The following is a 515,661-nucleotide window of genomic DNA, read 5'->3' on the forward strand; positions in this document are numbered from 1 at the left end:
ACTGCGAAAAACTTGCAAATGCATAAATCATTGCATCGTTGTTTTACAGGAGATGAGATGGATTGGCCCAGGAATCCTGGAAAAAAATAATTACAATATTTATTCCATCACTTAATATCGATTGATTATATCATATGTCGAATAAGACAAACGAAAGTTTTCTAATTTTACCATTACTTGTATTCACACACCAGCTTAAGAGAAAGAGGACGATGAAAAAGACATGTTCTATGAGACACTTGACCGGGAGTACGATAAGTGCCCAAAAAACGATGTTTAAATATTAGTAGGAAACTTTGATGCCAAAGTCGGAAGAGAGAATCTTTTGACTTATGACTGAGACTCATAAACTTTGCTATGACCAATGTGATGCTATGATCGCAACGCGCGAACGCGATTTATGAATTGTGAAATGCATTTCTTGCGCGAGACAGCAAGATATAGCAGATAAAGCAGCAGCAAAAATATTTCCACAGGAGCTAGCGAAAATGATTGAAGATGGGGACTATTGTGCCGATTAAGTATTTAACGCTGATGAAACGGGACTGTATTGGAAAAAAAATCCTAACCGTACTTCATCGTAATGGATGAAAAAACTGGAAGTAAACATAAAGCAAGTAAAGATCGAGTATCATTATTACATACTTTGTAGCAATACATCAGGAGATAGGATGTTGAAACTGCTCTTAATAAATAAATCTATTAGACCAGGTGCTTTAAAAGGCAAAGATTTAAGTACTTTACAAGTAAAACAAGAAAAAGCAGTTGATGTTAGAAAATCGCGAGCGGTTCGAATTTATATAATATCAACTAAAACTCCCTCAATCATCGTTACTTATATATATTATACAAGTTATTATGTACGAGAATATTCTGGAGTAGCCCACCTCTAATTCGTCTCATCAAAAGCGCATCGAATACGGGCGCTATTGAAATGCCAACTCTTGAATTTTCTAGATCAGTGTTTCCCAAAGTGGGGGTTGCGACCCCCTGGGGGGTCGCCATGAGGTACTAGGGGGGTCGCCGAACATTTCCAAAATAAGACAAAAGCACCACTTTGTTAGATCATGTATTTTTATTTTAACAACGCCGTAAATAGAAATTAACAATTAATTATCAGACGAAATATAAAACTAAATATTAAAGTCCGTAAAAATAAAAGAGTAAAACAAAGTCAAATATTATAATCTTAATGAGAGCTATGCGCCTGTTTCTGTGAAACTAATCTTTCAAATCTAGGCTGTGTATTTGAGACACACACAATTATATCATTTTCAAGTACGAGACGATTTCTAACTCTTGTATTAATGGCAGTCATAGACGAGAAACTTAACTCACACAAATATGATGTTACAAATGGAACCAAACATTTTACAGCTTCACTCGCCAACTGGGGGTATTCCTGCATCTTTTCGGTCCAAAATTGGTCCGAGTTCTGGGAAAAAAATTGGAGTTTCAACATTCCATCACTTGATATTTCAATAAGTTTTTCTTTCATGTTTATTGGTATTTCAACATGCTGAAAGGAATCGGCTAAAAACGGATTTAGTATCCATCTGCAACTTTCGTAACTGATTTGAATTTCTTCGGGGAAATAATCACAGAGCTGTTGTTTTAAATTGAGCAAAGTAACATGCATGTCAGCAAAAACTTGTTCAAAATTTGTAGCACTGTAATTGGGTACATTTTCCATAATTTCCTGAAGGCACTGGAATGAATCGAGTTGTTTTTTGCCAAGTGAGGTCGACCATAAATGGATTTTTCTTAGAAACGCCTTAATTTTATCTGTGGCTGTAATTATATTAATGTCGCGACCTTGTAAATCACTGTTCAAAATATTTAATTGCTCGAAAATATCAGCAAGGAAACCTAGTTTCAGATGCCAAATAGGATCGGAAAATTGATTTTCATATGGGGACTTCTCATCTTTCAAATACATTAAAAGCTCTGCTCTTAAGTGAAATACTCTTTTTAAGACGTTGCCCCTTGAAAGCCACCTTACTTCGGTGTGATAGAGAAGATTTTCAAATAAAGCATCCATGTCTTCGCAAATTTTTCTAAAAATACGGGTCTGCAAAGCTTTTCCTTTAATGGAATTTACAACTTTAATGATGGTTTTCATAACACAGTCCATTTCAGGAGGTAAAGCTTTGGACGCAAGAGCTTCTCGATGTAAAAAAACAATGTCTCCATTTGACATTAGGCACTATTTCTTGTAATTTGACGACAAGACCAGATTTATGTTCTGTCATAGCTTTAGCGCCATCTGTGCATATAGCAATACATTTACCCCAGTCAATTTAAAAAAATTAAAATGATTTTTCAGACTTCTGCTGGTGGCCATTATTACCAGCTGCCGAGTGGTAAAATTTACCACGGCCAATATTACTCCTATTAAAAGTAAATTTTGTCTTCGAAACTGGTACAGTTTTTGTGTGCCCATTGGCTGCAAATGCTGCATTGGATCCAGAATTCTCTATTTTTACCGAATTCGCTACAAATTGTGCAAATATCTTCGTTAACGTCCCTACCACGAGTGTGCGGGGGTATGGTTAACTTAATAATTCCTCGTTCTTTACAGAAATTATGTCTCTAATGTACAGTGGCTACTGTGATTGTCGAAGATTAACAAAACTGGATCTTCCTTTGAAGTTTTACAACACTGTAAAAATGCTGAAGGCTTTCGAGAAATATTTGCTCAATTATCCACCCATTATCCGAGCATCAGTAGACTGCACCAGCTAGCCCATTTTTCTTTAACTCTGGTTTCATCCTTTTGCGGGCATAAATAAGCAAAGATGGAATATATGTTCCTTAGGCACTTATGTAGCACATAATGGTTGTTGTTTGACCTCTTTCTGCGCTTGTACTAAAGACGACTCTCTTTTGTCCCTTTTCAGCAAGTATTTTTTCGAGGTTTTGGACGGTTGTTATGCCTGTCTTGTCTACATTATATATTTTGGATGCCGAAAATTTATATTTATCCAATATGGATTTTAAATTAGAGAAAAATAGGTTTATTTCAGTTTTGTTAAAAGCAGATATGCGGTTAATACTTGTCGCCTACGGTTTTCTCAATCGAATAGTTGGATTTATTTTAAGGAAGCCGTCAAGTCAGTCTCTTCCAGCAATTTCTTTATCTTTGAAAAATGGATGATGTAAATTTTTTTCTTCAGCGTATTTATAGGCACATTTTTTTATTTCTGTGGGAGTTATTCCACATAAAAATGTTTTGATAACTTTATGACCAGCTTTGTTAAAACTTCTTCTTCTTTGGTAAATACAGAATTACGACCTAAAGAAGCAGCTGTTGTATCATTTCGCTTTAGTCGTAGTTGAATTGTAGACCTGGGAATTGCAAAACTTCTTGCAACTTATAGTCTAATTATAGAGAGGTCTTCATGTAGAAGGTAACCGTATGGCGTCATCTCTTCTATTAAGACAATTTGGCCTTTTTTCTATTTATATGGCTTCTCGGATAATTCTTGGTTTATAGAAGCGGATGGAGGCTGTGGTTCTGGAGTTTTCACAATCAATTTTATGGCCTGTCTGAAGATGGTGTTGACCTAGAGCTGAAATTGAATCAGAATTGCGAACAGAAATGGAATGTTCATAAATCCTATTTTGGATTCTACGATTTGTTTGGCCTATATATGATCGGGGACAGTCTGCACAAGGAATTTCGTAAACTTACTTGCATGCCAACTCTCACCATCCACCTTCACAAATTAATTCAGTCATTAATACAGTCAATAAAAAATTTCATCCCTTGTCCGATAAATCAAAGACAATATTTCAAATGATCAGCACGGAGCTTATGAAATTCCTTGTGCAGACTGTCCCCGATCCTATATAGGCCAAACAAATCGTAGAATCCAAAATATAATTTATGAACATTCCATTTCTGTTCGCAATTAAGATTCAATTTCAGCTCTAGGTCAACACCATCTTCAGACAGGTCATAAAATTGATTTTAAAAACTCCAGAACCATATAAATAGAAAAATGGCCAAATTGTCTTAATAAAAGAGATCACGCCATACGGTTACCTTCTACATATATGTGCATATTTTGGTGATGTTCACAATCATTTCCATCATTATCCTAATTTATCTATTTTCGATGCAATTTAACATTGTATGGCCTTCATTAATAAGAATTTGTCTGGCAAATATACATACATTACAATAAAAAAAATCAAATATTCATAGATAAGGACTCTGTATAAGTATATAAGCAATTGATTAAAATTGATTTTTATTTCGTGGTAGAAAGGTAAGAGATGATGTCAATGCTAAAAGTTTTTCTAGTCTTAGGACTTGTTAGTCCGGGACTGTGTGATTTTTTCGATTCTCTATCGACTTGGTTACCGAATCCAATTGCCACCGATATTATGAACGTTACCATACCGACTTTGGCACCGAATCCGATTATTAACGATATTGTAAACCTTACCATACCGACTTTGGCTCCGGATCAAGTTGTTGGGGATATTATAAACGCTACCACATCAATTTTGACACCGAATCCTATTTTTAACGACATTATAAAACCAGTTGAAGATTTTTTTAATATGACCGAACTGGAACTAGGTAAGTAGGACTGAATTTTTTAACCCTTAGCCAGGCAACACATTTTACTTACGTAACCGGGCAACTCAGATCCGTTGGGCCCACCACTGTTCTTGAATGTACTATTCTTATTTACCCATATATTGCTAATATTCTTTTTTGATTTTTTATTAAAGTTAAATTTAAATTGCCTAGATTTAAAAAAAGGTGCTACTATAGTATGCGGTCTACCTCGAGGATGCGATCTACCTCAAAGATTTGCACAAAATAATGAAATGCAAGAAAACCTTTGTAGGAAAAATATTTATTCACAAGTAATAAACATTTGGAGCCAAAGAAAGACTTAATTAATAAATAAATAAAAGCTACTAGGCCATTTTATGTGAAAAAAGGGATTGATGTTTACGCATATCCTGGAAAAATATTATTATTTTACTTTTACAAATTAATACTTTGTTATATAAATTTACTATTTTAGTTGGGACTAAGATTAGGTTATTCCCAACTAGAATAGCAAATTGATATGATAAATTAAATTATTATTAAGAATTAGGTTAAAAAAACAATAAAAATAAACAAACTATAGATTAGTCACTTATTTTTCTTTATTGAAATACTTACAAACTTTTTTAATTATACAGAGATCTTTACACACATTTCTACCGCATATTTCACAAATTTGTTTTTTTTTTTCCTGTCCTTTTTTTTATTTAGAAAATTGCATCGACCAAATGGCCATTAGCGAAAAATTAGTGGATTACATTAGGTACAATTCATCATCCAGCCTCAAGAGTCCACTGCTGAACATAGGCCTCTTCCTCATGTTTCCAACCCCGTCTATTTTGCGCCGCTCTCATCCAGTTTTTATTGAGTTTTCTTAAATCGTCAGTCCATCTTGTAGGTGGTCGACCGACGCTTCTCTTGTCTTCCCTTGGCCTCCATTCCAATAACCTCTTTGTCCATCGCCCATTTGTCATTCTGGCTATGTGTCCTGCCCATCTCCATTTTAGTCTGGCTATTCTCCTGATGTCTTCGTTGGTTATTCTGTCTCGCAGAGTTATTCCTAACATGGACCGCTCCATTCTTCTCTGCGTGACTCTCAGTTTGGTAGCTGTTGCTTTTGTTAAGGTAAGTGTTTCTGCTCCGTACGTCAAGACTGGGAGGACGCACTGATCAAATACCTTTCTCTTTAGGCATGTGGGCAGTTCACTTTTAAAAATTTCTCTCAGTTTTCCAAATGCTGCCCACCCAAGGCCGATTCTTCTCTTCAGTTCATGAGTCTGGTTATCCCTGCCAATCATAATTTCATGTCCCAGGTATTTATATCTATCTACGAGTTCTATTTCTTTCCCACCAATACTGATGTTTTGGTTGGGTACCAAATTGCACTTTCTGTAGCCACAACGAGTTCCTGTACCATCTCTCTTGCCATACCTAGATCTTCAGCTATTATAAGTATATCATCGGCGAAACGTAAGTTGTTTAGATATTCTCCATCTATTTTTATTCCCTTTGTCATCCAATGCAAATTCTTAAAAGCATGTTCTAGCACCGTATTAAAAAGTTTAGGTGACATTGGGTCTCCTTGTCTAACTCCCCGTTCTATTTTTATGCGATTACTGTTAGTATGTAATCTGACAGTGGTTGTTGCCTGCACGTATATTTTGTATAATAATTTAGTATATCTATAATCTAGCCTGCATTCTTTAAGCGCCTGTAATATTTTGCTTAGCTCAACTGTGTCAAAGGCTTTGTGAAAATCGATAAATATTAGAACTAGAGGTTTATTGTATTCCACTGCTTTCTCTATTAGGGTTTCTATACTTTGTAAATGGTCATTTGGTCCGTAACTTTTTCGGAATCCTGCCTGTTCCCTTGGTTGATAAGTCTCTAATTTTCTTTCCATTCTCTTAACTAGTATTCGCGTAAACAACTTATATATATGGCTGAGGAGGCTAATCGGTCTGTAATTCTCTAAATTTGCTTTGTCTCCTGCTTTGTGTAATAGAATCATAGTAGCGTTGTTCCAGTCTGTTGGAATATTGGCGCTGTGAAGGCAGATATTGAAAAGTTGTTTAATTTTTTCAAGTAATACATCCCCTCCAATTTTTAGTGCTTCTGATACTATTCCGTCTTGACCCGGGGTTCGATTATTTTTCATTTTCTTCAGGGCTTCTTTGATTTCTGATTTTGTTATATCGGGCATTAAATCTGATCCTTGGTTTAATACCCCAGTTTTTAGTGTAATTGGAGGTTCCGTATTGTTATCTTTTTTTCTTGATCTATATAACTCTGTGTAGAACTCTTCGACTATTCTTAATATTTCATCTCTGTTCGTTGTTTCTTCTCCAGTTCTGTTTCTCAGTTTGTTAATTTCTATTTTTCCCTTTTGTACGCTCCTCTTCAAAACTTTCATGTTCTTATTTTAATCTATTGCCTATTTTGTTTTTTCTACATTGTAGTTTCTTATGTCTTTTCTTATTGCCTTTGTGATCATCTTATTTTTGACGTTTTAATTTGTCTCATCTTTAAATAAATATATTTTGAAACATTTTTGTGATTTATTTATATAAATAATAAGTGGCTATATGGCTAGCCACCAAACTCTAGATGTTATTGGAGTGTCAGGACGGTTAGTGGCACATATAGAAGCCACCTCAAAAAATACTTTGTGATGAAAATTTAATTATAATTTGTCATTTTTTATAAAATAACATTCTATTTAAACAAGATTTTATTTTAAATTTCGAAAAAAATAAGAAAAAATAATTTGCCCGTTAAAGGGTTAAGCCAGTTGCCATCTAGAACCCATTCAGACATCGTATGAGGGCCAGAAGCAACCCCCTAGTAGAAGTCCTACATATTTTTAAATAAAATGAAAGACATATTAAATTTTGTACCATCTAAAGGGTTTTTACCCAGATATTTAGTGGCTTAACTCATATGCACCTATTAACAAAACACCGACGATGGACTTTTTAGTCCAAAAACGTTTTGTGATGTAACCCGAAAGGGATTTTAAATTATATACCTTTTATAAAGGATTTTAAATAAACTTTTGTGATAGATGGTATACAGTTAACTACAACAATTTTATTTTCCTTCTGGATAAATCAACATTAATGAAATATTTTCCCGCAGCTCAAATGTCTAAGATCCTCGCTGATCTATTTGGACTCCATGAATATAATCCACTAAACCAATCAGTGATAACTGACGTTCTAAATAGCATCCTATCCACACCAACGACACCGCAACCAACACCAGCAACTCTGAATACCTTCGTTCAGGAAGTATTAAAGGTATTGCAAAACACAGCAATTTGCGGTGCATGCCAATTCCTTGTACTTCTTTTCAGACTTCATCTTGACTTGCTCATTCCGGTTCTGCAAGGAATATGTGACATTTATATAGCACTGTCTACCTACACTGTGGGTAACTTTTGCTCGGGTTTAATAAACCTTAATTATGTAAGTATTTTGATATCAATTATTGAGATCATAATAATTATTTATTGTAATGAGAAATATTTTACGTTTTCACCGTTAACCGCTTTCAAAAATTTTATATAGAGGAAAGGCACCAAAGTTGAGACGCTTTTTTTGAAAAACAAATATAAAACAGAATATTCAAAAGTTTTTAAAACATTTATTTTAAAAACTTAAATTTAATGTTTGTTAAATTTAATATTTTTGCAAAAAAATGCATTTAATTTTTTTTGCGACATTTAATATTAAAAATAAAAGATGCCCTAATTTGCGATAGCCAGGTATCATCAAGTGCCACCAATCACGCACTTCGATGTTCATCGCCCTTCCTTCTGGAACTTATAATTAAATTTAATTGGTTGAGAAATGAAAAGGTTTCATATAAAAGTTAATTTATCTTTAAATATGGGACATTTTCGGATCTCAAGTCAGTAGTGTCAGTAGTGTCTAACTCATGGTTTTAACCCGTGTAGGGTAGCTCCCTAGAGCACTTTGCTCGAAGGGCTCTGTTTCTTTCTAAGACTCTGAAGCTGAGTTTTTTTCTTCTTAGAAAGAATGTGTTTTATTTCAACCACCTAATAAAACCACAATGGCATTGTCTCTTCAAGATAATGCCACAATAAGAGCGTACCGGCCAACTACGCAATATAACACCATATTGCGCAATAGTTGGACAGATTAATAAACATGGAATTTTGCACCAAGTTGCAATCAGTTTTTCATACGTTTATTAATTACACCGGAGACGACACAGGTATCTAAACTTGAGACAGGTACCTTAATTTGAGATACTATTCAAAAAAGACATTTTCTTCGCAAAAAAGACTTTATTTCTCCACGGACTTCATGCGCTCACCTCCCATATTGGTAACACTTTACCCATCGTTCGCCATATCTATCGACGGAAAATTTGCCGCTGCAAAACAATCATTCCGCGTCGGTTTCTCCACTTTCGTTGGACGATGAATCAGCTAATGGAAAGTCTTCACTGCTATCTGAGCTTGAACTCGAAGAAACTTTCCGCTTTCTTCTTGATGTTTTGCCTTTTGATGTAGAAGGTTGACCTACGTCTTCACCTGCTATTTCTTCTTCGGGCGTTGCTGTTTTTTTTATCTAACACCTTTTGTTGAACTGTTTTTTTTTTCTGGAGCAAATACATAATCCGAGTTTAGCTGGGGTACTATTTTTTTGCTTTTTTCTTCTGCAAACTTTGCTCTAATTCTTCTTTGTAGGGTGTTAGAGTAATTACTGAAGTCTTTCCTGATCTGGCATGTGGTTTTTTAGTGGTATCTCTCTTGTATGTAGGGATTGGACAGATGTCTTTCGGAGAAACAAGTTGTTGATGAAGTAGTGGTGGACTAGGAGTTCTATGTTCTCGCATTCGATGATTTGGTTGGTCATGGTTTGGTTCTATTATTTGTTCGTCCCTTTCGTTTTGTGTTTCTAAGTGCTCTTGAATTCCAAATTCAAAGTCCCTAAAAAGATATTTCCATCGTCGCAGCTTTGTTATACGCTTTACAAAAAATACTGGCAACGGCATAAGGCGATATAATACTCAACTGATTTTCTCTAAGCCAGTTTTCTATTTCTTGTGCGTAGTAAATTTTCAGCGGTACCATAAAAGCAACATCCAACGGTTGCATTTTATGTATAGAATGTGGTGGGAGGCAAATAATCGTCACATGATTCTGTTTGGCCAAATCTATTAGAGCAACGTTTCTCGTATGAGAGTAGTGACCATCAAGGACGAGAAGAACAGGGACTGTAACTGAAGGTTTAGTGAATTTTATGTGTTGTGTTTATGTGTTTTAAGTGTTGAAGCCATCAAATGAAAATATCGGCCTGTACTCAACCTGAGACATGGCATTCTGCGACTGCTCCAGTGGGAGCTCTTAGCATCATGGAATCTTGTCTGATTTCACATATCGTTCTAAGGTACCTTTTGGTATTCCAAAAACTTTTGAGGCCCTCAAATAGCTCATCTCTCTATTTCTTACTGTATTTACAGCCCGTAGCATATCATTTGCGTTCCATGTTTTATTTTTTGGCGGCATCTACAAACAGAAAACACATAAAAATAAAAATTTTACACGGTGTCCTAATTTGAGACACTCAAATTTGGAACCTACAGGTTCCAAATATACAGGAAACAAAATATGATTGAAATGCCAAACGGTGCTAGTTCAGATTTCTTTCCTAGATGGCGTCGTTAGTTTACTGGGCAAACGATGTGACTTCTCATCATAGCCTTTTAAATAGATAGATTAAACATCCTTTACAATTTATATTGCCAGAAAAAAATTGACCATCATTAACAAAAGAAAATATTTTTGATATCTACAATTGTCTTTTTTTAGCCTACCTTAAAGTATATCAGAGCAAATAGTACAATAATGGATGAACAACTGGTGTGTTCTATACTTCTGCAGACCAAGGAATGCTATTACCCGAAGCCTGCGCTCACGTGGGTTGGATCAGTAAATTCTGGCCCAAAAATATTACCTGCGGTATGTTCCATAAATATCTTTAATTATATGTGTAAAATTTATTATATGCATTATTTTTCCGTTTGTTTGTCCTTTTTTTTTATAAATAACATCAACAAAAATTATTTGCCGATAAATGTGATTGATTCTCTGATCCAAACCAAAACAATTTTGACGTAGAAGGCATAAACGATACTTCAAAAATCGTTTTTGAATCTTTGTCAGGTCATCCTAGGTGTATTATAAATAAAGTATTACCTTTATTACTATATGTATATACAAAAATTATAAAGCACATTATTTCTTTCAGACAGTTGAAATAGACCCCACCAAACCACCACTATATTTCCTACATGCGTCGGACTTTCACGTATCGTTAAATTATGAAGTTGGTGCAGTCAGTGATTGCGGATATCCAGTATGTTGCCTTAAAGGATTGGGTAATAGTCAGCTAAAGTCTGGAAGAGCAGGACAATGGGGCGACTACAACTGTGACGCCTCTCCGGATGTGATAGATAATGCCTTGAGTTTCATTAAAAATAAATTTGTAAGTACACTTGACAATTACTACAATTTGTACAATTTGTAAGAGATCTTATTTAACTCACTCGTAAACAGATTTAACACATCGTTGCAATATTTTGAGGTAGGACCTGAGAACAACCAACACAGACAAGCGACAGTCCTTTGAAGTTACGTGGCCAAGCCGCCAATGACAGCTAATCTAACAACCAGAATATTAATAGTCAGTGGGCATATCACACAATATAAATTCTTAAGAGCGTAGGCGCAAAATTTCGGGCCAATGTTTTTTAAATTTTTTCCGAATCCTGAAAAAACTAATAAGTATTTTTGAAAAATTTAAACGCAGAGTGAAAGACTACATTATTACTGAGGGCCGAAAGTCCCTGAAAACTTCTATAATGTTTATTTTAATAAGTTACAGGGGTGAAAAAAAAAAAGAGAAAATTTAGTGTGATTTTTAATTCCAAATATCTCATTCAAAAAAACTTTAAGGGACTTTCGGTCCTCGGTAATAATGTAATCTTTCATTCTGTATTTAAATTTTTCAAAAATATTTGTTAGTTTTCTCAGGATTCGAAAAAAAAATGATTGTCGTATTATATGAAAATATTGAAGGTACTGCGTCATGCACCAATGTTTTTCTTCTATTTCCTTTTACAATAACATTATCTTCAAAATGCAGTTCACAAATCCTATAATTATTATAAAGTGAATCCATTTTGAATAACAAATCTTCTCGTCTGCAAGCTTCTATCCACACTTTGGCACTACAAATTTTTAACAGAACAAATTTTAAACAAATAACTTTTTCTGTATTTATAAATAATACTTTATTACTTACAACTATCAGAGTATTAGTATATTCTAAGTATATTGTAAGTAATGAAATATTTAACTTTTGTCAATATCTAATCTTAATAAATTTACAGTTTTCTCCTGATGAAGTCACAAAAGTGTCACTAAATATTGAGATATACAACAAATAAAGTTTTAATATTTTTTATTTGTAATTCCCATTTAAAACTCCTAAATATTTTATGTACTTCGATCCATATATTTGATCTTTTTTATTTATATTTAACGAATTAAAAATTGGCAGACAACTTTTGTATATAGCAAAAAGTAGATGAGTACCTATTTAGTTTTTTTCATAATTTAATGTAAGTTTGTTTATTTGCAACCATGTTTTTGCAATTTTGAAGTCTTGTTCTGTTGGAATTTTAAGATTTTCCCAATTATCGGTCTAATTATGTTTCCAACAATTTTTAGTTTGAGCATTTTAGTAATTTCTTTGTTTCGTTTAAGAGCGTAGACGCAAAATTTCGGGCCAATGTTTTTTAACATTTTTTTTTTGGAATTCTGAGAAAACTAACAAATATTTTTGTAAAATTTAAACACAGAATGAAAGATTACATTATTATTGAGGGCCGAAAGTCCCTTAGAATAAACAAAAAGTTTGTTTGAATGAGATATTTGAAATTAAAAATCACACTAAATTTTCTCTTTTTTTTCACCCCTGTAACTTATTAAAATAAACATTATAGAAATTTTCGGGGACTTTTGGCCCTCAGTAATAATGTGGTCTTTCATTCTGCGTTTAAATTTTTCAAAAATACTTATTAGTTTTTTCAGGATTCGAAAAAAATGAATACATTTAAAAAACATTTGCCCGAAATTTTGCGCCTACGCTCTTAAATCAAATATTCTCGTGTATAAAACCCTCTGGCATCCCAATCTTGCTTTTTCGTCTGGATTCATCATATCTGTCCTAAATTGATTAACAATAGAATTACTAGACACTTCCCTGACGGATCTGTCATAATTTTATCGCTGAGAAATCACGGGCAAGCAGGACTTTTGTTAGTGGGAAACGTGACGTTGCTATGACGTTTTATCAGTTAAAATAGTCCAGTGAAATAGTCGCTCAAAAGTACGAATATCATGTCAAAAAAATTAATTCTTTTGTGACGCTTGAAAAAAAAAACATATTTGTAAAACAATTCGTGACATATTTAGTGAACTATAAAATTGTTATTTATATGTATTTTTAGCCAATTACTGCTATCTATTACACAGGAGATGTGGTCGACCATGCGATATGGAATACAACTATAGAACAAAACAAAAAATCAATGGATTACGTATTCGGTAAATTTAAAGAATATTTTCCAGATACACGCGTTTTACCAGCGTTGGGAAATCACGAATCACAACCTCTGAATGTGTAAGTATCATTATGATACAGTTGAGTCCATGGTTCTTTATTCGAGCGTCATCATTTAAAGCATACGAAATAAGTCGGAAATTTACTCCACGCAACAGCAAGTGACAGAAAGTGGCTACTGCTCCGATCACGGATCTGGTTTGTTTTTAGTTTGATGCATGGAAGACAATGATGCTAAATAAAAAGTAGGTGTTTTATCTCGCCTGGTAGTAATGACGCACGGGAAAGAACCATGGACTCAACGGTGTATGCCTTGCTCGGTTATTCCAATTATCTGATCGTGACAGACTCTCTACATAATCGTTACAACAAAAATATTTTTATTATTAACGTCGTTTCAGATTCCCACCTCTAGAAAGCGATATAGCAAATGCGGGACTTGACCAACAGTGGCTTTACACCTACGCTGCAGAACTGTGGAGCCAATGGGTCGACGGACCTGCTCTAGATACGATCAGGCTACAAGGATTTTATTCATATGACCTCTATCCCAATCTCAAAGTTATTGTCATCAACAATAATTTATGTTATTGCTACAATTGGTGAGTTATAAGAATTTCTGTTTAAAAGGCTTAATATTTCTTTCGTAAATAGCAAAATTTGGAGAAATATAAAAAAAGTTGTATGTCACTATTATCGGGCATAAATAAAAAATAACAAAGACAGTAAAAATAATCTACTGACACACTTACATTATGTAGTGTTCCGATTAAATTTATTGCAAAGATAATGTAGTGGTTTGTTATTCTAATGAATATTTCGACAACTCACGATTATAACACGTATTAGATTTTTTCCCCATATATATCGTATATTCAAAAATCACTGTTTTAGGTGGTTGTTCTACAATACCACATTTATGCAACACGAATTAGATTGGCTACAAAACGAACTATTGTTAGCAGAAACAAACGGCCAATACGTCCATATCGTCGGCCACAACAGTATGGGAAACGAAGAATGCATTTCCCCATGGGAAGATACTTTTCTTAAACTTGTACAAAGGTAGGCAATATATTTACAGTCCTTTTTTTTATAGTAGCATGGAATATTTTACGACTGTTCTGAATATCTCGAGGTCACTGGAAGAATTCAAGACACATTAATATAGTTTTATAGATATAGATTTAGCAATTTTTATTCCCTTCTAATGCTTTATTTTAAAATGTAGGTATAAAGGTGGTGTATCACCAAACGCCAAAGGAAACTCAACGGGAAATTCTAAAGTGTTGAATTCCTGCTACACTTACGTCATGAGTTACTATTTGTAGGTAGAGGACTAAAATCTGTCGAAGTGATGCCGGCTCCGCTTCCAGATCGCTGGATGACAGAGGAGGATCTGGTTTACCAGGTAGGCGTTCGGCGTAGACTTGTCGACGAGAGGGCGTTTTAAAGCACCTCGGGAACTATCTCCGAGAGTACGAAGAACGAATCTTGCACTAAGTTTAGGGCAGCGTCCTGGATTCAGATGTCTTTTGGAGATTCCAGACCTCCCTCTATAAAGACGAAAAAAGGTTATAAGTACAACAATTCAAAGATTTGAAAGAAAGTTTGAAAATACTGGAACTGTGACTCCTAATTGCAACTGTACATATTTTTATTATTTAAAAAACGAATAAAAAATAATGTATGATAATTTTTAAACATAAGACTATAATAACAAATGTTCAAACAAACCGCCATTTTGTACTAAACAGTATCCCAATTGATTGTAATACTCTCGTCTAACACTAAACAGACCTGGCGTTATGCCATATTTAATGCTTCCACTTAATGTATAAGTCCATTTAATGTTACAGTTAGGTCACTTAAGTTTCTTTTTCGTCTGGAGTTACCTACTTCTGTAAAAATCTCGGTAAAATCTCTTCTTGCTATAAGTCCAAAAACTTTTATGAATTTGGATTTTCCTCGTAGAAAAATGGTCCAATAATATCGTGTCTAAATATTTTTAACAATTACATTTCTTTTTCGCGAGATTGGGTATTATTTTTAATAATATTCTCAATCTTTTTTTGTCGACCAAATCCTATAATTTCGAACATTTGATTCATTATTTAATGTAAATGTACATTCATCGCTAAATAAAATGTTTCATTTTTAATTGTCTGTCTGCATTAACACTCTCTAAAATTTCATAACAAAAATCCGCTCGTCTCTCAGCATCTCCTTAATTCTTGATGATATTGAAATTTATACGAATGAAATTTATTTCTTTTCAAATTTTTTTTTAATGGCAAATCATTTGAATTGTTGCAAGACTTGGAATTGGTCCATTGGGATTCTGACCAAAGAACTTCTGAAGAACTGACAGTACGCGCACTATTGTCTGAATAAAATATCTTTATTTCGACTGGTATGAAAGTTTGTTGCCTGGCAATTTTCGCGAATTATATTTTGACAGTTAAATCACAAGACGTCAGTCGAGTAATTTTGTCAAAATTTCATAAGCGAAAATTGTCAAAATGCAACAAACTTGAATACAACCAGAAGAAAATTTTGCAGGTAAATAATTTTCTCTGGAATGATATTAGACAAAACTATTTCACAAGACAATTAATGCACCATATCAATGAAACATAATCTTTATTTATGTGTTCCATTAAGATCCATCCTTTCAGTTGGGGTGAACGGTAAGAAAGAGGCTGTCTGACTGATCTAACTGGGCATACATTTTCGTTTGATGAATTTTCTACCAGCTATTTGCTGCTTGCCAAACTTTTCGAAACGCCTTGATTTGTTTTGGAAAAAATGCTGTTGTATTCAATTCGGCAACATTATGCACTACGTGTGGTCTAACTTTTACAACAATACTGTAGCAAATATATTATATTTTTGCAAAATTTTGGAATATCTTTAATTCGTAGAACAGTCTTAACATTTGTTTTCAATACAGATCTTCATATAGTTTCTCATGACTTTTGATGTAAAATAATTAGGGAATCGGAAATTTAACAGTTTAGAATTTCCCATTGAGTTTCCTGCGGTCTGTTTGACTATTCACCACTCGGTAATATTGTAATTTACAGATTTTCACATATAATCCAAGCCCAATTCGTTGGCCACACTCACACAGACGAACTAAAAATCTTCTACGACACAGATGGAAAGCCCATAAACGTGGCGTTCAATGGAGCTAGTTTAACAACGTATACCACATACAATCCCAACTTCAAAATTGTAGAGGTTTCTCCAGACACGATGGTAAATCATTTAATACTATTTTACGCTAAATTTAGTTGATTTGGATAACATTTTTTAGGAAATCCTTAATGTCCACACCTACTACTTTAATCTAACTCTAGCAAATCTTTATCCGGATCAGAGTCCACCGTGGCAGTTACTTTATTCGATGAAAGGACAGTACAACCTAACGGACCTTTCAGCAGCATCTTTCGACAAGTTGTCTGACGAGATGGCTAATGATTCTGATCTACTGCGCATCTATTGGCTGTAAGTATTAAGCGCAGATAATTGTTTAATAATAATACACTACAACAATTAGGTACTTCAATTCGATCAGCAATCATTATTTGATGTGGTTTATAGATGAAATATTTAATAAAATAATCTGTTTTAGAAACTATGTTCGCTATGGTGACGCTGCCATAAAAAATGGATGTGACAGCAACTGTATGAAAGGCGTTTTATGCAAAATTACCAGAACTCAGTCCAGAAAACCTACCAAACCGTATTGTACAGATTAAATTATTGATTAATAAATATTTATTCTAAAGCAAATATTTGTTTTAATATAAACCTTCTGACTGAAATATATTTTAATAAAAATCAGTGTTTATGTTTTTACTGTCAATCAAATAAAAATCCCGCTTTTTGTTAATTTTACGGTTACTCTTTCAAAGAGTGCGCATATGCGTCTTATATTTTTTTGGTAAGACATAGAATGAAGTTTGACACAAGTTACTATTAGTTCTGCAACCAAGAACATACATAAATACAATTTGAAACCAGTGCAACAAAATTAATAATTAATGAAAACGACGAAGCACTAATATCTAGACTTTTGCGCTAGAAATGAAATGAGAATCAACAACACATACTTTCCTCTTAAAGACCAACATAAATACACTTTTAACAACAATAATCGAGGCCAGCGATCAATAATAGATTTTATAATCACAAATCGAGTGATAACACCGTCACAAGTACTTGATGTCAGAGTTCCAACACCTGCTGACCTGGAGATAGATCACAACCTTGTTTTATACAAGAAGCTACCAGAACGTCCGAAATGAAACAGAAAACCCCAAATGCTCATCGAAAAACACAATATAAAGTCGCTAGCAACAGAGAGTACAAAATCCTTTATGAGAACAGGATTACCAGCAAACTAAAAGAGATCCAGTTACAACCAGAATGGGAAGTAGGTAGAAGATACTTGGCAAAAATTCAGGAAATGCATCAACCAAGCAGCAGAAGAAGCAATTGGAAAGCGGAAAATTAACACGAGGGCGATAAACCACACTAAATCGTGGTTTTGTCAAGAGGTAAAAGAACTCTCTGAATTAAAACGCAAATGCTACCTGAGATATAAAAGCACACAATCGGAAGAAGCTCTCGCAGAATATGTCCAAGTAAGAAACGAAGTAAACGCAAGAATAAAATCAATCAAAAGAGAACATTAGGCTAAATTCACCAGCGACATGGATTACGACCTACATGGTGCCCAAAAGAAAGTATGGAAAATGCTTCTGAATGCGTGTATAGAAGTGTAACTTCCACCGGCAGTCCCACTGGACTGCCACACCCGTTTTTTTTGTGCATGTCTCTTCATTTTATGTCAGTATAATATATTCTATTATAGACTGTTTTCTTCTACTAGGCTCTTCTCTTGTGTATGTATTTGTGCTTGTAGAAGGTATTGATAACAATTAAGTTATGTACTAGACAGTATTCCAACAGTCTTGTTATTCTCCATGTTTTGCTATTACTGATGTGTACTGGTGATCTCTTGTCCTAACTCTGCTATACCATACTTATGTCCCTTGCTAGTTTTGGCTACTTGTGATAGTTCTGCCTAGAAACATTCCTTTTGTTCTGCTTTTTCATTCTCGTTAGGTCTATAAGCGATGATTAAGCATTTATATTTAATTTCAACTTAGTAACAATTCTTACTTTCCTGTTTTCTCTCTATTTTCTTTTATGTTAGCCTTTTATTCATTTATGCTACCTAGTCTGCGAGGCTATTGACCAGACTAAAAGTTTTCACAAAATAGTTGGAAAATGTAAATAAATGGACATTTAGTGTTTAATTTTATTCAATAATAAATACAATACAACAACTATGTACAATATAATTATTCTATATCAAGTTTAAACTAATATAATGATGTTAACTTTCTTTGACTGGTAACCAATTAATGGGCGCCTCTTTAAATAAGTTTTCGGAAGATAAATTATCCAAGACACAAACCTAGAAACAAAGAAATAAGTAAATAAGCTGTTTATTTTATTAAAAAAATCGATTTTGATGTGGAAAATGCTCTAGTCACCTGTTTTCTTATATGTTTCACAAGTTTATCTAGGTTAGAAGGATCTGCATGCTCCATCTTGTAAAATCTTCTCCATACAGCTCCAGCTAACACTATATCATCAGATTGAATACCTTCATCGTAAGATATGAATGCAGCTTGCATTTGCTCTGATAATTCTACAATTTGGTTCCTTAACATAGATGGACTGCCTGACTACAAAATAAAAAATCAGTAACCAATACTTGTTGTTTTCGTTGTCTATAAATTACCAAATTTAGAGTGTAATTCATCAAAAAATCATATTAATATAATAATAACTTACCCCTAATCTTTTAACCCTTTGTGCAACATCAGTCCACAAAGCTTCTACAATAGCATTCCTAAGATCTTTCCCATTTTCACCTTCTGCCATAGCCCTTAAACTTAACATCCAAATATGTAACTCAGTTACTGTGAACCATGAGTAGAAAGTATCTAACAATTCAAATTCTTTAAAAAATTCAAGATAGTCAATTTTATCTGCTATTTCTTCATACAGGATGTACCCTCTAGCTTTAATTTTCTAAAATAAAAATAAGGGAGGATATATTCAAAAGATAGGGAAAATTGAATATAAAAACTTACCACTCGATCAACATTAATAAAAGGAATCTTCTTCAAAGCTTTCTTGAGAAAACTCTCTCCTTTTTGCTCATTTTTTACTTCATATGTAGAAACCAACTTTACCTGACTCTGTCTTAAGTAAGCTGTCTGTTTGATGCTTAATAATTTTGAATTTGAACATATTTTTAACCCATTGTTTTGTAGCTTTGCGACCTGAAAGTAAGTACACAAAAAATTTAGTGACTATATCATTTGGAAACAACAAAATACCATTATAAACATAGCACACATTGTTTAATCAAATCTGAACACAAACTGAAGCATAATTAATAATAATACAAGATAAAATTAATGTATAAATTTTTTCACTGAAATAAGCTTTTCCAACACAAAATCTCAAAAGAAATTATCTATTCTAGCAAACAACAATATTTAATGATTCTTATTATTGGCAGGTATAAATACCTAACACCTTACCGTTGCAGGTTTTAATATTACATTATAGCCTATAAATCTAGTAATATTCATCACTTAATTTAATTTCTTTCTACGCCTTTGCTCCTTCACAAAAATGTGAAGATAAAAATAAATGTGCAAAAAGTCAACATAACCAAATATTTTGACTGCTTGACATATACAGCCATCTGTTGACAATGTTTGTGACGATTCGATGTAGTAATAATAATAAACTATGAACTGGGAGAAAATAAGTTTAGTGCCAGTGTTGTTCGCTAGATATTCACAAATAAGGGGGCAAACAATTTCACTTGTTATATTTACATAATATGGAATTTTGAGTCAGTCATTCTTAACTTTGTATAAAACTCGTAAATTGTTTTATTTATATACCTACATTATTTTAATATATAATACAAAATAATAAATATCCAAATTCAACAATAAACAATTCTTATTTTCCTTTTTTTAAATTTATTTAGGTACTAAATTGTGTTGTAAAATGAAGTTTAAACAAGCTGCTTGATAAAGTTTAGAAGCTTGAAATAGTGCTGCCGTGGACTGTGTGTCCAATAACTAAGTTTTTGTCTTTGTTAAGTTTTGAATTCATGTCTCAATCATGTGTGTGAAAAACGAAAGAATAGATGGATGGATGTACTAGTCATTGGATGTTAATTTAATTATGCACATAAGTATATACACAGTAATTAATTAAATAAAAACTTTCACTCGCGGGAGAAAATAGAGAAGAAAAGGTCCTAAAAGGGATGCAATACATGTAGACTATATATAAGTGTAGTCACAGAATACATAACAATCAGAATGCCCACTCTCAGATGCCGCCTTTGAAATGTGTCAGTACGCGATCGCCATATTTTAAACGGAAACACAGACTCGGATTGATAAATTTGTGACAAGCTACGACAGAACCATAATTTTAATTTTTGGAGATTAATAATTTAGTAAATTTAAAATAATTTAATCTATTCTTCAACTAAAAGTACGACATAAAATATTGCATATTATTTCTATGGTTGCCGTAAATTAATTAAACCGGGTTAATTTTTTTCTATGCACACCAGATAAAATTTCACTGAACAGCCTTGGTTCCGTTTAAAACATGGCTGATTCCTTCTGCGCGATCGAGATGCGCGTCCTTATCTTGACAAGCAAAATGGGCATTCTGATTTATATTAAACCAGCGGAATAGGTCGTACCTTTTTGTAATTTGTTTTGACATAAAGCTTGCTTACAAATTCAATTTAATAAAGCAAATCTCAAAATTCATTGTCTTATGATAAAAATCATAAATAAAGCTGGTATAAGCGAGATATTTTCAAAATTCTCTTATATTCAGTCTTTTCAAATTCTTGTCTCATATTTTACGTTTTTTGCCGAAAAATAGCGCCCTCTAGCTGGCTTCAATTCTGTTATAATAAGATGATAGGGAGTTCGACCTCTGGTATTAAATAGAACTCTGTCATTGGCGTTTTCTGTCAATGGTCCATTGTTTTGACAGATTGACATTAAGAGCCATCTATTATCGTTGAACGTTGTCTGTCAGTTTGGAGAATTTTGTGATCCTTATAAATGGTGGATGACGATCTATACAGGTATTTATAAAAATTATATTTATTTAGTTTTCTAACGTAAACTCGCAATTTTAAATACCTTCTCCGGTTTACTCGGATCATAAAAAATACGTTAAAGGTCTTTACTTAGTGATTTGATCTTGAACCTATTTGTAATTCGAGGGAGAGACAGTCTTCTGGATGTGACCTTCTTCAACATTATAGAGGTATTTTTCCGTGGATATAAGCGTGCATTTAAACTTTTCTGTGTAGAAATATTTTAAAGGATTTACCTACATTAGATTTATTTTCGTAGTTCCGTGAAAAAATATATGTAAACTTGTATATTTTACACTTTCAAGTCATAATAACTTCCAGTACACAACTGTACATCCTAAATATTTCATTGGTTTGCGGTATCATTGTCCAAGTCAGCACTAAATTTGATCTTATAATTGTCATTAGGAACAGCATTAACGAAAAAGTTTAATAATATAAAACAACTTTTTTATTTCAAGTTATTTATGTTGTTGCTGTTGTACACCAAAAACAGTGCTATATTTAAATGCCATATGATATGATTTGTGTCTTTGTTTACTTTTACTATGGATTTACTGAATGCATAGAAATTAGGGGAATACCATAGATCTAATTTATTTTATGTAAACATTTCCTGTTCCTATTAGTTTGATTTTTATTATGTAGTTCCCCATAGTAAACCAAACATTTTTTTAGATTATAATATGACAAATAAACAAACAAAGAAGGTTAAAAAGCCCTTGCAGACAACTTTGGGCAAAGCTCCAGGCCAAAATGAAAAGGAAGAAGCTGATGTGTCTCACCTCAAAAGACCTATAGAGACAAGTATTTACAACATCCAAGATATTTTCAATTTATTGAAGAATGCTACAGAAGAGGTAAAGTATTTGTGAAATGTCTCTACAATACAAATATATACATTTATTTTTTAAGGTGAAAGAATATGTAACATATGAATGTGATATAATGTTTGAGTGCAGAATATGCAAGAATATATTTCGGAGTTTAGCAAATTTTATCTTGCACAAAAGGAATTTTTGTCGTCTGAAATATAAGAGATTGGACACAAGTTGCAGTGGTGACATTCCGCAGGTAAGAAATATTGGACATCATCCAGAATATACTGTGGTGAAGATAGCTACAAATGATGCATGCAAAATGTATTCCTTCCATGTTTTATATAAACTAAAAAATTGCAGAATCCATCAGTTCATACAACTATATGTATTCTGGATGATTTCTGAAATATTTTATAAATAGTGGGAGCTGGTTTTTTGCTTTATCCTTTATTCTTTTTATTTTATTATTCTGCTTATTATAACACTAATTATTTCTACAGGAACAAGTGCCTCCTCCTGAGCCTCCTGAAGATAGAACCACAGTTAAAGGCATAGAAAATATTGCAGACAAGTTAAAGGAGGGGCTGGAAGTACAACAACTCACACAGGAGCTCTTGGTTGCTGATTTGTCAGCTGAAAATAAAAGCAAAGATGATGTTTCCCACACAAGTATGGGTAGCAGTGTCTTATTACAGAATATAGTCACTAACAATGCAGCAGTTTTTCAAACTTTAATGGGCAATACCTCAAGTAGCAGTGATGATAATCCAGAATCCATGAAGAATGAGGTAATTATGAATGAATATTACTTGATGTATTTATTCATTGTGTGTAATATGTAGTGTTTTCTATAGGAAGTGGAATAATTTATTTTATAACATAAGATAAAGAATGGGAGGAGAGGAAAGTAATGGAAACATTAGTCATTTGTATGGGAATTTTTTTGTATCATATTTTTGGATGCGTTGTAATAACTAATGCAACCTGTCAAATTGTTTATCTTTAGGTAATGGAGCTGCATGGGATTCTGGAGAGTGATAAGGTTGTTTTAGGGCCAGATGGTAAAGTCTGCAATTTCAAAACCAACCAGATCAATGCCAAGCCAGTAATTCCTCCATCGAGGTTTAGCTGTACCAAGTGCAATGGGAAATTTTCTACCAAAAAAACTCTTAGTTTTCACTTGAAGAACAAACACAATGATAGCAGAATGGTGTATGTTTGTCCAGATTGTAAGGAAACTTTTGCCAACACCTGGTCCGTCTTCAGACATCTCTACAAGGTATATGCACAAAGAAAAATAGCTACATACTTGCAACACAAAACTGTTACCATTTGTATTTTATCATATTGATATCTTCTTCTTTATGTGCTGTCTTCTACTGAAGGTTGGTGACCATCAAACGATAGGTTTCTCTGTTTTGTGCCGCATGTATTATGTTCGCAGCTTCTGGTATTAGAAACCATTCTCTCAAGTTTCTCAGTCAGGATTTCTTCTTTCTGCCCAAACCTCTTCTACCTTCAATCTTGCCTTCCATGATAAGCTGTAGCAGACTGTACTTATCATTATGGAACACATGGCCCAGGTATGACGCTTTCCTCCTTTTAAGAGTTGTTAACAATTCCACCTCTACCCATTCGTCTTAATACCTCTGTGTTGGTCACTCTGTCCAAGGTACTCTCAGTATGCGTCGACACAGCCATATTTCTAGAGCCGGTAACTTCTTTATAGTTGCTGCTGTTAACGTCCACCCTTCAACTCCATAAAGTAGCGTAGAGAGTATGTAGCATTTCGTGGCGCGCCATCAGAGGTTAACGCTTAGGTGGCAGTTGCTTAAGAGCTTTCTCATTTTGATAAATTTGGATCTTGCTATTTCAATTCGGATCTTATTCTCTATATTGATACGAGTATCTAATCTATAGAAATCATTTTGAAATGATCCTAAAAGAAAATACTATACACTTTTGAATTTTAGCACACTCACAGCACTGATTTTTGATTTATTGCCTTATCTGTGTACTTATTTGCTTGTCTAGTATGTCCCCAATCAGTTTAAACTTGATTTACATAACACTGATCTTGACAGTAAAAGATAGACTTTATTATTGACACAGTGTTACAGAAACATGAATATTCATTTGTAAGACAGTTTTGCTTGTCTTGAGACAAAATTAAACAATGTTTTAGGTTCATAGGAAGTCTTCTTCTCAAGTTAAAAAATTACGGGAGCAAATTTCAAACAATGTAATTAGAAAAGATCAAGAGACACAGAAGAAGGTACAAAAAAAAGTTACCTCAAACACTGAAAAGCCAGACGAAGAAAATCAGGTAAGATATATAAGTACATACTTTTAGTAGGTGTTCAAAGTGATGCATTGTTGCTAAATTTGATACTTGGTCATCCTTTGTATAAAGGTAACACATTATATAGTGATTTTTTTTTGTAGTGGTTGAATAACATTGAGGGCGACAACGATTTCCAAATGTGCGGAGGATGCGGTAAAAGATTTGAGCGGAAAGCGGCTCTTCAATCGCACGCGGCAATGTGCGTTAAGAGAATAGCGGTGTGTAACACTATCAAAGAGAACAACGCCAAAAAGAAAGAAGAGGAGTCCAAAGACAAAGCGAAACGGTACAAAGAAGAGAAATCTACTAGTCCTGAACATCTGGAAACCCAGTTGAAAGGGGCTTCCAAGCGGAAACCATATTTATTGAGAACCTATAAGCAACCTTCTGGTACTAAGATTGCCTCTAGGAGAAGCAGCTCTGTGGTTTCCATGGAAACTACCTGTGATACATTCGTCAATTGCAGTATTAGTGATGAGGAGAAGACGAAACAAAGCAAAAATAGTGATAGCACAATGGTCAAAGAAATGAAAGGAATGGAAGTATTGTTGAAGAAAGAAGATATGCTTTGCTCCTCAGCTAACATTATGGATTCGCAATTGATAACTAGTAAGTACAAGGCCTATACATTACATAATTCAAAGTTTGACCTTATAAAATGAACAAACATTTATCATTGTTTAAAATTTCCGTAGGCATAGGAAAAGATAATCGATTTGAGTTAATACAAGAAGATGAAACATCACAGCGACAAGAATTGCAAAAAGAGAGGATTAACACTTACATTCAAGGCGCTAGAAACGAAATCAAAGAAACTGGCAAACCTGTATCATCTCGTGCACAGAGAAATCGCAGATTTATCGAGAAGTCTCAATCCACAGGTAAAATAAATCATATAAACCTTAGTTATTTCAATTTTATTTGTTTTCTAAATATTTGTAAAGCTTATATATGTCGTATTCTCATATTTATGACATTTTTGCTTAAGAACTGCTCGTTGCAGCAAAACCTTTTCGTATTTGTAGGTACGCAAAAAGAATTAGTGCGTGAAAACGAAGAATCAGAATCGGGAGTATCGAGAATTAGCATAATTCTTCGAAATATTAGTGATAAAATAACGAAGAATAGTATCGCCAATGATACCATGCAAAATATAAGTGAAGTAACCAGTTCACTAAATTTATCACTGACTAGTTCAGAGGGGAGTAGCCTTTCTAGTGGAGAGCTTCTGACCACAGGTAATATTTTTTCTAGCTAGGTTTAAACTTCTTTCAAATAATATAGTAATACTAATATGTACTATATTATTCACTTGGATTTTAGTTTATTTTACAAATTTAGTAGTGTATATGACTAAAATTTTTAGATATCAGCAAGGATGATCGAATAGAAGTAATAAAAGAAGAACCACAGTGTGATCCACTGCAAGCCGAAATGATTTTTGTCGATTACCTCTCAGACAAACAAATAAAAGAGGAGAATATCGAGAAAGGTAATAGGGATGAAAATAGTCTACATTTAGGTTTTAAATCTCCACCATCAACGCCACAGAAGAATAAAAAGAATTCCCAACCACTCGGTAAGTTCTTTACTTACATAAATAAATTAGTGCTCACCCTTCAAATTTCGTTTTGAACAATAGATATAAATAAATGATAATAATAAATTTGGTATAAGTCTAGTAGTCTGGGGACCGTCGTTTTAAGCAGAAATTTGACATATGTATTATTTGTGACTTTCTACTCACTTTATAATGCATTTAAACATGCGGATTCTGTATTTCAGTGCATATTTTTTCTATAATTCTCATTTAACAGTTTTCTGGTTTGTCCCAAATTTTCAAAAAATCAATTTTGATTGTAATGTCACTTTTCAATCAATGTTGCCACGTTTGTGTTTGATAAGTCATTAACGATATCGAAACTTGACAACAATGTAACAACTGTCAATATAGATTTTTTGCCATTGTTGCCAAATAAATTTTAAAAGATTACTTACTGAAACAGTGATATACAGTGCTAGTCAAAAAGTCCGTTCCCCCTTCCGTTTCTAGTCAAAAAGTTTGTTTCCTGTAAGAAATTACAGTACGCTTAGGTACAAGCAACAAAGTATTTTTATATATATTTGGGTATCACATGCAGCAGCTTAAACTTATTCAGAAACTAGTTCATAAGATTTTATCATGCAATTTGCAATTTAGTCAAATTTTAGTAAATTTATTAAAAAATAGTTTTTTTAGTAAATTTTAATTGTTATTGTTATTTGTTTGACTTTTTGTAAGCTTTGTCCATAAAATTGTACAATTTTCAGTGACAATAAAGCATATTTCTAATCTATTCTATTCTAATGAAGGGTAAATCTGAGTCTTGGCAGACACATTCTCCTTGTGGCATTTACATTTAATCACTTTTGCTTCAGGAGCGATCAGAATAAGAAGTCTTGCTGCGCTACGTAGTCACTCCAAGGATTCGGACAGCCTAGATGATGATATGCCCATTCTGGAACCTAGCGTCCCACCTAAAGTACATAAAGGTTCCAAACGCGTTTCACAAGATTCCAAAAGCAGTAAAGCTTGTAGGAATACGAAAAGAACTAAATTGTTGGTCAATAGGAAGAGAAGGAACACCGTGGATGGTGAAATGGTCGGAAAATCTCTTAACCAGAACGATGCCAATTTGGATGAAGAGGTAAGTTTTTAATGTATATTAATATTGTGTAATTTTAGAACATCCTATAGTACCTATATAAATATATGTTTTTTAATACAAAAATCATGTTATGTCATTCAAGACTTACGTCGTCTGAATCCCGCAGCGTTGCCAAATCATCAGAATAGTTAATAAATCTGAGGAATTTTCAAAATGTTAAGTATTTAAGACTTCACTAGTCAATTGAATTTTTAAAATGAAGAAAATAATCACATTGTCAAAATTTATTTTTCACTTTTCAATAATATGGAATACGACCAGCAAATAATAGGAACTATGAGATGACTAATTGAGATTGAATGTTATTGAGGAATATATTAAAAAGATAAGGCCCTAAGTGACTACCCTGTAGTATTCCTGATTTTACTAGTATTTTAAAAGATTGAAAACTTTTAATCTTTCTTGACAAATTGTATCCTGTTTGTAAGTTAGTTGCATATCTAACTAACATAACATTTTTTTGTCACTTAATATTTCGCCAACTGATTTTTGGCTTCATCAGAAGTGCGAGAGGTAGAACTGTTCATAAAAAAAAACAAGACAAACATCAGTACTACACTTTTACAACTAGACTACAAATCATTCGTAAAAAAGTGTATTAGGAGATAGGGTATTTTTTATCCCTTTGTTTTTTTAATTGTAAGTTCAAAATGTTTTATACGACTTCACCTCTACAGTTTTAGTTTATTTGATCCATATAGTTATAACATATACGAGGAGTGTTTTTTAAGTAAGTACCGTTTTGGAATTAAAAAAAGACGTGCGAAGATATGGCAATAATTTTATTTTTACATGAAAGCCTGTATCTTAATCTACTTTTCTACATAATTTCCGTGAATATTGAGGCACGTGTCATAACGTGGCACCAGTTTTTGAATACCCTCCTGGTAAAATTCTGCCGCCTGACTTGTTAATCACTGCATCACAAATGTTTTGACTTCGTTATCGTCTTGAAGACGCTGACCGCCCAGGTGTTTCTTCAAGTGCTGGAACAAATGGTAGTCGCTGGGCGCCAGATCAGGGCTGTATGGAGGATGATCTAGAGTTTCCCATTTAAATGATTTGATGAGATCTTTTGTCTGATTAGCCACATGTGGACGGGCATTGTCATGCAGCAAAACGATACCCTTACTCAACTTGCCACGTCTTTTGTTCTGGATTGCACGACGCAGATTTTTCAATGTCTCATAATAAGACGCTGCATTGATTGTCTCATTACGAGGCAGAAACTCCACTAGCAATACTCCTTTTCTGTCCCAAAAAACTGTGCACATGATTTTCCGGGCAGAAATTGTTTGCTTAAACTTCACTCTTTTGGGTGATGATGAATGTCGCCATTCCATGGATTGTTGTTTCTATTCTGGTGTGACGCAGGCCACCCACTTTTCGTCACCAGTAACAATTTGGTCTAAAAAATCTTCACCTTCAAGGTGGTACCGCTCAAGGAAAGTCAATGCACTGCCTAAACGTTGGGTTTTGTGCAAATCCGTCAACATTTTTGGAACCCAACGTGAACACAATTTCCGGTAATTCAAGTTCTCGGTAACAATGCGATACAAAACACTACGAGAATACTGAGGAAAGCAGTCGGACAATGATGAAATTGTAAAACGTTTTTTCTCACCTTTTCGTTCACTTTCTGCACCAAATTTTCATTAACGACCGAAGGACGCCCACTACGTTCTTCATCATGCACATTTGTGCGGCCATCTTTAAATGCTCTCACCCATTTCCTTACCATTCCATCACTCATAATGTTTTGTCCGTAAACTTCAACGATCTCACGATGAATATCGATCGGTTTTACGTCTTTAGCACTAAGAAATTGTATAACAGCCCGTACTTCACAATCAGCGTGACTCACGATTGTTGGAGGCATCTTAAACACTGGAGTAAACAAGTATACAATGAAGAATCAGACTGTAATGGCGTCAGTGCGGAGACAAGAGATGTAGGTAACCAGCGCTCATACGCGGAACGCCGACCGTAGCGCTGCGGCGACGGAATCGCAAAACGGTACTTACTTAAAAAACATGCCTCGTAATAAAATGACGTTTAACAAATACCATTTTATGTTTTTATACCTTTTTTTATAATAAATCGAGAATGACTGAATCGATTTGGCTTATTTTGGTTTTGAAATAATTATTTGAAGTGGTAGGAAGGTGTAATAGGTGAGAAAATAAGAAATTATAAGTAAAATTGTATTTTATAACGTACAAAGAGTTATATTATACTTATACAAAATGTTTTATACGACTCTACCTCTTCAGTAGTTCATTTAAATATAAAGTGACGTTTAACAAAGTTAACGTCTATTTACTTTTTTCGTTTCGCTAAAACTCTAGAAAATATGATGACATTGTAATCAGTATAGTAAAAGCAGTTTTATTTTCCCATACAAACAGTTATATATACAGATCTATACCATATACCACCAGATATCAACTTTAATTAGTTGTATATGAAGTATATTGAAAATTAATCTAAACAAAATATGTTTAGAATTAACAATTTAAATTTGTGCGTTACTTCAATACATTTTAATAATTAGGTATATATTTAATGAAGCAGTAATAATATTTCATTGAGTTTAATACATTTATTTAAACATACTTTTTAACAAAGTCTCCAAGAATCCATGTTCTAACAAACGTTGACAAGTAGTGACAACTGACAAAGAGTCTCCATACATTGTGCCTAGAGCCCCGTGACCGTAATCATATCCTACTGATATGACATTTTCCCCCTTACATTTGATAGTCCTTGATACGCACTGGAGCCCTTTTGGGTCTAGCGTTAGTTCTATTTTCAGCATTCATCTGGGAGGTTAAAGGTTCCTCGACTCCACAACTCTGATTCCCAGATGAGGAGTTTAATGCTCTATTATTATGTGCAAAATCAGTTTTCTTCTTAATTTCCGCTTTAACTAGGGAAGGCCTCAAGTGATAACTGTTTCGCCTGACCACTTCCCCATTTTCTTTCTGCACTAAATAAGATCTGGGTGCCTCATCTACTTTTTCCAGAATTTTACCTGGTCTCCATTCTCTACCCTCTCCGACACCTACATTCTCCCCTGGCACTATTTCTCTTCTTACCTTGGTGTTTCTATCATAATAATTTTTATATTCGTTTCTTTTTGCCTCTAGTTTCTCCCACTCTTCCTTTAGATTTATGTCTTTGTGCTTTTTATTTGATGGTAGCTTCGATCTAAGAACCCTGTTAGTCACTAATTGGGCCGGTGTTTTATCTGTTCCATTTATTGGAGTATTGCGATACTCCAGGAGCGCCATATCTAAGTCGTCACACTTTCTAAGCATGTTTTTTGCAATTTGAACGGCTCGTTCTGCCTGCCCATTAGACCGTGGATAGCGGGGACTGGACGTTACAAACCGAAAATCCCAGTCTTTAGCAAATTGCTGACAATGCCACGAATTATAAGGCATGTTATCTGATATGACTTCGTAGGGTATTCCGTGTGTAAAAAATTTTCTTTAACTCCTTGATGACCACCTGAGAAGTTTTTGAATTAATTTTTACTATATCGAGCCATTTAGAAAAATAATCGATCAGAACTAGATATGACTGTCCACCATAATCTAATATATCACTTGCTACCTTTTCAAAAGGTGCTTGAGGCAACTCTCTAAGTAATAGTGGTTCTTTAGCATTATGACTTTTAAATATCTCACACTTGCTACAATTTCTTACCCAGTCTTCTATACTTTTGTTCATTTGTGGCCAATGTAATATCTGTCTTGCTCTCTGTTGCCATCAGATATATTTCAAAACTTTGCTTAAATCGTTTAAAATTTTCGGCCACATTACCTTCAAATGATAATGGATTTGGTAACCTTGCTTCCATAATTTTCGTTTAATTTCCACTAGACTGCGCCAAGTAATAATATTTCATTGAGTTTAATACATTTATTTAAACATACTTTTTAACAAAGTCTCCAAGAATCCATGTTCTAACAAACGTTGACAAGTAGTGACAACTGACAAAGAGTCTCCATACATTGTGCCTAGAGCCCCGTGACCGTAATCATAACCTACTGATATGACAGAAGCAATTCTAAAGAAACTTGATTATTAAAATCTACTGAGAATGGTAAAACATGTTAATATCTAATTGTGTATACTAAATCCATAAAATTTTCCATATGTATTTTTATGGTATGTTTGTAGAAAGTAAGCTATTATTTATAAAAAATTATATTTTATACAAAAGTTATGATAATTTAGTCGTTGAGTTGCGCCAAATGTAGGCAACTTACAGTTGTAAGGAATGCTGAAAATCATTTCACTTAATACAGTGAAACTTGGATATTACGGCCTCGGTATACGTCATATCGTTTGTAACGTCAATTTTTACTAGGTCCGGCCAAAAACTATTCGATAACATTATTAAAAACCCGGTTTTATCGGCTAAAATTAAAGTAAGCCTCGTCTATAGCGTCATAAAATTTTACAGTAGGTTGTCGTTTTTTTATTTTATGGAGAATAAAGTGCAATGCGTTTCCAGCTTTGTGGCATTGTTCCTTCCAAGAACGTGAGAAAGCCCGATTATCCTTTCTGTGTACAGTTATGTGACGTTGACAGTTCTACGATTTCCCATTTATCAGTGCCATCTTAACAGTCAAATTTTCTGTTTCAGAACAGTCAGTTTAAGAAATTTTCGCTACCGTGAAATTGTGTTCAGCTCGTTTTGTGTCTAGATTTTAATTTAGTAATTCATCATCACGTAGCGCTACAAACTTGGGTGGGTCTTGGCTGACTGTACAATTTTGTTCCAATTTGTTCGGTCTTCCATCAACTTAGGGTCAAATGGAATGTTCATTTTCCGGAGATCTGCTTGGATGTTATCTCTCCATCGCATTCTGGGACGTCCGAGTGGTCTTTTGCCTGTGGGAATCTCCTCCCATACCAGTTTTACAAGTCTCTCGTTATGCAGTCTGTGCACGTGGCCTGCCCATCTTAGTCGCTGTGATTTAATTTCTTGGACAATATCATCGACATTGTAGAGTGCTTTTAATTCGATATTGGTTCTGATCTTATACTGGTTTGTGGTGATGTCATGGCGAGGTCCGAAAATTTTTCTAAGTATTTTTCGTTCAAAGCGGCAATTTGGACTTGTTAATTCGACTGTCGGCTCAATCCTAAAAAACAAGGACAAAATTTTAAAAGCCTTTAGTGAGGAGGGAGAAAATGTTAAAAAGATTAGGAAGTGCATTCGTGGTGATGTAGATTCAGCTCTACGCAAATGGTTCAAGCAGTGTCGCAGTTATGACATTCCAGTGTCCGGGCCACTTTTAAAGGAGAAAGCTACAGAGTTCGGAAAACTGTTTGGTGAAGATTTCACATGCTCTAACGGCTGGTTAGATCGGTTTAAAGCCCGGCACTCAATTTCCTTCGCGAAAATTGTTGGAGAGTCACGGCTTTTGTGCAAACATGACAGCTACAGAGAAAAGACTGCTTTTGGTTATTGGGAAAAGTTTACATCCTAGATATTTCAAAAACATAAAAATACTGCCTGTAAACAACACAGCCAACAAAAAAGCGTGGATGACTTCTGCTATTTTTGAAGAAGAGTTAGTGGAGTAGAGAAAGTGGGACAAGGAACTATCTTCAAAAAAAGAAAAATTTTTCTCTCAGTTGACAACTGTGCTTAATTTTAAATGTCAAGCTTAATTTGACAAAGAGTCATAAGAAGTATAAAGTGCCATTATCGGAAACAGCTTTTGAAAAGGATGATTTTTTGTATGGACAATGGGAAACCCGTGAACATTACCATCCTTGATGCAGTTCAGTTTTTAGACAATTCGTGGAGTACGGTTACGTCAGTGACAATTTGTAAGTACTTTGTCAAGCTAAATTGACTGTAGTTTCTCCCAATGTTCAGCACCCAGTGCCCCAATGTTGACGAGAATGATGAAATGCCTTTGTCAGAGTAGATACAAAAATTAAATGTAAACCAGAGAGAGTTTGGAACTGATCTTGACTCATACATATCAGTAGACGATGAGGTAGAAACAATTCAAGTTTTAAGTGATAAAGAAATTGTGAAACACGTGCAAAATGTGGAAATGGATGTTGATGAAGATAATGAAGAAGTAGATGGCGTTGATTGTCCTACAATCCAAGAAACAATGAGAGCTGTTGAGACCATATCCAGGTGTTACCAGTTCAGGGAGGCATCCACAACTACCAAAGGTAGCAGCTCAGATTATTAAGAACACTACAGAAAAACTTTATTTTTCGGAAAGGGTTGTGCAGAAGAAAATAACTTACTTTGTTCAGCATTAGAGAACTTTTTCATAAAAAATGTAAGTTTCATATACATGATATGTTTTGAATGTATTTTTCTATTGTAATCTTTCTATTTGTAAATGCAAATCTGTAGACGATTATACAATTTAAAAAATCTAAACATTAAACCTTTGATTGATTGTTTGACGAAATTTTATTGTGAATGTGTTAGTAGTGAGTAATTGTTAGTTTACAGGCACTTTCAATTTGTCAAAATGTAACTAACTTCGCAAAAAAATAATTGCTAAATTTACAAGAGTTAGACTGAGATTAGTTAACCGAGTATACATACTATTTTGATTTTATTATCATTCTGTCGTATGTTATTTTATACAGGGTGAGTCATGAGGAACTTTACATACTTCTACCATATGTAGAGTCCCTCAGGGAGCATATCATGTGGCCACTAAAAAATGTCAACTCCTCTTCTTTATTAATTAACAGGGTGATTTGTGTAATTGACCATTTATTTCATTTTACTGTAGTGTTTATACGGCTCATTTGATTTTTTTAATTTTTGCATGATACAGTACACTACTATCAAGCATTCGACTGGTATTAGCTAAACTAAAAAATTCCAGGACTGGCTTTGGAAAAATTAATTTAGGGATTCGTATTAAATATTACACCCTGTATATATTTTTTTTTAAAATGCAATAAGTGATTTTCAAACTACATAAATAGCCAATGAAAACGACATATGCGACAATGTTGTCGCACTTTTATTAAATTTTTAGTGAACGATCAAATCTTACCAAAAATAGAACAACCATAATGAAGTATCAAATTATAAGGTAATTAATTTAAACAAATGTTATAAATTTCAAACATTTTAATTGAAATGATAAACTGAGTCACTGCACAACAAAAAACAGTAACTACTAACAATAACGAAGAACAATTTAAAAAAAAAGCTAAAAATATGTACATAGTTATGATAAACCCATAAATTAGAACTGGAAAAGATACAATAATGGTAACAAAATAAAAATAATTCAAAATAGATTTTCGAAATGGAACCCTGCAGCCTGTACACATTTTTGTTGCCGAATTGTTAATTGACGTATTGAATTACGGATACTCTGGGGATCGTTTCTAATAGTATTACAACAATGTATAATTCTATCAATTAATTGTTGTCGGTTATTAATATTCACTGCGTAAACTAGTTGCTTCAATCGTCCCCAAATATGGTAATCAACGGGATTGAAATCAGGGGATCTTGAAGGCCACGAAATAGGACCTGCACGTCCTATCCACCTGTTGCCATAAACATTATTGAGATGTTGTCTCACTGCCAGTAAAAAGTGTGGGGGTGCCCCATCATGCTGAAAATACATCCCTCGGATAGCAACGTTCGCGTTGGCAAGCAAATTCGGCAAAATATTTTGTAGAAAGTTCAAATAGACCTGCCCTGTTAAAGGACTATCAAAAAAGTGAGGACCTACTAATTGGTTATTTATGACACCAATCCACACGTTAACCGAAAACCTTAACTGAGAACGACGTCTCTGGTAAATTGGGCTTCATCTGTAAATAGTGTCCTTTATAGCGTTGGTCGATTATTGTTAATCCATCTACAAAATTCCAACCTATCGATCTCATCTCCAGCATGTAGTCGCTGAACCATTTGAATGTGATATGCGCTTCATCTACATGTCGCTCTGTTGTTCCACTAGGAAAAGTGCCATTTTCTCGCAAATAATTAAAAACTGGCCCAAATGTTGGATGACTGGGAGTTCGACGATTAGGAAATCTCCTGCGATATTCTCTACTAGCAGCCCTACCATTCCCATTACAGAATCCATAAACAAATATTATGTTTGCATATTCTGTGGTCGAAAACTGATGTGGCATTTTGAACGAAAGTAACAAAAGCTCTACCAAAACTAACACAATGTACTTAACGTAGATATGACACAAGAAATATGTATTCTTGTACACATAAATAACAATTGATAATGACAATAATGACAATGGGTATAAAATATCAAGAAACGTCAAACGGTCAACGCCAACCTTCATTTTAAACTTTTTTAGATTTATTTTTATTTAGTACAGTTGATGCAATGTATTATTATTTGACATAAAATTTTAATCATTTACAATCAACAAAAACTAACACATACAAGAGGTTTGACTTTTTAATCAATTTAATTTATTATTTATCGAAAATAATGCCCCAATACGATCTATGAGTAAAAATTTAAAATTGAAAAACAATTGATTCTATCGTAGAGATAATACAAAATGACAGTAAAGATGTTAATTTTCTACGTATTAGATTATGTTGTAGGAACTCATTTTAATTAAAATGTTTGAAATTTATACCATTTGTTTAAATTAATTACCTTATAATTTGATACTTCATTATGGTTGTTCTATTTTTGGTAAGATTTGATCGTTCACTAAAAATTTAATAAAAGTGCGAAAACATTGTCGCATATGTCGTTTTCATTGGCTATTTATGTAGTTTGACAATCACTTATTGCATTTTAAAAAAAAATATATACAGGGTGTAATATTTAATACGAATCCCTAAATTAATTTTTCCAAAGCCAGTCCTGGAATTTTTTAGTTTAGCTAATACCAGTCGAATGCTTGATAGTAGTGTACTGTATCATGCAAAAATTAAAAAAATCAAATGAGCCGTATAAACACTACAGTAAAATGAAATAAATGGTCAATTACACAAATCACCCTGTTAATTAATAAAGAAGAGGAGTTGACATTTTTTAGTGGCCACATGATATGCTCCCTGAGGGACTCTACATATGGTAGAAGTATGTAAAGTTCCTCATGACTCACCCTGTATACAGTGCTAGTCAAAAGTCCGTTCCCCCTCGTATCTTTTGAAAGGTTATTGTTATAATAGTGAAATTTGAAGGGAGGTAATAAACAGACATAGGCTTCTCAACTAGTCATAACAGGTGACGCAATAGTGACAGATGACGTTACAGCGCCACTGTGCCAGATAATTTTAACTGGGACCTTATGGCAAGTGGTTTCAACTCTAAGATTGATGTTATAGAAATTTTAAATACACATGACGTCAGTTTGTATAAATCGTGACGTAACATGATTTTTGTATTAAAAACTATACTCGATCGATATAGAATACTCCAGAATATGTTATATTTCAAACTATGTAGGCAGTAAGCAGCGAATTCCTGAAGAAAGCCGCCTCGTATATGGATACTACCACGATGACGTGCAAACCTTGCAAGTTGCATCACGCTTCCGCCGACCAACTTTTAAAGCACATGCTCGCCCACTTCAGCTGGTACCAGTTCCAGTGCCTTCGATGTACATTCGTCTCATACACAAAAGCGGATTGTTTGAGTCACTTAAGAACGACGCACGGCATCCGGAGTATCCCAATTGACAACGAGATGACGTTTATACCGCATTGGAAGAGTCCGATGATGTCCGGGGAGTTCCACAAGCTACTTAGTGATGAACAACTGGGCGGAAGGGTCACCGACGAAGTGAGTATTTACAATCTTTAGTTCCTAGAGTGTTTGAACTGCAACAAAAATGGCAAACAACTCTAAATGGATAATTAATTAAAGCAGTAAAAAATTAAATGTATATGGGAGTAGATATAGCGTAGACATACAACACAATTATTAGCGCTGGAGAGTAATCTTTTGTTGTACTTATCGTTGCAGGAAATGTTTATATTCCTGTCAGGAACTGAAGAAATGACGCGGTGGGAAAAATTCTTGTCATCTTAGTAGGGCCAACGTTTTATTTATGGAACGACGCTTCTTTTTGCCATCTCTGCGCAAGTGACTAGGTGGTCTGTGTCATGTTAACTGACAAGAACCACGTGTTCAAGTCGAGCAAGGAAGCATGTTGCTCTTTAAGTATTAACATTTACAACCATTGTGATCGACCTAAGGTCGCATTATATTTTAAATTTTAATATGTAAACCATATATTGATGTCTCCACTGCAATTTTAGTGTTAGCTACAAGTACCAAAAGAAGGCACTGAGGATGATCTGAGCTAAATCGAAAACGTTATGCATCTATAATTTTTGGTCGACACTTTTAACAAGTCTTAATTAAACGTTTTTATACCAATATACAAATTTTGAAGTTTTTTACTTCTGCATTAGTTACATCATCATCATCATCACTGGTGCTACAGCTCTAGTTGAGCCTTGACCTTCCCCAGTCTATTTCGCCAGTCGTTTCTGTTCATCGCCAACCGTTGCCAATTTGCCGCGCCGATTTTCCTTGCGTCCTCGTCCACACCGTCCCTCCATCTCAGTCGTGGTCTGCCTCTACTCCTATTTCCCACTGGGACCGATAATAGAGTTCGTCTGGGTGGGTAATTTTCATTTGCTCTTGACACATGTCCAGCCCATCTAAGCCTACCTATTTTTATGAAGGATATTATTTATTATTATATTATTATTATAGTATTAGTTACATAAGATTTTCTTTTACATAAATTACAACTCCACCTTGTTTCTTTTTTACCCTACAAAAGAAATTAATTAATGAAAAGCCGGAGATGCTAATTAATTTCAGATTTTCTTCAGTTTGCCAGTGCTCCGAAATACATATGACGTCATATAAATTTTGATCCGCAACAAAAGCATTGATCATATCGACTTTATTAGAAATACACTGCAAATTTTCATGAAACATGCTTACCGTGCCTTGTCGGAATTAGTTTATTTTGATAAGAATTTGTAGAAGTTTCTAGGTTTCTTCTTCCGCTTTCTCTATGTGCTGAAAATTTCTTTTGAAGATAAATCTCCTAACTGCAGCTTCTTTGGGCCATATATTAGGTCTGTAGACTTCGTCAATTTTATCGAAAGGAAAAGATACCTTATATGTAGAGTATTTGTCAGTACCATGCCCATTCCACAAAGTTAAACGTAATATCGGGTACCGTTTCATCCAAGAATTTTAGAAGATCATCGGCTTTCATTCATATCAACACCTATGCGTGACACATGTACATGACCTTGACTAGGAAGGGTGTTTATAGTAGATCATTTGTTGCTTCCAATAATGGGTTTGTATTTTGATTTCTGTTTTCGATTGAGTATTCCAAGATGAATGTCCTGTTTTTATTTTCTTTTAGACTAGGCGGGATCTGTAGAAATTCAGACCATAATGGACATTTTCCATAGAAAGCTATTTTTTTGCTGGAATCCCTTTATGATGTGCCCAAGATCGATAATCACGATATGCGCCAGTCGCAAACCCTGTGCTAAATTTTTTATTTAACAAAATCTGAAAACAATTGAAAATTTCTTATTTTTTTGCTCCTATTTTCGTTTATAATTCGGAAAATATTGATCCTAGAGAAAAAATTATAAGAAGTTAAAAGTTTCATTATTCAATTTTACACAATATTTCGTCTAAAATAGCTAGAAATTTAAAATTTAATGTTTATTGTTGAAAAAATAGCAATAATTGAAAAAAAAGTACAAAAAAATGAAGTTAATCCTTTAAATGTTTTCGACTTTCTAAACTTGACTTACAAGCTCCATATTTCGCCTAGAAAATTTTTTTAATATGTTTAAAACGTGTGCTAAATTTTGTTAAGATCGGTCGGATAGGTTTTGCATAATAGTTTTGCAATCCAGCCTACTGGAAAAAAATCGCAAATTTTCAAATTTATAGTAGGCCCTAAATAAGGCCCTCAGATAGTTGCAAATTTTTTTACACATAAAGGAAGGCTCAAACTTTCAAACGCTTAAACATTTTTTAGGCTTATAAACAAATTGAATAACTTTACGAGCTTTAAACATATCAATTTTAAAATGTATACACTTAAAGAACATTAAAAGACGCAATTAAAATTGTATCGGCATTGTGTATGGGCCAAAGTGCGATTTTACATTGAATAAAATTCGCTACTTATGCTTTAAAAACGGTTGCAAAAATAAAAATTTTCAATTGTCCATGCTGCCACCAACACAATCTGCAGCTGAACAACACTCGCTTCTTGTATATTGTCAGGTACAGCAGTGGCTTGGAAATAACCTGAATGCTACTGAGTGGGGGTGGGAACTAATTCAAAATGGTCTTGAGCCAATAAAAACTGAGCAGGTATTACTACCTGACTCATTATTCAGAAATATTAGTTGCAAATGTAAAAAACTTTGTACAAAAACATGCAGTTGTATCAAACATGGTCTCAAATGTTCTGACTATTGTCTTCACTGCAATGGTCAGACATGTAAAAATATTGAACACAGTAAAATATTGGAAGAAGTTGAACGAGATATGGATATGGAGTCGATGGATTCCTTAGATTTTCTAGAGGAAGATTTATAAAAAAAAAATTTTTTTTTCGTTCTTCTTTGTTTTAACAATTTAAATTATTTATTAACAATTTATAAATACATATTTGTTTACTAAAAGTAACAATTTACTTCAATGTATAAAATGCAAGCTCAAAAAAAATGTATGAAGAAAAAATGCAATTACTTGTTTAACATACAATTGTTTATTGCAAATTTCTTAATTTGCAATTAAAAATAGTATTTGAAAATATGATATTTGAAATCCTTGTCGTCCGAGACATCGATTAAAAAAAAAGAGCAAAATTGGTTAACAAGAAGCCGAGGTAATGCAATTTTTAGCGCGCGCTATGATTTTGAACTCGCCGATTCACATTTCGAGTGAATGTCCCCCACCACCACCTCTCATGCATTCCGAGCGACATTTTATGCGAAAACGGTTTTTTATTTGTCTTTTATATGGATGTTGATACAAAGCGCATTACGTAAAACTTTTTATATAAAAAGTACTTGACAAGACGAGGGTATTTGTTTAAAAACCAGCCCTCTATCACATATTGTTACACAGCAAATGTATGCCAAATTTGACTCAATATCTCGGCAATCAGTAAGCCGAATGTATCTTATATAAATTTTGAAATTGATATGTTTAAAGCTCGTTAAGTTATTCAATTTGTTTATAAGCCTAATATGTATAAAAAATGTTTAAAATTTTAAAAAATTTTCTAGGCTCTCCTAGTAAACCGATTTTAATTTTACAAAAAGCGTTTGAAAGTTTGAGCCTTCCTTTATGTGTAAAAAAATTTGCAACTATCTGAGGGCCTACTATAAATTTGAAAATTTGCGATTTTTTTCCAGTATGCTGAGTTGCAAAATTATTATGCAAAACCTATACGACCGATCTTATCAAAATTTAGCACACGTTTTAAACATACTAAAAAGTTTTTCTAGGCGAAATATGGAGCTTATAAGTCAAGTTTAGAAAGTCGAAAACATTTAAAGGATTAACTTCATTTTTTTGTACTTTTTTTAAATTATTGCTATTTTTTCAACAATAAACATTAAATTTTCAATTTCTAGCTAACGAAATATTGTGTAAAATTGAATAACGAAACTTTTAACTTCTTATAATTTTTTCTCTAGGATCAATATTTTCCGAATTATAAACGAAAATAGGAGCAAGAAAATGAGAAATTTTCAATTGTTTTCAGATTTTGTTAAATAAAAAATTTAGCACAGGGTTTGCGACTGGCGCATATCGTGATTATCGATATTGGGCACATCCTGAAGGGATTCCAGCAAAAACTAGCTTCCTATGGAAAATGTCCAATCCAAAACTTATCCCGCCTAGACTATTTCTGTTTACCACTCATGTATGAATGAGGTCGACTTGTGTTTTTGTTTAATGACGATTTAATGAATTCTTGAGTGGTAGAACTTGAGTTGCTCGGGCCTGCTTTATTTACAGTTTTTCGTTAGATGACGTTAGTATGAGTATGGCTGAATTTTTATTATATTTATCTTTTAATAAAGAAATTAAATTTTGTTGCTCCTCCTTACGTTCTTCTAGATGGAATGATAGTTTACTTACGGCTGCAAGTTAACTTTTCATTTTACTTAGTTCCTTGTTCGTCTTTATACACTGATCATGATCATACACAATAACGTCTAGACTATGTTCGATATTGAATGCTTTAATATATTTTTGCACTGTTTGTGTTAATCTATTAACGTATTCTGATAACTGAGGATTAGTTTTTTGAACCGGACAGTGGTAACTTAGAATTCACTATTATGTCAATTAATTCCTGCTTTTTTTTAGCTTAATTAGTTCCGCTGTAAATCTGCGACCATCTTGAAAATAAGTTTATTGATTGTAAGTTCAAATTTTACGATTCCGGGTTAAAATTAATGATTTTTTGCTCTCATACATGCGGTTCTTAGTTTGCAGCTTTTATAAAATATGTAGAGGTTGCCAATTTTAACGCGGGTAATTTAAAGATAATAACACGCAATGGCGTAAGTAATTAAAATAATGTCATATGTTAAAAATATTAGGAATGATAGAAAATACAATATTTAAGTAAGCCCTAAATACTTTCCCAAACAACGTCATATACAAAATTCATAATAGTTTTGTTCCAGGTCATGATCTGGAACGAGGACGACATCAGAATGGAAGAAAGCAACGCAACAGCTCCGGCGAAGAAGATAACCGAGCCAAAAATCTACGATTCCGATCCAGAAATACCAGAGTTAGACGACCCGGAACAATCCAAATCTTCAATTCCCCCCATCTGGAACATCGACGACGTCGGGTGCATCGATTTAACAGACGAAGATCAAGACAGATTCCTGATGGAAGTTCCGGAAGAGATTTACACCTTGCCGGTATTCGAGGTTGTGGATCTCGACGAACGAAGACCTGCTGCGCTACGAGAAGAACCGATCGAACGTAGCAACTGCGCTACACCGTTTTCGACGGAGGATGAATCCTGCGAAGCATTGGATAAATCCTCCGAAGCGTTGAATAAGAGTCCCTCTGACACAGCCAACCTTAGACCTACCAGAAATAGAATGCGGAGTATCAAAACTCTGCAAAGTGATTTCTTTTACGACCTGGGGAAGGCTAATAGACAAAGTGAAACTGTTAAAACCAACGGTCCACTCAAACAGAAGAAAAACGGTAGTTCTAATATTAAAAAGGACAAATAGAGCTATTTTTTACAAATGAAATTTGTCTTTGATATTTCTGTGTAAAAAAATCTATTGGTTTTTAAGTTGTTTATATTTGGGTCGGAATATATTATTTTGCCTACTATATTTTTATGAAATTTTCGCTTCCAGTTCGGAAATTCTTCTCGAAATACAAATAACATACGAGGCCCCGTCCAATATCAGTTGGTTCAAGTTCTGACAAAATTCCAATTTAAACGAATCCCATATTTCAATTCGTTGACGGACCTGGCAGGATGTTTTCTCAAAACTTTTTTCATTTCGCGCCACAAAGTTTCTATCGGGGACAAGTCGGGACTGTTAGAAACCCATTCCAGAGGTGGTGTGCCATGGTCTTCAATCCATTTTAAACTCTTTTTTAAGGTATGACAACCTGCGCCGTCCTGTTGTAAGACAACATCTTCAAATATTTGTCCGTGTTAACAATGCCATAAAATGTATCTTTCCCACACCTTTAGACGACATGCTGCCCCAGATCATGACTCTCTCTCTTGTCGTTTCCTCATTGCTGAGGATCGTGATTTCCTACAATGCGAGCTGTCAATTCTCTCCATCTCTTGCGATTTTGGGCTGCTCTCATGGACTCGGAAAACGTCTCTCCAGTGGCTTTCTGTACTTGATCTGACCATCGGATAGGTGAGCGTCCTCTGCCTCTACGTCCTTCTACGTTTCCGCACACAATTAGTCTTTCTAAGTTGTCATTGTCTCTTCTCGCAATGTGGCCAAAAAACTTTAAAACATTTGCAAGACACTGAGAGGAGAGTCTGGTCTGAATGTTTAGCTCTTCGAGAATCGACTGATTGGATCTGTGCTCCGTCCACGAGACGCGTAGCATTCGTCTCCAGCACCACATTTCAAATGCGTCAATACTTTTCCTATCCTCTGATTTTATTGTCCATGTTTCGGCACCGTAACTGAAGATTGAAAAAACGAGTGTCCGTACCAGTCTCATTTTGAGTTTTTTGGATAAAGAGCGGTCCTTCCATATTTTTGACAGTCGACTCATCGCGTTCTTGGCCATCCCTATTCTTCTGCGAATTTCCGTATGGGAGGAGGCTGCATTGCTTAAGGAAGATCCTAGATACGTGAACTCGTCTACTTTCTCGAATTGATTTAGGGCGCCTGTTGTTTGGAGGATATTCGCGTGGTCCACAATCATGATTTTTGTTTTCTGATTATTAATCTTGAGCCCACACTTGTTGCTTTCGGTTTCTACTCTCTTTATCAGTCTCGACATCTCCTCTTCAGATGTTGTTATCAGTGTTGTATCGTCTGCGAATCTTAAGTTTGAGATCTTTTTTCCTGCAATGGAGATGCCGCCTCTCCATCCATCGAGTGCGTTCCTCATTATGTATTCTCCAGATCATGACACATGCAGGAAAATTGACTTTTCTCTTCAGACAGTCGGGATGAAAAGCTTCATTTTTCCTGCGAATAACGCGACTCCTACTATCTCCAACACACACTTCAAATCTGGACTCATCACTCCATTGTATTGAATCCCATTGCCACTGAGAACAATTTTTATGCTCTTTTGACCATCTTAGTCCATTCTTCTTTTGTTGTGATGTTAAAAGTGTACATTGTACAATCCACAAACGACAAAAAGCTTTAAAATACTACAAAATACATTTGACATTAACTGACAATATTATTGTTTTCACAGTGGCGCACCCAGGGGGGGTTTAGGGGGTTAAACCCCCCCCTCCCAGGACCCTATTCCGACCCTGTTACTAACACATTTTAAGGACTTAAAATGGAGTTAGCATCATAAAAAAATGTCGGTGACCAACCAAACCCCCCCCCCCGAGGCAAATTCTATGTGCGCCACTGTGTTTTCATGTCATTTTTCCATAGCTACCTCTGGATTTAACGTAATTATCGTAATTATGATTAAAAAATCAACGTATGTTGATAAGTGAATGCATAGCCGGGGTTCAGTGAAATTTTTTTTATTGTTGAAAATAAATAAAAAACCATAAGCGTAATGTTTTTAATAAATATAAATAAAAATGTCATATTAAGTAATATGGGAACTTATAAAAACATGCAGAATATAATTTGTTTATGGTAATTGACTGAAACTGCAAATTCCATAGGTGGGCCAACTGATATGGGAAGGGGCTTGTATTCAACAGCAGTTAACAGCGATAATGGTGTAAAAGACTGTTTAACTTTTACTGTTTGCTACATGCGTGCCTAAAGTATTCTAGATTTCAGAGTGACACTCTACACAACGACCTCTAGTAGCTTCTAGGTTATGTTGATTTTCGTAATGGTGTTCTGTTGGACGATCATTGCCTTTTTTTAAACCTAGGAGGGCTAAAGCAGTACTTCTTCTTCTTCTTCTAATGGCGCTACAACCCTTTGTGAGTCTTGGCCTGCTTAACAATGTTCTTCCATTCTGCCCTGTCGGATACTTCCTGATGTTCATGGTTTTAAGATCCCTCTCTACGTCGTCTATCCATCTTTTACGGGGCCTTCCTCTTGTTCTGTTTCCTTAGGGCTTCCATCTCTGGACTACTTTTACAGCTCGATTATCTGGCATTCTTTCTAGGTGACCAAGCCAGTTTAGTCTTTGTGACTTTACAAATCTAACAATATCTGCGCTCTGCATTAGTTCATCCAGCTCGTGGTTCATTTTAATTCTCCACGAAATCGCTGCATTGGGCTAAAGCAGTATTCTCCCGAAACTCAGTTATCTGCGTTTTTTTATATAATATATAAGAGTTTACCAAGCATGTTCCAAAAATCAGTTCTACTGCTCACTTTCGATCCCATTTGGTGCCTTTTCTGAGACAATAGGGATATGCTTTTAGTTGATCTGAAAGATCAGTAAAGCTTTCGATGTGTTGTAGTCAAAAATTGCTTTTGGTTGTACTATATCTCGCTCTCGTTGGATAACACCAACATCTATATTATGAAATATTCCATTATTGCTCTTTTGAGCAAACAGGTGTTGTTTTTTTTTGTAACAACGACTTTTCAATTGAATTTTCTGTTAGATCACACTCTCCACTAAATGGGTTTATTTTTCTAAGAGAGAAGCTGCCAGAGAAACGCTCGTATAGTATATTACATTTGAAAATGAGCACAAATTTTATAGCAAAGTTCTAACTACAGTAACTACTAAAAAACGTAATTATTAATATTTTCCTATTTGAAATCTACATAATTGAATTTCTCCTCATTAACTTCGTCAGACAAAATTTCGTCCCAGAATTTTTCTAATTTGAGCTGCTTTCCTTCAAAATCACCCATTGTAACTTCTAAACATGTACTCAGACCGAATATCTTGAATAAACTGATTACAAATCACACAAAACTGCTTGTATATATATTTAGGGATTCTACAGTATTCACTGCCTTCCCTCGCTCAACCGTTTCCATCTCTCTCTGTTGTTCCATTATCCATCGTTTAGGCCTCTCTTATTCATGACGTCGTCTACTTCGTTCCTCCAGGATTTTCGGGGTCGTCCTCTTTTCCTCCTTCCTATGGGGCTCCATTCGGTTATTCTCTTTATCCATCTGCTGTCGCTAGTTCTTCTTACATGTCCATACCACTTTAATCTTTTTTGTTCTATATATGTTAGTATGTCTGTTTCTATTGATGTTCTTTGCTTTATTTCGTCATTACTTCTCCTATCCATTCTTGTTACTCTGCAGCATCTTCGCAGGCATTCCATCTCTGTTGCTACTATCTTACTGCTGTTTTTCTTGTTTATGATCCAATTTTCAGACCCATATGTCATAATACTTCGCACTAATGTTTTATAAATCTGCGTTTTTGTCTTCATATTTAGGTGTCTATCCCACCATACTGAGTTAAGTTGTCGGATTGCTGTTCTTGTTTGTCCTAATCTTTGTGTAATTTCTTCCTCTGTTGTTGCCTTTTTCGTGATTATAAACCCCAGGTATTTGATTTTATCCTTTCCTTTGATTGTTACGTTGTCATCAATCTGTAGATCTTCTATGTCTTCTTCACTTGTAAAACTGCTTGTAATTCACGCAAATGTATACGTGTCGAGACTTGCAGAACGTGACATCCCATAGAAGTCTCATCATTATCGCCATCATCATCCAGCCTTCATTTAACACGTCCGCTCTGAATACAGGCCTCCCTTAAACTCCTTCATTCTTTACGATTTTGTGCTTTTTGTTGCCAATTTTTGGTGATGTCTGATGTCGACAGCGCAACGTGTAGGTGGTGTTCCTCTACTACGTTTGTCTGCTCTTTGCCTCCAATTTGTAATTTTTCTCGTCCATCGTGAGTCATACATTCTCGATACATGGCCTGCCCAGTTCTATTTCAGTTCCATAACATCAGCAATACTCATCCTTCTTCACAGATCTTCGTTTCTTATTCGGTCCCGCAACGACACTCCCAGCATAGACCGTTCCATTCGTCTATGTGCCACTCTCAATTTCGTTGCCGTAGTCTTGGTTAGTCATAGTTTCCGCTCCATAGATCATGCCCCAATACTTTTCTTTTTAGGCTAATTGATATGTTAGCCCTAAGTGTGTCTTGCAGTTTTCCAAAGGCTGCCCACGCTTAAGTAATTCGTCTTTGGATTTCGCGTGTTTAGTTATCCCTGCTGATTCTTATTTCATGACCCAAATACGTATATTTCTCCACCAGTTCTACCACTTTGTCTTACTACTACTAAGGATTTCCACAGTTTTCACTGTCTTCCTTCACTCAACCGTTTTCTCCAATTTTCCCTGTCATTCCAGTCTCCATCTCGCAGGGTTCTTTTCTCCATAGCCTCGTCGATTTCATCTCTGAATGACCTTCGGGGTCTTCCTCTCTTTCTTCTTCCAATCGGTCTCCATTCTGTGATTTTGTTTATCCAGCGTCCTTTGTCCGCTCTTCTGACGTGGCCGTACCAGGATAGTCTCTTCTCCTCTATATAGTCGATTATGTCTGATTGCACTCCCATTCTCCGCTTAATCTCTGCGTTTTCAATTCTGTCTCTTTTTGTAAGTCTACAGCTTCTCCTCAGGAACTCCATTTCTACTGCTCTTATTCTACCTCTATTTCTCTTGTTTATTGTCCAGTTTTCGGACCCATATGTCAGGATACTTCTTGTCAGGGTGTTATATATTCTCTTTTTTGTCTTTATCGTAATGTTCTTATCCCACAACACTGAGTTTAGTTGTCTTATACAGTTTCTTGTTTGTCTCAGTCTGTTGTTTATATCTTCTTCTGTTGTTCCCTGGTTCGATATTATGGTTCCTAAATACTTGAATTTATCTGTTCCATTTATTTGTCTTCCCTCGTCTATCTCTAGGTTTCTCATATCCTTGTTTTCTGTTGTTAGGTATTCGGTTTTCTCTAAGTTTATTTCCATTCCGTTGTTTTTATATTCTTCTTCTAGTTTTCTGAGCATAAAGCTGAGATCTTCTTCATCTTGTCCGATGACTACTTGATCGTCGGCAAAACTTAAGGTGTATAGGTATTCGTCTCTTACTGGTATGCCCATTCCTGCGCACTTTCTCCTCCATGGTTTGAGTGTCTTTTCCAAGAATATTTTAAACAGAGTAGGGGACGTAGCACAGCCTTGTAGAAGTCCTTTTGTCGTCTTAAATGGATTGTAGGCTTTATTTCCACATTTAATAGCTACTTTGTTTTCTTTGTATAGTGCTTTAACTGCTTTTATTAGTGTTTGTCGGATTCCGAGATCATTCATTGCTTCCCATAATTTGACTCTAGGTATTGAGTCATATGCTTTCTTTAGATCAACAAAGGCCAGATGGACCGGTCTACCTTTTGCCATTTTCTTCTCTATCAGTTGTTCTAATGTGTACGTATGATCTAGGCATGATTTTCCTACTGTGAACCCTGCTTGGTCTTCTCCAATTTTTCCTTTGTCTTGAATAGTTAAATGGTTATTGGGGAACATATTTGTCACACAGTTTTTGTCAAGTTCATTCTGAGGCCATCATTCATTCTAAGTCCCATTCATTTAACATATCTTCTTCTAAATTATCTGTGAACTCCTCTGTGGTCATAATTGACCATCGTAAAGGCATACTCTAATGCCACTATGAATAATTTCGGTGAAAATGTATCTTCTTGCCTTATCTCACGTATTATTTTTATTGGTCAGGTTTTATCGTGTATCTTAACAGTCATAGTGACATCTTTGTAAATATTGTAAATAAGTTCACTATACTTATGGTCAATCCTGCTGCCATTCATTGCTTCTATAGGCTGTCTATTTCGATCGTGTCGAACGCTTTATGAAAATCTATGAAGATGAGGACAAGAGGTTTTTTGTATTCTATAGATATTTCAATGAGTGTCTTTACTATATGGAGGTGATCATTGGTACCATTGAAGTCTTACAGGTCTGAAATCAGACACGTTCCTCAGACCGGCGAGGCAGGCAAGTTATGTATCGAATGAAAATTCCAAAAAAATGGGAAAAGTGGTGTAATATTTGAATGAATAACATTCACAATGCAAAATATATAAAGGTACAGTTAAAAAGATGCTCAGAGACCCTTTATTTGGTATGTACGCCCGTGATCGACGTGTTTAGAACAATTTCCGAACTGGGAAGTAAAAAAGTTGATAAAATATGTAAGTTTAATTGCAATTATTGTGATTTATTAGGGTATAGGCAACAATATAGTAGTCAATTATTTATATTTTTCGGTGTTTTAACCTTAACTGATAAAGGAAATGGTTTTGTAAATAATTTTGCTCTTATTTTTATCATTACAGCATCGAAAGAAGTAGAGAAACAATTATATATGTATCTATTATGTTACTAATCTATTTCTCTCTCTGTTTGTACTAATTTTTCTATTACATCTTGAGAGTCGATGTTATTTCCTTTTTCGGAGTGTAATATGTGAGAATTTTTTTAATAATCACAATATAAGCGAGTCTTGTTAACGTTAAGTTGTGCCGGTAATAATTTTCTTGACTGATTTCTGCTGTAGGTGTGTGCAAACCTAACCTAACTTAACCTAATCTGTAATACTGTCTGCGGCGCTGACAGTGTCATGTATATATCTATAATTTTTCATTGGTTTACAAAGATTGCGTCGCCAATCTCCCTGAATGAAAGTTATATAAAAGTTGTAAATTACTCCCCTTGTCTCTTTTATTCTCAATTTTATCGATTTTTTTTGTTCGAGTTTTAATTTGCTTCTTAATCTAACCAAAAATTTCTATTAAGAGTCGATGCTCTTCCTTTTGTGTATCTAAAATATGTTTGAATTTTGCTAATAATCACAGTTTATTAACTCTTATTCATGTTAAACCATGCCGGTAATTATTTTCTTGACAGATTTCTGCTATACCTAGGTGCTATAGGTCATAGACATATATAATACAGTATGCCATCGTAATGACCTTGAGAAGTGTAATCGATAAAAAGGACAAAATATTTCAAGTTGAATGAACTGCACGTCATTTTCAAGGCATTTCTTTTTTATATAACATACCAGTAGCGTACCAAAAGTTATTTTCTAAATTTCTCGAGATGTGGCAACATATGTCGATGAGCAATTTTGTTCTTTGAAAAGTATTAAAAATGCGATGCATATTTTAGATTTTTGTGTACATACTGTATATAGATACTTACTAGGACTATTTAACTATATAGTGGTAAAGCGAGAAGGCGTTGCTCTTTTCTGCATTTTATAGCTGTACATAGTTTCCTATTGTTAATAACTGAAGAGTTTGTTAATTTATTTTTTTTATAATTTAGATTTGAGTTTCTAGTTCTGATTTCAATAAAATCTTCCATGGGGTATTACTTGTTTTATTTTTATTCCATTGACAGTTGAAATGTGTATGAGATATTACAAAAAATATCTCATCTAGGGATTTATCAATTTTTATATGGATGTATGTTTAAATAAACAGTCAAAAACGTCAAACTCATTATTTTGATTATAACTTAAAAACTTGTCTATTTAGAGACTTGACGTGAACAGACAATTTTTTCAGAAAAAAATACACCACATGGGATATGCTAAATTAAAATTGGATGATAAACAAAAAAGTTGTTGCAAAATAAACAACAAAATTCGCTGTTTTTGAATATTGTTTATTTTACAACAAAAAGTAAAATAAAAAGAAGGTGAAAGGTGAAAAGCACAGAGAAAATGGGACGTAGATAAATTGAAAGAGAAAGAAGATTTGTACAAGAAGTAAATATATAGATGCAGTCCACAGAACAACGAATGGAGGAACAGTGGAAAAAAATCAAACAAGGAATAAATAATGCAGCAGAGAAAGTGGTTAACAAAGCGCAAAATAAAAGAAGAAATAATTGGTTTGATGATGAGTGCAAATTAGCAGTGGAAGAAAAGAATAAAGCAAGATTGAAATGGTTAAGCACAAGCAAAGAAGAGGAACGAGAAAAATAAAGGCAAAAGACAAAGAAATTATTTAAATAGAAAAAAAAATCAAACAGTAAAAGGAATTATAAACTAGATAAAAATAAAAGACACAACTCAAAACCATTGTAGCAGTACCTAAGACTAGCTTTTTTTTTGGTTAATTAGCTCATTCTGAACAAAGAATGTTGTTAGTAACTTTTCTCTTAAATGCATAGTTTTCGAGTTACAATAAACAATTTTAAGTCTTAAAGAGCGCGAAAACAGCCGTTTTCAAGACTCGATAACTCGGTGACAAATTAATATTTTTAAGGACCGGTTGTTCAAACGCTAATCAAAACTTGATTGTAATCAAATATTTAATTACAAGCAAATACGTCACAGCAGCTGTCAAAATTATTAAAATCTGATTATTATTATTGATTTGTAAATAAAAACATGAAATTAACATCAGAAAGAGTTTAATTATGGTTTATTTTAAATTAAAACGCAAAGTAGTAAAATTGAATAAAATAAATCAGAACAGCGAATCAGCACATTTACCATATCCGGTACGTATACGATTAAGCCTTGCCCAAGTGGACCGGGGCAGATTTGATCCGATGAAACCCTGAGTTGAGGTGGATATCTTAATATAGTCCGATTCTTCTGTTGGCATCCATCTTGTTGTCCATTGCCTATGTATATCATAGGAATTACCAATTTTCCGGCAGATCGTATTGGAGGATTTCTAGATCTCAGTCGCTGGTGCTCTTTTGAGATGTCTGGGATATCTTGATGTATTGGTAATTGTACGTTGGCTACAATTTTCTGGTACTCTCTCACTAATGCTGCTGTACGGCGTAGAAATATTGCTCAGAGTAGGCAGCCATCTCACTGGCGTTAGTTTTATTGTTCCAGTGATTATTCTCATGGTTTGGTTAAGTTGGACATCGATTTTGCTTGTATGTGCACTATTTAGCCATACTGGTGCACAATATTCTGCCACTGAAAAAACCAAAGCTAGAGCAGATGTCCGAAGAGTATCTGCAGAAGCACCCCAAGTTATTCCAGCAAGTTTTGATATTAAGTTATTTCTTGTTCTTAGTTTACCGGCTGCGTTTGTAAGATGACTTTTGAAGGTGAGTGTTCTATCAAGTGTGACGCCTAGATATTTGGGGTTGTTGTTATTTTTGATAGCTGTATCATTTAGAGTTACCTTGAGAGTATCGCCCGCAAGTTGATTCGACAGGTGAAAGAGACAGGTTTCAGTTTTGCTTGTGTTAGTACGTATGCGCCAGTTCTTAAAATAGGTACTTAGTTTCGTTAAGTCCTCGTTCTCCTGCTTCTTTACTATTATCTTGGAAGCCAATGGCCAGTCGTCAGCATAAGCAAATTTTCTCGATTTTGTTTCAGGTATATCTGCTTTATAAAGGTTTAAATAATAAAGGAGCTAGCACTGAGCCTTGAGGTAAGCCGTTGTTAAGTTTTCTAACGTTACTCTGTGCATCATTCATATATACCTGAAACAGTCTGTTAGTCAGTAGATTGTTTATCAGCTGACAAGTTTTGAGGCAAGGTATGATTTTCATCAGCTTATAAATAAGGCCCTCTCTCACACAGTGTCATAGGCAGCCGTGAGATCTATAAATGTTATGGCAGATTTTTCGCGTCTTTCAAAGCCAGCTTCAATAAATGTAGTTAAGGACAGCACTTCGTCCTCTTCTAAATTCAGCTTGTTCAATTGGTACAGCATCCTCAATGGTTATTATATATATTCGGTTATATAAAAGTCGTTCTAGAAATTTATAATAGCAACTGAGTAAGGCAATAGGCCGGTAACTTTCAGGCAGCTTGTTGTCTTTACCAGGCTTCTGGATTGCGATAATTTTTGTTCTTTTGAATTCTGGGGGTAGCACAGCTGTATTCACAATGTCGCTAAAGAATTTTTTGAGCCACTGTCGTGTTTTTGTACCAGTGTGGACTATAAACTCAGGATACATTCCATCGAAGCCTGCTGCTTTTCCTGTTTTAGTTTGGTTAAGCGCTTCGTTTATTTCATCCAATGAGAAGGCACGTGAGTATTCTGATGTTGCGGGAGTATTTGCTTTAAGTTGTTTAAGAGCTCTTTTTACGGTAGATGTATGAGTTTTCTCAGGTGGAGCTCGGGAGTTCTCAATTATTCTATTGGCTATTTTATTTGGCTCAATTATTGATTTGTTTAAGTGTTGCGCTCTGCTTGCTTCGCCCAGTTTGCGGATCAGTCCCCATGCCTTTCGACTGGAACGTGAGAAATCAATATGTTCTACGGTAGACTTCCATTTATTAAGTCTTGTTGAGTCCAGTGACTTCAGTAAGTTGTCACCAATTTCGGGATCTTCTGATTTCAAAAATTCGTCATATAGTTTTTGGCTTTCTTACATCCAGCCTGGGATGTACTCCTTTCGGAAACCTCGGGGGATATGTTACCATATCAGATGGTGTATCTGTCGTATATAAGGTGTATAGATATGGCGACAGCACCGCCCCCTAGGGCACACCAGTTTCCATAGCTCTGACCACGAATAGGGTTGGCCCTATACGAACTCTGATCCTACTGTCGGCTACTTATGACGAGAGGAGACAAGTCATCGCCTCGATATAACCATACTGGTTCATTTTATACAGCAGGCTTTCGTGCCATACTCTATCGAAAGCTTTACTAACATCTAGAAAGACTGCTGCTGTATATTTCTTTTCATTGAACCCTTTCGTGACATATTCTGTTAGTCTCAGAACCTAAAGTTTACTTAGGAGCCTAAAACTCCATTGGGGTAAAAAAAATAAGACATGTAGTTAGTTTGGTAGGGATGGATAACCTTTATTTATATAATGATTTAGGACAAATTATATTTACACTATCGGACTACAGAATCTATAATATCACATACATTTATCAAATATACAGAAATATATCTTGGAATGCACAATAATGCACATGTATATTGTCTACAGATGCTTGTGCACATCTTCCTAAATTCTTATTACAGTCATCACGATCGGATACAAAAATAATATCGATATATTTTAGAATCGATTATACATTACACAATGATCATAAATTATGGACTACACTTCTATTAATAACCAGAAGTAATTCAAATTTAGATTATACGCCTGCTTAATTCATACACAGTTCCCATGAAGATTGGAAATACCAACGATGTAATTTACTTTTCCCCTTATTTTGATTTAATATCGGAAAAGAATCAAATTTTCAATAGAAAATTCTCACGTAACTGGAAATGCCAATGTTCGTTTTTTTTTATCAATGATCAAATAAATCAATATATTTTAACGACATTTTTATGTTAAAAACCAAAATATCATAATTTGCTCGTACAGCACTGTCTACCCAAAACCTCTTTCAACGTAGCGAAAAAAGGTAATCTGTTGGTATTAGCATAGAATAACCGAACACACATAGAAGCGACACAACAGTCCAAAAGCGTGTACCATTTTTGTATACGCATGCCCGATTCTGGTTGTTTAACTGTCAAAAACACGTGCTTATTCTTTAATTCTGGTTGTTTTCGATAGTTCGTAGGCGTCTATGGTAAATACTCGACACAACAAGTGCATTTGACCATTTATATAATTTATTTATAGTTAAAAGGTTATAGTTATAGTTTATAGTTAAAAGTTTAATTTATATTTAAAATGTCTGGATATATTTGTGCGATTCGCGGATGTTCATCTGTGACAGGAAAAGGAATAAGTTTATTTAGATTTCCTAAGAATAATAACAGGTAATTAGTATTGCTTTGTAATTATTATTAGTTATTACATAATAGTATTGGTTTGACTTTCGAACAGTAAGCCGACGCCGACGTGTCTGTCCGAGCTATAAAAAATAAACTTTGGTCTGCCAAGGGATAGTTCAAAATGAAAACATTAAATTTGGTGTCAGTGCTATTTCTTTTATTGAAAAACGCAAGTCTCCGAAGGCTCAGGTCAAAAAATCAACATACGGTGGCCTGGTGTCAGCGCGCTCGAAGACAACAATACGAATATAGTATTTTTAGGAAATAAAAATATATAGATGGTTTTATACACGAGAATATTTGATTTAAGAGCGTAGGCGCAAAATTTCAGGCAAATGTTTTTTAAATGTATTCATTTTTTTCGAATCCTGAAAAAACTAATAAATATTTTTGAAAAATTTAAACGCAGAATGAAAGACCACATTATTACTGAGGGCCAAAAGTCTCCGAAAACTTCTATAATGTTTATTTTAATAAGTTACAGGGGTGAAAAAAAAAAGAGAAAATTTAGTGTGATTTTTAATTTCAAATATCTCATTCAAAAAAACTTTTTGTTTATTCTAAGGGACTTTCGGTCCTCGGTAATAATGTAATCTTTCATTCTGTGTTTAAATTTTTCAAAAATATTTATTAGTTTTTTCAGGATTCGAAAAAAATGAATACATTTAAAAAACATTTGCCCGAAATTTTGCGCCTACGCTCTTAAACGAAACAAAGAAATTACTAAAATGCTCAAATTAAAAATTGTTGGAAACATAATTAGACCGATAATTGGTAAAATCTTAAAATTACAACAGAACAAGACTTCAAAATTGCAAAAACATGGTTGCAAATAAACAAACTTACATTAAATTATGAAAAAACTAAATAGGTACTCATCTACTTTTTGCTATATACAAAAGTTGTCTGCCAATTTTTAATTCGTTAAATATAAATAAAAAAGATCAAATATATGGATCGGAGTACATAAAATATTTAGGAGTTTTAAATGGGAATTACAAATAAAAAATAATAAAACTTTATTTGTTGCATATCTCAATATTTAGTGACATTTTTGTGACTTAGTCAGGAGAAAACTGTAAATTTATTAAGATTAGATATTGACAAAAGTTAAATATTTCATTACTTACAATATACTTAGAATATACTAATACTCTTATAGTTGTAAGTAATAAAGTATTATTTATAAATACAGAAAAAGTTCTTTGTTTAAAATTTGTTCTGTTAAAAATTTGTAGTGCCAAAGTGTGGATAGAAGCTTGCAGACGAGAAGATTTGTTATTCAAAATGGATTCACTTTATAATAATTATAGGATTTGTGAACTGCATTTTGAAGATAATGTTATTGTAAAAGGAAATAGAAGAAAAACATTGGCGCATGACGCAGTACCTTCAATGATCTTTGTTATTTATATTTAGCGAATTAAAAATTGGCAGACAACTTTTGTATATAGCAAAAAGTAGATGAGTACCTATTTAGTTTTTTCATAATTTAATGTAAGTTTGTTTATTTGCAACCATGTTTTTGCAATTTTGAAGTCTTGTTCTGTTGTAATTTTAAGATTTTTAGTAATTTCTTTGTTTCGCTTAAGAGCGTAGGCGCAAAATTTCGGCCCAATGCTTTTTAGATACAATCATTTTTTTCGAATCCTGAGAAAACTAACAAATATTTTTGAAAAATTTAAACACAAAATGAAAGATTACATTATTACCGAGGGCCGAAAGTCCCTTAGAATAAACAAAAAGTTTTTTTGAATGAGATATTTGAAATTAAAAATCACACTAAATTTTCTCTTTTTTTTTTCACCCCTGTAACTTATTAAAATAAACATTATAGAAGTTGTCAGGGACTTTCGGCCCTCAGTAATAATGTAGTCTTTCATTCTGCGTTTAAATTTTTCAAAAATACTTATTAGTTTTTTCAGGATTCGAAAAAAATGAATGCATTTTAAAAAACATTGGCCCGAAATTTTGCGCCTACGCTCTTAAGAATTTATATTGTGTGATATGCCCACTGACTATTAATTTTCTGGTTGTTAGCTGTCATTGGCGGCTTGGCCACGTAACTTCAAAGGACTGTCGCTTCTCTGTGTTCGGTTGTTCTCTGGTATTAGGTTCGTGGATGAGTGACGACTGCAAACACAAACAGTGGCGTACCGTGCGTCAGCATTTGCCTACTTTTATATTGTAGTCCAATATGTTGTAGCCGTTAAGTTTCTAATAGTAATGAACGTACTAGTGCGTGAAAACAATGGCTAAATCAGACAATATGAAGCACTTATGCTCTTCTGATGACTATTCCTATCATTGTTTGTTCTGAAACATTAACTTCGAAGCTGCCTTTAAAGACTTGTTAAGTCGTTAAAAAAGTTGAAATTTGGTGTTTTTATTTAATGACTTCGATCATTGTGTAATGTTAATTATCGATTCCAGCCGATACATACTTGCACAAGCTTTTCTACATTTGTTTGTATTACCAAAAAATACCGAGGCAACAAATATTGTTCTAGTAATATATTGCTCTGTATGAAATAATACTTGCTAAGGTAAGAAAAGAGTGTCTTTATTTTCGAATATATCAATTTCCATAGTCAGTTAGTAGTTAAATAAAAGTTTACAATGAGAAAATCGAAAGAACAAAAATTGTGCACTATATGACATTGACAGTTGACGTATCTATCGACAGTGACATTTGATATTTGGAATGTGATTTAAGAAGTAATTTAGAGCAAAATTGATCCAAGTAACACACAATGAAGAATATTTAAATAGAAATTCGTTGAAATGACTGTCATATAATTGATATATTCTAAAATTCTTGGTGTAAAACTGAAACAATAATAATCTTTTAAAAAAATTGACAATATAACAAGTGTTTTAATAAATAATCACACTATATAATAAATAAAATCGTATAAATTGAAAACACACGCTAAAATCCTATAGTAAAATTACGTAAAAATCATATAAAAAAGGCAGTAATATAAAAAATAATATATCTACTAAGACAGCGATCAGATCTAAATGATATTTTTGTAAATTGATAAAATTCATCAACATAATTTGTTTTTTCTTCTACATTTTCCCATCTTGGGCCACTCAGCTACTTCTTAAAAGTCTCCATTCTCTAGTTCTGTTCAAAATGGACTCTAACTTTATTTTTTGTAGCCTCTGGTCTTGGGTCGCACAGCCAAGTATGGTAATTAATGATTTTCAACAAGCTATTCTGTTCAGAAGCGCCACTCGGGCTTATTCATTGGTCTTAATCTTACATTTTATCCATATTCCTCGCTTCATACAAATTTTTATGACCCAGTACGTTTCATGTTTGACGAATTATTATCGGGACTAGTAAACACTATCATATTAGATAGCTGTCTTAATAAAATATAGATCATATATCGAAAAAAGTTGTAAAAACAACGAAAATATACTGTACAGACGAATAGTGGTATAAAATTATATATCCGAAGGCTATAATAGTGCTATCAAGCAAAAAATCATTTTTCTCAATAAATAATAAAATGTTTTACTTTCAACGATCATTTGAACAAACAAAAACAAAACAATTAGTAAAATCAATACCAAAAAAGTTTACAATTGGTGGATATCATATATTGTACAGACTGGTTTTTGGTAAGTCGTGCAGAATACAGGGTGATTTCATATACAAGTAATTTTCATAAAAAGTTAGTTTTATACAGTTTTATTCAAATTTTTTGACTTTCTTAACATTTTGAAAGCTTTTCGATTTGTAAAGACTAGGAATAAAGTACAGGATCACTACATTCATAACGTGGTTAATCAAACTCACATTTTTACATACATTTAAGAATAGAATACATTGATAACAGGTTGCAAATATTTTTAATTCAATTAATAGGCTGCTCAATGTGTATATGCATGTTTTTCTACATCAAATTAAAGATAATTTTTGAAGCTAACCTTATATACTAACGTCGTATTTTACTTTTTTCTCCATTGTGAAATGCAAAGGCGAGCGTTACGGAACTAGCGCCACAAGATGGCGTCGTCACGAGTATCGTCATAGAATAGCGGGTCTTCACATCGATTCACTTTTTTGAATTTAAATTTTATGTAACAATAAAACACTGAAAATTTTGTTTTCAAAACTTCCACAAAATTTATTTTAAATTCTTATCACTACAGCTGTTTCGGCTAATTGCCTTTCTCAAGTGACCTGTTTTTGGCATGGGTTTACACTTTATAGTCTCTAATGAAATAGGTTGAGGAGAGGAGAACTGTTTGTCTCAAGCTGGTCATTCAGAATTATATCTGTGTTTTTTAATTTGTTGATTTCCATAGATTCTAACAAAGATAGCTTAAGGCCTTTATTTTGAATGTGTAGAATTTTAAATTCGTCATTAAAAGAATGATTATGATCTAGAAGATGAAGTGCGTATGTAGAATCTGTTTTTTTATTATTGAAAGCCCTTTTATGTTCTGCTATTCGTTTATTAAAATTTCTACCTGTTTGATCAATGTAAGTTTTTGGGCAGTCGCCACATTTAAGTTTGTACACACCACTGTGTAAGTGTTTTTTATGATGGCTCTTGTTGTTTTTAATATATTTGCCTAGGTTGTTATTTGTTCTGAAAGCTGGTGTTATTCCTTTCTTTTTTATGTGTTTGGCTATTTTTATTGATATTTTGCCTGGATATGTAATCGAGCAGAAGGTACTGGGTTTTTTCTCTCGTGGTGGAAATTAGTAGCAGAAGTACCTTCTGCTCGATTACATATCCAGGCAAAATATCAATAAAAATAGCCAAACACATAAAAAAGAAAGGAATAACACCCGCTTTCAGAACAAATAACAACCTAGGCAAATAATTTAAAAACAACAAGAGCCAACATAAAAAACACTTACACAGTGGTATGTACAAACTTAAATGTGGCGACTGCCCAAAAACTTACAGTGGTCAAACAGGTAGAAATTTTAATAAACGAATAGCAGAACATAAAAGGGCTTTCAATAATAGAAAAACAGATTCTACATACGCACTTCACCTTCTAGATCATAATCATTCTTTTAATGACGAATTTAAAATTCTACACATTCAAAATAAAGGCCTTAAGCTATCTTTGTTAGAATCTATGGAAATCAACAAATTAAAAAACACAGATATAATTCTGAATGACCAGCTTGAGACAAACAGTTCTCCTCTCCTCAACCTATTTCATTAGAGACTATAAAGTGTAAACCCATGCCAAAAACAGGTCACTTGAGAAAGGCAATTAGCCGAAACAGCTGTAGTGATAAGAATTTAAAATAAATTTTGTGGAAGTTTTGAAAACAAAGTTTTCAGTGTTTTATTGTTACATAAAATGAATTTCCATCAAGTAACGGTCGATTCCATCAATTAATTTAAAGTTTCCTCATAGAAAAATGGTCCAATAATATTGTGTCTAAATATTCCCAACCAGACATTTATTTTTCGACAATATTGGGTATGACTTTCAATAATATCCTCAGGCTTTCTTGTCGATTAAATCCTATAATTTTTAACATTTGGTTTATTATTTAATGTAAATGTACATTCATCACTAAACAAAATGTTTTTTAAAAATTGTCTGTCTGCATTACCATTCTCTAAAATTTCATAACAAAATTCCGCTCGTCGCTCAGCATCTCCTTCTCTTAGGTTTTGGTGACATTGAAATTTATATGAACGGAATTTATTTCTTTTCAAAATTTTTAAGGCCGTGGAATTATGAATATTAAACTGGTCTGCAATGGCCCGAGAACATATTCTAGGATTTTCTACAACTGCAGGTAATACATTTATTTCATTTTAATTTTCTAAATTTCTTGGTACCTCAGCAATATTGTTTGTACAGGTGCAATTAGAAATCACCGTCCCAGTATTTTCAAAATTTTGTAAAATCCTTTGATTTGTTGAATGACTTGGAATTGGTCTACTGGGACATATTACTCTAAATAAAGAACTGACAATTTGCGCACTATTACCTGAATAAAACATTTTTATTATTGCTACTTTCTCCTCAACTGAATACATTATTCAATCAACTTAATTGTTTTTTAAACAATAAATCACAAAATAAAAATTTTGGCAATTCAAATATTGTTAAATATGTATCAGAAACATCAATATGACCAAACGCAACATGTCATACACGTTCTTGCATCGCGTGTGGCCTGACTTTAAGGGGTGGCCTGAAAAATGTATTATATTCTTACAAAATTTTGGAATACGTTTAATTCGTAGAACAATTTTAATATTTGTTTTCGATACATCTTTCAGTCCTCTACTAATAGTTTTTCTTGACTTTTGGTGTAAAATAATTAGGGAAGCAGGAATTCAACAATTTAGAATTTCCCATTGAGTTTCCTATAACCCGTTTGACGATTCACCATCCTGTATGTAAAAATGTGCAGTGGGACCTTAGATTACAATGTGTGAAGTGTAATACTTTCCTTAATCCTTTTTATGGTGTTATGTGACCGTAAAATAAAGAAGAATCACATGACTATTATATATAGGTTATGTAAAAAAATGTAATGGGACCACAAGTACATGGTTGATAAAATTATAATATGTATTTATGTAGCATTATTTTGGCCTTAAAAGTTATTTTCCTTGTACATTCCATTTTTCGTCAAGATTTTTAATTCTTAAAGGTTACAGTCATTCGAATTTTACTTTAATTTGAGCGATGTATTCACTTGGACACACCCTGTATTCTACTAGACATTTCCGAAAAAAAACGTCGCTCATAAGAATAATTCAATAAACGAAGACTTACCATTTTGCATCAATCAAAAAAATTTAAAGTTACCGAACGTTTTAGATTCCATAATAAAAAATTAAAATATATTATGGAATATTTTTTTTTTAATTCTAAAATTGTGATTGGCGTTGTGGTTGGTTATTAATAGTGAGTTTATTAATAAAACGCCAATTTTTACAGGAAACCTCAACGTCCATCGAGGTCTCCGGATTTTAAAGTTTAAATACAGGAATATGGTTCTCTACACCGACCTGCCAACTGTATGTTACTAACAGCGTTACCAACATAGCTGGCAACACTGGTAACAATAGTGACAAGCACATATAATATCTGTCAGATATAAACTGTCAAATGTCAAAAATTCTATCGACAGCCATGACTAGGTGTCTCGTTAGTGACAGTGTTGACGTTTAAGTCTCACACATACGGCTATTATAGATAAACAAGTAATTTTTATTAATTTTTCTTTTGTAGTTATCCTCTTTAAAGGTTTTACTCCAAAAATATCGACACCTTCTAGTACATTCTCTAATATTCTACAGGATCATCTGCGAGAAGGGCAGTCGAGGTACGTCACATCTACTAAACTCTTACGTCTTTCTATTTCCTTAAGATTTATCCGTCTTTAGGGCGGCGTAACAGCTCTGGCATACCCTGACCGGTTTGAGGATGCGCAGTCTCGAAATTTCGCATTCGAACCTGCTACATTTCGAACAGAAGACTTGGCCGCAGTTACGGCAATGGTGCCGTCGTTCGTATATGCTGAACTTGATGCTGCAGGCGGCGCAGTAATCGGCGCCTTCGTCCTTCAACCAGTGGTCGGCCGCCCTGCCCGGAATGTCGCAAACGCTCCACGAAAAGACCCTACCGCGGGTATCTCCTACGTATACGCTACGGTGGTCCCTAAAATCGTCAAACGCTACGTTTAAGTGTGATACAACAACCAATGCAGTATCTACTCTAATTAATGGAAATGAACCACAATAGTAGTTGAAAATAAGTTTATTTTAAGAAAGATTACCGAAAAAGAAATCAAAAATCAAAATCAACGCATTTTCAACCAAAATTGTGGTTACTTCCAATTAAATGTAGTAGTTAACAGAAATGCCATAAAAAAATAGTTTCGCGATCTGAGATGGTATTACACTAAATGCAAAACAAAAAACAACAAACGTTGTCGACATTAAGGCAGCTAAAATTAAACCTATAACCAACAACGGTTATTGTTTTGCTGTAACGGTTATTATTTTGAATGTACTCACTTAGAAACTGCGAGGGCAGTGATAGAAGCAGGTTCTGTATTGTCTTTTCGATCGAATGCGGTGTGCATGGTTAGCTTACTTCTAAAAACTAGTTGTCTTTGCCACTTAAAACCTGGAAATTGAATTAAAATGCATAAAATCAGCTCTACAATGAAATATGTCAACTAGAAAAAGGGGAATATTGTTAAATATAGGTTGGTAGCTAGTGTAGGTTGGCTATTGTGTAATTATGAGATTCGTCGACGTCATGTTTGTTTGTAAGTGAGAAAATGATAAAGCAAATAAAAAAATGTAGCATGTTGATTCTATTAAAATAAGTTATCCATCAGTAATCAGTTTAATTAAGTAATTTCTAAACTAAATATTTAATAGATATATGAAAGGAAGTGTGGCAATACGCAGACAATACTAACATATAACTTCAAATATCTACAAAAATAATGAAAGTTTAATGACATGGATCTAAAATGACCTTTTTGGAAAACGCTACATAGCAATATCACTCCAGTAAGTGGGAAGTTTGCTTAAAGATTCTATCGCTATCAGATGAGATTCAACTCGACCAAAAAATGTCATAATTGTAACGATGAGTCCAAGCCATCACCGTTAAACCAGCGTGCGCGCGAACCAACCCATGAAGTAGGAAGGTATCGACAGTAGAAAGGGCAAAACTAATTACCAAGCTCCGCTATATAAACCGCAACATTTCCTCATAGAGAGAGAATCGACAGGTGTTGACTGAAGGTTCTCTTCTTCCCTACCCCGGCTTGTGGACGTGTTGAGTTCACAAGTTGTTCCGTCCCATACCGCCGTTACCCGAAGAGCGTGTTGAGCTCTTCACTACCCGTACTCTGAAGCAGTCGTGTTGAGACTGTCGAGGAGTGTCCTATTAACCCGAATCACTTAAGGGACGTTGAGTTGAGTTCCTTTCCTTTCTTTGTACCTATCGTCCGCTGTTATTGAATCGATACAACGTTCCCGTAAAATTTCAAATACACACTCGCTTGCCGATAACACTAATTTCATATGACAAGGTCAAACTTAATTTGAATAAATAGGCCAGGTACTGAGAAGACTAAACCAAATTGTAAATATGTACATAAGATTTTTGTCAATTTAATTTAAGGAAGACAATAAAGTTTTATTTTTATTTTGAACTCTGTCTCTGACTGTCTAAAAGCTACCCGGATAGTGACTCCCACGAGAGGACATCACATAATGTAAACGAATATAGATATTATGATGTCTTCTAGTGTATTTTACGCCTCCCTGTATATAAACTTCTTTATTCTTTGCATGAAAACATGAAAATTCTAGCGAACTGAAAGAAATACAAATAAAAAAGTACTAGAAAATAAAAATGTAAGCTGCGAATCTTATTCAGGTAATGCACATGATTAAAATTAAAATAGACTGCAAAAGGTATATATAGATATAGGTAGAACAAAAATATCGAAATAGTTTGTCAAATATGCCTTAAATGATTATTTCATACCTGGTCGAAGTGAATTCAAAGGATTGGGCGATTTCTTCTTCGTTTCGGATATCATGACGAACGAATCTGTCAGACTAGTGTCAGATTTGCTCGTCCTCAGTCCAGAACCATCATCGATGTCTATGCTAGGGGTTTCCGCACTGTTGCCACCTAAACAAACAAACAAAATTATTCTGAGAGTCGCCGTCAAATCGTTACCAATTTACCTTCACTTTTTCTAAATCCGCAGTGTACCCTCGATCTTCTTCTTCTAGCAGGCGCCACCGGAGGGGCAACCTCTTCTGTGTCGCTGCAAGTGTCTTTCTCGTCTTGTTGTTCGCTCCTCCACTCTTTCGAACTGCTTTCGTTGCTGATCTGCCTGTCTATCGAACTGCGTCTCGTGTTTTCTTCGGAAAGGCTGCTTTCAGAACCTGATTTCATCAAATTACCTGCACTTCCTGCGATAAAAATAACATTTTCGAGTTTATTGATAAATTTTGTAATTAAATTACAATTTTATTGAATAATATTTAAACTTTGATAGATATCTCGACTTATACATTCTTATCTTCATATATAGTTAGTTTAAACTTACCCAAAGACGAGCTGCTCGATACATGTATCTGCTTTACAAGTCTGTGGTGTATTGACGACGGTTTGGAAACTGTATCACTGGGCTTAGGAGATTTTGGTGATTTCGGGGACTTGGGTTCGATCGGGGGCTTGGAACTGATCGAATTAGAGTTCTGATCATCTGGTACTTGCACATAATCGATGGACCACATCTAAAAAGAAAAGTAAAGCATTATTTTAGTTAATATAACTTTATAGGTTATGTGAGGTTAGGATAGCACAATATGGAAGAATTTTTCAGTACATATAAAGGTACTTACTCTTGTCACACCATCCGACGAGCCTGTCATGATGACATTTAGCGAGTCCCATTCGTGAGTCTGCGAAAAAGCAACACATAGGATCTGTTGCATTCGATCAGCTGTGCCAATGCACGTGTTAACACTAGCTAATTCGTCTCCATTAATGCTCCAAACATGCAACCTAAATAACAATGAATTATAACGTTGCTACTATAATAAATAATCCATTATAAATGATTACCGAATTGTAACTTACGAAACATACAGATTAATAATGGAATAAGGACTTACCAGGTGGCAGCACAAGTAGCTATATCTCCTGTAAGATCATTGACAGCCACAGCAGCGACAGGACCGGCGTGGCCTCTGAGCTGTCGTACGAAAACGCCTCTAGACAGATCCCAGATGATCGCAGTGCAGTCTCTTGAACCGGAAATGATGACGTTGTACGCTGGACTCGCAGCTAAGCAAGTGATGGCGTCTGTGTGACCGTACAGGCTGTGTTTTATTGTCAGAGATTTTTTACGAGCTTCATACTCCCACACAGTGACCACCTAAATATTTAACGAAATCGAATTAAGTAACTTCTAAGAATTACTATCAGAATACAGCAAAACTATATTAAATCCAATTTTAAATATTTCAAACAATTTTAAATAGTTCTAAGAATCTTACCGAGCTTGTACCAGCAGTGACAATGGACTTGGGACTCGGACACACGCATGCCAGGATCTCTCCGTTGTTCTGCACGACACTTTCCGATACAAACACAGCCTTATCGCTCTCATAATTGCCTATCCTAAGGGAATGATCCGCAAAACCCCACGCCACGTACTTATTGAACGCTGGGGGCATTAGAACTTTGTTCTGTTCGACAGCTAGGACTGAGCGGTCCACGTGAAGAATTTGACCTACTGGACTTTTCACTTCTGAAACACAATACATGGAATTTGGAACTTTCATGTCAGAAAATATCGATTTTTCAATATCACACATGAACAATTGTAGTTTTTATAGTTTTAAGATAATGTTTATTTATATGATTTTTTTTTATCAATATTGCGTTCAAAATCTCATGGATTATTTTATCTTGTACATGCTAGGATAATACTAGGAAAGCACTGCGATCCCTATCTTGTATATGACACAAAATTACATCATAAAAGCTATTTTTTTATTATTGCACAAAATAAGAACGGAAATCTACATTTTCTTATAGAATGCAAAAAATGAAAATAAATAATTTATCCTAATGCACAAAATTACAACACCATGGCGCCATTATTTCACAAAATGACAGCAGAAAGATGGTGTATTTACTCTTTTCTTATAAAATGCACAAAACACAACAACTAGGAATTATGTTTGAAATTATCTCTTAAAAATCACAAAATAACATTTAAATGGCGTTTTATTATATATTATTGCACAAAATATGTCTTTAACGGCGCAACGTTCCATATTATTGCACAAAATATCTCTTTAACGGCGCAACGTTCCATATTATTGCACAAAATATCTGTGTAACAGCGCTATGTTCCTTGTTATTGCATAAAACATCTGTTTAAAGACGCCGTGTTCCATATTAATACACAAAATTTCTGTTTAACAGCGCAATGTTCCATATTAGTGCGTAAAATATTTGTTTTACGGCGCAATATTCGATATTATTGCACAATATATCTGTTTCACGAAGCAATGTTGCATATTATTGTACAAAATATCTGATTGATGGTTTCGACCGTTACTTGATGGAAATGCATTTTTTGGAACAATAAAACACTGAAAACTTTGTTTTCAAAACTTCCACAAAATTTATTTTAAATTCTTATCACTACAGCTGTTTCGGCTGATTGCCTTTCTCAAGTGATCTGTTTTTGGCATGGGTTTACACTTTATAGTCTCTAATGGAATAGGTTGAGGAGGGGAGAACTGCTTGTCTCAAGCTGGTCATTCAGAATTATATCTGTGTTTTTTAATTTGTTGATTTCCATAGATTCTAACAAAGATAGCTTAAGGCCTTTATTTTGAATGTGGAGAATTTTAAATTCGTCATTAAAAGAATGATTATGATCTAGAAGGTGAAGTGCGTATGTAGAATCTGTTTTTCTATTATTGAAAGCCCTTTTATGTTCTGCTATTCGTTTATTAAAATTTCTACCTGTTTGACCAATGTAAGTTTTTGGGCAGTCGCCACATTTAAGTTTGTACACACCACTGTGTAAGTGTTTTTTATGTTGGCTCTTGTTGTTTTTAATATATTTGCCTAGGTTGTTATTTGTTCTGAAAGCTGGGGTTATTCCTTTCTTTTTTATGTGTTTGGCTATTTTTGTTGATATTTTGCCTGTATATGTGATCGAGCAGAAGGTACTGGGTTTTTTCTCTGGTGATGGAAATACTAAGTTCAGGGCTTTCTTGTGTTGTTTTTGATTTAACATTTTATTAATTGTTTGTTCGTTGTATCCATTGTTTACTGCTATTTGCTTAGTGATATTTAATTCTGTCTCAAAATTGTATTTTGACATAGGAATTGCTGTAAATCTATGTAACATACTATGATAGGCTGCCAGTTTATGTTGTGTGGGTATGGGATGATGAATTGTGAATAGTCGTGTCAGTATGGGTAGGTTTATGAACATAAAAGGGCTTTCAATAATAGAAAAACAGATTCTACATACGCACCTCACCTTCTAGATCATAATCATTCTTTTAATGATGAATTTAAAATTCTCCACATTCAAAATAAAGGCCTTAAGCTATCTTTGTTAGAATCTATGGAAATCAACAAATTAAAAAACACAGATATAATTCTGAATGACCAGCTTGAGACAAACAGTTCTCCCCTCCTCAACCTATTCCATTAGAGACTATAAAGTGTAAACCCATGCCAAAAACAGATCACTTGAGAAAGGCAATCAGCCGAAACAGCTGTAGTGATAAGAATTTAAAATAAATTTTGTGGAAGTTTTGAAAACAAAGTTTTCAGTGTTTTATTGTTATACAAAATATCTGTTTAACGGCGTAATGTTCCATATTATTGCAAAAAATAAGATCATGAAAGCTGCGCATTCCGGATGCGCTTGCAATATGCACAAAGTGGAACAAAGTGCATAAAACAACAAAAAGATATGACTTTATTACAACGATATTATGGCCTTACCTTTGATGGGTTGTAGAGATGGCCTTAAGTTATCGAGATGGTGGAAGAACAACTTCTCTGGTTGTGGAAGAGAAAACGCTTGCACCAGAGATCCCGTATCGATGACGGACGTCCTATTATTAGAACCGGCCATTTTCTTGCAAGGATGAGGTTTCTTAAACAACTGCTTGGGAATTTGACCAAAATTGTTGATGAATCCTATAGTGGCGTTTTTCTTCAAAGGATCGTCGATACTGTAAATAATTATCAGTTGTATATGTGCAAAAAAGAACCGTTGTTTTTTGTTACTTACTTATCTATGTCCACGTTTCCTTCGTAGAAAAGATGATGGAACACATTAACGGCATCCACGGCGGGTTGGCCTTGTTGTTTATACCCAAAAATCAAATCGATCCAGTGGTGAAGATTCTGTGACACGAAATCGCACTCCAGCGCTTGTCTATGCACTCTAATGAACTCTCTGGTATCTTGCTTCGCCCAGGGGGGCAGTACCACGTTGCCAAGACTCACACCATTCTGTTTCACCCCCAAATCGAACTGATTCGAATTACAAAGGTACTCGTCGAGGTAAAAGAATTCGGGGATGAGTTCTTTGACGTCGGCCATGTTGTGTTTGGAAGCCGACAGCCAGGCTTCTTTGACGGAGTGGAACATGCGATCAGCTAAGTCGAAGTGGCCACCTTGGAGTCTCAAGAAATGCTGGGTGAATGGTTCTAAGCGTACCAAATAAGAGCAGACAATCATCGCGCTCGAGTAGTGAGTACCGTAGTGATAGGGTGGCGTTTCGCCGTGAGGGTCGTCCCATTCCTGTTTAAAAAGTACATTAGCAAACAAATGTACAATAAATCAGTTCTGGTTTCACTCACCTTAAATCTTTTCTTAAATTGTTCCAAGCGTTCAGGACTTTGAGCCCCCATTGGCTTCGTGAAGTCCCTAAAGGTGTTAGAATCTGTCAAATCTAGTTCCTCTGAATCATAGTCGGCTAATATCCACGGAAATACCGGGTACTGCATTAGATCATTGTAAGATCTGCCAGCCAAAGTGTTTAAGTACATTAAATACTGGAAGTTTGATATTTCTCCTCTCTAAAAACCATAAAGTAGACGGTAACCATACATGAAACATGTTAGGGTAGTTATATGTCTAGTAGCAGATTTAACTCGTTATAAAATGATAATAATCAATAAATTTGTACTTACCACCCATCTCTGAGTAACGCTGGTTTCACCGATGAGGTTGCTTAACAACCCTGTCGCCTGTTCAACGTTCGCCGTCCTTTTCTGACCAGCCACAGATTGCTGGGCGCTATCAGCTATACCAGTGGCCGTCGCCATGAACCTTTGGTAGACTTTGTTGCGAATTTTGCGCGGAAAAGCCAACAGGTAGTTCCTGCCATCGCCAGAGAACACTTCTAAAGCCATCGGTAGGAGCAGGTATCTTCTTTTGTGCACTTCCCTAAGAGATTAACAGTATAAGAGAAACTACCGTCAAAGTTATCTAATTTCGGGGTTAAACCGCGTCGATTTGTCACGATCGTGTTTCGATTCACTCGTTGGAGCCACTTTCGAAGATTTAGCTACAGTTTGTATACATAAAAACCTGAAGATGACCCCTACGAAGCAGTCAGAAACTCGACACAGTTAAAATCGAGGTAATTCAATACATAATTACAGTTTTTTATAATATAATAGGGTTGTTAAATAATTATTACGCAATAACTAACCTTATATCGTCGTATGAAAACTTTGAACACTGCCTCATGGCTCTGGATCTTCGAGGAGATCCAGGATTTGGCAAAATCGGTTCGTATTCATTGGTGTTATGTGGTACGCTCTCGATATCTCTAATTTCTCGGTTTTTCAGTAGAGTGAACCCGTCCACAACGTAGCAATGTTCTTGGCCGAACAATAAAAGACCTTCTGTAGTATCTAACCCCTGAATCCTCGCACATCTGAACATATATGTAATCTACAAGACATTTTTTGATCAAAAGATTAATAAAAACACATTCATAGATCCTACCTTTTCATTTGCTTCCAACAACCTCATTAAAGTCTGATTGTCAGGTTGAGACGAAGATTCCTCTTCGCCGTCGGCTTCCTCCTGTAGATCATCGGGATCTGACCTCAACCTGGCCAACTGGGAGAGAGCTGGGGGAAAAGGTAGAGGAGACGGTTCTTCTACAACACTATCAGATCTTTCCGGTTCCATCATTCCACTTACTCCCAAGTGCTTTCTCAGTTGGATGGCATTATAGTACTCTTTGCTGTGATAACTGGTAGCTACCTATAAGGAAACACATAGAAAAGCCATAGAATAATATCTAGAAAGAAACCACAACTTAAAATGACCCAATAGAACCTCCCCTACACTTTTTATGACGTTAAAAGATAAGCTATCTAACGACACTTGATCACGTCCCAAAATGGCGGCTACAGCTGTCTATTTTTAACTCACTTGTCAAGTTTTACGCGAATATCGTAATGTTTTACGCTCAAAACCTTAGTGTTCTTACCTTATACTTCAACAAGCCCTTCTCTTGTTCCACCCTGTACGGATAGTGGGAGTAGAACAAATCGTTCTTCATGGTCTTTTTTCGCATCCTGTGTGGACCCTCTGTCATATCCAACATCCACTTGTCCAAAGAACTCGGTTCTGGAGGGCCCCACAGTCCTCGTTCTCGAGTTAGGTCGTTCTCGGTCTGTAGCCACTCCTGGTGAACGTAACGTTGTGTATGCTGAGAGGTGTTCTGGTGCTGCTGACGTCTCATTTCCATCAAACTTCTATAATACGAAAAATAAATGTATTGGTGAGACATAACTGTAAAATTGCGGAAAATTTCTTGTTCAAAAGTTGAAAAACGATTTTAGTATGTAAATCTCAAATGTAATGATAAGAGATAAAGAAAAATGCAAGTATTAACAAAATATCTTACTTTAACAAGTTTATGTGAGAGTACGTCCATGTAAAGGCTCGCTTTTTCCCAATTCTAATGGGAACCTTGATGGTTTCGTCCTTTTTGACCTTGGTTCTACTAGCAAGTCTCGTCAGTCCGCCTGTAACCTTGTGTATCTTGGACTGAATCTGATTATGAAGCTCAAAAGGAACTCTGTACACTGCCTTCCTCTCGCCTTCTACGTAGTTCAACCACAGCTTCGAAGCAGCGTCAAATACTTGGTCCCTAGAAGATATGAGCTTTACATTTCGCCAATTTCCCCAGTTTTGCACTTACCTAACTAGTAGAAGATCTGGCGCTTTGGAATTCTGGTGGGGCTGCGCAAGAGTCACCTTGAACACCTCCTCAATGGCCGGCTTCTTGCATACGTAAAGTTCCTCCCAGACTCTAAGAGCAGCACCTGCCATCAGATTTTTTCCTTGATGGCAATTCAATTGCTCGTCCCTCGATTCAAGATCGCTGCTCGGGTTGACGTGCCACGTGGTCTTCATGTTGGAATCCAGCATTATCTTCATATCTGACGTAAGTTGAAGCAGACAGTAGCTGAGACAGCCGACAAAGTCCAGCTCGTGGTTACCGGCTCCGAAAACTATCAACCTATTAGTCGTAAGCTTGTGCAAAGCTTCCAGTACCGACATCTGGTCCGCTATACTATCTGTAGGCCGGCTCAGCAAGAACAAAATACTCCTATTCAGACAATGGTACAAGCTTTCCAAAGAAATATTTCCCGTTCGTCGTTTAGCCTGACCGATTAACTTGACTATGAAGTCGAATACTTCGTGAGGATCTTTGGTGAGACAGCCTTGCCATAATTTATCGACGATTCTTGCAGTCAGGTAAAAAACGTTAGGAGTGACGTACTGGATGTGAGCTGATAGAAGTGGGACGATAGGTATAGCAGCCTGGTCGCCTACCAGCATGTCTGCTGCCAGTAAATGGTCCATTAAGGTCACCAAGATCTTCAAAGAAACAAATACAACGTTTACATATATTTCCAGATGTAAAATGCAATGGATTGGTCATTATTAGTTATTAAATAGAATTACCTCTGTTTGGTATGTGATTTGCTGACTGTTGCTCGAATTTTCAGGGTAAGCGTCCAAAACCAAATCGATGACAGGCGAATTCTTTCCAGTCAGAGGCAAACTGAGTGAATCAACGACAATAACTCTGATAAAGTCTATGATGAACTGCCTAACTGGATGGTTGATCAAGTTTTGCTCATCAGCAGCACGAGCCATCATCATCAGAGGATCCACTTCGTCTCCCGCTGGAGTAGAGGCACCGCTGCTATCTATGCTGTCACTATTGGTTATCGGAAGAAAGAGAACACTGGCGAGGGCGCTCAGGACCTCCGAAGACATGAATATCGGCATGAATTCCGGCATGTTGTGGTATAGTTGGAATAGTACCTAAATAAATGATAATTAAAATGATGATAAAATTTAGACAAATTCAGAAAATCATTAACTTAGACCAATTATATAATAAATTCTTTCAAAGTCTATCTTCCAAATACAAATTTCTGTAATTTGTTTTTAAGGGGCGTCGTGAAATGCAGCAGAAGCCATAAACGTATGTTTTCTCTTTCTAAAAGTATGTCTTCGTTCACACTAAAACATATACCGTCTAGTTGGGTCCTATCGAGGAGTAGGGTCAAAACGAGAGACAGGCAAGATTCTTAGTCAAATTTCATACTTAGCGGAGGAGTCAAGCCAAGTAGCGCCATCTACTGTATATGACAGAAAGTAAATGCAACTTGTATGTCCCCAAATTACGTAGCAATCGCTGAAACAGTTTTTATCACTACCCAGTGGGGTATAACTATACCAAAACGTATCATAGTGAGAATGAAAACAGACTTTAAAAAAATAAAGAAGAATGGTATTGTTACGCCAAACCCTTGCTACTTCCCTGAATAAACATACTACGCGGTCGATTCATATCATAATGTATCGAATGGGGAAAAACATGATACAAAAAAGAAGATCGCAACAAAGAAAAAGGCAACAAAACCAAATATATAAAAAATAAAGTATTAAATAGTATTAGAGCATACTAAGTCTTAGTAAAATGTACATAAAGCCGTCTTTGGCCATCGAATTTCGCAAAAAAATTGCTATGAACCTCACAGAGAAACTCAAAAATAAAACCGCAAAAGACTTTCATGATATCATCTAAAGTAAATATTATTAGGAAAAACAATCGTGAACTTACTTGAACTATAGATATCGGATGGTTCTGCAACCAGGGCGGCAAACTTCCTTCTTCGGCGTGGGCCATCGCTTTAGCCATCCCCAAAAGTACCACTACGGCCTCGGAGCACAAGCTGATCCTGGGAATGAGACTGCTGATAGGTTGATGGTTGATGGATCCGCCCCACAGGAACGCCCATACCGAATCCAAATCGAACCTCATTTCCGCAGGAAGTAGCTTCGCCGGCTGTCCCATCATCAACGCCGTTATCAAAAAGTACAATTCGGAGATTTCGAGATGGTACGGAAGCAGCCACGATAAAAATTTGAAGCCTGGAATGTGAAGAGCTTCGGACTTAAAATCGTTGCAATGGACATTGTTTAGTTGGTTGCCTAACACGACCGCCATCTTATTGTGCGTCACTTGTTCTGTGTATCGAAGCCAACCGCCATTGTTGAGACCCTCTCGGAACCTAAACGCATTTTTAATAATAAACAACATTAAAAGCAGTGATTTGATCATATTGTTTTAATTTAAAGTAAGTATTAGAAGATTTTCGATCATTTCTAGCAAATTGAAAGAAAAAACTTACCTTCCCAACAAAGAGGGACTCGAACAGATGGCTACCAAGATCCTCATCGCCCAAATCACCGTACTAGAGTGCAAATTCTGTTGCATGAACAATAACAACCAATCAAATCCTAGAGTCTTCACTATTTCTTCACCAATGTGGTTCCTGCTCGAAAAAATCAAAGAATGCAGCAATCCCAAGCACCTGTTCCTGAGCAAAATGTGCTCCCCTTCTCCTTCTCTTTCTGCATCACCTTCCCGAAGCTCCAGAGCTTTTTCTGACTCTTCGGAAGTCGAAGGCAGCGTGGAAGCCATGAATTGTCCAAATAGCAACAAGTCGTTGTATCTGGGTTGGTTGCTGAGCAAAACGCTAAGCAGAGAGAATAGGACTTGTCGTGTGGCTGGATGTTTGACGTCGGGACAGATATGTAGAAGCTTCTCTACCAGCTGGAGCTCCCTCATCACCCAAGAATTGTTTCTTTTTTCGTTGGATTCGGCAGCTAGTTCGTATAGGTGCTCCAGATGCGATCTGAGGAGTTCTCCGGGAGCTTCGTACCAAACTTCAAGGTCACACAAAAGATCCTAAGAAAAAAAATTATACTACAGCTTTCGCAAAAGAAAATGTTAGTTTTAAAAATGTTACACAACAGAAAACGCTCTAAACCTGTGATCGTAAAATTGATTATAGTACTTACTTGAAACGCAGTCCTGTTAGGAATCGCTGAAGACTCTCTTCCACTATCTACGGTGCCTACCAAGCTGAAAGCAAGATGAAGGATATGCGAATTCAACAAAGTTCTTTTTCTTCGGAGTAACATAGCCAAAGTTTGGTAACCGCGTCGTCGATCCATCTCCGATTGAGCCACTTTGTTACTTTTGACAACGCATACCAAAGCCTTCACCCCTAAATACAGAAGAAATCATATTAGACTGGTATAAAAGATGAAATTACACTGGACTAACCTGCATACAAGCTTTCTATATCTTGTGCCATCGCAATAAGTCCCAGAAGCACCGAGCAACCTCCCACAGCGTCTATCGTCGTAGCTACGGGCCTTGGACAGAAAACTCGCACTCCCAAGTACCCAATAATAACTCCCCCTAACGTTCTGGCCGAACCGGCTAGATGTCCTGCTGAATTGTGAAGGATCCTGATGGGGGTAGCACTCTCGTGACTAGACATGCCCAGCTGCTTCGCTATAGACTTATTGTCAGTTCGGCTGTAGACTTTTCTTATTTTATTTAAGGTCAACTGCGAGACCGCTTTGGCGTTCAGGCCGAAGACGACCTTTTCCTCCGTGACCAGCGATCCTATGTCTGGGTTGTTCAAAATTGGAGCCAGAAAAGAACCCATGTAGTGCGGCCCGAGCTGGTACATGTACGTCACTGTATTTGGAGGTAGAACCTGAAAAATGGTCAACGTCAACAACGAAATATTCACAATTCGAATCATTTCAATTGATCTGGTATTTCTCCGGATTCTTGGCAGATATTTATATTGTTGACTGTGCTATTGAACATATAAAATTTCTTGCTATAAATAATTTTTTGTAATTGTTACAGCATATTTTTGGGTATCACAGTACTGTAAACTGTCAAACGATATTATCGACCTACAGGTCCAAGTTTTTTGATCACACCGATCCAATAAAACCTGATTATATATAGTTACTATAGATATAAATTTATTTAAATAAATAAATAATTCAAGAAAATCCTCTAATTACCTCTTCAAATAAGTTACAAGGTCCTTGCTTCCAGCACAATCTAGAATATCGCCTCCAAGCAGGCGGCGTTCCGATATAACCATAAACAGACGAAGCGACGGTCAAGTTAGCGGCACCGCCTCCAGGATTTTGCGAAATATAGTGCATCTTCTGGTTGTGTATCTGCTGCCCGTCGAGGTATAACGAAAAAGATGAATTCTTCAGTACGGCCCTGTTTAGCACCACCACCAAGTGATGCCATTGACCTTCTTGCAGAATATCAGGACACCAAACCCTTGCTCCGTGCTCGCCGGAGCCTTCAGGCTCCCAATCTCCTATATCTGGAATCGGGAACCATTTAATTTGTACACAATGGCATTTCGACAACTTATTAAAGATGACATTAAAATCTTAGGGAAAGCTCGAGATTACAGAAAGAAAGGACAAGGGGAGAATTATGGATAAAGGAGGGGAAATTAAGAAAAAAGCAAGGAAACGAAATAAAGAACGAAAAAGACGCGGAAAATTAAGACAACGATAAAAATGGGAAGCCAGAAAAAAGCGAAAAACAAGATAAAGACGAAGAAAGCAAACAAGAGCAGGAGGAATATCAAGAGATGGAAATTACAACGGATATAGAAAAAAAGTAATAGAAAACTAATGTGAGAAGAAAGGATAAACGTAGCATTAAGAATGAAATTTAAACGTTGAAAGCAACAAGGAAAATAGGAGATAAAATTAATGGAAAATGGAAAATAGCAAATAAAACAGCAGGGATAATATCAAGCGTTTTCAAAAGAAAACTAATATAGATAGAGAAAAAAGAAAAATGGTCAAGACAACTAGAAAAAAATAAAAAGGGCAGCAAGGAGGACGAAGAAAACAAATAAGAGGTTGAAAATCAGGAGGCCGCTTATGGAAAAGGAAGTGAAAAGGCTCCGATTTCAATGCGGAAAAGAAGAAGAAAGGGAGGAGCGCGGTAAATAAGAGAAAGAGGAGACAGACAAAAAGGCAAGAAAAAGGTAAAGGGGGAAGGAAGAATAAGGTAAAAGGGAATAAATTATATAAAAGAGCAAGGGGAAAATCAAGAAGAAATGTGAAAGGTAAAATAAAGAAGGAAGAACGCTAAACAATATAATGAGAGAGTGCAGGGAAAAAGAAGTAAGGAAAACGCATACGAAAAGAAAGAAGAGGAAAAGAAGGCAAGAATCAACGAAGAAATAAACGGAATAAACACGGGGGAAGATAAAGAGGGGGGAAGGCCAACAGGAAGTGTAGGGTAATGGGAAGTAGAAATAAAAGTATTTGTCTGCAAAAAAGGTGTAGAAGATTTCGAGAAAGATGGAAGCAGCACTTTTAATGAAAAAAAAAATGAAAAGAAGCGAAAAATCAATGCGAAACTGAAAGGAAAGAAAATTAAAAACTGTAACGGGGAAAGCAAAAATAAGCAAAGAAAAAATAGTAAGTGCTAAAAATAGTAAGTAAATAGCTGGAGAATATCAAGAAAACCGAAAAGACAACATAGACGTACGAAAATAAAGGGGAGCATAGCAGAAGAGAGTGTAAACGTAGTGGAACTTAAGACAGAAGACAAGAATAAGTCAATGGGAACGGAAAATAGTGAAAAATGCAAATGACAGTCGAAATTAATGGGAAAAGTGTAGAGGAAATTAAAAAAGAGGAGAAATATGGAAGACGAGAAATGAAAAAAATTGAAAAGCAAAAAAACAGCAAAGGAAATATCAAAAGAATCGAAAAAGCAACGAACATAGAGATATGATGGAAAATAATGGAAAAAACAAGCGGAAGAGAAATAAAATGAAAGTAGGAAGGATAGAAGAAAGAGGAATAACAAGAAGAAGTTCGATAGGAAATAGAGGTGAAAGTAATTACTTTTTTGTGGAAATTGTGAAGAAAATACGGCAAAAAAGACAGCTTCCGAGAAAAGGGAAAAACACAAAAAAAGAGAATGTGAAAGTGAAAAGTAAGAAAAAATTTAGAGATAACATAGAAAAACAAATAAACGGCAAATACACAAAAAAATCAATGAAAAATGTTTAAACTATGAAGAAGATTCTAACTTACGGTTGGGTATGTGCGTTTCTTGGGTGGAAACAATGATAGCTTTATCTCTTGCTGACAAAACTATAGAAAGGCAAACCAAATGGTCTTCCCGAGCCCCGCTGAAGTTTCTGACCAGAGTCAGCAGCCGTACGCAGTGTGGATCAGACCTAGGGTCTGAGAATTTGTCGACACAAATCCACGAAGAGTAACTAAGGCCTGTTTGTGGAGGAAACATACGATCACCAGCACCTAGAACACATATAAGACATTTTTTAATAATACAAATTGTATAAAGAATGTTAACAGCTTACCTATTCCTCCTAAAACGCTGCTATCAACCGTCGATACCACGCTCGGAGCTGACGGAGACTGTGGTGCTATACTGGGCAGATAGAGACAACCGAATCCTTCAGCTGACATATCGAATTCGACGAATGGGGGCAAGGTATACGAAGATTGCGCCCGGAAATCTTTGGGAGTTGTCATGGAGACCAAAGTCTTGATCCTGGTCAAAGGTACCGGATAACCTCCTGGTTCGTTGGAACCCAATGGAAGGCAGCAAAGTGGATTTCCTAACCTAAAAAACCAAACTGCTATAAAACTATGGAAATATTTGTTATCATTAACTCTGTCCACTGACTTCATTCAACGTTGAAAATTCACAATACGTTCCGTGTTTTAAAGACCGCATATTGAACTAATGTCACACTTGTCATTTGTCACTTGTCAGCTATCATATAATACCTTTTTTCCTTGTCAAATATCGTCTAATTAATAAAGAAAGTCAGTGTAGAGAGCATGTGAATGTCACGTGTTTACAACTAACCTTAAAAACTGCCTCAAATCTTTGGCTTCTATCGCTTGGGCTGCCAATCTCTCGAGCATATATTGCAGGGAATTGTGCAAGGGATGGTTTTCGTTCTGTAGTGGTTCAGATCCGATCGTCAAGAGGTAATTGGCGAAGTTCTTGTCGCACATTACTTGTTGATTTCTTTCGCTACGCACTAAAGACTTTATGATTTCAGCTATGAACAATTGGAGGCTCAGGTACATTTCAAAGTGGTCGTCCTGAAGAAGATAAAATGAGAAAACCAATCGATTAATCATTAACCAATGAGTTAATCATTATTGTACTTACTTTTATACATGGTAAAAGTTGTAGCATGCAAACTACAACTCCAGGATGAACTATGATTGGATCTGGAGTTGGGGGGCTTAAATTTAGGGAATTGACATTTGATCGCTTTCCATTTATATCTCCCTAAAAATAAACAATGCATACGTTCAAAAATACTAAATTGCTGCGGTAGCTCTCCAAATTATGTTTTAAAAAAATAATATTTTTTCCTATACAGGGTGAGTCATGAGGAACTTTACATACTTCTACCATATGTAGAGTCCCTCCGGGAGCATATCATGTGGCCACTAAAAAATGTCAACTCCTCTTCTTTATTAATTAACAGGGTGATTTGTGTTATTGACCATTTATTTCATTTTACTGTAGTGTTTATACGGCTCATTTGATTTTTTTAATTTTTGCATGATACAGTACACTACTATTAAGCATTCGACTGGTATTAGCTAAACTAAAAAATTCCAGGACTGGCTTTTGAAAAATTAATTTAGGGATTCGTATTAAATATTACACCCTGTATATATTTTTTTTTAATGCAATGAGTGATTTTCAAACTACATAAATATCCAATGAAAACGACATATGTGACAATGTTGTCGCACTTTTATTAAATTTTTAGTGAACGATCAAATCTTACCAAAAATAGAACAACCATAATGAAGTATCAGATTATAAGGTAATTAATTTAAACAAATGTTATAAATTTTAAACATTTAATTGAAATGATAAACTGAGTCACTGCACAACAAAAAACAGTAACTACTAACAATAACGAAGAACAATTTAAAAAAAAAACTAAAAATATGTACATAGTTATGATAAACCCATAAATTAGAACTGGAAAAGATACAATAATGGTAACAAAATAAAAATAATTCAAAATAGATTTTCGAAATGGAACCCTGCAGCCTGTACACATTTTTGTTGCCGAATTGTTAATTGACGTATTGAATTACGGATACTCTGGGGATCGTTTCTAATAGTATTACAACAATGTATAATTCTATCAATTAATTGTTGTCGGTTATTAATATTCACTGCGTAAACTAGTTGCTTCAATCGTCCCCAAATATGGTAATCAACGGGATTGAAATCAGGGGATCTTGAAGGCCACGAAATAGGACCTGCACGTCCTATCCACCTGTTGCCATAAACAATATTGAGATGTTGTCTCACTGCCAGTAAAAAGTGTGGGGGTGCCCCATCATGCTGAAAATACATCCCTCGGATAGCAACGTTCGCGTTGGCAAGCAATTTCGGCAAAATATTTTGTAGAAAGTTCAAATAGACCTGCCCTGTTAAAGGACCATCAAAAAAGTGAGGACCTACTAATTGGTTATTTATGACACCAATCTACACGTTAACCGAATACCTTAACTGAGAACGACGTTCTCGAATAGCATGGGGATTTTCTTCTGCCCACACATGTGAATTTCGTGAATTATTTATCCCGTCTCTGGTAAATTGGGCTTCATCTGTAAATAGTGTCCTGTATAATAGCGTTGGTCGATTATTGTTAATCCATCTACAAAATTCCAACCTATCGATCTCATCTCCAGCATGTAGTCGCTGAACCATTTGAATGTGATATGGGTATAGATTATTTTTTTTAAGACTCTACTTACTTTTGATTGAGTAACATTGAGTTCTCGACTTACTTGTCTAGTGCTTATTGTAGGGTTCATAGTAACGGCGTCCATAATGTCATCTTCCTGCGCTTCATCTACATGTCGCTCTGTTGTTCCACTAGGAAAAGTGCCATTTTCTCGCAAATAATTAAAAACTGACCCAAATGTTGGATGACTGGGAGTTCGACGATTAGGAAATCTCCTGCGATATTCTCTACTAGCAGCCCTACCATTCCCATTACAGAATCCATAAACAAATATTATGTCTGCATATTCTGTGGTCGAAAACTGATGTGGCATTTTGAACGAAAGTAACAAAAGCTCTACCAAAACTAACACAATGTACTTAACGTAGATATGACAGAAGAAATATGTATTCTTGTACACATAAATAACAATTGATAATGACAATAATGACAATGGGTATAAAATATCAAGAAACGTCAAACGGTCAACGCCAACCTTCATTTTAAACTTTTTTAGATTTATTTTTATTTAGTACAGTTGATGCAATGTATTATTATTTGACATAAAATTTTAATCATTTACAATCAACAAAAACTAACACATACAAGAGGTTTGACTTTTTAATCAATTTAATTTATTATTTACCGAAAATAATGCCCCAATACGATCTATGAGTAAAAATTTAAAATTGAAAAACAATTGATTCTATCGTAGAGATAATACAAAGTGACAGTAAAGATGTTAATTTTCTACGTATTAGATTATGTTGTAGGAACTCATTTTAATTAAAATGTTTGAAATTTATAACATTTGTTTAAATTAATACCTTATAATTTGATACTTCATTATGGTTGTTCTATTTTTGGTAAGATTTGATCGTTCACTAAAAATCTAATAAAAGTGCGACAACATTGTCGCATATGTCGTTTTCATTGGCTATTTATGTAGTTTGAAAATCACTTATTGCATTTTAAAAAAAAATTATACAGGGTGTAATATTTAATACGAATCCCTAAATTAATTTTTCCAAAGCCAGTCCTGGAATTTTTTAGTTTAGCTAATACCAGTCGAATGCTTGATAGTAGTGTACTATATCATGCAAAAATTAAAAAAATCAAATAAGCCGTATAAACACTACAGTAAAATGAAATAAATGGTCAATTACACAAATCACCCTGTTAATTAATAAAGAAGAGGAGTTGACATTTTTTAGTGGCCACATGATATGCTCCCTGAGGGACTCTACATATGGTAGAAGTATGTAAAGTTCCTCATGACTAACCCTGTATATTATTAGACTAACCCCATCTAGCGTCTGTTCTCTCTATATGTTTTTTCTTTAGATTCTTTATATCACTCGCTGATAAAAATCGTTTTTTCTAAATATGTATTGATCTTGAACACGCAGCATTCATAGACAAGTGAGATATACCGTCACAAATGGCAATTTTGAAGTGGGCGGAGCTTCCCATACCAATTATCAACAAAGTTTTTAATGTCTCTAGCATCAAGGAACAAATTTCCGTAATTCTTTTTATATAGGCTAGCGTATTATTCACCAGAAGGCACAGAACTACGAAGGCCTGTCTTTTCTCCTTAAAAGTCTATTCTTCTTTGATTTCACGATATATTAATTGAAACAGAAACGGAAACAGAAAAGTCAGATTCTTAAGCAAAGTTCTCATTTAACTGATCGAGTAAAATTTACCCTTTTCCTAAATTAATCCATTTATTAGTTTATTAAACACGTGGTAGTGATCGACAAGTGACACATAACGTCACCAGTGACACATGAGGTTACCAGTGGCCATGTTGACGTGGATGGGGCTTCCAATACGAACTATATCTTTCCATTAATTTCTAATATTAAAAAGGATAGTTTTAAAATCGTTCTAATGAATTTATTTGTCGTTCGACGAACAAAAATAGATAAAAGTGTATATATTTGTGGACCTTTCCACAAACTGTTTTAACGGGACATGTTTTTACAGTACTTGTTAATATTTTGACACGTTTCAATAAAATTGTGTATATAGATATATATCAATTCATAATTTAATAAATATAAACTCACCTGAATACTGATATCTCGAGACAACGGTGGAGATTTAGTGGAAAATATATTTGTATTAATATTTTTATCAAATAAGTCTAACGCTAGGTCATATAAAAGCCTGTATACTATTGTAGTGTAAGCTAACGACGGGGATATCTCTTCTGGAATGCTAAAAAACACAAAATAGTGAACTAGTCGCTGTAAAATATATTTTCTTCGATACATTACATTATAAATAAAAGAGGTGGAAACTAATGACATTGTCATTACATGGAAAGAAGGGACTTGAACTACAACGACATCCTGTCTTTTTCCTGATCGGTTTACAGAGGTCTTCAACTGTCTATGGTGATTCCATTTTTCGGTAGTATTTTTATTATTCTTTTATTGACGAAAAATGAAACACATTTTAAAATGAAAAGTACAGCCATGAGTCTTAAGATGTCTGCACAAGGGGAGCAGAGCTCTGGCAGAGGGTTCCCAGAGTGTAATGGATTTGGTATGGGAACCCGAGCAAGACTGCCTTGCCTAACCTGAAAATGCCCCATATTTATACACGTTCGTGAGTATCGATGGCACACATGAAATTTAATATTCTGGGAATAAGCGAAATGTATTGGCCAGGTTCAGGAACCGCAAATATCGGGGAACACCGCGTATACTATTCTAAAACAGATAACGGCAAACATGAATTAGGTGTCGGCATTATATTGACAAAAGAAGTGGCAAAATCTGTTGACAACTTCATCCCAATCTCAGCAAGAGTGATGCTCATACAACTGAAAGCAAGACCAATCGACATCAATATAATTCAAGTGTATGCACCTACAACAGAAGGAACAGAAGAAGCGGTAGAAGAACTATACCATAGCATTAATCAAGTCATGAGAAGGTTGAAAAAGCAAGACTTAACAACTGTCATCGGTGACTTTAACGCCAAAGTTGGGGCCAGCAAAATATCATCTGCAGTTGGACCATTTGGACTAGGAAACCGGAACGATTGGGGAGATACATTGAAGATTTTTGCGGAAGCAAATCAATTAGTAATAATAAATACCTGGTTTAAGCTACACCCAAGGAAATTGTACACCTGGAAATCTCCACAGGATTCTGTGGAAAGGATTGTAAGAAATCAGATTGAATACATGCTAGTAAATAAGAGGTAGACAAGAGAGTAGAAGTACACCAACACGCTGGATAGACGACATTGGACGAATATCCAAGAAATGGCAACAAGAAGCATAGAACCGTGAAGAGTGGCGAAAAATGGGAGAGACCTATGTCCAGCAGTGGACAGAAGAGGTTGCATAATGATGATGATGATGATGAAATAAGAAGTATAGGAACAGCTGCACATCTGTCAGAACATACCCGGGGGCAGACATAAATTCTGATCATTGATCAGTTGTAGATAATTTCAAAGTCAGAATGAAGAAGGTTACAAGTAAGTCAATGAAGAAGAATGATGTCAGAAAGCTGAAAGATCCCAATGTTCGACTAAATGTGAGTGAAAACCTCAATATAAAGGTGCTGAAATGCAGAAATGCAGGAACTATAGAGGAAAGTCTGACCATCATACAAGAAATAGTGAGAGAAATAAAAGAACAACACCTGAAGAAAGATACAGAGAAACGAAAATCGTGGATGACCGATGAAATACTTGAACTTATGGATCAGAGAAAAAAAAAACAAAGAAAATCTCAAAGAATATAAGAGAATACATACCATCGTCAGAAGAAAGATAACAGAAGCCAAATAGAAACAAAAAATAAAATAATTTCAAGAAATAGAGGAGTATCAGAGTCGATATGAGTGATCTCCAACGTTCGGAACGGACGGGCACCATAAGAAGAAGTGAGCATCGATATGTGTCGCCCAGCCTGCTGAATTGTGATTGGTCAAATGGCAACAGTAATTGCAGCCAATCATAATTCAGGAGTCTGTTGCTCATTTTCTGTATTATCGTTGGTCGAAAGGCACCTGAGCTGCAGCCAATGATAATACTGAAAATTGGGCATTGGTCGTCGTGCAGGTCCAATCACTGAAAGGCCAAAACGACCGTTACAGATTGACCTACTTTCTTTTAGCATAAAAAAGGTGCACGACGGCCAGGACACCAGACCGGGTCAGGATAAGTCCGCTGGTCCAGCCCTCTTGGCATGTTAGAGATCCTCTGATCGATTCAGTTCTCAGAGCCTGTTTTATTTCCCAGAACCTAACGTTCTCTACATATCCAGAGCCTAACGCTTTCAACTTTAAACCCAGAACCTCACGTTCTCAGCTTTAACGTCGGTTTGTTTCCAAACCAACCGCGGCCATTTTTGAGGGATCTATTCCTGATTTTCGACTTATTCGAATTTGCTAATATTTCCCTTAAAAGCGTCGCAAATTGTCGCCGATTTAATCTGTGCTTTTGGACTTAGTGCAAAATCTGATTATTTCGGTAGCTTACAAGTAGTGTAAGAATTTTCTCTTTCAGGATTCTGCTAAGTCTCTACTTCAAGGGACTTAGCCACCGGACGGTGCTAATATCCTTAAAAGAATAGAAAAATAGATAAAACTTATAAATTGCGTTTTATTTTCTCTTCCAGGCACACTGCAAATAACTTTTTTTTTTATTTATTTTCACCTTTGATTTTTGGTATTTACATTATTTTCAGGTACACTGTTAAAACGTATATTTCAAACTTTAACTTTGGCATTTTTAATAAAACTTATAAATTGCGTTTTATTCTCTTTTTCAGGTACCCTGCTAAAAAAAACTTGTAATTTGTTTTCAACTTTGATTGTTTACAGGTACACTGTTAAAATTTATAAACTTTAACTTTGGTATTCTTTTACAGGTATAAAAAACTTGCAATATTTTCTCAATTTATGTCTATTTTATACTATATAAAATAACTTGTAATTTTTCCCACATTTTTATAGGTCTCAGCGACGTCTCGAATTTTGTTTATAACTATTTTGTTTGTGTACTTTTGTTACTTTTTATTGTTGATTAGCCCGAATGGCACTATAACAAACATCCCTAACTTTATCCCAAGTTCCTAGCTCAATTCCTTCATACTTCAGGAATTTTTGACAAGTGACATTTGCTACACTTACTAATTTGTATTTTGCTCATATTTCGATTAATAGTTATAAATAATATACTTTCCCTTACAGATTCTTAATTTAAGAATAATTAGCATAATTATCTTCCCGATTCCCAGATCAGGAGATAATTATCGATTTATTTCAGATTCTTAGTATAAGTACTTTACATATCTGTCTTAATAATTTAATTATCATTATTATTATCTCAATAAACATTCTTTATTGTGTTTCTTTATTCAAAAAAGGCATTTAATCCTAGCTAAGTGTCCATAGCCCGTGTCTATGGCCACTGACCGAGAACCCTACCCTCTTAGGTCCCAGAAAGCGATGGATAGAGCGAGTAACGAGCCTTCTCTCTCTCCTGAGGGAGCTGAGAGTCCTTCACGTTACCGACATATGGGTGAAGACGTCATTTTAATCGGACGAAAGACTGAACCGCATATACGTCATAATCATGACTTTTAATGAAACAATTATCGTTCTGTGAAGCGCAAATTCAACGTTAACCAAAAATAATGAAAGTTTCGATCAAATTATAAAAACTTACTCAGGATTAGTGACAGGACCGACAAAAATATTCTGATAGACCTCCTGGAATCCATTGGATGTCGTTTCGAAATCTATTTCACTAATTTTAGATACTTTTTCGCCCGAAAAGCATCCCAACAGTCTGACGGTATCGCATAGACTCGTCCTGCAGACTTCGTGGTAAAAGAACTTGGCGTTGGCCGGCTCGAAACGCATAGCGGTGCAAATCGTTTGGAACACTATGCTCAATAGCTGCAATACTTCAGGATTCGATTCTTTTTGACTCAAGCGACCTTCTAGGGCCACAAGAACGCTGGTTACGTACACGAAGCCGTTAGTCTGAAAAAAGTAAGGCTAAAGCTATTGAAAATTTAAAGTGCAAAGAAATTTTTCTTGTGATTACTATGAAATATTATTAAGAAATATTTTAAACACGATATAGCAAATATTTCTGCGTTTCTGACCAAAAATTTGTTATTTGCAAGACCTACCTTTCTAAATACTGTTCTGGTACGATGTGACTCCTTCAAACATAGCTTCAATGCTTCCAATATGTCAATTTTTAGCTGCAATTGTGTTCTTGGCGCGGAATTTAAAGTATGAAGGAGCTGAGTCATATCGTCGTCACCGCCTGTAGTTAATACTAGTTCTTTAATAATACCTACAAGAAAAAACAAGCGTGTAAAACAAATAAAAATCTGCAAAATTATTTAAATATGACTCACCTAAAATCGAATTCCTACATTCCGTATATTGTACTAGTTTATGCACGCATTTCGCTCCGCCGCACTCTCTTAAAACATTCGCGTTGGAGCTATTGCTCGTTAACAAGATCGTCAACGCTTCGACAACTAATTCTCCTAATTTTTCTTGTCTACACACTAATTTGTAATCCTTGGCGTTTGTCCCTACAAATTACACACACAAAACATAAAAACCTTAACCTCACATAACCTAAAAAGAATGCAAAGATGTTTGCACTAAAAATTAAACGATTTAATGTTTGGAAATTGACCGAATGTCAGTTTGGACTTACCTGAGACTTTTTTATCTTCAAGCAAACTCCCGTAACGCGTCAAACAAGTGACCATAACTTCTAAAAGTCCTACTTCTCGATACACGTCTTTAAAAATAGGGTTATGCTTCAAGATGTTCAGTAATGTTTGCATACACAATATGCTACAGTCTACGTAATTTAGACTGTGCGTCTTCAAAAATATAGACATCGATATCAATTCCTTACAAGGTACAAAATTTAATTGGTATACCTGAAAAAAGAAATCGTTTTAAAACCACTCAACGTGCATGACGCGCAGAGGCGTCAGATGTTCAGGAGAGAACGAGCAAATGTGTCACACTTTATGTGGTAGTTGCTCCATCTTTAGTCAGTATTTGTATTTAATATATAAAAAGGATGTAAAAGGAAACTGTAAAAACACAAAGAAAATAAATTTATGTATATACTATTTAGAGTAGGAATGGAAAACGCATATATACGTTATGGGCACTCGAGACCAAAATTTGAATCGGTGAAACGTACTTTCAGCAATATACAGGCTGATCTTTTAGTGCAACATTGGTTGATAATTCCATTATGGTGTAGAATATCCAAAAAAATTATTTAGAAAAAATGTAGCCAATGATATGATAGCCAAGCTTGAATAATGCCGAATTCTATAGATTTAATAACTATATGATAAAACAAACAATTTTTAAATGGGATACCCTGTAGATTTCTCATATTTAGATTCCTCTCTTAATTCCTGTTCTTACAATATAGGGTTTGACGTTACTATACACGTTATTTAACGACTTATGACAATTTTTATTTCGAAATTGCTATGAAATAAGCACCCTATGTAAAGAAGTAATCCATCTATATGAAAGGCTAGGATGACAACTTACACTGTTTGGTCGGTAGGATAACTCTTAGCGCCACCTAGGAAAGAAATCTGAACTACCAACTGACATTTCTATCATATTTTGTATTAAAACTTCTAAAATTTACGCTGCGCTTTTATTTTTGTTCTCTAAAATTTAATTTGTTTATCAATCTAACGTTGGGCCAACTGATATGGGAAGGGGCTCATAATGGTATGATCACCCAATGTAGCACAAAAGAGTCACCCTGTATATTAGACACAAAAATATTACTTATAAGTTAAGATTCATTCAAAAACAATAAATATTAAAAGCGTTAAACATTGGAGCAGTACTTTCTATATTTGATTAATGTACTCACCAAAAACTCGATGAGGTCGAACAATTTCTGTTGTATCTCTGCTGGTTTGTGCTGGATCTTCTCTGTGAATTGAGTTAGGGTGTTCTGGTTCTCTAAGATAAAGTAGTTGGCGTTGTCTGAGTGATATATGCTCGATATGGCGTCCAAGATGGTGGAACATAGAAGAGACGAGTTGGATTTAAGAAAAGCGTTCTGCAGAACCTGCAAATAACAAAGCTATAAGTCTAGTAGAAGACTGGGAAAAAAGGCTTGTAGGCTGTATGTAGCCATCCAATACAAAATTAATACCAAAAATCTTACCCTGAATGCCTGGATATTTCGGACGCTGGTTCCTCTACCTGAAGGTTGTGGTAAAATGAAGCCTTGCATTTGGAATAAGGAGCCGGTCGAAGCCTGAGAAGGCTTCAACTCGATATAACCGCACATACACAAAGATGTTACCATTAACACTAAGTTTCTTATCGTTTCTTGGGCTTCACTCGAATTGTCATTTTCAAACCTATAAAACAAGTTAGCATTAACATAACAATATAGGTAATTTATATCACCTAAATGTCTTTGATGGTATGTTTACTTACTTGAGGAGGAAATCCGATAGGAAAGGATAGCCTTGAGCTTGCCTAAAGTCATCTAGCAACGTCGAAGACACTTCGCTGGAATCTTTGAGGAAACAGAACAATGTGACAAACATTTCCACCAGTTCCAAAGGTGCCAATTCCGGAATTTTCTTCATGTTTTGAATGCAACCGGCAACACAGGAGTTTGCTGCAAAAAAAACAGTGCTAAATCCATAGGTATCCATGACGAAATTGCTTTTCTTAATCCGAGAATAATCCAGTCATGAGTTAATTTTTATAATGAAAAGGGGCTACTGTTTTTTTAAGAGCTATACAGAAATAATAAATTAGTGACAACATTGCATGACAATAACCAATAAACAGTACAAAATACAAACTACATCTACATGTTAGGTTACATCTTCTTAATGGCAACAACACGCTAACTTTAGGGAAAATAATTTTTTATACTTACAATGAATATATCCAACGACCAATGGAGTAAGTCCATGTCTTGATAAAGTCATCAATACTTCAGCAGCACTTTTTCTCCACATGGTATTGTACGAGGCAACTGATGAGGTGATTGCGGTAAACAACAAACGCAAATCGTCTTTCCTGGCTAGTTCTTCTGAAGGTATCCTATGGCTGCAAAGCCGGACTAGAAGCTAAAAATAAAGAATTAATATATCACCAGAAAGTTGCGAGGGGAGTCCACAAACATAATAAATATGGTCACAGATATTGTCATATAAGATCGATATACTTACTTGAACGAAAATCTTTTGTAAAAGTATTCTTCTCTCCTTCGGAGTGAAGTCGCTATTAGTATCTTTGGTATTAGCTTCTTTTTCTGAGAGCTCAGGTAAGTCGAAGAACAGGTACAAACATTTCACTAACGTGGAAGGTACAGAAACCTCTGACATAACCTAAAATTCAGGAAAATCGGGGTACAAATACTCTTCCGACTCGTTTCTAAATCGTACTAACCTGTACCAAGGTGTAATCTCCAGCGGCTAGAAGATTGAGCGTAGAAAGCAACATCCAACCGTTACTGGACTCCTCGCAGTTTTCTATTTCGAGAAATTTCGCGATGGCACAGCTGGCAGCTTCCGTGCTTTGATTGGAGGCCCTTTTGCGTATTTCAGAAACCATCAGCAGCGACACCTGCTGGCAGAACGCCAGAATGTCCCAGAATTTTTCATTCATGTCACAAGTGGGACTTGAACCAAATACCTAAGAAATGCAAGTCTTTCAAATATCTTTGAACAATATTAACTATGTAGCCCGAGTTAATAGATCGTGAAAGCCTAAGTAAGGTCAAATCTCAAAGACTAGTACTATATCTTACCTTGCAAAAGAGGGGCAGCATATTGTAGAGTTTGTCATCCTTTTCCTGCTCAGTGAGTTGGTGTGGCGGATGAGTATACTCGGAGAAGAGTTTCTTGAGGTGCATCAGCCCCAACTGAGTATGCGGCGACGAAGGGGAGTCACCCAAGTCCGAAGATGATGCAGGAGAGGGGTTGGTGGCCCCGCTCCTCAATTTGCGCATGATGTTCATCTTGAAGGCTTCTCAGAGCCCCCTGCCAGATAAAGACGAAAATATTAAGTATAAAAGACGCAAAAGGATTGACGTATTTCAAAAATTATGAACGGGTAAACGATTTGTCGATATTTCGAAATTGAGTTTCCTAAAAGTATGGCTCACTGTTCCGATTCACTATTCCGTTCCGCCCACCTCTAATATCACCCAAATTCTTATCAATATGCATCGCTGAGTAAAGTAAAAAAAATGCAAAACTCGACCAATAAACACACACGTCTGTTTTGTTTTGGAATATACGCGATTAGTCATGCTAAATAAGGCAATCACCTTTACATTAATCTATACTAATTTCCTGCAAACGCAAAATAATATTTGTTTTGATATTCCTACTAGTTTTTTACCGGTTTACCTTGAAACGTTAATAATCCTTTATGAACCACAATATCAATCATAAAATTGTTATGACTTACTTGATAGGCAGCTTTTGTGGTTATCTAACATTTGTTGATGTTTTTAAAAGGTTTTTATGCGATGCAAAAAGTGCAATATTGCACCATGCCGACTGTGATTCATGATAAAATAAATGCTTCAAATCAGTTTTCTATTTATTTTTTCATATTTTATAAGCGATAATTTGGTGATCTTTTATTTCAAAATGTACTCTTTTTATACCGGGAAAACCGAGTACGATTTAATTACGTAAATATATTATTTATAACGCTGAAACGTGTCATTAAAAAACCCGCAAATAGAATCCTTATAACAATCTATCTGGCATTATTTTCTTTTCGAAAATAAAAAATTAATATGCGATTTTCTGGTAATTTGATTTGCATTTAGATATTTATTTATCTATAGAATAAATCAATTACGGAAGAAACGCGATAAAAAGTTTATCACTTTTGTTCTTAAAGAATGATAATCCAACAAAACAGCATGTAAGATTTCATCAATAGGAATAGAAAAGCAAAAAAAACTTTACATAAAAGTGAAACGTTTGAAGACACAATGTTCACTAATTGATATATATGATAGATATCTTAGAAAATACTTACTGCATAACAATAATCAATGCCCAAACGGACTACTTTCAAGAATATAAAAAAAAATATCCTAATTTTACCAAAAAATCTATTAGCTGACAACAATGCACTATTTTGGTAGTATCTTACCTAGAATTTGAAATTCGCCTTTTAAATTTTCTATTTGATATCTGTATTATTAAATAACTATTAACAATGATTGACCTAATAGATAAGCGAATTTTAAGTGTAAATATCTATTTTAAAACAATAATATTTGACAGTATAAGGTCGGAGAGGTCATTAAATCAAAAGAATTGAAGTGATTACATATTAAACACCTTTTCCGATATTTACGCCAAATGATATTAGTATAAAAACACACCAGATGGATTTGGGGCAACAATTTTGAATGAAATAGACTAAAATATTCAGAGGAAATATTGAAGGATTAAAAAAACATACGAGAGTTTTTGTGTTAAAAATTATTTTTGATTTTAAAAATAACCTAGATAAAAATATAAAATAAAAGCTCTACACAGGAAGTAATCATTAAATTAAAGAAATGATTCACAAAATTAGCAGCTTTATATAACGTTCGTCAATTTGTTCGTTGTATATTTCTAAAAAAACGAATTAAGGGCGAAAAAGTAATTTCTCAAAACGTAATAACAACTGGAAGGAGGAAAGGATCGATTTCTTCGGGAAACGGGGTTTCCAGGAATCCAGGAAACTTTCGAAAAATCAGCGTTTTCCGTAATTACCTGTTAAATATCTAGTGGCATCCCAATTTCACATCACATAATGAACATACATTTGTTTAAAAAACAGCTGACATAGCTTTTCACAACAAAAATATAACAAAATTACAATTTCATTTCCATTTCAAAGCACTCAACACTGTTGACAGTGACAGTAATGACAGAAAATCGCTGTTGACAAACATTGACAGGCGGCAGAAAAACCGCTGGACCTCAACAATGCGCATAAAAACTGGCCTTTAACTATTTTGGTTAAACGGCAGTCATCAATCATCAACATAACCCGTCATTTTTTATTATAATTCTTCAAAATAAATAAAAATAATGGATAATAGTAATAATGCGGTATACACAATTGGAATTTGTAAAGAAATGTGCCCTTCTAGTGAAGCAAGACTGTAAGTTCTAAACAGTATACATAATTTGCCTGTTATAAATATTTTGAGATTATATTAAATGTGTAAAAAGCCTTAACTCTGAATAGATATTTGCTTTTAGGAGAGAAAAACAAGGTTTACTTCATATTTTGGAAGTTGTTCCCGGAACTGAACATCATAAAAATCCGAAAGCTGATCTAAAACGTGTAGTTAAAGAATTTACCAGATCAGCAGCTGGGAAATCTTTTCTTATCACTGAAAACTTGAGACCACCTGATGTGCTATTGAAAACTATTAATTATTTACTAGATGAGTATGTGCTTTGGGTTTTCTTTTATAAACTGTATTTTAAATGACTGAATGTATTGAAGAACCTTTGACGTTTTAGAGTTATAAGTAACAATGAAAAAGTACCATGGATGGTCAAATATGACTTTATATTAGATAGATTAAGAGCTGTAAGGCAAGATATGGTTATTCAGAATGTTTCAAGACCTCACCAAATAGTTATATTACAACCCATTATTAGATTTCTTACTTATTCATCCTATAGGTATAGTATATTATTGAATTTTCATACTCTTATAAGATAGTTTTATTATGACTTTTCAAAATTACCTGATTGTGAGTATGATTTAATAAAATACCTTAGAAGAATGTTATTGCTTAAATATAGTGTTTTGGGCATAGTTGAATTGAACTTGTCAATATTACCAAGTTATTTTTAAAAAACTGAGTATCTTTCACTGTAATTTAGTTTTCATATATTTTTTAGATGCTGTGAAGAAGCCATTAATACTTTTGATCCTCATATAAACAACACTCATCTTCAAGAATGTCTTAAAAGGTTATTGTGCACATATGACTACTTTGACAATCTTGAAAAAAGCTCTAAACAAGAAATATCCAGTGACTTTTTAGTTGAGAGTAGACCATATTTCGAAAGTTTGTATTTGATTTTCAATTTGGGGGATGTGAATGCTCTCAATAGGTATCTAAATCTACCACCACAATGGAGGTGAGTATAAATTATTGAGTTTAGTTAAAATTTTAATAATACAGCATGGGATGAAAGAACTAGCAGTGAATCACTAATCGATCATATAAAAATACACAATTAAGTTGGTTTTAATTATAAAACTGGGAAAAAATAAGGATGAGAAGTAAAATAATATCCAGCTTAAACTAGTTTGAGGAAAATGCATAGGAGACATAACAAAATTGATCAGGAACATAGTAGGATGGAAAAAATAATTTGCAAAAACTATAAATATTTCTGTGGGATCAAGGCTACTATTGGAGTCAAGAAAACAATTTTTTTATGAAATAAATATTGTTATTCAAGTGTTGCTCTATGAAGAGAGTTATTATGTACTTGATTCATATTTTATGACTTTTTTTCTTGTATAAATGTTTAATTTCTAGAAGTTCTTTAGTAAAAACATCTATGAGGATATGTCTGAATTACGTGAACAGAAACATTTCCAAAGTAATTAAACTGTTTAAACAATTACCACTGTCTCTTCAAATGATCGCTTTTCTTCATATGCCAGAAATACGAAGGTAAATATAGAATATGTTTTTTTGGGATTAGCTACCATTGTCGATTCTTTGTCTTTAGGATAACTTTGAAAATCATGTCATCAGCATATCATAGTAAAAATTTGACATTTCCCCTAGATGTTCTGTCAGATATGCTTCTTTATAATTGTGTAGATGAATTGATAAAAGACTGCAATTATTATGGTTTAAAAATTCAACAAGATGGAGTACACTTTATGAAGAGTGATTTTCTTGAGGATAAAGCCAAGGTAAGATTAAAAAAATGTCATTTTCGATTGGTCTTTAGGAAAAGTTAATCATTTATGTACTTTTCTCATCTACTTTTACATCCCATTTTTGACTCAAAAGCCTCTAACGAATAATGAAAACAAAAAGACTAGTTTTGTCATTACCTGACTCAATTTAAGTTTATTCTTAACAAATTAGTTACTAATATTGTATTTTTAGGTGAAACCAAGGCGTAGTGAAGAAATCGACAAAACATTGAAAGATACTGATATTAGTATGTTTTTATTGTATGGAGATCACTGATAAACATCCAATAGAAATATTTATTGTACATATTTCGAAAAAAAATACTTTTTTAGTAAAACTTTTATTTGTTTTTGGTTCATTTATATATATTAATTTCTCGAAAAGAACATGTTCAGACATTTTAATAAAAGTGATGAAAAAATAAACCCACACAATCAAGTATGAAATGAACTGACGAGAATTATTTATTGTATATAGAGATGTTTATTATACATATAGTTAGAATGTTTGGTTGCTATATTATTGTGAGTTGGCAACAAGTGACGAGAAACAGACCCAAGTGCATGTACATAGGCTTGTCACTTGATGTTGACGGCATGATGAAAATAACCAGATGTATTAAAAGGAATAAAAGTTATAACACTCAACATATAATATTGTTTATCCTGACAACATATTATCTCCTATATTATATAACATTATATGAGAAAGAAGGTCTATTCAGAGTAAAATAGTAAAAAAAATGTGTTGGGACATGAACGGAAGTCCTAATACAATTTGGGGGAAGATCGCCAGTATCATTACAGATACTGCTGTTGAAATACTTGGAAAAAACGACAGGAAAGAAATTTGAGAATAAGAATGGTGGTGGTCAAACATAGTTCAAGAAAAAATAAAAGATAAGAGTAAATTATATTAACAGTGGCAAGAAAATAGCTCTGACACAGGTCTTCAAATCTGTAGGGTCGCCAAAATGGAAGTGAAAGTAGCAGAAGCGTGTACAAATATATACAATCAACATGATACCAGAAAACGAGAAGGAAATATATATAAAACACCCAAACATAGAGTAAAGAAAGCAGAAGAGCAAGCTATCTACCAAGTTTGAAGTCTCTAGGGCTTTTCTTTCAGGAAAAAGCCACATATGAGAAACCATATACCCCAAATTCAATAGATTTCTTTCTTACATCAACATTATTCTACATACAAAGTATCGGAGACTTTCCCTTCAATAAAAAGAAAAGTCATAAGATGAGAATAAATGTATACTCTTTAAAACTCACAGTTTCAAATGTTCAGGGTTGCCAACAATAAAAATGACGTCATTGCAAGAGTGATCCAATTAAATCTACTATTAAATGATCAAAGAAGAGTCTCTTGATGTTATAAAGGATAAATTAAAGAATCAACAAAAGCATTTAGCATTTTATTAAATATCGAGCTTGTAGTATATATATAAAATTTTAAAATGACAACAGTAAGAGATTAATGTTAACTTATATTTAAATAACATATAAATACATAATATACATATTGCTTTATTGATAATTTACATAAATTGGCTGAATATTCATATAAATAAAGTAGCATCATCTTAAGTCCGAATAAATTGGCGAAAATATGTAGTTTTTAATATTTTATTGATGTAAAATTTTCAGATTCACATTTATACAACATACCACCACCCAGTATTGTTTAAAATTCCGGTTCTCACGTTCAATTATGACAGTATTACGAATTACGACGCTCATATTGGTATTAGTGCTAAATGATGATGATTTTGTACAATGCAGTTAATATATACACAATAAATACATAGTACCTATTGTATTTTGTAGAAATTGGAATAGCAATTATAATGTATTACGTGAGTTGTAGCTGATACATCTATGTTTGAGCTGTAATAAAGGTTGTCTAACTTTTGGCTGTCACCATTCTAACCTATTCATATACCGCCGATTCTTTTAGAACGAGACAAAAAATAATTATATAAAAATCGTGATTACTGAAATACCGAACTGTTCCTAATAATTTGTGGCATCGTGGCATCATTGTTATGGAACATTTTGTGCCAATGTGCGACTGATATGTCTAGCAACCAAAATAAATGCTGCGCTTGAATGATGACATATAAACTATCAAAAATATAAGTAATTATAAAAATAATGCTGTAACATATATGTTATTGCTGATAATTAATGTAGGCGTCAAATTTGACATTCAGACAAGTGACATTAGACAAAAACTGCATTCTTTAGTGTGTTGTTTTGTACAAAATCTATGTTAGGACAAATACATAGGCACCTTTCATTCGTTACTCTCATACGAGACTACCTCGTAACCTTTACGATAAGAACTGTAAATATATGCACCGAATGCTTTAGGAACAATCAAAAGCACTTCATTGGGGCTTGCTTGGCGAAGACCACGTCGGTAAATAGTTGCTCCATCCCTTGAGGCTGAGATCGCTTCCTTTGGCTACTGCGTTGAGCTCTTTGGTCTCTTCTGGACTTAGTTTCAGTATCGTATTCATCACGGGAACCAGACGCGATCTTTCGTCTCCACTGCTCAACGTCACAAACTAAAAAAAAATTAAATAAAGTAATAATAATCTCCTTTGTTGACTTCAAGAGAGCTTTTTCATTTGATTAGAATAATTTACCCTCTTAACTGCTGTAAACGGGTGTTTTAAGGCACACAAGAAAAATGTAAGAACTTTAAGGACGAAATTTTAGACCAAAAAGAAGAAAAATTGATGAATTAAGGGACCCACTAAAGGAATTCGGCTAAAATTAATGTTCGGGTTACGAATAATTAATCTTGTCCAGGCTGTCGTAGCATGTTATGATATTAAAAAGTGGTACTCACCTTAAATACTACATTCTTAAGGTACTCCAGATTTTCCGCGTGTTTTTCACGCTCCTCTGACCTCTGTTGCCTTCTTATCTCCTCTTTAAGTAACTTATTCATCTGGATGTGCTTCACCAGATCCTGTTCCGTGTCAGATAAGAGAGCCGTAAGGTGAGTAACTTTCGATTCTTGTTCGTTTAGTTTTTTCTTAATCCTAGTATACATAAAATAGTTTTATTATCCACAATAGAGAAAGGTCTCTAGAAAAGAAATAACTCACCTCTCGATCTCTTGGTCCGAATCTGCACCTAATAATCTCTCCAATGGTATGGGATGCACAGGGATGGAACTGTTGCTGTCTATACTTTCGGAACCCTCCCCTTCTCCTCTGGGCATCGTGGGTAGTACGGGGGAAGTTTCGCTTGGAGTGGGCACTTTCTCCAAACGGCTCTGCAGCTCTAACACTTCCCTGCTATGACGATTTTCCAGATCAGCCAGCTGTTGTCTATAGCACTGTGAAACTGTATCAGCATGGACCTGTAAAATTAACAATATCCTCATAATACGAAGTTAATCGATGACGAAGGTGAAAAATGCATCGTTACCTTAAGGTTTCTCAGTGTTTCTGCGTTTTCTGAAACGCTCTTCTCGTGTTTGGTGGACAAATCGGCAAATTGTGTCTTTACTTCGTCACGATCTTCTTCCAGTTCTCTTATTCTGTTTAAATATTCTTTTATTTCTGTCGACAGTTTGGAATTTTCCTTTTCTAGATGCTCAACTTTTATCCTAGAAGATAGAGCAATATAAGTGCATTCGTATTTCAAAATCTAGTGAAATTTGCACCATAAAGTGAATTTTATCCACCCTTTCAGACAGTGTCAGATCGAAGACAAACTTGGAAAGACAAAGGTAGGATTTTTAGCCGTGTTGCATCGACTGGTGAGTATGAACAAAGGCGAAACATGTAGTGTGAAAAAAAAAACAGACTTTTAGTGAGAAAATGCATGCCCTTTGATGAATACAACCTCCGCGCAGAGAAGATCATCGGAGGAAGGCAAGGAAGATAAACCATCGAGCAAATATTCACGATTAAGCAGGTTTTAAGCAAAGCCCGACAACATTACATATACACTATAATATTTTCGTCGACTTTGAACAAATTATGCTAGATGACTATCTGATGATTTACAGTGGTGTTGCGAAAGAAACCAGCAAAGAAGGAGTCGCCCTATTAGTACACAGAAAATTTTTACACCAAGTATAAGAATGTAAATATACCTATGGAAGAATAGTAAGTGTAAAAGTTGAACTGGATGTCAAACCTATGAATGAGATAGCAATATATGCACCAGAGAACAACAGGGATAGCACCACAAGGGAAAACTACTACAAACACCTTCAGACTGTAATAAATGAGATCCCAAATGATGAATATATAATCATTATGGGTGATTTTAACACCCGTGTTGGCAAAGATATAGTTCCAGGAATAAAACAGCGATATAATGAAAATATCAGAAATGAAATATATGACTCGATAAACGGGGCAGATTTATACAAAATTATAAGTGAATTTGAAATTACGTCCAAACTCTTTAGGCTCATCCGAATGACGAACACAGTGGTTAAGGTACAGATCCAACTTTAGATGACACAAGGATTAAAAGAGGGTGATGGACTGGCACCAACATTGTTTAATTTAGCACTGGAGCACGTAGTTATGCTAAACAAACGGGTGTAAACACAAAAAAGACTAAAATCGAATGATATTTTAAATTAAGTTACTTACTTTGACTCGTCGAGTTGCCGAGACAGCACCGAATTTTGAGCAAGAAGCGAAGCAACCTCCTCGGAAAGTTTTTCTTCGAGCCCGACGTCCCTTTTCTGGTTCTGCCTCAGCACACTCTGAGCTCTCACTTTGTATCCATCGTATTCACTTTGTATCACTTTCAATTCGTCTTTGCTCAGTTTGAGGTGATCCTGGGCCTCGCGCAAGCTTTGATGGAGCCTCAAGTTTTCGTTCGATAACTGATCGCGCTCCGATTTAAGCGTCGAATTCGTTTTTTGGTGTTCGGCGATGACTTTGCACAGTTCTGTAGATAGTTCTTCGGTTTCTGATCGGGAGACTTCTAGTTGTTGGGTGAGGCTGTGGATCTTTTCGAGTTTTTGACTGACGTCATCGTCTAACGAGGATATTTGTTTCTTATAAGTAGTAATTTCTGATGTTACAGTAAGTAGATTATGTTGTTCTTCGGTTACTCTATTTTCCAAAAGCTTGTTTTGTTCCCTAAGAGCGTTAATCGTTGTTTTTTGCGAGTCAATTTGGTTGTTTAGTTTCGTTATTTCTTCCTGTTGCTTCTCTAGCTTCTTGGTCGATTCCTTAGCGCTTCTTTCGTAGTCCTGCATCTCCAAACTGAGGACGGAATTCTTTTTGCGCTCGTTATTAGATTGCTCTAGAAGATTTTTAGTATGCTTGTGGCTCTCGATTTCGGATTTCAATGCTTGCTCTTTATTTTCTAAGCTACCGTTGAGTGTAACAATTTTGGCTTCGAATTCCTTTTTCAAAACATTATTAGCCTCTAATTCCTTCCTAAGTGTTTGAATTTTGGCACCGACTTGCTTTTTCCAATTATCTGTGGCTTGTTTTTCTTTTTTATAATTTTCTATCTCCACCTTCAACGTGCTGACATATTCTTCTTTGTCCGCTAATAGTTGTTTATCACGGGAAATGTCGTTTGCAGCTGTGTTGAGCTGTATTTGTAGGTTTTTGCATTCTTTTCGCGATTTCTCCAATTCGTCTTCTAATTTATCGCATTGATTTTGTAAGTTCTGTATGGTCTTTATGTTTATCATCAATTTCTTTTGTGCTTCTTCGTTTTCCGATTGATTTTGTGCTATGGTTTGGGTAAGTTCTCTAACTTTACCTGTGAAGAAGAATACGTCTTTGTAATATCTTTACGCATTTTAATGACATTTACAATAGTTTTTTAGAAGATAGATCTTTATTAAAGTACATTTTAGTATCATAGAGATTGATCTCTCTAGCATTTAAAAATAATATAAAACACTTTGAAATATAATATAACAAAATACCTATAGACAGCTCTGAAAAATGGATAAGTAATGATTTTAGAAATATAAGTTTTATACATACAAACGGTTTGTCAAAAAATAGAAAACAAACATCACAACGCAAGTATATTTTGTGAAAGTTTCTTCTACATTCTGCTGAACAATCTCTACGAAGTATGAGAAAATGTCCATCAAAATAGCGAAAAGAAAAAACAAATTTTTCGTATGTCGCCGTAACTGTCATCGAAATGCCACAATTTTTAAACATGAAAACAATTCTTTGGAATCGCAACTTGTTATTACGAAACAGGATGGAACGTTGGAACACAAAAAGTACCAACAAGAATCAAACTGAAAAAAAGAAATGTAGAATTGAGAAATAGACCACAGAAGGTTACATTTATGAACTATTTCGAAATATTAAAATTTGAAAGAATCAGTGAAGTGAAGTGAAGTAAAGAAATTGCAAATGTTTGCCCATAGTCAAAATAATAGTGTAACTACCTGATGGTAGTGCAAGAACTAGAGTAATTATAAGTTGACAGTGAAGGAAATAGTGCAATTATCAGCTGATAGTGAATTATCAGTGAAATTATATGTTGAAAATGTAAGAAACACGAGCACTATTTGATAATTGTAAAATAAAAATAGTAATTACGCTGATGGAGAAAGAAAGGTAGTAATTATATGCTCATAGTGAAATAAATAGTGCAATTATCAGCTGATAATGAAATTATCAGTGAAATTATATGTTGAAAATGTAAGAAACACGAGCACTATTTGATAATTGTAAAATAAAAATAGTAATTACGCTGATGGAGAAAGAAAGGTAGTAATTATATGCTCATAGTGAAAGAAATAGTGCAATTATCAGCTGATAATGAAATTATCATTGAAATTAATTGTTGAAAATGTAAGAAACACCAGCACTATTTGCTAATTGTAAAATAAAAATAGTAATTACGTTGATTGTGAAAGAAAGGTAGTAATTATATGCTCATAGTGAAAGAAATAGTGCAATTATCAGCTGATAATGAAATTATCAGTGAAATTAATTGTTGAAAATGTAAGAAACACGAGCACTATTTGCTAATTATCCAATAAAAATAGTAATTACGCTGATTGTGAAAAAAAATGTAGTAATTATATGCTCATAGTGAAAGAAATAGTGCAATTATCAGCTAATAGTGCAATTTATCAGTGAAATTATATGTTGAAAATGTAAGAAACACGCGCACTATTTGCTAATTATGAAATAAAAATAGTAATTACGCTGATGGAGAAAGAAAAGTAGTAGTTATATGCTCATAGTGAAAGAAATTATAGTGCAATTATCAGCTGATAGTGAACTTATATGTTGAAAATGAAAGGAACGCGGGAACTATTTGCTGATTGTGAAATAAAATAGTAATTATGCTGATTGTGAAAGAAAGATTCTATGTTGATTGTTTAAATTCAAATATGGTTGTGTCAACTAATCAAAACATTTGTTCTCCCTGTATTCCTACGATCCCTATAAGTACCGCCGTCGGGCTTGTGGAATGCGTCCCATTAAAATACAAGAGCACCAGTCGTTAAGAGGAAAAGACGTAACCCGGCAAGTGAACCCATGTACGCATATTGAATTGGTTTTGTTCGTTATTTCGTAGTACAAACCATGGTAATTAGACCCAGCGGTAAGTTTTTACCTAGTTTTACCTAAACCTATAAATTGTCTTTGATTGTTTATTGCAACCATTTAAATTTTGATAATTATTTGCACCTATGAGTAAAAGTTCATTTTTCTCGCCAGAGTTATCGAAGGAATAGTTCGTGTTAATTTAATTACTATTAATTCGTAATAGTACATTTGTTTGTTAATTCCTCACATTGATAGTGAAAGAAACAGTGCAATTATTGGCTGATAGTGAAAGAAATAGTTAATTATAGGCTAATAGTGAAAGAAATATTGGAATTTCAGCCGATAGTGGATTATCAGTGAAATTAAATCTTGAAAATGAAAGAAACATAGGAACTATTTATTGAGTGTGAAATAAAAACAGTAATTACACTGACTGTGAAAGAAAGGTAGTAATTATATGCTGATAGTGAAATAAACAGTACATTTATAGGCTGATACTAAAAAAAAACAGTGAAATTATAGACTTATAGTGAAATAAATACTGCAATTATCAGCTGATAGTGAATTATCAGTGAAATTATATGTTGAAATTTAAAGAAATACGGGAACTATTTGCTGATTGAGAAATAAAATAGTAATTATGCTAATTGTGAAAGAAAGATAGTAATTCTATGCTGATAGAGAAATAAACAGTGTAAATAACTGTTTGAAGTTAAACAAAATCTACAAAAATCTTTTTATGGTCAAAGAAATAGTGCAATTATCAGGTAAACGTGAAGAAGATAAAGGAATTATCAGTTGATAGTTAATTATTAGCGGAATTTTATACTGACAGCGAAATAAACAGCAATTATCGGTGTCTATTTTAATTCTACAAAGAAGTATAGACCTGTCAAGTTAAAGGAGTACCTAAGGTATATCTACTTTCATCTGTTTTTATTTTGTAATTTGTTTTACCTTAATTTATTTTATTAGTATTAAAATATAAAACCTAACTTAATCTAACCTTATTGCCTACTTAAGAAATAAAAGACCTTTTTAACGTGTGCCTTTTGGACAGTAATATACCCGACAAATGGCACAATGCTGAGGTAATTCTATTGTACAAAAAAGGAGATCCCCATGAATTAGAAAACTATAGACACATAAGTTTTCTTAGTCACCTATACAAACTCCTTACAAGAATAGTAACTGGACGAAAAGTCAAGATACAGCACAATGGACAAAAATGAGGGAGCAGTGGACGCAAAGGGCTGGATGATGATGAAGATGATGAAAATATAAAAAAAAAACAGAAAAATCTGAGTGCAATAAAAACAAGCCTTACTTATATTAAAATTTTTATTACATATCATATTTGTCTACAATATACATTTTAAAGGATTAAATTCAAAAGCAATGCCCCGATCTACTTCTAAATACTTCTCTCTCATCGTTACATTGTACCGATATTGACAAACTTTAACATCAGCACCGTCACTAACACAAATAGGCCTTTTTGAATTAACATAATCCCCTGGCACTTTTCTTCGATTTTATTTTCGGCGATCACTCTGTAGATGTCGTACAAACAATAACAAAACCACGGATTTCCCACCAGGGTAATTTTTTTCAAGCCGCTCAACCTGATGAAGAACGACGACCTCAGGAACATCAAGTAGTTGTGGTCGATGTATAGGTTATCGAGAAGATGCAGACCTCGTATAGGAAAGGCGCTTCCGTCGAATTCTTTTAGATTATTATTGGTGAGGACGAGTGTTTGTAGATTAGGTGTTTGTGAAAAACTTCCCGCTTCGATGGTGGATATTTTGTTGAATCCCAGGTTGAGAACTCTGAGATTGATCAAATTTTGAAGCATGAAATTCGAAACTACCGTCAAGGAGTTATTGTGGAGCCATAGTATTTGTATTTTTTCGGGAAAACTGATTATTTTGTGTACGAAGATGGTTTCTATATTATTACTGTTGAGTTTCAATCGGGATAGATTGGGGAAATTAGCTAGAACTCCGTCTTCTATATCGGACAATAAATTATAGCCCAAATCCAGTGAGTTTAACGACGGTAAATTCACAAATACACCTTGTCTAATGAACTTCAAGTTGTTGTGGTTCAAAAGTAAGTTTGATAGTTTCGGTAAGTTGCTGAACGTTTTAGGATGCACGTCGGTTATTTCGTTGTAGTACAGGTACAGCGATTTTAGCTCCGGTAAATCTTTAAACGATTCTGAATACAGTTTGTGAGTATTAGTATTAGATATTAACACCATCGTTAAGTTCTTGCCGTTTGAAAACGAGTCGACAATGACCTCAAACGCTTTATTGTTATTATTTATTTCGATTGAAGTAACGTCTTGTAAACCATTCGCCGTTTCGTTAAAAAACCGTTCGGATATGTAGCTTATATTTTCACATATTAATTTATTATGGTTTTTTACACAATCGCTAAACGATTTATTAATGAACACTAATAAAAAAGCAATTACGAACTTATTTAAGCACATTTTGAAATGTACTGCACCCACTGGGATTCGTTTTGTGTTTATACAAATCTTATCGATAAAAACAAAACACCGCAACCGATTTCATAATGACGTAATTCACGGAAACTGTAAAGTACTGTATAATACGAACGATTACTGTTGTTTCGTAGCAGGTTTGAAACGATAGCTGGAACGAATCGCAACGTTCACATACGGGGAGATGCGAAAAATACTTTTTACGCAAAAAATTGTATTCTCAACATTCCATAAACAAATAAAGATACCGTAATGGATATTCACAGAATGACGTAATACACAAAAACTGTGAAGTACAAAAGCAGATTCGCTTTATTTTTTAGCTCGAAGCGACTGCAACTTTTACATAAACTAAAAGCCATGTATGAAGACCGATAACTATTTTTTATAATTAAGAGATGATCAGTGGCCCTCAAACAGTGGCTTTAAAATTTAATAATTCAAATCACTTAAAAAGTAAATGATTTAATTAATGCTAGTTAATAGTTAATAGTTAATGCTAGTTTAGAGTTCCAGAAAGCTAAAGACTGGTTTTCTATGAATAGGTTGGTTTTAAATCAAAATAAAACAGATCTTCTTTTGTTTAAGACAAATTATGCACATTCAGATATGCCAAACAGTATTATTGTAAATAATGACACTTTAAATATTAGCAGCAGTACCAAATTTTTAGGATTATATATTGACAGTTTTTTATGTTGGGATAAACATGTTGACCAGTTATGTATGTCTTTGAGTAAAGTGATTTACAGCTTTAGAGTTCTAAAAAAATACATAAATAGTAACTCATTAAAAACAGTGTATCATGCTAATTTTGAAGCAAAATTTAGATATGGTCTAATAAATTTTGGCCACAGTAGGGACATAAATAATGTATTTCTGGTTCAGAAAAAAATAATCAGAGTTATGTTTGACTTAAAAAGTAGGGAATCATGTAGAGGGCATTTTAGGAGTAATAATATTTTAACAGTTTACGCTGTATTTATTCAAGACTGCTTACTGTTTCTATATAAGAATAAAATACTCTTTAGGAACTTTGAGCCCAATAGTATAGTAAATACCAGGCTATATAATTATAAAATTCCAATACACAGGTTAAGTATAACAGAAAAAAACGCTCTTTATTGCTGCATCAAATTGTTTAATAAACTGCCTGAACCTATCAAAAGGGAGGAAAGATTAAGTTTGTATAAACATCAAATATTTAAATTACTGGTAGCTCTTGAGCCATATTCTGTGGAGGACTATTTGTATATGTAACAGTTAGGAATAAGTAAATATTTTCGTTTGTGACACTGTTTTTTTTTAATAATTTTATGTTCACGGAATGTATATTATTTTCTAAAAATAAAGATATTGTTATGTTATGTTAATTTTCTATATTTTATATTCAGTAAGAATGTTGGATTTTGTTCTATTAAAGTCAAATTAACTGAATATAATATTTATATATAATCTATTACACACAATAAAATTTATTTGATTAATGACATTTTAAATATAGTAATCATTCTGTGTATAATAGTCCATTGAAAAGTTGAGATTTTTGCCCATTTTTGAGATGACGTAATTTTATTTTTTGATATGTGTGGGTAGTTAATATAAGCTTAACTTCAAGTTTGTGGGGTCGCCGCTCTTGTCCGCCCTCCCTCTTGGAACAAGCAAAGGGTTTTCACGCTGTATCTCGTAAATTAGCAACCCTACAGAATATTTTATAAAACATAATTTGTAGGAAATTAAAATTTCTACAACTTTGTTTGTATTACTTTATTCGTAAAATTGAAAATAAAAATGTTATAAACCAAAAAAAACAATAAAGCCCCGGGAGTTGACGAGATTCCAGCAGAACTGTATAAGGTAGGTGGCAACCACCTATCAAGTCATATCCACGCGCTTATCAAAGAAATATGGCAAGAAGAGAAAATACCCGACGAATGGAAGAAAAGTATAGTATGCCCAATCTATAAAAAAGGAGACAAACTCCAGTGCAAAAACTACCGTGGAATTTCTCTACTATGTACAGCGTATAAAGTCCTCACGTATATTATAAACCAGCGACTCCAACCACTAGCGGAAAATATTGTTGGAGAGTATCAGACGGGCTTCAGACGGGAAGATCGACAATGGATCAAATATTTACAGTCAAGCAGGTCTTGAGCAAATCGTGGGAACACGACATTGATGTTCACAACGTGTTTGTAGACTTCAAACAGGCATACGATTCAGTCAAAAGGGACAGACTATACTATATATTGGCAGAATTAGCAATACCACATAAGCTGATTAGACTCATTAAAGCCACAATGGATGAAACTCAAGCATGTGTACGAATACAAAACAACCGGACAGACTTTTTCAAAATCTCGCAGGGACTAAAGCAGGGAGATGGGCTGGCACCAACATTGTTTAACCTGGCACTGGAGTATGCGGTTAGGCAAATGCAAACTGGACGAGAAAACCTACTGACCAATAAAACGGTTCAACTGGCTGCCTACGCCGATGATATTAATATTATGAGTAGAACATCAACAGGAGCACAGGAAGCATACGCAGAGTTAAAAACACAAACGAAAAGGCTAGGTCTGGAAATTAACACAGAAAAAACAAAATAATGGTACAGACGAAAAGAAATATAATCCCACAAAACATTATGCATGAAGATGACATTGAAACGGTTGGAAAGTTTACATACCTGGGAGTAGAAATATATGCCGATGGAGCAGAGGATGGAGAAATACGAAAAAGGATAACGCAGGCAAACAAAGCTTATTTTGCCCTCTCCCATATATTTCGGTCTAAAAGTGTCCACCGAAATACAAAGATGAGAATCTATAAAACTTTAATTCGGCCAATAGCATGTTATGGCAGCGAAGCATGGGTCCTGAAAGAAACATCCAAAAACAAACTCGACACATTCGAAAGAAAAGTACTGAGGAGAATACTAGGACCTGTGAGGGAAAACGGAATCTTCAGAATTCGATATAACAACGAGCTCTATCAACTGTATAAGGAAACACCCCTGTCAGACTTCATTAGAATACAAAGATTGCAATGGGCCGGACATGTGATACGAATGGGAGAGGATAGGCTACCAAAACGAGCACTGAACGCCAGAATGCAGGGAAAGAGACCAGTTGGAAAGCCAAGAAAGCGCTGGGAAGACACAGTAAGCAGCGACGCACAAGCACTTTTAGGAGTCCGTGTATGGAGAAGAGCAGCCACAGACAGACAAGGGTGGAGGCAAAAAATAAAGGAGGCCAAGGCTCATTTTGGGCTGTAGTGCCGTAGAAGAAGAAGAAACCAAAATAACTGAAAATGTTTGAACAAATTTTCTTTTGGGCCTTATCATTTTTTTTCTGTTTATTTTACAATAAAATGGAATAATAGCAATATTATAGAGGGCTTTTTATAGAGTAATTTGTACTACAAATTTTTTAAATTTCATAAATTTTTCTGGGTTTTACAGCGCTCCGAAGTTGGTCGGGTTTATTTCTATTATTTTTTATCGTAAAATTGAAAATAAAAAAGTTCTTAACAAAAATAACTAAAAATTTTTGAACAAATTTTCTTTTGGACCTTGTAACTTTTTTTTTGGTCATTTTACAATAAAAATACATCAGAGCAATATTATAGGTTTTCAACGAATAATTTTCGCTACAAATGTCTTCAATTTCATTAATTTCTGTGGGTTTTACAGCACTTCCAAAGTTGGCTGGGTTATTGAATACTCATAAGAATACGATAAAAACGAACCATTAGGCTAAGTTTTTTATTACCTATGTTTTTATTCATATAATTTATTATTTTGTGAACATTCCTATGGTATTATTAGTTTATTATCGACCTTTTTCCCGACCACCTATGGGGGAGAGTCTGGAGGCTCGTTTTTTAGGTGGTATAAGTGACCTCTTTTAAATGGCAATACTAGTCTACCCTTGATTAAAGTATTAAAGTTTATTTGGTTTATTTTTAAGCTTTGTTAAAACTTTTGAAACTGGATTCCATTAATAAATAAATAAATTTAGCCGCTTTTTTACCACTTTATCCTTATGAAGAGGAAAGTAGGGTACTTATACACACTTTTCACATAATACTATGCCAGTTTCACATAAAAATACCAACAATGGTTATCAAATAATAAACGAAGAAGTTGCTGGAATGCTTAAATAAAGACAAAGCAGTTATGATCCAAAAAACGAAATCCTATCAAGAATCGAACAAGCAAGGAAAGCATTCATGAGCATGAAAACATTTTTTACAAGATCAGACCTTAGTCTGCAGCTTATCAGATGTTACGTTTTTTCTGTCTTATTGTATGGCTGTGAAAGTTGGACAATGGACTCTGAAATAGAAAAAATAATAGATGCCTTTGAGATGTATATATACAGACGAATGTTGAGAATTCCATGAGTACAAAGAGTTACTAATGTTGATGTATTTCGTGTAAACAAAAAGAATTACTAAGAATAATCAAAGAGAGGAAAATGCAATATTTGGGTCATGTGTTGAGAGGCGAAAGATACGAATTACTTTTAAGTTATATTGGAAGGAAAAGTACAGGGCAAAATATCAGTAGGAAGACGCCAGAACTGATGGCTGAAAGACCTGAGGAGATGGTTCGACCGCTCATCCGCAGAAATTTTTCATGCAGCAGTTTTCAAAACTGCAATTGCCACTTGGATCGCCAACCTTTGAAAGGAGACGGCACCATGAGAAGAAGAGTTATGATAATGGCAAACAGAATGATACTTATAATATGGACAAAAATCCACAATGGAATACGAAATACATTATTAACCATATTGAAAATAAAGATCCTACTGCTCTAGAGTCCTTTGAGGCTAAAAACATGTGACTTATGTTATTAAATGAGATAAACTTTTCCAACATCAGTCAGCTATGGACAAAGTGTCAGATACATCAATTGCAGACAAAATATCAGAAATAAACATCCAGACCACTACCAACAAACGTCAAAAACAACATACTCTTTAACAAATGCTTTGTCAGTATACTATTAACCATTCAGTACACAATTATTAACTATATAGAGTCAAAAGCATTATAATTTTCACATCAGTGTAAAGATATTTTTGAATGTGCCCTTACTTTGTTTTAAAAGTATAAGGTACTTGAACCGTTATAAAGAAAATAAGACAAAAATATTTTAGTCATTACCCAGGACCCAAAATACCCATTGGATGACTTTTTTTATATAAAGTCAGGAATATTAATTAGAATTTTGCAAAAACTACTGAACCTATCGAAACCATATTCCACATATTATTTACAGAAATAACAACTAACAATTTGGATAAGTTTCATATGATTAACAAAAAATGTCTTAACAATTATATAAAAATTTCGTTTTTCACTTTAATTTGCAATAACTTTTTTGTTTATGGAGCAATTTTAACTCATAAAGTTTTGTTTAAAAGGTTATGGGATCTATATTCCTTCATCTCTAGAATAATTTTCAATAGGATGTACAGTTTTCTCACAATACTGATTTATATTGATGATACTGAAGATTTTTTCACATAATTGTAAAAAAAAAATACAAACAATGATGTTTGTAGATGAAACATTGGTCTTAAAACTTTCCAACTTGCATAATATATAATGGAAGATATCACAATGAGCCAATATAAGAACATATTTTAAAGAAAAACACTTACCTTTAAGTTTAACTGCCAAATTCCTCAATTTTCCATACTTCTCCTCCCAAGATCCCTCCAGATCCTTCAGCCTATTCACCTCTTCAGTCCTGGAAATGGTTGAAGTGGACAAAGTATCATTATCAGCATAACTATTCTCCATATTAGCATTCAACCTGTCCCTTAAACCCTCTATCTCACTTCTCAAACCAATAATTTCATTACTTGTACCAAGATCTCTGTTATTTTTGAGCTCTTGTAGTTCTAAAGTTAATCCTTCAATGATCCTTTCTTTCTCTGTGATATTATCAATGTTTTTATTGGCTTGAGTTTCATGAATTTGTAGTTTTTTGAGCACCTCTTCACGATGGGCTTCTAATTTAGAAATTATTTCGCCTCTTTCTTTAATTGCTTGGTTCATTTCATTCATTTCAGACAACAATTCGGCATTTTCTCTCTTTAAACTAACAACTTGCTCTTCAAATTCATCTAAATTATAAGGCACTTCGTTGGTTTGAATAGAGCAGTCTATTCTGTTGGAGAAAGAATACTGGAATTTTCGAAGATTTTCTTGCAAAGTTTCATTTTCTGCTGTTAGTTGCTTGTTTTCATTTGCTAGGTTTTTAATCTCTTCTGTTGACCTCTTTTCTAATTCTTCGAATGAACGGACTTGGTTTTGTAGGTTTGTTACAGTCTTCTCATACTCTTTTAATTTGTCTTGTGTTTCTAGAGTGAACTTTTCTGATTTTTCTCTAACATCCTTCTCTTCATTATTGACTTTATTAATTTCTTCATGAAGATCTGATTTAACCTTTAACAGGGTAGTATTTTCTTTTCTTAATATGTTCAGTTCATTTTCTTGTTCTTGGATAATTTTACTCATGGAGGTGATTTTTTCTTCAGTACTTGTTTTTAAGCTTTCAATTTGGCTTTCTAACTGTTCTATTACCTTCTCGGCATTTGTTTGATTAAGTTTTAGGGCCTCAATTTGTTTCTCTAAATCATTTATTTGAACAGTTAAGTCATTTTCTAATTTTTCCTTTTCTGTTAACTTACTGTTAAAATCTGTCTCAATTTTTTTCTTTTCCTCTAATTGCTTTTGTAACTCTTGAATTTCCAAGAGTAAATTATCAATTTTCCTACTTGATTCTGTTAGATTTTCTTCGATATCTAAATGATTATCTTTCAAGTACTCCAATTCTTGTATCCTCTTTAATAATACATCCTTTTCTTCATCATATGTAGCTTTAAGAGTGTCGTTCTCATTAATAATTTTATCTTTGTCTTCTATTACTTTATTGGAGTCCAAATTGTTTTGTTTAAGTTGTTCAATATCTTCAGTTAACTGTGAAATATTTAATCTAGCCTGTTTAATCTCCTCAGTGATGCTTAGAATCTGGTCTTGTGAATGTATTAATTGGTTTTGTAAGTCAGTTTTCTCATTCTCATATTTATCAGTAAGAATTTTGATTTCATTTTCAAAACTACTACTATCTTCAACTTTACTTTGCTCCTCTATTTTTTGCTTCAAGACTTGGTTTTCTGCTACAACACTGCTGAGATATTTTACTATGTTCTTCTCCCCTAAGTCTAGCTGATCTTTCCATTCTTTTACTTGGTCTATATATGATTTAAACAGTTCTAAAATTTCAGCTTTGTTTTGTTTCAACTCTTTAGCTATACTGGCAAACTTCACTATTTTCGAGTGATAAAATTTTAACTTTTGCTTGAGTTTGGCATTATTTTCTTTTATTTCTTTTATATTATTTTCAGATTCTAACAATTTTATATTCAAATTATTACTTTCTGCTTTGTTAACTTCTTTTTTCCTGTTCGAAGCTTCAAACTCTTCAATCTGAAATGATACACCAATATGGAAGATCAAAATACAACAATAAACTTGTCTTAATCTCGAAAAACATTTGCAATGAAGAAATATTTGTTTATATGTGTTCTGTCAATGATAAAAACACTTTTGTTAGCTTAAAATATGATGAACTTGTTAAATTTAACAAATTCAAAGCTGACAAAAGTATAAAACATTATATAGTCATGGATATATATTTTTACATTTGTTACTTAAGCTTTTATTCAAAAGATCTTTCTTTTCTAAACATTGGACATTGTATATTTTAACATTAACACACATATCATAAAAAAACATCAGAATATAGCATTTGAATTGTAATTTCTATAAATACTACTGAAAATATCCAGGAAAGAACAAATAACATCTAAAATTGTTTACAAAAAATAAAATTATGACCTATTTACAGAAATCAAAAAGACCAATGAATTAAACTAATTATTTATATAGAAGGTAACAACAGACATAAGTTCATAGATCACTAATGGCCCAAAATATGTGCCTATAGTATCAAGTGACAAAGAAATTTGCCAAAATTATTCCCAAATTTTTAAGAAATTCAAAGCCTTTTAAAAAGGAAAATTTACTTACCAAACTTTTTGATGACACTAACTCTTCACTAATGGTCAATATACTTTTATCCTTTTCACCTAAATTAATTGTAAGAATTTCAATTTTATCTTTTAACCCACTATTTTCATTTTTCAACTTCTTCAGTTCTTCTAAGCTAATACTCAACATTTTTTCCAGTTCTTGTCGTTTTTCATCTTTCTCTTTGGATTCACTTAGATCTATTAAATTTGCTTCATCAGTTCTTTCTTTTGCTACGGCTAGCTGTTTTTCTAGTGTTTCTAAATCCTGAATCAACTGTTCATTTTCGTCTGTTAACCTTTTTATTTGTCTCTTGTAAGAAGTATTTTCGTTATCACAAGTACTGAATTTTTCTTCGCATTCCTTCAGTTGCACTTCATACTCTCCAATTCTCTTGGACAATGTTTCATTTTTAGTTTTTAGGGATTGGTTGTCAGTTACTAAGTTTAGCTTTTGTTGGGTTAAATTGTCTATATATTCTTGTAAAGCAACATCAGTGTTGGTATTTTTCTTATTTAACTCAGCTTTTAACTTATTGTTTTCCTCTTGTAGTGCACTTTTGGATTGTTTTGCTTTTTGGGCAATTTGTAATAATTGAGTACATTTTTTGACGAGCTCCTCTTTGGTTAAATTTTCTAGAATTGACTTTTTGTTTGTGTCATTTGTAACTTCAGATTCCATTTTGTATATTAAAACTAGTAATAATTAAAAAATTATATTAATTTTCACATTATTCCACGTATATTTATTGTTGTAGGTGTCTAATATGTCACGAAAATGTCAATTTTTGGCAAGAACGTCTTCTTTTTTAGTTTTTGTGTTGATTTGTCGTAGGCCATGATCATTATGTTAAACCAGCTTAGTTTATGTAACACTTCTTCGTATTAAGTAGTAAAATAAACATATGGTTTATTATAATTAACAAACTTAACAATTATTATTGATTTGCAACTGATTTCTATTCAAGAATATAGTTATTGCAAGTTGATGTCAGAATATGTATATTTGTATAACGATCAATTTGGCAACATTGTTATCGCAGGAATTTATATTTATTTTCCATTTTGAAAATATATTTACTGTTTTTTGGGTTTTTAATTATACAGAAACCTAGACAAAAGTTATCTAAGATTATGAATGGTTTTGAAATTTTCTCACAGTAGATGTACACAGTAATGTTAGATCTTTCGTATAATTTTATTACTAAAAACCGTACCACAGTAATTAGAAGAAAAACAAATAATATAATTTGCAGATTGATGTCTAAAAAACTTAAGATTCGCGCTATTCGTTCATCCCTGAACGTCATTTCTTGAAAGCTTTCTATTGGTTGATATTTTAATATTCTTCCCCTATTTTCCTATTATCATTTAATTGACAGTAAAAATAATTGGAACTATAATTATTCGCAATGTCAATATAAGTTATTTGCGTATATAAACGAGAACATAATAAAGTTAAATCTACACATAATATAGTTTTGATTAAATTATTTTCTCCTGCAAATCTGCATAAATCAATACTTCACCCCTCCATGGAAACCTCTCCTCTAACTTCCGCTAGCTTGCGCTTGTAGGGTTCTGTCGATTTTCTCGATCTCTTGCTGTGCATTTGGGCAGGTAAGTGGTGCTAAATTTCTTTCTCTGCTTTAATATTATTTTTGATGCAAGTGTTTTCACGGAAATTTATAAAATACTTTAGTTTGATATTGTAAATGCATTGAATTTGCTGCGATAGTAAATTTTGAATGTTTTTGACGGGAATGACGGCCGGCAACCGGCATTTGAAACTCCCATTGGAAATTGATACTTGAATATTCTTTTAAAATCTATTTTCTTCACAATCTCTAGCTATTGTTAAAGTAATTTTCGTGATTGCACTATTCCTTTAATATATTTTATAGTTGCTAAATAATTGCATTTGCTAACACGCGCCTCCTCCCATACTTGTAAAAATTAGCGATGTGAGTTCTATTTTAAATACGCAGGGAAATGTTGCCTTTAAACTGACCTGTCCCAACAAAAGTGAATTTAATTCCACGAAAATTTTGAGACTTAAGGTGATCTTTAAATAAATAATTTGTCACAGACAAAATCAATAATAGGGAATGGATTTTCCTCTCGCTCGTGAAAAGTCACTTTGGGGTCTTATTTCGTCACGTTGCATCACAAAATGGCCTCTAATGCAATTTAGCACTTATTAAGAAAAAAACTGTGATTCCTGCCAAAAACTTACAATGCTATAAATCATTGCAATTTTAAAATAATCTAGTGTCATATTTAAAGAAGCTAGGTGTATGTCAAGGTCATTTAAATTAAAACTCATCGATTTTGTGTAGTTGTACATGATACAGAGACTTATGATTCAAAAGTTATGAAAAAATGGACTTACTAAGGCACTTGGTATTCAGATTTAAATAATATGTAATGCTTTTTATCTGTAAACTAAGTAATTAATATCATTTGATTCACAGTGACATGAGCGCGCTTTTATTTTTTATTGCAGGATATTATATTTTTAAAAATACTTCATTATTTGAATAATATTTTTACTAATTAAATATTGTATGATATTTTGTTATTTATATATAGCATTTTCGATATTTCTCTTTTGTTAGAATCTGTAGCAGCTGTTTATAATCTTTGCTTTATATTCTTTCATTTTCTTGTGGTTTTCCATTATTTTGGTATATCAAAACGCCTTTTAATTCTTCTTTACTTAATTTTAAATACATATTCTTAAATTTAAATCTTCAGGAATGTGGTAAAGTCATATTACCACCCACGTATACACATAATCCGTTTGCTATAAATTTTTTCTTTTGTATCAGCAAGTCTTGGCACGATGCCATCGTGTTTTATGAGTAATAATATTGATTCTGGAGTACTGTCTGTATGTCTATTGGTTTTTATATCGTTGTGGTTCTAAGAACATGTTATATTTTTCTGGGTGTGTCTCTCATTCATCTTTCAGCTAGTTTCTACTTCAATATTTTTTTATTAATTTTGTCTTTACTGTTTTTGATTTCATAAAGTGTTTTTGAAGACAGCTTGTGGTTTTCATATATCTTTTCAAGCGAATTAAAAACCCATTCATTTTGCTGTTTTTGATTTAATAGCATCGTGATAACAGGTGTTCATAATGGTAGAGGTGACCAAATAACCCTTGTCTGACTTTTTCATCATTTCTACGGTTGTTATTCCGTTATTCCACGCTCAGTTTTTACTGAGTGTAATATATGTTTAATATTCATCTCAAATCTCATTCTTTTATCTTATTATTTCTGATAATTTCGATCAGTTTATCATCTTCTTTCATCCAGCATTTTCTTTCCGAGTACTTCCACCATTGTATCATGTTTAACCTAAAGAATACTTTATTTTAGTGTTTGAAACATAGATAAAGGTCTTAGTTAATAGTTTGTATATCTTTAAATAAGACCATTAAAATAAAATGGTACTTTTCTTGGGTCTACACTGTTACAGAAGCCCAACTGTATGTCGCTAATATCTTCTAACTACTTTGGAGTGTATTTTGGTGTGTATGATTATTAAAGAATGTTTTTAGTATATTTGATATGAAACTAATGTTGAGTTAACTGTGTATTCTTACTTGTGGCTCCTTTTAGAAGGTCGGAAACCATCATAGCGATTCTTGTATTAGTCTATTCTATTTAAATAGATAAATTTGTATCTATGTATATCTGATAAGTGTGTTTATCTGTGTAAGGGTGTTTTTCTTGTCTTTTTGGTCAATTTTTATATATTACGTACGGTTCTGATGTCTCTGTACGTTGTAAAGGACAACCAAAATTATTACTATTTCCTCAACGTCCCTTCTGTATGTGCGAACCTGAATAATACTTATTTGCAATTTTGTGTTCTAAGTGCAGCTTCCAGCTACAACCCTTTGTTCACCAATCAACAGCAATTCCCAATTTTTTTAGTATTTTTCTGACGTTAATAATAAAAATAATCTATTTGTTATGAACATATATTATCTTCAGTCTTATTATAAAATATATATCTTAAAAAGAGAATTTTATATATTTCGAGTTAATTTCAGACATATTTGATCTCTTGCAGAAAGAAAATAGCCATTCAAAATGGGTAAAGAAAAGATTCATATTAACATCGTCGTCATTGGTCACGTAGATTCTGGCAAGTCCACGTCTACCGGTCACCTGATCTACAAATGCGGTGGTATCGACAAACGTACTATCGAAAAGTTCGAAAAGGAGGCCCAGGAAATGGGCAAAGGTTCTTTCAAATACGCCTGGGTCTTGGACAAATTGAAAGCCGAACGTGAACGTGGTATCACCATTGACATCGCCCTCTGGAAATTTGAAACTGCCAAGTATTACGTTACTATAATCGACGCACCCGGACACAGAGATTTCATCAAGAACATGATCACCGGTACTTCCCAGGCCGATTGCGCCGTCCTCATCGTAGCCGCTGGCACGGGCGAATTCGAAGCAGGAATCTCGAAGAACGGCCAAACTCGCGAACATGCCTTGCTTGCCTTTACCCTTGGAGTGAAACAGCTGATCGTAGGAGTCAACAAGATGGACTCCACCGAGCCACCCTATTCGGAAACCCGATTTGAAGAGATCAAGAAGGAGGTGTCGTCATATATCAAGAAGATCGGCTACAATCCAGCTGCTGTAGCGTTCGTACCTATCTCCGGTTGGCACGGGGATAACATGCTCGAAAGTTCCGACAAGATGCCCTGGTTCAAAGGATGGACCGTCGAACGCAAAGAAGGAAAAGCCGAGGGAAAAACTTTGATTGAAGCCTTAGACGCCATTTTGCCTCCTTCCAGACCCACCGAGAAACCTTTGAGACTTCCTCTTCAGGTAAATCATTTTTTTATCATCAAGTTTTCATTTTTTTTGTTGTTTTTATATTTATACACTCGGATGCAAAAAAACGCAATGGAGAAAATTTTGGTCGAATTCAAAGTATTTCAGTTTTTTTTTATTTTAAGCCCTATTTTGATGATTTTTTTAGCATACTGTGTAAAAATTTATAAATTGTAATTTAGTATAGTGAGTTTTTTAATAAAAATTTGTATTTGACTTATTATACGGGGTTAATCGAAAGGTGGTTTTTTATCCTAACTTTGCAACATCCTGTGGAATAATTCCGTTAGCGGATTTTCGTAAAACTTTGTTTTTCGGTTGCAACCATGTCTTCTAAGTATTATGTTTTTTGTTTCATGTGAAAATATGGATTGGTTCATTTTTAGGAGCGAAATGACTTTGCCACCCACAATTTACGACTTTTCCTATTATTACCATTATCTTGTGTATTAATTTGTAATACGACGATGGGGGCGTTGGTGACTTAAATCGAGGGAATGTCATATCGACATCCCAGAAGCATTATATTTAAATAATAGTTAAAAGCAACGACGTGATCTTGATTTTAATGAACAATGATAACAATAACAAAACATAAAAAAACAATTTAAATGTAACTTAACCTAAGTACGCAAATAACAAAGAAAAACTACTAAAAAATAACTTAATACTTTGTATTGCCTCCCCTAGCCCCTATAACTGCCTGTATACATACTGCCAGTCGATGTTTTGCTATTCCTCATCTAGAGCCAAGCGAAGTTCGTTAATTGAAGCTGGTGCGACTTCGCGACCTCTAATATTTCTACCAAGCATGTTCCAAACGTGCTCTATTGGGTTCAGATCTGGCGAACACGCTGGCCAGTTCATTTTATTAATACCAACTTGCTCTAAATATTGCGTGAGACACATTGCAGAGTGGGGTCGCGCATTATCTTGCATTAATAGAAAATCATCGCCGATATATTGAGAAAAGAGTACCACGTGATTCGCTAAGATTTCCTCAATATACCGGTGTGCAGTCAAGGAACTTCAATAAATACCAATTCAGTGTCCTCTCGGGATACTCGTGCATTTCCTGCCCATACCATCACTCAACCCCTCCATGGCTAACGCGAGGACTGAAATCGCACTCCGCAAATCTCTCTCCAGTCGACGCCATACTCGTTCTCTCCCATCTGATGAGGGAAGAAAGTATCTCGACTCATTGGTAAAAAGAACATTACTACATTGTTTTAAATTCCAATGTAAATGTTCCCTGGAAAATTGTAGTCTAGCTACTCTGTGCCGCGGAAGTCATTTGGGCCCAGTTAGTAGTCTGCAACTTTGCTGTAATCTTGAATTCCTGAAGCTGATTTCTTGTTTCATCATCGTTATCGTCATGAAACTCCTTCTGTCCACTGCTGCACATAGGTCTCTCCCATTTTTCGTCACTCTTCACGGTTTTGTGCTTCTTGTTGCCATTTCTTGGATATTTGGATGGTAGAGCGATGAGTGTGTAGTACTCTAGCCACATATTCATCATTTCGTCCATTTTCAACCAGAGCAACGGCTTTCGCACAATCTTCGACACTAAGAACCATGATAATTTATAGGTAAACAAAATGTAAGTATTCATACTACATAATGATAAGTCACTAAAACCGTATTACAAAATAACTCTAAAATAATCATAATTAAAAAAGTCCTAAATTGTGGGTGGCAAATTCATTTGGCTCTAAAAAATTAACCAAGGCATATTTTGACATAAAACAAAAAATACAATGCTTAGGATAATAATAATAAATCCACGTTTTAATTAACCCGGTACAATAAGTGAAATATAAAATGTTATCAAAAAACTGACTATACCAAATTAAAATTTATAAATTTATACACAGTGTACCAGAAATTTTTGAGTGTATATTCTACCCATACTTTCAGACTATTTTTGTTGCCTCATATATTCAAAACATTGTAGGGTATTGTTTCATATATAGTTTTCTTGGTGATTATCAACAGATTACAATAAAAAGAGTTGTCCTAACTTGTTGTATTGCAGGATGTCTACAAAATCGGCGGCATTGGAACTGTTCCAGTAGGAAGAGTTGAAACTGGAATCCTTAAACCCGGTATGGTTGTCACTTTCGCTCCGGTAGGCCTCACCACCGAAGTCAAGTCCGTAGAAATGCATCACGAAGCACTCCAGGAAGCAGTACCAGGAGATAACGTCGGCTTCAACGTGAAGAACGTCTCTGTGAAGGAGCTGAGACGTGGATACGTCGCCGGAGACTCAAAGAACAATCCACCAAGAGGCGCTTCTGATTTTATGGCACAGGTGTGATATTTGTTCCCTTTTATTTATTTTTTTTTTGGAATTTTGGACTAAATTTTTTTGATTTATAATTTTTCCGTAAAAAATACATTTTGAGCTTAATTTACACTTTTTACATCGTATTTACTAGTTTTGTTATGCGAATTGCTTTTTAGTGTTGTATTTTTATTACAGGTCATCGTGCTGAACCATCCAGGGCAGATAGCAAACGGTTACACTCCGGTCCTGGATTGCCACACGGCCCACATCGCCTGCAAATTCGCCGAGATCAAAGAGAAGTGCGACCGCCGTACCGGCAAAACCACCGAAGAGAACCCGAAGGCGATCAAGAGCGGCGACGCCGCCATCGTCAATCTGGTTCCCTCCAAGCCGATGTGCGTCGAGTCGTTCCAGGAGTTCCCGCCGTTGGGCCGCTTCGCCGTGCGCGACATGCGCCAAACAGTCGCCGTGGGTGTGATTAAATCGGTCACTTTCAAAGACACTGCTGGCAAAGTTACGAAGGCCGCCGAGAAAGCCCAAAAGAAGAAATAACTAGGCTTAGTGCTGCCTCGTTCCGCCATAGGCAACAAGGAAATCTTCATCATTTACTATTATTATTATTTGTTGTTTAGGTGGTTGCAGCGGAATTATTTTCATCGGAAGGAGTTTAGAAGGAAAGATGGTGTTCTGATTATTTTAGTTCTTTTTTTCAATTTAATTTAAAGTTTAATCCCATAAATTATTATTATTATGATTGAGAAACTTTTTCCATTGTCATTTTGGTTAGCGTTCGATTGATTTCTATTGGAGCGAGCTCGTAATGACGTAATTGATATGATTGATACGTACGTATATAGGATAAGTTACTTTTAGTCATATGATATTATTATTTGTTATGTTTTTGTTGATACTTGATGATGATAGACTTGATAAAATTAATGTATAAGCTTCTTATTAACCATTAAAGAAGCTCTTGAAGCATTTTGTGTTTTTATTTGCTTTACCCCTCAGTTAAATCCTAAGAAAGAAACAAAAAATACCAAAACTCATGACGTAGATAAGATTTATGTTCAAATAGAGTGCTACAGTTCCTTTCCTCATAAATCGTATTGCACGTCATCCAATATTGATGTCATTATTTTCGCACATAGAAGAAAAAATATGGAGAATTATAAAATAAAGATAAAAGAAATAATTTCCATACAAAACTACTCGCTGTGAATGAGTTTTACCTGAACCGACGTCTGGCCGACAAAAAAATATCTAAAATGTAATCACTTTCATTTATACCTTTGCTATTCTTTCAAAAACTTCATATTACTACAAAAAACACTGCAATATCAACTTGGCTATGGATTAAAATCAATATATTTGTGAACTTCATTAGTTTTATAAGGAAAGTAAGTATATTCAATTATAAAAGTATATTTAAGAGCTTTTAAAATTAATTTTTTGGTTTGCTGGTTAACTTATTATGTTGTAATAAGTTGCGCCAAATGTATGCAACTCTCAATTTCTTTTGTACTACAGCTTTTCCGACGTTATTCTTTCAGATAACTACCACCAAAAAATGTTACGAATTATTTATAACTTGTATTTCGATTATTTGATGTACACAACCATGATACTATAACAACATTACATATATACGTTACAACATTTAACATACTGTGGTATCATGTACACAAAGGCGATTTGGCTTTTATCGCCCCCTATTAGTTATATTATGAATGAACCCATAGACGAACGGTTCATTTAATTAAAGTTAAAGGCCATTGTTGCTTAAAAATTAAGACATCAATACACCCACTTCAACCTTGCCATATTCAAACTTAACAAAATAAATCGCGCAAGCATTTCTTTCAAAGAAAAGATTGGCTTAAAAACTGTGATTTGCCATAATTATCCAGAGGCTGATAGGAAAACTTTCAACTGTTAGCAACTAATTCTTTTTAATTTTTAACATAAGTGACGTAAAATGCTGTTAAGATCAGACTGCAGAATAACTACGTTCATAATTGATAATACATTATATGTTGCCAGTCAAGAAGGGGCTGCAAATATTTTTAATTCAATTAATATTAATTAGTAATTAATATTAATATTTGTCAAGATATTTTATTTCGTTCATTTATTTTTAAATAAAATAGGCTGTTTAAAAATGAATTACAATTATTTGAATTAAAACTGTTTGCAGCCACTTTTTGACCGGCATGTTGTCTTATCAATGTATTCTCCAATTCATAAATGTATGTGACTAAAAATTTGAGTTTGATTAACTACGTTGTGAAGTGAACGTAGTGATCTTGCAGTGGGATCTCGTATTATTTGGATTTAATATAAAAACCTCATGTGTGTTGTCAATGCCAAGGGACTGCCGAGTGCCTTAAGAATGCAATATAATTATAATAAATAGTTGTTAGAAAACGAAGAAGATCTTTGAGTTGAGGTTATGATGTGTTGATATGTTGGAATTGGAAAGCAAAATTAAGTTTTGGATCCAGTATTAAAAACAGAAATTCATTTATATCCACAGATTAATAAAACCTAAAAATGTATTTAAAATTGGCCCTATAATAATTTTACTTATATCTATTATAGTAAACAAAAAAAAACAAATCTCATCCTGTAATTACTATTTAAGATGGATTACGAGCAAGAAATGACCGATGAAGAACTGGTAACAATAAAATTTCTTTATAGAATTACTCTGAAAACTATAATTATTTTTTTCAGGTCGTCCAGTACATAAATGATTGCGCTTATGACTCAAATTCTTCTTTAAATGTTCAAACTTTCTTCAAAATTCAGGAGATACTGCTACGAAAAAGCCCTCTCCTAATATCGAAATATTTACAGAATGTCCTTAACTTTACAACCTCTAACAATCAAGATATAAAAAAGGCTTTAGTAGGATTTATAGAAGAATTAGTGTAAGTATTAATGATCTACAAATTTTGATTATTACACTTACGGGAATTGATGTTTTAGTAAAGTCAGGGAAGCATTTATTCCAAAAGTTATGCTATCTTTACACATGTTGCTGTGTGATGAATCTATTGCTGTTCAGAAACGTGTCATTCAAGCAACAATTACCATATACAGGAAAACTTTAGCATGGCTGTGCCAACCTCCCACAATCACTCAAGAAATGGAAGAGGCTTGGAAACAGCTAAGTGTAATAAAATTAGAAATAGCCAATATGATAGACAGTGATAATGACGGTATAAGAACTAGCGCTGTGAAATTTCTTGAGTGTGTAGTACTATTACAGACTTATCCTGATGAAAATGAAAATAAAAGGTTCAATGATTTTTCTCTAGATAATGTTCCTCTTACTTTAAAGGTTGCTAGACGAAGGAAACTTGAAGAAGAGGCTAGGTAAGCAGAAAATCTAAATATATATTATGATTTTTATTTGTAATACTTAATTTTCAGTAATTTATTTGATATCCTGGTGAAGTTTCATGGATCTCCGCATATTAGCAGTGCCAATCTCTTGGCTTGTATTGGTGCTTTAACCAATATTGCTAAAAATAGAGCTGAATTCATGGCTAGAGTGGTAGATGCTTTGGAGGCACTATATAACAATTTACCTCCAACCCTTACCACAACTCAAGTCAGCTCAGTGAAGAAGAAGCTGAAAACTGAGCTAAGTGGGCTTGTTAAACATCCAGGAGGTTTTGAATATCTCAGTACAATTAGTAAATTGTTGTTGGAGTTGGGTAAGTGAATAAAACACTAATTTTAAACATCTGATCTTGTAATTTTCTCTGTAGCAGATGTAAACTGTTGTAAAATATTTTTCTTATTTATATTTCTATTAATATTTTTCTCATTTTTAATCTATAAAAACAATTTTGTTGGTTTTAGATCACGTTTAATAAGGAAAATAGGGTAATAAATACTTATTAACCTATTCCATGCTATTAACAATCTAAATTGACTTTAGGATCAATTTTATCATTAGCATAATCCATTATCTTAATATAAAAATATACCTAATACTCTTCCAACAGGCTGCTCACAATCAGAAATCAACAAAATGGTCCCAAAAGCTGACGAACGACGCAGATACAACAAAAGACTCTTGTCATCTGAATCACTAGTGCTGCAACAGAATGCCAAGAAACCCAAATTAGACGAACAACCTGCTGAAGTTGAAACAGAAGAAGTTTATGATCCCAATCTGACACCCCAAGAAATAAATGAGCAGTTCATTTTGGATAATTTAACTTTGGAAAAAGCTGTGTACCTCATTGTTACCAATATTCCAAAATTGCCCAATCAGGTTAGTTCTTTAAAATATATGATACAGTTTTACTGTTTTTTTTTTGTTAAAAACTTTATACATGTTATTGTAAAGGATAAAACTTTGTGAAAATACATATGTAGTCCAGTTAATTCTGCTAATTCTATATTCTTTTGTTACCAGTTCCATCTTAATTTTCATAATAGCTCATATTTGTCAATTTTTTATGGTTTGGTGGAAAACTACAGCAATAGGTATACCATTTAATTTTCATTTGAACATTTGACATTTTTTTCTATGGTTTTTGTTGACAGTTCTGTAAACTATGGTGATTTTGCATTGTTTATCTGTCATTAATGATATAAAAGCAAAATATTTCCTATCAAATTAATTTCTAGGTGCCACCGGCGTTTTTAAAAGACTATGCTGAGTATGCTAACACAGGCAACATAGGGAGAATACAATTGGCAAATATTATGGCGAAACAATTTTTAGAAGCAAACGTAGGTCCAGGAAAAAGGACAGAGAAGCGAAAAAGTCCACCAGAAACTAAGTCCAAACCTAAAGAAGACGAAGTTCGAGAAGAAAAAGAAAAGGTTAGTCTTTTTCAATGACTAACAGCAACTAAAAAAGGTTTTAATACTCTTAATTGCTTTGTTTATGATCAATGAAATAACTGTATTATCATAAACTTACTTAAAAATCGTTTTCAGCCACCTCCGAAGAAAGAGAAAATTAAAGTTATCAGAATCAAAACCTTAAAGCTTCAAGAACTAACGAAACCTTTGGAAACTGACGTCAAAGAAAGGTTAATGCTGAACGCTGTAGAAAGAATTTTGAAACCTCATAAATCGGCAAATAAATATCTGCACCAGAAGATTATCACCACTCTGGCGACACATTTCAATTTTACGATAAGAGAAAAAATCTTAATGCATATATTGAAGGACCTTAAATCATATGTGGACATCGCCTTAGCCTGGTTATATGAAGAATACAGTATAATGCAGGTAATACTTCTTTTGTCAATGATCTAACTTTAACCAATAATGAATTATTTTTTCAGCCTTTTACTTTGCATTTTTAGAAGTTTTCTACAAAAACTAAAATACATTATGTTACACAGAGCATAATATATGTTTGTCGTCGGTTCTTTTGTTGAGATACTCGGTGCGTTTGTCAATCTCGAATGCCTCCCGGACGATTCTCTTAACTTAATATTTATGCTTGTTATCTTTATTTAGTGAACATTTAATCCTTAATAGTAGAGTATTAAGCAGTAATTAAAAAATTTCACCTTTTTTTTTAGGGCTTCGCCAAACCGCCTCCATTGCGAAATGAAGGAAAATCAGAAAAGTTCTACAACATGCTATTGTGTAGTTTCATCAACGTATCAGCTACAGACGCTTTGATCATTACACGATTGCTTCTAGAGTCTCCGTTGATCACAGATGACGCTTTGGAAGAAGTGAGAGTGGTGTGTAGAGACGAAAGACGTTCTGGTGAGTATTTTTATTAATTTTTTTTGTCCACATTAGTGATGCGGAACTGCACATAATTCTTTTTTAAATGGCATAGACATTAGTCATTTAGCCAGTTGCTATAGCTGCACATAATTGAAAGCTATGATTATAATATGTTTAAAATAATTGGATTAAAGCTTATGTGAAGTTATGTTTTCATAAACTAACTTTTCCTTGAAGTAAGTTAGGTAAATGGGGAATAAAATGTTTTTTATCAATTTTCAAATTATAAATATTCGATTATTAAACGGCTTTTCCCAAAAAGTATATTTAACAAGGACTAGTTTCCTTCATCTAAGGCATCTATAAAATAAGAAAATAATTTTTATGACAATTAATTCGTTCTAAAATCCTTATTATTTTTTTAATAAAAACCGCACGCCTTTGACTCGTCGATTTCCTTTCCCCTCAAATCACCAAAGGTCTACATTGAAAATATTAGTCACTTTCTACAATTTTGGTACTGTGCTGTAACCTAAGTAATTGTGCCTGAAAAAAATTTGGTTAAAATGAAAACTGTATACAGTGTGACCCATTTAGATTGGAAACACCTTTATAAAATTTAAAGTTGTTAACCGATTTTAACCAAATTTTTTTTTAATGTCATGTAATAAATGGTCTATTGCGGGACAAAATATGAAATATTTAGTTAAATTTTCAGGGCATTCTACGATACTTTTTCTTTGTCGAAAATGGAGAATTTGTATTAGCGATTTTTTTATTAAAAAATTTCTACTTCACTGGATTTAGAATGGCTTCAAATAGCTATGACAAAAATTTCATTAAGATATATTTATTAATAACAAACTTATGACATTTTAAAATTTTAAAACTCACTAAGAAAAAAACACTCTGTATTAACGTTAAAAAAAAACACTCTGTATTAACAGAAACATGGAAACATAATTTTAGTTTAAATCCTAGTTGCCTCTACCAATCCACCATCTAATTGGATATATTTGTCGTAGCATTTATGAATATTTCTAATTACATTTCTTAGTTGTTGGGGAGTAATTTCTGCACATGCCTGTCGAATTTATGCACGAAGTTCGTTTACGTCTCTTGCACGGGTTTGGTAAACTTTTTGTTTGATAACTTTCCAGAGAAAGAAGTCTAAAATTATGAGATCTGGAGATCTGGGTGGTCAATCTATCAACTGACTACCCCGGTCTATCCAACGGTTCGGAAAATTTTCATTTAGCCATTGCTTCACGGTTCTGGCGTAATGAACAGAACACCCATCTAACTGGATATACAAATTTAATCGTTCATTTTGGGAGCTCATGAATAGCATCTCACAAGTCGGTGTTTAAAAATTCTAAAAAGTTCTGTGAGTTCAAGTTTTCTTCAAAAAAGAAAGGACCAATAACTCGCTCGTTCAGTATACCACACCAGACATTGATTTTTTGAGAATACTGGCTTTTACAGTTTATTACCCAATGGTGATTATCTGCTGTCCAATAGCGACAATTCTGTGATGATACTACTCCATTTGTAGTGAAAGTGGCTTCGTCGGTAAACAACACGTTTTTTAGAAAATTTGTATTGTTTAAATATTTCCCTTGGGCCCATAAACAACATTCTAAACGTTTTGCTTCGTGGCCTTCTTGTAATGTGTATAAAAATTTTGGTTTGAAAGGTTTAATATTATTTACCTTAGGACATCGCCGAATACTCTCTTGGGCACATTCAAATATAAACTGGCATTCCCTAAACTGGCATTAGGGTTATTTCTGAAATGATCTAAAATGATTTGATTATTTCCTCTTCTTCTTTGTAACGGGTTATTTTTTAAAATTAGTTTTGATACTGCACCATACTCATTAAATATTCTATTTATTTTGTTTACCGCACCGCAGCTAATATTAGGACGATCCACATATCTGTCATTAAATATTGTACACACTTCCCTGGCACTTCTATCGTTATCTCCCAAAAGACGTATAATTTCAATTTTTCTCTTAAACTTAATCTTGCAGCCATGACACAAAATATTATTAAAAAAATTTGAAGTAAATATTGTTGCAGATATTATGCATAAATTTATGCTAGCACTGAAATTTGTATGACACAAATAATGTCAAACAATAATGTCGTTGTCGTGGCAACTGAGATTTAAGTTGTAGCATGTAAAGTTAATAATAATGTAAGTGCCTTACTTGCATTAAATTTTTATGCTATTTTAAACATTTTTTTGTCTAGTAGTGGTTTATTATTAAAATTATATGAAAAATAATTAGTTTTATGGTTATCTGTTGATATAGGGTGTTCTTTTTTGACTCTTAGCTTAGGAGTTTTAAAATTGTAAGTTGTCATAACTTCGTTAGTAATAAATATATTTTAATGAAAGTTTTGTCATAGCTATTTGAAGCCACTCTAAATCCAGTGGCGTAGAAATTTTTTTAATAAAAAAATCGCTAATACAAATTCTCTATTTTCGATGAAGAAAAAGTATCGTAGACTGCACTGAAAATTTAACTAAATATTTCATATTTTGTCCCGCAATAGACCTTTTATTACATGACATTAAAAAAAAAATTGGTTAAAATCGGTTAACAACTTCAAATTTTATAGAGGTGTTTCCAATCTAAATGGGTGACACTGTATAATCCTTTATAGAACTTTTAATAATCCTTTTTAATATGATATTGTCAATCTAATTCGTACATTTCATTTAGGTTGGGCTTTAGGTCTTATTAGAGACCTGGTCGTAAGAAAACCACCCAAACAGCTCCTCTTCTTAAACACTCTCCTGGGTTACACTACCTACGAAAACAGCGTAGTTAGAGACCACGCCATCGGCCACGTTTTGGAGCTTCACAAACGGTTCGAGTTGAAGTTGGTGATTGAAGAATTCGCCAGGATGAACTTGGAGTTCCTCAAGCTGCCTAAACCGCCAGAAAGCTTGTGCGGTTTGAACCAGGGTAGGCTAAAAGCAGAAACTTGGGGTGACGACTTCATAAAAGCTTGTTTGATGCCTTACGTGTCTCTGTTGCCGGCCAACGAGAGCCTCATACACGACCTCGCAAAGGTAAAACGTATTTATATACATCTTGGTTGATTGGATCGTACGAATAGATATTATCTTACAGGTTTATGTGGACACTTCGCCCGATATCAAGCGAGTAATATTGAGGTTGATCGATGTTCCTGTGAAGCAAATGGGAATGGAGTCTAAAGAACTGCTGAAGCTCGTAGAAGAATGCGTTAAAGGTTCCGAAACTCTAATAACTAGGTTGATCCATATCTTGACCGATAAAGCTTCACCAACACCAGAATTGGTCGCTAGAGTACGAGATTTATACCAATCAAGAATAACCGATGTTAGATTCTTAATACCTGTACTGAACGGTCTCACTAAGAAAGAAGTAAGTTGAAATTTTGCTTTGTCGACCCTTTTTACCCAACTGAATGTTCCTTTCGCTTTCAGGTGATAGCTGCACTACCTAAATTGATCAAACTCAACGTTGTGGTCGTTCGAGAAGTTTTTAACCGTCTTTTAGGCTTGCACGGAGACAGTCCCATAACTCCTAGCGAGTTGTTGGTAGCTCTGCATCTTATTGATTCAACTCAGGCAGATCTCAAGAATGTCATGAAGGCGACGTCGCTGTGTCTACAAGAAAAACAGGTACCGAATTCCGCTAAAATGTTCTTTATTGATATTATTAGTTATCAGAAACGTATATCACTCCGTAAATAAGCATACATTTCTTTGATGATTACTGAGTTGCTATCATCAAGTCCTCGTAGACACTTCATCTCAGGACCAGCAACTTCATGTAGAGTCTTACGTTGCCATGTTATCAAATCCACTCGTAACTCTAACATCTTAACATATAAGATCAAATAATGTAAAATAAATTTAAACCAATAACTCTTTTCTTCTCTTCTTTTTGTCTGGTAATTCTCTACAGTTGTTCTAGTTGGTCGGGTAACATCTTTCTGTAGGCTATATCTACAATATTAAACATAATTAATGGGTGTTTTATAGGTGTACACTCAAGAAGTATTAGCAGTGGTGTTACAACAACTGATGGACCAGACTCCTCTGCCCACACTCTTGATGAGAACAGTGATTCAGGCTTTATGTAGCTATCCGAGATTATCCGGTTTTGTTATGAACATACTACAACGACTGATATTAAAAAAGGTAACGTAATTGGCGATTGGAGAAGAATCGTGTGTTTTTAACGCCATTACTTAGATTTTGTTGCATTTAGTGACACATACTATTGTTGATTTAGGTCTGGAACCATAAAGTAGTATGGGAAGGCTTCGTGAAGTGCTGCCAGCGAACGAAGCCGCAAAGCTTCGCTGTTCTCATGCAGTTACCGCCTCTGCAGCTGAAGGAAGCTTTGAAGATATCCCCCGAATTAAAAACGCCTCTGCGGGACCACCTCATGGCTTTCACCGAGGCACAGAGAGGACACATTCCGGCGGCTACTCAAGAGATTATTCTGGAGTCGTACGGCGACGTACCGGCGATGCCCAAGCCGATATCCGTAGGCAAAGTCGCGCCTGTCCCGCCGCCGATGGGTGTGCCTCCTCCGATGGGCGTGCCGGCTCCCGTAGGGGTAGCTGCGCCTGTTACGGCGCCGGCTGTTATTACTCCTACGCCCACTCCAGAGAAGATCCAGGTAAGTTTTGTATTATTTGTCTATTTTCAATCTCATTGTCGCTCAATATCCTTAAATACATTCTAAATCATAGTTTAAGAACAAATCACAGATATATAACTACACTCAAATGCAAAAACGCAACTGAGAAAAGTTTGGTCAAATTCAAAGTATTTCAATTTTTTTATTTTTAGCCCTATTTTGATGATTTTTTTTAGCACACTGTGTATAAATTTATAAATTTTAATTAAGTATAGTCAGTTTTTTGATAAAATTTTATATTTGACTTATTTTAAGGGGTTAATTAAAACGTGGTTTTATTGTCCCAACTTTAAAACATCCTTTGGAATAATTCCGTTTGCGAACTTTCGTAAAACCTTATTTCTCGGTTGCAACCATGTCTCCTAAGCATTGTGTTTTTTGTTTCATGTCAAAATATGCCTTGGTTCATTTTTTAGAGCCAAATGAATTTGCCACCCACATTTTAGGACTTTTTTAATTATGATTATTTTAGACACACATATAGCTCTTGTGCTAAAAAATCATCAAAATAGGGCTAAAGAAAGCTAGAAGCAAAAATATAATTTAAACATTGGTTTTTAATGAATTTATGTTGTTCTAGACTACAGAAGATTCCGCATCGACTCCAATCGAGCCCGTGCCGCCTGGAATGGAATAAAACAGCATTTTAATGTAGTTTATTTTGAACGTTAAGAGTGTACACGATAAATATAATATATAAGTTCTTTAATTTACTTTGTATTAAATAAATTATTCTTCTGGAACTTTGTATTACAGCAAATTGTGGCTTAAATATGTTTTTTGGTGTATAAATTATGAAAAAAGATTTCTAAGTAAGCTGCTATTCTTAAATTCTTAATAGATGTGCGAAGAAATTCCTCATTAGACGCATTGTGGCATTCGACTTGAATCTGATTTGACAGTTTGCCAGAAATCTAGACGAAACAGTCAACAGAAATAATTATTTTGTTAATCCTTCGACTGCGCCACATACGACTCCTAATTTTGTAAGACAGTGCATCTCCTGCTACTTCAAATGTTTAGCACAAACCTCGCATATACATAAAACACAGCTATTTGCAATAAAAGGATAAAAAACATTTTACCACCATATAATGACCCTTAACTGCTACAAATGTAATAAAAAAGAAAAAAAATGTTTGTATGATGTCAAAATATTGATTTAAATAAAAAATTTTACATAAAAAACCATATATTTATATGCCAAGAACCAGTTCAACTTTGTTAACCGAAACGGTAGTATTACTAGAGCTAGCAGAATTGATTCTTTGGGTGTTCTGCAGTTCGGGGGAATAACAGCTGCTCGGAGAAGAGAGGGACGAGTACGTACTGGGTGTCTTCTTGCCAGCCGGCAGCTCCAAGTTGTTCTCGATCAGGTTTTTCGTAATGGCGGGCGCCATTTCGGGGTAAGTACCGGTAAACTCTTTGAATTGGTCCAGGACTTTTCTGTTCGTATCTTGTAAGTGTCGAATTTCAAAATCCCTCTGTAAATTATTATAGTTAGTACAATAAACAAAGATTTTGTGGACTCAAATAAAAAAAATACGTGATGACGTCTAAAAGATGCACAAGAACGAAGAACAGGAAAAGGCGACAAAAATCAAATGTTACTTGCGGAAATGATGCTCGTAATATATTTTTTTCCAACCTATATACGAGAGTAGTTTAAAAAACGTACATAAATAGGTTTTTATTTGTAAATATATATCAAGAGCATTTCAACGTACCCTCGTATTAATGAAACGTCTCATATAAAAGAATAAGACACTATCATGAATGATACATGAATAATGATGACAGTATCAACAAGACACTCAGTAAAATTCAAAATTATTAAACCCAATACATAAAAAATCAATAAAGAAATAAAAAAATACACAAACGCTATAACTAATCCATGTTGATGCTTATAACACATTCGTTTCAACCTATATACTACAGTAAATTAAAGAAGTTTGTAAATAGGCAGCAAGAGAACTGACTCAAAATCTGCGATTTGGTGGATGCGCAATAGGAATTCGCACGGGCGCCTCACTAAAGGACTGCGAGTAGAACGGCTTATTGGATCGTGGCATATGAGGTGACATTAGAGGGTTTAACGAATAGAATACGATGACAAAGAAAAATTAATTTTTAATTAATAGAAAAAAACGAACTCTTCACCTTACCATCGTATTGACGTAATTAGTATGTACTCTTAGACAAGGAAAGAGAGAAGACAGGTAACACTCATTTAATAAACATTCGAAAAGTGAAACCAGTTTCGATGTGACCGCATGTTTTTGTTACGTTGCCCATTACTATCTCTCACAAGGTTACAAGGTCTACTGATTTTTCAGTAGATTTACTGATTTCAACTTTACTGAAACTCTATCAATCTAATACAAAATATGTATTATTCTCAATCTACTGAAGAAATAAAGTATGACCTGGCAACCTTGCTGGCGCCGGTTTAGGCTTCAGTCAATTCCATACGATTAAGTTCCCCTTTCTTTCTTTGTCTAAGGACCCGATACTACGTCCAATATAAGAAACGTGAATATCATGAAGAACTTGATTGAAACAAAAATACGATATAACTTACGATATATTTATAAATATCTTGTCTGTCTTTAGCGAATAGTTGTTTTGATAGTTTCTTCAATTCGCATTCGACCCTCTTCAGCTTCTCCGTTTTGTCGATTTCTTGTTTCTTGACGCTAAAAATTTCGTCCTCCAGCTGCTGTACAATGGCCTCGTTATCGTGAAGGACAGCTTCCAGTTCTTTGTGTTGTTTGTCCAATTCTGGAAATTGAATGATTATTATTAACAAAATATTTTAATGTAAGAATATAAAAAATTGCTTACACCACTGAGGAATCTTAATTTTAGTCTTTCCCATTCCTCTGTCTTCCTTTAAAGGATGTATTGAATTATAAATCTATTAGAGCTTCTAGTCAAAAAAAGTTTTATTGTACTTCTGAGCCACAAACTCAAAATCTTTATAATTTGTTTATGTGATCGACATGCAGCTTTTTTGGCTTAAATTTTGGTTCCCACATATATTTAGTTAATAAAATGTAATATTAAATATCTTGTCCATAATAAATCGCAATTGTGGTTGATTGAATATGAATTAAGATTAAGAAGTTGAAATACTTTGTAGGTACATAAAATATTTCTACCTATTACATTCCAGTATGTTAAAAACGGTAATTATCTTAAAAGTAGTATACAAAAAAGAGTTTTTAATTATCAGCAAAGGATGTTATTGTTTAATGAAATTTTTCTAATATATACTACATTTTGGGTTGTCTACATCGTGGCGGGCATGACAGCAATATCATTATCTATCGATGTATTATCTCTGATTTATAATTATACCTGCTTATAATACTTTTATAGTAAAAATATGTTTCTACATCGCATATTAGTGGCCAATTTATCAAATATAATTTCATATTATAGATAATTTGTCACAGACGCTTTGTACTTTAATAAAAAGAATTAAAAATAAACTATTTGTTGTTGTGGTTGTGTGGTGTATGTCTCGGCATCATAAAATAAATGACATAATGCTCGATCACGCATTCCGCACTCATACTACACTTTTTTGTCGATTTCTTAAAAAAACCCTAAAACAAAAATTGCCTGATCAATCTAGGTGTAGGCATTGTTTGTGTAGGTAATCTAACTGTTGAAAAACATTGAATAAGAAAGGATTGTTTCCCTCCCTTTTTTGTATTTATTGCTATTTTACAGCAACGGTAATAAATTAAACCATTATTAACCAGCCGTATCTTATAGAAAATTTAATTGCCGCTGTTTTATTTCATTAAAACTTGGCTCCAAAATGAATTGTTTTAAAGTTATAAGCAAGGAAAGTAGAGAAAACGATGTTTTTAGTTATTTTTAAATATTTTAATTCTTTTATTAATATTCCCGACCTATTTAAGAGGAAAGATTATTATTACTGAAGTTATCACCTAACTATTTCTGCAAATAAACAATAAAGCAGTTAAAAAAAGTATAACTTTACCATTCAGTTCCTTTTGTTTTACAGTAACATCATTTCTATACTTCTTCAGTTCATTTGTTGTTGCCTTTAGTTGTTCTTGAAGTTCTTTCATCTCGTTCAGCTCGGGATCTTAAAAAAAACGAACAAACTTGTTGGTGAAAAATATATTCTGTGTATACAGGGTGAGCAATTTATGTTCAGTAGGTCGATATAATTTCTGATAGAAAATATAAAGAAAAACACGCCTGGATATTCTATATCTTAGATTATTTTTAGAATGGTTCGAAAAAACGTTTTAAAATTAGCAAAACAATGATACTCACCGTTTTCTTTTACTGGCGCAAGACTATTTTTAAACGATGCATTGGTCATATTGATGATCTTCAACGTGTTTTCCAACGCAACGATTTCTTGTTCCGCGGTCTTTATTTTCTTATCCAATTCATCCCCTTCTTGTTGCAAAAAGAACTTTTCCTGTGCGTTTTTGATTTTAAAGTGAGTCACCGTCATCGGCTGGCCTTCTTCGTCCTTGCCTAAACCGGTCAATGCCAAATGGTACTTTTTCTGGTACTGATCGATCTTTAATTTGCGTACATTGATGTCGGCCTTTAGTCTTCCTTTGTCTTCCTCTAGGCTACGTTTCTTCGTTAAGAGGATCAATTTTTGAGTGTTGATTTCTAACTGTCTCTCTTTCATAGCCTAAAAAAAGTTTCCCTCTGTATCTTTATTTTCACATTTATAAATCACGATAAACTTTTGAAAGAGAAATTCTAAGGAACCGCTAAACGAAAATAGCAGATGAGAAGAAAATTAGACAAAGAAAGAAAAACCATAATAAACATACACACCTGCTCAATATTAAGTTTAAATCTTTCTAAATTAAATATCTGTTTCTCTTCTTTCTTCTTATCCTTTTCGATCTGATTGATTCTGAGACGCATCATATTCTCTTCCACTTGCTTTTCTTGGATCGACCGCTTAGCAACTGCGATTTGCTTTTGGCTGATTTCGTACACCAATAAGAAATTTTCGCACTTGTTCTTTAAAGTTTCCAGTACTTCTTTGTCCGCGGCTATGACGGTGGTCAGTCGACGCATCTCTTCCCGTAAACGGTCCACCTGGATTTGCAGCGAATGTTGTAACTAAAAGAGAAAAAAAAAACATCAAATTAAGAATCCTTTTAGCTCTTATTCTCATATATCCACAAACAATATTTAAAGCTCTTACCTCTTTGTAATCACTCAATGTCTTCTCCAATTCATCTAGTTTTTGTTGTTTCTCTTCTGACACTTCGACATATTTGACTTCTGATAGCTCATACAGCTTCTTTTCGCATTCGTCAATTCTAAATTCCTACAAAAGAAATTATGTTTAAAAAATAAAATAAATACATCAGCCTACTCCCAACTCCTCAACGCAGATCATGAGTTCCTAACATTATTTCCAAAACGTCAGTTTGGTTTTCGGTAAAATCAGTCCGCTACCCAACAAGTCCATCAAATGATAAATGAAATATTAAAAAGTCTTAAAGAAAAGAAATATTGCAACGTTGTATTTCTAGACATGTCACAAGCGTTTGACAAAGTCTGGCACAGAGGTCTGCTTTACAAAGTAAAAATAGCACTATCCAGTAACTATTTCCTCCTACTTAAATCCTACATATCAAATAGTTATTTCTCTGTAAAATTCAAAGACCAACAATCCAACCTCTGTCCTATCAACTACGGAATCCCGCTGGGTAGTGTTCTAGGACCGCTGCTTTTCTCACTCTACACAGCCGATATAGCAGAGACTAATAATACTACAATCGCTTCCTTTGCTGACGACGTAGCAATACTAGCTGTAAATAAAGATCCCATACAAACCTCACAAAACCTGCAACATCATCTGAACATACTCAGTGATTGGTATACGAAATGGAGAACAAAAGTAAATAAAACAAAATCAACTCAAATAACATTTATCAACCGTCACAACATATGCGCACCTGTAAGAATGGAAAATGTAAGAATACCAACAGTAACAGACGCTAGATATCTTGGCCTCCATCTTGACCAACGTCTCACTTGGAAGAAACATATCCAGACCAAAAGAAGGCGGCTCGACTTAAAATTTCGGCAAATGTATTGGCTTCTTGGACGCAAATCAAAACTTAACGTCCAAAACAAAATTCTTCTATATAAAGCCAGGGTCTGTGCGAAGCCAACGTCACTGAATATTATCCAAAGAGTCCAGTCTAAAGTGCTAAGATCGATAGTGGATGCACCATGGTACGTAAGTACTCAAACACTTCACTACGACTTAAAGATTCCTTTCATCAGAGAAGAAATTCATAGAGCCACGGAGTCACAAATGAACGTACCATTCACCATGAAAATGAGCTAGTAAGGGAATTATTCAACAATGGTCCAGCCACAAGAAGACTAGATAGAACCTGGCCTCAAGACCTACTTCAAAACAAAACCAAAATAGAATAAGGTGAGGCATCATTGGATGTCTCTCCTTCACGCCCAAAACCGGTAACACATTTACTTAATACTTTGTAATGATGTAGATGGTAAATAAACATAATTATAAAAAAAAACTTTCTTCATAAAACTATAATAATAAAGTTTAAATATTCAAGCTGATATCCAATATCCAAGCTGATATTGCAGTGTTTTTTTAAATAGTATTGAGTTTTCGCAAGAACAGCAAAGGTAAGTACAAATGATAAAAGTAATCACAATTTCTTGTCCGTCAGAGGGCAATGAGTAGCCATCATGATTGCCAACCTCTCTAGCAGAGATAGCACTCGAAGTGACTTCGAAGACAAAATTAGTCTTCTAAAATAGTTTTTTTTTTGGATTTAAAATGTTTTTCGTCAAAAAACACCGTTAAAAGTTTTAAATTTGCCTTGTTTTTATTATATCCTCTGTGTTTCGTTCAAAATTGGTCTTAAAGTTTTGTTTCCTTGACCAATGCTTTAGTATAAATTCCTTAGTATAACCCATAAACTAATTTTCTGTTACAGTGGAACCTCGATTATTCGTCTCTCTATTAACCGTCACCTCTGTTAACCGTCAGGGTCCATACATAAGTTATATTGACTACATAAGTAAAATTTTAGTCATTAATTCATTTTGTTTGAGCATTGCGATAAGCTAAACGAAATTCGTTGAAATGTACACGTACACCACCGCATTTTTTTTATGTAAATAATTTTTGTTCTTATTCAGGGCTCTGGGTTAAATTTCAATTTAAATAGGTAATGATAAATGATACCGTGCTTTTAGAGTTCAATTTTTAGAATCGCAAGCCGAAAATAAAAACGCACAGCACAATAATAATTATTACAGTCAATATCTGTGTGTCACTATAGTTCAGTTTGATTCAAATTCGAACATTGATTGTGGCACTTAGTCGTTTGATGCATTGAGTTTTAAAAAATGGAGCATTCCACATCTGGAATATCAAAAAGAAAACGATTTGTTTTGTCAATTAAAAAAAAAAAAATAGAAATTATTGCAGAACTAAAGAAAGGTGTTTCTGCTGTCACATTGAGCAAAAAGTATGATGTTCCGAGAACAACAATCAATGATTTAAAGAAAAATGCTAAATGAATTGAAAAGTATGCTTCGCAAATGGAACCGTTGGATGGCCGGGTAAAACATTGTAAGACAATGAAAAAAGCCACAAATGAATCACTCAACACGGCTTTGTATTTGTGGTCCGTTCAAAAAAAAGCGAAGGAGTTTCTTTGTCTGGATCAATTATTGTTGCCGAAAAAGCGTTGTTTTCAACATGAAATTGAATGCCTCATTCAAAGGAAGCAGCGTTCGGTTGGAAAAGTTCAAAAATCGCCAAGGTATACGAGAACTGAAAATTGAAGGTGAAAAATTGAGCGCCGCAAGTATTGAAGTAGTTAACGAATATAAAAGAAAGTTTCAAGCTATGATCGATGAATATGGTTTGACACGCGATCAATATGCACCCGAATTTAAAACGGAAAAGCAACGAATCACAGTGTATTCAAATGCAAGTGGTGACCATCGCTTTTCTTTATTATTGATTGGTACAGCAAAAAAACTACGTTGTTTCAAGGGCATAAATATAACCAAAATTTGTTTATCTATTTTTCTAACATCTTATTTTTTAATTTTTTATACTGGACGTTCGACAATACTTGCAAGTAAAAAACTGCCCATCCTTAAGCCGGTATGCTGCGAAGTGACGATGGAAATTAACGAATCGTTAATTTGTGGTGAGGACGCAAACGGCTATCGCTTGCTGATAGATGATGAAATCGTTAAAATGGCAACAGGGGCAGACTAAACTGATTCAGAAGCTGACGCAGACTTTCACGGTGGCGATGTTGATGATGCTATTGCAACTCACAAAGATTTGCGTAAAGAAGCTGGAGAAGCTGCATCGCATATACAACAATTTATCGAGTGGTATTCTCGGCAAGAAGAAGCAAATAATAGATTTGATGATTTTACAAACAAAAAACAAAATGTGAAGTAACAATAAAACAAAGATTTCGGAATATTTTAAATCAAATTGATTCGACTATACTAACATAAATCCCTCATATATTGTCAAATAAAACATACAAATAAAATTTGAGAGTTATACTATGAATTTTTATTTTTTTTAATGTTCTGTTAACCGTCTTTTCGATTATCCGTCATACCCTTGGTCCGGTGCCCTGACGGATAATCGAGGTTCCACTGTATTAACAACTGTGCAGAAAATTACAACAACTTTGTGTCACTGTCATCTGTCAATATCGCTAAAATTCGTAGCAGCCCATAATAATTTAAATTAATTACTAAATTTATTAGACAGTTTGAATTAGTTCAATGAATATTTTTATGAACAGACTTACCATCTCGTACACAACCTCCTTGATTCTTTCCAACTCTTTCCGTTCCGTCTGGATATGCTTCCTCAACTGAGCAGTCGTACAGGCTCCAGTATCTATTTCAATTGCCAAATTCTTACCAATCTCACGTTGCTCCTTCAACGTCTGCTCCGACCTGAACAGCACTCCGTTGGTTTTCTCAATATCGGCCAAATTGATATTGTACAACTTCTCTTCCTGTTCGATTATCTTTTCTATGCTCTTGATCCTCTCTTCGGATGTCATGGCCGAGCTTTTCACTTCTTCCAACTTCTTTTGTAAAGCAGCGACGTCTTCTGTGTACTGGGCACAAAGAGCTTCCTTTTCGGCGAATTGTTCGTCCATTCTTTTTCCTCTGAGTCGTTCGTTCTTGAGATGGTGCGACGCTGTGCTAACTTGCCGCTTCAATGTATGATACTGGAAATAAAAATAATATTAATTATAATAAAAAAAAGAATATTAAATCTGCTGGTTTTAAATTTTCCAAAAATGGTCTCTTTAATCTTTTGTACTTTTTGAACCAAAAAGTTTGTATATACAGTGTGTAAAAGCCAAATGGAATAAATTCATTATTTAGGTTACTGTACATATTTATAAAAAATCCCGAAACACGTCAAATTTAAATTATAATTTGACATCCTTTAACGTGAAAATGCAACCCCTACCTTCAACCCCCTTAGAATGACAGGTACAACCCCCAATTTTTAAAATAGGAAGTATAGGCTTGTGATATATCGTTTGAAAGGTCTTTTCGCTAAAATATACTCAAAACTTATTTCCTGTTTAGGTCTTGATAATGAGAAAGTGAACAAAAACCATAGCAATGTGGTTTTTAGATGGTAACCAGTAAAAAACTTTAAAGAATTTCTGTGGCAACGTTATTTTAACACGCATTAGTAAATTGTTTTATTTAAGTTGTCAGTATTTTAATTTAAGTAAAAAGTCCGTGCAATTCAATTCTAAAAAATGGTTAGATTAACGGAAATGCATAAAATAACAGTTTTACAAATGATTGGTTACGGAGATAACACCCGAACACAACAGGAAGTAACTCGCCTCTTTCATGAGAAATTTCCTAATTTACCGCCTATATCCCAAGGAACAATAAGTAAAATAGAGAAGCAGTTTCGCGAGTTTGGTCATGTAAGGCAGATAAAAAAAGCAGCTGCCAATGCACTGAGTGATAAACTCAAATTAGATGTGTTGCTTGAGTTTCAGGAAAATCCACATACATCGAGTAGACAGGCATCCACTACATTCAATGCTAGCCATACATCGATAGTAAACATATTAAAAGAAAATAAATTGCATCCCTATAAGATGATACCTACTCAGGAGCTCATGGAAGACGATTTTGATAGGAGAACTTTTTTTGTGAACAAATGATGGACATGTTGGATAACAATATTATCCAATTAGAAGACGTTATGTTTTCTGATGAGTGTACTTTTTCACTTAACGGTCATGCTAATCGGCAAAATTGCCGCTACTGGGCCACGGAAAATCCTGACTGGATGAGAGAAGAATACACTCAATACCCTAAAAAGGTTAATGTTTGGGCAGGGATTGTAGGAAACAATATCATTGGTCCCTTTTTCATTGAGGGCAACTTGAATGGCAACAATTATTTGGCACTACTTCAAAATGATGTCATTCCAACGTTGGCAAATTTATATCCTGATCCAGGAAACCCTCAAGTTCCAGCGAATACGATATGGTTTCAGCAGGATGGAGCACCACCACATTACCAACTTAATGTCCGGCAGTACCTCGATACAATATTTCCCAATCGGTGGATAGGGAGGCGAGGATCGATTGAATGGCCAGCGCGATCACCTGATCTTACATTATTAGATTTATTTTTATGGGGATATGTGAAGATCCATGTGTACAAAACTAAACCTTCTGATTTAAATGACTTAAAAGAACGAATAACGCTTGCGATTAGGTCGATCACGCCTGTTATGTTAAATAATGTTAGAAGACAGTTTTATTTGAGATTAGGATGTTGCCAAGACGTTCGCGGTGAACATTTTAAACATCTACTTCATTAACATTCATAGTTCTTTTTCGTGTTCTACATTTTATTACGTTTTGCATTACATTTTAGTTTTTGATTGTATTGTAGCGAATTTCGGTAACTACATGATTTTAATTTATTTTATCTTAATTAATCTTAATAAACTTGAAAGCGACAACATTTTTGAATGGAGAATGAAAAGACCTTTCAAACGATATATCACAAGCTTATACTTCCTATTTTAAAAATTGGGGTTGTACCTGTCATTCTAAGGAGGTTGAAGGTAGGGGTTGCATGTTCACGTTAAAGAATGTCAAGTTATAATTTAAATTTGACGTGTTTCGGGATTTTTTATAAATATGTACAGTAACCTAAATAATGAATTTATTCCATTTGGCTTTTACACACTGTATGTAGTAACTGTAGATTCGAAGAATTTTAATTTGCTTCGTATTTATTAATATTTTCCAGCATACAGTGGAGTGAAGAAAGAAGAACGAACACGAGCAGGCGTGGGTATACTTGTCCATACAAAATTTAAAGACAACATAAATAACTGCCGTTATATCTCCGAAAGAATAATACGTATGAACATCACAATGAAATGACAAAAATTAAATGTCATATTTATCTATAGCTCCGAGAACTGCAAACCTAAGGAGGAACAAGAGGCATTTTACGAACAATTATAAACCATCCTGGATGAAATATCTCATGAAGAACCCTTAATTCTTATGGGTGACTTTAATGCACGAATCAGAAATAACATTGTTCCATGAGTAAAACAAAGATTTAATGAAAACCATGTCAACGCAAATGGAGAACTCTAGCAAAAATAAGAATGAAAATAACACCAAAAAATTCTCTACAGGAAACCACCGAGGAAAAATTTAATGTAGAATTACCGTGGAACGACTCTACAAGAAAATGTGCCAAAGGAGGCTAACATAGAAGATACAGCTGAACCAAATATACGACATCGAAGATATAAACGCGAGCTGGGAGAAAATTAAAAACAACATTGAAGAAGCAACAACAGAAACAAGAAGACCATGCAGTATAGAAGACATAAATGGATGGGTGACAAAACAGAAACAGGAGTGGAACGAACACATTAGTAGAATGGCAAAAGATAGGATAGTACGAATAACACAAGATAAGTCGCCAAATGGACGAAGAAGTATTGGCAGACCAAGAAAAAGATGGTGCGATAATTTAAACAATTTATTAGGCTAATATTGAAGAAGAAACAGGCTTTAAAGCCTAAATATAAGAAGGAAGAAAAAGAAGAAGTATTTATTAATAATTTGTTATTTTCTCTTTGTTTGTACACTATACTATGGTCCAACAATTAATTGAAGAGAGTGACTCATTGGCAATGCTCAAATTTTAGACCGTAAACTGTTGAGAAATTCCAAGATTCCAACGGCATCATTATTTGATTATATTTTTTAGAATTGAATTATTTTATGTATTAGAAATTAATTCCATCGTGATGTCTCTGTACAGTGTACCTTTGGAGGTTGTTTTGCGAATTTCTTACTTGCCAGTCTTGTTTTACTATTAGTTTAGGAATATATAAGGTACGAGACTAAGGAAATATTTAAAAAATGAAAATAAAAGACTGTAAAATCTGCAAAGTAGTTCTCGGTATAGACAACAAAACTATTTCGCCCATACAAAATGACCAATCGCAACTACAAGAAGAAAATTGACAAAAAATGCACGACTATGAAAACCGCTGGCCCTCGAACTATGAGTTCGATTCTTTTTGGCCTACTTTGCGCGCTTACAACTCGGTGAAAGTTATGGTTATTCGTTGCTATGCAAAAGTATCGATTTGTCAATAAGACTGACGTGATAAGACATTCCGTTAACCTAAATATAAGGAAACAACCTTATGATTCCTCTCAAAATTGTCACACGATTGCCAAAAGTGATGCGGGCACCATGTTTTTCTCCGCCTTGGTGTAGTTTTTTACGTTTTTTATTGTGAAATTTCTGTCTGAGAATGTCTCGAAAAGGGTTTTTAGTGAAAGTTGAGCTCGACGTGCAGAGGATATCGTGTCCTGGAGTGTGGCTGTGTTCGAACGGGAAAGTTTCGTTGCAGATCCATATGTTTGGATCCTCAGTGCAGACCAGAAATTGCAGACCGGCATTTCCGCTTATTTTCTACGAAAAATTCGTATTTTCGAAGATTTTCGACCAGGATCGACGTCTGAACGAGTTACAAAGACGTCTTAACAACGAATGGTTCTACGCAGAGTTGATCCAGTGGAAATCGTGTGATGAAGGCCGCGTTCTAGCCACATTCAGAACAACTTTAGATGAACTTCTATACCCTTCGTCATTTAGAAACTCTATTATGGGAGTCAACGTAGATCTTCTAATGGAACCTACTGAAATCTTCCCGGGTACCATAGCGCCGAAGTTAGAAACGAGTTCCAAAACTACCGTTGAAGAAACTATAATAGATCCAGAGTGCGACCACGCTAACGTAACTTTGATCAACCCCAAAGCGATGATCTGCAAACCTTTCTCAGAAAATAAAGGATTACCAAGAAAAGTTTGTCATTCCGTAGGTTTCAGCCGAGCTCAAAGGTATGTACCTGGTAAGAAAAAGAAGCCAAAACCACCATTTAAGTATGTCAAAGTCTCTGATGATCTTATCTTAAGAAATAACCCTAACGTAGTGTTAAAATCTGAGGAGGAATTCAAAGCTACCAATAAACCTTACTGTTATTGTATGACCAACAGCGCAGATGCTTCTGGAAACTTAATAACTCAGTACGCAGATTGCGATTGTAGGTCGGAAAAAATACACAAAAGAACTTGTACAGTTTGCTCCCTGTACGACGGATATTTCTCAGAAAATAGCGCAAATTGTGGCAGCTTAGATAGATCAGTTAAGTTTTGTCAAAAGTGTAGAAAATGCCAAGAAAACGGAAAGGGTTACTACAGGAAAAGCTACCAGGAAAGTAAGTATCATATAGCTTCTAAAAATGGTTCTCCTTGTAACTCAGACACCGACGAATCTGAGCGAAAAATCTGCCTTTGTTTACCAGCGGATAGAACGACGTCTCTTGCCCAACAATTGCACGAAAGGTTGGCTAGAACTCTGGATACTAGTAGTAGAAGATTTCATAACTGTATTGACTGTACATGATAAATAAGAATAGTGTGCGGCAACACGAAAAATAAAACAAAAGGTTTTGGAGATGTCAAGTAACTTTTTCGTATAGTAGAGTGTGACTATTAGATAAATATTATACAATTTACAACTTTTACACAACGTGCAATATTGTTATATCGATAAAATTTTAAACGACATTTTGTTTGTAAATAAACAATATTTGTTTTATTGCATTTTTAATTTCGAATATAATGTTTTTCCAGTAAGTAACAATAACAACAAGTCCAAAATAAAATTAATATCTACCTGTACCCGTACCCACACAAATTACAGTTATATGCATAACATGTTGCATACCATTAAGACAGGTTTAAAAATTAAAATCACCTAAGATGGGCCTCTAGTATTTATTAAAAAGAAATATCATATTAAATACACCTAATTACTTTTTAATCATAGGATTTTTTCTTCTTGTTCTCTATGTGCCAGAGTTAAAACACACCAGTAAAAGATGACAACAAAATTTTTACTATTTTTACCTAAATTTTAAAGAATTTTAAAATGTATTTTGTCCACTATTTTATATTTTATGTGTGTGTTATTAATGTTGAGTGTCTATGCTTTTATAAATAATTTCAACGACTAGTAAGTTGCACTGAAGATTTGTGATGTTTTATAAATATTTACACTTTTTCTTATTACAGTGTCTTGAAAAAGAAATAAAACCATTCCGAAAGCTAGACAAAAAGTCATAAGAGTGTTTCATTAACATCCCGGCCAATTTTCTGACTGCAACCCTAATAAACTGTGTTGTTTGTTTATATTGACAGTCACTAATATCCAGTAATTCTTATATATATATATATATATATATATATATATATATATATATATATATATATATATATATATATATATATACATACATACAAGCTATATGCTCCCAAAGAAGCTGAAGCTGTTATTTTCTGCTGTACGTTTTTCCATTCTTCTCTCTCATTGATTGTCCTTTCTATATTTCTAATTTTCATACTCCTTAAGTCTTCTTCCACTTGTTTTCTCCATCTCAGTTTAGGTCTGCCTCTGGTTCTTTTACCTGGTGGTATCCATTCCGTTATTGCTCTTCTATCTTCTCATTATGTGTCCATCATATCTAATTCTTTGTGCTTTTATTGCTCTAACTATGTTCTCTTCACCCATCCGTTCTTGTATTTCGTGATTCATCCATTGTCTTGCATCCTCTTCGTTGTCCATCTTTGGTCCCAGTATTTTTCTGATAATCTTCCTCTCAAAAACTTTCAATTGCTCTTCTTCTCTTGCTATTAATGTAAATGTTTCTGCAGCATATACTACTATTGGTCTTATGGTCGTTTTATCATCATCATCATTGGTGCTACAGCCCTATAAAAGAGCCTCGACCTTTGGGTATCCCTCCATTGTAGCCTTAACCAATCTCATCAGTTTATCGGGAATGTGGAATTCCTCCATGGCTTCATACAATTTATTTCTTAGGACACTACCATAGGCCGATTTGAAGTCTACGAAAAGATGGTATGTGTCCATAATGAATTCATTGGTTTTTTCCAGTATTTGCCTTAGCACAAAGATCTGGTCTGTTGTTGATCGACCAGGCCTAAAACCACTTTGATATTCGCCAAGAAGCTCCTCTGAATATGCACTCAGGCGACCATATAAAATACTCGAAAATATTTTGTATGCTGTATTAACCCATTAAAACCCAAGAAATTTTTTTGAAAAAAATTTAAAAATTTTTACTGAATCTTAATAAGGGTATTATTATAAGCAAAAAATTAAATGTAAGTCATACTTAATAACTTACGGTATACAACATATATATATATATATATATATATATATATATATATATATATATATATATATATATATATATGTCCCCAAATAGGGACAATGGGATAAAGTGTTAAAAAAAGTTAAAGTTTTACATTACGTTATTTATTATTTTTAAGTACAAAGTAAAATACAATAATGATTAAAACTAAACAAAAATCAATCAGTACCTACTGCAAAATAAACAACAGAGATTTTTTCAATAAACATATTAGGAATGATAAACTCTAAAACAGTCCCGTTCAATGCAAAGGGCCACTGTGCATTTTGTGCAACTCCACCTTGCTTTTTTGTGACACTGGGTACACCGTCGCTGTTGGTCTAATTTTTTTGGAAAATGACCTCCCTCATGACGTCGTACAGTTGGTGGTAATTGCGCAGAAGGTCGGTTTTTCGGTTTTGTCGATTTTTCATTGCAAGCTAAATAAGAGCGTACTATAATTCGTTCAAACTCTAACAATGAGATTGGATCATCATTTGCTAATTGAAACAGTCTCCAGGCATTGACAACAGTCATGTTGATCATGTTTGTAAACAGTACCCACCACCATTTTTTACCTCTAACAGAAATCCTGTAGTTGCTTACTGCCTGGTCGTGTAAATCAACTCCACCCATGCATTTATTATACATACTGAAAATGTGTGGTTGTTGCACATCTACTTTCTGTTTGGCTACTGATGACCAGCGCTTGACCGTACTAATAGGTTGCAGTTTGTCGTAGTTGGTAACAATTGAGACAGTGTTATTGTCTTGCCACCTAATAAAAAGAAGCGCTGACTCACTATCATAATAGTGTTCAAATGAACCTCTCTCTTTCTTTTTGAATATTTGCACTTTTGTCATCGGACATTTTTTAGTTCGATTTTCTCTTATCGTACCAGTGGCACGATAACCTTGTTGTCTCAGCATTTTTAGTAAACCATGGCTACTAAAATAATTGTCAAAAAAAATTACATGATCAGAAGGCACAGCAATAATTTTGAGAAGATCAAGAACTACCCGAGATCCTAACGGTAAATCGTTAACTTGAGGATTTCCTTTAGCACCACAATAAGTGTCAAAGGCATAACAATATCCTGTGGAACTGCACAGCATCCAGTTCTTATATCCAAAGCGTACTGGTTTTCCCTTTATATATTGTTTACTGGAATGCCGACCATAAAACTTTACCATAGCTTCGTCGATTGACAGGTTTTCATGTAAAACGCCCCATTGTTGAAATCTTTGATTTAAAAGTGACATTAGAGGTCGCAATTTAGCCATTTTGTCGTGGGTATCCAGATTATCGTTATCTACTAAGTGAATATACCTTTTGATTTCCTGGAATCGGTTCCTTGACATAGTGTTTGCAACTACAGGCACTCCAAGATCTTCATCAAGACTCCAATAATTACGTTCGCTTGGTAGTTTATGATAGCCTGTTAGGAGTAAAATTGCCACAAAAAGTTTTAGATCAGCTTTTGAAACAAAGAAGTCATGCCTATTTTTTTGTGATGAATACAAATTTGTTTGATGCATCAAATAGTTAAAAATTTCATCATCGAACAACTTTTCAAATACTTCAACTGTACTACAGTTTTCCAGTTCATTGTTTAGAATTTCAAAACGGTCAGCCCAACCGGACGTTGTTGGCATACTAGTGTCAACAAAATTTTTAGTCCATTTTTGACTTATCTTAATTTTTTTGGTCCGTTTTGATTTCAAGTTGTTTAACCTTTCAGACAGTGGCAAGCTGTCTTCGTCCTCACTTTCTTCTTCATCACTGCTGTTTATATGCTGCAACTCGATTTCACCAACTACGTCTGTAGGAAATATATTTTCGACACCTTCTAAATCATTTTCGTCAAAGTCCTCTTCATCGGTCTGTGGGTCAGCATTGGGCGGTATAATAACAATGTCTACTTCATGTTCAATATTTGCTGTAGCAACATCTTGTAAAGCAGCATCTAAATGACGATACTTCCTTCCATAAAAACTTTTCGGAGATATTGGTGCTAAATGTTCTGGTTCCATAACAAACTGAAATAATAAAATTTTATTGTAAAAATAATAACGTATTTTATATAGACGGCTTCCGCCCAGTGTCCCCAAACGAGGATACCTAACTTACCTAACTTGTGTAGTACACAATTTCAGCAAACTCAATAAAATTTGTTGAAAACACAATAACTTATACTCACAACTACACGTTTCGATATAATAAACACTGCTTACAAATGAAATTTTAATTTTACGTGTCTTTTAGTAAAAGCATGTACCGCTCTTCCAGACAAAGGTGTGACCTTGCTTACAAAGTTATACCTGCTGTTGAGTTGATCGAACTGAGAAACATCAGCGCTAGAAGTTAAGAAGAAAACAATGTAAAATAACATTCTGCCGTAGTGAACTCTTGCTATTTCTCAATAGAAGGCGCTGCAGTGAAATTTTGTTTGCTGTCCCCAAATGGGTCCAGTGGGAGATAATGGGTTAAGGAGGGTTATTCCCCTATAGTTTCTGCATTCTAATTCATCGCCCTTTTTGTGTAGCGGGCATACGATCCCAATACACCACTCTTCTGGGATTTGTTCCTCATTCCAGGCTCTCAGTATGATTTTATATATATGATTAGTCAATGGTATAAAATAAGGATATGAATAATGGTCGTTTTATAGATCTTCATTTTTGTATTTCGACTTATCTTCTTATCTCTAAACATTTTTAACTTATATAAAACGCTGTATTTCCCGCTTGAATTCTTCTTTTTATATCTAGACTTTCATCTCTTTTGTTGACTAGTACTCGCAAATATTTGAATGTTTCAACCTCTTCGACACTGTGTGCATCTATTATTAGTTCTGTCATTTGTATCTTCTTTTTTTTTTGCTTACGTTCATGTGTTTTGGTTTATTTTCATTTATTTCCAGTTCACTCAGTTTGGCTTCGTTTTCTATTTCTTTGAAGGTTTTCTTTAATGCCTTTTTATCTGTCCGCATATCCTATTATTTGTACTGCATTCTTGTTGATAGTTTCTGCGTTTGACGCTTTTTTATTATCTTGTCTAGTGATCGAATAAATAGTACCGTTGAGAGAGCATCTCCTTGTCTTACTTCATTTTTTATTGTTATTATTTCTGTTTTTTCTCTTTATTCTTCTTGTAGTGCCTCTTCGTTTCGGATGCTGGCGACCATTATGGCAATCTATATTTTGCAAACTGCGGCTCTGAATAAATTTGTGGTTGTTGTGTTGAACCACGTACCGTAAAATGGGGTGGAGTTGACTGTTTTTCAACTTCAACTAAAGATATTTCCTAGAGAACAAAATAAATATATTTTTGTATAATATATATGTAAGTCAACTTTAATTTTAGTTGAAAAACATCGGCAGTCTGGCAGTCACCCCATTCGGGGTGAAGTTGACTGCCTATGGTTTTACTTAATAAAAATGATTTTTAGTTAACTGGGGTGAAGATAAACACACTAAAATGATTTTAAATTATAATAAACATTTTTATTACAGAAAGAACGTTACTTATTTAAAATTATATGCAGACAAGTCCAAAACAAAACACAGCTCGCTTCTTCGGTAAATTTTTGGCGGAATTAATAATACTTTTTTTATTGTTACTTAGAGGAATATTGTCTTTATCAAAAATATATATACATCGGTTTAGAACGTCTTTCGACGTTGTCCGATACCTAAACACCATCTCTTCCTATCTTCGCAGTCGTTTGTTGTTAAATTTCTTTCGCTCATGGACTTGTTTACGCCGTGTTGCCATTCTAATCTGGGTCTTCCTCTTTTCCGTCGACCTATTGGTTGCCATTCTATTACTTTTTTGGGGAGTCTTGATGCTGGCATCCGTTGAACATGCCCATACCACCTTAATTGTTTCTTCTCTATATCTTGAGTTATATTTCCTTCTATTCCCATACGTTGTTTTATTACATCATTTCTGATTCGGTCTCGTCTGGAAATACCTAAAGATCTTCTCATTGCATCCATCTCTACTGCTTCTATTCGCTTTTTGTTCTTTTCACTAATTCTCCATGTTTCAGCGCCATAAAGAAGAGTAGTTTTAATCATGGTCTCATATATATTAAATTTCCTTCCTTTCGTTATCTCTTTACTCCACAGTATACTATTGAGACATCCTAAGACTTTTTTTGCTTGAGTGATTCGTTTTTCTATTTCCCGTGTATCAGTTCCTGTATTGTCAAAGGCAACACCCAAGTAGTCATAGCTTTGACAGCAGGAAATATGTTGTCCGTTTTCGAGGTCTATGTTATCTGACTCGTTTCCAATACAAAGATATTTGGTTTTTGTTGTATTGACATTCATTCCCCAGTCGTTATATTCTTCTATCACTTTTCTTAGCATGTACTGCATGTCTTCCCTGTCGGTCGCTAGCACTACCTGGTCATCAGCAAACTGGAGTGTATATATACATTCATTGCTAAGCTCTATACTCATCCTATGTACCTTTCTTTTCCATCTTTCCAATGACGCTGCAACATATATCTTGAATAAGGTTGGTGAGATACAGCATCCCTGTCGTAAGCCTTTTGTAACCAGGAATTCTTCCGTTAGATATTTTCCTGTTTTTATCTGTGCCTTAGAGTCTCTATATAGTTCTTGTACAGCATTTATCAATGTGTGGTTGATGTTAGATCTTTTCAACGTTGTCCACAGTTTTGTTAAGGGGATGTTGTCATATGCTTTTTGCAGGTCTACAAAAGTAATATGAGTTTCTAGATTCTTAGCCGATCTTTTTTCTATTATTTGTTTAAGACAAAATACGTTATCGGTGCACGATCTTCCTGCACGGAACCCGCTTTGTTCTTCCTCTTCATTGTGCTTATATTCTTCCTCGATCATATTTCTCAAAATTCGTCCATACAGTCTGCTCAGGGTGTTGGTTACCGATATGCCTCTATAATTATTACAATTCCTTTTGTCCCCCTTTTTGTGTATTGAGGACATGTATGCCGTTCTCCATTGTTCTGGTACTGGGTGTCCATTTAGACACTGATTGATCACATAAGTTAATATTTCAAATAGTTTATGAGTTCCATTCTTAAGCATTTCAGCATAGATTCCCTCAGGTCCAGCGGATTTACCATTCTTTAGGGTCATTACAGCCTTCCTTACTGTTTCGATGTCTACCCTCGCTTCCTCTCCTTGTATATGTACTGACTGTGTTGGGGAGTTCGCCAGGTATTCTTGTCTTGTCTCTGTCAGCAAGCTTTCATAGTGATCTTTCCATTGTCTTGGTTTTATGGTGTGTATGTGTGCTTTGTCTTTTCCTGTATTTTTTACTGATTGTATAAAATTCCATACCTCTGTACATTGCTTCCCTCCGATGTATGTATTGATTTCTTGACATTTCTGATCCCATGTTTTATTCTTTTCTTGTTTTATCATTTTTCGTAGTTGTCTATCGGCTTCTTTGTAAGCTTGATGGTCTTCAGTATTTTTTGTATTTAGCCATTTTAGATGCTGTTCTTTTTTCTGTTTTACCATATATTCTATTTCTTCGTTCCACCATATTTTGTTACTAATTTTGTTTTGCTGTGTCCCGAGTGTCTCCTTAGAGGCCTGGTGTAAACTAGCAATAATATTCTCGTAAATATCTGAAAATGTTTGTCTCTCTATTTCTCGTAGTTTTTCATCCAGTCGTCGTTGGTATAGCTGTTTAGTACTATCATTAATAAAACTATTGAAGTTGTACTTCGGAGTATCTACTATCTGCAAGTCTTGCTTGTCTTCTAGGTTTTGGTCTCCGTGTATTATCTTAGGTGGGAACAAAATTTTCGCTCTTACTAAGTAGTGATCGGATCCACATGTTATTCCTCGGAGAACTCTTACATCATTCCACTGCAATACAGATTTTTGTTTACTAATAATATAATCGATGACTGATTTTAGATTGCGTGTTTGTTGAATTCAGGTATATCTATGTATGTCCTTATGTTTGTAGAATCCATTGCTAATTTTTAACTCATAGCTCTCACATAAGTGTATAAGTCTACCGCCATTATCATTAGTTGCCATTTCTCCAAAAGGTCCTACTACTCTACTGTTTTTCTGATATCCCGTTCTACTATTGAAGTCCCCAAGCATAATTATTTCTCTGTTTTTTCCTATGTTGTTAAGTATATCCTCGATTTTTTGAAAGAAATCTTCTTTCACGTTGATTGTTGCATCATCAGAGGGGGCATAAGCGGCTATCATGGTAATCTTGTGCCCATATATGTCTATATTTACTCTTAGGATATTCTCATCAATTGTTTCCCAGTCTGTGATATTATTCTTAAGTTTTTTCTTTATTAGTATTGATACTCCCCTAGCGGCTCTTTTATCTTTCGGGACTCCAGTGAATACATGTATGTCTTCTTTGTCAAAAATATCAGGCTATATAAATTTTTCCAATTTTGAGAATTTTAGTAATTTAAAATTAGCTTCATCACCTTTAATCTCTGAAATTTGTCCTACAAAAGGTTTAATATTCTTCTTAGTTTGATATTCTATTCCAACCCATGAATTTGCTTCTATATCGTTAATGTGAAAGTATTCTGTTTCCTCAGCAATATTACTTTGAATGTCTGCAAGTTCATGGTCTTCTTGGTCAAAATTTTCACTCACGCTCTCTGTTCCAGAACTTGTAGCATTTGAACTTTATTGGAATCCCCTCGTATATGTGTTAATTGAAATCCCCTTATATATGCATCAAAATAACAAAGAATTTTTTCAATGTTTCTTAGTTCGTATCCTTCAATTTAAAACCAATATAATCTTTCGTTCTTTTTAGGTCGCCGCCTTCGATCATGAATCATTTTATTGTTTATTTATGTCACAGGCGCAAATTCTTCGATATTTCTTTGTTCAAACCGCCCGATATTGTGTTTTCAAATTAATTTACGTCTTAATTTCCGTTGTGTTTAGTTTATACCCTAAGTGCTTTGTTTGTTCTAACTTATGCAAGCAATTTTTAAGGATAATTTCGTCACTTTCGTTGGAGCCGCGGTGAAGAGCGGTAATCTCCAGTCTAGCGTCATGTCCAAATTCAATTTGAATTTGTAGTTTTCTGTTTTTGGTCCCTTTTTGTGGAAATATGTAGCAGTGAAAAGTAGTTTTGTGGCAGTTAATGCTTCAATTAATGTTTTGAGTGAGGATTGGAAGAATCGTCGTTTTCATCCTCGTTTTGTTTCTCCCTGTTTGTCATCCAAGGCTTTTTGCCAGTTTGGAGATGGATTTGTTCGTGTGTTCGTTACACAGAGAGTGGAGCCCAGGTCTACCCCCAGTTAGTTGCAGTTATGGTTTCAGAACATTCAAAGTGTGATTTGGTGAATTAAGGTAACTTTTGTTTCAAATTTTAAAGTAAAGACAGACATTTTTTTAAATAATAATTTGCTTTCATACAGGATAAAAAATTGTAATATTTAAAGTAGTAAATTTTATGGGTTGACTTTAGCTGTCATTTTATTTGATTAGTTTTGTTTTAAATTTAATGTTAACATATGACAGTTTGCTTTATTGTTTTCGATATTTATTTGTTTTAAAGAAAGGTTAATCTCTGTGCGATAACACTTGTAAGTTTATGTAGTATCTCCAACTCCTGGAGTTTGTAAACGGATGACATGTAAGTTTTTTCTGTATTTTTTTTAATTGTGACTATTAATATAGTGCTTTTATATTGTCTATTTTGTAACTGTTTGTGGTGACACAAAAATAAATGTTAAATTTTGTTTCTCAACATTTTGTTTATTTTTTTTAATTAACCCTTTTTTTTGAGTTTTATTTGAAAAAGATATGTTTTTTTATGTTTAATAATTATATCTCCAGTTACAACTAGCTGGTTGTAATAGGTACAATTAGGCACCTCAAGTGGCGCCCTATATTAAATTTCTTGAGGTGTTTCCTGTTTCGTTTTGTTTTTGTTTGTCCCAAGAGACTTATGACCCTTTATTTCATTTTTCTGTAGTTGCCCCAATCCAAACCCCCTTGTCTTTTACTTATCCACGACCCCAGCTCTCCAACTAACCCCTGAGTGCCCGTTCGCATATGTTTCGATTATTTTGCTTGCCCTTCTCCACCCCCAGTAGTTTCTTCCCCCAATTTTCTACCTCTTGTATTAATGCCCCGTGTGGTAGGCAAAATATATCGTTACAAACTTGCTCATCGCCTTCTTCAAAAACAACTTTTTTTTTCACAATTTGTGTCTTACTTGTAGAAGGCATGTTATCATCGTCAATTTCTTTCTCTGGACTGTCTACTTACGCAACTGATCTTCCAGGTATAACATTCAGTTTCTTTCGTTTTATTGTAGGCTCACTTTTTTCTCTTGTTCTTTCAAATAATGTAATAGTACCTCTGATACATCAGCACTGTTTCGAGGAGTGGTATGCATATTGCATCATATAATCTGGATATTGGGAAAATGCGTTATTATCAGTAAGAATTTATCATGAAGGGTTTTCTGAGAAGCGACAACTTAATATTTTCTTCCATTTTTTAAAGATATGTTAGAATTGCTACAGCAAAATAATATAGTAAAACCTCCCTTAACCGAAACCTTTTTAACCGAAACATCGTTTAACCGAAGCGGCTGACAGTTTCAACAATTTCGTCAATAAAAAGTAAATGTTTGTCGCAAAACGTAAACAATTCCGTTAATTTCACTCACCAATTGATGTCTATCTGTGTTGAGAAATCACAAAAACCAAGAACTCTAAAAGATATTTCCGAAAAGGCATTTTAAGGTATAGAAGCCAAAAAAGTTTATGGATGTCGACCACTTTATTTTTAGAATGGTTTGAAGATGGATTCGTCTCAAGTGTAAAATCCTTTTTAAAATCAAAAAACCTTCTTATCAAAGCATTGTTGCTTGTTGACAATGCGCCCTCACCCTCAAAATCTACAAAATGATGACAATTGTCAGATTTTTGCCACCGAATGTCACAAGCTTAATCCAGCTGTTAGACCAGGGAGTCATAGAGACATTCAAGAGACATTATAGAGAAGCATTCTTAAGACATCTGTTATTACAGGAGACGAATTAATCCAAAAGTGTTCCCGAAATTCTCAAATCTTTAACAATAAAAATTTTTATTGGTGAGCTGAGTCGTGGGCCAAGATCAAATCTTTTTGGAAAAATACTGGAAAAAACTTTTTGATAAGATTTTGATTGACGATCCTGAAGAAGAAAATGGTAAGAAAATGACAGAAGAAATTAAACCTTTTATTAAAAATTTGCCGGGACATGACGAAATTAACTAAGAAGAGATACGTGACTGGTTAGCAGCTGATGACTCAGAACGTGAATTCATCGACCAGGACATCATTGATATGGTTCTTTATCAAGACAACCTGAGCATATCAGATTACGAAGATGACGACCCAAGAGGTAACAGGCAGCACATGACTGTCGACGAGATTTTCAATGCTTTAGAGGAAAGAATTTTATACAGTAGGCCTAATTAGTTAGGGACACGACTAGATTCTTAATTTTTGTTGTCATTACATAAAGTTTTGTCCTTTTCAGATTGCTTTACGTTTCGTCGAACAATCGAATGAGGCAAACTCATGACGTTCTGCAAATTAACGATGGAGGGAGAGAGAAACACCGTTGTCAAACGAAAACGCAAAAAAATAGCAGATTTCTTTAAAAAAGCATGTTAAACTTGTTCATTTTCCTTAATTTTATTACTTTATTTTGGATTTACTTATTAGAAAACATTAAGAAATCAACTCATAGTATTTTTTAATACCAATACTTTGATCAAGAATATTATAAAAAACAATGTTATTTTTAACCGAAATTCTTGTTATCCGAAACGGCCTTCCCCCAATTATTTCGGTTAACGGAGGTTTTACTGTAATTCTAATGTATGTATCTTGTAAAGCAATCATATAAAAATGTAAATGTACTTACATCTGTATTCATAGTCAACAGAACCTGATACATATCAGCCATCTCTCGCTTCAACCTCGAATTCGCGTTATTCGCATCCTGAATTTCCATTTCCAATATTCTGTTATTCCTCTTTTCGTTTTCCAGAAACGTGTTCTCTTCCTCCAGCTTTTCCCGTTGTTTCTCGATCATCTCCTGGACGTGACAAAGTTGTTCTTGCGATTTCATTATGTCGCTGTCTCGCTGTTGCAGCATCTTCACCGAGGCTTTCCATTGTGTGATGAGCGCGTCCCTTTCCACCGTTAGTTGCTTCATTACTTTACCTGCAAATGTTACAACCGTGACGTAATTCTATATAATAATAAAGGATACCGTAGAATATACAAGTAAATAAGAGAAAAACTCAATAACAAAACTAAAAAAGTGATACCGACTTCAAAGTGACGAATCTGGCAAAATGATAGCTTCAAGATGAAGATATGAACTAAAAAATACCTGATCGTTGAATCATTTGTTCACAATTATCGCTGGTCGCGGCAATTCTAGCGATTTTCCTCCTCATAATCCCCAGCTCGTTCTGCAGATGCTGTCGCCTAGCCTCTAGATGATTAAACCTCCTATCATCGTCCTGAAAGAACTTCCTCAATAACTCTATGTCTTCGTCTCTCTTCTTGAGCGCCTCCTCCCACGCTTTCAAAGCCTCTGCGTCCCAATCCATTTCGGCTTTGAGCTTGTCCGCTTTAGCAACTTGTTTGACGAGGTCGCTCTTTCGGTGCGTTTGGAGGTCTTGGGCTTCTTTGAGTTGGTTGACGCTGGTTTTGATTGCTTGGAAGGTGTTTTGGTTTTCGGCTTTGGCGGTGTGGTAAGCATCTTCCAGAGCGTCGAGTTGTTGCTTGTGAGCCGTGATAAGTTTCTGAAATGAAAGATATGGGGCTTATAGATAAATATAGCCAAATAAAAAAAATCATGAGCTAAGGGATAGTAAATTTTCTATAAAGATGTATTAACCTTTCAGTAGATGCAGCGTGTCTAGGACACCAGTGGGAGTCAATGACGGTCAATTTTAAAGTTCGAGTTTCTCCAGCTATGTACTTTCTTTTGATAGGTACCTACATTTATCGACTTAGGACTATGTGGACTGGACTATTTTTTGTGATCAGATGATTATTTTTTTGACCGATGTAGTAGACCGCGTGCGACTACTGATACACAAAATTAAACTGCGTCTACTGAAATGTTAAACATGGGAATTTGTGTGCAGTGTAGTGGAGTATTAGTACATCGATGGCGTCACGACAAAAAGGCATAAGCGCCAAAATTTATAAATTTATGTTTTGGTATCAAAATAAAATACATTTTACGTCCTATCGACTATTAAAATGACGCAGCTGTAAAAAATTCCAACTCGACTAAAACAAGCTTTGAATTTTCTAACCGCCAAACGAGTTTCTTAAAAGATGAGACACCGAAATCTGTAAGCGACAAGATCCGTAGTGGAAGGTGGTGCTTACGTCTTGGGTCTGAAAACGTGGTTATATCAATAAGGTAAAGAATAATTTGAAATATTATTAATATTTAATGTTTTGTTAAGCGTTTAGTTAGATTATTTATCTTGAGAAATCATAATATACCATAAGAATGTACAATTTTACCGACTGTCGGTTAGGCCTTTTCAGAAAAAATTTTTTCGTTTATCTAACCGCCATTTGGCCATTTAAAATACACTATGACTTAGATTTGCCGTAGAAAAGTTACTACTTAACCGACTTAAATAAGGTTTGAACCTAAATAAAATATATATATTGACTTTGTTGTATATTTTTCTTTTTTTTTTAATTTTAAAGTTATATTTTGGTAGTAATATTATTTTAAAAAACTAACATTTGAATGGCGCTTACTTCTTTTTTTTAATGGTTTTTAGAATGGTTTTTCGGGGGCACAAAATAATGAATCTTGCATTGCAATCCATTTGGGAAGATCAGGAAAGCAATGTGCAGGAAATCCAGCGGAAATAATAAAAACCATGGTTCATTTTCCACTGAAAATGAGGTCCTCAATGAAGCGCTAAAGCATGATGTTCTTTTAGAGCCTGTACTAAAAGACAATGAACAAGAACTCCAAATGCCTAGTTCTGTTCTAGATGATGATGCCATTGTGGATTTCAGTTTTCCTCTAAGTCCAAATTTGAATATTGACAGCCGTTTATTTTCGAATATTGATGAAACTGCCGAAGAAGAGACTGATTTATTAACCTGTGATAAAAAGCTTGTACCTTACTCAGATAGTGATGATACTGATGATAGTAGTAATAATGCCGCAATAGTATTTAGTTCATTAGTTGATGATAAGATAGGTTGTAATGATTTTATACAACAAAATGATTCTTTAAACTCCGAATCAGATTCATCATCCTTAACAGTATTTTTTAAAAATGAGACTGAAATTGACAGCATTAGTTCTAGCTCATCAACTGGTTCAATTTTCTGTTATATCGGTCCTTCGTTTCTATTAGTTTGCTTTGTTATTGATAAATGTTATTTTCTGTTATCAAATTTTGATTTGTATTTTATTTCTATTAGTTTTATAGTACAACTTACTTAGTTATCAATGTAGAAAAATGGTACGTTTTAATAGTTTTTGTTGTTTTTTACTTAATATAACGTGATAATTATATTAACTTTATTTTTGTATTTTTTTACACCAATATAACTCTAAGAAACTCATAAATATATTATTGTGTATTGTTTAATTTGTATTATTTTTACTTAATTGTTATGCTTTAAAATGAAAAGATTTATTCTCCATTTTTGTTATAATTCCGTAAAATTAAAAGGCGTACAAGTTCCTAAGCGACATTTTTTGATCAAAATACTTTTTTCCAAATATGGTAACCGCCTTTCAAAAAGGCTTAAACACCACAGAACCTAACATTAAAGGCGTAAGCACCAAAATGTTAAATATCTCATGTTTATAATAATTGTTTTATAACTAACATATGGTAAGTCAAAATGCCTCAAGTCGATAATAATAAAATGTAAAAAAATGTAAAAAAAGAAATATTAAGCGAAATTAAACGTTTTTTGTGTCTCCTGAAAAAAACTCTCAATGGCGCTTATGCCTTTCTGTCGTGACACAATCGACATCACAAATAATAATACAGTAACTAGAAAACATTGAAAAAAATCTACGAAAAGTAGTTGATACAACTTATTGGGCGATTTTTTAATCATTAGTTACAGTTTCTAGAGTTTTACCTGAGTTTGTTCATTTTCCTGTGTTACATATTTGAAATGATCATTTAAAGCATCCAATCTACTACCTAAAATCTCCAAACCGGTTTTTCCCTTCTGTTTTCTCAAGCTGAGCTTGGCTAATTCTTCTTCGAGAGCTTTATTCTCGGCATTGGCGATAGGAATCTGGAATCCATCCGCCCAGCCGAGATTTTTAAGCACATCTTCCAAATTCAGTGACATTTCCAAAAAGTTTTATAATAAACATGACAAAACGTCCAACATTTAGGTTAATATTTAGTGGTTGCCATGGTAATAAACATATAGTCTGGTTGCTGTGGTTACGTTAATCGTTGATTTGTATGAAGTTTTATTTGAAATTTTGACAATGTGTCAGTTTTTCGTAAGGAATTTCCAATCTCCTAAAAATTTGAATAACGCTGGCCCCATAACGGTTTCTTAATATTGTTCTGAGGCTATTTTCTTGTTGCATCTTAAAGTAATTACTATTTTAATGGAAATAAGCCACAACAATGGAAGTTTAAAATAAGTTTATTGACGTTTCGATTTCCACGATTTCGATTTCGGAATTCGTTCTCAAAATATATTAATAAACTAAACAAAATTTGTTTAATTTAGCTTTTTCTTTGAGATACTTCTTAATTCTCGCTATAACTTCTTTGATTCTTTATCTTTTTATCTCTGAGATAACTTCTTTTATACACGGTGATATAAGGTGGGTTTGTTGGTGATATAAGATGTTTTCCTCACAAAAATATCCACAAAGCCACATGGCAATCACCAGACGGTCAAACAAAAAAACCAAATTGACCATGTACTAATTGATAGTCGATATTTCTTGGACGTACTAGATGTAAGAGCATGTAAAGGTGCTAATATAGACTCTGACCACTACCTTGTAAGAACAAAACTCAGGGCTCGTAGATCAAAGGCTAAGGAAGGGCAAGAGCACAAAATCTACGAAATATAATACTGATGTGCTAAAATCTGAAGACGCTAGTGATAACTACAGGAAAATTTTAAATGAAGGGCTGACAAGAATTGACGAAGATTTAAGTATAGAAGAACACTGGACCAAATGCAAAGAAGCTATCCATACAGCGCCTAAAGGCTATTTGAAACCTAACCAGGCTAAAATAAACGAAGATTGGTTTGACAAAGAATGTAGATCCATTAACCAACAGAAAAATGAAGCATATAAGAGATTTCAGCAGCGCAGAACGAGATCAAATCTGGAAGACTATGAAAATCTTAGACGAGAAGAAAAAGGGACGTTTAGAAGAAAAAAGAAAAAGAACGAAAACGCTCTAAACGAGATTGTTAGCCACCATAATAGAAAAGACTCGCGAAAATTCTACCAGAAGATAAACAGCTGCAGAAAAGAATTCAAACCCAGAATAACAGCATGTAAAGACAGAGATGGTTCCATAATTAGTGACAAAGAACAGCTACTAAACAGGTGGGCGAATCATTTTGAAGAACTGTAGATATGATGGTGTGTGATAATTATAGAGGCATCACCCTACTTAACATGGCATATAAAGTATTGTCCAACGTATTGTACAGAAGATTGATCCCCTATATTGAACAAATAGTTGGGAACTACCAGCGCGGTTTCCGATCCTATAAATCAACAACGGATCAAATCTTCACAGTCAGGCAGATTCTTGAGAAAACGCTTTAGTTCGGAGTCAACACCCACCACATATTCGTGGATTTCAAAGCCGCATACGACTCAGTCAACAGACAAAAACTTCTACAGGCTATGGTGGAATTTCAAATGCTGCTTCATCTTGTTCAACTAACGGAACTTACACTCACAGGCATAGAGAGTGTAGTCAGAATCCAAAACGACTTTTCAAGACCCTTCCATTGTAAAAATGGACTGAGACAGGGAGATGGACTGTCGTGTCTCTTATTTAACCTTGCACTAGAAAAAGTAATTCGAGAGTGCCATATTAATACGAATCTTTAATAAATATGTACAAGTGGTCGGATATGTCGGTAGTTGACATAGACATTATTGCTAGGTCCACAGAATCTCTGATCAAGGCATTTCGATCACTAAGGGCATCTGCACTGAGAATGGGATTAGAAATAAACGCACAGAAAACCAAGTATATGTATTGTACTAGATCAGGCAACCAGATACCTAGACTATTAATTGATGATCTGGAACTGGAAGGTGTGGACACCTTCGTCTACCTGGGCTCGCTGCTGACCAAAGACAACAATGTCAGCGAATAAATTAAAAGAAGAATAGTGATTGCCAATAAGTGCTATTGTGGCTTGAGGAAACAGATGGCCCCAAAACTACCCAGAAAATATTTTATATTTTTTTCCGTGGTGTATAGATTCTTTGTAAATCAATTTTTTTGCGTTTTTACCCCCCTAGGAGGGGTGTTTTAGGGTGAAGCCTAGGGGTTAAAGTGGTAAACTTTTTTGCATCTTTTTTGTGGTCGCAAAATTGATATTCTTGACAAAATTCAACTTGTTCGTATGATTTTTCAATTATATAATTTTCTATTTATTTTATATTTGCGGTAATACACTTTTGTACAGCTTACGTAAAATATTTCGCCATATTTTATTAGTCTGGTGTAAAAAATATATGAGAAACACTTATAAAGTGACTATTTAAAACTAACTTGTAGTACAGCCCAAATTTCTCTGGTCTGATACGTCCCTGACTCAGCAAATGTCTAAAAATAATCCCCGTGCTCCCATCGCAAGAGATTCGTAAATAATCAAGATCAAAAATAGACCGCTACCTCCGATAATTTCAGTCGAATTTTGTTTTTGTAACTAGTTTAGTTATTAAAAAAATGGAAATCAAATTGTTGCCGTGTCCAGTGTGTTGTAAGCCTCATTTTGACGACGTAGATGCCCTAAGAACTACTTTAGTGAAAGTGGCTACGAATTTAGTATCATGTCCGGTATGTGCCGAAACCCTTTTAGGCCTAGATAAACTTACTATACACCTGTTCAGTCATATTAGCAACCACACGCAGTCTCGGCCTGATATAGAGGAAGTTTTGCAGCAGGAGATTGATACCAAAATCGAAACTGAGTCAAACAACGTTCCAGAAGAACCAGTACATTGTGACATATGTAATTTCTCGTTCACGGACCAACATATCCTGGATATACATCAAAAACTATTACATCAAACTCCTCCTGATGTAAAAACTGGTACGTACAGCTATCATTGTCACTTGTGCAGCAAGAAGTTCAAGATGAGAGGTAGCTTGATGGTGCATTTAAGGGTCGCTCATTACGGTTTCATCCGCAAAGAATCTGCTGAGCAAACTGAACAATATACGAAGAAGACAGAAAATGCCGATGGTGAAGAATTTATAGAGGTGGTTAGTGAAAAGAGTGCTCAAAAGTTTCAAGACAATAAACAATGGGAATGTGATGTGTGTTCCAAGTTGTTCACTACTAAATATTTTTTGAAAAAACACAAAAGATTGCATACAGGTGAGGAAAAATATTTATTAACTCATATTCAGCATTTGGATTATGTTTTTTAAAGTTACAAGGATTTGAAGATAACTACATATCAAAATTTACATTTCTCTCTCCGATAAGTTCATAATAATACGTTTTGGTGTTAGCCCAGTTATTTTTTTATGTTTTGAATTTGCAATAATATGACAAAAGCATCCAAACAGAGAGAGAATTCTCTCTCATGTTGCCGACAAGAATGTAGCGTAGAATAATTTTTAAATAATTTTAACACTTTGGCTACTGGCTATAAATTTGAAGTTTTTTGTCAGAAACTGAAACTATATTTTGGTAAAATTCACAATATTTATTACTAAAAACATGTAAATATCAACATTTAGGTATTTTTTTGAAAAAAAAATCATGTGTAAGGGCCGTGTCAAAAAATGGTACACACAGTTTGTGGCAGAAATAAATGCGTAATTATCTTCTTAGAAACTATGTGTATTATTTTTGGACACAATGTTCATTTTTTTGCTTGACAGTAATGAGTGTCAAAAAAGCAGTTGGTACACAAAAACTTATCACTGCATGCTAGACAAGATGTTTTAACACGTTTTGTTTCTTTTATAGCAAAGTTACGTCCATTTCTAGCACTATTATTTTTATAACATCTTGTACAACGATCTCTCTGTTCCACTTCGGAAAGTTTGTGATTTCTTTCTTGGTTAACACGACGATCATCTAAATTTTTCATCTGAATATTTCGACTACGAAAAATTTCTGAGGCGATTTCTTCTCTAAATTTAGTGATACTTATCTTTTTGTTTGTTATAGCCTCGTATGCAGTATGTGCATTTATAATAGATGTGTTAACCAAAAGTTCAATTGAAACTTTCCTATACCACTTAATACCCCTACGCACTGCTGATGAATATGATGCTTTTTGATCAGAGACGTCTATAAATGATTTCACATTATTATACTGCACGATTGTGGAAGGCTTTCTCACGACACCCCTTTTTGTTGGCACGTCCACTATTTCAGGCACAGACTCCGTAGTGAGAAACACGACATCTCTTTTGTCTTTCCATTTTCCAATTATGATTTTACTGTTACTCTGTCTCATGACTAATTCACCCCTTTTTAATTTAGCCTCACTTACTACTTTTGAATTATGCTTCCTGTGTTTTCTCAGTGTGCCTATTAAATGTGTATCTTTGTACAGAAGTTCGTGTGCTAAATTCACGCTAGTGTAATAATTATCTGTGCACAAAACGCGACCTGAATGTAAAAGTGGTTCCATAAGCTGTAGCACTACTTTTGTACCAATTGGCTTTTCATTAGGTGTTTGCTCTTTTCCTGTATAAATTTTAAAATTGTATGTGTAACCTTTCACTCCACATAGTTTAAATAATTTCACACCGTATTTGTGACGCTTCTCCGGTATATATTGGCGAAAGCTCAGTCGTCCTCGAAAAGGAATCATCGTCTCATCTATACACACATTCTTGTCAGGAGTATATGCTGATTGGAACTTCTTGATTAACAAATTTTGCAAGGGAAGGAATTTTTTGAGCCTATCATCTGAGGCAATTTCGTTGTTTGAGAAGTGCCAATTGGAAAAAAGAAGCTCAAACCTTATCCTAGACATGTGAACAAATTTTCCAATTTCATTTTTGTACGCATATTGGTGCTAAAATAATCTTTCAAAGTGGGTTTACGATCCAAACCCATCCATATTAGAAGACCTAAGAAAACAAAAATTTCAGATTGATTTGTGTTTCTCCATTGTCCCAATAATGCTGTTTTTGTTAATGTTTCATTTGTAATTCCTGATACTATTTTCTGTTCAGCATATCTGTTGGTTTCCTCGGCAATAAGTGATAAGATATCGTTGTCAATAAATAATTTATAAAAATGAATTGGATGATCTCCTTCCCTTTGTGCAAAAAAACTTTGGGAGAATCCTGAATCTTCCGTGAAAGTAAATGTGTTCAAATTACCTACAAAATTATAAACTCAAAACTATAAAAGTGAATACTAATTTATATATTATCTGCACAATTATTCCAAATGATATTAGGATTAGGATTATTTAAAAAAATATCAGGTTCAGAATCGTTGTTGAGAGATTCTAGATCAGATTCGAATTCTAACTCTTGCCCATCACTGCTAATTTCTAAATTAGAGGAAGAAGAACACGAATCTTGATCATTTGGATCATCTATATCCATAGCATCATCATCATCATCTTCACTAATAAACTCATACTCCATTTCACTCATATTCTCGGCTATTTCACGTAGTTCAGCATCACTTAATTTTTTATTTGACATTTTAAGTACTAATTTTAGAACCGTAAACACACAAGACTAATATTGCACAAACAACAAGTTTCTGCAAGTCAGAAAATTTCCATAATACCTATGCCATCTGCTGAAGCAGTCTCAAACTGCTCCGCAATAATTTTAAAAAATCGGTCATAGTACAGCCATCTGTTGATTAAGTCCCAAACTACTTCGCCAGAATTTAGCAGTAAACTGTAGGAACCTAGATACGCATTTAAAACCATCAGAACTGTGTTCACCAAATGTACACACAGCTTGAAACATTACCATTTCATGTGACCAAATTTGGTACACGCAGTTTCTGGTAAACATCAACTGTTTACCAGAAATGGTACACACAGTAGCCAAAGTGTTAAACTGTTTGTCCTTGTTTTAGTGTAGTGTTATGTACAATTTATGTTTAAATTCATGTTTATTACATTCTGCGCTTGCTGGATAGCCCAAATTTGACGAAATGCCCCTGATGATGCTGTAGAAAGCGAAAGTACTCGGGAAAGATTTGATTATTAAAATTGTGCTCGATATTTGCCTTTAATTTTTTCAAAGTTCATTTATTCGAGCATTCAACCTTATATCAATATTATTCTTTGTTCGAATCTCCTCTTCGATATGATCTTCCGTTTTGGGGTTCTAGTACAGCTGCCCATCCTGATGATATTTTTAAATTACAAAAAAAAACAATACGGTATCTTTTTGGCCTCAGTAGAATAACACTGCAGAGACTACTTCAAAAATCACGGGATTTTAACTCTTCCCTCTTTATATTATATATTCTAGAAAATGTTTGCTTAGTTTGTAAACACCTACATGTTTTCCAGCAAGACCTAATCATGACTACTCCACCAGAAATTCAACCTTTGATGTGTATTTGCCGATCCCGTCCACTGAGTTATAAAAAAAATCTATATTATATTCGGCAAACAAATTATAGAACCATCTCCCTTTGCAACTTAAATCTGCAACTTCTTTCCTTAAGTTCCGAAAAGTGTCAAAAGCCTATCTATCTGAAAGACCATATTATTCAGTGGAAGTGAATAATTAAGAAATTACAGTACGTTTAGGTACAAGCAACTAAAGTATTTTTATATTTTGCAATGGATTGTATATTTTATTATCTTTTATTTTGTGATATTGACGATTTATGTAATTTTAGTCAATTTTAATTGTTATTATTTTTTTTTTTTCACTTTTTGTAAGCTTTGTCCATAAAATTGTACAATTTTCAGTGACATTAAAGCATATTTCTACTTCTACTAATGCATAGCACTATTCCTAAATTTATTTATTATTTTATATTCCACGAGTTTATTATTTTTAGGAGAGATGCCGTACTGTTGTACATTGTGCAACAAATCTTTCACTTTCCAACAGTCCTACCATAAACATATGCTGTACCATTCATCGGAAAAACCACACGTATGTAGCGAATGTGGACGGGCCTTCAAAGAGCTCTCAACGTTACAGAATCACGCCAGAATACATTCCGGAGAAAGACCATTTATATGCGAAACATGTGGTAAGTGTTAAATACTCTATCTTTGAAGAGATTTAAGTTATTTTGGACTGTTTTGTAGGCAAAAGTTTCAGACAAAGAGTGTCTTATTTAGTTCACAGGAGAATACACACTGGAGTGATGCCTTACAAATGCCCCACGTGTGATAAAAGCTTCAGGTATAAAGTCAGCCAAAAATCCCATAAATGCCTCTTGCATTCTCCCGTTGTTGTTGACGCTACAGACCAACAAACCTCTTCTACCTCACAATCAAGCTCTAAGTGTGTAATGAACGTCGATTTGGATACTGGTAATATAGATGTAGTAATACAGGAACCAGAAGCTCACCAGATGGAAACTGTAGTGGGTACTGAATCTTCCGTGCAGAAGAAATCAATATTATTGAACGGTAATGAACGGATAGAGATTACTTATAATACTGCAGATTTAGGGAGCAATATTATTGATAATAAAGAAAGAACTGTGCAGAAGACCGGTGATACACAAGGTAAGAATATCACAATTTGGATCCAATTTGGAAACCCTTAATTCACATACTGAACTCCTCTATTCTTCTCTTTCTTCTTCGTGTAAATCCTTACGTCTTTCAGCATCGGATACTTCATATTAATATTATTCATATATCCAGTTCCGTAATCCTAAATCCTTGATGTCAATATGTAGCCAAATTGAGGTTGCATGCGGTTCTTTTATATAATAATATTTTACGGACTACTACTAACGCAATCCTCGTTGTTTTTGTATTTTTTAGCAGACGAATTGGAGAAACTGATCTACACAGTTCCAGAAAAAGCATTATTTTCCCCAACCATGGCGCTACTTCCTGAAGTCGAGTCCTTATATCTAAACAGTTCTCCAACGAACAATCTTCAAATGCAAGAAATGCCAGACAGAGAAGAAACTATCAACGATATGAGGGAGAAGTGCCTCGAAGAGTTATTAAAATCTATAGAATAAACAATTTCTTTCAGACAGTTGTTTTATATTAAGTTATTGGTCCCCTGTTAAGCCCGTATTGCATTATTGTTTTATGATTGTTGTTGATCTTATTAAATATTCATTTGATATCTTTGGCCAATATTGCTTCATTAAGATTTTTTGTTCTTCTTTCTCTAATATTTTTTCAGTATTTGTAAACTCATTTTGTAGACATGATGACAATTTTTTATATTTTATTTCGACACTTTTATCATATAATAGTCTCTCAACAACGTTGAAATCCGTAAAACCACTTGATACAGAATGTTATCTCAAACCTCTCAATAGAAAAATAAAAATGCACTAATGTAATAAATTATTTATTTAATACGATTTAAAGAATATAAATGTACATCCAGTTCTGAAATACTGTGTGAAAATATCAATTAAGCCTTTTCCTTGAGAATATAAACAATAGAAACGAATATGCCATTTGAAATTTAAAAAATACCTAACCAAAAAACACGTAGACAAATCTATTGAAGTTTTTTGTGGAGAATTTGTTTAGTTGATTGCATCGGCACACTCTGTTTATGCTGCCTTATATTTTCAATTAAAAATAACTCTGAAATTGATCACCCGTTAGTAGTGTTAAGATTGATTTCTTTATTTTTTCCATATTTTTTAGTAGATATTTTCCAGTGAACTCGTGTTGTGGTTCCTCAGAACTGCTAGAAGAAGAGTGGAGTTCAAAAAAACATAACAAAACAATTTTTATAGTCTTTTAACACTTAATATCAGTCTAAATATTTTTCAAGGCGTTAATATCCTAAGTTTCGGCAATATAATTGAACATCATCGGTATTATACATTTATTTTAATTGAAAAAAAGGCAGAATTAACAAAACGTGCAATTATTGTAGTATACACAATTTTAAATGGCATATATTTAAACAGTCCTTATTTGGAAGAAAATTATAATACAGTACAATGTCTAGTAACTGGTTTTTTGTTTTTGCTCTTTTTGTACACCCGTATAGCTTCGATGAAGACTTCCTCCAACCCTTCGTTCATCAAAGCAGAGCATTCCATGTATCCCTGCGCTTTAACCCTTCGTTTCAGCTTTTTGCCTTCTTCGGGAGTGTAGCAAGCCAAGCTGGGATCAGTCCGTAAGTCTTTTTTTGTTGCTAGAAAAAAAAGGAAAGCCTTTAGAAGGAAAGAAATGGTATAAAAGGATTTGTACAGTGTGTGTTGGCATTATTTACGACATATTTGCGAGTGACAGCTGACATTTCAAACAAAATATAATTAAAATTTTGTATTTTAAGTCAGCTTCTCACGCGTTGAGATCCAAAAATGTCTATTAAATAGTTAATTATATCATTTGTAATTTGTTCTATAATAAAAACTAAAATAACAAGCGGAAACAATTTTAAAACAATCTTTTTTCCATTTTTTTAACCCCTTACCGCATAGTGGGTCATTAGGGTAATAAAGCGCCATCTCAATGCAGCAAAGTGAACTTTTATGAAAATTTGCAAATATCCGCGGTCTGACAGCTGATCATAAAAATTGTGCAATTTGATATTCAATTATCGAAGTTTCTACTGAATAGTTTTGTATAAAAAAATAGCGACATCAAGGATAGATCTTCAAGAAAAAATTTCTGTAAGTATTTTCACGTATTTCTTTATATTTTGGTATTTTTTGGTCAAAAATATGCTTGTGCCATATATGCCACAATATGCACTGTCGTGCAAAACTTTTTTTGATATATGGCATTCTAAACTAAACTAGGTATTATTTTTTGCGTTCTAAACTAGATATTATTTTTTTTTATTTTAGATACCTAATGGATCCAAAAAAGTTTTATGTTGAAACTCTTGTGGTAGTGGACATACCAGATGGAAGTGAAGACGAAGGACTATCAGATGATGATATTTCCCCTATTATGTTAGCCCCAGAGTCAGACTATGAAGATGATATAATAGATAATAATGAATCAGATATTATTATCCCAGAAACGGATTTAGACAGCAGTTCGGATAGCGAAGATGATATTTCTTTGGACGAATTACGACGTAATCTAATAAAGAATAGACTTAGATCCAACTTAGAAAGGAAGGAAATTTGGTAACATCAGATGATGATATAAGATTTCTCGGATCTACTGACCTGCCAACTGAGTTGTAACTCCTGGATTCAATGTTGGAATATTATAGGATCAAACTCAGACCAAAAAATTGTACATGCGTATATTTTTTCATATTATTGACTTGATGACTGTTAATGCGTGGATTCTTTGGAAAAGAATTGACAATGAATATAATAATTTAGCTCTGGCACATTTCAAAATCGCAGTAGTAGAGTGTTTATGGAATGTTAATAAAGCTGGTTTGAGTACAAAAAGGGGTCGTCCGTGTGGAGCTATGGAAAAGTTACAAAACAAGAAAAGAAGTGGTCCAGCAACAGATATTCCAATGCAAGATGTACGAACAGATGGATATGGTCATCTTCCACTATGGTGTAGTGAAAGGAAAAGATGCAAATATCCTTGTCGTTCAAAAAGCTTCATAAAATGCGAGAAGTAATGTTTTTCTTTGCTTAAACAAAGATAGAAATTGTTTTTACACTTTTCACACTGAATAATTATTATAATTGGAAAGTAATAAACGTCATTTTTATTTTACTTGTTGTTTTTAATATTTTTACGGTAATCTTGGAGTCGAGTTTGTAATCGTAGATTTTTTTATAAAAAATAAAAAAAATCATGCAGTAAGAGGCTAAGTTATAATTAAAGAAAACGAATTGATTGTTTATGAAAACTATGAATAACAATCTATTTACAATTTTTCTGTGAAAAGCAATTATTCACAAACAATATTGCACTATATAAACAATCACTCGAAAAAATCGCAATTTTAATACTTGATTATCGGTTTTAAACCAAGTCATGACTAATCAGTAAATAACAAACAAATTTTGCAATAAATACGTATTTTCATTTCCTATAAATGATACTTACCTACTAGAAGGATTGGGACATTTGGGCTGAAATGTCTAACTTCTGGTACCCATTTTAGAATCACGTTATCGTAGGAGGCCAAATTTTTATCGACAGAAAAGCACACCAGGAAACAATTCGTCTAAAAAAATTAATATATTCATCAATATTTAACAAAAATCTATAGCAAGTATAGAAATATTTCTAATACTTTTAAAAGTGCAAAAAGGAGAACCTACAACGTGCAATAATGAAAATCCACATATTAACTTTTTTACATTTACTGCGTATTAAGACTTCTTATTAAAAAACAGTTTTTCTAAAGTACTTCCAGCTAAGACGTGCATTCATTTTCTCCTATAAAAAGTAGTTTACATAATTATTGATCAAATAATCTAACAATCTACTAAATAAAAATATTTTTAAACCCAGAATAAATTTTCAAAGCGAGACGCCACTGATTACAATAACTACATACTACCCTTAATAATAAAAAATCAAAATAAATTTTGAAAATATGTATCTCGATTTTTACGTTTATAATTTAATCAAACTATAAATTATATTAGAATTGTGTAGATCCTGTTCATTTTTTAATAGATTAAAATTGATTTATGCGTTTTGATTGGAATTTTCTGCTGTAAGCAAGCGTTGAAAACAAATGACTGTGTAAAGTGTCTGTAGGAACTGTCAAAACGCATTTTCAGTAAATAGTTCGAAGTGATTATACCGCTCTTAAAATCTATTTAAAGATGGATCCAATGCAAGAAGAAAAAATCTTCGAAGAATGCGCTGATCTTCTCAAAACTTGTACTTACATATTAAAGGTAGGTTTTAATTATATATCTTTTATCTTATTACTGGTTAAGTACATATATTGCGGTGCTTATCATTACAATGATAATAACGCGGTGTTTAATTATAGTTTTCGGGAAATTGCTATTGTTCGCACACGAATATAAATAATATATTAAATCTAATCAATGTATAAAATATTTAAAACACACAAAACTTACGTGTGGATAAGACAATGGCCTAAGTCTTTCGTAGTCTTCTTGTCCGGCAGTGTCCCATAGGGTCATATCATATTCTACATCATCGACTATGAGTTTTTGTCCGTAGTGCTCAAAACTAGAAACAAACAAAACTTAATTTTTGAACTATATTGTTGTAAATATTTATGCGCCTTTTGTATTCAGACAATAGGTATGTACTAGGCCACCTGTCAATAAAAATAATTTATGGTTTTTGTCCTTTTTTTTTTAATTTTGTAATAATTTGCATGTTAAAGCCTTACTGTTTTATGAAGTTATTGATTTTATATTTGAAAGCATGTTAAAATGTGTTAATTTGTCATGCATAATTTTTTAAAGGTTTTTTGTTTAACTCAATCACTGATATATCTTTATAAGTCAAAATAAGTTTATTAAACTAGTTTTGGGCAATGCACTATTGTGTCTTTACTGAAATTATACAAAATATTACTTTCTAATAACTGTTGACGAAAATATTGTATTAAAACTTGTATTTTGTCAAGTAGTAATTGTTTTGAGTTATTTGTTTAATGTTTATAAACAAAGATTCAATAATAATATATACATAAATACACCAACAAATGTATTTCCTCGATAAGAAAATGTTTGCTATGAAATTTTAAGCCGACGCATAATTGGTAATCTAAAATAAAGTTGAAGTAATTAAGAAACTGGATAATTAAAACAGATTATTGAAATTTTTCAACATTACGACCAGTAATTACGAATGTTCATTGTTATTTATCTGAAACGATTAAAATGTCGTTATTTTGGGTTATAATTTACAATTCTCAGAAAATAGAAAGTTTTTGTAACTTGAAATCGGAGCGTTGGGTCTTACAGTGGAATTAAAAAATATTGGTGGCTTTGTGACGTGAATTTTTAATAAAACTTAATTATAATTTTTGACTACTAGGGTTTCCACACCTCGCAAGAGAAAAAAAACGATATTTTTTATTACCAAAAGGTCATTCTTGAGTCAAATATTGTAATAACTGTTTATTGCATTCGTTTTTTATTAAACTCATATGTTATGAGTGTTATATTTGGCATCAATAAATTTTCCACTCACTTATCTCTATGGTTGGTAAATAATTATCAAGAGAAGTTGTAAATAATAAAATGCAAAAGAAAAGCCACATGGAAGTGAGGTGGATCACGACCACCAATCCTTTTGATGATGTAGGTAAATATCTGGGATGTGTGGTAAGGTGTGAGACTCTAGGATATTAATAATAGAAGATGCTGAGCAACAAGGAGAAGTCAAGGAGTTATATAGGTACATAATGTCTTAGATGAATAGATAAATTAGGAGATGCACCAGACTTCAATTTATTGAATAATCACCGAAAAAATCAGCAACAAATACTTATCGATACGTTTGTTTAAAAAAATTATTAAATAAAAGTAAAACTACTTACACAGTAGGTATATATTCTTTAGGAAATTCCCCGGTGGTGTAAGTACTGAGCAAGCATGTCTTTCCCACTATACCATCTCCGACGACAGTTACCTTTACAGTTGTCATGGCGAAGGCTAAAAAATATTCACCTCGTTAAACAGTTCGAATCAACCACAAAACTATGTCTCCAAACAACATCGTAATAATTGTAAATGCATTAGGTGCGTGCTGCACGCCGTGTGCCGGTATTCGACAATGCGATACCGAAGCAAACAATCCGCCGATTGGGCAAGAGGCCGAAATGCCTAGAGAATCTTAATTAATCGAGTATCGAATAGCTATATAAAGAAAATAAAGTGGTTTTACTTCCGCCGTGCGTTAGGTAGTCTCCCTTAAATGCACTATGAACAATTAAAGACATATAACAATATACAGGGTGAGCAAAATATTGCCATACGTGTAAGTCACACTATAAATTACTGGGTAAAGTAACTTCTTGAGGCCAATTAAATTATATTTTACTCGACACAACTGTATACGAGCCTCTTCCCATATCAGTAGGCCCACCTATGGAATTTGCAGTTTAGGTCGATTACCATAAACAAATTATACTCTGCATGTTTTTATAAGTTCCCATATTAATTAATATGGCATTTTTATTAATATTTATTAAAAACAGTACCCTTATGGTTTTTTATTTATTTTCAACAATAAAAAGAAATTTCACTAAACCTGGCTATGCATTCACTTATGTCAACATACGTTGATGTTTTCATAATTACGCTAAATTCACAGGTAACTATGTAAAAATGACATCAAAACAATAATATTGTCAATTAATATCAAATGTTTTTTGTAGTATTGTAAAGCTTTTTGCCGTTTGTGGATTGTACAACGGGTCTAGGTAAAGTTATCGATGAGAAAATTTTTTTTTTATTAAGTTAACCGCGTCCACCATGAAAGGTTATTTTCGGGGAAGAGTTGTGCATAAAATCAGATGTTTGCTTATAACAACTAATTGCAATTGAGAACTTAAGTCTATTTTTATATTAGATATTAGATTGTACAATTTGGTTGGTTTTAGAAAATTAGTCACTTTATCACTTTTACTATACTTCAGAGCACTTTTCAGATCACTTGGTAAATCACTTTGAAGTCGTTTTCATCAGTATATTCAGAGGTGTTATCCTGAATACTAAAATCTTGGTTTATTTTACTAAGTAGTTTTTCCTTGATTCTTGTAATTCTAGATTTAATTGCTCTTTCGTTCAACATGGGATATATTTCAGTTAGCATATGTCCCAACCCGTGTATATCATGTGTGTATTCTAGGGCCAGTTCTACTGGGGTAAAAGAACCGTGAACGTCTTCTAAGAATGCTAGTACTACTACTACTACTATCGGTTCACAGCGTTCTCCGACGCCTTCCGTCTCCTAACCGCCATTCTTCTCTATTTAACCATAGGCCTGGAGGGATTTCTCTTTTCTCTAGTTCTTTTTCGATTCCCTCTCTCCAGCTTCTTCTTGGCCTTCCTCTTTTTCTTCTTCCTTGTGGTGTCCACGTCAAAATCTGTTTCGGAATCCTGTCATCTGGCATTCTCTGTACATGGCCGTACCATATTAACTGTTTTGTTTTTATGTCATCAACTATTGTATGCTTGACTCCCATCATTTCTCGTATTTTCTCATTTGGTATCCGATCTCTTTTTGATTTGCCTGCTGCTCTTCTTCAGAAGTCCATTTCTGTTGCTAGTAACAGTTTCTCTGTTCTTTGTTTCATTGGCCAAACTTCACTGCCATTTGTGATTACACTTTTAAGTATGGTATTGTATATGAGTTGTTTGTTCGCGTTAGTATTGTTTGGTCCCACAGAATGCCGTTCATCATGGATATGGCTTTTCTACCCTATATGTTTTCTGCCTTTCTCGATGCTGCTATAAAAGACAGAATGCTAGTAATTGGACGTAATTTAGTACATATGGTGGGGATGCATCCTGGATAAATTGCTTGACTGGTTGTAATAACGACTCAATATTAATAGTTTCTGAAGTGGATTTGTCTAATTTAATAATTTTGTTTTATTTTTAATTTGCACTGGTTTTGATTTCATAAATTCTGTTTGTATAGTTTCTGTAGGAGTGGAGCAAGTTGGGGATGACACTTCCGAAGATCGTTTATTTGTATTATCGGTATCAGTGCTGACTTGAGCATCCATTTCTTCTCAAGATTCGTCATTTACATGTGTAATTTGATTTTGTTCGGAGCTAGTGGATGGTATTTGTGGAAGAAAATTTTCCTTCGTTTGGGGCTTTTGAGTATTTCATGGATAAGAGGGATTTGAGGTATACTCCGAGGAAACATGACGGAATCGGCTACAGTAAAATTGTCTGTAGGTGCAAAGTAAAATTGTCTTCAAAAACTAAGTACATGGCTGTATTGTGGGTCTTGTATTCCAGCTCTAAGGAACGAAATCGGAGACATTAATTCAAAACCAAGATTGATTAAAGACTGATCGATTAAGTCATGGGGTATAGATGGACATACGTTGGATAAAACTAATCTATGAGCGGGTGTAATTAGTTTACGTGCTTTGATTGTATGCTCCAGTTTTAATTTCGCCATGTTGACTTAAAAAATCATCTACGACTTGTATGCTGGAAAGGTAGATGCATATTCTTCCGTTTGACATTTTGGATGAGAACAGTACATTTTTTGGATGGACTATAGTTCCTACTGCAATGGTGTACTCCTTTGTTCTTATTTCATCTACTGCCGGTAAAATTATGGCCTGGTTTTTGTTAAGAATTTTGTTAATGGCTGTTGCTTAGTGATGGTAGAATAAGTAATGTTTTGGTGATCGGGATTAATTGATGGACCCCTGTAGTCAGAAGTACCACCTGTCATTTTATCAAATTTATTCTTCTATCTTTTTTTTTTTAATTTAAATTGAACTTTTATTTCAATAATTTTAATTTGGGTAGGTCCGACTCTGTTTATTTAAAAGTAAATAGTCGATCTATGTATTAAAACTTCTAAAATGTACGCTGCGTTTTTATTTTTGTACTCTAAAATTGAATTTTCTTATCAATCTAACGTTGGGCCAACTGATATGGGAAGGGGCTCGTAGAACAGTTTTGACAGTTGAAATGTGTACTATAAAATATTACAAAAAGACTCTCATCTATGGATTCATTAATTTTTTAATAGAAATATTTTTAAATAAAAAAAAACAAAACGTCAAACTCATTATTTTGCTCATAATTTAAAAACTTGTCTATTTAGAGATTTGACATCAACAGACAATTTTTTTAGAACAAAAGATACACAAAATAAGATATGCTAAATTAAAATCGGTTTATAAACAAGAAAGTTATTGTAAAATGAACAACAAGTCGCTGTTTTTGAATATCGTTAATAACTTTTTAATAACTGAACTTAAGGGTGCAGGTGCCTCATAACAAAAACTTAAACATAAGCAAAATGACGGAAAAGAGATTGGTCTTACTGTGGACATCAATTTATAATTTAAAATGCACCTTTCACTAAACAGATCAATTAACTGAACAACTAAGTAGACAGGTACTTATTGTCCATGTATGTATATGTTCACAAAAAATTATCGATAGATAATAGAAGTGATTGACAATCAGATATTTCAAAATCCTATAGAATTACGAGGCCCGAGTCTGGGAATTCACCAAAAGAAGTTTTTGAATTATGAAAAAAAATCATTTTTGATCGATAATATCGGTGTGTGATTAGCATCAGATAAAGACTTCTCCTACAATGTTTTGGAATCATATTTTACCAAATGTTTGTATTTATCTATTTATTTTATTTTTATTTTGTCTAGTTATCGATATTTTTAAAAGTTTGAATGCTGAATATGGATTTAGGAGTGCACTGGGTAGCCGTGAGGCACTTTTTCGCGTAAATGTCCTTCTTTAGACCAACGTTAAGATCCTTATGCGGCTTTCACCGATTACGAAAAGGCTTTTGATAGTATATTTGGTATACAGAATGGAACGATTTTGGTCGTACTAAGAACCAAAGTCAACAAAAATGTGACTTGGCGGGAAATTCAAATTATTTGAGCTTTTGAAAATTTTAAACGCCTATAAAAAAATAACAAAAATATGGTTAGCTGGACAAAAATATATATGATGTATAATCACCAAAACTATATTCCAGAATTATTTCAGAATTCTTAAAATGGTACAAGGCAGTTAAAAATCGAAAACACCGGTTTTTTCCGTTTATTGAGTTACATTTTTAGTTAGAGATGCTCTAAGTACTCTTTTGAAAGTTATTTGAGTAAATATCTGATATCAATACCTTTAATTTTAAACCTCAGTTGAACCATTTTGAACTCTTAGAATCAGAGTTATGGTGATTTAAAAGAGAAAAATCTGACTAGAACCGTCGCATCCGGCGTTTTCACCGGTTTTTCGTCGTTTTTGAGTTATACTTTTAGCTAGAGAGACGCTACTCTTTAGAAAATCATTTGATCGATCAGTCGACATCAATACCTTTAATTTGGACCCTTGGAACAGGAGTTATGATGATTTAAAAGACGAATATCTGGTTAGAATCTTCGGTTTTCCAGATATTTCGCCATTTTTTCGCTGGTTTGTGTTATATTTCTAGTTGATTATATTATTAAATGGTATATGTGCTGATTTGCTGCCATTTACTGTAACTCGCAACAGTTTTAACTATTTTTCTAGATCATGAATCATGAATTTGTAATTTTGACAGCCTGTAATAGGAACCGATATAGAATCCATTATTAAAATATCGTCTGCATAGGTACCAATTGTGCTGTTTACTCTTGTCGGAAAATTTGCCGTATAGAGTAAGTATAAAGTTGGTCCCATTATACTACCCTGAGGTACTCCCGATAGAATTGGAGATGTTTGGAAGAGAGACCTGGAAGTATTGATTGGTGAGACGCTCCTGACTGTTTCTTTACTGCCTCATTGTTCCGTTATAGTTGTATAAGCCAGATCATTTGCAAAATAATTTCTCTTACAGAAGGAAAATGCCAAGAAAAAATAAAAAAATCGGAAAATAGGAAGAATCTCTGAAGATCTGATGAGATAGGCTATTGAATTAGTACAAGGTGGCATCCCAATACGGCAAGCAGCACGAATGAACAGACTATCTTTCCAAACAGTCCACAGATATGTAAAAAACATTAACAAGACGGGAACGCCCGTTTATGTCCTAATTACAAAGTAAAACAAATTTTTACTATCGAACAGGAGAACGACTTGTGCGAATATATAATTAAATGTTCTAAAATGTTTTATGATCTATCAAGACAAGATACTGTCCGAAAACTGTCATATGAATCCGCAGCCTACAATAATATAGTGGTTCCAGCAAACTGGCATACATCAGAAGGTTGTAGTCTTGCAAGGGAAACCGGTTAAACAGGAACCTTTACGGTTCAAAAGTCCCAAAAAGTGTTTACAGAAAGAGGTATATGACATGTTAGTAAGACTACAAGTAGCGAACGTGGAACGCTCGTAACAACATGCTGTATTGTTGGAGCATCTGGAGCAGCCATTCCTCCTGCTCTGGTATTCCCAAGAGTACACTTTAAAAATTTTATGATAAACGAGTCGCCCCCTGGAACTTTAGGACTAGCTTCAAAAACAGGTTGGATGAATGCAGAGTGCTTTGTGCAAGTTGTTAAGCATTGTATTAAGCACACTGGTAGTACCAGACAAACTCCTTTTTTATTACTAATGGATAATCATCAAAGTCATTTATCGATTAAGGCAATCGATTTATGTAAAAATAATGGCGTTATAATCCTAACTATACCGCCACACTGTACGAACAGATTACAGCCGTTGGATGTAGGCTTATTAAAACCATTTCAAACTTTCTATAATGCTGCAGTAGATGCATGGATGATGAACCATCACGGTCAGACATTTACAATTTATAACGTAGCAGCCAGTGTGGGCACAGCATATCCACGAGCAATGACGCCAGTTAACATCACAAGTGCTTTTCGAAAAACCGGAATATTTCCATTTGAACGGCATGTCTTCACTAAAGAAGATTTTTCGTCAAGTTTTGTGACAGACAGGCCACTTGTTGCAGTTGAAGCTGCTTCTGAAAATATAAATGAATCTCTAGATGTAGAAAATCCAGGTCCAAGTAATACTGATACCACGAAAACCTTTATTAGCTCAACAGTTTTTAAGGGTTATACAAAAGTTCCGACAAGAAAATCTGGGGAGGACAACAAAAAACGCAAAGGAAAGATGATGATAGCTACGGATACCCCGGAAAAAATGGAACTGATTAAATCTAAAGAAAAAACACCAAAACAGAAAAGTAACTAGGCGCGTATTAGATAGTGATTCTGATACAAGGAGAATACGCGAAACTGTGACTACATACGAACAAATCGCTGTAGATTACGTCTTTCATATAAAAATTGCCTTGATTATAACTATTACAATATTTGTATTTATTATGTCGTTAAATAAATAAACTTTTCAATTGCATCTCTTGCTATATGTACCTGCTCAATTGTTCCATATTGTTGCCTGAATCCAAACTGATAATCCGGCATTAACTTTTGTCTGTCGATTATAGAATTCATTCTTTGAAGGAGTAGGTATCCTTTCAATGATCTTAGAGATAATGGGAAGCAAACTGATTGGACGATAGGATGATAGTTCTTGTGGATGTTTTTTTGGTTTCGGTATTAGAATAATTTGTGCCATTTTCCATTGAAACGGAAAATAGCCCAACTTTAGTATAGCGTTAAATATGTACATGACCAACCGAAATCCTTCGTCAGTTAAATTTTTGCAGATTTTTCTCGATATTAAATTAGAGGAGACCGGTATAAAATCCTTCAGCTTATCACGAAAGGTAAAATCAAGAGCCGCAGAGGAATTGGAAGGAAACAGATGTCATGGCTCAAGATCATTCGCTATTGGACAGAAATATGAAGTGCCCAATTAGCTGAAGACCGTGAACAACTCGCTAATGTAATTGCCAACGTTAGGGGAATCCAATATGGCACCGAAAGAAGAAAAGGCCTTTTATACATAAAATATTGTTCAACAATGAATGTTAATTACACCTTGTATATTTCGTGTTGATTTATACAGAACATTTGACTTATAGGAAAAAGTTTTTTTTTTCGAAATATTACTAATTTACGTTACTTTTGGTACACACTGTATGCAGAAATAAAAAATATATGACAAAAGTTTTTAGGTCTTCTTATTTTTGCATTCAATCTGCCCTGTGATCTTCGATACAAAATATATATATGTCTATTATAGTATTGGTATTTTTTTTAACAATTTTAAACAAAACCACTTTGTGATTTAACGAGTAAAATCAACAGAAATCAGGAAGATTTTCTTAATCCATGAATCATCTTTACACTATTACATAAATAATTTCTAAAAATTTAGTTAAGAAAAGTACCGCCTATGATCTATAAGCGTCAGTAAGATTATCGCGAAAATTTATTATTCATTTCGTACTCTCCAATGAAACAAAAACGATGACGTGAAAGTAAGGGCGTATTTACTAAACAAACAATACATCAAAATAATAAATCTTGTAAGAACGACGACGATAAAAAACACTACTTACATTTGCAATAACAAAAATATCACATTCTTCAGCCAGTGTCCCGATTTTTTCGAGAAAAAAATCCACAATAGATGGATATTTGACACTAAACACACATTGTATAGTTACGTTCGTATTGGGAATATAACTAAAGGAAACACTTATCTCATTTTCTTATCAATTTGTCAGTTTCACTACAGTTTGCGATAGCGTGATAATAAAAATGGAATTTCTAGCTGCCTGGCTGTACGTGCGACAATAATTAAAAGATCCTCGCACTCTTAGTCATTTTTCCGCTGGTCGCAGCAATTTAGGTAATTGAACAATTTGGTGTGGACTTCATAAAATTTGCTGAATTTAGGTTAAACAATTATGTGGACTATTTCTTTATTATTATTACCATTGCGGCATCATTCAACTTCTAAATAAATTATCTTTTACGAGGACTGATGAAAATTATTTTCCTTTGTTCTTTTGTAATAAAGAAAAGTCATCTCAGAGACGTCTCCTCTTTTTGGCCCCCACTAGTTATTTTTCGTCCTGAAATGTACTAATGTTTAATAAATTATGCGAAAAAAACTACCTGATGTGTTTTTGTGAAAAAATATTTGAAGAAATTGCTGTATCCCTTAATTTTTGACATATTTTATTTGACGATGATCTAATAAAAAAATATAAAGGATATAAGAATATATCATCACCATCATCATCAACCTGTATGCGTTTACCGCTGGACATAGGTCTCCCTCGGTTCTTTCCATCTGTCTCTCTCTTGTGCGGCTTGCATCCAGTTGCTAATACCCTTCAGGTTGTTAGTCCATCTAGCTCTGCTCCGTATTGGTTCTTGCCTTTGTCTCCACTCTAAAATACGTTTTGTCCATCGGTTGTCTGAAAATCTGGCGACGTGTCCTGCCCAATTCCATTTTAACGACGCAATATTTTCGATGGCGTCTGTTTTTTTTTTTCTACGACGTATTTCTTCGTTTGGGATTCGGTCTCTCAGGGAGACACTCCAACATCTGGCGCTTCATAGCCATCTGAGTAACGTGAATCTTATTAACTACCTTTTTTATGAGTGTTAATGTTTTCGCTCCATAAGTGAGTACAGGTAACACACATTGGTCAAAGATTTTCCTTTTGAGGCATATGGGTAGATCCGATTTACATACATAGTTTAATTTACCAAACGCTGCCAGGCTAATCCTATGTGACGTGGGAGCTCACATGTCTGGTTATCTCTGCCCAACCGAATTTCATGTCCTAGGTACTTATACGATGTAGTCCACACAATATCTTTTCCATCAACAGCAATATTTCGATTTAGCACCAGATTAGTCATTATTTGCGTCTTGTTCATATTAATCTTTAGTCCGACCTGCAAGGAAGCCTGATATAATTTTTCAAATATTATTATTGCATCATCCATACGATCGGCTATAAGGACGATGTTATCTGCAAATCTCAAATGACTGAGCTTTTCTCCATTTATGTTGATACCATGCTCGTTCAGATGTGCCTTCTTAAAAGTACTTAAAAGCGTCGTGAATAGCTTTGGAGATACGGTGTCTCCTTGCCGTACTCCTCGCTGTATACATAATTTATTTGTTTCTTGTTCAGATAGTTTTACGCTAGCTGTGGCATTTTGGTAGATATATTTGATTATGTTAGTGTAGCAATATCATTAGCGAACACAGTCTGAGGGAAGCAGAAAGTGACTCTGACCACTTCTTGGTCAGAACAAAAATGAGAACAAGGCTAAAGACGAGACAGCCAAAGCAACGCCAACAAGGAAACATATGGGACATTTCAAGGCTCGATTTACCTGATAATGCACGCCAATATCAGGCACAGATCCAAAACAAATTGCAGACACTGGTAGAAGAAGAAACATCAACGTCATAATTGACCATAGACCAGAAATGGCAAAATATAACGAACGCCATAGAAAGTGCCGCAGCGGAAACTATAGGAAAAGAAAGGAATAACAAGAAGAACAACCAGTAGTTTAACCAGGAGTGCGAACAAAGCTTGCATTAGAAAGCAATCAAGAGGCTAGAGTTACTAACACGCCCTAAAGATGAGAACAGGGAAGACTACAACAGATTACGGACTTAAACGAGAAGACTTTTGGATTGAAAAAAGAAACAGTAGTTTCTTTTTTCATTCAGAAGCGAGGAGATAAGCCGCCAATAGCGAAAGTATTTTGAGCAACTCCTAAATACATAAAAATCCACAACGACAGGGCAACAAAGACATTACCAGTTAGTCGAGCCTGAAATACCAGGGCCCACACTAGCTGAAGTAAAGTCCGCAATTTCGTCCTTAAAAAACCATAAAGCCCCAGGCCCAGACGGCATACAGGCGGAACTACTAAAAAAGGGGGAGAAAAGCTCCACCTTGAGATATATCAACTTATAAGAGAAGTCTAGGAAGGAGAAGAAATACCGAAACACTGGCATGAAAGCCATATAGTACCTATCCACAAGAAGGGAAACAAACAAATATGTCGGAACTATAGAGGAATATCGTTAATTAATACAACGTACAAAATTATATCCATGATACTGTCTAGAAGGCTAACTCCATACGCAGAGGAAATAATAGGCGACTACCAAAGCAGATTCAGACCTAGAAGGTCGACCATAGACCAGATATTCGTCCTACGCCAGGTGTTGGAAAAAAACTGGGAATTCAACCGCGATGTGCACCAAATCTTCGTGGACTTTAAACAAGCTTACGACTATGTTAGCAGAGAAGCATTGTGGGAGACCATGGTAAAAATGGGAGTACCTGGAAAGCTGGTACGATTATCACAAGTGAGCACAGAGAACGCTTCCGCACGGATCAGAATTGGCAGCACCACGTGGGAGGAATTCCTCATTGACACCGGGCTTAGACAAGGAGATCCTCTCGCCCCCCTGGTATTTAATTTTGCACTGGAACATGCGGTAAGGAAAGCTCAACCACAACTGACAAACGGATTTGCCTTCCAAGGATCAAAAATACTATTGGCGTTTGCGGATGACGTGGACACAATTGCACAATCCACCACAGACGCAAAAAGAAGTTTTCACCCTATTCGAAAACACGGAGCCAAGGAAGTTGGTCTGAAGGTCAACGAGGACAAGACCAAGTACATGGTGGTTACGAAGAACCCAAGGCCAAGGGTTAGACAAAACGTAACAATCAATGAATACAACTGTGAAGTCGTCAAAGAATTCAAGTACCTGGGAGCTATCGTAACATCTGAAAATAAATATGAAAAGGACGTGGCAGCCAGGATAATCGCAGGAAACAGGGTATATTACTCATTAATGACCGTACTTAAATCAAAAATACTCTCAATACCAGCAAAAATAAGAGTGTACAAGACAATAATTCCTCCCACAATAACGTATGGAAGCGAGACATGGACTCTGAACCAGCGGGAAAGAAAGATACTGCGGACTATCTAAGGGCCTTGCAGAGAAGAGACAACAGGAGAATGGAGAAGAAGACACAATGATGAACTCCAGACAGTATATGGAGATGAAAACATAGTAACCTACTTTAAATCAAACCGAATAAGTTGGGCAGGCCACGTACTAAGATCGAGTGACGAAAGACTCCTGAACGCCACATTCTGGGAAAGGCCCGATGGCAGAAGGTCAGTTGGTCGCCCAAGAAAGAGATGGAAGGACGCAGCAGCCAGTGATCTACGCAAAATGGGAATACAGCAATGGGGAATAGCTGCTCAGGACCGACAACAATGGAGAAAATAGTAAACGCGGCCAAGACTCACATAGAGTTGTAGAGCCAAATGATGGTGATGAGTGTAGCGATGGTCTATTCGGCATTATGTCAATGCTTTTAACATTTTCTGATGGCTTGTGGTATCGAATGTTTCTCGTAGTCAAGAAATATCAGTGCCAATGGTTCGTTGTATTCTGCAGACTTCTCTATCAGGTTCTTTATCACTAGTAAGTGGTCGTTAGTGCTGTATCCCGATCCAAATCCAGCTTGTTCTCTAGACTGATAGTTTTATTTAGCGTCCAGTCTTTTTTTGATAATTTTTGTGAAAAGTCTATATATGTGTGAAAGCACACTGATAGGATGGTAGTTTTTTTAAATCTGTTATGTCTCCTTGCTTGAGTAATAAAGTAATAACTGCATTATTCCATTGAGAAGGAGTTTTCCTTAATAGATGCATTCGGTGAAAAGCTTGGCCAAAGCCTGGATAATTTTATTTCCACCTAGTTTGATCGATTCGATCACTCCTCCGTCATCGCCAGGGGATTTGTTATTTTCATTTCTAAAAGTGCCGTTTTGATTTCGTATGGAGTTATTTCTGGCATTAATTCTGATCCCTGGTTTGTGATTTTAGACAGGGGCTGATCTTGCCTTTCGTCGGTGCTCTCATACATTTCACGATAAAAGGATTCGACAACTTCAAGGATTTTGGTTCTATCTATATTCTAGTAATGTTTCCATCTTTGTTTTTTATTTTGTACATATTTTTGTTGCCTATGTTGTTCGTATTTCACTTCAAAACTTTTAAAGTTTTGTTTTCTTGAATTATTTTAGTTATTTCTCTTGTATTGTTTTCTCTTATACCAATATCTTACAGTTATGCAAACTAATCATTTTTGGTGAATGCACAAAACGGTGAAAGATCTTCGTGAAAACCAAAATATTTTTGTTGGCCATGATTCTGTTGTTAGGTGATTTTCGTAAGACTCGGCACGTGTAGACAATTTAATTAATAACTAACATGCGAATATCTGTGCAACAAAATGAAACTGCAAATGTGTTTTCGAAGTAGTTGTTAGACATTCCAAATGTCTATTAACTATTAATTCCTTTTGTTTGTTTTAAATTTATTGTATACAAAAGATAATAATGTTAATTTCATTTATAGAGATATAAGTACAAGGTGGAGAAACAAATTGTACGACTTATTTAAGCTGTTTCTAGTTTCTGTGCGTATTTTTAGGATGAAAACGTTGAGAATCCGTCCACAAAAAAGTTGGAGCTAGAAAAGCTCCACGAAGAAAAAGAAAATACGGCTAAGAAACTGGAGCTCGATCGAAGCGAAAAATATGCACATTATTTGGGTCTTAAATTGGCTCATAATAGACTCATGAAAAAAATCTCTGTTATTGTTAAATGTACACAAGAATTGAACGCTAAGAATCGTAACGTACAAGATGATGGCAAGAAGATACTTGACAATGAAAAGGACCAGTTGTAAGTATTACGTACATAATATGTCTTAGTTAGAGGGTAGAGGAAAATGTTTTTCGCCTTTTATTTAACTTACAGCTACCTTACAGCGTTTAAATTTCAAACTGTATTGACGACGATGTTGTTAACCTTAAGCAGCGAGATCGAGTAAAAATTTCTATGATCTAATATGATATGGTTCAACTTTGATAAACATTTGTTATTCTTCGATTTTGGGTGAATTTCTTCGTCCTCCTGTATCTTCCAATAAATTTACCATCGACATTATCTGATAATATAATCATCGTATTGAAAAAGATGTTACTGTTCTCGTTACAAAAAGTTCCAATTCTACATCTGATTCATAGCATTTTCCTATTATACATGTACTTATATTAATTCCTCTAGCATATACAGGTTGTCCAGAAACTCTCTGACAAATCTGATCGAAAATTCCTCAGATAATGGTAAGACAATTTAATCCAATTCACCTAGTCAGAGAATCATTTTCAGGCGATTGAACCTCCAGAGTTGAATTGAAACAGCACCTTTTGTACGATAGTGCCCTCAAGGTGATGTTCCCAAACATCACCTTGAGGGAATATCAAAACACCGTTGACAATATAGCGAAACACATAGCCGGGAACGATAAGTTAAAAGATATATTTGTCCCACTTCTTTCTTATAAATTTCCTCACAATACTACACCACATCTCTAATTACTCTATTATATGTTTTTCCAAGATTAATAAATATAATAAAAACTATTTTGTTATATTGTGTTAAGTTGTAAACCTACCTTAACATTAGTGGCATGTCAAATAGAAGAAGAAGCCCGGGAGTGAAAGAGAAGCACAATACTCTGAAGAGAAGGACAGACATGAACAGTCGACAGACTGCTCTTATGGCTCTTTAGAGATAATTACGAGGATCGATTGATATAAAACTAGCCTTTGGTAGAAAAAACAAGTTTTTTGGAATTAAATCGATTTATTTCTCAACATAGTCTCCTTTTAGCTCGATACACTTAGTAAGACGATATTCCAATTTTTTTATCCCATCTGAATAGTACTTTTCCTCGAGCTCTTCAAAATAGGCCGAAGTTTCAGCGACGACTTCATCATTTGTTGCGAAACGGCGTCCTCCGAGCAATTTTTTTAGATTTGGAAACAGGAAAAAATCGCTGGCGGCAAGATCTGGGGAATACGGTGGGTGTTCAACCAATTCATAGCCCAATTCGTGTAATTTTGCCATGGCGACTGCCGATCGGTGAGCCGGTACATTGGGCGCGTTCAGCAGACGGAGCAGCTACCGCTCCGCTACTTCCGAATCCATCGGTTAGCGCTGGACCAAATGTCATAAGTCAAAACCTGCTGGATTCCGCTACCGCTACCTTATCTGTCAATGTCAAATAATTTGTCATTTTAAAAATTAAATATTTTTGTTCTTTGTTTACGTTTGTCAGTAGATTACCAATTTAGCTTGACTTTTAAATATTATTTAACTTTACGTCACATTCATATAATAGGAATATAGAAAGGAATGACATAATTAGAGTATTAGTGGAAGAACTTGCGGACGAGGAAAATAATATCCAGCTAATTGGAAATGTTGTGGATCAGTTGACACAAAATGAAGAATTAGAGCTAAATAATGTTGAGAGAGCTCAAGTGCCTCCTAATCAAAATTTTTATGAGGAAACCATTCACCAATAATATATGGGAGATCTTTTTGTAAAGCATTTTCGCATGAGTAGGGAATGTGATGAAGTAGGTTTTAGTAAAGATTATTAGTTCTTTGAAAACTACATATAAATATTTTAGGTAATTACTCAGCAACTAGGAAATTTAGGAGTTATACCCATTTCAATTCAATACCCTACAATTCCTTTAGATAAAAAGTGGAACATCTATTAATGTGGCGAAAAGGCAAATAGAATGATGATACTTGTATATATTTTGGTTCATTAATATTTATGTTATATTTACAAACTTTTCTTATTTGGCTTATAAACACACTTTCCTCTGTAAAATAATTAATTTTAATAAAACAAAAGCTACTAAAAATATATCATTTTATTTACAACATTTTACAAGTTTTATTTACAGTGCTATAAATGTAGTTAATACAATAAACTGATTTGGAAGAAGAATATATGAATAGTATGATTACAAAAAAAAATAACATATACAGTCACAAAATAAGATAACAAATCAATTCAGAAAAAGTCACAAGGTATAATGGTATTAAGTTATCTAATGCATGCAGATAATGTAACACTAAACACAATACAAAAGCTGAAGTCGAAAGTATTACAAAGTTGGATCAGAATTATCACTTTTGAAGGGGAAAACTGATAGATTAAAAATTTGGAGCTTCTTTGAAGAGTTAGCCAATAGAAGAGTTCTGGGAGTAAAGCTGTTATAAGAGTAATTGAATCTATGAAAAGAATATAAAAAGTCTGCACATACCTAGTTGCAATATTGGAGAATAATAAACAAATATTTTGGAGAGAAGTTTGAAGCAGGTGCACAGGCTGTTGATAATTTTAAATAGAACTATTAAGTCTCTTTGATTTCTATATACCTCAAGAGAAGTTCAGTATACATTCTAATGCAACATATTCACAGTATACATGCATCCATACAATGGCATGACAGAAAATTGGACAGTCTTAAGTTTCAGTTTAGATGCAATGTAATAGGGGGACAAAACTGTAGACCAGTAAATGAAAAGGGATCTAACCATGGAGAAGGAGATCAAATAGCAGAGATGTAAGAAAAATCTTTGATGGTTCTCTTCACAAATCCAAGTAGCTTCATAGATTTCTGTATTGTTGTGGAAATGTGTGATTTATAGTTAGAGTCAAGGTTCACACCTAGATCCTTGGTTTCAAAAGTAGAATATATGGTTAAATTGTGTTTACTATATTCGAATATTATTGGGGGATGAGGAAGGTGCAAATGAAAACTATGACATTTTGACGCATCCAAATACCATTTTGTGTGCTCCACTTAGAGGCGATCAATATCCTTTTGCAGACTTCGGCCTGGCATTTGTTTATTTTAAAGCATTTTAAATCGTCAGTAAATATATAGTAAATTTTCACTTACTTGGAAACAACATATTAGATAGTTGACAATTAGATTAAACATTACACACAATTATCATCTAAATAAGGAAAGCTATATAGTGCCTGAAAGAAAGACTTTGATATGTAAGTAATAAAACCATCAACGAATTGAAACAATAATTACATCTATAGGCATGATAACAACAGAACTAAAAAACCAGAAACAGAGAGGAATAACACCAGCTTTCAGAACAAACAATTACTTAAGCAAATATAATAAGCACCAGAGCCAACATAAAAAACATTTATACAGTGGGGTATAACAAACTTAATCAAAAACCCAACATACAATATTACATCTGTTAAACTGGTAGAACCTTAAACAAATGTATACCAGAACACAAAAGAGCTTTCAACAACAAAAAACAGAGTCTACATGCACACTTCACCTTTTATATCATAATAATTCATTTAGTGAACAATTTCAAATCCTTATATTAAGAAATTTATGAACCCTCACACTGCACCATAGTGAAAAAAAAGGACCCTTCTGGCTGTATATCTTTTTAACTCTATATACACACAAAATTAAAATCTAAGTATATATCTACACATTTCTTTAAAAAAAAACCTTAATTTGTGTTAGTTAGAGGTGAGAATCACTATATGATTCACGCAGCCTTGTTGACTGATATCGTATATTACAGCAGTGTGCATCAAATGCCGATTCACACAAAAACAAGTCCATATGATTCATGCGACCGTGTTTATCAATGTAATATCGTTTATTACAATTATATGTCCATTTCCACAATATAGGCCATTTTACAGAAAAATACAATTTTGCTCTAAATGAATATTATTTATTTCCAACTGTTAGCCCGTAGGTGTTTGTTGATTTCACTGTGTACTCTGTGCAATTCTTTATACTGTGAAAATGAGTTAAAAAAAACAAGAGAAACTAAATAGTGTAATGAAAACAATATTTTTTTAATATATAAAGTTTTTGTTAATTTCTTATTAAAATAACAATGTATTTAAATAATAGTTTTCGTTAAAAAATAAATATATAATAGTTGACTTAAGTAGTTTTTATCAGTAACCCACTTTTCAGGCTGTGAGAATCAAACATTGGTTCACATATTTCAGAGGCCAAATATAGTTTCTGTTGCTTACAGCCGTCTACGTTTAAACTGCATTAATGATACTTTGATATGAGAGACCACAATTGCTTCTCAGAGCTTTCATAATTTGTGATGTGTGAGCATTACAAATGCGTGTGTATTCGATATTTGATTGTCGCGGCTGTAAAATCGTATTACCCGTGTATCACATTATGCTTCTCATGGCAGTGAGATGTATTAAAATATACAGATATAATTCTGAATGACCAATTTGAGACATACAGCTTTCCCCTCCTTTATTTGTTCAGAGACTATAAAGTGTAAAACAGACATTTGTTTGTCAATTGAGAAAGATAAAATGCTGAAATAGCTGTAGTGGGAAGAAATTATAATAAAAGTTATAGAGATGTAGAAAACAAAAGTTTTCAGAGTTTTCTTTTTAGATAACATTAACTATAAGTAATGATCAATTTCGACGTAAACATTTTTAATAGCTAATATATGAAGTGAAAAGAAAGTATGAACAAAACATGAAGGAATGGAACCAAACAGTCATTAAATTGTAAAGATAAATAATGGATCACCTTTTTGTTATAAGGAAAAAGCTGGAAAGGAATTAGAAATCCAATCAAGAAATACCTCTAAACAAGTTAAATAAATTCAATGGATATGTCCATATAATAAAGTAATATATGGCTGGAAGTAAAAACGTAAAAGCAAAACAAACAAACACCTAACCTTCAATTTTAGTACAGACAGAAATGTCATGAATGACATTTCTCTCAACATGTTGGATGGAGGTAGCGATACATTTTTACGCTACCAAATTTGACAGGCCGCTCCGGAAGTAGCGGAGCGGTAGCGGTTTCATTTTGCAGACATTTACTCAACAGTTGTGGAGCAGCTCCGCCTGCTGAACGCGCCCATTGTCTTGGTGAAAGAGCACTTTTTTGCGTTCCAAATCGGGGCGTTTTCGAAGCAAATCGGCATCGAATCGATCCAATAATGCTGCGTAGTACTCACTATTGATTGTTTTTCCTTTTTCCAAGTAGTCGATGTGGATGATGCCCTGCGCATCTCAAAAAAAATCGGTTGCCTGTAAAGTCGGTTTTACGGGCGAAGATTTTACGTGACAACGTCTTTTTCTCGGTAGAATATTTATTGATATGAATTATATATTATTTATTTTATATTATATTATTGATCTTATTATTTTCTACAAAATTTATTTGAAAATTTTTTCGATATATCAATTAGTTGCGGAGATATCGATCATTGAAGTTATTGTTTGCTACCAGTATTTTATATATTTATTTTTTTCAGTTATAAAAAATTACTATTTCCAATTGTGTCTACCAAGTATGGTCACATGTATTTGCCTACATATTAAATAATAATAAGTACAGATAATGTTATGTGACGTTCACTTCTGATTATATATATTTTAATATTTTTAATTTTAAAGAATCAATTTGAAAATCAAAATCAATTTTTGCTAAATAAATTTGAAATTAATTAAAATTTGTAAATGTAAATGGTAAAGTTGAAAATTAAAACATTTACTAAAATTGGAATTTGAAATTCTTGCTAAACACAGTTAAATTCTAACTCCGCGCGTGGTGATTGGTCGGTTTAGTTCGTTTGTTTGGTCGCCCTGTTTTGACAGGTTAGAAGTTATAATTTGTTATTTTAAATGTTTGACTAGCAATACGCGCTGTTTCTTCTCAATCGACTGAATTACGATTGATTGCAGAGTGATTTAAACTAATAATTTACTTAACACTATCAACATTTGTCAATAGTATGACATAACCTATAAACTCAGTTTCTCAACTTTTGTGTCAATCTAACAATTAATCAATCAATCATAGTTTACGATAATGAAATATTAGTGTACAATTATTTACCTTTATTGTTGTAGTTGTTGTAAATGACGAATCTAAGCACTCCACATTTTCACTACAGACACAGCTGACGATACTTTCAACGATTTTCAACTTTAGCGATTCAACGCGCCTAATTCTCTAGTGCCGCGCGCAGCGGACCGATCATGTTTGAGTGGGAGAGAGACGCAAGGCATTCGCCGGTCCGGCGGGCCTCTCTCTCGTTCGGCGACTCACTGTAACAGACGTGAGCGGGCGTTACACTTTTTCTTAAATGACTCCGAGCCACAACCTAATTTAAGACGTTGTCACGTCAAAACAGTTCTTTTTCCATCACTTTGCTGACCGAATGTGCACTCTTTGCCTTCTTCGGCGGCCCTTCGCCGCGTTTGCGCCACTGTTTCGACTGTTCTTTGGTTTCCGGTGTCTAATAATGCACCCAGGTTTCATCAACGGTGATAAATCGGCGAAAAAAATCCTTCGGATCGCGCCGTATCGTCACTAAAAGCGTCTCCGAAGTGGTCACAGGTTTTTGCATTTGATCGATTGTCAGCAAACGCGGCACCCATCGCGCGGATAGCTTTTTCATATCCAAATGATGGTGAATGATGTTGTGCACGCGTTCGTAGGAAATATTTATGACCTCTATTAACACTCGTACGACCACGAACAAATTCAGCTTTCCAAAATTTTACTGTTGCTAACGAAGGTGCAACCTCACCATAAACTTCGTCCAGGTCGGTTTTGACTTGCACATTCGTTTTACCCTTTTTGTGGAGGAACTTAATCACCAAACGATACTCGACTTTTTCTATTTCTCCGAAAACACGTATTTGCTTGCTTTTGACGGCTGTAAAAACCAAACTAATTGTTTTTAAAACTTAAAATTTTGACAGACGTCATGTCATGAATGGTAAATGTCAACACCGAAACCAATTTGGTATCAAGTATCGCCATCTATCAAAGGTGAGTTAAATATCAATCTATCCTCGTATGTATTAGTATTAGTTTGTCTTGTAATAAATAAAATATACAGAAATAAGTCGTCTTTTATAACAAAAAGCCCACAGAATAGAACAAACATATTTATTTCTATATTTCAATTAACTTAATTTAAAAATTGCATTTGTTGTTGATTTGTATAACAAGAAGTCACAAGATTTGTGTTTCTATATCAAAATTTATCGCCGAGTTAATGGGCGAACCTTGTCAGTTAAACAAAACAAAATTCTGTATCCAAATAAATGTTTTAAATTTCAGTGACGACAATGCCCGAAAGATGGAAGATACAGAAAAACAATTGGAACAATTGCAAACTAGATTTGTAAGTAATATATTTTCAACTATGGTTTTTTTCCTATCAATTCCGTTACGTGTCATCAATAAGATATCTATGTCGACGTAGAATATTATATTTGGTGTATTAGAAGGTTATCTATAAAGCCATTGCAAAAATTGTAATTGAGATAGGCCATGGAATCATATATAAATATGTAGGTACGATTCTGTAGTGATTGCAATGACGAATGTACGAATTTATTTTGAATATCTAATATGGGAATGTTTAAACCTCCGAATAAAGAATTCTTAGTCCAAGGCCTGCTATGATTACATTTTTTATGGCTCGGTATTCATTATAACAAATATATTTTTAAACTAATTACGCATTTTAAGACTGAATCATTCCTGGAACAAGAAATAACCAAACTGGCGGGACAATTGGAAACTGCCAAACAAGACAAACAAACGATCGCCGAGCTTCCGCCCCGTACGGTAAAATTGACAAAAAGAGTGGAAGAGTTGAAGGATTTGGCCACAGAAATCAAAAGTACCACCGAAACTGTTCCCGGTATAGAGAAAAAGATCAAGGAAAAAGAAAGTAACATAGAGTTTTTATTGAGACAGATGCGCAATAATGAAGCAAAAAATGATTCTTTGGAGTAAAAGATATTTCTCATATAATTGTTACATATAATTTAAGTTTTCAAGTTAATTTAACCAATTTTCAGAATTTAAAAATTGTTTATTTGTATTTAATATGTTTTGAGTTTAATTTGTAATTTGTTTAATACACTTAATGATTTATGAACAATATTAAATAATGAAATGCTGTCCTTGTGTTCCATATTCTATCCTATATCCTATTTAATCATTTTCAAATCGTGTAGTAAGTGTCATGGATACAAATAACAGCAAATAGCTAAATTCACGACAGTTGACACCTTAGTTACTACCAGAAAGCAGTAGAGATGTAGAAAAATAAATAAGAAATCGTTCTGAAACTGTTTTCTTGTGCCATATCTAAATTAACATTTATACTCCATTCGCTTAGCTCGGGCATATTTTGACAGATTCATTGTTGGAAACCTACAACACAACAATTCCTACTTCTCAGTATTAATAGCTCAAGTATCCTGCTATTACAGACTTCTTTCTTTAAAAAAAGAAGAATTATTCTAAATAGTGGAAGTGTATACTAATTCCATCAAATTTTGGGTAGTATATATTTAAAAAATATATTTTAGTTGTTATAATTTAACATAATTATTTATTATATGGTGCAGATAAATAAATATTGATTATCGGTAATTCACCAACTTCTATTTTATTTACTATTTAGTTTGTTTACTATTAATATTGGCTATGAGTACGTGTGCTTGGTTGTATAGTAATTTCCAGCCACTTTTAGTCTGTCAAAAAGTAACTAGTTTCGCAAAAAAATAATTACTAAATTTTCAAATATTTAATTTGTCGTCTCACAACTGCGTTGCTATCACTTTCCAGTATTAATAAACATATTAGACGTACAGATCAACAATGTTTTTTTTAATTCTGGTACGGCAATAAGCGATTTATAACCTGTTAACATATTTAATCTCCCATCTCTACAGTTACTTGAAAATCAATTGTCAAAATTGGCGCGAAAACACTGAACTGAACCAAACGTTTTTATTTAAAAAAAAAACTTTTTATCTGGGTTTTTAGTAATAATTCTTTGGTCGAAATGAATTTACGTCGCAGATCGTCACCACAAGAGAAGGAAGAGGAAGCAAAAAGAATGAAGCTTGAAGAAGAGAAAATAGCCAAATACAAAGCCAACAGACCGTTTATAAAGTTCAAAGGAAAAATTACCTATCATACAGAACTAATAGACATAGCTTTAGTGAGTGATAATTTATTAGAAAAAGCAAACAGTTCGTCGGAGCTGTTCATCATCGGATTTGACCTGGAGTGGCCGTTTTCTTTCAAAACTGGTCCCGGAAAAACTGCAACCATACAGATTAGCTGTGACGAAAAGCATTGTTACATCTTCCACGTAAGTAAGATTAAAAACCTACCTAAAACCCTCAGCGAACTGTTGATCCATCCAAACGTGCGACTGACTGGGAATTGTATCAAGCAAGATGTTCGAAAACTAGCACGAGATTTCACAGGTTTCGATAGCGATAAAATGGTAGATAATTGCGTTGATTTGGGACATTTAGCCAACAGTATTCTTTCTACGACTAACAGGTGGAGCTTGGAGAGACTGGTGGATCACCTTCTGGACTTACGAATAAGCAAAGACAAAAAAGTCAGGCATAGCCAGTGGCATGTAATTCCTCTGTCGAAAGTTCAGCAAATATATGCCGCAACCGATTCATATGCAAGTCTTTTACTGTATAATATTTTGAAAAGTCGTGAAAATGAGCTTAAGGCTTTGGAAAACTAAACTTTAGAAAACTTATTTGTGTGACTGGGGGAGTCTTAGAGACTTCTGTATATATTTATTTACTTATAAGAATAAAGTACAGGTACTTTTTTATTATATATATTGTAAGAATTTTTTGATCTGATCATTTATAGATGAATGTAATGTGTTCAAATTATTTTTTAATGTTTATACCAGAGATAAAATAAAAACTTTGACAAGCATATGTTGCATAGTTTTGTCTATATCCCTATGTATATGTCTTTTTTCTAATATATCTTAATGTTTCTTTTTGACTTTTTTTATTGTCATCTTTAGTGATTACTCTCAATACTCAAATATATACTATCTCTTATTTATATTTGTCATTTTGAAGCAAATACCAACTTGTTCAAAGGATATAAAAGAGTTCATCTAGGCAAGAAGAGGAGGGCTAAGATTGCTCAAATTAAATCAAAGTACATAGTGGATTTGTATTTACACATTTCTTATTTTAATCTTACAATAAATATTCTGTAAAATTACTTGAAAATATTGAAATAGAAAGATTTGACATTTCATCATTATAGGTGTTGTAGATGCAAAAAAGTAAACTATCTGCAGTGCAAAAGGAAAATCATCAGTTCGTGAAGATTTGAAATTTTTGTGACAGCTCTCTGGATGTGTTTATATTTTTTGTATTTTGTGAAAATTACTTTCAAAATCAGTCAAAATTGTTTTAGTAAGATTTCTCAGACCTTGTATCACAAGTTTTTAAGTAATTTCAAAGTCTGAAATACTATCCTCGTTTTTTTTCTCTGCCTTCAACTCTGATTCAGTTTTTGCTTTCACCTCATCCTCTCTATCTAAATTCTCCACATCAAAAAACACTTTTTTCTTCACTAAAGACCCCTCTGACGAAAAACTCTTCATTGCACTCTTGGTTTCCTTTTGCACATCTTTATCATCGATAGAATTCAAATCAGAATCAGTTTCTGCTAGTTTTAGTGAAAATTTTGACTGCAGCTCCTCGATAACGGCACTATGGGCTTTCTCCTGAAGGGATTTTCTGTCTGGGTCATTTTTTTCCTGATTGAAGCTTTTGGGGAGGTAAGGCTTCATGTCAGTTTCACTTTCTGTGTCATAAAGTGCAGGGTTCTTTATTGTCACCACAGGAGAAGGTTTGGATCTGTGGACAAAAGAATGTTTCAAATTTTGGTGTTTATTTTAATTTTATTTCAAAAATAATAGAATATAGGATATCAGTGTTTTCCTATATCTAATATCTTACGATAAAAAAATTGTATTATGCCTACTTACATTGGTAATTCATTTTTCTTAATTTGAATTTTGATAGTTTTTGGTTTTGATTTGCTTTTATGTGGAGAATCCTCCTTTCTAATAGTTTTAACTTTCTTTGCAGCTTCTTTCAATTCTTTGTTGTTCTTCAGCATTTTCTCAATAGACTTTCTTAAGGAATCATACTGTGGAAGACTCTGTAAAAACCAAAAACCACCAGTTTATTTGATTTTTTTAAAAGTTTATATATCATTCATTATATAATTATTACATTCACTACCTAAGTGTCGATTTTTATAAACTAAAAAAACATGTGTAGAGATTTTCCTTTCTAAATATATTCATTTTCAACTATTAAATGGTCTTCATTTAAGAACATATCAACAGTATTATTATAAAGAAAATTAAAGTGCTTTCAACAATGTTAATAAAAGAGTTTATACACAAAATTTACCTTTTTACTGACAGCTGCTTGATGTTGAACAATCTCTAGAGCCCTTTCAAAAGTCTTTTGTGGAATCCCATTCCAACGGGGGCTAATACCCATTTCTTGAAGACTACAATCTATAGTGCTTATTAATTTCCCACGAATCTCTTCTAGGGCATCATCTTTCTGTTTTTTATGTGGTAAATCTTTACTAGAAATAATCTGTGGTTTGACAGGAGTAAGTTTATGGTCCATTTTTGACAGAAATGGTTTTGGTTTGGCTTCTAGGAAAATACAAACTTTATTATAACAGTTATAAAAAAATGTGTACTAATGCTTTTATTTTAAACCAAACGTGGCAGTAATCCAATTCTAATAGTCAAAATTTGCATTCAAATGCAAACATATTGGTGATTCCTAAAGTGAATAAAAAATCCTAAAGATTCCTACGAATAAAAATAAATACAGCATACCTGTGGAAGCATATTTGTCATCTACTCTATGTTCTTTTGCCTCAATTAATTCTTCATCTAAAGAAACTTCTTCAGATCCACTCAATTCACTACTAGATTCATACAGAACAGCAGCTGGTTTAATTATAACAGCAGGCTGCAAATCAGCCTTAGACTTTGGCTGTAAGGAAGACTTTGGTCTAACTTCTCTATCTACATCATCTTGGATGTGCTTCTTGGTAACTGTCTCTTGGATCTGCTTTTTTGCAGATGCCTCTTGAATTTGCTTGTCTTCAGTGATAGTAAATTTAGTTCTAGGTTTAACCACAGGTTTAACTTCCTCTTGAGTAGAAGAATCATTAGAAACTTGTTGTATATGTTTATCTACTATTTTTGAGACATCTGGAACTTGTTGATTTGGCAGATCCACTTCTGAAAGTTTTTGCCAAAAGGCTTGGATTTGGTTCTCTATATTACCCAAACCAGTTGAAATCTATAAAAATAAGAATAATAAAGACCCCTCCTTAAAGAAAGTCTAAACATTTATTTGTTCAATGGTTTTTATGGGTGACAGAAATGTTTCAAAGAAAAAATTTGAAAAGAAGAAAAATGCCACAGATTAGGAAGTTTAAGAGTCAAGAATCAGGCAATCTGTAAACATTACCTCAATTGACATCTGATGAAATACCATACCTTGCTTTCAATGCTTTCCTCAAAATTAGTCAATTTCTTCTCAAGTTTCTGGTCTATATCTTCCACAGCCTTATCAGGCACAACAGTTTCTGCAACATTGTAAGTATTATCATGCTGAAATGTTTGTATTTTTAAAATCTTTTCTGTTTTTGCATGTTCTGTTTGAGTACTGCTATCTTCGATCCTAGGTACTTCCATAACTGGCTTTTCCACACATTTTGAGTCTTGATCACCTTCCTCCTTTTCCTTATTCTTGTAATGGAGCACCACATCAAACAATTTATCATATTTATCAGTAAAGAAGTTTTTTTCAGTCTGTAAATTATTCATTTTATCCTCAACTTGATTTCTGAACTTTTCAAAGCTCTCCTGAATCTCACAAACCAATTTTGCAGTTTTTCCTTCAGTTTCTGTACTGACTTCTTTGAAATTTTCAACCTCCCTTGGGCTTGGTTTTTCCTGTATGAATTTTTCAGTACTATTCAATCTTTCCTTTAGTTCTTTTATTTCAGAATGCAATTTTTCTGCTTCTGTTTGTACATGTGAAACACTATTTTTGTTTTCTGGTGAAGTGTGTCTTCTTTTTACATGTGCATTTAAATAATCTTCCGAAGAAAACATTTTCGAACATGTTTCACAAGAATACCTTGCTGTTAAATTTCTGGATGATGAAATATGAGACTCTAATTCTTCTATATAATGCTTTAATTCTTTTAATTCCTGTTTTAATTTTGATACGTCCTTTTTAAGTAAAACTACAGTTTTGTCTAAATATTTTTTACAAAATAATAAGTACTCTACGGATAACTGACTTAGGCGAAAGAGTTTCACGAAGTTGGAGTCGAGAACTATTGCTTGATCACTTTCCAAAACGTACTGAACAACTATGGGAATATTTCTTTCCACTGAGGCGACGTCTCTTTCTTTTATTATGCGATCAATGTCTATTAAACCTGAAGCAAAAAAACGGCATCAAAATAATACAATATAGGGATTTAGCTTCACTCACAAATTTTATTTTTGTCCAAATTTGGATATTTATACTTTTCGAAGCAAAATCCTGTATCCCAAGCTAAACGCGCGTAATCGTAATGCCAATAGTAATCGTCCAATAACATTTTGATGAAAAATTCAATAAAGCAACTAAAATGCAAAGAATCAAAATATTTTATTTGAAATTTAAAAATGATTTGTTTTGATTGTAAAATTGACATTGACACCTATCAACACCAGAACGGGAACAAAATATTTTGAAATAGGATATTTCATTATTTTTTAATAAATTAGCAAATTAACGTTTTTTCAATTATAAATTGTTATAATTATATCTAATCTTTATTTAAGTAAAAATACTAATATGTACGGAGTATGCCGTAATATATTACTGCATTCTTCTAAATAAATTATGAATTACATTTTATAGACACATGCAATATTTAATTTTTACCTTGAGTTTCACACCTTACTTTTGGGTTATAATTTAGAAAAGGTCTAACAAACGAAGGTTTTGGAATTTGATTTTCTTTTTTCTTTAGTTTGGCTTGCAAGAAAATGTTGCAAATCGGATAGGATTGCAATAAAAGTTGCCTATATTGGGCGCAAAAGTTTAACATACCATTAATTAAAGTCAGCCTTTTATTTATATTGGAATGATTGCATTTAAAATTTTATCTTGGTGTATTTTAAAGATAAAACCTTTTTATCTAGACTTTTTAGATCTTTTCTATCAAATATTCTACCAGATATAAATATCTACGATTTTTATGTGGCTGAAATCGTTAAAAAGAAGCAGGCCGTGATTAAAAATGGTTGTGTCTGTGTCAATTATTACAAGGTTATCATAAATCATAACAACCATTTCGTTTATTTTAATTTATTATTTTGATACGAAATTAAATAGTATAGAAATATATGACATTGAAAACTTTTGTGTAACTTTATATCTTTCTGGATTCATTTAGAATTTTTACTACAAAATATAAGAAGTGTACCAAAAATGAGCAGTGAAAAACTTACCTCACAGCAAAAATCCTTCCTAGAAGAATGTAATTTAGAATTTTCGGAAAGATACACTGATGCAGACGTTGAATTCATGAAAATATTCGATTCAGACATACCTCCGCCACCAATTGTATCACCCTGGTATGGTAGACAGAGATTCAACAATAGGAATAGGGATAGACCAGGTGGAAGCTACAACTACAGAAATAGGGACACTAGTCGGGATTATAGCGAAAATAACAGAGGTAGGGAGTACAGCCATCATCATCAAAGGGACGATAGGAACACTAGTCAGGATTATAGCGAAAATAACAGAGGTAGGGAGTACAGCCACCATCATCAAAGGGACGATAGGAATCCTCAGCAGGATAGATACAGACCTTATTGAATGAATATACATTAATGTGAATTTTTAATTATTGTTAAGTGTCAAATTTTATTATCCACATCAATTATCAATAAATATCTTATATTTTCACTTTAAATTGATTTTGTATTTATAAAAATATGGTTGGCTGGAACATTAACACTTTCTTTTCGATTGCACTTCCATTTTTATGGTATCTACCCAATTTCCATAAATTTCCAAATAAAACAACAGTTAACAACTTATTCTTTATTAAAAATTGTTCTATAAGTATTTACATAAGATTTCTTTAATATATTTTTTACTTTGTGATGGTGACAATCTAATCTACTATTCAACTGGTCAAAACTTTTATAAAAATCATAAAAAGAAATGTTCACAAGTGCTTCTAATAAAAAAAAACTTCACTGGTTATTTTGTTGAGTATGTATATATAGCTAATGAGGTCTGTTTGGATATGTAAATCAAAAAGTATAATTTTTTTATTGAAGAAATCATTTTACAGTCTATTAAACATAACACAGTTAAAATTAATGAATTATCTTAACAAATTTCTGAAAATTGACTAGTTTGTAAAATTGGTCAGATTTTTAAAATAAAATACCTTGTTAAGAGAATGTAAATTGGCAATAGGTAGTAAAACCAACATTTTAGTGATGTAATACAATAAATAAACAACATTTTGGTGTCTTTTTGTATGTATTTTTCTCTAGTGACAAATTTAAAAATGTGTATGATTCGTTCTGGGGTGGGTGCTGAATATATCTAGAGGGAAAGAATGATTTGATTTCAAACTCTCCGTTAAACATTAGGTAAATATTTTCATGGTCCTAATAAAAGATTAGCCTGTTTTTTTGGTGTTCCTCTCTAAAATGATATAAATTCTTTTACTAACAAACTTTTTTGCTCTATTTTCTTCTATTTTGTGTTTCCTTACTCATTTTAATCATCCATTTGTCATCCAGAACATGTCTCCTTATAAAAGACCACATAAAACGCTAAAATTTTGAGTAAAATTCATTTGATGAATTAAAAAAGAAGCAAATAATTTAATATAATCTTCTATTCATGTCATAGGCAATATATTATGCTTTGGACCAAATATATATAATTGATTATGCATCCAGTGGCTGTCAATAATAATAAATGATATTAAAATTCCACAAGAAAATAGCTTCAGAAACACATTGCAATAAAAAAGGGTTGCAAATATGTTACAGATTTTTAACTAGGCTCATTTTTGGTCTATTCTTGAGATATTTAACAATTTATATCTCTAAAAGAGCTGTGTTAACTACAAATTTTAGCTATTGTGCTTTTTAGGATTATAAGTGGTGTACATGAGATAAAAATGGGCCATAGGAAATTTCATTGAGGCACTCCTGCCATTCATATCAGTACTGAGATTGATTATATTTGGTGCAAATTGCAAATATCAGGTTATAAAAACTTTAAAACACTTGAAAAATATTAAAAATAACTGTCCTATGGTTAAAAGCACAGAAATCTGAGGAAACAATCTGAGATCCACTTTTTTGGGATTTATGGTTAAAAGCAGAGAAATCTGATGAAACATATTTGCCTGGTGTCAAAAAAAGTGTGATTTTTATAATTGTGCATGTACCATTGTCAAACGTCAATCTATGACAATGACATTTTGGTTTTTTCTTTCATTTACACCAGAAATTTCAAAATTATTCAGATTTCTATGCCTGGGAAACAAATTTAATGCCCTAAACATTGTTTGGCACACATATTTGTATAAGGATCCATAAAAACTATGACAAACAATCTATTTTTAACATTTTTAAAATAATCTTTTTATTAATATATGTAATTGTTCAAACAGGTACTTCATTCAATGTTACTTGTACGTTTTTATCAAAAGAATCTTTTGAGTTACGAAAAGATAGATGTTATAGCGAAATATAATTCAATTCTGTAGTACATATTAAGTAGTGAGTTACCATTTGTACAATTTTAGAAGAAGGAAGCTTAAACAGAAATGGAGCTATGGACACAACTATACCTACAGTCAAATTTTGTTTACCTATAAAAATCCTGGCATAAAATGTTGAAATTTGTTCATTATAAATAATATTTTCTCTGTAGGTATATTTTGGGAATCAAACATTAACAATTTCAACAATCCCGGCACAAACTTCTGTTTTTTCTAGCCGAAAAAATAATCTATTTCTCATTTTCTTTATACAAATTTCCTAAATGTTATATACAAATATCAGTGCTCTAAATAGTACATGCATAGTGTTGAATATGCCGTTCAAGCATTTAGGACCCATAGATGTCAACCAATATAAATCTATGACTTTATTTATGTCAACTGTCACTTGTCAGGTGAAACAGACAACTTCTACCAGTGAATACTTCGTCATATACTCAGTATATTCGATAAACTTGTATCATAGTATATTTTAAAGACATTTTTAGTATGTTTATCAAAAAATATGTCTTCCTATAGGTCCCAAGGGCCGTGATGAGCGTGGAGATGGTAATAAATATCTTAAAATAACTCCCATTTGGTAGAACCTCTCATATTACCCTGCAATAATATATATCACAGTGCCGCACCAGTAGCTTTTACATTAACTATATTGTGTATAAAATGTAGCATGCTGTTAGAATTAGTAACTAACTAATTTTTTTTACTGGTTTTAATAGAAGGAAATAAAGTTTACGAATAGTCATATGAATCTTGATATCGACAGAAACGGTTACAGAATAGACAAATTTATGGTATAAATAAATAACGGTAAGTCTACAGTAAATTTAAGACATATTAGTAGAATTTTTGATGCCAATTATACTTTAAAATTTCATTTTTTATTTAATTACTGTTGGAATGATAGATTTCCTTATCTACGCCACTGGAAAACGAACAATTTCCTTATCTACGCCACTGGAAAACGAACAACAATAAATATTAATAACAATAATCTGCCAACTTCTAAACTCAGTAGACTTTTCTAACAGCAAGCACATCGTACACAAATTTCCATCACTTAGATGTGATCAATTAAGGCTAAAATCAAACTAAATAAAGCTAAATATCACAAGGCGACGTCTGACGTGGAATTAGTGAACAATTCCGCATAGACGGGACAGTAGGGGCTCGCCGGTCCGCCCCAGGACCAACCGTTCGGAATGGCTAGGTGGATGAGACCCTGCTTGACGACTCCGTTCGTACCGGTAAGATGTTTCTGTAGTTTGGTGTTGTACAGAAGGTTGGTGGTGTGAGAACTGGCTCCGGGAGCCGGATGCTGCACGAAAGTGGTGTTCGTATTCTGCGAAAATACCGGCTGCAGGTTGCCGATGTTGAAATGGTCATCTATGAAAAAAAAAATGGTTGTTATAATTTATTCATTACTAGACTTCGGCAAATATGCATATTGCATATTTTGCATATCGTGCATATTTTATGCAAATATTTCATATTTTGGCATATTTGTATAAAAGTTTGCATAAAGTGCATAAAAGTTCAGATTTTTATACTGTATTTGAAAATTTTTAAACATACCAATTTATTTCAATTCTTGTATAAAATTTTGTAGTCATTTTAATCAAGAAATGATCTAAGTACGTAATCTCTACAGGTACAAAACATTTACAATTTCAAAGAAGATCAATTTAAGTAGCCCTCAACATTCTTAGAAAGTCTCGGTCACTGAGGCATTCAGTTATTGGATAATCGCTAAGGGTTCGCTCATTTGCATTTTATGATCTAATCCAAAAATCTATCTACAATTTATTGTATCTTAACAGCAGGAAAACGGCTAATAGTTTTGTTCCTAATTTAGAGATTTTCCAAAATCTCCCAGTTTATTGAATTAGGTACCTAAACATTTCTAATTTGATGCTCAGATTTGTAAATCATTTTTGTTTTGATATTCAAAGCGTAAACACTCGTTGTGCGTAACAAAAAGGAAGATTGTGATTTTATAATGCCTAAAACAACCAGTGCTTCAACTTGGATTAAACCTTATAAAGAGCTGTCTATGGATATGGGAAAAATCTACTGTTCAGTCTGTGGCAAAATTGTAAGTATCTAATATTTTCTATTAAATATCTAATATTTCATACATACAGGGTGTTTCCAAACGACACTTACAACGTTTGACTGTAGATACTTCTCGAAAAATTGAACAAAACGATATAGTTAATGAGGGGTCAAACTTATTTACTTTTCGAGATACAGGGTGTTAAAATTAAAAAAAATTAAATTCTTTTAGTTAATAACAACAATAACTTTAAAACCAATAAACGTATTTATATGAAATTTAGTACTCGTAGGTTGTTTTTAAATGAAAAATAGCTTCCTTTAGTGAGAAAAACTTGTCCATGGTACAATACAATGGTGTGTATTTAGAAAATTTTTTCACCTTTACTTTTTTTTATGAAGTCAGCTATTTTAAAACACAATTATTTTTATTGTAATTGAATTAACAAAAAAAAAACTTTTGTTGAATTTTAAAATAAGTTATATGATGTACTAATGGTTAGTAACAAAAACTAATTTGTGGATTAATACTGCATTTAAAACACTTAGCGAGTGTTTTTTTTTCCAAACCAGTTATTTGATTAACCAAAAACACCTTGTATATTTTTATATTTTAAAGGTTGGGTTAAAATAAAGGTTTTTATTTTTATTTATAGATAGCAAGTGAGAAGAAATTTCAGATAGACCAACATGTGAGAACTGCTTCACACATTGCAAAAAAAGGAAAAATAGGAGGAAAACATCAAACTTCAATGGCTAAATGTTTCCAATCTACTTCACAAAAATTAGATGAGCAAGAAACTTTTAATGAAGACTTGTGTCGCGCATTAGTGTCTGCAAACATACCGCTTTCAAAATTAGCAAATGTAAATTTTAGTTCGTTTCTAAAAAAATATTGCAAACTTAATGTTCCAAGTGATCGGTCTCTAAGAAGAAATAATGTGAACGGGCTATACTCGTCGGTGTTAATTAATATTAAGGAAGAAATTGCAGATAATTATTTTTACATATCTGTAGACGAAACCACTGATTCCTCAGGAAAGTATATTGCTCATTTATTGATTGGTGTTCTTAAAGAAGATACCTTACCAAAATCTCATCTTATTTCATGCCAGCAACTTGAGAAAACAAATGCTTTAACAATTTCGCGTTTTATACAAGAATCATTAGCAACTTTTTTTCTTCCGACAACTATTCCTTCTAATAAATTACTGCTTATTTTATCGGATGCTGCTCCTTATATGGTGAAAGCAGCACAAAATTTAAAAATATTTTTCCCAGATTTAATACATGTTACTTGTGTAGCGCATGGATTAAACAGAGTTGCAGAGGAAATACGAAAAAGTTTCCTCTTGTAAATACCATGATATCCAGTGTCAAAAAAGTATATCTTAAATCTCCTATAAGAATTCAACTTTATAAAGAAATGCTACCTAACATTCCTCTTCCACCACAACCTATTTTAACGCGATGGGGAACATGGTTAGAAGCAGCTAATTTTTATGCAGATCATTTTGTTAAAATAAAGAACATAATTGATACGTTAACAGATGAAAGTTTCCAATCTCTTTTGGATTCTAAACAAACTTTTCAGAGTAACTTGCTTCAACAAGAACTTTCATTTATAAAATCAAATTTTAGTTTTGTTCAAAAAACAATTACTCAGTTAGAATCACCAAAACTGTCATTGTTCGAAAGTACAGCATTAATAAAAGAATTTGCGTCATGTTGTCGGAACGTTAGAGGTAATATTGGAAAAGATATTTTAAAAAAATTTGAAGCTACTATGGAAAAAAATAAAGGTTACCATATTCTTTCTGAAGTAGTCAGTGTTCTAGCTGGAAATATTTCGGAAACAATTAATTTAGAACCAAATGTTTTGGTTAGTTTGAAAAATGCTCCCGTTACATCAGTTGATGTTGAACGAAGTTTTTCCATATATAAATATATGTACTCAGACAGAAGCCACAAGTTTTTGTTAGAAAATTTTGAACACCACTTGGTCATTTATTGTTAGCATAAGTCTAAATAAGTTTATTCATACTTAAAAATGATGTAGTTACTTAAAATAAATGTAAATCTTAATGAATAGTAGGAAATATTTAGTTATGTACACTTTTTTTTTAAATAAAATTGTTACTATTTTACGATTTTTTTATTTATTTGTATGCATATTTTGTAAAATATTTGCATATTTTCGGGTAAACACGTGCATATTTATGCGCATATTTTCTACATTTTTATTTGCATATTTGCCGAAGTCTATATCATTACATTGTTTTGTATCGCATTCAAGAAATTTACTATTTTTTGCGAATAGCCACAATTAAGTCGAAATAATTAAAATAGATTTAAAATTATTGTCATTAATTACGTCAAAATTATGTTATATAAGTTTTTCTTACCTGTCAATATTCGTACGTCACTAAAGTCGATGAAAACCATAAGCAGATCGCTTTCGGTGGTCAACTCCTTGAATTTCTGATTCAGCAATTCGATGTTTGTACCTTTGTGTAACATCAAATTGACTAATTGCATATTTATGTTGCCCACTCTAAACGAAGCCACCAAAGCCTCGCATTCGCTCTTCGTGTCTGTAGGTCCTTCACTTAAAGATATTAAGTCGACAGGAACACCTAGAAAAATATTTTTACAATTCTTTGAGTGCTCTTATTAAGAAGAAAAGTAAGAAAACCAAACGATTTTTCTTTAATATTGTACACATTTTGCTATCAATAAATCTGTACCTCTTAAAATATTGAGATCAACTAAACAAAATTTAAATATTAGCGCCTTATGTCATTTACAGGAAGTTAAGATTGGTACAATGTAAACTGTCAATTGTATTCACTTTTGGAACAAAATAAAGTCAGTTTTAACTCTTCCAGTCATGTTGGGTATAATTATAATTGTACCCATAAATTTGAATGCATACATAATTCTCCAGGAATATGTAACTTAATCCAGTTTAAAGAAATTTACTACTACTACTACTAAGGATTTCCACAGTTTTCACTGTCTTCCTTCACTCAACCGTTTTCTCCAATTTTCCCTGTCATTCCAGTCTCCATCTCGCAGGGTTCTTTTTTCCATAGCCTCGTCGATTTCATCTCTGAATGACCTTCGGGGTCTTCCTCTCTTTCTTCTTCCAATCGGGCTCCATTCTGTGATTTTGTTTATCCAGCGTCCTCTGTCCGCTCTTCTGACGTGGCCGTACCAGGATAGTCTCTTCTCCTCTATATAGTCGATTATGTCTGATTGCACTCCCATTCTCCGCTTAATCTCTGCATTTTCAATTCTGTCTCTTTTTGTAAGTCTACAGCTTCTCCTTAGGAACTCCATTTCTACTGCTCTTATTCTACCTCTTTTTCTTGTTTATTGTCCAGTTTTCGGACCCATATGTCAGGATACTTCTTGTCAGGGTATTATATTCTCTTTTTTGTCTTTATCGTAATGTTCTTATCCCACAACACTGAGTTTAGTTGTCTTATACAGTTTCTTGTTTGTCTCAGTCTGTTGTTTATATCTTCTTCTGTTGTTCCCTGGTTCGATATTATGGTTCCTAAATACTTGAATTTATCTGTTCCATTTATTTGTCTTCCCTCGTCTATCTCTAGGTTTCTCATATCCTTGTTTTCTGTTGTTAGGTATTCGGTTTTCTCTAAGTTTATTTCCATTCCGTTGTTTTTATATTCTTCTTCTAGTTTTCTGAGCATAAAGCTGAGATCTTCTTCATCTTGTGCGATGACTACTTGATCGTCGGCAAAACTTAAGGTGTATAGGTATTCGTCTCTTACTGGTATGCCCATTCCTTCGCACTTTCTCCTCCATGGTTTGAGTGTCTTTTCCAAGAATATTTTAAACAGAGTAGGGGACGTAGCACAGCCTTGTAGAAGTCCTTTTGTCGTCTTAAATGGATTGTAGGCTTTATTTCCACATTTAATAGCTACTTTGTTTTCTTTGTATAGTGCTTTAACTGCTTTTATTAGTGTTTGTCGGATTCCGAGATCATTCATTGCTTCCCATAATTTGAATTGAAAAGAAATTGATAAAGAAATTTACATTATATAAGTATTATACTTCTGCGTTTTGTACCCAGATGGCGCATGGATGATTTTATTCTAGAAGAAAATTAATGTCAAAAGCAATATGGCGGCAATTGCACTGTTCGTAAGAGCAGTAAGTGAAGTGTACTTGTTTCTTCAAATATCAGTTTGAATAAAAGTCAATCACGGTTTATATTTCAGTGCAATGTTGAAGGTAGTGTTACTTCTTACTAATTGTGAACATATTTTTATTGAAATTTGACGTTTTTCAAATATAGAAGTGTACCTCAAACTCGATGGACACAATTGTAACCAAAATGATTAAGTGTTATTTTTATTTTCACAGTAAAATGCCTTCAATAAAATATTTAACGGAGAAGGAACTGCTAGAAGAGCTAGAAAAACTGTCTGACATAGAAGGATGTGTTAGTGATAACAGTGACTGCGAAGAAGAAGAAAGAGAATTGGCCATATGATAGATTATCTCTCAGAAAATTAACACGAAGGTAAGAATGAGGAATAAAATGAGAATGGTGATGAACAGGGCGAAAACGATGTTAACTATGATAACTTGATCACTCTAAAAAATATGTAAAATGGTTACAGAATGTTCAATATGAAAACTGTTTTGAGGAATATCCAGTTACATATTTTCTGAAATATTTCCTCGAAAGTTCATTTGAAAATTTCGTGCAATGCACGCATGCTTTGCAAACTGGAATTAAGAAATTTGTACCATGTAACTTGGAAGAAATAAAATCGTTTTTTGGCCTTATTATTCGAATAGGCTGTCTAAAATTTCCAAGACTACGAATGTATTGGGAAAAATCTTAAATTGATGTTTTTCCAGACACAATGACGTTGAATCTGGAACCCAGACAGAGCAATGACAAACTATGGAAAGTTCGACCAGTTTTTGAATCAGTCCCAAAGAGATGTAGAGAACTGCGGATAGAAACAAATGTTTGCATAGACTAACAAATCGTGTAGTTCAAAGGGAGATTGTCTATAAAGCAATACATCAAAAACAAACCCAATCCATGGGGAGTAAAACTGTATTTATTAGGTAGTGAAAGTGGATTGATTTACAATTTTCTAATCTATTAAGGTAATACCACAGAAATAGAACCTTAATTGAAATGTGGACAGGGTGCAGCTATTGTATTGGAATTATCAAAAATACTTATACCTAATAAGCATGCATTGTACTGGGACAATTATTTTACGAGCTATAATCATCTACAAATTCTCAACCAAAAATCAATACTTGTTGTTGGTACTTCGAGAATCAATAGATTTTCTAAACCACCTCTATATTAGATTAGATTTAGAGAGGTTGCCTGTTGGCCTATTCCACTGTGACCTTTTTAGATCTACTGTGGTCCTCTAGTCCTAGATAATATTCTCTAGCTTAACCCTTTTTATAAAGTCTAGTAGCTTCGAGACTGTACCTTCCATGTAGCTATTTGCAGGTGGATTTTCTTCTCCTAATGCAAAGAACCGCACATTTGCCAGACTGTTACACTGGCATAAAATGTGCTCTGCTGTTTCTTCTTCGAGGTGACAGAATCTGCACAGGTCATCATCTGATAATGCCATCAGCTTCAAGTGCCTATTCAGCTTACAGTGCCCTGTTATAAGACCTACTATGGCTTTGACTGTTTTCCTGTCTTTGCTTATTAGATCTGCCGTAAATTTTGGCGAATGTTCTGTAATGAACTGTTTCGCCTGTCTTTGTCCTGGTGAATTTCTCCACCATTCCAGAGATTTGACATGATGCGAAAACTATTAGAAGCGTTTACAGAGTGGGGCTTAGAAGTAAATATGGAAAAAACTGAGTACATGAGTATCGGAGGAGATCAACATAACCTTCTCGTAGAGGAAAATCAAGAGATCAAACTATGTGATGACTACAAATACCTTGGAATAAAGACCACTCAGGACGGAAAATTAGATGCAGCCATTAAGGAACGAAATACATAGGGAAGGAAAGGCATAGGCTTACTGAACAGCGTGCTGTGGGATAAAAATATCTCTAAAGAAAATAAAAGAAGAATATACAACACCATAATAAAAAGTATCACAACATATGGATGCGAAGTGTGGCCCCTAAAAGACAGAACAGAGAAAATGCTTAGAGCAACAGAATAACAAACGAAAGAGTCCGAGAAATCATGGGGGTTACACATAATATTGTTGATGACGTCAAAACGACACAACTCAGATGGTACGGACACGTAAGGAGAATGCCGGGGAATAGAATACCAAGACAAATTCTTGAATGGCAACCAAGAGGTAGGCGAAGACCAGGAAGGCCTAGAAGAAGTTGGAGAGAAGGAGTTGATAAAGAAATCAGAGAAAGAGAACTGGAGGACGATCTATGGAACGATAGAACGAGATGGAGATTGGAAATCGGAAGACGTCGAAGAACCCAGAGATTTGTGAGCTACCCACTTCCTTGTAGGCGACTTGTTACTGACTTTGCAACGCCGCAGACGGGTTCCGGCCCAATGAATGGCATTGATGAGCCTTGTTTGGACATTTCATCTGCTTTTTCATTACCCTTATGACCCTCGTGCCCCGGTACCCAGGCTACCGTAACCTTGCTACGGTCTCCTAGTTTATTTAGGGCACACACGCAATACCATACTAGCTTAGAATCGACCTCTACAGAAAGATTGTGAACGTTCTTTCTTGCCTTTCTATTTATTCCAAGCAGTGATGAATTGCCGTTATTTCCGCCTAGAAAACTGTCACATCCTTAGATAGACTTACTGGGAAACGTATCCCTTGATTTGTCCCTACTATGCCGGCTCCCACACCCTCCAATGTTTTTGAGCCACCTCTAACTGATGTAAAAGATTTTTCAAAAAACGAGAAAGGATCAACGGAACAGTGATAATGGTATCCAACTTGATGGGGTTGGTACAGATGTTGTAAAACGTTGGAATAAAAAAACAAAATGTTTCATTGACGTAAGTCGATCCGAAGTTATACAAAAGTATATGACATTGCCCTAAAAAACTCTTGCTTGGAGTATAAACGAGACACGCATATGTACTTTAGGAATTCCACAAAAAGTTATCATGAATCTTCTACACTTTAGGATGAAAGTTGGTGAAGCCCTCATAAAAGTCAACTCTTCCAATAACCGAAAACGAGGAAGATCTTCAAGCGCTACATCTAGTCCAGTAGTAGCTGCAAAACGCCAAAACATTGAAATTAGACCTATTACTTAGATGCAATTTGATAATATTGGACATTTTCCAGAGCATCCACAGCTACCTTTACCTTTAAGATGCAAAAACCCTGGTTGTACAGGAAAATCAAGGTGGAAATGGCAGAAGTGCAATGTCCATTTGTGCCTTCAAAAGGAAAGAAATTGCTTTTTTATGTATCATATGCGCTAGTTTTTTAGATTTGTTAAGTTTTTTTATAGTTATATTTTTTAATGCCCAAAAAGTGTTTTAAGTACATTTTAGGCAAAAAATATTTTCTCATTTGCTGAAAAAAAAGTGGTACTCAAAGGGTTAACTGTATACTCAACTGGTTCATTTCATTTATAAGTTTTAACAGTACCAAAGATAAAGCACGTGCACGACACATCAACTAGAATTTTTTGTATGAATATCAACATAAACATTTATATAAGTATGATAAATTGGATGATGTATAATTTTTTTTCCTGGCCTTGCTTGCAAAAAATATGATCTTTGCACCTATTTGATCGCCATAATTAAAAACAATGTCCATTTTAATTAAAAGTTGTTCTGATAAATACCAAGAAGGTTTATAAAATGTTAAATAATTAAGGAATACTACCAATTTGTTAAAATTAATGCCGTAATTGGTTTTCTTTAAAAAAAAAATCGCCCGACAGTCAATAGAGATACAAATATAAACCAATAAATAAAGAGTCCTTAGCCAATTACTAAATTTCTATGATGTTAAGGATATTTTGCTACTTACCTCCATCTGAATCATAAATAAATCCTAATTTCGAATTGTGAACATCCAACATGCAAAAGTTCCAGTTGTGATGGTTATTTTTACTCCACTCTTTCACTCTTTGAAGTTTGGGATTGTTTAGTTCGTCGCAGATGATTCTCAGAGCTATTACGTTCTGTACGTCTTGAACAGCTACGATGGAAAACCTAAAAAGAAAGGACAAAATGAAATGGTTTTATAGAAAGTACCGCGGTATAGTGTAAGACTAACAAGCCGCCAGACTAACGGAACTCGCTGACGTTACGCTCTCTATAGTAGAAGTCACACTTAGAATGCTGCGATGCCGCTTATGTCGGCACAGTGGCTGTAGCTTCTGCTATAGAATTATTGCGAGCAACGTTTATTGTGTTGCTTATATCCAAGATTACATGAAACGCTTCAGATATTACAATGTAATTATATATAAAGGGCGTTTTAGTTGTAAGAACTTAGTCAGATTTAGATTTAAGAAGCTAGTAATAGACAGGCAAGATTACTTCTGGAGGAATTCCCATGTTAGCAAATTAGACCAAAATGTCACTTGAAACTTGAAATTTTACTTCTTGTCTTCTGGTGACGTTCATAATTTTTGAAACAAATTTTTCTATACTGGCGTTGAATTACTTTTTCCTCTGTAGTAAAATGCTGAGGCGAGCGTCACGGAACTAGCGCCACAAAATGCAGTCGTCACGAGTAGCGTCATGAAATAGCGGGTCATCACATCGATTTACTATTCTCGATCAATTCGTTTCTAGTCAGTCATATATTTATTCTAATCAGGTTTTGTCAGAATCAAAAGTAAACAATGTATGCTTTGTTAAAACGTTAACAGGTGGCGTTAGGACACCGTAGAATGAAGATTCGCACTAGTCTACTGTGTCGCCTACTGTACCATCTTTTTTTTGATAGATACAATACAAGAAAAATACCAGACAGTTTATATTTGAAAAGAACATGAAAATGACATGTAAAAATCAACTAACGTCTTTAAGCAGATTATATACAGAGTATATATCAGTAAGTCACATTCCGACTATCAATGATCCAATTGTTAAACAAAAAATTAATGTCGTGTGAACTCTTGAAATAGACATTGTATGATAAAAATATTGAAATTATTGTTACCTCACATAAATCTACATTAAATTAGGTATTTCAAAAACTGCTTTTAATGTTTTAATACGACTACACGCAGGTACTTATGATCCTTTATTAGTATTGCTTGATTTTACAATTGTCGCAACTAATCGTTTTTTAATCGTTAATTTAATCTACAAGAACGTTGTCTTTTCTATCTACTTGTATCTGATTACAGTCATATCACCCTGTATACTGTTATCTGTAACTGATATCTACTGATATTATATATACTAAATGTAGTTCACTATGAAAGTGTAAGTCAAGTTTAGAAAGTCGAAAACATTTAAAGGATTAACTTCATTTTTTTGTACTTTTTTTTTCCCATTATTGCTATTTTTTCAACAATAAACATTAAATTTTCAATTTCTAGCTAACGAAATATTGTGTAAAATTGAATAACGAAACTTTTTACTTCTTATAATTTTTTCTCTAGGATCAATATTTTCCGAATTATAAACGAAAATAGGAGCAAAAAAATGAGAAATTTTCAATTGTTTTCAGATTTTGTTAAATAAAAAATTTAGCACAGGGTTTGCGACTGGCGCATATCGTGATTATCGATATTGGGCACATCCTGAAGGGATTCCAGCAAGAAAATAGCTTCCTATGGAAAATGTCCAATCCAAAACAGATCCCGCCTAGACAATTATTAAACGTATTATTTTAACAAAGATTTAAATGGATTAAATGTTTTGGTACGGGGAGAGCCGCACTATCGAAGCGATACTGGAAAAAGAAAAAGTGTTTGTAAGGCTGGAAAAGATATCAGGATGATTAATCATGATATTATTGAATTGGGGGCTATTAAAGTTAACCCCTTAAAACTCCTAATATAATCTCGGGACGTTAATAAACTCCTAACAAAACATTATATACTAGAAAACATTATTGATTTTGAAGAAAATGAAGGAGATATTGAACATATTGAAGGAGAAGCTGTTACTTGTGATGAAATTTAAAATTTGGTTGTTTTTTGTTCCATAAATATTCTTTTTTAAATTTTTTCAATAAAAATTCAGTTTCAAGAAAGATGTGTGTTTTTTTTGCATTCATATATTGTTTTTTCTGTTGCAAAATCGGTAATCTCCAAGTGTTTGAAGCAAAACCAGAAATCTCCAAACTTAAATTGTTAATTACTTAAAATTTAATGAAATAATTAGTTTAATTTTGTGAATAACTAAAGCCAATGTACAAAAAAATATAAATAATAAAATAAAATAAAACTTTAATAAAACGTTAAAATTTTATTAAAAAATTCTATTTCCTGAAAAATTTGTCAAAGTGGAGATTGCTGGTTTTGCTTCTAGGCCCCTCAAATAGTCTTTATGATGATGATGTAAAAGGTAGTAATTGATTACACTAAACTGATAGATTCTGTTTATTAAAACGACCTAAGAGAATTCACTTATGAGACAAAAAATGATATCTGTATCTAACTCAAGTTTTCTATCGTCGTTAACAAAATTGTGAGCCGCCTGCGAATTGTATTTAACATTACACGTATTGTTACTCATATGGTCACTCAGACAAATGGGTCTTTCAGTGTCGATGTAATCACTGTCGCATTTCTCTTGTACAAAGTGTCTTTTAACTACTTCTCGAAAATCTCTCAAGCAGTTGCAATACCACGGATTTCCCATTATGGTAATTTTCTCTAAAATGGGTAATCTGTTCAAGAAATACGGGTCCTGGTACATAATTTGATTGTGATCGATAGCGAGATATTTTAGCCTATTAAGGCCTTCGTATGGAATGATGAAATCAGTGAATCGTGCTAGATTATTGTGAGTTAAAATGAGCGTTTTCAGCTTGGATAAATCGAGAAAAGCGTCTACTATGGAATCGATTTTGTTGAAGGCCAAGTTCAAAACTTCTATATTGAATAAACCTGAGAAGAACTCTCGCGTGATTCGTGTAAATAAGTTGTTAGACAGCCATAAGACTCTGACAGGATTCGGGTTATTTATTATTTTATTCATTCTGATCTCTTTAAGCTTATTTCCGTCAAGGTTTAAATAAGTGAGGCTCTTCAAATTCCACAACGAAGATTCCCTAATATACTCGAATCGATTATGCCCCAAGTCGAAATATTCGATTTTATCACCTAGACTAATAGCATAGGGATCGAAGTTTTTCAATGCGTTTTTGTTTAAGTAAAGGTGAGTCAGTACAATCAAAAAGCCAAAAGCCTCAGGTTCGATGATGGAAATGTTGTTATCAGGCAGATATAACTGACGCAATGTGGGACTATTATAAAACGTGCCTGCAACCAAACGTCGTGCATCTGTCTTGGTGATTTTTATTATTTCGATATTCGGAAAGTCCTCAAATACGCGTTGACGTATATCAACCGTCAATCTAAAATTATCGTAGCACTCAAAGTATTTAACGGTGGCCAGATCTCCCAAATTCGTATTTGCTGATTTGGAGCTCAGTATATTCGAATCGGAACACTTCACAACACTGTTGTTCCTCCGACAACCAACGGAAAGAGCTTCGTCGACAATTGCCATCACCAAAAATATTATTCCGTTTTTTGACCACATTCTCAATAGCACTACACTAAAATTTTTAACGTATTTTGAGCAAATTTCTTCAAAATTTGTGATATTTATATAAAACAAATTTCAATAGAATATAAAAATTATCTTGATCATAATAATTTTAATTATACATAGGTTTATAGATGTTAGTTATTATGCCTGGCTAAAAAAAACAACTGTTGGTATACTGGATGGGAAAATTAATTGTTAGAAATACAGTGATGAGTGCCTTAAGAACCGGCAAAATAACGCAAAAGATAGAAAACATAATACGTTGTGAAATAAAAAGAGATGAAAGTAGTAGAGGTGGAAAATTATCGATAGAAACCTCTAATTTACATTAAATTACATTAGGACTATCGATAGTTTCCCACCGTTAGACGTTAGAACACAATTCGGATTTTGTGATGCTCTGGGAACACGGGAGGCCCTTTTTGCTGTACAATCAAACGGCCAAAATCAAAATAGAAGACCAGTTAACTGATAAAATTGCAATAGAACGTGGAGTACGACAGGGCTGTATTTTGTCTCCATTGTTGTTCAATATTTATTCTGAATGGGTATTTAAGGAAGCTTTAGACGGTTGTGCGAAAGGAATACTAATAAACGGTGAATGGTTGAATAACATTAGATATGCAGATGACATATAGTTTTTGCCGATAATCTGAATGACTTACAGATATTAACAAATCGCATAACAGAAGTCAGCAACAGATACGGACTAGCTCTTAACATAAAGAAAACCAAATTTATGACAATTAGTAAAAAACCAATAGTAAACGCTCAACTTACAATCAACCAACAGAATATCGAAAGAGTCGAGCAATATACATATCTAGGCACCAATTTAAATAGCCAATGGGACCACTCAACAGAAATTAAACAGCGAATAATAAAAGCAAAACCAGCATTCGTTAGAATGAGAACCATTTTTAACAGTCGAGACATATCATTAAAAACAAAATGCCGTCTATTGAACTGCTACATATTCACAGTTCTGCTCTACGGAATGGAAGCATGGACACTGACTGTTGCATCTATGAATCGGCTCGAAGCTTTCGAAATGTGGTGTTATAGGCGCATCTTACGTATATCCTGGGTTGACAGAGTTACTAATGTGGAGGTCCTGCGTAGAATGGGGAAAGAATGTGAAATTCTCATGACCGTCAAAACTAAAAAGTTGGAATATCTAGGACACGTAATGAGAAATCAAGAACGTTACGGCCTTCTCCAGCTGATTCTCCAAGGGAAAGTAAATGGTAAGAGAGGACCAGGAAGAAGACGCATTTCCTGGCTTCAAAATTTACGAAAGTGGTATAACACGACTACCACTGAACTGTTCCGCGCTGCAATAAATAAAGTAAAGATAGCCGTGATGATCGCCAACATCCGGAACGGATAGGCACTTTAAGAAGAAGAAGACGTTAGCTTATGAGCTAGTTGACTTCAGTCATAATATTACAAGTATGACGTCGAATATTTACATTTTTTAAATTTCGCATAAAGTAAAAACTGATTGAATGCAATAAAGCAAATGTAAGTAAACAGTTTAATTAGTAGTAATTTGATAATTAAATGTGTTGACGAATACAGAATAACAAGCTATGATAATTCTGTATTAAAAAGAGTGTATACGACCTCTCAAATCATAGTTTATTATTGATCAATATTTTAATTTTGGATAAAAAAATACTCCTACTTAAACTGTTTTACTTACATTTTTTTGACTTTTTGTAAGCTTTGTCCATAAATGGTACAATTTTCTGTGAGAATAAAGTATATTTCTAAAAGCTCACGCTCAAGCATAAAATTGCTTATATCAGAAAGAACATCTGCAAAGAACCTTAACAGCTAAATCTTATGCAAAAACCAGAATCATATTTTTGGATAATCTGCAAATTCGTGCACAAATTTCCGACCAATACATTTTTTACGGACTGTATTGTTAGTCTATTTTTAAGGATATAAAAACAAGTATTGTCTAGACGTCATCAAAATTTAACAATACCGAGTTCCCAACAGGATGCAAATCGATAAAATGAGGAGGAAATAACGCGACAAAGAATATACGGTATGTATAAGTATTTTTAGCTGAAATATGTATTACCTATATATATTAACTATATACTTATATAAGAATAATATTTGTGCGGTTGTATCGTCGTTTTTGTCCACGAACGTCAGACCATAATCTCTTTATCTAATCTATTTTAATACAATTACCTAAAAAGATATTATCTTCGCATACAGTGGAACTTGGTTATAGCGCCATTGAAGGGTCCAGTAAAAAAATAACGCTATATCAGAGTGACGTTATAAAAGAAGTAGAAAAAAATGAAATTTTAACGAGGCAAAATTTTATTACAGCTGCATTTAGGATAAAAAAAATTAAGAAGTAAAACATATCATGTAAAAATAAACTTTCCGAAAAATAAAGTTTTTCTGTAATGTCCTTAATAATCTGAGCTGCTTTTTTGGTAATTGTGGATGCCTCCTTGAACTGGTAAAACCTGGATGTGGTCTCAGCAGCTCTCATTTCTTCTTCTTCTTCTTCGACGCCGATCCAAATGATTCGATCGTTTTCAGAGTCGCTGACTGATTGATTCAGCCCTCATTAAATGAACGATTGACACAACACTACTTGAAACGAAGCGTAAATTCAGATGGAGAAGCCAATTACACCGAGAACTATCAAAGAAAAACAAATCAAAATCAACAGGAAATATGTTTGTTTTGTATATTCTCGGAATTACGCATCTTCTCCAGTGTCTAATTATTAAACGACGTTACTAGCTTCACAGTATTACCGAACTACATGAAGGAAAAGTAACAGTGAAGAACCGGTGGAAGTACAAGTTATTGGTTCTTCATCTAGTGGATACGTTAAGTAATTGTCTAAGTGAGTATATACAGTTTATTGATATAGTGTCCGCCTTATTTACCGGATTTTGTGCCATGCAATTTCTATATGTGTGTCCAAGTTAAAATGTGGATTAAAAAAAACACAATTTGAGTTCGTTTGACCTTTGAAAGAAAAAGCTGCAAGCGTTCTTCAGTAATTAACATCAAATGTTTCCCAGCGTTAGTATTTTTTAAAAATACAAAAAAACATTCGAAACCCCAATATAAATCAATTATTTACACGGCCTGAATGGGCCGTAATCACTTTACGCTTTCTCTGTTTGAAAATATCAAAAAAAAAATAACTTACCCGTTCTCTAAAATCGTCCTGCAAATGACCTCCTTGACACCCAGATTCCCGGCCTTCTCGTAGGCGAATTCGTGCAGATTCCAAGAAGCCACCCTAACGGCGGGTTCGTCGTTTCTTGTGAAGTTAAAAACCTCCCTTACGACCGGCCTGGGTGAGTACGCCGACAGCAATTCGAATATATCTATGGCACTGGACGTGCTCAGTCCGTTCCTGATAGCCAGTCTTTGAGGCATACCGTTGGGTTTGTTGTTGGACTGATTGGGCATGGTGTAGCCGTTGGTGAGGATGCTGGGCCGGTTTTCATCGATGTCGAACACTTCGTCATCGTCTTCCGTTGTTAGGTATCTGCCGATGGTGGCTAATCGCAGGTTGTCTAAGCATTTTACTTTTATAAGATCGTCTACCTAGAAAAAACGATTAGTAGTAGAGTCGAGTATGTATGATCAATTTGACAGTTAGGACATTCTCAAAATTCAACAAAATCAAGTCAAAGTCACCCTCGCCCGATCTGTATACTGTTAAAATATTGGTTTGTATTGAAGGTACGAGGCGTGTTTTTTAAGTAAGTACCGTTTTGGAATTAAAAAAAGACGTGCAAAGATATGGCAATAATTTTATTTTTACATGAAAGCCTGTACCTTAATCTACTTTTTTACATAATTTCCGTGAATATTGAGGCACTTGTCATAACGTGGCACCAGTTTTTGAATACCCTCCTGATAAAATTCTGCCACCTGACTTGTTAACCACTGCATCACAAATATTTTGACTTCGTTATCGTCTTGAAGACGCTGACAGCCCAGGTGTTTCTTCAAGTGCTGAAACAAATGGTAGTCGCTGGGCGCCAGATCAGGGCTGTATGGAGGATGATCTAGAGTTTCCCATTTAAATGATTTGATGAGATCTTTGGTTTGATTAGCCACATGTGGACGGGCATTGTCATGCAGCAAAACGATACCCTTACTCAACTTGCTACGTCTTTTGTTCTGGATTGCACGACGCAGATTTTTCAATGTCTCACAATAAGACGCTGCATTGATTGTCTCATTACGAGGCAGAAACTCCACTAGCAATACTCCTTTTCTGTCCCAAAAAACTGTGCACATGATTTTCCGGGCAGAAATTGTTTGCTTAAACTTCACTCTTTTGGGTGATGATGAATGTCGCCATTCCATGGATTGTTGTTTCGATTCTGGTGTGACGTAGGCCACCCACTTTTCGTAACCAGTAACAATTTGGTCTAAAAAATCTTCACCTTCACTGTGGTACCGCTCAAGGAAAGTCAATGCACTGCCTAAACGTTGGGTTTTGTGCAAATCCGTCAACATTTTTGGAACCCAACGTGAACACAATTTCCGGTAATTCAAGTTCTCGGTAACAATGCGATACAAAACACTACGAGAATACTGAGGAAAGCAGGCAGACGATGATGAAATTGTAAAGCGTCTGTTTTCTCTCACCTTTTCGTCCACTTTCTGCACCAAATTTTCATTAACGACCGAAGGACGCCCACTCCGTTCTTCATCATGCACATTTGTGCAGCCATCTTTAAATGCTCTCACCCATTTCCTTACCATTCCATCACTCATAATGTTTTGCCCGTAAACTTCAACGATCTCACGATGAATATCGATCGGTTTTACGCCTTTAACACTAAGAAATCGTATAACAGCCCGTACTTCACAATCAGCGTGACTCACGATTGTTGGAGGCATCTTAAACACTGGAGTAAACAAGTATACAATGAAGAATCAGACTGTAATGGCGTCAGTAGACAAGAGATGTAGGTAACCAGCGCTCATGCGCGGAACGCCGACCGTAGCGCTGCGGCGGGGGAATCGCAAAACGGTACTTATTTAAAAAACATGCCTCGTACATAAATTGCACACAACTAAACTTTGCTCCACCTTATATTCATTTGGATTAAGAGAAGAATACATAAGATTGTCTTTTATATAAATTGCAACTCCGCCTTGTTTCTTTTTTAACCTAAAAAAGAAATTAGCTAATGAAAAGCCGGAGATGCTAATTAATTTTAAATTTTCTTTACTTTGCCAATACTCCGAAAAACGTATGACGTCATATAAATTTTGATCCGCAAGAAAAGCATTGATCAAATCGACTTTATTTGAAATACACTGCAAATTAACATGAAACATGCTTACCGCACCTCGTCGAATTACTTTATTTTGATAAAACAACGTTTTATCAACAACAAATTTTCCAAACCTAGCGAATATCATTATATGTATATTAATGTTTTTAAATTGGGCGATATCTTTCCGTGTTTCCTTTTATTCAATATGTTTTGTAATAATTATTGTGGAAGCGAATATCTGATAAACTCTAAGTGCTATTGCACCAAAGATCTTGCATCTTATAACATATTTTCTCTTTATAAAAATTAAACAAAATCACAGCCCGACAAAAAACATTTTGAACGAATCCTCCAAACAAAAACCCAAAAAATTAGCGATTCGCGGTTCAATGCTTGACCCAATTGGTATCAATATCTGCAATTGACTTTTGAAGTAATTGATTGACACGTCCAACGAGAGCATAGACGACCTTATAACCTCGAAGCTACCGAATCATCGATATATTCTACGAATTTATAAATGTTTTTTTTTTTAATTAAAATCTGTATATTATTGATAAATATGTAGATAAAATAGGTAAATCACGCACCAGCATCTTGAAACTAATGAAACAAAAGTGAGAGTATTTAAATAGCCTGCGTACCAACAACGAGATACGATATCAGCAAATTTATTCAACCAAGTACTCGAAAATACCCAAGGAATTATTTTTTTCTTGAAGTTTCGTCTGTAATTGTGATCGATTTTATCAAAAGCGATTTGATGAATTGATTATGGGATTCGTCTTTATTTATAATATTTCTCCATTTTTTCCTTTTATGGCTTTTCTCTATACGAGCCACTTCGCATGTCAGTTGGCCCACCTATGGAATTTGCAGTTTAAGTCGATTACCATAAACAAATTATACTCTGCATGTTTTTATAAGTTCAAATATTAATTAATATGGCATTTTTATTAATATTTATTAAAAACATTATCCTTATGGTTTTTTATTTATTTTTAACAATAAAAAAAATTCACTAAACCCTGGCTATGCATTCACTTCTGTCAACATACGTTGATTTTTTTATAATTACGTTAAATCCAGAGGTATCTATGGAAAAATGACATCAAAACAATAATATTGTCAACTAATGTCAAAATGTATTTTGTAGAATTGTAAAGCTTTTTGCCGTTGGTGGATTGTACAATGGGTCGAGGTAAAGCCATCGATTAGAAAATTTGTTCAATCATTATTAGATTTTTTAATTCTGGAAAATCCAATTCGGAAATCACGAATATGTTGAAATTGTCACGCTATAGTGTAAGAAATAAAGTCCGAAGATAGAAAACTACAGGTTCGGTAAGGAAAAGCCACTTTTAACATTACAACAAAAGAAAAATAGACTAAGATGGTCAAAAGAGCATAAAGATTGGACTCAGTCGGAATGGGATTAAATACAATGGAGTGATAAATCCAGATTTGAAATGTGTGTTGGTAGGAGTCGCGTCATTCGCAGGAAAAATAAAGCCTTTTCATCCCGACTGTCTGAAGAGAAAAGTCAAATTTCCTGCATATGTCATGATGTGGGGTAGTATGTTGTTTAAAGGTGTGGGAAAGTTACATTTTATCGATGGGATTGTAAACACGGACAAATATTTGAATATTTTAGAAGAATCTCTTTTACCGATTGATCTAACGTTGAGCTAACTGATATTAGAAGGGGCTCGTAAATGATGCCTCGATGCGTTTTCCCACTATATCCAGTAATTGCTAATATCTTTATGGGAGACTTCGAAACCCGAGCACTATCCACATCAATGCTCTAACTCACATGTTGCCTACGATCTGTTGACGATACATTCGTCATTTGGCCACACGGCAGGGATGCTTTGGTGTCTTCTCAAACCCATTTGAATGGTATACATCCTAGTATCAATCATCCCTACCGTTTCTCGATATATCATAAAGAAAATATACATAATATATCTCGTTTATCATAAAGAAAAACCAATCCTAAGGTTTTCATCACTCTGTTTATCGAAAAGCTACCCATACCAATCGTTACTTGCATGCCAACTCTCATCACCCCCCTTCACAAATTATTTCAGTCATTAATACGCTTTTGCGATGATGCAAGTAGACCCGCTGAGTTCTCTAGTTAAAAACAAACCCTCATCCATAAGAGTTACCGCGAAAATCACATCAATAGAAGCATCCACAGACATCAATGACTCAGACCCTTATCATACGAAAGCTTTTCTTCCTTACATCAAAGGTCTCACTGACAAAATCGACAAAATTCTTAAATCAGGAGGGATAAAGACAATATTTGCCTTCCAACAAAAACTTTCATCAATTGTCCGATCCAATCAAAGATAACATTCACGTTTGTGTCATTTTCGTCGATTTAATATGTACCATAATCTCTTTGTATATACAAAGAGGAAATAGGAACAGAAATTTGTGTCCGTAAAAATCATTGGTTTGACGATGAATGCAAGAATGCAACAAAAGAAAAAAATGAAGCCTACAGAAAGATGTTTACCCGACGAACTAGAACAACTGTAGAGAATTACCAGACAAAAAGAAGAGAAGAAAAGAGGATACACAAAAGAAAAAAACGAAACCACCTACATGAGGAACGTAAATATATAGAAAACCTCAACAGAGAGAAAGAATTCAGAGCATTATATAAGAAAGTTAACATCAACAGAAAAGAAATGGGTGGAATACTTTAACCAGGCACTTAATATAGAGGAAGAAGAAGAAAACGTGGAAGACGAAAGAGAAAGAAATTTCTATTATAAAGTCACTATATACTGATGCGAAATGCAGCGTGACACACAATGGTATCAACAGTGACGAATTAAACGTACTTACTGGAGTTAGACAGGGATGCGTGCTTTCTCCGTTTCTTTTTAACATAGCTATAGACTATGTTCTCTCCAAACTAGACTCCGACACAAGAGGGATACAATGGACGTTAACCACACGCCTAAGCGATCTAGAATACGCGGACGATATCTGTCTATTAGGTCAAAGGTTCCAAGATCTAGCTTACCAATTGGAAACACTTTCCACTGAAGCCAATAAAATAGGTTTGAAAATCAATATTAGTAAAACCCAGTCCATGAGAATAAATGCAAGGAACAACACGCTATTTACTATCGACAATATGCAGATTGAAAATGTGGAAAACTTTACGTATCTTGGAAGTGTCATAACAGAAAACGGAGGTACAGAAGACGATATTCGTATGAGGATACGAAAAGCTCAACAAGTTTTCAGCACGCTCAACCCTGTTTGGAGATCTGGCGAGTATACTACAAGGACAAAGATCCGAATAGTCCGATCAAATGTCATGTCTGTTCTACTCTACGGATGTGAAACCTGGAAAGTGACAAACACCCTCACAGACAAACTGCAGGTCTTTGTTAACAAATGTCTACGAAGAATTGTTCGTATATTCTGGCCTAACACCATCAGAAACGACGATCTGCTACACCTGACCGAACAAAAGAGGGTACAAAATGAAATTAAGTCCAGAAAGTGGGGTTGGGGAACAGACGAGAGGGAAGAGGAACCACCAACGATTCTTGAAGTTAAAGATGCAATTAAAAAGCTAGTCAGAAACAAATCACCCGAAATAGATAATCTCCCGGCTGAACTTTATAAAGAAGGTGGCCATGATGCCATAATGGCATTACAGCAGGTTATAAAAGAAATATGGATACATAAATCCCTCCCCAATGATTGGAATTACGCTGCTAAATACAGCGTATAAAATATTTTCCACAGTACTATATCACCGTATGGCACCATATGCAGAACGATAGTAGGAAAATACCAAGCTGGTTTCAGAGGTGGTAAATCGACAATTCATCAGATTGCAACCCTGAAACAAATTTTGGAAAAAACACTGGAATATGGCATTGATACTCATCTCATACTTATAGACTACAAAGCAGCCTACGACTCTGTGAATAGAAGAGAAATGTTCAAAGCAATGAAAGAGCTAGGAATACCAAATCAGTTTATAAATTTAACAAAACTAACTCTTGAAAAAGTTGAATGTAGAGTACGAATTCAGGGGGAACTGTCTCAACCTTTTAAAACAAATAACGAGCTGCGCCAGGGAGACTCTCCTGTATACTGTTCAATCTGGCTCTGGAAAATGTATTACGTATGTCACAAATCACAACCACTGGTTCAATATATAATAAATCAGTACAAATCCTGGCCTATGCTGATGATATCAATATTGTTGGGAGAAAGGAAAACGCTGTACGAGAGGCGTATGTAGCATTAAAAGAATCAGCTACAAAAATGGGTTTAATAATAAACACCAACAAAACGAAGTATATGAAAATAAGCACGCAACCACAAATCCTACGGCAACTTATTAGAGAAAACAACGTCATCGAAGCAGTAAACGAATTTGAATACCTGGGAGTACTCCTTAACACTGAATATAACACTATCGCAGAGATAAACCGCAGAATTAGCACGTCCAACAGATGCCATTTTGGACTCAATCTCCTCCTAACAAAAAATAATGAAAACATGTTAGGATCTTATGGAACAGTGAATGACAATTGAGTGTGGAGAAGACGATACAACTTCGAACTTTATAGAATATACTAGGAACCAGATATCGTACAACATATTAAGGTAGGACGTCTGACGTGGATAGGGCATGTAATGCGGCTGGATAATGCAATAATCCAGCTGGAAAAACGCTCCTTGATAGACCCATTGGTCAGAAAAGAAGAGGAAGACCCAGAACAAGGTTATTTGATAACATTGATATAGACATGAGAAATATGGGAATACGTGTTTGGCAGAGAATACGTGTTTGGCTGCGGTGGATAGGGACGACTGGAGAGAAATTCTTGAAAAGGCTATGACCCACGCAGGGTTGTTAAGCCAGAATAATGATGATGATCTCTTTGTCTGTAGAACTGTAGAAAATACCGGCAGAACTACTCAAGCAAGGGGGAAGGAATTTGACACAACAGATGCACCAGCTAATACGAGAGATATGGATAGAAGAAGAAATTCCCCAACAATGGAAGAAAAGTATAATCTGCCCTATTCATAAAAAAGGAGACAAACTGTTGTGTCAGAATTATAGAGGCATCTCTTTACTTTGTTCGGGATACAAAATACTCACAAACATCATTAATCGAAGACTACAACCTCTCACGGAAAAAATCATCGGGGAATATCAAGCAGGGTTTAGGCAAAATAGATCTACCATTGACCAACTATTTACAGTTAAACGAATACTAGCCAAAGCATGGGAATATGACATGGACGTTTACAATCTCTTTGTAGATTTTAAACAAGCCTATGATTCAATAGATAGAACAATTCTACCTAATATATTGAAAGAATTTGGCATACCATCAAAATTATTACGACTAGTGCAAATGACAATGACAGAAACAGAAGCACAGGTACCTATGTATTCAGGGACAGATCACTGATGCGTTTACGATAACGAAACAAGGCGACGGACTAGCTCCAACGCTCTTTAATCTTGTTCTGGAATATGTAATTAGACGGTTGACGGTGAGAGGAAATAACATACTTACAAACAAGTCTACCCAATTAGCAGCATACGCAGATGACATAAACATAATGAGCAGAACAGTGAATGCAGCGGAAGAAACCTACGTTGAGTTGAAACAGAGAAGCAGTAGGGCTAGCAATAAATACAAATAAAACAAAACTACTCATACAAACCAGATCAAATAGACCGGTGCAACAACAGTTTATTGACGATATAGAACATGTAAGTAGATTCACATACCTAGGAATGGATCTGGTCGCAAGCAATGAAGAAGAACCGGAAATAAATGGAAGGCTTGTGCTGGCAAATAAAGCCTATTTCGCGATGGGCCACATATTCAAATCGCGAGACGTACACCGGAAAACAAAACTCCGGGTCTATAAAACAATAATCTGGCCCATAGTAAGTTATGGTTGTGAAACATGGGTGGTGACACAGAAATCTGCCAATACATTAGATGTGTTTGAAAGAAAAATATTACGTAGGATCCTGGGCCCAATAAGTGAAAACAACAACTGGCGAATTAGGTATAATAGAGAAATATACGAGCAATATAGCGAACCAACTCTAGCACAACATACTAAACTGCAGAGATTACGATGAGCAGGGCACGTGGTCCGCATGCATGAGAATAGAATCCCCAGAAAATTATTAAATGCAAGAATGCAGGGAAAAAGACCTACTGGAAGACCTAAAAAGAGATGGGAAGATGAAGTCGATGAGGATGCCAGGAACTGCCTGGGAACGCGTTCATGGAAAAGAACAGCGGTAAATAGAGATGATTGGAGAAGCCTGTTGAAGGAGGCCAAGGCCCGATTTGGGCTGTAGCGCCATTGGATGGATGGATGGATGGATCTCTCTGTCTCCTCTATTAAACCGTCTTAGATTGCGCTATAAAATATTAAAATCAGAAAACTGCAATATCTGGGACATGTCATGAGGGGCGAGCGTTATAACTTGTTGCAATTAATAATGCAAGGAAGAATACAGGGTAGAAGGAGTCGCGGAAGAAGACGCATCTCCGGGTTAAACAATTTGAGAGCTTGGTTTAATTGCACTTCTGCTGACCTCTTTAGAGCAGCGGTATCGAAAGTGCGAATTGCCATGATGGTTGCCAACCTTCTTAGAGGAGATTGCACATGAAGAAGAAGAAGAAGATTGCGCTATGGAAGAAGTGCCTGACATCATCTCTGAATACCATAATGCACCATTCCGGTAATTATTGTCGTCCCTATTTAAAATATTCGTTGGTAATCACCTGTTTTAGTTTCTACACCTGTTCATTAAAGTAATAAGTATTTTGTCTAGCCAAAGTCGATTCGAATCTCAGTTTATATCGTACTGTAAACGCCATAACAGATTATGAAAACCTTGGCATTGTTTCGACAACAAAATCCAGATAAAGTCGACGTACTTATTTATAGTAACGTCTAATTGGTTTGTTAACGTGGAGATTGCTCTTGTTAACCCCGATATAGGTACACGGGCGGCGCATGAGAACTAATATAAATATGTAACGATTTGTTTCGGTGCGTGGTTGTGGTTGCACTTGAACTTGCACGACGGAGTTTTTTATTTTTAGTTTCAGATATTACATCCATTATGACGGCGATTAAAAAAGAGATAAAAGCAAAAGCAAATTATACTTAAAAAAAAACAACTACCTACAAAATCAATTATATTTGTAGATAACGGAAAAAACGAATTAATACGAGGAAAATACAAGAGAATTTCTGAAAGATTTAAAGTTACTTTGGAAATTATACTCGATTTGTAAATACAGTAAGGTCTCGTTTTATGCGGTGGATACGTTCCACAGAAAAGCGCGTATAAAAAAAATTGCATAAAAAAAAGACATTATTTGCCTTGAAAAACCTTCCTGTAGCCTTCTAAAATTACATAAAACCAAAACAAAAACAAAGAGTTTCCAGAAATTAAAGGAAATAGGCTGCATGATAAATTACTTCGAATTTCTGAAAGAAATTCATACAAAAGCTTAAAAAAACTGGTCCATATTTCTATTCGTTTTTTTGACTATTTATATCTATTTATATCGTGTCGATAAACAAGAAAACAAGTCAACCTGTTTATTTTACTATTGTAACGAAATTGCCCATCTTTGATACGTCATAATTCTTAGAAGGATAAATCTAGAACAGAGTTTCCCAAACTTATCTAAACCGCGACCCCTTTTTGCTAAAAAATTTGTTCGCGACCCCCCCAATTTCCCCCCACTCATTTATTCAATATTATTTGACAGAAATAGCGTGCCTAATTTACAATTATCTGATGGTTTCTCAAATTTAATTTTACTTTACTGTTTAAGTTTAAATCAAAAACAATTATTTTATTTTAATACAATTATTTTAATGATTGCGATCTGTCCCACTAGTAATTAGTAGTAGGTACTTCTGCCAGAATAGCATTTACAATAAAAATAAATAATAAGAAGTCGACTGCACATTGTACACCGCGACATATTAGCTTGTGTCTACATCGCAAAACTCTTCCATGATAATCGCGAAAGCGCTCGCTACTAGATGGCACTCTGGAACGTTCTCGTAGCCTCGTTTTGGCTTTATATAAGCGGCGATGCGCAACGAAACCTCAGTTCGAATCCAAACAGCCTATGGTGGCGAACGCGGCGTTGAGTAATGAGTAAATATTTTACGACTTACGTATTCCCGTTTACGTATTTACGTCTACGATAAATTATAAATTATGGATAAGTTTTTAAAAAGAAGTGCAGAACCATCTACGTCTGAAAGTGGCAGTAGCAGCAATAAAAAGAAAAACAGATTCTACATTGATGAATATCTTAAATATGGTTTTACCGTTATTTTCAATAAACCACAATGTGTTATTTGTGAACAAGTCTTGTCAAAAGAAAGCATGAAGCCATCAAAGTTACTTCGACATTTAAATAGCAAACATCCAGATAAAAAAGACAAGCCCGTAGAATTCTTTGAAAGAAAGCTGAACGTCCTTCGCAAACAGCAAGACAGTTGTCCCTTGGCAACCACTACTAATGAAAAAGCATTATTAGCAAGTTATAAAGTTGCTTATCGTGTTGCCAAAACTAGTAATCCGCACACAATTGCTGAAAATCTGATTTTTCCAGCAGCTGTTGAAATGGTACATATAATGTGTGGGGAAAGAGAGGCTGCAAAATTAAATACAATACCTCTGTCAAATAATACTATCCAAAGAAGAATTAGTGATATGGCAGAAGATATTCAAGCGCAAGTTGTGGAAAATCTTAATAAATGCACGTACTTCTCTCTTCAAATGGACGAATCCACAGATATATCTAACTGCCCAATTCATTACGTTTGTAAGATATGATACAAATAATGGCATTCAAGAAGATATTTTATTTTGTTCCCCATTGGAGACCAATACCACTGGAAAATGTTTACTCGACACTTTTGTGAAACGTACAAGTAAATATGATATTGACTGGGGTAAATGTATTGCTATATGCACAGATGGCGCTAAAGCTATGACAGAACATAAATCTGGTCTTGTCGTCAAATTACAAGAAATAATGCCAAATGGAGACATTGTTTTTTACATCGAGAAGCTCTTGCGTCCAAAGCTTTACCTCCTGAAATGGACTGTGTTATGAAAACCATCATTAAAGTTGTAAATTCCATTAAAGGAAAAGCTTTGCAGACCCGTATTTTTAGAAAAATTTGCGAAGACATGGGTGCTTTATTTGAAAATCTTCTCTATCACACCGAAGTAAGGTGGCTTTCAAGGGGCAACGTCTTAAAAAGAGTATTTCACTTAAGAGCAGAGCTTTTAATGTATTTGAAAGATGAGAAGTCCCCATATGAAAATCAATTTTCCGATCCTATTTGGCTTCTGAAACTAGGTTTCCTTGCTGATATTTTCGAGCAATTAAATATTTTGAACAGTAATTTACAAGGTCGCGACATTAATATAATTACAGCCACACATAAAATTAAGGCGTTTCTAAGAAAAATCGATTTATGGTCGACCTCACTTGGCAAAAAACAACTCGATTCATTCCAGTGCCTTCAGGAAATTATGGAAAATGTACCCAATTACAGTGCTACAAATTTTGAACAAGTTTTTGATAAATCGCATTCGCGCGTTGCGATCATAGCATCACATTGGTCATAGCAAAGTTTATGAGTCTCAGTCATAAGTCAAAAGATTCTCTCTTCTGACTTTGGCATCAAAGTTTCCTGCTAATATTTAAACATCGTTTTTTGGGCACTCGTACTCGTACTCGTATCGTACTCCCGGTCAAGTGTCTCATAGAACATGTCTTTTTCATCGTCCTCTTTCTCTTAGGTTGGTGTGTGAATACAAGTAATGGTAACATTAACAAACTTTCGTTTAAGTCTTATTCGACAAATGATATAATCAATAGATATTAAGTGATGGAATAGATATTGTAGTTCTTTGTTTCCAGGATTCCTGGGCCATTCCATCTGGACTGGACTTATGCATTTGCAAGTTTTTCGCCGTTTTCATATTATGTTTATAAATTATTTTACAAAACTAGGACAAACAGTTATTGATACATATTTATAATATTTTTTGCTTTGAGTGGTCCTGTTTAAACACCGTTGTAATATTCTGCCTTCAAAACTGTATTATCATGAATTTAACAATAAAACACTGAAAACATTTGTTTTCAACACTTCCACAAAATTTATTATTACTACAGCTGTTTCGGCCAGAGTGCCTTTCCCAAGTGATCTATGTTTGGTACATGTTACACTTTCTAATCTTCAACTGAATAAATAGATAAGTGGAAAACTGTTTGTCTCAAGTTGGTCATTCAGAATTATATCTGCATTTTTCAATTTCATAATTTCCATGTATTCTAATACAGATAACTTAAGGTCTTTATTCTGAATGTGAAGAATTTGAAATTCGTCATTAGAAGAATGATTATGGTCTAGAAGGTGAAGTGCATATGGAGAATCTGTTTTTCTACTATTGAAAGCCCTTTTATGTTCTGTTATACGTTTGTTAAAAGTTCCCCAGTTTGACCGATGTAAGTTTGTGGACAGTCGCTACATTTAAGTTTTGTATGTTTTACACAAACAGATATTAACGGTGAAGTTCAACTTGATATAAACTCAGTTCTTAATAGATGAACACAACGTTTCAGCCACCATCTCAATTTAGATTATGTTGAAGAAAGCGACAGCATAGAAAATCAACAAAACATACATCAGCAACTACAGATTGAAGTACCAACAAGAGAAGAAGTGTCAAATGCCACACAAAAACTTAAAAATATTAAAGTCTCAGAAATCAACAAAATCTGCTCTGAAATCCACAAAGGATTATGACGATTAGTTCAACGGGGGTAAGTACTTGATGATAAGGTGGTAATCGCAACGCAATAACTCCACATCCTTTTGCTACTTTTTATATTTATAAGTAATTTATTATCTCCTTCTTAAAAGTACTCATTTTAATATACTGTATCTAAAACTTTTCATATTTGGCGAGAGAAACATCGTTGATGGCTCCAAATAAGAGAGAAAAAGATGAAAGAATACTCTAGAAGTAATTAAAATCAATTTTATTTTACAATAGACAATATTTTTTCTATACAGGTTAAAAGGAAATAAAATTACTCGTAAAAAGCCGAAAACAACACTGGCATATGCGACTAATAGGGATGTTCACTAATTTTTAAATATTGTTAAATACAATAGGTTATAACATATATAAAAACATAGCAAACATAAAATTGTTTAAAAATATATATTTCTTAAGATAAATCAATTCTTAATTTAAATTCTGATGGAGGCTAGAAAAACGGCTCCTCGCAGCGAGGCTACGGTGTGTGACGTCAGCAGTCGTATCGACAACTTATTTTGTATACGTATTTACGAAGTGTGACCAGTTCTTTAAGTATTTAATCACCGATAATGAAGCCAAATAAGTGGTGTTTTGTTCCTGGGTGTCTAAATACATCTAAAAACAATTCTGAGAAGATTTTTATTACAGTTCCAAACAATTTAACACCATATTCACTTAAAATTGTCAAACCACAGGTTTTTATATCTGTACCTCGGAGGGATACAACACTATGTCCATTTTTTCAATTGTGACACTTTTACAGATTAATAATTAACTTTTATAACTTTATTTAAAGGAATAGACCACTAGGTCCTAAACCATTTGCTGATAAAGAAAGTGACCTTTAAAAGAACACCAAGGCCATTTTTACTTACAGGGATAAAACACCATATGGACTTGATGTTTTGTCCCTCTAAGCATGTGAATTACCACCGCGCATATCTCTATGATGAGAGGTAGACTGTTAGTGATCTAATAATACTTTTGCCATTTATGGTGTGTTTACAATGGTTTGTTACTAATAATAAGAACAATGAACCATAATTTTCGTAGGAGAAAGATTCTTGAAGTACCTACTAAAAAGTTCTGCCAATTTTTCTACTGCACTTACAGGTAAGCTACCTTTTTGCTCATTATTTTTAAATTATTAAAAAGCATAACCTCAAAAGTTGGTTTTACAACCAATATTATACGCCTTGTTTAATTTCAGAATCAAATAATACACCAAGCAATGATGTTTTAAATGAAGAGCATATTATTAAAGATGCCTTGAGTTTTGATAACGAAGATCAGTTTGATATAGACAAAAGTTCTGATAAACTATTCGTAGTGGAAATGAAATAAGATCTGCATTACTAAAATGGGCAGATACCGTCATTCCTGACAGTAAAATAGAAGAAATCATACTATGGTCTTACAAATGTTACGGCCAGAATAAAAATGATAGCATTAATATTTGTTTAAAAAGTAAGAAAGAGAAAAACTTAACATTTCTATTTACACGCCCTGGGACTGGCAGCAGTTAGTCAGACAAACCTCAATGAAATATACCGTACATAATATGGAACTAGAAGATTTTAAAAATTTAAGGTCTTTGTATGATGTCAAAACATCTTAAAATCCGCATTTGATTAATAGAAAAGAGACACTAACAAACAACAAGTTCTTCTGTCAAACTGTGTTTAACTGCAAGTTAAATAAAACAGCATTGGAACTCTGTTTTTAAAAAGTAATTTTCATGACGAAAACCAGGAGATTGACCTTGTTAGGTTTCGAAGGCGACACCTTACATTGCCAAAAGATTTGCAACTGGTATCACAAAGTCCAATACTTATATCACAACAAAAGTATAACTATCTATTGGCATTACTGTCATATGTTCCTACATTTTGCCATGATTTTTATCAGAACTTAAAGCATACCTACTAGTAATACTAATAGTGACTATCCAGAAGGAGACTTACTTGAGGATAACTGAGTGGTTTGTACCTAAAATGCCATTTTGGTTAAATACACAGATGTATTATTTGTATTTGTAAAGGTAAATTGTATGGTTAAATAAATTTTATCAGTAAAAGTCAAATAGGATTGTAGTTTTTATTGAATACCCCATACTAATTCTTACAGTACAATAACTTTATTAGATGGATACAACACCATGTCCGTTAAAAGGGTTAAAAAAGACAGGAACAAATTTGTTTTTCATTATAACAAATGTATTATGTAAATAACAATAAACAGAATGTTCTATTAAAATATTGTTTCGATATCTCAATAAATAGCTGCAGCAATAATACTTTTTGGTGAAAAAAAGTTTAAAACTGCTCTCCTGTAAAGTTTTAAAAATGAACATAGTGTTGATTCCTTCCGAGATACAGATATTTGCATTTATTTTTTTTCTAACTTGCATAATAACTGTCTTTTCTAGTTTTTCCCTCTCTTTGTAGCAAACACCACTTATTTGGCTTCATTATCACTGTATAAATACTTAAAGAACTGGTTACACTTCGTAAATACGTATACACAACAAGTTGTCGATACGACTGCTGACGTCACACGCCGTAGCCTCGCTGCGAGGAGCCGTTTTTCTAGCCTCCATCAAAATTAAAATTAAGAATTGATTTATCTTAAAAAAATATATATTTTTAAACAATTTCATGTTTACTATATTTTTATATATTTCATAATCTATTGAATTTAAATGAATTTAATTTATATTTAAAAATTAGTGAACATCCCTATTGTGTGACTCTGAAGAAAAATACGACTAAAAACAAGAAAAAAACCACAACGTACGTGTTAATTGTTGCGGATCAAAGTTATAATCGATTTTTTTTTTATTCTCGACCATGAAAAATTTATTACCATTACCATCACATTTTTTGAACATAATAATTACAACATTTCGGTAAGCCAGTAATGACATGAATTAAACATAATCCACGCGAATAAATTATTAGATAATCATGCACGAATACAATTGACATCGTGAAATGGGTTTTTTTTGTATTGCAACGTGTACGAGGACAAGGTTGAAAGTTCTCTTCATAGATGGCATTCAAAGAAAAGAAATTGGTGATATATATATGTCGGTACATTCAAGAAAATAGACTTGTATTCTTATGACTTCATGGAACCCTGCGTACATTTGAAAAAGCGATGCAGAGTGCTGAAAACAGAGATATACTCTGAGGCACAAGTTGACTACCCTGTAAAATCGACGAATATTTTAATTTTACCGTAATCACAGACGAACTTGAGAGCCACAAGTGGATGTTTTTCGTCCTTTAATGTCTAGACGGAAAAATTGCTCAACAAAACAAGATTTGAAGATTAATCAATAAAATTTAATTTTGCACTCCCATCATAAACTTGTTTATGGATTTCTTCTGAAATAATATCGTAAAAATTTGTAGTTTATATAGAATTTTCTAGAAAAAAAAAGTTTTTTGAATTTAATTAATCCAATACCGAAATATACTATTTGTTTATAAGTGATAATCTTTCAAATTGAATTCACTTTGGAAGGGTTTCTTCTACATTTCTTCATCTTTTGTGCTCTATATTGCAAATTAAAGGAAACCTGGTACACATTGGATCAACGAAAGACGTGAGAATGAGAAAAAATCGGCAAATATTCACAATAAATTGTCAAAACTAAGAAAAGAAAAAAATAGGGCAATTACTTGCACAAAATATTATGGTTTTGACAACTAAATTTCCTTCAAACTGTCGTAATTTTTTTTAATTCCTGTAAAATTCCGTGAATAAATATATTATTGAAAATAGTTTTTCCAGTAATACAAAATTCCATGTTAGATTTCGTGTATTTTCCCACTAATTCGTTAGTCACGTTTCCTATCACAAAATTAGCTCATGTGCTTTTTTACGAAAATACAATCGAACACAAGCTATTTTTTATTGCGATTGTATGCCAAACAGTAAACAAGCTGTTTTCGAAAATACAAACAATGGCAACAATCCAAACTGTTACTAACGCAGACCACTTATTCGAAACCTTTTAGATAAACGTAAAAAATCAAATGTTTATTACGTTTTAGAGATATAACAATCAACTTACTAAATTCTACAGCAGTAAGATACAAGAGATTGCTTCCAGAAGATCACACAATCTTATAGAAAAATAAATACATGATAAAATATACGAACTCTGTTTTGAAAAACAAATAAATCACATAAACTGTTACAGGAATAAAAAAAGTGTATATTGAAGAATAAATATGTACCTACAAATAAAAAAAATATCATCATCAGTAGTCAATGCTCTAGTATTGAGACTCGACCTTCCCCAGTCTATTTCATCAGTTGTTTCTCTTCATTGACTTGTTGAGCCAGTAACTCTATATAATATTGATGTTGGTTCTTCCATTCCCAACAATTTATATACTAGTCAACTTGTGCATATCAACTATAGGCAATATCCATCTTTAATACAGCTATGATATGCAACATAGAATATAAATTGCCTTCAGACATCTTCAACTCTTTTGTTATCATACGGAACTTTAATTTACATTGAATCAAAACGATTTTATGGATATTTCTTTGTTTTCCAGAACAATTGTCAAATTTGGGCCACTATAATATTCAGCAACATCTGTCTCTGTACAATCGTGTTTGAAAGTGCACTTATCATACCATTGCTTGTTTGAACAGTCGTTTTTTCCCACTGAAAAGCTTATTGACACACAAATTTTGGATTTTTTCATTATTGAGAAAATTTCAAATGTCCTATTACTCAAATCACTATAAATTCTACAATAATGGTCTGATTTAGCCCATATTATGACTGGTTACAGTTGAATGTTGGTACTTTAGATAAATTGTTTTGATAAAGTACCAACTACAACTACAACAGACAAATTTATTGCTATAATAGTTCCGCCACCTCTATGTCACACACAAGACTTTGTGTGAGATTATAAAGCTGATATTTATTTTTTTAGAATATGAAACTTTTATAAAAGACTATTATAAACATCTACCCTTCCTCTACCCCTAAATATGTCAGTAACATGGATGTACACAGTAATCTAAGGCAATAGGTTTATCTAATTTCTTTTAAAGTCTGTAATAATTTTTAATTAAAATAACATACTGCTTAAATGAAAATAGCAACTCATATAAAGGCTATATGGAAATATCAAAATCAATTACACATTTTGTTTAGATCTAAATACAGTAGTCTTGTCACAACAATTACATCACTTTTGTAGAATTCAGCAATGAATTTGGACTTAATTATATGACAACAACATTTATGTACAAAATGATAAATATTTAAATAACTTTTAAAAGGAAATGGGCCATAAAATTAAAATATGTACATTATGTTTATGGTTCACAAGGTTCAAAGTAATTTTAGCACCCATATTACATATTGGATATGGAGTGTTAAAAAGAGGAAAATATATTATACTAAAGAAAAATATATTAATAGACCATAAATGAAAATTTTTTTACAAATTCTGGTGTGTTTTTGAATTTTATCCATTATTTTCTTGGGGGTTTTCTTCCATCTTATATTCAAATTATTCTTTACTGCTGTACCAGGTCCTGTTAAGTCTAAAGGACTTGACCAGACTTATCAGCCTTTTTATTTAATTACAAAAAAAATGTGCAAAAACTATATGCTTCTTAGTTTCTCATAGTTGAAACTTGAACTTATATTTTCCATGGCTTTGTGAAAGTTTGGCTCTTTGTATATTTCTTTTACAAATCCTATCTATCTTCCCCAATTGCTTCTTCCATTTTTTCTTTTTAATATCTTTAATATCTTGCCTGGTGATATTCAGTTCTTATCCAAAGAATTACTTAGAGACCTTGCTTTATCTATCTTATCTATTTCTGTATTTATGTTTCAAATGTAGTTAATTGGAAAAATTGTGTAATTGATGAAAATCATGTTCACTATTAACTAACTTGCAAGGTCATAATTAAAGCTAAGTAATATACTGGCAATAATATCAAAGTAAGTATATGGCAACAACTATTATTTGAGCTTTATTTCATCTGAATGCAAAACATGATTTGTTATATTTGATTTTTATATAACTTAATATATAGTACAGCTGCAGAATACTAAAAATAATGAACCCAAGAAATGCCAAAATTTATTGAATATTATTATAATTCCAATAAATGTTTATTATGTAAAAAAACCTTGGTAAATATAGTATTTACATTACAACAAAAGTCTCTAATTCTACATACACATAAATTAATGGTACTTACATGTTTGAAGGCCCCCTTCTTGTTTCTGTAATGTACAATAGCAGCGGCAATCTCCTGTGTCACCCCAATAACATTTTGCAACTCAAAAACACTAGCTTTATTAACATTAACAAGCCTATTAGACTTCAGAGTCAGTCTAGATTCCGAACTTCTCAAACTGTCATAACTTTGAGCTCTAGAGGAAGTATAGCTTTGGCTTCTCCTTGACGAAACACAAATTTCTGGTCTCAATTTCTGTAATTTATCAGCACCAATGCCCCTGACAACTGCCAAGTCCTCAACTTTACGAAATCGACCTATGGCTCTCCTATGATCCACTATACTTTTGGCTATTTCTCTATTAACTCCATCTAATGTCATTAATTCTTCTTCACTTGCAATGTTAATATTCAATCTGTCTACTCTATCGTCATTTTCGTTTAAGGTGAAAGTGTGGCTCAAAGAGTTGGCCTTCGAGTCAGATCTTTTGATGAATGATCGCAAGGACTTCCTTCTACCTTTCGGTAAGCTGGAATTTTGTCCCATTGTTATCGCATTTTGCACCATTAGAACTTTACTATCGACTATCTATCACGGAAGATAAATCACCACTACTACTAACCATTGTCGATTTCAACACGAAATTATCTCATTGTATAAACTGTGATAAAAATTTAAATTCAAAGTACAAGGTGCAACAGTGAAAATTGAATATGTCACGCTCATTTAAGTACAACTGACCATTTGATCAACGTTTATTCTGCTGGCCTTAAAATTTACTTTCGAATTCCGACATTAGCTATAAATAGAAACTATTCCGTACGTATCAATATAGGTAAATTTAGACATATCATACTCAATTCATTTAATTTATTTTATATAAATATCGGGCAACAAGGACAATCATTCTGACGCAAATGTCAGAATCATATGTTTAACAATATTGGTTAGATTCACATTAAAACTTAGGCCAAAATAGCACCTGCATTATAGACGACTAATAATACACTAACGAGTAAATATAATTGCATAAAATAGAAATATACTTGAAACATATTTTTAAGTCAGTCTTAAATTTTGTTTTAATTATATATTTTTAATTAAATTACACATTACACAAAATTTATTTGTCCTAAATTAATATTTTGTCTGTAATATCTTTGTATACTACAACTAATTCCTACAATACAAAATTTATTTAAAACAAGTAGTATAACCCATGTCATGAATTTTTGATTTACAATACATTTTAAACTTCTAAAAATAAATGTCAGAAAGTATCTTGTAAGGTTAAATAATTTAATATAAAATTACAAATGGATATTTGTTTCTAAAATCCATAATCAAAAAAGTTGATTTCAAAGAAGAAGAGTTTGACACATATGTCAATGTCAAATAGTATTTTATTGAAATAATATGTAATTTTGAAAAATTCTGGTGAAAAATGGTAAAAAAACGTAAATATTTAACATCGAATATTTTCTAAATAAATAATTTTCAGAATGGAATAATATTAGCAGGACTTGGTTTGGCAGCCGTTGGATTTGCAGGTCGTTATGCACTCAGGCAAATGCCCAATGCTGCCAAAACCTTTAACGAAGCAATGAAAAACCTCCCTAAGTTCGATTCTGCCTCAGTTGCTAACTCTAAATACTACAAAGGAGGGTTCGATCAAAAGATGAATAGGAGAGAAGCGGCTTTAATTCTAGGTATTAGTCCCAGTGCAAATAAAATAAAAGTGAAGGATGCCTTCAAGAAAGTGATGGCAGTAAATCATCCAGATAGAGGAGGATCTCCCTATATAGCATCAAAGATTAATGAAGCCAAAGACTTTTTAGAAAAACATTCTAGAAATTAAAATAGTTTATTAAATTCAAATTGTATATAGATAAAAAGCTTAATAAAGATTTTACATAGAATAGACTAGATTTGTGTGCATAATAAAGTCAAAATTTGTTTTCTTTTGTTCACTTCTTGTATTTTTGCCTTAATCTAGAAATGGTAGCATTTGATAAGTTTCCAGATAGTCGAAACACCTCCTACAACAAAAGAAAATGATAAAATATCTCTTAATTTACAAGCTAAAAGTGCTGGCTTAAATATTATTTTGAACAACATTGGAAATGAAAACTTTATATGAAGCAGTAGGTAGCTTACTTGCATAAACAGATGACAGTTTATAACAGTCTCATGGTTTCGCATGTCTCTAAAGCACCCAATCAGTTCCCCCAGTTCACTGGTTTGTAAAATCTGATCTTTGTGCAACCTTATGAGAGCTAATGCTACTCTGAATAGAATTTTAGATCCTTCATTAAATAGACAATCCCATATCCTGAACACAGTTTCAGCAGGCAGTACCTAAAACATTCGAAATATCAAAAATTGAATACCTTCTGGGACTATCCTTCTACTATCCAATTTGTTCTATTTGCTGATCATTTCTTAAAAATTATAGATAATAACTCTACCTGAACTATCTTACTCACCTCTGAATAAAGACAAATAAACCACTTGGTAGTACCCATGGCCCAAGGCATGCCCACATTATGGATATGTCTGTGTACTAAGGGCTCATACTTAAGAATTAATTCGTCAAGAACATCGAGATCAGTCAGAAGGCCAGTCATTGTCACAATGTAGTACTGAGGTAGAATATTCTCAACTAAGGCTTTCAGCAACCAAAAAGAAGCTTCCTCATCTTTGGTAGCCAATAGCAAGAGTCCCGCTATATAGTTGAGACCTTGACAGTAGCTGACTTCTTTGTTTTGGTGTGCAAATGTGGCTAGTACATTGAACAACTCTTTTGGGAGGTATTCATGATTGCTGAAGTATATATTTTCTAAAAAAAAAAAAGGAGTAGTAAGAGTGATTAATCTATTAATGATAGAAATTTTACCTGGAAATGTTCTGGGTAAGTCTATCTGTATAGTGTCAATAATATGCTGATTATCAATATTTTTTTTCAAGGCACCATAACTCAAGTTTGTGGAATTTCTCAAATTCTCAGCTCCAGACACTCTCATCCACACAGCAGTCCTCTGATTGCCTGGTATTCCTTTCCTTATGAATCTTTTTAGCACATTTGGTTTTCTGTATATGTCACCTTTTACAGTGCTCCATCTTTGTGCCCTTCTCGTCAAAACTCTAATGTACCCGGACATAAAATTATCATAAACATCATAGTTGAAATTTTCTGGACGTTCAAAACCATATTCATCCACTTTACTAAAAAATATAATTATCTACAATAACTGACACAAACAATAAATCAAAAATTTTGTTAATTTATTAAAATTTCTTTTTTAAATTGCTTGAAGAAGATTAGAAATGGAATCGATTTGTTTAATACTGCTGAGAGCATGGCAAAATGTCTAAAAAAACTTCCTAAACAAATTAATTACTTATGAACGACCATTCTTGCAAAGTATTTTTCTATTCAAACTAAAATCGATTTTATAACAGTACATTTAATATCCTCGATCAAAACCCAAAGCAAAGATAAGTCGTGCAGGTTTTTCCAAAATACATTTCCTATTTATAGTTAATCAATGAAAATATTAATACAAATATAAACACCTGAATGTGGATTTAGCCATGACTTGACTTCATTGTATCAGCATCTTATTTCACAAACTACTGACAGAAACAATAGATGAATCATTTTTCTGTTATAATTACTGTTAAGTAAGTTAAATTATCAATTTTCTGGGTCAACTCGAAACACAACACTCTTCAATTGATTTATAAAAGAAATTGTACATCTAGATTAACTTAATAAAAGGCTGTATATTTATTTTGATACATATGACTCATTCAAAAATTGTTATTCGTCGCACAGCCAGTTTTCTTTCATATTTTACTACCCCACGGCACATTCTACATTGGTATTCAACGGAAATTACAAATCACCCAAATTTTCGGGAAATACCTCTAATTTCCATATAGCTAAGGGCGTTTCCCATTGAGAACCAAAAACCGTACGGTATTTGTAATTCGGATAATACGACAATATCAAAGATAAATATATGCTACATAAGTAATAAATAAGTGAAACGTTGTGATTCAGCCGATAACATGAAATTAAGAAGAAACAAAATCAACTTTATACAAAGTAGAAAGCATCCAGATTATCGTTCAAATTTTCAAATTTACCACTTTGTGCAAACTTACTTTAATTTTCAATCTTTAGTTACTTTATTACTTTACATTAATGTATTGGTGAGACTGATAATTGTGACTGTTGGTAGACCTGCTTGTCATTGATGCTTGTCATGTGTAGGAAAGTTTAGCTTCCTCCTTCCTCTTTCTTTTCAAAATCAACAAGACGTGTGCTTGTTCTCGTTGAGCTAAGGCCTAGTTGGCAACTTGCACGAAATATAACAAATAAATCATGTCTACCAGCGCTGAACTTGCCTGCGTTTACTCAGCCCTCATCTTGGCCGATGATGATATCGCCGTAACTGTAAGTAATTTTTATTTATATATTTTTATAAGTGCGTAGTTCACTTTTCATCCATTAAAATTTCATTAATAAATACCCATCCACCACGTTAAATGCAATGTAGTAGCAATAGAATACGATATAATTGCGTTTTTCTAGGTATTTTTTATTGTTTCATTCAAAACATGATTATGTGAATGAAAATCGTTGTTGAGGTTAGGAAATGTTTTTATTACCCCTCACTTATAAGCCGGCCTCGTCTATTTTCGATATAGAGAGAGGTGTGCTAGCTGAGGGAACAGCAATGTCTTTTTTAGTGTATGGTGGCTCAGCATAAATCTGAAACCACCAAAGGAAAATCAGAGACAAACCATAACAAAAACATGTGTAGTGATTCTTTCTAATACATTTTTAATACATCTACCTTTTAAAAACTAAAGCATTTTGTTTTGGTTATAGGGTGAGAAAATCCAGACCATCTTAAAGGCTGCCAATGTAGAGGTAGAACCTTACTGGCCCGGTCTTTTCGCCAAGGCTCTTGAGGGAATCAACATCAAGGATCTAATCACCAACATTGGATCTGGAGTAGGTGGAGCTGCTCCAGCAGGTGGTGCCTCAGCAGCTGCCCCCGCCGCTGCCGCTGCAGCAGCCCCTGCCAAGGAAGAAAAGAAGGAGTCTGAACCTGAAGAGTCTGATGACGATATGGGTCTTGGACTCTTCGACTAGAAAAGTACAAGTGTTTTTTAAGTAAATGACTTAAGGAAATAAAGTTATTTTTTATTTTTATGTTTGGATTTCATTTCTCGGTTTTGGATGTACTCTAAGGAAACTTGACAAAAATAATGTTTGATACAGTTAAATATGGCTCTATGTGAGATTAATATTTGTTTCAATATATGGACAATTTTCACATTTGGTCCCATTGAAGATAGCTATAATTGAGCTGTCAATTAAAGTTCATAGAACAAAATGTTGGCGCTTGACTGTGTTGCCATGATTTTTTAATAAATTGGGAAATAGCATGTGATTTATAATTAATAAAAATCCAATAGAATGTTAACAAACTAAAAGTAAAAAAGAAATTCTTTCAAAAAATAATAACAATAGTATTCAGGTACTTTCCACAGACATCTGGTGACCATCTGTAACAATCTGGCAACTGGTGGTTTGAGGATTGCCAAATCTATTAGCTTATTATCAAAGGCAAATGCCAAAAAAATGTAATAATTGACTGCAATTAATATGAGAAGAAACGAGTATTTATTCGTTCGTGTTGTATATAAAAAAATAAAAAAAATTGCATAATTCATATAATAATATAATAAAAATGTATTTTTGAAAGCTTCTCTATTTGTAATTGAAGTCTACAACATATACATTATAAAGACATGACAACACAGTCAAACGTCAAAAATTTGTTTTGTGAATTTAATTCACAGCTACTTTGTAGCTATCTTCAATGGGACCAAATGTGTAAATCGTCCCAATATATAATACATTTCCATTTTTAGTCTGGAATTTGAAATAAAACAAATATAAACATATCTGAAGAAAATGTTTCAGAAACACTTGATATATTTGCTTCACTGTTTAGCTGCACTTGGTAATAAGTGAAATAAATCATTTGAGTTGTTAGTACAAAAAGTACTGATTAGTATTCATTGATATAAATTTCATCTCTGTGGACATGTTTCGTCTTACTACACTAGTACAAATTATTGTTCTAATTCACTCACTAGTCTATCTTTTCAATCTTCAGGAACAATTCTTTTGCTATTTTTTTCTGATGTTTTGGGACTTTTACATTTTTATGGGGCCTATAAAATTCCTTTGATCTTCTTTCTTAGTTGAAGTCCTTCCGGAGTTCCTTAAGAATATATTATACTCTGTTTTGATGAAGATGATGTAATCTCATCTGAAGATAATGACATTTATTATTTAGGTAGGTGTTTTTATTAATTTTCTATTTCTCTAAGGTAAAAGAAATTCATGTTCTTCTACGATGATGTGTTTAGGTTTGCTTATTTGTATTTTTTATACAAAACAGACAAGGTCATGAAATTTTAAATTTTTGTGGCATCACAGCTCGATATGAGCCAAAGCCTTCTTCAGAACAATCATCCATTCACTCCTGTATCTTATAACTCTTCTCCATGCTCTTACTCACAATAGATTTTAAATTATCTTAAAGTTGTCTTGATACCTAAGTCTAGGTCTATCTCAAGCTCATCCCATTGGCACACTTTCTGTCATTTCATGCAGGATGGAGCTTCGCTGCACTATGTGGCATGTGCGAGGGAGTAGCTTAATGTTCATTTTTGAGAATGGATAGGCAGACAGGGAATTGTTGAGTGTTGTAAAAACAAAAAAAAGAAAAACCGAAACTACATAAATCTCCATACACAGACTTCTAAAAGGGCTTGTGTGTTGCTGTTTACTGTGTCTTCCCAGCCCTCTCTTGGCTGTCCAACCAGTCTCTTTCCCTGCATTCTAGCATTCAGTGCTCTTTTTGGTAGCCTATCTTCTCCCATTCTTATCACATGTCCGGCCCATTGCAATCTTTGTATTCTAATGAAGTCTGACAGTGGTGCTTCCTTATAAAGTTGATAAAGATCGTTGGTGTATCGACTTCTGAAGATTCCGTTTTCCCTCACGAGTCCTAGTATTCTCCTCAATACTTTCCTTTTGAATGTATCGAGTTTGCTTTTGGATGTTTCTTTCAGGACCCATGCTTGACTGCCATAGCATGCTATTGGTCGAATTAAGGTTTTATAGATTCTCATCTTTGTATTTCGGTGGACATTTTTAGACTGAAATATATGGGAGAGGGCAAAATAAGCTCTGTTTGCCTGCGTTATTCTCTTCCGTATTTCTCCATCTTCTGATCCGTCGGCATATATTTCTACTCTCAGGTATGTAAACTTTCCAACCGTTTCAATGTCATCTTCATTGTATGTTTTGTGGGACTATATTTCTTCTCGTTTGTATTATTGTTGTTTTTCCTGTGTTAATTTCCAGACCTAGCCTTTTTGTTTGCGTTTTTAACTCTGCATATGTTTCCTGTGCTCCTGCTGATGTTCTACTCATAATATTAATATCATCATCATAAGCAGCCAGTTGAACCTTTCGGTTGGCCATAAAAGACATTAGGTTCCATTAATATTCCTAACTAGCAGATTGATTGGGTTGAAATTGTCTGTGTTGAATATATTTTTATGTTTCAACAATTTTTTCTTTAATTTTGGACCTTGCTGGGGGAGAAATATCCCCATTCCCTCCGTATATCCGCCACTGGTCCAAATTAATAAAAGCAAGCCCAAAGGAGACTGAATTACTGTAAGGATCTTTATTTTTTATTGAATCCAAGATACCAAAATATCAATTAATATTGCTTTATTTGTTTCATTTTATGAAATCGGTTTTATATTTTACCAATTTCGTGACACCAACACATTTGCTACTTACTGGTTTTGCATTCCAATGTAGGTATTCTTCAGAAAGTGCAAAATAAGTAAGAACTTTAATAAAAGTGAGGTATAAGTTACTATTAGTTATGCAACCAAAAATACACACAATGATTTTTTTACTGATGTTTCTAGACCAAAAAGTAATTATATCCAGTATGTACACAGATTAAACTTGGCTCATCCATCAAAGTACAACCACAGAATAAATAACAATCAGAATGCCCACAAGCTATGAGAGAACCATAATTTAAATTTTTAGATATTAATAATTTAGTAAATTTGAAATAATTTAATCTATTCTTCAACTAAATCAATAAAATAGTGAATATTATGTCTATGGTTACCGTAAATAAATTAAACAGCACTGGTTACTTATCTTATCAAGCAGAGTGGGCATTCAGGCTGAGGTTTTAGAAATGACAAACACAGGAAACAAAACTTGAGAGCTGAGGGTGCTGCAAACTAACGTGGCAACGTGTGCTTCTGAAGTGATGCCGGCCTTACCGCTTCCGGATCGCTGGGTGACAGGAGGGTCTGGTTTAGCAGAAAGGCGTTTTAAAGTACCTCAGGAACTATCGCCGAGAGTACGAAGAACGAATCCTGCACTAAGGTCAGTCAGGCGGCGTCCTGGACTGAGGTTTTGTATAAGGATTGCTTCTAAAACAAATCGATTTTTTATGCTTTACCTTATGCCTCCAAATTTAATTTTGACTCTGATTTGTAAACATATCGAAAATAAATGGTCACAAAACACAGAAAAAAAATTAAATATTTTTCAGTATATTAGTATATTTTCATCACTATCAAATACAACATCCAGTACATCAAGAGCTTTAAAACTTTGATTGACATATTGAATAGGGCTTTCTATAACATCCAATTCTGGATTAAGTACATGCTTTGGTACGTTTCTAGACTTACATAAATATGTTGTACATGCTTTTTGGTAATCCTTCTGGGTTACAAGATCCTCTATATCTGTTATACAAGACACTTCACTTTCTAGTCTCTCAAAAAGAATGGATTTTGACCAATGTTTGAAAGGACATCCATGATGCTGTGAGGGCAAAGGAGAATATTCTAAAATTTTGCTACAGTAAAACTGTTCATACGGCATTTTTCTACCAGTCTTGCCATATTGATGTTGAAAAAGATATAAATATTTTCTATAAAACAAATCTTCAGGCATGCCTTGAGTAAATTCATCCTTCCAGAATGTTATAGCGTCTTTATATGGTAAACCTAACCAGTATAAAAATACTCCATACTGCATCTTTCCGTCATATTTAAGATGATGGTTTGTTCTTAAAGTATGATGCAAATTTTGCATACACAATGGAAAATGATTGTGGGCTATTTGGTCAATATTTCTCAGATATACACCATCCAGTTCACAACCAAGTAGTCTGGGAATATACTTAGGAAGGTGTTCTATCAAAGACTGATATTTACTCAAATTTGGAACAACCTTCTTCTGAAATTCGAGTTGTCGTGAGAATTCATTACCCAACTTGCTTTTAACATAATAAACAATATTATTTTCTGGAAAAATGGCTAACCCTTTATCCAAAAGTATCTGTTTTTTTCTAACCAAATCTGGAACTTTGTAAAACTCAGTCTTATAAAACTTTGTACTGCCAAAATCATATTCTGTAACTTCTGTACACTGTACCAATTTATCGTAAAGAAGTAATTTGTTCACAGGTCCTAGACTGTCACAAATAAAATTGTTTCCTATCAAAAATGTATCTCTCTTTGATTTGCTCAAATTGCTGAATAGTAAATGGAACCATTGAAGCTCCCAGTTTATGAAGAGATTTATTTGTTCTTTTGTTTCAGAATAACCTAAAAGTATAATGAGATATAAATGTGGAAGAAGGATGCAAAGTTATGAAGCATGATAGAAGTAGTTTATTTTTTTTAACAGCTATGAGTAGTCTACTTTTCTACTAATCTATGAAAAACATTGGCATTTAATTTGAAACATAAAGTAGTCAAAATTTAGTAAGCAAGTGTGTGTACAGATTCCAGTTATAATATACTCAATTTGTGTTTTCCTTACAAATTTCCTTAATAACTAAACATTCTTCAATCAGGACAATGCAAGAGTATGGAGACACAGTTCTAAAAACATTACAAAACGTGAAAATTCACGGTATTTGAACATATTTTCATTTAAATAATTAATGCTTAAGTTGAGAAGGATTTGTCAATTGACAAAGGGAAAATTACTAAATTAAAAAATAGATATTTACTTAAACCAACTATCCAGTGTGCTAGATTATCTTCTCTTTTGGCCTTAAGCATACCATATTGTAATTCTAAGCCCAATAAAACATAATATGACTTAAGTTCTACCTCTTGGATTTTTGATATGATATAGTTGGACCATTGCAGTGTTCCTACTTCCAGCCTATTATATTTTGCTGCTTCGAATATTTTGTATAATTTTATTCTATCACTGCATACTTTCTCAATTTTTGTTAAACTACTACAACTTTCAGGGTATTTTCTATAAACATTCAAACTCATTTATTTAAAGTTACATTCCCTCTAGAATTTAAATACTTGTCACTTTTGTATTTATTCTGGATTTCGGTTGAGTGTACCGAAAGTACAAGCTGATTATAGCCGCAAATGTCAAACATGGAACAAAAAATTTCGGTTTAGCAGTGTTGGCATGTTTATAAAATGTTTACGCTGTATGCTTCAAATACAAATAGATAAAGCTTTAGAAAAGTACATTTTTATTATATTATGTTATGAATTCTGCAACTTTTGATTTATATAAAACAAGAATTAGTAAATATTTGTTTCTTTGGAGATTAATTGCAGTTAATTATTAGAAATTTTTTTATGCAATTGCCCTTTTATAGATTAGGGGATAGATTTGGCAATCGTCAAATCAATAGTTGCCAGATTGCAACAGATGTTTGTAATAAATCTCGAAAGAGACACATATTTACTCGTTATTATCTCATACAAATTGCAGAATTCATAAAATAGTATAATCAAAATGTACTTTTTAAAAGCTTTCTCTCTTTCCACTAGGAAACTAAGTTCCTGTAGCTGGCTGTATACCATGTATCACAAAATTATTTATTTCAAGTCCTTTATAATTGTGATATAGCCCGTTTGGGTATTTTATTATATACCTTTTATAAAAAAAATTTCTTTCTCTCTTTGGCTACCAACTCACACCAAATCGACATGAAAATAACTAAGTACAACCTGAGATGTCATAAGCGGGCGCTTCATTATTTTAAAGGGTTATGAAATGCAAACATGTATTTCGATGGCTTGGTTCCAAATGTGGCTAACTACAATTTTTCCATTTTTGAGCTATTTACACACTAAACCGCATAATTATTTTAAGTTTTGTTCCAAATGTGGCGAATTGAATTAATTTAAAAATTGCCGCCAGAATATATAGAACCATTAGCACAGAATAAATAACAATCAGAGTGCCCACTCTCAGATGCCGCCTTTGAAGTTTGTCAGCACGCGATCGCCATATTTTAAACGGAAACATAAACATAGACAAATTGAGAGATTGGTGACAAGCTACGACAGAACTGTAATTTAAATTTTTAGAGATTAGTAATTTAAGTAAAAATAATTTAAAATAATTTAATCTATTCTTCAACTAAAAGTACGAATAAAAGAGTGCATGTTATGTCTATGATTGATAATGTAATATTGAACAAGATTAATAATGTGCCTTTTAAAATCCTTATCAATGTATAAATATTTATGGTTGAATGATCGATGCTTATCAGTATTTTGACGTTGACAAATCGTCACAGAAGAAGAAAGTTTGATGACACTGATGACACGCAAGTTCCAGCTGCAGTCCTGTGATGGACGTAGATGTCATAATATTTAGTCCAGCGATTTTCAAAACAAAAATAGTTGTAGAAAAGCAAGAATGAATTAAATAAAAACTAAACGACTATAACCATGACTACAAACGGAAAAATAAACGCCGAAACCCAATTGCAAGGTAAAATTCTAACACTTTTGATATGTTTTTCGAAAATACTATATTGAGATATTTTTTAGTGACAATCGGGAGATTGCTACAATCTGTTACCGATAAAAGTTATCTAGTGTTGGAATCTGTAAAATGTTCGTTGAAAAAATTGTCCGAAAAACATCCAAATCAAGTGCTAAACTCCTGTTGTCAGTTCATAACAAAAACCCCAAAACCGCCTCCCGAACATGTCTCGTCCATACTCTACATAATGGAACTAGTTTGTTCCGATCATATATTGAAGATCAATGGGGATACTATAATACAAACAATAAATGTTAGTCTCTCCGTTATGACTGAGAATATTAGCCTGGACTCCCAAGTACAAAGGCCTGCATCTGGGATACTTGTAGCCCTTGGGAGGGAACATTATGTACAGGTAAATGTCGTAAATTAATCAATCTCTGTCGAATATTGTTATCATGTTTATATTTTGATTTACTGATATTTTGATTTATTGTAATTGTATAAATTCCTTTTCTTTGAAATTGCATGTGGCTTATCAATAGATTTATTTGTTTATAATTATTTTAATAACAATGAGTCATCATAAACAGGTGGATTTATGCTGAGATAAATTACACAATTTGGAGTTACTTATTGCTGCATTAATTTGATAAATAATTAATTCTGTTAGATTGGGGTCCTTCCTGAGTTCAATTTTGACTTTTCAGTTTTGATTTAATATAGCAATTCTCTAAAATTTGAAATGTCTCTTTCTTCTACTTTGGTAGAACTGACTTGAGATATCAAATTACAGCAATTCATAAATGGAAATATGTGAAATTATTATTAAAGGGTATAAAGAAAGATAAAAAAACAAATTGGCCTGGACCAAAATCTACAAGATTTGGCTGAGTTGGATTACCAGGGTTTTAATATTTCTTTAATCTAACATATAAAATTTAAACTGGGAAATCAGACTCAATTAAATTTTTTTTCCAATTTTATGATTAAATAAACAAATAATAGTATATTTTTGGACACATAGGTTATGGATGCTCTAAGGGAAAAACTGCAGCCTTCAGTGATTCCCCATCACATGGTGCCCTATACATTGGGTGCTTTAGCAAGTGCCAATGCTATCGGTGTAGTACCATATTTGAAAGATATCTATAGTATTATCTTACCACTTCTTCCGTCTTTGCGAACAGAGATACTAAAACAATCAGTCTCATTCGGTAAGATAATAATTGAAATATATAATTTTCTTCTCTTTTACTGCCTCAATTAAGTATAGGTTTTGTTATATTTTATTTCAGCTCTTGGAAATTTTTGCGAGGCCCTCACAGAGTACATCTCGAATTCAGAAAAGGTTCCAGATCCAACTATAAACCTAGAAACTTTCAGCGAAGAAATCAACATTGCGTATAACATACTTTTTTTGAATTGGATAAATTCCCGCGATGCTAAGACAAATGAATGCGTGCTAGAAGCGATAACATTGATATATCCTGTTCTATCTGAAAACGTAGCACAGCAGACGCCGAAAACTATTCAAGTGCTGCTGAATTTGTATAAACGCAATGTTAATACTTACAGCATTACCAAATGCTTAGGTTCTGTTATCAAGAAGTCGGCAGCGGTGAACGGGATGCTTCTAGAACCGATGCTGCCGAATATTTTAAGTACTCTGTTCGATTTGCTGAATATATCGCCAGACTACGCCCAACCGGGCTTCTTGAAAAGCCATTCTGAAGTTTTAAGGTGTTATGAATGCTTCGCCCTGCACTTTACAGATAACACCATGGACCAACTTTTGTCCCAGCTCAAAAACAACAACGACAAAGAAAAAGTTAAATCTTTGATTGTTATAACACATCTGATTTCGTATAGCGGGGACCAGGCTATTAAAGGAAGGTACAAGGACATCGTGAAGCACGTTAACGACGTTTTGAATGACAACAATCTCAGAGTCAAGACTGCTTTAGTTAAAATTATTGTTGCATTGTCGTGCAAGAAGGTTCTATTAGATAAAGGTAGGTTTACAATGTTTTTTTTTATAAAATTTTATATCATAATAAATAATAATGTAGTCATTCTTTCTATTTTTCTGCTTTTTAATTTTTTTTACTCATTGTGCTCTTAAAATTTGCTGTATTTGTCAATTATGGTGTGTTGTTTCGCCTCGTTTTCAATTTTGCATTCCTATTGGTTGAAATTGTTGAAAATTAATCAATTTTTTCCTAAATCTAGGATTTTTCATTATTGATATTTGATGTTAATATTCCTACTTAGAGTTAACGAATTTGTATACCTGGGAACGCTCGTCAATACTGAAAATGACACTACCGCAGAATTTGCACGGCTAATAGATGCTATTTTGGGCTTAATCTCCTTTTTACATCTACAGTTATATCAAGAAATACAAAAGTAAAACTCTACAAAACAATAATACGCCCAGTCCTAACATATGGTTCAGAAACCTGGACATTAACAAAAAGCAATGAAAACATGTTAGGATGTTTCGAAAGAAAAATACTAAGGCGCATCTATGGAGCGGTAAATGAAAATGGTGTCTGGAGAAGACAATAACAACTTCGAACTCTATAGAATATACCAGGAACCAGATATCGTAAAACACATAAAGATAGGACGTCTGAGGTGGGTAGGCCATGTAATGCGGATGGAGCAAACCGACCCAGCTAGAAAAACGCTCCTTGATAGACCTATTGGTCAAAGAAGAAGAGGAAGACCCAGAAGATTCCTAGATAACATCGATGAAGACATGAGAAATATGGAAATATGTGCTTGGTGGAGGAAGGCGATGGATAGGGACGACTGGAGAAATTTTATTGGGGAGGCTAGGACCCACACAAGGTTGTAAAGCCAAAATGATGATGATTCCTACCTTAGTCATAGCTTAACTTTTTGTTTTTTTGCATACCTTCTTCTTGAAGCAAGTAGGAATTTAGTGAAAAATTGATGAACTTTCGATGTTAACAATTCACAATATGAAAATATTCATATTGTGAATCAAATTCATATTAACAATATGAAAACTTTCAGATCAATTGGTGAAGTTTCCGCAGATCTGGGTAAATTTTAAGTTATGTGACTGTTATGTAGTAATAACTGGTAATAATAAATGTAGATGGCTCAAATAAACATATATTTCAAAAGAACGTTTTACAAAACATGTGCCTTATACAAACTCTCTAATTAATTACATTATAGAGGTTATGTCCTCAATTACATAGTAACTTGACAAATGACAGTACCTATTTTAAACTAAACCAGTGTTCCCAAACTTAAAAAAATAAAATCGGTAGAATTTGTTAAAAAAATCGGTAGATTGTGGTGTAAAATCGGTAGATTTTTCAAAATATACTATTTTGTTTAAATTTCATAATGTTTTGCAAATCGTTTATTTAAGAAAAAATAAAATATGTTTATTCATCTAAATCTAATAAAATAAAAAAATGAGAACCGAGATACTAAACTTAAAACGAGAAGGTTGGCACTGCTGGCACGTTGGCACTTGGCTGGCAGTAACATCCAACAGTAACGAAGTGGGAAATACGAAGTTGTCACATTTATATTGGGTACATATACTACATAAATATTAAGGTCTGGATTCTACTAAGTAGACGAGAGAAAAAAAAAGAGGACTTAAAAAACTTTATTTGTCATGTTTATTTTAAACCATATAATATAATCTCAAACTAAATGAAATATTGAAATAGACACCTGCTACTTGTTTCACCTAGGTTTGAATCACTTTCAGAACTTGACGACATAACTATTAAATTATTGTTACGCGTACAATAAAAAATTACGCTACTAATACAATAACACGACGTTACGAGTTACGACTTCACAAACCTCAACTGACTGAAATTTAAATCTTTAAATGAGTCTGTGACTAGGAATCGAATACTTATCCGAGAAACGAAAACTCAAGTATAAAATCTTTTTACAAGGAAATATTATTCAACAAACAAACTACCGAGTTTTTATGTGAGGTGCACTCGGAAGCTTAGATTAACTATGCGTTGTTCCGTTCCTAACTTGACAAATTCCCAGAACCAAGCGGTCGGGATCACAATGGATTTGGATTCATTTATTGCATTATTAGCTTTTATGACATCGTGTACTTTGTAAAGTACCGCTTAGGTATCATTTAAGAATAAATTTTTGAATGTTTTCACACGTTTTCGTGAATACACAAAAATGCTCAATGCAAATTACACGTATCGGAAGAAAAATTGTTTTGTCTCTTACATATTTCTTCTCAAATTTAAGAATAAGTAAAAATTTCTATCTGAATATAAAGATCGGTAGAATTTAAGCCTGTGTCGGTAGATCGGTAGAAATACGTCGAAATCGGTAGATCTACCGATTTATCGGTAGGTTTGGGAACACTGAACTAAACACAGAAATACAAAAATAACGAAACGCAATTCTTCTTATTCTTAAACATGAATATCTTACAAATACCTCCCTTTACAAATTCAATCGTTGTGGTGGTTTAATTTCCCTCTTAGGTCTACTACTAACTAACTTAAGATTATCTTTTGCACCAGATACAGTTTTTAACAAAATTTCATTTTCAACCTCTGAAGTATTTTTATCAAAATTTAAATAATTCTAACTTATTTCTGGAATCGCCTCTAGCTCTGTCTCAGGAGTTATCGGTAGTTCTTGCTCTGATTCATTTTGTATAATAACCGGATTTTGCACAACTACATCTAAAGGTTGAGACACATTCTCATTTGGCACAATTACATCTAAGGGATTAGATACATTCTTTAATATCTGGTTCAAATGTCTTTTCCAAACAATGTTTTGATCTATTAACTTACAAAAATAAATTCTATCACCTAAAATCTCATCAATCTCACATTCCACCCAACCTTTTTTATTTGGGTTCCTATAATCTCTACACCAGACTCTCTCCCCTACTTCAAAATGTACATCTCTTTTCCCTTTATAATTCTGTTCTTGCTTATTTGCTTTTTCATTAACTTGCACACCTTTTGGTGCTAATAAATCTAAACGTGTTCTTATCTTTGACTTAAAAATAACATTTGAGGGAGACATCCCTGTTGTAGCATGAACTGAATTTCTGTAAGAGAAAAGATATCGACACAATAATGTATTTAATGAAACATTTTTGTTTTTTTCATCTAAAAGTGCTTTCCTTAAACCATATTTAACAGACTTTACCGCATTTTCCGCAAATCCATTTGATGCTGGGTGAAAAGGTGGTGAGGTCAAAAATTTTACACCATTATTAGTTAAAAAATTACAAAAATTTTCAGAAGTAAACTGGCTTCCATTGTCCGTTTCAACAATTCGCGGCAAACCAAATCGGGAAAAACATTCTCTAAAACGATCTATAGTAGCTTCTGTATCAGTAGAACTCATTATGAAAGCTTCAGGCCACTTTGAAAAAGTATCAATAATTATGAGTATCATTTTCCCCTTAATAGGTCCCATAAAATCAGCATGAATTCTTTCATAAAAATAAGTCGATAATTGAGTTTTAATTAATTTAGCGTTGGTGGGCTCTGGTTTTAGATTACTGCGAGTCTAGATTAGGCCACCAGAAGTATGAACGCGCATTTGATTTCATTTTAATTATCCCTTCATGATTACTATGAAGTTCCTCAAGCAATTGTTGTCTAAGGCTAGTGGGAATGACTGCTCGATAACCCCACATAATAATACCCTTTTCTATTGAGAGTTCATTCTTTCTAACTAAGAAAGGCTTAAAAATTACATTTTCAGTATGCTTAGGAAACCCATATCTAATTAAATTATACACACTACCTAAAACTACATCTTTTCGTGTTTCAGAACGTAATAAATTTGAATCAACTGGTAGTAAGTTTTCCACTAAATTGATATATTCAAAATTTAAATCTGTTTCAATTTCATCTTCACCTACAGGTAAAGCTAACCTTGATAGAGCATCAGCTTTAGAGTTATCGACACCTTTAATAAAGCGAAAAGTATAATTAAAACCAGCTAAAAACAATGACCAACGTTGAATACGCCCAGCAGCCATTTTTGGTAAGCTTTTATGCTCTCCAAAGATATTAAACATGAATATCTTACAGTGACAAAAATAATGCGTTCTCATTGCTTCAAATCATTGAAAATTCACCGATTTTTTTCCTAAATACAGGATTTTTCTATTTATTTAAGACATTCGATGCACATATTCTTATCTTAGTCACAGCTTAACAATTCCTGCAATTATTTCAGTTAAGAGAATTTAGGGGAACATTGATGAATTTCTTTTTGAATACATATTTAGTTTAGAAATGGCTTAAATAAACTCATTATTGATGGATAACTTTTTTTAATTTCCGAATTTCTATCTACCAATCAGATCACCGTATTTTGAACACGCGACTTTTTTCACAGATTTAGGCAAATTCGTTTCGCAATCTGATAAATTATTACCAAATCGCCGTGTTTAGATAAATAGAGCCTTTTATCAATGATTTTTGCTCCAAATGGATCCTATTGGTTGTGACTAATTATTTCCAGACAAAAAGTAACTACAATTTATGTTTGACCAAGATATTGTAATGACCTTTTTTTACAGCGATTTGTAAAAAGTTGTTTAGGTATTCTTGTATCCTTATAATTCATTCTTTATAATATTTCAGAGATTAACCCAGACGGTCCTGAAAAGTACATTGAATTCATCTTGAAGATGTGTTGTAAGCAAGTTCTTCCTAAAAGTATCATTCTCGATCCTCAAGAGCTGGATAATATTCAAAAATCTACTGATAATACGTTGTATATGTTGAGCACCTCCGTTCCGGAGCTGGAATCAGTTTTATGGAATTTACTTTTAAAATGTTTTTTGAATCCAACGTACGACGACGCTGTAGTTGTCATATTAAGATGCCTAACCCACTTAGCTTCGAAAAGGGACAAAGTGGAGAGCTGTGAGACGGCGTTCGTGAGAGGGTTGTCGCTTCTAGCGAGGCCCATGCCTAATTTTAGAGGTTGCTTCATTCTGAACTTTCTTAAAAACATAAAACCGTGTAGCGTGGAAAGTTATAAAATCGTTTGGGACGGGAAGATCCCGCAGCTATTGAAGTATCTGGAGCAGAATTTAGAAAATTTTAATGTCATCGAATGGCACGATTTAGTGTTTGATTTTTTGAATATTCTGCTGGAAACGACCAGTAACGAGTCCTTTAACGAGATCATCGTGATAAATGCCAAGAAGCAACTGGATATTTACAGCAACACAAGATACATTGCAAGCCAAAATGGAGACTATCAAATTAAACAATCAGAAAAACAGTTCCTACTAAAATGCCTTGCTATAGCTTTATGTTACCTCAAAGACAAAGAAACCGTTATGCAAACCTTAGATTCTATTTTGAACAACGTCAAGTTGACGGATTACGCGGAATCCCAGACATGCGCAGAAGCCGTAGGCATTTGTTCGCGAACGCATTTACAGTTGGTGCTCGAAAAACTAGCTACCATCAGAAAGGAGGTACTCACGAAGAAATCCTCAAAGTTTCTCAACTTCTTGAAGGATCAGAAACACGAAGTGGCCTTGGATCGTTTGCGCTACACAGTGCTATGCAGTTACGCGCAAGTGTGCAACGAAGCTCCGTCTAACGAGCTGCTGCAGGTCATACAGAGCGAGATCTTGGAGTATGCCGTCGGGGAATTGGTGAACAGTAAGGATTTTCCTATACGGAAGGTATGCCTCAGGACCATACAGGCTGCAGCTGATGCCATGCATCCTAATAGGAATTCTCTGCACGTGAAGATGAACGACAGGGATAATATTATCAGGTAAGTTAAAAAGGTTCCGGTAACATTTATTTCGATGGGAATTTTAGTACACCAGTTTGACACATTTTTTTTACAAATCACAGGTTGGTTTCTTCTCACATTCATCTCCACAGCGGCCCCGAATACATAGAACTTTTTCCTCTAATCATCCCAACGGTTACGGCTCTAGTGAGACTTCCTGTACCGATAGAATCCGAAGACAGAATCAAATTGCTTAAACTGTTCTTCGACAACGTCTACAACGCAGCGACGGTTTATTGCAAGATCAATCAGGACAACACGGATAAGTATTACGGAGAGTTGAAGCTGGTTCCACACGTTACCAAGAGTTTCACTGAGTTGAATCAGCTGGTGAAGGATTTACTGCTGCAGAATCTGTCTCCCGCCACCTTGGACGAAATCGTTACTTTGTTGGAACCGTGGTTAAGTGAGTACGTTTCGTTAGGTTAGTATGAATCGTATTAAACGGTTTATTATTTAGGTAAGAAGAGACAGGAGCAGAGACTACCAGCGGCCGAAACCTTGCGGTTGGTTCTTCAAACTTACTTGGACAATATGAAGTTCGCCTACGAATGTCCCACCACGTTCGGCCAAACTGGATTCCTGTTGTCCAAAGTCGTTCCGAGGTGTACAGATCCCAACAAAAATATCCGAAAGGTGGCCGTCGAGTGCTTGTGCATCATTTTGTGCATAGCCGCCAGATACGAGGGCCACATGAGGGACCACGACAAAGTGCTGAGCAATTCGTTGCAGCATATCCACCAGCAGATCGAATCCGATGAACCGAAGTTATTGTACAACTTAACATCGGATTTGGCGCATATTATATGCATCAATCTTCCTTCCTTTCAACTAATTCATTGCATCGACGGCTTGACTGACGCTCTGTTGGATTGCGAGCCTTCAAGTTCCAACGGAAGCAGCGTAGTCCTTAATGTTATTCTAAAAAACAAAGGTAAGTACGAAAATGTCACAGATAAACATATTTTTGAAGGTGGAGGATTTATTAGTAAAAAAAAAAGTTAAAAAAAATTACCAGTAAAAAAGTCAAGAATTCATTTTGAGGCACCTGTTTCTTGGTTTGACGATGAACTAAGGAAAATGCGAGTAAACCTTTCGAAGATAAAAATTACTGCTAACCTTACTAGTGATTACACTCTGTATAATCAATTCAAAAAACACTATCAATTAACAATATCAATAAAGAAAAAACTGGCATATGAGCAGTTTTTCTTAAAATCTGATAATGTATCTCGAGATTCTTGGAAAGTCATCAATTATCATAGGAATAAAACTCAAAATAAAAAAGTAACTTCATGTAATATTTCATCAAACGAGTTTAATAATTACTTTACTTCGGTAGCGGGAAATATATTGAACTCGTTAGATGAGACAGATGAAAATGATGCCATGAATTTTTTGGAGGGAATATACTCCCCTTGCCACTCGTTGTTTTTAACACCTGTTAGTGATACTGAAGTTAGGAATACATTATACAGCTTGAAAAACTCAAAATGCACTGATTTTTACTTCTTAAACAAACAATTAGTGATAGAAACTAGATGGATATTATTATTGATAAACTGGTCATACTTTATAATCTTTGCCTTATCGAAGGAATCTTTCCCGATGTATTAAAAGTAACAAAAGTGTTACCGCTACTCAAAAAAGGATCTCCAGAAGAAATTGAAAATTATCGCCCTATTTCTATTATTCCCATTCTTGGTAAAATTTTTGAAAGTATTTTGAATAACCGCTTAATAGAGTACATAGAAAAGTACAAAATACTTCATTGTAATCAATATGGTTTCAGAAAAAAATGCTGCACTACTCAAGCAATTCAGGAAATTGTAAGGGAAGTAGTTGATGGCCTAGAGAGAGGTCACTTCGTGTCTTTAACATTGTGTGACTTATCTAAGGCTTTTGATTGTGTCTCACACACTTTACTTTTAGACAAAATGCACAAATATGGCATAAGGGGAAATGCTCTTAATTTATTTCGATCGTATTTAATAAACAGAAAACAGGCCGTTTTTTTAAATAATAACTACTCCAATTTTCACAATGTTAAACATGGAGTTCCCCAAGGGTCTATATTAGGACCTACATTTTTTCTTCTATATCTCAACGATATATTTCATTATACCCACCCCTTAAGGTGTATATGTTTTGCAGATGATACAACCGTTATTAGTACCGACCAGAATCAATATAATTTAAATAACAAAATAGGAAACGATGTGCTTAAAATTAAAAACTGGTTTACACATAATAAACTAAAACTAAACGAGGATAAAAATCAAAATATAGTTTTCAGTTCAGATCGAAGACACATTTTTGGATATAGCATCAAATTGTTAGGGATTTTTATGGATGACAACTTAGATTGGGGCATCCATATAGACAACTTAAGTTCTAAACTCGCCAGTACAATATTTGTAATGCGTAACCTGGTTTATTTGGTACCTAAAAGTACCCTTAAAATGTGTTACTTTTCATTGTTTCATAGTCATATACAATATGGAATAGCTGTTTGGGGCAACTCTGGTCATGCCGACAGAATATTTAAATTACAAAAGAAGGTGGTGAGGATACTTGCTGGAGCGGATTTAAGGGATCATTGTAAACCATTATTTTTGAACATGGGTATTATGCCTCTACCTTCGCTTTATATGTATGCAACACTGTTGGAAATTCACGATAATAAAAATAAGTTTACTATAAACTCCCAATTACATGATCATCTAACAAGATCGAGGGATTTAATTAGGTCACAACGACTCAGACTATCAAAGAGCACAAAGAATTCAATTGATATTCACTTGTATAACTATCTGCCTAACGAAATAAAAATTCTGTCTCCACCACTGTTTAAAAATAGGATCAGAAAGCATTTTTTAACATATTGTTTTTACTCAAAGACAGAATACCTCAATACACCTTTATAACGTGTACCCAGTTTGGTCAGAATACTGTCGATTTACTATCTACATATCACATTGTATTATTGCTATTAAAATGTGCTATAAAAAGTTTTATGTATTTGTTTATTTAGTCATCGATTCGGGAATATTCTTAATTATTTGCACATTTTTGTTACTTCCATATTTCAAAGATTTTTTATGTGACAGTTTAGGTTTGTTTTTTTTTTGGTTAGAGATTTTTTTATCTTAAATTTTTAATTTTAATTCTTCTGCTAATACTTACATATGTATATTACTTTAGCCAATATGGTTAAGTTAATTTTAAGTTTACATTATTATATCTTTTATTGTATTTTTTATACGGACTTCAAACTTTATGTAAAGTGGTCAATAAACGTTCTATCTATCTATCTATCTATCTATTCATTTCGTGTACCAACTAGCTTGCTAAAAAATCTTACAGTTTAAGTTAAAACAACTTAATTTCAATGGAAAATGATTCTTTCCTTCAACTGAACCTTGTTGGTAATCATTTCCTTGGCTAACTGTCTTTTTAGGCACTCTATTTCTCATTTCCCTCAAGTTCCTCTTGTTGGTCTGTATCTAATAGATCTTCGAAATATTCCGTCCATCTGTTTAATTTTTCTGTTGTTTCACCTAGAAGTAAACCTTCTTTGTTTCTGCAATACTGTGGATTATTCTTTGTAGTTTCTCTGGATTTCTTAACTTCTTGGTAAAAATTTTTTACCTCTTTGTTTCTGTAGGCTTCTTCTATGTTTTTCAATTGCTTTTCTAGCTGTTCTGTTTTATTTTTTCTGTAAATTCTTTTCACTTCCCTTCTTCTTGCCAAATAGCTTTCGATCGCATTTTGGGTATTTTCTTTATCTCTTTGTAGTTTTGAGCCATAAGCCAAACGGTTTGTTCTTAACATGAAATAAAGTATAGCAAAGATTAGGTCTGAATCGTATCCTCTTTTTCATCTTTACTTTTAAAGGAGCATGGTTGCTTCGGGTCATGGATAAGAGTAAATCCGTTATTTTCAGCCCATCTTTCCATTCTTTCTTCATATCTATTGGTTTCTCTATAATTCCAAGATGTGATGTGGCTATTAAAGTCACCAATCACTGTAGGTTTATCATCTAGTGGGTGTTAATTCTATAATTACTGTTTAAAACATGTTTATCTCTTGTAGGTCAGGTGAATCACTCTACGATACATTTATCTGTGGATTGCTAACGGTATTTTCAAGATAACTGTCTTCCATGCTCTTTATCTTTATATTTAACAAATCTACTGTACGATTTCTAATCTAATTCTGTTTGCTATTCTTCTCTAGTTTCAATTATTTTACAATTATATTGTAGAGAGTTCTTTCTTGTATGTTATTTCTAAAGATTTCAATCATTTAATTTACCTTTTCCACTCCAAGAACTCTCCCAAATAATAGAAGGAAACAAAAAAAGCACAAATTTGATGTAACTGCTGGAATAAACTGTATTAGTTAAGTATGCAATTTTTATAGGTGGAGAATTGTTGAGTCATGTGGTACCAGTTATAGAAAAACTACTAAAACAGTTATACCAGATTCGATGCCCAAGAACCAAGTCTTCCACCTATAGGGCTGTTCTGAATCTAGCGATGCATCATTCTAAGACTGTATGTGGTATTCTACTTAATCAACCGTTACCATTTGACAAGTAAGTGTTGTTTCAGCGTTATTGTTTTCTTTATTTTTACCATAATTTATATAAGCAATTTCCAAAAAAATCCGTTTCTTCATCAAGTTCATGCTTAGTTTTGAATGAAAGTTTTTTGAAAAAACGTTCTGTAATTTTTTTTTAAATTTTTTTAATGACTTCTATTACTAACACTAAAAAATGATTAATTTATGGCATTTATATATTTAACCGTACAAATTTATATTTTAGACCATTTATTAGACTGTACAAATATGTGTACCTACATAGATTAGCTTGAATAAATTCTAATTTCTCTTATATATTCGCGATTGAAAACAAAGTATCTGACCTCTGGCGGAATAAATTTAAACTACTAAAAGTGGTATAAACAAACCAGACAGCTGTTGATTTGAATAGAATTATTAAATTTTTTTTTAGTAAATTTCAGCATTATGACTACGTCACAGTATATTGCCAAATGCCAAAGAATATTCTTTATAAAGCAATATACTGTGACTACGTTAAAGTATTTTAAATCAAATCGTTATTGTTTTGTTCCTCAATGCAATTCAAGATCGACAAAAGATATTTCCCTATTTCTCTTTCTTAAACTGGAAAACTTGAGGAAATCAATAAAAAGAAAATATCACTATCATGAAGTCAATAACATACTCAGAATAAATAATTTATTTTCCTAAATAACAGAAATACAAATACTTACATGTTGGGATAGTATCATGAAGTTTTTTCCTCATGATTTATAATGGAATTTTTTAAAGACAAATCATGTGCTATGATCTTTTTTGATAGGTGACTCTCCAAGTTAAGGTTGATTTCATGTAATCAAATGAACTATGTTACAATAAAGTCAAGTTCAAGTTATTTATTTATGTTAATATACAATAATGTACTTACATAATGTCAAAAAATAGTATAAAATAAAAATTAACATATTAAAAAGATAAGGCATAATATAAAATAATGCATATATTAGTAAGATAAACGTTACACAAAACATTATACTCTGGGTTCCCAGGTATACACAAAATAGGATTCTGGATTCATCAATACACAAGCCAGTTCCAAACATTAAAGTTAAAATTTAAGAATTCATCACTTGAAAACCGCTTCCCCTTCAACCAATGGTCTCTTTGCTTCACCACAGTACTCAAAGATATCATTAGGCTAATTTCCATTTTTAAATGATAAAAATAACTCGTCTTAAACCAAACTAAACATGCAAAAGCAATGGTAAACATTGGACTGTTATGTTTGTTTATACCATTTATATCGGCCATGACACTGCAATCGACCTGCCCTCTACATTCAGTTTCAATCGCGAATAGTCTACTCATTCTTCGAAACGCTTCCGGAACCCAGTGGAAGTCTTTCGACAGCGGTAGATATCGCTAGAACGCCGAAATGGTCGATCAGGGGCGTAGCATAGGGGCTGGCGTAATAATTCACTAAATAACCTCCAAAATTGACGAAAATTTATTAGAAAATTGTGGAATTGTACCTTAATTGAAAGAGTTGTAGTCATTGATGAACATCTATCATAAAGTATACAGTAGAAGTAACTTTTTAATATGTTTTTTTATTTGTTTAAATAATATCCAGTGTTTTTCACATTTCAAGTTGACTGTTAGGGATTTTTTTCCAGGTTTAGGATTGAATGTGTTTTATAATTATTAAAAAATCATCTGGCAACCTAGGTACTATCTGCATATTTTTCATTTAGGAATCCGATACTACTATTATTGAATCAATAGCACCAATATCTCTTGAAAAAGGTTAATTAATCCATTTTTTAATTATTAAGATTACGAATATATTGAATCCCTAAACTAAGTAAATAAAAATATGTATACACTTATATATATATATATATATATATATATATATATATATATATATATATATATATATATATATATATATATATATATATATATATATACATATATATATATTATAACAAGCGAGTCTTCTACAGCTGGCGCCGCTTCTCGCATCCTAATTTCCAGCGTTTTCTGTCGAAGCAATCTTCAGTTGTTAGATCTCTGGCGGTCATTGCATCGTCGACATCGTCTCTCCAGGATGGTCTTGGTCTACCTCGTTTTCTTCTAGTTGGCGGAGTCCATTCTTCTATTTTTTTTGGATATCTATTTTCAGGCATTCTCTGAAAGTGTCCATACCAGTTAAGTCTTTTGGCTTTGATTGTGTCTATTATGTTTAGATTGATTTCCATTTCTCTCCGAATATCTTCGTTTCTCACCCTATCAAGTCTAGTGAGCTGGCAACATCGTCTCCAGTAGTTCATTTCCATGGCCTTAATTTTTGATTTGTTTCTTTGGTTTATTTCCCAGAGTTCGGCGCCGTACAGCCCAATACTTTCTATTATTGTTTTATAAATTCTTCTTTTATTTTCTTTTGTTATTTTTTTATTTCATAATAGTCCGTGTAGCTGTCTGGTGGCTGATCTTGCTTTTATAACCATTTATTAACAACTATTTACAATATTTTTTCAGAATATAGATCACTTTCGGTTTACTTAATCTTAACCTAGATATGTGTGATCTTTACTGTAAAAAGATATATAAACGAGAACATTTTCATTGGTATGTCGTTCTTTAGTGCCATTTGTGAATGCTGGTCCATCATATCCATAGACCTCACCCTGGCGGCCGACCTAATCGATCAATTGAAGAAAGCGATAAAATCAACGCCCCTCTACGAAGATCAAAGCAACGGCAACGTGAGAATAGCGAATCTCCAACCCTTGCAAGCGGTTTGCGCCCTACACGAACTCCTGAAAAACTCGCATCTTAAAGACATATGTCTGCAGCAGTTTCCCGAACTATTTACCATCCTACTGACTTGCGTTTCGTCCTACATGGGCGCCATATCACCCGCCATCAAGAAGATCGATTCCGCCAGAGAAAAATACGGTTTCAGTTTGAACAGAGACGCCTACAAGATGTTGCCTGCGAAAGTCGCCATCGAAACGCTGAGGTCGTTCTTGTTGTGCTGCGAGTTCGAGAAAATGGCCACCAGTTTGTTGTTGATCAATAATACCGATGCATTTGAAGACGTCAATATATTTTTAAAGGTGAGTTGATTTTTGTTCTATATGGTATACATTTTGAAGCGAAGCTTCTATACTAGCGTTGTATTTTACTTTTTTCTCTATAGTGAAATGCTGAGGCGAGCGTCACGGAACTACCGTCACAAGATGGCGTCGTCACAAGTAGCGTCATAGAATAGCGGGTCTTCACATCGGTCCACGACTCTCGATCAATTCATTTCTAGTCATATATGTACTCTAAGCAGGTTTAAATTACAAACTGCATGACAAATAACTAACAAAATACAGACATTAAATGAAAAGTATATCTTTCAATAAAAGATAGTAAAACAAACAGAAAAGTAAAAGATCGATATTAAAATTCGATTCGTAATTATTCTCGAAAATTCAAATTCATCATAAATGTCAAAAGTCATAAATGTTATCACATCCAATTAATAACAGTATAAAATAGTCTGTTTAATAACGCTCGATATCATAATCAATTTAAAGTGAACATTAAGTAAATTAAAAGTCCACTTTAAGTGTAAGTTTCCGTATCATAATACGTACTACGACCCAACTTTAACTTAAGTTGTAGAAATCTGTCAATAACTATATATTATAACCTCAAAATTCTGACAATCTTCTTTGTTTTAAGTTGTTTAGAGTGTTATTTTTTTCAAATTTAAAATGATACTGATAGCTTCTTCAAGTTCGAATTAATCCAAAAATGAACTAATACGTACACCACTCAAAAGTTTATGTATTCGGGATTTTCCGAAACTATCGGGGAATTAATATTTCTGGTCGAAATCTATACGTATTTTGTGTGTTTTCTTTCATGCGAGTAAGTTTTACCGAAAGATAGTTGCGAATTTAATGACAAGTTGCCTATTAGTGTGATTTTTTTTTAATTTATTTCTGTTATACATTATATTATTACTGTTAAAAGTGTATTGTGAATGGTAAGTTTATTCCAAATAGCTTTTTATTACCTACATAAAGTTAAAGTAAAGTAGAAACCCTCAATTTAGAAGAGTGATATCATAGTTTAAACGCGGAATATCCTCAAATTTAAATGTACACAGCGGCCCTCGAAAACTGCCTGTTTTCTCGATTGCAATTTGCGTTTCCTCATAAGAAATTACAGAATATAATATAAAGTAGTATATTTATTTGTGCTTCTCTATAGTAGACTTGACCAGAAGTTGTCGTACAGTGTAGCCAATTCTTGTTCACAAGTAGTAATTATGGTCATACAAAACCTGTATTCTTCCATGCAGCGATTATTACCGTCATAAAAATACAAAAAAACCTGATTTTTTCAATAGTAAAAATTAAGCACAAAATTGTAATAAAATAAATTTTATTTATATGTTCCGTTTCGTTACATATTTAAATTTATAAAATAAAAATCGATATTTTAAAACAACATTTTTCAATCGTTTGGCAACTTTGGAATTTGCGACGGAACCCCGTGTCAATTCAGATCCACAGAAAGCCGTCAAACTAGTTTTTGTCGAGCGAGTGCCCATTAACAATAGGTTATTTACATTGGCGTATCTGAGAGTAGGGTATTTTATGCGATAAGTTTGTGTTATTGATAAAACGTGTTATTGATAATACGATATATTATATGTCGTTTATATAGTTATAGTGTCGTTATAGTTTGTTGTTTTATAGTAAATGTTTAGTTATATTCTGTGATTATTTGGTTTGAGTTTTATTGGAGTTGGACGAAAAACCGAGTTGTTCCAAGAGAAGACTGCAAAATTCTGATGTTGATTCTAAAAATGAAATGCCGCAAAAGAGACGGAAAATGTTAACGTCCGAAGAGAAGGTAATAATACGAAACGTTTATGAAGCAATTGTCGGCAGAAAAATGGAATTAAATGTTAGCCAAGCGGTCGACATTTGTAGCAGTTTAACAAAAGTATCCGTTAGCTGTATTTATCGTGTACTTAAAAATACATCGGAAAATAAAAAGCAAGAAAAAGGTAAAACTAGAGGTAGGAAAAGCATTGTTTTGGATGACGAGACAAGGAATATTATACGTCGAAAAATTTATTCATTTTATTTTCGGAATGAAATTCCAACACTGAAAAATATTTCTCAAGATCTCGAAAACGATGACTCCTTACCCAAGATATCTCGTAGAGTCTTAACCAGGACCATGCGTGAAATGAACTTTCGATATGTAAAACTCAACAGAAAAAGTATGCTATTAGAAAAAAATAAAATTATTGTGCGGAGAAGAAAATATTTAGAAGAAATACGCAAAATTCGCAGCACTGGACGCAAAATATGTTATTTGGATGAAACCTGGATTAACCAAGGTTGGAAAAGGTCATACAGTTGAAAAAGTTTGGCAAGATTTAAATGTCAAAAGTAAACGCGAAGCATTTATAGAAGGCTGATATACAGGATTAAAAGCTCCATCAGGAAAGGGACGGCGTTTAATCGTCACCCATATAGGAAGTGATACAGGGTTTCTTGATGATAGTTTTCTTCAATTTGAGTTGAAAAAAACAGGTGATTATTAAAGAAATTGAAAGGGAGGATTCAAGAATGGCTTACAGAAAAGGGGATTGCATACGAAGAATCAATGCTCAAAATTTAGCTCCTTGACATTGCACGGTTAAGGAAAATTGAATATCTTAAATATGCTGTAGATGAAACTGCAAAAGATTATGGTGTCAAAGTTCTGCGTCTACCACCTTATCATTGCGAACTTAATCCCATTGAACTTATCTGGGAGCAAGTGAAAGGAGATGTAGCACGCAATAACAAAACGTTCAAATTAAACGAAATTAAGAAACTTTTGATTCAAGCAATCCTCCATGTAACTCCAGCGAAATGGGCTAAATGTATAGGCCACATAATTAAAGAAGAACATCGTATATGGGAACTTGACACTCATATCAAAGTTTTACTAGAGCCAATTATAATTACACCAGGTGGTGAAGATAATGACAGCGATAGCAGCACTGCATCTTCAGGTTTAGACAGCGAATAATATTTTCTAATAGTTTAATAAGAACATCAGCATAAAAAAACCAAAAACAAAAAAAAAACGAGAAGAACATAGTAAGTGTGTATAGTGTTTGTGTTTAAACACATCAAACATTATTTTTATTTTGTTTTTATAGAATTTTATTTTGTTTTATAGGATTTTATTTTGTTTTGTTTTATACTGTTTAAGTGTTTTGTTCATTTTATTTAATAAGACAATATGGCTCTTGGCGAACACCCATTTAAAAAAAGTATCGCGCCACAAGGCATACCTCTGGGGTGGTGTGGAAACTGTCTTAAAATTTGTTTTAAAAAAATTTCATTGTGTAACTCTTTAAGGACGGGTCACGTCAAAAGACGTTTTAGCGTAACTTCCGCGACAGCCGGTTGGCATCAGTAAACTTTCTGCAACATTACTTCTTTTTTATAGCTTTTTGTTTGTGGCATTCTGTATTTTTAGGGGAATGTAGGGAATGAGCCACAAAATATTTATTCATATGTTTATTTATTGACGTTTCGATCTCTATATCCAGAGACCGTTTTCAATTATACAAATGATAGTACTATTTATTTTCTATGGCTTTTCGCTTGTCGTTCTGTATTTTTAGAAATGATGTTGGGAATAAGCCACAATATATTTATTCAAATGTTTAATTTACGGACGTTTCGATCTCTATAAAGAGACCGTTTTCAAACATACAAATGACAGATATATTTATTTTTCTATAGCTGCTTGTTTGTGGCGTTCTGTATTTTTAGGGAGAAGGTTGGACATAAGCCACAATATATCTATTTACATGTTTAATACATTGACGTTTCGATCTCTATTCCGTTTTTAAAGATAGAAAAAAAAAGAAAATAAACAATATAAGATTATAAAAATACATAATAATAAACAAATAAAATAAATATAACTACCATTTATATCTTTGAAAGCGGTCTTTGGATATAGAGATCGAAACGTCAGTAAAAACTTGTAAATAAATATATTGTGGCCTATTTCGAACATTAATATTTGACAAATAAAATATAATTAACGTTAAAATAAAAGTAAGTGTACGTCACTGGATTTCCAAACAGCTTTCCGCATTTCTGGGGCTTTAAACGATGACTCACTCTCTCAAATTGTGAAATTATACCATTTGCACTTTTTACTGATTCAATTTTTTTAGCATAAAAAATTTCCGGTCTTACGGAATCTTCCACGAGCCTATCCAGGCTTACAAATTTAGCTATAATAAGTATCGAGGAAGATATTTGTTTTAATTTACATATGATTGACCTAGTTAGGTAATTTGCACTTAAAAAGGCAAGAAAAGTCGATTTTAGTATGTAGACGTGTATACCTACATAGTGGTGTATTTCTTTTTTCTTTATTTTACTTTATTTTTCGTAAAATAACTATGTAGATTTTTGTATAAATTATATTTATTTACATAATATGTTGTATAAGCTCATATTTATATTATAGGTATGTATCTATTCGTTGGCTTAATAAATATATTTTTATGATTTAAATATAATTCTTTTAACTTCCAGGTAATCCAATCTTTGGTTGAAAACGTCTGCGAGGAACATCCCCAATCGCTCTCGTGGTTGGTCGCTAGTCTAGGTCCCTACATCCGAGCCGATCTTGACCCTCAGCGAGTAGTAACCGTCGCGTTCTTCTCGCACTTACTGCAACAGAGCCACACCGAACAAAACGTACTGACGGAGAACCTCTTGGAGATGATTTTGGACGTTCAAGGAGACACTTGCAGTTTGGTTAAGAGGTTGGGTTTGCAGGGTTTGGGCTACGCCGCCGAACATTTGAGCTACGAATTGGTGTCGAGACACTGCAATCCTATTCTCAGCGTTTTGATGAATAGTTTGGATTATCACAATATCGGGTGAGTACGGAAATTATTATTTTACACGTTTCTTCTTGTCGTGGGCCTTGAGCAGTTGGCAAACAAACTCCACTGCAACTTAGGTATCAGGAATGAGAAGGTTTTTAGTGTTTTCTTACTAGTTTTTGTGGAGTATATGTCATGTTGCAACTCAGATACAAAGCTTTCTCCTGTTTAAGCCATAGCCTAGTTCTAGTGTGCAGAGCTAACTCCGAATGAGCACTCAAAATAATGTTAGACATGAAATGATTTATAATTTTATACAGGGTGAGTCATGAGGAACTTTACATACTTCTACCATATGTAGAGTCCCTCAGGGAGCATATCATGTTGCCACTAAAAAATGTTAACTCCTCTTCTTTATTAATTAACAGGGTGATTTGTGTAATTGACCATTTATTTCATTTTACTGTAGTGTTTATACGGCTCATTTGATTTTTTTAAATTTTTGCATGATACAGTACCCTACTATCAAGCATTCGACTGGTATTAGCTAAACTAAAAAATTCCAGGACTGGCTTTGGAAAAATTAATTTAGGGATTCGTATTAAATATTACACCCTGTATATATTTTTTTTAAAATGCAATAAGTGATTTTCAAACTACATAAATAGACAATGAAAACGACATATGCGACAATGTTGTCGCACTTTTATTAAATTTTTAGTGAACGATCAAATCTTACCAAAAATAGAACAACCATAATGAAGTATCAAATTATAAGGTAATTAATTTAAACAAATGTTATAAATTTCAAACATTTTAATTGAAATGATAAACTGTGTCACTGCACAACAAAAAACAGTAACTACTAACAATAACGAAGAACAATCTAAAAAAAAAAACTAAAAATATGTACATAGTTATGAAAAACCCATAAATTAGAACTGGAAAAGATACAATAATGGTAACAAAATAAAAATAATTCAAAATAGATTTTCGAAATGGAACCCTGCAGCCTGTACACATTTTTGTTGCCGAATTGTTAATTGACGTATTGAATTACGGATACTCTGGGGATCGTTTCTAATAGTATTACAATAATGTATAATTCTATCAATTAATTGTTGTCGGTTATTAATATTCACTGCGTAAACTAGTTGCTTCAATCGTTCCCAAATATGGTAATCAACGGGATTGAAATCAGGGGATCTTGAAGGCCACGAAATAGGACCTGCACGTCCTATCCACCTGTTGCCATAAACATTATTGAGATGTTGTCTCACTGCCAGTAAAAAGTGTGGGGGTGCCCCATCATGCTGAAAATACATCCCTCGGATAGCAACGTTCGCGTTGGCAAGCAAATTCGGCAAAATATTTTGTAGAAAGTTCAAATAGACCTGCCCTGTTAAAGGACCATCAAAAAAGTGATGACCTACTAATTGGTTATTTATGACACCAATCCACACGTTAACCGAAAACCTTAACTGAGAACGACGTTCTCGAATAGCATGGGGATTTTCTTCTGCCCACACATGTGAATTTCGTGAATTATTTATCCCGTCTCTGGTAAATTGGGCTTCATCTGTAAATAGTGTCCTGTATAGCGTTGGTCGATTATTGTTAATCCATCTACAAAATTCCAACCTATCTATCTCATCTCCAGCATGTAGTCGCTGAATCATTTGAATGTGATATGGGTATAGATTATTTTTTTGTGAGACTCTACTTACTTTTGATTGAGTAACATTGAGTTCTCGACTTACTTGTCTAGTGCTTATTGTAGGGTTCATAATAACGGCGTCTATAATGTCATCTTCCTGCGCTTCATCTACATGTCGCTCTGTTGTTCCACTAGGAAAAGTGCCATTTTCTCGCAAATAATTAAAAACTGACCCAAATGTTGGATGACTGGGAGTTCGACGATTAGGAAATCTCCTGCGATATTCTCTACTAGCAGCCCTACCATTCCCATTACATAATCCATAAACAAATATTATGTCTGCATATTCTGTGGTCGAAAACTGATGTGGCATTTTGAACGAAAGTGACAAAAGCTCTACCAAAACTAACTAACACAATGTACTTAACGTAGATATGACAGAAGAAATATGTATTCTTGTACACATAAATAACAATTGATAATAATCACAATAATGACAATGGGTATAAAATATCAAGAAACGTCAAACGGTCAACGCCAACCTTCATTTTAAACTTTTTTAGATTTATTTTTATTTAGTACAGTTGATGCAATGTATTATTATTTGACATAAAATTTTAATCATTTACAATCAACAAAAACCAACACATACAAGAGGTTTGACTTTTTAATCAATTTAATTTATTATTTATCGAAAATAATGCCCCAATACGATCTATGAGTAAACATTTAAAATTGAAAAACAATTGATTCTATCGTAGAGATAATACAAAGTGACAGTAAAGATGTTAATTTTCTACGTATAAGATTATGTTGTAGGAACTCATTTTAATTAAAATGTTTGAAATTTATAACATTTGTTTAAATTAATACCTTATAATTTGATACTTTATTATGGTTGTTCTATTTTTGGTAAGATTTGATCGTTCACTAAAAATTTAATAAAAGTGCGACAACATTGTCACATATGTCGTTTTCATTGGCTATTTATGTAGTTTGAAAATTACTTATTGCATTTTAAAAAAAATTACACAGGGTGTAATATTTAATACGAATCCCTAAATTAATTTTTCCAAAGCCAGTCCTGGAATTTTTTAGTTTAGCTAATACCAGTCGAATGCTTGATAGTAGTGTACTGTATCATGCAAAAATTAAAAAAATCAAATGAGCCGTATAAACACTACAGTAAAATGAAATAAATGGTCAATTACACAAATCACCCTGTTAATTAATAAAGAAGAGGAGTTGACATTTTTTAGTGGCCACATGATATGCTCCCTGAAGGACTCTACATATGGTAGAAGTATGTAAAGTTCCTCATGACTCATCCTGTATACCTAGATATTGTCGTCAATAAAGAAGTGAATCTTGAACAGACAATTCGACGACGTATTCAGAATACTAGAATAGTAGAAAAAATAGTAGAATTAGTCTGGTATTAGTCCTTGTTTCTCCAATATTTACTCATGAACACGAAACGTAAACCTGCAGAACAGTTCATATGAAACAATTTTGGAGAAATTTGTTCAATACAGTTATTTAAGGGGTTAACAACTTGGTAAGTATCTAGCTTCGTGTTTGCAAGGATATTACCTTTTTGGTCATAATCACTCATGTCAACAATATAGAAATTATAGTCATCTATAAGATTTAAGCGCAAGATCGTAGAAGATGGAGGACTATAGTGGATGCGGCGAAAACTCTCCCCGAGTTGTAAACCCAGTCATGAAAGAAAGTCATCTAAGCCAAACCGGAGAAACGATGAGTAAAGGACAATCACCAAACAGATTATCTGACATAGTGGAAACACTACCAGACATAAACTTCGCAAGTGCACTACGAGCAATTCAGCATAGAGTGACCAGCGCCAGAACAGTACTGAAAACTGTGGAAGAACTTTGATAGTCATAATCGAATGGAATGGAAGAAATGGCGATGTTGAAGTCAAAGTTACAATTATAAACATTGGGTTCCTCTTCCTACGTGTGTGACTGATTTATAAAAATCCAACTTAATTGAAAACCTCGTCTTTAAAATTTGTTTAGGATGGAAAGTGCCGTGATCCTGGAGGGCATGCTGAGCTTCTCGAAACTACTGGAAGCAATGGAGGGTTGCAAGTTCAGTTCGTTCCAGGTAACTGCCGCCGTCAGGATAAAACCTCTGCTGGACCAAGAGGACGTTAACTTGAGGAGAGCGGCCTTCAGATTGCTGGGAGATCTGACGCAGTCCTTGAATTCCGAGGGCAATTTGGAGGCTTTCAAGGAGCAGATCCACGGGAACATCGTTACCTTGCTGTTGCATTTGAGCGATCCCGATATTTACGTAGTTAAGGTAAGTTTCGTATTTTATTACGTATTTGGAGAAGTGTGTGAAGATGAGGTACCATTAATATTAAGTCACTGTTGAGGTTATTAGATATGCAGGGTAAGTTCTTCGTGCGACATCGATCTAGAATTCCATTGTAGTATAGAATATCCAAAAAACTTATTTAGAAAAAATTTAGGCAATGTTATTCTCCATAATTGGAAAATATGCGGAATTCTACAGGGTAATTAATAACTACGTGTTATAGCAAACATACAATTTTTTTAATGGGACACCCTATATATTTTTTTCAAATTTGTATTCTTCTCATAATTTTTGTTCTTATAGTATTGGCTTTTGCATTACTGTACAGAGTATTTAACAAGTTATGACCATTTTTATTTCGAAATCCCTACGGAATCAACACCATGTATATAAAGAAGTAATGCATAAACAATTATTTATTTTATATAATAAAGTAAACAATATATAGTAGTTTTTAAATTAAGTTTAATTGAAATCATTGACAAAAAATTGTATACAGGGTGAACTACAAAACAAAATTACAATTTTCTTTAAATGGATCACCCTATATTTTATGTTTTAGAAATGTTGTATTTATAATACTCTTTTATTTTTATATAGCATTCCCTATACTTTTCGAGATATTTTTAGGTTTCTTCACATTTCGGAAATACCTTCAATTTTTGAAAGTAGAAGTAAATATTGAGTATTGATTGATAATATAACAAAATTATTTTTATTCAATACAATCAAGTCTATACAAGTTTGTAACCGATATTCAAATGACCGAGCTACATTTCTTAACATTTGTAAGTCAATTTTATTAAAAGCTTCTCTTATTCTTTTTGTCATAAATTTTGGCGTTATTGGAGGCTTCTGGAATACAAGGTCTTTTATATAGCCCCACATAAAACATCAATTTTGGAGAATTCCGGTGATCGTGGTGGCCAAACAGTTAGTCCATCTCTGCCTATCCATCTCTCAGGAAAGTTATTATTTAGATAATTGTGAATATGAGCAGTGTGGTTAACTGGAGCACCGTCGTGTAAAAACCACATTCGTTGTCGAATATTAAGCGGTACATTTGGTATTAGTATTGGCAAATGATTATTTAAAAAATCCAGATATATGGCCCCACTAACACGACCGTCAAAAACATGTGGGCCAATCACAAAATCGCCAACAATACCACCTCAAACATTTATACACCACCTAATTTGACTATGAGTATTAACAAAATAGAGATTGCTGGATGCATAGTAAGCCTCAGACCCTAACTAACTAATCTAACCTAACCTATACTAACCCTAGAAATGTAACCTCATCTCCAAAAAGCACATAATCGAAAAAAAATCTCTTTGCATTTCCTACTGAGACCATTGACAAAAAGCTAATCTGCGTTGATAATCATCGACTGTCAATTATTCTTGATGTAACTGTATGCGGTAAGGATACAGTTTATGTTTAAGAAGGATTTTTGCCACCAAAGTTTGACTAATGTCATGTTGACGATACATGTTGACGTGAAATTTCACAAGTGCTGATGTGGGGATCTTAAATAGTAGCTATCAGTACATCATATCATTCCTCATTTTTTTCACATACAACTGACCAAGTGCGAACAAAACGATCCATTAATTTTTCAAAAGCTCTTGTGTTTGGCTTCCTCCAAGTAAGCAATTTTTCGAACTTTCTCCTAATCCTAATAGATTAGATCTGTTAACTTTTCTACAGAAAAATTCATTTGTAACAATAAAGACAAGCCAAACACACCGATTAAAAAGGTAATAATATGAAAACTATAATATTATAATATTATGCAGGCAAAGATGATGATGCCCAGTCAGGTGTAGGAGTCTTGGGAACAGCATCCATGAAACAACACACCAAAAATTTCCTACCAGTCAGCGACAGATTAATTAATGCGACAGATTATCAAATTAGATGGACAACCATTCGACATCAATATAATACAAATATAGGCACCGACAGCAGACAGCCCAGATGAAGATCTTGAGATTTTCTATTCCGATATTGAAAAGATCAAAAAACATATAAAATCAGACGACATCAACGTATTTATGGGAGATTGGAATGCCAAAGTAGGAGCAGAAAAAGTTGAATCGATCATCGGCCTATATGGTTTAGGAACTAGGAACGAACGAGGCACGCGCTTTGTTGAATTTTGCCAAGAGAACAACCTGGTGGTTCTTAACACATGGTTTAAATTACCTGAAAGACCTCTATATACGTGGAGGTCTCCTCAAGATTGCGAAGGAAATATTGTGAGGAACCAAATCGACTACATTACAATAATTAACAAAAGGTTCCGTAATGGTATTCTGAATGTAAAAACGTACCCAAGCTGTGACATAAATTCAGACCACAATCCTGTAGTCGCAACTATACAATTAAAACTTAAAATAGTAGACAAGGCTAAACCCAGTAAGCATGGAGTAGTGGTGACACAAGGACAGCAACAGAAGTATGAAGACATGGTAGACACGCAGTTAGAGTCTAAGACAATAGCTCCCACTAAGGAGAAAACAATAAAAGAAAACATTGAAGACATGTGGGGGAAAATTAAAAATACCGTCTTGGAGGCAGCAGACCAAAGTATACAGAAAGAAAACCGTAAACATAGAAAACCATGGATGACAAACGAAATATTACAAATTATGAAGAGGAGACGGATGGTAAAAAACAAAAACCTAACAAGATACAAAGAACTTAACAGGGCAATTGAGAAAAAAATAAATGTAGCTAAGGAAGAGTGGATGAAAGAAAAATGTAAAGAGGTGACAAATGAAGCATAAAGATAGAGAACTACACAGAAAGGTTAAAAAGTAGCTAGAATATGGAAACCCAAACACTCGATTGTAACAAACAAGAAAAACCAAATGGAATTAGACCCTGAAAAACAGAAAGAAATATTGGAGCAATATCTTAAAGATTTGTTTGGTGATCAGAGAACAGAAGAGCCCCCACAAATAGATACAGATGGAAAATTAAATATTCTCACCGAAGAAGTTTTGTAGTTAATAAAAGACGTAAAGAACAAGAAGGCACCCTTCTTCTTCAGTCAACAAGACTGACTGACAACACAAAACATTAACGACGATAACGTTAGACTTCATTTAAGAATGCGTTCTGTATTGGCATACTTACCTTTGGAGCAAATAGAAGACGGGTGGCTAATTATTCAATCTGATTCTCCGGAAGATGAAAATTTGACAAAATTTTATGATTACTTCGTTAACGAATGGCTAGAAAATCTAGTGATTAGCATGAATATGTGGAACTGCCATGGCCTCCGACACCGAACAAATAATGCCGTGGAAGGATGGAACAACCGGTTAAACAGAATGTTAAAGAAATCCAAACATATACATTCTTATAAAAAATTTAAGAAAAGAAGCAGAATATTTCGATTTTATATTAAATATAATGGACTTAACCAGTAAAAATATTATTTGTTTATTAGGAAATGACCGCACATGCAACGATAAAATCAACATATTTTTGTATGACCGCAAATGCAACGATAATAGTATGTTTTCTATACCGCCTAGTTATTAATTAACCTGAAGAATTCCACATATTTTCCAAGTATGGAGAATATCGCCGCCTACATTTTTTCTAAATAAGTTTTTTTGGTATTCTGTACCATAACGGAATTATTGACCGACACCGCACTAAAAACTCACCCTGTATTTTATAAATATCTTGAAGATATGAAAATTTTTATCGAGAAAGAGCTCCGAACATTTTTAATCAGCGGTATCTTATAGAAAATTTAATTGTCGTCATTTTATTTTATTACGACTTTGCTTCAAAATGAATTGTTTTAAAAGTTATAATAAAAAAAAAGTAGAAAAAATCGATGTTTTTGGTAATTTTTAAATATTATAATTTTTTTGTTAATGTTCCCGACCTATTTGAGAGGGAATATAAGTTTATTATTATTACTGAAGATATCACCTAACTATTTCCTTAAAAAATAGAATATCACCTCTCACATCCATCTCAAAACAGATCCACCCTAATCTACTCATACAGAGAAAAGAAAATCTATTGATTTCTTTCATGGATCGATCCATCCGGTATATATACCAACTATAACATAAAAATAGATTTATAAGCAAAACTATTATAACCAAGATAATTTTTTATGTTCTATAGTACTTATGGTACTTAATTAGTTTTATGTAAATATCACGATTGTTGAAGTGATTTGCTTAAAATACGTTAACAGTGTAGTGTGAAGTGCAATTGAATATGTTGTTATCGAAAGCAATAATATTTTTCCTAATTACAACTATCGACGAAGCACTGTGCGTCTGTAACAGAATCGGCGATGCTGTAAAATGTTCCGAGGAACCTTCGCTTAGATTTGCCACCTTCAACGACACCAAATTGGGAAACTTGTCCACCGTCAAATATTTTCAGTACTACAGCGCTAATAGATCACAGCTCTGGATACAGTCGACATTCATGTGGGGTTTCAAGAACGTCGAAATAATAAAAATCACACATACCGATATGCGACGACTAGTTTCGGATACTTTCTATTCTCATACGGAGTGTCGCGAGTTACACCTGCCCGATAACAACATTGCCTTCATCGACGTTAACGCCTTCGGATACTTGAACAAGCTGACACATCTTTTGTTGAACCAAAATGCGCTGACGGCCTTCAACCCAATAACTATTGGGTTGGCCTATAACCTGAAATACCTCGATTTGGGACATAATCGTATCAACAAACTGCCGGACACTGCGTTGTATAATTTGGAGAACCTCACATATATCAACCTCAACGGAAATCGATTAAAAGAGATCAAACTAAATAAAATAGTTAGCTTTCCGAAATCCATCAAAGTTGTGTGGCTTTCTGAAAACTTATTGTTGCAGGTCACGCGGCAATTCTTCGCCGATTTGGTTAACATAGAAGTTTTGAATCTGTCTTACAACAAAATAGACTCGCTTGTAGAGGCTTTCAACGATTTAACCAACCTGAAAACACTTATTTTGACGCACAATATGATAACACAGTTCGTTCCGTTCCTTTTCCCGCCTAACGGTCTTCCGAAGCTAGAGAACCTCGCTATCGATCACAATTATGTGATGGTCCCGCCCTCTATCTTAGACGTATTACCCAATCTGAAGAAAATTACCATAATGGGAAATCCGTGGTATTGCAACTGCTTGAGAGATTTTCGAGAAGAGCTTAAAAAACTCGGTATACAAGAGAAGTGCGATAGTGATTACGTTGACACTGAAAGACCCATTTGTATAAGTGACCATATGAGTAACAATACTTGTAACACTGTATACAATCCGCAAGCGGCTCACAATTTTGTAAACGACGATAAAAAACTTGCTTTAGATACAGATATAGCTTTTTGTCTCATAAGTGAATTTTCTTAGAATGTTTTAATAAAGATGTTACAGTGTTATAATTAATTACCACCTCGTCTATTTCCCTATATTACCTACGTGGGCACTATTAGTATATAATATAATATAATATTATATATAAGGTAGTTTGTTGTTGATTTTATCAAGGTTATTTCAAAATAAATCAATAAATCATTGAAATGAAAAAAAGTCCAAAATTTCTAGAGTGTAATACTAATACCACATCCAAAACGCATGCATTTTATCGTGGTATTACGTTATAGGAAAACTCAAACTGTGCACTTTTTGAAGTTATAGACAGAAGATATATTTTCTCTATCTCAAAAAAAATGTTGCTTTTGTAAATATATTTAATATTTATTAATATTATTATTCTTCTTCTTCTTTTGGCATCATAACCCTGGATGGGTCTTTGCCTGTCTGGCTATGTCCTTCCATTCAGATCTCTCTTGTGCCCTTCTTCTCCATTGTCTCATGTTCATTGTTTTCAGGTCGTCTTCCACGTCATCCAACCATCTCGTTCTGGGCTTTCCTCTTTTTCGCCTTCCTATGGGCTTCCATTGTAACATTTTCTTTGTTGTTTTTGCATCGTTTTGTCTCTGCACATGTCCCAGCCATGACAGTCTTTGACTTTTCACAAATCTTACAATGTCATAACCTTCATTTAACTCATTAACCTCGTCGTTTCTCCTGATTCTCCATGTGCCATCTTCCTCTTGTACCGGGCCATATACTTTCCTCAGTATTTTTCATTAGTTGGGCTTCATCTTTTTTCGTCATTACCCAAGTTTCACATCCATAGGTTACTACGGGTCTAATCAGTGTTCTGTAGATAGTCATTTTGGTTCTTTTGTCTAATAATTTCGATGTCATCAATCTTTTATTAGCATAGTATGTACGATTCCCGCTGGAAATACGTGCATTAATTTCGCTACTTACGGAGTTCTTCTGGTTGATTTCTGTGCCGAGATATGTAAAGGCATCCACTCGTTCGGTAGTATAGTTGTCTATTGTGATATTATTTTCATTGTCAGTTATTCTTTTAACTGTCATATACTTCGTTTTTGCTTCGTTTATTTTGAGACCTCTTTTTCTTGCTTCAGGATCAATTTGTTTGAACACTTCCATTAGTCGTGGCTTATTCCTACTAATGATGGCTACATCGTCTGCATATGCAGTAATTTCTACTGATTTGGTGTTTATATGGCCGGTTATATTGGTTTTTCTGATGACTGCCTCAAGAACTAGGTTGAATAGCATGGTTGATAGGGCATCTCCCTGTCTTACTCCCATGTTGATGTTAAACAGGGGAGTCAGTTCTCCATCTACTCTGACTGCGGCTTTTGAACCCTGCAACGTCATTTTTATGAGGCTGATGTATTTCTTAGGTAATATTATTATTATTTTATATTATTTTTTATTAATTCCGTAGATATATACACTTGGCCAAAGTCTTTTGCAAATAAATATTCTTCCTGGAACTTCTATGATTCTTAATAATCTTTCCATTTTTGGAATACAATAAATAAATAAACACAAAGTACAACCAAAAAACTGACATCTTAAATAATTTTCTTGACAAATATTGACATTGATTAGCCACCTGGTCGAATGCGTTGAGGCGCGGTATTTAGACCCAGAAGTCGCGAGTTTTTAATTATTATGTTCTAATTTTTGTCACTTTGGTTTTAAAAATCAAAGAATGGAGAAATCATAATATATTTTTTAATATTGTTTCGCTAATTTTATACATTATTTAATTTTCAAAACTATTTTATTTATCTAGTATATATATGATACTAGTGACGTTATCCATATGGGAAGAAAAATTTATTCGTTTACCGAGAGTTAATTTAATCAGATTTTCACAGTTTAGTGGGGATTTCGAAACGGTGCCACAAAGAATCAAAAAAATCCAGGAACCTAATGATTTATACAAGTTCACATTCGTGCAATCAGTCTTAAGAGTTTATGATGGATTAAAGACGTATTTTCTCGAAACTTCAAACAGTCAAACAATTACTTAAGGATTTTTTCAAGGACCCATGTTTGAAAGTTTGGTTGTTGTTCATTCTTGATCAGGTTAAAGTAGCTTCAAATCTAGTCAATGCAGGTCCCAAGCTATGCAAGACTGTCTTGCATGCCATATCTCTTGCATAGCCTGTTTACATCAAAGCTACTTCTGTGCAATTTTTGATACCACTTTTACTGTTGCCAGCAAAATAAATATACCAAAACATTAACTTTAGACTTTAACTGATAATGCTCAAATGTATTGAGCTTTTTTTTTTATTTTAAAGGTTAAAATACGTTTATTGACGTTTCAATTTCCACTTCGGAAATCGTTCTCAAAATACAAACATTAGTAAATTAAACAAATTTTGTTTTTTGTTACTTAGTGAAAAATTCTTCTAATTTAATTTTATCTGACTCATCTATATTGACAATTCAGACATACCTTATACATTTTAAAGTAGACGACTTTAAAATGATATTGCCAATATTGTTGAGTTGCGTTCCTGGGACGACTTTACTTATAAGATAGTTCATTCGATTACATGAAATCAACTTTAACTTGAGAATATCCGTCAGAAAAGATCATAACATGTAATTCGTCTTTAAAAAGACAAATACATGCCATGATGACAGTAAAATTCTCCTGTTAGTGATTCCATAGTAAATTATGAGGGAAAAACCAGGAAAAAAACCTCATAATACTATCCCGACATGGTAAGTATTTGATCGTGCATTTAGTTTACCTTCAATAAACACCAAATTCCAATTTTATATGTTTGTTATTTAAAAAACATAAATGATGTATTCTCTATATGTTACTGACTTACCAATATTGGTATTTTTCTTTTAATAACTTCCTCTTTCAATATGGGTAACCAGATCCTACTACATTCTGCTGAGGAATTCGCGACACAATTGGTCTCATTTAGCATAATTAGAGCCGCTTCTTTGATTTTTCTCTTTTTACCATCCGTTTCTTTTAAGACTATATTTGAATCATTCCATTGAACCCTATGTTCATTATCCCATGCGTGTTTACAGATTTGAGATCTATCAAATTCTCTATTTTTAATATAGGATTGATGTTCACTTATTCTAACATTTAATGGTCTTGATGTTTCACCTAAATAAAACTGATCGCATTCACAAGGTATTTTATAAATGCAATTCTTTGTCCTTTCTTGTTCATTGTTAGGTTTGGTTTTGGACAAAATAGATCTCAACGTGTTTGTTGTTTTGAATGTTGTTGAAATGTTGAATTTATTTCCTATCCTTTTAAGCTTTTCCGATAATCCTTTTATGTATGGTATTGTTATTTTCCTCGTATTATTCCTTGCATATGCTGTAGGATCCCGTTCTAAGTTGTTTTGTTCTATTCGATCGATTGTTGAAAATTCCTTATTTATAAACGATAAAGGATAATCATTTTTTAATAAAACAGTTGTTAACAAATGTTTTTCCTCCAAGAACGAATTTTCGTTAGAACAAGTAATTTTGGCTCTATCATATAAGGATTTAATAATTCCCTTTTTAATATTAATATTGTGATTTGATTTGAAATTTAAATATCTGTTGGTGTGTGTTGGTTTTCTATACACCTGAGTTTCGTATCCAGTATCGTTCTTAGAGATTAAAACATCCAGAAAAGGTAATGTGTTATTATATTCCTTTTCCATGGTAAATTTTATTGTCTCTTCTTTATCGTTTATATCATTTAGGAATGTGTCCAACAACTCTGATCCATGAGGCCATATTGAGAATACATCATCTACATACCTCCACCATACTGAGGGTTTTAAATTTTGTTTAGAAATAATATTTGTTTCAAAATCTTCCATAAATATATCGGCTAATAATGGAGATAAACTAGAGCCCATTGCTAGTCCAAAACTTTGTTTATAGAATTCATTATTTAGTTGAAAGTATGTATTATCAGTACATAATGTTATTAACTCCATTATAGCTGATATATTTAGTCTTGTTCTAGTTGCCAATGTATCATCACTTTCTAATTTTGTCTTGACTATATTTAAAGTCTTATCTAATGGCACATTCGTAAATAAACTATTTATGTCAAAACTTACTAAAGTATTATTTGGATTAAATTCAATATTTGATAATTTATGTAAAAAATGTTGTGTATTTTTTATAAATGTGTCATTTTTATTTGCAATTGGTTTTAAAATATTTAATAAAAATTTTGATAGTTCACTACAAGGAGAATTCATGGTACTACAAATGGGTCTAAGTGGTATATTCGTTTTATGAATTTTCGGTACTCCATAAAAATGAGGGGTCTTACCACTAATGTTTGTATTTTGAGAACGATTTCCGAAGTGGAAATTGAAACGTCAATAAACGTATTTTAACCTTTAATTGTGGCTTATTCCCATTTAAATATAAATTAATTTATTTATATATATGTACAGCGTTAACAGGCCATTTAGGCCCATTGCTGGATGGATAATTTCCATCTTTTTCTGTTCTTAGCTATCGGCTTCCAATCTCTGATTCCCATCTCTTTGACATCTTCAATCACTACATCTCTCCATTTCTTTCTTGGTCTTCCTCTCTTTTTTTTACCCTCAGGTACTCTCCAAGCAATATTCTTGACTAGTCTATTACCTTCTATTAGGCTAATTAATGCTTCCTCCTCGTATACTCCTCGTACATTCCATGTCGCAATATTTAGGTACGTATTCTAATTTTTTGTTTTGCTATTTATGTTCAAACTCATGTTCCTGTTCATCGCTAGGGTCTGTCGGCTTAATGGGCCGTTTTTTCCACTACTAGATGCCGTTTTTTGGGTCCATATCTCTAGAATTTTCTCATTTGAAAGTACCATTTCCGGCCCATTCCCATTTTATGCCATCCACAGTTAGCTTTTTGTACCCTATTTTCACGTTTTTACCTTCAGCTCTTAATTCCTTGCCTTTATTTACAATTTCCTGCCTCATGTGTCTTTCCTTTTCGGTCAGGTCATCGTTGATGAAGATCTTTTTTCCAGTAAGAAATGTGAGTTTGCTTTTTTCTTTCATTACCTTAATTTTTTTCACTATAATCCTTCATTTGTACCAGACATATATTGTTTTTTAGCTTCATTGCAGATTCTATTTCGACATCCTCTTTTAGGTGCTTTTGTATAGTTTTGTGTACTCTTTTACGTTATTTTTTAAGAGTTTTTCATCTGTTGCGACTACTGGTAGACCCGTAATTACTATCTTATTTCTTTTCATTTGTTTTTCAATTCTTTCTACTTTGTTTTTAACCTGGGTTAATTTGTTTTTTGTTTCTTCCAATTCTTGCTTTATCTTTATATTTTCTTTTTTCAGCGCTGTCATATCTTCTGTATATTCCTTATTTTCATTCCTGATTTCTTTCAGTTCCCCCATCATCTTCTTGAACATACTCATAACGTCGTCCTCATCCTCTGAATCTTCTTCCCTTGGTTTTCTTTTGCTTGGGGTTCTGGCAGTTTTTTGCTCTGCAGGAAAGGTGAAGTTGACCCTTTATCTTTTCTCTTCTTGCCTTCTAACGCGTTATCATCACTGTCCGTGTGCATCATATCTGTTTCTAAGGACAGCGAAAGGAACTACATCCGCTTCTAACGCTCAAAAATCTAGTTCTTATCAGTCCTCAGTTAGCAGAATTATTTTTAACTTTGGCAACGTCGCAAAACTAACGGACAGAGTTCCACCAGTATGACTGTTTCGAATTATTGTAAATAACCTTACTCTTATCAGTTCAGACACTAGTTTTTACTGAAAGCGAGTTTTTTTTTCAGAAATTTCTCACTGCGGTATTACGAAGCCTTTTTAAATTCACGTAAATGTAAAAAAAACCGTAAATTCTTTTTGGCTACTACTCGTGATATTTGGGATTTTAGTAGGAGAAAAATAAATTGACTTTTATCTGCTTAGTACACCGTTGCCGTCCTCCAATTTTTATTTAATATTTAAAAATTTTATTATTTTCGACGCAAGATGAAGAAGGACTAACCTTATCTTCTTCATCAAATAATGCTTCAGCAACTAATAAAAGATTTCCAGAATCGTTTACACAATAGTAGAATGGCATGTAAGAAATATGAAAGCAAAATAACTCATGAGGCAACATTAAAGACGTTTGTTATGGAATTAATAACAGATCGATATTAATAACATAATTAGCAAGAGTAAAAAGTAGAAAGAGGAAAAAGAAGAATACAATCAGGGACGTCCTGTAGTTATAAATAACTAGATGTATAATTGCTTTTTGAGGCTTTCGCAATTTTTAATTTAATTTATTAGATATGTTGTTAGAATCGCAAACCATAACTTTTTTTATTAATAAAATAATTAAATGAAATTGTTTATACTGTCATAAAAATATGTAAAATTGCACAATATGCTGAAAACAAATCGCAAATAAATGCGAAAAACCATTTCTGGATTTTAAAAACTAAAGACGTTTTTTAGCTTGCAAAAATGATTTCAATGACAGAATGACCGCGTATTGTTAGATACACAATACTTGTTTAATCTTTTTTAAGGCCTTTATTATTTTTTTAAACGTGTTTCCTGCTAAATCTTCTTCTTGGAGATCTTTCGATCTGTTTAATTCTGAAGCTACCTCTGGTTAATTTCCTGGGAGGTAGATTGCCAACTATCCCTCCATCTTTTAGGTGGTCTTCCGGGAGATCTTGAATCGGCGGGTTGTTTTCTAGGGCAATTTTTGGGAGTCTATTCTCATCCATTCGTCTTACATGATTGTACCACATCCTTTTACGCTGTCTTCCCCATCTTACAATATCTTGAATTTTGCACTGCTCTCTGATGTTTGTATTTCTCATCTTGTCTCTTCTTGTTTTGTCCACTATTGTTCTTAGGGTTTTCATTTCGGCAACCCTTAGCATCTGTTTCGTTTTGTTGGTTTCTTCGCGCATGCCATATGTCATGATCGGTCGTATGCAAGTCTTGTAGATTCTAATTTTACTATCTGTGTGCACATACGGATTTGACCAGACTATCTCCCGCAGACATCCCGACAATGCGGATGCTTTGTTGATCTGACTCCTTAGGTACTTTACTAGGTCGTGTATGCTTGATATATCTATGCCCAGATATCTTAATTGCATCACCTGTTCTATGGTTCTATGTTCTCAACCACTAACTTACATCTGAGCGGATCTGTCAGTTTTGTTGGTAGAAATGGTCATATTTAGTTGGCGGCTTATTTGAAAGAACTGAAAGAGCTGTCCCTGAAGATCATCTTCTGATTCGGCAATAATTGTTGCATCATCTGCGTAACACACCATACCAATTATTCTGTTGCCCATTGAGAGAGGCTACTTTGTTTATAATTTTGTCCATGAGTAGGTTAAACAAGAAGAGGCTTAAACTGTCGCCTTGTCTAATTCCTTCCGGTGTTGGAATATTTTCAATGAATTGGTCTCCTGCTCTAACTTTGGTTACATTGTTGTTTTTTAGGTTATGGACTATCTTTGTTATGTTGGTCGGTGTTTTATTTTCTATTAATATATTTAGAATGTCTCCCAGGGCGAATCCTGTCAAACGCCTTCGTCAGATCAATGAAGCAAATATACGCTGGCATGCCGAACTCTTTAGCTTTTTCTTTTATTTGTTTTATGATGAATACTGCATCTGTTATAGACCGCTGACTTGTAAAACCTTGTTCTTCATAATTAGTGATTTGCCTTTCCAATTTGTCCTTAAGAATACTCGTGAAAAGTTTCATCGTTGTATTTAAGAGGGTTATTCCTCTGTAGTATTGTGGGCAACTTTTTTGTCCTTTTTTAAATATGGAGATTGTGATGCTCTTATGCCATTCCTCTGGTGTTTCTGTGTCGTTTTAGATTTTGTTAAATAGTTGTGACAGTTTACTTGCAAGTTCATGGCCTCCATATTTTAAGAGTTCATTGGGTATACCATCTGTTCCAGGTGATTTTCTGTTTTTTAGCTTCTTGATCTTTGCTTCTACCTCTTCGTCATTGATTGTAGCACTTATATCTACGTCGTATTCGTTTAAATTCAGCGTTTCTTCAGCATCATATAGCTCTTTAAAATGCTGTTGACATGTCTCTATAGGTACTCCCTTGGTCTGCACGAACTCTTTAACTGGTTTTTTCCTGTTCCGAAGCATTTTCCATACTTTCTTTTGGGCACCATGTAGGTCGTAGTCCATGTCGCTGGTGAATTTAGTCCAATGTTCTCTTTTGATTGATTTTGTTCTTGCGTTTACTTCGTTTCTTACTTGGACATATTCTGCTAGAGCTTCTTCCGATTGTGTGCTCTTATATCTTAGGTAGCATTTGCATTTTAATTCGGAGAGTTCTTTTACCTCTTGACAAAACCACGGTTTGGTGTGGTTTATCGCCCTCGTGTTAATTTTCCGCTTTCCAATTGCTTCTTCTGCTGCTTGGTTGATGCATTTCCTGATTTTGAATTTTTGCGAAACTTGAAAGTTTGCACCTTTCTACACACGTGACGCCAGACATTTTTGATGAATTACTCCGATACAGCAATTCTTAACTGTGTAATCGGGTTAGGTACTTGCATTTTGTTTTTCAGTTTGTTAAGTGGATGTTCTATGTCATTTTCGTTGTAACTATTATCCAACCAAAGCCGATTCTAGATATCCGAACTTTAAACTCAGTAGACGCAGGGAGTGAACACAAACTAGTACTATAGTGTATTTTTATGTATGAGAGAGTAATAAAACAATAAATTATGTATGAAAATCCCTAAACTGTTGATACGGGTGACTCAATGAAAAACAGATATTTGTCAACAAGTTTACAGAAGTATATAGGAAAACAATTTTAAATTGACTATGACCACCAGGTATAAAGGTTGGAGCAGAATAGAATACAATAGTTGTGAGAGTTACTAATCCCTAAATAAGGTTGCCAGTGTCGGAGTGATGGAGGTTAACAGGTACTAATGAATTTGCAAGAAATGTAAGATGTTTATTTTATTGGTTATATATAACCAATAAAAGTTTAATAAGTACCTACCTATTTGCAAAATAAAGTTTAATTCTTTAGATAAAATAAAACGTTTTATTTTATCTGAAATGAGTGCATTCCACGAAGTAAGGGTTTCAACAATCAAACATTTAATTCTTTAATTCCAGGAATCTACGACAGTAATTGACTAGATAATTACCTTCTAAACTTATTCCACAGAAAATGTGATAATGGGTTTTTCCATTTTGTAGGAAGGTCCAAGTGGCGTATTCAAAATTCTTAACAGTTCACTAAAAGTAGGTACTTCAGTTGCAAGGTGCAGTTTATTGTGTATACTAGTGTTATGGAAAATTTGGAAGTGCCGTGTAAACGCCGAAAAATTGGTCCTTTAACAGTTAATGAAAAAACATTAATATTTAATTGTTTTAAATCATTTACAGACAAACGTTTATGTGAAAGTGTTGATGAGACCGTTGAGTTAGTTAGCAGTACACTTGGTGTTGGGAAATCTACGATTTACAGAGTTATTAAAGAAGAGAAATGTGGTAGTTTTCAAATGCCACGTAATGCTCCAGGGAAACCAAAATTTCAAATAGAATATCATTTTAAGGAAGGACTTCGACGGAAAGTGCATGAATTCTTCTTTAGACAAGAATTTCCAACATTGGATAAAGTTCTTGTCTCAGTTCGAGATGATAAGCATTACCCAGAAATGAGTCGAAGTACGTTATGGAAACTTTTAAAAGAAATAGGCTTCCGCTGGAAAAAGAATCCCAGAAAGTCTATTTTATTAGAAAGAAGCGATATTGTCATATGGAGAAGACATTTTCTAAGAACCATAAAGGAAATGAGAAACCAAAAAAGAAAAATATTTTATCTTGATGAAACATGGATCAACGAGGGTCATACACCAAATAAATTTTGGCAGGATGAAACTGTTACAAGTCAAAGGCACGCTTTTGTAAATAACTTATCTACTGGTTTAAACCCACCATCAGGAAAGGGACGCAGGCTGATAATAGTACACATTGGCAGTTCAGACGGTTTTGTTGAAGGTGGTTTATTAACTTTTGAATCAACTCGTACCGGTGACTACCATGAAGACATGAACGCTGATGTCTTTCAAGAATGGTTCGAACAAATGATAGATCTCCTTCCTAAGAACTGTGTAATAGTAATGGATAATGCAAGTTATCACTCCAGACTTATAGAAGGACTGCCCACAACCAAGTGGTTAAAAAAAGACTTGCAGAATTGGCTGAGTTCAAAAAATATTACGTACCATCCCGGATCTATAAGAAAGGAACTTTATTCGTTGTGTGCCCTTCATAAAGAAAAATTTAAAAAATACGAAATTGATGAAATTGCCAAAAATCGTGGAATGACAGTACTTAGATCCCCACCATATCATTGTGAATTAAACCCGATTGAACTGGTATGGGCACAGATAAAGAGTGAAGTTTCAAGAAAAAATACCACTTTTAAAATTCATGATGTTAAACAGTTGTTTTTGGAGGCCGTAAATAATGTAAAACCTGAAAACTGGGAAAAGGCAGTAAATCACACTTGGACAATATTACTGATAAAATGATCGAGCCAGTTATTATAAATCTTGGTTCTGAAAGTTCATCTTCTGAATCTGATTTGGATTTGTAACAAGTAGCTGTAAGTTTTATATTAATATTTTTATTCATCTATTTAACATACCTTAGACGGTTTTAAAAACTCTTTTTCTCTTTTGTAATTTTTAAAAATTAAAAAAAATGTGAATTTTTTAAAACCCTTTTTAATGTAGGCCAGTCAGTTCTAATATAGTGTGTGATAAAAGAGGTCACTTTTGTTTACATACACATAACACTTTATAACACTGAAATAATTCATTTATTTTTTACAATTATTCAAAGTAATTTTTCAACTAATCTTGAGCACGCCCATGGAGTGGTCGGAGCTACCAGTTAAAATTATGCTAATTACTCTCTCGTTCATAAAAATAAACTATAGTTACGGATATGTTGAAGAAGTACGACAACAAAAGTTAAAAGCAAGTAAAGCTGCGGGATCTCTTAATGACACGAATGTTAGAACAAACACCTAAGAAAATACACAAAAATAAGAATCTATAAAGCAGCAATTAGATCTATATTAACATACACGGCGGAGACAAGACCTAACACATCTAAAATGAGAGGACTACTAGAAACAACAGAGATAAAAATACCTTCTGAGAACTAATCTCAGAAGACAACGGCCTAACAGCCCGAACAAACAGTTTAACAAGTTAGACGAGAGCCGTGAAAGCCTAACGCATTTTATCAGAGATAAAAATATTCCGATGAAAATCAGGGAAAAGTCTGTTGTATAGGGAGAGAAGCGAAAACATAAGAAGAGCATGCAATACGGAAGACATAAATGGATTGAAATCACCAAATGGACGAAGAAGTATTGGCAGACCAATAAAAAGATGGTGCGATAATTTAAACAATTTAGGAGGCTTGTATTGAAGAAGAAGCAGACTTTAAAGCCTACATACAAGAAATAATAAGAAGAAGATCTGTATATATTTCAGTATATTTTCTTCCTCTAGGTTTTCCTTGCGGTGTTTAGCTTATTATAATTTAGCGATATGTTCTTGCCAAAAAGCTAGATAATTTGTTTGATTTTTTTAAAAGAAACAACTTACATTGTATGACACGTATAATTGAAATTAGGTTTACATTATTTTTTATTATTAACAATAAAATTAGGCAGTTATAAATTCTGCAAAAGCACAGTACATCGAATCAAAGGATACTGGAAGTGCGGTATTTTCTTTAAGGAAATTTTCCCGATTTTCGGCGTTCTCACTTGCTGGAATTAAATGACATGGTGTATTGTAATTTTCTGCTTCCATGATACAAAGGTCCCTTGTGTGTTCCGGGGTCTCTTTCTCGCTACACACTTCTTGTAGACTTAAGTGATTTATTTGATTCTGAACTTCTTGAAGGCAACTGCAGTAAAACGGATTTCCAGCCAACGATATTTTCGTTAAGTTGGTAAAAAGTTTCAAGGGACCCTTCTTGGTAGTATCTAATCCCATGATCCAGTTGTGATCTATAGCCAGATATTTCAAGTTCGGATAAAAATTTGCTGGAAGTAACGACATCGGAATAGTTGTCAACTTGTTGTAAGATAGAATGACAGTATGCAAATTAGGGTTGTCCTTAAATGTATTATTCTCTATATATGCTATCTCGTTGTATGCAAAGTTGACTATTCTTAAATTTTTTCTCAATCGGAACCAATCTGCTCTAAGCTCTGTAAATTTATTATGTGAATACCACAAATTGCTAATACGGTCTGGGTAATGTTGCCTATCGTTTTTAAAGGAGGTGGAGAGTCTATTATTGTTAAAGTTTATATGTACTATTGATCCTATTGCATAAAAAAAACTCTCATCCGAGGTAAAGTTTATCTTGTTATCTCCAACATCTAATAACTTAAACATTGGACATAAATACACTACCGCGAAGTTCAACACAATAAGACGATTCCTAGTCAACAGCACCTCTCGTAATTTGGGACAGTCGTAAAATATATACCCCAATATGTAATCAAGACCAGTATTAATCAAGTGAACCGATTCCAAATTATTCATTTTTTCAAATGACCAAGGTTCTAAATGTTCCAAGTAAGTGTCGAGTATTCTAATCCTTTTCCAGTTGTTCATTCCTCTGTAACTATCTGGATTTAAAAAAGCTCTTCTTCTTGGATCGGTACCAATGACTTCAAGATTTGTACCGTTTCTAAAACCCAATGGATGGAGGTTAAACCAACTGATTATATGAATCATATCGGTGCACTTGATGGTTTCACCTATTCTTTTACAATAAGTGTGAAGATCATAGTAGTTGGTGGTAGTGTTAGTGTCTCCTCTGCAAACCTCTATTGAAAAAATCACGACTAGTGTTGTTAACCACATTACTGATTGCACTCTATCGTACATCTGGCTTAAAACTTCACACATTTCAGTAAAACAAACTACAATAGAACATAAAAATTATCTTGATTATAATAGTTTTTATTAGAAAGTACTTTATAGCTACTGTTATTAGAAAATGTATGTACCGGGTGGTCCAATAAGCCGATCTCTCGGCTATATATCAGAAATTATTCATGTTATAACTAGGAGAAAAAATTCCTTAGTAAAAATGGCCACGAGAAATCGCTGGAAATAACTTAAGTTTCTGGGTTAACCGCTAGGGGGGCGTAACCTGTGAAGAAAACTTTAAAAACCAGTTTTTTGGGAAATATGCCCAATTATACCAAGTGTTAAATACGTAAACTAGAAAGGGGCCTAAATTCTGCACAAAGTTGTTCAAGTACTTTTTTAAAATTTTTTCAAATAAAGGGTGGGGGAGAGTGGGAAAGTATTTGTGGATAAATACCTATAACTTTGGTTTGGATTAACCGATTTTAACGAAATTAGTGTCATTAGAAAGAGTGTGGATGAATTAATTTACATCTACTATAAAATAATTGCATTTAGTTTTAATTGTCATAGATAGAGGGTACTTTCGAATAGAAAAAATTAAAATTTGTTTTTCTCTAAAATGTTTAATGGAAACGCCTATTTATTGTAAATTATAATGGAACTGCATGTTAATAGCTTTTGTCGAACTCGAGATATGAATAAAAACGCATAAACATAAGTAAGTATAGTATTGACTCACCCTGTATTATAAATTAAATTAAAAAATAAGTCAGTAGGTCCTTTCAAATTTTTTTATAGCAGAAGAATCTTAATGTTGATACCTATTTTGACCATTGTTATTTCGTTTCAAGTAGGCTACGACAATGAATTTGACGGGGAGTTCATATTGTTTATTTATTGACAGCAGTCAAAACATTATTAAGAAGTTATAATTAATATTATAATTCGAATTGACGATTGCACTTTTTTCAATAGATATTAATATTGGTAATATTAGTAATTAATTATCAGTACTAATAATTCGTGATGAGTATATCAAATCCAGAATTGTATGATATGATTGGAGTTTATTTCGAATGTGACCAAAATGCCGCTATTGCCTCACGTATATATTCTGTAAGATATCCTGACAGGAGACATTATGGCAAAGAACTATTTGAAAGAAAGGCAAGAAGATTAAGAGAACTGGTAGTTTTCATCGTCCTTGTTTTAAACGACGTAGTAGAGGTATGACCGAAGATAATTCAATCAATGTTCTTGCTTTAATTCAACAGAATCCACATATAAGTAGTCGGCAAATCTCTATAGAATTAAACATACCCAAAACTACTGTTCAGGATTTTAAAACATCACAGGTTGGTTTTTCATATTATAAAGTGAACGTTTAGGTCAGAAACTTGGAATTCCCTTTTAACTTTAGATTCAACTGTTATTTTAATATTCCAATAAAAACGACAACACGGCGCTTTTATCCTTTTATCCGTTTCTTAAAAATACTTATGCACGATTTATTTTGTCAAACAATTGTGGATTTTTCAAGATTTTTGAGTCAAGTTACTTTTCGTACCATTTCTTCCAGACGTTCATTGTTTGGTTAGTCGCCTTCTTCAATGGTTCTTACTCGATGGCTCCGTGAAGTTTGACTAGCTGTTTCATGTTCCAAGGCAATAGCGAGCGCTTCATCTAGAACTTTCGGTCTTGCTAGTCGTAAAGCTTTCTAATTCACTTTCTTTTAACACATTGACGAAGGTATCTACAGAAATTTCTTCCAAAATGTTGTCTGGTACCTCCGGATAAGCCAACCACACTATAAGAGCAACATCTGCTTCAAACTCTTGCAAATTTTCACTTGCTCGTTGAATTCTACTTCTTAGTTGCGCCTTGTAGACTTGTTGTAGATGGGCATCTCCGTAATATTTGTCTAGTCGAGTAAACAAGGTCTTGTAACATTTTTCTTGACCCTTAGGAATCGATAGGATATCTGCAGCATCACCTCGTAAAGCAGCAGTCAAGGAAACAGCCTTAGAATGAAACATATATCGACAATCTAATAGCAACATGTGCCTGAGAGTTTTGGCAACACTGATCTCCATAAGCGCTATGTTATTTTCTTACCTTGAAACAAAGTGTAGGACAAAACTTTTCATTTAGAAGTGACTATGACTTAAAATGATTATTAACCGATTTTCCACATAAAAAAGAAACACCTTAAAATTATCACTGTGACTTGTTTTATGATGATTTTTTTTTGTACTTCAGGCTTGCAAATATACGTTAAGGAAAATAGGGCCATATGTGGGTAGTTCCAAGGTTAATTCTATGATACAGGAGCACCTAATAGACGAAGCCAACTTACATTTCACCGATTTCATTAGAGATGTCATCAAATTAATGGTAAGTACTGGTTTTTATGAACCTCTATCTATAATAAAATCATTTTTCCAGTGAACACCATTTTATAGTCGAAATCTATTTTTTTTAGACTGAAGATTTGCAAGATCTGTTCCCGTTACTGATAATGACGTGCCTATCGTACTTTAAGAGCCAATGGGAGGAGATCAAGGGGAACGCCGCTCTTATAGCGGGGCTTTTGTACTCCCAATTAGTCCCGGAGAATAGATCCAGAGTATCGCTGGATACGGTCTGTGATAGATTGTTAAGACTTATGGATGACGAAGATGAGGAGGTGCGGGTTAAGGCTGTAGAGGCCGTTTCTTATTTATTCATCGATTAGTAACAGTTTAAGCGTCTGTTTTGGGTTAAATGATGTCTGAACAAGAAGTATGCTCCTGGTGATTAAAAACAAGGAACATACTATTTTTTTTATTAGGTTCTTAGTTTTTTTTTTATTATTTTCATCCAAACTTCACTGAATCAACAGCAGACTAAACTTCCAGGCCGAAACATTAATTGTAGAAACGCTCTCAGCTGGTCAAATTTACTTTTACATGCTATAGTAACACTTTAGCCGAAAAAGTATCATATTTAAGTTAATAAACAAGGATAGCTTGCTTGCATTTAACTCTCGCCATTAATATTCTGAACAAAATTGTTTCACAGCCATATCTACACTGTAACACCTTTATACATAATGTAAACAAACTTGCCATGTCATCTGTGGCCATAACTTGCAATAACAATAAACATCATCTGGAATTTATTAGGTCATATATGTTCGCTGTGTTTTTTACTGTCAAATTTTAATATTCAAGTCTATAAGCAAACAATTTCATATTGAGTAGTGTTAGTTATGACGTCACGTTTTTGGTTGGCTCCCCTGAAAGTGTTTCACTTGCCATTTGTCGTTATTTTACCATTGTTACATCTTTACAGGTACCTTTTTTTTTACTAGCAACATCGTTTGTTTCTGTTATCAGTTTAAGGTCAGTTTTTCGTCATCATCAAACCCAGAACCGAGTACTATATCCTATTTTATGTGGAATATTCTTAAATAACCTCATGCCATTTTTAGATTAAGCTGTTTTCACTGAGTAATTTTGGTTTTCTTCAGTCTTCAGAAAATTAGTATTATCGACATATTTGCCTTGTGGTTTATTTATAGCATGCTTAGAAATCTTTCATGAGTAGCTTATCAAGTATTTAATTGTTTTTTAGACGAACAAACAGCTTCTTTTGTACTATATATACAAAAACGCTGGAATACTGATCACAGCTTTGAATTTCCGCACTTAAGATGGTTGGTTTCGCTTTTAACAAATCCTGAAGAAATAAATTTGCTTCGAATGAATGTGTTGATTATCGAGTGATATTTTGTCGAAAGTCTAAATTCTTTCTGCAAATATCTCTTGATTTGTCGTTTTTAACAGGGTTGTAGCATTCGTTCGGTATTTATAAACGAATTTGGTGATCAAATTAATGATTATACTTATTAAATAAAAATGAATAATATAAAATATAATTAAAATATTTTCTAGTCTAGAAAAACGTTTAAAAATGTTCAGTTTCGGCAAAAAATGTAGTAATTTAATTTTTCATTTGAAACAATATGGTTTCTGTAAAAAGGTATACTTTTTCTTCAACATTCTGTAAATTAAATTCATAAAATTTCATTTTTGTTATATAGGAATGAGTTATAAATATTTGTATAAAGAATAGGCTACCAATTGTTTTTGTTTCATATATTTTTTATAAATAAAACTTATGTATATTGTTATCTTTTATTTTTTTAATGCCTTAAAAAGTTTATGATTAACGTATTGGCACCTAACTCATATGCAACCAATATTACACCGCTCCCATTACAGTTCTGTCATAGCTTGTCACAAATTTCTCAATCGTGTCTATGTTTCCGTTTAAAATATAGCGATCTCGTGCTGACAAACTTCAAAGGCGGCATCTGAGAGAGTGCATTCTGATTGTTATTTATTCTGTGTCTAAAGGTGCAGTCTCTCTTAAGGTGTCTTACATGCATTCCTCTGACAAATCATTGTTCTGTGATTACAAACACTAGAGGTCATCTTACACGCATGTCAAATATTTCTCAGAACAAATTGGTGTTCTGTAGTTTCCATCTTATACGTAGTTTATAAAGGGGGTTTTACACGTCTGTCAATTATTTCTCATATCGAATATTCGTTCTACGCTCACAATGCTAAAGGCTATTTTACACGTTTAAAAGGGTGTCTTACACGTATGTCAATTACTTCCCTAAACAATTTGTAGTTCTATGAATATCAGCACTAAAGGGCATCTTACACTCCTGTCAATTATTTCCTATAAATTGAGTATAAAACTAGAAGAGAAAAAGAATTTTACCACCTAGTTTAAAATCTCTAGGGACATTACATTCAATATAAATAGCAATATAAATTCAGGTTCACCTATTGCCTCGGAACTAGTTTGTTCGACTTATTTTAAATTATCGAGAACATTTTTATTGAAATATTTTTTTAGTTAAAGTATGTAAAAATAAAGTTCTTAAAGAATTTTTCTGTAAAGAATAGTGCTGTATAGGTATATTTAGAGCAAATGCTTTACTGGTTTCAAATCATTGTCTGAATCACATCAATGTATTGCTAATATTAACTTCCACCTTCTAATGAAGTTTTCGGGAAGCAGAAAAATGTTAAAAAATTAACAAAGCATAGAATTTACAATTTATAGCATGATTTTTTGTTCTTTCTTTTAAATAACCTATATATTTTTTTTTAATTAGTAACATAAATACTACAGTATGATAATGAGAATAGATACCTATAAATACCATAAAGGTAGATTCCAAGAGAAATACACAATGAAAAATAGAAATATGTAATTATATTAACAAAAATTCTCATCTTTACATTCCAAACTTTGTTTTAATATAAAGAATCATTTTCCCTCCAGAATATCACTTTAGATTCAACAGGTTTTTAATCTTACGACCTAAAAAGGAAGGTTTTCGAAGCTACTTCCAAACAGAGAACTGTGTTATCAAATTACTAATTTAAAAATGTCTAAGATATTGTTAGGTTTATTTATGTATCTTCACTCTTTAGACCCTCTTCTGTTATATGGAAATAACATTTTCCGTCCTGTACATCTGGCGAGAAAATAACTTTAAACTCCCTTAAAACTCTTAAAGACCTTGAAATTTGGCATCGATAGTTAATGCTGTTGCTCCAAGCCACTCCCAAACAAGGATTTGAGGTGCCATCAATGGTTTCAGTGACCTAAAGATAAAAATATGGTAGTGTTAAAAATGTATTAGTAAATTATAATTTTGTTGGGCATAATCAATTCTGACATTAATCAAAAAGTCTGTACGGCTGAGACATGAATGGTATAGACAGTACCTCATGAATCTTACCTGATTAGTACAAACAACAGCAACAGGGTATTCTTCCTGTACAACATATAGTTGCTCCACCAAAGATATCAAATCGCCACTCCTTAGTAGCAATTCCTTCTCATTTTCACCTTTGAAGGGACCTGCTATAGAATCTATAACAATTAAACCAATACTTTCCCTTCTCAGTAAGTTTCGCAAGTCTTGGGATATACAGTTCTTCAGCTCAGTTATATCTGAAGCATGTTTCAAAAATACATTGCTTTCCAAGTTATTGTTAGGTAAGTTGTGACGAATCTTGAAGAATTGGGCCATCTGGTGAAACCGTTTAGTTGGAAAAACATCTTCTGTGCAAATATAAACAGCTCCTAAAAGTACAATGAACTGTCAGTCATTAGAAAAGTTGAATAAAAACAAAATATAGCAACCTTTGTTTAAACCACCTTCTTCAACTGATAGCTGTACCTGAAGTGCTAACTGGAGACATAATTGTGTTTTCCCAACGCCACTGTAGCCATATATTTCTGTAATTCCACTGAGAGGTATGCCCCCTCTTATAATACGATCTATACTGTCGCAACCTGTGGACAGTCTATCCCAGGGTACCAAATCTATAGCTACAATATAAAATACATTAAAACCAAATTTTCTAAAAAAAAATACCACACATTAACAACCTTTAAGAATGTTGGTCGGCTTGTGAATGCTTCGGGAAACCTTAATTTTCAGATCTTTTATTTCTTCAGCACTCATACCAGTTATTTTCGTTAAATTTTCAATGTCGCTGACAAGAAATCCTTGTGGGGTAATGATGTCATCTGCAAAAAGCCTTTCTTGGATTGAAAGAAGGAAATATTATACCATGACACTTACTTTCACCAAGTTTTTGTTGGACTTCTTCAGTTATACCAAAGAAGATAGACGCTTATAGAAGACCAGTTCAAATGGGCGATTTGGTTACGGTTTAAGAGGGTGGCTGCATAAACTCACAGCGTGGTGCCGTGGCCGTCGGCTTAAAACTATCTTGAAAATTTCATAATGAAATATGTAGTTAGGGGGAAGTGGGAAAAGAGTACGAACGGGTAACTGCATCTACGCCTAAACAAATTTCGATGCCATTGATTTGCAAACTGTCTTTTTTTTTGTTTTTTCACAATAAAATCTTTATTTTCAATATATTAAATTGTTAAATTTTTAATTTTAAAACTTAAAAATGTATGATATTTACAATATTCAAAGTATTTATTTTTTTAATTGTATAACTTTGAATTAAAAATTGGTTTGTTCCAACACAACGAAAAACCGTCACATAACTTTTTATTATACTGTTTTTCTGCCCAGAAATTAACGAAACAATTTTAAAAAATTTCAATTTAAAAAAAAAGTATTCAATGAAACTTTTTACTAAATTATGAAATTTTCCATTTCGCCAAAACTTCCATTTCATCCATAATTTTTCAATAACAACAAAAAGCATTCCTGATTTATTTTTGAAATAACAAAATAAACTTTAACAGTACCTACATTTTAATGAATAGTACCTATATGTGAAAGTTTTTACGCTGTATGGGTACTATTTAATCTTGTTTTAAAATAACAACTAATAGTATCTAAAACATAATTTTCACAATGAATGAATATTGGTGAAATTATTACAATATAGTCTTAAACTGATTTATACTTAAGATTTGTACATATTTCAATTAAAAATTTGAATTATAATAATTTTTCTAAAAAGATTAATTTATTAAAAGTTAAAATAATATTATTTTCTTTAAACAATTTTATAAAACGCAAAAATTTAATCCTATTCTACGACCACGCGGCATCTACATATAAAAATATCTAAAGTTGCATTTATTGCCCCACTCTTTCATATTTTAGAAGCAAACCGCTCCTTAGTGGTACCACGTGCAACACGTGCGTTCCACTCGTCCCACTTTTCTTTATCTATGTCACATCTTTTGCTATGCTCAAAAATAACAGTGAAAAATTCTTCTATAAGCGTCTATATTCTTTGGTTATACCATTTAAAAAATTCGTAGCACCCGGCATTGTTAAATAAACACTTTACTGTATAAAAATAAAATATATACTAAAAGTTTGGTTAGGTGTATATCTGGTTGCCTATAATACAGAATACAGGAATAATGTTTTAAGAATAATATATATATTCAATATGTAAATTAAAAAATATTTACTCAATTCTTGCGTACTTTCTACCCATTATAGCCTTAACAAAAATGTGTAGAAATACTACTAGAATAACAAGAACACCTATCAACATTATAGTGTGATTAAAATTGAACTCTATTTTCTTTTCTACAATTAAACGTACGGTACCGGCTAATTCATCTCTTTGCCAGCAACTGAAAATATTAGAATCTGCTATTCTAGCGTCATTAATATATATCCTATCTGTAATAGTAACGAATATTCTTCCTTTGGATTCTGCAGAAATGATCTCTGGAATCAAGTTTTTGTTGCCAACTTGCCAGTGTATTGGAGCGTCTGTGTTCATGCTTCCTGGACAAGTTAAGACGATTGTCTTTCCTTTAACACCATACAACATGTTTCTGGCTACCGGTGGCTCTAGAGGAGGCAATGATTGCAGCATGGAGTAAATTCCTGCGGAATTGTTCGCCTAAAAACCATAGAAAGTTAAGGTTGAAGAAACGCCACTGACGGTTACCTCACCTGTTCAATAATATTTCCATGTTTGTCCTTGACAATAAACAGTTCGTTAGTGGGACAGTCCACTTTACAAAACCCTATCATGATTTCGTTTTTTCGAGATTCTACTGCTTTTATTTCTTTAATAGCAGTGGGGAGAATGTGGGATTTACAAGGAATTCCTAATTGAAAAGCGTTCAGAACTTCCAAATCAACAGCTATCGATTCTACGCTACTCTCTGTCTTTGTATTGTTCAGGTTTTCAGTTACGTTGGGCATTTGAGCTACTGATAGTTTGTTGTTTTTGGAGTAAATGCTACAATAACCTAGAATTTAGACCAATAAAGTCAGAACAAGTATTTAAACTCCTCCTAAGAACGGTGCTGGATTTTATCTATAGTAAGTATATATACCTCCTTGGTCATAAACAAGTATTGCCTGAAAAAAGAAGAGATATTTTGGGAATCATACCTAACTTATGTCTCTTTCCAACCTTGCCACAAGCACTACAAGTCGACCAATCGCTCCATTCAGTGTCAAGTATCAAACCATATTCTTCCAAAAATTGCGGTTTCTTGGGATAAGGTCCGAAAGGTGCTTCAGGGCTATGGACCTGATCGATGTCGCTTTCGTTTAAGTTTGCGACAGTTAAAAAGTACGGAATTGTGGCAGCTTCACCTAAGGTACACATATACTGCCCCGAATGTGTGCTATCTAAATTATAGAGATGAAGAGTTTTTTCTTCGGGGGATAAAACAATATTTTCGTGAAGTTCAACTGGTTCTAGATGTTTGCCACCTAAAAAGACGTGGTAAATAAAAAAGAATCTAGAGTTCTTGATATGCACGTGCATTAAACAAAAGAGATTTGCAAAAATATATTAACCTATTGGTGCCCATTCCCACACCACCGACTCTATATTATCTTTTTCCTGTGGATTAATGCAAATTTTGCATGACAATTTCACATTCCCACCTACGAAACCCAGAACTGCTTCGGGCGACATCGAAAAATACTGTCCAAGTCGTTCTTCCTGCCTTTTTAAACAATTATAATACTCTTCCCATAAATCTTCGTTAATTTTGATGTATTTAGTGTTGGTGCCTGGATATTCTGAAGCCACGTGGCCTAAAAAGTTCAGCAATTTGCCACTGTGTTTGGTTTTGTAAATGTCAGATGCTTTTTGGCGAAGTTTCTTCAGAGAATCACCAAATAGGGCATTTACATCGGTACAGAGTAGCACTAGGATTATTAGTTTGATGCAACGGTTCATACTTTTGACAAATGTCAACATTTAACTGTTGTATTCGTCAGTTTCATTGACATTATTGTATTACTCGTTCGGACGATCAGTGTTTGCAAGACAATATTACAATACTATTATAGTATAGGCGGGATCTGTTTTGGATTCGACATTTTCCATAGGAAGCTAGTTTTTTGCTGGAATCACTTCAGGATGTGCCCAATATCGATAATCATGATATGCGCCAGTCGCAAACCCTGTGCTAAATTTTTTATTTAACAAAATCTGAAAAAAATTGAAAATTTCTCATTTTTTTGCTCCTATTTTCGTTTATAATTCGGAAAATATTGATCCTAGAGAAAAAATTATAACAAGTTAAAAGTTTCGTTATTGAATTTTACACAATATTTCGTTAGCTAGAAATTGAAAATTTAATGTTTCTTGTTGAAAAAATAGCAATAATTGGAAAAAAAGTACAAAAAAATGAAGTTAATACTTTAAATGTTTTCGACTTTCTAAACTTGACCTACAAGCTCCATATTCCGCCTAGAAAAACCTTTTAATATGTTTAAAACGTGTGCTAAATATTGTTAAGATCGGCCGGATAGGTTTTGCATAATAATTTTGCAACCCAGCCTACTGGAAAAAAATCGCAAATTTTCAAATTTATAGTAGGCCCTAAATAAGGCCCTCGGATAGTTGCAAATTTTTTTACACATAAAAGAAGGCTAAAACTTTCAAACGCTTTTTGTAAAATTAAAATCAGTTCACTAGAAGAGCCTAGAAAATGTTTTAAAGTTTTAAGCATTTTTTAGGCTAATAAACAAATTGAATAACTTTACGAGCTTTAAACATATCAATTTCAAAATTTATACACTTAAAGAACATTAAAAGACGCTTCTTTAAAAAAAAAAGATACATTCGGCATTACCTCAGCTTCTTGTTAACCAATTTTGCTCTTTTTTTTTTGAGTCGATGTCTCGGACGACAAGGATTTCAAATATCATATTTTCAAATACCATTTTTAATTGCAAAATTGGGAAATTTGCAATAAACAATTGTATGTTAAACAAGTAATTGCATTTTTTCTTCATGCATTTTTTTTGAGCTTGCAATTTATACATTGAAGTAAATTGTTACTTTTAGTAAACAAATATGTATTTATAAATTGTTAATAAATAATTTAAACTGTTAAAACAAAGGCGAACGAAAAAAAATTTTTTTTTTCATAAATAAACTTTATTTTGACTCAATCTTCAATAATTTTTTTTACAGTCTTTTTCTTTTTTTGGAAGGACAAAAATCTTCAGGTCTGACCTTGACCTTCAATATCTTGGCAACCAGTAAGCCGAATGTATCGTTTTTTTTAAAGAAGCGTCTTTTAATGTTTTTTAAGTGTATAAATTTTGAAATTGATATGTTTAAAGTTCGTAAAGTTATTCAATTTGTTTATAAGCCTAAAAAATGTTTAAAACTTTAAAAAAAATTCTAGGCTCTCCTAGTGAACCGATTTGAATTTTACAAAAAGCTTTTGAAAGTTTGAGCCTTCTTTTATATGTAAAAAAAATTGCAACTATCAGAGCCTTATTTAGGGCCTACTATAAATTTGAAAATTTGCGATTTTTTTTCCAGTAGGCAGGATTGCAAAATTATTATGCAAAACCTATCCGACCGATCTTAACATAATTTAGCACACGTTTTAAACATATTAAAAAGTTTTACTAGGCGGAATATGGAGCTTGTAAGTCAAGTTTAGAAAGTCCAAAACATTTAAAGGATTAACTTCATTTTTTTGTACTTTTTTTCCAATGATTACTATTTTTTCAACAATAAACATTAAATTTTCAATTTCTAGCTAACGAAATATTGTTTAAAATTGAATAACGAAACTTTTAATTTGTTATAATTTTTTCTCTAGGATCAATATTTTCCGAATTATAAACGAAAATAGGAGCAAAAAAATGAGAAATTTTCAATGGTTTTCAGATTTTGTTAAATAAAAATTTAGCACAGGGTTTGCGACTGGCGCATATCGTGATTATCGATATTGGGCACATCCTGAAGGGATTCCAGCAAAAAATAGCTTCCTATGGAAAATGTCCATTATGGTCTGAATTTCTACAGATCCCGCCTAGTCTATTATATTTATAATTATAAGTATTATACAAGTACATTTTCAATATATGCACCAGATAAAAAATACGGATAATTGTACTGAAAATTCGCTAATAACTGATAATTGACCTATTTATTTTATTATCAACCCTTGTTCATAAGTTCATAAGAAGATATTAATAGTTTCTTTAACTTTAAACAAATATTTCCATTGCTTCTTTCGCTATTAATGTATAATTAACATCTTTCTATCAGAAATCGACAAATTGCTGTCCATTTTTTTCACTATTAGTATAAACATTATTTTTCTTTCAGAATAAAAAAAACATGCTCTGCTTCCTTCATTGTCAGAATATAATGGTACTAATAATCCGCTATCAATTCAATTCATTTTCTTTCATACATAAATTCCCAGTCATAAGAATTAAATCTTAAATTACCGCGATAAAAACGCGATATTCACTTTAATATCTCTATGGATATCTCTAGTACGATAATAATGGCTGTATAACACAAAACAAATTCGCTTACTGATCATATACAGTGCTAGCCAAAAGAAGCAATCCGAACTGTAAGTTGTAACTGTCTTCCCTCTTAGTAGAATCTCCTTGTTTGAACACAGCCGGATATTCCTCAAATCGCAGTAAAACAAAAGCTGTGATAAGTATAGATGAACTCAGCCAATAATACCTAGATCAACAATATTATCTGCTCTAATACAGAGGGTTTCCTATTTACAATTCAGGATCAGATAGTACCAAAAACAAACTACCTCAATAATATCATCAAAGAACCTCGAGTGCAAAATGACAAATGTTTACCCTTTCTAAACATTTCTAATCTCATCGGTTTAATTAGAAGTTTCATCGATTTTACGAGATGTTTCTCTATTTATTTTTATGTTGGGTCATCTCCATTCTCGATTAGATCGTTTTTGACCTTTTTAATTCACTAGAATCTTCGTCAAACTTTTTGAGCAACTGCTTCACGATGAAATGTTTTAACAGCATCGTTGATAGCTCACTGGCACATTTTTAAAATAAGTCATAAATAGTCTGCACCGAAAACAGGATATCTTTTTTATAAAAAGACAAGGTTTTTTTACCTTGGATAAAGTTCTATCTGAGCCAAGAACCATCCTCCTTTATCCGGGCTTGGAACCGGCAACAAGATCATTGAAATAGTAAATCTACTCAATGATTATGTAGGCGGAATTAAAAAAACTTGATACCTAGATGTAAAACTATTAAGTCAAAATTAAAATTTTCAACAAAAATTCAATAATTATGTTTTCAGAAAATCAAGTGAAAAATCAACAAAGGGTTATAAACCTGTCAATTTGCGTTTAATTTATTAAGTAAAACAATGTAATTCGTATTACTTGAAAGATATCATTTATCTACTAAAACAGACAAATCCCGCAATACTTTTTCAACACGCAACCGTGTTAACATTATAAAAAACTGCGACATAAAAGATCTAGTTAAAATGCCACCAGAAAAGATATATCAAAGATATAGGGTAAAAGCATAACTGAAAAATCAACAAACAAAAAAAGAAATTCAGATATTTAGAAGACTCCATAACTTTCTGAAATTGCTATTTTTCTCGGAAATGAAAGACGCTACACAAAGAGATAACTGATATTCCAGAAAAAAGATTCAGTGTTATCTAGTGTTAGGTTTCTACCGAAACATTTAGGCGTCGAATATCACTGCGGAACGAGCGCCGGCGACTGGGTTATCACTAAAGGTTTTTTCTAGAATACCATTTACCAGCTGTCTGTGAGTATCGCTGAGGGCAGATTTTTAATTTGATAAGGAAGACAAATTGAACCTTGTTTTATTTAATTGTAGGTATGCAGTAGCTCTTAAACCACTTCAATAAAGTCACCAAGCACTTCAACATAATAATTTCAGATAACCAAACATAATAAAACACAAAATTTTTAACTCCTATATATTATATCCATCGTGACAGCGTGATTAAAATAGAATCCTTCAATTCTTTGTTGAAGATACTGTAATTGAGAGTGTGGATATCTAAAAATACTTAGGAACATGTATAATATCAAATGTAGACCAAGCCAAAGAAATTAAGACAAATATTCAAATAGCATGTGGATCATTCGTTTAACTTTAAAATATTTTTTGTTGTCGGGATATAAGGTGTTTCGGTGTTACGTGTTCTTTTATTTACGGCTTGAAAGCATGGACATTAAAACAAGTGCATCTGAATAAGATGACCGCTTTTGAATTTTGGTGTTACAGAAGAATCCTATGAATATCATGGACCCAAATAATGTCAAATGAAGAAGTTACTAGAAGAATAGGAAATTAAGTTGAAATAATATTTACTATCAAAAGAAAAAAACTTCAGTATTTAAGACATGAGATGAGAGGGCAAAACTACTCATTATTGCAGCTTATTATGCAAGGCAAAATTCTAGTAAAACGTAATGTGGGAAGAGGAAGAATATCTTGGCTTAAGAACTCGGGGGAATAATTTGAATACAGAAGCTGAAACTTAAAGAAGAAGAAAATGCAGTATGCACAATCACATGTTAAGTGTATCATAAGGTATCCACGCATATGACACATGATAACGATAACACACTTCTTTACTTGAGGACTTTAAAAAAATCGATTTATTGATTTTTTAAACATATAGACACAAGAAACATTATCTTACGATAAATTCTGGTATTATCTGGTATATCAGGTTACTGATCGATAGGAATAATTGTATCTTGCACAACATCGATAAGAGTAAAAACATTGTTATCATATTTTATCTATGCAGTCGCACCATTAACTGATTTTACGATAGTTTCTTTAATTCATTAACAACACAATAATTTATGGATAAATTTTATAATCTTAAATTTAAATTTTACAATGAGTAAATGATAGATAAAATTTTTCCAAACAATAATATTACCCAAACATGAAAATTACTCAACTCTTCCTGCGATGGCGCAGGAAGGATTGAGCAGCTCGGCGACTTCGCAGCCGATTCCAAGCCCGGATAAAAAATAAGGGTGAGAAATGAGGATGTGGGAAAAGAACAAAACGCTGCTAGAACCAATGGTAAAGCCTCGGATTTGACTAGATTAAACAACGACCAGACCAAATTCAGAGACAAAAAAGGTAAAGGTAATAGCAAATGTGCTTATGACGAATTAGATGTGCTTCAGACAATAGCCGTAGAGGAGACAGATGATTTCGAACAACTTAAGAAGAGGTTAAATATGCGATATGGTCACGAACATTTGGAGCATGTATATCAGTCGTAGCTTAAAAATCGAAGACACAAGAAAGATGAGGCTCTTCAAGAATATGAGGTAGATATGGCCAGATTAGTACGATATGCTTATCCAACAGCTCCCGAAGACATGATGAAAAAATTGGTCGTTCAAACGTTTATTGATGGTCTTCGTGATCATGAAATGCAGAGAACATTGCGATTAGCTCGTCACAAGACGCTGGTTGATGTCTTATCCGCCGCCCTCGAATACGACTCAGCTACGCAGGCCTCTGGCGGTTACAGTAAAGTTAGGACTGTAAAAGAGGAAGGAGATGAAGATAAACTTGACCAGCTCGTTAATATGATGAAAAGTATGACATACAAGAAAACGAAGACCATAAGATGCTGGAATTGTGGCGAAATAGGACACGTAAGCACCCTAGGTACGACGCAACTTAAGAAACTCACCATCAGGAAAACTAGAACGGGTCGGCCTTAGGGGGGCAGCTTCGACCCGGAACTTTTCCAAAGACCCTCTCATACTAATAGCTTCTTTGAAATGTCGTGAAGATAGTGTATATGTAGATGGAGAAATAAATGGTAAAAGGCATACGTTGTTGGTGGATACCGGAGCGACCAGAACCATTATACGCCCAACAACTATAAACAGCCGTAAGAAACTGTTACCAACGAGGTTGCGACTTCGGACCGCTACGGGTTAAAATGCCAACATTAATGAAGAAATTTGGAATTGGAAGAAAAAAATTGTCCTGGTTACGTAATATCAGAAACTGGACAGGACTTGGATTTGAGGAACTCTTAAGAACAGCTGAAGATAGACAAACGTTTGCCACCATAACCGCTAACCTCCATTGATGGAGACGGCACTTGAAGAAGAAGAATGAAGAAATCCAGGTACAATTAGAAATTGGAGCAGAAAAGTTTGTCCATACTGTTATAGTTGCTGACATCGAAGAGGATGTTATATTAGGAATGGACGTAATGAATATGCAGGGATTCCAATTGAATTTTAAGAATAAGGTAATCAAAGTTGGTAACGAGGAGGTATTTCTTCATCCACATGATAACAACACTGTGCAAGCAGCTGTTAAAGAAGATACAGTCGTGCCTGCGAGAAGTGAAACGATCATAGTAGCGCGGTTATAGGGATTGTGGACGAAGGAACACCTGTTATGATGGAGCCTTGGAACCATGACGACGAGGTTGGCCGAGGAATCATAATTGGAAAGGAATTGGTGATTTCGGCTAAAGAAATATCTGTGAAACTTATCAATGTCAATGACTATCCAGTGACCATCAAGAAAGAGACAAAAGTAGGAACTTGTGTACCAGTAACATCCATAATCTGTCAGACGACAACACTCTCGTTTAAAATCCCTTACTTTTGTTTTCTCTCTTATCCACTCGTTTCTCTTTTTATCCATTAGTCTTGGGTGCAACATTTCTCTTTCCATTGCTCTTTGGGTTTTTATGATTTTGTTCATGTTTGCTTTTGTAAATGTCCACGTTTGGGAACTATAAGTGAGAACAGGGAGTAGGCATTGATTGTATACTTTGTATACTGATTATATACTAATTGTATACTACAGCGTCTTAAGATGCTGTGGATATCTTTTGTTTTTAAGAATGTAGCTTAGTTTGCCAAATGCCGCTCATGCCAGTCTAATGTCAAGATTTAGTTTTCCTAAATTAACCAACTGATTTGGTATTCCTAGCTCTTTCATTGCTTTGAACATTTCTCTTCTTATCGAACAATTACATAGTCTATTATTGATTGAGAACTGGTTTTGTATATATATGTATATTTATGCATCTCTTTTTATGTATAAAAAAACCATTACATATTTTATATATATTTTAATTTTAAAATACAATAAAGATAAAAAACCTTGTATAGATAATTTGAAACAATGTTAATAATACAAAAAATTTCGTCCCCAAGTTCTACGTCAAATTTTGGTTCATTTCTCAACAAATTAGTAAGTAGATAACATTTTTGTTATGGTTTTCCAAAGCAGATAAGATTAGTAGCATTACTAAACACGTCAAAATGCTCTTCAAACTACTACATCCGACAAATTGTAAACAATTTTCAGAAAATTCCGTTGTGAACAAATTAAAAAAATGTAGAAAAACAACACTATTGATATCATAGTGTTGGCGGGCTCCGCTGCTATCATCGATATGATTAAATATTTATTTTAAGTACCTATAAGTGGATATTTACCAACAAGACTCTTGAAAAAGTCGATGACGATAAATATAATAAATTGGACGAACTAATGGTCGTTATAAAAGCTAACTTGTTCAGTGTCAACGTATGGAAAGGTCAGACAAGATGTTAAGGTAGGATTTTTATTAATAATTTTATCAGTGTATGAGAGAAAACGATGTGTGGATGCTATTAGCAAAATTTTATAGTTTTTGATTAACTAAGCTTAACCTTGATGTATTAGAAATGTTGTTGAAGGTGAAATCATTCGATTTCTTCTCGAATAAAAAGTTTTGTTGGTACTTACAGAGCATATCATTGGGAAAAGCTGGAAAAATTGATAATAGTACATATGTTCGGTCTATTTCTTTACTTTTCTGTCAATAGCCACATCAAATTCTTTTTATATTTCATTCTTATAGAATTAATTAGCATCCTTGATAAACTAGTTTTTTGATTTGATAATCTGTGAAGTTATTATTGCCGTTAAATCTGTGGACCATTGCAGACTGTCTTCATCTTGGGGTATCAATATTGCGTCGTCTGTGTAACAGAGTATTTTTTTCTAATTTTCCTGTAATTTTGGTATGCCTCTTGTATTTTGGTTGACATGTATTTCAGGTAAACATTTTTCTTTTCTTTACATTTTTCCTTCACTTCTGTACCATGAAGTTCTTCGCCTTGGGGACGATTTATTTTTATTTAAAAATCCACCCGCAGACGGACTTATGGCTCATTCAGAGCAGTAAATCCTAGAAGAGCTCCGGACTTGTTCTTTAACGTTCTATTAAAGATTTAGAAAGAAAACTTTATTTAGATTTAGGATTAGAACACTTGTGACATTGTTCCCATTTAGGAATTTTATATCCTTCTTCAGGGTTTGTTCTTTATTGTTTTGTAGATCAGTACAAATGGAGGTCTGAAAAGTCCATCCTTGGGTTTTGCAGATTTTTTGAAGTGCAACAAATGTGGACGGCCGCTTGAGATATGTTTTCTGATCGGAGTGAAAGTCTTGTCTTTAGAGAAACAGCTGTTTGCCTAGTAAATTTTGGGTTGTGAGGTCACTGTTGTATATCATGTACGACAGCGGTACTAGGATTGTACCCTGTGGGAGTCCAGCTAGTGGAGTGAACTTTAAACTTTAAACTTGTTGTCATTTATAGATTGTGTGACTTCTGCTGTCAGATCTATTAATGTATGTTATATAGATTTACAAGATTAGAATCCATATTGATAGTTAGGGATGATATTGTGGGCTTCAAGAAAACTGGTGAGCCTCTCCTTAAGGATATACTCAAGGATTTTCTCTAGCGTTAATTATTAGAGATGTAGATCTGTAGGATTCCACAACTTTACGAGGTTTACCCAGTTTGGGTAACATGATTGTGTAGCCATTTTCTAAGGAGTAGGAAAACAACTATTTTTTAGACATGAATTCATTATTTTTGTAAGAAGAAGGATGGTACTTTCTGGAAATGGTTTTAGACATCTACGACTGACATATCTGATCAGACACTCTATCGTTCTCCCACACTCATTTAATCCTTTTGACGTGACAACGTCTTAAATTAGGTTGTGGCTCGGAGTCATTTAAGAAAAAGTGTAACGCCCGCTCACGTCTGTTACAGTGAGTCGCCGAACGAGGGAGAGGCCCGCCGGACCGGCGAATGCCTTGCGTCTCTCTCCCACTCAAACATGATCGGTCCGCTGCGCGCGGCACTAGAGAATTAGGCGCGTTGAATCGCTAAAGTTGAAAATCGTTGAAAGTATCGTCAGCTGTGTCTGTAGTGAAAATGTGGAGTGCTTAGATTCGTCATTTACAACAACTACAACAATAAAGGTAAATAATTGTACACTAATATTTCATTATCGTAAACTATGATTGATTGATTAATTGTTAGATTGACACAAAAGTTGAGAAACTGAGTTTATAGGTTATGTCATACTATTGACAAATGTTGATAGTGTTAAGTAAATTATTAGTTTAAATCACTCTGCAATCAATCGTAATTCAGTCGATTGAGAAGAAACAGCGCGTATTGCTAGTCAAACATTTAAAATAACAAATTATAACTTCTAACCTGTCAAAACAGGGCGACCAAACAAACGAACTAAACCGACCAATCACCACGCGCGGAGTTAGAATTTAACTGTGTTTAGCAAGAATTTCAAATTCCAATTTTAGTAAATGTTTTAATTTTCAACTTTACCATTTACATTTACAAATTTTAATTAATTTCAAATTTATTTAGCAAAAATTTGAACCTTCGATCTGAATAAGTGTTTTGATTTTCAAATTGATTCTTTAAAATTAAAAATATTAAAATATATATAATCAGAAGTGAACGTCACATAACATTATCTGTACTTATTATTATTTAATATGTAGGCAAATACATGTGACCATACTTGGTAGACACAATTGGAAATAGTAATTTTTTATAACTGAAAAAAATAAATATATAAAATACTGGTAGCAAACAATAACTTCAATGATCGATATCTCCGCAACTAATTGATATATCGAAAAAATTTTCAAATAAATTTTGTAGAAAATAATAAGATCAATAATATAATATAAAATAAATAATATATAAAATAATATATAAAAATATAATATATAAAATATAAATAATATATAAAATACCTAATAAATCGGTAATGCAATTCTTATTTTCATTCAATTCCTTGTTCCTATTGTGCAATTTAATAATATTCATATCAATAAATATTCTACCGAGAAAAAGACGTTGTCACGTAAAATCTTCGCCCGTAAAACCGACTTTACAGGCAACCGATTTTTTTATTTCTGTTAATATATTGTTCTTTTATCAATACTTATATCAATAAAATTATTTACTAGATCCGTATTATGTTCGCTTGGTTATTTTAATAAATATTAGCTATATTTTCTGAATTATACAATTGTCGTTAATTCTTATTTAGCTATGTTAACTCTTTCACGGACATATTGGTGCTAAGCCTAAGTGCCGAAGAGTTTTCGTCATTGTGGGACCAGACCGTCAGAGCTAGCGCTGTTTACATCGCTGACAAACATGGCCGACATTAAGAAATATTTAAATTAGGTTGTGGTGTCGTCCTATAATAAACTTTCTGTTTTTGTGGGATTTGTAGACTAGTGGATATGAAGGAAATATCGATATTTGACCTAATTCCAACTGTTACTTTTACACGTCAAGTCGTAAATTTGAAACAATATTTGCAAGAATAGATATCCAGTATGGTACAAAGTTCAAGCAGGGATTTCTACGTTGTAGATTTGGGAAACGAGGAGGATGTTAATGAAAAAACTTAAAAAGAATATATTGTACCAATTCCACTTACTTACAATTTTGTAAAAAATAGTGTTAACATCGATTCACCAGAAAATGCCACATCAGTTTTTATTTGAGACTATTATAAATTACAATCTATGAAGCACCTACCATGGAAGAAAACTTAAAAAAGTATATTCAGATGATCTTGTTTTAACCACAAGAAAAAACTATCTGAATTAAAAGACATTTTTTTTCTTCATTTCGAAGTAGCTTAAGATATTTTATTGCCGTTGAAAATGTTGTAGTTGAAGTTTTTTGAACATTCAGTCGCTTTTAAAATATACAATGAATATTCATTAATTGATATAAAATTTAACGATGCTCTCTATATTATTTATGGCGTGATTTGAATGGTAATTTCATTATGTATTAGCGGGTGTTGATTTTCTGTATTTAATAACTTCGTCAGAGGTTACAACATCCAAAAAAGTTCAAATCTGGCTTTACACGGCAAATTTTGAAGATTTTTACATTACGCACACTATCAAGAACGTGCCCAATGATCCCAATACCAATACGAATCCTTTTTTGGTAAAGTAGTATTTGTGATCAATATACATAACAACACCTAGAATGTTACTTAATGGTTCCACTTCTTACAGTAACTTCAATTTTGTTGTGAATATAAAGAAGCTTAGCCACAAGAAGAATTGTTTTAAAATTCAGTCTACGTGATTTTTTTTAGCGAGGACAATGATATTCTTATTGTGCAACGGATTATATTGAAAACATATATACAATATAAGATGGATTTGTGTAAATTTAGCTCTTGATATCTTTCATAACAAAAGAATGCGAAACTTGAAGATTAAAATGGTGTTTTTGTTTTTAATTGGTATATTATTTATAGCCCAAGATGTGGGTAAAAAAGATTGATTTTACACACTAATTGGTGAATTTTTAAAACCTATTCTGTGTTATAAAGTGTTATAAAGGATTTTATAACACTTTATAAAGGTGTGTTAGAAAGTATTTTATCAGCGGTATTTTTATTTCGTTCATCCTTCGCATATGTCCATACCAGATTAGGTTATAGTTAGATCGAAGCATATTTTTTAGTAACCTTGTGTCCTCACAGGATCTTCCTCCTCTAATAGGCCAATATCGGATGCTTCCAAAGGACAAGGTGAAGAGGTTTGTCCTCCTCATTACAAATATTATTCTTCCTCTTCTCTTCTTCTGCCGATTGGTGACTTATCTCTTGCTATTTTGACGACACGGGTCTCCTCCATTCTGCTTATGTTGTTATTCCATTCTTTTTTTCTATTTTGTGTCCATTCATTTATACACTACGTTACATTTTCTTCTAATGTCTTCACTTCTCTTTCGAGCTGTCAGCGTATTTCCTGTAATTCTTCTCAGTACTCTCATCTCTGCCGTTTCCAGTAGCCTTTACATTGTGACTGTGTCGGGTCTTGTTTCTGAGGCATATGACATTATTAGTCTTACACTGGCTTTATAAATTCTTGACTTCATCTGAGTGTTATGAGTAGACTTCGGCAAATATGCAAATAAAAATGTAGAAAATATGCGCATAAATATGCACGTGTTTACCCGAAAATATGCAAATATTTTACAAAATATGCATACAAATAAATAAAAAAATCGTAAAATAGTAACAATTTTATTTAAAAAAAAAGTGTACATAACTAAATATTTCCTACTATTCATTAAGATTTACATTTATTTTAAGTAACTACATCATTTTTAAGTATGAATAAACTTATTTAGAATTATGGTAACAATAAATGACCAAGTGGTGTTCAAAATTTTCTAACAAAAACTTGTGGCTTCTGTCTGAGTACATATATTTATATATGGAAAAACTTCGTTCAACATCAACTGATGTAACGGGAGCATTTTTCAAACTAACCAAAACATTTGGTTCTAAATTAATTGTTTCCGAAATATTTCCAGCTAGAACACTGACTACTTCAGAAAGAATATGGTAACCTTTATTTTTTTCCATAGTAGCTTCAAATTTTTTTAAAATATCTTTTCCAATATTACCTCTAACGTTCCGACAACATGACGCAAATTCTTTTATTAATGCTGTACTTTCGAACAATGACAGTTTTGGTGATTCTAACTGAGTAATTGTTTTTTGAACAAAACTAAAATTTGATTTTATAAATGAAAGTTCTTGTTGAAGCAAGTTACTCTGAAAAGTTTGTTTAGAATCCAAAAGAGATTGGGAACTTTCATCTGTTAACGTATCAATTATGTTCTTTATTTTAACAAAATGATCTGCATAAAAATTAGCTGCTTCTAACCATGTTCCCCATCGCGTTAAAATAGGTTCTGGTGGAAGAGGAATGTTAGGTAGCATTTCTTTATAAAGTTGAATTCTTATAGGAGATTTAAGAAATAATTTTTTGACACTGGATATCATGGTATTTACAAGAGGAAACTTTTTTCGTATTTCCTCTGCAACTCTGTTTAATCCATGCGCTACACAAGTAACATGTATTAAATCTGGGAAAAATATTTTTAAATTTTGTCCTGCGTTCACCATATAAGGAGCAGCATCCGATAAAATAAGCAGTAATTTATTAGAAGGAATAGTTGTCGGAAGAAAAAAAGTTGCTAATGTTTCTTGTATAAAACGCGAAATTGTTAAAGCATTTGTTTTCTCAAGTTGCTGGCATGAAATAAGATGAGATTTTGGTAAGGTATCTTCTTTAATAACACCAATCAATAAATGAGCAATATACTTTCCTGAGGAATCAGTGGTTTCGTCTACAGATATGTAAAAATAATTATCTGCAATTTCTTCCTTAATATTAATTAACACCGACGAGTATAGCCCTTTCACATTATTTCTTCTTAGAGACCGATCACTTGGAACATTAAGTTTGCAATATTTTTTTAGAAACGAACTAAAATTTACATTTGCTAATTTTGAAAGCGGTATGTTTGCAGACACTAATGCGCGACACAAGTCTTGATTAAAAGTTTCTTGCTCATCTAATTTTTTTGAAGTAGATTGGAAACATTTAGCCATTGAAGTTTGATGTTTTCCTCCTATTTTTCCTTTTTTTTGCAATGTGTGAAGCAGTTCTCACATGTTGGTCTATCTGAAATTTCTTCTCACATGCTATCTATAAATAAAAATAAAAACCTTTATTTTAACCCAACCTTTAAAATATAAAAATATACAAGGTGTTTTTGGTTAATCAAATAACTGGTTTGGAAAAAAACACTCGCTAAGTGTTTTAAATGCAGTATTATTCCAAAAATTAGTTTAACTATGTTACTAACCATTAGTACATCATATAACTTATTTTAAAATTCAACAAAAGTTTTTTTTTTGTTAATTCAATTACAATAAAAATAATTGTGTTTTAGAATAGCTGACTTCATAAAAAAAAAGTAAAGGTATTAGATATTTAATAGAAAATATTAGATACTTACAATTTTACCACAGACTGAACAGTAGATTTTTCCCATATCCATAGACAGCTCTTTATAAGGTTTAATCCAAGTTGAAGCACTGGTTGTTTTAGGCATTATAAAATCACAATCTTCCTTTTTGTTACGCACAACGAGTGTTTACGCTTTGAATATCAAAACAAAAATGATTTACAAATCTGAGCATCAAATTAGAAATGTTTAGGTACCTAATTCAATAAACTGGGAGATTTTGGAAAATCCCTAAATTAGGAACAAAACTATTAGCCGTTTACCTGCTGTTAAGATACAGTAAATTGTAGATAGATTTGGGGATTAGATCATAAAATGCAAATGAGCGAACCCTTAGCGATTATCCAATAACTGAATGCCTCAGTGACCGAGACTTTCTAAGAATGTTAAGGGCTACTTAAATTGATCTTCTTTGAAATTGTAAATGTTTTGTACCTGTAGAGATTACGTACTTCGATCATTTCTTGATTAAAATGACTACAAAATTTTATACAAGAATTGAAATAAATTGGTATGTTTAAAAATTTTCAAATACAGTATAAAAATCTGAACTTTTATGCACTTTATGCAAACTTTTATACAAATATGCCAAAATATGAAATATTTGCATAAAATATGCACAATATGCAAAATATGCAATATGCATATTTGCCGAAGTCTAGTTATGAGTTTGTTTCGCCATATAGTGTTATTAAAGCATCCTGCCAGTCTATTTGCTTTTTGTACTTGATCTCTCAGGTCTCCATAGCTAGACAGTATAATTCCCAGGTATTTTATTTCCATTACTTGTTCAATACTGATGCCATCAATTTCTATTTTACATCTGGTTGGTTCTTTGTTGACTACTATTTTTTTAATTTTCTGAGATGAGATTGTCATATTAAATTCTTTTGCTCTTATGTTAAATCTGTGGACCAGTCTTTGCAGACTATCTTCATTTTGGGCTATTAATATTCCGTCGTCTGCGTGACAAAGTCCATTTATTCTGACTTCCATTTTGTTGTTTTGTTAGATGTTTTCTCTAGTCTTTATAATGTTTAGGGAAACTTCTCTATTATACAGAAGATGGATTACATCTTTGAGTCTTACTCTGTCAAACGCTTTGTTTATGTCAATCAGACACAGAAATGCTGGTCTATCATTAAAAAGATTACAAATATTAAATATATCCAGAAGTGAAACCCAACAAAAATAGTTTTCGTTAAAATATAAACAACACAAGAATCTAACGTTCACCATTGTCGAATTGTATAATTTATTTCTATTTTTTTTTCAGACTCTTACTTTTTTTGGCATTGATAGCCAGCTATGTCTCATGTGCGAATCACACCTTATACAAAGATTGCGCCAGAATACCGTTTTGCAAGTAAGTACAATTTTTTTTGTTCTGTAAACTATCAAAAAACTACCGATATGTCTAAATTTAGTTCAAAAGTGACCCAGATGTTCTTTTTTGTTTAAAAACAGCTCCAAAATTATTCAACATAGAAAAGAATAAATTACAATTGGAGATTTAGCAGAAAAACCTATGGTTTTGTTTTAATGTTGATTTTTATATAGTCTATACGAACCAAAATCCATATGAACCTATACAGGGTGTTTTAAAAAAGATAACACCGTCTCTAGGATAGGTAAAAACTGAAAAGTACTTGAGGTTTGCGTAGTAAAAAATTTTTCAACGCCATCCTATTTCAAGATAAAAGGAATGAAGAAAAAAAAATGTTTTTTACGATTTTGCCGAAACTACTTGCAACATTGTAATGAAATTGTATACGAATATGTTTAGGAAGCTGATACATCTCATGAATTTGTTTTTATATCTGAATCTCACAGAGGACGCTAGTTACAAGGTTAATACCAAGTATTATTGAATACAATATTTTTAAGGGTAGTGAAATCGATCAAAATTCCAAGTGAACTTAAACATCATACATTTTTACACCAAAAAGGTACTCTTGGTTAAAATCGATACTGTGTACCGTTTTCGGAATATTTTGATTTAAAAATTATGAAGTAATAACCGATGCTGATATAAAGTGATACTATAGTTAGTAATTAACGAGGTTTATGCTGTTCTCCAGAACGTGGATCTATAGAATCAACATCGTGGAAGGTTGACAACATCAAAACGTTCTTATTTTTGTTAGAAACATAGCTGAGCGGCAGTGGTTGCTTTGATTTTTCTTATCTCCAAACAAGAACATTGAACTAATTATTTTTCGGGGCTTAACTTCCAAGAATTCTGGAGGGATTGCTCTCTTATTTTTACGGAGAGTACCGACTACAGTTAATTTATAATTTAGAAATAGATCATTGGCAAGATCAACTGGTAATATTTCTTCCTGAATTAATCTATTGGGGCTTTGCTACTACACCTTTGGAGTCGTTTGGAAATTCAAATCCTCCATTCGGTTGCTTCCCTGCATAAACTTCCATATTATTTGCAACATAAAACATTCTAGCATTTACAAATGAGTGTATTTTGATCCCGTATTATTGTAAATTATGCTCTTGTAATCTTTGTTGTCTTGTCTATCATCAAATCTTGCAAATTGTTTGCAGAAGTGTATGAAAGCGCATTTTCGACAAAGTAGCAGTTCCGTCAGTATACCATAGTTCTTCAAGTTCTCATTCAAATGCTGAGCCTTTTTCACCCAGAAGAGATACAGTAATCCTATGAAGGTAAAATGTCTAGGTGGACAGTTATGGTATTTTTTATAGGACCATCTCATTCTCTCAAGCTCTTGGTTTGTGCAGTCGACAACATAGGAAATACTTTCATCCGGAAAAAAAAGTTTCCAACACTTTAACACAGTTTTGCAGTTCTTGATTTGATACCAAGCAATTTTGTAATGATATTTTGACGACAAGTCTTGCCTTTGGACAGTCAAATTTTATGTATTATCCACACAGTATGTTGGTCTTTTTCCAGAACGGTCAGTAAATTGTTCCAGTTGTTTAAGCTTGGACTTACGTTAGATGACGGAGAAATTTGAACTTGAACTCCACTCATTTCTTCAGTTTCAAAAGTAAGTAATTCTTGACTTGGGTCCAACAGAAGATAAAGTAGTAGATCAAATTGTTACCAGTCTTCGTGAGCCGCAAGCCCTTATCTCTTGCCGTACTGCTCCACCACAGGCCGATCAGACATCAGCATATTCTAGTCTAAGCCGCAGATTCATCTAGAATTTTAAACTGCTGCGTTAGACTTTTTGTTTTTCTGTACACCGAGCTGGGGACCGAACCCACATCCACTAAACCACTCGCAGCGAATGAGAAGCCGGCCGCCCAACCCGCTTGGCTATCTGACCGACAGTGTTAAAAATGAAATTAGTTAATCTGGATTCATACAAACCGATTGTAAACGAATATTTTAATACACTAAAGTGAAAAGGTCAATTAAAACATGAGAAATATGGGATTACGTGCTTAGGCGATAGATAGAGATGACTAGAGAGAAATTGAAGAAAAGATATTAATTGTTTTACTGTTACTAACTGTTCAACCTACAATCTCCCTCTATTTAAATTCTGATACCACCAAAAAATCCATATTTCGACCACTAACTCAATAATTTACATTTTTTATTTCAGAAAATTGAGAACCATTGAAAATCCCTCGAAGTTTACAGCTCAATTAGACAAGCTAAGTCAAACTGGCAATATCGTCTCGATTCCCCTGACAAATTCCGATAGTCAGGAACTAGTCCTGCAAATATCCTTACTGGCCCATGAAACAGCAAGGATAAAAATTGCCGAAAAGAACAGTAAACGGTACCAACTGGCTGATGTTTTGGCGGAAGAGCCACAAACTTTAGAGTAAGTGGTTTGTATTATAAGTGGTCGGTGCAGAGTATCATTTGTTCTGTTTATATTTTTAGAATATCAGCAAAAACGTCAGAGAAAGAAGTCACTGTATCACCAAAAAATGCATCATATTCGTACAAAGTTGTAGTAACTGCGGGAACTCCTTTTAACGTGGAGTTCTATTATGATGACAACACCAAAGAGGTTGCACTAAACGGGGAACACCTGGTGTTTGATAAGGTGAGGAAAAAACAATACAAACTTGGACAATAACAGGACAATTTTTTTATAGATATCGTTCGAATCATCTAATTTTTATCCTATGTACAAATGCCTTTATCATTTATGCTTTCTAAATCAACTTTTTCGAATTTTCAAGCATTAATTTATGACTGTGGTCGTTCTTTGAACCATTATTGGGGCCAATAGATTCGTATAATGAGAAATATATACATGAAACATTGTCCATAAATTTGTGCAACAACTTTGCTTATTTTTTCTTAACATTAGTTTTATATTGACCAGGTTTTCCTTTTTTTTAAGTGTTGAAATACTACACGTCGTCATATTACAATAATTTTTATTTTAGGAGGACAATGCTTTCGCATTTGCAACGGAATTCATCGACGCGAAGAGACTCTATGGTTTACATCATCATCCAATCAAACTGGAACTTCCATCGACGAGAGATACAGATGGAAAGGTACTGATGGACCCCTATAGAAATAGAAATTCCGATAACGATCATTATGAAGTTGGTTCGCCAATGGCAGTATATGGAACCGTGCCTGTTATATATGGACATTCGTAAGTCACGTTTGTTTAGTTTTGCACTTTGAGCCTCAATACTTTATCTTTTCGCAATATGACTGTTGGGCGTGTATTCTTTTAGTGAGAAACAAACGTCTGGTATCTTTTTGCACAACGCTGCTGAACAATGGGTGGACATTTGGTACGACGAAGACACTACATCAGGCTGGAGTTACTTTATGGTAGAAAGCGGTACCTTAGATCTGTTCGTTTTGCTCGGAAATCAACCCAAAAACGTCGTCAGACAGTTCACGAAACTCACAGGAGTGGCTCATATGCCTCAAGTAAGATACAAAACTCTCATTTACTTTTCTATGGCTTCCTATGCTATCATTTGTTTCAGTTGTGGACTCTGGGCTACCACCAATGCAGATGGTCCTACAAAACCCAAGAAGACACTAAATCTGTAGTAGCCCAGATGGACGCCAACAATTTCCCGATGGACGCCATTTGGTTGGATATCGACTATACCGACGGCAAGAGATATTTTACATGGGATCCAGAGACCTATTCTGATCCAGAAGAATTGCAGAGGAATTTGTCCAGTACTAATAGAAAGCTAGTGGTTATTTTGGACCCTCACATTAAAGTTGATGAGGACTATCCAGTGTATACTGGAGCGAAAGGAAAGTACTTTGTTAAATCGCCCAATAGAGAAGATTTTAAAGGTACACAAAACTCATAATACATTATTCGGTTTTGGTTTGAACCACGTCAAATTTGGCTAAGTGAATTATTTAAGACTTAGTTTATTGGGGGCCTTTGTGGTGGATTCTGAGTATTTGTTAAATACAATCTGATGTCTTTTTTTATTCTCCGATTCTTATTTTTAGGTGATTGTTGGCCCGGTTTGTCCAGCTACCTTGATTTCCTCAACCCAGAAGCTCGAGACTACTACGCCAGCTGGTACAGCTACGATAAATTTAAAAAATCAACTCCCGTTCTTGCTGGTGTATGGAACGATATGAATGAACCGTCAGTATTTGACAACGAGCTGGAAAAAACGTTGCCTTTTGATGTTTTACACCATGGAAATGTTGCTCATAGAGATATTCACAATATTTACGGTTTTCTCCAGGTGAGATTTTTAAATAAGTGATTAAACTGTCAAGTGATTAATATTTTTATGTCTTCTAGACCATGGCTACTCACCAAGGACTGATGGAGAGGGACAACTTTACTAAACGTCCATTTATCTTGACCAGATCCCACTTTGCTGGAAGTCAAAGATATACAGCAATGTGGACTGGAGACAATACGGCCGATTGGCCTTTCCTGCAAGTCAGTTACTCAGAATGCATCTTATCTAATATCATGGGCTTGGTATTTTGCGGTGCTGACATTGGTGGATTTTTCAACAATCCTGAGACGGAGCTGGTGCAAAGATGGTATCAGGTGAATATATATATTAACCAGAAATCTAGTTAAAAACATTGTTGATAATGTTTGAAGAAAATTCCAGTTTTAGATATAATTTTAATGTCTTTATAGGCAGGTGTTTGGTTGCCTTTCTACAGAGGTCACGCAGAAAATACCACAGACAGAAGAGAACCCTACGTATACTCCGCCGAAGTTCAGGATATTATAAGAAATGCCCTTCGACTGAGGTACAGGCATATACCGGTGTGGTATACCCTGTTTTATGAGCACACCAGAACAGGAGATCCGGTGGTGAGACCTATTTTCTACGATTACCCCGGCAGCGTCGATCAGGACTATCATATATTACTGGGTAAATAAAAGAATGCTTTTCTAAGAACCAGTTAGATTTCATATTTTCATTTTCGTTGCGTAGGTTCCAATATATTAGCAAGGCCTGTGATGGAAAAAGGAGCAAGATCGGTGACTGTAAACTTCCCTGGCTCGGAAGATGGTCAGTGGTACCGAGTAGATGATGGTTCTTTTAAAATTTACAGTGGGCAATCTTCAGTGATCTTACCCGTAACTATTTCAACAGTAAGTAGAGATATACGTATGTAAATAATCTATTTTTTAACAGAATTCACTTTAACAATGCACTGTTGTTAGTCACATACCCCTGATTGCGATTATGTGCGTTAAAAAAGTACAGAAGTCTGCCGAAATATTTCACGAACTAATTTTAATGACGCAGAGATAACTTTCGAGAATCTACGGAGTTCCCGTCGCCCGGTAAGCAGTTTTACAGACAGTTCGTTATCATTATATAAGCCAGTAGGGGCGTGCTTTGAAATTAGTATTGACAATTCTACGTTTCAGTGCGAATTCTTTTAAGCGGTAATTATTTTCTAATGTTCTTAATTAAATGAGTTTTTGAAGTTAGTTAAACCACGTCGTGCTTCACCTAATCTCTGAACTCACAGAACAACGTAAAAATACATTAAATTCAACCGTACTAATCAAGTGACTACATACAACGTAGGCTTTAATGGTTTTTTATTGTATTTCTTAAATATATATTTGGTAGGTATAAAAAAGTTATCCTATCGTTACATATATGGTTTTTGTTTCAGTCTCCATATTTCTACAAAGCGGGAAGCATTATTACAAGGAGGGACGAAGAACGTTCATCAACGGCTGAAATGCAAAATGATCCTTTCGTTTTGTATGTCAACGTCGACAAGGTAAGTGAATTTGCGGCGAATATTTTGGATTATCGCTAGACACTCGACAGCCAATGGTCCACTCTTCTGTACAGCAAACAAGTAATTTCTAAATTGAATTAAAAAAATCCTTTTATAATCTTTTTTTACAGTAATAATACGAATTTATTTACAGTAAATCCTTTTGATATATTTCATGTGCACTACACATTTTGCGCGAAAATGTTTGTTTACCTAAAGTGTTCAAACCTTTTTTACTTAACATTATAATATAATATAGTCTGGCAAATATTAAATGAAACTATAAATCACAAATCACGCATCGCAAGTGGTCAAAAATAGCCGAAATCACGTGTGTATCATGCATTCTCGAAAATTTTGAATTCGATGATTGAATTGTTGTGTAATTGTTTATTTGAAAGGAGTTTCATGACATGAATCATATTGTTACAAATACAATACTCCCCGAAATTATTTCTACGTTTCTGCCAGGAAACGGATAGTGCAATAATGAACACCTTTTTCCAATTATTACCTCGAAGACTCTACACCTGGAAATCTCCAGCTGACTGTCCAAAAAGGCAAATGCCACCAGACGCTTTCATTACAGAATTATAAACTTAATGAGTCATGCACTCAATATCCTTCTTTCATACAGAATCAGAAAGATGACATACTTAGGGCATGTAATGCTCAATGAGAAGTATCAACTAATTCAACTAATTTTACAAGGCAAAAGATCTCAAGGGCGCAGATGGACATCGTGGTTGAAGAACATCAGACAGTGGGCAGGAATGATTACCATACATCTATTTGGAGCAGCTGGCAACAAAGTTGTATGGACCAACGTGATTGCCAACATCCACAGAGGATAGGCACCAAAAGAAGAAGGGTTTTGACCACTACTGGATCGAAAGTAGGGCAAAGGCCAGAATTTTAAACGTATAAAAAATGAAATAGGTTCTAAACAGACTACAACATAAAAACATAAATGAAGAGTGGGAATGAAACAGAAACATCATGAAAGAAGCAGCTTAACAATTAGTAGGCATGAAAGGTAAACAAAGAATGACTGTTTTGACGAAGAATATCAGATTATAATAGAGAGAAATATTAGAGAGAGCATATTTAATGATGCAACAGGGGTACAGAACCCGATAAGCAGAGTAGAAATATAAATAACTACGCAAGGAAGAAAAGAAAATCCACCGCAGAAAGAAGATAGAGACTATGAACAAAGAAGTTCAAGAAATACAAAATCTAAGTAAGCCAATAGAGACGAGAAAATTTTACCAGAAACTGAAAAAAAGCAAAAAAAGAATTCAAACAAAAGAAGTAAAGAGATAAAGAGGGTAATATATTGACAGAACAGCAAGAAAAACTAAGAAGATGGAATTCCTGAATGAGACCAAAAATGTTTTAGATTATATTGATGTATTAGATGTTCGTTTAATACTCCATTTAACGTTTTTTATAAAAATATTGCTTTTAATTATGTGTTCTTAATATGCCATACGGTAAATAAAAAATAAATTCTCAGCTACTGATACGTTTTTTGGGAAAACTCATAAGGACAGTTAAATTTTACGATAACTTACGATATCACGCGTATGACTCATTTCATTATTTCTTTGCTGGAGTATAAATAGTTATCATTAATAATTAAAAAATTATTTTAGGAGAATAAAGCCAGTGGTAATCTTTATGTCGACGACTATACCAGTTTTGAATACCAAAATAATCAAAGATACTTTTATGTAAACCTGGCATATCAACCAAACGAAATTGATATTAGGTGAGTACCTTAATGTTATTAGTAAAATGATTTTAACGTCCTTGATTTCTCGTTTTTCATTTTTAATTATGTGGTAGATTTAGTCTACACCTTCTTCATTGCAACGAATTTTTGTTTAGATTATTAGAAAACACAAAAACTGCTTTTTTACTAAATTTAGAATCATCTAACACTTCAATACGGGGCCTTACGAAAATTGACAGCTACATGATAGCGGCATTGACAGAAGTCTGGCAGATATCTTCCGCGGGGATCCCTGGTTCGAAAATAATAGAAAATAAATTCCAGTTAAATAAAAATTACTTTTATAAAATTACACAAGTGTCTTAAAAAGTTTTATTACTATATCGTTTGTTGATACACACTCAACTACTATGCAATAATAATATTAACATTATTGTACTCTCTACATAGAAAAGTCAACTAAACGATGAAAGAAGCCCTAAAATGTTCTATGAAGAAATCTAGGACATACTACCACAAAAAAGACCAAATATACTACAATGGACCGTGGAAGTGATGACGTAGATTTTATTGACATCTGTCAGTTTCACTTTCCAAACAAACCTTGTTTAGTGTGGATAATTTGTATTTTTCGTTATTTTTTCATTTTTTTTTACAGAATCTTTCCGCTTTTTGCAATATCTAAGTATTCTAATAGTTACTACAACAATTTTACAATTTTGTGTAAATAATAAAGCATGTTGTTTTATAAAAATAGCAATAAAATGCATGTATCAATAAAGTAAGGTTAGAATGTCTTTAATTTAAACTTTTAAACTATATTTCATAGAAATAGAACACTGAATTATGATGGTATTATCGTAAAACACTATACTTAAAAGAAAAAGCAGCAGAGGAAGCAAAATGTTAACTTTATAGAAATTAAAAAGTCTTGAGATTGGACATTTCAACTTTTGTTTGGAAAGTAATTGACAGTTGTGACGTCACACTTCCACTGTCCATTGTAATGGTAGATTTGAATGCTAAGGTGGGTCAAGGCAAAGTGGTAAACTCATCTCAAATAGGTTCTTTAAAGTTCCAAAACGAACATTTTATACCTGAATATCAACTCAAAATACCAAAGACAAAATCATAAGAAACCCAATAAGTTATTTTAATAACTAAAATTTGAAAAAAAAAATGAAAAATGGAGCAGATCTCCAAGAAAATAGGGTTAAGGAATCTAAACAAAAACGCGATAAAAGAAAAACTAATAAATTTAGAAAAAATAGAGTGAATAGAGAATCTATAAATAGAGCTTGGATATCTATCAAAGAAGCCGTAATAACTCCATCATCGAAACGCCTGAAAACATAAAAGAAAGACGACGCATGCCTTTAAAATGTATAAAAAAAATTTGATGATATCTCATATACACCATTTTATTTTAATTTAAAGATTGAAAGCTAATATTTACTATTTTTTAGTACAATCGATGGCGACTTCAGCGGCATGACAATCACATTTGGTCAAATTATTGTCCATCAACAATCAGATAAAGGTAAGACAGGTATTTATATAGATGTGAACGAAAAAATATTCTTGAAATAACTGGTTTTTTGATGAAAAATAGACGATTTCCGTTAAAAAAAAAATAAAAACTACAGCCGAAATAGCGTAGCAAACTGTTTCGCCTAACCTAAGAAAATGATATTATGATGTCACATAAATGTGGTTTATAGCTGTGGCGCACCCAGGGGGGGGGGTTTGGGGGTTAAACCCCCCCCCCTAGGGCATATAAAGTAAACAATATATAAAGAATAGTAGGAAAACGTAACTTGTCTTTCACAAATAATACAAAAAATCCAAAACGCTGATTGAATAATTAAATTACCACTTTAAATATGTAGAACAAAATAATTATTATATTATAAATACACAATAATTAATACACAATAATTAATAATATTTTTCATTATATTTAGATATCGATACTTAATATTAGGCTTATGAAAAAGTAGACAGAACGAGTCTATTTTACTACTATTTTAATGGGAATAAGTAGCAATTGAAGGTTAAAATAAGTTTATTGACCTTTGAATTTTTGATCTTTGATCTTGCACTGATAATTTGTTTATACTCCAACAATTAATAAAAAAAAGAATAGCGGTTAGTACCGAAGTACATCTAGCCTTTATCGACCTAGAAAAGGCATATGATACAGTTCCAAGACTTCAATTGTGGCAAGCTTAACAACAACTCGACATTAGTACATACCTTTTAGGAATAATCACAGAAGTATACAGGGATAACACTACTTACCTAAAAATCGGATATAGACTATCAGAGCCAATAAAAGTAACTATAGGACTAAAACAAGGATGCAGTATGTTACTCTAACTGTTTAATTTATATATTGAGGTAGCCCTCCAAAATTGGAAAAACCCCTGCCAGGGAATGGGAATCCCCATAGAAAATGACGTACTGTTCTCCCTGAACTTTTGCGTATGACCAAGTCATCCTAGCTCAAGATTCTTATGATCTAGAATTTATGATAAAGCATCTATAGAGAGAATATTTAAAATGGGGGTTACAGGTTAGCATGAAGAAAACAGAATATTTACTTAGTTATCAATTCAGATGCAAGGTTTGAAGTGTTGATAGACGAGGACGTGGAAATCAAACAAGTGGAAAATTTTAAATATTTAGGTCCACTCATTCCTAAGAACGGCTTGGAAGAAACCGAAATTAAACACGAATTAATCAGGGACGTAAAATTGTAGGATGTCTGAACTCCTTATGGTGGGATCACAACATTTCCAAAAGGAACAAAAAAAGAATAGAGCAAACCATGGTTGAATCAGTTCTTTGTTATGGCTCTGAAGTATGGACAATTAATGCAGACCTGAAGAGAAGATTGTTGGCAGTTGAAATGGATTATTTGAGAAGAAGTGCTAGAGCATCAAGGCAGGAAAGGAAGACCAAAGAATCTATAAGAAATAACATGAATGCTACAGAAACGGTCATTGACAGAATAGAAAGAAGAGGTTCAAAATGGTTTGGACATCTATTGAGAAAGCCTGACGAACGTTGGCCCCAAAAACTTCACAAATGGAAGCCCCTTGGAAGAACAAAAGAGGTAGACCTCGACGATCATGGAATGAAAGAATTAAAAGAGCGATGGAATCGAGAGGTTTGGAGGAGAAGCATGCCTTGGACCGGGAGGATTGGCGGAGGAAAACGGGAATACGGCGATAGCCGTCTCCAAAATGTATTGTATTTACAAGTTGAATTAATGTCAAACGTCAATAACCTTATTTTAACCTTCAATTGTGGCTTATTCCCAATAAAATAGTGATTACTTTAAAATGCCACAAGAAAATAGCTTCAGAACAATAGATAAGATCTAGATACGGGAAGGGAGTGTTCCAAAAATGTCGTCAGCCTTACAGTGGCCACCCCACTTTCGGAGTACGGTACGTGCGACAATCAACTGCGCACAAGTAAGAGAGGGTGGTTTTAGTTGCTAGGCAGGGTAATAGATACCTGAATCTTTGGCACCGCTATCTTTAGTACTTTAAATTAAACTAAAACCCAAATTTTAGGGACTCAAAATGAAGGTAGCATAAAAAAATTTCAAACCCCCCCCCCTAAGACAAATTCTGGGTGCGCCACTGGTTTATAGAAGCTTAGGTAATAGGATAAATATAACTATCTTTTTTCCTTTCAGATGAGAAGAGATACACCCGTACGGTCTATACACATTTAGCCGATGGTACTCCATTGAAGACTATGAATATAGTGGAAAAGTTGAACGGAAACAAAATGGTTTCTTTGAAATTATAAAATTATGATATTTGTGTGATAAATAAATTGAATTATAAGATATTATTTTAATAAATGTTTAATTTTACTCTATATTATCATTCATGTAGTTAGAATTCTTCAGTTTTCCATTAGGTTTTTGTTTTCTTACTTCAGTTTTTCTGTTTTTCTATTTATTTGTGAACAGCTGAGTTTAAATTGCTTCGAGGATATTCTCAAACTTGTACTGCTTCGATGATTACAATATTGAGAGAATAAGTGAATCAGGTATTATAGTATATGCAGTATAGTCCGAAAAAACGTGCATTAAGTAGTGAATTTTTTAAACCAGAACAACGATATAAAGGGAAATGCCTGGAGTACTCTCCAAGTCTGTGCAACTCCAAATTGTTGGTTATAAATTTTTTATGGCACTTTTAAGATGCGAAACGGTGTTTTTTTTTATTATTTTTATTTTTATTATGTCAAATTAATACTTTAGGGTAAAATGAGCACAATATTGAATGAAAGTACATAAAAAAGCTTTAATTTGAATGAATTTTTCTTCAAGAGAACTTTTTCTTCTCGCAACGAAAGGTTCACCTTTTCCTCGCTGCCACAAATTTGTATCCACCGACAGAATAAGGGTAAACAGTAACATATAGACTATAATACAGATAACGACATTGTTTTGTTGACCATAGGAATTAAGATTTATTGCAATCCCATCTCTAGAATATATTTATTATAATGCTCTAAAACTAATTTTTGGGTTATTTTTTAGCCTTAATAGCAATACAAATAAATAAGTAAGTACAGTCCATCTAATTTACAAACCGTTGCACGTCATCGGCGTCATAGCCCGTGACGTCACATGATACCAACACTAAATATTTAGGCGGTAGGTGTGTTCTTTTATAGAATCACTTTGCCGAGTACACTGGCATTACAGCCACTAGACATATTTTATTATATACGCGTAGAACTAATATTTAAAGGTTTATATTAATGTTAACTTAACGAAATAGACAACAATATGTTTCATTTAATTTGTATAAATGCATTATAAAGCGTTTTTATGAAGAACATTTGTTCGGAACACACTGTAACTGTAATCGAACGAAGGTGAAATTTTGGCATAAATTGGTAACACTTATTTGGCAGTTGCGGTGTTGACACTTTTTGTACTTTATTATTTTAAATTTTAAAGTGAATACCTCTTGTTTTATATTTTTACCTATTTACTAAAATCTGTTCTTTTTAGAACAAAATTAGTGTGTTTTATTTCAAAAATGTCACGTAAGAATTTAAATAGTCGTTATAAAGAGTATAATAATAATTATGTGACCTATTTGATTTAAAATGGATTCAGGATTTTTTTATACTTTGGCAACTATGTCAACTTCGATCTCTGACGTAGATAATGACGTGCAACGGTTTGTAAATTAGATGGACTGTAAATAAGTAATATGCTTTATTGTCACTGAAAATTGTATAAATTTTATGTACAAAGCTTATAACAATAAGACAAGAAAGAAGAAAAAAAAATCAGAATAAGAATCGTTTGTACTTTTAAATAAAATCTAATTAAGAACCTACAAACTTCGTAAAATGTACCTAACAGAAAATAAAAATTAGGAAAGCAGATTACTGAATTAAGGGCCCAAATATTCCACCTCCTTGTGCTAAACAGTAACCAAATCTTGTCATACAGATTTCTCCTCATATTTTGGAGCAGGGCTGGTGTAATGCTTGCAGAAAAATGAAGTATTTTTGCCCTTAACTCGACTAGGTTTGTGGCCTTTTCAAACTGATGCCTATAAATGTTTTCTTTGAGAAAACCCCAAAAAAAGTCAAGTCAAGAGGAAGTCAATAGTTGCTCTAGAGTTGTGAGCCGAACACCCATCCTGTTGGAAATAAACCTCCTGAAAATTAACGGGAAGGCATCTAATTGTCGGAATGATCTCATTCTGTAAAAGTTGTAAATATTTGGGCCCGTTTAGGTTTTCATCGATAAAAATGGACTGACAATATGGTCGCCTAACATCCCAGTCCAAACATTTAACTTTTGCGGATGCTGCGTTCGCACTGCAACACTGAGGTGCTTATTTTTCTTAGATTAAAAAACATAATTGGAATTGAGAATATAGAGAAAAATAAAATATTCGTATTTTTGCGAAAAAAAAACCGGAATATACTTATTATCTAATCTTATAGTTTTCTAAGGTTAAGTTCCAGCATCCGGATGTGTTTAATTAAATATTTACATTCCTGTACAGTTAATTTAATTAAAATTGCATATAAATCCAATATTTGAGAAATGAATAATACCGTAAACGTCTTGTAACCGCAATCGAGACGATAGTTGAATATCTATTTATATTTTACCACTCGCGTACTTCAAGTTTAATGAGCAGATTTGTATGTTTCGCTTTCAAGAAACGACCTTAAACGTGTTAATCTCTTGTTTTTCACAACTAACATAGTAATAATGATATTTCCTCGAGACGACGCGGCGATTTTCCGTCCATTGTTGACTTTCTTACCCTTGCGTTGAACTTGTTCTTTGTACGATGACCTAGGATGATCTGGTTTTTATTTTACCATACAAAAGAACTTCCGTTTTATAAATAAGTTGATAAATATTTATTTAATGATAGATCTTTCTAGGTATTACTCATTTCGCAAAAAGCAAGGTGTGTCTAAAATGAAAATAAATCTATCTCCCAAATAAATGTCTGTGAAGAAGTGAACTCTATGTGCATTCTATAATATATAAAAATCTCGTATTATTTCAAATTTACAATAAACTCTAATTTACTAAAAATCTACAGTTTAGTTCAAAACCAATTGTAAGTAATGTAAATAAAGCGGCAAAAATGTATAAAATCTAAAAATATACACGATATTTTTGTCTCCCAATCCAATTTACATAAATTTCGTTCCTAAATTGTCGCTTTTTGAAACAATTGGTACCTTAATTATTTGTTGTTTATCGTTCACACTATTACAGGCAATTATGATACCAGTCATTATTTAATGGACATATTGTTATTCCTGTCTGTTAATTTGTTTTTAATGTAAACACTAATTCCTTTAACGTCTCGTAAACTGACGTGAACTATGAGGTGTTTTTACCTAAACTGTGACTAAATTGGCCTCTTATTTCGAATGGTTCTATTTTAATTGTCGTTCGGTTAAAAAGAACGTTTTTGTTCATTCACCTTAGCGCCGATAATTTTCATTTAAATGTAAATTTAAGTGAAAAGTTTTCGAGATACACTGTGGCACGAAAATGTGTCCGCCGGAATATTTTTAACGTGACTGAAATTCGCCGTGTTTCTTTTCTTACCGATACAACATTTTTTCATTTATTTTCTTTGACTGGTCCTGTACATTTCATGTTCCACAATTCGTAATCCTTTTTCCATAGCTTAGACTGTCTTAAAGTTTCCTGTCTATTTAGTCCGAGGCTTTTGATTAATTTTTTAGCTTTTTTAACATTTTTTTTTGCATAGGACCTATCTCTATATTGGATATATTGGTGGATACGTTCCACAGAAAAGCGCCTATAAAAAATATTGCATAAAAAAAGACATTACTTCCCTTGAAAAAGTAGGGATACATCCAGTAGCCTTCTAAAATTACATAAAACCAAAACAAAAACAAAAGAGATTCCAGAAATTAAGAGAAAAAGGCTGCATGATAAATAAATTCGAATATCTGAAAGAAATTCATCTTCTTCTTCTTTTGGTTCCTATCCGTTTCGGATGTTGGAAATCATATTGGCAATCATGACCTTGCTCGCTGCGGCTCGAAACAGCTCCGTTGAGGTTTTGTTAAACCATGTTCTTAAATTCCGCAGCCATGATATTCTCCTTCTACCGGGTCCTCGCTTACCTTTGACTTTACCTTGCAATATAGACTGCAGCAGGGAGTAACGGTGCTGATTACTCATAACGTGTCCCAGATATTGCAATTTTATGCGTTTGATCGTAAACACAATCTCGGGTTCTTCTTCATTTTTTGTAGAACTTCCTTGTTCGTGATCTTTGCTGTCCATGATATTCTCAGCATTCTTCTATAAAGCCACATCTCAAATGCTTCAAGTTTTTTAATAGTGGTGTCTGTAAGCGTCCATGCCTCCGCCCCGTACAACAACACAGAGAAAACATAGCATCTCAAATGTCTCATTTTTGTATCTAAGGATATGTTGTGACTTTTGAAGATGGCGCTCATTTTGTTAAAGACCGTTCTTGCCTTTCCTATGCGGCACTTTATTTCCTGTACATTGCTCCACTGTTCGTTTATAATAGTTCCCAGGTAGCAATACTGTTTTACTCGCTCTATCTGCGTCCCATTAATGTATAGATGAGCCCCATTTATATTCTCCTTGCTGATAATCATTTGTTTCGTTTTGTGGGTATTAATGTTTAGTCCGTACTGTTGACTGGACTCGTTTATTCTGTCCATTAGCCTCTGAAGTCCCTCTAAACTATCTGCTATCACCTTGGTGTCGTCGGCATATCTAACATTGTTTACTCTTTCACCATTTAGAAGGATGCCTTCGTCTATTCCGTAAAGAGCCTCGCTAAAAATTTTCTCTGAGTACATATTAAATATCAACGGCGATAGGATACATCCCTGTCTAACTCCACGTAGTATTTTTATGTGATCTGTTTCTTCTCCGTTAATTTTCATGTATGCGGTCTGATTCCAGTAGAGTTCTGAAATTATTCTGAGGTCTTTGTCATCCAGATCTGCTTCTTTTAAAATGTTTATCATTTTTTGATGTTGAACTCTGTCAAATCCCTTTTCATAGTTGATCAAGCACGCGTATACGTCGCAGTTAACGTCCCTGCATCTTTGAATCAGTACCTGAACTCTCTGGTACCCACTGCGTTAATGAAGCCGAACTATCTGTCCGATATTTGTTCCTCGCACTTCTTATAAACTCTTCCATGGATGACTCTAAGAAACAGTTTCAACATGTGGCTCATTAGGCTGATTGTTCGATATTCTTCGCACTTTTTAGCCCCCTGTTTTTTAGGTATCGCTATGAATTCTGATTCTAGCCATTTATCAGGGATGATTCCTGGATTGTATATTTTATTGAAGACAGCCGTGATCCAATTTATTCCTTCTTCCTCCAAGAGTTTTAAAAATTCAGCTTCGATATTATCAGATCCTACAGATTTCCTGCTTTTCATCCGTTTTATTGCTCCTTCTACCTCGGATTTAAGTATGTCCGGGCCCGTCATCCTCTCTGAAAATGGATGCCTATAATCCGTTCTTTGATCTTGAAAAAATATATTCTCCATTTGTGTTTCATCTCTTGGGTGTCAATGATTAATTTTCCATTGGTGTCTATGAGTTTCATTTGTGTTCGCTTTTTAAAAGTACCCGATATTTCTTTTACCTTTTTGTGTACATTAAAATTGTCGTGCTTGGCTTGTAGTCTTTCTATTTGTTTACATTTCTCTACAGCTTCTTTTTCTTTAGCTTCTCTTAATTTTCTTCTGATGTAAGCCTGTATTTTTTTTATATTCATCTTTATTTCCTTTAATTAACCTTCTGCGTTCCATTAAGTGAAGGATTTCTGGAGTCATCCAAGATTTCTTCTTTGTTTGGTTTTAGCAGATCTTGTTTAGTTTTCTTAATTATTTCTTCGAATTGATTGATTTCTCGTTGGATGTTATTTTCTTCTTTTAGTTGTTTAACTTGGTTGTCAATATATTCCCCCACTTGCTTCATACAGAAATTCATACAAAAGCTTTAAAAAAACTCTTTTCGCAGCTGTAGCACCGGTCGGTCGAAGGTTCCCGGGCGGTACGCGCGAAGCGCTTGCTGTTCCGAAATTCGAAATTATATGGTTATGGTGAAATTAAATTTGCATACAAATCCACATGATATAATAATAATAATAAAATTTTGTGTTATCATTAACTTTGAACCTATTTTGGAGACTTTAGAATCAGTGCCAGAGCACTTAGTATCACCTGTTTCAAAAGTATTAGAAGACGACTAAAACAAGACAATGACAAAGATTTTTTTTATTTCTTCTCAGATCCAAAACAGGATTTACCTAACTTTAAAGATATAGATAGCACTTTGGCAAGATTGCCATAGTTATGCAGAAATGATTCTAGAAAAATGGCCGATCAGAATCTTACAGATATGGTCTTTTCAATGTCAAAAAGAAATTTCGGCGAACAAAACAGGTATGCCAGTAAGCAAATATTTTATAAAAAACTCTTTAATGGAGAAGTGGTTCGCTGCGATTGGGCAATTTACTCCGAGAGCACTGGCAATTTATTGCTTTATTGCTTGTCTTTATTGTGTCTTAGTTGAATAAAAAAAAGAACCAATTTAAAATAGGATTTTCATGATGGAATAAAAGTAAGGAAATATTTGACGAACATGAAACATCCAATCATCATATAGATAATCTGAAAATTTCTACGACTCGCTTATTAAAGCAATGAAGAGTTGATGTAAAACTCGAAAAGGAAATTAGCACTGCGAAAGAATAATGGGTTAAAGCAGTAGAAAGAATTATAGGTGTAATAAAGTTTCTGGCTACCAGGGAATTGGAATTTAGAGGTACTCATGAAAGAATTGGCGAAAAACGGAACGGAAACTATTTAGGTTTACTGGAACTATTGTCAGAATTTGATCCATTTTTAAAAGATTATAATAATAAACGAGCAAATTTAGGTAAGGGCACAACGTCATATATATCAAAAGCCAATCGAGTCATTGATGAAATTGTTAGGCAAATAAAGGCAAACAAATACTATTCTATAAGTGTAGATTCAACACCTGACATAACACACCATGACGAACTTACAGTGATATTGTAACAATAAAGGAAATCCCGTAGAAAGACTCGTGCGATTTTATAAAAACACCGGACATAGCTCACAAGAACTAGAGGAAACAGTTATTGGGGTGTTAGAGTCTTTGAAATTAGATATTAAGAACTGTAGAGGCCAGTATTACGACAATGCCAGTAATATGAATGGCAAGTATTCTGGTTTGCAAGCACGTATTAAAGTTTACAATGATTTAGCTCTCTTTGTGGCGTGTGCTGGTCACTCTTTAAATTTGGTTGTCCAAAATGCAGCAGATTGTTGTTTGGAAGCAACAGCTTTTTTATGTTGGTAGAAGCTATCTAAAATTTTTTTTCTCCATGTCTACACACAGGTGGGAGTTATTGTCTCGTGCAATAAAGGATTCGCTTGAGTCGGGGCAGATACTGTTACCTAAAAGAGTGAATACAATTCGTTAGTCTTCTCATTTTGATGCCGTAAAAGCGTTAAAAAGCAATTACGGCTTGATTAAAATATGTTTCATTGAAATGTAACGGATATAAATGAGAAAAATGTAAGAGTTGAAGCAGCTTCTTTATCGGAAAAACTTGATTTGTTGGTAAACAGAATAATTGTATCATTCTAGCTTGACGTTTTACAATGGGTTAATGAGGTTAATAAAGCAGTACAAAAGGAAAATACGGATTTAAGCACAATCGCTCCATCTGTTATCATCTTTAGCAGATTACTTTGATTTCTTACATGATCGTTACGAGGCCTTAGGAATGTTGTTAACAGGAAATGAAAATTATGCTGAGAAGAGGATTCTTCAATACTTTATCATGATGTTTTTCCATCAAGTTTCTAACATCAAGTGTTTTTTCTTCTTTTACTGGTAAAGTATATTTTGCTATTATTCCAGGACAAAACTGGTCCATATTTCTATTCGTTTTTGTTACTAAGGGTCCATATTTAGTCCATAGTTTTTGTGACTAAGGGACAAAACTGGTCCATATTTCTATTCGTTTTAACTGTCTAATTAAACATCGGAAACTGTCTTATCTGGAACACATATTGAGGGGATCTCGATAAAGAGTACTGCAACTAATACATAAGGCAAAATATAAGATTGGAGAGCTGTAGAAAGGAAACAGGTTTCTTCACTAAAAAAAATTCGCGAATGGACTCAGACACCAAATGCAGGATAATAGTGCTCAAAAAATAATTAATTAGCGGTTCATTGTATAACACCCCGTATGGTTAAGAACGTCTTAAGACAATCTTGTAGTAGAAACCTAAGATGTATGAACAGAGATGGAGGATATATGGACGCGTTAAAGTAAATTAAAGAGAAAAATTGTTTATTTGTTCGTAAAATAGTTTCGAAACACAATTCAAGATTTCTGCCTTAATCTGAGCTTTCTAAAAATTGCAAGGCATAGCAGACGTTGATAAAGATGTTAATAGAGACATGGGGAATCTAAAATTTGCATTCCACGACATGTCTCCTCAACTAAGCAGAAATCTTTAGCGAATTGGTTTCTTGTACTCATACAGAGTAGATCCGAATATTTGATTGATTTCACGTACAAAGCGTCTACGTATCTGTTTATACGTATTTCGCTTTAATAAAGCTCATCAGAACAGCTATTCATAGGCGTTCTCAACGTGAAAAATAAATCTTTCCTGTCTTTAAGAAGCAACAATAAAATGGCTTCGAAACGGACGCAATAGCGACATCTGATATTAAATCCGTAAAATAGTTTCTAAACACAATTCAAGATTTCTGCCTTAACCTGAGCCTTCTAAAAATTGCAAGGCATAGCAGACGTTGATAAAGATGTTAATACCAATAACCAATTCGCTAAAGATTTCTGCTTAGTCGAGGAGACATGTCGTGGAATGCAAATTTTAGATTCCCCATGTCTCTATAAACATCTTTATCAACGTCTGCTATGCCTTGCAATTTTTAGAAGGCTCAGATTAAGGCAGAAATCTTGAATTGTGTTTCGAAACTATTTTACGGATTTAATATCAGATGTCGCTATTGCGTCCGCTTCGAAGCCATTTTACTGTTGCTTCTTAAAGACAGGAAAGATTTATTTTTCACGTTGAGAACGCCTATGAATAGCTGTTCTGATGAGCTTTATTAAAGCGAAATACGTATAAACAGATACATAGACGATTTGTACGTGAAATCAAATCTTGACTGTCTTTTTCATTGTTTATTTGTATTTATTGTAACAGAATAAATAAGTTTGTTTTTCGTTTAAATATATCGTTACAAGTTACAAGCTGATAATTAAGCAATTCAAAAGTTATCAATGTATAATAAAAATTAAGAGATAATTGTTTTGATAACAATAGATTTTAACATAAAATTTTATTTAGAATTGTTTTATTAAATTTATAATTACTAAAAGTATCGCATTAATGTTCAAACTTAAATTTTCAACGTTATCGCAGAAAAACTGTTAAATAAAATAGTTTTTTATGTAAATAAACAATGTTGAATTCTTGAAAGTTATTTTAATTTCTAAACATGTTTTCTTAATAATAATTACTGTTATTGTCAAAAATTAAGATATTTTACCCTTGAGCAAAATTCACAGTTTTTGACAAACTTTATATACAACTAATAAAATTTGATATCTGATGGTTACATTTTAGCTTTTACACTGTGTAGGACTTTTTATAAAGAATACAATTTTTTCGCTAAATTAATATGAAAAGTTTTCTATTTGCGGCCATATGCAAACACACTTGGAGACTTTTTTTATTAGTTTTTTCAAATGTTGCTGAACTGTTTTTACTCGTTCCTAAGGATACAATTGCTCCAAAGTGTGAGTAAAATTTGATAATCTGTTGATAACAAATAACTTGCAAACATCTTAAAAAACTGTCAAAAAAGTAACAAACAAGTCAGGAAAGAAGATGCCAGAAGAAGAGATGTGAAAAGATTTGGACTTAAAATATTTTTGAATACGGGTAATTAATTTATCTACTCTTGTATGGATCCCTCAAATATAAACCAAGTTGTCTTAACTTCTCGATACTATAGAAGAAAAACTTTTCCTGTCTAGCTAACTTCAAAATGTATAAGAGGACGGAAGTTTACAAAACACAAAAGATGTGTTCGAACAATCTGAATGTATTGATGCTACTCTATATATTAATAGAGTAATTAGTACATAATAATTTACCTCCTATTTAACTCCTATTTAATGGAATACAATGATTCGATTTTCTTTGCAAGCTTGAGTGCCCTTTTATACGTAAAAGAAAATTCAAATATTTAAAACTTTTTTTGTTGGTTCTGCATGATTTTGAAAATTTTGAAAATTACTTTCTTTCAAAATTTTAAATTGCAAAATTATTTTGCGAACACTACTGGATCGATCGTGCTGATTTATTTTTTTGTATTAAAAAGATCTGGGCACATTTTTAAGATTCTTCTTCTTCAAGTGCCATCGTCGTTCCGAAGGTTGGCGATCATCAGGGCTATACGTATTTTCGAAACTGCTGACCGAAACAATTTGTTGCTGCTACAGCTATACCATTCCCGTAGATTCTATAGCCAGGAGTTTCGTCTTCTTCCTATGGACCATTTTCCTGCTATTTTCCCTTGCATAATTTTTTTTTTGTGGCATTGACTTTCGTCATTCAGCCAGTCTCGAAAGGTTATAATATATTCCTTAAAAAAGTATACACAGATAAGTACAGATTATTTCTCTCAGACAAATGCACAGCGATATCCCTAAAACGAAATAGACGAATAATTAATAGAAGAACACGCCGAAGGAAAATACAAGGACACTCGCTTCTCGTCTAGGGGTCCGTCAAGACATTTATTTTAACAGACAAACAATACTGGACCACGGATAAGGTATTTTGCATAATTATTCGAAGCAGTTCATATCTTTCGCCTCTTGTAATGTGTCCCATGTGTTTTTTGATCGTAAATATGACTTCCTTTTTTTTATTCATTCTTCTCAAGACCTCGACATTTGTGACTCTCTCGGTCCATGATATTCTCAGGATTCTGCGATACATCCACAGTTCAAATGCCTCTAATTTTTTGGTATCAATCTTTTTCAACGTCCATGACGTCCATTCCGTAGAACAGCACAGAAAGTACGTAACATCTCATCAGGCGAAGTTTCATTTCAAGGCTCAAATCTCTTCCGCAGAACACTCTCTTCATTTTAGTGAATATGGATCTGGCTTTTTCTATTCTTATTTTGATTTCTACTGAGCTATCGTTGTCTTCATTTATAAAAGTGCCTAAATATTTGTATTTGCTAACTCGATCGATAATTTCATTGTGTAAATATAAATTTTGGACATTTTGTGTTGATTTCGATATTACCATAAATTTAGTTTTCTTTATGTTCAAAGATAGTCCATATTCTTCGCTGCAGTCTGCTATCTTATTCACCAATGTCTGTAGCTCTTCAAGTGTTTCTGCGATCAGAACGGTGTCGTCGGCAAATCTCAGATTGTTTAATCTAACACCATTTATTTTAATAACTGCGGATTGCTCAGAGAGTGTTCTATTCATTACGTCTTCGGAATAGAGATTAAACAGGGTTGGTGACAGTATACACCCTTGTCTCACACCTCGCTTTATTTCAATTTCTTCAGTGGTATTATATCTTATTTCTCACCAAATTTATTGCTAATTTGGCAATAATAATAAGTATTTTTTCAATTTGTAATCAATTCCATCTTATAGTAAATTTAATTCCAAATTTTTTTTGCCTTCACAAAATTGTTCTAAACTGCATAGCTGCCGAAATATAGTTGTTTAATACAAAATTTAGTCTGCATAGTGAAATTATACCGCCTGGTCTAATATGGTTATAAACCAAAATGTTTATAATAAAAATTATGTAGAATCACTTACTATCTACGCCGCTAAATTTATCAACAGAACACTGAAGTAATCATTTTAATTGAATTGAATTTTTGTTCTAGGGCGAAGAAGTGTTTATTAAGAATAATTTATAGTGATAAACAAAGTCGCCTTTTTCGGGTATATCTAACAAAATTTTAACCCCCATTGTCCTAGCCAATTATATATTTTACGACTTGTGTATTTTGTACAAGAAATTAAAAAAAAAAAACTAGTTTGACAGCCTCAAAACAATATCGTAAACCTATCAATCATATTTCACCGACCTCCTTCTTCGAGCCGGTCCTGTTAACTACTTGGTAATCCAGCGGCCAGCGACTATTTCCAAATCAATTACATATTTCAGTAGCAATCGTCCAGCAATCTCGCGAAGAGCGCCAACACGAAAAACGATTTTATTGAAAATTTCCAGTTCGAAAAATGAGCCACCGATTCCGAAAGAAAGCCTCGCTAATCGTTTTCCTATCGGTCTGCCTGCTGTTTCGTGAAAGTGCCAGTGAAAATTCGACGGAAAACGTAGATGTGGAAAATATTGTTTTGGGGAATCATCATTTCTTTGGAATGCCAGGTAAGCTGTGTTTATATATATTTAATGGGCTAATTATTATTTATTTTTCTTTTGTTTATGTAAACATCGGTAGCTAAGGAGATTTTAATAAGTAACTTGATTGTAATACAAATAAATACGTGGAAAAATTTAAAATAATATTTCTTTTTTAATGCAATTGCATGATTTAGCTCTCTAAATTGGAACAATATACCAACATTAATTAAATTATCTTTCAAGTAAAATTATTAATTACGTCTTTAGAAATCCAAAATTAGCTGTTCTGTCCAAAATGATCTTTCGAAAGAAAAATTTTCAATTAAAATCGATTTTGGTAAAAGATTATTATCCTGTATGAATTTCAAATAATCTTATTTACAGAAAAGAACAAAAAATATTACTATAATTATTAAGGATACACATAACATAATCGTTTTTCTTTTACAATTAGGTTCCGAGGTAGGTACGTTTTGTTGATGAATTTTTTCCATTTTCTGGTCTTAGAATAGAATAGAAATTTATGCTTTATTGTCACTGAAAATTGTACAATTTTTTGGAGAAAACTTACAAAAAGTCAGAAAACTAACAATAACAATTTAAAATTTACTAAAATTACATAAATCGTCAATATCTCAAAATAAAAGATAATTAAAATGCCCAAGCCATTGCAAAATTTAAATAAATTGCAAATTGCATAATAATACCTTACTAATAAGTTGTTGCATATGATACCCAAATAATATAAAAATACTTTAGTTACTTGTACATAAACAAAAACGGACTGCAATTTCTTAGTTATTCGTTAAAAAACTCTTCCACTGAATAATATGGTCTTTCAGATAGATATGCTTTTGTCAATTTACGGACTTTAAGGAAAGAAGTTGTAGATTTAAGTTGCAAAGGAAGATGTAGGGTAGGTGTTTACAAATTAATCACACATTTTCTAAAATATAAAAAGAGGGAAGAGTTAAAATCCCGTCAGGTTTGAAGTATCTTCTGTAATGTGTTATTCTACTGACGCCAAAAAGATACCGTATTGCTCTTTTTGTAATTTAAAAATAACATCAGATTGGGCAGCTGTACTAGAACCCCAAAAAGGAAGACCATATCGAAGATGAGACTCGAACAAAAAAAAATATTATGGAAGATGCTAAATTGATTTCCTTCGAAACAGATCTTATTGCATAGCAGGCTGAGGCTATAGTCGGTTCGCTATATTTACGCGGGTTTCGGATTAAAATTTTTATTGTAAGTATCCAGTTTTAATTACCTGCTCTTTGAGGAAATATCAACTGGTCAAATGAAATGAAAAATAATCCATAACTTTTTTTAATTAAATAATAATGGAAAATCTTTTATATAATTGACAGTATAAAAAGGAGAATTACTTCATTAATGGAGTCTAATGTGGCTAATATAAACCTAATAATAATTTTATATTACACTTCACACAGAAAATATGATCTATGTATATTTGTTCCATGGACAGAATTTCTAATGAAAAATAAAAAAATTTAACTTGCCAACAAAAATGAAAATCAGTCATTATCATCAAAAATATCATAATCGTCATCATCATCACTGTCATCACCATTAATTGTTATTATGATTGGACATATTTCGTTTATTTTATTTTCACGAGTCCACCAATCTTCTATTAGTTTCTCGCACTTGAATATACAGTTGCACCACACTTCTGAAGTTACAATTGAAAGTGCCTTTCGCCAAGTTTCCCGAACTGCGTCGTCGCTATAACCGTTAGGCCCAATATGGTTGTCATAATATTGTTTTGCTATTCCCCATATATATATTCGATGGGATTAAACTGGCAATGATACGGTGGCAGACGTAAAACTTAATGACCGTAACTTTCAATAATCTGATCCACAACAAAGGTTTTGGTTTTGCGTGGATATTTGCCAAGCGTAATAATTCTGATTTTAAAATATGTTGTGTAAATGGTATATGTTCCTTTGTCAACCATTCTTTAATTTTATTAACAGTCCAAGAATTCGTTGGACTTTTGTTTAATACTTCAGAATGGTAAGGTGCATTGTCTAAAATAATTACGCTGGGCTCACTTAAACCTGGGAGGAGGTTTAAGTGAGCCCAGCGTAATGGTTACATGAAAACCTTTTCATGTAACCATTTTACAAACATTTCTTTGTTCATATTATCGTGATAGTCACTTGATTTTGATTTAGATGAAAATATTAAATCAGCACCTTCTATAAAACCCGATTTCCGTCCTGCATGTAAAATTATGTGTCGCTTCCCTTCTCCATCAGTATGTTTGATAGACTTTACGTTATCACCTTGCCCTATTCTCTTGGTTGCACCCCTAGAAAATATCCATGTTTCGTCTAAATATATAAAATTTGCCCTTTCTTCTTTTAATTTAGAATATTTTCTTAGAAAGTTAATTCTTTTATGCACAACAGAACTTCTTTCACAAAGGGCTTTTCTGTTATCATCCTTTTGAAATTTGAAACCCAAATTATGTATCACTTGCCATAGACTTGTTCTGCCAATTTCGTCAAATTTTCTATCTTTTAATTCCGAGAGAATTGTATTTAAGGTCACATGTTCCTTGTTGGCTCGCATTCGATAAATTGTATCACGAATTTCAAATTTTTTTCCATCTGGAATATCTTTCGTTTTCCATGATAGGCGAGTTTTTCGGTGATCTTCTTTCGGCCGTTCATTATTGCGATTTTGTAATACTCCTCTTAGTTTGGTTTCACTAATTCCTAGAGCATCACATACGCGTTGTTGAACAGATATTACTGATTTTAAAGGACCGCCATTTTCTTTTTCATCCGTAAAATACTTATGTACACTATAAATTAGACTATCTACATCTAACACACGTCTAGGCATTTTTAAATATTTCCACCAAACATACAATGTCAACACTGGCAAAGAATCAATTCAACTGCAATATTGTAACAAATTTATACCTACCCTAATGTTATTTTAATGTATTTTAAAATATGACCATTAATGCAGTTTTTACCTAATTTTCTGGGAAGTCGTTTACTGCAACTGGTTATCAATGAGACATTAGCATAATTTTGTTAATCCGAAACCCGCGTAAATATAGCGAACCGACTATAGTTTCTTACTTAACAAATCGATATGAAGGGGCCATTTAAGGTTGCTGTCTATAAAAATACCAAGACATTTTACAGAATCAACGATACTAATCTGGCTATTATTAAGAAGCAAGGGTTAAAGAGCTCCTTTATAGGATAATGCCACTATCTTATCAACGTTAAAAGAGAGTAAATTAGAGTCAGGCCAGATTTTTATTTTAAGTAGATCAGAAATTATAATTGCATGAAGTTTTGCAATATTACAGTTTCTCCAGGTAATACTGGTATCATCAGCAAAAAGAAAAATTTTTCCATCGATTTTTAAGTTAGTGATGTCATTTATAAAGATAAGGAACAGTAAAGGACCCAGTACTGAACCTTGTGATACTCCACATACAATACTTTTGTGACTAGAGTCAGTATAATTTGCTCTAACTAGTTGTTTTCTATTCCTCGAGTAAGATTGAAAAAAAATTTAAGAAATACCTCGAATTCCGTAGAAATTTAGTTTTTTTATCAAAATGTCATGATTTACACAGTCAGAAGCTTTGGCATGATCACAAAAAACAGCGGCAGTGTAAAGATTTTTTTCCCTTACATTACGCATCAACCACACAGGGTTATTAGCGTGTATGGATTGTGATACAGAATTAGAACTTAACAATAGAATATTAACCATAGCAATACATAATTAGAAATAAACCTAAATCTATACAAAGTGAAATATTAGATTTTTGATAACAGCTTGCAGTCTGAGAAAGGCGAAAATATTTTTAGTATCACTGTCTTTTCCAAGAGCACTATTTAATGTTGATGGTATGTTATACATTTTGCGTTGCACATCATACTTGGGGCACTGCAATAAATAATATTTTACCGTTAAAACACTCTTACACATGTCACACACAGGTTTATCAGCACGTTTTAGTAGGTAGTTGTGTGTTAATCGAGTATGCCCAATGCGGAGGCGAGCGAAGTTACTTGTTCTCTTCTATTGGTAAATTTTGGGAATTTTTGATGATTAATATCAACTTCATATAGCTTGGTTGGAGAGTTCTTCCATGTATCCTGCCATATTGAATTAATCTTTTCTTTAAAGAATGCTTTCAGGTCGGTGCGAAGAGATTTCGTATTCTCTTCTGCCTTTGGGTTAGTAGGTGCATTTTTGCTATTTTGTCTACAATCTCGTTTCCTTCGATTCCAGTATGTGACGGTACCCATATAAAATTAAATTAATGTTCATATTTTCTGCATGTTTTAGTTCCTTTTTAATGAGAAGGAGTAGTGGATGATTACAGTAGAGTTGGTTTAATGCCATTATTGAGCTGAGAGAATCTGTAATAATGATATTTCTCTTTTTATTTTTGTTAACTATCAGAATTAGTGCTTTTAATATCGCATACAGTTCAGTAGAGAACGTTGTTGTATATGAAGGTAATTTGTAAGCTTCTGTATAATCTGATGAGTAGATTGCTGCCCCAGTTTTGTCTTCGTTTTTGGAGGCATCGGTGTAAACTTTGAAACAGCTACCTTATTTGCTTAATATTTTAATAAATTCTTGATTAATTTGACTTGCTGGCGTTTCTGATTTGTTTAGGCACAATAAGCTGGTGTCAGTAGAGGGAAGTCTAATTGTTCAAGGAGGAAGGGTTTGAATTGAGGAGATATCGTAGGTGTCTGGAAAATGGATACCTGTTGTTAACAAGTAGGTGTGTAGGCGGTAATAGAAAGGGTGATCAGTTCGATTTGAAGTTTGGAAACAACTTTTGAAGCAGTTAGCGAGTACGTTGTGTATAATTGGATTATCTTGATTAGACGATACAGTGTAAAGATTATTGTTTAGTGCTTGATAGACCTCATGAAGTACATAAAACATAGCATCACTGGTACATTTATTAGATAAAAAGTCGAACTGACTTTGTGATAAAATGTTTTCAACGAGAAAAAACATAAGTCGGACTTTTATAAGTCTCTCAATAATTTTGGATAGAACAGGTAGTAAGGCAATAGGTCTATAGTTGCAGACATTCGATTTTTCACCACCCTTATGAAGAGGAATTATAATGGCTGTCTTTAGGCACTCTGGAAATATACCTTTTGCAAAGGAATCGTTACTTAATGATACCAGGACTTCCAACGCATTTGTTGGGAGATTTAAGAACCAACTCAGGCCCACCTCAGTTGGACCAATTCCATAGGCATAGTTAAGGATTTTTCGTAGATCTTCAGTCTTAGTGGGAAGTCCTTCGGTAGCCAAATAGAGTCTAACGCTTGTGTTGGTGAACCATTCGTAACATACTGAAGCAGGTTAGTTATGTAGAAAAGCAAAATGTAGTTTAATGGCTTTGAAGATATCCGGTTCCCTTAATCTTGCTAGAAGATATCGACTGTTCGAGTTATGGGTTAATCTAACTCTTGGTGTGGTCATTGGATCCAGATTTGTCGATGGTTCCAAAGTATCCTTCTTAATGAAGTTAATATGAGAATGGAAAGCATTCTTAGATTTGCAAATTTCGAGTCTGCTTGTCTGTGACTATTTTTGTGTTTTTACTTCATTTTTGTTGTTGCTTAAAATGATAATTGGATTTTCTAAGCTAACGGGGCTTCTGATGCTCTTCGGACTCATATTTGACTCAGATAAAGGCGTTAGTTCGAAATATGAAGATTCTATAGACTATTTAATGTTTACACCAGGTGGCTAAATTTCCTTATTAAATAATAAGTCAATGAAGGTTTTAGATTTTATGCCTATTTTGAATGAGGAACCACTCGCTGTGTCGGCATCTTGAAGCAGGGCATAAGATCTAATATATTCCTTGATACCCAGCTTCTCTTTAATAAAGTGAACAACTTGTATAGGGGTGTTAATTGGGGTTGGTATTAACTACATAATGGCATTTATCTTCTGTAATTTTTGGCTTTTTCTCTGTTAATTCGAAATGTTGAGGGACTTCAGTTTGGGTACCTGAGGCATAAAATCAGAGTCAGAGAAAAGTAGAGTTTTATTTTCTGCTGCATTGTTCGTTTTCAAACTCCCATCACTAGAAAAATCCCATTCACTTTCACTATAGTTATCCTAATACTTTTCTAATTCTAATTCTAATACTCTATCATCCCTAATTTCACGCTTTCTTTTTCATAGTAGACCGCTTGGCCTGAAAACAAATAATATTTTTGATAAAAAACAAACTACATAAATTTGAAGAAAAATAGAATAATCTGGCAACATCGCATAATATACTAATAGAATCTACTTAGTAGGACAATCATACTGCAAAGAAACAAATACACAAAAAGATATTTCTATTTTACTACATTTCACACGAGCTCACACTTAAAAGAAACATTAAAACTAGTGAGATCTTCTGGTCAGATTTTCTTAAGTTTTCTTACCTGTCTCTGATGGTTGAATAGTTTACGTAGTAATTGGTTTTCATGGTGCAACATCCTTTTTTTGTACTTGTTTGCTCTTGATCGAATTTCATTCGGATTCGGAAATTCAATGGAAATAAGAAGAGGTCGACGATAATATAAACTTTATAAGTAAACTAACAACCAAGGTTGGACGACGACGATTAAGATGAGCTGAGCAATTTAGACAAGAGACAGATAAATGAAAAATAGGACGGATGGAAATAAGATATTTGAATTTGGCACAGGATTGAGCAGTATGGAAAAGAAAAATCAGAAAAACAACACAATAATAATAACGAGCAAGATAAAAATACTGAATTGTGGTATAATTATGGTATAATTATAACAGTATTTGGGTTTATTGATTAAATAACACAAAAAAAATCAGTATAAGTGAAGTTTATAGACACAAAATAATTTAACAACAAATTTTTCTATAACGTAAGCGTCCAGGTCCAAAGATCAATTTTCCATCGTAAACTGTAAATAAAAAGCTTTTTTTTATTAAATGATTCTCCAGTAAGTTTATAAAGCAAACAGTTTAATTGGGTATTTTTAAAAACACCCAATTACTGTAACTTGTTTCACGTAATATTTGATCAATTTTTATTAATTATTTCTACGAAAAATACTCAAGAAGCATTTAAAGCTTATTAAAAATTTATTACATTTTTTTCTATAACTTAGTTAATTGCATAAAAAAAAATATTTTTTTCTGTCTTTTTTAGAATTTTTATAAATAAATTACAAAAAGATAGTCTATATGTGAAAATCCATCGTATAGAATGGTGAACAATCTGTACATGAAGATTGTTCACCAATTAACTTAAAAACTTGTGAAAAATTTGTGATCAAATTAAAAAGCCTTCAAATCTGAGCAATGATTATATACAAGTAGCTGAAGATATTCTTTATTCCATCAAAAGATCAAGTTCCTCAACAACACAGCCAGTTCCTGTCACAACAAGATTAAGTTTCCTATCTCCCTAATTCGAAAAACATTGCTGATACCTTCTTTTTAAGACCAGTTGATAAGACTGAACTCATTCAAACAATTCGTAGTATAAAAAGCAAATCGTCCTGTAGTACAGATGGATTATCTATTAAAATTTTCTCAAATCTTCCACATAATGTATTGGAGGTCATGGTCTCGCTAGTAAATGATTCCCTTGAGAAAGGTAAATCTAAATTCGCTAAAGACTGCCATCGTTATTCCTCTTCATAAAGGTGGAGACAAATCTGATGCCTGCCACTATAGACCTATTCCCTTGTTACCAGCACTATCAAAAATTATTGAAAGGCTTATAAAAGTTCGACTTATGCCCTTTCTCCTTAAACATAATATTTTATCGCAAAATCAGTTTGGCTTTTTGTCTAATAAATTTACTAGTGATGCCATGTTTTCTGTGTTACATGAGGTATATCTATCACTAAATAGTAACCTCTCCTCCGCCACCGTTTTCTGCGATTATTCCAAAGCCTTTGACTGCGTAAATCACGACATTCTATTAAAAAAAATGAACTTTCTATGGAATTCGGGGTGTGTTTTTGAATTGGTTCAAAACTTACTTGGTAGGTAGGAAACAATTGGTTAGAATAAAAGACACCGACTCTAGTTGTAAAGACATTGAGTGTGGAGTACCGCAAGGTTCAGTATTAGGTCCCATTCTTTTTTTACTTTTCAATAATGACATCACTTACTTGAAAATTAAAGGGAAAATTTTTCTATTTGCTGATGATACCAGTATTACTTGGAGCAGCTCTAATATTTCAACGCTTCATTCAATTATAACCGCTGATTTGCTTATAATCAAGGCTTGGTCAGACTCCAACTTACTTAGCTTTAACGTGGATAAGACAGTAGCATTATCTTATAAAGGAGTCATTCAACCCTTGCTTTTGAATGAGAACCAAATCAGTATCGTTAATTCCGTGAAATTTTTAGATATTCTTGTCGACAGCGATCTTAAATGATCCTTGCATACTGACTCCTTAAGGAAGAAACTAGCCTCAGCTTGCTTTGCAATAAGATCTGTTTCGAAGGAACTAAATTTATCTTCTGTCAAAATAGCATATTTCTCATTGTTCGAGTCCCATCTTCGATATAGGCTTCCATTTTGGGGTTCTAAGGTCTGATCTTGTAAAAAATGTTTTCATGCTCATGAATGTTTTCCTTGCTTGTTCGATTCTTGATAGGATTTCTTTTTTTGGATTACACTGACTATTGATATTTGTTCCCAAATATTTTATGGAATTTACCTGTTCTATTATTTGACCCTTGGCATACACCTGTACATCTGACAGCTGGAGTACTTATATTATTAAAAATGATTTTGAAACTATAACATTCATTAATATTCGCGAAGAAAGACATTTCCAACTGTTACATTGTCACTTTTACTCCAATACAAACCCATAATGACTGAATTCATATTTTCAGACAACTCTACACTGAACACAACATTCTACAACATCGAAGATCAGGAATCCATCGAAGGCGACGAATCTCCTCTTGTGGACAACGACTCCTTGCAAAACCTTAGCTTCTTCAACAGTATAAAGACCGTCCAGGAGGTGATCGCGAAGTTATCGAATGCCGAGTGCGTCAGAGATGTGGCGTATGTTCTTCAAGCTTCTAACAAAGGGGAAAGATGGGCTTATGAGAGTAAGTATTATTTTGTAACGACGTGTCTCAACAATTTGAAGTGTCCAAATTAGGGGAGAGGCTTGTACCTTGGGCAGGATTTTTTTAAACAGGTATTACAAATACAATATAATTTTAAAATTTACACTGGGGCAGGTATAAACTATTGTAGTATGTAAAATAAAAATATCAACTGATTACATGAGTTGGTTTTCTTAAAAGAAAAAAATTCCTGAACGCCTACAATTTGCCCAAGGTACAATACGAATTATACCTTGGGCCACCAAGGTTGTACCTTGGGCCACTGGTAAACATAATTACCAAAAATTTAACACATTTAAAGTTAAATAGGAACAAAATCCTTTTAATTTTTGTTAAGTTTTGTTTAGAATAAGGACCATTTTAAGCAAAATGAGTTACCAATAATATAAGTCAATGATTTATTATTATTAAACATAAGAAAAAACATTTTAAATAACGTAAACATTACTCAACCAAATACTTTTCAAAATCCAAGTTAAAAGTATAAATATCCCGTTGACGTTTTGAGGATCCATCTTTCTTGGGAACTTCCACGACGCTTTTAATGATGTCTTCCTTTTCGATTTCATATGCCTTTATATCAATCAGGCAGAAGTTCTCAGATAAGCGAATTATCTTCAGGTAATTAACCATTATTGTTGGAGGTAAAGATTGGAGGTGGAATCTACCAGTTTCCAGTGTAAACTCTGTTCGTGTGTCTGGTTTGTTATTTTTAGACATATGTTCTTCCCAATCTATGTCTGACTCATGCTCAGAAGACAGATCCGAACTATCATCGTAAGGGAAGCTTTCAACGTCGTCGTTGTCAGAAGATGATGAATTGTTGAGATCCTTCGATTGGAGAAATACTGGTTTAGTCTTTTTAATTTTATTGCCTGTTAAATGATGCTTTCTCGATTGGTTGTCCATAATTTTCTTTTCACAGCTGTTTTCTTCATATTTTTGTTCATTCTTTCCTCGTGCTCGTTTTCTATTTCATTTTTCTCAGGTGTATCAGTTAAAACTCGACACTTGCCCCTTTTACGACCTTTTTGTATGTTTGTTCTTGGAGGTACCTTAGGTAAAGGGCGGACTACCACTGCTGACTTGTATGGTACCTCAGGTTCTTCAGTCTCAGCAGTTATTTTATGATTATTAATAGGGGGTCTGAAATAAATGTCTTCATTGATATTAGCAAGTGACCGAAGAACTATAGAACTCGTGTTCTTGATATACATTTTCATTCACTGGTCAGATCCCTGAAACTCTGAATCCAGATTCAATATTTGTGCGATTAAATGCTAGTTTATATGCTTGACCAGAAATTTTATCCTGACATCGTAAATAGATATTGGTTTTCCTGGGTTTCTTATCATCCATTAGGTGCACGAGTTGTTATAATAAGTTTTATATGAGCCAAAAACTCACAAAATGTACTCACAAACTATAACCTGAGAACTAACCAAGCTGTGAAAAATGATTTACAACTTGAACAGTATGCGTCCCGATACTGGATAGCACCACTGGTATCACAGAATTACTGGCGGCCCACATTATGTGCAGGGCCCATATTCAGACCATTTCCTCTATAAAATCACTGACGACTGGACTACTACAGCAATGAATGTTAAGATAATCTATTTTCTATTTTAGTGCTAGATTCATTCCCAAAATTCCCCGAAGGCATTCTATATGGTAATTTTTACCAGCTTGGAAACTTCGACGAATGTGTTCGAATCAAAAGAAGCGTGAAAACTGATCGCAAAAATACTAGCATAGCAGATACTGTCCTGAAAGGACAGTACTGTCTCGTGGATATTCATTTTAGGAGCAAATCAGATCAGACTAAGCCACATATACAAAAAAATGAAAATATGGCGTTAAATGTAAGTAGACGTGCAAAAGTTTGTTATAGTCTATTCGGGATCTGTTTTGGATTGGACATTTTCCATAGGAAGCTATTTTTTGCTGGAATCACTTCAGGATGTGCCCAATATCGATAATCACGATATGCGCCAGTCGCAAACCCTGTGCTAAATTTTTTATTTAACAAAATCTGAAAAAAATTGAAAATTTCTCATTTTTTTGCTCCTATTTTCGTTTATAATTCGGAAAATATTGATCCTAGAGAAAAAATTATAACAAGTTAAAAGTTTCGTTATTAAAATTTACACAATATTTCGTTAGCTAGAAATTTAAAAATTTAATGTTTATTGTTGAAAAAATAGCAATAATTGGAAAAAAAGTACAAAAAAATAAAGTTAATCCTTTAAATGTTTTCGACTTTCTAAACTTAACATACAAGCTCCATATTGCGCCTAGAAAAACCTTTTAATATGCTTAAAACGTGTGCTAAATTTTGTTAAGATCGGTCGGATAGGTTTTGCATAATAATTTTGCAACCCAGCCTACTGAAAAAAAATCGCAAATTTTCAAATTTATAGTAGGCCCTAAATAAGGCCCTCGGATAGTTGCAAGTTTTTTTACACATAAAAGAAGGCGCAAACTTTCAAACGCTTTTTGTAAAATTTAAATCGGTTCACTAGGAGAGCATAGACATTTTTTTTTAAGTTTTAAACATTTTTTAGGCTTATAAACAAATTGAATAACTTTACGAGCTTTAAACATATCAATTTCAAAATTTATACACTTAAAGAACATTAAAAGACGCTTCTTAAAACAAAAAAGATACATTCGGCTTACTAGTTGCCGAGATATTAAAGGTCAAAGTTGGCATACATTTGCCGTGTAACCATAAGTGATAGAGGGCTCGTTTTTAAACAAATACCCTCGTCTTGTCAAGTACTTTTTAAATGAAAAGTTTTACGTAATGCGCTTTATGGCAAAATCCATAAAAAAGACAAATAAAAAACCGTTTTCGCGTAAAATGTTGCTCGGAATGCATGAGTGGTGGTGGTGGGGGACATTCACTCGAAATATGAATCGGCGAGTTCAAAATCATAGCGCGAGCTAAAAATTGCATTACCTCGGCTTCTTGTTAACCAATTTTGCTCTTTTTTTTGAGTCGATGTCTCGGACGACAAGGATTTCAAATATCATATTTTCAAATACCATTTTTAATTGCAAAATTGGGAAATTTGCAATAAACAATTGTATGTTAAACAAGTAATTGCATTTTTTCTTCATGCATTTTTTTTGAGCTTGCAATTTATAAATTGAAGTAAATTGTTACTTTTAGTAAACAAATATGTATTTATAAATTTTTAATAAATAATTTAAATTGTTAAAACAAATACGAACGAAAGAAAATTTTTTTTTTCATAAATAAACTTTATTTTGACTCAATCTTCAATTTTTTTTTTAAAGTCTTTTTCTTTTTTTGGAAGGACAAGAATCTTCAGGTCTGACCTTGACCTTCAATATCTCGGCAACCAGTAAGCCGAATGTATCGTGTTTTTTTTTAAAGAAGCGTCTTTTAATGTTCTTTAAGTGTATAAATTTTGAAATTGATATGTTTAAAGCTCGTAAAGTTATTCAATTTGTTTATAAGCCTGAAAAATGTTTAAAACTTTAAAAAATTTTCTAGGCTCTCCTACTGAACCGATTTGAATTTTACAAAAAGCGTTTCAAAGTTTGAGCCTTCTTTTATATGTAAAAAAATTTGCAACTATCTGAACGCCTTATTTAGGGCCTACTATAAATTTGAAAATTTGCGATTTTTTTCCAGTAGGCTGGATTGCAAAATTATTATGCAAAATCTATACGACCGATCTTAACAAAATTTAGCACACGTTTTAAACATATTAAAAAGTTTTTCTAGGCGGAATATGGAGCATGTAAGTCAAGTTTGGAAAGTCGAAAACATTTAAAGGATTAACTTCATTTTTTTGTACTTTTTTTCCAATGATTGCTATTTTTTCAACAATAAACATTAAATTTTCAATTTCTAGCAACGAAATATTGTGTAAAATTTAATACCGAAACTTTTATCTTCTTATAATTTTTTCTCTAGGATCAATATTTTCCGAATTATAAACGAAAATAGGAGCAAAAAAATGAGAAATTTTCAATTGTTTTCAGATTTTGTTAAATAAAAAATTTAGCACAGGGTTTGCGACTGGCGCATATCGTGATTGTCGATATTGGGCACATTCTGAAGGGATTCCAGCAAAAAAATAGCTTCCCATGGAAAATGTCCATTATGGTCTGAATTTCTACAGATCCCGCCTAGTCTATTAGTAGATTATATCAACTTACAAATAATATACTGAGTTATTTTTATACCGATTTGTTGTTTTTTAGATAAACAGAGCTCAGTTTAACAACAGAATAGTTCATTGGGCTGTGTGCTTGCCATCAAGTTGTACGAGTAAGGAAACAGAGGTTTTTACGCAGGAAATATTTGCATCGTCGCTGCCGAAATTCGACGTAGTTTCTGTTTACGTAGATCCAAAAAAATGCGAATATCAGAAACCGTTGCCAATTAAAACAGAGGAAATCATTTATGGGTAAGTAAACACCAAACTACAAAAAAATCCATTTCCAGTAGAAAAAATAGTATCGCGTAACAAAAATTACAAACCTTCTGTATGGTTTGGGAACTAATAGGCCAGTCAAATAACATTGTAATACATGTAAAAAGTAAAGTAATTCGTTTCTGAACGAATTCTTGAAAAAAATTTAAGTTTTGGTATGAAAATATGGATTTAGTCAAAAGTATCAGTTTAAAATAACGGCGTTATTGTTTAAACATTGATTTTATAGCAAAAATCACCGAAAATCACTACATATTTATAATTTTTTTCAATACTTATTTCTTTATTAGAAACTTTTAGTTTTCTTTTCTTGAAAGTTTATAAAAAAACGATTTATTTGAAATCTTCTAAATTAAATTTGATTGATAATTTTTCGACTGTTCTAACAACCATTCAAATTTCGTCACTTTGTGTCATGTGGAACAATTTCACCCAATCATGTCAACATTAGTAGGCGAGCGGTTTACCCCTCAAAAGACGCTTCCGACTAAAATTCTTTTTGCATTTCTAATGCACCAAACCTTTTTTATTCGATTCTATATATTATTCCAAGATGAAATGTATTTTTTTTAAATTTTTACAAGTGGGCCGGCAATTGTTATTAACAAATAACTTATACAAGAAAGCGATTTCACCGAATTGCTTCGGAATTAATTTTTTTAGGTGTATCTCATCAAAATAAACACTTTTTATCTCTTGATAAATTTTCGAAAAATGCTTCCTTTTTGAGTTATTTGCATTTATTTGTTGAAAAAATGCCTTAATTAGTGATTTTTGGGATTTTTTTTCTAAAAAACTACCAAATGAATTGCAATTTTACAAATAGCTTTATAATCTTTAAACCGTCTAGTACAAGTTAGAATATTTTGACAAGGATAATTTTTTTCTATCTTGCTAAAAACGTAAACCCAAATATTTTGAATATTATGCCTTTCGAGCAGTCTACCGCTAAGTGTGTACAGCGGTTGCGGCGATACAGGCGTGCGGCACGTAGAAATATTTGTTTAAATTTAAAAAATTAATTCAATACAAATATTACGTACAATTTATTAAAAAAAAAAAGATATTTCTAATTATTTTTATATAGACATATTATAATTAAAACAATTAAAATTTATTTTACAATGCTATAATAATGTAATTTTTCTTTTAATAAACGTGGTGACTATATTATTGAATGTTTTATTACAGTGAAATACATTAATCAATATATAATTAATTTTCATTGAAAAATATAATAAAATTAAAATATAATATTAATTATACATCGTTTTCATTGTCAATAATTTGAAAATTTTCGTCAACAGCAACAGGATTTCCATCTAATAAGCTGATTTCATTGTCTTCAATAAAGTCGTCTTTAACATTTTTACAATTCTCTGGTGTACATGCACATACTGCGCAGCATTCTAAATTATAGGAAATAGAATTTCAATTTTTCGTAGAACATTTTCCGGTACATGAGCAGAAATACTTTTGTAACATATCTAAACTAGTTTCGCCTTCAAAATAATTAAAATCGAAACAATTATTTTCCATTGTCCAACCATGGGTTAATGGATCAAGAGATGAAATAATATTGTTTTTTGCTTGAATCCATTCATTTATTTGCCACTTTGCTCTTAAGTAATGTTGTAATAATGCTGGTTTCGAAGGTGGTAATTTTTCATTAGATGCATTTTTTTAGCGCCTACAGCACCTCAACCGCTGTACACGCTTAGCGGGATACTCTCGAAAGGCATATTCGAAATATTTATGTCCACGTTTTTAGCGAGATAGAAACCATTTATCCTTGTCAAAATATTCTAACTTGTACTCGACGGTTTAAAGATTATAAAGCTATTTGTAAAATTGCAATTCATTTAGTAGTTTTTTAGAAAAAAAAATCCCAAAAATCACTAATTAAGGCATTTTTTCAACAAAAAAATGCAAATAACTCGAAAAGGAAGCATTTTTCAAAAAATTATCAAGAGAGAAAAAGTGTTTATTTTGATGAGATACACCTAAAAAAAATTGATTCCGAAATAATTCGGTGAAATTGCTTTTTTGTATAAGTTATTTGTTAATAACAATTGTCGGCCCACTTGTAAAAATTAAAAAAAAAATACATTTCATCTTGGAAAAATATATAAAATCGAATAAAAAAGGTTTGGTGCATTAGAAATGCAAAAATAATTTTAGTCGGTTGATGCTCTGCTTATAGGGGTAAACCGCTCGCCTATAGACTGATAATTGCATTCAGTGCAATTTTCAATCCCTATGACAACACGATCGAGTTTGACAACTTCATCCAAATAAATTTTAAAATGTCACGTTTCTAATGTCTAATGTTAACTTAAATTTTAATAATTGTACTTTCACTAACTGTACTTTTAATAAATAAATGTTTCGTTATGTTGAGTTATGATTTTTTATTTCGAAAAATGATCCGCCGAATATCTCTCGGACATTGATGAATGCCTCATAATTTCATGACAAATTTCTCAAGCTCGTTGCTTGGTAACAGCACTCAGCCTTCGGCTTCGTGCTGTTACCAAGGAACGAGCTTTCGATTGTCATGAAATTATCTCGTCTGTTATCAATGTCCTAGGGATATTACTACTGATAATTTATTTAAACATTCGCGAAAACTACAAAAACATTTAAGAGCAATAAACATAAATAATAGGTATAAATAATAACAAAATTTACATAATAAGATGTCTTTTAACAGCCTTAAAGTACTCATAATTTTTTGTTGAAATATATTTCATTTTATTTAAAAGTTATTCCAATTGCTTATTAGAAAGTTGTTCTTCTTATTATTCTTATATGAAGTCTTCATATTTCAAACCAACGCCTTTATCTCAGTCAAATATGAGTTCGAAGAACATCAGAAGCCCCGTTAGCTTGGAAAATCCAATTATCATTTTAAGTAACAACAAAAATGAAGTGAAAACACACAAAAAATCAAAAAATAGTCACATACAAGCAGGCCATCGAAATTTGCAAATTTAAGAATGCTTTCCATTCTCATATTAACTTCATTAAGAAGGATACTTTGGAACCATCGATAAATCTGGATCCTTTGACCCCACCAAGAGTTAGATTAACCAATACCTCGAACAGTCGATATCTTTTAGCAAGACTAAGGAAACCGGATATCTTGAAAGCCATTAAGCTACACCATGCTTTTCTAGCCAAAAATCTCTTTTTGGCTACCGAAGGACTAGGTAGACTTCCCACTAAGAATGAAGATCTATGAAAAATCTTTCTAAAATTTAACTATTCCTATGGAATTGGTCCAACTGAAGTGGAAGCTGATCTTGCTGATTTTAGGTCCTTTCTCACTTCGGAAAGAATTATTTACCAACGAAAATCAGGGGAAAATCACCGAAACTACTATTCCGTTGCCTCTCTAAAACGAATTTTTGATAGGATTTTTTCCGCTCAGAACTTTCGTAAATTCCAAAATTTGTGCTTGACTTTTAGGTGGCACTTTCCCTCTGTGGATGTGGACTATAATTTCAGTGATTTTTTTTTGTAGACTTGTCTGCAACTTAAATCTGCAACTTCTTTTCTTAAGTTCCGTAAATTGACAAAAGCCTATCTATCTGAGAGACCATTCAGTGGAAGAGTTCCTTAACGAATAACTAAGAAATTACAGAACCTTGATGTTCTTCTTCTCGTGCCACTCCTAGCGGAGATTGGAAATCATCATGGCCACTGCGACTTTGTTAGCAGCGCGCCTAAAAACTTCAATCGAACTACACCCGAACCATTCACGTAGATTACGAAGCCACGATATTTTTCTTCTTCCCACACTTCTTTTGCCCTTAATTTTGCCCTGCATGATATTTCTTAAAAGTTCGTACTTTTCACCTCTCACAATGTGCCCCAAGTATTCCATCTTTCTAGTTTTTATCTCATTTAGAATATTCGCATCTTTTGTCTAAAGTTTGGAGTACTTGCGTGTTAGTGACGCGGTCCATCCATGATATTCTGAGAATGCGCCTATAGCACCACATCTCGAAAGCTTCGATGTTTTTTGTGGTCAACTGTTTTAGTGTCCAAGCCTCTACTCCATACAACAGGGTAGAAAAGACATAACACCGCAGCATTCGTATTCGTAACTTTATATTGATATCACGATTGCAAAAGAGTTTGCGCATTCTATTAAAGACTGATCTAGCGATTTCTATTCTACATCTAATCTCTTTTGTTTGATCAGTATCGTCTGTGATCCAAGCACCTAGATATTTATAACAGGACACACGCTCAATCGCTGTATTGTCTATTACAAGATTAGCTCTGATGTTCTTTGATTTCGTGATTACCATAAATTTAGTTTTTTTCAAATTAATTTTCAAGCCGTAACTGTTACAGTATATATTGAGACTTTGAACGAGATGTTGTAGTTCTACTAGCGTTCCCGTTAGGAGAACCGTATCGTCAGCATACCTTATATTGTTGATCGTCTCACCATTTATTATCAGACCAAGATCTTCTTCCTCGAGTCCTTGTTCACAAATAGCTTCACTATACAGATTAAATAAAAGTGGCGACAAGATGCATCCCTGCCGGACTCCTCGACGGATGTCCTTGATGTACAAGTAACTAAAGTATATTTGGGTATCACGTGCAGCGACTCAAACTTATTAGTTTGTAAGGTTTTCTTATGAACTTTGCAATTTATTTAAATTTTACAATAGAATGTGTATTTTATTATCTGTTTTTTTTTGTGATATTGACGATTTATATAATTTCAGTCAATTTTAAATCGTTATTGTTATTTTTCCGTCTTTTTAGCTTTCTCTATAAAACTGTACAATTTTCAGTGACAATAAAGTATATTTCTGTTCTATTCTAAAATCAAAGAAGCTTTATTAAAAAAAAAAAAACACAAGCTACGACCAATTTTTATTTTTTACGTAAAATTCTTACATTGTTTTCAATTTTAATAGATTTAATTTGTTGTTTGCCTCGAATTAAAAAAACTGTTATGTTAATGTTAATAATAATTATTATTTAATTTACATGATTTATACGAAATAATACGCTCAATGCTATCAAGCAGATTTAAAAAATAGCCAGACTCATCAATGGGCAATTTTTTGTGTTAAAACTGAAAAAGATCGACACGTGTGAACTAATATCAAACTCAAACCTGTTATTTAGCAAATTAAAACAATTTTCGATTTAATAATGCATTAAAAGAAAACGTTTTTATTAAACTCTAACAATATCGGGAATTATTTTTTTATTTGAGTTAATCGAGGATTATTTCGTTAATTATAAAAATAATTAGGTTAATTATTTTTTTATCTAAGTTAATTTGAGTGATAATCTAGGCAAATCAAGAAGAAATGGAAGACATAATGAGATGTCTGGAGGAGAAAAACAAAACATATGGACTAAAGCTAAACAGGAGTAAGACAAAGATCATGATATTAAACAGAGCTCGGAATAATCTTCAACACATTTAAGAAATTGTGGGCTTTGAAGTAGTAAATAGTTTCATATACCTGGGGTCCCTAATAACAAATGACGGAGGGTGTGACAGAGAGATACGTAGAAGGTTGACTATTGCTAGAACAGCTATGATGAAATTGGTAAGAATTTGGAAAAATTCTAGCATAACAATACACACAAAACTAAGGCTGGTAAGGGCACTCATTTCTCCCATAGCCACCATATGCATCCGAAACGTGGACCTTAAAGAAAGCGGATAAAAGTCATCTAGACACTTTTGAAATGTGGATATACCGCCGCATGTTAAGAATATCCTGGATTGATTATCGTACTAACATATCGATATTAGAATAACTTAAAGTAAAAGATAGATTGCTTAAACAAATACAACAGAGATATTTGCAGTATTTTGACAGGTTGCTAGAAGAACAGGTACGATGGAAAAACTGATAGTCGAGGGTAAAGTTAAAGGAAAAAGACCTAGGGGAAGATCTCCAAGCCGTTGGGTAGATCAAATAAAAATATTGATTAACCAAGGGTTACATGAACCAAGGGCAAACGAAGCGTGGGGAGACGACGTATATTTTGGCTGCGCAATTTAAGAGACTGGTTCCAGTGCACATCTAACCAATTATTTAGAGCAACAGCTTCAAAGATACGAATAGCAATGATGATTGCCAAACTCCGTAGCGGAGAGGGCACTTGAAGAAGAAGAAGAACATGAAGGTGAACAACTAGCCCAGGAAAGGGGAGGATGGAAGGAAATCGTGAAAAAACTGTAAAGGCCTGATGGTGTCACCACATCCCAAAAGGGATTAGGACCGAGGAGTGTGATAAAAACACGTTAAAGATATGACAGATAAATATTAACTGACAAAAAGAAAAAGAGCCTCTAAGGACTCTTAAAAGAAAATTAGGATCCACTGGAAAGTTCAAAAATCTAAAAATAAACCAATGATAGGAAGGGTAGGACAGGAGAAAGCCCGAGGGTAAAAGTAGTAAACGTTTTTACATCTTTTTTGGCGTTCTAAAATGGACATTCTCGTCAAAATTCAGCTTGTTCGTATGATTTGTAGAGATTCAGTAGCATTTTCGTCTCCGACGACTGGAATATTATTATTTTTACAGTATCTTAATCTTACTAAATTTTTTTGTGTACCGGTATTGAAATATATGAATCGCTAACTGCAGAAAGGCAACAAGTCCAGTTTTGCCAATTTTTCAGGAGAGACAAAAAACTTGGTAAACTAAAACACATTACTGGTATTAATTTTTTTAAATTTAAGGTTTATGTGATTTGTTTGTTTGATATGCGAAATGTTTTAAGAGGGGATAGAGAATTTTTTTTGTGTTAGGACATGTTCCCTTTCTGCCGTAAACAAGAAACTTTAAGAAGTTATAAGGGAAACAATCAATATACATGAAATAAAGCAATTAAATCATAAATTAAAACTTTGAAGTAAATTTCAGTTCAAGTTTTTAGTTTTTTTTCTGAAAATGCTGGTGTAATTGGCCATGACAAAATCAGATTCCAAAAATTCATTTTTTCTTCCAGGATGTATACCAATGTTTTCTTCATGTCTTCCATTTTCTTGTTGTTAATTGGAAGTACAGTTGAATATGCTCTTCTAGTAGGAGCCTGAATTGGCTGTACTGCATTCCGTAGTTTGAATTCATCCATTATGAAGCCGCCGATGTTCACCTTACATTGAACCGTGTTAGGATTCTTTGATGAAAAAGTCATTTCTCTGTATTGTGATATGGCAAAAGCCCTTTTTTGGTTTCTTGGGACATTTTTGCCATACGAATCATCACTTAGGCATGTTTTTTTATAAAACTGGGGCCACCATGTTTATAACAGAAAATTTGTCGTCAATTTTTGATGACTTCATTATAAGCTCTTCAGCCTCATTAATAGTACAATATCGTTCTCCTTGCTTTAGTTTTCTAAAGGTTAGTCTGACTTCATTAAACTTTTTTATCTCACAAAAGTACATCCTCATGCGAATCACAGTATTATTTTTATTTTGCCCTGCGCAGTTGTCCCCAAACAGATAAAGGTTTTTTACACCACTGCCAATTTTGTTTTTTATGTACCAATCTAATATAGTACAAACTTCGTTTGAGCCTTTACTCCCTTCACCTTCATGATAGATAAAAATTGTACATCCCCGTGTCGCGAGATTATGCACACCAAAGACGTTTACAGTGAGCTGTCTAAGGTAATAGGTATCTTGGACAGGAATACAAGGTAGAAATATGTTGGCCGTAAAATCTAGGCAGATGCCAACATTTTCTTCAGGCTTACTGACACACTGCGTGGTCACTTCTTTCAGTGATGCACAGATCTTTTTAGATTTACGATTGTGTACTGTTAGCTCAGCGACAGCTGTTCGCTTTGCATTCTCATTCAAAACAGGACTTTTTATTTTTAAATTTACGTCCTCACATGTAACACATGCATCTTTAACTGGTTGGGCAAAGCCAATAGAAGGGTAGTTTTCCTTGAAATATGTCCAAAAAAACTTGTAGGAGAGCCTTTTCTCAGTTCCTAATGTTGAAAAAAGGAAACTAAGTATGTTCTTTTTTAATGAACATGTCGTACATGATTTTTAAATTCATATTAGCTGAAAAATACTTTCTTTTTCTGTATAGTGATGTACTTTGGTGGGAAATGATTCTACATGGACCCTTAATTTAGACAATACGGACCCAGGTATTGCATTTCCTGAAACGTTTTTTCCTCTGTTGTCAGTTGGTGTTTCATTTAGTTACAATAGATGGGACAAACGGTAACACTGCTTTGTAGTGTATCCATAGGTTTTCATAAATCCATTTTTACATACTTTTGTACGTTTTCCATTGTGTACTACATAATAAATCACACTGAAAGCCTTGGGTTTCGTGGTTGACGAACTAGACCTGGGTCTTTCCCTTGCAATCTGACTAATTTCCATAATAGATTGGATGTAAATGTTCTGTTCCGTTTTGGTTATCATGTTATGTAGTTTAGGGGATATTTCAATCATATCTTTTTCAGTGAAAACTCCAAGGCAATTGGATTTGCAACTGAAACAACAAAATACTTTATTGTAACAGTAATTCAGTGAAAAAGATATTGGAGATAAGTAAATGACTTTGAGGTTAGATTTTAGTAGCCTAATATTACTTCGAAATACATACAAGATTAAATTACCAGTAAAATGGTATTTAAACCAAAATGTACAAATTAACAACAATGAATAAAACAATATTTACCTGCAAAAATTTGAGCCTGGTTTTTTAGCTGGTACAGTTTTGCCAACCCAGTTTACGTGTTTTTGTCCAGCCACTTTAAACTTCTTTATTATTTTCCTTTTATATTTCTCATCATTCGTAAAACCTTTTCTTTTCTTGTTTACACGCCATTCCTCATCTGAACCACTCATTCTAATCTAATTATTAACCAGAGTAAAGACGACAACAATCATTAATAAACAAACCACAATATTGTCTGATTAAACTCAGCTGTGAGGATAGTTTGAATATTTGCCACGCAGTTCTAGCGCCGCAACTGTTTATCGCAGAAAGAGAACTTGTCCTGGACTAGTTTCCTTTCTGCAGTAAATAGAATATTGAAAGCGTTGCCATGCGATTCATATGTTATTTCGCGTAGTGTAATCTTGAGCAAATAATGCTGATGTAAACTAATATGGAAAAATAATAAAATTCTTTTCTTTCAGCGTAATTGTCGGACTCTTCCTAATGCTCACCGTTCTTGCCACTATCCTACATTGCTGGTTCCTTAAACAAATCAGGAAAACCACAGTCTACAACGTGGATGTCCTTCGACAACAACGTTCGAACAAAATTAAGGAGGCCTTCGTCTGTTTTTCTCTAATAAACACCACAAAGAGGTTTTTCCACACAAAACCCAGTGACTTGAACCTCGAATCGATCTGTGGTATTAAATTCCTGTCTATGGTGATCATCATCGGAGGTCATTCTTTGATATTTTTCTTCGGAGGACCGATCGCCAACACCAACTTCTTTCTAGAGGTAAGTACTTTGTTACAATAATAAAATACAATAGTTATACCAATGTGTAACCCTTTTTTTATATTACTAGAAAGGTCACCAATGGATATACTACGAACGGCAGCTAGATGGTTGAACAATCGACGAAAATTAAGCAATTACTCTAAAATAGCAAAAAAAAACTCCTTGTAACCAACAAAGAATGAACTGGCACTGTCGTTTATCAAATAAAACTCGACTTACAGTTCTTAATGTCTGCCTGCTCCTTGAAAACTCACTGAATCTACTTGATAAAAAATTCATCTATTACTAAGAATAACTATGTATTTATTTTAGCGAGGGATCGGATATTAAAATCACTATATATCTCAAAATAGAAATAATTATACTAAGATTTCATCACTTGGATCAAAATCGAACTAGCTCGCGAGAGTAAGGTAGTTGTCTTTTCTTGACGTGTCACACCAAAAGTGTCTGTCCTTCCTTTAGAAAATTACCAGCTTTCCTTAGAAAGTACGAGTGACCTATGGTCAAATTTTCTCTAATTACTAAAATTATTAGGTATAGTAGAAGCCACACTTAGAATGCAGTACAGGTAAGAGAGGCAATGTATTTCTTAGTCAAGAGCTCATGTCAAGAAAAACGAGCTCATCGATCGATAAACACTATAAAAATAGAGGTGGGAACGAATTATCGAGATAGTTCCGATTTATAATAGTAGTTACTAATAATTGTCATTACCTAATTGAGATATGTTGTCGAAAAATGTTGTTATTGTATAAACTAACAAATAGCTCACTTCTGTTTTTTTAGGAAGGAATACGACCTGAGAATTCCATGTTTCTGAACGGCCCCATCATCGTAGATACATTTTTATTAATAAGTGGCTTCTTAATGTGTCGGTTACTGTTGATAGAAATGGATAAAAGAAAGGGAAGAATCAATTTTTTCGCGTTGTACATAGCTAGGTATATAAGGTTAGTATATATGTCTTGATTTAAAGATATTAAATGTTGTAATACTACAGTAAGTTAAATTTGGATGTTCTCAGCGTCTTGTAGCACCCCATCTATTCACTTAAGCCTTGTTCTGATTCCTTTTCTCATTTACAATGGTGCATTGCGTTATTCCTTTTTAATTCTACCTCTAGCTAATATAGTAACAATACTTTACTTCATCTGCCATCTCTGATGAGACTGGTGACCATTATGGAAAATGCGTTTCTTTTTTGGACTGATCTGTGAGATTCTTTCGGTCGGTGTTTGTCCAGTTCCTTATATTTTTTTCCGAACATAAACTAGACCTCCAAAGGATGATTTAAAAACAAGATCCCTGGATCTTTGTCTAAAGATCATTCACTCTTTCCTATTAATATTAGTACTCCTTAATGTGTTTCTGTATAATAATGCTTGAGGAAAATGCATTATTTGAGAGCATGTGTAGATTCCATTTAATACTACGCAGTTAAGGGAGAATAACGCCATATCTTTACTTGAAGAAGTTTACGTTTATTCGAATTTGTAATCGAATGTCAAGTGTTTCATTCAAATATCTTTTTACTATCCATTTACAATCCATTTACCTATGCATCTAGAAAGGAACAAATTGTACTCATTACAGGAGGTTCGAGATTCTTTGTTGAAGGTATTTACTATGTTTAAATCTTCTTTCAGATTAACACCCGCGTATGCGGTAGTGGTAGGTTTCTATACAACGTTTCTGTACCGAACTGGGTCTGGACCTTTTTGGGACTCAAAAATAGGCGTAGAAAGAGACAGATGCCAACAGTCCTGGTGGCTCAATTTGCTGTACGTGAATAACTACATAGGAACGGATAATTTGGTAAGTTAACTAAGATTTTTTTTTCAAAACCATCTATTTCCAAGATAAAAAATTTCGCCAAAAATTAGCGAAATTCTTCGTAAAAAACCAGCACATCATAATTTAATTTAATTTCGGCTTGTACTGTCAAATTCTAAATATGACAGCAAATGAAACGTGACGTCCATCAACATTTGTTTTGCATTTACTATTAAAATTATTTTTTTTCTGAATTAAATACACATTTTAGTGCATGTTCCAATCGTGGTACTTGGCAGTGGACTACCATCTTTTTATTGTAGCTCCTTTTGTGATCTATGTATTGTGGAAAAAGCCAAAAATTGGCATAGCAGTACTGGTTTTGTGTACAGTGGTCTCCGTACTTGCGCCCTTCACAATTACGTACGTAGATAGCCTGGATCCCACTGTGATGGCTTACCCACCGTAAGTATGAAGCAGATTTTACTTGATACAAAGATAGACAACTTCAGTAATTCACTCGTAAATCGCACCGGTGTGCAGAAGGTATATTGTTACGGGGGCAAACTTTATGGAACCATCTTACTTTTTGCTTATTCTTATAGGCGAAGCATACACAATAAAAATGCCCCAGTAAGAATGTACTTCTGATATTTAACACTGTTGCCGTTAGCTCTCAGTTCAATTTGTAGATGAGTCACCTTCAATTGAAAATTGTTGTAGTATAGAAGTTTCTCGAATATTTTGTATATCTATAAGAACACTGTGGCACTCTACTATGGTTACGTTCGAAATATGCATCTTTCTGTTTAATTTGAATGTGTCAATTATATGAGGCCCGTAAAACTGAGTTTTTGTAAATTTATACGCTTAAACCAAAGTTTCCTATTTTTTAGAGAAATAGAAGATCTAGGACGAAATTTCTACTTTGTTAATTACTACATCAAAACACATATGAGGTGCAGTTCCTATTGTATAGGATTATTTTATGCTTATTTGGTGTATACAATCCAACGAGACTCGTAAGTACATTTCGTCCAAAATTATTAAAATTTATACCGTCAAAGCGTAAATTTGTAGTTTGCGCATGCATGAGTCATAGCCGTTTAGATAATCCACTACTTCTACTTGTTTTTCATAGACATTTCAGCAAGTCTAAGTGACGCACCAATGCAGCGAGCTTATTATTGGATCTAAGCTTGAATAAGAGAATCTTATTATCTAAAAATCCACTCCATTGAGCTCTTTCTGTCATTCTAGTAACAATTCTCTGTCTTTTAGTCGTTCTAACTCAATTATAATCCAGTTATTTTGTCTAATTTATTAAATTTGTAGAAGAAACATCCCACGATACTGGTGAACATTTCAGCAAGCCGATAATGTGTTTTTGACCGTTACGGGACGCACCAGTGCGTCAAACGTGTTAGAACAGAACCTGTAGCGCACATGTGAGTCATAAGAACTGGTAACTGCATTCACTGTTATTAAAGATTGCCTTCAAATATGTAAAACTATTTTTGGTAGCACGGTCTCTTAACTAGCGAAGCCTAAGAATTTTTTTTATTCCTTTTAATCCAGTCATTTATTTTGTCTCATATATTTTTTTAGGAAATAAACTCTCAGCATACTGGCGGATATTTCAGCAAGCTGGTAATGTGTTTTTGGCCGTTATATGACGCACAAATGCGTCAAAAATGCCATTGTGTGACGCACATGTTCGTCATGAGAATGAATGACCGTGTTTTCTGTTATTGAAGATTGCTTACAAATGTATGAAACCATATTCTGTACCTTGGCTGTTTTTATAAAGATCCAATCTCTTAGTTTCTTTCTACTGTTTTAGTAAAGAATCTTTATATTAATCCTTTTAATTATATCATTTATTTTATAAAGTCAATCCAGTTTATTTAATTTTTTTTTTTAGTAAAAAGATCCCAGGATACGTCATCGTTTGCGGATGGATCCTGGCCATAGTCGCTGGCGTAGGATCGATGGTATCGGTAGTATTTTTTTACCAACCAGATCATTCGCCGAACATTCTAGAAAATGCCGTGTATTCTGCCTTGCACAGAATATGTTGGGCGCTTGCCATCGGATGGATTATGTTTGTTTGCATCACAGGCAATGCAAGTAAGTCATTAATTCTTTTAATAGCATCAATAAAAAAAAAAGCCACACCGATGAACGATACTTGTTCGCTCTTTACTAATAAAACAGTGTGACGCTGTCACACTGTTCAAGTGTACTGTCCCAACTTCATCTACTGGGTCAATCATATTTTATTTTTTCGCAAAATTTCGCAAAAATATAATTTGACGTGATAAGACGGGTATATTTTATTATATTAATAAATGTCTTTATTCCAGACATCTGTCAGATAAGACAATATTTATCTGGAGGTGAAAAGAATGGCCCTTTCATGCAAGAAATTTATTATTTTAAAAATTTAATTTTTAACTCTTATGAAAGTTTGTTCATCCTAAAATATTAGCTGCGAATTTAGTGATCGGTAAAAAATATAAATGAAAACAAAACAAAATATATACAAAACAAAATGAAATTAAGTCCAGAAAGTGGGGTTGGATCGGTCACACACTCCGAAAAAATAGTTGCAGTATCGCAAAGACTGCCGTAGAGTGGAATCCCCAAGGGAAAAGAAAAAGAGGTCGTCCAGTACAAACTTGGAGAAGATCCATCATGGACGAGATAAGAGGCCAAGGAAAGTCTTGGAATGAGGTAAAGGCCTTAGCGCAAAATAGAACCCGATGGCGCGTTTTCACTGAAGCTCTATGCTCCACTTAGGAGTTCAAGAACCTTTTATGTATATATATATATATATATATATATATATATATATATAAGAATAAGAAAAAAGAATATATAAAATATAATATAAATCTCGAGCTTTCTCAACAAATGAAACAAAATGAACTAGAATTACGCTGGTTTTGTACGTATATCGATTTCTTAAGACGACTTTACACAAAAGTTCAGCGATTCTCCAAAAGTGACTTATTTGTTAGACCTAGCCTTAAGTATAAGAAAGTCAGAAAGAAATGAGTGTTGTGACTGTAGATGACAATTAATTTATTCCCCCGTCGCATGATGTCAGGCAAAATCACTAGTAATAGTATAAAAACCATTATTGTTAAGTCGTAAATAAATAATTTAATTAGAGATAGGAGATTGCTAAATACACAAATTAACAATTATTAAAAATCCCGATATATACGATGTAATATGACTATACAATCTCGGTATTTTATTCGTTTTTATTTTTTAGCCTATATCAATAAATTCCTTTCCCACAAATTCTTTATACCAGCTAGTCGTCTCACATATTGTGCATACTTAGCTAACGGATTGGTGGAGATATACAGCTCAGGGGTAAATCGGCAACCGATGTATATGAGCATATTTGAATTGGTAAGTATTTTTTAATTACACTTTCTCCAAAAACCGTAAAGAAATTTTCAAAAAGGCTTTATTTATATCCAGAGAAGTTGCTACAATTTCTGCCAGATTCCTACAAAGCTTCATAAAATATTGAGCGACTAAAAACCAAAAAATAGATGATTCGATACGTCCATGTGTATTTATGATTGTCTACGTTACAGGGGCAATAAAATCTCATTCCATTCCTTTCTGCCATTGGCGATTCTCCTCTCACACGTTACGATTTTCATTGAAATTTAGTTATTTCTTTTTAAATCACCACAAAATCATCTTTATATTCTTTTAACGAAGAAGTGAAACAGACTTTAAATTTAAAATAAAATATAGGATGTTTCTTTTTGTTGCGGTACACTATTATTGCAGATCATGTATATTTGTAACTAATTTTAAAATATGTAATTTACAGTTATCTCCTATTTTTGTGACTAGACCACTACCGAGCTGCACATTTATGTGTTTATATGGCCTACCTCAATTGCAATTTCTTTCGATTGGAACATAAATACTGACACCAAATGTGACTTTTTGAAACGTTAAAGATCTTAAGTAAAAATTCATTGTTTTTTAGGCATCAAAAGTGTTGGGCCACATAGTGCTAACATTTACAATGGCGTTTGTTCTGTGCATTATTTTCGAGTCGCCAATCCACGGCATGGAGAAGATTTTACTGAAGAAAATCAAAGTGAAGAGTCCGAAACCAAAGCATCCCGAAAGATTTCCAAACGGAGACATTTAATAGTACACAAAATTAATTGTAGTTATTTATTTTTAAAAAAAAAAAAAGTTTATGGTACTTCGTTTTTATTGTTAACCAGAAATTTTTATCTAAAAAAAAGAAAGAATTGGCATGTATGCTGGTGCAGTGACATGTGATCATTCCGGCCATTTTGAACACTCTAAAATCTTGGGGTGCCAACTTTCTATGACAATCTTACCTTCTGCTTGCATTTTGACTTCGTATACGCCCCTATTGTTTCTTATTCTGTGCCCCTAGTAATTAAATAAAACACAAATATCAAATTGTCAATATATTTTAACCACATAAAAAACAAATGATCTAATAAACATTTTTTCAATCGTTTATAACAAAAGCAGACGTTTCTTTAAGTCGATGTCTACATAACAACCACAATGAAACAGTTATTTGTGAAAAATGATGGCGAATCAAACCAAAATTGCTGTGGAAACGTCCGAATACTTTGTTCCTTGACTCAATCTGCGCTGTAGGATCCCGATATTAGAGCCTAGTCGCGAATTTACAGCAGAGAGTTGAAAAACGAACATTTCGGAATTATGCCTACTACTAGCGCCAACTTAGCCGCTGCGCTTGCGCCGACTATCGGCTTTGGACTGGAAACTGGCACGTGATCCGAATCTGGCATCATCTACAATAAAAAAAAACACTATGTAGATACTATGTTAAATTTTGCAACACACAACACACATTTGTCCTATCGTTCTGTCAAAAACAAGGGCATTTACCAAAAAGACAATCGGCATGTGACTTGGCAGTTTTTGGTTCTAAACCCTATTCATTCTACAAATTCCCAATTGTCAATAGAACCACGTGTAAGCCAAACAGGGTCGTACTGATTTACGACCTATGTATCATATGATTTTTAAAAATATTTACTTTTGAAACTGTTAGTGTAAGAATTTCTTGAAATTTAATCATTATATCACAATTAAACTAAACTCTAAAAAATAACACGACCAGTAAATAACTTAACAATAACTATAACATAAATATAACACAATATATTAACTTAAAAATCAACACGATACAATTTGAATTTAAAATGATCACAAGTTGGGATCTGTAACATGAGAATCTGTCTCGCTTACGGTAATAAATTATATTTTATAGCCTCTTGACGAATGAGACGGCGAATATCAACACGTGCTCATGTTTACTGATGGGAATTTGGTAAACGAATAAACTTTAACAACAAGAAAATCATCTGTTGAAATCATTTTTTGTGCCTAGACAATTTTTGGTTCCATCAACAAAAATGTCACCTGTCAAAGTCATTTTATGATTGACTTGATAGTTATTGGCTGTTTTATGGAATTTTCCTTTCAGTTTTATTGGAATTTTTCTGTTTAACGACATAAAATAGGGTCAGGTAGGGTAAGTACGGAGAAAAATTTATAAAAGTTAACTTTCTCAAAGTCGTATTCTTTTATGTTGTCTAGGAATAAGTTATGCTTCCTATGACGATATATTTAGCTTGTTCGCAGTACATTTCTAAAAGGGAAATCTCAAAAAATTGATGTATTGAAAAATTTCAGGGAATTTTGAAAAAATGAGTACACATTAAATGGGGCAAATGCGTAAAGTGATGTAAGTACGTGTAAGTTTATACTAGTTTACTTTGGGGCAAGAGCGGAATCTTTATATCTTTAGTAACAAAACGGTTTTTAAATTTTTTTAAAATTCATATTATTTAAAGAGTTACAGCGTTTTAAATGTTGCGTAAGACAGAAATAATTTCCCCTCGCAAAATTTCACTTCTACTTCTACAACAGGTTCATCGTTAATCTCAGTGATTTGGCCGACAAGAAACTTAATTGATTTATATGTACAAAACCTCACGACAACCCAGTTGCTTATTTTTGGTTCATGAGGAATATCTATTCTTTCTTCTTTATATTCCTTTTGCTCATTTTCAATCATTGTTGTAAAGTATCCGTTCTCAGACTGGAAGCTAGAAATGTTTGGTTGTTCATCTTCGGACGTTTCATTTTCGATTGTTACTTTTTCTTTGTTTTCATTTTTTTACGCTTCTGGTTTTTTGGATTCTTACATTTCTTTTGTAACATTTTTGAAGCCGCCAAACATATCTTATTTTGTTTTTACTTCTTGTTTTCTGATTCGTTCAAGCACAGCTTCCGCAGTAATAAGTTCCGCACCATTGCATATTTTACTCTTTTTCTCACTATTTCCCTCTTTTATGCACGCTAACGTAAGGTTTTCGAATGAAACAGCTGACGTTTCAGTTAAAATGTTCTTGCATTCGGTTGATTTTCCCGCTAATTTCTTTAAAAAGAAACTACCGGATATAGTATTAATAGAAAATGTGGTACTTGTTGATGAGGCTTCACTTTCGGATTCACTTCAATTTCGGATATTTCCTTTATTATATCGTCTAAAAATAGCAGATTAAAGTTACATATTCCATAAAAAAACAGCCAGCTTATAAAAAAAACATTTAAAAAATTACCTCCAAGTTCTTTTGGAGCTCTAACAGAGGCAGCGCTTTATGTAGAAGTAGAAGCAGTCTTGTTTGACTTAGTTGGAGGGTTTGAGACTTTTAAATGATCTTTCCATCTCTGAAACGCATCTGAATAAAATGTTTCCTCGGGGACTACTTTATCGTTAAAGGGATATATTCCTGCTTTTCTAAAACCATTTGAAATAATTTCGCCTGGAAGACTAGTCGATATTTTTCCCAGGAGTACAGAAAATTCTACTTTTGGTAGTTTTTGACCAATATGCAACCTTTGCCATGATACCAGTAAAGGATCCCATCTATCTTTAACTGCTTTCATTAGCGTCAAATCAAGCGGCTGCAGAATGTGGCTGCTATGCGGCGGTAGTTTTATAATCTTCACTTGAGTATCAATTGGCATTTGGATAAGGTTTATACTAACATGACTCACATGCCCATCAAAAAACAAAAACACTGGCCGTTCAGAACCTATAGGTTTTAAAAAACTGTTTTTAAAATAGTTTTCAAAGATGTCGGTTTGCATCCATCCATTGGGTGAGGCAGTATAGGTAGTTTCGGGAAATGCTTTTCCCTCTGGAGGCATCATATATGTCCATATTTGCTTCCCTTTAAATATAATCAAAGGAGCGGCTTTTCCACCTTTTGCATTGCATACAAAAAGCACTGATGTATTTTCTCTGCTGGAAGTGCTTGTTGTCCTGGTCGCCTTGGCAACTTTTTTTCCTACGACTTTGTTTTTTGACGGATCGGAACAAAAACTTGTTTCATCCAAATTCCAAATTAAATGTGGTTTGTTTTCAATACCCAGATTCTTAATAGTTTTTAAAACTAAATCAAAATAATTATTTATTATAAAAGGGTCAACACTCTTTCTTCTTGCTATCTCAACATTTTCCGGCTTTTTAACGGATAGATTATGACGTTTCATAAAGGAAAAAAGCCAGTCTTTTCCAGGAATTCCAGGAGTATTTAGTTGATTCGCTATAACGTATTTGCCCACTAAATGCATTACTTCAATTCGTGAGAGACCAAACCCATACTTTTCCATAGTAGTTAAACAATGAACTAATTTATTTTCGTTCTCTGTAGAAAGAGCTGTAGCACGTCCATATGACGCTGACTTCTTACTCTTCTTCCTGTCCCGCCACTGACCACAATAGACAAACATGATTTCACACAAATGATTTGCTCTCATATATGTTTTATGAATCTTATTTGCAAGGGTGTTCTTTTAAAAAAGGACTCGCTAAATATTATATTTCAATTTTCCATTAAATTATATAAGAAACGACACTTAGAATATAAGATACTACTAGAATATAAGAAACTACACTTAGAATAGGAATAGAGATTTTCGTTGATCAATAGGAATTGATGACCTAGAACTGGAAGGTGTTGACACCTTCATATACTTAGGGTCGCTGCTAACCAAAGATAACAACGTCAGTGAAGAAATAAAAAGAAGAATAGTGCTCGCCAATAAGTGTTACTATGGCTTAAGGAGACAGATGGCCTCAAAAATGCCTAGAAAAATTAACTGACTGTATACAAAACACTAACAAGACCAGTGCTAACATATGGTTCAGAAACTTGGACACTAACACAGAATGACCAAGAATTGCTCAAACGTTTTGAGCGAAAAATACTAAGACGAATATATGGAGGCATAAAAGAACAAGGTTTGTGGCGCAGGTGTTACAATTTTGAGTTGTATAGAAGATTTGGAGAACCTGACGTTGTAAAATTCATTAAGTAGCACGCCTCAGATGGATAGGTCATGTAATCAGACGAGAAGAAGATGCCATAGTCAGAAAAGTTTTTGACCAAAGAGGGCCGATCGGACAACGATGAAGAGAAAGACTGAGACTTAGGTACCAAGACAACCTAGAAAATGATTTGAAGTCTATCGGAATTAGAGCATGGAGAAGACTTGCCAGAGACAGGGGCGAATGGAGGATTGTTCTGAAGAAGGCTTTGCTCATAAAGAGCTGTAACGCCACTGATGATGAAGAGATTTTCGTTCACATGGACTTTAAATTTTGATTTCTAGTTATTTTCTTGTGACATATTAACATTACTTATTTACTACCTTGAAATGAAAATTAAATACAATTTGGGTTGAAAAGAAATTGACTACGGCCTTTCAACTTCCACTCCAGAAATATAAATTGAAATATAAAAATAAACATATTTTAAACTGAAATTGTTTTCCATTTATTCAGCCACTTACCTTTTCAGCTACGTGTTTGATAACTTGCCCTTCAGAATTCACATAGAATGTTGAGAAACCATCATACCAACTGCAAATAAACAAAAAATGACATTATATATAAATAATATACCACTAAATTATTTTTGTCACTTAGTTTACGGATTTTAAAACATTGTCGCAACAGTTGTATCTATAATTTATCACCAAAATAACCATTATTTCTCCTATTTCCAATTTTGTAAGAAAAATATCTATAATACACTACAACAACCTTGTTTTTCTTTCTTTTTACATTAAAAGACCAACACCTTACCTTTCAGTCTTTTCAAATATCTCTTTGAAATTCCACAGCTTGATTTTCCAAAATGTTAGCATAACTCTCAATGCCGAAATGCCCCTGATCTGCCACCTAACCTTAATTGAAGAATCCTCTGGGTGTTTTGTGATTTTTAATATTTCAAATTTGACATAAGCAAACTTAAAATGCCCTATAGTTCTTAGCAGTGCTACTTGTTTTACATAGCTGTATAAACCTCTGCAAAACAAAAAAATACATACATTATATTGAAAAACTAAGGATATCTTTAAATAAAAGACCATATATGTTTATACCAAATTAGTATTATTTGATGGTGTGTTATGTGAAAAACCCATTTATAGTATATATTTCCACTGTACTACACTAAGTGGGTTCATTTTTATTATTTATTACTTTAATTTTCTAAAGAAACTCCATAAAATTAAATATAAACTTTCGTTTTACAATTACATGAAAATAAAACACTTACACTGTTCTGATATTTCTAATATTATCCTCGAATACAATGTCTTTGTGGTAAATCTTATAATCTAAGGATTGAATAAATATTTTGGGCAATGTTTCTGCCAAGACATCATACACATGTGTCAATTTTTCTAAGCTTGGTTTGTTAGACTTCTCATCTTGATTCTGACTACTAAACTGCTGTGGATTAGGTACACTGAACTGGCTGCTAGTGGCGGCTGAATTACTTGATAAATCTGAATAACTACAACAATAAAATTCATATAAAGATATGTTGTTCATGTAATTATACAATTGTGTACTTACTTTAAACACCTTAGTCTATTTAAGTCTTTTACTACAGGGTTGTCTACAATAAAAACATGTTCTTTTATAACTAAATCATTATCACTTTCTCGGTTATCTACTGTAGGACTTTGAAGGCCTTCTTCACGATTAAACTTCTTTACAACCTTTGGTAAATACTAAAAAACACATTACAATTAAAAAAGAGATCAAGGAATACAATAGCAAGATTTTTTATTAACATCATACATACACATCTGTTTCATTTCTTAATTGGACCAAAAGTGAAGGATCTTATTAAGTATCACTAAAACAATTACTCAAAGCATTAAGACAGATATGTTAATTCCCCAACAATTTAATTAATCAATACTAGAATTATTTACTCACTTAAACTTCTGTAACATACATCCAACAATCATTATTAGATAACATTTACCTGATGATTTGTTTGTGTAATTTGAACTTGTGAGGCTTTCTCAAATTTAAAAGCACTGCTTCTAGAAGCTACCAAGCTTGAAAAGTTAGCAAATTTGATTAACTGTCGGAATCCAATCGCCATTTTCTTAAGGGTTTTTCTTAATATTATTCAGACGTGTAAATATTAAACAAATCGTACATTTTTACAGCAACTACTACATGTGAATTCGATTTTACAAAAAGGAGCACATACGGGAGTCTGACAAACTGACATGAGACAATTATTTTAAATTTTTTGATTTTTGACACATTGAATAAAATTGATGTTCCATGACATTTATGGTATTTGAATTTTTATTTTATAATTTCTTGTTAATTCAAATAAGAAAGTAAATTAAACTTTTAATTGAAGTTTTTGCAAATTAATTACTATTGATTTTTAAACAAATATTTATCTACTTGTTATTAAAAGTCACGAAGAACTGCATGATCGAACCAACCAGTGTGAAGTTGTTCGTAAAACACCTTGTGCATCATAGGTGCAGCAGCTTATATTGTTAAAGGTTTTATAGATAAGAATTTAAAGTATTCTACGTGATAAATTAAATGTAGCAATAAATACTGTTTTTGTTTTTTTAATATTTAGCATAGATAATACATTAACTTGTTTTTTAACTCACCTTTAAAACTTTTTAATTCATGTAATCACTACATCAAAAGAACAGCGCAGGTTGATGTGGGATCGAAAAGACTCGTTGCTGGAAATTTTGCATGTAATAAAGATAGAAGATCGTTCTGGGAAAACCACCAAAATGATTATTTCAGCTTCGAAATTAAGAAACGAACGTAAATACAGATGTCACATTTTGACAATGGTGAATGAGAATAATGGGATTATAAATATTTTATATGTAATTAAATAAAACTCAATTTAATTTGTACCCATGAGTGTCTTTATGTGTTTCCTGTGTTAGTAATATAGTTTCTACGTAACATATCATGTGGAAATGCCACAAGTGTCATAAACCAGTATATTTTGGTAAGTTTATTCACCTCTGCACCTAGTACTTTGTCTTTATAGTCTACTTTTAGCTGAAAGAAAACAGTCTCTGGGCTATAACTGGCATCCGGAATGTCTGCGGTGCGAAGAATGTGGCAAAAGACTCAATCCTGGACAACATGCAGAACATAAAGGAGTTCCCTACTGCCATGTGCCCTGTTATGGGGCTCTCTTTGGGCCCCAATTGTTCGGCCACGGAACTAGAGTAGAATCTCATAAGAGTTTTGGTGCCCAGAATAATTCACCAAAGTTCAATAATGGCCCTGTTCTTCCTAGGTCTCATTTGGAGTCAAAAATCAAGGTAAGTAAGTAATTTATACACTGTCTTCGGTTCCTTTATTTTGTGTTTTTAGGTTTATAATCAATTTTTTGAGGGCAAGAGTGGGGAAATTAGGTCTAGAGAAGTAAATGGTAGATTTATTCTGGAAGGTTCATTAAGAATTCATTGGGGCATCCAAGGAGTGATTCATCTTAAAGAAAATGATGACCAGAGAACTGTAGTCACTGTTAGAAAGAGAAATTCGTACAGATCACCCAGTCCAGAGTATGACACTGATGATGACATTCAAAACATATCAAGAGATAGCAGTTATAACGAAATCTCAAGTTGTTCTGATGATCTTACAAGGTATTTTTCTTAAATTACTGTTTATGGTTATATTTATTTGAATGATTTACATAAAGTGCAGAGAAATTGTACTTTTTAACCACTTTTACTGTATTTAATTCGGCATTTATAAATTTTTAGGTCTGATACAGGTATTGAGAGTGGATCCGAATCTCTAGATATAAGTGTGACTGATAGTGCTTCTTCTTCTCCCCAACATGTTATAAAAAGTGTGACATTGCCTTCCAAATTAGATGTTAAGAACATGGAATGGGATGAGCTTGATGAACTGCTTTGTGTGGAAAGAAAAGTGGATGTTTCTGAACACATTTACCAGACCATGCCTGTTACCCTACCTTCACAAGTTAGTACTGAGAGTTCAAGCGGTTCTAGCAATAGTACTAAGACTGAGAGGTAAGCTTGTCTTAGAAACCTTGTTTATATATGTTTAAATCTTGTTCATATTTGTTATTTTTCTAGTGTATCACAAACTATAAGCAATGACAGCACAGATGTGACTATTAGAAATGATACTACATACACAGATAGCACCTTGAAAGCCCCACTTACCAATGGTACTAATAGTCAAGACAAAGTTCCTCTTTTATCTCCATCTTTAAGCAAAGAGGACACTTGGCTGATGCAGAGCAATCATTTGAATAGATCTATGTCTGGTCCTGACTGTTTAGGCCGTATTAGGGATGCCCAATCACCTGAATTTGATAGGAGTAGCATGACAAGTATGGAATTGTCTACCATGACGGAGCAAGCAGAAGAAGTGGTGTTGAGAAGGCCATATAAAGGTGTATATATTGCAAATTTTTTAAATAGTTTTAAAAATTGTCAAATATATGTTAAATGTTGGAATTTTCTTCTCTTTTATATGGATTTTACTTTTTTTGTAAACATTTTTTGTATGTTTCACATGTAGGTTCAACTGCAATAAAACGAAGACCTGGAAAACGATTGTCAAGAAGTAAAGTAAAGCGTAGATGCTCTATCAATGGCCATTTTTATGATAGAGAAACTAGCTTTTTCACCCCGCCCCATGGCAGTCAGATGAGTGTGTGGGTCACTTCACTAGTCAATACCAATGAAGTTATCAATTTGTTGTTAGAGAAATATAAGGTGGAAAGTGATGCTCAGAATTTTGCATTGTTTGTTGTAAGAGATAATGGAGGTAAGAAACTAAGAAAGGCATTTTTGTGATTAAAACTCCTTAACTAACTGTAAATTTATTAGTATACTAAAATATTATTGACGATTCTATTTGGCCACTAAAATTACTGTAATACCTTATATATTTAATTAACAATAGCATTATCAATATGGTAGGATGAAAAGCAGGCAGTATGATGGATGTTTTTAGTGCTATTGTTAATTGTAGTTCAAACTTGTGAGCTGATCATGACGATTCACCTGTCCCAGTTTTCAAAGAATGTAAATTTATATTGCCTTAATGCATCTTTTAGTTTATCTTTTTCATTGAGAACTTTTTATTGAAAATTGAAAACATCCTTTGTAATTATATACCAATTTCTAGGTTTGATATTGTGGTCAAGTTATTCGAATTGATGGTAGGTAACAAAATAGCTCCTATTGTCCATATCCACATCACAAATCTTTTAGTTTATACCGGACCACTGTCGTCAGAAGTGTTAGAGGAGGATATCAGATTGATTCTATTTATACTTATATTTCCAAGGCTTTTGATATTTTGCAACACAATGTTCTGCTACAAAAAATGGAATGTATAGGATTTTACAGTTCAATGTTATAGTTATATAAATAAATAAATATTTATGAAATATTTATATAAAAAATGTTGATCAATGACTTAAGTTACAAAAAAGCGTAAAAATAACTTTGTATGTGGTGCGATTCAAATAGAATTGAGTTAAATGTTGCAAATAAATCCGTTAATAAATAATTATTAGTATTAGAGGTTATGTTGGGCTAAATATGAAATAAATACCTTATAAAGATTTTTAAACTTCTTAATGACATAAATTATAGGTTATTTTAGGTTTAGTATAAAACAGTTGCCTTATCCTTATTATTATGCTGACTAAATTACATAACATCTTATATTTTCTATAGGAAATATTAAAATCTCAACCTCCTATTTGTTTTTTCAGAACAACGCAGACTGAAAGAGGATGAATACCCTCTCCTAGCGAGAGTCCTATTGGGACCTCACGAAGATGTCGTCAAACTGTATTTGATGGACAGTCACAGTACCCCAGAGGTCAGCTGTGAAGTAGCGCAATTTTTGAATCTCACTCTAGCAGAATGCCGCGCCATTTTGTCGCAGTACTACTCTCAGGAGGAGCGAGAAGTAGCCCGAATTAAACAGAAGTAAGTTCGTACTCCTTGCGTATTTCGCGTGGTTTTTGTCGGAATGACACATGCCGCTACATTTTGTATTGTTTTGTTTCAGATACGAAGAGATGAAGTGTAGAATTTCTCGCAAATTACACGAAGTCAAGGTCACAGTGTCTTGATGTTTGTCGATTTATACTTTGTTACGTCTCACTTATATTTAACATTTTCTTATATACAATAATTTTTTTAATACTTATTAACCCATTTTTAGATGTTTTAACTCAATTATTTTTTTATATTATTGTGTTTTTGTCTTTTTTATACTTATTGTTACGTGTTTATACTTTTTATATATGCTATTAATTTGTAAATTACCTAATATCGTACGAATTGAACTAAATAATAGAATTCTAGATGAAAAAACTCGAATTGCCCCAATATATGTTTACAGGTTAGATTATGTCTAATTTGCATCCAGAATATTAAAAAGAACCTTTTGTTTTGTTTATATTTGGTTCAATTCGTATGCCAATGGTTCAATGTGAATGTATACTCGTATAAAATACGAATTATTGTTTTACGAATTTACGAAGTAGTCAATTGATGAAGAAACCCAGCGAATATAAGAGTTTTTAGATCAGAAGACTGTAATAAATTAAATAAAACTAGATGTAATATCTTAATAATATATTAAATTCAAACTGTTACCTACTTGTTTTGCATCTTCTTCCTGAATCGTTGTCCAAAATCCTCTTTCTGATTTAACCAAGAGATCAAGATCAATTCTAAGAACACCAGAAAATAGGCAATCACTACTACATATCAGTGTATTACGAATTGCTGGTGTAAATAAGCATTTATGTTTAAAATATTTGGATTTATTAGTTATTTATGTTTATAAATATTTCAAGCAATAACGATGTATCTTTATAATGAAATTTTGTAGCGGTCTAGCTACTTTTTACTTTTGTTTAATTTGAAAAAATAGATTTTTTTAATCGCGAGATATCGGCATTGGTCGAATCATGGTTGCCAACCGATAACCCGATCGAAATACCAAAAGAAACTATCAAACTGCAAGATTGGCAACTCTATTTGCAAAATCACGACGTGCCTGTAAAAATAATTCTGTACGTCAACAACTAGGAATTTCTTAAGAAATCAATTTCAAGTTCTCCTAGTGTTTAGTATATTTATGTGTAAAATAATAATCGTTTTTGGTTACTAATATTCAGTGACAGATATTTTTAGAACAATTTTATTCCTTGATTTTGGGGGCGCCATTTTGTATATGCCGGTGGATTTTACGGTGGACTGTCAAAAAATAAAAGTGTCGGACGATAAAAAGTCATTTTATGTACTTTTTAAGACGTCCTTTCATCTAGAAACCCACAAAGTTGGACAAATTATGAGTATAGAGGTAAGAAATATTAACCACTAATCTTTGATTTCTAAGCCTGTCAGTGCTGTCACTCCCTTTTATTTTCTCTAATTTTTTACCTTTAACTCATCCACAACTATTATTTTTAAATTTTTTTCGGCCCAAAATAGTGCCAATTTACCTATACAACTCGAATGTCTTAAAACACTGACGAGTTTTTTCGTAATTCTTATATTATATCCCTAGATGTCCAGACGAAATCACTCGTTATTTTTGTCCTTTCTTTGCAGTTGAATCTACAATGTTAATGTAAAAACGAATCAAAATATGACTATTGCAACTAGGGCACAAGGATTGACAGGAGATAGTGTCGAACCTCAAGTAAGTAATATCTTTTATTACATAAATGGATGGTCTGTCTCGATTTTTTATTATTCTTTGTCAATGTTATCACAACAAATACCAGATTATATTTAGTCGATATTTATATTATATTACATAAAAGAACTATTATTTATTGTTTATTAAACATTTAAAACGATTATTTAGAAGTGGTGAGAAGTTATTTGTTTGTTTCTTCATATTTAAGTACACTCTTTTTGGGATGATGACAGAAATAATTGTAAAAATAAAATTCCCATTTTCATATCTATTTAATTGTTTACTTGTAGTACCTATGCATTTTAATTAACTATTATGTTCTATATTGATAAAAATGATGTATCTTATCTATTCAATCTAATCTTACTAAATTGCCTATTACTTAAAAGTTTTCTTTTTATTTGCCTTTCAAAGTTTTTTTATTTTTTTTCTCCATTCTTTGAGACTAAAATACTACTTTCGTTGCTTTGTAAATTACAGTGAATATGGATAGATACATTTAGTAATTATTTTAGATAAAAATTATGTTCCTTAAAGGGATTTTTGCACCAAAATTTAAACAAAGGTCCTGTAACTTCCTCAGTCATGTTCTCTTCATTAACTATTGTTATATTTTAAATAAATATTTTAAGCATATTTTGAAGGACATAACAAATAAAAAACACAAAAAATATTAAGTTATACTATTACGATCTTTCCCAACAGCAATCTTACTTAACATTGTTTTTAATGAAAATATTTATTTAATTTCATGTTTATTGATAAGAATTGTGCATCTTTTAAGTAAACCTTCATTATTCTCTAAATTAATTATGGAAATTTTGATACCAAATTTCTTAGAATATTTATGAAGCTTATTTTGTTTATATTATGAAATTGTAGACTGTGATATTTATTATTGTACTGTAAAGTTTAGGGAAACTATATACACAAGAGGTATGTTCATTTACTGGATCAAAAATAATTTTTAGTTACTTATTTAGGAAAGTTTTGCACAAAGTTCAAAACTGTGTTTAAACCGTTCTTTTTTATGACAAAGTCACTTTTTCTACACAACTTCTAATATTTGAAATATTTTTTCTTTGGTGCACTTTTAACCTCAGTGTACTGATCAAAATCACATACCAAGTAAAGCCGATAACTAAGGTCTGATACATTTTTGGAGTATAAACATTTTTACCACATTCTTTTAGTCAAATTGTGAAATTTTTTAGACTATCTACCACTTGTTTTTGAGATTTAAACTGTGTAAGTAAAAATCTTGTAGATTCTTTAGTAATTTCTATATTAATCAATTTCTATTCAACAATCAGAAAAAAATTAATGAACAATTACTAAAAGTGCAACAAAACAATTGGAAGAATGTTTCAATGAAATAGTAAATTAGTTGTTGACATAACAGTTTTCCTGGGAGCTTGTTTATGATATATACACAAAAAGGAAATAGAAAAGTAGCACATAACTTTTTTTACAGTGAGCATAAAACAAATTTTTAATAATGTTATTGAAACTGTGTTAAGTCTATTTAAGCACTCTTGATGTGTTCTCTGCAACTCTTTATGAACTTGCTGTATATCGCAATTATCAACAGAAATTGTTTAATTATTAATAACATACTTTTGTTAACATTGTCCTTTTTGTTCTTTATCCCGTTTTGTTGCCACCGAAAATAATAGGAGAGATAGATAGGAAACTTGTGTAGAAACTATTTAAATGGTGCAAAAGTCTTTTATAGATGACTATATGAGCCAAAGACAGAGAAGATAGTTCACTCAGCTTAAAAATGAATGCACACTTATTAACAGTGGCTCGCCTTTTGGCCAACCTTCCAGTAACAATCAGAAAATTTTTGGAACTATGAAACTTGCAACTGATTTCAGTTTGAATATTCTTGAACTAGAGCATGGAGGAGAGTTGCCAGAGACAGGGGCGAATGGAGGATTGTTCTGAAGAAGGCTTTGGCTCATGAAGAGCTGTAACGCCACTGATGATGATGATGATGATATTCTTGAACTAAAAAGTGGTCTTGAATACCGAAAACTTTGAAAATGACTTGCATGTATGGCAAATTTGCTCAAAGCAGGGCAGAATTCTGGACTCATTGTAAATGGTTGCTAATAATGGGAATATCTGCACCATAAGCTTGCTCCAAGTAGTCAGACGATCAAAAAATAATTTCATGTTTAACTATTTATTTTTTGGACTAGCAGCAACTGATTTCATTATCAAGATAATATGCTAGCACATATTGTGCAAGAGTTTTTGGCAAAACATAAGGTTACACAACTTCATCAGTCTACAGTCTTGTTAAGCCCAGCAAAACACAAAAATGTCGCTTTAATGCCAAAGTTTTTATAACAGTACGATGACAACCAAAACTAAATCACGATTTCAAACTTCTTTGGTTTAAAGAACATATTTCATCGATGGTTTAGAAACGACACAAGAACTCTTCAATATCCTGGCGAAAAATGCTAAAAAAGCATTATGAGGAACTCTAAAACTCTTCCGAGATGTGGGAAATGCTTATTTGCCAGTTTTTTTTTGTAGGAGTTGTTGCAATTATACAAAAGAACTGGTTATCAGAGTCTGCCGATCATTACAATGTTTCATAGGAATTTTCCATTGTTGAAAGTAGCACTGGAAGTTTACTTCTCGAGAACTTCCTTCATGCTGTTGGGGATTCAGTAAATTTTGTGCAAACTTTCTGCGTGTTCGTTGAATGATTCATGCAAAATCTGACAGAGATTTTCTTTGTTGATTTCACATCGCTATTAAACCTTTTAACCCACTTCGTTTGATAAGAAATTAAACGAAAGATTACTACTATTTGCGAAGAATGCTAAAATAGATTATAACCATTTCTTTAATGTAAACTGTAATCATTGTCATAATAAAAGTCTGCATGGCTCACTACTAGGTATAGAACTTTTTATTTGTTGCATTACCAAATGATGTTTCTTTTTGTAAAGAATGTGGTGTTTAGTAATAAAATTATTTCAGACATCTTCTCCTGGACCATCTGAGAACAACGCCGAGGAAATCCAAGATGAAAACTTCGAACCGGAGTTCCCCAAAGATAAATTAGCGTCACTGGATGAAAAAATATCGAGCTTGCGATGGGTGGTGCCGGTTCTGGCCGACCAGGAGCTAGAATGTCTACTCAAAGTCTCCATAGACTTGGCCCGAAAAAATCTCGATACTAGATCGGAATCTTGTCAGAGGTTCTTCAGGGAGGGATTGACGGTGTCTTTCACGAAGATATTGACGGACGATGCAGTGTCCAGTTGGAAACCGAACATTCACGCCTGCATTTATCAAAACTGCCTGAAACTCATAGAGCTATGCGTGGTGAAGCTGCCTCACGACTGGTACCCCCTATTGGATCTGCTCGCCATGGTTCTTAATCCGAATAACAAGTTCCACAGCTTCAATTCTTCTAGACAGAGCGAAACGGCCGGACCGAATTGTAATTTATCGGAAGAGGAACTCTTCGCTAGACCGTCGAGCGACTTGAGGAATCCCAGGGGGTGGTTGGTGGATCTTATCAACAAATTCGGAGAGTTAGGCGGTTTTCAAGTTTTATTAGATAGATTCCAATCGGGAAAAAATTTAAGTATTTCTATAGTGTTCGCTTTACTGAGGCCTTTTGGGTTATGCTTTGAATTTTTGACGGTTCACAGTATCAACAAGTATATATTGCCTATATTAGAAATGATTCCTGGTATATTAGATAAATTATCGGACGAAGAATTGAAGAAGGAAGCGAAAAATGAACAAAAAAGCGATATCGTCTCGGCCATTATAAAAGCGTCTAAGAATTTGGCATCTAGAGTACCCAATCAAGAAGAACTTATTAGGACGTTAGAAGGATTTAGATTGACTATGATATTACGCCAGTTGCAAATATCCAGCTTTAACGGAAAGATGAACGCTTTGAATGAAATCAACAAAGTCATCTCTAGCGTTATTTATTATCCGAATCGACACCACGGAATGGAGGAGGAGGAATATCTCACGCCCGAGCGTATGGCCAAGTGGATTAACGAAAATAAAGTATTAGAAATAGTGTTAAGAGATTCGCTACATCAGCCGCAGTACGTAGAAAAGCTCGAAAAGATATTGAGGTTCGTAATCAAAGAGAGGGCGTTAAGTTTGCACGATTTAGACGCCGTTTGGGCAGCTCAAGTCGGAAAACACGAAGCCATAGTTAAAAACGTCCACGACTTGTTGGCCAAACTCGCTTGGGACTTCAGCGCCGAACAGTTAGACCATTTGTTCGAATGTTTCCAAAACAACTGGACGTCGGCGTCGAAGCGACAGAGAGAAAGACTTTTAGAACTAATACGACGATTGGCGGAGGACGACAAAGACGGCGTCATGGCGCATAAGGTTTTGACGTTGTTTTGGAATCTGGCACACGCCGAAGACGTTCCCACCGAAATAATGGATCAGGCTTTAGCTGCTCATGTTAAGATATTGGATTATAGTTGTTCGCAGGAGCGGGACGCCCAAAAGACGGTTTGGTTGGATAAGTGTGTGGAAGAACTGAAGAACGGAGAAATGTGGGCACTTCCGGCTCTCAAACAGATCCGCGAGATTTGCACGTTGTACGAACAGAACACGAACGGCAGCCACACTCAACGTACCCACCACATTTACTACAGACAGGAAGTGATAGAACGGTTGCAAAACCAGCATTCTCTAGTTATATTAGTAACCAACAGCCTTTGTAGTTATATGGATAGATTAAGAGAACTAATCAAAGAGAACCCGGAATTGACCAGCGAGACGTACATACCCGACGGACGGTACGGCCACACGCTGCAAGTCCAGGAAAGACTGAATTTTCTTAGATTCCTCTTAAAAGACGGGCAGTTGTGGCTATGCGCCGAACAAGCGAAGCAAATATGGCAGTGTCTCGCCGAGAATGCGGTGTTCCAGAGCGACAGAGAGGCTTGCTTTAAGTGGTTCTCGAAACTGATGGGAGACGAGCCCGATCTAGATCCCGGCATCAACAAAGACTTCTTCGAAAACAACATATTACAGATAGATCCGATATTACTTACAGAAAGCGGTATCAGATGCTTCGAACGATTTTTCAAAGCTGTTAACGTGAAAGAAGGCAAAGTGAAATACAAAAGGAGGTCCCTACTAACGGAAGATCCCGATCTAATAGGTCTCGATTATCTATGGAAAGTAGTTACTTTGTGCCCAAACGATATCGCTACCAGAGCGATCGAGCTTCTTAAAGAAGTCAGTACCAACCTCGGCCCTAGATTGACTCAAGCGCAGTTGGTGTTCCACGAAAACTACATCACCGAATGCTACGACAGGCTTCGAGCTCACTACGACACGTTAACTATCTTGCAAAAATCGACCAACGACAAAGAATTCGACTCGGTGCAACTTCAAAACCGCATCAAGGCAGAAGCCGTGAAAATATGCAGGGTATTGAAGGTTCTACACGAGTACATCAGCGAATGCGACAACAGCTTCGTCGGGGAACGGAAAATTCTTCCCTTACACAGAGCTTGCTACGGCAAACACATAACTCTGATCGTGCGGTTTTCTAGTCCCAACAGACAAGTCGAAGACTTGGAACTGTACACGCATTCGAACGATACTCTAGCCTCTTTGAGAAAATACATTTTGAAACGAATCAAGCCTGGTATTTATTGCAAACTCGAATTGTTCATCAACGGCGAGCCTTTAGAGCCCACCGAGGACAAGAAACTTCTTTCGCAGATACCCATCAGAGACAAAATGGTAAGTACCACGATTTTTTAATATTTACTTTAACTAAAACCTATTTTTCGAAGCATACCTTTCTTATCGCGGACTATGGTCGATCGCGCGACCATATACTACATCTAGTAGTAAACCCAGTCCCATGCGTGTTTCTAATGAAATAAAATTAAAATAAGATAAATCAAATAGAATTGAAATAAATTAAAAACCGTCGCTTCGTGCGTAGTAGACGATAAGAAAGCTATGCTTCTCGGTCACTCCTGGAGTGCCATATCCTGTTTTTTGCTGCACGTTACTCGACCGTTAATGATTTTGAAGGGTTCGAAAACTGATCACTTGATATTTTTGCAACAATTAGTTTATATACATCGAGTTTACTACAGCACTTTAAACAATTCGAACGCCATTCGTTCTTGTTCTGCCATGAGTTGTCTATTCCATTATACCATGATTTCCTTGATCTTCCTTTTCTTTTTCGACTCTTAGAGATCCAGTTCAAAATTTTTATTTTTAATCTACAATCCTTTGTTTTCTCCGTATGGTATCTGTAAGTGATGTTTGTACATTTAATATTTCTTTGACTCTGTCTGTTCTTATATGAGATCGTGTAATGTATATAGTCTCGTCGACAAAAAAGTTTATAATGATGAGTATCGCATCATTAAGCTGAGTCTAACACAGTTCCTTCTGCGCCTTTTTTTGGGTTTTTCGTTTTTCCGATACATGTCGATTTTACAACATACCGAAAATCTATAGATACTGATATTCTTTTTTATTAAATAGACAATTGAATAAAGTAATTTTATTATTTATTTATTTATTATTTTTATAGATTTCAATAAAGTTGAAAAAGTTTACATGTTGTATAACGGTCACCAATCGTCACGTAAATGAACTCTTCCAATTGTTTACTGTGACTACTATTTCGTAAAAAGCCATATTTAATATGTGCTGATTTAGAAATCTCTTCCAAAGTCACACTTTAATACAATTTTTGAAGTGATAATTGTAAAAATCAGACATTATATTTATATGAAATTATTTTAAAATGAGATAAAAATTAAGGCCCAATTTCATAATTACAACCTAAACTAAACCTTAAGTAATGTTCACTTTGAAGCGGTATAAATTTTCCTACCACATTTGGTATCACTTACAGGGGGTTGAAAATGGGGGCAGCAATTAATGGACTGGAGATAGGGTAAGCAAACAAACCGACACGTTTGCGAACGGCCATTCTTGGTTTGGTTGGAGAGCTGGGTCGCAAGTAAATGAATAGAAGAGGGACTGGATGGGGTAACTACAAAGAAATCAAAAAAATACTTACAGAGATTTCCTGGGCAACACACACACGAGAAGGTTCCTAAACTATTTGAATTTGGACGCCATTTAAAAGAATTTTCTCGCTGGATGGAAAGAAAGGCTTTTCTGTCCTAAAAAATATTAAAAGGTGAAAATCTTTTTAAAGGAAATAATTCTACAACTGCTGGTTTAGAGAGAAATATTACATACGAGGGTGGATTGATATAAAACTAGTCTTTGATAGAAAAAACAAGACGTTTTTTGGAATTAAATCGATTTATTTCTCAACATAGGCCCCCTTTTAGCTTGATACACTTAGTAAGACGATGTTCCAATTTTTTTATCCCATCCGAACAGTACTTTTGCTCGAGCTCTTCAAAATAGGACGAAGTTTCAGCGACGACTTCATCATTTGTTGCGAAACGACGTCCTCCGAGCCATTTTTTTAGGTTTGGAAATAGGAAAAAATCGCTGGCGGCAAGATCTAGGGAATACGGTGTGTGTTCAACCAATTCATGTAATTTTGCCATGGCGACGGCCGCTCGGTGAGCCGGTGCATTGTCTTGGTGAAAGAGCACTTTTTGTGTTCCAAACCGGGGCGTTTTCGACACAATTCGGCATCGAATCGATCCAATAATGCTGCGTAGTACTCACCATTGATTATTTTTCCTTTTTTTAAGTAGTCGGTGTGGATGATGCCCTTCGCATCCCAGAAAACAGTCGCCATCACTTTGCCGGCCGAATGTGCACTCTTTGCCTTCTTCGGCGGCCCTTCGCCGCGTTTGCGCCACTGTTTCGACCGTTCTTTGGTTTCCGGTGTGTAATAATGCACCCAGGTTTCATCAACGGTGATAAATCGGCGAAAAAAATAGTCTAATATCTTATACTATTAAGACTGTTCATACTATTCATTTTTAACCAATTCTAACAGATAAACAATATATTAACTCTTAAAAGTGTAGTTCTAGTGATTTATTTGTAATTTCAGTTAATATCAGCAAAAATAGTTCAAATGAACTCGAATATGGCGTCGTCCCAGGACAGTAGTTCGGACAGCTCGACCTCTTCCCCCCACCACCCGTACGACGGTCCAAACGTCGAAGCGGAGAATCTGTTACCGGGCGTTCTGATGTCCCAACAACCGTTCTACGCCCAATTCTTCTGCCAATTGATGAACGTAGGAAGCACGTTGCCGTTTGCGATGTTAAGAGATATGGGGCACGCGCTCCTTCAGTTGATGCCTTGCAATCTAATGACGATGGAGAAACTAAGGATTTTGTTTTCTGCGCCGGGAGAGCAGAACATTTCGATGGATAGCATGTTTTTCAGCGCCTCGCCATCGGAAGTAAGTCGATTTTTATGTAACAAACTAATTATCGTTAATATTATTGTTATTTTCCAGGTATTATACAACTTAGAAGTCCTTTACACTATGTTAATGCCAGCCATAGACGCCATCTCCGAAAAATCGTACGAATTCCAGTACAGCTTTATGATATCCGGCGAAGCCCATCTCTTTCTCGAGATGTTGACGAAGAATAACTTCATGTCGAGCGCCGATAACGTTACTAGACGTTCGGCGTATCTAGTTGTCCTGAAAATATGTAAATTGATACTGACTTCTGTCGCGCACGTCCTAGTGAGACTGAGTGAAGATCACACTCCGCCAGAAAATGAGGCTTTCAACGAAAATACCACACCACCCGGAACCTTTTTGAGACAGGCATTACGAAACGTTCCTGGGCACTCGGATCATGTAAGTTTTATCAGAGTATCTTAAAAGACAATAGTTTTATAATATAAGCAACATACAATAGTGTTTCACTGTTCCAAATTTCAAATTGCAATTAATTGTACTCCGGTTCCAGTTCAACATCAATCCCTCTCTATATATCATTAACATAACGTCGAGTTTCTTTGCAGTATGTCTGATATATACTCGCAGAATATAACTGTGACTTCTCGAAGAGTGAAGTGTTCCTATTGCTTGTTTAAACTGGTAGTGTTATAGTTTCTGGTATTTCCTTTTATTCGGTAATTGTGAGTGTTGATATTTGTAAGGGAATTAATAAAAAATACTATTAAAGATATGATTCTGAAGGAGTCAATATCACGATATCGAATCATTAAAAGGAACGATATAGTGTTAGTCCAACTCTATCTTATTTCACCTTGAATTTCGTCGGTACATTTGAACTACTGGGCGACAAATTTGAATCGGCGAACCCGAGTATCTACGGAGTTTGCGTTTTCTACATTATTACCGTGTTGCAGTATTTTTGGCAGTTTATGAATAAATCTATAACAGTTTTAAATGCTTATTTGATTCAAATTGTATTTCCCTATGCACTGATATGTAAATATCTGTTTTTTTTTTTTCAGTTACTGCGACAAGTTTCCATGAAACTAGCTCAAGGTTTAGCGCAATTGATGGTATCCGAGACGGGAAACACCGGCCAAGCTCAAGCACTGTTCAGTCAAGCGTTGAATTGGGAACTGCCGGACCTAGCCACGACGTTGGCTTTGGTGCGTCTGGTTTGGGCAGCGAGCAGCAACAATCTCGGCGCTGTCAACGCCTCGTTGGAAAACTTGCACTCCTTATCCGAAGCCAGCAACAAGAAGAAGTCAGAACTAGTCAACGACGACGTGCTCCTCTGCAAAGAAGCTCTGGAACTGCTCAGTACCGCCGTCGTGCTCAACCCCAGCAGCTTGCAGCACTTGTACCAGGACAATTGGTGGCCTTATTTCGTTACGGACTTGGTGCTAGTCAATCCTAATTGTTCCATAAGAGTAGCTGCTGCCGAGCAGATGATCATCATTTGTTCTTGCGGCGCTAGCAGTCAAATGGCGTTGCACGTCATTATGCCGTTGTTGTTTTCGCTCATCAATACCATCGTAGTCGAACATGCCAACACGTCCCACGAGTTTTTTCAACTGTTGTGTCGTTTAGTCAACGTAGCCTATCTTACCGGATGTCCCATCAACGGTGTGGAGACCCTACTGTCAAATGAGGTAAGTTTTTCGTTGTTGCTATTTCACCACATTAAAAGTTTAAACAAATGTGTTAAAATAATACAAATGTAAGTTTTAAACGTTTATATTTTTTTATATTTCACCTTGTAACGATATATTTTGCCTACCACAGGGGGCATTAATACAAGGGGTAGAAAATTGGGGGAAGAAACTACTGGGGGTGGAGAAGGGCAAGCAAAATAAACGCGACTATGCGAACGGGCACTCAGGGGTTAGTTGGAGAGCTGGGGTCGTGGATAAGTAAAAGACAGGGTGTCGGATTGGGGTATCTACCAGAATATGAAACAAAGGGATACTTACATAAATCTCCTGGACAAATGGACAAATAAAGACAAGAAGAAATACCTCTAGCTATTTTTATTCGGACGCCGCTTCGAAGAAAACTTCCTGCTGGAAAAAGAAAGAAAATTTCTTTTTCCCTAAAATAAAGAAACACAAACAGGGGTTAGGAGATTTTTCTAAAGTAAAATAAACAAAATCTGTTTACAATTTCCAGGAGTTGGAGATACTACAAAAACTTACAAAATTTACATGTAAGTTAACCTTTCTTTTAAAGAAAACAAAACAAATCAATATCAAAAATAATAAAGCTAGCTGTCATTAGCAGGTTAACATTAAATTTAAAACAAAACTGAACAAATAAAATGACAGCTAAAAGTCAAACCATAAAATTTACTACTTTAAATATTACAATTTTTTTGTATGAAAGCAATTATTACGTTTATTTAAAAAATGTCTGCTTTACTTTTAAAATCTGATCACAAAAAAAAAGTTACCTGAGTTTCACTGTATAACTTTCAATAACTGGAACAAAAAACTACATCTTCAAACTGTAAAAAAAATATCCCTAAACGGCTGCTTAGGACATTGAGGTTTGAGGTGGAAACTGGCACATTGGACACACCATGTAAACGCTTCTTAAAAACTGGACAATGGAAATGTTGATATCTTTATAAACACATTACTTGAGTAAATTACTTTGTCGGTTTTCTTTTTGACCGACCTCTAAAACGTCTTCATTCTTCCGTTACCTCTGTCAACCTCATTAACTGCACTTAAAACTCAACACTGCTACTATACTGCACATTTTCGCATGACAAAAGACGAAAAAACAAAAAAAAACATTACGAATTAAAAGAAAAATTCGGACTAACACCGAAACCACTGCCTCCTAACAGCGGCTCCACTGAGAGTGACGAAATTATCTTCAAAAATTGCTCGCATAAGTTAGAACAAACAAAGCACTTAGGGTATAAACTAAACACAACGGAAATTAAGACGTAAATTAATTTGAAAACGCAATATCGGGCGGTTTGAACAAAGAAATATCGAAGAATTTGCGCCTGTGACATAAATAAACGATAAAATGATCTATTATCGACGGCGGCGACCTAAAAGGAACGAAAGATTATTTTGGTTTTAAATTGAAGGATACGAACTAAGAAACATTGAAAAATTCTTCGTTATTATAATGCATATATAAGGGGATTTCAATTAACACATATACGAGGGGACTTCAATATAAAATGCTACAACCTCTAGTTTTTATTTTATTTTTTCTTTTTTCTATATTCTTTCCGAGTTCCATTATTTCTATGTTTAAAGCAACTTATAGGAAAACACATACTACTGACAATCGTATTAAATATTGTCAAATGTGAAAGAAATACAAGCAAGCAATAAAAGTTGAAATAAGTACTGCTTATGCTAACATAATAAACAAATCCACTAACAAAAGTAAGACAATTTGGAGTATTGTTAAAAAAGAAATCTATAAGCAAAATGGAAAGATTCGAACGTAGATTTGAGGTTCGAATCGGTTTGCAAATGCCCCTTTGTCCGCTTCTGGTCGATCGACGATGATAGGTATAATAAAAGGTTGAAGTTGTGGAGTAAAAGTGTTGATTTATTGACAGCTACTGGTAATTATACAATATGATGTTCGTTAGGTAACTACTTATGATTGACTGTGTTCAAATGAGCTCAAATCCCCAATTTATAATCTCACAAATATTTCATACCTCAGACAGAGGTTATTGCTTCTATGATACTAACCAACTTTTTAACCATTATCTTACATTACAATTTAATCTAATTCTAACCAAACTCCTAAATGAAATTCGGAAACCTCTTAGCTGAAAAATTTGCAGTTACTAAGGGTCTCAGACAAGGATGTTGTATCTCTCCGACTCTATTTAAGATTTATATCTCTGCAGCTCTGAAACAATAGAAAAGGAAAGTCAAAGGAATGGGTATACAATTGAACGATCAGGATTACATATATACTTTACAGTTTGCAGATGATCAGGTGGTGATCTCAAATGACAAAGATGTCATGGAATACATGCTTAGAAAACTAATTGAAGAATACCAGAAAGAATAATAATTGATTAAATATCAATTTAGAAAAGACAAAATACCTCTCTATTGGAGTTGAAGCAGAACAACTCGATATCGATGACAATCAAAAAATAAATCCATGCAACGAATATAAATACCTGGGCGTCATCTTCGACCGTAGTGGAAAAGACGAACGAGAAATAGAACATCGAATTGTACAAGCACGAAGAGCTACAGCATGTTTGAACCGAATTCTATGGAGTAAAGAAATATCAAAGAAAAGAAAATGGAACATCTATGAGACAATGGTTAAAACTAGCCTACTTTATGGAGCTGAGACATGGAGAATAACCAAAAAATATAAGAAAAAGGTCGAAGCCACGGAAATGGATGCCATCAGAAGATCGATGAGAATATCAAGAGCCGACAGAATACGGAATGAAGTGATAAAACAACAAATGGGTACAGAGGGCACTATAGTTGAGGATATTGAGAGAAAACAGCTCATATGGTATGGGCATGTGAGCCGAATGGGGGACGAAAGATTGCCTGAAAAAAACGATGATGTGGCAACCCCCAGAGAAGAGGAAACGAGGAAGACCACCACAGAGCTGGAACCTGGGAGTTAGGAAAGCGATTAGCGCTCGAAATCTGGACGAAAACCTAACTCAAGACAGAATACAGTGGCGTTTGGGAGTCGGACAACGTCGTAAGACGTTATAAAAAGCCGAATATATATATATATATATATATATATATATATATATATATATATATATATATACAATTTAATCTAGACCATCATTGCAACACTTAGGAAGTTCAATTAGAAACAATATATTATTCGACAATTCATTAACAGGTGAATGGACTTGAATTGTTAAAATATTACTCGATATAATTTTCACAATGTCACTTATACACGGTGAAACTATAATAGATTAAGAAGTTAAGAAGAATGTGAGATTACAAATTAAGGGGTTAATTTGTGATAGAACAAAAATACTGCGTTCAATCTGAACTTAACACCAGGAGAGATTAAACAATACTTTACGAATATAGCAGATATTATATCGAAATCAATAGGAAAATCTGAGCATGACATAAACTACTATCTTAGTACGCTACCTAGAAGGTCGAGTTCGTTCTTTATGGCCCCAATAGTATAGTGATGAGAAGGTCACGAATGATCCGTTCACAAAGACCTGATCTTTTCGAAGACCCGTGATTGATACAATCATATTCTGTGACCCTATCGTTCGAATGACCCTATGAATCGTGCCTATGAATGACGGTGTCTAGCAATCTAGCTAACAAATTAATGCATGAACCGCAAAGGATCGTTCAAACGCTGATTTCAGTTTCCCAGAACGGCGAAACCCTTAAGCTGCAAAACTGTAAAATTATATACATTCGAATTGTGGAGTCAATAGTCCCGTAGTCTGTTCTGTTTAAAATTTGTAGGAAATAAAATCAAAAATCAATAATTTCAAGTATTTTTTTTTATATTTTAATGATTTCTGAAGATGATTTGAGAAATACAAATCTTAATTTAAATCTTAATAATAAAACTATATTTCATTCTTAAATTTATAGTAACAGTATCGAATTCTACACGTAAACAACAATATAATTAAAGTCATTCTTCTTCTTATAGTGCCGTGCACCTATAGTGCGTTGGCGAATTATCTTAAAGCCAGACGTCTGTCTTTTGCGGCATGCAAAAGATCGCCAGTGTTATTTATGCCTGTCCAGTTCTTTATGTTCCATAGCCACGACATTTGTTTGCGACCTATACCGTATTCATTTTTCATTTTACAAATTCCCAATCGTCAATAGAACCACGTGTAAGTCAAACAGGGTCGTACTGATGTACGACCTATGTATCATATGATTTCTAAAAATATTTACTTTTGAAACTGTTAGTGTAAGAATTTCTTGAAATTTAATCATTATATCACAATTAAACTAAACTCTAAAAAATAACACGACAAGTAAATAACTTAACAATAACTATAACATAAATATAACACAATATATTAACTTAAAAATCAACACGATTTGAATTTAAGATGATGGCAAGTTGGGATCTGTAACATAAGAATCTGTCTCGCTTAAGGTAATAAATTATATTTAATAGCCTCTTGACGAATGAGACGGCGAATATCAACACGTGCTCATGTTTACTGATGGGAATTTGGTAAACGAATGAACTTTACTCCTCTCTTGCCTTCAATCTTTCCCTGGATGATTAGTTGAGGGAAAGTCGTTCTAATGAACCAATTTCTATGAACGGGTCCCGCATTATCATTAATTCATATACTCTCACAAAGATTCATAAACATCAATATTAAACTCTACACACTTGACCTTTACACAAAAAATTTAATTAATCGTTCATATGAACGGATCTTTATGAACGGATCATTTTAATGAACGACCTGGAAGAACCGGGTCACCGAAACGAACCAGGTCTTCCCATCACTACAATAGTAGCATCTGATGTGAAAGAATGCATTCACAAATTAAAAAATTCCTCATGTGTTGACTACTATGGTTTTAACAGTAAAATTATTACGGCATCTCTAGATATAATTATTGAACCACACACAATAATATTTAACAAATGTATTAACGAGGGTTACTGGCCACTTATAAAAAAGGAAATAAAAATGCTCCAGACAATTACAGACCTATTACCATAGTACCAATAATAAGTAAAATTTTTGAAATCCTAATTAAAGATGGTATAACAAATTATTTGGATAACAAATCAATTATATCTAGCTCTCAATTTGGATTTAGAAAAAAATACTCAACAACTAAAGCTTTATTAGAAGTAATAGAACATTGTTTACGGTCTTGATGCAGGTGAACCTTCTAATGGATTAATGCGTGACCTTACAAAAGCTTCCGATTGTGTGGGTATTTAAACACTATTGATAAAATTGGAGTACTATGGAATAAGGGGTACCATACACGACCTTTTAAAATCATATCTTACAGGAAGAACACAGATTGTTACATTTAATAATCAAGAATCTAATCCTCTACCAGTTTCAACCACAGTACCACAAGGATCAGTTTTGGGACCTCTGCTATTCTTGATATATATAAACTATTTACCAAGTGCGTTGGAAAACACCAACTGTGTTCTTTTTGGAGATGACACAACCTTATTATGTAGAGGTAAAACTGATTACAGTCAGGAAATATTAGATAAATCTAAATCCTGGTTTAACTGTAATAAAACTTAAGTTAAACGAGCAGAAAACCCAGACGATAGTACTTAGTTCCGATAGATGGGTTAAACCGTCTGAACCAGTAAAGTTACTAGGTGTTACTATGGATACAAGGCTGAACTGAATTGAAGAATTGTGTAAGGAGCTCGTCTCACAGATTTTTGCCATGCGCAGATTGGCGAGATATTCTTAGGTCAGTTTATTTTGGAATGGTTCATAGTATCCTGATATATTGCATAATTCTTTGGGGAAACTCGTCCTATGCATATAAAATTTTCACTTTTGAAAAAGCAGCAATCCAATTGATTGACTCAGCAGAATATCGCGCCAGCTGCAAAGCCTATGGCATTCTTCCTTTACCTTCAATATATATATTTGAAAGTTTGTTAACATCATCATCATCATTTTGGCTTTACAACCCTGTGTGGATCCTAGCCTCCCCAAGAATTTTTCTCCAGTCGTCCCTATCCATCGCCTTCCTCCGCCAAGCATGTATTTCCATATTTCTCATATCTTGGTCTATGTTATCTAGGAATCTTGTTCTGGGTCTTCCTCTTCTTCTTTGACCAATAGGTCTATCAAGGAGCGTTTTTCTAGCTGGGTCGGTTTGCTCCATCCGCATTACATGGCCTACCCACCTCAGACGTCCTATCTTTGTGTTTTACGATATCTGGTTCCTGGTATATCCTGGAACTGTTTGTTAACTGTTCATAATAATATACAAGATGTAAAAACACATGCTGATCAACATCAGTACAATACAAGAAACAAAAGTCATATCATTATACCATATTCCAGATTGTGTGTTTAACCCAATACAATAGATTATAATCTGTTTAATTATTTTTTAAACCTGAACTGGAACACTGTTTCTATAGTATACAGGAATTTGTTTGTTTGAGCTCCTAGTATGGTCGTTTTTATGAAAACTATTTTACACCTAACTGAATTGTTTTTTTTAGTTATTTCCTATGTATACATAAGTGACTTATTTAAAAATTGTCAATAAACTATCTATTTATATATCTATTTCGTCCTTTCAATTAACGATTGTTTTGTTATTTATCCCTATTTAATTTCCCCCGTTTCGGTCTCACTTCTTCATTTCCTCCTTCAATTAAATTATTTCCTATGGTTTTTATAAATAACTTTTTTCCAGTCCGAAACTTTTCACCTTTCTTTTTGGGTATTCTTCTACTTTCTTTATTATTTTCTGTTATGTTTATTTTTAATTATTTTTGCTTATTTCCGTGTTTATTTCGTTTTCTTTATGACTTCTTTTATTTTTGTATTTTTATTTATGTTGCTTTCGTATTTTTTGTATTTATACAAAATTTTTTATTTATTGTATGCTTTCTCTCTTTTCTCTTTGGTTTCCTTCTACGTCTATATATATTATATTCTTTACTCTTTATTATTTATTTTTGCTAATTTTTCTCTTTATTTCGATCTCACTTTGTCTTTTACTCCTTTTTTTCTTTTCTTATTGGGTTCTTTCTATTTTCTTTACTCATATTCTTTCTTTTCTTTGTTTCTCTATTATTTTTGTTCATTTCCTTGTTTATTGCGGTCTCTTTTTGGCTGGTCCCCTTTTTTCGTATAGTTTATTTGTGTTTCTTTTTCATTTTTCGTATTTATACATTTTGTTTTTTGTGTTTTCATGTCTTCTCCCCTTTCTCTTTGCTTTCCTTCCATCTTTTTTTTCTTATATTCTTTACGCTGTTTTATTCTTTACTTCTTTATTGTTTTTGTCCATTTCCGTGTTTGTTTCGGTGTCTTTTAGACTTTTTCTCTTTGTTCTTTGATTTAATTTGTATTCAGTTCGCATTTATTTTAGTTATACTCAGTTTTTTGTGCCTTATATATATTACATTACTATAGTTGTTATTTTGAACTGTATGACTCTTAATGATAAGTTAATCGTCGTTTAGGTCGCATGGTTACGGAAAGCCAGAGACAAACACGAAGTACTGATCGAAGGTCATCTCCTTCTCGCCAAAGAGCTCCTTTTGCTGATCTCCTCAGAGCAGAAGTGCGAACTGGGTAGTGCTGAATCCGGCAGTCTGATTAAGGAATTGCTCGAAGACTTCCTGTTTCCCGCAAGCAAGTTAATGTTGAGATTACACAAAACGGGTCAGTTGGGCGAAGACCCGGCCATTCCTATTTGTGATACGCCCCAAACTCAGGCCGCAGCTTTCGATCTGTTGGTGTCGCTGTGCATGAACTGCGTACAGAACTATAAACAGCTCGTTAATATGCTCACGGAGATGTTTTACAACGGTAAGTAACAGAATCTTGACAAATAACAGATAAATACATAACATATTTAATTTTTACGTATTTTTGGGATCTCGTACGTGAATTCCTGCATACCACCAACCCAATTTACGCTTCAAACTCTCTGGGAACAGATAAAAATCACATTGTGTCATTTCAGGTGGATGAGGAGAATGATCAAAAATAGTTTTGTGTCAATACAAATTTTTTAGCAGTCCCCTTTATCTTTTTTGTAAGTTAATGTTTTGATTCCGTCTCTTCTTAGATCCTGACACTGCAATCTCGGAATGGGACTACCTTCCAGCAGTAGGGCCGCGTCCATTCCAAGGTTTCGTAGGTTTGAAGAACGCCGGAGCTACTTGTTACATGAACTCGGTCTTGCAGCAGCTCTATATGGTCGACAGTATTAAAGAAGGCATTTTGGCAGCAGAAGGAGCAGCTACGGACCCCAACGAGGATTTCACCGGCGAAGAGAGACTGGATATGGACGTGGATTGCACTGACGATAGGAATAGTTTGGACGATAATAGGAAGGACTACAATGTTGGGATTTTGAAGCAGGTCCAGGCTATTTTCGGCCATTTGGCCTGTTCTCGTCTTCAATATTACGTGCCTAGGGGACTGTGGAGACATTTCAAACTTCAGGGTAAGCGATAACATTGATTTTTATTACGAAAACGAGTTTTATATGATTATTGTTGAGTTTAGGCGAGCCTGTGAATTTGAGAGAGCAGCAGGATGCCGTGGAGTTCTTTATGTCTCTAGTGGAGAGCCTGGACGAAGCTTTAAAAACATTGGGACACGAGCAGATCATGTCGAAAATCCTTGGAGGTTCCTACTCCGATCAGAAGATCTGCAAAGGCTGTCCTCATCGTTATTCCAAAGAAGAACCGTTTAGTGTGATTAGTGTAGATATTAGGAACCACAGTAGTTTGCCGGATTCGATGGAGCAATATGTCAAAGGTAAGGCTTTTTTTGTGAGTGTGCAAGCAAATCTATAAAGTAGCGTTTGTTTTGTTGTGTTGCAGGTGAATTATTGGAAGGCGCCGACGCTTACCACTGTGAAAAATGCGCGAAGAAAGTAGTGACTGTTAAACGATTGTGCGTGAAAAAACTTCCCCCTATTCTAGGTATCCAATTGAAACGGTTCGAATATGATTTCGAACGGGTATGCGCGATCAAATTCAACGATTACTTCGAGTTTCCGCGTGAACTCGATATGGAACCGTACACTGTGTCCGGTTTGGCCAAAATCGAAGGGGAAATAATAGACTGTGATCTTCATCCTACCTCCACCGAGGTCTGTACCAAGTATCGTCTATCTGGTATCGTCGTCCATTCTGGGCAAGCTTCAGGTAAGTCTTTACGAAGTTTTTTAATGTGAATGATCAATTTTTTGACAGTTTATCGTAATAGTTCTCACATGTTTTGATGAATACTCTAAAAGTGAACATTTTTCATCATTCTTTATGACTTTCCACAGTATTGTAGTCGCAATCAGCGTTTTCCTCACTAGATATGTTATGACAGGCCACCTGTGCAAACACATGCAACCATTAATCCTGATTTTTCTTGTCTAGACCTGTTTTGTTGTAGAAACCTCTAGACACCTTTTTCTCGCGTCTGCATCCATTCATCTGCAATTTTGCAAATGTTTGCCCCGTTTCTTTTATTTTCAGTATATAATTTCACTGATAATTGCACTATTCCTTTCACTATCAACCGATAATTACACTGTTTCTATCATTATCAACCAATAATTGCGCTATTTCTTACACTATCAGCATATAATTACTATCATTCATAATTGCTGTTATTATTTCACAATCAACAAATATTTGCCGCGTTTCTTTCATTTTCAACATATAATTTCACTGTCATTCTATAATTGCACTATTTCTTTCACTATCAGCATTGAAATACTAACTTTCTTTAACAATCACCATAATTACTATTTTTATTTCGCAACTAGGAAATGATTCCCGTGTTTCTTTAATTTTCAACATATAATTTCACCGATAATTCACTATCACCTGATAATTACACTATTTCTTTCACTGTCTGCCGATAATTACAATATTTTTTTCACTAGCAACCGATAAGTACACTGTTTCTTTCACTACCAGCCCAGAATTACTATCTTTCTTTCACAATCAACAAATATTTGCTGTGTTTCTTTTATTTTCAATATTATATTCATTGATAATTTACTATTCGTTGATAATTACACTATTTATTTCACTATCAGTCTATAATTACACCATTTCTTTCACTATCAGTATAGAAATACCACCTTTCTTTTAACAATCATCATAATTACTATTTTTATTTTACAACCAGCAAATGATTTCCGTGTTTCTTTCATTTTTAACATATAATGTCCCCGATAATTCACTATCTGCTGATAATTACACTATTTCTTTCACTATCAGCTAATAATTACACTGTTTCTTTTATTACCAGCCAAGAATTACTTCTTTATTTCACAATCAACAAATATTTGCCGTGTTTCTATCTTTTTCAACAATAATTTCACTGATAATTCACTATCAGTTGATTATTACACTATTTATTTCACTATTAGTCTATAATTGCACTATTTTTTTCATTATCAGTATATAATTACTGACTTTCTTCAACAGTCACCATAATTACTAGTTTTATTTCACAATTAGCAAAAAGTTCCTGTGTTTCTTTCATTTTCAACTATAATTTCAAAAATAATTCACTATCTGCTGATAATTACACTATTTCTTTCACTCTCAGCCGATAATTACACTGTTTCTTTCACTACCAGCCCAGAATTACTATCTTTCTTTCACAATTAGCATAATCACTATTATTATTTCACAATCAACAAATATTTGCCGTGTTTCTATCATTTTCAACAATAATTTCACTGATAATTCACTATCAGTTGATTATTACACTATTTATTTCACTATTAGTCTATAATTGCACTATTTTTTTCATTATCAGTATATAATTACTGACTTTCTTCAACAGTCACCATAATTACTAGTTTTATTTCACAATTAGCAAAAAGTTCCTGTGTTTCTTTCATTTTCAACTATAATTTCACCGATAATTCACTATCTGCTGATAATTACACTATTTCTTTCACTCTCAGCCGATAATTACACTGTTTCTTTCACTACCAGCACAGAATTACTATCTTTCTTTCACAATTAGCATAATCGCTATTATTATTTCACAAACAACAAATATTTGCCGTGTTTCTTTCATTTTCAACGTATAATTTCACCGATAATTCACTATCTGCTGATAATTACACTATTTCTTTCACTCTCAGCCGATAATTACACTGTTTCTTTCACTACCAGCACAGAATTACTATCTTTCTTTCACAATTAGCATAATTGCTATTATTATTATTTCACAATCAACAAATGACTCCCGTGTTTCTTTCATTTAACATATAATTTTACCGATAATTCACTATCAACTGATAATTACACTATTTCTTTCAATATCAACCGATTATTACACCGTTTCTTTCACTGTCAGCATAAAATTACTACTTTTCTTTCACAATTAGCATAATATTTTTACTCCACAATCGGCAAATAGTTCCCGCGTTTTTTATTTGCAACATATAATTTCACTGTTAATTCACTATCGGCATAATTACTATTTTTTTTTTTTCACAGTTAACAAATAGTTCTCGTGTTTCTTTCACTTAAAACATTTAATTTGACCGATAATTCACTATCAGTTGATAATAGCACCATTTCTTTTACTATAAGCCGATAATTACGCCGTTTCTTGCACTATCAGCATATAATTACTATGTCTTTCACAATTAGCATAATTGTTGTTATTATTTCACAATCTGTAAAGCAAGTGTAGACAGGAAAAGCTGACTAAGCTCCTATTTTCTATCAACTGCAATTGAATAAAAACTTTATTTAAAAAATTAATTTTTTCGTCATCCACTGTTACTGCCATCTGAAAGCGACTTTACACAATTTTAAATTTGTCGTCGAATCGATTTGAATCTTCTTTTTTTATTGTGGTGTCCGATTCGATCATTCAGCATTTATTCTACGTCGACATCGCACACGCTTATTATCTCTTACAATATTAACAAAAAATCATTCTAGGTGGACATTATTATTCGTATATTAGAAGTAGAGATCCCTCAGGAGAAGTCAGATGGTACAAATTCGATGACGGCGACGTGTCGGAGTGTCGAATGGGCGAAGACGAAGAAATGAAGGTGCAATGCTTCGGCGGCGATTATATGGGTGAAGTTTTCGATCCCATGTTGAAGAGGACTACGTATAGGAGACAGAAGAGATGGTGGAACGCGTATATGCTGTTTTATACCAGGCATGATGTCGAGGAAGAGAGTGCCTTGAAGATGATGAACCAATTGACGATTTGTAAGTATTCTTTTCATAAATTTACGATTTACATAGCGTTGAGAACTGCCTTTTGATGATATTTTGTGTTGTGTAGCCGGTACGAGAAAAGAAACACATCTCAAGATGCCGGTAGCCATAGAAAACAGTATAAGAAAGCAAAATATCAAATTTCTACACCATAGGAGTCAATTTTCTTTGGAATATTTCACGTTCATCAGAAAATTGGCGACGAGTTCAGCTCAGGGCAATACTAGGCTTAGTCAACCGTTGCCGAACGATCAATTAGAACAACAGTATCTACTCAGTGTTCAACTAGTCAGCAAATTCCTTTTTCATACTGGGTGGCATACGAAGAAGAATCTACGAGGACCTGCCATGGAATGGTAAGTCGTTTTTTGATTATTATCGATCATATTTATTGAATTGAGTATATTAGATAAGTATGTTCACGTATTCTTTCCAGGTGTGACGTCCTATGTTTGCACCTGCGCACCTCGCCTGTGATACGTTCCTGGTTCGCACACAACATGCTCTTCGAGCACATGAGCCGTTTCTGCGAATACCTGCTGAGTTGTCCTAGCAACGAAGTCCGTTCGGCATTCATCAAGATCGTGGTGTTGCTCGCGCACTTCTCCATCAACGACGGGCCGTCGGCTTCGCCGGCAGCCCTCAACAGCACCGCCACCGGCTCTTTGAGCGATCACATTCTGTGGGCGTTGCTCAGCCTGCTGCAGAGGGAAGTCAGCGAACACGGGCGGCATTTGCCGCACTACTGTACCGTGTTTCACATGTACGCCAATCAAGGTAAAGTTTAAACATAAGTTTTAAAACTTTGGCAATCACAAATTGTGTTTCCATATTGGATTGATAAACTTTTCGATAATTAAATCGATTTATGAAATATTCTCTTGATCTAGGTATTCAAGAAAAGACTCAGTTGCTGAGGATGAACGTGCCGGCGACCTTCATGATGGTCGCCCTAGACGAAGGTCCCGGACCAGCCATAAAATATCAATTCACCGAATTAGGAAAACTTAATCAATTAGTCGCTTGTTTAATTCGATGCTGTGATGTAAGCAGTAAGTGCCAGAACAGTACCAACGGTCCAGTTTTACCCAATCCCTACAAAGATCCCACCATACCGGAGTATATCATGCCGATTTCCTCGCCTGCCGCCGAAATCCTCTTCAACAGGAATGTGTGAGTATGAAATTATTGTATTCTTAGTATTTAAACCTCATCAATTAATATAAACTACTAGAAAAGAGAAAATTATGAACTTTAGTTCCATTTTTGATAATCAGGTGCAATTTACTCCTTATAAATGAGAAAAATATTACATTTAAATGGAAATTATTCTTGATATTAGTTCTGTTAGTGAAAGGAAGAAGAAGAAATCCTGCAATTATATGTCTATAGGAAAGGAAACGTAATTATTTGCCGATAGTGAAAGTAACTACAATTATTTTCTGATAGTGGAAGAAACGGATCACTTGTCTGCTGATAGTGAAAGAAATAGTCTAATTATAGGCTGATAGTGAAATAAATAGTGCAATTATCATCTAATAGTAAATTATCATTGAAATTAAGTGTTTAAAGTGAAAGAAACGGGAACTATTTACGAATTGCGAAATAAACAGTAGTAATTATGTTGATTGTGAAAGATAGGTAGTAATTCTATGCTTAAAACGAAATAAACAGTGTAATTATCGGTTGAAAGTGAAAGGAATATTGTAAATTTAGATTAAAAGTGAAAGAAATAGTGCGATTATCGGCTGATAGTGAATTATCAGTGAAATCATGTGTTGAAAATGAAATAAACATAGATTTGCTAAAACTATATTTGATAAAACAAAACTATTTGCTAATTGTGAAATAAAGTGAATTATCAGTGAAATTATGTATTGAAAATGAAACAAACACGGGAACTATTTGCTGGTTGTGAAATAAAAATAGTAATTATGCTGATTTTGAATGAAATGTAGTAATTATATGCTAATAGTGAAATAAACAGTGTAATTGTTTATTGAAAGTGAAAGAAATATTGTAAATATAGGTTGAAAGTGAAAGAAATAGTGCAATTATCGTCTGATAGTGAGTTATCAGTGAAATTATGTGTTGAAAATGATACAAACACGGGAACTATTTGCTGGTTGTGAAATAAAAATAGTAACTATGCTGATTGTGAAATAAACAGTAAAATTATCGGTTGAAAATGAAATAAATAGTACAATTATCGGCTGATAGTGAATTGTCAGTGAGATTATGTGTTGAAAATGAAATAAACACGGGAACTATTTGCTGGTTGTGAAATAAAAATAGTAATTACGCTGATTATGAAATAAACAGTGTAATTATCGTTGAAAGTGAAAGAAATATTGTAAATAGAGGTTGAAAGTGAAAGAAATAGTGCAATTATCGGCTGATCGTGAATTATCATATTGAAAATGAAATAAACACGAGAACTATTTGCAGATTGTGAACTAAAGTAATAATTATGCTGATTTTGAGCGAAATGTATTAACTCTATGCTGATCGTGAAATAAACAGTGTAATTGTCGGTTGAAAGTGAAAGAAATATTGTAAATATAGGTTGAAAGTGAAAGAAATAGTGCAATTATCGTCTGATAGTGAGTTATCAGTGAAATTATGTGTTGAAAATGATACAAACACGGGAACTATTTGCTGGTTGTGAAATAAAAATAGTAATTGTGCTGATTGTGAAATAAACAGTGTAATTATCGGTTGACAATGAAATAAATAGTGCAATTATCGGCTGATAGTGAATTATCCGTGAAATTATGTGTTGAAAATGAAATAAACATGAGAACTATTTGCAGATTGTGAAATAAAGAAGTAATTATGCTGATTTTGAGTGAAATGTAGTAACTCTATGCTGATCGTGAAATAAACAGTGTAATTATCAGCTAATAGTGAAATAAAGGGCTGGCAGTGAAAGAGACAGTGCAAATATCTGTTAAAAGTTAAAAAAAAAACTACCAATACCTTCATATAGTGAAAGAATTGTGTGCTGATGATAAAAGAAACACTCTCGTATTTGCGAGGATCAGAAAACAAACAAATAATAAAAATGAGAGTTGATATTATCAATTTGTCTTTTTATTTTGCTGTAGATAGAAAGGGATGCTCATTAAACACTTTTAGCAACATTTACCAAGTTAGCCAGTCCCGTGAAAGTGTTCTTGTTATTTGTAGTTATTTGTGCTGTAAGTGTTCTGCCACTACAACTATTCTCCAGATCTGTTGTACTTTATTTCTTTTATAGCGCATACAACTTCTGCTGTCAATATGGGGAGATTGTCTCCTTTTTCTATTGGTTGACTGGCCATCTAGTCTGTTGTCAGCAAATAATTTTAGAAGGTATCTTTACATTATAGAGTCATTTTGGGGTCTTGCTGAAGGTGTTCCTATCTCTTTGCAACTCTCGTTCAGCCATTGTTCCTTTACTATCTATATGTGTTTCTCAGTTTCTCCGTTGAGACTTAAATATGCCTGGTGATTTTTGTTTCTTTCTAGGATTCTTTCTTCCATCAATTTCAAGATCTTGTCTGTCATTCAGGGCTTTCTTTTATGTTTTTTAGTCTCCCTGTTTGAGCTTCTGCTTCTATAAGTGTTTTTTGAGACTTTTCCATGTGTTTCTCTTGTGGCTTCATGTGCATCTGTTGGCCCTCTTATCTACAACTGCTTCTGTACATACTCCTTATACTGGTCTATTATTTTGCATTATTCCGTTCTATTTTGTGTTTGTAGTCTTCTTTATTTTTATTCTCATTGTAACTATCATCTCATCGATGGCACTAGTACTACCTTAAGTGAAAATTAAACACTAACACCATTTTGCCGATTATAACATAAGCTCTTAATAAAGTACAATTTCTTTATTTCGGAAAATTTGAAAAGTTTTTAAAGCACTTTTTTTCCTATTTATGTATTTTTTATATAAATGATTGGAAAACTGAGTTGCCAAACCATATTAGACCTCTTTCAAGGACGTGTTGGTGTATATTTTAGTGGATCCTGGCAAGTTAAAGAAGTAGCTTAAATATATCTATGGGTCTACTAGAATGATCTTATTTACTTTATTTGCCGCCGGTTTACCTTTATATTTCAGTATTTTATATAACAGTATTGCCATAAAAACGTCAACTATTATAAAACAAATACACCTTTTCTGCAGATACGTCAAGAAAGTGATCGAAGACACGAATCTGACAGAGGACGCTATCAAATTCTTGCAGTTCTGTTCGTGGAAAATCCTCATTTCTCCAGGACGGTACTATCGGAGCTCCTGTGGCAGATCGCCTACGCCTATTGCCAAGAACTTAGACACCACATAGAGATATTATTGTCAATTTTGTTAATAGAAGATTCCTGGCAGAATCATAGAATACATAACGCTATTAAAGGTAAGAGGCACACATACTAGTCGACTACATGATGATTTTATACATTTAGCAATAATTTCCTTATAAAATAAGTTTTTAGATACAGTTCAAGTTGTGAATATTTTGTAGGTGTTCCGGAAGAGCGCGAAGGTCTTCTGGAAACCATCGTCCGTGCCAAGAATCACTACCAAAAGAGGGCGTACCAGTGCATCAAGTGCATGGTGGCGTTGTTCAGCCGTTCGGCGGCGGCTCAAGCTATGCTGTTGCGACAGGCAGAAGTGAGGCGATCGTGGACTTCCGCGGTAGCTTGGCTACAGGACGAGCTGGAGAGGAAGTACCCCCCGAACGCACAGTACTCCTACAACACTTGGTCGCCTCCGGCACAAAGTAACGAAAGCTCCAATGGATATTTTCTTGAAAGGTAAGTGTTTCATTCGTTCATGTAGAGTTTTATAATTGTCTGTGTTTTTCATCCTAAAATTGGTCGTTCGAGCCGGATCTGAAATATTTATAGTAATTATTGTGATCATAATTGTTGAATTATACGTCGAACTATATTTGACTCTCTATTTGCAGTGTATTTCAAATAAAGTCGATATGATCAATGCTTTTCTTGCGAATCAAAAATATGTATTTTCGGCACACTGGTAAAATGAAGAAAATTTAAAATTAATTAGCATCTTCGGCTTTTCATTAGCTAATTTCTTTTGTGGGATAAAAAAGAAACAAGGCGGAATTGCAATTTATGTAAAAGTAAATCTTATGTATTCTTCTGGTAATCTAAATGAATAGAATGTTCAGAGTTTTGTGCAATTTATGTACATTCAATAAAAGCCAATATTTTAACTGTATACAGATCGGATAATGGTGACTTTTGGTTAATTTTGAGAATGTCATAACGTCCTTCTCTCATCAGAGCAGCATATGCCGCTCTGATGAGACCTAAAGAGGTTGAAATACGTATAAGCAGCTTGCCACTGCCCTGCATCGAAATAAAAATCTAATATCGTCATTATGTCCTACTAATTTTATTTGAGTTTAAGCTCATTTTGATGAATAAATTAAATAAATACTAAAATTGTATTTTCCCGTTTAATTAATGAATATTAAAACCTCCGCCTCTGGTTAGTATTTGGTTTAATTATTGTTTAACGAGACGTTTTAAATTTTTACAAAGGCAGAATGGTACGTACTGTAGCCGGCAAAGTAATAGCTGTGTTAATAATTGGTGAATGTGGAAATAATTTCCATGCAGCGGAACGTCTTTTTAATGAGAGGTATCCCGATCGCCCTACATCGAGAGCTTATTTGAGGAAGCTTCTTCAGAAGTTTAAACAAACAGGTAGTGTTCAAGATGTCAAACGATCTGGTCGACCAACAATTAGTGATGACAAAAAAATTGACATAATATCAGAAATGTTAGTGAACCCTATTTATTCTACAGCCCAAGTTGCATCTATCTATGGAATCAGTCAAAGGACAGTACACCGAGTGTTGGCTGAAAACAAATTTCATCCATACAAATTCAAAATTGTGCACCAACTTTCAGATGATGACCCCGACCGAAGATTAGAATTCTGTGAAAATATGTCCAATACAATTAACCAACAGCTCGATTACATAAAAGCAATTTGTTTTAGTGACGAAAGTACTTTTTCTCTCAATGGAAATGTTACCACACACAATGTGAGGTATTGGAGTGACACTAATCCTCACGTCTTTCGTGAAACACATAACTATTCAATTTCCAAAAAAAAATGTTTGGGCAGGTATTTTGGGAAACCACATAGTTGGGCCTGTTTTTCTCAATACTAACTTAATTAGTGAAGTGTATCTGGAGATGTCAAAAAAAGCAGTTGAACCTAAATACTTGAAATTCTGGAGAATAATCCAGATTATTCGGCAACTTCGAAATAACATTTCAACAAGATGGTGCTCCTGCAGACCATTATGGTGCAGTAAGACGTTACCTAGATGAGGAATGTCGTGGTAGGTGGATTGGACGACGAGGTATGATAGAATGGCCAGCTCGGTCACCGGACCTCATACCATTAGATTTTTTTTCTGTGGGGATACTTGAAATCTAAAGTTTACGCTGCAGCACCCGACGTTATTGACATTTTGAAACAACGAATTGTTGAAGAATGTAGGGCAAATTCCCCCGAAATATTTGAACGAGTACGGCAACAGTTTAGAAATAGGATGCATTACTCTTAGGAAGTAGATGGAGCACATTTTGAACACTACTATAAGAACTGGTTGTTAAATATTTATCAATTAAATGAGAAGCTACAATTTTAGTATTTATTTAATTTATTCATCAAAATGAGCTTAAACTCAAACAAAATTATTATGACTGAATGTATTTTCAATACCTTTCAAATGAGGTATCACTTGCCATAAGGTCCCATTTAAAATTATCTGTCACAGGGTCATCTGTCACTATTACGTTACCTGTTATGACTAGTTGAGAAGCCTACGTCTGTTTATTAACTCCCTCCAAGATTCACTATTATAACAATAACCGTTCAAAAGATACGAGGGGGAGAACGGACTTTTGACTAACATTGTACTATAATATTTTTCATATAAAAATGCGTGCACGTCACAATTTATATAAAGTGACGTCACTTATATTTAAAATTTCCAGAACGTCAACCTTAGAGTTCAAATTTTCCTAACACAGTTAATAATACGAAACCGATACGGAACTGCTCGATCTTTCATAGTCAACATGGTATAATAATCAGAAAAATGTAATCATCATTATATTGGGAATTTTAGAATTATATTGATTAAATAACCAAAAACATTTGTTATTATTAATAATATAAATTTTTTGAAATAACTCTTTAAGTCTAATATTCCACAAAATAATAATTTTAATTAAATATATTAGACAATTGTACGCAACTGATATGGGAATACAGTCTGTCCCAAACCCTTCTTTCAGTGCGTCACTAATTTTGACGTCATAATAGGATTTTAAGAATGTCGAGAATTATTGCATGGCATTCTAGTTAAATTTGACAGTTGCAGGATCGTAATCTGTCTTTTTCTAATTGATATTAATTTAATAATTTTAATATTAGTCTTTGTTCATTCTCGATATATCTCGGCATATTTAAAATATTTTTATTATACAATAAATAAATACAAAATTAAATTTTCACTGTGAAAAGTCTGAAAATACTAACCTGGAATGACAATTATCATTTTATCAGTTGACATTGTGAAAGTACTGTCACGATCGAGACAATCTGCATCAAATTATATTTATGCATCATTGATTGGATATTTATTTAGCGTATTCTAAACTAAAACCAATTATACATCCGTAAGTAGAATTAGCTTACGATAAATCATTTTCTAAGTTCTATGTATAATAATCACATACTCACGTTTTTTTCTGTCACTTCTAGCTTAATGTGTTAGAGAGAATTCGATCAACTATGACGCACTGAAAGAAGGGTTTGGGACGAACTATACTTCAAATTTTTTGACAGTTCAGCGTGTGGCAAAATTGTTTAAAGTGTTGCCGCTTTTTTAGAGTAAGAATTTTGTTTATGTTTTGATTTCTTACACAATTTGATCATAATATATTATATATTAATGAATTGTATTTATAAATACATATTAAGTTTAGATTAATAGCTTTAAAAACTAATTATTGTTGCGTATTGTGATTGTGTTATGCCAAAACAACTAAATAGTCTGTAGAAAGCTGATAAGCTTTTATAAGATAGATTATTTTGAACAAGCAGTACAACAACTCATGGAAGTAGTACAAGCAGTATTAGGAACTAGTACAAGCAGTAGTACAGCAGTACAAGCAGTACAACAACTCTACAGAAATATGACGGCAAACATTAAAACTGGAAATAGATTAACTAGAGAAATTCCTATTAGTAAGGGCCTTAAGCAAGGCTGCTGCATAGCACCTACACTCTTCAAAATATATCTAAATGAGGCACTCTCAGTGTGGAGAAGAAAGTGCTGCAATATGGGCATCCCAATCGGAGATGATAGATTATACACGATACACTTCGCTGACGACCAAGCCATTCTAGCTGAAGACGAGAGTGATGTAGGCTACATGCTTAGAAAACTGGAAGATGAGTATACCAAATGGGGCCTCACAATTAATATACAAAAAACTGAGTACTTAGTTGTAGGAGAAAAACCAGAAAGCCTACAAATCGAAATGGGAACTATAAAACCAACAGACAATTTCAAATACTTGGGAGTCCAAATAACATCAAAAGCAGGAAGTAGCGAAGAAATACACTCCAGGATTGGCCAAGCAAGATCGGCCACCAGACAGCTAGACGGACTATTATGGAATAAAAAAATAACAAAAGAAAATAAAAGAAGAATCTATAAAACAATAATAGAAAGTATTGGGCTGTACGGCGCCGAACTCTGGGAAATAAACCAACGAAACAAATCAAAAATTAAGGCCATGGAAATGAACTACTGGAGACGATGTTGCCAGCTCACTAGACTTGATAGGGTGAGAAACGAAGATATTCGGAGAGAAATGGAAATCAATCTAGACATAATAGACACAATCGAAGCCAAAAGACTTAACTGGTATGGACACCTTCAGAGAATGCCTGAAAATAGATGGCCAAAAAAAATAGAAGAATGGACTCCGCCAACTAGAAGAAAACAAGGTAGACCAAGACGATCCTGGAGAGACGATGTCGACGATGCAATGACCGCCAGAGATTTAACAACTGAAGATTGCTTCGACAGAAAACGCTGGAAATTAGGATGCGAGAAGCGGCGCCAGCTGTAGAAGACTCGCTTGTTATATATATATATATATATATATATATATATATATATATATATATATATATATATATATATATATATATATATATATATATATATATATATATTATTTTGAACAAGAAATAATGGCGGGACGTTTTTCTATTAATGTTCTAAATAGAGGCAAGTTTAAGATTTAGAATATATAATTTTGTATTAAAATGTTTTCTTAGCATTTTAGTGTGTTGCAGTAGTCTTTAAAACTAAGTGTATTTACTGTTATATAATAGTTTGACAAATAGTTGACATTTTAAAAATTCCTCACTTACTAATTATTCTGATGTTTTGGCAACGCTGTGGGATTCTGACGTCGTAAATTTTGAATGACGTGCACGCATTTTTATATGAAAAATACTATATGTATTTTTTTTTTACTTACAAACAATATTTTTATCGGTTATGTAATTAAATAAATACTCTACTCTACTCTCTTCCAGATCAAACAGTGCCCGAAAGACGTTAGAGAAGGCGCTAGAACTGATGCCCGAAACCGAAAGAGAAGAGGAAGTGGAAGAGACTCATTCGCAAGAGGAGCCGTCGCCGCCTTCCGAGCAGCATTCGCAGCAACACGCGATCGCGCCGCCGCAGCCGCAAAATAATGACAACAACGCGCCGTCAGATCTGCCGGACGTAACGCAGCACTGCGAAAATCAGCAGGATAGGTAAAAGAAATGACGGACGGGACACGGCGGTTGTCGAGCATTTCATCCACTTCTATAAGCTTTGCACGTTATATAAAACGGGCGATAGGAATGTGATATGTATGTATATATTATAAAAAAAACGTTAACACACGCATTTTATATTGGCTGGGAAGCATTTTTCTCTTGAGCATGTTCCTCATATTTTTTTTGGTTTTTAATCCGCAAGTCTAAATGTAAATACCGAGGCAAAAATACGACGAACTGGACTCGGAAGTTTATTTCCGAGGTCCCGCTTCGAGATAGTTAAAAAAAAGGTCACTTTTCTATGTAGCACTCTTTTGTATAAGAATGAAATATAAATTGAGTACTGTTTCATCGACTTTAATAAAGAACACTCAGTATATATAAGGAAGGATGTAGCTATCGCTTTTTTTAGCAAAATATTTAAGTACACAGTTTATCTCTAACCTCGTGAGAAAATTTAAATGTAAATATCTAGGGAAAAAATGTGCTCTGTATACTAGGTTTTTGTATTGGCGCGGGTAGATCAGAAGAATAAAGGAAAGAAATGACGATATTGATGAGAATCCGTGTTAAATAGAACCAAAATTTAACAAACGAATTGATTTAGGCGTTTTGTTTGTCCAAAAATAGAAGTTACGGGATAAATATATTGTCCGGAATTTGTTTATCTTTATTGAGCTTTAAATTTTGATTTTATTTAATAAAAAAATAGTGTGAGTACCCCCCTGGGATACAAAATCGTTCAAAGAACAGCTCGTTGTTGTCTTTCTAACATTTTTCTCTAATCATAACTACAAACAACTTTATTTATAACCCTTTTAAAACACTATGAATGTTTGCTATGAATTCGTCTTTTTTTTTTAAATTTTATTCCATAGATTCCCTCTTCATTTTTGTGTTCTATAAACCACTGGCTTTATTTATTTAATGAAAAAATGATTTAGGTACGCTCCTGACTTCGAAATCGTTCAAAGAACAGTGCATAGTCGCCGCGCTTACACTTTTCTCTAATCATAACTACAAACAACTTTATTTATAACCCTTTTAAAAGACGTTTGTTATGAATTCGTTTTTTTATATCATATTCCATAGATTCCTTCTTCATTTTTATGTTCTATAAACCACTGGCTTTATTAATTTAATGAAAAATTGGTTTAGGTACGCTCCTGACTCCGAAATCGTTCAAAGAACAGCGCATAGTTGCCGCGTTTACATTTTTTCTAATCAAAACTACAAACAACTTTATTTATAACCCTTTTAAAAGACGTTTGTTATGAATTCTTTTTTTTATATCTTATTCCATAGATTCCTTCTTCATTTTTGTGTTCTATAAACCACTGGCTTTATTTATTTAACGAAAAAATGGTATAGGTACGCTCCTGACTCCGAAATCGTTTAAAGAACAGCGCATAGTTGCCGCGCTTACATTTTTTTTCCTATTAGTAATCACAAAACCACAGGCATTTTTTTACTAAGACGTTTGTGATGAATTCGTTTCTTTATATCGAAGTTCATAGAACCCCACTAATTTTTATACGATCATGTTAATTTATTAAGCGAATATCAACTGACTATATTAAAATTGACAACGCTGCGCTGACATTTTTACGTACCGAGCACATTTGCACTGTTGCCAAAATACTTTTGTTTTGAAAATACGACAATTTTAGAATTATCTTTTTATTTTTTCTGCATATTCTCCCGTTTATTATTATTCTTTCGCTCATATTATAAATATTTTAAATTCGGCTTTTATTTATCGACCGTTTTACGAAAATTTATTCTTCTGATGACTACTCACGCTGTCGTTCAGTAGTTTTCTCATTATGTGATATTTTTTAATTTTACGTGATGGTTAAATGGTGTTTTAGTTCGAGAATGCGCAGAAACGCGGAAACGTTTGTCTATCATCTTGTAAAAGACTGATTTTAATATCGGTATTTGTTACTAACACCTTAAATATTGAAGCTGCGAGCTTTCTAAATGCACCAAAGGATATTTTTTGTCAGAAGCACGGTGACAACAATTTTTATCATTGCTAATACCGTATTAACGACAATTTTTTATTAACCAACTTATTTTACTGTACAAAATGATTAGCATATGCTTCTGTTATTAATAATTATATACCTTAATGCAATTTTAATAGGTTCAGTCTTTTTTCCTTGTTATTATTTTTTAAAATTGTCCGTCATTGATACAAAACGTATTTTTGTCATTAGTGATCAGAATATATCATTATTTGTAGTAGTGGCCTACCTCTCAGATGGGGACCGCTTTTTGTCGAATGATTACCAAGTCTATAAAACCTCTTTGGTGATTCATTTACACTGTTAAATCATCAATATATCTTCCTTAGACTTCTTAATATGCATAATTTTTCAAATTGTCTGGGTTTATACCGATTTTTTTAAAGGAAATTGGGGCTAACTTGTGCAGTCACACTCTACCAAAAGGTTTCTTGTCATTTATAAGTAATGTTTATTAAATAATTATTCATTTATTGCGAATTTTCCTTTTGTCCCACATATTTAGGCATGTGGCGTATAACCATTAACAGATTTAAAAAAAATGGATTAGTTTGTGATGTAGCACTCTGCCAAATGCTTTTTTCGCATCTATAAATACTCTTTAAACTAATTTTTTGCAATATTTTTGTATTTTCTGGATTAATTTGGGATCTGACACTTCACCAGAAGTTTTCTTGGCATCGATAAATTCTCTTTAAAGTAATGTGATGCCATGATAGTTTATATTTGTACAAATTTTCCTTTTATTTCACAAATTATAAAGCTGTACCGTCTTTTCGAGGAAACTGGACTAATTTGTGATCTAGCACTTTACCAAAAGCTTTATTGGTATCTATAAACACTCTAAACCAATTTTATACAATACCCGTTTATTTTTCTTTTCAGTTTTTCCCTTTATTCTCCTTTATTAGATATATTTTTCGAATTGTGTAAATGTAGGCAAACATTTTTAAAGAAAATTTGGTTAATTTGTAGTGGTACACCTTTCTAAAAACTTTTTTAACATCTATAAACGGTTTTAAAAAAAATTGGGATGCAGTAATTATTATTTTTTGCGAATTTTTTCTTTATTATACATATTTTCACAAATTTTGTAGAAATATAATTTTTTTTTGGTGATATGACACTTCCAAAAGCTTTCTGGTCATCTCTAAAGAAATATACTCTAATTTCTAATTGTTTCCTTTATTCCACATATTTTTCCAAATACTGTATGTATACATCGATCTTTTATAGGAAATTGAACTATTTGGTAATGTTGTACTCCACCAAAAGCTTTCTTGTCATCTCCAAAGAAATATCATACTATAACTTCTTGTTTTTGGTGTATTTTTCCTTTATTCAACTTATTTTACCAAATACTGCAGGTATACATTGGAATTTTAAAGCAAATTTGACTAATTTGTTGTATTGTACCCTACCAAAGGCTTTATACAAATCAACAAATCGTTAACATATACATTTTGTACAGTTTCACAACGTTTTTATCCTTGTACATAACATTTTGTAACATATATTCCTTTTCCTGCTTCTGTGACCTAGTCAGAAAGTAAATGCGGTGTTTTTGTTGTATAGAAAGTACCAAATACTATTTAATCATCATATTATGAAGCCTGAAACGGAAAGCCACAACGAACAGGCAACATTGAGTATGTTTACCAACGCTAACATGTAAATATTTAGGTACTGAAAAAAAAATTGAAAAAGTTCTTCTATATATTTTTATTAATTTTAATATTAAAGTTTTGTATATACATATGCGTAACGTTTGAAGTTGTCGCAGATAACGAGCACGAAATGATGTTCGTTCTTTCGTTGTGGCTTGGACATTTTAAGTTTCTAAGTGTCTTATGGCGTGTAAAAGGCGCGTTTATTTATTAATTGATAAAAAGTATGACTGTTGATAAAAAAAAACACGAAATTGTTTCCCCCTCCTCCCATTTATGTTGTGTATTTTGTAGGATAGAACACTTGGAGGGACTTGTATACTTATTATAAAAGTTGTAATTTTTGTTTTAAAATGTGTCTCATTTATCCTTTAAATTATTGCTTAATCCTAAGCTTATACATTTTGTTTGTATTATAATTTATGATAATTATAAAAAATAAACTCAAATTTTACATGACGTCAACCTTCTTTATTCCTTACATTCTATTAGAGGGAGAAAACGAGATGATGACAATTTCGGCTTCCTCTATTCTATAATACGAGCCTTTTCGAAGTCACAAAGAAAAGTCATGATCAAAATGGTCAATTTTCTAATTAAACAGGTAAGTATAGTTTTTCCATTCGATTTTTACATAAATATGACATTATTTATACACTGCCCGGCAAAAAAAAGTGGCCACCCTTTAAATTTCCGAAACTACAAATTCATTGAAAGTTTTATGGACTATTTCATATTGTATTCTCAACATCTTTCATTTTTAAAACAAAAACTGACCATTACTGCTTGATTCCTTAGTATAATTTATTTAATTAGAAGGCTACAAAAGAAAATTAGTATAGGCGGGATCTGTTTTGGATTGGACATTTTCCATAGGAAGCTAGTTTTTTGCTGGAATCACTTCAGGATGTGCCCAATATCGATAATCATGATATGCGCCAGTCGCAAACCCTTTGCTAAATTTTTTATTTAACAAAATCTGAAAAAAATTTAAAATTTCTCATTTTTTTGCTCCTATTTTCGTTTATAATTCGGAAAATATTGATCCTAGAGAAAAAATTATAAGAAGTTAAAAGTTCCGTTATTCAATTTTACACAATATTTCGTTAGCTAGAAATTGAAAATTTAATGTTTCTTGTTGAAAAAATAGCAATAATTGGAAAAAAAGTACAAAAAAAATGAAGTTCATACTTTAAATGTTTTCGACTTTCTAAACTTGACCTACAAGCTCCATATTCCGCCTAGAAAAACCTTTTAATATATTTAAAACGTGTGCTAAATATTGTTAAGATCGGCCGGATAGGTTTTGCATAATAATTTTGCAACCCAGCCTACTGGAAAAAAATCGCAAATTTTCAAATTTATAGTAGGCCCTAAATAAGGCCCTCAGATAGTTGCAAATTTTTTTACACATAAAAGAAGGCTAAAACTTTCAAACGCTTTTTGTAAAATTAAAATCGGAGAGCCTAGAAAATGTTTTAAAGTTTTAAGCATTTTTTAGGCTAATAAACAAATTGAATAACTTTACGAGCTTTAAACATATCAATTTCAAAATTTATACACTTAAAGAACATTATACAAGCAACTAAAGTATTAGTTGACATACAAGATGACCAGGATTGGCCTGAACCAAAGCAAATAGATGAGAATATCAAGCCAACTTCCCCAAAAGAAGTAGCTGAGTTAATTAAAGAACAAATCGACCCAAATAAAGCACCAGGTTATGACCTCATTACCGGAAGACTGCTAAAAAATCTACCAAGAAAAGCTATCGTAAAATTAACAAATTTAATAAATGCTGCCTTTAGACGACAATATGTTCCAGATTTATGGAAGATAGCTGAGGTGATCATGATACCAAAGTCTGGGAAACCCCCCAATGAGGTGACATCATATAGACCAATATCACTCCTACCTGTGATGTCCAAGGTGTTTGAAAAACTCCTCCTGCGAAGAATCCTACCAATAATTGAAGAAAAGAAAATAATTCCAGATCATCAATTTGGATTTAGAAATAAGCATTCGACAATTGACCAGGTGCATAGAATAACTGCTATAATTGAAAGATCATTAGAGAAAAGAAAAGTCTGTTCTGCAACCTTCCTAGATGTGGCACAGGCGTTTGATAAAGTCTGGCATAAGGGTTTGATACATAAACTTAAATCATACATGCCTAAACAATATTCAAATATATTACAATCATATCTAGCGAACAGACATTTTAGAGTTAAACAAGAAGATGCATACAGTGATCTCAAGGATATTGAAGCAGGTGTTCCACAAGGGAGTGTATTGGGTCCAGTTATATACCTAATATACACGTGTGATATACCGGAACTAGAAGACGACACCATAGCTACCTTCGCAGATGACACTGCTGTCTTAGCGGTAAGTGACACCGTCGAAGAAGCTACAGAAAAACTACAAAATTCAATAAATAAAATCCATGAATGGACCAAAAAATGGAAAATTAAACTGAATGAGAATAAATCAGTCCATATAAATTTTACCAATAAGAGAATTAATAATATTCCTATTAGAATAAATGATGTCCAAGTGCCTATTGCAACATCAGCAAAGTACTTGGGGATCACTCTTGATGCGAAACTTCGCTGGAAAGCTCACGTGAAGAAGAAAAGAAAAGAACTAGGCATCCGCTACAAGAAAATGTATTGGTTAATGGGAAGTCATTCCTCTCTATCCATAAATAATAAACTCCTAATCTATAAACAAATACTGAGACCAGTATGGACCTATGGCTGCCAACTCTGGGGCTGTGCCAAGCCTAGTAACATCAAAGTAATCCAGATATTCCAGAATAAAGTACTGAGGAACATCGTAGATGCGCCTTGGTACGTTAGGAACAACGACCTTCACCGGGACCTCAAGATGGAAGACGTCAATCAGATAATCAAGAAATTTGCAGGGAGCCATGAACAACGACTCCATCATCATGTAAACGTCGAGGCTATCCAGCTCCTCGACAATACGAACTTAGAAAGAAGGCTCAAAAGAACAAAGCCTTTTGAACTGGTATAATGAGTGAGTGAAAAGCAGAGTAAAGTGTTGTGCGAGTATGCATGCTAAATTTAATGCTAGTTATTAGAAATAATAGGAAAGATACTAGTGAGTAGACACCTAATTTTAAGATTTCATTAGTAATTTAAGTTAGAAACAAATTGATAATTGGTCTTACTGACCAGGTTTTAATGTAAGTACACTTCTGTGTCTTTAGTAAAAAAAAAAAAAAACTAACTTGCAATTTAGTATCTTTTATTTTGTGATATGGACGATTTATGTAATTTTAGTAAATTTTAATTGTTATTGTTATTTTTTTGACTTTTTGTAAGCTTTGTCCATAAAATTGTACAATTTTCAGTGATAATACAGCATATTTCTATTCTATTCTATTTCTATATGATCGCTCTGGATGCATCTGTAAAGGTCCATGTTTTGACACCTAGAAATTGGCGCCAGAAGATGCATTTAAGCTTATCTAGTACAGTAAAAAAGTTAATGCAACCATACTATCGTTAAATAAAGTCACCATAAGACACACCTTAAAATATTCACCCAATTTTATAACCTTTTATTTAAAATGTGTATAAAAATGTTTTAATTGAATGTAAAATGAAGGCAGTTAAAATTAAAATATACGATAATATACTAAACTAACTAATAAAGAAAAACAAACCAATAAAAAACTATTTTTTATTACGATTTCTTAATATTATTTACTTACAAGCTAATAAGGAAGGATTTTTATTACAATTTACAAAATTTATTCTAAATATTCATCTAGTCCTATTTACGACCCAACTTGAGACACTAAATTTGACCAGAATTCTGAATACTCCTTCAGCACGGTTCCCCTGAAAAAAAGCAGTTTTATTAAGCATTCAATTATGACATCTAATAAACAATGAGTGGTAATAAAATTTAGTTGTAAAGTTTATGTCGGTTTTTGTGGGTTGTCGATAGAATTTTGATTTGTTGTTCACCTTGCGACAACTTTTTGGATTGAAGTAACCAATGTGGAAAATATCACTTGTATCTTTTTATCTTTATCAGTAAATAAGGCCATTTTGTGATACACTTCATTCACTTCTAAGCGAAATATTACACGAAAAGATATTCCAGATACACCTTTAAATCATGGATAAAGAAATCAGAATGTACTAATAGAAATGAAAATTGAAAATCCACAAAATCATAAATCTGTGTCATGACTTCATTTGCAGCATAATTGAAATCAGAAATTGAGACGGCAATTAAAAAGCTAAAATTCAGAAAAGCAGAAGGAGAAGATGGAATAACAGCTGAAACACTCAAAGAAATGAGAGAATTAGGGAGGGAAGTAATGCTTAGAATTTGCAATGAGATCTGGAATACCGTAAAGTGGCCAAATGACTGGGGTAAACTCACGTTTATTCCCATATATAAAAAAAGGTTCACCGACAGATTGCAGTCATTACCGTACAGTAGCATTGATATCACACGCGAGCAAAGTACTTCTAACCATCATCAATGAAAGACTAAAATCAATTCTCGTACCACAAATTCCCTAAGAACAATGCGGATTCGTCCCAGGCAGAGGAACAAGAAAACATATTCTTAACATTGGTCAAATTATCGAAAAATCTCGAGAATTTAATATAGAAACATATTTATGCTTTGGTGACGATTCCGAGGCATTCGATGTCGTAAAATGGGATAAAATGTGGCATATACTTAGAGAAATGAGTACGCCAGAACATCTAATCTATTTATTACAAAAACTATATGTAAATAATACTGCTAATGTAAGAGTGAATAATGTGGTTTCGAAAAACTTCAAATTAAAATCTGGAGTGCGACAGAGATGCATAATATCCCCTATCCCATTCAATATATATATATATATATATAGTGAACATATTATGCGTCAAGTTTTTGGCGAATGGCAAGGTGGAGCAACGATAGGAGGAAGAAAAATCAAAAACCTACGTTATGCTGATGACACTGTTATATTGTAAGAAGTAAATCAGGAGTTCAATTACTAGCAATACTAGAATACTTACAACAAGAGGTGAACCGAACCCACTAAGTGTAGCAAAACCACGAGGTGGACCAAATATACGAGGGGGTCATAGATGGCAAGGATCTATTACGTCCAACAGAACTCTTGAAGAAGCAGAATATATTCCTGCAGTTGAGAACAATATGCAAGAAAATGAAGACGTTGACAAGTTAAATTGCTAGATGATGGAGATCTGCACGGTCAGCAAATTTTGGAAAAAAACAATATAACTGAAATGATAGTCGAGGACTCCATTGGCTACAATTTCGACATTGATAAAATGCCAATAGATATTGTACTAGCAGAACAGAATCAAATCGTCAGTAACGAAGAAGAACACGTAGTAAGTAGAATGAAGGAAAATAAAGTTATAAAATGCAGTGAAGTTAACAATGAACGTAAGACAGAACAGAACAAACTGGAAAATCAGCAGAAAACAACTTCGCATTCCCCTCAATCATTCCTCCTGGATGAACTTCAAAGCAAGAAGGATCTGGCAGAAGCTGCTAATTTTAAAAATCAAGAAATATCATCCGCATTGTGTTATTTTTGTACTTTATCCCCGGGCTTCCCCCTAAAAGCCCCCTTGTAGGGGAGTAAAAACGCAAAACGATTTACCAAGAATGTGTATAAATGAATATTTCAAATAAAAAATGTAGCTGAGATGATTTTAAACAAAAATGTTTATTTGCACTTATTGTTTAGAATGAACCGTTCTCTCACAAACAACGCTTAAAGCGGACGTCGATTTTGAATATCAGTTACTCGCGCAAAATCAATGTTCAATAAAATTCAATAGAATCATAAAAAATTGCAAAAATCGTGCCACGTGTTTTATTTAACACCTCTATAAAAACTGAGTTCATTTGTTGCAAAATACAAAAATTGCATACGAAAGCTGCAGTCTTTACCTTTAAGACGCGTCTTGATTTTTGTCGATAGAACACCCGAATCAAAAGATATTGAATTTTTTCCGTCGAGCTGATACAAACTGTAATGAGCGTTGATTTCTCCGATCGCTTCAATCGTTATTTCTGAGAGAACAGTTTATTCTACGCAAACAATGCTAATAATCGTTTTTGTTCAACCGATTTCCGTTCAACCGTTTCAAACCGATTTTTCTCCGTTTTCCCTCTCTCCTTAGGGAGTTTTAGCTGAAAGTCCGGGGGTAAAAGTGGTAAATTTTTTTGCATCTTTTTTAGCGTCCTAAAATTGATATTTTCTGCAAAATTCAGCTTGTTCGTATGATTTTTAGGGGTCAGTGGTATTTTCGTCTCTGCGACTGGAGTATCACAGTACTTTTGCAAACCTATTTTACAATATTTAAATAAATTTTTTAAATCAAAAAATTTAAAAGGGTTTTTCTTTCGGCTTTCTGCTTACAAAGCCATATTCCGAGCTATGGTCAAATATTAAAGAGATCATGTTGTGAGCAGTTCTATTTTTTATTATTTCCTTTCTTTCTTCAATCAATCAAAAAACACAAAGGACTGTACACTGGACTCAATAAAAATCACATCAAAAAATTTGGTTATGGTACGAGTTAATTTGGTTATGGTGTCAGAACCTGAACATTTTTACTGGATTTGAAGGAGCAGATAAAGAGTCTCACAGGTAGGTGATAAAATCACAAAAAATCGGACGAATTTAGATGTAAAAAGAAAGTAGGAAGACACAGTGATTTTGATATAAAATAAAATAAATTACAAAACTATAGTAAAATGAGATAAACTATGGAAAAAGAATTATCCTCGTTGGAAAATTATTGCTTTATACACGAGGTCAAACAGTTGTTCGTTTTTTTCATACTAACAAAGAATATTGACCTACTACATAACTCGACCCTCAAAGAAATCATTTTTCCTGAAGAAAACAAAACAAATTTACTCACGTAAAGTACACTTGTCCTCCTCTTGTGTTCTGTGGTGCTTGCCACACCAGCGTAGCCGATTGCTTCGGCTTAGGGTCAGCATGAGTAATGGCGCTGCATTCGGAATGTATTTTGGTGTTCGGAGTCTCTACCCAGCTCCCTATCCACTCGTTGGAGGCGACGTCACGGGCCTGGATGAGGAATCCTTTAAAATTGGACGCTCCTTGGATGGTCACTAGACAAAAAATAAATTACTATTTTCATTGGGAATAAGCTACAATATAAGTCCGCTTCGGAAATAGTTTGTCGCAATTTGTATAGCAAATTCTTGAGTGCAGTAGGATCTGGTTAGTCATATTAAGAACGAAATAAATAAAAAGAAAGTACCCCTATTGGTAACTCAATAACTTATCGAAGATACATCATTTATGCTTTGAAATAACATACATATAAAATCAGAGTTTGGTGTTTATTGAGAGTAAACTAAATGTAAGACCAAACATTTACCATGTCGGGATAGTATTATGAGGTTTTTGCCTGGTTTGTCCTCATAATTTACTATGGAATCGCTAACGAGAGAATTTTACTGTCATCATGGCATGTGGTCATATTTCTAAAGACTGATTACATGCTGTGATTTTTTCTGAAGGGTATTTTCAAGGTCTCTTCCCAAAGAGCGTTATGAAATGACGACTAAACAAGAAAATTCTGTGCTCTGCAATCCAGCTAGAAACCGACGCCATGCCAGCGTATTCCATAAATGGGATACTGGAAGATCAAAGTTAACATTACGTAAAAAATACCGCATTGCAACATGGAATGTTAGGGGGCTGCTACAGCTAGGTAAATTGTATATATTAGAAAATGAACTGATCAAGGAGAAGATAGATATCTGTGGGATATCTGAGACACACTGGGAAGGTCAAGGACACTGGGAGGACACTCACTACAAAGTTTTCAAAAAGGCGTAGCAATAATAATTCAAAAACGTTGGGCAAAATATGTACATGAATACCTTCCAGTAAATGATCGAATAATCAAAATAACTCTAAACGTTAAACCAGCCAAAATGCATATTATACAGGTATATATGCCAACATCCGAAATGGCAGAAAAAAAAGTAGAAAAAACATACCACCTGATACATGAAACCATCTCTAACATTCCCAAAAAAGAACCAATGAAGATAATAGGAGATTGGAATGCAAAAATAGGAAAAACTAAAATAGATGACCATCTGAAAGGAACGATAGGTGAGCATGGCTTAGGTGAGCGAAATGAACGAGATGAACGGCTCCTTCAATTTGCGATATGGATATTAGTATAGTAAACACAATGTTTAAACATCATCCGCGAAGATTATCAACATGGTCTTCGCCTAGAGGACGATACAAGAATCAAATAGATTATATTCTTGTCACTAAACGATGGAGGATCGCAATAATCAATGTGAAGACAACACCAGCTGTAGATTGTGGTTTTGACCACAAAATGTTACAAGCGGAATTTCGCATTAAGTTACACAGTGAAACAATCACAAATAAAAGAGAAAAATTGATTCCAAAATACCCGGAAAAACTTAGAGAAGCATTAGCAGAAGCTGACCTACCAGCGACTACCCGAGATCCTGACAAAACGTGGGAATACAAAGAAATGGATCACTGAAGCCATCAACAATACTAATGCCAAAGACAAAACAGCTAGGAAAAAATATTGGATGACTGAAGAGACTCAATCTTGTGGAAGAAAGACGAAAACTTAGAAACGGCACATCAAATTCAAAACATAAAGAAATAGAGATATGCACCATAAATACAACTATAAAACACTTGTGCAGAAGGGACAACGATAATTATATTAAAAACATATGTGTACAACCAGAAGAACATGCTGACCGCCAAGAATCTAGAGAACTTTTCTCAAAAGTCAAGTATCTAGCGAGAGAATTCAAACCGCAGACACAGATCATCAAAGATAATAGCGGAAATACCATAACAAACCCAGACGGGATCGCAGAGGTGTGGAAAAAATATTGAGAAATACTATTCTCCAACAACGACCCTGACAATAATACAGAGAAAAGAAGTTATGAAAAAGAACCTCAAATATTGAAATCAGAAATTGAGGCGGCAATTAAAAAGCTAAAATTCAAAAAAGCAGAAGGAGAAGATGGAATAAGAGCTGAAACACTCAAAGAAATGGGAGAATTAGGAACGGAAGTAATACTTAGAATAAGAATCATGGCAGGTTACGAAGTGGTCAGTCAATCCTAAACTCACAAAAATTTGGAAGAACATTGACATTACAAAAAACACAAAATTACCTTTGAAGGCCATTCAAAGCGTAAAATATACTGAGATATTTTGGACATATAACTAGAAGAAGAGAAGGCATGGAGCGAATGATAGTTGAAGGTAACCTACCGGGTAAAAGATCCAAAGGAAGATCTCCAGTATGATGGTCGGACCAAATAGAGGATATGACTGGTTACTCATTCTCCGAAGCAAAAAAACACGCACAGGGGAGAGATAATTGGACAGACATAGTCAAACAAATTACAAATCGCCCCAGGAACGCACCTAAGCAATATTGGCAATATCATTTTAAAGTTGTTTGCTTTAAAATGTATGTCTGAATTATCAATATGAATGAGTCAGATAAAATTAAATTATTAGAAGAATTTTTCACGAAGTAACAAAAAACAAAATTTGTTTAATTCATACACGTTTGTATTTTGATAACGATTTCCGATATATGGTGGCTTATTCCCAACGAAAATAGTAATTGCATTAAGATACTACAAGAAAATAGCTTCAGAACAGTATTAAAAATATATATTTAGTGTACTTCTAGACGAAGGTATTTTAAAATGTTACAGATATTTGAAGCAGACATGGAGAAACAACGTTTATCACATTATTCCTCATGTATCAAATTGGAAAAATGCTCCTGTTAAATCAATTGATGTCGAAATGAGTTTTTCAGGATTTGTCTAGTGGCTATTTCACTAGACTATTTTTAACTGATAACGTCATAGCAACTGAAACGTCATAGCAACGCCACGTTTCCTACTGACAAAACTGGCGGACAAAACTAAGGTGTCTGGTAATTCTACTGTTATCAGTTTGACAAAAGTTATTGATGAGTAATCAATTTTGGACAAATATAATGAATCCAGGCAAAAAAATCAAAATTTGGATGCCAGTCAAGTGAAGAAATCTAAAAATTGGTTTCAAAAAATGTCCAATTGAACACGCAGAGATCCAGAAGCTCTATTTGGACCCAATTTTCGGAGTTATTTTACGCTAAAAAGATATACAACCATAACGGAAATATCAAGGATTCTCGAGGATTATGCCCATCGAGCAAAAAGACAAAAGAGGGAATCTAATTGTTATGAAAAGGCGACCAAAAAAGTGGCCTCTGATGGCGGACATATCCAGAAATGCGAATGCGCCAAATTTAAATTTTCCGACACTTATTAACAGTAGCTATAAAATAGTTTTCAGAATGTGTCTTAGACGAGAAAGTTTTAATGAAATATTAACGATAACATTCTAAAATGTGAAACAATTGTTAAAAAACTTCAGTATAAATAAGATTTCATGTGACAGTTGGGACAAATAATAACATAACCCAACTAAATTTGATTTTTTAAACAAGGAAAGACTCTCTTTCCCTCTTTTGTCTTTTTGCTCGATGATTATGCCTTTAACATGAAAAAAGGCAATGGCGAAGACTATAAAGAGTTGTCTGTAAACTTAATGTGGAATACTATAACAAAAATGGTAAATTTTACGCAGTATGGCATAAAAATCGACCCTTTCACAGATATATCTTTCAAATGTGCAAGATTGGTCAGAGGTACCAAGCAGAGGCAGCTTCAAAGTGTTCAAGAAAAAAGAAAACACAGTTCAAAAGCATTATCCACCGAATAACTATTAAAAATCATCCGAAGCTACAACGAGGAAACCCCCGATGGACCACAAAAAAAGTTTTTTCACCTTTGCTCATTTGAACTTGCTTGGAGAGGCAATGAGGCCGTAAACTGCAAGATTCATTTTTTCCAGAAGGAATTTGATGTTATGGGAGAATTTACGGGCCGAATTGAATATAACAGCATTTTTTCCAAAACAAATCAAGGCTGTTCGAAAAGTTTGGCAAGCAGCAAATGGCTGGTATGAAATTCATAAAACGAAAATATATGCCCAGTTAGATTATTTTTGAAATTAATGAAAAAAAGGGGACCAAAGATTTTATCACACATACTCTTTCTTATGTGATCGAGGCTGTTAAGAATGGCGTTGAACCTCTAATGAGGAAAATAAAAGATCTCTCTAATCTATGTTTGACAAAGAAAGCCATACCATCTGAATGGAATAGAGCAAAAACAATTCTTCTGCACAAAAAAAAAGGAGAAAAAACTGATCTGGAAAATTACCGACTAATCAGTCGGTTAAACCATCTTTATAAACTTTTCACGAGAGTAATCACCACAAGATTAGACAAGAAATTAGACCTATATCAAAGTAGAGAACAAGCTGGATTCAGAGCAAACTTTGGAATCAAAGCCCTTAGTTTTAACATTCGTAGATTTCCACAAAGCATTCGACTCAGTAGAACTCGACAGTGTTATAGAAGCACTAAACGAGAGCCGCATTGATAGCCGATATTCGAGGCTAATATGTAATATATATGTATATAAAAATGCAACAAGCTCGATACAACTACACGCTAACAGCAATCAAATAAAAATCCAAAGAGATATCCAACAAGGTGATACGTTGTCACCTAAACTTTTGATATCGGCTCTAGAAAAAGCGATCAAAACCCTCGAATGGGGTGATAAAGGAATAAATGTGGACGGAGAGATGCTACACCACCTAAGCTACGCAGCAACGCCCTACGATTTAGTCCTGATTGCAGACGATTTGGGACAAATAAAGAAAATATTGGAAGAACTTAGTACAGCCTGTCATAAAATAAGTTTAAAAACAAAATATATGACGAACTTAGTACCAAGTAAACACCTTGAAATACAAAATGAAGAAATAGCACTGGTAGACAAATATATATATATATATATATATATATATATATATATATATATATATATATATATATCTGGGTCACGAAATTAAGATAAGTAAGGACAATCAAACAACCGAAGTCTCCAGAAGAATAATATAAGGATGGGCAGCATACGGAGCTCTTAGGAACGTTTTTAAGAGTGACATCCCAACTAATATGAAGAAAAAAGTTTTCGACCAATGCGGGCTACCGATGATGACCTATGGTGCAGAAACATTATCGCTCCCAAAGAAAAGCGCACAAAAATTAAGAGTAGCGCAGAGAAGAATGGAGCGATCAATGATAGGGGCCACTCTGCGAGACAGGATTAGAAACGAAGATCTACGAGCTAAGACCAAAGTCTAGACGTCATTGAAAGAAGCTGTAACTTAAAATGGAAATGGACTGGACACGTTGCCAGAATGAAGGACGGAAGATGGACTCGCAAACTAGTTGAATGGAGACCAAGAGCCGATAAACGTAGAAGAGGAAGACCACCAACACGATGGCAAGACGATTTACGAAAGACAACAAAAAACTGGATAAAGTAAGCACAAGATAGAACACTTTGGAGATAAACAGGGGAGGCCTATGTCCAGCAGTGGATTGAGAAAGGCTGATGATGATGACTCTTTCTTAAGGAAAGTTGGATCTTGGTTCAAAAACTGTCCACTTGGAATCAACACCGTATCTAAGTGGACAAAAATGTCAGCTGAAAAAATTGAAATAGACACAAAAAACATAAAATAACAAACCATTCTCATCGATCTTTAGCTGGGTCAGCCTTGTTAAAGCAAGATGTTTCTGAACAGGAGTTAATTAAATTAACGGGTCACTCAAATGCAAGCTCTCTAAAACCATATCTGCAGCTAGATTCCAGTCACCACCAGAAGAAAGAATAGGCAAACTACTATAGCTTATAATAATTGTACAGTTAATATTGTTAACAAATAAATAAAGATTATGTTTTGTTGATATCGTGCATTAATTGTCTCGTGAAAAAGTCTTGTCGAACATCATTCGAGAGAAAATTATTTACCGGCAAAATTTTCTTCTGGTTTTATTCAAATTTGTTGCCTTTTGGCAATTTTCGCTTATGAAATTTTGACAAAATCATTCGACTGACGTCGAGTCAGTCAATTGCCAGGCAACAAACTTTCATACCAGTCTAAAATATTGCTGACTCTCTTGTGATAATATACGAAAATATTTTTAAATAACAACTCTCACTAACCTGTGATCTGAGTTCCCGGTCCATAATCGGCCTCGGATTGCAGAACCTGGAACGGGTTGGTTTCTGGTGATTGGGGCCTGGCTTGCCCGTGGTACGGCTGGTTAACCCTCGGCTTCACGCAAGCATCCACGGGCGCGCCGTCTGGAAAGCAGTTCGCCCCCAGCACCAAAGAAAAAACAACCATCACTCCAATGCGGTACATACTTAATCGAAATTTGTCTCGTTGCGTCTGAGAGCGAGATCGAGTCGTAACTAACATTGATTTTGAAATTGCATGCAAGATACGGGACGGAGGTGGGTCTTGAGACCTACGGGGGTCTCCGCGGCTGGTCTACTTTCACTTTGTTTCATCTCGTGCGTTCGGGTCCATTCAGTTTTCTTGGTGATGTGTTGCATAATCGGAAATAAGAAGTGATTTTATCATTGGCGTTTTTCTCACATAAAAGATATAATCTTTATGTAATACTAAATATTTTGAAACGTATATATCTTGTTTAGTAAAAAAACCTTTAGTAACTTTAGTTTACTTTAGTATCAATTTTGATTATCTATAATAATCAAAATTGTAGCATTTAGAAGCCAAAAAGCTTAAGTTATGGTTATTAACGAATGTATTTACAACCTGTTTTTTGTGAATTTTGAGTTATAGATGTCATCAGAGAACTCTTTTCGGATCGGGAGGTAATAATATAAAAACTGTCGTCACAATCGGCAGTTATATTCGGTTCGCTATTCCCAGTCCCAACTGTCTAGTGAATTTAGTAATTATTGTTTTGCGAAGTTAGTTACTTTTTGGCAGACTAAAAGTGGCTGGAAATTACTATACAACCAAGCATACGTACTCATAGCCAATATTAATAGTAAACAAACTAAATAGTAAATAAAATAGAACTTTGCGAATTACCGACAATCAATATTTATTTATCTGCACCATATAATAAATAGTTATGTTAAATTATAACAACTAAAATATATTTTTTAAATATATACTACTTACCTAAAATTTGATGGGTTTAGTATATACTTCCACTATTTATAGTGTATTTTTATGTATGAGAGAGTAATAAAACAATAAATTATGTAAGTTATATAAGTTTATAGAAGTATATAGGAAAACAATTTTAAATTGAGTATGACCACCAGGTATAAAGGTTGGAGCAGAATAGAATACAATAGTTGTGAGGGTTACTAATCCCTAAATAAGGTTGCCAGTGTCGGAGTGATGGAGGTTAACAGGTACTAATGAATTTGCAAGAAATGTAAGATGTTTATTTTATTGGTTATATATAACCAATAAAAGTTTAATAAGTACCTACCTATTTGCAAAATAAAGTTTAATTCTTTAGATAAAATAAAACGTTTTATTTTATCTGAAATGAGTGCATTCCACGAAGTAAGGGTTTCAACAATCAAACATTTAATTCTTTAATTCCAGGAATCTACGACAGTAATTGACTAGATAATTACCTTCTAAACTTATTCCACAGAAAATGTGATAGTGGGTTTTTCCATTTTGTATATAGGAAGGTCCAAGTGGCGTATTCAAAATTCTTAACAGTTCACTAAAAGTAGGTACTTCAGTTGCAAGGTGCAGTTTATTGTGTATACTAGTGTTATGGAAAATTTGGAAGTGCCGTGTAAACGCCGAAAAATTGGTCCTCTAACAGTTAATGAAAAAACATTAATATTTAATTGTTTTAAATCATTTACAGACAAACGTTTATGTGAAAGTGTTGATGAGACCGTTGAGTTAGTTAGCAGTACACTTGGTGTTGGGAAATCTACGATTTACAGAGTTATTAAAGAAGAGAAATGTGGTAGTTTTCAAATGCCACGTAATGCTCCAGGGAAACCAAAATTTCAAATAGAATATCATTTTAAAGAAGGACTTCGACGGAAAGTGCATGAATTCTTCTTTAGACAAGAATTTCCAACATTGGATAAAGTTCTTGTCTCAGTTCGAGATGATAAGGATTACCCAGAAATGAGTCGAAGTACGTTATGGAAACTTTTAAAAGAAATAGGCTTCCGCTGGAAAAAGAATCCCAGAAAGTCTATTTTATTAGAAAGAAGCGATATTGTCATATAGAGAAGACATTTTCTAAGAACCATAAAGGAAATGAGAAATCGAAAAAGAAAAATATTTTATCTTGATGAAACATGGATCAACGAGGGTCATACACCAAATAAATTTTGGCAGGATGAAACTGTTACAAGTCAAAGGTACGCTTTTGTAAATAACTTATCTACTGGTTTAAACCCACCATCAGGAAAGGGACGCAGGCTGATAATAGTACACATTGGCAGTTACACATTAACTTTTGAATCAACTCGTACCGGTGACTACCATGAAGACATGAACGCTGATGTCTTTCAAGAATGGTTCAAACAAATGATAGATCTTCTTCCTAAGAACTGTGTAATAGTAATGGATAATGCAAGTTATCACTCCAGACTTATAGAAGGACTGCCCACAACCAAGTGGTTAAAAAAAGACTTGCAGAATTGGCTGAGTTCAAAAAATATTACGTACCATCCCGGATCTATAAGAAAGGAACTTTATTCGTTGTGTGCCCTTCATAAAGAAAAATTTAAAAAATACGAAATTGATGAAATTGCCAAAAATCGTGGAATGACAGTACTTAGATCCCCACCATATCATTGTGAATTAAGCCCGATTGAACTGGTATGGGCACAGATAAAGAGTGAAGTTTCAAGAAAAAATACCACTTTTAAAATTCATGATGTTAAACAGTTGTTTTTGGAGGCCGTAAATAATGTAAAACCTGAAAACTGAGAAAAGGCAGTAAATCACACTATTAAAGAAGAGGAAAAAATGTGGAAGCTGGACAATATTACTGATAAAATGATCGAGCCAGTTATTATAAATCTTGGTTCTGAAAGTTCATCTTCTGAATCTGATTTGGATTTGTAACAAGTAGCTGTAAGTTTTATATTAATATTTTTATTCATCTATTTAACATACCTTAGACGGTTTTAAAAACTCTTTTTCTCTTTTGTAATTTTTAAAAATTAAAAACAAATGTGAATTTTTTAAAACCCTTTTTAATGTAGGCCAGTCAGTTCTAATATAGTGTATGATAAAAGATGTCACTTTTGTTTACATACACATAACACTTTATAACACTGAAATAATTCATTTATTTTTTACAATTATTCAAAGTAATTTTTCAATTAATCTTGAGCACGCCCATGGAGTGGTCGGAGCTACCAGTTAAAATTATGCTAATTACTCTCTCGTTAATAAAAATAAACTATAGAATAATTCTTCTTTTTTCAAAGAAAGAAGTCTGCAATAGTAGTATACTTGAGCTATTAATACTGAGAAGTGGGAATTGTTGTGTTGTGAGTTTCCGACAATGAATCTGTCAAAATATGCACGAGCTAAGCGAATGGAGTATATGAATGATTTACTAAAACTTCTTGGCTTAAAATATTGTTTTTGTTGTTTTTTATTTTGGATTAGTTATTTATAAGCTCGACGAAGAAAAGGGTGAATTTTACGAAAAAACTGGAATAAATAATACAGAACTGCCCTAGAAATGATATAAAAATAGTACTTGGAGATTTCAACGCCAAAATAGGGAAAAAAACGATTACCTACCCACCATTGGAAAATATAGCCTCCATAACGAGTCAAACAACAATGGAACACGCTTAATACACCTTGCGACCTCAATGAATATGGTGATAGCCAGCACATGCTTTGAGCGTAAAAATATACACAAAGGCACTTGGGTTAGCCCAGACGGTAACACAATCAATCAAATTGACCATGTTGTTGTGGACGCAAGATATTACAGCGATGTTATGAATGTACGTACCAGACGTGGAGCAAACATTGACTCCGATTACTACCTGGTCCAGGCTAAACTAAGGGCACGAATCTCTAACGCAAAAAAAGGTAAAGGAAGCAAAGAAGATAAATTCGAGGTGGACAGACTTCGAAACCCTGGGATAGTTAGAAAATTTGAACACAAACTTAAAGAAAAACTAGAAGACCAAATGAGTAGTACTGTTGAAAACATAGATAATTACTGGAATGAGTGCGAAAATATCTTGAAAGAAGTAGCAACAACAGTTTTAGGAAAGAAGAAACAAGAAAGGAAGGGGACATAATGGTATGATGCGGAATGCGCACAGGCAACTCAAAAGAAGAATCAGGCGTATGGGAAACTCCAAAACAGAAGCACAAGACAAAATCAAGAGGAGTACAAACAGATGAGACAAGCAGAGAAAAAGATACTAAAACAAAAGAAAAAACGACATTTAGAAAACCAGCAGCAGGAACTAGAAAGGATCACAGAGCTTACCTTGGACTAAAGCAGCTCTTAACATCACACATAATTAGCAGAAAAATCAAGATACTAATATATGAAACTCTTATTAAACCTGTCCTGACATACACTTCAGAGACATGCAGTATGGTAAAAAGCGACGAAGAACTGTTAGGCCACTTTGAAAGAAGAATACTTAGGCACATATACGGAGGAGTACAAGAAAGCGGGATATGGCGCAGGAGCTACAATTTTGAGTTGTATCAATGCTATGAAAAATACAACATCGTCCGGTCTATTAAAGTTAATAGACTAAGGTGACTAGGACACCTTGAAAGAATGGACACTGGAGACCCCCAAAGACAGATATTATATAAAGAGCCAGTAGGAACCAGGAAAAGAGTTAGGCCAAGATCTAGATTTAAAACTCAAATCGAAGATGACTTGAGGAATCTAGGGGTCAGAAATTGGAAAGCCAGGGAGAAAGATAGGGGGGAATTGAGACTAATTCTTGAACAGGCCAAGACCCACACAGGGTTGTAGAGCCAAAAATGATGATGATTAGTTATTTATTGAATAAAATAATTTTGTTATATTATTACACAAGGCTAAGTTATTTTTACTTAAAAAAAATAGAAGATATTCCCGAAATTTGAAGAAGAACTAAAAATATCTTGGAAATTAATGAGTTTAGGTATAGGAAATGCTTCATAAACATTAAAAAGTATCATAAATGTACGATTGTACATTTAAAAATTGCTTGGAGAATATAATTGCTTAATTTTTTTTTTTTTTCGAAATAACTTTTTGGATATCCTGTTCCATAATGGAATTATCTGACGAGGTATCACCTTCTCATCTTAATCTTGTTATCCTCTTTTGCGGAAATAAGTAGACAAATAGGCCAACCCTGTAAAGGCATAACAGAATAAAAATATATAAAAACCTGTTCTTTTACACCTAATAGAGGTGCGGGACAAAAAATCCCAATAAAATAGCGTAGGATAACTTGAGGAAGTTGATGACCTTTAAGAATGCAATGCCAATATAATAAAAGTATGTACATATTTCGCAACGTATTTGACGTCATTTTGATATTTTTTTTTATAAAATAAAACTATAGTTTTGTCTTGTTTTATATTTGCAACCTAAATACATCCCCTCAACTTTCTGCAAACACCCCCGCCTATGAGAATGACATAACGCGCATTCATTTTAATGTCTTTTTGTTCCTTTATCTCGATTAATTATCTTGATTTGTTGATGCTTATGTCGCAATGATTTTGTTAAAATTGATGAAAGCTGTATTAGACGCTAGTACTATCAAGAGTGGTACTTACAAACCAGTTGTAAGCGACATTTTTGTAACTTTATTTCGTAAACACGCATATCAGAAAGTAGGTACATGTATAGGACTTAATACAATTATGTGTGATGTAATAGAATCGTTAATGGCAATTTAATGGTATATATTTGATATGACAAATGGCTATGAAGATTTGAAATACCTGATTATATTAGTAACAACAATTATATAAGTAGGAATAATGTTTTATACAACGTTAAAAGATTAGTAACCGATGTAATAAGAGGAACCAAGACATTCACTCAGTTTAGTATTTTAACTCAAGTTCGAAGAAAAATTATGGGATAAATTATATAAAATTGTTCTTTACAGATAAATCTATATTGTCTTTTAACGACGCAATTCTTGTGCACTTCGTGAGAATGCCCTCGTAGTGTAAAGTATGTTGCCTATGCAAAATGTCATACGTATCAGAACCGCAATCAGCAACATTGTGCATCACAAAAGAAACTATAATAAATGTATATAAATTGATTCTGCTTTAGTTACTGATTAATATACAATACATATCTCTCATCAGTTAACATTAGTTTTTTTTTCGATTTAAGTGAAGTATTATGTATAACGGCGATCTCTAATCTCCATTTAAAAACTAAAAAGAAAATTTTCAATTAAGTAGCCTGCCTTTTTAATTGTGATTCCTCAAAACACTGCCATAATGTACACAAGAGAAATATGCATCGAGTTAGAATCTATGGAGAAGCTATGAGTATATTAACGTGTGTATTAAAAACGGCGCCAGTAGGTGTGGATAACGATAATACCAATATGGCGGTGGGATCAGGGCCAGACTCAATATTAAAACTACTATACAAATAGGACTAGTTATTCAGAAGATTTAATCATAATCTAAACAGGTGCAATACATTTTTAATAAACTATGATTTATTTATCCCGCGGTAAACACTAAAAACACGATATATAACAAGTTGTATCTGAAAGAGATCATAATATAAATAATATTTTAAAGGGTAAAATGAATATACGGTATTAAATAAAAGAAATACGTTCGTTTTACAACTTATATATTTGATAACTACAAATTAACTGACACTTAAAAAAAATACTGTGTAGAAATAAAAATAATAATGTTGCAGTGGTTAATAAGAATATAAAACCTGTGTGATATAAGCTATTGGAACAGCAGTGTCTTTCAAACGAATAGAAGAAAGTGAAGTTCTATCAAATATCTTTTTCTAAAAAATGTTTTGAACATAAAACACTATATTTATTTAATTTCTTTTGAAAACTTAAAAACACAATTATATGCATCACTAAGTATTAATAACAAATTTATATTTTAAATAAAAAATATGATTATTGAACTAAAAAACAGTATAAACAGCTTATAAATTGTTTATTAGTATCTTTATATTCTGTGTATTCATTACTTATATTTTATTGGAAGTGGATGTTTTAATTGCTATTTTGGAAACTTTTAAAAATATTCAATAATGACTGAAAAATTAATCGAGAAACTTTTCTAAATTCTTCTTCTTATGGTGCCGTGCACCTATAGTGCGTTGGCGAATTATCTTAAGGTCAGACGTCTGTCTTTTGCGGCATGCAAAAGTTCGCCAGTGTTAGTTACGCCTGTCCAGTTCTTTATATTTCGCAGCCACGACATTTGTTTGCGACCTAGTCATCTCTTGCCCTCAATCTTTCCTTGGATAATTAGTTGAGGGATTGCGTATTTTTCCCCTCTCAGGATGTGGCCCGGGTATCCAATCTTTCGTGCCTTGATCAAGCTGAGCAATTCTCTCTCAGTATTTGCTCTTCTTAGGACTTCCTCGTTTCTTACCCTATCTGTCCATGGTATGCGGAACATTCTTCGCAAGGTCCACATTTTGAAGGCTTCCAACTTGTTAATGGAAGATATTTTCAACGTCCATGTCTCCATGCCGTATAACAATATGGACCATACATAGCACTTAACCATTCTGTAACGGAGATTGAAGGAAACATTGCGGTTACAAAGAACCGGTTTAAATTTAAGAAGAATCTAAATTACTGGAAGATTTTTTATGAATACTATTAATTTATTCTCTGAAATACGGGCCATCACTTTGTTTACATATTTATATACTGAACGTGTATGTGGAACGTTATTCCTGAAGATTTTTTATTAACATTGCTTCTGTTACTGCAACTACGTTGAGAACAAGAAACCATTATTATGCACTATCACAATATAATATTACAGTTTCTATAAAAATATTATAAAACTAAAAATATTCAAAAAACAACAAACGTAAACAATCATACACGATCTGTCAAAACGATCATAACAATATGGCCGAAGTGAGGTCGTTTTTAGTCACGTGATGCCCTCTCCATAGATTTTAACTCGATGGAAATATGCTTAAATTCCATCAGTTGTCATTAATATTTGGGGTTAAATAAGCAATTTTTAAAATTCTAATTCACAGAGTTCTATTAAATAACCTAGACGAAAATTTGGGACAATTTTTAGCGGAAAAAAATATGGGAGCAAGAGTTTGAAAATTAAACTTGACTGAATAAGTATAAGAAACTGGGAGAGCGGTTTATCCCTGCCTATAAGCAGAGCATAAACCTTTTTTTATTCGATTCTATATATTTTTTGCAGTTAAAATGTATTTTTTATTAATTTTTCCAAGTGGGCCGGAAATTGTTATTAACAAATATCTTATAACAAAAAACTGTTTCTCGAATCGCTTCGAGTAAAATTGTTTTTGGGTGTAGCTCATCAAAATGAATACTTTATCTTGGTAATTTTTCAAAAAATGCTTTCTTCTCGAGTTATTCGCAGTTTTTTGTTGAAAAAATCCCTTAATTAGTGATTTTTGTGATTTTTTTTACTGGATTGCTATTATATACATCAGTGATTCTCAACCTATGAGGCGCTTCCCCCTAGGGTGGCGCCCTTTTATAGTGGGAGGGGGGCGTGAGAATATAATAAAAAACACCAACAACATTGACTAATTTACTAAAATCAAAGCAAAACAAAATTCTGACAAAATATAAAATAAAATACACATGAACACTGATAAAGAGGTACAATTATAAAGGGTACTGAATACTAAATTATCAACAAGTTTATTGTATAGTAGTGACTTCCTTGGGCAAAGTTTGTCGAAACAGGGTGTAATATTAGAAATAGACGGTCTATTTAGAAATAGTTATTTTTCTATATTTAGCTGCGATCTATATTTGGTCTTCAAAGCAGCCATCGCGGAAAATCCTGTTTCGCAAAGGTAAGATGTTGAAAACAGTAATAGTATATGGAATGCTCTGGTTTTCAGCGCAGAAAACTCACCATTTACCCCTGACCAAAATTCAAAGATATTCTCTGAGAGAATATCAGCATCAATGAAATGAACAATATTATTACTCAAATATTGAAAGAAGCTGAAAAGAAATACTGTCCTCGTCCTGAAAATAATAACAAAAAATTAAGCCACAACACAAAACATCTTCTAAAGGAAAGAAGAAAACTTAGGGAAAATCAGGATCATAACCAAAATGAACTAAGAATTTTGAATAAGAAAATTAAAAAGGAAGTTAGAAAAGATCTGAGACGATACAATACGATGGAGATAACTAATAGAGTAATAGAGAGTAGAGTAATAGAAGAAAACAAAAGCTTGAAAGTACCCAGACAGAGCATGTCCATTGGAAGAAAAAACGTCCACAAATTAAGAAATGAACAGGGGCAAATCATTGAGGATAGAGTTCAAATTATGAACACGATAGAGAGTTTTTATAGACAACTATACAAAGAACAGCAATGTAACCGGAGTGGATCATTACCAAAGATAATCAATCAGGGATCTGAAATTTTACCGGACGTAACACCCAATGAAGTTCGAAGGTCAGTGCAAGAAATGAAAAACAATAAGTCCCCCGGAGGCGATGAAATAGTGGCAGATGCCTTAAAAGTGGCTGGAAAAAGATTATGGCAGCTCCTTGCCAAACTATTCACTAGAAGTTTGCAGGAAGCAATAACACCAACCCAGTGGTATAACGCAGAAATTATCATACTTCATAAAAAAGGGGATGCTACCGACCTCAGGAATTACAGGCCCATAAGTCTACTTTCACATATTTATAAACTATTTACAAAAATAATTACGAAACGACTAGAAAATAAATTGGAATTTTATCAGCCCATAGAACAGGCGGGTTTTAGAAAAGGCTATGGAACAAACGATCACCACATATACCAAAACGCAACAGCCAGTGTTAGAGTGGGTGATTGTCAAACCCAGAAATTCCCGATACAACGTGGAGCACGCCAGGGAGACACCATATCGCCGAAACTGTTCACTACGCTTTTGGAATATATGTGTAAAAGGGCAAAACTGACCGACAAGGGCATAAACATAAACGGAGAAAAGCTTAGCCATCTAAGGTTTGCAGATGATATTGTACTAATAGCTGATAGGATAGATGAGGCCAAAGAACTTTTAAATCAGCTCTACCTTTCCTCGCTAGAAGGGGGATTGAAAATAAATATATCTAAAACCCAGATGATGACAAATCTTGTAGTCAGCGAAGATATATGCGTAGGAACAAGATCCATAGACCAGGTAATGGCCTATAAATACCTAGGTCATGAGATTCTCATAGGAAAAGATAACCAAACCGTTGAGCTTCTCCGTCGTATAAGACTGACTTGGGCAGCCTTTGGCAAGCTGAAACATATTTTCAAATCGTCTGATATACCAATATGCCTTAAAAGAAAAACGTTTAATCAGTGTGTTTTGCCAGTGTTAACTTACGGTGCGGAAACGTTGACCATGACAAGGAGAACAGTTCAAAAGATCCGTGTGTGTCAAAGGGCGATGGAGTGTGCTATGTTGGGCGTTTCACTACGAGACAAGATCCCAAATCGCCAGCTACGACAAAGAACAGGAGTGGCTGATGCAGTAGAGAGAGTAGCAACACTAAAATGGAATTGGGCAGGTCACGTGGCTCGAATGACAGATAATAGATGGACAAAGCGGATACTGGAATGGAGACCAAAAGAGATGATGCCTACCGAAGCAGAGGTCGTCCACCAACACGTTGGACTGACGATCTAAGACGTTGTCATAGGAATTGGATGCAAGAGGCACAAGATCGAAATAGATGGAAAATTATGAGGGAGATCTATGTCCAGCAGTGGATAAGCGAAGATTGAATGATGAAAATTCAAAGAGGGATTTATTATTAAACTGTCTGCTGATTTCGGCATTTGCCGTGAAGTCTATAAAGGTTTCTTCTTTGATGGTGAAGAGCCCTTCGGGTGTAATTTAAAATGGATTCCTAACCCACTCATAACTATGTATTAGTCGGTCGTCGGCAAAAAAATATCTTTCAAAATTTTTTGTCAGCATCGCTAAATGATTTTCAATGGTTACAAAAACGACTTTCACCTGTTGTTCTTCATTAACATTAACGTTTTAGACTTACTTCGTCAATTTTAGCCTATCTAACAATCGAAGAATGTCATTAAGTAAAAGTTATGAAAGTAAATAGTTTTCTCGGTATAAAAGATATTTTCCAAACCTGTTTATAAAAGATTTCATTTTTGCCGGCACTCTCACTAGTACAACATTAATTTTTATTAGTAAAAATCACTTATTTTCATGTTTTTTTATGATTAATACAATTTCATAGCTTTATGAACCTCTCAAGTAAAAATGTCTGATACTCTACTGCCTTTTTCAATTTTGATACCTCTATTTTTTTAACACTTTTACCAGTTTCGCCCAAACATTCAAATTTAAGATATTTATACTTTTTCAGCTCTTCCGTGTAGTCCTAGTACAGACCTGTTTATCGGAATATTCCATTTCTAAGAACCCCTCGCGTTATGCAACGCTTTCTACATCACGTATGTTATTCTCGTCTGGCTGTCAGTGAGATTTCCAAAAATCAGTGTTGACATAACAACAATCGTATTCATATGTGACGTTCTTAAACCAGATTTTTGGAAATTATAATTTCTATGTTGTTCCACATAAGTGTAGTGTATCTCCAACTCGATGGCCGCACATCCCTAATGGTGTAGACAAAAAATTGGACAAATTTCGAAAGAAGAAATAATCTAATCACGAAAATATTTTGAAATTGTCAGTGCTATGACCCGTGGGGTATCTAATTTTCAAATAAACAATTTGTTTAGACGCTTGTCGAAAACCAATGGAGATCTTCGTCTGTCAAACAGTATAGTAGCTCCTGCTGTCGTTAGCAATTCCGTTTGGAGCGCCAATTTCAAGTTAACCCCAAATATTGTATCAGTAACAAGTAGCTATTGTCATTTGCACCAGTTTAGAGAGATGGCAACTCAAGCAGAAGCAAAGAAAACGAATAGACTAGTATTAGAAAAATCTCCTTATTTGCTTCAACACTCCACAAATCCAGTGGATTGGTATCCTTGGGGACAGGAAGCTTTCGACAAAGCAAAGGCAGAAAACAAGTTAATTTTCTTGTCGGTGGGCTATTCTACATGTCATTGGTGCCATGTGATGGAAAAGGAGTCGTTTGAGAATGAATCTGTAGCCGAAATAATGAACAAACACTTTGTTAACATCAAGGTCGATAGAGAAGAGCGACCTGATGTAGATAGGTTATATATGTCTTTTGTGCAAGCTACTGCGGGTAGCGGTGGTTGGCCAATGTCTGTGTTCCTCTCTCCAGATTTAGAACCTCTAGCAGGAGGCACTTATTTCCCTCCTGAAGATATGTATGGAAGACCAGGCTTCAAGAGTGTCTTAAAGGATCTTGCCAAACAGTGGAATACCAATAGATCCAAGATGGAAGCTGCTGCGAAGAAAATAATAGGTATTTTAAGAAACATGGAGGTGAAAGAAACAAAGGATGGTCAAAGCATACCTGGAGAAGATGCTTGGAAGACCTGTGTCCTGCAGTTAACCAGAAATTACGAATCAGATTATGGTGGATTTAGTACAGCTCCCAAATTTCCACAACCAACCAACTTTAACTTCCTGTTTCACATGTATTCTAGAAACAAACACAGTGAACAAGGCTACGCCTGCTTAGAAATGTGCCTACACACATTAAAAAAGATGGCCTATGGTGGGATTCACGATCATGTTAACAAAGGTTTTGCAAGGTACTCGGTTGATGCTAAATGGCATGTGCCACACTTCGAGAAAATGCTTTATGATCAAGCCCAATTAGTTGTTTCTTACTGTGATGCCTATCTTCTTACAAAAGAAGAATTTTATGCAGATGTTGTTAGAGATATTCTCACCTATGTCTCCAGAGACTTGAGCCATCCCCTTGGGGGTTTCTATGGAGCTGAAGATGCAGATTCTTATCCATACGAAGGTAATTGTCTTGAAATTATTTAAATGAGTCACTAAAATATGTTTTTTATTATAGGTGCTGCACATAAACAAGAAGGTGCCTTTTGTGTGTGGGAATATGATGAGATATTTAACCTATTGAATGAAAAAACTGACAATATATCCCACGCTGAACTGATAGAATACCATTACAATGTTAAAAAAGAAGGAAATGTTAGGCCTTCACAAGATCCTCATGGAGAACTAACAAAAAAGAATGTATTAGCTTGTTTTGGATCATATGAGAGTACAGCTAGCAAGTTTGGAACAACTGTGGAAAAAGTTAAGGAAATTTTAGAAAAATGTCATGAAATTTTGTATGTGGAAAGACAAAAAAGGCCTAAACCACATGTAGATACTAAAATCTTGACTTCTTGGAATGGGTTGATGATTTCTGGCTATGCTAGAGCTGGTTTTGCTTTAAAAGACCAGGCATACATAGATAGGGCAATAAAAGCAACCAGTTTCATAAAAAAATATCTCTATGATGAAAAAGAAAAAAATCTTTTAAGGTGTTGCTATAAAGATGAGTCTGGTGGTATTACTTTGGGCAACATGCCTATCGCTGGCTTTATAGATGACTATGCCTTCCTCATTAGAGGTTTATTAGATTTATATGAAGCATCTTTGGACACTGAATGGCTACAATGGGCAGAGACTTTACAGGAAACTCAGGACAACAAATTCTGGGACAGCAAAAACAGTGGTTACTTTACCAGTGCAGATGACGATGCTAGCATCTTAGTACGTGGTAAAGAAGTTCAGGATGGAGCTGAACCATCAGGAAACTCAGTTTCCGTGCACAACCTTCTTAGATTGTCTGTATATTTACATAGACAAGACTTACATCAAAAAGCAGAGAAGATACTGAAGGGATTCAGTGATATGTTGGAGAGAGTTCCAATAGCATTACCAGAAATGACTTCCGCTTTGTTGTTTTACCACAATTCCCCCACTCAGGTAAGGATTTTATTTAAGTTCTATAAAAGAAAACACAAATATACAATTTATTGAACACTATATTGAATTAAATCTTTCTTGGTGCTCTAATTGGCCATATAAGAGCCTTGTTCCTGTTTTTTATTCTTATAAACAATCTACATGACACAAATATCTGATCCTTTGGACTTCCTTATTATTCGGTGGTATCTGTATTAATTTTTTTGTTTATTTTAAAATTACCCTCTTGCAGGTCTTCATTGCTGGTGCCAAAGAAGACACAAACACACAAGCTCTACTAGACGTCCTCCGTTCGCGCTTCATCCCCGGCAGAATTCTAGCCGTAGCCGACGGTCCCACAGGCGCAGCCGGTCTCCTATACCGCCGTCACGAGCACCTCTCACACATGCGCCCTGTCGGCGGAAAGCCGGCGGCGTACGTGTGCAGGAATTTCGCGTGCGCTTTACCGCTTACGGAACCGGCAGAGCTGGCAACGTCGCTGGACAGCGGAAACGGCAACAGCCACAAAAAGTGTGATGGAGAGAAGGAATCTCAAGGAAACAGGTCTAGTGATGGTACCAAGTAAAAATATTTATTCTTTTATTATATTATACTCTTGAAATTATGTTTTTTATGTATATATAAGGGATTGTATATATTTATTGAACAGGTTGTTACAATATTAAATATACTGGTATAAATTAATTGATATTTGGTTTTAATTTAATCTTCCTTAGTTATTTTACCAAGAAATAAATATAAAATTGAAATATCTACACTTTTTAATGTAGAGTTGTCAATATTATGACATTATTTCATTATTACGATATAATCACACTTTTTGTTAAATGTCAGCTGTCAAATATCCTGTAATTTGGGAATTGTCAACAGTATTTGACAAAAAGTGTGATTATGACGTAACAATGTGATAACTAGACTTCGGCAAATATGCATTTTGCATATTGTGCATATTTTATGCAAATATTTCATATTTTGGCATATTTGTATAAAAGTTTGCATAAAGTGCATAAAAGTTCAGATTTTTATACTGTATTTGAAAAATTTTAAACATACCAATTTATTTCAATTCTTGTATAAAATTTTGTAGTCATTTTAATCAAGAAATGATCTAAGTACGTAATCTCTACAGGTACAAAACATTTACAATTTCAAAGAAGATCAATTTAAGTAGCCCTCAACATTCTTAGAAAGTCTCGGTCACTGAGGCATTCAGTTATTGGATAATCGCTAAGGGTTCGCTCATTTGCATTTTATGATCTAATCCCCAAATCTATCTACAATTTATTGTATCTTAACAGCAGGTAAACGGCTAATAGTTTTGTTCCTAATTTAGGGATTTTCCAAAATCTCCCAGTTTATTGAATTAGGTACCTAAACATTTCTAATTTGATGCTCAGATTTGTAAATCATTTTTGTTTTGATATTCAAAGCGTAAACACTCGTTGTGCGTAACAAAAAGGAAGATTGTGATTTTATAATGCCTAAAACAACCAGTGCTTCAACTTGGATTAAACCTTATAAAGAGCTGTCTATGGATATGGGAAAAATCTACTGTTCAGTCTGTGGCAAAATTGTAGGTATCTAATATTTTCTATTAAATATCTAATATTTCATACATACAGGGTGTTTCCAAATGACACTTACAACGTTTGACTGTAGATACTTCTCGAAAAATTGAACAAAACGATATAGTTAATGAGGGGTCAAACTTATTTACTTTTCGAGATACAGGGTGTTAAAATTAAAAAAAATTAAATTCTTTTAGTTAATAACAACAATAACTTTAAAACCAATAAACGTATTTACTTGAAATTTAGTACTCGTAGGTTGTTTTTAAATGAAAAATAGCTTCCTTTAGTGAGAAAAAATTGTCCATGGTACAATACAATGGTGTGTATTTAGAAAAATTTTTCACCTTTACTTTTTTTATGAAGTCAGCTATTCTAAAACACAATTATTTTTATTGTAATTGAATTAACAAAAAAAAAAACTTTTGTTGAATTTTAAAATAAGTTATATGATGTACTAATGGTTAGTAACAAAGACTAATTTGTGGATTAATACTGCATTTAAAACACTTAGCGAGTGTTTTTTTTCCAAACCAGTTATTTGATTAACCAAAAACACCTTGTATATTTTTATATTTTAAAGGTTGGGTTAAAATAAAGGTTTTTATTTTTATTTATAGATAGCATGTGAGAAGAAATTTCAGATAGACCAACATGTGAGAACTGCTTCACACATTGCAAAAAAAGGAAAAATAGGAGGAAAACATCAAACTTCAATGGCTAAATGTTTCCAATCTACTTCAAAAAAATTAGATGAGCAAGAAACTTTTAATGAAGACTTGTGTCGCGCATTAGTGTCTGCAAACATACCGCTTTCAAAATTAGCAAATGTAAATTTTAGTTCGTTTCTAAAAAAATATTGCAAACTTAATGTTCCAAGTGATCGGTCTCTAAGAAGAAATAATGTGAACGGGCTATACTCGTCGGAGTTAATTAATATTAAGGAAGAAATTGCAGATAATTATTTTTACATATCTGTAGACGAAACCACTGATTCCTCAGGAAAGTATATTGCTCATTTATTGATTGGTGTTCTTAAAGAAGATACCTTACCAAAATCTCATCTTATTTCATGCCAGCAACTTGAGAAAACAAATGCTTTAACAATTTCGCGTTTTATACAAGAAACATTAGCAACTTTTTTTCTTCCGACAACTATTCCTTCTAATAAATTACTGCTTATTTTATCGAATGCTGCTCCTTATATGGTGAAAGCAGGACAAAATTTAAAAATATTTTTCCCAGATTTAATACATGTTACTTGTGTAGCGCATGGATTAAACAGAGTTGCAGAGGAAATACGAAAAAAGTTTCCTCTTGTAAATACCATGATATCCAGTGTCAAAAAAGTATTTCTTAAATCTCCTATAAGAATTCAACTTTATAAAGAAATGCTACCTAACATTCCTCTTCCACCACAACCTATTTTAACGCGATGGGGAACATGGTTAGAAGCAGCTAATTTTTATGCAGATCATTTTGTTAAAATAAAGAACATAATTGATACGTTAACAGATGAAAGTTCCCAATCTCTTTTGGATTCTAAACAAACTTTTCAGAGTAACTTGCTTCAACAAGAACTTTCATTTATAAAATCAAATTTTAGTTTTGTTCAAAAAACAATTACTCAGTTAGAATCACCAAAACTGTCATTGTTCGAAAGTACAGCATTAATAAAAGAATTTGCGTCATGTTGTTGGAACGTTAGAGGTAATATTGGAAAAGATATTTTAAAAAAATTTGAAGCTACTATGGAAAAAAATAAAGGTTACCATATTCTTTCTGAAGTAGTCAGTGTTCTAGCTGGAAATATTTCGGAAACAATTAATTTAGAACCAAATGTTTTGGTTAGTTTGAAAAATGCTCCCGTTACATCAGTTGATGTTGAACGAAGTTTTTCCATATATAAATATATGTACTCAGACAGAAGCCACAAGTTTTTGTTAGAAAATTTTGAACACCACTTGGTCATTTATTGTTACCATAATTCTAAATAAGTTTATTCATACTTAAAAATGATGTAGTTACTTAAAATAAATGTAAATCTTAATGAATAGTAGGAAATATTTAGTTATGTACACTTTTTTTTTTTAATAAAATTGTTACTATTTTACGATTTTTTTATTTATTTGTATGCATATTTTGTAAAATATTTGCATATTTTCGGGTAAACACGTGCATATTTATGCGCATATTTTCTACATTTTTATTTGCATATTTGCCGAAGTCTAGTGATAACACTGACAAGTCATCATTATAAAGTAAAAAAAAATATATCACTTATATTGTGTAAGTAAGTCAAAAAAAAAACAAGAAATAATAACATTTTATTTGTAACTCCACTTTTACATAAAGCAACAGCACCATATAAATAAATAACTTAGTCACCTTAAGAACTATCGAACACATTTTGTTTTCAAATTTGATTTGAGACGAACAATTGGGTAAGTATATTGCTTTGGGCCTAAAGTAGTTCATATATTCGAACAAATTCAAGTCTTTTATTGAAAATACTAAATAATACGATCAAAAATATAATAATACTCTTATAGATAGTTGCGCGATGATCATTCAATGTCTGGGGTCACAGAACCTGTACAATATCACCAAGAAGATGGTCATGTACCAAAACACTTTTATATTTCAGTTTTTATAGGTATTAAACAATATTTCTAACTTTGTAAGAATGACATTTGGATAAATTTCTCTTTTTTTCGGAAATCATTTGTCGAGAAAGACAGTTTGAATGTTGGAAAATGTTTTGGTCACCTACTTTTGTAAAAGTGTAATTTTGAGTTCACAGGTATTAATAATGCACGTCATTGCCAGACTGTTATAACATTACACACAGAGTTTATTTTTTTATATATAAAAATTCACTAGACAATCTTCATGGCGGTTTAAAATTTGTGACCCCCTGTTTGTAAAAATATATGAACCACCTTCTATTGTACTGGAATGATTTATTAACTGGACAAACTGTCCTCGTCCTTTAAGTTAACCTCTTCGTCAATCAGACGTTTAATAGCTTCATTAGAATACCTACAATGATCAGATCCACACTGACACGAAAACGATTTGTACTTAGCTATCCAAAACTTTCGGCCATAATCGAAACTAGAACAAGATAAAACAAAGTGTGGTCAATGGTGGTCCTTTCTTGCCGCTACTACAAACTTACCTAAGTTCTTCTTCTGCGCGGATGTCTCTCAGAGCGAAAAACGCTATCCTCGGGAACCGTACGTCTTGGTGATCGACGAATACTTTGACAGGATGCAAGTTGGGGTTACAGCTGTGGTTGATGAACCTCGTTAGGTTGCCGTAAAATTTGGCATCTACGCAGAAATTATCCGTGTCCTATAATGTTAACGTAGTAATTGCTACTAGTGACCTTCAAACATTTCTCATACGCCAAAAATAACAGAACAATTTTGGTAAACTATTACAAACAAGTGACAAATGACAAAAAAAGCACGAGAATAAAAATATAAAATTTAAAATATTTGAAACGTTAAAACAGTTTTAAAAACGTTACCTGAAGAATATAGAATAAAATAAATTCATGTAAACTACAAGAAATTGCTTTCTTGACCTATTAGTGACCTTCTGATAGTTTTGATAAATCAAAAATGACAAATGGGATGAAAAATGTTTGATAAATTATGACAAACAAGTGATACATGAGAAAAACGCACGAGATTCGTGATAAATGACTTCAGAAGTATGGAACAAGTGACAGGTGGCATATTGACAGATACTCAAGACATAGTAATCTAAATTTTAAACAGTTTGAAACATTGAAAAGGTTTTAAAAACGTTACCTGACGAATATAGAGTAAGATAAATTCATGTAAACTACGAGAAATTGCTTTCTTGACCTATTAGTGACCTTCTAACATTTTTGATACGTCAAAAATGAATTATGTTTGATAAATTATGACAAACAAGTGATGCATGAGAAAAAAGCACGAGATTCATGACAAATGACTTCAGAGGTGTGGAACAAGTGACAGGTGGCACATTGACAGATACTCAGATATAGTAATCTAAATTTTAAACAATTTGAAACGTTGAAATGGTTTTAAAAACGTTACCTGACGAAGATAGAATGAAATAAATTCATGTAAACCACGAGAAATTGCTTTCTTGACCTATTAGTGACCTTCTAACATTTTTGATACGTCAAAAATGACAAATGACATGAAAAATGTTTGATAAATTTGATAAACAAGTGATGTATGGGAAAAAAGCACGAGATTCGTGACAAATGACTTCAGAGGTGTGGAACAAGTGACAGGTGGCACATTGACAGATACTCAGATATAGTAATCTAAATTTTAAACAATTTGAAACATTGAAATGGTTTTAAAAAGCGTTACCTGACGAAGATAGAATGAAATAAATTCATGTAAACTACGAGAAATTGCTTTCTTGACCTATTAGTGACATTCTAACATTTTTGATACGTCAAAAATGACAAATGACATGAAAAATGTTTGATAAATTTGACAAACAAGTGGTACATGAGAAAAAAGCACGAGATTCGTGACAAATGACTTCAGAAGTAGGGAACAAGTGACAGGTGGCACATTGACAGATACTCAGACATAGTAATCTTAAATTTTAAACAATTTGAAACGTTGAAATGGTTTTAAAAACATTACCTAACGAAGATAGAATGAAATAAATTCATGTAAACTACGAGAAATTGCTTTCTTGACCTATTAGTGACCTTCTAACATTTTTGATAAGTCAAAAATGACAAATGACATGAAAAATGTTTGATAAATTATGACAAACAAGTGATACATGAGAAAAAAGCACGAGATTCGTGACAAATGACTTCAGAAGTATGGAACAAGTGACAGGTGGCACATTGACAGATACTCAGATATAGTAATCTAAATTTTAAACAATTTGAAACGTTGAAATGGTTTTTAAAACATTACCTAACGAAGATAGAATGAAATAAATTCATGTAAACTACGAGAAATTGCTTTCTTGACCTATTAGTGACCTTCTAACATTTTTGATAAGTCAAAAATGACAAATGACATGAAAAATGTTTGATAAATTATGACAAACAAGTGATACATGAGAAAAAAGCACGAGATTCGTCACAAATGACTTCAGAAGTGACAGATTGCATATTGACAAATACTCGGAGAGAGTAATCTAAAATTTAAACAGTTTGAAACATTGAAATGGTTTTAAAAACGTTATTTAACGAATATAGAATAAAATAAATTCATGTAATCTACGAGAAAATGCTTTCTTAACCTGTTGGTGACGTTCAGACATTTTTGAAACGTCAAAAATGACAAATGACATGAAAAATGTTTAATAAATTATGACAAACAAGTGATACATGAGAAAAAAGCACAAGATTCGTGACAAATTCAGAAGTATGGAACAAGTGACAGGTGGCACATTGACAGATACTCAGACATAGTAATCTAAACGTTGAAATTGTTTTCAAAAGGTTATCTAAAGAATATAGAATGAAATAAAGTCACGTAAATCGGGACGGAGCATGAAAGATGTTTCTAAAAGGTAAAAAATAATAACAATCAAATAATACCTTAGTTCCGAGATCGAAGACGAAACTGTCATCTTCCCTGTGGTCAGCGTCGCTGTCAGTCAAAATCTCTCCTACGTATTCGCATACGAAATGGCCTCTTTCTATTAACCTAAGAGTTTTCACTCCCCAGCCTTTTGAATCAGTCTTGTACAGTTGAAATCGATGCTGAGTACCCCTTTGAACTACGCGGTTCCTGCAGGTGATGGCGTTGCAGGTGCATGTATCCGAACATTCGAATAATATCGGAGTATCTGGAAGAAAATCATAGGTACATTACGCATTACCGCTCGACGTACGAAAAATCTAAAATAAACAATTTAGCAGATAGTTCCTGTATGGAACGCTTACCAGAAAACTTAAAATCCATAAAAACTTTCCCATCTTCGTCGTACCAGCACTTCACGGATAATGTGCCGCACAAGCAGTCTTCGCCGGTGCATCTCTCGTCGCAGGTGCACCTTTGCAGGGACGACGGTGTCGACTTGATAGCAATGCTCTCAGACGATATAATGGATTTCGTTATATAAACGTAATCCTTCGGTTCGAGATCGTCGTCAACGGCGTTAATACACTGGACTGGATTGGATTCTCTACCTTTTGATATGTCCCTGAAATGTTTACGTTTAAAATTGTGCCTAGACAGCCTGTCTGCCTTTGATGGCAGAAAATACTGGATATATCAGTGGCGTACATAAATTAACTATTTTAACAATACATCAAACAAAAAACTATATTGATAAAAAATCAGTTGTTTTAGTTGTTAACGCTTGTATTAACTATGTTTTGGTACTAAACGAGTAAATTTAAAAATATTCTCTACTTACTCGGCGACTATGTTAGTAAATAGCCTCGACGAAGGGTTCACGAGCGACTGTAATTGCATATTTAAAGCTATGGGATTGTGGCACATGCCGTCCTCAGGTACACAGTTCAAAGGGGTTTCGTCGTTCTTGTTGACCAAAAATACGTTAGCCCCCCTCGCTAACAATACTATTACGCTATTGTATCTATCTTCTCTAGCAGCTATATGTCTGAAACGAAAGAAAACTTACATTCACTGAAATTCTGCCCTCTACAAGAGAAAATAACTATTTACGTGATATTTTCGACAGATTATCAATATTATAATATATAAAGTACTCACAAGGGTGTCTCCCCATGTGCGTTAACTGTATTTATATCACATCCTCTATTAAGTAACAGCTCCACGATATGAGAACAGCCACTAAAAGCAGCCCAATGAAGAGCCTCGTTATATTCTACATCTCTTAACCTAAAAAAACATTCTCTTCTTAATTTCTAATTTTGAATTTACATTTATAAAGGTAAAATATGTACATTATTGGTATAATATACTGAAATTGTATAGAAAACGACTAGAGGTAGTCTCCAAATGTAAATTGTATGATAATGATGCACGGCGAAGACTTATACATAAATAAACCTACCTATGATCTGCTCCTTGGCCGATGAGGAAGTCCGTAATTTCAGAAAACCCATTTTCGCACGCCCACACCAGCGGCGTCCATCCCCCATCATCCTGACAATCGATGTACTTCTTAATACTCGCCCCTGCTTCTAGAAGAATTTTACAGGCCTGCAGATTGCCGCATTTGGACGATACGTGCAAAGCTGTCATACCATCGGTTCCCTGGAATTACAATACACTTAAATGATGTCATTTTATAATATTTTCACTAAACATCTCCTACCTTCAACGCTATATCAGCTCCAGCTCTAACTAGATACTGTACGATATCTATCTTGTGTCCGATTATAGCCAACATTAACGGCGTGTTTTGTTCCCCGTCTATTTCGTTTATGTGAAGACCTAGCGATACTAGCAGATGGCACATTTTCAGCCATCCTTTGTGCGCGGCGTAGTGTAAAAGTGTCCCGCTGTTACAAGCGTCTAGTTTGAAGTTAAGATCTACCGAAGTGGAAGCTGGAAAGTCGAACAAAAACAAGCAATTTTTAATAAACATCCAAAATATAAAGCAGTTTTGTTACAACTGAATAGCTTTTCTTTTGTTTTTACATACTATATATCAGCATAAGAAAGTACTTTTTAAATACTTTGTGCCATGTACTTTGTACATTTAAAATGTATTTTAAAATACATTTTAAACGAAAAAATAAAAAAACAGAAATATCAAACTCTGGGACACAAATGGACCATCATGTATAACAGTGCTATTCAATCTTTTTGATTTCGTGACCCCTTTACAAGGCCTGTAATTCATACAAGACTTCACATAAAAACTCATATACTAATTTTTGATTCTATTTAATAAATTCTCCTCCGCCACTGACCGAACAGATATTTACTTGTTTTGTATGATGGAGATAACAAAAGAAACATAACTTACCTATGATCGACATCAATTTTTCGTTGTCATCTTCACTGACAGCATCCAAAATGTCGTTTTCAGTAAAAGTTGCCCCATCGGCAAGGGTTTCGAGACTTTGAAAAGAGTCTAAAGGAATCAGAAGTGGGGTAGAACTACGGATTTGGTCTTTGGCTTTAGAAAAAGTCATTTTAGCTGTCTGGCTAAAATTTATTAATATTATAACCAAAAATAATGACTAAAAAAAATTACTAAGTAATCATTTTATAAAACGCTAAAATTACTAAAATATATTAAATAGTCTACGGGAATTAAAAGTATATAAGTAACAAAGATAACAAGGTGTTAGAATCAATAAAAAATATGCAAAGAAAGTACCATTTTTATGACTTCGAAGAATTTTGTTAGTTTAAAATCCAAAAAGGCAGGAATAGAAGAAGAAAATAGGTATTTATGTGCTTTCTTAATATAATTGTTTTAAAAATTGCAGTTACAATTATTAACCAGTTCTCATTGTAATACAATGTGATTTGTAAGAGTTAATCCCAACTTATGCTACAAAACAATTCAATATATCCTTTCTTGGACTAATAAGGACATTGTGACACTAATTTGGGGCAGAACTGAGGATAGTTTTCCATTTTTCTTCTCTTTTATGTTCCTATGAAATAAATACACTGTTTTTTTAGCACAATACCAACAAAAATATCTAGTGATGATTTTTCACACAGTAATTACATGTTTAACTTCCTTAATAAAATTATTTTGTACAATTGAGGTCAAAATAGGTGATTATATTCCATTATAAGTTGATTTGTTAAGTTTTCTTCAATTTTGTAGACAAATTATTGATTTAACACTTATGAATCACACTGTACATCAGTAAATAGTATTAGGTTCATACAACAATTATTATGCATAGGCTATAAAATATGTCCCAAAATTCATACAAGATTTAAATTAATTGTAGAATTGTACCATTTAATCAAAAATCTGTGATATTTACATCTTGCATTACTTTTGGGACACCCAGTATTACAAATCTACTGCTTACCCTTTTGATTTTTGAGTAGGAAGAAACACAGGGTTTTTTGTGCATTTGAATTTAAGTAGGAGGTCTCTGGAAGGAGATGAGGTGCCGCAATGGGGACAACATTCGGTACTACCTACTAGCAAACGACATTTTTCATGAAACTGATGATTCGATTCACATTGTACAAATTTTCCCTGTAAAATATAAAGAAAGCAATGGCAGTTTATCAGTTTTATATATAAAACACTGTCTTTATTTTAAGTCTTACCTACCTGGGTACAAAATATGCCACATGTTGGGCAACAGTTGTGCCTAATCATTCTATTTTTGTGTAATTCACAGAGACTCATGTAGGGCACTCTTCTAGATGGTCTTATAAGTGATGATACATTCACAGTGACTTCTCTAGAGCATCCTACTAACTTGTCATCAATACTATCAACAGCAGAACAATAAACAATATCTACAACAAAAATTAAGACAGTCATAAACTACTCTCATTTTTTTACATCTTACTTAAAGATTTTGGTCTTTAATTGAACAGTGTTGTAAATTATAATCTCGTATGTTTCCTTACCTTCACTATTACCTTCAGCTACATAAAAATGTGTCTTTTGTGTGCATAGACATAATCTTAAAGCCAGCTCCGGATTTTCTCTCATTAATGTCGTGGAAGGATGGCCCGGGATATCTTCAACCTGATCAGCAATGTTTGGTGCTGGATCTGGAGTTGCTTCAGCTACTTTCTTAATTGGACTGTAACCAAAAGATAAAATAAATGCATTAAAGTTAAACTTAAAAATTGGTTTTTTATTTCCAGTAAACTAAGGAAATGATAAAGGAGATGTTCAAAATTGATTACCTATTAGATAATCTCCTAGACTTCCTTATAGATCTAACATTATCAACTTCAAAATCATCCTCTGAACAATTCAGATCGGACTGACTATCCTCATCACTTTCATCTATTTTCAACATTTTAGTACCTTTTTGATTTTTCTTGGGAGTTGTGCTAGTTTTTTTGGAGTTGCCTTCACCTAGATGATTGTTGTTTTGTGCGTTGTCTTTCATCTTAACTCTTTTTACAACATCTTTGGCTTGTGCAATGTTTTCTAGCACCTTCTGTGTTGGTTTCAGTTGTCTTGTCAATCTTTGTCTGGTGGGTTCATTGTAAGACTTTTTCCTGGCAATGGCGTTTTGTAGGACCGATTTTTTAGTGGCACTTTTCATTCTTCTGGAGGATCTTTTTGTACTTTCTTCGGTTTTTTCATCGACTTTTTGTTTGCTGGAACGACGACCTAATAAGATGATTTAATTTGATTACATTGCTTTGTACGTAAACTATTGGAAATTTACCTGGAGTTCCCGTTTTTGATTTTTTTGGTGATGTCACGGTTTCTTCGCTATTCATTTCTACCGATTCAGCCGACTCTTCATTTTTCAATTCTACTCTTACAGAATCCGTTCTGTTAAACGTATTTTTCATTTCGCCCAACAATTTATCAATAAAATTGTTATCATACTGAGAGTACGATTTATTATCATTAGTAGTCATTGTACATTGGTTGATTTAATATATATTTTTTTAAATTTGTTGTAGTATTTGACAACCACAGCCCTTTAACCAAAACAATCTGACAGTTCATCAGATTTGATAATTGAAATTGGTATTATCACAGAACAGAGCTTAGACAAGGAACACAGTAAATACCCCCTAGTAAGTTCCATATAAAGTTTTGGGAGTTTCTAGCGCCAAATGCGGACGGGCTGAAACTAATATCATTTGGCGGCAAATTCAAAATGTAGGTTCTGAATTTTAAGCGGCAAATTCAAAAAATATGCTTCGAATTTTAGAAGCCACAATTCAAATAGTATGCTTTTAATGGAAAATAAATTAGTCATAAAATACGAAATAAAAACTTATTCTATAACAAGAAATATAATCTCTGTCCAAAAATATAGTACCTATACACATACGTTTTCATTTATATAAATATATAACATAATATCAGATAGAGAGAGTATATATTATGGTACAGGAAAGTTGGTATTTAATATTTTATGACTATATCTGTTTTCCATTACATTAACAAACCAAAGTTCCAAAAACGACAAAATAAAACACAGATATCCTGACACTTGTTTATTTGTATAATTTTCTTTGGTAAAGTATTGGCAACAAACATCCTCCTTCTCATTCCTTAAGCCCTTGTCAGGGTGTGGGTGGGGACACTCTAAGTATTGTTAGCTTCCTGTCTCCTTTGGCTGCAATCCTGTACCAAATGGATGACTTCATGTAGGGATTTTTCCACCAATCTTCATTTAATCTTCCCATCGTTTTGGAGATCTTCCTATTGATAAACGAATATAGATAGATGTCTCTATGTTCAGTAGTACTGGTTTGTTATTAAGTGCCATACCTTCTCAAAAACTCTTCCTTAAAGGACCATCTGTATATAATAAAGTGTAAACTCTAGCATTTGAAACCTATAATAATGAAATATTATTAAAATTAAGAATGTATCACTTTTTTATAAAATAAGGCAACTTTTAGGAATGCAATTATAAGAGTTATGAGTTTTAATGATTTTAAAAAATATATATAGGTAGTATATATAAGATTCATATTGGTTGAGATTTAAAGGTAATTTAACTATAGAAGCAAAATGTACAACATAGTATCGAGTTTGTATTTATTACCAAAACTTTGGTATAATTAGGTGATGTTGTTACCTGGTGCTTGTAAAAATAAACTAATCCTCAGAACGTTTAATAGCCGTCTGTCCAACTTTTAACTAACTTTCCCCCATCCACTAAAAATATTTTAGTAATGCACCTTCTCCTCTTTTAGCAGTGTTGATAGTGTTGTAGCAGTATATTAGATATATACTGTTTTTTATCTCCTATTTCTAAAATTTGGAATACAAATGTTTTTATGAGGCTATTTGCATTTTGCATTTGCAAAGACGTGGACAATGTTGCCACTTGCGCACTTACACAATTTTATTTTCGGTGGATATTCAAAATTCTTTAGAAATAAGTTATTGTACATTTAAGTGGTGATTTTAGTAGAATTTGATACAATCTTTGTTTTTTGCAAAACATTGCATAGTATAAAGAATCATTATTTAAGTAAATAAGCAAAACTAGTGAAACCATGGCAACAGCACTTACATCAAAGGTGCATCAACGTCATACGTCTCTTGCTATGTCATACCCATCGAGCAAAAAGACAAAAGAGGGAATCTAATCGTTATGAAAAGGAGACCAAAAAAGTGGCCTCTGATGGCGGACATATCCGGAAATGCGAATGCGCCAAAATTTCATGACACTTCACAATAATCATACACAGGTGTAGGGGTTCTAATTTATCTATTTATTTGTTATATTACATAATAGTAGTATTACATAATATTAATACATAATACACTTTTTTTGACACTAGAACATAATAAAGTTTTAATTAAATAGTAACAATAATAGTCTAAAATGTGAAACAATTGTTAAAAAACTTCAATAGAAAATACAAATAATCTTTCATGTGACAGTTGGGATAAACAATAACATCAGCAATAACATAACCCAACTAAATTTGATTTCTTGAACAAGGAAAGAGTCTCTCTTTCCTTGTTTAATGTGGCCTCTCAAGATGGCACTTCCTGTCTAACAATATTTTTGCCCCCACTACCTTTACATTCCCTCTTTTGTCTTTTTGCTCGATGGTCATACCCCACCTAACGTGACTGGTAGCGCCGTCGCCAATACGAACGGCTGGGCCTATGCAACTAACTCTTCCCATTTGCTCTATTCCACTTACACTGCTATTTGTGGTATATACTGTGAATTTGATATCACAGAACACAAACACAAAAGCACAAATCAAATTTTGGTGTCACACAGCATATATAAACGTCTTCCACACTCGAAATACACGTACAGGCCAGAATACTATAATTTATTAATAATTATTGACATAGCGCCTTACAATTTCCAGACAACGTTTATTTTAACAGGTAATATTTTTATTGTTATACGATGTGTAGTCGTAGAGGTGACATATCAAGTTATTATAGTGCATAGATAATTGGGCACCTTATTTGAAAGATTGACATCGTCTCCACGTCTAATCCCAATGTTTCGGTCTGGAGATTTAGTCGACTATGATTTTGTACTGCCATCTACTAAAGGAATTAACAAAACAATACAAAAAAAAATAAACACTATTTTGAGATTGTCCAAGTTATGAATGTCTATTAAAAAATCATTATTAAAATCACAAGAACATTTGTCAAGAAACCAACCATAGGAAAACAAAAAAGAAAAACGATATATTTTATTCATTTAAGATATTTATCTACTAAAGTCTAGATGGCATAATTGAAAATTTGTGATATTGATTATTATAAAGTGGGTTAATGATGGAAAGTCCTTGAAAATTGTAGTTTCAGCAGTGATTCATACGGGTCGCACCATACCTTCACGGATTTTGCGCTTTTGGGACCATTCATTCATCTTTTTGTTATTGTTGCGGAGGTCAATTTTTTATATCGGAAGACAAATTTATCCAAATTTTTGAAAAATCTTCAATTCTGTCACCGAATTAGGTCTTAAGTGGAACAACATGGCGTTAAAGAATCAAGTTGGTCAAAGTGAGTACTTTCGACAAAGTATTAACATTTGTAAATTTTGACGTTTTGTAGGAGGCTATAGATCAATGTTAGGATTACTCATATTTTAATCCTAATATATTTTTCGATAATACAATACACAAACTCAAATTATAATTACTCCCTACTATAATTTACAAACATTGAAAGGTCTAGATCGAAATTATAGTATATAAGTGTTTTTAAATGAAAACCGATTTTTGTGTAGGCGGATTGAAATTATTCTGCGGTTTTTACGTCCACTGTTGAACATAGTCCTTCATTAGCTTTATCCTACGATTTCTGTTTTGCCGGTTATTAACTGCCCTTTCAGATAACTATGTTTTACACTAATTCAGTTTTTTGAGTCAAATATGTCCTTTTTCCATTATTTTATTAGATCATTTTAAGGAGTCGACAAAAATTGGTGTCTCCTCTTTTACATATATTATTTATTAATAATTTGGAGTTCATAATAACAATTTAATCTAGGAAGAGCAAATAAGATGCAACAGATGTGCTTATATTTGTACATTTCACATTTATTATTGATTACTATAATAGTAATTAATAACAAACATTTTATTTTTGCAGAAAATGATAAAATATATGTTCTCGGCGAAAAGTGAATCATTTTCATATCTTTTTCTCAATTTGACCTTTAACATTTATTTATTTGTTAATTTTATAATAATTATCCATGATGCAATTGCTTTGAGATGTAATAGTATGAAAAATTTAATAAATATGAAAGGTACTGATTAAGATAAGTGAATGAAAAATTATATTGGCCATAAAAAGCTTGAAATTAATACTAGTTGTTCGGAAAGCGAAAATATGCAAGAAATAAGCAATGAAAGGAGAAATCCATACCATAGAACACAAAATTATGATAATTTTTATCTGAAATTTGCCCAGAAATACCATAAAGACGCTCTTCTATCTATTGAATGCAAAAACAATTCTGAATACCGATAAACCCTGTAAAAAAGATATGTAAAGGAGCTTAATTCTGAAAATAAACAAGAAACTGTTCGAAATAGACTACTTAATATTGATCACTCATAAAATAGTAGAGAAATATTATAACACTTAGTACTTGTTGCTTTCTGAACATCACTTTTAACATTATTATTCGTTTATTTTAATATTTTTTAATGCTATTTGTTTCCACTTAAGAAATCATGAATGAAGTCATTAAGCACAAGCCCACCAAGAAAAATGGGCCAACGCCAGGACAGCAAGCTCATGGGGTAGAGTGGAGGATCCTTGTGGTGGACCAGCTTGCCATGCGGATGGTTTCAGCATGCTGTAAAATGCATGATATATCAGCAGAAGGCATTACATGTAAGTGCTCAGCCTATTTATTGGTTATATTCATATATCTATGTCACTAGTCATTCTCAATGGAACTTTTGTAGAGATTTTGAAGAGATTTGAGAAAAAACTGTTGATAAAATGTATATAATAATGTGTTTTCTTTTAAGTGGTTGAAGATATTATGAAGAAGAGGGAACCACTTGGTACCATGGAAGCTGTGTACTTGATAACTCCTTCAGAAAAGTCAGTTCATGCTTTAATGAATGACTTTGAACCTCCAAGACAGATGTACAGAGGGGCACATGTGTTTTTTACAGAAGGTAAGCCATTTTGAAATTGACATGGTTGTAGTGTTGTGAAGTACCTAGTTTAGTGGGTCGACTTACCTATCAAATAGGGTACCAAAGGGATTATTTATTAAAAAAATCTTTTGGCAGTCCTGTAGAAGGAGTTATTAGTGAATAATAACAATGTATAAAATAATTTCAGGTACAAACTGATTTTAATTAAATTGAAAATTACTCTTAATAGAAATTATATTTTATATTCATTTTAGTTTTATTTATTTTCTGTTTTATAAAATAAAACATTGTAAGATACTGTTTTTGGGTATTGTCGTTGTATTTAACTAAAAAAATAATACTTTTTCTAGATTTAGATAATTTTGCATAGTAATCTTTGCAAAAAATCTAAAACTAATGAAATGAGAAGTTGACTGCAAATTTGTGCATACAGGCTAACATTAAGAAACAGATAATACAGCTGTAATGACATTTGTTCTCTTAAAAATTACAAAAACAGTGTTTGCAGTGTTTTGTTTGATACATCAGATATTTATTATTTTTTTGTTTTCTTCAGCATGTCCAGACCAATTATTTAGCACGTTGTGCCACCACCCCGTAGCAAAATTTATTAAAACCCTAAAAGAAATCAACATAGCATTCATTCCGACTGAGTCACAGGTATTGACAATTGCTTAAAATCACCTAAAGGTATGCTTCTTGGTTCACATGTTCAAATACTAACCTACTCAGTCTTTGTCTGCTCTTGTATATCTGCCTTTTCCTACTAACATATGAAAAATGTAATCACTGTTTGTGCCATTTGGTTTAAATGTGGTCTGAATTGTTGTTTTGTCTAACAGTATGCCCGGAAGAACTGTTCAATGAGCTGTGCAAGTCTTGTGCGGCCAGAAAAATTAAGACTCTCAAGGAAATCAACATTGCGTTCTTGCCGTACGAGTCTCAGGTGTGTTTCTTTGTAAAAATGTCTACAAAATGTGTAGAAATTCCTTCTCCTTCTCTTTCTAATACTCAACCTCCTTAATTGTAGAAAACATTACTTTAAAATGTTACTAAACAATAATAATAGTTAATAAATTAAAATTTCAACATTTTGTAGACATTTTTCCTGGTACTAACGCTTTTTGTTGTGTTTTTTGTAGTCAGTAGCATTGTTTGTGTATTTATTTATTAATAACGACATATAGGGCATCAGTTTTTTGTAAAAAAATGTAAGATCTATACATTTTTAATCATTTTAAGTTCATCAATCAGATACAAAGATGTCATAACTGATCGTTTTTTAAAATTTATGTCCTATATGTGAACAGAGTTGTAGTTTCTATTTGATTATAGTGGCGCATTCATTTTTATGTTTACTGGTTGAAGATAACTTACACAACAAACAATACAATAATAAATTGTCTATAGGGTGTTCCAAAATTCATGTTGATTGAATTTGGCGCCTTTTTGTGTAGTAAAAAAGTATTGCTATTGAAAAATATGGATAACTTGACAGTTGACATATCATCAAGTTTAAAAATAGAGTACTACAGGAAAGAAAACATGTCCAAAATCAAAGCAGCTCATGAGAAACTCTTTTTATGTTTAATAAATAAAATAATAATCAATTATATAATGCAAGGATGGAATTTGGTGCTTTTCTACATCGTAAAATGTAAGTCGAGGAAAAATATTGATAGTTTGACAGCTGACAGTGCATCATAATTCAAAACGAATTCCTAGAAAAGAGAAAAACACATAACAAGGTGGTAAAATGAAAAGTAAAAATAATGTGACAGCCGAGGGATCATTATTAATAAAAACATACTGCTACAGGAGCGAAAAACATGTTCATAACTAAAGCAGTTCATACGAAACAATTTTTATATGAATTGGATGAAAATAACACACACAACGAACAATAAAATAATGATAAATCTTGTATAGGGTGCCCCAAAATTCTTACAAGGATTGAATTTGATATTTTTTACGTCGTAAAATGTAGAGCAACGAAAAATAAAGAGAGTATGACAGATGGCAGTTCATCATTATTAAAAACAGAGTGGTGTGACAACTGAGAGTTCATTATTATTCAAAAGAAATTGCTACAGGATCGAAAAACATGTAAATAGTCAAAGTAGTTTATAATAAACTATTTTTATGTTGACTGGATGAAAATAACAAACACAACAGACAATAAAATAATAATAAATCGTGTATAGGGTGTTCCTAAACTCATGCAAGGATTGAATATGGTGTTTTTTACGTCGTAAAATGTAGAGCAACGAAAAATAAAGACACTGTGACAGCAACAAAGTGATACAGGAAAGAAAACATGTCTAGCATTAAAGCAGTTCATGAGAAACAATTTTTATGTTGATTTGATGAAAATAACACACATAATAGACAAGAAAATAATAATAAATCCAATATAGGGTTTAGCAACGTAAACTAAAGACAGCTGACAGCTAACTGTCATTAAAAATTTAGTGTTACAGGAAGATAAGTACAACATTGTACATCAAATAGTTCATAAAAAACTGAAAAATCGCGGAGAGAGTTAGTGGAATAGATTTAGAGATTTCTTCATGTACTACACTGACGAAAAACAATCTAATTAGTACATTAGCGATTTCCTTGTGATGGAATATCTCATTTTAATGGTCAGTTTTTCTATAGCTAAAATTTAAAGTTTTTCTATAACTAAAATGTCTTCTGTACAATGCTCACCGGTTATTTCGTTGAACAATATACGGAAAGCGGTTTGAAAATATAGATCAAAAGTTCAACCGGTGAATTAAAACATGAATAGGAGCGTCACACTTTTTAGTATTGTTTCCACAGTTCAAACATGTTAATAGTTACGTTCAAAAGATTTAAAACCAAGCTAAAGGCACATTGCTGTTATATAACTGTAATATTCAGTTTTAGTTGTCATGTAGAGCTCTGAACTAAAATCATCCAATTTTTTCGTCACTCAAGTCTCTCTAGCTTGGTATTGGATCACAATTCTATAAATAACGTTAAAACATGCATTATTCCTAGGTGTTCTCATTGGATTCACCAGACACGTTCCAATGTAGCTACGATCCCTCGTTTTCCGCCGCCAGAAACGCCAATATGGAAAGAATGGCGGAACAAATTGCGACTCTCTGTGCAACTCTAGGAGAATATCCTCACGTCCGATATAGAACGTAAATATTTAACGTTTTGTGATATTTCGACAACTGTCAAACGCCATGAGACGAGAACGTCCCCTGTCGTTTGTCATATGTCAAAGATCAGCCACAATTTTTCTAATGAATATTGTTTTAGCGATTGGGAAAGGAATGTTGAGCTGGCACAACTAATTCAGCAAAAATTGGACGCCTATAAAGCGGATGAACCTACCATGGGAGAGGGACCGGAAAAGGCGAGATCGCAGTTGCTAATTCTCGACCGAGGTTTCGACTGTGTATCTCCTCTTCTTCACGAACTCACCTTCCAAGCAATGGCCTATGACTTATTACCAATAGAAAATGATGTGTATAAGTAAGTATTTTAACTACGTTTTTGAAGATTTGGTAACTGTTTTGCGTATATAGGTACGAAGCATCAGCTGGCGTTCTGAAGGAAGTCCTTCTGGATGAAAACGACGAACTTTGGGTCGATCTACGCCACCAACACATCGCGGTGGTGTCTCAAAGCGTCACGAAGAATCTGAAGAAATTCACCGACTCAAAACGCATGACCCAGAGCGACAAGCAGTCGATGAAGGATTTGTCCACCATGATCAAAAAGATGCCGCAGTATCAGAAGGAATTGTCTAAGTATGCGACGCATCTTCATCTCGCTGAGGACTGTATGAAGGCCTATCAAGGGTATATCGACAAGCTGTGTAAAGTTGAACAGGTAAATAAAAAAGATGAAGTCATGTAAACGTTTCTTTTTCATTGTGGAATTATTTTTGCAGGATTTGGCAATGGGAACTGACGCCGAAGGCGAGAAAATCAAGGATCACATGCGCAACATCGTCCCCATCTTGCTAGATCCCAAAATCACCAATGAATACGATAAGATGCGTATTATAGCATTGTACGCTATGACGAAAAACGGTATAACAGATGAAAATCTCTCCAAATTGGCTACCCATGCCCAAATCAAGGACAAACAGACCATTGCCAACCTTCAGTTACTCGGAGTCAATGTTATTAATGATGTAAGTAATACCAACATTGAAAATGTCGTTTTTAAAGAAAATCCTAACCTAATATAACCTAACTTTTTAGAATTTTTCGCATATGTACATTTTGATCCATATTTCATGTTATTTACAGGGAGGACCAAGAAAAAAACAATATACAGTACCGCGCAAAGAAAGGATTACAGAACAGACATACCAAATGTCAAGATGGACACCCATCATTAAAGATATAATGGAGGATTGCATAGACGACAAACTGGATCAGAAACACTACCCATACTTGAGCGGACGAGCACAATCGACTGGATACCATGCAGCGCCCTCCAGGTAATACATTTCATACTTTATTACAGCTTTCATATTCTCGACGACGATTAAGGACATATTTTGATCTAAAATGGTACGTTTCAGTGCCCGTTACGGCCAGTGGCACAAAGATAGAGGCCAACAAGCCGTCAAGAACGTTCCCCGGCTGCTCGTCTTCGTCGTGGGTGGAATCAGCTTCTCAGAGATCAGGTGCGCCTACGAAGTGACCAACGCCCAGAAAAACTGGGAAGTAATCATCGGCTCGTCGCACATACTCACTCCCGAGGACTTCCTAAGCAATCTGGCAACGTTGGCCGGCTAGAATCAGCTGAAAAAGGTTACTTTTAATGTACCCGAGTAAACAGTTTTGCAGTAGTAGTTTAAAATAATGTAATGAGTCTTTTTAACCACTATTTTTTCCAATTTGGACATAAATAGAATTAATTTGATCAGTAGCCATTCATTTTCTTTGGTACGACGGTTAAAGCTGTTCAAAATTGACAAATGAGCTTGAAATTTGCACAGAATTGTCCTACATTCATTTGTTGCTTTTGCAACTGTGGTACAATCAAAGAAAATGTGTAAGGTGCTGAAAACTCAAAGCCTTCGGTGAGTTTTTGGTTATAAGTTTACAATTGTGGTCATAAAAAGACTCATTAGGCTTAAAAAGTATTATTTTCCACCGTTTTTTCTATTTTTTCAATAGCAGATTTTTTTCGTTCAACTTTTTGCGTTTATTGAGATATTATTGTCGCTTTATTTACAAAACTGTATACACAGTTAAAAACAAGACGGTTTTGAGGAGTCTTCCTAATAAAATTAATTTTGAAAGCCAGAGATTTACCACAAAAAAAACTTTTATTTTTTTTTCTTAACATATAAAAAATATATCTGTCTTTTCTTGGTTTTTATTTACAATTTAAACTTCTATATTGACTTCATGAACTGCTGTGGCGACTCCACCATTGAACACACTTTCAAGAACAGTGATATTATGTTTACGAAAGCGCCATCTTTTATCGCAGTCCCTTTGTAATTTTGGGTCACATTGGTTTGTTATTTTTCATTTTATCCATTTTTTGGTTGATTGTTGATTAAATTGTTCTGTGTTTTCGACATGTTGCAGAAGGTGTAACTTTCTCTGGTTTTTGAAAACGTATACAGGGTGAGTCATGAGGAACTTTACATACTTCTACCATATGTAGAGTCCCTCAGGGAGCATATCATGTGGCCACTAAAAAATGTCAACTCCTCTTCTTTATTAATTAACAGGGTGATTTGTGTAATTGACCATTTATTTCATTTTACTGTAGTGTTTATACGGCTCATTTGATTTTTTTAATTTTTGCATGATACAGTACACTACTATCAAGCATTCGCCTGGTATTAGCTAAACTAAAAAATTCCAGGACTGGCTTTGGAAAAATTAATTTAGGGATTCGTATTAAATATTACACCCTGTATAAATTTTTTTTTAAATGATATAAGTGATTTTCAAACTACATAAATAGCCAATGAAAACGACATATGCGACAATGTTGTCGCACTTTTATTAAATTTTTAGTGAACGATTCAAATCTTACCAAAAATAGAACAACCATAATGAAGTATCAAATTATGAGGTAATTAATTTAAACATATGTTATAAATTTCAAACATTTTAATTGAAATGATAAACTGAGTCACTGCACAACAAAAAACAGTAACTACTAACAATAACGAAGAACAATTTAAAAAAAAAACTAAAAATATGTACATAGTGATGATAAACCCATAAATTAGAACTGGAAAAGATACAATAATGGTAACAAAATAAAAATAATTCAAAATAGATTTTCGAAATGAAACCCAGCAGCCTGTACACATTTTTGTTGCCGAATTGTTAATTGACGTATTGAATTACGGATACTCTGGGGATCGTTTCTAATAGTATTACAACAATGTATAATTCTATCAATTAATTGTTGTCGGTTATTAATATTCACTGCGTAAACTAGTTGCTTCAATCGTCCCCAAATATGGTAATCAACGGGATTGAAATCAGGGGATCTTGAAGGCCACGAAATAGGACCTGCACGTCCTATCCACCTGTTGCCATAAACATTATTGAGATGTTGTCTCACTGCCAGTAAAAAGTGTGGGGGTGCCCCATCATGCTGAAAATACATCCCTCGGATAGCAACGTTCGCGTTGGCAAGCAAATTCGGCAAAATATTTTGTAGAAAGTTCAAATAGACCTGCCCTGTTAAAGGACCATCAAAAAAGTGAGGACCTATTAATTGGTTATTTATGACACCAATCCACACGTTAACCGAAAACCTTAACTGAGAACGACGTTCTCGAATAGCATGGGGATTTTCTTCTGCCCACACATGTGAATTTCGTGAATTATTTATCCCGTCTCTGGTAAATTGGGCTTCATCTGTAAATAGTGTCCTGTATAGCGTTGGTCGATTATTGTTAATCCATCTACAAAATTCCAACCTATCGATCTCATCTCCAGCATGTAGTCGCTGAACCATTTGAATGTGATATGGGTATAGATTATTTTTTTGTAAGACTCTACTTACTTTTGATTGAGTAACATTGAGTTCTCGACTTACTTGTCTAGTGCTTATTGTAGGGTTCATAGTAACTACTATGAACATTGTGTTAGTAAAACTAACACAATGTACTTAACGTAGATATGACAGAAGAAATATGTATTCTTGTACATATAAATAACAATTGATAATGACAATAATGACAATGGGTATAAAATATCAAGAAACGTCAAACGGTCAACGCCAACCTTCATTTTAAACTTTTTTAGATTTATTTTTATTTAGTACAGTTGATGCAATGTATTATTATTTGACATAAAATTTTAATCATTTACAATCAACAAAAACTAACACATACATTTATCGAAAATAATGCCCCAATACGATCTATGAGTAAAAATTAAAAATTGAAAAACAATTGATTCTATCGTAGAGATAATACAAAGTGACAGTAAAGATGTTAATTTTCTACGTATTAGATTATGTTGTAGGAACTCATTTTAATTAAAATGTTTGAAATTTATACCATTTGTTTAAATTAATAACTTATAATTTGATACTTCATTATGGTTGTTCTATTTTTGGTAAGATTTGGTCGTTCACTAAAAATTTAATAAAAGTGCGACAACATTGTCGCATATGTCGTTTTCATTGGCTATTTATGTAGTTTAAAAATCACTTATTGCATTTTAAAAAAAATATATACAGGGTGTAATATTTAATACGAATCCCTAAATTAATTTTTCCAAAGCCAGTCCTGGAATTTTTTAGTTTAGCTAATACCAGTCGAATGCTTGATAGTAGTGTACTGTATCATGCAAAAATTAAAAAAATCAAATGAGCCGTATAAACACTACAGTAAAATGAAATAAATGGTCAATTACACAAATCACCCTGTTAATTAATAAAGAAGAGGAGTTGACATTTTTTAGTGGCCACATGATATGCTCCCTGAGGGACTCTACATATGGTAGAAGTATGTAAAGTTCCTCATGACTCACCCTGTATACACCCTTAGAGTGTTTTTTTTCAATAATATGAAATATCAATAATAAATATACATATTTTTTACTGTCAGATCATTCCAATGTAATAATTATATATTTGTTTCAAATAGAGTCTATTTGGTTTATTTGTTTACCTATTTTCCATTCTTTCAATTCCAGTACTATTTCTTGTAGACTGCTGTTATCTGTGGCTGGATTTTAGTGTATGTCAATTTCAGTTCTATTACCAAACTTCACCTAACCTTACTAAATCACACCTAACCTAACTTAACTACCAAACATAACCTAATAATGCGTTGGAGTTGTATGAATGATACGGATTTTTTTTTTAATTAAAGAAATACTTCAAAAATTATGTATATTTATGCAAAAAAGCTATTATTTCTTGTTTACACTGCTATTGATATCGTATTCGTTGACTAGTCTGCGTCCAGTTACACAAACGACACCTATAAAGCTACTAACAGTAAGACGATGCTTTGAAATGCTTTTTGTGTGACTGGTACATATATAAATTAAGCTTAGACAGTAATTAACAATTTTATCTTTAAATATCCAGTTGTAAATCTTACATAGTGTACCTCGTAGAATAGCAAAATGTATTTTTCAACTGTACCTAATCAAACGCGTATAGTAAAAGGTGTAGAACGTGACAAAGAATACCATAAAGAATGGTCTATGCCTGTTTTAGTTATTTTGCCTTCAAAAATATAGAAGCTGAGAAAGACCACATCAATCGATTATTTATCCAGAATAATTGAAAACTGATCGTGAGCTAAGTAAAACCAAAGGTATTGAATGAAATTCTTTGCAAGATATCGACTAATGTGCAGGGACATTTCCTTTATGCTATAACTTAAGCGTGCTACTCCTATTTTCAAATCACAGCTTTGTATTCATGCTAGCTAACTTTGTATCATATCCTCAGTAGTTTATCGTGAACTATTTTTTATATATTTACTAAAAGACACCGATAGTTTTTCCAAAAAAAACTTCTATTTGATAGAAAAATAAAAATTTATCGTTTACAAATTATGGTAAAACTATTAGTTGTTATTATTCAGCATTTACAACGGTACAAGCTTTGTTTCAGTGCAGAACGAGTATCAAAATCGTTATAATACGAGCAAAAATTAAGATATTATTGTCCTACCGACGGTGCCTCAACATATACGAGCCTGGAACCTTGAATGACACAAAACACAAAACAATTTCTTCAGATCTGGGGAAAATCGGCAAAGTTTTGACAATTTTGGACAATCAAAGCTCTGTATTGTAGTCACGTGACCTAAAATTTCCCTAGATTCGAGTAAATTGGACTATTTTACGAATGAGAAAGCATTGAAAGCGTTCTTTGTGTTGGCTATCCTGAAAATTTTGATTTTTGGAAATGAAAGATTTTAGACAATGATTTTACTACTTGTTTTGCCACTGAACGAAGTATTTTCCACATTCCTGTTCGTTTCCTAGGAATATAAGTGTAAAATTGACTGACAAATTACATGTTTTCGTTACTATCATCGTAAAGGACTGGATCACGCGTGGGTGATTAAAATACAGTTGTTTTAGGTTTCTTTACGTCACCCTAGTCAATAAAGTCCTTAATTATGTGCTATTGTTTCTATTAACGTTGGTTTACAGCGGTGTGTACATGACAAGGCCCATTTTTAAACGGCTCTGCGGATAAGTACCGATAAGAACGACTATGCAAACATTAATTTCTGTTCCTTTGTAACACATATTGCTTTACACTTACGTAATACGACAAAAAATGGCTTTGCTACTTAAAGATTATATGTGACATATATTTTGTTTAAATTAATAAAAAAAAAAACCCTTTTCAAATGTCTGTGCACGCCACTGTTGATTGTATATAATCTTTAACGCCGTTGCACTGTAATATCTGAAAGTAAGGTTATGGCTGTTATAAAATAGAAAATATATTATCTAAATGTATGTTATTTCTTCTAGTTATCTTTCTTTTAAGTATATAATGTCAATTGAGAATGTTAAATAAATATTAGTGAATATTATTTGCCTTTTTTTTCTATTCTACACTCACAACGTTCAAAACAGAAGAGGAAGGGAGTCGAACAACGAGTCAACACATTTTCACCGCCAATTTAATAAGTCATTTTTATTAAATAATGTTCATTTAAACTGCCTAAATAAAAATAATGACTTAAAGTACCTACTTTGAATTTTTAGTACCTAAGTACCAAAACGAAATTTTATTTTTTTCATAACAATCTTTTATGAACTTAACAGGCACCGAAAAAACATTTAGGTGGTTTGAGATCCAAGGAATAAAAAGATTTTGAATTGGATGCATTAATAACCAAAGTATTAAATACGGAAACCTGTTCTTGCTATGGAAGAAAAACTGTCATTTTGATGGAGTCATATAGATCCTAGTCCTGATCTGTTCTATATTTGACATGTCAAAACTATCTGTCATTTTGTCAAATATTTTTTTGAGAAGAAATTACAATTCCCAACTACTAAGAACATTAAAAAATTTAATATGCCATAAACACTTCATTTTCAGAACAATATCATAAGTAAAAATTTATAATATTTTATTTTCTGATCACATAAAAATAGCTTCATAAATATTTACTCTTGCCCAAAGTATAAAGTGTGTTGCCGGAATTCCACCAATATTTACAAATAATTTAATATCATAATATTTATACAGGCTTCCGCCATCTATTGACAGATAGTTGAGTCGTATTTGCGAATAGTTTGGAACATTGTACACAATTGAGGTGCGCATGTATCACGCGTTCGACATTTAAACCTAGAATAACAGAGACACATAGAAGCGACACAGCGGTCCAAAAGCGGGTACCATTTTTGTATACGCATGCCCGATTCTGGTTGTATTACTGTCAAAAACACGTGCTTATTCTTTAATTCTGGTTGTATTCGATAGTCCGTAGGCGTCTATGGTAAATACTCGACGCAACAAGTGCATTTTTATATTTTAATTTATATTTTATATTTTAAGTTTATAGTTATAGTTTATAGTTAAAAGTTTAATTTATATTTAAAATGGCTGGATATATTTGTGCGATTCGCGGATGTTCATCTGTGACAGGAAAAGGAATAAGTTTATTTAGATTTCCTAAGAATAATAACAGGTAATTACTATTGCTTTGTAATTATTATTAGTTATTACTAATTACATAATAGTATTGGTTTGACTTTCGAACAGTAAGCCGACGCCGACGTGTCTGTCCGAGCTATAAAAAAATAAACTTTGGTCTGCCAAGGGATACCTAGTTCAAACTGAAAACATTAAATTTGGTGACAGTGCTTTTTCTTTTATTGAAAGACGCAAGTCTCCGAAGGCTAGGTCAAAAAATCAACAGATGGTGGCCAAATGTCGGCGCGCTCGAAGACAATAACAATACGAATATAGTATTTTTAAGAAATAAAAATATATAGAGGGTTTTATACACGGGAATATTTGATTTAAGAGCGTAGGCGCAAAATTTGGGGCAAATGTTTTTTAAATGTATTCATTTTTTTCGAATCCTGAAAAAACTAATAAGTATTTTTGAAAAATTTAAATAAGAATGAAAGACCACATTATTACTGAGGGCCAAAAGTCCCCGAAAACTTTTATAATGTTTATTTTAATAAGTTACAGGGGTGAAAAAAAAGAGAAAATTTAGTGTGATTTTTAATTTCAAATATCTCATTCAAAAAAACTTTTTGTTTATTCTAAGGGACTTTCGGCCCTCGGTAATAATGTAATCTTTCATTCTGTGTTTAAATTTTACAAAAATATTTGTTAGTTTTCTCAGGATTCCAAAAAAATGTTAAAAAGCATTGGCCTGAAATTTTGCGTCTACGCTCTTAAACGAAACAAAGAAATTACTAAAATGCTCAAACTAAAAATTGTTGGAAACATAATTAGACCGATAATTGGGAAAATCTTAAAATTCCAACAGAACAAGACTTAAAAATTGCAAAAACATGGTTGCAAATAAACAAACTTACATTAAATTATGAAAAAGCTAAATAGGTACTCATCTACTTTTTGCTATATACAAAAGTTTTCTGCCAATTTTTAATTCGTTAAATATAAATAAAAAAGATCAAATATATGGATCGAAATACATAAAATATTTAGGAGTTTTAAATGGGAATTACAAATAAAAAATATTAAAACTTTATTTGTTGTATATCTCAATATTTAGTGACACTTTTGTGACTTCATCAGGAGAAAACTGAAAATTTATTAAGATTAGATATTGACAAAAGTTAAATATTTCATTACTTACAATATACTTAGAATATACTAATACCATAGAATAACAGTGCTAATACTCTTATAATTGTAAGTAATAAAGTATTATTTATAAATACAGACAAAGTTCTTTGTTTAAAATTTGTTCTGTTAAAAATTTGTAGTGCCAAAGTGTGGATAGAAGCTTGCAGACGAGAAGATTTGTTATTCAAAATGGATTCACTTTATAATAATTATAGGATTTGTGAACTGCATTTTGAAGATAATGTTATTGTAAAAGGAAATAGAAGAAAAACATTGGCGCATGACGCAGTACCTTCAATATTTTCATATAATACGACAAACACAATTAACCACGGTGAAGATATCGAAGAACCACCAAAGAAGATTATCGTTTTAGGTTTGTGTACATTTAAGTTAAAAAATCATATTTTTCGAAAGCAATATTTTATGCTGATATATTTTCACGCTGAGGTTTTTTTAGAGAATGTTATTGTTTCGGGATCGACCCCACAATTAAAAGAAACAGACAAATTAATTTCAAATTCTGAATGTTTACCTGCTGTTGTTCAAGGTAGGTATATAATTTGACCTAATTGGAGTGGAAGATGGCTTGTGAAATTAACTTGGAAGGGTGCAAATGAGCATCTGTCAATTTAGGGACGCATCTATAAAATTAAGTTTGGTCTTATGCATAAAAATACTCACTAAACTTCCATGAAGTATTTTATCAGCAAACCTAAATGTATGTTTTATTTAATTTTTTCTTGTAGCTTTATATAAATCCATGGCTTAGGTCAAATATATAAAACAAATTTTGATTTCCTACTTGAATAAAATTCAGGATTTTCAGGAGTAACATTATAATATAATTTAGCTAATTCTAGAATGTTTGATCCTATATCACTTGAAATTTATACAACATTCAAGTTAATGCTTGATAATTTGACAACACACTCTTCAATAATAGGTTTAAGGTCTCTTGATTGTACTTGCGATCGAACAAAAAAAAGCTAAAGGCAGCTTTCATAAAAAATATAAGCCTCTGGCCATAATAGCCAAAGCATTTCGACATATTGATGATTTTTTTTTCATGTCCCCAAATCCAACTATTTCATCTTTACCTATATCATAAAACAGGTTAGACATGAGGGACATTTCATCGATACATAAAATAGACCTGGCTTACATAAAAGATGTTCTGTCATTATTTGAAGACTTTTTTTTGTAAGAAGTGTCAGTAGTTTGCATAGGTAATTATAGGCTCGAGGCCTTAAAAAATATAGTGTGAGAGTAAAATGTTTTATTTTTGCTGAATACCTACGCGAAATACGATTTTTTCTCTTTAAGTTTACATGTGATTTAATTGTTTCGTTTAAGAGATTGTCAAGAAATATATCACATATTTTTTTAAATTCATCGACACTATAAAACTCTGTTTTGGACTTAAGTGAAAAGATTGTTTTGTATATTCGAAGACTTTAGTGTAGAGTGAAGAGTGTAGTGAAGAGTGTATAGTGTATAGTGTTTGTGTTTAAATAGAATAGTACAATGTTTTGTTATATCAACAATTATTTTTATTTTTTTTTATAGAATTTTATTTGGTTTTGTTTTATACTATTTAAGTGTTTTGTTCATTTTATTTAATAGGACAATATGGCTCTTGGCGAACACCCATTCAAAAAAAGTAACGCGCCACAAGACATACCTCTGGGGTGGTGTGGAAACTGTCTTAAAATTTGTTTTAAAAAAATTTCATTGTGTAACTCTTTAAGGACGGGACACGTCAAAAGACGTTTTAGCGTAACTTCCGCGACAGCCGGGTGGCATCAGTAAATTACCTTTTGTAAATAAAAAATAATTATACCATTAAGAATGTCAACAAAAGTCGGCCCTGCAGGTAACTATTTAGTGCAATATTTCATATTTATTGAAAGTCAACATAAATGCTCAATTTGATTTAAGAGCGTAGGCGCAAAATTTCGGGCCAATTCTTTTTAAATGCAATCATTTTTTTTTTCGAATCCTGAGAAAACTAACAAATATTTTTGAAAAATTTAAATACAGAATGAAAGATTACATTATTACCGAGGGCCGAAAGTCCCTTAGAATAAACAAAAAGTTTTTTTGAATGAGATATTTCAAATTAAAAATCACACTAAATTTTCTCTTTTTCTTTCACCCCTGTAACTTATTAAAATAAATATTATAGTAGAAGTTTTCAGGGACTTTCGGCCCTCAGTAATAATGTAGTCTTTCACTCTGCGTTTAAATTTTTCAAAAATACTTATTAGTTTTTTCAGGATTCGGAAAAAATGAATGCATTTAAAAAACATTGGCCCGAAATTTTGCGCCTACGCTCGAAGAATTTATATTGTGTGATATGCCCACTGACTATTAATTTTCTGGTTGTTAGCTGTCATTGGCGGCTTGGCCACGTAACTTCAAAGAGCTGTCGCTTCTCTGTGTTGGGTTTTTCTCTGATTTAAATTTTCTAATCTGTCACTGTCACTAAAAAAGTTTACACCAAAAAGATCTGCAGTATGCACTATCTGCAGTATTTTATAAACTATGGTGCGGTGTAGGGGATTAGTATCAATAAGAAAAAGTGCCGTTTTGTCTTGTTAATTGTTTGTTATTGATGCCGAATGGTATTCATGTCAAGGATAAAAAGTATTGAAATATACAATGGTTCGAAGAAGTGAAGTCTTCGGTATATCGATAGTTGCGGTAGTATGTCTTCTTCTAATAGTGTTTAGCCAAAAAGATCTAAATAACTATCAGCGCTCTCACAGGTACCAGCAGTATATCGAGCTAGACGATACTTTCAAATACTCAAACACTAACAATACCTATACTATACGATCCATCGACGATGTGATTTCTATCGAAAGAAGCTTGTTATCGAAAGAATTATCCAGGTACGAGTTTCCTGAAGATACAAACCTTGATGATTATACACTTTCCACAGGAGGTAGGCCGATTCGAACGATTATTATAACAACCTGGCGGTCCGGCTCTACTTTCCTTGGAGACATACTCAACGCTGTCCCCGGTAACTACTACCATTACGAGCCGCTTCTAGACTACGGCATAGTCCAGATTAGGGGCCCTCCCGACGCTAAACCAGCTCTGGAGACCCTCAAAAGCTTATTGAACTGTGATTATAGTAATTTGTACAACTACCTAAACTTTGGGCTGTCCCATGTTTATTTGTTCACCCATAACACTAGGTTGTGGGACCAGTGCGAGATTTATCCAACATATTGCTGGAATGCCACTTTTTTAAACAAGTTTTGTAAACTGTTCCCATTTCAAAGTATGAAAAGTGTGAGACTGAGGTTGGCACTTGCTGAGAAACTTCTACAAGATGAAGAGTAAGTATTTATTTGCTTTATTGTTAATAATTCAAGGTAGTTTTTATTTTGTTCTACTTTTGAGTGGTTTCCTGCTCTAAACATTGAGTTAAAGTCACAGAAACATTACCTAGCAAAATGTTAACTGAGAAAGCAGTTTGAAGGGAATTGGTAATAAAAGAGGGATAAAGTAGACAAATATATATTAAGGAAATTATCAATTAATAAAATATAAGATTATTTCAAGCAAAAAGAATTAAAAATTAAACTGTTTTCGGTTGTGTCATTTTTTCTCATCTAATATTTTTCTGTTCTGTTCACTCACAGTGTTTAACAACTTTTTGAAAGTTGTTTTGATTTATTTTTTGTAACATTCATTATTATAAATACAAAAAAACATCTTTCTAATATCTTTAACTTAAAAATGGCTAGTTTTACACTTGTTTATAAATCAATGGGGAAAAGATAATAAAACAAGTCATGTATAATATACTTCACCATTCTTAACTTTTCTTTCCTGTCTTAATTACATATTTTCATCATAAATTCCTGTGTTTTGGTTTTATTCAGCATTTATCTGGCATTATCTATGTTAATAATGTTTTTCTAAGTCAGTAGTTCGAAGATACCACTATGAGAGTCTTTACAGATCCAATTTAAAAATTGTAATTAAAAAACACACAAGAAGCTTTAAAAATAATGTTTAGTATATATGTAAAAACAATATTTTGACATTGTACCTTTTAGACAGAGAGAATTCTAAACTAAAAATGATGAAAGTCCAGATGGTATCTGCTCCAAGGTGGATATTTTAGGTCATTGAAAATTTTCATTGAGATTACATTTTTGAAAGGACACATTTTTATTTTTTTTTATATGTGAGTGTTGTTAGTATAAGCTTAAGTTCAAGTTGGGGGCTGCCACACTTGTCCCCTCGACTATCTTGGAAAAAAGGGGATTCTGTGCTGCATCTACATTATCTACAACTTTATTCCTATTACTTTTAGTCATAAAATGTAAAATAAAAAAGTTATAAACAAAAATAACTAAAAATTTTTAAACAAATTTTCTTTTGGGCCTTATAACTTTTTTTCTGGTCATTTTACAATAAAAAGACATCAGAGCAATATTATAAAGGGTGTTCACGAATAATTTTCACTAAATGTGTTTTATTTCATTAATTTTTCTGGGTTTTACAGCACTCCAAGGTTGACTGGGTTCTTGGAGAATATGATAAAAACGAACCATTGGCTTAATTTTTTATTATATATTTTTTTATTCATATAACATATGACTGTTTTCCTGATCACTTATGAGGTAGAGTCTGTAGGTGGGTTTTTTTTATGTGGTATCCCCATTAGGCCTAATTCACTAACAATTTCCAGGCGAGATAACATTAAGCATAATTTTATATTTAAAAAGTTGTTTTCCAGCTTATTGTTTTTTCATTTTCTTTGATGGTCCAGGCTGCAGTTGGTGAATGTTTACAAAAGAATGGAAGTTAGAATTGGTGTCATTGGGTAATTCATCTTCGAATTCTTCAAATTTTTAGATTAATTTTAACATTCCCTTAATGTTACTGCAGGTTTGACCAGAACAATTGGGGCACACTGCAGAGCATTTGGGGTCTACTTGTCGGCAACCACACACACTTTCACAGTTTCCCTTGCATCTGCAGACAAATAATTTCAGAAATTCAAAGTTTTGTAAGTTTTGAATGAACATTTTGAAATTAATAAAATTAAACACATTTGTAGTAAAAATTATTTGTTGAAAATCCTCTATAATATTGATCTGATGTCTTTTTATTGTAAAATGACCAGAAAAAAGTTATAAGGACCAAAAAAAAATTGTTTAAAAGTTTTTAGTTATTTTTGTTCATAACTTTTTTATTTTCCATGATTTTTTTCCCGGATTGACTTGGGTATATCAATCATTTCAGATGTTGATTTTTGTCTTTTCGTTTTGCGACAGTGAATATGTTTATGGTGTTTTAGATGCTTGGTTTTCTGTATCTACCATCTCGGAGATATAAAAAATCGTAAGTTAACATACGGTATGTAGCGATTCACAGACTGAGGAGTAAAAATTTAGTATCTTAAAATAAAATTAAATGAGAAAAACCACAAAGAACTGGTTCTTATTTATAATTTCTTTCGAAATGAGGTGCTTCTTGATTTTATGAGTCATTGTTAAATAATCGCTTTCTAGATTCGGAACCGGCGTCTTTTTTGGACGATACATATATTTTTTAGAGTCCATATCTATGGCATTGTAAAGCCGAAAGACTCTTGTACACAGTATACACGTGACACAAAAAGTATTAAAGATCTTCTTGCAACGGCGCGGCGTCTTCTCTCAAAAGTTGATGATGACTCTGACAAATATAATTCTATCAACTGTTGTTCTAAAAATTCTTTTTACGACCAAAAACTAAAATAGAAAAAAACAAGGAAATATGCAGAGAAGCTGGGAGGAAGCAGTTATGGGATAAGTTTATTAGGGCATATACTAGTTGGCTCCAACAGCGGTCAGATTTTAATACCCTAGAGAAAAGCGTGATAGGTAAATTCGCTCCGGCCATATATTTCTTAGAAAAGATAGTTCAAAAATGCCTTTAGTAGATACACAATAAATAATAATGAATAGCCAGGGTCAGCGTCAATAGAGAATGTTGTCTTCATAAAGCAGGTACTTTGATACATTTTATTAATAAAATTTTTAATAAATATTTCTCAAACTTTCTAATTACCTAAATACAAAACCACTTCTTACTTAAAATTTTATAACGATATTATCACTAAAGTATTATGATGTTATTGCTCATATTATCTTTTTCAATATTTGGTTGGGGTTTTCCGTGAATTTTTTGCCATTTTTTAACTTTTACGAATCATACCACAAAGTGATTGTCATTAGATATTTGTGTAATCTTTAAGAATGTGTTCTAAAGCAGTATGCCATCATTTTTAAATAACAAATGTCAAAAAATAACTTCTTCCAAAATAATGATTTTATTGAAAAATAAAAAAAATTAACATTGTACATTTTTTCTGTTTTCTTTATAAAATTACAATTAAGTCGTGATTATTAATACTGTGTATTACCATTCTTATTGTGAATTATACTCCTCATTCGATTTGGCATTCAATTGATCAAATTCTGGATGTCGTTTTAAGAAAAAGCTTCCCATTTTTCCATGAGCGCCAACTGAAGCTGCTCACGATGTCTTGGAGCAGGTATTCTGTTTCTTACCCTTCGTTTGAGTTGGTCCCAAACATGTTCAATCGGGTTCAAATTTGGACTTTGAGCCGGTCAGTTCATTTTTGGCACACCGACAGTTTCCAGATATTGGCAAAGATAAAGTTTTTGCCGACAAACCCAGCAAAAGGCATTACATGCTCGTCTAGAATTTCGGTAATGTATCGGTGTACATTCAACGCTCCTCTATCAATAAAAACGAGATCAGTACGGCCCTCGAATGAAATGTCTGCCCAAAACATTACCGAATCTCCAAAAGCAACACGTACTCATCGAACACAAGCAGCATGTCGTTCCCCACGTCTTCTGTATGTTTTGATGCGACCATCTGAGCCATAAAGAACCATTCTGGATTCATCACTAAACAAAACATTTTTCCAATCTTCTATCGTCCAATGCTCGTGGTCTCTAGTATATAAACTGTAGTCGGCGTTGTCGATGTGCTGCTGTTAACAAAGGTCCTGTTGCTGGACAGCGAGCCCTTAGACCAAATTCCCTCAACCTTCTTCTCACGGTAGAAGTGCTTAAAGTTCACCCGTGAGCATTTTGAAAACGGTTTTGGATTGATCTAGCAGTAAAGAACCGATTTTGCAAAGAAGTGATTTTGCATAACAATTAAGGGTTCTTCATGAGGTATTTCATCCAGGATGGTTTGCAATTGTTCGTAGAATGCCTCTCGTTCCTCCTTAGGTTTACAGTCCTCTGGGCTATAGATAGATGTGACATTTAATTTTTGGTAGGCCATTGTGATGTTTATATAATATTATTCTTTCGGAGATATAACGGCGGTTATTTAGGTATGTTGTCTTTAAATTTTTTATGAACAAGTATACCTACACCTTTGCCTTTCTTTGTGGTTTCTTGGATTGCACAAATTTCTATGTTTTTATTTATTAGTTCTCTTATTATCTCTTGGTATTTTTTGTTGAAAGAAGTAATCTTTCATGTTGCTAACTGATCTAGTTTTGAGCTTATTTTTCTTTTACGTTTTCCTTTTCTTTGCGTGGTTCGTCATCTTAAGTTCCGTCTGGTTCCAAGGCTTTATATCGGTTCTTTGAGCCTTGTGTTCTTTTACAATGCGTAGGATGCTAACTTGGCCCATCAACCTTCCTCGTTTATCCGGGCTTGGGATCGACTGTGGGCATAAACGCGGCTTCTGAGCTAATCAATCCACCCAGTTATCGCGCTCATAACCCTTAGGCAGAGTTAATAATCTCAATATTATTAATTTAGTTTGGTTTGAATGTATTTAGTCCATCATGGAGAAATTTGAAATAACCAAATTAAAAATGGTTTACGTGGAAGACAAACTGTTGCGATTCATAAAAACAAATGTATGGAACAGAAAATGGTATCGTCCAATTAAAACTTATTAAAGAAAAACAATGGATGTAACACTATAAGAATCCCCGTTAGCAGATCCTTCTATACAACTCGAATTTTAAGAGAAATTTGATCGAAAGCTTTTTGGACATCCACAAAACATAATAAACGTGTATTTTTACTGATCTAAACATCTTTTAGTTCTCATATTTTTCTTGAGTTCAAATTGATCTGAAAATTCGTCTCATTTGTTATATTATATTGTATTTTGTATAACGGCTTTCACTACGTAATTCATAAGGATTATTTAGTATTTGTATAAAAAGTAGCACCATGCAAAGCAACTAACAAGTACCTTCTTTTTTTCTTCTACGTAAAATTATATGACTTACTTATAATATTAGAATCATTGTACTGTGACAAGTCAATTTTTTTAACAGTTCAAGACCTACATATTCACCATAAGTGTATTAATCTAACAGTACCTCGCAGTTACTTTTCGAGCCATTTTTTGTACTGCTTCAATCGTCTCGAGTAACTCAACAATTTTATGAAAGCTTTTTGTGTAACGTCCTAATGACCCATTGACAGATCGTCTAGTTTCACTTCTAGTCGTTGATTGTCTTGAGTTGTATTGATGTTTTACGGTAAATGGTTCAAGTTTATATAGAAAATCGTCGGTGTGTATACAAAAAGGTACTCGTACAGGGTGATCCGTTAGTATGTTTATTTGTATCTATTTAGCGTATTGATTCTTCGCAAATATTATAAACATACAGTAGATAGATCCTTTGGATCTTTGCATTTTGTCATCATTCGTATTATAGGAAATAAACCAAAACATGTAAGCCTGACTTACGTCAGTTATAAAGATTTACATACAAAAATAAACACAACAAAAATTCAAGTAAAGAAATCTATGTATAATTAATTGAAAAATGTAAAACTTTTGAGCTGGGTAAAAAAATAATTTATTTTAAATATTTATTTAAGCATCATTATACAATTATAAATTTAAGATTTCTTCACTGTCAGAATCTGAGCTAGTCATATTACCAGTGTCTATTATGATTGGTTCCATTCCATTAAAGAAGTTTGCGGTGGACAATTTGCAGGAAGATATTCAACCGTTGATAATTAATGTTGTGGGGCTTTTTCTTCATCATCATCATCAGTGGTGCTACAGCTCTAGTTGAGCCTTGACCTTCCCCAGTCTATTTCGCCAGTCGTTTCTGTTCATCGCCAACCGTTGCCAATTTGCCGCGCCGATTTTCCTTGCGTCCTCGTCCACACCGTCCCTCCATCTCAGTCGTGGTCTGCCTCTACTCCTATTTCCCACTGGGACCGATAATAGAGTTCGTCTGGGTGGGTAATTTTCATTTGCTCTTGACACATGTCCAGCCCATCTAAGCCTACCTATTTTTATGAAGGATATTACATCTCTACCATTTACTATTTTTTTATACTTCTCGTACAATTCGAAATTATATCGCCTTCTCCAAATACCATTCTCACAGAATGCGCCCATTATTCTTCTTAGTATCTTCCTTTCGAAGACGAGCAGAAGATTTGCGTCTGTTTTGGAGATGGTCCATGTTTCTGACCCATATGTCAGCACTGGTAGGATGAGTGTTCTATATATTATTAGTTTGGTTTTCTGGCTTAAATTTCTGTTTTTTAGCTGCTTGCTTAGTCCAAAATAACATTTGTTTGCTAGCAGTACCCTCCGTTTTACTTCTTCAGATGTGTCATTATCGTTTGTTATGAGAGAACCCAAATATGTAAACTTATTTACTACCTCAAAATTATATTGGTCTATACTGAAGTTTTCTTCGGCGTTTCTAGCTCTATCTCTGTTATTTGGAATAGATGCTAACATTTTGGTTTTTTCCTCGTTTATTTTAAGGCCCATATTTTGTGCGGCTGTCAAGAAGGTGGAAGTCATCTCTTTAAGTCCTCGTGTAGTACGTGCGATCAAATCCAGATCGTCAGCGTAAGCCATAATCTGCGTTGATTTTTGATTTATTAAAGATTGTTCCCCTATTGTGTAACTCGGCATCTCTTATAGTCTTTTCTAACGCTATATTAAAGAGAAGGCACGCCAGCGCGTCTCCCCGCCTTAACCCTGCATATGTTTCAAACGCTTGTGACATATCGCCTTGTATTTGCACTCTGCAGATCACTTTACTCATAGTTGTTTTTACGAGCCTTATTAATTTATGGGGAATGTTAAGTTCATTCATGGCTTCGTATAATTTACCTCTTAGGACGCTATCATACGCTGACTTAAAGTCCACAAAGAGATGGAACGTGTCAATATTAAATTCATTGGTTTTTTCTAAGATTTGACGTAGCACAAAAATCTGGTCAATTGTTGACCTACCTGGCCTAAAACCGCTTTGATACTCACCAAGAATTTCTTCCACGTACGTACTTAAACGGCTGTACAGGGTGTTGGAGAATATTTTGTACATTGTATTCAGAAGAGTTATACCCCTATAATTTTTACATTCCAACAAATCTCCCTTTTTGTGCAGTGGACATATGATTCCAGTGCACCATTCCTCTGGCATTTGTTCTTCTTCCCAGACTTTGACTATTATGTTATGAATTTGGTGCATAATGCTGTTACCTCCATGTTTGATGAGCTCTGCGGGGATACAATCCACTCCTGGGGACTTGTTATTTTTGAGTCGTGTGATTGCGTCTTTCACTTCAAATATTGAAGGAGGTTCTACGTGAGTGTTATTTCTTGGTTTTTGGGGTGACGCATCATTTTCCACTTCGGTACCAAGTAGTTCTTTGAAGTGCTCAACCCATCTGCTTTGTACTGCGTCAGCGGTACTGACTATATGTCCATTTTTGTCTCTACACATCGTCAGCCGTGGTTTAAATTCTTTTCTTGTCTTATTTAGGATATTATAGAACTTTCTAGTTTCATTTTGCCCTTTTAATGATTGAAGCTCTTGCATAATCTGGTTTTCGGAGGTCCGCTTTTTCCTTCGATGTATGCGTTTTTCCTCCTTCCTAAGATCTTTGTACATTTGCTCCTTATCCCGTGTTCTTCTTTGTTGCATAAGTTTATATGCATAATTTTTTCTTTTAGTGATATCTTCACATTCATCGTCGAACCAACTGTTGTGTGGAGTGGATTCTTCTGGTCCTAGGACGTTGTTTGCCGCTTCCTTAATTGTTCTTCTACATATATCCCATTGCTCGCTAGCTGTTAAATTCTCATCTGTTGTGCTTTCATGTTCAAGGTAATTTTGATACCTTTCTAGTGCACGGGGCTCTTTCAAGAGTTTTAAATTGTAGCGAGTACTTTTCTTGCTCTTTTCTTTTTTTGCATTTGAGATTCTTGCTCTTATTTTTGCGCCTACTAAGAAGTGGTCTGAATCTATATTAGCTCCACGATAAGTACGTACATCCATTAGGTTAGAGAAGTGCCTGGTTTCTATTAGAATGTGATCTATTTGATTTTTGGTTGTACCATCAGGCGACGTCCATGTTACTTTATGGATATTCTTATGGGGGAAGTAGGTACTTCCAACGACCATGCCCTTGGATGCTGCAAATCCTATTATTCTTTTTTTTCTTAGCCTAAAATAAAATGAAATTTATTAAAAACAAATTGTACTAATTTTTTCAACTATGAAACTTACTTTGTGAGTACCAAATCCTAATTTGTGGACCTCTCGGTAACATATTGATCTAGAAATATGTCTTCCAATAACGTCACTCCATAAAACGCATCCTAATGTCCAGCTACATTTCTTTTTCTACTCGTACAGGTTGAATTCTGTATATTTTAAATCAATATATTAATGTATGTTCATATAAATTTTATGTTATTAAATATAAACGAAACTATTTCAATATAAGGCAGTAGAATTGATTTCTATCTAACCAGACGACATATAAATATTTAAAATCAATTTTAAAACGTTGGCAAGTCTGCAAAAAGAGTTCATACAAATATTTCTGAAATAATTTTTAAAATTTCAGAGACAAATATTGAATCTCGATATGAACACACTTTGAATGTTCAAAGAATGCTCAGGAAAAAAAGATAATGAACTGGGCCTAACTTTCACTATAGTTGTGTCATTTAGAGTTCAAATGATTCCGAAACAGGTAATAATAGAAAAGCTAGTTTATAACGTGGAATTATATGTTGTTCAGAACATTGAATGAATCAATGTAGAGGAAGTTTACCAAAGACTTTCACTCTTTTAAGCGTCTTTATAGATTTTGACAATAAAGGGTAGTTTTCAACCTTCTTCTTCTTCAGATGCAAATCCACTAATGGATCTTAGCGATCACATTTTCCATTAATTCTCTATTTCTTGCAATATGTATCAGGGATTGTATGTCGTTAATCCCTGTCCATTGCCTTATGTTTCGGAGCCAGGACATTTTCTTGCGTCCCATTCCTCTCTTGCCTTCAATTTTACCCTCGATTATAAGTTGGAGGAACTGGTATTTTTCATTTCGCATGATGTGACCTAGATACGCCGTTTTCCTCCGGTTTCAACCTTAAAAAATAAAAAGCACCCCTTGGCACAATATAGATTTTGAAATTGTGGGTAAGTTGAACTTGGTCCCAAGTTTTTATTCAAATCGGTCTTTTCTGAAAAATTTGCGAGGTTTTGTGCTATTTAAGCTTCGTTTCCAGGAGTACCTAGTTGGTAAGCCTTGTGTCAATTTCTTAATTTCTTAGCCTTTCCTCTCCTTCAGACTATCCCTCTCTTGGCTCGTGCCGATTTAAGGTAAAGTCGGTTCGCTATATTTACGCGGGTTTCGGATTAACAAAATTATGCTAATGACTCATTGATAACCAGTTGCAGTAAACGACTTCCCAGAAAATTAGGTAAAAACTGCATTAATGGTCATATTTTAAAATACATTAAAATAACATTAGGGTAGGTATAAATGTGTTACAATATTGCAGTTGAATTGATTCTTTACCAGTGTTGACATTGTATGTTTGGTGGAAATATTTATGTAGATAGTCTAATTTGTAGTGTACATAAGTATTTTACGGATGAAAAAGAAAATGGCGGTCCTTTAAAATCGGTAATGTCTGTTCAACAACGCGTATGTGATGCTCTAGGAATTAGTGAAACCAAACTAAGAGGAGTATTACAAAATCGCAATAATGAACGGCCGAAAGAAGATCACCGAAAAACTCGCCTATCATTGAAAACGAAAGATATTCCAGATGGAAAAAAAAATGTGAAATTCGTGATACCATTTATCGAATGCGAGCCAACAAGGAACATGTGACCTTAAATACAATTCTCTCGGAATTAAAAGATAGAAAATTTGACGAAATTGGCAGAACAAGTCTATGGCAAGTGATGCATAATTTGGGTTTCAAATTTCCAAAGGAGGATAACAGAAAAGCCCTTTGTGAAAGAAGTTCTGTTGTGCATAAAAGAATTAACTTTCTAAGAAAATATTCTAAATTAAAAGAAGAAAGGGCAAATTTTATATATTTAGACGAAACATGGATATTTTCTAGGGGTGCAACCAAGAGAATATGGCAAGATGATAACGTAAAGTCTATCAAACATACTGATGGAGAAGGGAAGCGACATATAATTTTACATGCAGGAGAGAAATCGGGTTTTATAGAAGGTGCTGATTTAATATTTTCATCTAAATCAAAATCAAGTGACTATCACGACAATATGAACACAGAAATGTTTGTAAAATGGTTACATGAAAAACTTCTCTCAGGTTTAAGTGAGCCCAGCGTAATTATTTTAGACAATGCACCTTACCATTCTGAAGTATTAAACAAAAGTCCAACGAATTCTTGGACTGTTAATAAAATTAAAGAATGGTTGACAAAGGAACATATACCATTTACACAACATATTTTAAAATCAGAATTATTACGCTTGGCAAATATCCACGCAAAACCAAAAACCTTTGTTGTGGATCAGATTATTGAAAGTTACGGGCATCAAGTTTTACGTCTGCCACCGTATCATTGCCAGTTTAATCCCATCGAATATATATGGGGAATAGCAAAACAATATTATGACAACCATATTGGGCCTAACGGTTATAGCGACGACGCAGTTCGGGAAACTTGGCGAAAGGCACTTGCAATTGTAACTCCAGAAGTGTGGTGCAACTGTATATTCAAGTGCGAGAAACTAATAGAAGATTGGTGGACTCGTGAAAATAAAATAAACGAAATAAGTCCAATCATAATAACAATTAATGGTGATGACAGTGATGATGATGACGATTATGATATTTTTGATGATAATGACTGATTTTCATTTTTGTTGGCAAGTTAAATTTTTTTATTTTTCATTAGAAATTCTCTCCATGGAACAAATATACATAGACCATATTTTCTGTGTGAAGTGTAATATAAAATTATTATTAGGTTTATATTAGCCACATTAAAATTCCATTAATGAAGTAATTCTCCTTATTATACTGTCAATTATATAAAAGATTTTCCATTATTATTTAAGTTAATTAAAAAAAGTTATGGATTATTTTTCGTTTCATCTGACCAGTTCATATTTCCCCAAAGAGCAGGTAATTAAAACTGGGTACTTACAATACAATTTTTAATCCGAAACCCGCGTAAATATAGCGAACCGACTATAGAATTGTATTATGTCGTAAATCCTCTATTGTTTCAGATTTTGGTATGTCTTCTAAAATACAAAAAATGATAATTTTGGTAAGCTTAAGTTAAGTAAAGTTGAGTCAAAGCAAGTTTGATGTCATGTCTTGTAAACTAAACGAGAAAATCATCAATATAATTTTTACGAGAATTATTAAGTTGGGAATGAAATATTTCGTTTATAATAATATGTTTAACATCTGTTTTTAACAGTTTTGCAAATACGTGAATTTTTACGAGGTCCCTACTTTATATAAACATAATAAATTATAATCATATCACCAGTAATTTAAGTCTAATGCAAAAAAAACACTAAAATGGTGAAAAGTTATTGAAATAACTCATTTAAACTACTCTAATGATTAAGTTATCTACAAATATATATTAAATGATGTTAGATAACAAATATTATTCTTATCTAAGATTTTATAGTGTATTATTGTATGATTATACACCCAATATATGTTCTTATCTGAATAATGTACTCGATAATGGTGCACAAATACCAATCCAGTATTTTTACGAAAGATAGAACATTATTTTATACAGCGTAGGAAGTTAAAGAAGTTCTCTTACAAAATTTAACGTGGTATACTTAATTGTATATCGACGATAGCGCTAAGGTTTATTTAGGAGCAACAGCAAGAGACTTCATCATCATCATTGGTGCTACAGCCCTATAAAAGAGCCTCGACCTTCCCAAGTCTATTACGGCAGTCAGTTCTATCCATTGCCAGTTTGCTGCGCCTATTTTTCTACCATCCTCATCTACACTATCTCTCCATCTGAGTTTTGGCCTACCCCTACTTCTATTTCCCACAGGTTGTGACATAAGGATTCTTCTAGGAGGGTTGTTCTGCTGTGATCTTGCCAGATGTCCTACCCATCTTAGTCTTCCTATTTTTATAAAGGATACTACGTCTTTACCACCAAATATATGTTTATATTTGTGATATATCTCGTAGTTGTACCCCCTTCTCCAAACACCATTTTCACAGATGCCACCGAATATTCTTCTCAGGATTCTTCGTTCAAATATAAGCATTAGGTTTTCATCTGCCTTGGAAATGGTCCATGTCTCCGACCCATATGTCAACACAGGTTGTATAAGGGTTTTGTATATGGTTATTTTTGTTTTTTGGCTTAAGTTTCTACTTCTCATATGTCTACTCAGTTCAAAATAGCATTTGTTTGCTAGGATTATTCTTCGCTTGATTTCTTCCGTCATGACGTTCTCCTTGGTGATCAGGTTTACTTTGTATAATAAAGTAAACAATATATTGTAGCTTTTAAATTAAGTTTAATTGAAATCATTGACTAAAATTTGTATACAGGGTGAAGTACAAAACAAAATTACAATTTTTTTAAATGGATCACCCTATATATTTTTTAGAAATATTGTATTTATGATACTCTTATTATTATATCTTATTAGAAAATTGTTTATACCTTTTGAAAATTTGAAATTTTTTTTTGTAGACCAAAACTCCATTTTTTGCACTTTTTTCCCAATTATTAAATTTTCAATTTCTAGCCAGTCAAATATTATGTAAAATTGAAATAAGAAACTTTTATCTTGTATATTTTTTTTGTACGAGCAATATCTCCAGAGTTATAGACGAAAATATGGGCGTAAAAAGCAAAAATTTTTGATTTTTTTCAAAATTTGTTAAATAAAAAAAGTACAAGGTTTGCATATTGTGTTTATTGATACAAGGTACATCCTGAATTGATTTCAGTAAAAAATAGACGCTTATGGAAACTCTCCAATTTTTAAACAGATCCCACTTGGATTATGGTAGAAAAGCTGAGGAAGAAGAAATTGGTTAAAAACATATTATAAATACAAATATTGTCTGGATCACGTCAATGCAATCTAATATATCAAGATACCAAGAACAACGTGCTGAGTTTTGTGAAAACATGAGGGAGGGCTGCGAATGGTTCTCGTCCTGAACAATTGCATTATTTAACATAGATTTTCTTCTTTTTCAGTTTAAATGTTAAAGTAATTTTACTAGTACGCGATCCTCGCGGCACGATGCAGTCCCGCAAACACAGAGACTGGTGCCCGGGCATGCCTGACTGTGATCAACCCTACAATCTGTGCAGGGATTTAGTGTCTGACTATAAAGCAGCTGGTCCGCTTTTGCAGATCTATCCAGACAGATTCAGGTGAGTACATTTGCCAAAATTATTCCTAATTCAAATAACATTTCAATTCCGAGCGAATGGTGCTATATCCTCTTAGATAACAACAAAACGGAATCCCACAAGGGTCGATTATCAAATAAAATTTCCCATTTACGACTTGGACATACAGTTTTCTCATAAACATCTGTTTAAGAAAGAAGAACCCCAATTGGTGATGAGTAGACTTCGGCAAATATGCAAATAAAAATGTAGAAAATATGCGCATAAATATGCACGTGTTTACCCGAAAATATGCAAATATTTTACAAAATATGCATACAAATAAATAAACAAATCGTAAAATAGTAACAATTTTATTTAAAAAAAAAGTGTACATAACTAAATATTTCCTACTATTCATTAAGATTTACATTTATTTTAAGTAACTAAATCATTTTTAAGTATGAATAAACTTATTTAGAATTATGGTAACAATAAATGACCAAGTGGTGTTCAAAATTTTCTAACAAAAACTTGTGGCTTCTGTCTGAGTACATATATTTATATATGGAAAAACTTCGTTCAACATCAACTGATGTAACGGGAGCATTTTTCAAACTAACCAAAACATTTGGTTCTAAATTAATTGTTTCCGAAATATTTCCAGCTAGAACACTGACTACTTCAGAAAGAATATGGTAACCTTTATTTTTTTCCATAGTAGCTTCAAATTTTTTTAAAATATCTTTTCCAATATTACCTCTAACGTTCCGACAACATGACGCAAATTCTTTTATTAATGCTGTACTTTCGAACAATGACAGTTTTGGTGATTCTAACTGAGTAATTGTTTTTTGAACAAAACTAAAATTTGATTTTATAAATGAAAGTTCTTGTTGAAGCAAGTTACTCTGAAAAGTTTGTTTAGAATCCAAAAGAGATTGGGAACTTTCATCTGTTAACGTATCAATTATGTTCTTTATTTTAACAAAATGATCTGCATAAAAATTCTAACTGCTGCTTCTAACCATGTTCCCCATCGCGTTAAAATAGGTTGTGGTGGAAGAGGAATGTTAGGTAGCATTTCTTTATAAAGTTGAATTCTTATAGGAGATTTAAGAAATACTTTTTTGACACTGGATATCATGGTATTTACAAGAGGAAACTTTTTTCGTATTTCCTCTGCAACTCTGTTTAATCCATGCGCTACACAAGTAACATGTATTAAATCTGGGAAAAATATTTTTAAATTTTGTCCTGCTTTCACCATATAAGGAGCAGCATCCGATAAAATAAGCAGTAATTTATTAGAAGGAATAGTTGTCGGAAGAAAAAAAGTTGCTAATGTTTCTTGTATAAAACGCGAAATTGTTAAAGCATTTGTTTTCTCAAGTTGCTGGCATGAAATAAGATGAGATTTTGGTAAGGTATCTTCTTTAAGAACACCAATCAATAAATGAGCAATATACTTTCCTGAGGAATCAGTGGTTTCGTCTACAGATATGTAAAAATAATTATCTGCAATTTCTTCCTTAATATTAATTAACACCGACGAGTTTTTGGTTAATCAAATAACTGGTTTGGAAAAAAAAACACTCGCTAAGTGTTTTAAATGCAGTATTAATCCACAAATTAGTTTTTGTTACTAACCATTAGTACATCATATAACTTATTTTAAAATTCAACAAAAGTTTTTTTTTTGTTAATTCAATTACAATAAAAATAATTGTGTTTTAGAATAGCTGACTTCATAAAAAAAAGTAAAGGTGAAAAATTTTTCTAAATACACACCATTGTATTGTACCATGGACAATTTTTTCTCACTAAAGGAAGCTATTTTTCATTTAAAAACAACCTACGAGTACTAAATTTCAAGTAAATACGTTTATTGGTTTTAAAGTTATTGTTGTTATTAACTAAAAGAATTTAATTTTTTTTAATTTTAACACCCTGTATCTCGAAAAGTAAATAAGTTTGACCCCTCATTAACTATATCGTTTTGTTCAATTTTTCGAGAAGTATCTACAGTCAAACGTTGTAAGTGTCATTTGGAAACACCCTGTATGTATGAAATATTAGATATTTAATAGAAAATATTAGATACTTACAATTTTGCCACAGACTGAACAGTAGATTTTTCCCATATCCATAGACAGCTCTTTATAAGGTTTAATCCAAGTTGAAGCACTGGTTGTTTTAGGCATTATAAAATCACAATCTTCCTTTTTGTTACGCACAACGAGTGTTTACGCTTTGAATATCAAAACAAAAATGATTTACAAATCTGAGCATCAAATTAGAAATGTTTAGGTACCTAATTCAATAAACTGGGAGATTTTGGAAAATCCCTAAATTAGGAACAAAACTATTAGCCGTTTACCTGCTGTTAAGATACAATAAATTGTAGATAGATTTGGGGATTAGATCATAAAATGCAAATGAGCGAACCCTTAGCGATTATCCAATAACTGAATGCCTCAGTGACCGAGACTTTCTAAGAATGTTGAGGGCTACTTAAATTGATCTTCTTTGAAATTGTAAATGTTTTGTACCTGTAGAGATTACGTACTTAGATCATTTCTTGATTAAAATGACTACAAAATTTTATACAAGAATTGAAATAAATTGGTATGTTTAAAAATTTTCAAATACAGTATAAAAATCTGAACTTTTATGCACTTTATGCAAACTTTTATACAAATATGCCAAAATATGAAATATTTGCATAAAATATGCACAATATGCAAAATATGCAATATGCATATTTGCCGAAGTCTAGTGATGAGTCTAGTTTATCCTTGCGGTAAAACATTTGTTAGTGGAAAAGTGCGAAAATTTCAATCGTCACAGAATTAAATACCATTTACCAAACAATCTTAAAGACATTTTAAATTCCAAAAACACTACAGATACAGTTTTTAAAAGCTTCAACCTAATAACGTCATTAGGTTGAAGCCGGTTTTTTTGTAAATAAAAAAAAATCAGTTAATTAAGTTCGCTTGAGGAATTTTTTAAAAGGGCTATAAATATGTTTAATTTTTCTTTCATTACGGGATCCTAATAATTCAATTTTTATTTTATTTTTATTAAATTCGACATTTCTACTGTAAATAATTTAAAGACCCACAAAAAAATATTAAATAATAATAAAAATATAATAATTTCACACTATAATACGATAGGTAATGGGTTTTCTTATCTTCACTCATTTTCAGCTTCCCACAAAAACTCGTGGACGTTTTATTTAATCTTCGAGCAAATATTCATTTTAATGATCACACCATTGTATGTACTTGAATCGTTGAAGATTAAACAACGATGATACAATCTACCTTGAGTCAGTAAAATGTTGACCTTTTAGAAACTATTACTTCTTGTAGATGAGAACGTATAAGAAGTTTTTAGTAGGGGAGAGCGACGATGCAATTTGTTACTTTTCACCCCAGTCTATCTGGAAAAATCTTATACAGGTTTTTGAATATACAGTTCATATATATATATATATATATATATATATATATATATATATATATATATATATATATATATATATACAGTGTGTAAAAGCCAAATGGAATAAACTCATTATTTAGGTTACTGTACATATTTATAAAAAATCCCGAACCACGTAAAATTTAAATTATAACTTGACATTCTTTAACGTGAAAATGCAACCCCTACCTTCAAGCCCTTTAGAATGACAGGTACAACCCCCAATTTTTAAAATAGGAATTATAGGCTTGTGATATATCCTTTGAAAGGTCTTTTCATTCTCCATTCAAAAATGTTGTCGCTTTCAAGTTTATTAAGATTAATTAAGATAAAATAAATTAAAATCATGTGGTTACCGAAATTCGCTACAATACAATCAAAAACTAAAATGTAATGCAAAACGTAATAAAATGTAGAACACGAAAAAGAACTATGAATATTAATGAAGTAGATGTTCAAAATGTTCACCGCGAACGTCTTGGCAACATCCTAATCTCAAATAAAACTGTCTTCTAACATTATTTAACATAACAGGCGTGATCGACCTAATCGCAAGCGTTATTCGCTCTTTTAAGTCATTTAAATCAGAAGGTTTAGTTTTGTACACATGGCTCTTCACATATCCCCATAAAAAGAAATCTAATAATGTAAGATCAGGTGATCACGCTGGCCATTCAATCGATCCTCGCCTCCCTATTCACCGATGGGGAAATATTGTATCGAGGTACTGCCGGACATTAAGTTGGTAATGTGGTGGTGCTTCATCCTGTTGAAACCATATCGTATTCGCTGGAACTTGAGGGTTTCCTGGATCAGGATATAAATTTGCCAACGTTGGAATGCCATCATTTTGAAGTAGTGCCAAATAATTGTTGCCATTCAAGTTGCCCTCAATGAAAAAGGGACCAATGATATTGTTTCCTACAATCCCTGCCCAAACATTAACCTTTTGAGGGTATTGAGTGTGTTCTTCTCTCATCCAGTGAGGATTTTCCGTGGCCTAGTAGCGGCAATTTTGCCGATTAGCATAACCGTTAAGTGAAAAAGTACACTCATCAGAAAACATAACGTCTTCTAATTGGATAATATTGTTATCCAACATGTCCATCATTTGCTCACAAAAAAAAGTTCTATCAAAATCGTCTTCCCGAGCTCCTGAGCAGGTATCATCTTATAGGGATACAATTTATTTTCTTTTAATATGTTTACTATCGATGTATGGCTAGCATTGAATGTAGTGGATGCCTGTCTACTCGATATATGTGGATTTTCCCGAAACTCAAGTAACACATCTAATTTGAGTTCATCACTAAGTGCATTGGCAGCTGCTTTTTTTATCTGCCTTACATGACCAAACTCGCGAAACTGCTTCTCTATTTTACTTATTGTTCCTTGGGATATAGGCGGTAAATTAGGAAATTTCTCATGAAATAGGCGAGTTACTTCCTGTTGTGTTCGCGTGTTATCTCCGTAACCAATCATTTGTAAAACTGTTATTTTATGCATTTCCGTTAATCTAACCATTTTTCAGAATTGAATTGAACGAACTTTTTACTTAAATTAAAGAACTGACAACGTAAAAAAAAAATTTACTAATGCGTGTTGAAATAACGTTGTCACGGAAATTCTTTAAACTTTTTTAATGGTTACCATCTAAAAACCACATTGCTATGGTTTTTGTTCACTTTCTCATTATCAAGACCTAAACGGGAAATAAGTTTTGAGTATATTGTAGCGAATTTCGGTAACCACATGATTTCAATTTATTTTATCTTAATTAATCTTAACAAACTTGAAAGCGACAATATTTTTGAATGGAGAACGAAAAGACCTTTCAAACGATATATCACAAGCCTATACTTCCTATTTTAAAAATTGGGAGTTGTACCTGTCATTCTAAGGGGGGTTGAAGGTAGGGGTTGCATTTTCACGTTAAAGAATGGCAAGTTATAATTTAAATTTGACGTGTTTCGGGATTTTTTATAAATATGTACAGTAACCTAAATAATGAATTTATTCCATTTGGATTTTACACACTGTATATATATATATATATATATATATATATATATATATATATACATATATATATACATATATACATATATATATACATATATATACATATACATATATATATATATATATATATAAATATATATATATATATATATATATATATATATATATATATATATATATATATATATATATATATACAGCGCTACAGGCCTTGTAGGCCCCTGGCTTCTAAAAACTTGGTTATTTCCCTCCTTTTTTTCGGTCCCTTGCTTTCTCTCTCCAATTTTTCATGCCTATTTCTGACAATTGCTTTACTGCTTCCAACCATTTTTTCTTTGGAAGTCTTCATTTTTTTCCCCATTTCTCCCTCCTTCAGTATTGTTTTTAACATTTCGATTCTCTGGCATTCGTAATGTGACAAAGGCATCTAGCTCTTTGGGCTCGTATTTTTGTCGTAATTGCTGGTTTTCCATACCTCCTCATTATTTCTTTATTCGTTCGTCTTCTCCAAATGACAAATTTGGGTTTTTCTTTGTCGTTTAATTCGATTTACCAAAAAAAATATTAGCTATAACATATAAAATTGATTGAGAATTGACCGGTAAAAATAGCACCTTAGTTTTCTTTTATTATGGAAAAAAAAATTGATGAAAATTGTATTTGTCTATGTTTAACATAAAAACTGTTATTATTTGAAAAATATAATAACAAATGGGAGCGAAATTCCTGCAAAACAGGGTGTAGTTAGGGTCCCTCGAGGAGTTTTATCGGGCATACATGTTAATTTTACCTGTCGGATATTTATCTTTGATGTATTTGGTAAATAATAACAGTATGAGTTGATTAAGTACAACAGGATTTTAATTAAATTAATATTTTCTATACGGGTTTACTAAATTTTCAACAAAAAAGATCTTTGACCCTTCAAAGAAAACTTTGAAGGGTCTTGTAATAAAGATGGATGATGATAAATCGTAAACAAGAGTCCTAGATGGTAAAATACGGGGTAAGAGATAGAAAAGTAGACAAGGGAAACTATAGGAGAATGTGGTTCTTCATAGTCGCCATTATATTTAGCGAAACGATAACAAAATCAGTAACCGGCTCATTCCGATACCAAAAAGGAACAAAAGGCAATACTTCCGTGGGAAAACCTTCTCACAACTTCATTCAACGTCTGAAAAGGTCAATAAGGCTGTAAAAGGTCTTAAAGAAATGTGATTCTTCTCTTCGAGCTATCAAGAAATATATCGCAATCTTTCCAGTCGACAAAGACTGAATAAAAGAATCACGTCAAAGATAGAGAAAAAATCGGACGAAGAAAGTTAAAAAGAAAACTGGCGCAGAAGTATCTTCCGTAAAGGTCAAACACACCAACTAAAGCGAAGAAATCAAATAAAGACAGTCCTACGAAGTAACTAACCTTTCGAGGCGGCCACAACAAGTTCAATAAAAGCTAGAACAAATGCTACTCCTAAGAAGACGTGATCGGATTATAATAATTAATTTAGTGAAACTAATTTAATTGTAACTACAAGTAATATAGTGTGATTCATTAATCAATCTTCCACTTTCCCCTATTTTAATAAGAACTACAATACGTTGAGTAACCTAACCTCACTTAACCCTTACTTTAACCTCACCTACATTTCCAAATCTTCGTAAAATATTTTACAACAACACTATTGCAATGTCATTGCGTATTATTTTTATCAAAATCATGTTAATAGTTCCTAGCAATTATAAATAAACCTTCAACTACAATAATATATCTTGAGCAAATATTTTTCTCCACAAGTTAAGTAGTAAAAATATTAAAGAAAAAATAGAAAGACGTCATCCTTGACTGCTATTTAGTATTTTACTGCATTTAATAATATTTAATTTGACTTTGAAGAGTTACTTAGGTTAAAATATTCAAGATCATGATTGAAAAATAGTACGAGGAAAAACAAATTTATAATTGGGTGATAAATGCAATAAACAAAAAGATTTAACGTCATTTTTTACTTATAAACAATGTAAGATCGCTATTTATAAAAGGTTTATAAAAGTACTGTGATTTTAAGCTTTTTTTATTCGAAATTTTGGCATTTTTACACGAATTTAAAAAAAATACAATGTCCTCCAAGCCTTAGAACCTGAGTTAGCTCTTTTTTTTCTTGATTTTCTCGATTTTAGAAAGGTTTAGCTTTAGCAGGACGGGGATTTGCTGTGAGGTTTAGGAATTTATCAGTAAAAGTATTTCTATAGACAAGATTTCTTGGATTATCTTTAATTTTTGTTGCATACGTAAATTAAATGATAGAAGAGCTCACCTTATTTACATAAGGTAAGCTGTTCCAGAAATGAACATATTGTTTTAAAATATAAAATAAAAATGTAAGTCTTTAGACTTTTCTTAGTGTAGAATAACTAATAGTCACTTAATCAAGTTTGTTCGTGACACCCGACTCATTGGCGCCTCACCTTCTTAAATATTTTTTCACACCTAAATAAAATAGGAGTAATCTTCACGCATCAAGTAGTATTTTATCAGTTAGTTCTCACACACCGCCCTTGAGGCATTGCATTTTTAAACACTCTCAATTCATGTATAAAATATTTCTCTACGCCGAAATCGGGCATTTTTCTCATGCATACGGTTTTCTCTTTCACGTGTTATAAAGAAAGAATTTTTTTTGACATTGTATAGTACGCTACGGCCGTGTTGGGCCTCTCTACTCTAAAAATACTTAATTATAAATCGATAAACTTAAAGTGATTTTATTTCTCTGGAGCTATATTTGCTCATATTAAGAATCCTTATCCTTCAACGGTCACTGAAGAACCAATCCTATGGAGATACATCCATTCAAAAGTCCTTTGAAGTAAGGCTTGGAATCAAAAGATTTCTAACCCTCGAGTGTAGGTAGCCAGTTATAAGGCTCCCCCTCATAAGCTCTTCTATCATTTAACGAGAATTCATTAGCTTCGCAAAGTAAACTTTCAATCGGTGATGTACAAAATGCTCCCAAACATATTCTGAGTGCTGTGTTGTGAAGAGTGTCGTGTTTTAAGCTATATCAGCGTGGTTTAGCTGTGATCTTATAATAGTTCTGTATATCATTAACAGTGTATTCCTAGCTGAATCCCAATTTTTGTGGCTAAAATTTTTAGTAAATTTATTCTTCTACAACATTTACAAGTTAGATGATTATTGATATGCTCTTTCCAATTCAACTGTCTGTCAAAAGTGACTTCCAGCAATTACAATGAATATTGTTGTTGTAATGTTTGCTTGTGAAATTGGTGTACTGACTTTGTTTTTGGAGAATACTATATATTTAGTTTCAGTTGTTGAAAAGATGTTTCCAGTTTCCTGTGACCAATACATTTTTCAATATCTAACAAGAAATTCTGTGTAAGTTGTGAGAGGTTGGTGAAGGTTTTGCATTGGCCAAATATTACGAGATCGTCAGCATATGCATACACCTTTTATGTAAGAAGTTTTTTATAAATGCAAGGTAGTATCCTTTAATTTCCAAATCGTACATTAATCTGATGATACGGTGGCGCCAGGCTGTATCAAAAGCTCTTTTAATATCGAAGAATATTCTAATACATATTTGATTAAGGGAGAGGGCTTCATGTACACTTTCTAGGTCTATAATATTGTCTAGAGTTGATCTATTTTGTCGGAAATCACTTTGTTCTGGCATAATAATATTTCGATCTTCAAGTGTCCAAAGGAGACGACACGACGGTTGACCATTTCTTCTAATGGTTTGTATGCAGTATATGTTAGTGAAATTGGTCTGTAAGACTCAGGATCTGTTTTGGAATATTTTGGTTTTAATATTGTTATTATAGTAGATTCACTCCACGCTGTTAGTGGAGAGTCGCAAGGAAAAAGAAAATGGCGGTCCTTTAAAATCGGTAATGTCTGTTCAACAACGCGTATGTGATGCTCTAGGAATTAGTGAAACCAAACTAAGAGGAGTATTACAAAATCGCAATAATGAACGGCCGAAAGAAGATCACCGAAAAACTCGCCTATCATTGAAAACGAAAGATATTCCAGATGGAAAAAAATTTGAAATTCGTGATACCATTTATCGAATGCGGACCAACAAGGAACATGTGACCTTAAAAACAATTCTCTCGGAATTAAAAGATAGAAAATTTGACGAAATTGGCAGAACAAGTCTATGGCAAGTGATAACAGAAAAGCCCTTTGTGAAAGAAGTTCTGTTGTGCATAAAAGAATTAACTTTCTAAGAAAATATTCTAAATTAAAAGAAGAAAGGACAAATTTTATATATTTAGACGAAACATGGATATTTTCTAGGGGTGCAACCAAGAGAATATGGCAAGATGATAACGTAAAGTCTATCAAACATACTGATGGAGAAGGGAAGCGACACATAATTTTACATGCAGGAGGGAAATCGGGTTTTATAGAAGGTGCTGATTTAATATTTTCATCTAAATCAAAATCAAGTGACTATCACGATAATATGAACACAGAAATGTTTGTAAAATGGTTACATGAAAAACTTCTGCCAGGTTTAAGTGAGCCCAGCGTAATTATTTTAGACAATGCACCTTACCATTCTGAAGTATTAAACAAAAGTCCAACGAATTCTTGGACTGTTAATAAAATTAAAGAATGGTTGACAAAGGAACATATACCATTTACACAACATATTTTAAAATCAGAATTATTACGCTTGGCAAATATCCACGCAAAACCAAAAACCTTTGTTATGGATCAGATTATTGAAAGTTACGGTCATCAAGTTTTACGTCTGCCACCGTATCATTGCCAGTTTAATCCCATCGAATATATATGGGGAATAGCAAAACAATATTATGACAACCATATTGGGCCTAACGGTTATAGCGACGACGCAGTTCGGAAAACTTGGCGAAAGGCACTTTCAATTGTAACTCCAGAAGTGTGGTGCAACTGTATATTCAAGTGCGAGATATTAATAGAAGATTGGTGGACTCGTGAAAATAAAATAAACGAAATAAGTCCAATCATAATAACAATTAATGGTGATGACAGTGATGATGATGACGATTATGATATTTTTAATGATAATGACTGATTTTCATTTTTGTTGGCAAGTTATTTTTTTTATTTTTCATTAGAAATTCTCTCCATGGAACAAATATACATAGACCATATTTTCTGTGTGAAGTGTAATATAAAATTATTATTAGGTTTATATTAGCCACATTAGACTCCATTAATGAAGTAATTCTCCTTATTATACTGTCAATTATATAAAAGATTTTCCATTATTATTTAATTAAAAAAAGTTATGGATTATTTTTCATTTCATTTGACCAGTTGATATTTCCCCAAAGAGCAGGTAATTAAAACTGGATACTTACAATAAAATTTTTAATCAGAAACCCGCGTAAATATAGCGAACCGACTATATAAAATTTTGATATAGATTTATTTGTGAATTGTTTATGCAACCGAGTAATTTGTTTAAATAATTGGTTTAGTTGAAGTATTAACAATCTATCGATCGAGAATGTCAATTACGTCAAATACGTTATATTTTTTAGGGTTTTGCGATACGAAGACCTGTCGTTGGACCCCAACGAAATCGCCAGAGACCTGTTCGATTTTCTAGGTCTCCATTTTCATAGGAATGTCGAAAAGTTCCTGGCGACGCACACGCGGTTCAATATAGGAGGCGTTTCGAGTACGTTTAGGGATTCTAAGAGCACGCCGTTCCACTGGAAGTCGGATCTCAACTACACCGAGATACAAAACATCGAAGAAAACTGCGAGGAAGCGATGAGGCTGTGGGGCTACAACAGGGCCAAGAACGTTTCCGATATGAAAGAGTTTAATCCTTTGACGACGTATCGGGTTCTCTGAGGTGAGGTTTTTGTATCAATTTTGTAAGATGTTATCGTTCCTAACGGTCTTTAATTAGATTTTACTTTAGACTTGTTATTGGATATAGTTTTTCTATGGACGAAAAAAAAAATCGTGCTGTAAAAATTTTGTTATCGGTAGTTTATTTGGGAGAGAATAAATAAGGTAGATGTATGGGAGAATTGATTATACACATCAATTACATCAATAAATTACAGTTTGAGTTGGTTCAACAACAAATTAAAAAATTGAGATTTGACATGAACATTTTTTCAATAATTTAACAAATTGCTTTATGTGACAAGTCTAAATTATAATCTGATTTAAGATGGTGTCGGGTTAGAGATCAAAGATGAGTTTAAAATTTTAGTGGACCGTAGTTTAATGCTAGGAACTGAGAAAGTGCTGTTACAGAACTGGACATATTCAGATCTTTTCATTTTGTTGAAAAATTTATGTTTTTAAATTTTATAAGTTGTGTTTTTATAAGTTGTATAACTTGCGTTTGTGTTTTATAAATTGTTTTATAAGTTGCAACTTATAAAACTTGAGGAAAATAAACAGTATTGATTGTCTAAGATTAGCTAAGATAGCATCTGACAAATTAAGCTACTAATGAACTTCACTGAGCCTAAATAAAAAAATATTTCAAATAAAAAATGTAGCTGAGATAATTTTAAACAAAAATGGATGCCATGTATGTTTCTACACATTTTACTGTTAGAAACTTATAACAAAATATATTTGGCAAAGCAAACATTGAACAAGTCATTTGAGGAAAAGTTAAACGTTCTTTAATGACAAGTTTGTCGCAGGAAATACAAAATTAGAGCAATTTTTGAAGGATTTAGAAGAAAAATAATAAAAACTAAAAAAAAGCACCAGCTGAGCTGAAAAAAGGAAATCGTTAATAGAAAAATATTATAAACATTTAGAATATATCAAGAACTTATTTCGCACGCAATAAAAAATATTTTTAAATTATGATTGCTACAGTAAAATTGGAAATACAAACTTAAATTAGCAATTTTTTTTAATTTCCGACCAAATTTTCTTTTAGTTTATTTTTTGCAACTGTCAGAAGGGCCGATCCAGACCTGTGCACATATATCCACAATTTATAGCGCGTAGGATTCTTTGTGAGTTGCGAGATGATGTGTTTTACTGCGTAACTGCCTCAATTGTGGCTATAAAACCACAGATCAGGACTGACCCTACTGAGCCGTTTTAAAAAATTAAACTAAAAGAAAATTGAGCCCTAAATGAAGTAACGTAACGAGCCTTTTTCGTACGAAAACATATTTTCAACAGGTCCGTACTTGACAGCAAACTGATCGGTGAACTTTGCCTAAAAAAAGTATTATCAGGAAAGTTTGTTTTATAATATTCATTGTATTTCTTAATAAATTTTAAGCTCATCTTTACTCTGTGATAAGATAAAATAGAAGTGATTTTGCGACTTTATTCAGGAAGTTTTTGAAAAAATACAACAAATCCTCGAACAATGAGAGATTGAGATAAATTTAAACCATTTTTGACTTGTTTTCGACGCTCGTCCGTGGAGTTTTTATAGAAATTACTTTGTATATTGGAAAGCATGATCTACTTTAAGTAAATAAATTTCGTATTATGTATATATATATATATATATATATATATATATATATATATATATATATATATATATATATATATATATTAAATCTTCAAATCTATTAATCATGGATTTTGAGAATGCATGTGACAGTATTCAGATCTGCAACGTAAAAGATCACAGACTATAAAAACGTCGTTGGAAGGAAGAATGATATATAAAAACGTATTTTAAGCTGTAGGAGAGCAACAAAAACCACGATAAAGGCAGCTAAAACAAAGAAGTTCCTATAAAACGTATAAAAATTGTTGTATTTCTTGATCTTCCTGACCAAAGTCCCATGTATCCGTCAAAAAGATCAAATTTGATACTGTATTTTTCTTTTATCAAGAAAACAAATGATATTATTTGTGTTATAATAACAAAGATTGACGAGATTGCATCTCGAACGAAGAATTTTAAAGTTCAGTCTCGTGTAAGTAAAAAAAAGTTTTTTTACAGTGATAATAATGCATAATAAGAGATTGTTTGTTCCTATTCGTAATTTTAGGCCTTGTGCGTAACAATAGCTAGGCGTGTTGGACGTTTTTCATAAAAATTAAAGCTAAACCAGTCCCACATTGATATATTTAGTATTTATGAGAACGTTCCGCATATACAAAGTATTTTATTATAGTACATTTTGGTTTTCCATCTTATTGGTGAGACGACTCATGGTAAACGCAAATAAAATATCGTTGCTCGTCACGTTTGCCATGTTGCCAGAGTTCATACCTTGGCAGTAGAATTTAGTACTAATTCTGCACGTGTAAATTTATATTTTTTTCTTATTACTCTCATCCTGTTACTAACAACATCGATTTGAGTCGCGTAGAGCATTCGACTACCTCTCCAGCGCCATCTTCTAACCTTAAACTTGTTCTGAGTGACTCCACAGTACATATTAGCAGAAATAGTATAGTATGTTTCTATTTTTTTTTATGATTTGACTCTTACGCTTTGTACAAAAGGTTTTAGGTGTTAGAAACGATCGTTTCTACTTCTTTTTTTTTTGTTAGCGTACCTAGTCGTAGGTTTTAGATTAAAAAACATCTTCTTATCCAAATCCTTGAATCAACTACATAAATTTTCGTTATTGAGCATTCCATTACCGCTGTGGAGTCATATTCAAGAGTTAGCATTGTTCTAAAGCAATGCGGGATCTTCCGGATCTGAATCCTTGTTGTTCATCTGATAAAGTTGTTAGTTTATTGATTTTGTTGGCTAGGACTTTTGTGGTAAGCTTAAGTGCGGTGTTCAGTTGATTTATACCTCTATAATTGTTGGGGTCTTCTTTATCTCCTTTCTTAAACATTGGTATCATGCGTATGGTATCTTGCAATGCAATATTAGTTTGTTTTACGTACTGTTATTTGAAATTCTCAAGATTTTTACACCTTTACATCTGCTGGTCTCACAAAATCTCACTATTTCTGCTTCTTTTTTGCTATATTATCCTCAAGTTTGGAGTCTTAATAATGAAAAAACCTACAAATTGGTACTTTAAGTGTATTAAATTCTCGGACAGCACCAATAAGCCTGGAAAACCACCTTGTACCTCTAGTACAAGCCTTAGATATTTATTATTTATATAGAGTTTCGATTTTTTCAGTATTTTACCTAGTTTTAAGCCACATAGAGGTTCAGAACCGGGGGAAGTCCCGGTTTTAGTACGTATACTTAATTTATTTTAATTTTTACGGAATAATTAAGACACTAGTCAATTTTTTGCTCATGCGAGTATTTCTATGGTATTTATTTAGGAACTCTTGCCATATTTTTAGTGCATTATTTTAATAACAACGACTTGGAAATGCGTAGTTTTATTTCCAAACGGTTATTTTGAGGTTTGATGTATAACATTGGCCGATATAAAGAGTTTAAGAATGCTAAATCGCATTATTTGACTCTTTATAATGTGCCAAGCGTGTTAATTTTTAAAATATTTGAAATTTTGATGATATTTCACCTAGCACATGCAATTTGCAGTGTTTATCACTTGTTTAAACTGCCGTAGAGGATGGACTGACTTAAATAGCGATACATAACCTAAAATTTATCATAGATTTTGAGGTTAAGACTACAATTTATTAAATTTATGGTTGTATTTGCTGAATTGTATTAAGATTTGAGCGAATACAAGGACTGTTTGGTGAAAATAGAGATTTAAACGGAATGTAAAGTGAAAAAACTGAGATTTCGTTCACAAAATTAATAAATTTCAACATATTAATAAAAATTAAACTGGTAATCCTTCAAGAGTATCAACAATTGGATGTAGATATAGAACAGGGAACCAACCGCCAAATTTTGAAATATTCAGTTCTGTCGTTAAATAGATTTACAAAATACTCCTGCACCCAGCTCCAGAATATAAATCTTAAATAATACCCCTAGCGCCATCTATTGACAAAAGGTCCATGTTCTTGTACAGTTTCGCGAAATAATAATTTTAGAACAAAGATCCACAGTTTTTGGACCACGTTTTAGTGATTTCGAAATAGTCTGAAAGGTTATAAGAATGTCGCGTGGAAAACAAATATTAAATCTTTTAAAAGCCTCTGAAGTATTGCCAGAACCATCCAATGCACATAATAAACAGCAGGTAAGATTACTATTTATATGGATTTTATAACCTCAAATATGTTACGTGGTTCCTTTTTCAATAATGAAGTTAAGTGAAATATGGGGGTTTGGTACTTTTTATTGTTGTTTGGTTCCATGTTCTAAAATGTCTAGTAGGAATAATATGGATTCTCTTCTTATTGGTTCTTTGTTCAGAAATGTGATATTTAAGGAATCTGACGTGATGTGCACATAGGTACCTAGATGTTTTCGTATTTTGCTAAGATGTTTTTTGAAGTAGGATTTGCTCGATAATATTCCTAATCATCTTTTCGATGCACACAAATTTGGTAGTCAGACATAATTACTTTGGTGTTTTGTAATAAATCAAAATATATTTAGATAGATACCATTTTTTTACAGTCAGTTTGAAAAAAATACTGGTTACTGTGTAAATACCTCACTTATCTATTATAACTTTGTTTCAGGATAATAATAGCTTAGATAACGACAAAGATAGTTATCCAAATGGTAAGCAACATGGTGCAAGTGAGGACAATAGTGCAGCTAGTACAGCACATAATACAACTGTGGAAGGCCGGAACACCGATTTATCTGAGGAGAGTGACTTTGACGACAATATTGCAGATCCTGATTTTCAAAATGATGAAGCCCCATATCCAGAAAGTACCGATGATTCGTCAGACAGCAGTGCCAATACGGGACACTATTCTAACAACGAAAATGATCCTCAACAAGTAAACCAAGAAGAGCATAGGAAAGGAAGACCAAGAAAAGGAAGAAAACGGAAGTACATTGGACAAACAGAAGCAATTCGGAAAACTTTAAAAAACACCAATAAACCATATATTTCTAAAAGAGGATTACACATAGATTCTAAACAGTTTATTGACTATAAATGTAACTGTAAAGAAAAATGTTACACAAAAATTAATAGTGACATCCGCAGAGAAATTTTTGAGAAATACTGGAATGTTGGTAGTTATGATCTTCAAACATCATTTATTACCGCCTTGGTTCAAGAAAATTCAGTTAAAAGACGAAGAAATCATATTCAAGGTAGTCATTTAAGATTGCATTCAAGAACATACACGATGAATAGGTTTACGGTGTGCCGCGATATGTTTGTAAAAACCCTAGGAATATCCACGAAACGCGTAAATACAGCACTTAAAAAATCAAGAGTATTAGACTTAAAAGATAACCGCGGTAAGCATCAACATCATAAAAGGTTGTCTGAAATGAAAAAGGAAGAGGTTAAGGCACATATTAACAAAATTCCAAGGTATAAATCTCATTACCGACGAACTCAAACAGATAGAGAATATTTACCTACTGATATGACACTTGAAAAAATGTATAACTTATATAAATCAGAAAACAATAGTCCTGTAAGCTTCTCATATTATAGGCGTATTTTCTACACAGAGTTTAACATTACACGTAAACCTTTAAAAAAGGATACATGTAATAAATGTGATACTTTTTCTGCAAAATCAGCGGCTTCAAATATCGTTAGTGATGTAGAAAATTTTAACCAACAACATTATGAACACTTGGAAGCAGCCGAAAAAGCTAGAAAGCAAATGAAAGAAGATTTTAATGAAGCAAAATCTAATCAACTTGTGGAAACTATAACATTTGATCTTGAGAAAACGTTACCAATGCCAAAAATTCCAACCAACATTATTTTCTACAAGCGACAGATTTGGTTGTACAACCTCGGGATACATACAGCCACCACCAACAAAGTCCACTGTTTTATTTGGCCAGAAGGTGTCGCTGGACGAGGATCGCAGGAGGTTGGATCTTGTTTAAAAAAGTTTATAGATCTCTATCTAGGCCCCGAGATCAAAGAAATTCGTTTTTGGTGCGATTCATGCGGCGGCCAAAACCGCAACATTAAAATATGTTTGTTACTGAAGCATGCCTTACATAATCACCGTACATTAAACAAGATAACAATAAATTTTTTGGAATCGGGCCACAGTTTTTTGCCCAATGACGCTGATTTTAGCGATATAGAAAAAGCCATAAAATTTCAGCAAAGATTGTATGGGCCAGAAGATTATGCAAATGTCATGAGAAGCTGCAGGAAAAAAAATGCAATAACAGTGAACACCATGACTACCAATGACTTCTTAAGTTCAAGTACTCTAGAAAAAATGATTGTCAACAGAAAAACCGATATTATAGGACAAAAAGTAAACTGGTTGTTGGTTCGAAAAATTAAAATCGAGAAGGAACGTCCATTTAGTTTATTTTTTAAATTCTCACATAATGATGATGAACAGTTTACGGAAGTTGATTTAAAACCAAAAGTTAAAGGTAAACCACAGCTGTCATTAACAACTGACTTGGAGCTATCATGGCCGACTGGAAAACCTATGTCTACGCCCAAGTTAAATGATATTAAATCTATTATGCATTTGATTCCTGAAAACGAGCAAAACTTTTTTACATCATTGCTTGCTAATGACGCTATTATAGATGATGTAGATGGTTATGATGGTGACGTTGATTTTGAGTTTGAAACTGAAAGTGAATAATGAAGCAGATTTTGTTAAAAAGTTCTATCAAAAATACTAATTACCATTTTTTTCTTTTCTTTTACCTTTATTGATACCTGTTTGTAGCATTAAATATTGTTTTTACGTTTTTGTACAAGGAACCACATTACTTTGTTGGAAAATAAACGTGTTTTATTTGGTGACTTGACATTTTCTTGTGTTTCCTGAAACCCACTCGTTGTTACTTTATCAATAAAAATATTTTGTGTTTCTTTATAAAAAAAATATTCCTATTTATACATGGAACCAAGTGACTGGTTCTTTTTAAAATTGTATAAAAATATTGAAATTTAATTTTTTAAAAAGGAACCAAGTAGCATATTTATTTTATGAATGATATTTTTTAAACAACTTTCAGACAACAGAAGTATAAATTATCTATACTAATATTGGACGTGACCTACAATATCTTAAAATAACCGTTGTTCAAAATAATCGATTCTAACTGATGACAAACAATTTTGTTGATTTTCTCAGCTGTTACTTGATGGTGCTTGGTTCCCTGTTCTATATCTACATCCAATTGAGAGTTAAAAGTAATAGAATATCAATCAGTGGCAGCTGAAATAAAAAATCGCCAGTTTGCTACCATAAACAGTTAAAAATGAACCGAAAACGTTTTATCATACATAAATGTCCATCCTGTACGGCAGCATCGTTCGATCACGGTTTTTTCTTGATCTCCCTGTTGTTGTCAATTGTTTGGAGAAGTTGTAACGAAGAAAAAACGTTTCTTAGCGAGTTTTAAGAATTAAAAATATCAGTAGAAGCATATCTCGATAGAACTGATAAAAATTATTAATAAATATTTAAATGATAGGATTGTGCCTTTCGAAAATGATAAATAACTGGCACTATACGCAGCACTGTGACGTTTTTATGATTCGACACCACTGCGTGCACAAAGTATGCATATATCGGAGTTTTTTTATATACCTTCGGTGTCAAACGCTTTTTTAGAATCCCTAGTTTGAATAATAAAGATTTCCTGTGTATTTACTAATCTTAAAAATGCATTAACGACATTTGGGCAGCTGTATGTCATTGGGATGATGGATCACCAAGCAGACAACAGTTCCTTTCAAAATTTTGTATTCCACGACTCAATTCATTCATAAAAGTTCCTCAAATTCGTATATTCTCGTATGTTGATTCGGAAGTATTTGTTTTATTTTAAAAATTAGCCACCGACACTTATGATGTTACTTACGTAATGTTGGGTGCCTACCTGCGGTATTGAATAGGCACTGCAAACCGATTTTGTTCCCATATATGCATACTTTCGTACTAATTTTCAAGATTTCGCAAAATAAATCACGTTTCGGAGCTGTGAGGCTTCGGAAATTAACATACAGAGCCTAAAATAGAGTTTTTCACGCCGTAACCACGATTTGGGCTTCCAGTGTAGGGAATTTTTGTAATTTTTAAAATGGATTTTTATCAGCTTGAGCGTTATTTAGTGCACAAATTATTTATGACGAACATATTGTAGACGGAAAACAGAACAAATGTAGATATTAAACAAATACAAGCGCAATTGATTTCGTATTCGATGAATATTGCTCATTTTTTATGTGATTGGTATTACCGAGAGTGTTGAGGGTTGCATAACTAGTAGGATCTGTGATATTTAGTTGTTTTTTAAGGTTAAACGAGATATAAAATTGATATTGTTACAATATTTATAAGGAAACAAGATGTCTTCAACTAGTATATATTTTGTGGAGTAATTTAGCAATTATTTTATGTATTATAGACTTAACAGAAACTCAATTGAAAATTCTTAACAAAAATTGAGTTGTTACTGAAATTCTGACTCTTTTGAACGCCGTTTTTGTTCCAACCACTTTGAAATTCTTCAGATATAGTGGCAATTTTTTCTTCAGATTCATCATTAACGGTCTGCGTCGTCTGTGGGGCCGATTTTAGCCTTTTTCTTCATGGTTTTGACTATTGTATCGTTTCATGTATGAACTAAATTTATATTGATAGATGCAGATGCAAAAATTATGCTTTTTTGCTGCGAAAACCTTACCAAAAATTCTCTCCAACCGTTATCAAAGCTGTGTAGGTATGAGAATCGCTGATACGGATGGAATTCACTATTGACAGCTGTTAAATAAATATTAAACAACAGAGCGACCTCAAATTTTAGTTTTATGAAGTTGACAGTTCAATATTTTGGTCTGTCAAACAATATGTGCCATCTACCGGTCACATTAGCTGGTTATAAGATTTTTCACACTCTATATCAGCCAAAAGCTGAATAAATAGTAAAATTATGGAGTATTGTTTATCTTCATAATATTTCAGTGCAAAAATTATACTTTTTTGTTGTGAAACATCATCAAAAATATCTTTATAGCAAAATGGCTGTGGCTGGCGAAATTTACTATTGACAGCTGTCAATCAGGGATTAAACAATCTAGCCATCTTAAGTTTCAGTTTTAGAAACTTGACATTTTGGTCCGTAGCATCTATCAACCAATAATGGGCATCTTTAGTTCAAATTAGATACTTTTGAGATTCCTCGTAATATCAAACACTTTAGTGAGTTGATTGAATATTCTCTATTATTATAATATTTAGGTGCCGTTTTTGTATGTTTTATACATTTTATTTCGATTCGATATGTATATTTGTCTTAATAGCCGAGTGATATGCACGCAATGTTGTACTTTATTTTCCATTAACATAAAAACGGAGATTATATCAGCTATAATACTTGCCTCCTTCGATATTGGTAAAAGTGAATCATGATAAGAAGTTGTTTCTGTCAGAATTTATTTTAGATATGATCCTGATATTGCAATTAACCCAATAAATACACACAGAGAAGTGAAACGATTGAAAAACTATTAAGAAATCGTGTAAATATTTACATAGTTGTTTTGACAAATGTCAATCCTTGAAATGATAGCAGTAAGAGACAATTTTTTAAAAACACAACTTATAAAAAGCTTCTCATAGCTGACAATCGAAAACATTTATTGATAAACATCAAAAGTAAATAATGGAACTCAAAATCCATGGTTCGTGTCATTTGTCATCTGTCAGTCTTAAATAGAACTTCAATGATGACGTCATCAGAAATATAATAGCATCAGGTGTTGTACCTATCAATAAATTCGTGTATATATTTGTGGTTGTTTTGGAAGATTTTTCCGGGTAAAAACTGGTATTTTTACCCGGTCGAATGCTAAGTTTAAGTCAAAGATCCTCATTATTTATGCAATCTTCAATTTTATTAAAACAAAATTATTTATAAACGTTTTTTACATAACATTATAGTATTTTTTCTTTATATGTTGAATTGTACATTACAATAAATTATATTTACTTGAAAATGTTGTTTTTTTTCCTTCCCAACGATATCCAAAAGGCAATAAAAATGGTATATTGCAATGTAGGGAATTTAAAAAGGAGAAGGTAGGTATGTAATGTTTTTATTTTGTTCTTTTGACTTCTAAAAAACTTTTTTAGTTCATTCAAGTTAATAAAATCCTTTTTCTCAAATTGCTCTTCTATTTCTAGCCAAAATTACTAGAAATTTAATCCTGTTGTGTGTTTTAGTATTTACACAAAAGGGTACCTATTTATTCTGGCTTCTAGATAAGAAATCTGTCACCTGTCAGGAGATATGTATATATAACACCTGTCAAAAATATGACATATGACAGGCTCTTTGTCTAGCTTAAAAAACTTTCATCGCAGGCTTGTTTCGATTGATTCATCTATTTTTTCATATTGGAAGATTCGGGGCAAAAATGAGGAATATTGTTTTGACATTTTTGTATAATTTTAATCAACTAGGTATCTTTAAAACAATACAAAATGCGAGGCATTTATTGAAAGTAACTAGGTAAGCTAACGATTTACAAGAAGCTTTTGCACAATGTTTTGTGTACCAAAATCTATCCATTCGCTTTATTAATAAAGCTTATAATACGTTTTAAAAGAATCTTAATAAAAACCTAGAAACCTTTCCTAAAAAACACTGAATCTAAACAAAAAGGGTAGCGTGAATGAGAAGAAAGAAAACCGAACTTTAGATAAAAAAAATCATGCAATGATATCAGAATACTAAAAGCCAATACAGAAAATTCCTTTCATACAAAAATTGGTCACATTGTTTTTCAATTTTCGATAAAGTACAACTGAGCAGAATCCATTGATATAAATTTCAAGCTGGTAGAGATACGAAAGCTTTTAGTAAAAAACTGATACAACTAAAAATATAATAAAAGTGGGAACTATGACAGTAAGTAAACTCATGAATGAAACGAAAGAAAATATTTTGAGTCAAAAATCTGGTATAAATCACGTGACTTACCTGAACGTTCAGATATATTCAGCAACTGTAACAACTGTTGCCTATATTTAGGGTTCAATTCATACCGTTTTTCAGGTAATGAAGAATTAAATAAATTGCTCTTAGGAGTTACCACCTTCCAAAATGGAGTATTGCCCAATATAAAAACAGTATTATTATTATCCAAGAGTAAAGAAAAATAAAGGTATTCAGTATAATGTTCTAGGCGTAAATTTAAGAAAAATTAAATGACAGAGTACTCAAAATAGATGACACTACAATAATAATAACTTGAATTGTAATGAAATAAATAAGAATTCAGATGGAGGAAATACTATAGAACACGTGATGGAAAATGTTATCGAAATATGCAAAAAACATAGAATTGTAAGCGTTATTAGGTCAATATTGACATTCTGGAACC

At 33.4% G+C, this 515,661-nt stretch overlaps 36 protein-coding genes and 1 long non-coding RNA gene across 47 annotated transcripts; 22 read left to right on the plus strand and 15 right to left on the minus strand.

Annotated features, from left to right (window-relative positions):
• The first annotated feature begins 4,259 nt into the window (after window positions 1-4,259).
• Window positions 4,260-17,031, plus strand: LOC140448653 (sphingomyelin phosphodiesterase-like). Its single transcript, XM_072541756.1, has 10 exons — window positions 4,260-4,591; window positions 7,712-8,040; window positions 10,416-10,565; window positions 10,855-11,091; window positions 13,121-13,293; window positions 13,635-13,835; window positions 14,128-14,298; window positions 16,320-16,494; window positions 16,553-16,743; window positions 16,871-17,031. Exons 1-10 carry the CDS (start codon window positions 4,282-4,284, stop codon window positions 16,995-16,997), a joined length of 2,064 nt encoding a protein of 687 aa, XP_072397857.1. The 5' UTR covers window positions 4,260-4,281; the 3' UTR covers window positions 16,998-17,031.
• A 1,516-nt stretch (window positions 17,032-18,547) lies between these two features.
• Uqcc1 (Ubiquinol-cytochrome c reductase complex assembly factor 1) lies at window positions 18,548-20,024 on the minus strand. Its single transcript, XM_072541308.1, has 5 exons — window positions 19,866-20,024; window positions 19,410-19,601; window positions 19,108-19,347; window positions 18,804-18,998; window positions 18,548-18,724 (listed from the first exon to the last, which is right to left on the minus strand). The coding sequence occupies exons 1-5, from the start codon at window positions 19,914-19,916 to the stop codon at window positions 18,644-18,646; spliced, it is 759 nt and encodes a 252-aa protein (XP_072397409.1). The 5' UTR covers window positions 19,917-20,024; the 3' UTR covers window positions 18,548-18,643.
• Window positions 20,025-21,387: 1,363 nt separating this feature from the next.
• LOC140448654 (uncharacterized) lies at window positions 21,388-50,428 on the plus strand. Of its 3 annotated transcripts, none has more exons than XM_072541757.1 (13): window positions 21,388-21,457; window positions 22,151-22,332; window positions 22,388-22,546; window positions 22,794-23,081; window positions 23,300-23,572; window positions 24,479-24,619; window positions 24,739-25,246; window positions 25,333-25,518; window positions 25,663-25,875; window positions 26,004-26,216; window positions 27,056-27,324; window positions 36,807-37,142; window positions 42,071-50,428. In XM_072541757.1, the coding sequence occupies exons 1-13, from the start codon at window positions 21,442-21,444 to the stop codon at window positions 42,638-42,640; spliced, it is 3,354 nt and encodes a 1,117-aa protein (XP_072397858.1). In that variant the 5' UTR covers window positions 21,388-21,441; the 3' UTR covers window positions 42,641-50,428. The 3 variants fall into 3 exon arrangements, with proteins under 3 accessions (XP_072397858.1, XP_072397860.1, XP_072397859.1); XM_072541758.1 differs by lacking the exon at window positions 21,388-21,457 and adding an exon at window positions 21,620-21,642; XM_072541759.1 differs by lacking the exon at window positions 36,807-37,142.
• Window positions 50,429-59,469: 9,041 nt separating this feature from the next.
• Window positions 59,470-92,514, minus strand: bchs (WD repeat and FYVE domain containing 3 bchs). The gene is made up of 40 exons (XM_072541760.1): window positions 92,377-92,514; window positions 90,396-90,627; window positions 90,035-90,280; window positions 89,815-89,973; window positions 89,520-89,712; window positions 89,066-89,252; window positions 88,788-88,986; window positions 88,488-88,688; window positions 87,282-87,513; window positions 86,971-87,153; window positions 86,737-86,906; window positions 86,265-86,584; window positions 82,640-82,790; window positions 78,974-79,096; window positions 78,662-78,903; window positions 78,147-78,412; window positions 77,857-78,084; window positions 75,793-76,112; window positions 75,029-75,470; window positions 74,761-74,969; window positions 74,088-74,647; window positions 73,517-73,967; window positions 72,346-72,711; window positions 71,576-72,258; window positions 71,279-71,524; window positions 70,859-71,126; window positions 70,366-70,629; window positions 70,067-70,311; window positions 69,543-69,798; window positions 69,210-69,428; window positions 68,636-69,150; window positions 68,344-68,576; window positions 65,859-66,112; window positions 65,475-65,737; window positions 65,202-65,364; window positions 64,904-65,093; window positions 64,536-64,766; window positions 64,330-64,479; window positions 62,835-62,946; window positions 59,470-62,475 (listed from the first exon to the last, which is right to left on the minus strand). The coding sequence occupies exons 2-40, from the start codon at window positions 90,603-90,605 to the stop codon at window positions 62,181-62,183; spliced, it is 10,245 nt and encodes a 3,414-aa protein (XP_072397861.1). The 5' UTR covers window positions 90,606-90,627; window positions 92,377-92,514; the 3' UTR covers window positions 59,470-62,180.
• Window positions 92,515-92,614: 100 nt separating this feature from the next.
• Window positions 92,615-94,917, plus strand: LOC140448659 (SAC3 domain-containing protein 1). Of its 3 annotated transcripts, none has more exons than XM_072541764.1 (7): window positions 92,615-92,771; window positions 92,872-93,063; window positions 93,139-93,303; window positions 93,526-93,768; window positions 94,176-94,313; window positions 94,372-94,561; window positions 94,761-94,917. In XM_072541764.1, the coding sequence occupies exons 1-7, from the start codon at window positions 92,698-92,700 to the stop codon at window positions 94,842-94,844; spliced, it is 1,086 nt and encodes a 361-aa protein (XP_072397865.1). In that variant the 5' UTR covers window positions 92,615-92,697; the 3' UTR covers window positions 94,845-94,917. The 3 variants fall into 3 exon arrangements, with proteins under 3 accessions (XP_072397865.1, XP_072397866.1, XP_072397867.1); XM_072541765.1 differs by having other exon boundaries at window positions 94,179-94,313; XM_072541766.1 differs by having other exon boundaries at window positions 92,631-92,718.
• Window positions 94,918-95,969: 1,052 nt separating this feature from the next.
• Window positions 95,970-113,532, minus strand: GCC185 (GRIP and coiled-coil domain containing 185 kDa). 2 transcript variants are annotated; one of them, XM_072541762.1, is made up of 7 exons: window positions 112,742-113,532; window positions 110,299-112,138; window positions 99,208-100,336; window positions 98,024-98,204; window positions 97,699-97,955; window positions 97,437-97,632; window positions 95,970-97,149 (listed from the first exon to the last, which is right to left on the minus strand). In XM_072541762.1, exons 1-7 carry the CDS (start codon window positions 113,420-113,422, stop codon window positions 96,970-96,972), a joined length of 4,464 nt encoding a protein of 1,487 aa, XP_072397863.1. In that variant the 5' UTR covers window positions 113,423-113,532; the 3' UTR covers window positions 95,970-96,969. The 2 variants fall into 2 exon arrangements, with proteins under 2 accessions (XP_072397863.1, XP_072397862.1); XM_072541761.1 differs by having other exon boundaries at window positions 95,971-97,149; window positions 99,208-100,342; window positions 110,305-112,138.
• A 687-nt stretch (window positions 113,533-114,219) lies between these two features.
• LOC140448658 (elongation factor 1-alpha-like) lies at window positions 114,220-120,876 on the plus strand. Its single transcript, XM_072541763.1, has 4 exons — window positions 114,220-114,360; window positions 116,827-117,599; window positions 119,644-119,919; window positions 120,091-120,876. The coding sequence occupies exons 2-4, from the start codon at window positions 116,847-116,849 to the stop codon at window positions 120,445-120,447; spliced, it is 1,386 nt and encodes a 461-aa protein (XP_072397864.1). The 5' UTR covers window positions 114,220-114,360; window positions 116,827-116,846; the 3' UTR covers window positions 120,448-120,876.
• Window positions 120,877-122,281: 1,405 nt separating this feature from the next.
• Window positions 122,282-131,041, plus strand: Sym (symplekin scaffold protein). The gene is made up of 14 exons (XM_072541768.1): window positions 122,282-122,575; window positions 122,632-122,828; window positions 122,887-123,276; window positions 123,334-123,620; window positions 123,915-124,186; window positions 124,546-124,743; window positions 124,861-125,157; window positions 125,457-125,649; window positions 128,349-128,701; window positions 128,763-129,038; window positions 129,101-129,298; window positions 129,662-129,820; window positions 129,915-130,307; window positions 130,909-131,041. Exons 1-14 carry the CDS (start codon window positions 122,540-122,542, stop codon window positions 130,963-130,965), a joined length of 3,306 nt encoding a protein of 1,101 aa, XP_072397869.1. The 5' UTR covers window positions 122,282-122,539; the 3' UTR covers window positions 130,966-131,041.
• Window positions 131,042-131,194: 153 nt separating this feature from the next.
• On the minus strand, window positions 131,195-159,622 carry LOC140448661 (coiled-coil domain-containing protein 39-like). Its single transcript, XM_072541769.1, has 10 exons — window positions 159,377-159,622; window positions 156,618-157,035; window positions 156,144-156,445; window positions 139,196-139,627; window positions 135,553-135,678; window positions 135,174-135,467; window positions 134,649-135,024; window positions 134,347-134,454; window positions 132,913-133,112; window positions 131,195-131,812 (listed from the first exon to the last, which is right to left on the minus strand). The coding sequence occupies exons 1-10, from the start codon at window positions 159,593-159,595 to the stop codon at window positions 131,525-131,527; spliced, it is 2,763 nt and encodes a 920-aa protein (XP_072397870.1). The 5' UTR covers window positions 159,596-159,622; the 3' UTR covers window positions 131,195-131,524.
• Window positions 143,031-144,591, plus strand: LOC140448662 (uncharacterized). Its single transcript, XM_072541770.1, has one exon. It carries the CDS (start codon window positions 143,242-143,244, stop codon window positions 144,394-144,396), a length of 1,155 nt encoding a protein of 384 aa, XP_072397871.1. The 5' UTR covers window positions 143,031-143,241; the 3' UTR covers window positions 144,397-144,591.
• A 2,492-nt stretch (window positions 159,623-162,114) lies between the features above and the next one.
• LOC140448664 (uncharacterized) lies at window positions 162,115-167,654 on the plus strand. Of its 2 annotated transcripts, none has more exons than XM_072541771.1 (4): window positions 162,115-162,853; window positions 166,490-166,687; window positions 166,746-167,171; window positions 167,436-167,654. In XM_072541771.1, exons 1-4 carry the CDS (start codon window positions 162,199-162,201, stop codon window positions 167,639-167,641), a joined length of 1,485 nt encoding a protein of 494 aa, XP_072397872.1. In that variant the 5' UTR covers window positions 162,115-162,198; the 3' UTR covers window positions 167,642-167,654. The 2 variants fall into 2 exon arrangements, with proteins under 2 accessions (XP_072397872.1, XP_072397873.1); XM_072541772.1 differs by having other exon boundaries at window positions 162,118-162,853; window positions 167,439-167,654.
• A 315-nt stretch (window positions 167,655-167,969) lies between these two features.
• Window positions 167,970-180,840, minus strand: RhoL (Ras-like GTP-binding protein RhoL). The gene is made up of 5 exons (XM_072541774.1): window positions 180,681-180,840; window positions 173,062-173,176; window positions 171,623-171,737; window positions 170,628-170,748; window positions 167,970-168,789 (listed from the first exon to the last, which is right to left on the minus strand). The coding sequence occupies exons 2-5, from the start codon at window positions 173,166-173,168 to the stop codon at window positions 168,578-168,580; spliced, it is 555 nt and encodes a 184-aa protein (XP_072397875.1). The 5' UTR covers window positions 173,169-173,176; window positions 180,681-180,840; the 3' UTR covers window positions 167,970-168,577.
• Window positions 170,795-194,046, plus strand: LOC140448665 (uncharacterized). Its single transcript, XM_072541773.1, has 4 exons — window positions 170,795-171,433; window positions 185,632-185,885; window positions 193,202-193,265; window positions 193,616-194,046. Exons 1-4 carry the CDS (start codon window positions 171,359-171,361, stop codon window positions 193,883-193,885), a joined length of 663 nt encoding a protein of 220 aa, XP_072397874.1. The 5' UTR covers window positions 170,795-171,358; the 3' UTR covers window positions 193,886-194,046.
• Window positions 187,019-188,180, plus strand: LOC140448663 (uncharacterized). Its single transcript, XR_011951747.1, has 2 exons — window positions 187,019-187,630; window positions 187,685-188,180. It is a non-coding gene; the product is annotated as an uncharacterized lncRNA (long non-coding RNA).
• Window positions 194,047-194,862: 816 nt separating the features above from the next.
• Window positions 194,863-195,856, plus strand: WRNexo (WRN exonuclease). The gene has a single exon (XM_072541776.1). It carries the CDS (start codon window positions 194,946-194,948, stop codon window positions 195,651-195,653), a length of 708 nt encoding a protein of 235 aa, XP_072397877.1. The 5' UTR covers window positions 194,863-194,945; the 3' UTR covers window positions 195,654-195,856.
• A 229-nt stretch (window positions 195,857-196,085) lies between these two features.
• On the minus strand, window positions 196,086-199,711 carry DZIP1 (DAZ interacting zinc finger protein 1). Its single transcript, XM_072541775.1, has 6 exons — window positions 199,492-199,711; window positions 198,483-199,435; window positions 197,811-198,282; window positions 197,365-197,621; window positions 196,932-197,107; window positions 196,086-196,800 (listed from the first exon to the last, which is right to left on the minus strand). Exons 1-6 carry the CDS (start codon window positions 199,694-199,696, stop codon window positions 196,386-196,388), a joined length of 2,478 nt encoding a protein of 825 aa, XP_072397876.1. The 5' UTR covers window positions 199,697-199,711; the 3' UTR covers window positions 196,086-196,385.
• A 1,373-nt stretch (window positions 199,712-201,084) lies between these two features.
• On the minus strand, window positions 201,085-239,941 carry LOC140448670 (endonuclease/exonuclease/phosphatase family domain-containing protein 1-like). The gene is made up of 5 exons (XM_072541778.1): window positions 239,061-239,941; window positions 219,793-220,196; window positions 212,881-213,065; window positions 207,271-207,501; window positions 201,085-204,196 (listed from the first exon to the last, which is right to left on the minus strand). Exons 1-5 carry the CDS (start codon window positions 239,604-239,606, stop codon window positions 203,919-203,921), a joined length of 1,644 nt encoding a protein of 547 aa, XP_072397879.1. The 5' UTR covers window positions 239,607-239,941; the 3' UTR covers window positions 201,085-203,918.
• LOC140448195 (osteomodulin-like) lies at window positions 215,351-216,633 on the minus strand. Its single transcript, XM_072541309.1, has one exon. The coding sequence runs from the start codon at window positions 216,582-216,584 to the stop codon at window positions 215,430-215,432; it is 1,155 nt and encodes a 384-aa protein (XP_072397410.1). The 5' UTR covers window positions 216,585-216,633; the 3' UTR covers window positions 215,351-215,429.
• Window positions 239,942-240,356: 415 nt separating the features above from the next.
• Window positions 240,357-241,009, plus strand: LOC140448674 (mitochondrial import inner membrane translocase subunit TIM14). Its single transcript, XM_072541781.1, has 2 exons — window positions 240,357-240,486; window positions 240,541-241,009. The coding sequence occupies exons 1-2, from the start codon at window positions 240,484-240,486 to the stop codon at window positions 240,895-240,897; spliced, it is 360 nt and encodes a 119-aa protein (XP_072397882.1). The 5' UTR covers window positions 240,357-240,483; the 3' UTR covers window positions 240,898-241,009.
• Window positions 240,885-242,970, minus strand: LOC140448673 (growth hormone-regulated TBC protein 1-A-like). 2 transcript variants are annotated; one of them, XM_072541779.1, is made up of 5 exons: window positions 242,616-242,970; window positions 241,936-242,264; window positions 241,526-241,878; window positions 241,197-241,397; window positions 240,885-241,078 (listed from the first exon to the last, which is right to left on the minus strand). In XM_072541779.1, exons 1-5 carry the CDS (start codon window positions 242,633-242,635, stop codon window positions 241,007-241,009), a joined length of 975 nt encoding a protein of 324 aa, XP_072397880.1. In that variant the 5' UTR covers window positions 242,636-242,970; the 3' UTR covers window positions 240,885-241,006. The 2 variants fall into 2 exon arrangements, with proteins under 2 accessions (XP_072397880.1, XP_072397881.1); XM_072541780.1 differs by lacking the exon at window positions 242,616-242,970 and adding an exon at window positions 242,441-242,581.
• A 332-nt stretch (window positions 242,971-243,302) lies between these two features.
• On the plus strand, window positions 243,303-244,266 carry RpLP1 (Ribosomal protein LP1). Its single transcript, XM_072541782.1, has 2 exons — window positions 243,303-243,501; window positions 243,940-244,266. Exons 1-2 carry the CDS (start codon window positions 243,430-243,432, stop codon window positions 244,204-244,206), a joined length of 339 nt encoding a protein of 112 aa, XP_072397883.1. The 5' UTR covers window positions 243,303-243,429; the 3' UTR covers window positions 244,207-244,266.
• A 3,456-nt stretch (window positions 244,267-247,722) lies between these two features.
• Window positions 247,723-249,572, minus strand: LOC140448252 (DNA primase large subunit-like). Its single transcript, XM_072541354.1, has 2 exons — window positions 249,203-249,572; window positions 247,723-248,792 (listed from the first exon to the last, which is right to left on the minus strand). Exons 1-2 carry the CDS (start codon window positions 249,477-249,479, stop codon window positions 247,723-247,725), a joined length of 1,347 nt encoding a protein of 448 aa, XP_072397455.1. The 5' UTR covers window positions 249,480-249,572.
• A 1,207-nt stretch (window positions 249,573-250,779) lies between these two features.
• c11.1 (maestro heat like repeat family protein c11.1) lies at window positions 250,780-297,775 on the plus strand. Its single transcript, XM_072541783.1, has 13 exons — window positions 250,780-250,950; window positions 251,010-251,359; window positions 251,972-252,161; window positions 252,243-252,959; window positions 257,604-258,759; window positions 258,843-259,186; window positions 259,241-259,714; window positions 263,206-263,380; window positions 266,000-266,474; window positions 270,984-271,333; window positions 274,982-275,267; window positions 295,898-296,032; window positions 296,121-297,775. Exons 1-13 carry the CDS (start codon window positions 250,908-250,910, stop codon window positions 296,370-296,372), a joined length of 4,947 nt encoding a protein of 1,648 aa, XP_072397884.1. The 5' UTR covers window positions 250,780-250,907; the 3' UTR covers window positions 296,373-297,775.
• On the plus strand, window positions 279,470-280,730 carry LOC140448677 (uncharacterized). The gene has a single exon (XM_072541784.1). The coding sequence runs from the start codon at window positions 279,543-279,545 to the stop codon at window positions 280,692-280,694; it is 1,152 nt and encodes a 383-aa protein (XP_072397885.1). The 5' UTR covers window positions 279,470-279,542; the 3' UTR covers window positions 280,695-280,730.
• A 1,127-nt stretch (window positions 297,776-298,902) lies between the features above and the next one.
• spn-B (X-ray repair cross complementing protein spindle B) lies at window positions 298,903-300,489 on the minus strand. Of its 2 annotated transcripts, none has more exons than XM_072541311.1 (5): window positions 300,300-300,489; window positions 300,104-300,255; window positions 299,855-300,043; window positions 299,448-299,794; window positions 298,903-299,310 (listed from the first exon to the last, which is right to left on the minus strand). In XM_072541311.1, the coding sequence occupies exons 2-5, from the start codon at window positions 300,177-300,179 to the stop codon at window positions 299,116-299,118; spliced, it is 807 nt and encodes a 268-aa protein (XP_072397412.1). In that variant the 5' UTR covers window positions 300,180-300,255; window positions 300,300-300,489; the 3' UTR covers window positions 298,903-299,115. The 2 variants fall into 2 exon arrangements, with proteins under 2 accessions (XP_072397412.1, XP_072397411.1); XM_072541310.1 differs by having other exon boundaries at window positions 298,904-299,310; window positions 300,104-300,244.
• A 1,079-nt stretch (window positions 300,490-301,568) lies between these two features.
• LOC140448680 (uncharacterized) lies at window positions 301,569-303,419 on the minus strand. Its single transcript, XM_072541787.1, has 4 exons — window positions 302,985-303,419; window positions 302,571-302,897; window positions 302,124-302,425; window positions 301,569-302,070 (listed from the first exon to the last, which is right to left on the minus strand). The coding sequence occupies exons 1-4, from the start codon at window positions 303,391-303,393 to the stop codon at window positions 301,624-301,626; spliced, it is 1,485 nt and encodes a 494-aa protein (XP_072397888.1). The 5' UTR covers window positions 303,394-303,419; the 3' UTR covers window positions 301,569-301,623.
• Window positions 303,420-310,824: 7,405 nt separating this feature from the next.
• LOC140448678 (neutral alpha-glucosidase C-like) lies at window positions 310,825-330,546 on the plus strand. 2 transcript variants are annotated; one of them, XM_072541785.1, is made up of 15 exons: window positions 310,825-311,070; window positions 318,974-319,063; window positions 321,291-321,515; window positions 321,578-321,743; window positions 322,093-322,310; window positions 322,396-322,597; window positions 322,657-322,981; window positions 323,147-323,391; window positions 323,451-323,708; window positions 323,805-324,045; window positions 324,109-324,269; window positions 324,806-324,916; window positions 326,575-326,690; window positions 328,121-328,194; window positions 330,364-330,546. In XM_072541785.1, the coding sequence occupies exons 1-15, from the start codon at window positions 311,045-311,047 to the stop codon at window positions 330,477-330,479; spliced, it is 2,574 nt and encodes an 857-aa protein (XP_072397886.1). In that variant the 5' UTR covers window positions 310,825-311,044; the 3' UTR covers window positions 330,480-330,546. The 2 variants fall into 2 exon arrangements, with proteins under 2 accessions (XP_072397886.1, XP_072397887.1); XM_072541786.1 differs by lacking the exon at window positions 310,825-311,070 and adding an exon at window positions 311,421-311,557.
• An 11,943-nt stretch (window positions 330,547-342,489) lies between these two features.
• On the plus strand, window positions 342,490-371,898 carry LOC140448681 (nose resistant to fluoxetine protein 6-like). The gene is made up of 12 exons (XM_072541788.1): window positions 342,490-342,732; window positions 351,661-351,885; window positions 353,539-353,771; window positions 356,149-356,354; window positions 365,555-365,870; window positions 366,663-366,826; window positions 367,523-367,691; window positions 367,921-368,114; window positions 368,546-368,671; window positions 369,574-369,779; window positions 370,933-371,075; window positions 371,674-371,898. Exons 1-12 carry the CDS (start codon window positions 342,585-342,587, stop codon window positions 371,839-371,841), a joined length of 2,298 nt encoding a protein of 765 aa, XP_072397889.1. The 5' UTR covers window positions 342,490-342,584; the 3' UTR covers window positions 371,842-371,898.
• Window positions 371,899-372,120: 222 nt separating this feature from the next.
• LOC140448683 (uncharacterized protein C6orf136 homolog) lies at window positions 372,121-378,315 on the minus strand. The gene is made up of 6 exons (XM_072541791.1): window positions 378,059-378,315; window positions 377,641-377,798; window positions 377,339-377,578; window positions 376,864-377,085; window positions 376,569-376,638; window positions 372,121-372,490 (listed from the first exon to the last, which is right to left on the minus strand). The coding sequence occupies exons 1-6, from the start codon at window positions 378,179-378,181 to the stop codon at window positions 372,362-372,364; spliced, it is 942 nt and encodes a 313-aa protein (XP_072397892.1). The 5' UTR covers window positions 378,182-378,315; the 3' UTR covers window positions 372,121-372,361.
• A 573-nt stretch (window positions 378,316-378,888) lies between these two features.
• Window positions 378,889-382,738, plus strand: Rassf (Ras association family member). The gene is made up of 8 exons (XM_072541790.1): window positions 378,889-379,078; window positions 379,132-379,400; window positions 379,453-379,727; window positions 379,848-380,120; window positions 380,187-380,509; window positions 380,638-380,886; window positions 381,845-382,064; window positions 382,147-382,738. Exons 1-8 carry the CDS (start codon window positions 379,039-379,041, stop codon window positions 382,208-382,210), a joined length of 1,713 nt encoding a protein of 570 aa, XP_072397891.1. The 5' UTR covers window positions 378,889-379,038; the 3' UTR covers window positions 382,211-382,738.
• A 360-nt stretch (window positions 382,739-383,098) lies between these two features.
• Window positions 383,099-420,195, plus strand: faf (ubiquitin carboxyl-terminal hydrolase-like faf). Its single transcript, XM_072541792.1, is given in 18 exon segments — window positions 383,099-383,451; window positions 383,703-383,793; window positions 386,797-389,562; window positions 391,835-392,191; window positions 392,249-392,602; window positions 393,229-393,858; window positions 401,393-401,741; window positions 402,004-402,384; window positions 402,447-402,701; window positions 402,767-403,093; window positions 405,863-406,144; window positions 406,221-406,509; window positions 406,590-406,930; window positions 407,044-407,326; window positions 410,325-410,395; window positions 410,398-410,553; window positions 410,662-410,953; window positions 415,809-420,195. Coding segments are annotated over 17 exon segments (7,416 nt in total). The 5' UTR covers window positions 383,099-383,451; window positions 383,703-383,739; the 3' UTR covers window positions 416,038-420,195.
• A 3,238-nt stretch (window positions 420,196-423,433) lies between these two features.
• LOC140448197 (reelin domain-containing protein 1) lies at window positions 423,434-433,243 on the minus strand. Its single transcript, XM_072541313.1, has 3 exons — window positions 432,970-433,243; window positions 426,687-426,900; window positions 423,434-423,608 (listed from the first exon to the last, which is right to left on the minus strand). Exons 1-3 carry the CDS (start codon window positions 433,226-433,228, stop codon window positions 423,545-423,547), a joined length of 537 nt encoding a protein of 178 aa, XP_072397414.1. The 5' UTR covers window positions 433,229-433,243; the 3' UTR covers window positions 423,434-423,544.
• An 11,268-nt stretch (window positions 433,244-444,511) lies between these two features.
• LOC140448685 (spermatogenesis-associated protein 20) lies at window positions 444,512-447,614 on the plus strand. The gene is made up of 3 exons (XM_072541793.1): window positions 444,512-445,953; window positions 446,008-446,930; window positions 447,163-447,614. The coding sequence occupies exons 1-3, from the start codon at window positions 444,741-444,743 to the stop codon at window positions 447,493-447,495; spliced, it is 2,469 nt and encodes an 822-aa protein (XP_072397894.1). The 5' UTR covers window positions 444,512-444,740; the 3' UTR covers window positions 447,496-447,614.
• Window positions 447,615-450,812: 3,198 nt separating this feature from the next.
• Window positions 450,813-459,126, minus strand: G9a (histone-lysine N-methyltransferase G9a). Its single transcript, XM_072541794.1, has 14 exons — window positions 458,817-459,126; window positions 458,323-458,758; window positions 458,038-458,216; window positions 457,733-457,923; window positions 457,482-457,654; window positions 456,449-456,630; window positions 455,792-456,024; window positions 455,528-455,730; window positions 455,224-455,352; window positions 454,904-455,110; window positions 454,428-454,687; window positions 454,080-454,330; window positions 451,680-451,855; window positions 450,813-451,615 (listed from the first exon to the last, which is right to left on the minus strand). Exons 1-14 carry the CDS (start codon window positions 459,013-459,015, stop codon window positions 451,465-451,467), a joined length of 2,970 nt encoding a protein of 989 aa, XP_072397895.1. The 5' UTR covers window positions 459,016-459,126; the 3' UTR covers window positions 450,813-451,464.
• Window positions 459,127-461,715: 2,589 nt separating this feature from the next.
• Window positions 461,716-473,782, plus strand: Rop (Syntaxin-binding protein Rop). Of its 2 annotated transcripts, none has more exons than XM_072541796.1 (10): window positions 461,716-462,109; window positions 463,286-463,453; window positions 463,594-463,746; window positions 464,571-464,674; window positions 466,756-466,904; window positions 467,026-467,241; window positions 467,295-467,601; window positions 467,663-467,908; window positions 468,027-468,220; window positions 468,305-473,782. In XM_072541796.1, the coding sequence occupies exons 1-10, from the start codon at window positions 462,082-462,084 to the stop codon at window positions 468,519-468,521; spliced, it is 1,782 nt and encodes a 593-aa protein (XP_072397897.1). In that variant the 5' UTR covers window positions 461,716-462,081; the 3' UTR covers window positions 468,522-473,782. The 2 variants fall into 2 exon arrangements, with proteins under 2 accessions (XP_072397897.1, XP_072397896.1); XM_072541795.1 differs by lacking the exon at window positions 464,571-464,674 and adding an exon at window positions 464,285-464,388 and having other exon boundaries at window positions 461,718-462,109.
• A 4,714-nt stretch (window positions 473,783-478,496) lies between these two features.
• Window positions 478,497-505,753, plus strand: LOC140448690 (carbohydrate sulfotransferase 4-like). Its single transcript, XM_072541798.1, has 3 exons — window positions 478,497-479,384; window positions 492,598-492,777; window positions 503,818-505,753. The coding sequence occupies exons 1-3, from the start codon at window positions 478,696-478,698 to the stop codon at window positions 504,134-504,136; spliced, it is 1,188 nt and encodes a 395-aa protein (XP_072397899.1). The 5' UTR covers window positions 478,497-478,695; the 3' UTR covers window positions 504,137-505,753.
• Window positions 505,754-506,905: 1,152 nt separating this feature from the next.
• Window positions 506,906-514,266, plus strand: LOC140448689 (uncharacterized). The gene is made up of 2 exons (XM_072541797.1): window positions 506,906-507,121; window positions 507,157-514,266. Exon 2 carries the CDS (start codon window positions 509,450-509,452, stop codon window positions 510,902-510,904), a length of 1,455 nt encoding a protein of 484 aa, XP_072397898.1. The 5' UTR covers window positions 506,906-507,121; window positions 507,157-509,449; the 3' UTR covers window positions 510,905-514,266.
• The last annotated feature ends 1,395 nt before the right edge of the window (window positions 514,267-515,661 follow it).

Source organism: Diabrotica undecimpunctata, chromosome 8 (genome assembly GCF_040954645.1).
Source record: "Diabrotica undecimpunctata isolate CICGRU chromosome 8, icDiaUnde3, whole genome shotgun sequence".
In the NCBI taxonomy this organism is placed as follows: Eukaryota; Metazoa; Arthropoda; class Insecta; order Coleoptera; family Chrysomelidae; genus Diabrotica; species Diabrotica undecimpunctata.

Coding starts and splice junctions, on each gene's coding strand:
- LOC140448653 (XM_072541756.1), top strand. CDS start 4,282: ATGATGTCAATGCTAAAAGTTTTTCTAGTCTTAGGACTTGTTAGTCCG. Junction 4,592..7,711: donor TATGACCGAACTGGAACTAG/GTAAGTAGGACT, acceptor ATTTTCCCGCAG/CTCAAATGTCTAAGATCCTC. Junction 8,041..10,415: donor GTTTAATAAACCTTAATTAT/GTAAGTATTTTG, acceptor GTCTTTTTTTAG/CCTACCTTAAAGTATATCAG.
- Uqcc1 (XM_072541308.1), bottom strand. CDS start 19,916: ATGAATATTACTAGATTTATAGGCTATAATGTAATATTAAAACCTGCA. Junction 19,602..19,865: donor TAATATTAAAACCTGCAACG/GTAAGGTGTTAG, acceptor ACTTACTTTCAG/GTCGCAAAGCTACAAAACAA. Junction 18,725..18,803: donor TGAAACATATAAGAAAACAG/GTGACTAGAGCA, acceptor CTTTGTTTCTAG/GTTTGTGTCTTGGATAATTT.
- LOC140448654 (XM_072541757.1), top strand. Junction 22,333..22,387: donor TGAAGAATGCTACAGAAGAG/GTAAAGTATTTG, acceptor TTATTTTTTAAG/GTGAAAGAATATGTAACATA. Junction 25,519..25,662: donor CGAGAAGTCTCAATCCACAG/GTAAAATAAATC, acceptor TCGTATTTGTAG/GTACGCAAAAAGAATTAGTG.
- bchs (XM_072541760.1), bottom strand. CDS start 90,605: ATGAACATCATGCGCAAATTGAGGAGCGGGGCCACCAACCCCTCTCCT. Junction 78,085..78,146: donor CAGCGTTTTAGGAGGAATAG/GTAAGCTGTTAA, acceptor TATGTGTTCTAG/GTGCTGGTGATCGTATGTTT. Junction 75,471..75,792: donor CTTGTAACTTATTTGAAGAG/GTAATTAGAGGA, acceptor ACCATTTTTCAG/GTTCTACCTCCAAATACAGT.
- LOC140448659 (XM_072541764.1), top strand. CDS start 92,698: ATGGATAATAGTAATAATGCGGTATACACAATTGGAATTTGTAAAGAA. Junction 93,064..93,138: donor ATTAATTATTTACTAGATGA/GTATGTGCTTTG, acceptor TTGACGTTTTAG/AGTTATAAGTAACAATGAAA. Junction 93,304..93,525: donor CTTACTTATTCATCCTATAG/GTATAGTATATT, acceptor TATATTTTTTAG/ATGCTGTGAAGAAGCCATTA.
- GCC185 (XM_072541762.1), bottom strand. CDS start 113,422: ATGGAATCTGAAGTTACAAATGACACAAACAAAAAGTCAATTCTAGAA. Junction 112,139..112,741: donor TAGTGTCATCAAAAAGTTTG/GTAAGTAAATTT, acceptor GTATCATTTCAG/ATTGAAGAGTTTGAAGCTTC. Junction 97,633..97,698: donor TCGGACCAAGAGATCGAGAG/GTGAGTTATTTC, acceptor TATGTATACTAG/GATTAAGAAAAAACTAAACG.
- LOC140448658 (XM_072541763.1), top strand. CDS start 116,847: ATGGGTAAAGAAAAGATTCATATTAACATCGTCGTCATTGGTCACGTA. Junction 117,600..119,643: donor CTTTGAGACTTCCTCTTCAG/GTAAATCATTTT, acceptor GTTGTATTGCAG/GATGTCTACAAAATCGGCGG. Junction 119,920..120,090: donor CTTCTGATTTTATGGCACAG/GTGTGATATTTG, acceptor TTTTTATTACAG/GTCATCGTGCTGAACCATCC.
- Sym (XM_072541768.1), top strand. CDS start 122,540: ATGGATTACGAGCAAGAAATGACCGATGAAGAACTG. Junction 122,829..122,886: donor GGATTTATAGAAGAATTAGT/GTAAGTATTAAT, acceptor TTGATGTTTTAG/TAAAGTCAGGGAAGCATTTA. Junction 123,277..123,333: donor AAACTTGAAGAAGAGGCTAG/GTAAGCAGAAAA, acceptor CTTAATTTTCAG/TAATTTATTTGATATCCTGG.
- LOC140448662 (XM_072541770.1), top strand. CDS start 143,242: ATGTCTCGAAAAGGGTTTTTAGTGAAAGTTGAGCTCGACGTGCAGAGG.
- LOC140448661 (XM_072541769.1), bottom strand. CDS start 159,595: ATGTCACTGAATTTGGAAGATGTGCTTAAAAATCTCGGCTGGGCGGAT. Junction 156,446..156,617: donor ACAAATGATTCAACGATCAG/GTATTTTTTAGT, acceptor TAACATTTGCAG/GTAAAGTAATGAAGCAACTA. Junction 133,113..134,346: donor AAAACAAAAGGAACTGAATG/GTAAAGTTATAC, acceptor TTCAATTTCCAG/AATTGGACAAACAACACAAA.
- LOC140448664 (XM_072541771.1), top strand. CDS start 162,199: ATGGAAATCAAATTGTTGCCGTGTCCAGTGTGTTGTAAGCCTCATTTT. Junction 166,688..166,745: donor ATTTATATGCGAAACATGTG/GTAAGTGTTAAA, acceptor ACTGTTTTGTAG/GCAAAAGTTTCAGACAAAGA. Junction 167,172..167,435: donor GAAGACCGGTGATACACAAG/GTAAGAATATCA, acceptor TGTATTTTTTAG/CAGACGAATTGGAGAAACTG.
- LOC140448665 (XM_072541773.1), top strand. CDS start 171,359: ATGGATCCAATGCAAGAAGAAAAAATCTTCGAAGAATGCGCTGATCTT. Junction 171,434..185,631: donor CTTGTACTTACATATTAAAG/GTAGGTTTTAAT, acceptor GCGTATTTTTAG/GATGAAAACGTTGAGAATCC. Junction 185,886..193,201: donor GACAATGAAAAGGACCAGTT/GTAAGTATTACG, acceptor TTTAAATTTCAG/TGACGACAATGCCCGAAAGA.
- RhoL (XM_072541774.1), bottom strand. CDS start 173,168: ATGACAACTGTAAAGGTAACTGTCGTCGGAGATGGTATAGTGGGAAAG. Junction 171,738..173,061: donor AAAGAATATATACCTACTGT/GTAAGTAGTTTT, acceptor GTTTGTTTCTAG/TTTTGAGCACTACGGACAAA. Junction 168,790..170,627: donor TGTCCCAATCCTTCTAGTAG/GTAAGTATCATT, acceptor TTTTTTTTCTAG/CAACAAAAAAAGACTTACGG.
- WRNexo (XM_072541776.1), top strand. CDS start 194,946: ATGAATTTACGTCGCAGATCGTCACCACAAGAGAAGGAAGAGGAAGCA.
- DZIP1 (XM_072541775.1), bottom strand. CDS start 199,696: ATGTCAATTTTACAATCAAAACAAATCATTTTTAAATTTCAAATAAAA. Junction 199,436..199,491: donor TTTGGACAAAAATAAAATTT/GTGAGTGAAGCT, acceptor TTTTTGCTTCAG/GTTTAATAGACATTGATCGC. Junction 197,108..197,364: donor AAGCAGCTGTCAGTAAAAAG/GTAAATTTTGTG, acceptor TGGTTTTTACAG/AGTCTTCCACAGTATGATTC.
- LOC140448195 (XM_072541309.1), bottom strand. CDS start 216,584: ATGTGGTCAAAAAACGGAATAATATTTTTGGTGATGGCAATTGTCGAC.
- LOC140448670 (XM_072541778.1), bottom strand. CDS start 239,606: ATGGTGCAAAATGCGATAACAATGGGACAAAATTCCAGCTTACCGAAA. Junction 220,197..239,060: donor AGAAGGGGGCCTTCAAACAT/GTAAGTACCATT, acceptor CGTTTTTTCTAG/GTAGACGATCTTATAAAAGT. Junction 213,066..219,792: donor AGGACGATTTTAGAGAACGG/GTAAGTTATTTT, acceptor CTTTCTTTTTAG/GTTTTCCATCGTAGCTGTTC.
- LOC140448673 (XM_072541779.1), bottom strand. CDS start 242,635: ATGGCTAAATCCACATTCAG. Junction 242,265..242,615: donor ATGGCTAAATCCACATTCAG/GTGTTTATATTT, acceptor TATATTTTTTAG/TAAAGTGGATGAATATGGTT. Junction 241,398..241,525: donor TTATTTGTCTTTATTCAGAG/GTGAGTAAGATA, acceptor CGAATGTTTTAG/GTACTGCCTGCTGAAACTGT.
- RpLP1 (XM_072541782.1), top strand. CDS start 243,430: ATGTCTACCAGCGCTGAACTTGCCTGCGTTTACTCAGCCCTCATCTTG. Junction 243,502..243,939: donor ATGATGATATCGCCGTAACT/GTAAGTAATTTT, acceptor TTTTGGTTATAG/GGTGAGAAAATCCAGACCAT.
- LOC140448252 (XM_072541354.1), bottom strand. CDS start 249,479: ATGAGTTTGAATGTTTATAGAAAATACCCTGAAAGTTGTAGTAGTTTA. Junction 248,793..249,202: donor ACACTGGATAGTTGGTTTAA/GTAAATATCTAT, acceptor TTATACTTTTAG/GTTATTCTGAAACAAAAGAA.
- c11.1 (XM_072541783.1), top strand. CDS start 250,908: ATGACTACAAACGGAAAAATAAACGCCGAAACCCAATTGCAAG. Junction 250,951..251,009: donor CGCCGAAACCCAATTGCAAG/GTAAAATTCTAA, acceptor GATATTTTTTAG/TGACAATCGGGAGATTGCTA. Junction 252,960..257,603: donor GAAGGTTCTATTAGATAAAG/GTAGGTTTACAA, acceptor ATAATATTTCAG/AGATTAACCCAGACGGTCCT.
- LOC140448677 (XM_072541784.1), top strand. CDS start 279,543: ATGTTGTTATCGAAAGCAATAATATTTTTCCTAATTACAACTATCGAC.
- spn-B (XM_072541311.1), bottom strand. CDS start 300,179: ATGAGTGCTGAAGAAATAAAAGATCTGAAAATTAAGGTTTCCCGAAGC. Junction 300,044..300,103: donor GCCGACCAACATTCTTAAAG/GTTGTTAATGTG, acceptor TTTATATTGTAG/CTATAGATTTGGTACCCTGG. Junction 299,311..299,447: donor CTGTTGTTTGTACTAATCAG/GTAAGATTCATG, acceptor TTTTATCTTTAG/GTCACTGAAACCATTGATGG.
- LOC140448680 (XM_072541787.1), bottom strand. CDS start 303,393: ATGTTGACATTTGTCAAAAGTATGAACCGTTGCATCAAACTAATAATC. Junction 302,898..302,984: donor GTGGGAATGGGCACCAATAG/GTTAATATATTT, acceptor ACGTCTTTTTAG/GTGGCAAACATCTAGAACCA. Junction 302,071..302,123: donor ATGGAAATATTATTGAACAG/GTGAGGTAACCG, acceptor TATGGTTTTTAG/GCGAACAATTCCGCAGGAAT.
- LOC140448678 (XM_072541785.1), top strand. CDS start 311,045: ATGGAAAGGTCAGACAAGATGTTAAG. Junction 322,311..322,395: donor CCTGTTATATATGGACATTC/GTAAGTCACGTT, acceptor GTATTCTTTTAG/TGAGAAACAAACGTCTGGTA. Junction 324,046..324,108: donor GGACTATCATATATTACTGG/GTAAATAAAAGA, acceptor TTCGTTGCGTAG/GTTCCAATATATTAGCAAGG.
- LOC140448681 (XM_072541788.1), top strand. CDS start 342,585: ATGAGCCACCGATTCCGAAAGAAAGCCTCGCTAATCGTTTTCCTATCG. Junction 367,692..367,920: donor ACATAGGAACGGATAATTTG/GTAAGTTAACTA, acceptor TACACATTTTAG/TGCATGTTCCAATCGTGGTA. Junction 369,780..370,932: donor TTGCATCACAGGCAATGCAA/GTAAGTCATTAA, acceptor TTTATTTTTTAG/CCTATATCAATAAATTCCTT.
- LOC140448683 (XM_072541791.1), bottom strand. CDS start 378,181: ATGGCGATTGGATTCCGACAGTTAATCAAATTTGCTAACTTTTCAAGC. Junction 377,579..377,640: donor AATAGACTAAGGTGTTTAAA/GTAAGTACACAA, acceptor TTATTGTTGTAG/TTATTCAGATTTATCAAGTA. Junction 376,639..376,863: donor ATATTTGAAAAGACTGAAAG/GTAAGGTGTTGG, acceptor GTTTATTTGCAG/TTGGTATGATGGTTTCTCAA.
- Rassf (XM_072541790.1), top strand. CDS start 379,039: ATGTGGAAATGCCACAAGTGTCATAAACCAGTATATTTTG. Junction 379,079..379,131: donor TCATAAACCAGTATATTTTG/GTAAGTTTATTC, acceptor GTCTACTTTTAG/CTGAAAGAAAACAGTCTCTG. Junction 379,401..379,452: donor ATTTGGAGTCAAAAATCAAG/GTAAGTAAGTAA, acceptor TTGTGTTTTTAG/GTTTATAATCAATTTTTTGA.
- LOC140448197 (XM_072541313.1), bottom strand. CDS start 433,228: ATGTTAGTTACGACTCGATCTCGCTCTCAGACGCAACGAGACAAATTT. Junction 426,901..432,969: donor ACCGGGAACTCAGATCACAG/GTTAGTGAGAGT, acceptor TTTTTTGTCTAG/TGACCATCCAAGGAGCGTCC. Junction 423,609..426,686: donor GGAGGACAAGTGTACTTTAC/GTGAGTAAATTT, acceptor GCTTTTTTTCAG/GGGAACCGTGCTGAAGGAGT.
- LOC140448685 (XM_072541793.1), top strand. CDS start 444,741: ATGACCCGTGGGGTATCTAATTTTCAAATAAACAATTTGTTTAGACGC. Junction 445,954..446,007: donor AGATTCTTATCCATACGAAG/GTAATTGTCTTG, acceptor TTTTTATTATAG/GTGCTGCACATAAACAAGAA. Junction 446,931..447,162: donor ACCACAATTCCCCCACTCAG/GTAAGGATTTTA, acceptor ACCCTCTTGCAG/GTCTTCATTGCTGGTGCCAA.
- G9a (XM_072541794.1), bottom strand. CDS start 459,015: ATGACTACTAATGATAATAAATCGTACTCTCAGTATGATAACAATTTT. Junction 457,924..458,037: donor AGCTGAAGGTAATAGTGAAG/GTAAGGAAACAT, acceptor TTTTTGTTGTAG/ATATTGTTTATTGTTCTGCT. Junction 451,616..451,679: donor CGCGCAGAAGAAGAACTTAG/GTAAGTTTGTAG, acceptor ATCTTGTTCTAG/TTTCGATTATGGCCGAAAGT.
- Rop (XM_072541796.1), top strand. CDS start 462,082: ATGGCGTTAAAGAATCAAGTTGGTCAAA. Junction 463,747..464,570: donor ACATGTGTTTTTTACAGAAG/GTAAGCCATTTT, acceptor TTTGTCTAACAG/TATGCCCGGAAGAACTGTTC. Junction 467,909..468,026: donor GAGTCAATGTTATTAATGAT/GTAAGTAATACC, acceptor TGTTATTTACAG/GGAGGACCAAGAAAAAAACA.
- LOC140448690 (XM_072541798.1), top strand. CDS start 478,696: ATGGTTCGAAGAAGTGAAGTCTTCGGTATATCGATAGTTGCGGTAGTA. Junction 479,385..492,597: donor AAACTTCTACAAGATGAAGA/GTAAGTATTTAT, acceptor CTTCTTTTTCAG/TTTAAATGTTAAAGTAATTT. Junction 492,778..503,817: donor ATCTATCCAGACAGATTCAG/GTGAGTACATTT, acceptor TATATTTTTTAG/GGTTTTGCGATACGAAGACC.
- LOC140448689 (XM_072541797.1), top strand. CDS start 509,450: ATGAATAGGTTTACGGTGTGCCGCGATATGTTTGTAAAAACCCTAGGA.